General features: G+C 39.8%; 2 protein-coding genes and 1 long non-coding RNA gene across 9 annotated transcripts; all 3 read right to left on the minus strand.

The window, feature by feature from the left end:
- Positions 1 to 24,603: 24,603 nt before the first annotated feature.
- Positions 24,604 to 395,378, minus strand: erbb4b (erb-b2 receptor tyrosine kinase 4b). 3 transcript variants are annotated; one of them, XM_078261658.1, is made up of 28 exons: positions 394,985 to 395,378; positions 212,886 to 213,037; positions 177,724 to 177,910; positions 154,136 to 154,267; positions 149,932 to 149,997; positions 140,344 to 140,462; positions 138,668 to 138,809; positions 136,317 to 136,430; positions 135,761 to 135,887; positions 134,357 to 134,430; positions 128,809 to 128,899; positions 126,151 to 126,350; positions 120,699 to 120,831; positions 113,792 to 113,885; positions 108,110 to 108,264; positions 105,178 to 105,222; positions 102,569 to 102,701; positions 99,800 to 99,922; positions 97,779 to 97,877; positions 91,475 to 91,657; positions 49,054 to 49,209; positions 46,515 to 46,590; positions 44,343 to 44,489; positions 42,594 to 42,691; positions 41,019 to 41,189; positions 35,359 to 35,608; positions 31,928 to 32,056; positions 24,604 to 31,710 (listed from the first exon to the last, which is right to left on the minus strand). In XM_078261658.1, the coding sequence occupies exons 1-28, from the start codon at positions 395,061 to 395,063 to the stop codon at positions 31,040 to 31,042; spliced, it is 4,146 nt and encodes a 1,381-aa protein (XP_078117784.1). In that variant the 5' UTR covers positions 395,064 to 395,378; the 3' UTR covers positions 24,604 to 31,039. The 3 variants fall into 3 exon arrangements, with proteins under 3 accessions (XP_078117784.1, XP_078117783.1, XP_078117785.1); XM_078261657.1 differs by having other exon boundaries at positions 91,475 to 91,660; XM_078261659.1 differs by lacking the exon at positions 394,985 to 395,378 and adding an exon at positions 213,389 to 213,444 and having other exon boundaries at positions 91,475 to 91,660.
- Positions 395,379 to 398,767: 3,389 nt separating this feature from the next.
- Positions 398,768 to 404,647, minus strand: LOC144525131 (uncharacterized). 2 transcript variants are annotated; one of them, XR_013502663.1, is made up of 3 exons: positions 404,423 to 404,647; positions 402,720 to 402,887; positions 398,768 to 401,060 (listed from the first exon to the last, which is right to left on the minus strand). It is a non-coding gene; the product is annotated as an uncharacterized LOC144525131 (long non-coding RNA). The 2 variants fall into 2 exon arrangements; XR_013502664.1 differs by lacking the exon at positions 398,768 to 401,060 and adding an exon at positions 401,081 to 402,480.
- Positions 404,648 to 408,361: 3,714 nt separating this feature from the next.
- ikzf2 (IKAROS family zinc finger 2) lies at positions 408,362 to 433,122 on the minus strand. 4 transcript variants are annotated; one of them, XM_078261661.1, is made up of 9 exons: positions 432,897 to 433,122; positions 431,559 to 431,641; positions 430,181 to 430,227; positions 423,312 to 423,413; positions 419,910 to 420,101; positions 418,789 to 418,956; positions 415,399 to 415,536; positions 414,588 to 414,719; positions 408,362 to 413,658 (listed from the first exon to the last, which is right to left on the minus strand). In XM_078261661.1, exons 3-9 carry the CDS (start codon positions 430,206 to 430,208, stop codon positions 412,850 to 412,852), a joined length of 1,569 nt encoding a protein of 522 aa, XP_078117787.1. In that variant the 5' UTR covers positions 430,209 to 430,227; positions 431,559 to 431,641; positions 432,897 to 433,122; the 3' UTR covers positions 408,362 to 412,849. The 4 variants fall into 4 exon arrangements, with proteins under 4 accessions (XP_078117787.1, XP_078117790.1, XP_078117788.1 ...); XM_078261664.1 differs by lacking the exon at positions 432,897 to 433,122 and adding an exon at positions 432,494 to 432,732; XM_078261662.1 differs by lacking the exon at positions 432,897 to 433,122 and adding an exon at positions 431,817 to 432,066.
- Between the last annotated feature and the right edge of the window lie 143,594 nt (positions 433,123 to 576,716).

The following is a 576,716-nucleotide window of genomic DNA, read 5'->3' on the forward strand; positions in this document are numbered from 1 at the left end:
ATTGATTTAAAACAATATATCAGCTAAAACAACTCAACACATGTTAAAACATATAGCGACAGTTGAAATGATTAGCTAAAAGTAATGGATGACTTTTGAAACATTAACCACACTTCAAGTAAAAGGTCTAGTTCAGTAGAATTTCTGACCAAACCAACCTAAATGTTTACAGTTCAATTGCATGAAATGTAAGAATATTCACTTTAATATGATAAATAGTGTGAACACATTGGGAATTGATAGGGTGGGGTATGTGAGTTTATATGACAGGGCTGTGGGGGAACCTCGGACCAGAAGGGTTGGAAAGCACTGATCTACAGTATTTTATATTATTGACCGACCGGTATATTACAGACATGCCTTAATAGTTGTGTTACTCCACAATATCGTTGTTTGAATTACATATCTCTGTGTGTGACTAACGTCATCCTTCCCAAGCAATCTAACATTAGCCCAGCATGGATAAAGTCCAGCTAAGCATCCAACATATTCATCCGAACACAACTAAAATGTCACAATCCAGCCACCAAGTTTGTAATACTGGTTACATAGCTAGTTATCGTGTTTTATTAACCTTAATTCTGTTTGCCAAGGCTATATTTTATTGGCTTGCAAAGTAGCTATCCGTTGCTAACGCTAATGTTAGCTAACTAATTTATGTCAAAAAGCAGTAGCTAACTAATGTTACTGCCAAGATATGGTTTCATTGTAAGACAGTGTAAACACATGACAACACTTGACGAGTCTTACAACAAACACCTCTCTGGTCTCTAGTGAAATCATATCTTGGCAGTAGTTAGCTAACGTTTCTGCTTTTTGAGATCGCAAGCTAATATAGCAACATAATTCAGGTTAATAAAATACGGTAATGTAACCAAAGTATTGAAAACTACTTACATGTGGCTATAGTGTGACAGGCCTACTGCTGTTCAGTCTCGCATTGCGAGACCTAGCTAACTTAGCTAGCTAGTTACAGTGCTGCGAGGCCTGTTCAGATGACATGTCGGCTGCAGTGTGTGCTTGTGAAGGATGAGTCAAACTAACAAACACACAAGGAGATATGAGTCAAACTAAATAACGGCATTATAGTACACACAAATATTAAGACATTTCTGTGATATAAGTCAATAATACAAAATACTGACCGAAATGTGTTTTAATCCAGTAACATTAGTCGAACAGCTCTGCTGTAGTCAGTATTTACTGTACCAACAGGTGTTGACTGAAAATTGCGGTGCAGCGCGATTTGAAGCCACTGCAGTGGGCGTGGTTTCCTTGGGGATTTGAATATTTTCTAAATATTTAGCTTTACACTTTTTTGACACATTTAAATTTAACATTTAGATTTAGATATAATAATTTAAATATAAAAAAATCTATTAAATTTGAATTGTTTTATAGAGAAAGATTATGATATGAGTAACATGGGGAAATGAATACTGTACAGTAGTTCTTTGCTGAATAAAACAAGTTATCATACCTTCACAACAAAACAGGTTGTTAGTCATTGCCTTCCAAAAATACAAAACTTTTAAAGCTATTCATTTGAGTGCTGAACGACGGTCTTGGCTTGGTTAGATTCAGGTAACTAAAACTATTTGGTTAAGGTAAAGGACAAAACGTGGACGTGGATAAAAGACAAAACATGACTGCTTACCATTCACGTGATTTTAGTTATTCTGGCTGATTAGACCTTTGCTCAAGTTGAAGGTGGGCCAGAGCATAGAGGGGAATTTATTATTAGGTCACAAATCTTTTCTACCAATAAGAACGTTAAAGCTATTATTTGTGCTGCCCTAACAGGTGCAACAAAGCTATAAGGAGACTCAAGAAGATGCCAATCAGTCTTAACACACCCACAGTGTCCTGGGGAGAGGTCCAATCACCCAGTTTAACTGAAAACTCCTGTGTGGGTGTTCAGGGTCCCTAATCCTTCCTCAGATCCTGTCCGATGGGCCAAGAGTGAGGATCCTGGCCTAACGTGTTTAGTTGACCTGGCATTCTCCCACCAGGCTTTAAATTATATATATAAAAATAAATATATATATAAATTTAACATTTAGATTTTTTATATATATATATATATATATATACACATACATACACACACATACATACATACATACACACACACACTGTCTCAAATGTGAGGAAAGTGAGCTAAATGTTGAAAATTATCAGCTAAAAAATTGTAACCAAACTTTTACATTCGGCACCCCATACAGAAGCATGCAGGGATTACGGCAACCCCTCCATTTTTTCATGTTATCAGACACTTATAATAATCTTAGCCTGTCATGGCAAAACAAGCACTTTTAGTAGACATACAATGATGGTCGCTGTTGCCCTGTGCAATTACATTAAAGCCTGGTTCGCAGCTGTTGGCTGTAGCACTTCAAGAATTTCAAGAATTGTTATCCCATTAGTCACTTAGACAATAATATAGGAAAATTCGATCCAGGTTAAAAAATACTAGGAATATTAGGTAGCTATAGCTACTTTCAGGTTCAAGTCACGGCTTTACACTGTACCACCACTTTTTACATTTTGCTACAGCAACCTAAACCACATGGATTTCCTGTTGTGTGGGGTCTTGAGGTGGTTTGCAGCTGGTGTCTGGACTTCTGTGAGAAAAATCTGAATAATCAATGGTTATTCCATTTTGTCTTTAATTTTAGATTATATGCACAGTCCAGATAATTTGTTATGATGACGCCATTCAACCGGGTGACTCTTTTTCTGTGTGCTGATCTGACGGTCATGCCCACATTCTGCTTTATGATGAATCATGCACAAGTTGAAGAAGCATGGGTTAACATTTCACTGGAATTGTACCCTGTACAATTTCATGTGACACAAAATAATTGATTGCAAGATATGTAAAAACAAAATAAAAGTCAAAACAGTCAAATTGTATTTCGTGTGTACACGTGTGTTAATACACGATTGTTGACAATAGAGAAATCTGCATCATTTTATATTGCTAATCAGAAATGTGTAGTGTAAGCAGCATGAGGAAAAAAATAAAATGTCACCTCCACATTACTGTGTACATATTCACACAATGAGTGAGGGAACAGCAACACATGCACACTCACACACACGCCCTGCATCCTCTGTCTACAGCTTTTGGTAGGCTACAGCAGTGCATTAGTAGCAGCTATTGTATTTTGTAGCAATGGGCTCACATTCTCTCATTATGCATAACCATGCCAAGTGGAAGAGAGATTAGAGTGCAGATTAGTAAGACTCCATTATTTTATGTCCCAAATGGTTTTGAAATCAATGGTCCAACCCCAGAGCGTGATTTTCATTTCAATGTCGGCAGAGTCCACTATAATCAAACAAAATTGATTCTGTTTGTTCTTAATGGTATACGATTCAGGTGTGTAATGCACAGCATATATGTAATCCTTTGACACTTATCCTTTATTATTGTTGTATTATTATAAATCCACAAAAAAAAAATGTTGGTCCTACAAACTACACTGGATATATTGTAGCGTTTTGTCCGAAATTAAATAAAACCACATTAAAGAGCCATATTGTTTCATTGGGTGACATGCATATCATTACGATGTACATGGCCAGTGTTGTAACTTCTAAATATGTTTGCTACAGCTATTGACTGTCAACTGTGACACATTTCAGCAAATCTGCGGATGGAATGGCTGAAGACTTTCAGTTCTGCTGAGTGGCCATGCACGCTGTTTGGAAATAAACATGGCGTTTCTTTCTCTCATATGTTTGAGAGATGAGATCATCGCAGACCCTTTCAGGTAAATTCAGATGGAAAACTATTATATGAAGTTAAAAAAGGACAAGCACATCCTATATGTTACTGCACTGTTGAGTTTAAATGAGACAAAAGCGATACAGAGGGGAAGTGCGCAGAAGAATAGGTAGAAAAGAAAGCTGATCATTTTTCAAACTGATGTTTTCCTCAGGACGAGGCTAAGAGGAAGAAGGAAAGAGAGTGGGGGAAAAAAAAATCACAATAACAAATGCTAATATACACAAATAAATTAAATGATGTCGAGTCTGATTTTATCTGACAGGGAGGTAATTTGTCTCTCTTTGGCTGCCTGTGGACTATGGCTTTGGCATGTTGGTTTTGTAATTGCTTTGTGCCAATGGGGCTCTGCATGTGACTATAATGTGAGCATTTTTCTTTATTTTGCATGCATTTTCCTATATAGTGGGATGTGTCAGTTGAATCACACAAGTAAAGGACATGCAGTGTAGTCACAGCTACAGCACCTGGCAGATTTTAAAGAAATGTCTTGTCTTGTTCAATGTTTGTTATTGCTTTCTAGAATGTATTCTTGTCAATATTACCTTTGAAATCTTGAAAGGAGACAGAGATGAGGAAAATGACACAAGTTCCTGGTGAGTTCTGAGAGATCAGGCTCTGTAATGTCACACAAAGTGACACAGAGCCACCTTTCCACTTGTGCATACTGCTAGCTAGTTATACCTACAGTCTGTAATGCCTGTGCTATTCGCATACACAGTAAATCATGTTAATTTCATGCTGTCTCTAATAGGGCTGTTGAAACGAATTCCAAGAGTCGAATATAATCCAAATAGTAAAAAACAAATCAGTATTAATTATATGGTGAAATAACTGTTTTTTATAAATGTGTTATCTGATGTTTGCTCTTCTCGCCTTGGCCAACCTTCACATTAAAACGAAATGCTTTTGTCACGTCTGATAACAATAGTTAGCATAGTTAGATAAGCAACACAAGGCACTGGAGTATAGTGTAGTAATAATAATAATAATAATAATAATAATAATAATAATAAATAAATAAATAGCCTGAATTGGAGCATTAAATATTCAAATATAAAAAAATCTATTAAATTTGAATTGTTTTATAGAGAAAGATTGACAGCTCTAGTCTAATGATATGAGTAACATGGGGAAATGAATACTGTACAGTAGTTCTTTGCTGAATAAAACAAGTTATCATACCTTCACAACAAAACAGGTTGTTAGTCATTGCCTTCCAAAAATACAAAACTTTTAAAGCTATTCATTTGAGTGCTGAACGACGGTCTTGGCTTGGTTAGATTCAGGTAACTAAAACTATTTGGTTAAGGTAAAGGACAAAACGTGGATCTGGATAAAAGACAAAACATGACTGCTCATTCATGTGACTTTAGTTATTCTGGCTGATTAGACCTTTGCTCAAGTTGAAGGTGGGCCAGAACATAGAGGGGAATTTATTAGGTCACAAATCTTTTCTACCAATAAGAACGATAAAGCTATTATTTGTGCTGCCCTAACAGGTGCAACAAAGCTATAAGGAGACTCAAGAAGATGCCAATCAGTCTCAACACACCCACAGTGTCCTGGGGAGAGGTCCAATCACCCAGTTTAACTGAAAACACCTGTGTAGGTTTTCAGGGTCCCTAATCCTTCCTCAGATCCTGTCCGATGGGCCAAAAGTGAGGATCCTGGCCTAATGTGTTTAGTTGACCTGGCATTCTCCCACCAGGCTTTAGGCTGAATCCCATTTCTCTGCCTTACCCGTATCCCTTACCCCTACCCCTTAGTTTACCCCTAGCCCTTGGCCCTCGAAAGTGAGGGGTAAGGGGTAGGGGTGAAAACATACCCCTATGAAATGAGACGCCACTTGGTTACATCATCATACATACTTAGGTCTGTTTGCAATAAATATTTGTATACACACTGCATGGTGTGTTGTAGATCTGTTTCAGTTATCACTGTTTTGAATGTCATTGATGTTCAGAAACACTCTTTGTTAACAAAAAGCTGCCCAATAAAGTAAACATTATTATAACAACTATTAACTATTATAACAATAACTTACATGTCACACACACAAAAAAAGCACTCAAATGTATAAAACAAAAAAAAGACACAAGACCACAAACAAACAAAAAACTACAGCTATTCTGAAATTCCAGACCCCAGTCTGATGCCTCTTGGCCAGTAACCTTTCCCTCCATACCCCATTTCTTTCATTGTCCTGTATCATAACCAACAACAATGTACAGGTGCATGAACGGGAATGAATTACACGTGTTTACAATAATACAGTACCAATACAATAATGAATGGCTACAACATGAACGCAGAAACTTCTGCTTGTTTTCAGCCCAGAAAGTGGATCAGCTGCTGGGTTTCCTCCAGTGTCCATGTGTGATACAGGATGGTAAATGTAAGGCACGTATCGATGTCTCCAAAGCAAGTAGTGTTATACACTGATATCAAACAAAGTTCACTGCTAATGGTGTTTAGTTAACACTGTAGACATGCATGGAGTCCATTCAAGGCAGAAAAATGCGGGACTGTTGTGCAAATAAGCAATGTAGCTAATGTTAACTTTAGCGTTAGTATAGCAAGCTAGCGATTTTTAAAAACGTTTTAATTACAAATATGGTTGCAAATATACATGTACAGGACTGTGTAGAGCACAAAACATTCTTTAAGCTGAAAACACTTACATTTATGGGTCTCTCTGGTCGACCTGGCAGCCATTTTCCTTGTTGCGCAATGTATCTGGATACCCCTTGCTTTTCAAGTTAGCTTGTGTCCTTGCTTGGCGTTAAGGGGTATATAGCCCTTCCCCTTAGCCCTACCCCTCGACCAAAATTAGTATTGGGACAGCACTTACTCTCACGTGAACGCGCAAAACTAAGGGGTAGGGGTAAGAGGAAGGGTTAAGACAGAGAAATAAGACGCAGCCTAAATCCTCTGGCCCTCCTCTACATCTACTGAGCATCTTCAGCCTCTAGTGGCCCTTGCGGTTTGAGCATGCAATGGCCTAAATTAGTTGTGAAGTCTTGTGGAAAGCATGTTGAATGCTTCTGGTCTAACACAAAGCAAAAATGCTGCAAAGACGAGTTCAGGAGGGGGCTCTGCCATCTGCTGTATTTCAGCAGCTGCTTGGATTTGTGAATTATAAAAAGGACTATTTTCATTTCATAGGAATCATTTTGTGCTGACAATCGAATTGCATCATGAAGGAAGATCGTGAAGGGTAATGACACTGCATGTTATAAAGACATAAAGTGTTTCTTCCTCTAGCAGCAAAAAAACCCCACAACTGTTTGTTAGGGAACTGTGTGTGAGCAATCATCAGCTCTTCTTTTGACGTGGTGATGAAACCCGTAGAAAGCCAATATGACCAATCAGTGTAGAATGTCCACTTTCAAGCTGCACTCTATATATGCTCCCAATCATAGCAAACACAATGACGGTACACTCATTGTGGGAGCTCTAGTTTCTGCCAGTGGCCATGCATTGATTGTCATATTGTCATTTAAAAAGGAGATTAAGTTCTGATAAACACACTCACACATGGTGGATACATAATGACTGTAATCAGCCTTGCTTTGATCATGTATTGTGTATTCTTGTTGGACAGCTACATCTTGTTTTCCTGTCCTCGTATTACTGCATGCATTTAAAAGATGAAAATTTCATTTGAGGCCGACAGAGCAAAAAGAGAAAGAAAATACAGTCTGTTCCTCCCACAAATAGACAGTCTGCACTCATTGCTCTGAGGGGTAGAGGTCTTTGGGCTCTTTGTCTCTCAAGCTAAGTGGACGGAATAAGTGAAAAGCAGTAAATAGAGAAGAAATCTTCACCAAGGCCAAATAAACTCCCTACAGTTACCTGTTGCTTCCACAGTCAACATTTTGACAGAACAAGCCAAAGTTCAGTCTGATAGTTTGTCTCATGGTCTCCAAAAATCAATACTCAATCGATGGTTTCTCCCTGTTAGGTGCATGAATGTTAACAGCAAAAACTGTGAGTGAGTTTTAGGATAGATAGATAGATAGATAGATAGATAGATAGATAGATAAAAACTTAGCACAAAAAGTAAGGAAATTTGTGTTTGGTAGATTATTTCTCTGTGGTAACAACGCTTTTTGGCAATAAATATACTGTTGGAAAGCCTGTTTAGTTTCCTTTCAGATGGTGCTTTGTGGGATGAGCAGCAGCGCTGAGTATGTGGGTTGCGCCCATGAAAAATTTGCCAAATCTTCTCTGCCAATGCCAAACAGCTTATTCTGCCATTGACTTGTTTGGTGTTTGGTGGACTGGATGATTCTGCTGTTGGATCGTAGGGTAAAAGTGTGGAGAAGACGCGGAGAACGCTATGCTGATTGCTGCACCGAGAGACTAACACCTTTTGGTGAGGGCAGTGTGATGGTGTGGGGCGGCATTTTTTTTTAAACACAAATTTAGAAAAAAGTTTGATACATTGCTAGTGGAAATGTCACTGGTTAGCTAAAATCCATAGCTTCCTTCAATTTTCAACTCTAGCAGAGTGGCTGCTAAAATAACAAGAGCCGTTTTTCCACTGAAAAATCTAACTTCAAACAATCTTCCAAATGTCCACCATTTGGGTTTTGCAGACTGAGCCCTCTCAGACTTAATAGTCATTCAAGTGCTCAGCATCATCACATCTATAGATAAGATCAAACCTTGTCTGAATGCAAGTAAATGTCCCTGTAAACCATCAATCAAAGCTTTAAGTATTTTTGCAATGTATTCTTAACAGTATTGGTATTAACAATGTGTGCAACACATGTGGCTTTACATAATGCACTAGAGAAAATGGTTCATTTGCACAGTAAAACTTTCCTTTTACATGAGCATAAATAATATATTTACATCAAACCCTCAACTGAGGATTGTTACAACATTGGTCAAATATTTTCTTAGTTTGATGAAAAATAAAATGTACCCGTGTAACTGTGCATAACAATCAAATCCATGTTATTAGGCCAAGGAATATTTTGTATGTATTCAATGTCAAACCACACTACATCAGTACATTTATAGGCCAACATCAAAAACTCTCAAGATAGTCCTAAAGAAAGCTGAAGTGTACTTGGGCTATAGCAGAAGAGCCTTGACTTACCTAGAAATCATAGGAAATTAGTTTGACAAAAGATATTGAAGAACTAGAGAACTTTGTGCAGTCTCTCAAACCAGCCCCTGGAGGTTACGAAGTTTAATTAACAAAAATAATTACCTGGGAACCATCACCTTATCGTGGTGGAGAGGTTTGTGTGTCCCTATGAACCTGAGGGCTGTGTTGTCTGGAGCTTTGTGCTCCTGGTAGGGTCTCCCAAGGCAAAGTGGTCTCAGGTGAGGGGCCAGACAAAGAATGGTTCAAAAATCCTTTGAAAAATCGAGGAAGGGATGAAGTGACCCTGCCCGGAGGAAGCCCGGGGCCCCCGTCTGGAGCCAGGCCCAGATGGAGGGCTCGTCAGCGAGCGTCTGGTGGCCGGGTTTGCCACGGAGCCCGGCCGGGCACAGCCCGAAAAAGCTACGTGGCGGACATCCCTCCATCCCATGGGCCCACCACCTGTGGGAGGAACCGCTGGGGTCGGGTGCGCTGCCACATGGGTGGCAGTGAAGGTCAGGGGCCTCGACGGACCAGACCCGGGCAGCAGAGGCTGGCTCTGGGGACGTGGAATGTCACCTCTCTGTGGGGGAAGGAGCCGGAACTTGTGCGGGAGGTGGAGCGCTACCGGTTAGATCTGGTGGGGCTTACCTCTACGCACAGTCTTGGTTCTGGAACCATACTCCTGGATAGGGGTTGGACTCTTTTCTTCTCCGGAGTTGCCCAGGGTGTGAGGCGCTGGGCGGGTGTGGGGATACTCACAAGCCCCCCGGCTGAGCGCCGCTACGTTGGAATTTAACCCGGTGGACGAGAGGGTCGCTCCCCACGCCTTCGGGTTGTGGGGGGGGAAAACTCTGACTGTTGTTTGTGCATATGCACCAAACAAGAGTTCAGAGTATTCAGCCTTCTTGGAGACCTTGAGTGGAGTCCTGCATGGGGGCTCCAGTCGGGGACTCCATAGTTCTGCTGGGGGGACTTCAAAGCGCACGTGGGTAATGATGGAGACACATGGAGAGGCGTGATTGGGAGGAACGGCCTCCCTGATCTAAACCAGAGTGGTTGTTTGTTGTTGGACTTCTGTGCTAGTCATGGATTGTCTATAACGAACACCATGTTCGAACATAGGGATGCTCATAAGTGTACTTGGTACCAGAGCACCCTAGGCCAAAGGTTAATGATCGATTTTATAATCGTTTCATCTGATCTGAGGCCATATGTTTTGGACACTCGGGTGAAGAGAGGGGCGGAGCTGTCAACCGATCACCATCTGGTGGTGAGTTGGGTCAGGGGGTGGGGGAAGACTCTGGACAGACCTGGTAAGCCCAAACGGGTAGTGCGGGTAAATTGGGAACGTCTGAGGAGGCCCCTGTCCGACAGACTTTCAACTCACACCTCCGGCGGAGCTTTTCGTGCATCCCTGTGGAGGCTGGGGGCATTGAACCCGAGTGGACAATGTTCAAAGTTTTCCATTGCTGAAGCTGCGGTGAGGAGCTGTGGTCTTAGGGTCTTAGGTGCCTCAAGGGGCGGTAACCCACGAACACCGTGGTGGACACCGGTGGTCAGGGAAGCCGTCCGATTGAAGAAGGAGTCTTTCCGGGATATGTTATCCCAGACGACTCCGGAGGCAGTTGCAAGGTACCGAAGGGCCCGAAGGGCTGCAGCCTCTGCCGTGAAAGAGGCAAAGCAGCGTGTGTGGGAGAAGTTCGGAGAAGACATGGAGAAGGACTTTCGGTCGGCACCAAGGTACTTCTGGAAAACCGTTCGCCACCTCAGGAGGGGGGAAGCGGCGAACCATCCAAGCTGTGTACAGTAAGGATGGGACGCTGTTGACCTCAACTGAGGAGGTAATAGGGCGGTGGAAGGAGCACTTTGAGGAACTCCTAACCGACTAATACGCCCTCTATGGTAGAGGCAGAGCTGGAGGATGAGGGGGGGGATTGGCATCAATTTCCCTGGTGGAGGTTGCTGAGGTAGTTAAACAACTCCACAGTGGCAAAGCCCCAGGAATTGATGAGATCCGTCCAGAAATGCTTAAAGCTCTGGGTGTGGAGGGGTTGTCTTGGTTGACACGCCTCTTCAACATTGCGTGGAAGTCTGGGACGGTGCCTAAGGAGTGGCAGACCCGGGGTGGTGGTTCCCCTTTTAAAAAAGGGGGGGACCAGAGGGTGTGCGCCAATTACAGGGGTATCACACTTCTCAGCCTCCCGGTAAGGTCTACTCCAAGGTGCTGGAAAGGAGGGTTCGGTCGATAGTCGAATCTCAGGTTGAAGAGGAACAATGCGGATTCCGTCCCTGGTCGTGGGAACAACGGACCAGATCTTTACTCGCAAGGATCCTGGAGGGAGCCTGGGAGTATGCCCAACCAGTCTACATGTGTTTTGTGGATCTGGAGAAGGCGTATGACCGGGTGCCCCGGGAGATACTGTGGGAGGTGCTGCGGGAGTACGGGGTGAGGGGTCCCTTCTCAGGGCCATCCAATCTCTGTACGACCAAAGCGAGAGCTGTGTCCGGGTTCTCGGCAGTAAGTCGGACTCAGCTTTCAGGTGAGAGTTGGCCTCCGCCAGGGCTGCGCTTTGTCACCAATCCTGTTTGTAGTATTTATGGACAGGATATCGAGGCGTAGTCGGGGTGGAGAGGGGTTGCAGTTCGGTGGGCTGGGGATCTCATCGCTGCTTTTTGCAGATGATGTGGTCCTGATGGCATCATCGGCCTGTGACCTTCAGCACTCACTGGATCGGTTCGCAACCGAGTGTGAAGCGGCTGGGATGAGGATCAGCACCTCTAAATCGGAGGCCATGGTTCTCAGCAGGAAACTGATGGAGTGCCTTCTCCAGGTAGGGAATGAGTCCTTACCCCAAGTGAAGGAGTTCAAGTACCTTGGGGTCTTGTTCGCGAGTGAGGGGACAATGGAGCGGGAGATTGGTCGGAGAATCGGCACAGCAGGTGCGGTATTACATTCAATTTATCGCACCGTTGTGACGAAAAGAGAACTGAGCCAGAAGGCAAAGCTCTCAATCTACCGGTCAGTTTTTGTTCCTTCCCTCACCTATGGTCATGAAGGCTGGGTCATGACCGAAAGAACAAGATCCAGGGTACAAGCGGCCGAAATGGGTTTCCTCAGGAGGGTAGCTGGCGTCTCCCTTAGAGATAGGATGAGAAGCTCAGTTATCCGTGAGGAGCTCGGAGTAGAGCCGCTGCTCCTTTGCGTCGAAAGGAGCCAGTTGAGGTGGTTCGGGCATCTGGTAAGGATGCCCCCTGGGCGCCTCCCTAGGGAGGTGTTCCAGGCACGTCCAGCTGGGAGGAGGCCTCGGGGGAGACCCAGGACTAGGTGGAGGGATTATATCTCTAACCTGGCCTGGGAACGCCTCGGGATCCCCCAGTCGGAGCTGGTTAATGTGGCCCGGGAAAGGGAAGTTTGGGGTCCCCTGCTGGAGCTGCTACCCCCGCGACCCGACCCCGGATAAGCGGATGAAGATGGATAGATGGATGGATGGAATTACCTGAAAAAAACAACTGGCAAGAACATCACATTTTATCTGCAACATAATTGTAAAAAAATTTTTTTTAATGAACCTTCTTCTCTTGAGGGATCTCAAAACCACAAAGTCAGTTCTAAAGTACCATCTCATGATCAACATCCTTAAGAAAGTCGGTCTCTTTTTGACCAGCAACATACAGTGTAAGTCCAATAGCAATCCACTGGCAGAATACAGTAATAAAAATGTGACCTTTACCCTTTTGCTGAATGAGTGTTACTTAATAGTAAACATTGAGAGCCATTTTTATGTATGAAAGGACACAATTATGCTTCCACTGTAAGCCAACAAAGAACTGTCACCAAGCCATTATGTTACACATGAAGAGAGCCGCACAATTGCAATACAGAGTTGACTTTAACAATGACGCCCGCTCGCTTAAGACAGCTGCTTAATTAAAATGCATCGTTGTCCACAATTACTCTCATTTATCACTCTGCTCACATGTTAATAGTATCTTCTATGAGTGGAAGTAATTGTATATACTTACTCAATTGCCATTAACTTTGCAAACAAGGAAATGCTACTGTAGTTTGCCTGCTGTGTCCTTGAATAATCTTTAAAGTGAGTAAGACGATGTTCTTACACACAACTTAATTAGCAACTCTCAACCTCACAATATGGCCACTATCCTACATATCTGGGGAAAGTGTACGCTTGACTGTGTTTTTGACAATAATGTAATAAATCTAATAAATGTGAGGCTTGGAAACTAGCAAAGTCAACCCAAATAAACAAATGTCTCAACAATATGGCATGCAAAAATTTGTAACCCACGGCAAAATATATATCTGTATATTTGAGTAATCATCAGCTACAGGTGACAGCAATTGGAAAGCACAGCAATATAAACCTGAAATGAAAAAAATAAAAAAGCATAATTTAAATAAAATTCTCAAGAATTTGTTTTTTTAGTTGAGGAAATCCAGAGATGATCCATAATTTGGAGACAGCTCAACAAATGATGTAAGTGAGAGGTTCAGTATCAGTACGTTTTCCAAAGAAATTGAACATAAAATTCAGCATTGTGTCATCATTAGCTTAGACAGGATTCATACTGTGGGTGGGCTTGGAGAAATTCAGGTGAGCCTACCTCCAAGACCCTTACTTGCAGTATTTTTAGCAACAACAGGCAACATGATAACATTAAATCACAGCTTTTTAATTAAGTTAAACTACAGGCACCAGCATGAACAAACTGACATGAACATATCTATACATCAGCAGATGGAGAGCATGGCAAGCCTGGCACGTGGCACTCCCATGGATGTATAATGGGCACTTCCTGATAACCGTGTACACACACCACCACACTCAGTGGGCAGACACAACCGCAGCAGCAGCATCGACTTTAAAGCATATGTAGCCTACAGATACTCAGGCAACACAAAACACACACGCAGTAAAACAAATTAAGGAGGAATTATCACAGTGACCAATTAACCACATAGCCTGTCACACAGGCTGCAGCACAGCCACATCTACAGTATCGCAGTAGCCTAATAGAGGGTTTTCACCGACGTCACGTTCTAGGCGGTAACCTGGATGCACGGCCATATTGGAGGCACTCGGAGTAAACAACTGAATGGAGTAATGGAGTATTGTGCGCTTTGGATACTTTAATACTTTATGTCTAAACAACAGAACAGCTCATCAAAACGCGTCCAAGATGCAAAGGCATATAGGGAAGGACTTGGACCACAAGAAAAGGCACAATATTTCAAGAAATTATGGTTTCCTGGCGGTGCAGATCCCTACAAGTTGGCTCCCTCTTCTTGGATCCATGGCGACCCGGTGATTCTTCCTTCAGTTGCATATCCCGATATAGTCAACTACCTGGTTTTCTCGCCGAGCCCATACACAGCGGAAGACCTTAAATCCTACAAAAGTTTGGAGGCTTATAACCAGATGGTGTGTGGATGGGTGAAGGAGACGCAGTACCAAGTCATTAACGACCGTTGTGTTGTGAAGGCCAAAGTAAGTAATGCAATAACATCTTTAATCAACCTAACCTTAACTGTATGATATCATTGCAATACTCAAGGTATAGCCAGGTGACTCTCAATTGTTTTTTCTCATTTCAAAGACCGAACAAGACAGATTATTCCCTCGTAGATCCTGGTTGAGCTTTGCCAACCACAAGCGCCTCCTTTCCTCTGATAACTTCTGGCATTCCTCTCCCTGGTTTTTAATAACTTTTGGAAGTCGATAATATTTGAAATGTTTTTCTCGGTCTGACCTATTGGTACAATCTAAAGCACGGCAATAATTAACCATTTTCCTTGACGGTGTTCGGGATCTACTTTAGTGCCTGTGCTTTGTTGTGATGCGAAGTACCTCCAATACGGCGACTTCTGGTCTGATGACGCATCGTGAAAACCCTCTATGGCCCTGTCATATCGAAAATTCCCCAGCTCCAGCAGTTAATGTTCACAACCCAACCTGCGTCATTTCTTGTATGTAGGCTACCCCCGACTTGAGTAAAATTGGCCAAGCGGATTTCGGTCCGCACCATTGAACTTGCACCCATATGTGAAATATGGACAAAGAATATAAATAGCTTACCTGATGATGACTACATGTCGTCATGGAAATTATTTCAATACAGTCCAATTAAGTCAGTTCTGATTCAGGAAAAAAATTGAGAAGTCTGTATGTCAATGGTGCCAGGTTTTATCAGATTAATATTTGAGAAGAGTGAAGAGTCACTGTAAAGTTTGTCATGTGGGGTGACCAAGGCCTCTAGGACACCATTCATCTTGGAAAACATCTCACTGGGCTTAACGTTATGTTCAGCAGGTTTACTTCATCAAGTCTGCGAGCAGGGTGATATGGAGCTAACTGGCATCCCCATCCGTTTTGAGCTTCTGTCTGATGGGGAAAATAGTGCGGAACAGCTTTGACAATAATGGCTGAATTTGAACTTTTTCTATTTCTGTTGACAAACTTAGAAAAAATGCATTGTTTTGCCCTTTTTTGAACTTGAGGCTAACTAAAAGGGGAAGGACCCAAACGTAGACAAAACAGGCAGATGTTTGCAGGTGCAGCTCATTTATTTATTGCATGAATGAGCTTACTGGCGGAGAGTCCAAAATTGCAGGTTGGTAACAAGGCACAAAAAGAGGTGAACTGTATGTGTTGTGTGGCTGATGAGTGAATGAGATGCAGGTGAGGAGGTGGGTTGAGAAGGCCATGCAGAGCTGATGAGAGAAGTGGGGACAGGTGTGTGAATGGGTGTGGCAGTTAGGTGCTGGGGACAAGGTGGGAAAGTCTGAGGGCATCTGGTGGACCGATGGAAAATTGCAATGGTTTGGTTTGGGGGACTAGAAATGTTTCTGGAGGGTACTAAGGCTGAGTCCTTACCGCAGCGGCACAGGTTTGATTCCAACCCCTGGCCTTGTGCTGCATGTCGTCCCCTCTCTATTCACCCTTTCCTGTCAAATCTTGTGCTACAACTGTGCTATCAAAAAAGGCCCACAAAATAATCTGTCTGGAGAGGAGGGCCAAAGCGACACTTATCAGTTTGTACATCCTCAATTACTTTCCTCGTCTCCTCTCCTCCCACCTAAAATATGAGCTGAGGAAGGAAGGAGGAGTAACAGGTATTTAACAAAATGAGACATCCGTGCTACTGTGCCTTCATTTTAAAGCGACATCAATTATTATAAATATAGTGTGTATGTGGTGTGAATTAACAAATGGTTGAGTTAAAATGGATAAAAGAAAAACATATACATATCGATATACAAATACAAAATGTGCCTCATGTGCAAGAGCAGCACGCCATCTTGAAGCAGGGGCGATTCAATGATCTTTTAAGTGGGGTGGTACAAGGGGGACCAATAATCAGTCAGGGGGGTCTGGGGGGGCGGGGGGACATTTTATCAGCAGAAATCATAGAAAATCTGCTTCGAAATATAGGAAATATTTGATAGTAATGTTTTATTGAGCAGATAGATTCTGCTCAATAAAACATTACATTCATTATTAATTTCACTTGTTTTCATTTTAAACAAATAAATCCGAATACAATACACATATTCTATAGGCTCAGTCTGCCACTTTCCAGTGCTGGTTCCATTATATCAGAATTTTGGATAGTCATCATGGAAACATTAATTGGTCATGTGACAATGGCTGGGAGGATTGGCAGAACAGGCAGCCAAGTAAGTACTCTGATCCAATGGAAATCACAATGTCAGATTGACAGGACTGGATTTGAGGGGGGGCACCAGTGGGTGCCAATCATAATTCAGGGGGGGGAGGGGGTGGTGCCACCTCATGCCCCCCTTCTAGCATCACCCTTGTCTTGAAGGGTGAAAATACATATTGAAAAGAGATGAGACTTACCGGAGAAGCTATGAGAGAGGATCCTTTGCGCATCCTTTGAGGAAGTATTTTTGGCACCTGTGACATACATAATAAAAGAGGCGTGACAGACAGACAACAAACCATGCCAGCTGTGCTACACATCATATTGACGTTGCTTTAAAATGACGGCTCCGAAGCGTGGATATCTAATTTAGTTAAATGCCTGTTGCCTCGACTCCTGGTTCCTGGTGTCTCTTCCTTGCCTCCTCCATTCGCATCTCAGGTAGGAGGGACTGAGACGTGAGGAGGTGAGGAAAGGAAGGATGTACAAACTAATTTTGCAAAATTACATAAAATGTATCTTAAAGTTGTGCTCGGGCTATAATTATTGACCTGGCTGTACTCAAGTTTTGGCTGTTTTGGCTTAAATGTTAAAGTAGTTGTTACAGAACAACAAGCAGCCCATGTCTTAATATTATTGCCTTAATGATAAGTAAGAGTTCACACCTATCCCTCTTCTGTGGGTGTTACGGTTTCTGAGACTCTAAACCTTGTCAGGAAAAACAAGAAGCAGCAGAGGAGAATTCCTGGAACCAAGAGATCACTTCCAGCTAATAACATCCAGGCTAATATATATTATTTTTTTCAAAACACTGATATTAGGGAAGCATGTCAAAGTTGGACTCAGTGGGGTCAGTAACAACTACACCGCTAAAGAAAGGCACCCTGTCCCTGAAGATACAGTATATTCAGTAATCACAATGTATCTTTTATTATTGGAAGTGAAGGGAAATATAAATTAGTTGTAATGCTGACTTTCTCATTTAAAATGCAACAAAATGTAGTTTAAATAGGGGCCGATCAGTGTGAATATTGCATTGCCTAACAAACCAAGTGATAAACACTAAATGCTGAGCAGTTCGAATTCAACAGTATTTAGATGAGCTGTATTTCACAAGCAGTTTGCAAATGACCAATGAGATTGCCTTATTAATCTTAATGTATGTGTTGTCAACCACTACTTATTGAAATGCTGGACAGTTTCAGATCTTGCCAAGCTTGAAATGACAATATTTGAATGTAGCTAAAATGATGTAGTTTGTGCAAATCTTTCTTTACCACAGATTAAATTCTAATGTGCCCGATAAATCATTAAACTTAAATGGATTTGGGGTGATTTGATTTATGTAATGAAACTTCTTAAGCGTTCAGTGTCTTGATTTTAATTGTGCAACACTGCTTGTGTACTTTGCCTCTTGGGGCATTTTAGTGAAGTGAGTATTATATGATCCGGCAATTTAAAACCTACCAGATTCCAGCCTATTTTGTTTAAGAACAGTAGCATACAATATCTTGCACAACTAGTGCCAACTTATCATGAACACGTTTTGAGATGCTAATGGAATGTAATCATAAACATTATTCCAGATACTCAGGTTATCATGACAAACACATTTCTTGACCATGAATTCATCAGTGTGTGTAATCCTTTCTGTTTTCTGTCTAAAAACCACCTATTGATTGTGCTCAATAAGGTTAAGATGTTATCATTGTTATGGATTATAAATATGGTTGTAAAAACATGGCTGAATTGCATGTTATTGGTAGTGATTATAGTTAGGTAGAAGCTAGGTAGCTTAATAGCTACAGTTGTGTTCAAGTGTGTTGTGTTTGGTAGAAGTGATATTTCTACATGGCGAATAATTTACTAGTAGTTACTCATTCTGTGTAATTGAATCTGTAATTGAAAGGGGCATTTCCAAAATAATAGCAGTGTTGTGTTCACTTAGTGAGGTGATTGATTCTGTGAAGAAACAGGTGTAAATTATGGCCCATATTTAAGGAAGGAAGGAAGCAAATGTTGTGCATGCTGGTTATAGTGCATTTCACACTGAAATACTCAGCAAAATGGGTCGTTCCAGACATTGCTCTGAGGAACAGCGGACTTTGATTAAAAAGTTGATTGGAGAGGGGAAAACATATAAAGAAGTTATAAAAGTATAGGCTGCTCAGCCAAAATGATTTCAAATGCCTTGAAATGGCATCCACAGCCTGAACGACGTGGGAAAAAACGATCAACTACCATTCGAATGGATCGAAGAATAGCCAAAATGGCAAAGGCTCAACCAATGATCAGCTCCAGGAAAATCAAAGAAGACTTAAAGTTACCTGTGAGTACTGTTACGATCCGAAGAAGGCTATGTGAAGCAAAGCTATCAGCTAGAAGTCCCATTGCTGAAATTGGTTGAAATTTGACATAGGACACATTGACTGGCCAAAGGAGAATTGGCGCAACGTTCGGTGGACTGATGAGAGCAAAATTGTTCTTTTTGGGTCTAGGGCCCGCAGACAGTTTGTCCGACGACCCCCATGCACTGAATTCAAGCCAGAGTACACTGTGAAGACAGTAAAGCATGGTGGTGCAACACATCATCATCAACATCATGTTATGGGGATGTGTCTCATACTGCGGTGTTGGGCCTATTTATCGCATACCAGGGATCATGGATCAGTTTCAATACATCAAAATACTTGAAGAGGTCATGTTGCCTTATGCTGAAGAGGAAATGCCTTTGAAATGGGTCTTTGAACAAGACAATGACCCAAAACACACCAGTAAGCGAGCAAAGTCTTGGTTCCAGATGAAGATTGATGTTATGGAGTGGCCCGCCCAATCCCCAGACCTCAATCCCATAGAAAACTTGTGGGGTGACATCAAAAATGCAGTTTCTGAGGCAAAACCCAGTAATGCAGAGGAATTGTGGAATGTAGTTCAATCGTCCTGGGCTGGAATACCTGTTCACAGGTGCCAGAAGTTGGTTGACTCCATGCAACACAGATGTGAAGCAGTTCTCAGAAATAATGGTTATGCAACTAAATATTAGTGCAGTGATTCAGAGTAAAGCAATCCCTTGAGACATTTTTCAGTTTATACAGTAAATGTTTGAGTTTGTAAAGAAAAATAAGAAGAACAGCCTAATATTCCTTTTTCTTCACTTTCTGTAAAGGTATAACACAAACTTGATCAATTTTGGTCATGTTTTGATTTGGAATTGAATGTACAGTGTTCCAAATACATTGATATTATGGAATTATAAGCTTTTCTAAGGATTTTTGAGCATTATTCACTTTTTTAAACACACTGCTATTATTCTGAACACAACTGTACATATTGGCTTGCATGAAAGTAAGCTAGCTAGCTCATCAACTGAAAACAAAGCACACAGAAGAACAAACAGGCAGCATTTATTCAATTATTTCGGCTGACTGCAAACACTCCAGGAGTTCTGCAATGTATATTTTTATGTATTGAGAAATAACGTATAAAAGAGCATTAGGAAAAACCCTAGCGGTCGCTACAGTGAAAGGCTAGTTTTAAGTAGTCTTTCTAGCTTGTCTAATTGTGCTGTTAAAATGCCAGCAAATTTAAAATTTGGTAAGAAGTTTTCACAGCAAAGGAAATTAGTGAGCTTTGCAACCTGCCTCTCTCTGTTCTTTTACCTGTCGTCATCGAAAAATTATCGAATGTTAAAACGACAACAATGAGAGAAACTGGGGCTCAATAAAGTGGTAACATTTTCTGAAATTTCTTATATTGGTGGCCTAAGGATTTTTTTTAACCCAAACCAAATAAAAAACAACAACACAGTTTTATGTTGAAACTTAACAATTGTTAAAGCTTGTGTTTCTCTTCCTGGCCCAGTCAATGTTCTCCAAAATTTACCTTTAGGTAACTATTCCACAGAGACCTTAATTTAAGATTGTGGTGATTGCATTAAAATCATGTAGTGCTCTAAATGCTGTTGTGGCCTGCATCTGTACATCTACAGGTGTGTGTGTGTGTGTGTGTGTGTGTGTGTGTGTGTGTGTGTGCGTGTGTGCGTGCGTGCGTGCGTGCATGTGTGAAATATAACTGAGCACCTGCACCCATGCAGCTTGGCTGATCCATCCGGACCACCTACTGAGGTTATGTGAAATACAGGCAGTAACAGTATCAGGATGTATTTATTTAGTTTGCACTGTAAGAAACAAGATTTACTGAGAATCAGGCAGGATTTATTACCGGGCTGTCTACATGTTGTAGCCCTATGATGTTTTGTGTGTAGCTATGCATTCCTGAGGAGATACAGTAGTAGCCTCCAGAGGCAGGCAGCCTGTGACGAGAAACCAATATGTTGTTCCATAATGAAAGCTCGCAACACAGCTTAGTGGGCTTTGTACAGTCCATTCAATCAGAGGCTGCCAACATGCTGGGTTTTAGAGGCAACCACCCTTACCACTGGCTCTATGTGAAAAACAGATATGCCAAAACAGTGGGAGCAAAATAAAGCAACCTTTAGAGCGTTGGTGTCACACTCTTCTGTCACTTTAAATCATAACATTACAGTATGATTGCATCACGTGAAAAGCGCAACGAGTTACCATCTGCTCTGGAGAAACATCAACACCATGTCTCGTCTAGGTTGAAGGTTGTACAGCTTAGTTGCTGTGACATCAGTTCAATAACCTGGGATTAGACAGCAAAAACGTTAGCAGAAGATAACAGTGTGTACATGACACCAAATGGCATTCTGTGGGAAAAAAAGACTTCTTGCTGGAGCAAGCAAAACTGCAGTTCTGGCTCACAGTCAATTCTTAAACCTCTGTCTTTGGAAGTGTTTTTATCAGCACATATTAAAATAGCTGCACATAAAAACATGTAGACAGTTATAAGATTTTGCTGTGCTGTGGAGGTGCTGTGGTAAAGATTGATGTACTGTCAAATACAGCCTTCACTTTTATTTGCCGAGAAGCGTCAGTCAATCGATTCACCTAAAGACATTTAAGCTCATTTACATTCAACTGTGCCGATCATCCCTCATATCAGGTAAAAATCTATACACTTTGTCAAGGGGGGCTGGCGGGTGAGAGTAAGAGGAGAGGCAGTGACAGATTGTTTCGATCACACTCTATTACCATCTTAAGGCAAGTGATTTGACTTTGTATGGGGCAAAAGCTCCAAGATGCCGATCTCATTATTGTATTTCCTATGATAATGCCATAAAATGTCATCAGCTGGAAAAGAGACGCATCTATCATGCACAAGCAAGTGTCAGAAGTAATGACACTTTATTATTAGTGCTCCTGTGATTTTCCTGCAAGTGTACAATTTTGTGTGTGTGAGTAGCTTTTGATGTGAAAAAAATTGGCTGAAGAATAGGGGTTGTGGTGAAGGGGAGCAGGGCTACTGTACTGTCTGGCTCCTTGCTCTTTCTAACCTAAAGACGTAATCTGCGGAATGGTGATAGACGCCTGCAGCCCAGCCTCATCTGGGCGGAATGAAGATGTCATGCTGTGATTACAGGCTACACAACACTCCCATGTGTCTGGCTGAACAACTTGAGAACAGGCTGACATTTGAAGTAAGGAGGCGTAAAGGGCCCTCAAAACTTTAAGGGCTGAATTGGAAGTAGCACTGGATTCCATCTAGAGGGGAATAAAGACAGATGGCCACACTCAAGCCAAACACACTTTGGAAGAAACATTGAATGATTTATGGCCACTCCCAATTTCTTACTTCTGCTATTCCTGCAAAACTACAAACACATTTGTGTCAATTTGGTAAAAATTATGGGTAATGTTTTATAATTGGAATGACACTACAGAACATGTAAGAGGTGATCATCATTACTGACATTAGGATCCCTTGTGAAATGCCGACCCATTGGATTTCAATTGTGGTCCAATTGGGGTATGCCCCCAGTATTCCCCAATAGGATCCTGTGGGATCCAGCGTTAATTACAAGCTAATTCTACTGAGGCTTTTAATTCTGTTGGGGTCCCACTGGGACATTGGGGTCATATTGGTGCATACCCCAATGTAGCTAAATTTTACCACTTCATGATAACACAACACTAGAAAATGAGCACAATCCAACTTTAAATATTGACTGATCTTTATTCATATTGAATTAAAAATATAGTTTTGACAGATTCATGTAACAAAACAGAGGGAGTACATATTTAAATGTTCTAGCTTGGGAAATGTGTCAATTAACCAGTGAAGATAATCGTTTAAAACTGGTAGTTTGTGACAAGGTATGGTCTATAAAACTTAGTTCTCATTCATTCTGATGAGTCGATACAAAGCAATGATAATGTATAATCGCTTTTACGATAGAAAATTCTTTCCTCCAAACTTCAATGCACTTTTGAACAAACACATGGACCTTTAAGAAGATTGCCAAACTGACCACTTTACCAAATATATATGTAAATGCTGGACATTCTAAATCAGTGGTTCCCAACGTTTTTTCTTTGGCGCCCCCCCTACTTATGTCTAAGAAAAGCTGAGCCCCCCCTCCCAAACCGAAGTTGAGGTACCTCTTGAGATAGAGCCTTACTTTCTTTTTTGATACAGAGGAGGAGTTATCAGCACTTTTACGTTTCTCCGCCATGTTTCATTCATAAAATAGTGATGCCGTGGCGGCAGGAAAAACGAGGATGATAGCAGCTAGCAGCTGACCTGATGACAGCAAGGGTCCCAGGTTAAGAGGTCCCGGAGGTTTGGCCTACTAAGTAGCCTGCCTACAATTTTAAGCGAGAACAAAAATACATAGTTTTTATACAGACTTTTGTATACATTATATATTCTAGTGTATTATCATAATTTGTTTAACATGTGCACATTTTTCTTTTTTACCTCAACCTCAAACCAGATAAAGACTTACGCACCCCCTGTGATCTTTGCCGCCCCCCTGAGGGGTCCCCGGACGCCAGGTTGGGAACCACTGTTCTAAATGACCAAATTCCATCAAAATCATCTGTGCAAATGCCCATACACTTTTGAATGGTAAGTGTACAGCAGGCCTATCTTATTCTGTAGGTGATAAGCAATATACAGAAATTATGACAAAATGTAAGTAATCCAAAGTTGATGCTGGTTAAAATCCTACCTTTTGAAAACAAAATTGCACACACAACAACACAAATTGTGTGTGAGTCTTCTACAACTGAAATATAAATTACAACTGACAGTTTATGCAATTGTGCATCCATACAATTATCCTACAATTCTGTTCTCCCTGATAGTTTTAGATTGTAAATGTAACAAACCATTCAGCATCAGTTTCACGAGCCACAAAGTTAATAGTTCATGATAATTTTGGTGCCAGTCGTCACATCAGTTATAAGGTGACAAATGGGCCAAACTTCCAAAAAGCCTGTAAAGATCCTGGGCAATGGAAATATTAACTTTCTGTTAAACTGTGACTTATGTAAAAGAGTGAAGATTTTAAGTCCTGATGAAGCCAAAAAAGTTAACTTACTAAACTCTGTACAAGCACATATCAGTAATTTAAATGATCAGTCTAGCCCATTCAAACTTCCAAAAGTCTTCCATTTTGTCTCTCAAACACTGATAAATCGTTCTGGAGGCTGTAACATTATATTGCTACACAATTCAATCAGTATTGCCCCAAAAAGATAAAGAGCTGAATATCATCTAAAAGTAAACAATGACTGAGCTCAGTGCAAATGGAAATTAAACTATTCAAGGAAATATAGTATAGGTCCTTAAAACACAGGGTGTAAAGTGACACTGGTGGATTAATAACATTGGTTAGGAAAAAACTGAGAGAAAAAAGGATGAAATATTGAATATTCATTAGTATTGCAATAGCAATTTAAGTGTACAAAATCTTTAAAACAAAATCTCAAGAAGTGGATAATACTGAGAGAAGCGTGGGGGATAGTGGAGGTATAATACACCCAGTAAAAAAAGAATTTTTTTTCCCACTCCTACAAAGTGAGCAAGAGCAGCGGTCGAAGCACAAAATCCACCAAGTTGTGCTGAAAACAAAATCACACAATCACAGGGGAAATGATAGGGCGGTGGTGACAAGAGACCCTGCAAGCTTTTTTTAAAATCAGAGTTCACTCTTCAAATTACATTTACAGAATATATATATATATATAAATACTGTATATATATTTATATACATACAGAAAAGATATTCCCAAAAGAAAAGAAGTAGAGTAGACCACTAAAAATGCAATGATGCAGGGAGAAATGAAAAGAAAAACACAACAAATATATTCAGCTGGAAAATAAGCACAATTGTCATATTTACAGATGCACCTGGCCACCTTTTTCCTACCTATAAAAATACTATCCAATTTTTAATAATTTTGTATTTTTCTAACAATGGTAAAACTGTCGAGTGACACATTATCTGGATGTCTTTGTCATTTGGTTAAAAGACAGTTATTCATTCAATTTTACAGTTTTACTATCAATTCAATACATTGTAAACTGTGCTTACTCAACCGCTGTCATCTACCCCAGTTTATCATGGTATGGTAGAATATATGCATATGAATCAATGTAAAATCAGAGTATGACAGCCATACACAGTTTGATTCTATTACAATGGTAGAATATGTGTTTGTCAGCTGCTTCATGGTTTCCCTTTACAAAATGTGATCTGTTTGATGATGCTATGACCACAACTTCTCGGTGAGTAATTCATAACGAAGTTCTCTGAAACAGTAAGACCATTTAGACAACAGGTGGATTGATATTACCAGTGCTGTGAAAAATGTACTTGTGATATGAATAATCAAAGCATACAAAAGTGAAATAGAACACAATCTATAAATACAGTCGCTGTGTCCCAGTTCAGAGTCCTCATTTCTGGGCCTGATGTGTCTTAACGGTCCAACAACGGCTGTCCCATTTCAAAGGTCCCACGAAATGTGACTAATAATGAAGCCTGCCTTTGCTTTGGAGAACACAAGTGGTTTATTGTTTGCAGTGCTCAATGTCCCACAATCAATTGTGCACCAGTCTGTTTTAAGTAGTCAAGCATTCCTCGCAAACTTGTAAAGCTTGCTAAAAATCATATTTATCAGCTATTAATCATATCACACTAACTAAACCAATGAATAATCCATTGCAAGCTGTGAATAATGGAAGCTAGCTAGGAACTCCACTGTTTGTTCTTGTTTGCAGTCTGGACATGTTAATCACAAGGGGTTAGAAGTGGACATTAATTGGATATTTGCACAATTTTGCAACTTGGTCTAACCTGCCACTTGTTTATCATATGTTGAGGTGAAATATCAAACTCATAATGTTAAGTATCGTGAAACCTCTCCAAGTTAACCATTGGTATTTAAATGTTATAGGATGTCTGAGGGCAACAGCCTGCGCCTGGTGACTTGCAAAAGCTTAATGAGTTGTCGAGGAGCACCTGAACACATCATGGTCTGGTTTGGTCTTTGTTGATCTAGTCTCATTTAGCAACGATATTCAGGTTCACCCTGGATTTCAGTTCCTCTCGAAGGCCTCTGAGTTGGGACACAGCTAGTAATTGCTTCAAAGATGAGTAGAAAACATGACGAATGACGATGAAGCCTTCAAACTGCATATAAAAAAACAACTTCCGTTTGCCACAATGACACCCTGAAGAAAAAAAACGAGAGGAACTCAACACCATTTACAATACTCAGAACATTTGTTTCAAATACATTAAACCCAAAACAAAAGTAGATGCACAAAATAAATATAACAAGTTACTATAAGGCCAGTTTACTGGTTGAGCTGTCAGTATTAAGAGGGAGTTATTGTGCTCCTTTAAATAACTACTGTATTTACGAGGCTTACCTTGACACAGAACATAATATATTTATGTATTTAAGTATGACTCATGTTAACATTTGACCACAATCACTTTTCCTTTCCAGATTTTTTTAGTCTTTGTTCGTATTCACTCCACAGCTGCTTTTCTGCCTTCACTGCTTTGGCTGTAGGAAAGTGTTTGCTACATACAATTCTACAGTCACCTCTGAGGAGAAAGAATGAATGGCAATCTACTCTGGTCTCCTCTGCCAGTTACAGTGCACTTGCACCTTCTCCTCTGCTAGCTTTTGTAACATTGATGCATTGGTCGGGTAACATTTCTGGAATACTAATACCTTACTTTTAACCCGCTGCAGGATTACAACCTATTGCCTGTCGTTCACGGTTTCTCAGCTGGTGCACTGGGTGAGATTTTGGGTAACATGATTTCCCCGCAGAGCAACAAGGGAAAGTGGATGAATTAGCATTCAAAAAGCTAAAAGCCCCTTGTGATACTCGCTAGCTGAGAGCACCAGCAGGTTTTCTCCTCCAGGAGATTGGCTTTATTTTTCCATAGAGATCCATTACGAAGCCTTTGGGTGACTCTTCACTGCTGTCACTGCACTTAAACACACAGCCATACAGTAGTCTACAAGCACTACAACTAATACCTTATGGGTAATGGTAAAAACAGACTTATATAACTGACTTTTAACTCTGAAAACATTGAGAGGATGCTTGCACACATTTACACAAAGACAGTATACACAAGTGTAAACTCAAACTCAAGCAGAAATCAGCAGAACAATGAAGATCTCAGAAGGTGTGACAGAACAGACCTAACAGCTAAATCCTGTTAGCAACAGAGCAATGTCAATGATACTTAACACAGTGCAGACTTCGAGCAGACCATTTAAACCCAAACCCAAAATTCACATTTTTGTTGAGATGCACATTTCAGCAATGTGTCTACTGTGGTATCATGGCACTAATCTATCTTCCATTATACTTTTATTACAATAGGTTTGACGTCCCTTTATGATGTTGCAAAGTGTGCTCCAGCTGGAGCTCAACTGGATGATTATTATTCCCCATAAAACCTGAGACGGGGAGAAAACACTGTGCCAGGGCAACATCTGTGTTTTGGACGGTAAATCATCAACACTGCTTGTCTGAATCTTTCCTCGGCCTGGTGTTTTCAATGTAGAGGCACAAGGTTGTGTATTGGTATGTCAGCAGTGAGACATGCACAGGCATTAGTCGGTCTCCAAATTCATGATATTATCACCTCAGAGTGGCCAATATGGATACAATTTTTAATCAGGGTATGTGTAGATTAAAATTACTATTAATAATATCATTATATATCAAAAACAGTAGATGGAAAAGTCTGTTTGGTTAAAGGGGCACTCCACCAATTTTACACAGGAAGTTCAGTTTTCCCATCATGAACTGTACTACTCAGCCTGTAAATGAAAACAGCTTTATAATGTCTTCTGTAGCTCTGAAGGGAGCTTTCCAAAGTCTAAGATAATAACCCAGGTGATGTCACTGATGATGTCATCAGGGTTATCTCTTCTTGGGCTTGAGACTTTTTAACAGAAAGCCTGCATTAGAAATTAGAGGTATGGGGTTCAGGGGGTAGAACGAGTCAAGCTGCATTAAGTTTGAATGAGTTGCTTTATGGGAATTGTAGGACTTTCTGGAGCTTAACCCATACAAAACTAAGGCCTAGTCCACAAGTAGATGGGTATTTTTTTTAAACTTAACTTTGTCTATGAATTTCTTTCATCCACACACAAACTGTGTTTTAGGTCACTGAAATGGATCTTTTTGAAAACTCCTGCAACGGAGAATATTTTCAGAAATGTTTTTAATGTTGGGTTGGTTTTTGGATTGTAACGTCAGAGCGTTGGCAGTTTCATGCAATGGCGGACATGGCCAAAATAGTGCTGGTTCTAACCTTGCTAACAGGACTTTTTGTATGTTTACACATGCATGTACAGTTAATCTTCCACTATATTGAGGAACAGAGGTGTCTGAATGCATTACGGAGCAATCAATGCACCATTGGCACAATTGGAGCCAGGTAGCCTTCCAGTAATAACTTTTTTTAGGGCGTCTGATTGGCCAACATCTTATTCTTTGCGTGATTGTCCAACATGGCTTTAGGGTTATATCGCTGTGTATTGTTTTGGCATGCTCTTGAGTGTTTTTGCGTTTTCATTTAAAAAGTTTTAAAAGCTTTTGTGGCTGGGATTTCTTTTAAGATTGAAGGAGGGAAAATACCTGTGTATCCCTGGACTAGGCCTTAGAGTCTGGATATCTTGGCCTTTGCACCTTTAATTTAGATTTTTCGTTTTTAATTTGTCTCTTTTAAGTCCCCCAACTTTATGGAAGTGCAATATTAAATGCTGAAGTAACCCTATAATCCAGTGAATTAAACACCTAAACTATCAAGGTATTTCATCACATCGATGCAAAAATCCTAAAAATCAAATATTGTCAGCAGTGCCTGCAAAATTGTCCAGTCAAATAAAATATATCAAAGGGATAGATACCTGGTTATGAACGGTACTGAAAATTCTGAAAGTTCTATCCCCTGACATTGTACATCATTGTACTGTATATAACCCAACCCCACCTATTACTATCATTATTATTCTTTAGAAAGTAGTAGTAGTGTTAAATGTGATGTGAATGCCTGATGAAACAGATAACACGAGCCCTCAGCATCTTACTGTAAATTATAGTTGCAACAAAAAAGAAAACAAATAATATTGAATTGCTGCTTAGAGCGGGAATAACAGCAACGTAATTTGGCTGTGTAAGAGCATTACGTGCTATTAAATTATCAACGCCAGTCTAAATTAGGCTTCAAAGTCATTTGACAACAGATGCTAGTAGTCTCCATCAGAGATTACTGTGGCATCTGGCAGTATTGTATGAATACAGAAAGCTAGCCATCAGAGGATTCAGTGATAACATACTGTAATATCTCACCATTAATGTCAAATACCAATAGAAAAGAAAGTGTCCCATTTTTTCTCATAGTGTTCCACCGTATAAATGTGGAGGAGGCAGTCTTTCCTCCTGTTCCACCTTAACATTAAGAGACAGAGCTGCTGTGAACATAGAGAGGTGCAAAAACAACCTTTGTCCTTGTCTTTTGATGCACTTCTAGATACAGCTCAGTCCATAGAGCCTTTGTCCAGGATTGCATCTATCTGGTAATGACATTTAAATGGCTTATTTACAGCTCTGCAGGGTTAGCCTCTTTCGTGGCTGGGTGTCTTTGCTGTTTGCATATGGGTAAGTATAAGACAAGGTGACAAAGTAAACAGATCCCTAATGCTTATGAAGAAAAAAAAAGGATTATGCTCTGATCCAGATTCTAAAATCATGTATTTTTCCCTCATGTTCGGTTTATATGCATCCATAATCATGCTCCTTTCCCTGTTAAATGATCTGTCCATTCCCAAGCACCAGTTCCATTGAAACATTATTCCTTGTACCTTACCATAGGTTATTTCACTTATGGTGCTGCTTACAATGATCATTGTATACAATACATGAATGATGAATATTAAAGTGGATGATTTGCTGATTTGATTATTGTGAATGAAAGTGGAACAAGAGGGATACGGACGTGGGAAGTTAAGGGTCGTCTTCTGAGCGATCAACCTTTTAAAATCCCACCCTAGCCATGCCAATAATCAATTTCCACCAGGTACCGGGTGTTATCACAGCTTTCCATAAAACTGTGGTGACATTTCCTTTCCTGTTGACCCTTTCTCTGCGCTGCAACACTGACTGCCAATATCGGCACACTCTGTCTTCCAGCACAGGGTCAATTGAACTTCTCCTCCAGAATATATTTCAAACGATAGCAAGCTTATCTCAGTGTGAGTGTATTTACTTATTAATTAATGTATGGATATTATTGGTGTGTCAAGGCTGCAGGCATGTTAACATGTTTTAGGTATGATAAGAGCTGTGTGTGATAAATGTTTGAATTCCATTACTGGTGCAGCAACATGTAAAAGTCAAAGAAGCATGTGTGCAGGCATGCAAGCCACATCTGGGCTATTCAGCATGACTGCGGCGAGTTTGCTGGTTAGTTATGACATAACTCCATGTGCATGTGTCATTTGATAGATTGCACACAAGCAATAACAATGTGTGCATACTGCAATGTGTGCATCTATCTGGGTGGAAAACGTGCCAAAAGGACATGGTAAACTGTAAGTGATAGGTATATAAAGAAAAGCATGTAAGGTCATGGCGATAAGCCTCTCTTTGGGCTAACCTCAGTTTATTTCTCCCTTTTCTCTGATTGAACATCTTATTTCTTTCATTGTGTTGTTTTTGTGCCTTTCTGGTACTTAAGATGGCAGGACAGTGTGCTCCAGAATAGAACGAACTTCGAAGCGACTTGCTTTTATGGCCAAGGATGGAGCTAAAAAAGATGGTTTGAATGTCAAGTGAGGCTGTCAGTGACTGTTACTGTAGACTTGTCAAGAAAAGGCAAAACCTTAGAGTAAGACTAAAAGACTTGCAATCAGACATAACAGAGAGACATGTTCAGGGTGCAAGGAGAACCCAGGTTGAGAAGTACTGCATGGAAACTGTTCAATGTCCATGTATCTCCACCCCTATCCTTCTATTCATCCCTGCATTGTGCTACAGCTTGGTCACTACACTACAGTGTTCCTCTGTCTGTATGGAGGGGGTGGCAGCACATTGCCAGCTTTCATAGCAGCCTCGGATAAGTACTCCTGGTTTTCGGCCACAGCAGGGCGAATGCGTCCATTCTGCCGGTAGAAGAAGCGTGTGCTGCAGTCCTGCAGGTACTCAGGGTTGTGCAGTGAGGACTTTGGGGGTAGACTGTGCTGCCAGTATTCAGGATTGTCAAAAGTGGCCTTCTTGACTTTCTTATCAAACATGATGGTGCTGCTGGTGATGCCTGATTGCAGAGCGTGTCCTGAATGCCCCGGATGCAGGGTGTGTGATGGATACGATGGGTGCGGGAGGTGGCCAGGGGGAACCACATATCCAGAGTATGAGACCGTGTGGCTTGATGTTGATGGGTTGACTGTCTGCGATACTGATTGGGCAGCAGAGGACCCAAGGCCAGAGATGGAGACTGCGCCAGCCAATCCGTTCTTGTCCCCAGGGTTAAGGAAGGTATTCAGATACAGTGGCTCGTTGATGTACTCATCGTCCCCGTGGGTGGACTGGCTCTTGGGGCCAGCAGAAGCTCCAGCCATGTGCAGGGTGTGGCAACCCGCTCCATCAATCACTGCGTGGGCGTCACCATTTCTACGGCGTGTGACAAAGGGGTTTTCCTCTACTGGGTTGAGATAGTCTGGAATCAAAACCAAAAAAACATACATGCTTACAAAAGTGCATTTCAGTGGCCTTTGGGTTAGCATCCATACACAGTATCATTGTGCAATTTGTGAATAAACACAAACTATTTATTTCACTTCTATTACCCTCCCGCCAAACTTCTAACTGCTAACCAATCAATGCCAGTCTGCTAACGTTATAGACAAAGTCAATAGTTCTCAAAACTGAGTAACCTGAGTTGTTCTTGTCTCTCATGGCAGTCATGTAGCCGTCCTGGTCCTTGTCTCCTTTTGCTCCTCTCTCTGCTAAAAGACCGGTGGGATCGGCACTGTAACGCTGTCCACTACTGTCCTCCCCTCCACCTTGGAAAGCAAAAAGACAGGAAGCATGAAATACATTTAGGTACTTCACAAAACATGTCTCTATGACCCCCAACCGGCACCGTCAGACAACCGCCCACCAAGAGCCTGGCTTTTTCCGAGGTTTCTCCCTAAAAGGAAGTTTTAATCACCACTCAAGGTTTCTGCCTTGGGAATTACTGGAATTGTTGGGTCTTTGTAAATTATAGAGTGTGGTCTAGACCTACTCTATCTGTAAAGTTCCTCGAGATAACTCTTGTTATGATTTGATACTATACATAAAATTGAATTTTAATTGAATGAATGAAAGGATCCTGGATACAGATTTGGGGTATCTATCTGCGTTATCCTTTTAATGCAAGTTGTTCGTCACCAATAAACAAGCGTCATGCATTTTCAATGCAATCCATTCTTGTGTATAGAGCTGCAAAGATTAATCGATTAGTTGTCAACTATTAATCCCCAACTATTTTGATATTGATCGGTTTGAATCTTTTTTTATGAATAAAAGTAAAACATTCTGATTCCAGCTTGTCAAATGTTAATATGTTCTAGTTTCTTCATTCCTCTGTGACAGTAAACTGAATATGCTTGCATTGTGGACAAAACAAGACATGTGAGGAAGTCATCTTGGGTTTTGGGAAACACTGATTGACATGTTTCACCATTTTCTGACATTTTATAGACCAAACAACTAATCGATTAACAGAGGTGGAAAGTAACTAAATACATTTACTCACGTTACTGTATTGAGTAGTTTTGTTGTGTATTTTGTATTTTTCAAGTCGTTTTTAAAATTGGTAATTTAAAATGTACTTTATTACGTTTTGAGTGAAGTATTGTATTTTGCTACATTACAAATCCCATCCGTTACTGAGTAAAAAAAACAACTTCGACCAAAGGAAACCGAAAGGAAGAAAAAAACTTGCGCCCGGAACCACTACAGTGACGAATGATCAGCATCTAGGCTGCCTACCAGGGGCCAAGTCTTGGAGATTGAGAACGAGATGGAGGTGGATCAAGCGAGTGAAGACGGTTCAGAGACTGTTTCAGTAGAAATGCTAGCTGAGACATTGAATTCTGCTGCCCAAAACGATGAAAATCCTTAGCCACATTTGAAAGACTGTTTTTCATTTAAATTCAAGAGGGCCAATAGGATCATCATGCAATGCCATATGTGCCTGCCAAAGGTGACTGAACTGGCAGCATTCAATAACTCCACATCTAAGGGTTAGGGTTAGTAAGTATTTGTGCATTGGTACGTCAAACTAAATTTTCATGACTAATAGCAAATTGCCAATTAGCATGCATGCAAACATGTTTCGTGGCATTGCTAATTTTTGTCTAGCACTAGCAACCTGTAGGAGAACGTATGTAGAACACTGGCTAAATTAATTCGCATTCATCTAATGTCATGTATGACGTGTTATGTTGTCATTACATGTTTATACATTTGTATAGATTTTTCTTTAATTAAAAACAAAATAGTTTTGGATTTATGACCCCTTGTCACTACATGGGAGAGATCCCCCGCCCCGTTTTTTTTTGTTTTTATGTAACTAAGTAACTTTTACTTAAAGTACATTTTAAATGAACTATGTATTACTTTTACTTGAGTAATTTTTCAGATAGGTAAGTATTGGTACTTTTACTGGAGTACAATATTTTAGTACTTTTTCCACCTCTGTCGATTAATCGAGAAAATAATCAACAGATTAATCGGCAATGAAAATACTTGTTAGTTGCAGCCCTACTCATGTACTATTTATCTATTGTCCTGTGACTAAACTCTCAGGGCTATGGCTAATGTCAAGCACTCAGTATTTGTATGGGGATTTAGGGGTTTTAGTAACTTGAGGTGCATTTTTCATCTGTCGACAATAGAAAGATCACTATCAGTGCTTAAATAGAGCCATCGGCAGTATGGCACACTCATACCCTATCACTATTTTCCGATGAATGCATATTAGTTAGAAACACATTTATTTATGAAGCTTACTTAAGGCTTGATTTCTCATTTTCTCAACCAAACAAATCTGCAAATGAGGGATAAATGGGCTCAAAAATCTTGCACTGGGGGCTCAACAGAACTAGAAGCCGCCAGTGCTGCTGGTCCTCTCCTGTTGGCTGAGAGGTGTAATATGTGGTTCAGTTTTGCCAGACAGCTGCTAGATATGAGCTTAGCCTTTTGTGCTTATCTCCCAAATCCTCTACTGGTGAGTGATCCACCGTGACAGTACAATACCAATGAGGAAACAGCAGATGAGTTCATACAAAAAGGGCAAGAACCTATCTGCTCATTTAAAGGTTTTTATTGATAAGTTATTGATCAAATTAGGGTTTATGTGTTGTGAATAATGGATTTTTTTTTTAAATATGTATGTGAATGTATTAGTGGAAGTGTGGAAAAAGACTATGGTGTATGAAAAAGGCCATACAAAAACTTTTAAATGGATAATACAATTTACTGAAACTATTACTAACTAACTAACTGACTGACTGACTGACTGACTGACTGACTAACTAATAGCAACTGATAAAAGGAAATCAATAATTGAAACATCTAAATAGATTGTTGATAATATTGGTTGATTTTTTTTTTTTTAGAGTTGGTGTAATAAGTTAATAAAACAACTTAAAAAGTTAAAAACAGTACTACTTGGTCCATAAAAAAAATAAAAATGCAATCAATAAAATTCAATGACCATGAAAGAAAAAATGATGATATAAGATATGATTTGCTCATAACAAGTCAGCAATTGATTTCAAGAGTAAATCTGTTCGGTTAGAATTTGATGCTAGTGGCACGGGAAATGCAAAAGAAATGATAAAATATAATAACACTGGGTGAGTATTTTGCTTCTGTAAATATAAATGTTAATCAGACTATTGCTTTACTCCTAGCAATTGCAGTTTCCACAACATTTTACAGATGTAAATACAGTTGATAACACTGCCTGCAGATTAAGGCTGTAAAATGAAATCACAAAATCATACAAAATTTAGTCAATGGTCTAAAACGCACAATGCATTTAAACTGTAAGCTCCATTAAATGTGTGAAGACACATTTTTAAAAACTAATTTAATTGATGTCCTGTTACTCTTGCAATATCTATCTGCAAGATGATAAGATAGATGTCTCACACTGTCTTCTGCCTACCTGCTGGTTTGATTTAGGACACACACATACACACACACACACACACACACACACACACACACACACACACACACACACACACACACACTTAGTGAGGAGATTGCTATTCTCCTCAGTTTTTTCAACTTTTGGAAAAAGCTTTACCTTGTCCTGCAGCAAGAGCCGAGCCAGGCCCAAGGGTACTTGACCTTGGGGAGGCCTGCTTCCTCAGGGTTCCATTGCAGCGAGGGTCGTCCTGGTTACCACGGCCAAATCCACTACCAATCTGCCCCCCTGAGGACAGGTCCTGTGGTGGGAGGCAGCCTCCAGATACGGGTGGAACAGAGACCACTCTGGGGAGGCTGGCCAGCATGTCCTCCATGCTGAAGCTGGGGTCCTGGTAGCCATACTGGTTCTGGGTAGAATGAGAGAAGAGAGAGAGTAAGTAAGAACAGAGGGGCGGTGATGTCAGACACGATTACAAGACTATCAATTTACCAAGACACAGCAAACTCTAAGACAAATACAAGTGGGGAGTTATGGCAAAGTTTTTACTCCTCCTTTATGGATGATTAAAGTTCTGCTTATTAACAAAGTAAGGAAATAAACAGTGTATTTTCCAGTATTTGGCCTTTACAATAGTTATGAAAATAGGTGGTTTGAGTTACTAGAGAAGAACAAAATGTAAAACACACAAAAAAGTACAATATACAACAACAAACTAAGCACTTAGGGACTGTTGGTTATTTATTTAAGGGGCCACCGGAGGGGTTTTGGGACCTTTAGGCTAAAAGGACTTGACCCTCTCCTCACCATAAGTATTTTTTCTATGACCCTCCAAAACAATTTGAAAAGGAGGCATAAAGCTCCCCTTATGTGCTAGTTTGCACTTAGCAAAAATGTACAAATGCCATTTGATTTTTTACAGCCATGAGATACATGAGTTAACCTCTGCATTCTCACCTTACGCATCACACTCCTCTGTTATGGTGAGGGGACCATTTCAGTAGATTTACTCACTAACATTGTTGTGGAAACACAATAAGCATGGAAACTAAATGCACACTTCCTGCATTACTGCATTACTTCAAATACTAAGTTACTCCTCTAGTAAACTAGTATTCACATGAAATAAAACAATAAAACATTGAGACCGTTAAGCAAAGGACACTGGGAAATAACAAATTCAACACTAGTTGCTATGGACTCGTCACTAGGCTTCCTCAGTCATTGTATATTTTAGCACATAGGTAAAGCTGCCGAAGCTGAACATTATATTCCAAAACATATATGTTTATTTTTAAAGCAGATTTTAAATTACATTGTAACAATTTAACAATTCGCCCTTATGAAATCCAATCGCGGCACGGCTGTTTTGGAACGCAATAGACAGACGGTGGCGGAATGCCCCGTCACTTAAATTCAACTAAAATGTAACAGTGAACAATCAGTGTTGGACCTACAGTCTGTTGAGATGCCTATCCAAACGCAGAAACGAAGCGCAGTCACACCATAAAATGTTAAGACAAGAAAAAAAATTCGTATTTTGCTGAAATCCAATGACACGGAAAAAAAAGTAATCTACAACAATCAGTAGATGAAAAAACAAAAAGGGTCACGGTGTATCCAGCAACGCCTACATCACATTCACCAGCCAGCTCCAAACAGGTGAACGAGGCCTCTCCTCTTTGCCGTTTAAACAAAGTAGAATAAACGTATAAAAGTCCAAATCTACACAAAACCCACAATCAATTAGTAAGCTGACATCACATTTATATACATGGCATTTAGGAAACCTTTATTGCAACGTTGGCACGGCAAGATGTCCAGACTAGTGCAACAGTAATTTTCGTTTTTTTGCATCCTGCTGCTCCCATCGTCAGCCAGGTAATATTTTTTTTACTAAAGCATTATATGAAATCTGATGTATTACCTACCACCATTTAGTTGTTTTGTGTTATTTAAGATATTTATAAAATATCTGGTCATGCCAGATGTAATTATTCCACTCATTTTTTAAACAATGCAATTACCCATTTCAGCCACCAGGGGGCAAACTCATGGGTCAGACCCATCTGGTAGCAAAGGAGGGCCGAGACTAAGAGCTACATGAAAAAATATGCACCAAACAAGCCACTTTGAAATTTTGCTGTCTTCATGAATACAAAAGTTGGGTGCCTCCGGTGGTCCATTCCATAAATACCGAACGGTCCCTTAACAAGTATCACACAAAGAGGTGTGAATTATAAAATGTATTTGTTCATGAACTCCAAAAAATAGGCAAGTTCTTAGTACCATTGTTCATCTGTAATATTAAAATGTGACAGGCAGGGGTGACAAACAGCAGTGCCAAACAATGATATGGCAGCATAACTGCCAAGGACAATTTAATTAAAAGGATTTTAATTAAAGGACTCCATACACCAGAGTCTTAAAGTAGCCATATCAGCCCTGCCCTGCTGTGTGCATTTGTGTCTATAGTCATGACAAAAAGTGGCTTCCTTAGAACCTCACTGGCTGCTTTATTCTGATTTATCTTTTTTTTGCAGGAATCCAGCAAGACATTTGTTTTCCGTTTCACATTCTCTCGCTTACATTCCTTTGCATGGCCTCTGAGCAGTCTGTAATGATATTAATAAGATAGAAGATCAGTTTTTCCCTGTTGCACTTATTTTTCTTTAAACACGGAAGTTGAAAGAATTACAAAGGGGGCCAAAGTTCATGAATTTCTGATCTGTGAATGAAGGTGCAGGCTCATATCCCACTTCTGAGCAGCAGTTTTTACTTATTTATTTTTCAGGTTTCTCAATTATTCATGACTTTTGGCATCCTGTCAACCACAACAAAGTGGTGCCTTAGGCATGTACCAAGAGTCAGACCTAAATAACCTTTAATTAGAAATAGAGATGGGGATGGGACTATTTTAGCAGTACAATTCTCAAATTGAATAAGATATTAGGACCAAGTATCAGCAAATAGCAGCTTCAAACCAAAAAACTCTACTCTTCTACTACTTCGTCTTTAACACATTTATAGATATTTTACACCTGTAATTTTGCAGGTTGGTTCTACAGGGTTAAGAGAATGCACAAAAGGCAGCAAACTATCAATAACTTTAAAGAGACTTTTTCATTTAATTTAGTGTGTGTAATAGCATCATTCTTTTCCATTGTCTGTCTATCACAGTTGGATATTCCTCACTTTCTGATGCAGTGGTCTGTACTCTGAGCCTGGAGGGATTAATTGAAGCTCCAAAGCTCACGCTGTGTTTTCCTTCCCCTGTAACTACATCTATTAGACCACCCTCTCTCAGTCCTCATTTACACCACCTCCTCCTCCTCCTTCCTTTTCTCTAGTCCAATAAAAACACCATTGCTAACCTAAACACAATAGTAACATTTCTTTAAATAATTTTTGAAGTCATTAAAGTGAACCGTCACAGTCACATTATTTTTTCACTATTTGGGCCAAAATTGGACTTAATTAAACCATAGTGCAAACAGGGTGAATTGTGGAAAAGTAAAACATCACACCTGAATATTTAGGAGTAAGTAAGGAGTAAGTGTCCCATTCAAATGCATCTCTGTAAAAAGCAGAGTGAAATTGTAGCGATGCACAGGTTTTGGCCACTATTAAACTAGTAATTCTTGCATATTCTGTCATTGTTATACGTAAGGATGCACATAAATAATGACAGTTAAGTGTGGCAATAACATTGTGTGTGTGTGTGTGTGTGTGTGTGTAAGAGTAAATTAAGGAAAAGTTCTTTCAGCCAGGCTGTACAACTAGTAAGTGAAGAATATTTTTATGGGTAAATATAGCATGTTGTTGGCTACAATAATTGAGTTCATTACAATCATCTACATTATTTATGTGGATAAATGAAACTGTATGAAATTAATCCAATTAACTCAGTATGCACCCCAATAAAAAAAAAAAAAAACAGTGGAAGATATTTTTACAAATATTATGCAAATAAATAATCTGTCACCCCCTAATATTCACCAAACAGTGCTGGAAAATGAGTCATGTCTCTCACTGGCATTCAGCAGGCATTTTCATCCTGACACAAACACAGGGGGATATTGGAATACTGAGTGGCCTGGCTGTGTGACTGGTTTTGTGATAGATTTAAGTCCAAAGTTAGACGGTGAACATTCGAACAGTTTAAGAACTGAGGGAATCTGGCTGTAAACCCCAATTTTGAAGAAGGCAATTACCATAGTTTCACAATGGAGAAAGAGCAAGGAAAACGGAGAGAAAGAGGAAGATGAGAGTGAAACTGAGAAAGCTGTGTGAGTTCTGTTTTAAGATCTCAATCTTTCTGCATGAACAGGAGAGTCCTGCGGTACACGCTGAGAAAATTCATTACCACATCACTTTAGAGACCATCTATTCTAAATGATCTGAAAGACTACTTTGACTTTATATCGTCTTCTTTCCCATCACGGAAAATGCCAGTCACCCTGATGCTACACTCAAAAAGAAATGGTATTAGTAAATGTTCATGTGAAATGAAGAGATAAGCAACTACATTCTAAATGATTCTACAAGAAAAACAAACAAACTAAGTACCAAGTTGAATATTAAATAATACAAGGGCTTCATTTTGTGCAAGTAATGTATTCCTACTTCTGATCAGCCTTGCCTGTGCAATATAGAAGAAACATGTCTGTCTCTTTTTGCAAACAACTAAGCAGGACTAGCCAGCCTATTTTATTTTTTATTTTTAATAAGAACTTTTCATTTAAATGGAAGTTGGTACTGACTGTCTCACATCAGATTTGCTGTAGGAAAGACTAGTCAAAACTGATTTAAAAATGAACTGACTGCAGAGTATCCATGACAGCATACTGTATATGAATAAGGCGTAGTTTACTCTTATTGGTCAACATTTCATTAAGCTCATGTGTTAAAAGCAATACCAATACACTATAGAGATAATAGTCATTATCTTTATTGTGACTATGTTTACCACTGTTCATCATACCCCCAAACGGCACTGTCAAACGCCGCCTACCAAGAGCCTGGGTCTGTCCGAGGTTTTTTCCTAAAAAGGGAGTTTTTCCTTGCCACTGTCACATTTACACATTTATGCATGCTCTTGGGGGAATCACTGGAATTGTTGGGTCTTTGTAAATTATAGAGTGTGGTCTAGACCTACTCTATATGTAAAGTGTCCTGAGATAACTCCTGTTATGATTTGATACTATAAATAAAATGTAATTGAAATTGAATTGAATAAAAATAAGGGCCATGTTGGCATACATTAAATTGATTCAAGGTCTTGAAAAACTGGGCTTGCCTAGTTTTTTTAAAAGAGGTTAAAGAGTTACTTACAGTAGTACTTTACCACTTTTTATGTTTGGATCTTCTTCATTCACATTCAATTCAGTGAAGGATTTTATTTAGAAAATATTCTGACAGGATCTTCTAAATTTCAGGAACACAAATCATTAAAACAATTTAACATATCACTCATGTTATAAAAAGTACCAAATAGGTACTTGAATCAAGAAACAGAGAGCAGACTTGTGATTTTTTGACTGCTTTGATAGTAACAGTGATTCTAAAAAATAAAACCAACACCAGACCATGCATATACAGTATAAGTATAAGTACAAGTATAAGAAATAAGTCAAAGATGTGGCTGTTCTTTCTGTTCAACCATTTGCATAAATTGCACAGGACAAGAACTGTGGATTTTTAATTATGATTAGGGCAAGCAAAAACCTATTTCAATGTACATATGGGCACCTGACAATTGTTTTAATATAGACTTGGAAAACAATGATTCTTTAAAGTGTTTGAAGATTCTTAAATACCTTGTTGGCGTCCATGTGTGTACGGGGAGTGTATGCCAGTGGTGGAATGTTGAAGGAGTGGGGCACCAGGTACTCTTCAGCATCCATCAGGTCCTCCAGCTCATCCTCCTCCAGGAGGCTCTGGAAGAACTTGCTGTCGCTGGGGCTGGGCAGCTTCATGCGGTCATCACCCTGAGTAAAGTTGTGTGTGGATGCACATGTGCGTGTCCAGTAATTTGTATTAGTGATTAATGATGAAGAAATTATGTAACTTATCAGTTTTTAAACGTGTCAACTTTTGTAAATATTAATAAACCTTATTTTTATAGCACCTTTCATAACATAAAATTCAGCTCAAACTGCTTTATTTTAAGGCCCTTTACATCCAAAATGAAATAATTTCTTTCAAATATTCCCTATTCCTATTTTATTATTTTTTTTATTTATTTGAAGTTATTTTGGAACTATCACATTAACAAGTAGTTCACACATGGAAAAGTATAGTTTTAGGGATTGCGGGTGGTAATGGTATCTTAGCATCACTGTGTTTGTTGACTAATTTACTAATATCAAATCACTAACCTGCACATGTTTCTTTCAACTGAGAAACATTGCTAAACTTAGAACCTTGGTTTCGCAATGTGAACTTGACATGATCATTCATGGTTTTATATCATCCCGGCTTGATTACTGCAACTCCGTTTTCACCTGTCTCAGCAAGGCGTCCCAAGACCGTCTACAGCTGGTCCAGAACTCTGCTGCAAGGCTGTTGACCAGGTCCAGCAAGATGTCATCACTCCTCTTTTATCCATGTTAAATTGGCTTTCGATAAATTTCAGGATCCAATTTAAAGTTCTTGTTCTTACATATAAAGCATTGCATGGTCAGGCGCCTGTTTATATCTCGGACCTGCTCCATCCACACACTACTAACAAGTCCCTCAGGTCTTCTAACCAGGGACTACTGGTGGTCCCATGCACTCGCTTAAAAACTAAAGGTGACCATTCCTTTGAAGTGGTAGCGCCGACTCTGTGGAATGCCCTTCCTATTACCTTATGTTCTGCAGTCTCGGTTGACACTTTTAGAAAGTAGCTGAAGACACACTTGTTTCAACTCGCTTTTGTCTCTTGTTTGTAATTTTGAGTTTTTAGTCTTTTAATCTTCATTGGTATTGTATTTGTTTTTTGCTTGTTTGTTTTCTGTTTTGGATCCTACTGTATTTTAACAAATGTCTTTTGTGTGAACCACTTTGTGACTCTGTCTGTAAAAGGTGCTACATCAAATAAAATTATTATTATTATATAATTTAAGCCTAGCACAATAATTTTAGGGTATAACACACAAGTGATGTAATAAGTACTAATAAGGAAAGTACAATGTAATTTGTAATGGATATGAAAGGCACCTACTAATTACCTAAATCATATAATGTATAAATTGGCAAATATTAGAAACTTAAACAAAAAAACAAGCTCAATGGAAGACCCAGTCTTTACTTTGAAGGTAGCTTAATTATTTTGGTTTTTAGACAAATAGAAAAAGAAAAGTCATGTAATCCAGATTTTGGTAGGTACTTTGTCACCAAGATTGACCTACCTGGATGACCAGGTATCTTTGGGGATCACGAGCCATCCGTGTGAACTCTGCAGCCAGCTCCTTGAACTTTGGCCGACTGTCTGCATCAATCATCCAGCCTGAAAAACGTGTTGGTGTTAGTGTCCCACCAATATGAAGTTCTAAACTTTGCCCCTATTAATGTGCCCTTTTTCCCACAGTAATAATAGCTATAGATGTGTTTCTATACCACCTAATATCACATTAGTAAAGAATGAGCTGACCTATAGTAACCCACTGATAATATAATTCCCCATTTCTGACGGTCTCAAAAGATTTTTTCCATTTAAACCATTTTCCATTATATAAAATTTCTTATTGGTTTCATAATGAACAATTACAGAATTTGTTATGGTGTTCTTTGGATTGTAATCACTTTTTCCAATCTAAAGATAAATACTGTTTCATCACTAAAATGGCCATATGGAGCAATGTGCGCTTCTGCCAATTTATCTGTGAAAACATGGGTATGATGCCAAAGTGATCATGTGATCTGGCCCTGAGCAGAGCCTATCTAGGTATCCAGGGAAATGAGAGCTAGAGATCGAAAGACAGAGAGATGTGGCTTTACACAAATTCAGATACAAGAGATTTCATATGTAAAAGTGATCATCTTTTATCTTGGTACATACTGTAGTTTCATGCCAATAAAGCCCCTGAATATCAGGAAGTGCATTTCAACCACATGTGTACAGTGCACCGTGTGTCGGTAAACAGTACTTGGGTGTATTAGTTCTGCAAAAAAGGCAGATAACAGGCAGGTGACAGTGACCTCTCCCTGCTGTATGTGTGTGTATGTGTGTGTGCTTGCCAGGTTGGCGCAGGTTCAGGGTGTCAGTAAGAGCCAAGGTGACAGTGAGGTCCAGAGGCTGCAGCTTGGAGCCTACAGGACAAGGCCGGGGTGGCGCTGGCATCAAACCTTTGTCCTGGCAGCAGTGGCCAGAGGTTACAACACCACCTGTGACCCCAGTGTCTGACGGCATGAGAGCAGTGACCGACCAATAAGGCCAACATGTTTGTGGTCAGCCAGAAAAAAAGAGTTCCTACTGTAATACATCTTCAACCATAACTCCTCCTAAATTTTGTTATCTTTGGAGGTTTCCTCACTATTATTGCCATCAAAGAGATGCATCAGTGGCATTCATATGGTAACAATCAATTGAAAAGGTAAACTAAAAAACTGAACTGAACTGAAATTGAATTTTAGAATAGCAATAGTTCAGCTAAAACATATTTGACACCACCTAGACCCGCTTCTTCAAAACAGCTGTTGTGGCATTTTGAAAATCACTCAATAAAACCATAATGATTTTTCTCTGCTGCAACTAAAACACAGTTAGCCCTCCTTTCACCCTTAGAATCCACTGGCTTTTATATGGTTTGAAATACAGTGGATGGAAACAAAAATTGGAAATCATGTACAATATTCTCCTATACAGAAGCTCTGCAGTAAATATCTTTTTGTAGCATGTAAAATAGTTGTTGAGAATGTTAAACGATGTTGACTTAAAGGAGTTGTTGCTGTAGTGCTCATGTTCAATACTGGACCAATTTCAAAAACTGTTATTCCCATTAGTCACTTAGACACAAAAACATGGAAAAATAGGGTCCAGTTTGAAAAATACCATAGTTCCCCTTTAACAATGGTAATGTTTGAGGCTGTGGTTTGTGGTGGTGTTGCATTTGATTAAATTATATTGTTTCTGGTATTATTCCCACCCATCTACCTACATTTGACCATGACCATGTAGACATCGATGGTGCAGATGGGCGGCTGAGGAAGACGCTCTCCTTTCTCTAGCAGGTCTGGGATATCTCTGGTGGAAATCCCATCGTATGGCTTCCCTCCAAAGGTCATCACCTCCCAGATGGTTACCCCTTAAAAAAGGAGAGGACAGAAGGAAGCGAGACAGAAGAAATTGAGGACGTAATTATGAGAGAACAAAAATGTAGAGACCAGTAACGTAGAGCAGAAAAAAAAGATGTTCATGGAGAAAAGGACAAGTGGAGAAAGGAGAAGTAGAATCAAGATGAGAGGTAATGAGAAAGAGTGAGTACAGAAGGATAAAGAGTAGAGAAAAATGAAGAGTTGAGAAGAGGGGGTTATACAGCAAGAGAGTAAGTAAGACCAGAACAAGTAAAAAAAAGCAGAAAAATGTGGAAAAAAAAGACGAATGAAAGATGAAAAACAAAGATGTGAGAGAGCAGAGGAGATCAGAGGGGATAGGGTGAAGAGGCAGGAGAGACGAAATGAGGAAGCAACAAAACAAAGGGTAAACAAAGAGAGGACAAGATAAGAGAACACAAGTCAACAGAGGACAGAAGATCAGTGGAGGAGAGGAACTAATCAGAGTCTTGAAAGTCATCAGTCAATCCTGAAGTTTCAGAACTCTTCAGCCTTAATCATGTTAGTGTTAATGAGCTAATGAGTGGTTAGTAAGTAAAATAGACCCCGGTCATAGAGGACCACTGGGGATATGGACGCAACAAACCATACTAATACTTTTCATCAAACACGCATTATTCTCTTTGATACGATCCATCTTGCGTATTTTCAAATGACTTTAAGAGTCATTGGTAGACTTAACTGATTTTTTTTATTTGAAACATACAGTAGCAATACAAATCCCATAAGACTGAATGATAATGGAGGAGGTTGGTCTCTCCATTTAAATCTTGCTGACATGCTGATGGCTGCAAAGACTGATTTTAATATTTGAGGATTTAAAGAAGTAGATCATCCAGTTTGCATTTTACAGTAATTGCCACATGTTCCTCAGTTAAAGAGGTAGTAAGAAATCAACACTCTTCTCTTGTTCGTCAGCACTCTCTACCCTCTACAGCTGCCTTAGATCTATAAATGATCTATAACTGTCTGTCCAGCAAGCAGGCTAGAGTTTATTGGACACACACTGCACAGCGTATGCCTTCACAAGATTGTATCCATATTCTATAGCATTCCTGATGTCTTCTTTTTAATGTGTATATTCCTTAAGACAATGACTGACAGAGGAGCGTCATACTTGAACGTAGTTACTGGATGTAACTGGCATTCTCCGTCCAGCGCAACGCAACAGGCTCACAAAACTCAGCTCAAATTGTCAAACTAGGCGATGCTGGTCAAATACGAATCAAGTTTATGTTTCTATATTGCATATTTCTTGCCTAAAATGTTTTTGGAACACATTTCAGTGTACTGTTTTTTTTTTTTAAGTTTGTGACCCGGCTGCCCTTTTTTCCTGCTTTAAAACAGACCAAGCACTGCCACAACTTGCCTGTGTGGCTCAGAGATACATAATTTTGTTGCGCTGATTGGTTGTAGGCCTATTCATTTGCGTCCGAAGGCATTCTGGTCTGCACAGCTAATAACGGCACTTGGAAATTGAAAATGAACATAGAGGTTCATTTTACACATTTGCAAATTAGTCTGGCTATGCCAGACTATGTAAGACAATATTCACATACAGTATCTAAAGAGAACATTTTTTTTATTTTCGTTAAAGTCCCACTGTGGAAACAACAGAATTTGACTAATTTTAAAGCAGATATACAATTATGGCAACCAGACTTCTTATACTGTCTATGTATGGACATTTGACAACAGAGGCCCAGGATGAAGCTTTCTGTCTTACTGTAATTAAGCTGGAGAACATTGTCGGCCATCCAGTAATTTACATCCATTTTAACACTTTACATTTGAACATTTGAACATACTGTTACTTATTTATTTAGAAGGAATGAACTTAAAGTTTTTGTCAACATCAAACTCTTGATCCTACAGAGATTGCATACACTTATTTTGATGTAACTTTAAAAGGAAAATCACTTGGTTTATCTGATATATGAAAATATTAGTGGTTTTGTCCACTTCACAAGTTCCCTAAAAGGAAATTTGAAACTTACCGTAACTCCAAACGTCACTCTGATGAGTAAACTTCCTGTAATGGATACACTCCAGTGCCATCCATTTGATGGGCATCTGTCAGATAGAAGCATAGCACGTCAGTATTATATACATGCAACATTCACCATTAAAAAACGTTGAGCTCCTTTCTCTTATATTTCCTTAAAAAAAAAAGTAAAACCTGACAACATAAGTGTTAGTTCAGACTAAACTTGGATCATCTGTTGGTGAGGTGTTGGCACGCATTGTGTAAACTATGATAGAGAGAGTAGTGGTATGACAGAATGAAGAAAAACAAGGTTTGATGAAAGAGAAGACAAACACACACATGAAAACAAGCTCCAGCTATATTGGAATATAGTGGGGCAAATGGCAGGGCAGTCTGGGATGCAGCTTAACACTGTGATTAGATTTGAAGGCCAATTATATTGATTACAGTGATGGAGGTTGAGGGGTGGGGGATGTCGAAGGTTAGAGTGTCTGTCTTTCTCTCAGTGGAGGGGATAATACCAGACCGCTCAGCATTGACACAAACCATGATGGACTAACAAGAAAGGGGGGTGAGAGAGGATGAAAATATAAAGAAATCGTTTACAAACACAAATACAAAAGGGGAAAAGGATGAACAAAAATTAAAAGAGGACAGTAGCCCATGTACAGAGAGCTCCAAGGACATATTTGTTTGCTACATTTATAGAGATCTCCATTCCCCAGAAGTAAATAAAACGGTCCAATAGAGCAGAATAGTATCTCACTGACTCCACTAAAACTGTCCTTTGTGATGGGCTAAGTTCCTCCCTCAGGATATAAAACCCAAATTATTGTTAATGTCTGTTGTTGTCTTTTATAACATGTCAATGGTGTGGTCCAAAAGAGTAATTTAATAATATTGTTTCTCAATGAGCCTCCAAAACCAAACACATCAAACAGCACATAATAAAAACAGATAACAAGGTCACTCATTGCACACTATAACAGCCACTATTCAACCACTAACAGTTCTGGTTTAATAATACTACCAGTAGTGCTACAAATATTACTATAACCACTAGATACACTAATATTCCTACTACTTAATGACGTCTCTCCCTGTGGATCTGTGCCCATATTGACACAAGAGAAACTAATTATTGAATCCCACAGCATGCCACCATATACCGTAATACATTTTTTACTATTTATTGCTTAAAAGTCACACATTATGCTCATTTTCAGGTCCATACTTGTATTTTGGGTTTCTACTAGAAGATGTTTACATGCTTTAAAGCTATAGTACATAGTTTCTGTCTCCCCCATGAGGAATGACGACAACGACAACACCACTGTTGTTGCATCCACATGACACACGCCTTCCGTAATCGTGCACGCGCCCCCCACCCCTCCTTCACACAATTACTTGTAGCCAAGGAGGACATGGAGGATTAAAAAAACATGATGGACTCTTCAGAAGAGGTAATTATCTTCACTTGAGTTTCTGTTTCCAAAGTTGCTGGCTGACACCATGTTCTCAACACAGCCATACCGAGAAATACAGAGAAAGTTGTGTGAAGCTGATAGTCTTAATTAGCTTTGTAGCAACTCATTTGGCAATGGCTAGAATGTAACGGACGTTCATTAATATAAAAAACATTCTGTTGAACGTCTGTCTGAATATACCTGTATTCACCCTCTGTCTGAAATGCTCCGTTTTAGTGCCTGTCTCTTTAAGCTCCCCTCCCCAAAAAGCCCAGTCTGCTTTGATTGGTCAGTATTTCCGGGTCTCCTGCATCGGCATGATGGCTCATTTAAAGGCACAGAATACGGGCTTTTTTTACGCGTATTTCTCCGTAAATTGAGCGTTTTGATACTTTCACAGTATTTATTTAGCACCTCGGCCATTTGTGACTATTCACCCAAAACAGCCAATGTACCAACTAAACACTGTGACATTAGTAAGGTAGCTACCGACAGACGTACCAAGTGTTTTTGTTCAGCTTTGCCTCTGAATCAACTCTTAACTCTTTGTTATTTCCCTCCAATCTGTCTTTTTTTCCTATCTTTTCTGTGTATGTTCATGAAGCTGATTCATAAAGTCACGGGATGTGTGTGTATATAATATATGACTTGTGTTCAATTCCTTTTCTTTTCATTGACTTTGCATGCACCACCTCTAAAATTCCCACCACAGTCTGTTTGAACACACATTAAGAAATCAATGTGCCTGGCCAAGAAATAGTTAGATATAGTTAAGCGGCTGCTAGCTGTAGCTTTATAATTACCATACAGATATGAGTGGTATTGATCCACTCATCTAACTCTCAGCAAGAAAGCAAAAGTGCATTTCCCAAAGTATACTATTCCTTTAAGCTTCTTTCTAAATATATCCACGAATAAATATATAAAACTGTCACTTAAAACATTTATAATTATTTCAGGGGCCCATTCTACCCTTTATAGTCTTGCACAGTACAGTGTGGGGCTAGAATATGTCAAATGTAGACATTTGTTTATTTGTCTGATAGTGTAAATGACGTGTCACAAAGTGATGACAGGATTTACCTTTCCTCCATCAGCATTATATTCCTTCTCATTAACATCCAACAGGCGAGCCAGACCAAAGTCTGTGATCTTGATGTGGTTGGGAGATTTGACCAGAACATTTCGGGCTGCCAGATCCCTGTGGACGAGCCTACGCTCCTCCAGGTACATCATCCCCTGCAAAACACACACAGACACATACATGGACTTCAACTAGCTACCATTTATCATCTTTACAATCATCAGCAGGTTAACCTTGCTCTCTCTCTCTCTCTCTCTCTCTCTCTCTCTCTCTCTCTCTCTCTCTCTCACACACACACACACACACACACACACACACACACACACACACACACACACACACACACACAGCAATTATTTGCTATAAGTTCATTTATATACAATACACCTATTTGCAGGCATGAGTGTGCACATGTGCAAGTATGGCTCCTGTTAAACATCACCATCTGTCTTCATCATCATCAACATCAGCATCATCATCACTACCACTATCAAGACCCCATTAGAGTTTCTTTTATTATTTGCAATTCATCATTACCACCACATTGTTATTTTTATGGTTAAAATTGCCATTAATCAACAACTAGACTATGGAAAAGCCCTCTTTTTTGCAAAAAAACCCCCAGAGGCAGGTTTTCAGTGAAGTGAGGCATGTTGGGAGTAAAACATTTCAATACATTTACTCAACAATAAAGAGATGACCTCTCTGCTCTTTCTTTCTGTCCATACTTTAACCAATAATGATTATCTGCCTCAAACAAAGGCAACAACATTTTTCCCTCACATTATTAGGTGTTCAGATGAAGTTTCCTTGTGATAACACTACAAAGTTCCTTTCTATGGAATCTTTGCCCCCTTATTTTTGGTAAAAAGTATACAGTAGATCTCCCTCAAAACCACTTTGAGTGTCAAACAAGAACTGCAATTGAGACACTGAACACACACACACACACACACACACACACACACACACACACACACACACACACACACACACAAACAAATCATATATATATTAGGGATGTCAATCGATGTAAAAAAAATGTAATCTAATTAATTACATACTCTGTGATTAATTAATCGAAATGAATCGCATACATAATTAATGGTGCCTGAACCGATACTTTTTAAAAAGAAAGTAAAAAGGGTACTAAACAACAGTCGGTGACATTAAAGAACGGCTTGTTTATTGCTAAGGCCATATGGTCAAAATTAAATGATTTAATAATAATGTATAACAATAATTTTATTTTAAAACAATATTTTTTCTCAGATTAATTAATCGAAATGAAATGTTATTTTGACAGCCCTAATATATATATATATATATATATATATATATATATATATATATATATATATATAGATATATATAATATTACTATATTTACTGCAGCATCAACCTAAAAGTCTCTATGTCAGCCTTCAAAAAAGCCACCACAAAAGCAGATAGAAAAGTTCAGTCTGACACAAAATGCCAATAGTGTCCTTAAGCTACAAAAGACTAGCTCTGTATAGTTGTGTAAAATCTTTGCAGTTGCTGCACCTTGTGCTACACATCTAGAGTCCACACTGCCTATTGTGCATCACAGCAAGAGTGGACCTGGAAGGAAAGAAAGATGGGACCTGAAGGGAAAGAAAGATGAGGGGGGGAAAAAAACTATTTCAAATTGGACGAGCAATAACAGAAGCCACTTTGTTTGAAGTGGTGAGAGCACAGAAAAACAAGGCCTTGTTTGAAACCATAACAAATTGGATTTAGCTGGAGTGGGCCAGAAAGAAAGGAGGAGTGGATGGAGGAAGAGAAAGGAGGGGGGGAAGGGGATAGATGGGGTTGAGTGTCGACAGTCTAAGAGGTGAGATTACATTGGTGAGGCTATAATCACACTGCCTCATTTGGCTTGCTCCCAGGAGAGAACATGGGGTTTCAGCATACACCTGGCTATTTACACACAAACTCACACAAGCCTGCAGACATGCATCTCACATGGAGATACACACTTGCATGTGTGTGTGTGTGTGTTTGTGTGTGTGCGTGTGGGTGGGATGGCGGGGGTGGAAAGAAGTTGACAGAAGAACTGAAAAAAGATCATCCATATTGAGCTTGTAGAGAATAAAAAAAAGAAAACTAGGCGACCAAGGACAAGGAAAGTGCAGATTTTAGACATTACACTACCTAAATTAAATAAAGTTATTGTCAAACACACATAAGATGATCATGATCAAGATGAGCAGCAGTAAATAAGCTTGATTAAAGGTGAGGATTTCTTTGTGCTTGTTTGTTTAGATTTTGTTCTTTGGATGTCTGTTCATTAGTTTAACGCTACCCAAACTACACACGTACAGAGCAATGATGTTGGTAAATCATGTCAGAGAGGCAGTGCCAGACCCCACAAAGCTCTAAACTAAAAGTGCCACCTATAAATATTAGGGGTGTGCAAAAAAAATTATTCGTATTTGAATCACGATTCAAGCTCTACTGATTCAAAATCGATTCATAGAATTCCAAAAATCAATTCATATATAAAAAAAATAATAATTCTTTTTTTTTTTTTAATTGTATGTCTACTGCAATCACATGATAGATAGATAGATAGATAGATACTTTATTGATCCCCAAGGCGAAATTCAAGGTCCCAGTAGCTTACACACATCACACACAACATACACATACATCATAACAGGATGTTAGAATAACAATTAACAAACAAATCCACATGAATAATATGGACAATAAAAGATACTAAATAAACTAAATAAAAAATCCACATGAATGTATAAGGGATGTATAAGATATATATATATATATATATATATATATATATATATATATATATATGGGAAAAGTAACTACATTTACATACTGTGAATCGTTTTTTTAATGGAGAATCGTTTTTGAATCGAAAATCGATATTGAATCGAATCGTGAGCCTAAAAATCTGAATTGAATCGTGACATTTCTGAATCTTACACCCCTAATAAATATGAATATGAACCCAATCCATTCCTTCGGCGGGGGAGGGTGTATAGCAGTAGACACGGAACTCCTTCTCTTCTCTGCTTCTCTTCATAGTCGTCAGATTCATCTACTAACCCTTATAGAACTGGCTGAGGTTTGCCTTGCACCAGCTCTTAATTATGCTGTTAGGTTTTAGACTACCGGGGGACTTCCTTCCTTTGACACACGGAGCTCCTCGTTCCTCTCTCTTTCCATCTGTGTGCATCCATGTCCCAGAAATGCGTGTTACTAACCTAGCTCTGGGGAGCTTATTCCCCGGAGTCCTTATGTTTTTTTCACCCAGCAGTTTTCCTTGGATTAGGGTGGCACCTAAATCATGGTTGCAGCTGTCGCCGTGGTCCTGCTCCGTGCCTTGCTATGCCCTGCTACACCCTGCTATGCCCTGCTACGTCCTGCTACACCATGAACTACTACAACTACTATTTCTAGTCATAGTTCCATTATCTTTATTGTGACTATTACTGCCACTGTTCATCACACCCCCAACCGGCACCGTCAGACACCGCCTACCAAGAGCCTGGGTCTGTCCGAGGTTTCTCCCTAAAAGGAAGTTTTTCCTTGCCACTAAATGCTTGCTCTTGGGGGAATTACTGGAATTGTTGGGTCTTTGTGAACAAGTGTCTTGAGATAACTCTTGTTATGATTTGATACTATAAATAAAATGTAATTGAATTGAATTTCACACGATAGAACTCACACAATCGACAATATGATGGCACCTATGATTCATGGGATCAGGAAACGTGGTGAAATGCACAGCCCTCTCTCACTGATAACATACAGTATGACGATCATTAACTGCAGTTTATGTTTGCTTGCAGGAATATCATCACTGGCCCCAGGCTCAATTAGCCTGCCAAATGTTAGCTCAGCTTCTAACCATTGTTGCCAGCTTTGAAATATGTTACACTAATACTAGATTCATGAACTACTGGCAGCTTCATTTAAGTGACTAATAAAACTATATATTTTCCAACTATAACACAACAATGAGTGGGTGATGATTTCCAAAATATTTGGTGATAAATGTACAGTATGATTTATGCAAATCGTTGCTATTGTGTGCCTAATCCAAAATGGTGTAATTTACCATACACAATCTAAATGTAGCAAATATTCAAATTTGAATGAGTTAGTGACCTCGCCTGCTGACATGTAAAGATAATTGAGCAGACCATATCTAACCTCCTTAGAAAATAGCATATACCATCTGTAACACCATTCAATACTTTTAAAAACCTTTTAAAGTCAACTCTGACTGAACAGTGTAATTGCTTTTAACTAGGTGCCCTTTAAGTTGTATGTTTGTATTAGCTTAAGTTAAGTGTAATGTCTTTTTTGTGTTCTAGTATGTATAGTGTATGTACAGAGATTTGTGATGTAGTATGTAACCTTTGTCCTGTCTTTTATGTATTTTTAAACTTTTTGCCGCCAGTCTTGGCCAGGACTCCCTAGGAGAAGAGTTACTGTAACTCAATGGGACTGTTCCTGGTTAAATAAAGGTTGAAAAAAAAAAAAAAAAAAAAAAAACAATGATATTGGGTATGCTGCAGTGTGTTAAAGTTTAGGAGAAAGTGACACTCGTGTAGACAGAGAGATTGTTGATCAGCATCAAAATACACTGCATTGTGTGTGTGTGTGTGTGTGTGTGTGTGTGTGTGTTTTTTACCAAAGACCTCGATGTCGATATTGCAACGATATTGTAAGGTTGACAATTGGTGCTTTCACAAAATATCTTCCACATTTAGATTAGATAAATAACCATCATAATGTGGATATAATGACTAAGTGGTTAAAGGCAAATAATAGAACAGCTAGAACAGTCTGGTAAATTCAGAAAATGACACCACTTTACTGTAATGCAGCCTTTGAAACCAGGAAAAGACAAAACTTACCATGTAACGATATTACAGTTTTTCAAAATCTAAGACGATATCTAGTATCATATCACAATATCGATATATTGAAATATTGCCCAGCCCTATTTTCATACTTCGCTGTGTGAGTTTTTTAGTCATGCTTGCTCAATGTGATATACAGAAAGGGTAGAAGTGAAAAGGATACAGTTTGAGAGCGGAGGTATCCAATGATGGCCACTGCCTTCATCTTCCAAATCATCAAAGTCTTTGTGTGTGTATTTCAAGGTATAGAGTGCCAGGTTTCTGACAAATTCTTATTGGTACATAAATCGCGCCTGGTAATCTCCTCAATTTTCGAGACAATTAAGCAGAGGAGGGAGAATGGACGGCTTGGCAACACGTGAATTTTAATTTGCCAGCGCAATGAGATTGAGAGGGGGAGGTGATGGAAAAGTGCAGTGTGGAAAGTGGCTGCAGACGTGCGTGTGGAACAAACTTTTTTACTTTTTGTACTCGGTTGCTCTCATTCACTGCTCTCCCATGTGGGTGTGATGAGAACAACTCACAGCCAGAGGTTTGTAATTGCAGCAAACCCAGATGCCACAGCCAGGGAGGTGCCAGTTGTGGAAGCAGTATTTCAGGTACGCCTACCACCAGGAAAAATACAAAGACTTCAGACGGACTCTGTTATGATCAGTCCTCCAGACACAGACTGCTTTCCAATCAGTAGGGGTCAGGCCCATGTCCTAAACCCTGCACACGTAGATTTTACATAGGAAAGCAAGCCAAGGAAAAAATCCCAATGCTATAGGAGCCGAAATGTCAAAGGCATTGAATCACATAGAGTTTCAGGCCATGCTTGTATTTTTGAACTGCATTACCTAAATACTATCACATTCCACTAGCTAATGCAGTTTTGCATTTATGAAAAAAAAGGCTTCCGTGTAACAACTATGTCATATTGGCTATCCATCATTCTGATGCAGTGGGTGTAGATATTACTGATTTCTGCCTGATTTACTGACTGTAAGAATACAGAATACTTTTTAAATGTAAATAGTGGTGAAGGAAATCCCATTTATAAAAGAAGAAGGAAAGGTGAAAAGGGCTGAAGCAGTGATTCAAGTCTGTATTCAGGATGTTTAACCTCCTTCTCACCAGCCAGGAGAATATTCTGACCTCCCATTATGGTTATTTATGCTTATTTCAAAGAGTCACACAAACAGGATGGGATTGTCCTCAGATGTGTTTTTTGAAGACAGATTTGGGGGGTAGTGGCAAAGGGCAAGAGATTAAATCAACAGGAGAAGAGCGAGGAGAGGTGGCGCCCATTTTTCACTGACTGGCACTTCCTACTGCTGTTTATTCTAGCAAGAGAGATACACACACACACACACACACACACACACACACACACACACACACACACACACACTGTCACACACAGAGGAAGCTGTCAAGACACATAGGCAGCGCACACACAGGAATCTATAATTGAGTGATTCATCCGTATTCAATGTTATTCATGAGGAAACACTTCTAATGAGATTGAACATCCTACAGAGGCTCTATAAACCTCTTGTGTGTTTTCTTTCTTTAGTGAGTGCGCGTATTAGGTGAGCTGCCTCCTGGGTTGGGGTCGGAATGACGTTTCTCACTGTGGATCTCTGCACATAGTGGCACAGTGGATCTCACAGCATGCCACCATATACTGTAATTAATATATTATTTAAGTCCCATATTATGCTCAGGTTCATATTTCATATTTTCAGGTTCATACTTAAATACTTCATATTTTGGGATTCTACCAGAACATGTTTACATGCTTTAATGTTCAAAAAACACATTATTTTTCTCATGTCTGTTTGAATATACCTGTATTCACCCTTTATCAGAAACACTCCATTTTAGCACCTGCCTCTTTAAGCCCCCCTCCCAAAAAGCCCAGTCTGCTCTGATTGGTCAGCATTTCCGGGTGTACTGCATCTGCACTCTCACAGTCTCTGCACCGTCATTGCAGTCGGGGAGTGAATGTATCGGCAATATAGTGGCCATTTCTACTACCATACTACTATATATATATACTATATATAGTATAGTTCTGAAGGCTGCTCTAATGAATCATTCAAACATGTAGCTATGAAAAGTAATGCACTGTAATTTGTATGTATTCCAAGTAATTATTACTGTGTGCACCACATTGACTTCCGCTGTATTAGAGTGCGAAGATCCGCATAGGGAGGAGGTCAGGGTAAAAGGGAGGGTCCTAAAACACTGGGCTTTCAAGCGGGAGAGTGGAGTTTGTGTCCCGGAAGAGGTTAAGGGGAAAACATAGTGTCACCCAGGAAATGGGTGTTCGTGTCCCAGGAGTACTACTTAATGCGACCGGTGTTTTACCCTAAACCACAATCCTTTTTCTAATCTTAACTAAACGACTAAAAGAGCACAGTGAAATTTTGTTTTATTTACTTTTTAGGTAAATGATGTCAGTACTGTACATCTGCTTTAAAGTGCACAATACCAGAGACTCAGCAGCAAGAGTGCATGACTCATCTGTGCTGATTATCTCTTTTATAGTACAGCCTCTTTGGCTCATTTGAACTGGGATGACAGTATTTCTGGAGGGCACAGGATGTTTGGCGACTGTCTTTTTTGTGTTATCATATTGTGAATAACGGTGCAGTTTTATTGGCGGTTTGTGACACCAGTGCAGCATCTGCTTGACGTTGTGCATGCTTATTGTATGTTTTGGATATAAAAAGATCCCAGTGGGCATGGGAGAAGGTGAATCACTGTTTAAGGAATGAGGTGAAACGAATCGGACCAATGTGGAGGAAAAACTGAGAGAAGGGGTGGTGGGGAGAGAAGGGGAGGGGGGGGTTTGATAACACAATACTGATGAAAGCGGAAGGCTTTCATTTCATTTTGAGCTCCCATGTCAGAATGAATTTAGAAAATGACATTAGGGGGCAGCTTGGATATGAACAATTTGTCTGTGCTCAGACTTTGTTAGCAGTGTGTGAGGGGAACCCTTGTCTATATACATTTATTCTCTCTGACGAATGCTTAATGCAAAATCCACTGCAGTACCTACAGCAGAGAGGAGGATTTGTCCCTCTTATCTGAACATACACACAAACAATCACATGAGTGTAATCGAAGAGGCGCAGTATGGAATCATCACTTTTAATTAATAATCAGATGGCAAAATAGTTATACTGATTAACGAAAAGGATAAACAAATATGGAAACCATATTAAAAAGTGCAACATGCAACATGTTTTTCAGCCACTCTTAAAAATCCAGGGATACTTTTTGTGTGTTGAGATAAATGCATGCCAGTCTATTATGCCTTCATTTTTTACTTGTGTCTCTAGTCAATTGATTTGTGGCCTCTGACACAAAAAAATGAATATTGGGAGAAATTATTTCATTATAATTTATTTACACCTGCTGAAAAGGAAGTATTTCTCTTGTATTCTAAGTTTATCACACAGTGCTGTGTTATGAGCTGTTTGCATACCAAGAAAATGTGTATGCAAATATGATGGGCTGGTAAAAAGAAAGAACTTGGCTTCCATGCCAGCAAGCGTGTAGAATTAGAAAACACACACACACACACACACACACACACACACACACACACACACACACACACACACACACACACACACACACACACACCTTAACATGTCCAGACAACCCTCAATTGTGCGTAAAGCATTAGTTGATGCCTCGGAGCCCGGCCTGAATCTTCTTGTAGAATTAAGTCTATTTTAAGTCTAATTATTTGTGAGAGATTGCAATTTTGTCCAATTCCCACAATATTTAGGAAAAATGTGAGAATGCCAAATGCCACACTTTCATGGGAGTACACATTGTACAATAACAGTATACAACAGCTAAGTAATTATTTTGGATGAAAGGTAGTTTAAATTTGTTTCATATCCCTCCAAATGAGGTCTCTTTTATTGTTTAATTGTATGAGCTTTAAAGTTTGAAAAAACTGTTTTCAGTACATGTTTAATGTATCAAAACCAGCTTAAATGCATTGGCATTATACACAAAAAATATAGATCAAGCACAGTGACCTTAATCTCAACACTTTTCCCACACGTGTTCTCTACTATTTGAATTACTGAGCTCTCTCAGGAATAACCGATTCAACTCATAGTGACTCTGTATCCTTAGTATTGTACAGTAAGTCATGTTTCTTTTCAATCAGGGACACAACAAATAGTGTCTTAAGTGTGGCATTTTAGTCTGTGGAATTGAAAAAAGGCTTGAGACTATATCAAAACATTATTTGATCAAGTTTCATTGGATTACATGGAACTATCAGGTTATAAGCAACTCAATCAGAGCTGTTCTGGCAATATGGGAATTACCCTGCACTTGATAACTGACTTTTGTAAAGACACCAAGACAGTCAAATGCCTTTTTTTAATTTAAAGTTACTTGCCACTTGACACACATTTATTGTGTGACTCTTCTAAAATAAAGCTTCCAATGTGCATTATCACGCACAGAAACCATAATAAGACGAAATGCTTCTCTTATAACCTTGTTCATTGACTTTTATCCCAGCTGGCCAATGTTTTCCCTACTTCCCACAACCACTACTAACATAAGGCCTCCAACATACAGGGTGCATCTGTGATTGACAGCTTACATGACTAATAGATTCAACCCCTTCCCAGTTAGATGCATAGTAACTAACATTTGTGAATAATTACTGCATAAGAGTACAATAACTAGCAGTATTGCTGCTTAGTTCTACTCAGTAGGCTATGATTTGTTTTTGTTTTTTTCCTCCTTCTCCTTGACTTGTAGTTGAAAGAGCGGTGTGAGAAAAGTATGGGGTGTTTGAAAGTCTATTACTCTTTGGTGGAATTTCTTTTTTTTGGACATCTCTGCAGTCAGGTCAGGGATCAGGTTCACAAACAGATCCTGCTCAAGGACAATTGAGCAGGGTTGATGTTTGGCAGCATAGAGGTTTGAAACAAGATTTTCTGGTTATTAAAACAAAAGACTAGCTATGCCCGATAACTATCCCATGCTCCTTCACTTGTATTTTCCTAAATAAATTCAGTTTCAATTGCCAATATTACAGAGGGTAATACATCATTTAGATCGATAGTTTAGAGATAAAAGGCGACAGAGGGAATGGATGCTGCTGCAATCCTAAATTGGTCATGGACAACAGAGAAATGATTTGTGAAAAAAATATCAAATGACATAAGGTGCTTGGAAAGGTTGTTTAACTTCATGACAGTGGTGTTCTCTGTGGGAGAGGACTCAGATGAGGATATGACTCTGTGGGAGAGGCGGACGATAGTTGTGTTTTTTCTGAAGAGCTGTCAAGCAGCCATCACTCTAAATGGGATTCAACCTCTTCCTGTAACTGTCACTGTGGCAGCTGAGCAGGGAATGACCCCACTTGGCCTCGGCTGTTGATTTTATTTTATTTCTTTAAGTTAACAATCCTGCTGTCATAGAATTCATATCTGCTGCTTCCAGTTGAATAATCAAGTCAGTTTTGTATTCTAAGTTCAGCTCATGAATGTGATTAGATAGTCTGGAATCGTCTTTTGGATTGTAAAAAGTTTTTTTTTATCAAAACCTCTTTGCTACTTTGCTAGTAAAATAGATATTATCTCAAGCCTTTTAGGCAGTTTAGGCAAATTTTTTATAGACTGATCCATATTGAGCTTTGGAAAAAGAACATTTGTTCTCTCTTGCACACATTAAGAGTTGGATTTTTGAATAAGTAGAAATAATGTTCACATAAGTTTTAATGAAGAACAAATAACAAAACCAAAACCAGAGGCAATTAATGAGAAGAAAAAAACATCCAGAGCCCTTTTACTTGAAGGAGAGCTAAGAGTTAAGTTAATATTTCTGAAGCCCTTCAACCAGCTGGCTCTTATGAATCGATGTATGAAAGAATATCCTTTGACTCCACCACCCACAGAAGGAGGGACAAAGAGAAATGCTCAGGCAGAGAAAGAAATAACAAAGGGACAGCAATGCAAATAAAGCAGATTTATCTAAAACTACTTTTGGTGAGAATTCTATGAAAAATGTAGCTTTCATGTCTGTCTGAATCACAATTGCCGGCTTCAACACAGAGACATGTCCAACATCTGACCGATTCATAGTAATGGCGGTAATTATAATCCATATGGATCGTCATTCGTGCATAAGAAGTAATGACTGGAAAAATGAAGTTTTTACAGTACAAATACATTAAACCCAGCAAGTTAGCAAACACTTCTCCAGATGTTTCCTTCAAGGGAAAATGTCATTTTTTTATGACAAAGATTCTTGAGCTTCACCTAATACATTAGCGAAAATGTTGTCCAGTGAAAGCTGGACTTATCAAAGATACCTTAAAGTCTGCACATTTCTTACTTTTATTGTCTTTTTCCTTGACCTAGAGATAGTTTTACACTATGGAAGTGTGCAGTTGTGTCTGTACAATATGTATGATGTATAAGGAAGGGAGGAGCCATTGAGTGTGGCAGAGGGATGACAGCATATCATCAATATGTTCTGATGGGGTTGTAGGGGTTTAGGTTAGGTTGGTAAAGGGTAGGACGTGCAGAGTAACACATTTAAGACCAAACAATGAAAGGACACAGCAAAAAAAGGAGCAGGTGTACATATGGTGAGGGCAAAGAAATACAAACTCAGCAGAAACACGTCCATCTTCCTCTCTGTTAATTGAATCATCTTGTACTGACAGGTCAAAAAGAAAGACTAAACAGCAGTGGTTTGGTAAGGGCATGTTTCAGCAACTCACTCTTTTTTACTCTGTCTCTGCGGTGGCATCAGTTCATTAAATTCTGAAAGTGAAGTCCTTGTATAAAAAATCCTCAAGGGTAATTTCCACTTTCATATCAAAAAAGATGCAGGACCTAGAGTAGCTGATTCAAAGTTCATGCAGGGCAACAGACAGGTGAACAGTGTGCCATCCAGCAGCCATTCTTTGGCTAAATAAATTCCTCTCAGTTTGAATAATAAGACGGTGGCTTGTTGTTCCTGGCAATGCAAATTAAATTCAACGCATATAACATAAGTATCAGTTACCCAAACTGAAACTTTACTATTGCTTTTACCATGTGCTATAAATAAAACTTCCACATCGAGTTCCCAGGTTCATAAAATACTATCATTAGGTCTATGTGATAAATTAAGAGATATAGGTTACAAAGCATCTGCTTAGGTAACGCTAGACCTGAATCTTCCACTGATGTGATTTTAATTTCAGATAACACTTGATTTTTGCTCTCTATTATAACGATAAAACACTACACAGCTTGGACTCAGTTGGGCAATAAGGTTCAGAGGGTTAACTCAATAAAAATCCCTTATTTCTCTGCCTCTCTCTTTTGGTGTACCTTTCCTATCTTAATTTGTACTGCAATATTTCCACTGAATTGTTATTTGGACTCCAGACACGCCATCTGTCTGTGTACTCGTCTCTGTCTCATAGATACAAGTTATGGGCCACATTGCACAGTGTTGCACACTTAGTCATCACTGACTCACATAGAAAATGGCTATCAGACGGTAGGGAATGCCAATTCCTGTGGGAACACACACAGAAGGGTCGAATGTGTGTTAACAATACAAACACATGAAATCAGTGTTGCTAAGTTTATATCCTGATAGTACTGTATTGTAGAGAAAAAACCCAGAGAGAGACAGGTAAGGGGAGAGAAAACTAAAGCCAGGAACACAGAAAGGTGTTACTTTGCGTGCATGTGTGACCCAGATTGCGTGATTCAGTCTTGCTTCCTTTCAGTTTAGAACTATAGAGTCACTACTGCCACCCTGCCTGCATGTCCGTGCGCCAGGCCCCCACAGGCACCTTTGGGTTCAGGTGGCAGATTCACAACACACGCCAACAACATGACCTTGTCCTGGAAGGGCCCATTCAAGCCCAGTGATGGGGGCAACAGAGGCCAATGGGGTGAGTAGCGGTGGAGGAAGAATGAGACACCAGATGGATATGTTAATGTACTTGGCATCGTGTAATTTGCTGCTTTGCTTCTCCGTCTTGCTTTTTCTCTTTTTCCGTCTGACTCTGTCTCTCTTGCTCTCTTTGCCAATGAGTACACACAGCAGAACAATGTCATACTTAAAGTGCCATGATGGAATATATGACTGGTCAGCCTCTATCAGCAGCCAAAGAGCTGCAGCCCGCCGGTTTCTGGCACAGACCTGCTTCATTTGTGTCCTCTTCAATTACAGAAGCCTGTAATTTGCACAAACAGTCAATCACAACAGAGGGAGCGAAGCTTGCTAATTAAACCAGGGATTCAACTAAATAGCTGCTGAAGTGGTGATACAATAGTATGCTAAATACTGTAATACTAATTTCAGGTGGATAGTTTTACAGTTCACAGGGCCAGATTGTGATTTTTGAAACATCATAGGAATTGACTGACAACCATTAAAGTCTCTTAAACAATAATCATATTGTGTTGTAGGCATATATGTGCATAGTATGTGTGTTTGCGAGTGTGTATTTAGAGACAATATGTCGGAGATGAAACAAAGCAATTTGCAAATAATTATTTTCCCCTGATGTGCACATGTTATATCACAGGCATGTGAAACTGATTCCATTCTTCCACACACACACACACACACACACACACACACACACACACACACACACACACACACACACACACACACACACACACACACACACACACACACACTTGGTATAGTGTGGCAGTGTATAGTGGCAACCACTCAAAAGCAATAATAACTGCAATGAAAGATATTCAAATTGGTAAGCAAAAAAATGGTATCCGACCTCTCAAAGAGAGAAGCTGTTTTATATGCAATCAGCCGTGGTTTTGACCAACAGCAAATGTGTTTAGAGATTTCCCACTTCTCTCCTTTCTTTTCTCTTCTGCCCTGTGGACTGTGGGCTATGATCATAATCTTTACTTATTTGCTCATAATCACATCTAAAATTTTATTTCAATTATGCCATACATCTTTTAAAAGGTGAAACACTCCCACTGTCCCAACTTCTTTCATATCTTTTGTGATTTACTAAATTAAAGAAATATTTTTAACTGAAGCAGAGCACTAAACTGATGTCTGACTGAGGTCATATACAGTCTGACTCTTAAGTAGATTTATGTGTCTGTGTCTGGCTAAAAGATCACTGTCAGGATTTTACCACAGCAGCACCAGCTGGATGTCTCGTACATCATCAAGCTTTGTTGAGCGGCATACTGCAATCTGAAATGTGTAGGTGAAAACCCAAGCAACCCGTGCTGACCTATTACCGTTTTTGCAGGCTCTGCAAGGTGTTTCTGCAGCTGCTGTGACCGCAACTCTTTGTTAATACACAATGGAGAGAACTAGCGAGCCGTGCTAAACAGATGATCACGACACCAAACCATCTAACAAATATGTGTGCTTTTTAGATTCAACACCACAGATGTAAGACAGTAGGGATAAAGGCTAAGATGTTTGTTGCCTTTTGTACCTGCCGTAAAGTAAAATAATTACAACAAATCTAAAGTGACCTGTTACCTTGTTACTAAGGCAGTAGAGGCACCACAAATGAACACAATGTCAATTATATGTCATAGCACCCTAGCAGCAGCATGTAAATGTAATTTGCAGCCAGGGGGGTCTAGCAACTCTCCGTTGGCTTGTGAGCTGGAAAAGCCAAACTCTAGCCGGGCCAATCACATTGTGTATAGAGTCGGTGGGCGGGCTTAACAGAATGACAGCAGAGTTACAACGGTTCCGCGTGAATTCCCTGCTACTTGAAAACAAAGAAGATAGCTGCTGTTGCTGGTGAACAGCGGTCTTTCGAATCGGCTTTGGCCGCGACTCTGGAAGACTTGGAGTTAAGCTTTTCTTTGAGAAAAGAACAAAAAACGGCACTGAAGTCATTCTTAAAATAGGAAGATGTGTTCGGAGTTTTTCCGACCGGATATGGCAAAAATCTATCAGCTAGCTCCACTACCTTCTTCGTTGCTCTGCTTTGTTGTAGCGCTATCCTATTGCGTGCAGAGGGAATTTGAAAGACAACTGTTTATCCCGCCCCTCAGATTGAGCCCTGCCAATGGTGAGTTCCCAGACCCAACATCTTGATGTGGGTCTGGCTTGTCAGGCTAGAGCAGTTGTTCCCAACCTGGGGTCTGGGGACCCCTCAGGGGAGCGGCAGAGATCACAGGGGGTGCGCAAGTCTTTATCTGGTTTGAGGTTGAGGTAAAAAAAAATATATTTGCACATGTTAAACAAATTATGATAATACACTAGAATATATAATGTATACAAAAGTTGGTATAAAAACTATATATTTTTGTTCTCGCTTAAAATTGTAGGCAGGCTACTTAGTAGGCCAAACCTCCAGGACCTATTGCATTATCTCCTAAATGCATGGTTGTCAATCAAAAATGAAGTGTATTTGTCTTGATTCATGAAGACTTGACATTTCTGGAGAGAAAAGGTGTTCTGCCAGCAGCAGTGTGATGCGACATTCTTTACGTCCTTAATCGCATTGGTACAGCTTGTGCGTCTGGCATACAACAAACAAGGTCATGAGTCACACGCTGACTAATGTTGATGACTGTGAGAGCTATTTAGAGCAGTGGTTCCCAACCTTTTTTCCTTGGCGCCCCCCTACTTATGTCTAAGAAAAGCTGAGCCCCCCCTCCGAAACCAAAGTTAAGGTAACTCTTGAGATAGAGCCTTACTTTTTTGATACAGAGGAGTTAAACAACCATGCATTTAGGAGATAATGCAATAAGCTTTAAAATAGTTTCAAAGGGTCATACATGCTTCTCAGCTCATACAGCAACACATTTAAATTCAGTTCAACTAAATATGTGGTAAACTGTACTGGAATAAATGCTGTACAGTAACACAATACTCATATGTCAACAGTGATCTGATATAAAGTACAGTAAATAATTTAATGTTTGTAAGAGTGATGTAATTTAACAACCGTCTCTGTGACGTCTAATTTTAATCGAGACCACAACAATGAGAACACTTGATTGGTTCAAACTATTCTAAACTATACTAACTTAAGTCTGTGTAACATTGTCTAATCCTCTAGCCCAGTGGTTCCCAACCTTTTTTCCTTGGCGCCCCCCCTACTTATGTCTAAGAAAAGCTGAGCCCCCCCTCCGAAACCGAAGTTGAGGTAACTCTTGAGATAGAGCCTTACTTTCTTTTTTGATAGAGAGGAGTCATCAGCACTTTTACGTTTCTCCGCTATGTTTCATTCATAAAATAGTGATGCCGTGGCGGCAGGAAAAACGAGGATGAAAGCAGCTAGCAGCTGACCTGATGACAGCAAGGGTCCCAGGTTAAGAGGTCCCGGAGGTTTGGCCTACTAAGTAGCCTGCCTACAATTTTAAGCGAGAACAAAAATACATAGTTTTTATACAGACTTTTGTATACATTATATATTCTAGTGTATTATCATAATTTGTTTAACGTGTGCAAATTTTTTTTTTTACCTCAACCTCAAACCAGATAAAGACTTGCGCACCCCCTGTGATCTTTGCCGCCCCCCTGAGGGGTCCCCGGAACCCAGGTTGGGAACCACTGATTTAGAGTATACGTTTATTCTAATTTCTTCACCTTACAGAGATGGGGCAGTCTCCCTATCTAGCGAGCCATCCGTCTGCTTGTGTCTGAGTTTAGGCAGCCCAGTCTGTTTGTGCTTTCTCGTGAGGAAGTGTGTGGAAATTGCCTCAGGTTGTTTACATAGGGGAGGGTGTGTTGAAACACACTGCTGAGACACCTCTTGAGTAAACATCAACTGTGCTCGATTTGATCTGCAATGTTGCCCACAGGATTGGCCTTAACGTGTGTACACTTCTTTATTTAAAAAAAGATACTGCCTGGTAGTTCTGATGTAAATGCTTACTAACAGCAATGGACTGGCAAAAACACACTAAAGCACAGAGTAAAACAGGTTACTGCCTTTTTAAGCTGACAGAAATCTGGCTGAAGAAAATCCTTCTGTGTAAATATGCAGTGTACAGCATTGAGAACGGTATCAAACTGAACCAAGTTTTGAATAGAAAAGGCACAAATTATTGATTTTCTAAAAATAACAGATTTGGTAGCAGATTGTTGTTAAACTGGGGTACGAAAATGTGTGTTGGCACAGATCTTTACACCAATCTGCCTGTATGTTTGTATGAAAAGACAATGTGCTCCTCGGAATAAAGGATAAAAGAGTGCTTTATAAAAGAAGGCTGAGTTCATACGCGAGTTTGCGAGGGGGTCGGGGTGCAGGGGGAGCCCTGCCCCTCCTGGCGGCTGATGCGGGTAATTGCATTGTTTCATGGCATGACCAGATATTTTATAAATATTTTAAATAACACAAAACAACTAAATGGTGGTAGGTAATACATCTGATTTCATATAGGCCTACTGCTTTAGTAAAAAAAAATATTTTTTCAGGGCTCTGGCTCTCACCTGAGACCATTGTAGACGCATATGCAGGATGCAAAAAACGAAAATTACCGTTGCACTAGTCTGGACATCTTACCGTGCCAACGTTGTAATAAAGGTTTCCTAAATGCCATGTATATAAATTTGCTGTCAACTTACTAATTGATTGTGCGTTTTGTGTAGATTTGGACTTTTATACGTTTTATTCCACATTGTTTAAACGGCAAAGTGGATCTCCTGATCGCTGTGGATTACTTTTTGTTTCGTGTCATTGGATTACGGCAAAATACGGATCTTTTTTCTTAACATGTCTTAACGTTTTATAGTGTGACTGCGCTTGGCTTCTGCGTTTGGGGAGGCATCTCAACAGACTGGATTGTTCACGGTTACATTTTAGTTGAATTTAAGTGTCGGGGCAGTTTGCCACCGTCTGTCTGTTGCGTTCCAAGACAGCCATGCCGCGATTGGATTTCATAAGGGCGAATTGTTAAATTGTTACAATGTAATTTAAAATCTTCTTTAAAAATAAACATATGTTTATTTGGCGTGTTTGTTTTGTCCATATGTGCTAGTGCTGTGTTCCCCAAGTGGTAGGCCAGGTCTCAGCTTCTACAATGAGTTTTTTTTTTTTTTTTCCCCCCCCTGGCTCAAATGTCAAACTCCGCTTATGGCTGAGTTAATCTACCTTTGAGTACAAATATTTTTCTTCAGGCTTTTTCGTTAAACTTGTGAGCACAAAAGTGAGCCTTGGCTTTCTTTTATTTTTTTCTCAATATATTGATAGCTGTTTGATCAATTAAAGCCACAAACTGGAGGCCATCATCTATTTTCTTTTTCAATTACCATACTTTGTTACAAAGACAGTACTTCCCTTAGCTTTCCTTCTTTCTATCCATTCTTAATGTTACAGTATATGTACTGTGAGTTTGCCAATTTACAGCCCAATTGGTCAAATCGGGTTATCTAATGAAGTGGCCTGCGAGCCTCGACAGCACTGAGACAGGTTATGTCAGAAGAGAAAACAGCATGCAACAAGGTTGCAACTTCCCACCAATCGATACACAGAATAACTGCCACTTAGACCATTATACCATCCTCTTTCGGGTCTAGAGTAATGAACTGTAATAGAGAAATGATAATAATGATGATAGTGATAATTAGTGGGATAATAACAGGGCAATCACAGGGTGCTGTAACGGGAGACATTAGCTGTAATCTATGATTGATCTGTTGCGAAGCTGGCAGCTTTGCAATCGAACGGGAGTTCCAGGGAACTGCAGACAGTGTGTATCCAAGTGTGTTGGTGGATTTAATTCAAATACAAATAAAGACCAATATTGTTGTTGTTTTTAACAAACCGAAAAACCAAGACAAATAAAACCAAAACTATCTGCATTGCTGAATACGAACATGTACAGCATTTATATAGCGCTATTAATTTGCCTCTCATTCACCTATTCATGCACACACACACACACACACACACACACACACACACACACACACACACACACACACACACACACACACACACACACACACTCGCCCCAGATCTCTAACCCAGCCTTCATGGTGAAAGGAAGGTTAAATAAATAAAAATAGAACTGCTTTGTCTATTCCTGAAGTTTTTGACTGTATTTCCTTTCCGCTACTTCTGTCTCTCCTCCTAGACAGTGTTTACTCATTCTGAGTTTGCTTTGTCTCCTATACTTCCAGTAAATAAGTCATACAGTTTCTCTCATCAATCCAAGAGGTGTGAGAATATGTGCACATGTACGTAATTTATGGTCTGTATTGGAACTACCTGCTGCAAGTGTGGACTCTTGTCTGCGTGCTCACGGATAATTTTCATTGTGTGTGTGTGTGGCTGACTGTAGGTGATTGTTTGGTAAGCCTCGGAGAGCCTGAGAACTGGAAGCTGCTATCAACATTGTATGGCTTCTTCTCTTCCTCTGAGCTCTGGGATGTGTCGCTGAGTATGTGTGTGGGAGCAGGAGTGTGAGTGTGTGAGGTTTTTACAGCCAGCCTCAGAATGCTAAAGGGAGGGTGAGACATGCCTGCATCTCATCGAAGAGTTTTAACAAAGGCCATATTGTAACGGGAGGATCCTGTCTCGGCCATGATAACAGCCTCAACAATGCCAAACTCTGTGCCCTAATCAGGACAAATGAGCGGGACAGGTTTTCTATAGTTTTGTTCCATTTGCTTCATTTCTCAGATGATTCTGATGACACTCCAAAACAACCTTGAGCTGTGACAAATCCACATGGCATCTTAGGAGACTTTGAAAAGAGCCGCAAGCTTTCAAAATATACTGTTTTGGCTTTTCAGATGTGTTGGGATATCTGCCCCAGCAGGGTCCACAGGCACAGGGGTGCAGGACTGGGTAAGGACAGGGAAAGTGAAAATATAAACAATTTGGTTTTATATTATGACACTATTCAAATTTGTCTCAAAGACACATTTGTATGCTTACAGAGTCCCACTGAGATAAGCAGCATGAGAGACAAAGTCAGTGTGTAGGTTATGTTCTTCATCGTGGTGCTAAAGTATTTTTTCTTAGCCATTTTAAAGTAAAATAAAAAACAACTGTACAAACCTTCACAACTAATGGAAATGCCTTGTCATTATGAAATGGCAGGGATGCATTAATGTCCAACACTATATCTCTATTAGGGGTGCACGATATTGAAAAAATTTGATATTGTGATATCGATAATGAATATTGCGATATCGATATTAATTTCGATATTTTTAAACATATGTAAAATTACGAAAGTTATGGGAAAATGCATCAAAATAGATTTATAACAAATAAAATAAGTTTTCTTACAACACAAGATTTATTTCAACTGACAGTCATATTGGACTGGTACAACATGTGTCTAAAGAACAGGACATGTTTTACTGGTTGGACAGTATAAAATAAATAAATAAAGAGCATGTCTATAGAACAGGACATGTTGTACTGGTTGTATATACAGTGGGGCAAAAAAGTATTCAGTCAGCCACCAATTGTGCAAGTTCTCCCACTTAAAAAGATGAGAGAGGCCTGTAATTTTCATCATAGGTACACTTCAACTATGAGAGACAAAATGAGAAAAAAAAATCCAGAAAATCACATTGTAGGATTTTTAATGAATTTATTTGCAAATTCCTCAGGAAAATAAGTATTTGGTCACCTACAAATAAGCAATATTTCTGGCTCTCACAGACCTGTAACTTCTTCTTTATGAGGCTCCTCTGTCCTCCACTCGTTACCTGTATTAATGGCACCTGTTTGAACTTGTTATCAGTATAAAAGACACCTGTCCACAACCTCAAACAGTCACACTCCAAACTCCACTATGGCCAAGACCAAAGAGCTGTCAAAGGACACCAGAAACAAAATTGTAGACCTGCATCAGGCTGGGAAGACTGAATCTGCAATAGGTAAGCAGCTTGGTGTGAAGAAATCAACTGTGGGAGAAATTATAAGAAAATGGAAGACATACAAGACCACTAATAATCTCCCTCGATCAAGGGCTCCACGCAAGATCTCACCCCGTGGGGTCAAAATGATCACAAGAACGGTGAGCAAAAATCCCAGAACCACCGGGGAACCTAGTGAATGACCTGCAGAGAGCTGGGACCAAAGTAACAAAGGCTACCATCAGTAACACACTACGCCGCCAGGGACTCAAATCCTGCAGTGCCAGACGTGTCCCCCTGCTTAAGCCAGTACATGTCCAGGCCCATCTGGAGTTTGCTAGAGGGCATTTGGATGATCCAGAAGAGGATTGGGAGAATGTCATATGGTCAGATGAAACCAAAATAGAACTTTTTGGTAAAAAACTCAACTCGTCGTGTTTGGAGGGGAAAGAATGCTGAGTTGCATCCAAAGAACACCATACCTACTGTGAAGCATGGGGGGTGGAAACATCATGCTTTGGGGGCTGTTTTTCTGCAAAGGGACCAGGACGACAGATCCGTGTAAAGGAAAGAATGAATGGGGCCATGTATCGTGAGATTTTGAATGAAAACCTCCTTCCATCAGCAAGGGCATTGAAGATGAAACGTGGCTGGGTCTTTCAGCATGACAATGATCCCAAACACATTGCCCGAGCAACGAAGGAGTGGCTTCGTAAGAAGCATTTCAAGGTCCTGGAGTGGCCTAGCCAGTCTCCAGATCTCAACCCCATAGAAAATCTTTGGAGGGAGTTGAAAGTCTGTGTTGCCCAGCGACAAGCCCAAAACATCACTGCTCTAGAGGAGCTCAGCATGGAGGAATGGGCCAAAATACCAGCAACAGTGTGTGAAAACCTTGTGAAGACTTACAGAAAACGTTTGACGTCTGTCATTGCCAACAAAGGGTATAAAACAAAGTATTGAGATGAACTTTGTTATTGACCAAATACTTATTTTCCACCATAATTTACAAACAAATTCATTAAAAATCCTACAATGTGATTTTCTGGATTTTTTTTTCTCATTTCGTCTCTCATAGTTGAAGTGTACCTATGATGAAAATTACAGGCCTCTCTCATCTTTTTAAGTGGGAGAACTTGCACAATTGGTGGCTGACTAAATACTTTTTTGCCCCACTGTACACTACAGTATAAAAAACAATGCAATGCACATCTGTTGGCTTAAAGCCAAAGTATTTCCAAGCTACCGAGGAGGAGGCATTACCCTACAGTCACATTAGCTACAAGAGACAGAGACAAAGCGACAGGCTACCATTAATTTTCAATGGGAGTGGCCAGAGCCATTGAGATATAAATGTCATAGAGATTATAAATATATAATGTCTTTCTCTTTCTCTCTGGGAGTGGCCGTTTGGCCACGAGCGACTGCCAATCCGAGTGAAGGCAGCGTGAGGGCAGCGTGACGTATGTCAGTGGCTCGAGCGAGTCGAAGAAAATAATTCAAGATGGCGGAAAATGCTTCAGGACATCGTATTTATGTATATATCTGATATGTTTGGCATTTAATCTCATATATTGTGTTACTTTTATCGAGAAATAAATACTTTTAAATCCAAAAACATCGTTCTTGTGACTTAACAATACCTCTGAAGTAACTTTTAATACGTGGTTTAAGGTAGCACCGGAGAATTTCTGTTTACTGTTGCCAAGCAACCAGGGGTAGGCTAGGCACGCCCAGGAGCACCCACAAGCAAGTGCATGTTGCTCTCTTTTGTAGCTAATGTGACTGTAGGGTTACTTTTGGCCTCAAAAGTTTCCTTTCAATCTCATCTCCCAGAGCAACACTCATTTTCTTACTTTTGTGTTCTTTTTGCTCCACTCTTCGCTCTCTCTTTAGGTCCTTTCTTTTCTTTCACTTCGTTTTATGGTTCTGCGGAGGCTCCATGCAGCTGATGTTTATACGTGCTCTGGTGTGTGCGTTGAGCCAGCATGTGTGTGTGTGTGGTAGAGCGGGGAAGAAGTGAGAGAGTGACGGCAATTTTCTTCGGAGTGAGTAGCGACTCTAGAGTCTTATTGAGAGAAACAAAGTGTCTCCCCTGTTCTTTCTGACCACGGTGGGAAATCTGGAGCAGGAAAAGTTAACCATCTCCTTGATTTCATGTTGTTTATGGAGAAGGAGAACCAGGAAATGAGTCAGGGGAAATACAACGCTACCAAGTGATGTGTATTTTTCGAGAGGTTCATCAAAGAGTATAGACGTAACAAGAGGTGAAACTCAATGGAACTGCAGCTCCGCCATCTTGGACTGAATGTAACACAACGTTCTATTGAGTTTCGCCTCTTGTTGCTTCTGTACTCTTTGGGTACATGTCGGGCGGGATGCAACGCAAACAAAATATTGCGTAATTATCGCGAGACTTTCGGTATAATATCGCACAACGTGATATCGCGATAACGATATTGAGTCGATATATCATGCACCCCTAATCTCTATGCTAGCTAACTACTGCTAACTACATTCAAAGTAAGGATAAGCAAGCATCGGCCACACCCAAGAGTCAAATAATCTTATGCTACCATATTTAAATTTGAAAACAACCACATAAGAATTGAATCAATAAGATACCAGAGCAGTCAGCAATGTTTAGATAATCTGACCTTTCCAAACTCCCAAAAAGGTTCAGTACTAGCACAACTACACATTATAGGTACAAAATGCATAACTCAACAATTACATAGCTTACTGTATTCACATCAAAATATAGATATTACTTGAACAGCCACACGCACAAAATAATCTGTGTATCTTATATCCGACTCACAAACTTGAATTTGTTTGCTCATGCTTCTTGGTGGCATCAATGTAAAAAGAAGCAAAGAGAGAGGGGAAAAATAACGGAGGCACAGTACATTACAATGCCTTTTGTATGAGTCAGACACCACTGAAAATAAAAGATGGTGCAAGTCCAAATGTGTGACTGGTGCTAAAACAGCTTCATTACGAGTCCGCACCCGCACCCAAATTTTATTGCTAATTACAGTGAACCGGAATATGGAGAGGTTGAGATCATTAAAAGGTTTAATGGCATGTTGGTTGTACTTGACTTTCATTGCTTTTTTCCTCACAGTTACCCTCTCTCATCTTGGTACGTGTAATATTACAACACCAAAAGATTTCCCTGCAACTGATTTGATAGTTCAGGAAGTGTGCGTAACACACTTTGGGCTTTATCCAACACTTGCTGATATGTGTTCATTCAAACATAAGTTGTAGCAGATACGCAATATGTCAAGTCATGGTCACAGGTTCAAGAGTATTTCAATTCCAAAAACAAGAGGTACTATAAATGTCTAATATTCTACCACGATGACTGTGACATAGTAAACAAACTAACAAAGCTGGGGCTAATTATTGAAGTAATTACCATATATTTCTTTTTACAATGTTTTTATCTTACCACAATTATCACATAAAATTCCAACTACAAATATGGACTGCATATTTCAAAGCATTAAAGCAGAGTTAAAAAATCCTTAATGCCTTATTATTGTGCACATTTTTGCAGAAACATGGTGAAGAATAATATTTAATTGACTCAACAGGGTGAATCTGGCAGGGAATATGGGTTGTTATAGGTCGACTGACAGCATCATTAAAAAAAAATCACTATTTATTTCAGATGACGTCTAACTTTGCGCCCTAAAAACTATCTTCGACAAAGTAAACCTGTGACGTATGGTAGTACAGTGGGTCTCTCAGTGTGGTTGGGAATACACTAGATATTTTTGGGGCTTTATGTCTATTGTGTGCTTTTTTCTTTGTAAAAAAACTTTCTTTGTCATTCTTTGAACTGTATGTTACAGTATAACCACCTGAATGATAGTGATGGATAGACAGCGAACCTTCGAGTTTTGATACTTTTTGCAAAATACACCGTTATTTTATATATATATATATATATATATATATATATATATATATATATATATATATATATATATATATATATATCTCAACCCAAAGGGTAGAGAGCCTGGCACCTGTCTCTGTCAGATATCGACCGGATATCATCACACATATTCAAACCCACAAACACACACATTCATTCATCAATCTAACCAGGAATGCACAAACAAAATTCCCATAAACATTCACTTCACACAGGGTTTGAGACAGTTCCAGAGAGGCTGGTGAGGAGGCATCTACAGTGGCAGGCGACTAATTGAATGTGAAGTGGGTCCAAGCTGTGGCAGCATTGGCCTTCCGCCTGCATTGCTAAGAGATGTCAAGCGATCCACTAGCAGCCTAAACACACACTAAAACTCTGATGCCCCCTCCCCTGAAAGAATGAGAAAATTGTATAATTATTCTATATATAAAAAAAATTTAAAAAACGGATGTGGGAGATAAAGCTGTTTTCACACATACAGGCAATCCGCTTGTTGTTCCTCGCCTTAAAAGTTCAATTCATTTTAATTAAGGGCTGGCTACATTGCACGTGTAACGTATGCGGAGCGGACGTTCCAACACTACGCTTTCACTATAATCAATGCAACTGTCGACACCAGGCAGAGAGCAGCGCGTAGTGGTGCGTATGCGCCATGGAGATCCGCTCTACAAGCATAAAAATAGGACAGTCTTCTATTTATATTTTTTACGTGCGGTGTGTGCGGCCCTTTTACACAGAAATGGATCATAAAGTGTCATTATTTCTTTTAAATTAAATTACCGATATACAGGAAACGAATTAATGACTGTGAATGAGCGTATTGGCTTTCATTTTGAGAGTTTCTGTTTTTATTTCTTGTTTCCCTCACCTGTATCCTCTGATAACAGTGGACAGTAGAGTTTCATGGCACTATGCCAGCTCCAAAAAAACTGAAGAAACAACAACAATCCAAAAGCAGAAGCTCTCTGTCTCGCCTGTGACTCACACAATCCTACGCTGTGTGTGCGTAGCAGGTATAGCCAGTTATAACATAACATACGCTCTGCTAACAGTCCGCATACATTAAGCGTTCAATGTAGCCAAACCTTGCCCCTGTTGTTTTTTTTTTTTTTTTTTTAAATGATGTGCACTAAACCATAATTGTGCTAGTGGTCTTTGGTGTTTAGACACCTTCATAAATAGATGTGTGATGCGTAAATCAATGTTGTTTTTATTTTTTCATCAGCAACCCCTAGTATAGATTCAAGCAATTAAAGAAAAACTAATGCTTGTTGACACATAGTCAAAGAGTTACACACCAAGATGTGAGATGAACTTTGTGGTGGCACAACAGGCTTATTGTATTGCTGTTTTGACCAAATGCTTTTATGACCTGTTATAGCTGCATATTGCAGAAAAGGAGAAGAAAAAAAAGCACACAGAGAAGCTTGCCAATATTTGCAACGTGTAGCTTGATGCCACACTTAAATGCAGCCTCATCATTGCAATGATACTCAGCCTAATCAATAACAATTACAGCAGCGCAAAGTAGTTTATTGTTTTTATAGTGTACAGACCTTTCTTCTATGCCTTTGCAGCCTCTTGACTGGATCCCATGCTTTTTCAAATGTAATTTCAATTGACTTGTTGAGAGAAGGCCACTACAGCCTCTAGACTACATAAGTGATACCAAAAAAACAGAAAGGCTTAACACACATACACACACACACACACACACACACACACACACACACACACACACACACACACACACACACACACACACACACACACACACACACACACACATCAGAGGGTGAACCTGTTCTGTAATAAGTAGTGACAGGAGGAAATATAGAGTAAAGATACATATCTCCAGCCAATGTAAAGAAGTAGTAAGAACACTGACAGAAAGAGTGAGAGGAAAAAGTAAATAATAAGTAAAAGGAAAACTGACTACATACTTTGTACGTCAAACAGTGTTTGTTTGTTTGTTTGAGGGCATCACAATATGTACTGTATCTATAAAAGATGTGTATGCATCATCCAATCAAATTATGAGATGTTCACTTTGTTAATGCTTGTGTTTGCCAGTTTGGATATCTACAAGCCTTCATTTACCTGCGTGAGTGTGTGTCACCTCTCTCTCCTAACTCTTTGAACCGGAACCGGAAGGTAACGCAGTGTGAGAGTGTGGAGGGAGAGAAGACAGACGGAGGAAAACAGTATTATTTCGAGAAAAATGTTGTACTAGTTGCTTAGTTTTTTGTTTCTTATTAGCCCCCTGGTAGCCTTTTGTCTCTAGAAAGAGCCAGCATCTACGCAAATCTATGTACCTGTGCGTGGAGGACCGCACATTTTCTACAAGTAGTAATCCCACAGGATTTCCTCGTTGCTTGAAAATGCAAACAAAGAAATTTCTGATCTTAGGGAAGAAGTTCGTTGGCTCTCAGAGGACTTAAAAACCAAAGATGCCTTGTTAACAGCCTACCTGGACGTTGCTCAAAATCAATCGCTCAAAATCACAACTCTCTCAGTGGCTTTCCAGGATACTGCGCTTTGGGACCCATCCGCTTGCCCATATCCATCTTCTTGCTCGACATCGACCATTAGGCCATCCTGGACTAAAATGGTTTGCGGCCGAAAGAGAGCCTCGGGTAGGGCTCTATTGCCTCCTGCCCTCAACCTCTCCAGTTGCTTCGATGCCCTGTCGAAGCCGAATGTTCCCCCGGTAACAGCCGATGTGGTTACCCGGGCTCGCCCCGTTTCAAAGCCGACTGGTACAGCGCTACACGCGCTACACAGGTACAGCGCTACACGCTCCTCTGTGCTTCCTTTAGAGCAGCCACCCATTCATAATCCCATAACTATGGTGTCTGTCCCCCGACTGAGATCGGTAAAATCAAACGTAAACCAATGAGGTGCTATACTTAACAACCTAATTGGAATTAAAACAACCACTGCAACGACAGAACAGAATAGGAGAATCAAATGTGGACTATTAAATATTAGATCGCTGTCTTCTAAAGCAATATTGGTAAACGATTTGATATCAGATAATCAAATTGATCTATTCTGTCTTACTGAAACCTGGCAGGGACATGAAGAATATGTTAGTCTAAATGAAGCCACTTCTCCCAGTCATATTAATACTCAAATTCCTAGAGGCTCAGGCCGAGGAGGGGGAGTTGCAGCCATATTTGACTCAAACCTGTTAATCAATCCTAAACCTAAACTTAATTATAACTCGTTTGAAAGTCTTGTTCTTAATCTTCAACATCCGATATGGAAAACATTACAGCCAATTATATTTGTTGTTGTTTACCGAGCGCCAGGCCCGTATTCTGAATTTTTATCTGAATTCTCAGAGTTTTTGTCATGTGTAGTCCTAAAATCAGATAAAATAATTATTGTAGGTGATTTTAATATTCATGTGGACGTTGACAGCAATAGCCTTAGTACTGCCTTCAACTCACTACTAGATTCAATTGGTTTCAGTCAGAGTGTGCATAAGGCCACGCACTGTTTTAACCACACACTCAACCTTGTGCTGTCATATGGCATCAAAATTAGGATTTAGGATTAGACTATTAGGATTTAATAATATTTCCACAGAATTCCTTATTATCAGACCATTTTTTAATAACTTTCAAATTCTTACTACCCGACTATACGAAATTAAATAAAACCTTCTACACTAGATGCCTATCTGACAGTGCTATAGCTAAATTTAAGGAAAATATCCCAACAGCATTTAACTAAATGTCGTGCTTTAATATAACAGGACCTTTATGTTAACTTTAGTCCTTCTCAAATTGATAATTTTGTAGACGGTGCTATGGCCTGCCTACGGACAACTTTAGACTCTGTTGCTCCCCTCAAAAAGAAGATGATGACGCAAAGGAAACTAGCACCTTGGTATAACTCCCAAACTCGCAAATTAAAACAAATCTCACAAAAAATTTAAAGTAAATGGCGTTCCACCAAATTGGAAGAATCTCGTTTAGATTGGCAAGACAGTTTGAAAACATATAAGAAGGCCCTCAGAAATGCCAGATCAGACTATTACTCATCATTGACAGAAGAAAATAAGAATAAACCCAAGGTTTCTTTTCAGCACTGTTGCCAGGCTGACTGACAACCACAGCTCTACTGAGCCATCTATTCCCCTAGCACTGAGGAGTGACGACTTCATGAGTTTCTTTAATGATAAAATTATAACAATTAGGGATGGAATTCATCACCTTTTGCCCTTAACTTTTAGCAGTTCACCTTTGAATGCAGGAGAGCTAGAAAGAACGACAGGACCTGATATATACTTAGACTGCTTTTTTCCTATAGACCTTCAACAGTTAATGCTAAAGGTCTCTTCAGCAAAGCCATCTACCTGTCTATTAGACCCCATCCCAATGAGGCTACTTAAAGAAGCGTTACCTGTGGTTAACACTTCATTACTAGATATGATTAATATGTCTTTATTAACAGGTTATGTGCCGCAGTCATTTAAAGTAACTGTGATAAAACCACTTCTGAAAAAACCCACCCTCGATCCTGAGGTCTTAGCCAACTATAGACCTATATCTAACCTTCCCTTTCTCTCCAAGATCCTTGAGAAAGTTATGTGACTTTTTACATAGGAATAGTCTATTTGAGGACTTTCAGTCAGGATTTAGAAAGCATCATAGCACAAAGACGGCACTGGTGAAAATTACTAATGACCTTCTAATTGCTGCTGACAAAGGACTTGTCTCCATACTTGTCCTATTAGATCTTAGTGCTGCATTCAACACTATTGACCATACCATCCTTTTACAGAGACTGGAACATTTAGTTGGCATTAAAGGAATCGCACTAAGCTGGTTTAAGTCCTATTTCTCTGATCGATCGCAATTTGTCAATATCAACGATAAATCCTCCAAGTACGCTAAAGTTAGCCATGGCATTCCTCAAGGCTCAGTGCTTGGACCAATTTTTTTCTCCTTGTATATGCTTCCTCTAGGGAATATTATTAGGAAACACTCAATTAACTTTCACTGTTATGCGGATGACACCCAATTATACTTCATATCAATCAAGCCAGACGAAACCAGTCAGTTAGCTAAACTTCAAGTATGCATTAGAGATATCAAATCATGGATGACCTACAATTTCCTGATGTTAAACTCAAACAAAACTGAAGTTATTGTGCTGGGCCCTAAACACCTCCGAACATCATTATCCCAAGATATAATTACTCTAGACGGCATTGCCATGGCCGCCAGCATATTTTTGATCAGGCTATATCCTTTAACGCCCACTTAAAACAAACCTCTAGAATAGCCTTTTTTCACCTTCGTAACATTGCCAAAATTAGGAACATCCTGTCTCAAAACGATGCTGAAAAACTAGTCCATGCATTTGTTACTTCCAGGCTGAACTATTGTAATTCCCTATTATCAGGATGCTCAAATAAGTCTTAGGACTCTCCAGCTGATCCAGAATGCTGCAGCGCGTGTTCTGACAAGAACTAAGAAAAGAGATCATATTTCTCCTATATTAGCTTCTCTGCATTGGCTTCCTGTAAAATCCAGGATTGAATTTAAAATCCTTCTCCTGACCTACAAAGCTCTAAATGGTCAAGCACCATCATATCTTGAAGAGCTCATAGTACCTTATTGTCCCACTAGAGCACTGCGCTCCCAGAATGCAGAGTTACTTGTGGTTCCTAGAGTCTCTAAAAGTAGAATTGGAGCCAGAGCATTTAGCTATCAGGCTCCTCTCCTGTGGAACCAGCTCCCAGTCTGGGTTCGGGAAGCAGACACCGTCACCACCTTTAAGAATGAACTTAAAATGCTCCTCTTCGATAAAGCTTATAGTTAGGGAGTGAGGAGTTGCAGCGTTCGCCTAGACCGGCGGGGGAAGGTGTGTAGCCACAGTCATGACGCACCGCCTCTCTATCGCGGCTTCTCTTCATAGAAAGCTTACTATATTTAGGGTATGAGGAGTTGCAGCGTTCGCCTAGACCGGCGGGGGTGGGTGTGTAGCCACAGTCATGGCACACCCCCACCCTATCTCTGCTTCTCCCCATAGAAAGCTTACATATACTTAGGGAGTAATTAGTCGCAGCATTAGCCTAGACCGGCGGGGGAAGGTGTGTAGCCAAAATCACGGAACACAGCCTCCCTATCTTCCCTTCTCTGCACATCTTAGTTATGCGGTTATAGTTCTAGACTACCGGGGTACCTCCTTGGACACACTTCACGCTTCTCTCTCCTCTCTCTTTCCATCTGTGTGTATTCGTGTCACAGAAATGCTTGTTACTAACATAGCTTAGTACAGTCAGACATAGGACTCCGGGGAATAAGCTCCCCGGAGTCCTTATGTTCTTTTTCCGCCCAGCATCATCATCTTGGATCATGATGGCACCTACTGCAATGCCCGGCTTCGACTTGCTATGTCCGGCCAACGCCCTGCCACGCCCTGTTACGCCCTGCTGTCCTCTACGACACCATGAACTATTATAACTATTACAATATCTTTATTGTGACTATTATTGCCATTGTTCATCATACCCCCAACCGGCACCGTCAGACACCGCCTACCAAGAGCCTGGGTCTGTCCGAGGTTTCTTCCTAAAAGGGAGTTTTTCCTTGCCACTGTCGCACTTACGCATTCATGCATGCTCTTGGGGGAATCACTGGAATTGTTGGGTCCTTGTAAATTATAGAGTGTGGTCTAGACCTACTCTATCTGTAAAGTGTCCTGAGATAATCCCTGTTATGATTTGACACTCTAAATAAAATTGAATTGAATTGAATTTAATTGTGTTCGTCTGGCAGTCACTCATTAGTGTAGACCTGTCTCCCTGAGCTGCCAGTCACATCCATTGTGTGTGCTGCCTGCAGTCATCCATTTCCCTCACTGCCCTACCTGGCTACATCCATCTCCGCTCAGCCAGACGCTGTTAAAACTGCGTCACTGCTGTGTGTGTGTGTGTGTGTGTGTGTGTGTGTGTGTGTGTGTGTGAGAGAGAGAGAGAGAGAGAGAGAGAGAGAGAGAGAGGGAAAATGTATTGCATGTTCAAAGCACATGACCATAGCTGAGGGGTTGGACATTAAATGAACTGGTTAATCTCTAGCTTCCCACTTTAGGCTCAGTTTACTTTTCACAACAACAGTCCACCACAGTGTCCACATTACTGCTAATACTGTGCCAGTCCGCCTGTCAGAGTCAAGCGGCATCTTGTGAAAAAGATCCCAAGATACTTGAATTCCTTCGCTTGGAGCAATGACTTTCTCCCAACCAGAAGGGAGCAATCCAGCATTTTCTGGAAGGGTGCCATGACCACCAACAATACAATTTAAAATAAGGGAGAGTAACATGTGCCATGGAGAAACAAAGCTCTGCAGGTTTTGGAGCCAATCAATCTCCTCAGCAGGTGATTTCACTGGTAAGTTTCCCTCGCCTGTTCTGTGTAAAACTTCAAGGCATCAAGCATATCATTAATAGTATTACAGTGGCCAAAATCAATACATTATATCAAATACAAATATTAAAAAACATTAGTAATAATATGCATCATGAATGAAATGCACTGAGAGGGCATTTGATGTGTGTCAGTCAACTACAGCCTGAACATTGTTGTTTCATCCTGTATTGCCAAAGTCAAGTCTTATAGAATACTTTAAGGATACTTTAGGCAAACAAATGTAGTGGTCACTATGTGTAATTAATCAATCTGCATCATATATCAGATGGCAGAGTGGATGAGATTGCCTTTTCATTTAAGACAATATTGGCCCTGTAGTATATCAAACATTCCTCTTTGGGAACCATCACCTTATTATCAGGGTGGAGAGGTTTGTGTGTCCCTATAAACCTGAGGGCTGTGTTGTCTGGAGCTTGGTGCTCCTGGTAGGGTCTCCCTTGGCAAAGTTGTTTCAGGTGAGAGGCCAGACAAAGAATGGTTCTTAAACCCCTATGAGTCATCAAGGAAGAGGTGAAGATGCCCAGATGGAAGGCTCGTCAGCGAGCGCCTGGTGGCCGGGTTTGCCACGGAGCCCGGTCGGGCACAGCCTGAAAAAGCAACGTGGCACCTCCCTCTCCAACTCATGGGCCCACCACCTGTGGGAGGAACCACTGGGGGCGGGTGCGCTGCCACACGGGTGGCAGTGAAGGTCAGGGGCCTCGACGGACCAGACCCGGGCGGCAGAGCCTGGCTCTGGGGACGTGGAACGTCACCTCTCTGTGAGGGAAGGAGCCGGAACTTGTGCGGGAGGTGGAGCACTTCCAATTAGATCTGGTGGGGCTTACCTCTATGCACAGTCTCAGTTCTGGAACCATACTCCTGTCCGACAGACTTTCAACTCACACCTCCAGCGGAGCTTTTCGTGCATCCCTGTGGAGGCTGGGGGAATTGAATCCGAGTGGACAATGTTCAAAGTTTCCATTGCTGAAGCTGCGGTGAGGAGCTGTGGTTTTAGGGTCTTAGGTAACCCACGAACACCGTGGTGGACACCGGTGGTCAGGGAAGCCGTCCGACTGAAGAAGGAGTCTTTCCGGGATATGTTATCCCGGAGGACTCCAGAGGCAGTTGCAGGGTACCGAAGGGCCCGAAGAGCTGCAGCCTCTGCCGTGAAAGAGGGAAAGCAGCGGGTGTGGGAGAAATTCGGAGAAGACATGGAGAAGGACTTTCGGTCGGCACCAAGGTGCTTCTGGAAAACCGTTCGCCACCTCAGGAGGGGGAAGCGGAGAACCATCCAATCTGTGTACAGTAAGGATGGGACGCGGTTGACCTCAACTGAGGAGGTAATAGGGCGGTGGAAGGAGCACTTTGAGGAACTCCTAAATCCAACTAATACGGATAATACTATGTCAGAGGCAGAGCTGGAGGATGATGGGGCATTGTCGTCAATTTCCCTGGTGGAAGTCACTGAGGTAGTCAAACAACTCCACAGTGACAGCCCCAGGGATTGATGAGATCCGTCCAGAAATGCTGAAAGCTCTGGGTGTGGAGGGGCTGTCTTGGTTGACATGTCTCTTCAACATTGCGTGGAAATTTGGGACAGTACCTAAGGAGTGGCAGACAGGGGTGGTGGTTCCCCTGTTCAAAAAGGGGGAACAGAGGGTGTGTGCCACTTACAGGGGTATCACACTTCCCAGCCTCCCTGGTAAAGCCTACTCCAAGGTGCTGGAAAGGAGGGTTCGGCCGATAATCGAACCTCGGGTTGAAGAGGAACAATGCGGATTCAGTCCTGGTCGTGGAACAATGGACCAGCTCTTTACTCTCGCAAGGTTCCTGGAGGGAGCCTGGGAGTATGCCCAACTGGTCTACATGTGTTTTGTGGATCTGGAAAAGGCGTATGACCGGGTCCCCCGAGAGATACTGTGGGAGGTGCTGCGGGAGTATGGGGTGAGGGGGTCCCTTCTCAGGGCCATCCAATCTCTGTATGACCAAAGCAAGAGCTGTGTCCGGGTTCTCGGCAGTAAGTCGGACTCGTTTCAGGTGAGGGTTGGCCTCCGCCAAGGCTGCGCTTTGTCACCAATTCTGTTTGTAATATTTATGGACAGGATATTGAGGCGTAGTTGGGATGGGGAGGGGTTGCAGTTCGGTGGGCTGGGGATCTCATCGCTGCTCTTTGCAGATGATGTGGTCCTGATGGCATCATCAGCCAGCCACCTTCAGCACTCACTGGATCGGTTCGCAGCCGAGTGTGAAGCGGCTGGGATGAGGATCAGCACCTCTAAATCTGAGGCCATGGTTCTCAGCAGGAAACCGATGGAGTGCCTACTCCAGGTAGGGAATGAGTCCTTACCCCAAGTGAAGGGGTTCAAGTACTTTGGGGTCTTGTTCGCGAGTGAGGAGACAATGGAACGGGAAATTGGTCGAAGAATAGGCGCAGCTGGTGCGGTATTACATTAAATTTATCGCACCATTGTGACGAAAAGAGAACTGAGCCAGAAGGCAAAGCTCTCGATCTACCGGTCAATTTTCGTTCCTACCCTCACCTATGGTCATGAAGGCTGGGTTATGACCAAAAGAATAAGATCCAGGGTACAAGCGGCCGAAATGGGTTTCCTCAGGAGGGTGGCTGGTGTCTCCCTTAGAGATAGGGTGAGAAGCTCAGTCATCCGTGAGGAGCTCGGAGTAGAGCTGCTACTCCTTTGCGTCGAAAGGAGCAAGTTGAGGTGGTTTGGGCATCTGGTAAGGATGCCCCATGGGCGCCTCCCTATGGAGGTGTTCCAGGCACGTCCAGCTGGGAGGAGGCCTTGGGGAAGACCCAGGACTAGGTGGAGGGATTATATCTCCAACCTGGCCTGGGAACGCCTCAGGATCCCCCAGTCGGAGCTGGTTAATGTGGCTCAGGAAAGGGAAGTTTGGGGTCCCCTGCTGCAGTTGCTGCCCCGACCCTGGATAAGCGGACGAAGGACGGAATTTCTTTTTTGTTTTTTCATCATGGATTTCCCTACAACTTTAACAACATGCTGTTGGTGATACAGTACATTGTGCTTGAATACCACTAACATAAACAAAATCCATGAATTTTACCTAATCAGCCCTCCACTTTGATGAGGATTGCAATTGATGAAAACACATATACAGCTGCTCTCTCAAATCAAACAGGCTTTTCAGGCTGATATTTACCCAGGGGAAGGGAGGTATTCTAGCCTCTAACATTGAATCATACACTTATGTATGCAGTCATGAAAGACCACCATAAAAAAAGCATCAGAACTAATTAGTTTGGAAATGAAAGACAGGGACACAGCTAGAGCTACGGGAAGGGAGATAGGCGGACACTTGTTGACATTTCTAAGGGTTGGTAGCATCAAAGGCTTGACACCTGTGATCTGCCTCTCGCTCTGTATGTTAACATGCAGCCTTGGAGAAGGAGTGCTATTCGTCAGTGCTGGTTGGAATCAAACATCTGAATGCAATTTAGGGGTTTTATACAAGACACAAGGAAAACAAAGAGGAAGGAAAGTTTTGTAAGTAAAAGTTAGTTGGTAGTCACACCAACATGGGTGTTCTGCATCAAAACAGACAAATATGTTTTGGGGAGTTCAATAGACATGGGATAGTACTCACTTGAACAACTTGATGGTTTCACTTACTTTCCTGTTTAACACATTCATCTTAACACAAAAAGCAGTTTTGTACAGAAAATAACCTAATGCAATTTATGTGACAAGAATTTCAACATTGTTTTATTTTGAAATGAAGACATTCCTTGTTCCTGCACCAGGGGAAATGTGTCCTAAATCACCATTCCTTGATTGGCAAAAAAACTTGCTGTTTTATATATATATACACAAACAATGTCAGCAAAACACAAACAATGTCCCATTTAGATACAAAACATAGTAAGTATATTCCCTGAATATATCCAAACAAGACTCAACAGGTCTGCCTGCCTTACAGCACAATATAAGTCTTTGGCAAACTTTTTTCAGCATAAACAAGTAGCACTGGTAGAGGTTGGTCATACAAAGAGAGTTCTCAAAAGTGAAAAAACAAGGGAATAATTCAATATTCGGCCAGTGGGTGGCTTATCGCAGCAGTCCACATACTTTGAGTCGTGCCTTATTACTGACATGAGTATAGTGATGGCAAAATATTTGTCCTAACAAAAGATAGAGTACTAAAATGAGCATCTCTGGGAACAAAAAGTATATCTTCTTACATTAATGTTCAGCAAGAGACTGAGAGAAACAAAAATAAGAGAATCACATACTGAAAAATATAATACATCAGAGAGACGGGAGAGGGAGAGGAGACAGAGTAGAATGGGAATAGGAGTGAACTGAGTTTTCATCAGAACCCTGGGGATGTATGTAATGAGTTGGAGAGAGGCATGTTTGCCTAGTCTGGTTTGCACAGAGAAATGACCCTGTGATACACACTGTGGGGCCCTCACACACAGGCAGACACACACACACTCACACTCACACACATACACAGACACACACACACACACACACACACACACACACACACACACACACACACACACATCAGACTTGGAGGAAATCCAAAGCAGTAATGTTGGAGAGGGGGGTAGGAGATTTGCTAGTAAATTCGGTTGTGCACAGAGTGATTTGTTGAGGTGTAACTGAGGTTGTTTAACTGGGGGTGTTCTATTGATGTGGTTACGATACGTCATCTTTTAAAGTCTCACAGGTAGTGGAACACCAAGTTCTCCTTCAAAGGCAGAATGCGTGGTGTTCACACTAAAAACTTAACAAGAATATGAATCGCGATGGCAACCATCACTGTTATGTACAACCTGTGGGAATGCAGCCTATGATATAATTTCCCTTCTTCTGTATCTTTTGGCGTCTGTCACTACAGTGCCTTACAGCAACAGTCCAATTTTCATACTAGAATTAAGAATATAACTGCAATAACCATTATAACCAGTGTTTTCACATTAAGCATGTTAAACTTCAGATGAAACTGATTCTGAATATTATTACTCTTTTATGTTGAACTAAACAGTGTCTTATTGCCTTCTTTTTTTTAAAACTGATAATCTGCTTTCAGTTTCACGTCAATCAAGCCACTTTCTTCTTCATAAACAATATGTTAGAGTTGCTGCTTTTTCTAGCTTCAGGCAGCCATCTGCCCCATTTTTTCGTGAAAGTAAAACTTTATCTATTATCTATTTACTATTTATTTGACATCAATAGGATGCAAATATGTGAATTTGTTCATAAAGCCGTCCATAGGATTAAAAGCTTGCCTAAATTTATCTGGAAATAATTATCTTATTATAACCTGCATCAGTCAATTTATGGACTGCATTTATATAGTGCTTTTCAAGTCTTAACGACCACTCAAAGGGCTTCACACTACAGGCATCATTCACCCCATTAACACACACATTCATACACTGGTGGTCGAGGCTTCCATACCATTTGCTCATCAGATAAACATTAAAGCACATTCACACACCGATGGCGCAGCATCGGGAGCAACTTGGGGTTCAGTAGCTTGCCCAAGGACACTTTGACATGTAGACTGCAGGGGCTAGATAGACGACCGCTCTACCTCCTGAGCCACAGTCACCCACAAGCACTAGGACCCATATTGTAGAACAACAGTGCCCATGTCAGTCCCTGTCAGTGTTTAAACAGCTAAAAACACCTTCTTAGATATTCTTAGTTTCTTGTAATATTATCTAGGTTCATATTACTTTTCTTATCTGTGTGACTCTTTGTCACAGGATAATGACTCACTGTTTTGAAACTAATTAGTTGAATTCAAATTTGAAGTTATCAGTTAAGGTTAATTTTAGGGTTGTCAGGGATATTTTTAAGTGTTTAATGCACTTATCAACATGGGAGCGGACATACAGTGGAGAGAACAAGTATTTGATACACTGCAAATTTTGCAGGTTTTCCCACTTACAAAGCATGTAGAAGTCTGTAGTCTGATTTTTATCATAGGTACTCTTCAACTGTGAGTGACGGAATCTAAAACAAAAATCCAGAAAATCACATTGTATGATTTTTAAGTAATTAATTTGCATTTTATTGCATGACATAAGTATTTGATACATTAGAAAAGCAGAACTTAATATTTGGTACAAAAACCTTTGTTTGCAATTACAGAGATCATACGTTTCCTGTAGTTCTTGACCAGGTTTGCACACACTGCAGCAGGGATTTTGGCCCACTCCTCCATACAGACCTTCTCCAGATCCTTCAGGTTTCGGGGCTGTTGCTGGGCAATATAGACTTTCAGCTCCCTCCAACGATTTTCTATTGGGTTCAGGTCTGGAGACTGGCTAGGCCACTCCAGGACCTTGAGATGCTTCTTACGGAGCCACTCCTTAGTTGCCCTGGCTGTGTGTTTTGTGTCGTTGTCATGCTGGAAGACCCAGCCACGACCCATCTTCAATGCTCTTACTGAGGGAAGGAGGTTGTTAACCAAGATCTCGTGATACATGGCCCCATCCATCCTCCCCTCAATACGGTGCAGTCGTCCTGTCACCTTTGCAGAAAAGCATCCCCAAAGAATGATGTTTCCACCTCCATGCTTCACGGTTGGGATAGTGTCCTTGGGGTTGTACTCATCCTTCTTCTTCCTCCAAACACGGTGAGTGGAGTTTAGACCAAAAAGCTCTATTTTTGTCTCATCAGACCACATGACCTTCTCCCATTCCTCCTCTGGATCATCCAGATGGTCATTGGCAAACTTCAGACGGGCCTGGACATGCGCTGGCTTGAGCAGGGGGACCTTGCGTGCGCTGCAGGATTTTAATCCATGATGGCGTAGTGAGTTACTAATGGTTTTCTTTGAGACTGTGGTCCCAGCTCTCTTCAGGTCATTGACCAGGTCCTGCCGTGTAGTTCTGGGCTGATCCCTCACCTTCCTCATGATCATTGATGCTCCATGAGGTGAGATCTTGCATGGAGCACCAGACCGAGGTAGATTTACCATCATCTTGAACTTCTTCAATTTTCTAATAATTGCGCCAACAGTTGTTGCCTTCTCACCAAGCTGCTTGCCTATTGTCCTGTAGCCCATCCCAGCCTTGTGCAGGTCTACAATTTTATCCCTGATGTCCTTACACAGCTCTCTGGTCTTGGCCATTGTGGAGAGGTTGGAGTCTGTTTGATTGAGTGTGTGGACAGGTGTCTTTTATACAGGTAACAAGTTCAAACAGGTGCAGTTAATACGGGTAATGAGTGGAGAACACGATAGCTTCTTAAAGAAAAACTAACAGGTCTGTTAGAGTCGGAATTCTTACTGGTTGGTAGGTGACCAAATACTTATGTCATGCAATAAAATGCAAATTAATTATTTAAAAATCATACATTGTAATTTTCTGGATTTTTAGATTCCATCTCTCACAGTTGAAGTGTACCTATGATAAAAAGTACAGACCTCTATGTGCTTTGTAAGTAGGAAAATCGGCAGTGTATCAAATACTTGTTCTCCCCACTGTATGTGCTTGCTTTATGCAAATATTAATTATAAAGCAACAATACAAAACAATGGCAAATACTGTCTAGAATATTCTCCAGAATAACCTCAAAGGTACTATATGCTCAAAAAATATGCTGAAATCATAATGTGGCAAACTCCCATCAAGCGCATCAAGCAACAACAGATGGGCATATTGATCTAAATGTAACATTACTTGGTAATACTAACACAATGTAGAGTCCCACTTTACACTCGTATAGGGGTGGAGGTGCTTGGCCAGCAATTGGTATTTGAGACTCAACGTACAGTGGTAACTCAATTCACATCGACAGTATATGCAAATAACTTTAGTCTTGTTGAGAGAACCATCTGGAAGGGCTTTGAAACTGAACTTTCAATTCAAAAGATAATTTTCTTTATTAATTTCTGCTCTAAGAGGTTTGTTTTTGCTAGCCATCCACAACGTTCTGCTGCATCGCTTCCTGGTTTCCCAAACTACTGAGCAGCCAGGGCCCCAAATCACAGAGCACTCGTGGGTTAATCGCGCGTCAAAATAATTTATGCTGTTTAAATGAATTTGTGCTAACTTGTTATTATCACTTTTATCATTATTTTTTATGTGCTAATAAATAAATCAAATCAATCAAAACATGCCAGTAGCATATGAATGCTTGTTGACAGCTTAGTAGAGCAATATATTAAAGGGGAAATATGTATTGTTACCAGAGTAGTATGGGCTCATTATATGATATCATCTGCACTCTTTCTGTCTCATGACAGATCGCCCCATTAATAATCTACGGCAGTGATGGCGGCCATGACAGAGAGGGAGGGCCACAGGGATTTTGCCTTAGAGAGGGGAGCCCTGTCACTTGCAAGTGCCTTAAGAGCCCCGTAAGTCCCTCAGCACTGGATGCACACATCAATGATAAAGATAATGAAATAATCATCAGGAAAGATGTTTGACTCAAGTCTGGGATAAGATATTATGAGCACTACATGTGGGAATGTTGATTGTGGTCCCAATTTACCTTGTTGGCAATATTTAGAAAAATGCAATGTGTAGGACACTTTGTGTTTGCATGAACCCATATGTGGGCACCTTATTAAACATGGCCCCTGACAGCTATATGAGGCCCCAGGAGAATGGCCAATTATTGAAAACACTAAACAATACACGCTTGAGACACAGAATAACAGTGGTAAATAATACATCATCATATCTACTCTACTCTTTATAAATTATACATCTCTATGTTGACAACTGTTCACAGCGGGCATGTATTTATTTATGTGTGTACAGCCGATCTACATACCTTTTCCACAAAGTAATTTGTGTGATTAATTTCATACCATGAAAATATTTGTGTTGCACAGTATGGGAAATCTGTCAGTGTGGCAAGAATTAGTGTTTTTTCTAATCGCCAGTGGTATAACAAAAACACTTTTTGTGGTGTGATCTTAACTGTGTACCAAAGTGTAATTGATTGTTTAATATTTTTCCATGGAAGCTCACTGGAGTACTGCATGTCTCTGATTTAGCCAGAAATGGCCACAGAAATATTTGTCTAAGATATTAAATCTGGAACTGCAGCGACTGCTAAGTCCTTTTCATTCTGCTTCTTTTGGCTTTTTAACCAATTACTTTGCTCTGTGTGTGTGTCAAATGCAGCATGTTTAGAATTATAATTATATCACGATTATATACAGTACATAACGTGCAATAGCCCTGCTATGAATACATTTTGATAATTAATAAATTAATTGATAAGAAATGTGTATGCTCATAATACTTGTGTTGTTAGGGTTGTTATACTGCGGCAGGGATGTTGATTTAACTTTGTGGTGAATTGTGTGTCAGGCAGAGCCAGAAAAAGGGAGATCATTAAAAAATGAATCTGTCACCTATTAATATTGACAAATTGATTAAAACAAATTATAATGCACTCCTACAACCATGGTCCTGTAACACTAGCCTCCCTGCACTCAACACTTCCCCTACCAAAGTCAAGCAAGGCTTTGAATTATTTACTTAAGTTCTCCAGAGAAGGTGGCAAGGGGCGCCGCTGTCTGCTGTTGAATTCTCTACACACACCAGCAGACTCTCACGGACACTTTACCAAATATCCACAGAGATCTACTTTTCACTCTGGAAGCAATGAAGTAATTCACTTGGCCTCTAGCTTAGACATGTTATAAAAGGGCATATGGGTGGTTTAGTCGATTTGTGTTTACATGTATTCCAAAGCAAACACAAGTACTTTTACAGTAAGATTTCAATGCATTGCAGCATGCAAAAACCCAACACAAATATAAGAGTGAGAGGAATTGTAAGTATAATCGTACGTGTACCACAGCAGTTAGATGTAGGGAGAAATAACTTTTCTAGAAACCGAGAGAAAATGATGTGTTATATGAACATAGCAATCACAGTAGGTGAATCAATACAAAAGGTCATGGAACAACAGTCAAAAGTGACACCAGCAAAGTGTTATAATATAACCATGAAATGTAAAGCAGTGGATCCACAGTCTGCAGTAGAGATCCACTAAGGGTTCAATTGCTCTCCATCTGTCCAAATCTTCATGTATGATTGATTCAGATATTTGGTGCAACAGCCATAGTAGCAAACAAAGCAGAAATCAATGTAGATGATCCACTGATGAACAAACTGTTCAGGTAACATAACTGTCTATCAATACTAAAACCAACCGTCTACTTTTCTACCAGCTCCGAAGACTGCCAAATATCCAACCAAGCAACCAGCCAATCACCAAACCAATCAATCATAGAGCTAGTAAAACAGCTAATAAAGAAACATTTTCCCTTCTTACCTTGGCAATCTGGACACACCAATTGAGCAACAGCTGGGATCCGATGTTGTCCTTGTGCTCGTGGACATAGTCGAGCAGGCACCCATGAGGCATCAGTTGTGTGACCAGCTGGATGGTGGGACTCAGGCAGACGCCCAGCAGGCGGACTAGGTGGGGGTGCTCCATGCTCGCCATGATCAGGGCCTCCTGAATGAGAAAGATATACACTCAGGCATGTGGGGAAAAGGGTTGGGCGTAGAGGTTGACTGGTCTGAAATAATGTGTCAACCGATTCAGTGTTGTTCACTTTAGGCAGCAGCCAACTGTTTTATCAAAACAGAAAATACATTACTGTGGTCACATGTTATTATTGTGATGTTAGATAGTGCTGTGTATATGTTTTACTTTGAAATTCTATTCCAAACCTAGGCACCACTGTGCTACTCATTATTTGGATAAAGAAGTACATGGACCCTTAAGATCCTGTTACACAACACCCTTAGGCTTCTTTCTTGATGACTTGTCAATAACTAACTAGAATGTGTTTCTGTTTGCATATTTAGAACAAGAAAATGGATCTATGTGCAGAGAAGTACCATATACATAATGTCTTATAATGTGCCCAAACAGATAGTCTTCCGGTTAGTGTCAGAAGACAAATGCCAGAACAAAAGTCCAAAGACTGGCAGAGAATGTATCATGTTTACAAGTGTAGACTGAACTGTCAAAGACCATATGATCCCTTATTCTGTTTAAGGCTGAAGTTTATCATGAAGCAAGCAGCAAGGTTCCACAGAAACAGTAGACCATTCATAACTTCGACATCAAAGTGACTCACTGCATCACAAGACTGTCAGCACGCTTTGTAGTAGACAAGAAATGTGGCTAATACACCTACTGTAGGTGACATTGATGTAAATCATTTGTCAATGTCCTTCAATACAACATGCAGTACAAGTTGTGTCTTTCCAATGGGTTGCTAAGAGAATATGCTACTGTATAGAAAATATGTACATAGAAGAAGCTGCTCCAGTACATTATTTATAGAGCTTTGAACTTGCCTGAAGTTTCATCACCTTTATGTGCGGCATTTTTAGAACAAGAGCAAACATTATATTAGTTTGCAATATTGCATATGATTGTAGCATCATACAAACATGCAGCTTATTCAAATGATACAGAAACACTACCAAAGACAAATGTAAACCTTTATCTATTTTGTTAAAGTATGCGACTACCCAACAAAGCACTGTGACTACAGGTGTTATGAGTTAATGTGACGATTCATCATGAGATGGATAGCTGTGCAGCAAGAATAGACAACGTATGTGGCAATGGTTGTGTGTGCATTGGAGAGAGACAGACATACGGTGTGTAGAGGTCCACTGAACACTGACAGAGAGATACTACCACAATACAGTCTAGGATTTACAGTATATGGCTCATGTATCACAACGCTTGCATAATCAGATCCCTGCTCATGTGCTGGCAGTATATTCAGAACAGTAAGGATGATGGACACGATCCCTTTCAACTAAATCTGGACCACTCTAGGGTTACCCTATTAACGTAGCGTTTCCTGAGATGTTTTAACTCTTGCAGATGATGAAAGGATCACGTTATATAGATTAAAATCTCTGAGCTCAGGTCTATGAATGGGTAACCCCAATAACATCCTATGGTACATTTTCAGAGTTTCACATTAAAATACAATAGCCTGTTAGTTTTGCAGACTCAAATCTACAATAAAGGTAGGTAAAAAAAAAAGCATTCAAATTCTTGACTTGTTGACTACAAAACTGACTGCTTTTTATGTATACTTACAGCTGTGGTAGGCAGTTTCTTTTTGGCGTCATTGGGCAATTACCATATTTCAAAATAATATTTCAGCAATTGTCAAATGTTCTGAGAGAAAACTAGACTTCTCTTTTAGAAAATATAGCCCGTGATCGGAGACTTTGGCCAGTCACAGGTCATTTCAGAAGGAGAGAACATTCCTATTGGCTGTTCTGCAAATGCAGATGCGTGTGCACGTCCCTTATTTTTTTTGTATTCTACCTCCTTCTACCTCCATTTAGTTTGATTTGCCTGAATCTGTATCAGCATACGTATGGCGGAAATAATAATTATGGAAATAATTCCATAGTAAATGTTAATATATTAAACATGTATCAAGTAGGGAGTATGTCTGTGCTGTTTGTGTGTGGGTATATAGGAGTATGGATTCGTACTGTTAAGGCATAAACATCCAGTGAGAAAAAGTAGATATTAAACAAAACACAAAAGGCCTTTGCTTGTTTTTTTGTACACTGCCTTCTGAAAGTTTTCACTCCCCACTGGTCATTTCTCATTTTCCTGTTGAACTAAATTACAACCAAATTTAAACATAATACAACATGATTTTTCATTTTCGTTCAAGTAATACTCTTTATTAAATTTAAAATGAAATAAAATGTTTTACATGTCTTCAGAGTTATATTAAAACTAAAAACCTGAAAATTGCTGTACGGCAAAAAGCACTCAACCTACTTGCTCTAACCAACCTACATTGGAGATATGTATTTCATTTTTTGGGTTAATATCATTACATTTGTTAGATAGGTAGACCCTTGTTCTCTTGAAATCCATCTTTATTCAATACACATAACAAACGTTGAGGTTATTTTCAAATGATTGTGTATGTTGTATTAGTAGAATAAAACAATCTCAAGGATATTAATGTACCTTTTTTATGCAAAGCATTGTGTAACTTTGTTTCAAAAGGTGCTTTACACATACTGTCTATTATCATAGTTTATATATATATGCTGTACGCATTTATTGTACTCAAGTGATGTTTGATAATAGAATAAAAACATTAATGAAAAGAACAGGAGATACTCTTATTCATACACAGGGGAAACAGCATCACTGAATGCAATTTCCAAGGACAGACCATAAGGGTTTATCCTGCTTCAGTAATAAACAAGCCTTTAGGAGGATTTTGGCTTTCAAAAGGAATTGCATACTAGCATGCCCTGTCTGCCTGTAGCCACTACTAGGATTACATACACATACTGTACATGCATGGCAACATTGCTGGGTACTGACACCCTGCACCCTTGTTAGGCACTGACAGCAGGGAGGCAGTATTGGCATTTTGTTGCTGTTTAAAAGGAGAAGCTTCACTCCTGTAATGGCTCCACAGGTAGTGGGTGAAACAAACACACACACACACACACACACACACACACACACACACACACACACACACACACACACACACACACACACACACACACACAGACTAAAGGACAATCAATCCTTGGTGACATTCTTCAAACAGTCAGTGGCAAGTGAAGGTGGCCGGCAGCTAGAAGGTCAGAATTCCCAGTCCGGGTGAGAAAATATGGACGGGTAAAGTAAATGAATGGTACTCTCCTTTCCCTCTGTAACTACCACTAAGCCGTCAATAGAGGAATACTGTGGAACAGGGTGAATATGAAGTGAGGTATCACGAGAAAATACTGGGAGAAAAACTAAATGAATAGACCAAACATCAACAAGTGCTCTGTATGTGTGTTTGAATCTTGACATTTGTATTATTAGATTAAGTTTGGTTTATCTCTCTCCAATAATTGAGGGAAAAAAAATAATTTGTGATTTTTCCTCTTTTCCTCACAACTGTAATCAAGTCCAGCATGCAATGTAAATAAGCATCCTTAGCTATGCATGCACATTTTTACACAACCCATCTGAGTGAGTGTTGAAGTGGGGGGCTGGGGGAGTTTAGCTGGCTTTGTGTCATGGTACGCACACACACACACACACACACACACACACACACACACACACACACACACACACACAAACACACACACACACACACAGACATGAATTCATCAAATTGTTTCTTTCTTTTGCTAGAACATGAATATGCAACATTTAGAGTTTTACATCTCTATCCCTCTATATATAGTAAAGCCCCATATCACCCTCTTTTGTCTCCATATATGTTCTTTCATTGCTGATATCTGCTTCTTTGACTGTCAGACAAGCCCTCAAAGTGCATAAAGCATTAAATTAAACACACAGGATATTCATCAAAGTAGTCCTGATAAAAATAGAATTGCTAACACAAAACTCTCCCTCTTAGACCGTCAAACGAAGTGCAAAACATGAGTGCAATTGGGTCGCTTTAAATGTGTGTGTGCCTGCGTCTGCATGTGTCCGTGTGTTGATGGAGGTTATTTCATCTGCATTGCATCATCATAGGGTGATAATTTAGATTTTTTTCTCTCCACTTTTCCATTTGAAATGAGCCGAGCTGTGAATGTTTTATAAATGGGGCCTTGTGCACTGTGCTGAGAGCCTGTGGCCTGGTGTGTATGTGGGTGTATATTAGGATCCAAGGGGCCACTGATGGTTTCTATTCTGGTGTCTATGGGGTTTAAACTTAGTTCTTAATAGCTTCATATCACCAACAGAGCTGACATAAGTAAATAAGTAAGTAAGTGGTTTTAATCTTCTGGTGACTGTTTTTAAGATGGTCATATCCCAACACTTAACTATGTGTCACTGTAGCAACATACAGTAGGGCAAAAAAGTATTTAGTCAGCCACCAATTGTGCAAGTTCTCCCACTTAAAAAGATGAGAGAGGCCTGTAATTTTCATCATAGGTACACTTCAACTATGAGAGACAAAATGAGAAAAAAAAATATCCAGAAAATCACATTGTAGGATTTTTAATGAATTTATTTGCAAATTCATCGGGAAAATAAGTATTTAGTCACCTACAAACAAGCAAGATTTCTGGCTCTCACAGACCTGTAACTTCTTCTTTAAGAGGCTCCTCTGTCCTCCACTCGTTACCTGTATTAATGGCACCTGTTAGAACTTGTTATCAGTATAAAAGACACCTGTCCACAACCTCAAACAGTCACACTCCAAACTCCACTATGGCCAAGACCAAAGAGCTGTCAAAGGACACCAGAAACAAAATTGTAGACCTGCACCAGGCTGGGAAGACTGAATCTGCAATAGGTAAGCAGCTTGGTGTGAAGAAATCAATTGTGGGACCATTTATAAGAAAATGAATGACATACAAGACCACTAATAATCTCACTCGATCCGGGGCTCCACGCAAGATCTCACCACGTGGGGTCAAAATGATCACAAGAACGGTGAGCAAAAATCCCAGAACCACACGGGGGGACCTAGTGAATGATCTGCAGAGAGCTGGGACCAAAGTAACAAAGGCTACCATCAGTAACACACTACGCCGCCAGGGACTCAAATCCTGCAGTGCCAGACGTGTCCCCCTGTTTAAGCCAGTACATGTCCAGGCCCGTCTGGAGTTTGCTAGAGAGCATTTGGATGATCCAGAAGAGGATTGGGAGAATGTCATATGGTCAGATGAAACCAAAATAGAACTTTTTGGTAAAAACTCAACTCGTCGCGTTTGGAGGGGAAAGAATGCTGAGTTGCATCCAAAGAACACCATACTTACTGTGAAGCATGGGGATGGAAATATCATGCTTTGGGGCTGTTTTTCTGCAAAGGGACCAGGACGACTGATCCGTGTAAAGGAAAGAATGAATGGAGCCATGTATCGTGGGATTTTGAGTGAAAACCTCCTTCCATCAGCAAGGGCATTGAAGATGAAACGTGGCTGGGTTTTTCAGTATGACAGTGATCCCAAACACACCGCCTGGGCAACGAAGGAGTGGCTTCGTAAGAAGCATTTCAAGGTCCTGGAGTGGCATAGCCAGTCTCCAGATCTCAACCCCATTGGAGGAGTTGAATGTCCGTGTTGCCCAGCGACAGCCCCAAAACATCATTGCTCTAGAGGAGATCTGCATGGAGGAATGGGCCAAAATACCAGCAACAGTGTGTGAAAACCTTGTGAAGACTTACAGAAAATGTTTGACCTCTGTCATTGCCAACAAGGGTATATGACAAAGTATTGAGATGAACTTTTGTTATTGACCAAATACTTATTTTCCACCATAATTTGCAAATAAATTCATTAAAAATCCTACAATGTGATGTGGATTTTTTTTTCTCATTTTGTCTCTCATAGTTGAAGTGTACCTATGATGAAAATTACAGGCCTCTCTCATCTTTTTAAGTGGGAGAACTTGCACAATTGGTGGCTGACTAAATACTTTTTTGCCCCACTGTATACCTATCAGGGATAGGAATATGTTGTATCTGCTGGACTGACCTAACCAAACATAGCTTGAAATGCTTCAATAAAACTAAGTATAACTAAAGCTGATAGAGAACTAGAAGAAACTGTTATTTATTGTTTCTGTTTTATTTTCATGTTTTCAAGATACTCACGTCCATGAACTCCACGTTAGCCTTGGGACCCGTGGCCTCATTTAGGATTTTAATGGCTACAGGAATCTTCACCGTTTCACCTTCTGGGACCCAAATACCCTAAAGAAACACACACACAAACAGATGAAGAGTTGTTACACTGAATGCAAAGTTACACAGTACTATTTACCAACATCAAAAGAAAGATGTCAGAAATTTGAACAGGAGGAATTTCAATTAATACATGGAGGAATTTTCACCTTGAATTCTACTTTGTCAGCGTTCTTAATAACCATCTTCCATATTCTCACTGGCAGAGTATGAGAATGTTCTGTATGCTGTATAATTAACAGTGATTTTGTCCTTCAAAATGACTTGGGAAAAACTATTTAATCATTTTAAAGGATCTATTTTCAGGTGGGATTAAAGTGATTCAGCAGCTGTCAAAGTGGTCAAAGCATTTAAAAGAGGAGAGAAAACAAGAGCCTCTCAACTTGAACCAAATGTTCCAACTGTGTCCAAACTTTGTCATGCCCTGATGTGACTACATACAACGAAATACCCATTCCTCAAAACAATTGCAAAGCAGAATTTTGATAAAATTCTGAAACCTGAATCATTTACATCAGCTCGCAGCTTTCTACCCCACATTTGAAGGTGCTTTACTATGTTTCTTGACAAGTTACTGCCTCCAACTCTGAAATAGTGTGAAACCAAGGGACATCATAATGCCCTGCTTTTATGTACCAAACCTGGTCAATCTCTGAGGTAAATGGAAGCTTAGGTTTAGTTAAAAACTCTCCTCTGCATCTTGTTTCACCTGTTCTTTGTCTTCCTGCTGGCGTGCATGCAGCACACCTGCGTGCTTGGGTGCCTGCATGTGTGTCATTGTGCATATGCTAGTAACAGGGTTCCTACACATTTTCCATTTCAAAATTCCATACTTTTCCATACTTGTATTTCCAGACTATGTGGATGTCACCGTGCAAATAAGAACTTAATTATTTAAATAAATGATTTGAAAATCCAACTCATATCCAAAATCCAAGTTATACTGAGGCATTAGGTGAGGTGAGCCGCAAAACAAAACACTCAATCAGCATGCTAACCCTCAGCACGAGCCATGGCCTCTGAGTTGTGCCTGAAAAAATTAGGTCATGCAATCAAGCTGCTGAAGTTAGGTTATCCTGCCGACCGCCTGGGAGGATCTCAGCATCAACTAACTGTTCCTCAACCCTGAGAGGATTCAGAGGAGGGGATTTAGGTGCATCTCTGATGCCTCCTGGCCACCAAGGAAAACTGTCTGGGTCCTAGTGCTCACCTACGAGACCCTGAACGGACAATATATTCTTACATGCCTACGAGTTGCCAAGAGATTCCCCGGGGAAATGCAAGATGTTGCTTTGAAAAAGGACATCTGCGCTCCTTGTCACATACCTCTGACCCATACACGTGCTACAGTATAATGTCAATGGATGGATCTACAAAATGACCAATGATGATTTCAGTGAGTAAGTCTTTTCTTTCTAATTTCAGCTGCGTCTTTCTTTACCTCTCCCCAACCCATCATCACACTGCTGGTGACCTCAGCTACCTCTTATTTCACTGTAAGCCCAGGGGTCTCAGTGTCTGCTATTACTTATTCTTTTCATCCCCTGCCTCCAGCCTTCCATCTCATTTCCTGTCATTAATGATCCTGCAATTCATCTCTCTTGTCATCCTCTTTTTTAAGATCTCACATCATGATCTCAACATTCATTTATTTGCAGTGTTGTGCACGATCACACTTCACAGGAGCTAGTTCGAAGTTCAGTTCACACAGATTAAAATATTTCATCATTTTGAATTTTAAATTCAGTTCACAGTCTCAAAAATGAACCTATTAGAGGTTAAAACACAGTGTGTGTGTTCACATTCATTAGTTGCAAAACGGATACCTTAAGACCTTAAGAAAAACATGAGCATGTTCATGCACAACACTGTTCATTTGTCCAAGCAACAAGTGAAATGCATGCAAACAGTTACTATTGTGTGTATTTTACCTTATAAACAGTACCAAAGGCCCCAGAGCCGAGGATCTTGACCCTTTTGAGTTCTGTCTCTTTCAGGATGCGAAGCTGGGCTTGGTTGGGTGCTGTTCCACTGGGTGTTAAAGGTTCCACCAGCTAAAAACACATCCAGTAACACAGAAGTCATTCAATCATTTGGTACTGTAACCCAAGCATGTATAACACAAGCTCCCTGCAATGAGATGAATTCATTTTTTTTCACAGCCCCCCTCCTGTAAATCCTTTTGACCAACAAGTCATGGTTCATCATGGGAAAATACTACGAAATGGTTGAAATAACTGATATTGCATATTTAATAACCCCTTTTCAGGAGTGCGTGAGTCAACGTGCCTCCAATCAGTAAAAAAGTACTTTTTATTTTTACTATTGCTAATATTCAATACTTACAAGACTGTTCTTTGAATTGATGGCAAAAAGGCTTACCATGGAGTTACTCGAAATTGAAGTTTTTCTAAAAATAATTTCTTAAAATAGTACAATACGCAATATTTACTCTATCTAATCAAAGTTGTAATTGCTTTGAAACCTGTTAATCTTATGCATTCTGCGCCAAAATACCCAAAAATTAATTGCTCAGTACTTCATGTGACAGTAAGGTTACAATGACATTTTTCCAACACTTCCAAACCCTGGAGTGCCATTACCATTTCAATATCACAAGTGAGAGATTTAATATGTTAACTGAAGAGGGATGGAGATAGGTGGACGAAGAGCAGCAGAAAGAGGTGGGGGAGGTGGATAATTGCGGAGCCTGAAAAGGAGTTGACACTTTTGTTGTCTCATTACTCCTCAAGTGGAGGAATGAACAGATTTAACAGCAAGAGAGGAAGAAAGATTACATGAGGGGAGGGAGGATGTGGAGTGGGAGAGAAACTGTGGCAGAAACAACAACAAGACAGCAATGGAGAAGCAAGCGGCTGAATTAGTCAGAGGGAGCAAAAGCATAAGAGAGGGAGCGATATAAGGAGAATTAGAAAAAGAGTGGAAGATTAGAGAGGGAGGGCGGGCAGAGAGAGGAAAACAGAGCGCAAGTGTAAATCAGCCTGGCTGTGGTCGGCAGCTTCTGTCCCTCTGGCTCATGGTTACCATTTGATTAAAAACAAAAGCCATTCTTCATTTAAATGGAATAACAAATCAGCTTTTGCAGGGTGGAACACACAAAAACACATGCACACATAAGACAATACAGATGTCTTAAAAATGACCCATCCACGCACGCACACACACACACACACACACACACACACACACACACACACACACACACACACACACACACACACACACACACACACACACACACACACACACACACACACACACACACACACACCCATACTGCTGCATGCTAGTCCACTGTGCATAGAGCTGTCCAGCATTAGTGTTGCTGTAACTGTTGTTGTGGCTGTGCAGCAGCCACAGTACAACACATTGGAGCTGTCCACCTTCTCCCTCTACAAGGCGGTGCTGAAACCAACTGTGTGTAGTCACATACTACAACTATTTACTTGCTATGTTAATTTTACCACTTTACTGGCAACAGAAGGATAAGAAAACATCAATGCATTAATAGCATAAATTAATCATGATGGATTGTGAAAAGTGATTTAGATGGTTTAGGCATCGTAGAATTCTTTACATACACTACAGCATTATTGTGTGGGTTTACAAGTGCAATACCACTGCAGTATTTCCGCCAAGCTCCACGGATCGCTCTGTAAAAGGGTAGTTTCTTAATGTTTTGTTATTAAATACTTCCTTTTGAATTAAAATGCACCAGTTTTGGCAAATAACATTTAACATTGTTTGCAGCAATTTCGACTTTTGCCTTAAGAAAGACAGCTTAAGAAAGGTTTCTTCCTTGTGCTGTTTTTAACATAGTCTATATTAGCTTTATAATGTGATGTAAAATGTGCCTGCCATAGGTGAGGGAAGTGTAAGTATGATGATAAGCCATATCAGTGCTATTTTGTCATTATAGAAGAAGATAGAAGATCAGCGAAGAAACTTCACTGATAGGCCTACTCGTGTGCTCTGAAGAGAGAGAGAGAGAAAGCGGAAAAACCAGACCTTATTCTCACTATGGACACACAAGTGCATTAGATGATGTGCTCTTTTTGTTCTTCTTTGTGCTTTCTCCTCTTATAACGGTATGGTCCCTTACTTCATCCGAACAGAAGTGTCCTCTCAAAGTATAATATGGCAAAGTCAACACCTGAACCTCTGAATTTCTGACACTTTCTCCACATCCGCAGTATGAAAACCCTGGAGACATGAAGTGTCATTCACTTGTCTCTCTCTTTCTCTTATTTTGTACAGTATGTGCAATGAATGCATTCCCACTCCCACTGCTACACACACACACACACACACACACACACACACACACACACACACACACACACACACACACACACACACACACACATATGTCAAAGATAATTATGCCACCCTTACTGAAAACAATCTACTTTTCTTTTCTAACCTTTTAACTTTTAATAATTTCCTTTAAATTTCTTTTGAGTTCCTATTTCTTCACTTTGTTTTTAACACTTTTGAGTCTGTAAAGACTAAGCTATGGCGAAGTTATTAGGCCAATATGATAAAATATTAAAGACTTAGACTGAAAGGAAAGTGCCATACAACTGTCACCGTCATGCAGTCTTCTGACAACATTATCTCCCAGTGCTACAGGCAGCAGTTTCTCCCTTCTCACTTTTTTCATCTACTGCCTTGCTCACCTCTGTCTCCAGGAAGCGACGAAGGGCTCTCTTCTTCTTAATGTTTTTCCGGCGCACAGACACAGCTACGCTCAGCACCATGATCACCACCAAGAAGAGGCCGCCGATCACCCCTGCTGCGATCAGAGGGGTTCTGAAATTGAGGGGGAGAAGAAGGAGGGAAATGAGTAGATGAATGAAGACAGAAGAGCATTCAGGCAATGAGAAAGCATGAAACATTATCTCCGGGAGGAGAGAGATGATGACTACCACGTGAAACCCGTTCACCTTCAGTTTTTGTCTGCTTTTTCCACTAAGCTTGATAACAAATATCCCTCCATGCCCTCTCATTAAAATCGAGGCAGAGATCAAAAACATGGAAATAACCATCAAAGTGAATTCTCAGCACCACAGTGACGCTGTCATTTCAAATAAAGCCTCTCAATAATTTTCCTGATAAGCTTCCCAAACTGTTGCTGCAGAAATGAGCGGAAGGAGTAGCTTTCCGGTATACCCCCCTCCCCTTTTCTTTTTTTTTTATGGGGATATGCCCCATAAAATGTTATTGTATGTCAGTATTGATAACTAACAGTAAAAAGCTGTAAAAAAAAAAAGAAGCTTTTCATTAGTGTGAGGTCATTTAGATACATACACCATTACATATGTTGTAAAAATATTGATCATCAAAATCAAAATACACTTCTTTGCTTTCTTGCAGAGCTTTAGATGAGAAGATCAATACCACTCTCATATCTGTCCACTACATATGAAGCTAGAGCCAGCATGGGGTAGCCAGTCCAACAGCCCACCTAAAGCTTACAAAGTATCTCCTTTGTTTCATCTGAATATACACAGAAATATAAAATCATCCAGTTCATGGCAACAACAAGAGACTACAGGAAGTCACTACACTTGGTCAAGACATTTTTGTACCAGTTGAACAAACATGATATATAGTGGTAAATAGTCAGGTTTAGAGGTAGTGCTGCTGCTAGGGAAGTGTAAGCGTCTTCTGGTTGTAGCTTCATATTTAACAAATATAACCGAAAAAAATAAATAACTATACAACGTTTCTTGGACTCTTCAATAATAACATATCAGTCAACAACAAAAGTTGTCGCATATTGCAATCCACACGCTTCATATACAGTACATGTCTTTCCAATAGACTGGACTAACTGGTCCCCTGAGTGATCAGGTGAAACCCATGTATAATATAATGTACTCAAGACATACAGTTCTAAAGGTCACCAAGCAAGCCACCCTTTCACATGGTTAGCGATGCATTGGACCACATTAAATACAATGTTTCTCCACCATTACAACCATTCAAATCTAAAACTGCATGCATGCACAAGGAGCCAATCAGGGAACACAGTGATATCAGACAACAGGCTGATGTGATCATTTTTGAATTCTGAAATGGGAACGATACTGCTAAATGGGAACATGTTAGATGAGGTATTACTCGTCCGTTTTATCCGACTAAATATTACATGAGTAAGTGACAGGAAGTGATTAATCCAGCCTAATCAGATATACACACAATCCCTACACAAGATGCCAGGTGGAACAATGGCCTTTGAAGGCTTAGTGTAATCATGTATTTCTGATAAGCCACTTTTAGTCCTGCTCAAAAACCAATACCTCAAACCGGTAAGAGATTTACAAGATTTGGCGGGGTTAGCTGGGCATCTACTGCTGTATCCTAGCCACAGCTATCAGAGACCTGATAAGGGCTGATCTGTTCACCAGGTCAGCTGATAGCTCTTTTCCCCATCTGATGAAGTCCCCCTTCATCCTGTTGGCAGTGTCCCAAATAGGAAAAGGTTAGATTCGGAGCAGATCTCTAGAAGGAGTGAATGTTTTCTTTGAAATTATAGGTATCTTCTTCAGCATCTATTGGCCTCAGTAAAAAGTGCAGGACTGAATATGGATCAGTAAATACTTCCTTAAAGGTAATTAGTTTGTCTGTCTATGTATCTAACTGTATGGCTCTTTCTTCTGATGCTTCCTGCTCTGCTGCTAAATGGTCTACATGTGTTTACATTTTCCCAGTCCTATGGTCTGAGTTTTAAGTCACACATTGTCTTTCACCATTGCATGTCCTGTCCTGCATGAATGTGTTTTTTTTTTACAGCAGTGTTGTGCTAAATACCCACCAGTTGGTTTTGTACTCAATCAGCCGTTTTTTTTGGGTTATTCATCCCCCAAACGCCACCCAACAATTCTCAACGCCACTCGATGCCAAACTGTTTCTCATAGGAAATCTTGAATCCATTTTCTGTTAACTGCGGCATTTTGTCCCCCCCCCTTCCTAATAGCCTCAGAACAAAAGCTAAAGTGCTATCAATTTATCAAGAACCAGGCAAATTGCTTGTGCACATACACACACAAACACAAGCATGCATTCCCAGAGAGGCATTAAGGACACTCACAGGGATTTTGGGCCTTAGAGCTAGCCATTAATCACAGACGTTGCTTACTGTGCTTACTGTGATTTCTGTGTGTGTGTGTGTGTGTGTGTGTGTGTGTGTGTGTGTGTGTGTGTGTGTGTGTGTGTGTGTGTGTATGTGTATACTACTGTGTAGGGGTGTTTCCATGAAAGGCAATACACATATTTTTTGTACCTGTCCATCCAGCCAATACAGTCTTGCAGTCTTGGTCCAATGCACCTATAAATAAACAAATATAGGACAAGTAAACAAACAACATTCATAGTTTGCCATATATCTGAGAATGATGAGACAGTGTAGGGAGTTGAGCAGCTGAACCCACAACATTATATTCAATTTTCACATATGCCCTCAGTGGCCTTTTTCTACTTTGCTTGCTTGATAATGAAACCCATGTAATGGGCAGTAGACTTTAGCATACCTCTGAGAGGTCACTCATGCTGACTTAAATTAAGTTTTTTTTATACAGGCTTACTGCATTATCTCAGCCTTTACACATTAGGGATATAATAATAGATAATACGATTCACATTTTTTATCATTTAATATGTACTAGGAAACACAATTTCCAATTACACTTTAGAGAAAAATACTACACTTTCTTTGTTAGGAGTGATGCACAGGATGTTTTTCTGTGGTAAATGGTTTATAGCTGACTGTACAGTAACTTACAGTGACACTGATAGAAAAAGTGAATCTGACCTGAAAAGTGTATGCATTGCAACAGTAAATCTGAATGCATTCTAACTGAATGAAACTGCAGTACTTTGTTTCTGTCAATATTTTGATTTGTCAAAGTATGGACTAGTGTGCTGGTCATATTCCTGACTACAAGCTAAGCCAGATAAGACAGAATCTATTGATTTCTCTTATCTGTCCACTACACCCCTTTATTGCTGTCTGTTAAAACATACAATGTCTGTGTGTGTGTGTGTGTGTGTGTGTGTGTGTGTGTGTGTGTGTGTGTGTGTGTGTGTGTGTGTGTGTGTGTGTGTGTGTGTAGCATTTATGAGTCCAAACTGTATCCTAGAGGTTCATTTTCAGTGTGTCCACGTGGGTACAGTTATAGTGGCTTCTGATGCAAAGCAAAGATTTCTTCTGGAAATGTTACCAGTCCCCCTGTGTTGATGTTTTAAATCTCCCATGTGTACTGTGCACTAGTGGTGTCTGACAGTCTTACTACTCGCTCCAAAATTTGGAAGCTCTCCTTTTCTATGTTTAGAAGTAAGGGATAGTGGTTTCATCCCTGACTATTTCCTTCTTTGTCTCTCCCTTTTCCTTTTCCTCCCCCGGCTTTTTGAGAGGGAGATCTGCTTATGAAGCTATACCTGTGACAAAGTGTCAGCCTGGTGTTTTTTCATTTACGACTACATTGCTGTGCTCGAGCGAGCTGGAGGCTGTCACTCAGAAGAGGAGAAATAACACAAAAGGAAGTGACATAAACTCCCTGTGGAGTTACAAAATGATGTCTTACCAACCTTCGTTGAATATTACATTGAGCGATCAGTGGCTAGTGAGCAGTGGACAGTGGCAAGGTACTTTACTAACTCTACTCGCTTTCATTATTCCTATCTTCTCTCTCATTTCTTGCTTTGCCTCTCTATTCATCTCTCTTATCTTGCAAGATGTTGGATTATAGTTTTACGTTTGCAGTGGATTTACGTGGATAGTGAAATATATTTCTGACTATGCTCTTACAGTATAAACCACTATGTACATGAAAGCCAAATGCAATTACGAATGAGGAGATTCAGTAAGAATATTCTGTTAGTACTCAGTCACTCCAGAAAGTGGGACAGGGAACTTCAATGGAGTGTCCTTGTGAACAGTTGGTGCTGGAAGCTGGTTGATGTAGTGACAACTTGCAGGGCTAGTTAGTGAGCTACAGTGGCTGGTGAGCTCAGCAGTAACATGGTAGTGCGATACAATGGCCAACCAAGCAATAAGTTAACAGTTTATTCAACAGACACATTTGTACCATCAACTTCTGTCTCATGACTGACTGTAAACCATGCCTCTTTTGTGGAGCAGTTAGGACTCAAGCAGAGCAGGGTTTTATAAAATGGTATGGTGTAATACAGCTACTAATGTGTTTTATACATTTTGGACTCTCCAGCTCTCTGTTTCATTTGTCAGCAGTGTCAATTGCTCAGTGGTGTGAACTTGCATGTCAGAGTTGTCAAAGTTAACCAAAGTAAGCAGAAGCTCCAGGCAGATTTACTTTAACTTAGGACTAATTGTGACAATGCTATTGATTTTGGTGTGAAATTTCGCTGATTTAAAAGCTGGAGCGACCAGGTCTTAGGGTTTGGGTCAGGAAATGTAGGTTTAAAACAGGATTGGGGTTAGGGTAAGGGCTATGTGTTATGTAATGACCATAGTTAATGAAAGGTTTCCTGTATTTATTTTGTTACAACCACGTACATTTTTGGCAAAGTATGATGAAGTATTATGCTAGTGCTGATAGCACACACACACACACACACACACACACACACACACACACACACACACACACACACACACACACACACACACACACACACACACACATATCAACAGTTCAGTAAAGCAACACCGAACTCCGACATGTTACTGTACATTGAGCAATATTTATTTTTTGTCTGTTTGTTAATTGTACTCTTTTACTGTTATTTTCTTATTGATTTATTGTGTTGGGACTTGTTATTTTAACATTAACCTGCAAATGGGACTAAACATGTACTGTAAATTAGACACTGGCTATAATCTTATATAGTTACATAAATGTTCATTAATATGCACTGTCCCTATTTTAAATAAATAAATCTCAAATCTTCGGAATGCCATCAACACTGAATGTAACACTGACGTGTGTTATAAATTATCTGTCTCCCACTCTGCTAATGGATTTTCCTAATGATTAGTCATCATCCTCTAAAACCATCTAGGATGACACACGATGGACATGTTTTATCTGGCTGATTACTGTTTGGTTTCAATCATATTTTATAGATTGAGGGAACCCCCTTTTGATGTATAAAGGAATAACAGAAATGTCTCTTTTGTGGACTAATGACCATTGAACCCAACACTTCTGACCAGTCCTTGTCCTGACTGTACTTACCCCTGGGTGCAGTTGGCATGGCAGGGGTGGCATTCATTGTTGGCTTCGGCGTACTTGAAGATGAAGCTGTTGGCACCCTGCAGGCCATCGGGACACTTTTCAACACAATTAGGGCCGTCCTTAAAATGCAGGCATTTCACACAATGCTCTGGGCCCTAGGGGAAGTGAGAAGAAAAAGCATTGTTTTTCAGATGTGCAATTTTGAAAACATACAGTAGTTCTTAACATAATGTTTATAGTAGGCATACATATAACCATTAGTGGGCTGCTAAGTTGCCATTTAAGTGACAATTTTAACTGACAACTCTTATTTACTATTAATATTATGGAGATGATGACTAGTAGCATACTCTATTTGAGTTTAAGCTTTGCATTTCAGCACAATTCCAGCACTACTAATAAAGGAAGATTTGGATTAAAAGGTTTTTACTAGGTGAATTTGCAGTTAGTGGCGGGTGGCAGTCATGATAATTGGCAGAATTTCCTGCAAACCTTTCATGACAGGTGGGTTTGGAGACAGAAAAGACTAGGTGGAAACAGGTTTACTTATCACTGGTGGGTCCAGCTTTCTATCACAGATGTTTAGGTGACAGTTTTTACTCTCAAGTTTTAATTCCAAACTTCCTGTGTGGAGAGGATATACTCTAACTATACCTGACATCCTGAAGCCGGGCAAAAAGGACAAATCTGTGGTGTCACAATGTGATAAAATATCTGCTGAAGCCTCAGTTTGTAATGTAGACTGATTGGTGGGTATATTTCTATATCAATAACTTGCCAAAGTGCAGGTTTCTTAGCAGCTTTATAGAGTCAGTTGTTGTGGTTGTGTAGCAGTGATAGCTTGAGAGCAAAATAGAGATAACAGAGAGCAAAAGACTAGCCTGGGAAAACCCTGACGAACTTCGGGCAAATTTGAGATTTGCTCTGCAAGTCAGTCTGGCCAAGAGCCCATTCAAGCCCATTTCCAATTTTTCCAAATCGAGGCACCAATCACAACCGTTGAGGCGGGCTTTACACGATGACGATAGCGCAGCGACGGCAAGCAGTTTTCTGTTTACATTCATGACGGCCACCGCACTGAAGCGCAGCAACCCGTTGACGCCGCTGTCGCTGCTACATCACCTGGATCGTTGGTCTGATTGGTTGAAGGACTATCCAATTGCGCCCAGACGCATTTGAGCAGCGTCCGTTGGTGACGCCCATTTGAAAATGAGCTGTGAATGAAGCTTGCCAAGACCCACTCTCAGTTACAACTGAGAAGGGTCTGGTGTCAACCAGGCTAGCAAAAGACAGAAGGTGAAAAGTAAATGTACTGTAGAGTAATAAGGGGAAGTGAGGGAGAGAGAGAGAGAGAGTGGACATGGATGCCCCATAATTGGTTAATGGGGCAGGAAAAAATTAGGTCAAAACAAGTCGATACACAAAATTCTTTTTTCCCCCTCTAATCTTTGTTTGAATTTGAATACGTAACTACAGTAAATGAAATCATGTGTCATTCTCTTTTCTCTCTCTTTCTCTTATTTTGTACAGTATGTGCTATGAATGTACACCCAATCCCACTGCGACACACACACACACACACACACACACACACACACACACACACACACTGTTCTCGTTAAACAAGGGGCGACCAAGGTAAAAAGATGATAGCGAAGGCCAGTGTTGGGAGTAATGGCGTTTAAGTATAACGGCATTACTAACGGCGTTATTTTTTTTCGGTAATGGAGTAATCTAATTAATTACTTTTCCCATCATTGCAACGCCATTATCGTTACTGAGAATGTAAAGTGGCGCGTTACTACAATTTGGTTGAATGAGGTTGTCATTCTTTGGCTACACATCAGCTGCCTGGAGAGAGCAGGGGTGGCGATGATGACTGGCTGGGTGGGCGGATGCCCTGCTCACGCTGTCTCACTGCACGCTCTGACTACCACTAAACACAAGACAGCGACAATGGCGACGAGCCAGGGATATTCAAAGGTAGCGTTCTCGAACTGGAAGTACCGGCACTACTTCTCGCTCATTGAAATTAAAGGCAAGAATGTTCATGTAACATGCACGCTATGCCCAGGAAAAAAGACTTTATCCACGTCTGCCTCAAGCAAATCGAATCTTATGAGGCACATGCTAACACGACCCTGGTTGCTGCTGCTAACCCAACCCCAAGCCCAAATGCAGCTAGCGTGAGCTCCAGCGAAGGAGACGCAGCCACTCTGTTAAAACAAGCAACGCTCGATTTTTCTGTATATAGTGTTTTTATTCTTCAATCACTTAATATAAACATCTTTGACGTTAAAGATGTTATAGAACGTAATAGCGTTATAGAACATAAAAAATAACGTCACAGTTACTTTGCTGAGTAATTACTTTTACAATATGGTAACTGAGTTACTAACTCAATTACTTTTTGGGAGAAGTAATTTGTAACTGTAACTAATTACTTTTTTAAAGTAAGATAACCAAGTAAGATGACCACCACTTTGGCAAGTGGAGGAGTGTGTGTGAGTGCTTGTTCATACATAACCAGAAGTAGTGTCTGTGCATGGGCTTGCATTCATGCATGTGTGTGTGTATGAGTGTGTTATGCTAATGCCTCTGCGTGCGTTCTTTGTAGCTTGTGTGCGTGTGTGTGTGTGTGTGTGTGTATATGTGTGAACATGCATTCAGCCTGGTATAACTATGCAAATTGAAAGTCTTGTTGCTCTCACTGGCTTTAGCGTTGAGCCTGGCTCTTCCCTTTTATGAGTATCCTTTCACTCGTGGCTTGGTGTGTATGTTTGTGTGTGTGTGTGTGTGTGTGTGTGTGTGTGTGTGTGTGCCCCATCACATCAGCAAGCTAAATTATGTGACAGAACACACAAACAGTGTTTGGTCCAGCAGGGCATAGGGGCATCCAAAAAGTGACAGGGATGCACAGCGTTGTGACTAAAGTACCATGCTGTAAATTTAAATAGGTCTGCCTGTGTGCTTAACACCGAAGTTTGTGAGTGACGTTGTTGGGTAGGTGAGTGTAAATATATATTTCAATCTCTTCTATCTCTCTTCCTTCCCTTTCATACACAGACACCAGCATTTCAGGAGGATTGCCAATTAATCTTTATGGTGTCAGAGCTTATAGTCAAGACTTTTAATAGGCAGCCACATAAAAGGCTTTTCAAGGCATGATCAGGTACACCAGGATTTACTATATATTTTACTATGATATTAATGCAGAGGCCGAGTCCTCATGCTCTGCTGTATATCAGCCAGAGTCCTCAAATATACTCCCACACTATACTACAAAATAATTTTAAGCATTAACGATGAGTTGGTGAGATAAAAAGGGTACAAGTGAGAGAAAGAAGAAATGAAACAGTTGGACAAATAGGAGAGAGATGGATGTGGTAGCGCCTATGCATTAGATTTTGGGCAATTCAATTATGTGGTCATAAAAATATATATAGCCACTCCAGCAGATTCAAATGTATTCTATTTAGATACCATATGTTTTGTGTACCTTCTCAAACATGTTAGTGTGAGTTATCTTTCTCACACACATTGATCAGTTACAAAAACAATATAGGATTATTTTACGAGACATAGTGTGTAAAGTAAAGCATGTTAATAAAGGATAAGGATATGAAGACATTCACAAACGGACACAAACATTCCACAGATGGGATTGTTTTTACTAATTTGTGGATTGCCATCAAAACAAACAATGTTTAAATAAGCATATACGTAAGCATGGATGCTAAATAGTAAGGAGTGAGGTTTACTTTGTACTGGACCTTTTACAGAAGATTAAAGACAACAGAATCAATACTGATGAACAGTCTGTTAAAATGACTATCATCATAGTCTGCCCTCTTTGTAACTTAAACTTAGAAATTGTGCCATGATGCATTAAAAATCACAAATAAATCTTGTATTTTGCAGAAAATTAAGGAAAGTCAATAGGATACTTAAGTTGAGCTGAAGTCTTCAGTGCCTTTTGAGAAAAGTAAGCAAGCTCCAATCTTTCAGTAAAGACACAGTAATAGATATGCTTGCTGGAGATACAATTATGATGTATTACTAATCAACAGCAACTTATCTAGATCTACCATTATCACCTATTCTGTCCATAACATAGCCTTAATTCATGGCTTTAGTCATATCTCCAATCTTTCTCCTCAGAGGGCATTAGGCCTATCAAATCACCGTGTGTAAACCTTAATGTAATTGCCATGGGCTCTGTGGCCAGAACATGATTGCTGTAATCTTCTTGCAGTGCAACAGGTTAACCTGGGACATTCACATTATACACAGCTTGACAAGTCACACACACACACACACGCCCGCCCGCCCGCCTGCTCGCCTGCCCGCCCGCACGCACGTTTAAAGTCATATATATAAATAATCTAACCTCTTATATAAGACTTTTAAGTAATGAAGAATCCTCTAGAGCTACAATAGGGATGTCACATTAGCCTCTCTTTATTTTGCATTTGCTCTAATTAACTAGTTGAGACATATCTGCTATTGAAAATCATTACAAAGTGATTGCTGTCTGTTTTTTTTCTCTTGTTTTCCTCAAACTGCTGAAAGTAAGCTAGAGGTATGTGCATTGTTTTATTCTCTTTATAGCACCCACCTTCCCATCAATTGTCTAAGAAGCCAAATCAAACCTACAAACCTCCTCCAACAACAACAACAAACACACTCTACTCAAGCCAAGAACCAACTTTGGCATTGTCTTCCCATGTGTGTACACTCAGACACAAACACTCCAACACTTCTAAACTATAGTGGGCAAACTGACAAGGGTGTGATGGGACACAAAATAACCCCTTCTGGCTTGCATCTGTCGCAAAACATCCCTCTCTATCAAACGGAAAAATAAGATTTCAAGAGAAAGCCTAGGGTCAGGGGCCTCATGTGACTGTGAGTGTAGTGTGCAGGACAGAAATGAAGGTCAAGGATTTTCGTTTCCACTCTGGCATTTTTTCTAATATACAGCTGCTACCAAACAATCTTTCAAAGAGCGCCTACAGTAAGAGTACAAATGCCTTTTGGAAAAGAAAAGAAAACATCAGAAAAAAATGCCTGTCCCTCAATACAGTTTTTATGGTTAACATCTATTGAATACATGCAAATTAGTATGCAAAACAATGCTGATTTTAGCCAAAACAATCCCTTTTACCTTTGACTCGGAACATGAGACATGATCGATAGCACAGCTGAAAGGCACACTTTGACTGCTAATACAATAATTAATCATAGTCTCAGATGACCGCAGGGAATGTCTGCAGCTCCAAGTCATTTAGATTGTGGTGAGTGAAGCAATGCTCTGGCCTTATATACTTTTCATTCGGGGGCTCAACACTGAAAACAACAATTTAAGACTTTCAGCTCATTCTGCTTTTAATTCAATTCAACAGGTTTTACACTTTTTGGTAGGATTTAGTGGCAATATGAAACATAATAGTTACATAGTTTACATCATTTTTACCTTGCTTTTCACTCTCACATTATAACTTACATTAGCTTTAAAACAGATGAGACTGCAGTTCATCTTTCAATGATGGAATAATGCCATCATTTATGTTTAATTTGAATATTTAATTAAATGTAATGAATAGATAAAAGCAAACATAAACAAACTGCTCAAACAGCAGCCCTCAATAATACTATTGTTGTGTATAGGAGGAAGCTTACCGGACCGTTGCAGGTCAAAGAGTCACTGTCAGCTCGCTCACACTGGCCATCACACTCCACACACACAGATCCATTGGCATACTCTCGGATATCCCTGAGAGGGAGGAAAGGGATGGAGAGAGGGATTAGGATTAGTAGGGAATAAAGAGTGATACAGGTAAAAGAGACAAGATAGGGAGCAAAACATTTTTTTGTGAAATAGAATAATAACATGGATTTGTGTCCTTAGCCAATAAAGATATTGCATGTGTCAATCATCAAAGCTTCATGTCTTCTGTTGTGACTTGCAAAATTAGTGGAAGTACATTTTTATTATATATAAATCATCAAACTCAGTGGACTCCCCTTCTGGACAACTGGTGCAAAAAAACAAAAAAACAATGGCAGTGATCTGTTGAATTCCTGATAAATCTTAATCCTAATGTCAATATCACATTTATGTTTTCCAAAAAGATCTCTTCAAATGCTTCCTTTTTGTTTGTAAGTGATCCTTTTCAATCAATAATGTCTGAATCTGAACAAGTTCAGAGGCCATTTCCAGAGCAAAGAAGACAGATGGAGGGATTGAGAGAGAGAAATATTATTAGTAGATAATGATTTGTCTGTTTCTATCTGCTAGTATGAGCATCGTATCTTACAATGATTACTTTGGAAATAAAGGTCAGTAGATGTAGTTGTAACATCAATAAGAACTCTCAAACACACACACACACACACACACACACACACACACACACACACACACACACACACTAGCTAATTAGCTAACTGTAACACTGACAAAATCATGCAGGGGGTCAAGGCAGTTGAAAGGTGCAGTACCTGCAAGGGTTGCAACGCTTTCAAAATCAATTAAATTAAGTGCCTTGTTATTCAATTTCTAAAATCCCATTACAATAGTAGAACACCAGAGTGGCCTCGGAAAGTCATTAAATTTGACCACAGTGCGGCTGAGTTGGCACTTTGACTTTGTCACTACAGGACAAGGAGAATTACTTTGGGTACTTCTCTTTTGGTCAGTGAGGGAAAACCGAATGTTCCATCTCAGCACTGGGAGAAAAAAAAATGTTGTTGGCCCAGTGGGATCTAAATCAAATTAGTATTAATTATGCTTCATCTGGCCTTCATAAAACCTTCCAGGAGGCAGGGGAGGTAAGCCTTTGTCTGGGTGTGTGCTGGTTAAAATAATAAAGGATGCAGTGTAGCTGAAAGATATCACTGACACTTAAGACTTATAGGCTATTGGATGATATTATGCTGTGTTCTGCATTTCTGTATTTTCTGTCTGTTAAAGGGCCCATGACATGCTACTTTTTGGATGATTTTATATAGGCCTTAGTGGTCCCCTAATACTGTATCTGAAGTCTCTTTCCTGAAATTCAGCCTTGGTGCAGAATTACAGCCACTAGAACCAGTCCCACAATGAGCTTTCCTTAGTATGTGCCATTTCTGTGTCTGTAGCTATTTGCTATTTAGGAGGAGAGCGGGGGGCAAGGTGGAGGGTGGGGGTGTGGTCTTGACCAACTGCCACTTTGCTTGTTTGCAAGCCATGATGTCTCTCTCTTTCTCATGGGCGGGCCAAATTCTCTGGCCTGGCAAAGCAAAGAAAGGGGAGGTAACCTTGCTCCTTATGACCTCATAAGGAGCACATTCCAGATTGGCCCATCTGAGCTTTCATTTTTTTCAAAGGCAGAGCAGGATACCCAGGGCTCGTTTAAACCTATCGTCATTTCTAGCCACTGGGGGACCAAAGGCAGGCTGGGGGAACTCATATTAATGTTACAAAACCTCATAAAGTGACATTGTCATGCCATGGGACCTTTAAAGCTCTGTGTAATTTTTTTAATTGATTCTTAGCAAAAACCCCTTTGTTCTTTCACAAATATGTGCTCATTCATGTGTAATAACTTCCACCAACTAATCAAAGTATTCTCATAAGCGTAGAATCTGCCATTCAGAATCATTCAGAATACATAGGAGTGACTTATTCCTATGTATTCTATCATGTTGCGCCTCCATCTTTAAAATACATTAGCCAAAGAGGGACATACTGTACCTCCGCGTTTCGCGCTTTTACACTCAGTGGCAGCGTGACGAATGCCAGGGAAGGGGGATAAGATTACTCAGTAACTGCCGGCAGATTTGAAAGCCGATTGAAGATGGAGCATCACGCCTATTCTTTCGGTCTAGGACATGTAACGGAATCGCCAAGGTGGTTAAAAAGAGAATTAAAACGACAACGCAAGGATTTTAAAAGGGACGCCGAAGTTGCCTGATTTCTGTAATATGTAATCCTGCCTATTTATGTAAATTCAAAGTTTTATAGTTGCTACTTGCAGAACGACGTCTAGGATACTTTTCCTCGCGTCACTGATGAAAAAGGATTGTCTACCTTGTAACATAAATGTAATAATATGCGTTGTGATTTCCCTGGCAAACAACTCACATCGTGCAGTTGTAACACAGACTAGCTACTTGAACTGCTGCGTGTAAACGATGGAGATACTAAGAGCTAATTTCAGTTTCATTGACATTGTTCATACTGCTCAGAGAAATATATTAAAAACACAAACCTCCGTTGCTTCTCTCCTACGCTGTAATCATTCCCTAACACTATTAATCTCGTACAATATACAGAATAACGATAGCACAGATACTTTACTAAAATTAGCTTGCATCTGTTTGGGAACCTGATAGCTGATGTTAGCAATGAAATGGTACCAAAATAACGTAAAACTATTATTACACTGGAAGGAACAATCACGGTCGAAGTCGAACTTCTTGGAATAATATGGCCACCGTAGGAGTTTTAACACGCTCAGAATGGGGGGGGGGGGGTTAGAAAGTAATATTCAGTTGGTTGTCATATACAATTTCACCGCTAGATGGGAGAAATTCTTACACAATGTAGCTTTAAGGGACAAAGATGCAGTAACACATTTTCCGTAAATAATACACCTTTACATGGATTTGATGCAGAAATAACATTCATTTCAAATGGCTTTTGGAAATAATACGTACTGCCAAACCTGTATGTTCACACAAACAAATAAAACTGCATTTTTGGGATTTTGAACAATAACGTCCAAATGGTTTTGACTTTGTAAACATTTTCAACAACCATTTACACATCATTTGATGTATAAGGCAATGCAAGCTCCTTGTCGTTGTGCTGCTGTCTGACAGTGTGTAAATACATTTTAACTGAACCACAGAGGTTAAATACACACAAAGTGAAACTGCTGGTACATTTTAAACATATAAGACACCAAATGACTAAAAGTGCTTCCTTGTGGTTAAGCAAGCAGTGTATATTAACCTTAGTCCTCTAGTTCTTTTGTCCTCTAATATTTTGTCATGCATGATGCATGATATTAAGTAAGTTCTGCAAATTGTCATGCTATCCTTGTTAAGGTAGATTTGATGCCCTTCTACTACATAGGAATAAAGGTGCTGTAACAAAAACTTGAGCTACAGGGCAACTTGAAGATTGGATTAGACAAAGAAATGCTGAGCAAATACCAAATAAATGCACACACAATGATGACATATTTAAAGTATGACTCATGAGGGTTGGGGTTGCATTCAGTAAAGCTTCTTATTGGTAGAGGATGTGCTGGTAACGCAAACAGGGTGGGTGGTGCTGACGTGCAGGTGGACAGGTAGGCAGGGCGTGGCCCCGTGCGCAAGCAGTGACTGTGACACGCAGTGACACGCCTAGCCCCCCTGCCCTAACGGCACCTTCTGGTTCTCCTGATTCCTCTCCAATGTGGCCACCAAAGGCTTTGTTATCAAATACGAACTCTGAACTTAAAAGCATCTTTTCAGCAACTCTGCAAGGCAAAAAAAAGAAATCTAAAATGTTATTAGTAAAACTCACTGGGGAGCCGGAGTTGTCACCTTTTTGTAATGACAGGATAGCATCAAGCTATACTTCCTTTTAAAGTCAAGGGCCCCCTGTTGTTTTGAAACTCTGCAGGCGTGCCTTTTAAACGATAGTTACGTATTGTAACTCCAGATTCTATGAGTATAGGCATAGCCCTCTAAGAGCTGTTGCTATTGGGTTCATCCCTCGCGCATCTGCAGTCGTGAAGATTTCTTTCGCGCCCTTATGCTCTGCACAGGCCTCTCTTACGTCCGCAGTTACTGTATATCACAGCTGCGAGACCAGAGATCTGCTCCCAACATCAGCATTTTTCTTCAGCGAATGTTAGTGAAGCAGGTGGCCTGGATCTTAGAGGCTCTATACTCATAGAATCGTTCTATTTTGTATACACTTCGCCCTCTAAGAGCTGTTGCTATTGCATCAAGGGCGTAACTGATGTAGTCAATGCCACGTGCAACACAAAAGTCCACAAGCAGAACAGACTAGTTCCTCTTTCTACTCACACTGAACATGTTTTAATGTATCAAAAAACATATTATTTTGTTAAAAAACCTGCCACCACCATGACTGGCCTGTTACTGACTATAAGGTCCATGTCATGTGGATTTTGAAGGTGCTTCACAATAATAAAAAAGTAATATCACAATTACACAAGCGCAGGAGGATAGAGACAGCAGCAAACCAGATCTAACAGCGCATCATCTGCCATCAAGTGCGGATAAGACCAAGTAAGTAATGGAGGACTTGGACACATCACGGATGCACGGGCATGGGGATGACCAGGACGCCGCTGCAAAGATGTCGGCCACCGTCACACCTCTGAGGAGGGCCGCGGACGCTGATAGCGCTCTTGTGGAGTGTGCCCGGATGCCCTGAGGGGGTTCCACTCCCTCCGCGCTATAGGCTTCGGTTATAGCTTCACACAGCCAGTGAGACAGCTGCTGTTTCAAAAGAGCTGCACCTTTTGAGCGCACACCGGCTTGACAATTGATGTACGCCGCCGCTGTCATGTTGTCTGTTCTTATCACTACATGTCTGTCCGCCACTACGCGAGCAAAGTGTTTCAACACTTTCAGCACCGTGGACAGCTCTGCCCGTCGCTTCAGTTCCTCTGTCATGCAGGTTATGCAGCAGGTCTTCCAAAAAACTGAAGATTATTTTAAATTCCACCTCTCGTATTCATAGGTGAATAGGATGAGTTGATTCATGTTTATATATTTGTTCTTGATTTGATCAGTGGACCACATTTCACTGCTGCATCACTCCTGCAGGGGTTCTGTTAAGTACTTAATATAGGAATTAGTTTGATCTTTCCTGCACTGGTAACCTGCACATTGTTGTATGAAAGTATGATGACGGGGATTACTTGAAAAGCAAAGTTACTTTAGTGAATTTACAAACCACTTTTTATATACATACTTATATCTGTACATAGTAGTCAAATGTGTATGTTTACCATGTCCAGCTTTGTTGTCTTTGTTTTTAGACATATGTCTATTTCTGTGTATGTAAAAAGCCAGAGTCAAATTCCTTGTATGTTTTCACACTTACTTGGCCAGTAAAGCTGATTCTGATTCAAACTCTGAGGAGTGTCCTGCCTGTTTGTTATCAGAGACCTAAGATCAGTAAGGAGCAAGCATTTTCCATCAGGATTCCTATACTGTAGAGCAACCAGCAAAACCTCGTGCTTATTATTTTGTATATTTTTCATTTCATTTTCTTTTGTTCATATGTTTTTACTGTATATAGTATTTCAAAAAGATCTTACTTTAAAATACCACCAGCAGAGGATCCTGTTTATAACCAACTGTGCTTAATAGTTTCGTCTTTCAGGAGGAAAAACAACAAACTATTAATGTATTGGAACAGAAAATAGGTTAAAAAACAAATTAATCCGATGTACCTTTTCTTTTAGTGGAAACCTGTAAATGATTTCATCTTTTATTATCCATTGCCATAATCTCGTTTTTTTTTAAACTGAATGAACTTACATTTAATTTATCTTTTGTAAAGCACTTTATGCTTTATATGGTGACTTTTCTAGTAATAGTTATTTCATTATATATTTTAAGTGATAAGCATTTGACATAATGTGATTTGTCAATAACATAAACAGGAAAAACATGATTTGTAAAAGTGACGTGCACTGTAATGTAATTTTAGCTAATTCAAACAGCTACTTCTGCAGACAATGAACCAGGAAAAGTGATCAATATGATCAAAAGCTAAAGAAGCTGAAACTAAACTGACAGAGGGTTTCCTGGCCGAAAAGTTGTTGTTTGATTGGGTTTGTGCAGCTAGAGTCCATATGATTTTTTTCTTGGCATTGACATACAGTAGTGCCACACATATTGTCTGTATTGGATTGCTGGGTGAGATGATGCATACACAGTTTGCTCCAACCACAACCATCACTTTACAAGACACTAATTGTCACCATAGAGACTTGACAAACACTTTCTATTGCAGCAACTGTCTCCAAGGTCTGTGATTGACCATCCATTGTGTTGCATAGGGAATGGGAGGGAGGGTGTTGAACCTGTTGATCTTATTTATTATCGACCCGATGGTGTCATGTTGAGTGTTGCAGTGATGTGGCCGGGTTAGCTCAGTTGGTAGAGCAGGCACACATATATAGAGGTTTGCCTCTCAACGCAGCAGCCACGGCTTCGACTCCGACCTGCAGCCCTTTGCTACATGTCGTTCCCCTTCTCTCTCCCCTTTCATGTCTTCATCTGTCCTATGGAAATAAAGGCTTAAAATACCCGAAAAAATAATCTTAAAAAAAATGCATTTTTCGTGCCCAAAGAAGGTATTTGGGGTGACGGCCCTCGTCATTTGTGTTTGTGTGTATGTTTAAAAGATGAGGACAGTGGTTAATTTAAGAGGTGTACAACTTCTTTTTACAATTTGGGCAAAGCTTAAATGTAATTAGGACCTCTAAGGACATTAAGAGGACAACACACAAACAGTGGTAATCTACCACTCAGGAGTGTATATGCATGCAAATGCATAACTCACCCTTCATAAAGGTTGCAGGTATCCACACAGGTTCGTCCACGGCTGAAGTATCTGCAGGAGAGGCATTGGTCTGGGCCAGGACCCCAACACCCTGCGTCTGAACACAGCGGGTCACACACCATCCGCGCCTTGGCTGCTCAATGCAAACATATACAAAAAGAGAGTAAAACAACAAAGGATTACATCTGTGTAGAATGCAGTCGTGTTTTCATGACTCAGCACAGATGCAGAGAGTAAACCCTAATTTGCCCCATATAGCTGGATATAAAATCACTCCATATAGTCACATTATTTATGAAAAGGCACCGGGCTAGATGTACTAAAGCATATACAATTTGCAAGGGTTCATTTTTTCATAAGATTTCTCCGCCTCCAGAGAGCAACAGTTAATTTGAGGTGGTCTATAAAAGGTGTGTTTTTGTGGAGACGACTCTCTGAAACAATGGCAGGAGTAATGGCAGCAAGACAGAGAAATAGGTGCAGGGTTCAAAGACGTGCTGAAGGATTAGGCTATTTCTATTTTGTGAAGAAATCTGTTAAACATGAGCAGTCACACAATAATTACCCTAATGGATGAACTTAAGGAAGACCTAGTTCCTCCCACAAATACTCCCGTTCGATCCCAGCAACAGTTTTTAAAACATTACATTATTTAGCTCATTTCAGTCAATGTTTTGTATTTATATAAATTGTCTATTAATGTGTTGTGTGTGTACAGTACTTTGTGATATGGCTCACTGTGGTGCTAGCAAAGGAGAGAGCTGTCCTGCTTCATTATAAAACTACTGAGCCAGCAGTGACGGAGAACTAGTGGGACCTACAGCAGAAAGCACCTGCAGATGCCATGCAGATTTAAAAAAAAAATAAAAATCCCTGGAACTTTATAGTCTGGATATATTTGAAGGGTTTAAACCCAACCTTTCAGCTCTAATCATAATTCTTGGTGTCAAAAGGCTCAAATATATATAGATATTCAATATTCCTAACTAAATATTTTGGATTGGCTTAAATCCAAAAACATCAGTATCTGCTTTCAACACACAAATCCATAGCTGCACATAGACAGTACAAACAAGTATTTTCCCCCCACTGTTTTAAATAGTAATGTAAAGACATTATAAAAGCCGCCTTTGATTTACATTTAAACATTAAAAGTGCCCATTCACAGTGAACAGTAGTTGCGCTTCTCTCTCTCTATCTGCCTCACTGTTTATAGTATCAACAGTACCAACAGATCTAGGCCATCACATCTACTACATTCCATTATTTTCTTGTGTCTGAATCTCTTATCTCTCTCTCTCTCTCTCTCTTGTCCCCCTTCAGCACTTATTCCTACAAAGGTTGCTACATCTGAGAGTATTAGAGTGACAAAATGAGAGTGTTGAAGTAACATGGTGGCAGCACTGCAGATACACTGGGAACTTTTATCATTCAATCTGCTTCTAACATGATTTCCCCCTTGTCGGTGGATTTTAAAACAGACTCTTCTCTTCTCTTCTCTTGTCCCTAGCTATGAACATGGTTACAAAGAGGCTCCTGCTGTTGTTGAGGTCCTGGCCACATGTAAGCCAGGGGCTATGCCCCAGGGTCAGCCATAGCCATTTTCAAAATGCTTAAATTCATATTTTTTTAATAAGACAAAAGGATGCAGATACAGAAATCAAGTGTTGCCTTTGAGGGAAGAGGATGAAAGCGTTGCCTTTCACAAGACACAAAACCACCTCTGTCGGGCTTCCAGCGCCGTAGGTAAACTGACCAGGCACAGGGAAAAATGAGGAGAGAGAGGAATGATGGGTGCTAAAAAAAGGAAATAAACATGGGAAGAGGTTGGAGGGATTTTTAACTATACAGCACTTGCAAGATCAAAAAGTTACCAACGTCAGATGTTTCTGTAATGGGTGGAAAACAAAAGCCCATGGGGCCGAGCTGTCAGGTGCTTTTTGGAGTCCCGTGGGAGACAGGAGAACATGCTATAATAATGATTATGAGATAGAGAAAGAAAGAAACACAGAAGGAAAGTAACAAAGAAACACCTGTCAACCTGTTAATATTCAAAGGGTTGTTGGGAGAGGTGGAATTGGAACTCAAGCATCCTTTTCTTGTTTCAAAGACAGCATTAAAAGCAAAGCAGGGCAGCTATTGAAAAAGCTAAAGAGGGATGGCAGGCAGCTGAGGAAATTATCCTTGTCCCTGTGCTACATGTGGCAAAACAATGACATTGATAATATTTATTTCATTTTCACCTTCGCTGTAATGTTGACTTATGTGGACTTAGGCGTAAATAGTTTGAATAATACATCATTTAAAACATATAAAATCACTCTTGGATGTTTAAGAAACCTTTGACAAGACCAACAACATGTAACAAGGAGATAGGTTCTTCGTTTTTTTTCTTGGCAATTATTTGCTAGTATGGAGTCATCATTAGAAACTTTGAGTCCAGTGACGCTATCAATTACATATCTGCATTACGAGAGCACCACTGATTCGCCAAAATGTGATCATTTTTGAAAGTGGACTATATTTACTTCCAGTATTTCTTGCAGATTCTTTACTAAAATTCTGCTCCAAGTTGTATCCCCTTGTATTGGGATAATATAAGGCACCTGTTGTTTTCAAAAGGCCTTTTTTACAGCAGACTTTGACTTGTCAAAGTAGGAAAAGCATAGGTGTTACTTATAATGATTAACGATGGCTACGATCTATGCAGGATACTTTATATGGACTAAATAAGAATACTCTCTACTGTTTGCTTAAAGCTCTCTTCTTATGACACTTAGCAATGGTCTTCCTAAGGGTAAGTTCAATTAACTTAAAGGTGTTTTCAGTCATTCTGACATTCATTAGACATCTGCTAAGTGTGAAGATACTAATATGAATGATAAAGGTGTAATTTGTCCTGCCCCAAAATATGCAGCAGAGCTAACAGGAGAGTCAGTAAGATGTCACTTACTTCGGTTTGCACACACCCACCCAAGTCCTGAGAAGAGCTCTAATCAGCCAAAAAAATTAAATAATAATTTAAGCTTACCATATGTGTGCATTTTTGCAGGATTTAAGGTATGGTGAGAAAAGGTATGGTTACGAAACAGCCCTCTCTGGATTGGGTTTATTCTGCAGATAGCACTTATGTCGCGAAAAATAACAGTGCACTTTGCTATCCGAAAATCTGACATTTTGAAGAAGTGTGTGAAGGAAACAAAACACATTTCTCTAATGTCTCTGACATTTTACTGCTAATGCCTCTGAGCCATCACTCAGCAGTAAGTTTAAGGACCCCATCATAAGCTGTAGGATTCCCTTTGGTCAAATATGTGCCCTAATGAAGTTCCAGCAGCTGAACATTTAATACTTGCTTTGAACCAAAGCGAGCGGATCCTTCTTTTCTAAGGGCAACAACATTCAAACATGTCTGACTGTCATGTTTGCACACCGTGGTTAATAAAAAACAGATATTGACTCAATATGACCACTTGTGTGATAGTTGTACTAATGATAACCCCTTAAGTTTGCGCTGTAGCAATTTTTTCAGTCAAAATTTAAATAAATTGGTAATACTGTTCACAACCAGTCTTCAACCCAGCTCTGACTGTCAAATTATAGCTAAGTTAAAAGAAATTGAGCAGCTTAATGCACAGTGAAGAGAGTTTTAAAAGATTATTTGAGAGTAATTTTCATCCAAAGCAAAGACCCTGTCAAGACAACATCAATTGCAATCAGATCCACAGCAAACTGCAAAAACTCTTAACTTGAGTTTATAAATGACCAAACTTTTTTTGGCCTTAATGGGTGAGCAGAAATTCAACTTGTTTGACAACTAATGATGAAACTTCCTAGAAGAGCTTTGAAATGTTTTCAACCCTACATCAAGCCAGTGGTTCATTTGACTTGACCTTGTGCTACCTGGATGAATGAGGCTATGAACAGACCAGGTGAACCATTTTGTAATCTTGTTTAAAGTATGATTTCACAAAAAACATGTGATAGCACAAACATTAGTATATTCTTAGTTGTGTTAGCTAACGCTATAGCACTAAGTAGCTTATAGAAAGTGCTACTGTGAAAACTGGTTGTCATGGTTTCAGGTTTCTCTAATTACCAAATGACGTTTCTACATCACTACAACTACCGTACACACACACACACACACACACACACACACACACACACAAACACACACACACACACACACACACACACACACACACACACACACACACACACACACTGAATAAATGGGCACATGCAGACTCTTTGCTGCCAGACCTGCCCTTTTCCAGTCCCTGCTAGGCTCAGTCAAGTGTGGACACACACACATACACACTCAGATGCACACATGCAGAGCCATGTCAAGGAGAGCAGTGTGTGACTCTTGAGTCTCACCCAAGTCTTCAAAGTCATTGAAGAGAGACAGCGAGAGAGAGAGAGGGTGTGTGTGTGTGTGTGTGTGTGTGTGTGTGTGTGTGTGTGTGTGTGCTCCCAACACTAAGGAACTGCCCAGGGGAAGCGAACACACAGCGAAAAAGGGGCCAACTCAATAATGCAAATACTGGCTCATTAATGAACATTATACATAAATGAATAATGCCTTAAAACTTGTGGCACTGATATAATAAAAGCTCTTTCATTTTTAGACACAATTTTTGTCTCATCATCTCAGATATTTGACTAATTTAATTTCTTCTCTGAATGGTTATGTTGGTTAATTAGCAGTGTTGGGGAAGTTACTTGAAAAAGTAGTTATGTTACTGTAACGGGTTACTTTTTAATGCATACCATCTTCCAGAGAAAACACTGTTCACAAACTGCTCCAACAGCTCTGTTGTAGTCCAGCATTTACTTCTGTGCATCACCTTGTAACACACGTTATAATGCTCACCTAGCTGCTAGTGTGGCACGCCCTCATACTCTGCAACTGATAAGCTAGCAGTACTTACTGCGCATGTGCGACTCCCAACAAAGATAGTACAAGGGTAAGATGTCTCACTCTGTAGCTAAAACAGAGAGCTCAACACACAGGGTGAAAAGAGGAGCTGCAGCAATGTGCAGTACAACAAATATATGGTGTTTTCTGAAAATTAAACCACATAAACCTATTCTGGTACAACCTCTAAATACAATTATGAACCTGAAAATGAGCATAATACGAGCACTTTAAGTAAAGTCTGTTTTGTTGGAGCTCAACAACAGAGGTGTTTTTTCTAAATATATTGGGATTGGGAATTATTACTGTATTTGTTATCTATTTTACAGTTACAGCTTTGGACAAATGTGTCTTGATACACAGTTTGTTTGCATTATTAAATTAGCAACAACATTGCAATTAAATGGTATGTGCCAGGCCCCTAAGCCACAGCGAAGCAAGGCAACCTATTTTGATGGACCTCCACTTCTGTTTTGGTACAGGAACGTTTAGTTTTTGATGTTTGTGATGGTTTTGGTATGAACTTACAGCATTTCTGTGGGCTTTGGTTGTTGCGGATAAGAACCTTCTGATTTGCAGCACGGAACAGTCTTGTCCAGTTGACAGTGTTGTAGTAGCAAAGCTGGCTGTTGTCTGCAATGTGGACATTCCCGGCGCTAATCTCTCTCAGCGACTGGAGCTGCAGTGATGAGATGACCTGCTGCTTTAACACCAGCAGGGAGATCCCACTGAGAGAGAAGAATGGGTAAAGGTGAGAGGAGGAGAGAGCCAGCAAGGAGGGGGAGGAAGATGAGAGGAGCCGGAAGAGAAGGGATGAGGTATAACAGGGAGTGGAAAGGAAAGAGGCAGGGAACATTGATTTATTTCACAGGTTTTGACGGCTGAATCAGTTCCTTTTCTCGGTCGTGTTATCACAGAATCACGTAATCATTGAAGGTTGTATTCTCTTGCAGATGGCCTTATATCCTTAAGGTAAGATTGTGTTCACAATTAAATAATACAGAAAAACTTGACAAGTCTTGATTAGCACTCAATATTTCCACTGAATTGAAAACACTAAAGCAGAAAAGGGGCTTATGTATTTACTGTCATTCATATGGGACATGATTAGTGCAAGACGGTAACATTGCAACAGACATATGGCACATGAAGCTTCTTTGTTTATATTGTTAAATAATTTGCACTTGAAAAGTATAACTTGCATTTGACAGCAGGATGGTGCAATTCAATTCTGTAATATACTTCCTTGAATTGTGAATGATATATAAATAAAAAACTATCAAATTTTTGCACTACATATTAATTAATATCAAAAGCATTTGTTGTAGAAAAAAAAAAAATATATATATATATATATTATTATTATTATTATTATTATTAGTATTATTTTTCTTCACTTTTACCTCAGTGTGCATCTAGTGCTGCCAGCCTCTATGTTGCACTTTACACTGTAAGCCACTGAGTCAGATTTGAATGCAAATGTACTGGATTGTAGTACAAAATCCAAACAGAACATTTAGCAGGGTGCAACTGCTCAGTGGAAAACATACTTTCAGTATGTTAAAGTAAACATTCAAACATAACAAATACTAGTACTAAAGTGGGAAAAACAAGTAGCAATATTCCTAAGTGGTCTTAATTTGAAGACACATGACCATTAAGCCACACCACTAGAGTAGAGTAAGTACAATTATTACACCACAGTATCATCACTTTACAATAATACGGTGTGTAGATCAATAAACTTCAAACTTCAGTTAATACACTGCATCTGCTTAATTCTTATTTCATATTTTTTCTTTGTTGCCGCATTTTGCTATGCTGCTGCAACAACATATCTTCAACAGCTTTCTTTTCATCATTCTACCCTCAAGCATCTCTTTCTTCCTTTTAGTCTTCAATGCCCCCCACCAGTCACCGTACGCCCCACTTTCACAGTTTAAAAATGACAGGAGGCTAGTGGGGTGCAATCAGATAGACAGAGAGTATGCAGGATCAAGCATGGGATCAGGGTGGGCGGCAGGCTGTAATTTGTACTGCAGCCTGCTGTTTCCATCTGCAGGTGCATGACACACAGGTGCATGCACACACATCCTCATGCACACATTCAGACACACACACCAAGACGCACTACATCCTACAGTCCACACTTTGCCATCAGTTGTACACACACTCACTTTGTTTCCATACAAATGACACAGCAAATTTTAGAGCACCTTTGGAAAAATCACTAAAAACTAAATGATAAATAATTATATTCCATCAGCTGGGTAAAAACAACAACAAGTTGGCTTCTTAGATGTCAAAACAAAACTATAACAAAAATGTTTCGGGCACCAACCAATTCTTTGGTACCAACTTATGTTAGTCATATTTCTTACTGACTTAATGACTATAGAATCGTGTCCAACCAAACCACATTTACTTTTAATTTGCATTTAAATGATTTGAATATATAAACCAAACTACTTAAAATCTACTGCTAGATGCAATTATTTTAGCAATTTGGGAAGACGCTACGCTCTTCAATCCTTTATCTTGTTTTGAGTGTTGAAGAGTGCAACAATGGAAGTTTCACAGCATGTCACACACTCTGCACTACCTTATGGTAGCATGTTTTTACTTTACGTGTTAAACACAATTCCACTGATCAACACGGTAATACTCTGGGACACACAACATTGTGTCCATAAAGGGAAAGTAGAAGAAGAGTGGCAGCTAGTAACCAGGTTAAAAGAATCGGCTTTGCAAATGTTTTTCTGAAGAAATAAATGCACCTCAAGGATACACACAATACATTTTGGGGCATAATAGTGAATGTAAACATGTTCAATGTTTATTTACAAGGAAACTCCACAGGGAACCTTAAATCATGTACAGATCTAATTACATTACATTTAGTGAGAAGGTGTACAGTAATGCATTTGACAAATCCAATCACCAATGAATTTACCCTTTTATTATTCCCCAAAGAGTTCTAGTTTTAAAGAAAATTCATGTTTTGCTACATTGCTACTTTTTCGCTACAAACTAAACCCATATATTTATTACCAGCTTGCCTTTTCTTTCTAAGTGCTGAGCTCTAATTGAGGCAGTGTTGACACAGCTATGATATACAGTAAATTACACTCATAGTCTGTAAACATATCTAATCACAGCAAAGCTATTATGTTCTCAGGTGTGTACCTGTACAGTGCTCTTCCCCCGATAGTTGCAAGGTTGGAGAAAACACTCAGGTCTGTCATGTTGTCAGGCCAAGACTGGATGTTCAAAAAGCCTAAATGGGGACACAGACACACACAGGCACACAGGTTATACTGTATTGAGTCACCAGTACTGACAGACTAATATCAGCTGTCTATCATATCCTCTATTTCACACAGTGACAAGAATAAAATGAGTAGGGAGAGTTGGCATCTCTCTAGAATTAGCAACATTCCAGGACCACAGTAAGTACACCACCTGAGTCTCATCTCATAACCAGCCAGGCACTTCTACGCCACAACAACGTCATAGGCACAGCAACTCCACAGGGGAATTTGGTGCCAGCTATAACGAGTGCAAAGTTGATTTATCAATATTTTTTTGCATTTCCTTTATCTGCTTCTCTACTCTTGAATCATTTAAAAGATTAAATGAATAGCTGAGAGGATGGCTGTGGCTAGAGTTTTCAATAATGGATTTAGATATATGAAATATTTAGTAGAGGAACGGTAAGGGGGTACAAACCCTAAGCCAAGACAAGAGGACCAACAAAACAGTTGGATGAGGCTGTGAGACTCAGGGAATATACAGGTAGAGGAGTAAAGGTAGGAGATGAGGAGGAAGAAGTTGGAATTAAGGGACGTCCAGGTAACTATAACAACAAAGACAAATGCTACAAATCTCAGTGAATGCTTATTAAGAGTGTTTTATGAAGAAATAAGGGGAAGAAAAAAAGTCAGGTAATTGTGAAGAATTACCTACCAGGGCTCCTGCAAATGGACATGAGCTGAATTTGATACATAATCTTACACTAGAGCTATACTTCTTCTTCTGCAAGAGCACAAGAGTAATATCCAAACTTCAAATGTGGACACGAAAAGAAAATTAATTCAATATTATTATTATTTTTTAACACAATGCTTCTCTGTATAATATAAGTTTAACTTTTTATTATTTACTCTTTTCCCCCCTTTTCCTAGAGAAAATACAACATTGGTATAATAACGCCTTCCATTATGATAGAACAGTAAAGGGATTCCATCATAAAGTAGTTGATATTTATACAGAATCCTAAAATTGATTGCAGGAAAATGGTTGTTTGTAATAGATAACAGTAGTTTTGATATGTGTCCATGTTTTTATTGCATCCCTGTTCCTGACCTAATGGTGTGTAGTTAGGGCCTCTTAGCCCAGAAGCAGCAGCGCTATGGAATCGTTAGTGTTGTACTTGTCGGCACTAATCGTCTTAATGACAAAACCTGCAGTGCTGAAGCACCTCACAGCTCCATCATAGTGCTCTATCGGGGGATGCGGGTGCCTCCTAATAAAGGTAACAAGCTGCTGCCTGCTGCACACTTGCCTGTGCTAATGTAATACTGGGCTAATAGCTCACATATGCTATGCTTATATAAGGCAGGTACAGATTCTCTGCAGATACCGTGTGCATTTGGAGAACTTATAAATGTACACAGCTAAGAGTTACATTTTCATAAAACCTTTACAACATATTTTTTCTCAACTCGATACGGCTCAGTAAAATGATTTTAAAAAGGAGGCTTTGACCGAAGAAGGCACAGCGTATGCATGACTAATATTCATCAACATGGTGGTCAACACTACAGAATGAGCCTTAATGAGATGCTTCAATTGGTAAAGGTGAATGAAAAGAGGAAATGGTGTTAATTTTCTGCAGTGTTTAGTGATGAACATTGATAGCTCATGTGAAAAAAGTGACATGTGGCGTGCCTGTTCTCTGTGTCTGAAATTCTAATTTCATCTTAATACTTTTGTCTCAATCAATTCAATGTCTACTTTTAGCACAAAAAAACTGAACTGTCTTCCTGTTTTTACTCGGTGAAAACGGCAGCTGGACAATATTGTTCCTACTGTTAGGGCTTTGGACAGGTTAACTGGGATGTTGCTGATGATGAAGCATCCTAGATCCTTGTTTGTGCTCAATGGTAAAGCTATTGTTTTGGAGTAAAAGAGAAAGTCTGATGATATTCTTGATTTTTCTTATTATACAGAAATCGCATTAAAGGACCAAATACCAACAATGACGTGCTTCTATTGACATGTATTGTTTGTGTAGCCTGACACTACATACAACACACAACATCAACTGTTGTCCAAAAACTACTTAAAACACATCATTAAGCAAAGGTGTCGCCCTGGGTGACATGTTCCTTCATTACAATAAACACAGGCACTGTAGTTCTTTTTTAGTCAATATATATATATATATATATATATATATATATATATATATATATATATATATATACACATCGTCCTGATGCATTAAATAGTCAAGGGTTCACCAAATGTATATTAATCCTCATCTAAAAATAATCGTAATGTGCGCTCTTTACTGCTTTTTGAGTAATCTTTGATTAAAGCCAATTAAATAATTAACTAATTAATTAATTACTGAGCCTCTTAAATCCAAACTATGTATTTGTGACCTGTTTTAAAGGATTTATAGTAGATCTTCAGTAAGAATGAATGGGCTCAGGGTTAAGTGAAGCAGACTGGGCTGGAAAGTCAGAAAGTACTGTATGGAAAGATTATCCGCAGCTTTGTTGGTTCTGGGGTCTCATTTATAAACGTGGCGTACGCACAAAACGGGGCTGAAAATGTGCGTACGCCACTTCCCACGCAAAGGTTGTGATTTATAAAAAACACACTTGACGGGAGTATGTGCGGTCCTCCACGCAAACTCTGACCCATGCGTATGCATATTTTGGAGACAATGGGAATTGGCGACGCAGATGGTGAGGTGGTGAACTGAAGTCAGACTGCAGAAAGTACATGTGGGAATAAAGATTACTCTTAATATTTTCAAGTATTGATGCCTCACGCACACTCCATATCGCACACTCCTCACTCCATATCATCCATGTTACCATGAAGATTAAATCCAGCAGTGTTATTTGGGCTTGTACTGAGTGATAATTGTACCATAAACACCTTGTAAAATCCAACTAAAATCTTTTATAAAAATTTGTTATTAATCTTTAATCGGCACTGTCTCACCGTCACATTGTCCGCTACGGAGCGCAGGAGGATGAGACGGCCCGACTGCATGGAATACAGGAGAGCAATACCCTACCATTAGATAACTGCAGAACACAGTGTAAATAACTAAATATCTGTATTTAATACTGTGCATATATCATCAAATGTCAAAGTCTGGAAATACAGCCGTTAAGCTCTCGCGCAATCGTTACCCTTAATGTCCTTGTTATCCGTCCTAACTTTAATACTGTTCGTGATAAAACCTGCATGAAGAAAAGTGTGTTTGCCTATTAGACTTTCGTCTTCAAATTGTATCTCGGGGTTGGAGATACCACTAGTTGATGCTGTGATTTTGACAAGGTGTTAACAATCACAATATGTTGTAAACATATAAAGTCTGCGGTGAACCCATGTGTAATGCTGCATGATGGCACTGCTGACCCAATTTTTTTTGGCGTACGCCATTTTTTGCTTTTGGGCATACGTACACTTTTAGTAAGGATCCTTTACATTCCTTTACATGGGATTTGATGACAACAAGAAAAGACGGAATAACAGGCTATCTCATGTGTAAACAAATAAATAAAACCTAATCTTAATCTTTCAGTGGCCCTCGCCTTCTTCTCACCTATGTCAATGAGCAGAAAAAGCAATGTGAAAAGATCACCTAGCAGCAGTTCATGTTCTGTTGAGAGCCACATCAGTGACATACCAATGCACACAACAAATTACATTGTGAAGCCACATCACAAGCAAATGTTAAGAGTGCTTATTGCTTAGTGCTTAGTGCTTATGCCTATTGTGGTGATTACATTCTGAGCCACAACAGTTAGAAACGCACTTATGCTAAATTGCATGAGTTGATCGCCCCATCTTTTGGGTGAAATCTGAACTGGTGATATGTCTTTAAAGATGCTGCAAAAAAGAAGCAAGAATCACTCAAAGAAAAAAAAAGAATTAAGAAAGAAAGAAAGAAAAGAAGTGAAGTGAGAGAGAGAGAGAGAGAGAGAGAGAGAGAGAGATGGTTGTGCTGGTGTGTAGGATTAGAGCTGTCCTACACAGCTCATTTGAAAGCTAGAGCAATGCCAGTTGCGACCTTTGGGTCACAAAGGCAGGTTGGCTGCCTCTGTCAGAAGTCACTTTCTCTTGACAGCTCAGAGAGATGACAAGCTGAGCTGACACACATCTCCGACTACATGGTGTTTGGCCAAAGGTTTGTCCCCATCACCTGCTCTCAAACTGCCATCACTAAACAAAAGAGGAAACAATTCTTTCTTTTCATTCTTCATATTTTTTGTTAATTTTAGTTAGTTAAACAAAAATGCTTTAAAAATGCACTCAGGGAGGGATTTCTACAGCTACTTGAAAGGCAGAATGAAACATTTTCTGTGCATTTTACACATTTTGAGCTCACAATTTGAAGCAGCAGCTAATTATGCAGTTAATGACTATTGCTTACTAATTGTATTTCTGCCATGCACCTTTTGCAAAGGTAGCCATTCGGATTCTGAGGCAATCTTTTAGACCAAGCACAATCAAGTTGTATCTGATGGTTTCTTACCCCTTACAAGATGATATAGATTTGATTGTTTGTTTTGTGATCAACAAGATTATTCCATTTGAGTAGATTTTTCCTTCCGTTCCAGTCTATTATCTTTCTTTCTGTTTTTCCTTTTTTAAGTCCTTTAACTTGTGCTTGTGCTAAAGGATTGACCCATCGTCGACCATTGGGTCGCAACTAGCTGGAAAACAAATGAATCCAAAAGTAGATTTTTGGATATTACATATATTACATTTAAAGTATAATTATCGTCAAATATATTAATATTTGTTTGCCATCAGTTGTGGTAAAATATAAATGTGTGATGTATTCCAGGGATGCCTTTTACTACCAAAATAGAAATAGAAATGTAATCCTGCAACATCACACATAAGATAAATGCATATTTTTAAGGTGAAATGGGGGTATTGTTTCATAAAGCTTCTGCTTGTGTAAAACCCCTTTATAAGTTAAACATGTCACCAACAGTATTTTAACAGTAATATTTTCTCATTTCATGAGGGAGTGTCACATCGGAGATTCAAGGTTTCTTTCAGATGGCATTGTCAAATATCTGGGCTGGAAACATGACAGCATAAATGCAGCTCAGAAGTGGTGGTGGCAGCATAGAGGAGCTGGAGGATTAACAATGTGCACCACATGTTCTGGATCTTTTCTTTATGGTGCATGAAGGGAGAGCTGGGATTGTGGGACAAGGCTAGGGACTCCCCGAGGGAGAAGCAGCAGAGAGACAGAGGAGATTGAAAGACTCATCTGATATTCATCTTATGCTGCAATGTCTGTCCTTGGTGTGGACAGTCTTAGGGGGAGGGGGTGAGACTTGAGCAAATACGCACACAGATATACATGCATGCACGCACGCACGCAAAGGTAAGAGTAATTCATTTTTTTGTTTGCTTATTAATTCGTATGCATGTGCAGAGATGCATGCTGTGCAAGCTGACCACTCACCTGTAATCTCCCGAACGGTGCGGAATACATTGAGTTTTTCTGGGTCCAAAGCTTCAATATTGTGATAGACATCCCTGTGAATGATAATGGAAGATCAGAACACCACAAAGAGAAAGACCACAGCATCCACATTTTACACTGCAAAAATAAGCCATGTGCTTCTTAATCACAGCAATGCCAAATAAGCAACACTCACCTAGACAAAGAACATGACAATTTAGAATATCTGATCAAATCAGCAAGGCATGTTATCTATGTATAGCATGTATTATTGTTTGTCTTGCTAAAGTTGCTAAAATACTCCGTGAATGATTACTTGCGTGCATGCATACTGTATCCATTCATGCATGACTAAAAGCCCTCCTATTATGAGAAGGAGTACTGTGGAGTGTCCCCATCAGAATAGAACATTCATTCAGACAATTAAAACCATTCCTACATTTTTATCGGGGCTTTAAGGTGACACTCTTATCTCAAAGAATTTAAATTAAAAGTTAAATGTGTGAATGGATTTGGGTTGAAAGAGAAGTAAGGTAGAAGGGTATCTAGGAATGCCTTATGAACAAAAATAAAGCAGTGTCTTTACATTCTATCACAAAGAGAAAACAATCCCACATTCTGATATAGTTCACAGCAATGAGTTCTAAAACCATCCCCAGTAATAAAATGTAGAGTACTGTGGTGTATCTAGTGATTTCAGTGTGGATGGGGCTATGTGCATTTACAAAACATCACAATCTATGACTGACATTATAGTTGATTAAACAATTGTCATTCTGTTTTCAAAAGAGAAGCATGAGTGAATCCTGTCTAGTGCATCCAGTTTAATTCTCACCTTCTTTGTGAGCTCAAGCATGTGTGTTTTAAATGAAAGCTTTTCCTTTAGCCATATGCACAGATATTTGTAATCTGTGACACGTTCAATATGGGACCCATTCAGGGAAAAATGCTACATGCGTCATGATCACACTTCCTTGGCCTTATCAATAGCATAATTTAGGTCTTAGACTCACCAATCTAAGGTTTTTCAAGGATTTCTGCATATAGTCAAATGCACATTGAATATTTGACACAGCATGCTCCACAGATGGCGCATAAGGGTAAAGAATAGCATCATCTGCATAAACAATGTGCTTTGCAGATGTCTACTGAGGCACATATATGATCAATTTACATAGTAAACAATAATGTGCCTAAAATTGAACTTTGTGGCACAGCATTTTTAAATCTTACAATTTTTTTTTATCTTAAAACATATTTCATTTTAACATTATCAATACAGGATTTCATTAATCAAAAGCTATACTCTTTAGACAGGATGTAAAACGTCCAAACATGATCACAGTTCCACTATTTCACCCCCTCTTTTATCATTCTGATAAGCTACATGTTCTTGAGTCTAACCCTTTGATCCCAGTGATGAGGAACACCAGGTTGCCGTTGATTTTGGTGCAGTTGACAAACTTGTCGATGTTGCTGGAGTCTACTGTCTGAGCAGCCTGCAGGCTGGCTGTACCAATGCCATCACATGCTGAAACACACAGTGAGGTATACGAATTAGTTTGAGCTAAATGTCTTTATAACACCAACATGTTAAAAACAACTGAGATTTAAAGGCATGTGCACCATTTTAAAATAGCAGTATATGATGCTTCAATGCACAATATATTTGTTTGTATTAATACTCTAAAACAGATGTATCTATTGATCATGCAGCTTCTAGTTGTTTCTACAGGTTTTCCAATCAGCATGACATTACTGTGATTATATACATGTATCAGAACTAATGTGGTAATGATTTATTTATGTGCAAATTCTACACATAGCATCCTTTTGGCATGCCCAATATTAACAGTGGTAGATTGATTTGCTTTAACAACTTCATGAATGGCAAAATAACTGGGAACATAATACATTACTGATAAGTTGCTATATTATTAAACATCTGTTTGTGGTTTACCTTTCGGGCAGATGTCAGTACAAGGAATGCACATCTTAATGTGGTTCTCTTCCACCTCCATCTTGTTACTCGGGCATGCTCTCACACATGAGCTATGGTCCACCACAAAGTTATCTGAAAGACAATTCACCGTAAATGTCAAGTGCAGATTGCTGCTGTTTGTCACACAGGAACATACAGTGCAATAAGTGGCACTTGCTGTACATACAATCACATAACAAAGTGTTGAAAGTCACTTTCATTCACTTCGGATGCACATGAATTGCATTTAAAGGGTAAACCCTTCATGTTGGGACTTTTTTGCATCCAAACTTAAATATTTAATAAAATGAATGTTTAATTATAAAATCATGTACATTTTTACTAATATGTGAATTATCATTAAAGTAATTTTACATGATTGTGCAACTCACAATTTGTGTGTCTACTGCTTTATTATTTAGAATTTATATTTGACTGTGTTTAATTTTTAAAAGTCTATTCAGTTGGAAGAACAACCCAAACTATAGGAAAGGAGCTCAGTGAAATAGCTGTCAGTAGGCTATAGCAGGTCACTAACCACTGACCCTATCTAAACATTTAAATTGGCACATGTGGGCCACTTATATACAACTACCACAAAGGAAACACACAAACAAAAAATAGACACTACATTTTGTGATACCCTTTAAACAAGCCTGAAATATGCACAGAACAACAAGTTACTGTTTTAAAGCAGCAGAAAAGGATTTGTACTTTTATCACACTAAATTTAAATGGTTACATTATATTGCATGTGTAAAAGTAACACTGCCTCCAAGCACAAGTCCCACTTCCCTCCCTGCTGGTTGGTCTTTTCACTGATGTTGGAAACAGCGTGGGGCGTCCACAATTAGCTGTGGGCATAGTGAGTGGTTGGTAGTTAGCTAGGTAGTGGTCACAGAATAAAGGAGTAGTACTAAGACTAACAATGTTGCAAAGAAGTAAGATTATATACAGTATGATGGTGATGCAGACCAATCCACTGTTCTTGTTATTCTGCAAAGATCAATAGCTCAATGCAAAAAACTATTCAAAGCTATTGAGCAAAGGGACCAAACAGATGTTACCCGCAAACCACAGAAAATACAGGTGGAACAAATTCAGCAGCCAGGTCCTTGTATCTACAATGGTTTGCAGCCTCTTCCATGATCCCTTCGCTGCATGTCATGGACCATATTTACAAATCTGTTAGGTCCCTACCACCTTGTGGTCATTATGACTACAGAGCCGTGACTTTTTTAACTACTCTATTCAATTCCCTTGTGTCCACTTTGGATATATACAGATGGCAACCAAATTACAGGAAACCCACCAGTTACCCCAAATCACCCATGGGAAATTTAGATTAGATTGCACCTCCCAAACGTGTTTCTATCCCTCTGGTAGAGGGAAGGCGAGTCTGAGGTATGGGTTCATTGTCGATCCTGTGTTTTCTCAGTGGCTAATGTGTAGAAAAATAGAAGCAAACACTTGCATATTGAAACTTGCTCAACTGTACGTATTCATCTTCCATTCATCAAAGTACATACTCTCTTTCCTCTCTGCCCATGGACCTCTAGACTTTAGCATTTGGGCCCAATAAAAACACAAACACACACACACACAAACACACACACACACACACTTGTACAGTACTCAGTCCGTAGGGACTTGTCTTGGGAACCGGAGGGTTGCCGGTTCAAGTCCCAGTAAAGAGTGTGGACTGGTAGCTGGAGGTGCCAGTTCAACCGCCTGGGCGCTGCCAAAGTGCCCTTGAGCAAGGCACCAAACCCCCAACTGATCGGGGCGCCTGTCCATGGGCAGTCCCCTCATTCTGACATCTCTCCAATTAGTGCATGTATAGGTCCTGCGCATGTGTATTTCAGGCCTGTGTGTAACAACAAAGTGTAAATGTAATTTCCCCTTGGGGGGATTAATAAAGTATGTTGTCTTCTTCTTCTTCTTCTTCTTCTTCTTCTTCTTCTTCTTCTTCTTCTTCTTCTCTTTCTGTTTACCTTCTATCACAAAAATCCTTTATTGAGCCATCAGTTTGGCAGAGGAGCTTGTTTACTGACAGTTAACAGTGTTCTCTTGAAGAACAAAACAAACTTTTGGGTGCATAAGAAAATAAGCCATGGGTTTTAAAATACCAAATTCAATGTGTACTGGCAAAGCAAATGATACCTTGGAATAAGTCCTTCAGGGTTATGGTTAGGATTGGGATGCATTTTAAGTTAGGGTAGCAATAGAGGGGTTATGACTAGGAATTCATGTAATCAGTGTAAGGTATGAGTAAAAGTATAGTAGTAAAGCAGGTGTGTGTTTGTGTGTGTCCAGGTGAAAAGACTTACGTGGACACTTCTTGACACAGAAGGCTCCATAGGTGTATTTGGCCCTGGGGTTGTGTTCCAGTTGGAAGGTGGTGGGGTTGTAGACAAAGGGCTGGGGGCACTGGGTCACACATGCCCCACTGTCATTAAAGTTGGTGCAGGCCTGCAAGCGCACACGCACAGACACACACACACACACACACACACATGCAGGCAGGCACGCACGCACACACACAGTGATGGGACATTTTGGTTATTTACTTAACTTAAAGGGTTATTTAACCCAAATGGAAAAAAAAAAATCTCATTAAATAGGGTTTATGGAATTTTGATGACAAAACTTGGGTACTCATGCTTAAACACAATGAGAAAATGCAAACACTAATTTTACTATACAAGCTTTGAATTGAGATTTCCCTCCAGAGTGCCCAGAGGTGACATTATTGAATGGTGCAGACAGAATAATCTGCATGCACCCAATGAAATTACCATCGGGACAAAGTGGGATTTGCCTTTTCTGGCAGATCCCTAGGCCTAAAATGTGTCTTTGATCCTACATGTTGGAAAATGTGTACAAAGAGTAGTGGGTCATGAAGTTTTTCCAAATTAATAACACAAATGTTATCTTCTGCTTTTCTTCCCCTTCTGATTTCTCAAAAACAGTGATCCTAAAAGTGAGGTATGTACTGAACCATATATTTTGTTTATATCCCTTTACACCCCCTAACAAATTTGACAAGAGTCAGTAGAGGCGTTTGCTCTCTCAGTTGGAGCGCAGTTTAAAATCACTTCTTGATTTATTCATTCTTGATTCTTACAAAGAAGATGAATGTCAGTCAGAGGAAAAACTAAAGAAGATGACAGCAAGAGGCAAGCAGGGAGAGAATGTTAAAATGAGTAATTAACGTTTACTGTTCGGTTTATATTTAGCCCAGAATTGTAAGATAAACCAACTTCAACCAACAATCAAGTGTGGTTTATAAAAAAACAATATTATCTATGTTTATGCCCTGGAGATAAGTTCTTATGTCTTAAGACAATAAATACATTTAATAAGAGACAATCGAGACTTTGCTCTGTCATTTGGAGAGTAGTTTAAAATGACGTCCTAAATAATCAACTCTTGCATATAATAAAACTTAAAGTGTGAAGAATCAAGAACAGCAAAAAAAAGCAAGAACTTGCCATTCAAAGTCAGACAAGGGAGCTCAATAAGTGATGGGCTCTGAATTACAAGCGCAGAAACAAGTTTAACATGAAGAGGGATACAAATAAAACTGATAAAGCTGACACCGACGAGCCAGAATGTAGGGGAGGCTGGTGAAGTCTGTATTTAACAATGACACGTATGTCAGGAAGAAATGGGAATTAAATGTCATGTATTGATATTTGTCGTACAAGTGGCATTTTAATGTAAAAAAAAAAAAAAAGTCTGGAAGGAAGAATTCCTTCTGCAGAAGTACCTTGAATCAAATGAAGTTAAAAGTTGCGAGTAAAGTGTGTCAGGTTTGTTAAAAACAGGAAATGTAAGATATTTTGGGTAGTTTTTGTATGATATTACCGTGTGAACAACTGGTTTAAACTTGCATTTTGTCTGTAAAGTAAATGTGTAAATGTGTAAGTGTGTGTGTGTGTGTGTGTGTGTGTGTGTGTGTGTGTGTGTGTGTGTGTGTGTGTGTGTGTGTGTGTTCACTTACAAAGCAGTCTGTGTCCTTTGGTCCATAGCAGCCACCTGCACACTCACCATGGCAGCAGTCACTAACATAGGGACCAAAGCAACGGCGGTCACACTGCTCGGCACACACTGTCTTAGTTACTGTGGTGTGACAGATGTAAAAAAGACACAGAGAAAGAGAGAATACATATATCACATAACAAGTAAACCGTTATATATGTTATATAAGTCACGTGGCTAGTAGCAGCTTAAAATTGGTGAACAGTATTAATGTAGCCTTAAGAGCGAGAAAAAAAAGAACCTGCAAATGTATAAGTATTAAACCTTAAGAAAAGTGGGCAAGGATACTGAATGAAGAATGACCAGAAAGATAGCTAATTTGTTCGTATGGATTGTGATGTAGGATTGAAGAATTGTGATTAAATGTGTCACATTCTGCTCTGGCAATATATATGATAATGGTGTCAGTAGGTAAAGCTATTCAACTTAATTGAATTGGAATCAACTTAGACAGAAAAACTCGAAAATGTCCATGCACAACCATATTCTTTCACTAGATACTGGATACATTGCTGGATGGCCAGTCTGATTGTCTAACATTACATTGCAATGGCCTGCTAAAATATATGCATGCATGTTTGTGTGTGTGTGTGTGTGTGTGTGTGTGTGTGTGTGTGTGCATACTGTATGCAACTGTGTCTAGTGAATTCAACTAAAGCCCAATCGTCAATGCCAGCTAGCTATCTTCAATCATGTGTTTGTCTCCCTGCGTGCTCCTCGAGGGTCTCTAGCTGAATTTGACAGAGACATAGTGATTCCTATCTGAGTCAGTGTCGTCCCTTCATGGTGAACGTCTGTCCACCTTTACCTCTCATGCCTGTCATAGTCATCAGGTTGCCGTATGTCTATGTGCCTCGCTTCTTGACAGCCATATGTAAATGTATATAGGACTGACATTTCACAGATAGGCAGCTTGTAAAAGACACAGCTAAATTGTCAGCAGAGGGATGTATGTGATAAAGCAGAAACGTCTTACTTAAACTATTAGGAATAGATAAAACAGTGAGATTAACAAAAGTAAAGTAAAAAGTTGCTGCCGGGCAGTTGCAGACTCAGGCTGTAAGGCTGAAAAAATATAAAGGGCACCAGCTGCATGCGATGGGGCACCGGCGCGTAGAACGTTTTCTAGCATGTGGGGCAGCCAATATGGTACTGGATCACATTTTTCTACTGGAAGGGCACTCTTTAAGGCACTGCATCACGTTTTACCCACTGGAAGGGCACCCTAGAGGGCACTTAATCACGTTTCCTTGCACAATGGGCAACCATAGAGAGCACTTTGTCATGTTTTATCTACCATAGAGGCATCTGTGGAGGTGGGCGTGGTATTTTTTTTTTTTCAAACATGGGGACACCAGTTCCATCCCCCCTCTGAGTCCACCAGTGCAACTAGGAGTGTGAAAAAGTATGCACAGGATATGCATTTCATACAGTCAGGACTACAGTAAATGGAAATCAATGTACTGTACTCATTGTAAAAAGAAAAGCACTGGACTGGACTGGTGCTATATCTTGTGTGTCTACACCAGAGTTGGGCTTGTCACAGGATCAGTAATTTGTTGCACAACTTATTAGTTTATACTTCCATCAAATCGCATCGTTCCTGAAAAATCAGGATCCTTTATTTCAGATTCCCTTTTTCTGAGAAAAACAATGTGCTGCTGATATCTTTCTTTTTTTGCTGCCTTGAGTGTATACAATCAAATCAGAAAAAATAAAATGTAGTTTTTGTATCATTTAGCTTCATTCAAATTTGGTGATGAAGGTAAAAGTAAATTAGTCACAGCTACTATTACTGTGATTGAAATAGTAAGTTGTCATAGTACGAATTTCTGGAAAAAGTAACAATGTTAGTGTACAACATTACAAACCCAATGCTGCAGTGTGAATGCGCATGTATTTGTGTGCACATTCACATAGTTTTTATTATGTGTGCTGTGTTTCCCTTTGGGCATTGTGGTGACGAGATACTATCACAGTGATGGATACAAGCCACAGACAACCCGCCAAACACACATGCACCCACCCACCCACCCACACACACACACACACACACACACACACACACACACACACATACACAAATAATGCTTTACATATGTACCATCAGTGGCATTCCATTAACAGTGCCTGGGCTAAAATGAAATGGCCTACTTTACTCAAAAGACACTTTGTCAAACAAATGACCTTGCCAAGAGAAGGACGCAACACTGTTGATCAATTTGGCTTTAAACTTACACTTTAAGAAAAAGAAAAAAACAGGCTGGCAACAACAAATACAAAAGGAATCCATCTCATAAAATATGCCTGGAAGCTTCCATTTGAACAGGCTGTGGACAGCGGCATCAGTCACAGGAACCACTGCCTTTCAGTTCCCATTTACATGAGCTTAAATGTGCTTTTTCACATCTGGGTTCCAAAAGAACTTCATAAATAAAGATGGGATTTTGTTTTTGAAGTGGAAAAACTATACATTTTCTTAGGATCTACACAAATTTCATCCAGATATAGAGGGCGTATAGTGACCGCTGAACCAAATTTGGTTTGTTTAAGTCACAGACACAGTCTTTATATAAAATATTGTGAAAACCTTCTTTTCATTACTAATTTAGAGACAGGCTTCATAGAAAGTGTTACCCTAATTTACATTAAAACCTGATTTTAATAAAAGATATGTAAGATATATATGTAGATATATAATACAATTAGTATGTTCCAGTGTGCCAAAATATGGCTCAACATGCCCATATTTTATTGTATGTAGGCAAAATATGAATTTGGAATGGGAGATTTTCAGACCAGAGGATCTCATTGGCTGCATCTCACGTCGCTTATTTGATAGCTCCTTGACTCCTTAAACCTCACCGGAAGTTGTTCTGTCCCTCCCCCGTGAAGGACGTCTCAAAGCTCTTATTTCTGCCCCGAGGAGCGAGCATCGAGGAGCTTTAGCTGAGGATACACGAGAGCAGCCTTCCCTGAAGCCATGCAGCTGAAGGAGTCGCTAATTCCGCCCAAACAGCTGATGTATTCATGTGACTCTTCAGAGGAAAGGACATCTCATAACTCTAAAATACATTTGCGTGTTACCTCCTCCCATGAGGAGGAAAGTGGAGGACTTTAAGGGCTATGAGATGCACCAAATGCCTGTCTATTTTTCATTAAATAAAAATGTAACTTGAACAATAACAAGCTAAGTATTTGCTGCTCAAAAGGTAACAGCCGACAGCAATTAAAGTCAATGTTATTGCGTTTACCTCCCTAATCGCTCGTCGGAGAATTCTGACTCTGTGGAAGTCACCCCTACCACCGTCGTTTAAAATGTGACACATTGTCTCTCTTAAAACTTGAGAAGATAAAGTTTACCCTCAGAGGCTTTACTGACAAATTTTACTCTCATTGGAAACCACTGATTGAGTATGTGAACCAGCTTTCCGTTAGGGAAGTGTTACTGTAGTGGCATAGTTAGTATTTGTCTGCATAGGTTCCTACCTCGCTATACCTCACTGTCCGCCCGCCACGCAATCCGTCGCATTGTAGGTGTAATTGAGCCATAGCCCTCATGATCCCTGCTTGTCCATGGATCCTAGCAATCTGGCGCAGCGCCCTGGGTGTCAGCAACTACTAACCTATTTCTACATTTCACTCAGTCCTCCTAATTTACTCATTCATTTTCTTTGTTATTTGCTGATTTGTTTCCTGACTTCGCTCTTTAAGAGCTATATGTATGTATGTGCGTGTGTACATATGCATGTGGGTGTATATGCATATATGTCTAGTAATTGACTCATTTACTTACTTAGTTTCATTTCTTAATATTTATCCCTTTTTGTTTGTTCTTTTTATTTATTTATTTATTTATTTTTTTTGTTTAACTGGCTATGGGGTGGGGCGGGGGGGGTTGGAGGGAGGGTTATTGAATGAAACCACAAAAGAACATTTGTTTTGAAGTACTGTTCATTCTGAAAACACAAAATGGAGACTTATGTTGTACTATGTTGTACTGGTTGAATGCTGTACCTAATAAAATATATGGAAAAAAAAAAAAAGGTAACAGCCGGCAACAGCAGTGACCAGTTGGAGAAAAAGTATCAGCAGAGAGCAGCATCATTTAATAAGTTAATTTGACTGTGTGCTATGCAAACAAGGGCCACTGCATCCTTTTAGAGACTTTAAACTGAGGTCTGAGAAACAAGCAAACACAAATATCACCATTATATTTAAATTCCATTCTTTAGGTTTCCTAATTTGTTGATGCTTGTGGATAGAAATACTAACAATCAGGTTACCTCCAGACAGACCTTTGCCATAGTGGACATTTTGACTTGTAATAGCAGGGAGTGCACAGGTGCAACTCATAACGACGGCTGTGCCGGTGACAAAGTTTGAACAAACAGCTCTGGCAATGAAAAACAAAGCCATAATTCATGTTATTAGGTCCACCTGTGTTAAGGACTGATGTGACAAGGATCTACCACATTCATTTTTACATTGTGGAAAGTTTTCAAACACGTGAAAAAAAGTATTTTCAAGCATTTCGATTTATGTTGTTCATTCTTATAGGAAAAATCTGAAGGCGAAAGAATTGATCCTGATCCATGCAGACCCCTTCAGCTATGCTAGGCTGCGCTTTTATAATCCACAAAAGCCCCCAGACGACACGTTAGATTTAATCTTCTTGGAAAAGTTCTGTGCGTCTATAGGGTCACAGTCCTCTACTTTTAAATATCTATGAGTCATAACGCCAGGAGTTGCGTTGAGTTGTAATTTACTTCTTGAGTGTATTCACTTTCCTCCTGAGATGCTGACACCAACAGCTGCTGTTTGTTGTTGATTTTGAGACAGTTGAATAATTATTCATGAAAATGTCACAACAACACACCTTGGAAGTCATCTTTCATTCGACATTTTTAAACGTTTACATTTCATGTATTTCAGCACAGTGAAATGAAAGGTTGCGAGGTAAAAACAGAAGCAGAATGATGAATCATGACAACCACGTATGAATGAAGATGGCGAGATAAAGGAGGCAGACAGACAGGCCCAGGGCTTATCAGGGGCTGGTTTGACGTGTTGTTACCAGGTCCTGGTCAAACAGTTCATTCCTCATTATCTTAATGAGATCGCGACCACAGAACAAATAGGATGTGAGACATGCCAGGGTTGGAAGGCATAGATGAAGTGGTCTGGCACAGAGTGATGGAAAGAAGGGGAGGAAATTGATGGGTAGCACAGTCAAACTGGAAGAGGGAGGAGAGAAATAAAGAGATATTTAATGAAGAGACAACAAAATGTGTGAGTGTTTTTTTGTCTGCATGAATATGTACATGATGTATTTATAGTTAGAGTTGTAAAGTTTCAGTGTATGGTACAGTACTGTTTGTGTTGTCTACGTTCTGTTCCATTACAGAAAAGCCAAACAAGGCCATATTAAAGATCAAGCTTTCCTGCGTGCATTTGTAGGTATGGTGAAGTTGCGTGTTAGACACAGATGGAGGGATGATAAAGAAAATGGATGGATGGACATCTGTAGAGACAGAGTGTTAGTATCTGTGACAGCAGATTGATAAATTACAGACAGAAGGATGATGACTTCACACTTTTTCATGTCCATTGCTTAAAGAAAAGCCACGCGTTGGCAGGTTGTACGGTTGGTCAGTTAACTTATCAAAGTCTGCAAACACAGAAACTTAAATGATTAGTGTCATGGATCCTCTATTGCTTTTCATTGTGTTAGGAACTAGTACATTTAGTAGTAGTAGCAGTAGTAGCACTACAGTACATTTACTATAGTGTGTTCACGTAGTTTATATTTCTCAAAAATATATGGAATATCAGCAACATCAACTCCTTAGATTTATTATTATATGGAATATCAGCAACATCAACTTTGGGCCATTTACAGTATAAATTGCTTTATGTTTTGGCTTATAATTTCTGGGCTGTGGAGACTATCCTCACAATAAAAACATCAGCATCAGTCTATTGTTAAAATGTCTAAAATGACCTACGTATGTGAATCTGCCTGACAAGGACCTATGGTGGCAGTATCAAGTCTGACCTTTGTCCCTCAAAAGACAGGGAACATGTACTGTGTAATGCTTGCGCTGCAAAACTTCTTAAGGAAAAGGATGGATAGATCAACAAACCTTTGACTTTTGACACTAGAGAACCCAAATCCTACTGACATTCAGCATTAGTTTCTTTAAACCCTGACCACGATCTTTCCCTTACCTAAATCATTCTTATAACCATGGCTATGAAGACTCCTTTAACCAAGTAGAGTTTTTCTCTAAAATGAACCACTCCTTTAACATAGTGGTGTCAAATTAAAAAATAAATCTCAATGTTTGTAATGTAATGCCTGCAGCTGTTATTCCTTATTGATTTGGCTTTGTAAATTAATTTTTCATGATGCAAAGGACAAAGACAAAACTGTTTCAAGCATTCCTCCTTTGGAAACACCAGTCAATATCATCACGTTAAATAAATGTCAGTCTGCAATTAGAGGTTGTTCAAAGGACATTCACAAAATGCTAAGACTTGCATCTTTTCCCTTAGCCTAGGAAACACAAGACCTTCAATAAGCCATTGTCAATTGTGAAGCATATTGCAAACAGCTGATGCCAATCAGCCAATACAAGCACGACTTCAGTGCTCTATCTGCACAAACTATTTGCCTCATTTTGTGTTGAAATGATGCATGATCAGCAAGATATATCTTCATTTCATGCTTTTTAAACTGGAGGCCCGTGGAATAGATGTTGTGCTAGATTATAATAGCATGCAGATAAGAATTACTTTCTCACTTGGATATTGCAGTTACAGTAACAACTTTAGTAGGAATCCCTCAAATTAATGAAAACCAAATATACGGATGACCTCCACATTTAATATCCAGCTGAATAGGTAAGCGTAATGGTAGCATATAGGTTTTTTTTCTTGTGTTTGTACATGATTTCAGTAGATTTTTTCAGTTTATTCAGATTTTAGTATAGTTTGGATAATTAAAAAAAAAAACTAATACAGTGACCGTTCAAAATGTGCCTGTTTGGAACGGACCGATTGCTGTGGTATTGCTGCTAGTAGAATTTTCCAGAACCAAATTGTACCCCAAAATTACTTACAGTGTAGGCTACGTCTACATCAGAGGAAGACAATGTACTGCTACATTTACCTGACAGAGAACGTGGCAGATTCAGAATTTAATCACAAAATATATAAAAATATATAATTAAAACGTGGAGTAATCAGACATTTGCCTCATGGACTCATGGCAGTGTGCTACCCATCTGGCCTGTTATGAGCGCTAATCAGCAAAAAGCTGAGTTAATCAACCACCACAACCGGACCGAATAGCCTACAGAGACAATCTCACATTTAGCTGGACTGTTAGTGTGTGTGTGTGTGTGTGTGTGTGTGTGTGTGTGTGTGTGTGTGTGTGTGTGTGTGTGTGCAGAGAGAGAGAGAGAGAGAGAGAGAGAGAGAGAGAGAGAAAAAGAGGGTGGAAAGAAAAGGTGGAAGGCAATGCAAATAAAGAGTGTTTTTGTTCAACTACACTTTAGTGTTGTCTTTTTTGTCAACGATATTGCATGTTGATATGGCAACGGTTAGTGTTTAATGATGGCGGTCCTGTCTCGTCTCGTATTATCATTAACAAATTTAACACTTCAGCAGAGGTGTTCATTTCCAAGCAGGTTTAAGGCTGATTTATAGTTCTGCAGATGCTCCAGGCAGAGCTTTCGCCGTAGCCTACGTAAGTGGCCTGATGTTTATACTTGTACACTGGTGTGTGCGTCGAGCCGGCATGTGTGTGGGGAGTGTGTGGTAGAGCGAGGGAGAAGTGAGAGAGGGACGGCGATTAGCTTCGGAGCGAGTACCGACTCTAGAGTCATAGTGGGAGAAACAAAGTGTCTCCCCTGTGTTTTCTGACCACGGTGGGAAATCTGTAGCAGGAAAACGTAACCCTCTCCTTGATTTCATGTTGTTTATGGAGAAGGAGAACCAGAAAATGAGTCGGGGGAAATGCAACGCTACCAAGCCACGGCCGAGCGACGTACGTCACTGCGACGTGTAATAAAAATTTTTGAGAGGTGCACGTCAGGCTACGGCGTAGGGTCCGGTGTAGGTTTGTGTCTTCACGTACCTACGTGCGTAGCAACCGTAGCTACATGCGTAGCAACGGCGTAGATTTTACGCAGAAGCATAAATCAGCCTTTAGTGGCGTGACGGTTAATGTTGAAGTATGGATATGATTCGCGGGGGTATTTTGCTGACAGAAATGTTATTAGTGTTATAAGTTAGCAGTACACTTATTAACCGGACCCAGGGTGAGTCTGATGAAAACTGCTGTCTTGGTGGGTGAGCTCCAAGATTGTCTCGCATTGCACAGTACTGTGGAGGAAGCTCCAAGATTAGGTTATGTTCTGCCTCTGTTTAGAAGTGGTGAATGTACAGCTCACAGCAACTTAATAGTATATAGTGTTTGGCTTTTGTTTGATATTTAGTGTTGGCAAATGGCTTTTAATTGAGTTTCCTCTTAGCGAAATGCTCTGAGTGAATTTAAGCTGGGTTTTGAAGGATAGACACGGAAAAGCCAGCATTATGTAGCACCTTTTTTCTCAACCTTTTTCAACACAATAGTTGCGATGTTCCTGTCAGCTATCTGCTCGTGCTCCAGAAGAGTGAAGAAAACCGCAGTCAAAGCCGGTAAACCTCCCCCACCCCCGCTGCTGTACAGAGCGTGTCAACAGCCTGCTGCATACTGCACGGTCGTTTACTTTTATTCACAGTTTTTAATATCCAATATCCAATGCTGTCCAAATTGCTCCAAATGCTCCAAAATCCAAACCCCCAAGTTCATTGGGTACCCAGGAAAGTGTGAAGTAGATTGGAACGGTTCATGAGATATTTTAAAGAAAGACGCACACACGCACACACACACACACACACACAAACACACACACACAGAGGCGTCCCGATTTAATAGATAGATATATCATTTGAAGAGAAATTATTTGATGTTGGCACATTGCAGCTTCAAGTTATATGGGGTTGGGGTTTGTCAGAACAGATCAGAGTAGAGTACAATTAAATACAAAAATCCTATTTAGTACCAGTTGAAATTCAACAGATTACGTTTAGGTGATTTATTTATGAAAGGCATTTTAATTTCCAAAAAAAAAATTGTGTACTTTGGATTCCAAACATGGATGATTTTTTTTAGGCAAGTCAACTAAATAAGATTTGGCAATTTGGACAACTTTAGTGGCTACTAACATGCATGCAAAATGCCATTCTTGTACAACAGTAAGTAACTTAAGTTGCCTGAGTTAAAGCTTTGACACATTTTGACACAATTTAGTTTACACCTATATACATGTGATAGATGTCAACATAAAACAGGGCAGCAGCACATGTCCGAAAGGGTGGAAGTTTTAAACAGATATAACAAAAAAAAAGAAAGCTGTGTACGCCTTTCCTACACTGCACTAGATGTCATTGAAATGAAGCCATGAGGTGTGGTTTCAGCTAATAATAGTATTGTACTTACAGCTTTGACACTGGTCCTCTTTGGGTCCCCAGCAACGACCATTACAGGAACGATTGCACTTTTGACCTGCACACAAGTTCAAGGAAAGAGATGATTGGCATTTGAAATGGTTACTTAATCACAAAATCAGTATCAGCCTTCTAAAACCCATATTAGCTGAACCTTAAAATAGGCTAGAGGCGGTTAGTTGAGTATGTGTGCCATCAAACACTCCACTGAAGCCCAGATTGATCCAGAAAGTGAGCGAGGATGTAGGTGTTCCTTTGGCTCACCTTTAAATACACCTGATGTGTGTGTGTGTGTGTGTCCGTGTGTTTGGTTTTCTATGCAACATGATTACATTTACTTGAAGTGTTGTTCTCAACATATAAGGCTTTATTGTAAGTGCATTTTTAAGCACTCTGTAAGTGCTTGATTATTATTATTATTATTATTATTATTATTATTATTATTATTATTAGTATTAGAATCTGACTAAAAGCTGATATTGATAAACGTCTGTTACATTCAAGCCATTGCCAAATGAGTTGCTACAAAGCTAATTAAGACTATAAGCTCCACACAACTCTCTCTGTATTTCTCAGTATGGCTATGTTCAGAAGATTGTGTTGTCTGGCGACTGGAACTCGAGTGAAGACAATTACCTCTTCTTAAGAGTCCATCATGTTTTTTTAATCCTCTGTGTCCTCCTTGGCTACTAGCTACTGCGTGGAAGAGGGGTGGGGGCGCGTGCATGTTTACGTAGGGCTTGTATCATGTGGACACGGCGACAGTTTTGTTGTCATTACTTAGAATTCCTCATAGTGGCGACAGAAACTAAGCACTATAGCTTTAATTAACAAAATCTTATATGATGATGATGATGATACTATGTTTATTAATTGATTCAATTTAAATAATTATTTCTACCCTTGTAATTACAAACATTGTAATTTTTCAACATTCACTTCAACTGAAATTGAACCATTTGTTTTTGTATTGCTATTATTATGTAGCCTCTCACCTGACTTGCGGTTCCAGTAATAAAAACATAAATAACCTTGGCAAGGTTGCTTGGTGAAAATATGACAATTCTTTATGTCGCTACACTCTAAATCTTCCACCCCAGCATTAAACCAGCACACATCAACCTAAGATAAAAGCAGTAAAGCAGCAGCAGAAAGCAGCATCAAACCCTCAGAGCTTCAGCCAGTGCCTTTCTGTGTTTTTTTGGAGGTTTTAATTGACTGTCTAGTAATTGACTGCGGGGGAAGTGAGCCTGGATAAGTGCAGAAGTGCTGTCCTCTGTCCATCAGCCTCTCCAGATGAGAGCTATTAGCATTGATACTGACTCTATTCCCCAACACGAGCCTCTCCATCTCCTGCTTCCTTAAAACAGCCCTCGAAGGTTAAAATGTCGGGAATGCTGCCATGCTAGGGCTGGTGTGGGGAAAAAAACAGATGGCCAGTTTGTGTTGTGTGGTGGTGAATCAACGGGGAATGGATTTTAAAATTACTGTCCTTTTCTTTGAAAGGACAACTAATAAAGACAACAACCGTGGCACAAATAAGTCACAAGTAATAACAGCGTAAATCTTGTGTCTCCCCAAAGAATAAAATGGAGATTATTTTCTCAATTGTGGATTACAGGTTTGGAGACCCTCGATCTCTTGGCAGAGTAGAAGATTTGCACAGGAGTTAAGGGTCGATCCAGGGCTAACGGGGCTGCAGGGAGGAGGGTGATTGAGCAGAATATCAATGCTCGTAGCTTTTAATCTGCATTTGAAGCCTTCAGCGGGTGCTGTGAGAGGAAATCCAAGGACATAGTCTTATTATTTTCTTTCATCACGATAATGCATGTCATAATGCCATTTTGTATTTGTAGGCGAACAAGATAGGACAGCTTAAAGAAACGAATAAAAAAAACAACAACAGATTCAAATGTCAAACAGCTTTAACACTAAATTAATAACAAAAGCAGTGTGTGTTATGAGGTTAAGTCAGTAAATGAAAAGAAAAGGGTCAGAAGAGGTGACTTAATGCATATTTACTTCACTGACAACCACATCAACCATCATCCCCCCTACCCCCTGACAGATTAAGTATGTTTATTTTGTCCAAATAAATCCCTTCATAATTCAAAGCATTTATTAACATGTCTTCCAGCTGGCTACAGTGGGGCATTAATTTGACATGTGCAAGCAGTCATTGTGGATTGTTATGGTAAGCAGAGTGACAGAATGGGGTCAAGGGGTGGTTTTGTGATGACAGTGTTTTGCTGCTCACACTCTGTCACGTTGCGAATGGAGAAGGTTAAGATGTGGGGTCTCTACTACTTTCCTTGTCCTAACGTTGAGTCTGCTCAGAGTCCTGTAAGTTTGAGATCCAGGAACCTTCAGATAGACTACGCTTTCAGTCAAGATTGTTTAATGCAAATGAGTCATCACATATGTAGTTATATGACTTTAACTTTAAGTGCAACTTTATTGATATTGTCCCATACATGCAAGACAATTAGACACACAGCACAATACAATACAACAAAAAACAAGCTCTACAGGAGGTAGGGCACTGAATAATAAGCACATGAAATGCAACCATAAATTCTCATGATTTAAAATAATTAAAGTTCTTCATTCCCTAATTAAAGTGCCAGTTTTTTTCCATCATAAAGTGCTAGTACAATACTATTAAAATCCAGATGAATAAATACAGACATCTATAAAACCATAATCAATCACTAATAAAAATCTGAGCAGCAAGTACCATAACAAATAAAACTACAACCAATCACTACAAAGCTGTACCAGTGTAATCAATGATAAGACTTAAATGGACCCTAATGCCCTATATACAAACACTAAGAAATAACATAGAAATAAAAATGTGTATATCCAACCAATTCAACCAATAAATAACTTAGCTGAGCTATCCTTATTAACAGGGTACACTGCCACAGCTACCTAAGAAATACATGAAATGCAATGTTAGAGAATTTTATGGAAAACCAGTATTCTTCAACCTGAACCCTATTTTCTCAAGTGATTAATGGGGACAACAATTTTTGAAATTGGTCCAGTATTGAGCAAGATCCTGTGGGCAATTACCCACTGTCAATTTACATTCAGTAAAAGTGCTTATTTATGCCACAGACAGGCTCAGATTGTGTCTGACAACATTATGTACAGCACCCAAAAGAGATAGAACACATTTTTCTTTACCTTTTGCTTGATCATGTTTGTTTGTATTTGTGTCTAACTAAGTCTTGCTCGTGGAGAAGTCTCATTCTGAAAGCTCGCGAGAGGTGACTTGACTCACCCACATTGTCGAAATAAGCTAAATATTCAGACATGACATTGAATAATATAATATATTATATAAAATATTTTAGATAACACTAAGCTACGCTCTCTGTACTCCAACACAACAAACTCTTCCCAATGGACCTTTTTCACAGCAGACATTTTGATTTGCCATAGTAGGACAAGCACAGCTGAAATTGATAACCTCAATTCCATCAAGTGTCCCAGTAAGCTATTTCAGTGAGTCAGCATGCACAACACCAGGGCCTCTCCTAAGTGGAATGCAGCCATCATTAATGGTTTTGAATACACCTGTGCCTTTCCTACTATGACATGTCAAAATGTCTGCTGTGAAAAAGGTCTATACTACTCTCTCCAACTCTCACTCACTGTTACCCACACTTTGTTACGGCAACTAGTCACCTCTCGCAAAATTTTGGAATGAGACTTCTCCTTGAGCAGGACTTGTTTAGGCACAATAACAAACAGACCTGATCAAGCAAAATGGTAAAGCAAAATGTTTTATATCTCTGCCGGGGGTTTTACATAATGTAGTCAGATACCTATAATAACAGTCTCAGCCTGACAGTGGCCAAAGCGGCAGTCTTTAACCACAGTTGCATTGTGGGTAATGGAAGAAGAAGAGTGCGTGGAATAAAAAAAAGGCTGTATCTCTGGTTGTGCTGCATCAACTTTAATACTTTTGTTAACTGATTTTGAGTGTAGAATAGAGAAGTGCAATGCTTCATCAGTGAATCCTTGTTTAAGCCTCAACTGCTTCAGTGCTTTTGTTGCCATGCAGCTTCCAGGTGTAAATGAGTGTGAGCAACATCTATGCTCTCAATTAAACATTTCTTCAAAGAAAGGTTAGAGTAAAATCAAATCATCTTGTCTTCTACATGTGTGTTTCTTGGGTTACTTACATGTGACACTGCTGTTGGTGGGCACCACCACAGGATGCATCCCAGGGTTTTTGACAATGTCCTGCCAATGGATTGTGTCTGCATGACACAGGAACTTGTTCTGGTCAACATAAACACCTCCACTCAGGATCTCTGTGGAGAAGAGAGAGAGCAATCAGTCAAAACATATACACACAGGGCTTCCTGGGTACTTAACTGTTTTTTGCCTGGAGGATGCACCTAATTCAGCAATCCTGCTACCGGGCCCCTGATGTGATTTTTAATTGGCAGCTTTTTTTCCCCTCGTCATTTTATAATTAACAATTGGCATGACCAGACACTCCATGTTCAAATCAAAATCATTAGATTGGATAGGCACTTTATCCTTTTTTTCTCCATCTGAGGGCAAGAGAAGGGTGGGGTTTTGGGAGAAGCAGCTGATCTTGAGACACACACATCCGGCGATGGTTGTTGTCATGAGGCATGAGCAAAGCCATGTCATATTGCTGTTATTACAAAAACAATTTTCTTTCCCATTTTGTTGTTTTTCCCATCCTTTTATTCCCACGCTGCAAGCAGACAAGATCAATTATGCCGCACTACCATCACAACACGAAATCCATCTGGGATTTAAGCCCCAGTCAGGGACAGCAGCCCTAACAAGTTTGTAATTTTATATTTCACCAAGGTGGTGGGAAAAAAAGGCATATAGCTTGCCATCATAATATGAGCCGCCTTGACCAACCAATGATCGTCAGAGGACTGATTCATTTCGTCACACACACGCACGCACGCACGCACACGTACACGTACACGTACACGTACACGCATGCACACAGTCTGTTGAATGATTGGATACGGAGGGTGCTTCCGATTATTGTTGTGCAGGAGTTTAGAGAATGCCTAATCCTGACTTTATGTGAGAAAGACTGGGAAATAGAAAGAGAGACAAATAAAGATGGGAGAAAGCCACAGAGAGACGAATGGCAGGAAAGAAAGACGGAGTGAAGCCCAGTAGCAGATTTGCATTATTTACAGAGCTTGTGTGTTCTCTATCTTCCTACAAACAGATTACTGACACAGGGCTGAAACCAATGAGACACATAATCATACACGAGGCGCCCCACCAGCACCACATTGAAACAGCCAAATACAATATCGTCCCACAAAGGCCAGATTAAATGATACTCCTTGGATAATAGGCAGTGGTGGTATTACCTACACAGCCCCCCCAGCCTTAGCTTTCCCTCTCTATCTTTCTGCATGTGCTGTGGGAGTTCGGGAGAAAAATTAATCCTGCCTCTCACCACAGGAGGGATATCGGTGGGCTAGGAGGAGGCAACGTCTCAAATTCAAATTGTTTACACAATAAGATGCTGCTGGCAAAGTAGGGCAATGGACGAACCAATATATAAACAAAGTAAAGCAGGTATTATGACAAAAACGCCAGCAGGACATCTCAACCCTGGTAAACCAAGATACAAGTATCTGTGCATTCATCTTCATACTGGCTGGTGGGACTGTAATTGGAGCAGACATTTGTCAGATTTAGGTGTAAACATTTCCAAGACATATTTAGCCACAGTTCACATAGGTTCCAATGGTTTTTTATGGTCCTTAAAAATGTATGTCATTTTTCAAAAATGTTGAATAATGAATGAATGTCTCAGCTAAGGAATCATTTATATGTAAATAAAGCACACATTCAAGCATTAAATGAAAGCTAGCTTTCTGCCCCTGATTCAGCTTCAACACTTATAGGAAAAATATTTAAAATAATTTGACCCAGATTAGAATTAAAATTAGGACTGTCAAACGATTAATTTTTTTTAATCTCGATTAATCGCTGAATTTCTATAGTTAACCGCGATTAATCGCATATTTTATCACATGATTAAAATTATATTATTTTGCATTTCAGAACAGTTTTTAAGTACATATTAACAATCGAAAGCAATTCTTACCAGTGTATCTTGATTGGGAATCAAATTAATGTAAAGAAAGTTACTTTATGAACTTGATTTTAAGATCCAAAATACTGCTTTGCCTGAGTGGGGTAGCATCACGTTAACTGTATTACTATGCTTAGCTCCGTAGGTGGTAGCTCAAGCTTGACGTGCTTTGGTGATATTTTAATTCAGCTTTACACAATGTGCATATGGCTTTCGACGAGCCGTCCGGGAGTTTTGGAAAATACAAAGCTCCATTCAGAGTTATTGCTGCGTCTTTCTCCATCATGCCTGCAGCCTGCAGCAGAAGGATGTGTTATGAAGAAGTGGCAGCTTGATGATAAGTAACGGTGCTGCAAAGGGTCAAAATAGTAGCCTGTTAGGCACGACGCAAAGCCGAGTGAAGTGTAAAATAAATTAATAAATGCCAGCATGCGATTAATGTGATTAAAAAAATTAACGCGTTATGCTCGGCCCTTAATCGCATCGGGATTAATGCGTTAATGCTGACAGCCCTAGTTAAAATGCATCCATAATCTCAGTCTATTTGTAACGAAATTTTCATACTCTTTAATGATTTTCCAAGTGTAACTCACTAAACAGTACCTTAAAAACCCTTCTTACATTCAATAATTGTGGATCTTACACGCTCTAAGGCAAGGCTTGCTCTTCTCCAAAACACTTTGTGATAGACATTAGGTCATTAGCAAACAAGTACTGTATAGTGTCTTGAAAATGAAAAAAGGGAGCACATTAGAATGAAGAATATGCAGTGTAGACTTTATTCTACGGTATTCATTCTTTGAATATTTCCAGTGGACAGTGGACCTTTAGATATGCTGTTCATCATTAATCGATCAAGAATAGGTGTCCTCACGTCAGGCAACTTGAGCCATAGTCATCAGCAGGCCACACGGATACAACCACCATATTTCATGGATCTAATCTGGAAATGTAAACAAAAGATTTGAATTTAAGATAGACATGAGCCACATTCACACTCGCAAACACAACACATTGAACACACTAAACAGACCAAAAAAAATAAAACTCTCTGTTCAACACTGTCACAACAAGTGACCTTCAACACCATCCAGAGGGCTCAACAATTCTAATGCTACTCGCATACAAGGTGCATTTGGACAGGTACTGCACACAACACACTGATGTGCACTGCCACATGACCGAGTACAAAATGCTGTATAACAGTTTAATTGGCTCCTTGCTGGCGCTTGGCCCAGGACAGTTACAGTATTTCCCATGGCCTCTGTCACCAATATATGAATAATTAACAAACAGATATTACATAAAACATACAACATGCAAAACTCATGCACACTTTGCCTTTTCATTACAAGTAAATGCTTGGCTTGCACATTTGCTGGGTGTGCAGTTGGTGGCCAGGGGGAGATCAATGGTTAAATGTTGTTGTTGATTGTTTAGTGGGTAGAGAAGATGTCTTAATTAGTTTGTTCACGTAGCTACAGCTCATGTCTCCAAACTACCTCCTCCCCTCCTGCTTCGTCCTGAGAGCAACTCTGACTGTTTCTGAATGAGTGCATGGCTTCAAAAGGCACAGCAATCTTTAATATCAGGCCGCATGACCATTGGAGGAAAACAATATGAAAATCAAGGAGGCAGAAAAAATGTATGCAGGCTATTATTTTGATGGTAAGTGCTTGTTGTGATTTTTGTTTTTTTCTTTATTGCAGTGTAGGGATGGGTTTGATTAAGACTGGGAGGCAAATAGCAAACCAATGATCAGAAAAAGACATATTAATGAGTTTGTGAGAGTGAATTAATAAGTGTTGTGTGGATTGTTTAATGAAGAAATATATAGGACAACAGAAGCACTATAATAAATGGTTGACTTGCTCCAGTGTTAGAGGACTGCATTATCAGATATCACCAATAGTGTTTATTTAAGAAGTTTACTGAAGAAGGTCCATGTGCTGGACTACAGCCATCAATACATACAAACATATCGATATCTTAACTTCATACCCTGGGAGGTATATATGTATATACTGTATAAGAAAAACAAGCCGGCTTGAAAATTAAGAGGAAACACAGTCAGCTGGATAGTAGTTAGAAGATAGACAGGCAGCAAGAGATTCAGAAAGACACTCAAACAGTCAGGTAATTACAGTAGATAGACAGGTATTAAATCGGAGAGACGGAGTTTCTCCCCTCCTCTAGCAGTTGGACTGGGGATTTTACCCTGGGTCTTCACTGTACTGTTTCATGGACTCTGAGAGCTTCAACTTGGATTCAGCTCAGCGCTGCTATCAGCTCAGTGGAACAGAGGGGAGAAACTCTGCGGGAAGATGAGGATGCATTCTGGGTCAAAGAGGCTAAATGCTAGGCCGCAGATCCTGCTGTACACCGCAGGAGCAGTGGAAGGCTGAAGATTTTTCTAGGATGCACTCGACATACTAACAGAAATGCCAAAATAAGAGATGACTGCACGCGCACATCCACACGCAGAACGGAAGCTTGCTAAAATCATATTCACACACACACACACACACACATGCTTGGCTCAGGGTCGGCAGTAATGAGGCCCTCAGTGCTATACGTGCCTCGAGCAACAATTAAATTACTATTTTGCTTTATCAGTGGGATTGTAACCAGAAGGTCCCTCATTTGAATCACTACAAGATTTGGGTGTGGGTGGGGAATGTCAGCACTACTCTGCCAGCCTTCTGCAACTGCTATTATGAATTGCTTAAAAAAGACACTTTATTAGACTGTTTCAATGGCAAACCATAAAAAAACTATGTACTGGGAAGTGCTCAATAGCTATGTTGCTGGTCCATAAAGGCACCCTTCCCAACTACAGAGCCAGCATTAGAAGAGGAAAGTAAGATCACCAGTAAGTAGTTCTACAAGGTAGCTATAAAGGGACAATCTTAATGTACTCTCACATTAATAAATAAAAAAATAAATAAGCAAATGAGTGAGTGAAAGATCGTGCAAAAAAACAACTGTACATGCTGTTTGGATAGATGAATAATAAATGACTTAGAGTGATTGATGATAGGAGAACGAATGACATCTATTTTACCAGCCATCATTCATCAGTGTATCTGTTCATCTGTCATAATAGATGATGGCTACTAAAAAAATAATGAGAAAGAAACATGTAATGTAAAGAGTGTAGAGTGCAAAGATTGAATAGATGATGCATGAATTACTGAATGAAACTATTTGTTGAAGCAGACTCACTCCCGAGGCCACATCCTCTTCATGCATCTTCAGCATTTCTACTAAAGAAATAAAGAAACACACTTAAAACAACATTGAGAGAAGGTAGTTTCTGAGTTTCCATATGCTGCTCATGTTGCCACACAGCGCTGCGTCAATCACTGTGCTCTGAGTTGCTCTTTTGCCGACAGGAGGTGTCAGGACAGCAAATCTCTGCCTTTGCTCTACAAATAGGTGATCTCCCATCCCATCCATCATCTGCTACTGCTGCACAGTTCCATCCTTGCCCTCCAGTCCCCACTGTTGCCAAGCAAATGCTTGCAGATACCAGATGTAAAGTATGTGTGTGTATCTGTGTGTACTTGCATGTAGGTGAACGACAAGAAAAAGGGAAATGTGTTGGCATGAGTGCATAAATTTGCCCTGTACATCCGTCTGTGCATAGACATAACCAAGCCAAAAGAGATTGTAATTTTGGAGCCAAAGTCTGCTCAGTAGTTATCCAGCGGAGGAGCTGTGGTAACGAAGTCCTGCCCATACACCCGCCCTGTACTGCAGCCAACCACCAGGGGGCGATCAAGATGTTTTGGCTTTTAAGGTGAATTTTAGATAGTAGTGCCTGGAAGTCACACAATGTTTTACAGTTCAACCAGGACAAAACTAAAATATTACTTATAGGTTCCAAGTATAAAAGAGAGAAATTGACAATAGCATTACATCCTGTAGGACATACTGTTAGCCATCAGGCAAAAAAGCTTGGTGTCATCTTCGACTCAAAACTAAACTTCAAGGCTCATGGGCCATGTCACTAAATCATTCCATTTCTCTTTCTGAGCAACACAAAGACATTAACGCACACTTTTAAATTGAAGCAGGCTTGATGATTGTACAGTGTCATATTAACCAATGAAATTCCTAATACAAGATAGTGTGAGATGTCTTGCAGCATGCATCACAAACTTCATATCTCCTTTAAGGTCAACGGATGAAGCAGCTTCCACATGGACGGCATGCAATTCTAACAGTTAACGCAGTCCCCAAGCGAAATGGTGGTACCCATTCAAATATAATTGCACTTTTATGTGTTTAACTATTGACCTGAAAAGAACAACTGCATTAATTCGACTACATGAAAGTGCTTTGCAAGAGGTTCACCAGAGAGATGGCAGTGTTGGGATTTGACTGTCTCTGAACACACTGCGGTCAAGAGCCACAGCGTGGGCCGTGTGTGTGTGTGTGTGTGTGTGTGTGTGTGTGTGTGTGTGTGTGTGTGTGTGTGTGTGTGTGTCTCGCATTGATGGGTTGGTAGAAGAAAGAGATGAACTGGATAAGGTTTATGGAAAAGGGAGCATCGTAAGACCAAAACAACTGGATGGCACCAAGTTGGGAGATTGAAATTTGAGTTTGAGTTTCTGTTGGTTTTGTGGTTCTGTTCTTGTTTCCTGTTATTGTTGTGTATTTGTTCGTTTTCTGTTGTACCCCGTGTTTCCTCCCTTGTCTTGTCTAGCTGTAGTTCCTGTCTTGTTTTCCTGTGTGTCTGTATGTTCTGTTTCCTGTTTTATTTTGTCGGTCTTGTTTTCTGTCTTGTCTTGTCTTATTTTACTTCCTGTGTTTTCCGTCCCTTGTGATTGCCCTAATGTGTTTCACCTTTTCCCAGCCTTGTTTCACCTGTCCCTTGTTAGTCCTCATTATCCTGTTTATTTAGTCTCGGTGTTGTGTTTGGCTGTTGTGGGATCATTGTTTTTTTTGGGGGGTTGATTTAGGTCAAGTTGTCTGCTGGTGTCGTTGCTAGTCTTCTGTGTTTTGCTTCCTGGTCTTCATGCCTGTTTGGATTATTATTGTGTTCCTGCCTGCCAACCTCTGGACACTTTTTGTGTAAGTTTTGTTCAATAAATTCCTTCTAATCTGCATTTGGGTCCAAGCCTTGTCAATTCCTTGGCAATCCTTGACATATTTAAGATTTAACAGAGGCACAGCCACAGATGAATGTTTTCTTCATGAGTACATATGTTCTGTATGTACAGTATGTGTCTGCCTGTGTGTCTGCATATGTATGTGGAAACACACACACACACACACACACACATTCAATGCACATTTATATTTAACATGCTGAATGACATTCATGGCTGAGTGGCTGCGGCAGAGTGCAGCATGATGATCACACTGCAATTTTTGAGGTAATGAACAACCACTTCCATCTCAACACAAAAAACATTTGAAACTTTTAGACTCACCAAGGCATATTTTATTGAAACTTTTAAAACTATTTTTGCAGTCAAGTGTTTAGGTGGAAAACTAGTAAAACCTCCTATAAAGGCATTTCAAAATAAGTGACAGTTAAAAAAATAAATAAATACAGCAATAGAAAACACAAATCGTCTTGAGAGGGGTTACGGCTGTGGATAAAACAGGAGCAACAAATGGAAAAGGAGAAATGTGTGAGAAATGGCTGTCTTTGAGGGGACAAAAGAAATAACTGCCTGGATGTACAGCACCAGTTGGGCATGGGTCTACAAATTGTAAGACTTCAGACTTTGTCTCCAAGGGGAACTTTTTTATCACAACACTGTACATTATAGACCGCACACTCACAGAAAAATGAAAGTACAAACATAACAGAATGACATGCAGGAAAATCACACAGACAGATAACCGATAAAGTGGCACTGATGTGTTTGATCTGGGTGTTTTGTTTAGGTCTGCTATGGCTGCAGGCACCAGGCTTTTGCCATAGCGCGCTCTCTTGCACCTCAGGGACCTGTACCTGCGTCCAAAGGGCAGAATGATGGAATGGTTGAGTGGATGGGTGTGTGTGTTATCCTGTGCTACTGTGGTTGTGATGTGTGTGATGGCCTTGGAATTGAGCTGTGGGTGTGGGGAGACTAATTTGGCAGAAATGTTTGACGCGGTTCGTGACAGAAACTGAGTGCTGTCGCAGCAGAGCATGTGCCAATAGTAGTTGTGTAATGAAACTAGACATTGGATGATTAAGGTCTGAAATACAGGTATTGGTCAAAATGAATGTGTTGCAATTTCAGTCCAAATAAAATTGATAGAAAACCATTCAGTGCTATTATTCAATCTTTTACATTGATACAATAACATGTGTCCTTTTTTATCCTTTGTGTCACTCTGAAGAAAAAATGAGAGATTTGCTGAGGTATAGTAGATGGCATGGGGGTGTCGGCCATGGCCCCCATCCCCCAAACATACGCCTCTTCTCCGCCAAGATAATTGCATTCACAGGCAGCTGATTAAATTTGGCCCATCCCTTATGCAATTGTTTCCTATTAGCCTTTATGAAAAAAGGCTGAAATTTGGGGATTATAACAAGGCAAAGCATCGGTTTAAAGATGAGAAGAGGAAAACATAAAATCATGACAGAATAGTTATGGAGATGGGGGCATCCTTGCATATTTTCAACTTAAACTGTGATAAAACCCTGGTAATCTGAGCTTCATGGGTAGGGCAGAGGAGGGGAAGGAGAAAATCGTATTACAATACCTTGAGATAAGACGAGAAAGGAAAAACAAAACCATGAAAACAATGGAGGAAAGACAAATAAGGTAAGACAGGAAAGATTAATAAGGGGACAAACAAGTGAGCGATTAAACAGTAAAAGGACCTTCAATTGCTGCTGCTGAGGGCCACTTAGCTTATCAAGGCTGAAGTGTGATCAGCCTGCCAGCTGAATTAAAATAAGCCACACTCTCTGGAATCGGCAAAACAAAACGAGAGACGCAGAGAGAAGGAAAGATGGAAAGACTGAGGAGAGAGAGCATATCTTATCACAAGCATACCAAGAATGTTGGTTTTACCACAGAGGAAGCTGGCTTCAGTCATTATTTGCTCTACACGTCATTGAGGCCTTGTTTTTCCAGACCTACTGAGAGACATTCAGAAAACACACTACAGGGCACAGCTCTCACTTTGTTCACACAACTCTTGTATGTGGTGTGAATCAGCCATGGTGGGAAAGTCCACCCAGAAGACTGAAAAGTAGGTTTAAGCTGAAACTACAAAGCATAATTGTCTGAATGTTCTATTTTGATAACATAGTAGAACATATTCAGATACGTGTTTTTGTCTTGCGTGAACTAACTTCTCTCTTTGTCTCTCAAGTCAAAGGATAATGTTGACAAACATTTTAAACATTTTGTCCAAATGCTGCTTCACTTTCCTCAAGGTAAGACTGCCCACCCGGTGCGAGATGTCAGCCAGCATTACACTGTCTCAGAACACAACGGTAAAGCAAACGCTTTCAGAACACATCCATGACCAAACCAACCTCTGTGTATGGGCAATAAAAGGGGCCTCCCAGCCTGGTTGTTGCAAAACAAACTATTATAAAAAAAAACTGAATATGACATTATCAAAGAGGCAACAACTGGTAATTGAGTTGGAAACACAGAGCTTGAGAAAAATACCACTAATAGAAGCCAGAGCTTTAGCACCACAACAATTAAATGTATAATGGCGAGGTGGCAGATAAGTCAGGGAACGCTTTTTTTTATATATATATATATATATATATATATATATATATATATATATATATATATATTTTATATTTGGTGAAGTCATGCCTGGTGTTGCATATTGTAACACCCACCATATCTCTGTGGGCACCTGAGATGAACAGAAAAGTCCTTTTCATGTCCCATTACCCACTGCTGCCCAGAGATGGCGACTTAAGTCGCACAAACAGCTGACTTCAGACTTGACTCGGACTCGAGCTTCGAGACTCGTCAACAACCTGTTGTCATGCAATTATTGCTTTTTAAATCTATATTCATTCATGTACAGTGGGGAGAACAAGTATTTGATACACTGCCGATTTTGCAGGTTTTCCTACTTACAAAGCATGTAGAGGTCTGTAATTTTTATCATAGGTACACTTCAACTGTGAGAGACAGAATCTAAAACAAAAATCCAGAAAATCACATTATATGGTTTTTAAATAATTAATTTGCATTTTATTGCATGACATAAGTATTTCATCACCTACCAACCAGTAAGAATTCCGGCTCTCAGAGACCTGTTAGTTTTTCTTTAAGAAGCCCTCCTGTTCTCCACTCATTACCTGTATTAACTGCACCTGTTTGAACTTGTTACCTGTATAAAAGACACCTGTCCACACACTCAAACAGACTCCAACCTCTCCACAATGGCCAAGACCAGAGAGCTGTGTAAGGACATCAGGGATAAAATTGTAGACCTGCACAAGGCTGGGATGGGCTACAGGACAATAGGCAAGCAGCTTGGTGAGAAGGCAACAACTGTTGGCACAATTATTAGAAAATGGAAGAAGTTCAAGATGACGGTCAAACTCCCTCGGTCTTGGGCTCCATGCAAGATCTCACCTCATGGAGCATCAATGATCATGAGGAAGGTGAGGGATCAGCCCAGAACTACACGGCAGGACCTGGTCAATGACCTGAAGAGAGCTGGGACCACAGTCTCAAAGAAAACCATTAGTAACCCACTACGCCATCATGGATTAAAATCCTGCAGCGCACGCAAGGTCCCCCTGCTCAAGCCAGCGCATGTCCAGGCCCGTCTGAAGTTTGTCAATGACCATCTGGATGATCCTGGGTCTTCCAGCATGACAACGACCCGAAACACACAGTCAGGGCAACTAAGGAGTGGCTCCGTAAGAAGCATCTCAAGCTCCTGGAGTGGCCTAGCCAGTCTCCAGACCTGAAGCCAATAGAAAATTTTGGAGGGACAAGACAGCGTCTGCTGCTGCAACAGAGAGCGAATTGGTGTGGGAGAAAATTGCTGCTTGAGTCAATGCGTAAGCATTAACAGTGTATTAATTTCATATTTAATCACAGTTAACTTATAATATTACTGGTGAAAACTGGAATTGTATTACACCTATAATTTCATTTAGGTGCAATCCTCCATCCATCCATCTTCGTCCGCTTATCCGGGGTCGGGTCGCGGGGGTAGCAGCTCCAGTAGGGGACCCCAAACTTCCCTTTCCCGAGCCACATTAACCAGCTCCGACTGGGGGATCCCAAGGCGTTCCCAGGCCAGGTTGGAGATATAATCCCTCCACCTAGTCCTGGGTCTTCCCCGGGGCCTCTTCCCAGCTGGACGTGCCTGGAACACCTCCCTAGGGAGGCGCCCAGGGGGCTTCCTTACCAGATGCCCAAACCACCTCAACTGGCTCCTTTCGACGCGAAGGTGCAATCCTGCGGGCGAAAAAGTAAGCTATACTAATCCCATTCAGTTTCAAGAAAACTGCCATTTGCAAAAAACGTAATGCGACACAAAGAATCTGCTGGGATGTTGAAGCATGTCCATGATGGTGGATGTTAGTGATATGAGGACGGATAAGGTATCTACATATCTGATGGACTGTGAAAAAATGTGGAAATGAAAATACATTTAGTTGGGACTCAATATCATCTCCCGACGTAAACTCTCTGTGAAGTAATACAGCTTTTTCATCAACGGGATCATCGACAAAAGGATGACATGTTTGAGAAAAAAAAACGTTTTATAGGCCTAATCTGCCTAACAATAAGTTTTATTTATTAAGTGTTTATTCACGCAGATAACAAACTGCATTAAAATGCGCCTGATACAGACTGAATGAATGAATGAATGAGGAAATGAGTGAGAAGAAACCTCGAGTTTCTCTCAGTCTCCTCCCTCTGACACTGTATGAGAGGGAGGAGACTGAGAGAAACTCGAGGTTTATTGAAGAAAACCTGCTCCCGACCAGGTTAGGTTCACAGACTCAGTTACCATAGTAACTGACTCTGAGGTTAAGTTACCTGTCTTTCTGAAACGGAAAACCCAGAGTTTCCCTCATCTCAGGGTTAACAAACTCAGAGTTTTCACTAAACCTGCTTTCTGAAACGGACCCCAGTTCTCACATGTTTGCACCATGGTTGGTGTATTAACTTTCAATACATTTGTTTCCCTCAAACTTTGAACACTGAAGAATGTAATGCATGATGAGGTTGGGCTTTACAGCCAGTTAGTAACACAGACAAATATGTATTATTTGCTGCAGATACCAAAATGTTGAAAAATACAGTTATGAAATTGGAACAGTTTTGTAATTTGTATTTCTTCAGATTGCATTGCAGTAGACCCCATAACGTTATCCTACAAATGATTTTGATACTGTACTGTATGGATGGTAGCTACAGGACATGATTTGAATTCATAAGATTTAACAATACAGTGTTAGGGACATATCAGATGGCCAGAGACTTGAGACTTGACTTGGACTCGTGGCAAAAGACTTGAGACTCAACTTGGACTTACAAACAATGACTTGTGAACATCTCTGCTGCTGCCCCCATCAATAGCTGCTCTACTTACACAAGGCTTCGGTCTAAAAGGCAAAATATAAGCATATTAATTATTAATCTGCATGGGAGAAAAGGGGAGGAGTCGTAGCATTGGAGGGTAATCTATGTGTTTATGTGTGTGTCGGCACTGAGGCGAGGTTATCAAATTGGTTCTGAGAGCACTGCTTCTTTTAAACTCGTTGAAAGCAAGCATCAATGATAACAACTGAAATAGGTGGTTATAGCTGGAAATCTCAAGACCTTTATCCTATCAGCATATAAGATATGCTAAAAGATCCACAGATAAACCACTATCCCAGACCCAAAGTCTATAGTTTTTGTAAAGCAACACATTCTACATGCTGTCATAGGGAAAATAGATGGCAAAAATTATTACAAAGGCAAACAAAAAACTACAAGAACATAGCTTACGCTTACTGCCTAAAAAGACACTGATTTCCAAACTTATATTAAGGTTTTACACCTCATGTTTCTAACAATGAAAATCTTGTATCACCTCAAGTCCACAGGTGTCCATTTAGGCCTCACAACTAAGTTGATAGAAAGTGACATTTTCCTTAGTGGCTTTTGAGACCCACCGCCAGTCAGCTCCTATTTTATTTGCTTTCCCACTCATTTTGCTCCTCCTCTGAGATGAGCACTGAGCGCCTCTGACATCAAAGACCTGTCTGCAATGCAGTCTGGCCTTCAGAATCAAAGTAAGTCAAGGACTTGGAATCGTTTGGAATCATTTAGAGGATTTGGTTTCAAATCCAATCATCGCTTCCCAATTTAATACGCGCAAGTTTTGGTTTCCGAAGCGGCAAGGCGCTTGTTGTGTTGCAGCCATGGAGCACAGTAAGCAGCCCTCTAGTGTGGCTTTATTTTACATTGAAAAAGCCCTGTAAAACTGCAAACCACCATTGAATCAAAATAAAACTTTCCTCTTATCTGTGAAAATAGGCATGTGACCCGTTTCAACTCCACCCCTCAAAGAATCGGAATCAAGATTCGATAAGAACCGGAATCGAAAGTAAGAATCGGAATTGGAATCAGAATTGTTAAAATCCAAACGATGCCCAGCCCTACTCTTCAAAAACAGAATAATAAATATAAAGAGGTAGGTACAGCACATACTGGACAACAACAACATTATACATTTTAGAAGGGTAAAGCCCTTCAGGTGTTTGTGAGTGTTTGTCCACTTTGGGTTTTCTGAATGTTGCAGTGTGACAAAGTAATAGTAATTAGTAATACTAGCCTTTAGGCTGTTCTAAACTGCATCAAATTTCTTTATTCAAATGGGTTATCATGTACAGTGTAATACATATGAAGTAACAAAAAACGCTGCCATCATTTCAATTTTTGGTCCAGTGATGTTGATATACTACATAGGCGCGACTGTTTTCGCCAAAAACAATGACAGCACTAGTTATTTGTTCAAGGTGGAATCACATTATCACTGTGATAGCCCTGGAAAAGCTCCTTGTTTCTGATTGGCTGGCAGGTGTCCTTTAATTTTACTTGTGGACAACCAGACAGCTATGATATATGTTTATTTGCAGTTCTACAATTGATGAGTCAGTATGAACTCTAGGTAAGCAACAGTGAGGCTTAGAGCAGTGTTGATTTTGTCATCATAAACTATAGCAGAAAATATTTGTTGAGGACCTATTTTTCATGACAAAAACCAAACTATACAATCATTAAAAAAGAAGTATGATGAAATGCATTACATTTTCCGTTGACAAATGAAAAATAAACAATAATGTGAAAGATGTAAGAATGGACAAATTAAGTAAAAATGGACACAAATAAGTACAAAAAAGCCCCAACCCGATTAGTGAAGCAGTATCCCCCACTCTGTCAGTAATGCTATTTGACATTACCAGCTCTTGAAAGAAACAATGAGAATTAGACAAGAAGCATGCAGCAACAAAACATCTGGGACAAACTACGAAAACATGCAGGCAAGCACGCCATTAAAGGTTAATTAACGTAACTTTATGTACTAAATGTATTATTATTATTAACATTATCAAGTGCTGTGGATGTGGATGTAATGTTAACGTTACATTCAATCAGCTTATCGAAAGGAATGTAAGTTTCAGGGTTAGTGTCAATGGTCAAACATCTAAAACTTACTCTAGATGTTTGCTAAAGAAATATAACTTTATCCAACATTTTAGGTTCTTCACTCAAGCTTAACCCAAATAATGAAAAACAACGAAGTGACAACAAAGTGAGTGAATCCAGCCTGTAAATGATTTGCTACTTTGCAAAGAAAACAGGTAGCTGTGGTAGTGTGAGAGAGAGAGAGAAAGAGCTAGAGAGAGGAAGAGCTAGAGAGAGAGAGAGAGAGAGCGCAGACACGTTACACAGTTCAAGTGACTGAGAAACATATGCTAATTTATATAACCTATAGAGCAAATTAATCCCCAGCACACATACTCAATGAGTCATATTAACACTCATTCTGTTTTTTGTTCCCTGCTGAAACAACAGGCGAGAATTTAGCCGAGATTTCAGTGTCCCATTGGTCTCTGAGCCAGTTTTACATCAACATCATGGAAACTCGTAACCTGATCTAAGATCAGGGGAAATAGAAAATGTCGGCGGAAGAGAGAAGAGGACTTTGTTTTGTTATTAATTGCCATTAAAATTCCTTCCACGCCTACTTTAAGTTTTAATGAGGTCAAAGTCGATTCTCTCTTCTAGCAGGCCACAGAGGTTCAGTTTGGAAGGCAAACTGGTAATAAAGGGTATGTAGTCATGTTTAGGTAAGACTGGATATTTCTCTAGCTGATGAAAGGTGAGGCAGAGGTGGACGCTTGGGCTGGACAATATTTCTCATCAGTGAGGATAGTCAGAGTGGTCATAGTTTGGTCCCTAATGCAATCATGGGCTTAGGCAATGTAAATAATGTATTGGAAACAGGCACCTATGACACATATGAGCACTACTGTACTGATGTATTCACACACTAGCATGCTTGCATGCATAAAACAAAGACATACATGGTCCCTAGAATGGAAAAAAGTACTTAGATGCTTACGTCACATGCATTTGAAATGCCTAATATTTAACTATTTGGAAGATCAGAAAAGCTGTTGTGACATTTTCTAGATTTCTGGATTTAATCTGGGACACATGTTCTTTGTTGTAGTAGCCATCCTCGCATGATATCAACTATGTAGCAAACAAATATGAACGCCGATGGGTCATTAATCAAAGCTCGGTGGTTGATTTAATTCTTCCTTTGATGAAAATAATAAATACAAGGGACCTGAGCTGCACAGAAGTCAATCAAAGGCTGGATTCAGGCTGCTTCAATAGTATTAGCAACAGCCATCTTTTTGATGTGTGTGTATCTGCCTTCCACTTTTCCAAATGCTACTACTTCTTTTAAGGCTTTTTACCTTTTGCGCAGACAGTTCTTACAGTTTCAGGGCTTATCTGACATAGTTTAGGGAAAAATGAAGTCGACATAGGGTGTTATAATGATGGTTGCTTTAATGGTTGTTTAAATTTAGTAATTCATGTACATGTGAAAAGGGAGCTTGATTTGACGAAGATTTTGAGCAAAAAATTAAGTAATTTATTATATGCAACACACAGAGACAAAGACAAAGACACACATACACACACACACACACACACACACACGTTTAATTGGCAAAGATCTTTAAGAAAGAAGTATTATTTCTACTTTCTCATAGCAGGTTGTGTTGTGGTTGGCCATAAATATTTCATAAAACCTAGTAATTTTTTGCTTATAAAATCTTAAACTTAAACAGCACTCAAAGATAATGAATAAGAAAAGCATAAACAAGCAACACTGCACCCTTAAGGCAACACTGTGAGCAACATATACATGTAGGGATGGCCCTGGAGCAAAATTAATGAAGTCACTTGTCCATGTTACATTTTACATCTAAAAAAGGAAGTACTATATGGAAGAAATTAATGAAAGAAAGGACTGTAAGATTTTAGAAGTGGGAAGTTATGGAGGATATTATTCTTGATTTGTGACCTGGAAAAATCGGGGCCATCATGGGCAGAGGTAGCCAAAAGTATAGAAATACCTAGCATTTAACTGAAAGTGTGTACATTGTAATAGTATCCTGCCATGTTAGCTTTGTGCATCACAAAAATACGCAAAAAGTATAGAGTACATAGCTTTTAAAAGAAATTCACCCCCTCCTATTCCCCTGGCATAAAAAAAACATTTTACCATTGTCTAACCAACCATTAGCTCTAACGGTGCTTATCCACTGCTAGTACCAGCTCTACTCGGCTCAGCTCGACCGCAGTGCCCCGTCCTCCATTTTCCATTGCAGATTTACGTGGCTGGTTGTCATAGCGACGCTGCAGTGACCTAACGCGACACACACACACACACAGAACGTCGAAGGTGTGTTGTTTTTGACTCTCGGCATGTGGCTGTTTGCCACAGCCAGAAGACAACTTTAGTTTAAAAAAAAAAAACACTGGCTAAACTATTTAAAAATGGCGGGTTTGTTCAGGACACCCCCGTCTGTCGCTAGCAATGATGACACAGTGATTAGTGACGATTCTCTCCGACCAATCAGTAGTCTGCAGGTTTTCACGTCACCTTTTGGTATCGCCTCAGCTCGTTTGGAACCTCGACGGAGGTGATACTAAAAAAAGTACCTGTTAGCAGGTACCAGGGACTTGTATTCATAATGGAAAACCAAAAAAGGAGAGTAGAGTTCCATGTAATGGAAAAACGCCATAATAGTCTCACTATCGCCTTCACACAGTGGTATTACAGAGCAATCAATTAGCACCAACCACCACTGATGGCCCGTTCCGGACTTCAATTTAACATGTGCCTCCTCACGATCCACATTAGGGGCTCACAAATGTGACAATATGAATGTCGTCCTTCAAAAAGAAAGTCCCTCTTGCCCCCTTCCCGGAGCAGTGAAATATTGAGTGTGACACGGGAGTAATTGCATGGGAAGTAATCAATTAGACACACAATTGAAGGAGACCTGAGGACTGTGGGCTGCCAGGCAAGAGGCCCGACTAAATTCTGGTGACGTGCCTTGAACCAATCTTGCCTGCCTCCTGTGGCAGAATTGCTCTTTCTTCTCCTAGTAGTTAGATGGTGAATGGAAGTCTCAGGGATCAGAAGAAGGCAGCAATTTTATGCCCCCCTCTCAGCAGTCCCTTGTCTGGGGGAAACACACTGACTCAAATCATCCCTTTCACCTTGCCCCATCCCATCTCGTCCTTTCACTGTCTCCCTTGTGCATCAACCAGGAAACGTTCAGCAGATGATAGCGTACATTCACTGAGATTACCCCATTAAATATTTGCGGTAGGCTTTGCAGAACACAGTCAGACTGTGCTCAAACGGGTGTTGCATACAGTATGCAATGGTACAAACATTACGTTGCATGCATTTGCGTAAAAGACATGAATGTAACAAATCAAGCCAGCTATCGAAAATATGAGGAGAGACACAGAGCCAAGGAGAGAGGGATACAGAGATGGAAGAAAGACCGAAAACGGGGTAGATAAAGAGAGAGCAGATGGGCCATGAAGGAGTGGATAACGCCTTGGCGTAAAACACAGGCTTGTGTACATGCATGCGACGAGAGAGGATCATTCAGCAGATGGGGCCTCAGATTGGATGCTGCATTTTGGACAGACGCAGTGCAGGCGTAGGGGTGGTTAGAAAAATGAATCAACAACACAAAACAAATCTGAAAAAAAAAAAACGATACTGGATGAAAATGTGGGAAAGGGAGGGAGGGGGGGGTGGCAGTAAAATACGTTAAATCAGAAAGCTCATCTGTGTTGTGCTCCTTACTGACGCTGTTATTATTTTGCCAGGGAGGCAGGCTGTAATTACCATGTGAAAGCACAGAAGCTGCCCGGGGTTCATGTGAATCCAGACGGAAGGGCTGAAAACATTTGCCTAAGCAGGAAGGAAGACACTGCAGGTCAGCATGCATCAAAATACAGATTAAGAACTTTGAAAATGTCAGGAGGCGGCTATCTTTAACATTTTTCTTGCTTGGCTATGGGAAGTTAAGGGTAGAAAGACGTACATATTTGAAGCTTCTCTTTGCAGCAATCACAAAAAGCAGAAAAAGGGACCAGCTTTTTGTCCTCACAAAGTAATATCAAACAGACAACACAACTAAACTTTCCACACAAGAGCAAAGAGTTGTTAGCATTTCTTATTCACTTCTATACACCCCCTTGCACAAACACCACCCCTCAACTTTTCCCAGCTTGACTGTGCCTTATATTTCATATTGATGAGGATAACTTAGCTAAGCTTGATTGAAAGGTGCATCAGAGGGAGTCCTATCCCTGCTCAGCCAGAGACCTCCTCCACTCCATCCTCCAGTCCCCTTAAATCCAGGGTCCATTCACAGCTCGCAGCGAGTGCACCAGAAAAAATCAATAAGTGCAATGCTACAATATACTAGCGACAAATTGATTTCATCCGTTGGTAATTTCAACCCGAGTAGAAATGCGGGTGGGTTTCAGCACTGAAGGGGTCTTTTACTGTAGCTTCCCTCGATTAGCCCCTTATGTAGTTAATGCGTTTTATCCTCTTATATATGTTTCTTATGGATTATATTGATCATTTTAAACTTCTCCTGGGAGCTGCTGGCAGAGGAACGGTGGACCAATATGACAGCAACATCAAAGGCCTTGTAATGAATGCGAGCCTTGAACTCACTAATGCACTTACAGGAAGGATAGAGTTTTGATGTACTGCTTGATGTACACAAGTGGATCTATCCGGATGGTTTAGGCTCATGTCCTTCCACAGCAGCACACTGTAGAATGATGACAACTGCAACAGAACAAACTGGGACACATGCGACTTGATCTATCCCCCTCCCCCCAGCAAGAGCTTGTTCAACTGTCAGGACCATCTGTGCAAAAAGCAGTGATATGATAGACCCTTCAAGAAAAGTTGTTACGAGTCCAATGTTTTGGACGTGATCCTAAACAGCCCCATCTATCCAAACTTGACATGCATATACATTTTCAAAGAAGATTTACTCTATAGAAAATGGACCTGAGGACAGTCAGAACTGTCCTTTAATAGACTCGAGGATAATTAGACCTAATCCAAAATGCAGTCGACTATAACGGACCCAAAAAGAGAGTGAACACTAACACTGGTAGCAGACACCAATTAATGAGCAGCCACGGCCGAAAAGAACAGCTAGACACAGTTTACACTTTATCTTGTCTCAAGGGTCACATTTTTTCCCTGCAATGAGGCATCACATGACCTATAATGAGATATAAACCCAGAGAAATAGAACAAGAGCCTACCTGGCTACAATTAGATCATTTGGACATTATTTGGGCCCTGGGTCAAGTCTTGGCTACTGGGAACCAATTGGAGCACTGGAGAACTCTGGTTGGTATGCTATTATAACAACAAAACTTCCCATAACATAAGAGAATCTTCCTATTACAAGAAAATAATTGTATTATAAAAATGTCATGAACAAGAAAGTGAGCAGAATCTATTCAATTTGTCAGTAAGAAAAGAAAGTAGGGTGAAACTCAAACAGTCAGAGCTATGAAGTAGAGCAGATTCAGGCCATGGCTGTTGTGCATTGCTTCCCCTTCTACTTCATGGCTTGAGGCCATGGATAGTACATCAAACAGCAGCTTCTCACATAGTCCAGCCCTGGCTCCTTCAACACTGGCTTCAACTTGGCACCACAATGAAGAGGACAGGCTTAGCAAAAAAAAAAAAGCTGGTGCTGGACAAATGAGATTCCCTAAGTACAATGCAACATGCGAGAAAGAATACAAGATGGAACATTACGCACAAGCACATACTCTTTCTGCACATAGAGTTGCGGCTCGCTGTGTCGCTTCCTTCGACTCTGGGGGATCACCAGGAAGGAACAGTTGAAGAGAACAATGAGAGACAACTGAATTATTTAGAAAGTGGGTTTGGAAGCAGCAGAGACGCAAGCTCAGTGCTATGCTTCTTCCTCAAAAATCTAAATAAATTCTAGTCTCAGAATGAATTGTAATCTCTCAATACAGATAGATCTTTTAAATTCTAGTGCAAACGGACAACATTGTCTTTCTGTTGCCTCAGTGTCAGTAACATTTATTCATACATGTGTATGATATTACTTCCACTGCATTTTTGGGTGGAAATAAGCTTCAGTGTACTGTTTGCCAACAGTCCAGTCTGACTGCACTGGGAGCTCATCCCCATGGAGAAAAAAGCAGCAATAAGTATTTTCAAAGCACATTTTACTTACATTCCTCATCATCGAGGACATGAATGGCACTATGTGGTGCTACCTAATAAATCATTCAAATCTCATTTCTCAGGCTTCCCTAAATGTAAAAGATGATAAGCAAAGTATTCATGTTATGATTTCACTGAAGAGCAACATTTTTTGGAAGACAATATAGCAGTGTTTGCACCAAGGGACTAGACACAACTGACCTGGGGTCTCATTTATAGAACTGTGCATAGGATCCTTACTAAAAGTGTACGTACGCCGAAAAGCCAAAAATGGCGTACACCAAAAACAATTCAGATTTATAAAACCGTGCGTACGTACATCTGTAAGCAATGTTTCCTTTATAAATCACAGATTACCTACAAGTGTGCGTACGTGAATCAGCCTCTTATCCCGCCCTGCACACGCCCATTTTTAACCATAAATAGTCAATGCAAAGCACCTCGTGAATACTGATAAGTATGTTAATGACACTGGCAGTCACCGAATCATGACGACTGGCGGAGAAAAAGCAAAAAACCTCTCAGACGCTGGTGAATTGCTGCCAATTGAATTATAATTTCGGCCTGTTGTCACACAGTGTAGGGAAACCTAATCTATAGACTACCTTTATTAATAATATCTTCCAAAACGGCAGGCATTACGGCACTCAGGGACAGCTTCGATATACCAGACCTATATGATAAGATTTAACAGAACTATACTGTATATTATATCCAAACAAGCCTTAGTGATAAAGGTGAAGATTATATATAATATTTATTTTTTTAAAAACACTTAGCTGGTTTTCCCTCTGGAAACAGCCGGTTTCCCCCAGAGTGGCGAGAACCTATATTTGGACCGGGATGGCACGGTTCCGGCGCGTTGCCCTCTCTACTGGACCCAATTCAGTACATAGATCCAAGAGCGCAGCTTTATGGAATTTAAATCGGCATATTAGCCAGTCATCGTCATGGTCCATTGGGGGTTAGTCCTCCTGCAGAGCCAGCAGTGCCATCATGCAGCATTACGCACAGGGGTCACCGCAGTATTAATATGTTTACAACAATTAGAGTGATTGTTAACACCTTGCCAAAATCACAGCATCAACTAGTGGTACCCCACACAGTACTGGTGCACAGTATTAAAGACAGATATTTAGTTATTTACACTGTGTTCTGCCGTTATCTAATGCTAGGGTATTTAAATGCTATCCTGTATTCCATGGAGTCGGGCCGTCTCATCCTCCTGCACTCCGTAGTGGACAATGTGACGGTGAGACAGCAGCGATTAAATATGAACGAGTTTTGATTTAAGATTTGATTTGTATTTTACAAGGTGTTTATGGAACAATTATCACTCAGTACAAGCGCAAATAACACTGCTGGATTTAATCTTCATGGTAACGTGGATGATAAGGAGTGAAGAAATGTGCGTGAGGCATCAATACTTGAAAATATTAAGAGTAATCTTTATTCCCACATGTACTTTCTGCAGTCTGACTTCAGTTCACCACCTCACCATCTGCGTCGCCAATTCCCATTGTCTCCAAAATGTGCGTACGCATGGGTCAGAGTTTGCGTGGAGGACCGCACATTCTCCCGTCAAGTTAGTTTTTTATAAATCACAACCTTTGCGTGGGAAGTGGCACAAAAACAAAAACGGGGCTAAAAATGTGCGTACGCCACTTTTATAAATGAGACCCCAGGACTTACTATAACACTTCTACTTAATTATATTCAGCCATAACACCAATTGATTCTATCTTCATTTTCAGTCACTCAGAATATTTGGGAGGTTGGATTCAACTTCAAAATGAGTTAATAATACCTCATACATCATGAGGTGGCCTTGGCATGCCCCATTTAGACCATTATTGGAAAAAGCTCTAGATCTTGTTTGCAAGTCAAGAGCTTCATTTCTTACTGACCTCAGGGTCAGGGCGCCTAAAGGAAATCTAGCAGCACAAGGATCCACTGTTCAGAAAGAAGCAGAGCCACCCACACAATGTTTTCCTACTTAGTTAAAAAAAAAAAAATCCGAAATCACATTCACTGTCTTCTTCAACTTCTGAGGATACAGGCTTGGCTTGTGGAGTGGGTGGTAAATCAGACGTGAAACACTTTGTGTGTGTGCAGGACCAATGGGTGGAAATGACAGAAGAGGTAACGTCTTTTCACAACATCACGAGTCAGCATAGGGTTAATTGATAACAGCACCAGTCAGGTACTTGGGAGAAGAAGAAGAGGCAGACTGTCTGCATATGTCTATCTTGCGTGAAAGTGTAGAAGCCAGTAAACAACTACCAGCATATTGGCCAATTTATGCATTTGATGTTCGAAGTACCATCCAACCAGTGTTTCACTGTTATTGTTATTGAAAGATTTTTAGAAAGCAACCCCTTGTTATACCCTTTGTGGGATGTTGTCTCCCACAAAATAATAATACCGGGGATATCTTTACCAGCTTATTATTAGATCAATGCAAAACAACACTAATGGACCTTTTTGACAGCAGACATTTTGACTTGTCATAGTAGGAAAAGCACAGCTGAAATTGATAACCTTAACGGTGGCTCAATTCCATCAAGTGTCCCAGTAAGCTATTTCAGTGAGTCAGCATGCACAACACCAGGGTCTCTCCTAAGTGGAAAGCAGCCATCATTAATGGTTTTGAATACACCTGTGCTTTTCCTACTATGACATGTCAACATGTCTGCCTTGAAAAAGGTATATACCTCTTCAAAGTTGGATTGGACTCATATTTGCATTGTCATTGACTAACAGGCCACGTAATTGCTCAAAAGGCACTCACAAATCCCCAAAACAAGACACAACAGAGAAACATGTGAGCAACCAGAAAATAATTAAATCGCTCACCTGTGAGGTTTCTCAGACCCAACTGGCGCAGACCGAAGTTTCCATCGCGTCTGTAGTTGAGGAAGATTGCGAGGGAGTAGCGGTCCTCATACAGCTTTGTTCCTCGGATGATCCTCAGGTTCTCCAAAGGCAGGTAGTCAAACTGGTTCAGGGCCACCAACACATAGCCTGTCACTTCTCGGATTGACTGTGGAAAGAGTTATGGAGGGGGATGTTAGTGTGTTTTAACCGTGCAAAATATTGTTATAAGCTAGTACAAGGCTAAGAGGTAGTTTACAAAAATGTAGTGCCCGCTAGCAGGCCTTGAGGACGCCACATTGATGGTTTTCCAGTGCATGAGTATAAGGAACTCAGGGTTTAGCCAACATTGTTTTCAGCCATCAATGCACCACTGATGATACATATATTTGACATTGTGCAACATGTTGATTATGATGATGCTTGCATGCTTTACAGTCTGCCTACTTTAACAAAGATGTTGGTCCATCTAGGTGGATCTTGTCGTATGATTGTAATCATTTATTTTAAAGCGAATACTCGTCTGAGTCCTCTGATACTGGCTTTTATAAGCTCTTCTAAGAAAATGGGTTTTGCTGATAATAGGCTGTTTCAAATTATGCACTTTCAAAGTTCAGGTCTGGCTTCTGTAAGTGGAAGTGAACAAAAGTATAAAAGCACTTAATATTAGCTCTTCTTGGTAGTTCTGCGTCTATCTACCTTGCATAAATCGACTCTTCTACCCTATGTGGAAAGCTTAAGCCTTAAAACATGACCCATGTGGTAGTGTGATGCTTTAAAGATGTTTCATCTTCTTCCCATTTTGTTTTTCTTCTGCAGGCAGTTCTTCCTCTTAAAAGCTATGAGTCAATCCAGCAGTGCACAATCTCTGGTAAACAGTTTTCTGCCAATATTCTTTTTATTGGTCAACATTCTGTTAGAAGTTGCCATTGACAATCAAGTAATACTATTTTATGACTTACAGTAGATCATGTTTTTACAGAAAAAAATATATCACTTAAGATATGTTTCCCTCTACAGTATATATGTAAGTTCAGCAAGGTTCCTGTTTGTACTGTCTTTATCGTGTCACCTCCTGTAACGGCAAGATCCAATAGCTGGATACATACAATCCACAGTTTCACAATGTCTTTCATATTTTCTCCAAGTTTGAACGAAGAACCAGCAGAGCCATGTCACACATTGCATATATCACCTTCGTTCACCAAAAACTAGGCCAATGTCATTTTGCTGTATTGTGCAGTTTAAATGCATTGGTCTCTGATAGTATCTTGTATTAGTGTACAAGCCATATTTGCAGAACGTTGCCCATGTAGTTTGAACAGACATAAACATGTAGTAACAATATTTCAAAGTTGTCATATCTACCAATCCACCAAGAAAATCACAATGTTTCTTCTCTTACCCTTTAGTGCTTCTGAATGTCTTATTTTACATTGAAGGTAATTCACTTTAAGCTTTGAATGCGGAAGTATGGAATATAAATAAGTTTGCATGCCAAGAGGGGTATAGAGAGAATGCAGCAGAGAAGAAAAAGAAACAAAACAAAGACAAAGGTAAAAAAAAAAAAGAAAAGTCAGGAGTACATCAGATCATTGACATCTATCTTCAAGGTCCCTTTCCACAGATTCAATCATGCCAGCGAGTTGAGTTAGAGCATCTGAGTGAGGAGAACTTGTTTTGGGGCTTTTGACCTCAATGCAAAATTTGGCAACTGGTTCAGCACTCATGTTAGGGGCCCGGCCTGGGGTGACTGAGCCACAAGGACAGCCATTGCTTCACACTTTAAATGTCATTTAGGAGATAATATAACGACTGTCGAGACTTTGGCGCGGAACCACCCAGTTGGAGCTGCTGTTGCATGAATCAAAGTGACAGGCTGTGTCCTCTTTCTCCCATCCACCATCATGGTGGCTGTCATTAGCAGACAGGCGGTCAGAAAAGTCTTTCCACGCCAGCCCCGATGATGCTGATAATCAACAAGTCTGTGTGTGATGTGCTGTTGCAGCTGATGGGCTGAGCTGAAATAAGTCCTAAGGAGGGCCCTGGCAGTGTAGTCATGGCGGCTGACAGCTGTCAGAGAGCATGGCCATCAGCCACCAGTAAGTAAGCCAGTCACAGCTCCGTCATCATTACCCTGCTGATTACCATTAATAGAACCAAACCGGCCAGAGTCTGGTGAGTCCGTGTGTATTGATGTAAATGAGTGATGGGGAATTTATATTCCATTTGTGTGTGCGCATGTGTTTATCGGTTTAGAAACTAGTTGGAAAAGAAGATCAAGTAAGCTACTTTGTGGAGATAAAAATATTTAACAGTTGCAGAATCATTGAGGATGATGGGGGGGCCCCAGGGAGCAAAAGTTGATGCATGTCCCTTTGTCTATGAGTGCATACATAAGTGTACAATATATTGAGCTTCTTTGATGTGTGTCTATGTTGTACTCTTTTGTGCCATCAGTGTGAACACAGCGTTAGACAATCAGGGCCATACCTCACTTTGACTTAATTTCACCAGCCAAGAGCTGAGGTATGTTGGATGACTCACATTCACCCTGCTGGGGTTTGAAGGTCTTTTCAACCCTGCAACACAACCAAATAGCTCCAAGTCTATGTACTGTATTCCAGTGACATTGCCCTGGCACTGTGCCATACCTACAACCCAGGTACTTTTTCTTGCTACCAAAAGGTAGAGGGTGGCACACAACAGTAAGAGCAATAAACTCTGGCTGACTGAATCTGAGCATATACAGTAGCTGATTATTATTTCAGGGCACACACTTCATGTGTGCTTTTTTCACTTTTTTTTTCCTGAGCCTGTTTATTACCCCACTCGCACGGTTGGTGGTTTGTTATTTTCAAGCCACCGAATCAATACTTTCCAAAGTGCAGCCCTGCAGAGGGAAATAAAACAAGGGAGAAAGAAGATGGCAGGAACACACACTTTTCTCCCCACAGATTGTTTGTTCAATAATGAACTGCATGAAAAAAGGGAAACAACTTGTAGTGATTACAGGCCCTTGCTGAGCTAATGGCCAAATCTGCTCTGCGCGGTCAATTTCATTAAACACAGATCAACAAAACAAGCATACCCTGCAACACCATGGGTGCACTGTATACCCACTTCAGGGAAACGGGCATCTTGAGAAAAGTACCTAAATGAATACAGATAAAACATGAGTGTGAACAATGTATTAATACCCAAGAGCCCACATTATGTGATGGAGTGGCGATGCCGAGTTTGGCACAGGTGCCAACGTAATAGCAATAGCATATTTCTTTTTTTTTGTGTGTGCTTGTGTGCTTGCGCTAAATTTATTCCTGAGTCATTTGAATGACCTCCTCTATTTAGAGGAGTGCAATTAGAGCAGTAAATTACCTGCTAAAGATAACAACATGCCACATTGTTGTCCTGGATTTCTCTCTCTTAAAATAGCTCTTCAACTGTATGGGGCACATGTGAAAGAGAACCAGCCTCATCTTGCTAAAATCCAAGACAAATGCTCTCTTGGTCCTTTGGTCTATTCCAGGTCAGTATTTTATGTAAACATGGTCATATCTTGGCAAAATAGGCACTTCTATTTTAGATTCCAACAGGAAAATTGATAATATTTGTCTCTTTAGTGACTATGTAGGTTGTTTTTTTCAAACTGAGATTGCAACGAGTCAGATGTTATACTCCCTCACTTCATGTAGACTGAAGACCCCCCCCCCCCCCACACACACACACACACACACACACACATATGCCTCCGAAGAGATCAATGCGCCAGAGTCCCAGTAACAGTGAACAAAAGAGACTGAGAGAGCCAGATTCACTAGATTAACAGGGATTTCTCCCTCCTCCCTTCCTCCCAAGCCGGAGCATTTGTGAACGGAAGTGTGGCAGCGGAACAAACCCCTCACTTGAGTCACTGAGACGTGCATGGTTTTAAAATCGAGTCCTTCAATCCCCAACTTTTGAAAGAAGAGGAGAGGAAGGGAGGTTTTGAGGTAGAGTTAGCAAAGCAAGAAGGCAGAAAGGATAGAGCAGGAAAGGGAGACAGTGGGACGCACAATGCAGGACGAGGAGCCCAGTCAAGTGGATCGGACTGGGTCTACGTACGTTTCGATGCATAATTAAAACCACCCAGGTCAAAAAATGAGACAGAAAGATGGCAAAGGGTCTGAGGAGGAGGGGTGAAATGTTAGGAAAGGTGATGCAGGGCTGAAAGTCTAATGACACAATTAGCATGTTTAAAGAGACTGAACACACGTTAGCATGATTCCCTCTCATTTCCATACATATTGAGGCGTACCGATGTGCTCCACAGGTCTGCAGTCATTGAAGTCTGATACACAGGAGTGCACTGGGAGGCCTTAAGGTTTGCCTTGCATCACTAAGCCCTCATCCTCTATTTCCATTTTGCTTTTCTAAACCCTCTGCCTGAGCTCACATCCACATCTGTAAAGAGACACAGAATCCGGATGGAGTGTCTACAAGTGTAAGTGAGAAAATCCTGCAGAGTTTTCCCAGGAGCTCATCCTCAATGTAAGTGACAACCTACTAGATATATTGCTGGTAATTGTCTCGTTTTGAAAAGTGAAGGCTTCATTACTGGTCTGACATTAATTTCTGACATTAATCTACATAAATGAGTGTTAACCCTTCATTGTGAATAACTCATGCATATCACTCACAAAGTCAGTTATATTATGACTTTATTATATCATCATATTTGCGCTGCGTGAGTGCAATGTTTCACAGTAGGGATAGCGTCCCTGATGGAATTTGTGAGTGTTTTTTTTTTTTTTTCAGCAGCAGTGCTGCCATGCTTTGCTTCATGTCGCCCACCTCCAGCCCTGCTGGTAACACCTCAATCCCTCTGGAGTGGTTCAAACGCAATATGAGCCACTTCAAACACCTGCAGTTGATGGTGCCTTTGATGTGTGTGTGTGTGTGTGTGTGTGTGTGTGTGTGTGTGTGTGTGTGTGTGTGTGTGCGCGCGTGCATGCGTGCGTGGGTGTGCCTGCATGCATCATCCATATGTCTTTTATTGCTTGGATGCGATTACTATGATGCCTCTTCTTAGAAGATGATGAGAAACTATCCCTTCTGTTTCTTACATCACACATCTTATGCTCTCATGAAACAAATCTGTGTGTGTGCATTTCTGTGGCTGTACAAAGGAAACCTCATGTGAGATTATATTTTTTTTGTTGTTGACTGTGGTAACAACAGAACAAGTGACATGAAAAGATTTGAAATTGCTCTGTTGGCATTCCATGTCCTTCCTTTGCCTCTACTGGGGGTCATGCCAGCTGCTTTCTAGGAATGCTGTATTGCTCAATGATTTCACTGAGGATTTCAATGAGGCAAATACAATTAAAATTCCCTCTATAGTAAGGCAAGAAAGAAGGCAATTAAAATATGCATACAGCAGCAAGTAACATGTATAATAATGTATATATTTACTAAAACAGGAGAAAAGGCAAAAGAACAGGAATTATCTGACATATGTTACGTAAATCAAAGTGAGTTTTTGGCTTTTGTTTGATATTTAGAGTGGCTGTCACTTACTAATGAGATTGGCAAGAATGGGTGACTTTGAGAAGTCCCTGTTCAGCATGTGCATGTCATGTACGCCAAGGCAATGTTTAGTGTTCCGTTGATGCTTGAGTGTCATTGGTTTTGACATTTTACTTGTCAAGCACGATGACAGGAAAGTCCTGTAAGGTGCATGCATCATTGACAGAAAACACCATGATGGCTGAATAGGGAGAGAATCATGTGAGCGAAAAGAGGTGGACTTAAAAACAGAAAAACCTAACGTATGAATATCAAGTATCTAACTGGAAGTTGGGTCATTCATATTCATTCAGCTAGAGGAAGAAAGCTTAGAAAGCTTATCATTTTATTTGTGCAAAGTCCTATTTACAGGAGGTGGAGGAAAATAACGTCAACACGTTATTTTGATTTTGATACGTCAAACAAGGTTACCAAATAGGAGTACAGTTTATCTAAAAGCAATTTCTAAGCGTGTACGTTCACAGTCATCAATCCAGTCCAGAATAAGAGGCTTGTGCTGAGTTCAATTTACAGGCCAGCGATTAAATCGGTTTAAGAAAATGACTAAAGCGGACATTGTACTAAGTCAAACTATTGCTGAGCTCATTCAGTACACAGTTTCTCACTCGCATTTTGTTCAAAAGGTAATTTTTGCATTTGACTCATTCTGACATTTGATTGATGCTTTCTGAGATTATTTAGGCCTATACTATATACCCACCACCCATCCAACATGTGTCAAAAGTGCTTGATTTTATTTCATTGTCCAGCTGGGTTCTTGAATTGTTTCTCAGTTTATATAATGTTTTACTCATAATTAGTAACATTGTCATGTGTTACTGTATTTTACTACGACAAAAAACATCATAAAGCCTGCTGAATCCTTGCTACAGGAACATCTGCTGCACAAACTAATGCAGTTTTTGGACTCCATTTAGATAGGATACTTCCCATTCCTAATCATATGGCTACACTGGAAAGTTGCAGAAAGGACCACTTTCTCCTCAGCTTTGCCACATGTGGGGTCCATAGCACTAAGTATGTGGTCCAATGCAAAATTACACTACAGTTACACTGCACACTCACACACAGACACACAAATGCAACACGTACTGTACGCACATGCACTGAAATGTCTGATATCTATTAATATACGATGGATTACATATATATACATATATATATATATATATATATATATATATATATATATAGATTTAAGAATTCAAGCTATTTAGGGAATGCTTAGTGCTACTAGACATTACATTAAGTACATTATTTTGAGACTGATCAAAACATCTTAGTATGGTTTGAATTAGGGCTGGGCAATATATCGATATTATATCTACATCAATTTATGAGGCTAGATATTGTCTTACTTTTTGGATATCGTAATATTGCAATATAACACATCTTTTCAAGTGTCCTTTACTGGTTTTAAAGGCTGCATTTCAGTAAAGTGATGTAATTTTCTGAACTTACCAGACTGTTCTAGGGGTTAGGGTTATTATTAGGGTTTATTATTGATGATTATTTATCAAAAATCTCATTGTGTAGGTATTTCGTGAAAGCAACAATAGTCAACCCTGAAATATCGTCGCAATTTCGACATTGAGGTATTTGGTCAAAAATATTGTGATATTTGATTTTCTTCATATCGCCCAGCTCTAGTTTGAATCTATAGTAAAAATTGCAATGTGAAATTGTTAAAAAATAATATAATAGGTGTATGTTGTCAGCTAATGTTTCTGATGAGCAGGGATGGCTGCAGTCACAAGAACTGAAAAATTAGTGTGGTGAGATCTTCTGCAAAGCCTCCCCTTTTGTAAATCTAAGGTAAGAAGTGTGATTATACAGATATGGAGATTAGGTGGTGGTGGGCGAGCAGTGGGTGGGTGGATGTTCGGTGGTCAGAGGTTGAATAAGGGTGGTTTTTCACGAGCTTTTCCTGCCTAATGCCTCCCAGCTTGTCTAATTCCTCAGACAATGAAGCATAGCACAACTCCTATTGATTTATTAACACAGTAATTAAGAAAATGCATGTATCTTGTCTCTCTCTCTTCCTTGCTCTGTCTATTGTTTTCACCTCTTTTTTTTTCCATTTTATCTGTTCAACACTGAAAGCCTTTCTTTCCCTCTGTCTTTAGTCAAGTGTACACCAATGCACTGTATTGAACAAGCAAACATCTGTTCTTCAAATAAAAATGGAGTAAGAGTACTTACATCATGGAACTTGCAAATACCAAGTACTGATGTAAGTATTTAAACGTACAATATGTAATTTTCTGCCGCTAGGGGTCTCTCAATCAAAACAATGGATGTTAACACGTACTTTTGATGACGTTGTGAAGTGGCATTATGGGAGTTGTAGTTTTTTCATAGTTTAATACAATTGCTGATTAAAATATATCTGTTCACGGATGGGTTTATCCATTACAGTTTTATCCATGTTACATTTAGTAACGTTTATTCATGTCATTATGATAAAATAGCTGCAGTTTCCCCACATAATTACGTTTTCTTGATTCGATTTGTATTGGTAGTTGACCAGTTAGCGAACAAGCAAGCTAACATTATCCCGCAGCTTAAACCACAATATCACAATATATTTCACTTCAGTGTCACATTTTGGATGTTTTTAGTACCGGGGGGAAAAGGGTTTGTTGTAATGTTACTCAGCACGGCTGAGGCTGGCGGCTGGCCTCCGAGTATCTTCGGGGCAGACTGCGGAGTATCTTCGGGGCCGCGGCTCGGCCCCGGAGATAACGGACAAGGATACGCCTTCACCTTTTGTCCGCAGGACAGTCACCATTTGTCGGTCAAAGTTAACTGTAAAGAAGACCGCTAAACGCTAAAGGGGGGAGAATTTCAGCACAACACTGTGGCCGGCCAGACTCGGACGCCTGAGGCAAGATGTATTACGGTTACTGAGTATTATTCTTTCGGTGACATTATATGATTTACAATAACTCTTGAACGTATAATCTGGGTTCCCGTGTTTTGACGGAAATTAGAGTAACTAGGGGGGTCAAAGGTTTTATGACAACAGTGACAGGCGACTAAATGAAACGTCCCATGTCATTAAAATAAAATCTGGGTTGGAACATTTTTGGAAACATTTGGGATAGTGTAAGTAGACAACTCAACACAATATATAACATAGGTATAGTCGTTTTTAGACCTTTCAATGCAGAAATGTTACATATTGTACCTTTAATCATACTGTAGTTATAAATTATCATAATAGTGAGATTGTGATTTTGTTAGTTTAATCAACTGTTGTATTCAATTTACTTGTAACAATATCAGACTATTACTGAGATCATATCATAAACAGCATAAAGTAAAACCAAAAACATGCCTCTAAAACTAATAACATTTTTGAAATTGCAACTGAAAGTCACTACACCGCTATATTTCTATTGCATGGTGCTGAGAGGTATCTTCATGACATTTGGGCCAAAGTAGCAAACCGCAATATGTTAACCACACAGCAGAAAAATTCAACGTTTTTCAAAAGTAGCCTATGTATCTAACTGTACGGCTGTGCTCAATGATGTCGATGCTTCTTGATGACTAAAAGTGGAAATACTAGTAAGTAAAAAGTTGGTCATCCTTAGTTTTCTTTATATTTCTATCATTCTCTCACTCTTTCTCTCACTCTCACATACACACACAAACAGTAAGTTTGAATCAAGTAGAGTTGTGGGGAAATGTTTTTCTTCTCCATCAGGGCAGAATAACACAACTTAAGAACTTCAGCTAAAGTTGCCATCATTTTTGCTGCCATCTCCAGTTTCTTTGGTCAAGAGTCTCTGCAGCACAGTGACAGCAGGAATCACATCTTACTTAACAAAATCTTACTTTTCAGGTCAACTCCTGAAATATAGCTATAAAAGGACAGTGTGATGTTTAAAAGGCATAATAACTAGCTTGCGCCCAACAGCCCCCACATGAGCACCACTTCTCTGAGCCAAAGACCCTTATTACCAACTACCTGAAGAGTGTGAGTGACACAGGGCAGGCCAAGGAGTCCAGCATTATCCAAGGCCTTTTTCAAATTTTTGGTCTGGGACCATGATGTTGAGAGCACATTACAGATTGCCCCAACTCTGACTCCCTTTTGGTTGTAGTAAAATCATCATCAGTCCACTGCAGTTAAGGTGATGTGAGACATAGGGCAGACATGACACCACTACTCTAAATATCAGTGGTTAAGCTTAAAGCCAAAATGTCATGCAACAGGGTGTCAATGTGCTTTTTCTTTAAAAGTCACACGTCTCTGGGATTTTCACTCCAATAAATGGCAATGACAGAGACTCTCATCAGAATGCTAAAAAGGTTTGGAATCTCTATTATCAACAACAAGACCAATGTACGGGTTAAGATTTCTCTTATTTTTACTGTCTTTGGGTTGTCTTCGAGCATGGCTTGGTTCTTTATTCTTTTTTTTCACTCGTCCTGTTGACAATTTGACAGAGCTGACAGCCAGCTTTGATCTAATGCTTAAGGTAGTGTTGCTGGAAATTGGGATCACGTGCGTAAAATCTACTGTAGAGTTTCAGTTTTCTTGAGGTCAAAAAAAGTGCTTTAAAGCAACTGTGACTTATAAACTGAGAAACAATTCAAGAACCCAGCTGGATAATGAAATAAAATCAAAGCACTTTTGACACAATTTGGATGGGTGGTGGGTATATAGTATAAATCATCTCAGAAAGCATCAATCAAATGTCAAAATGAGTCAAATGCGAAAATTACCTTTTGAATGAAATGTGAGTGGGAAACTGTGTACTGAAGGAGATCAGCAATAGTTTGACTTAGTACAATGTCTGCTTTAGTCATTTTCTTAAACCGATTTAATCGCTGGCCTGTAAATTGAACTCAGCACAAGCCTCTTATTCTGGACTGGATTGATCTTAGTTTCATTGTATAAATCAAAATGTGACTCCCATCTACCTTAAGTGTTCACAGGATTAACTATAATTCAGGCAAAAACCTACATTTTGCTTTTCCTTAGCTGAGACCCATCAGTCATCTGCACTGATGTATGAGGGTTGCTCCATAAAGTGGCACATTAGTCTGGCGCTGCCTTTATTGCTCTTAATCAAATTTCTCCCTTGAAATTCCAGGATTACTTTGCGTTCCTTGAAAAAAAGGTTTTTAAACAGAGTCAAATGATTTGGGTTTAACATGTACAGTCAAAACTATAGTTTATAATGAAACATATAGTACTGTCCTTTATGTGCTGTACTGGGAATAAATCAAGTCTTTCTTTTTTTAAATTGTATTCTGTTTACCCTAAATGCACCTTGCCTTTCAAGGGCTTATAGGCAGCGGAACGTAAACCACACACAGCCTCCTCCATACTTTTCCTCCCTGTCTCTTATAATGGCAGCTGTTTCCCATTTCACCTCTGTCACAGTTTCTGAATTGAGTTAAAATGCCCTCTGTCATTAAGACTGACTTTCACCTTTGGCATGAAAATGAATAGGGTAGTGTTCACCTTATGCTATGAGAGCCATTAATACAGAGAGAAGAGAGAGGGCCATATTCTTCACATTTCCACCTTCGTTCAATACTAGTTTGATCAATATATACTTTATTAATTCCTGTAATTTGTCCACTGCAGTTAATCCATAACTATTCAGGCGCAGTGGACAGCAACAGTGCAGCACCCAATGATCATCTCCAGTTCTGTAGCCAAAGCAACTGGCAAGAATATTCTTAACAACTACAATCGAAGAAAAGAATTGTTTTGGGGTTGGAGGAAACATAAACATGTATATATTGTTTGAAAAATACAAAAACAAAAAGGTCAGTAATAGACAATACCTATATTACAGCTTTTAATGCTACATGTGAAGGTTACCTACAGTATAGGCCTATAGTCTACCAAAGTCTACCTAGCATGGTTGTAGCAGTCTGACAAATCAATGTTACTCGTTAGCTTCCCCTTCTAAAGGTGCCTTAATTAGCTTTATACTCTTCTGTAGTTGGACAATACCAAGAATTCAATGTCGTATAGCTGACAATTTCATTTGCAATGTAATGCCAAGTAGCAGGTAGCATCAATTACATCCTCCATTTGTCTTCCATATCCTACCTTGAGAAAAGAGAGAACGATAAATAAAAAAAGGAGAAAAGTAGAGTGACACCCCTTCCCATGAGGAGAACTCGCGACTCCATCAGAGCCCTGGTAATGAGTCGACTCCTGTGAGGAATTCTCCAAATGGACTAATTTGTAATTGATTCAGTGCATTAATTACTGGCCTGGTAACGCTTGTGTCATGGTTAATATTGTGCCGATCTGACAAGACTGGGAGGCCAGTCTGCATTGGGACTGTTCGGGTGAGGCAGCCATTATTCAATTATGCCGTGCACATCGGCGACGAGGCAAGTCTTAATCCGAGAGTAATCACTTCCCCACGCTCCCCTACTATGAGCTGACGTGTGGGAGGAGGGTGTAGGGGTGGGACGTAGCTCACAGTTAGCTCCATAATCAGGCCTGGGAACCTAATCTCCTTGGTGTTGTAAAGTTTTCTAGCAGTAGAAGAGAATGCTGCACTCTAATGAAAGTTTACAACGATTCTGTGATAAAACGTTACATTGTGTTAATGATATGTTTCTCAATTCCAGTTTAAACGCGTTTTCACAACTGCACTTTTATCAGACTCTGTGTCTGCTTGTCTGTTTCCATACATGTTTACCATACTGTATGCATTATTTTCTGTGTTATGGGTACAAGTATTTGTATAACTTGTAAAAGTATATTAACAAAATACACAAATATAATATAAATTTGAAATATTGAAGGAATAACATTCAACAAACATGTAGAACATAGTGCTGTATACGGCAATGTAAGTCTCCATGATTATGTAATATGCATAGGAACTCGGATGACTTTTACTGCTGGAGAGGTGATGCTGCCACCCTCATGCTCTCTGGCTTTGAGTGCTGTTCTCAGATATGAGAGGTGAAGGCACCAGGCCTCAGTGGTAAATTTCTCTTCATTTCTGAGGCACAAATACCTTAATTGCAGAGACACTTAAGTGTAATGGGTCAGAATGGATTCCTCCTTTGGAGATATAAACAACAATATAACCTGCTCACTGTGTGTGTGTGTGTGTGTGTGTGTGTGTGTGTGTGTGTGTGTGTGTGTGTGTGTGTGTGTGTGTGTGTGTGCGTGCGTGCGTGCATGCGATAGCAACAGTGAGATTTCTACGTCCTCAACTGCATAGGGAATTGATTTCCTAGGCCTTGTGTGACAGGTTGGTGCAAAACGATTCAAAAAGCTACAGACTAAGTAGCAATTGGCTCAGTCTGGCCTCCTCATGTTAACTGCGTACTGCAAAAATAAATCTTGTATTTCAAGGAACTGAGTGCTGTCTATGTGACTCATCAAAACAGGTCATGTGTTCCATTTTTACTTACAAAACAAGTGGAAAGCACACAGTGTACATTCCTTTTTCCCTTTAACAACTTTTAGTTCAACAACAGCCTGTTTTCAGCCCTGAGCAAGTAGTGAAAATAGAATAGAGGGCTCTCTCTCCCTAACAGTTGATTATATTTCTGCTTTGATCTACAGTGGCCATCCCCTAACCATTCTCTAAGAGTTTGGACCTAGCACAACACAACAAAAACAACACCCACAGCCCTGGGAGTAACCAGACTCCATTGTGCCCTTCACTGCGCATTTCATTGCGGTAATCCAAAGAGTGCCTGCAGGGGCCTTAAATCATCTACAGTCTCCTCTCAATTGGGGGCATTTACTTTCCATTTGGACAGAGCATTTTAACACAGAAACATAGAAAAACAGCCATTCTCAAACTGAGGTCCAGGCATCTTCGGGAAACCTTCAGTGCATTCCAGCAGGGGCCTAGGAATGATGTCTAAATGTGAGAGGCAGTGCTAGTTCCAGGATCACATCTTCAGTTCAGTGGGTCAAAATATTTCTTCTTAGAAGTTTACAACATGGAAATAGTACGATATTGCTTCTTGACTTAAACAAAACTTGAATGTTAATAAGCGACTTGTAAAAGGACCCTATACTCATTCTAGCAAATGATGATGCATTACCAGGAGACATTTTTGGCTGTAAATCCAGTGACTTACCAATCACCCTCTGGGAGTGTTAAACTGGTCTTAGCACTATCAAATTAGAAGTCTAGCCAGACACTTGGGTGCAGGAAAGTTGTCACACAGCAGTCCTGTTACTTCAGTCCTCCACTAGTGACCCAGTGAGACTGTTAAATGTTGCTGTGGGGGAGCCTCGGCCACACTTAATGGTCCTAACAGCATTATTAGCTAATAAAGGTTGATGGGCCTCGTGACTCGATAAATTTAGGAGGACAGGAGAAGGAGCAGTGGCCGTGTAAAGGTGAGGTTTCAGTCTGGGAATTTATGTATCTCCCTTGTTTTGCATTACAGGCACAAATGGCTTAGATAGCATGGTAGTAGTTGCTAGTATAAAAATTATTTTTGTTTCTTGTTTATGTGTTAAAAGTATGCGTAAGAATGCAAGTTTTCAGTCTTATAGCAAAACAAGGACATTGTCACAGTAGTTTGTTGGTAGAGAATTATGATAACTGCTGAGGTTCTTTTTTATGTGGGAGTTCAGGGTTTTTGCCACCAGAATGCCATACAATTCAGGATTACTGAAAATTCTTTGCGGAGTGTAAAATACTTTGAAAGACACTTTCAACCTCAGTTTTTCCCCCCTATAGAGTAAGCAGATTTTCTTGCAGAAGATACAAACACAAATCCTGAAGTAATAACATAATGCTTTGAGTGGGAGTGCTGCCATTCTACCTCAATGCAAACACATTGCATACCAAGTAATTTTACTAAATGAAAGGATTCTTTAAGACAAGCACTTCATGGAACTGGGAGGTAACTCACTCACAAACTCAGTCACTGATGTTTAGCAGGGTGCTTATCATACAGTGTTATAGTGTGTATGACACATAAATAAACTGACTGTATATCAATATAGGGACAAAAGCTTAGTCTATAAGGACAGGTTATGGTTTAGTAAATTCAACACATGGAGTACCTGCTACTGAAACTCAGTGGCCAGTAATGTCTACTTTCTATGGCCTCTTTGTGTACAAAAACACCATGGTAAACAACAGTTGCCATCAAGAATATCAAACAACAGAAAAAACAGTTTGGACAAAATCAATGTTAGGCATTAGAAGTAAACGTGCAAATAATGTTAGGTTAGACAATGCTTCTACCAAAGATTGCTTAAAAATGCACTCTATATATATATATATATATATATATATATATATATATATATATATTATATATATATATATATATATATATTGTCTGAGTTAAGCAATGGCCCAATAAAACATGTATAAGAATAAAAGAGAAATAGGTGATGTGGCCTCTAGTTCTGACCACAGAGGACATCTCTGAAATTGTTAAAATGGTCTTGCTCTCTCCACAGGGAACCAAGGAAACAGTTTTCTAACCCACCTGGCCTTTCTCTCTCTCTCTCTCTCTCTCTCTCTCTCTCTCTCTCTCTATCTCTCAGCCCATAGAGTTTTATTTGGCAGCCAGACCCATCAGCATTTCTAAGAATTAGACAACCCTAGATAACAATCATGTTTAATTAAGATGTTGAAGTGTTGTGTTGGAATTAGAGCAGAACACTTTCAAATGATGTGACTCTCTGAGTGTTTCTTGCAGATCAGGTTCAGCAATAAAAAAAGTTACATATTGCATTTGTGCAAATAAAACTCCACAGAGGAATTAAGATAGATGCCGGTGGCAAAGATTTTGCATCTCTCAACAGCAGTCTCACTCACATGTCCTTTGTGAAAATGTACTTATTTAAAATTTAATTAATAACATTTGATTTCATTCATCTTCACATGTGAATGAAACACTGGTCATCAACTCTGATTATCATATACCTTTTATAAACCCTTTACTAGACTTATATTCTTTAAGAGATTATTAGGTATTTGTCTTGTCATAGCAGGGAAAGCACAGGTGAAACTAATATCATTAATGGTGGCTTGACTGACACACCTGAATATAATCCAGCCCTTGTTAATCATCATGTTATCAATTACACCTGTGCTTTTCCTGCTACATGTCAAAATGTCTGCTGTGAAAAAGGCCAGTTATGTACGCACATTCAGAAAGTGACCTTGTAAAACCCCTGAGAAAAAGTCCCATTTAATAGACTTTTTAAAACCAATTCCATCTGCAGTATTTGTACAACATTTCCTTATTTTCTTCCAATGCGGAAGAAAGAAAGAAATGTTTTAAAAAGTCATCCGCTTCAAAGATAGCAAAAAAGCAATTATTTGCTTTTTGTGCATTGTTCTACTGCCTTACAGAGACAGAAGCTGCTGTAACATACTACACAGCCGTGCATGTGTGTCTTTGTGAGAGTATGTGGGTGTTGGGGAGTTTATTTTTGAGTAGATGGGACATGGGGGAGCAAGTTTGGAGCTGTTACCCAAAGAGGAAATGATGAATATTTGAATCATTTTAATGGACATCTCCTGCATGATCACCTAAGGGTACTTCTTGACGAAGAAGTTAACTAGGTCCCAACCAGAAGCGCTGTGACAGGAGTCCTTGGTGCTTTTAAGTGTGCTCATGCAATGTGAGTTCTTCACATTAATCTATGCTAGCTCACTGAGTTCTGTTCAGATATTGTGGTAAGATATCTGAGATGGTCTGTCTAACCTGTCTAACCAGTCTAAGCACTAACATTACCTACTAGCATCTGGGACCAGTATTATACTGGCTCCCATGCAGTGGATGTGTCAGTCCTAACGTCACCTGTAACCCCTACAAAACTATTTTGTCAGCTAACCCTTCGTTTTGGAAGTAATAGCTAGGTAGTAGTAGCTAGGTTACTGCTGTAGGTAGTAAGCTAGTTACCCAAGCAAGTTAACAGTGGCTTACGTTAGAGCACCTATCCACTCTTTACAATTTTGCTCTCATACTGTATTTTACATTTTTGGTCTCAACCCTTCAACTCTTTGAAATGTAAAGTTTGAGAGACCTGATTTGTCTAGTCACGGTTCCTAAGATTTGATATGACAATCACTGTTAAGCCCGAGACACACCAAGCCGATAATCAGCCGTCGGACAGTCTGGTGAGGTCAGTGACTCGGGTCTGTTCAGTGGGTTCCGTCCCGTCGTCCGTCCGAGGGGCCGCTGGCCTTCATATTGGCCGATTTCACATGTATAATCAGTGGGGCGGGCACTGCTGGCAGTCGGACTCAAATGACCCATCTGATTGGTAGAGTGCTAACCCGGAAACGGGGAGCTGAATGAGCGTGACTAGAGTCTCTCAAAATTGGACGAAAATCTTTTAAACTGACCTTTGTCGATCTGAAATGAAGACAGATTCAGCAACTGCATGGCCTATTTTTCGCTTAAAATGTTTTCAGAAACACGTTTCGGTGAACTATTTTAGTACAATATGAGATCGTATTCTGAACAAGACCATGACAGTCTGTCTTTGAATTTCCAGACCTACGTGCCGCGTTCGTCCAATCAGCTGCCGGTTTTCATTTTTGGGCGACAATACAGATTAGCGCCGCCTGCTGTTATGGAGACCTATTACGTCTCGTCGCTTTGGTGTGTTCCGAGGCACTTTTTTGACCAACTCGGGGAGACTGATCAGTCCAACTGCCTTTTCTGCCGAGGGTCGGCCGTCTGGTCAGTGTGCCTGCAACTTTAAAGGAATTGGTTTGGCAAATGGTCAAATACACAGTGAATTTGTAATCAAACTGCTTTCTATCACTATCAGATGACAGACTATATCTGGAAATATCAGCAACCTGACAAATCATCTTAAGCATTCGCCAAACATCTTTTAAAACTACCGTCTCCATTCAACTTCCCCTCTATTTATATCTTTGTCTCTCTCTCTCTCTCTCTCTCTCTCTCTTAAGTAACATGTCTCTTTTGCCTCTGTTTGGAACCAGTCCATATTCTGAAGATGTCAATGAAAAGTCAGAGCAATTTTCATTTCCCAGATAGTTGTGCACAATGCTAGACAAAAGCCTATGTAATTACAGTAGTCGTCACTGGTACATTAGTGATGAAGACATGATGGCTCACATGGGTGGACCTGGCACCGTTAGCTCCCAACAATGCATTCATGTCAAGGTAAAAGCTGCAATTATACTAAAAAAGAATCTCTTTCTAATTCTCTATATTTTGCTCTGTTTCTTTATGTTTCTCTTTTTCCATACACAATCCTTCTCATATCCTTTGCCGGCCCTTTATCTACTCTACGTCACTGTCAGGCAATGGGATATTATCTGCATTAAACAGTACCATTAACTCAATTAGCAATTAAGTTATTCTCTCATCTATTTGGAGAAAGAATCAGAAGCATTGTGAATAGAAAAAAAAAACACTTTCCCTCCCCCACTACCTCACATTTGTGCCTTGTGCTTCAATAGGAGGCTTTTTGGTTTCTTCTGTGATTCCTCTTCAGATGACACGTGGTACTTTTGGATGACAGATAGTTGGAACAATGAAGTTGCCTGTTGCATGGGCCTAAGAGACACTAGGCTTGGCTATGGTAGGCCTTAGCCGTTCTCAATTCCCAGTTTGTGCATCCCCGATTCCATTCCCCGATTCTTCTCCTTGTGTCTTAGATCACCCACAGGCGATCCGAGCTGAAGAGTCAAGGAAGAGTCAAACACGAGAAATCTCTGCCTTACAGCAGTCATTAAAAGCGAAGTCAATTAAATATGACGTGCAGCACAATTGCATCAGCTGTTGAGTGTTCATGACAACTTCTATATATTTACTTTGAATTCATTTCACAACGTGGCAAAATGTGATAAGAATGTATGGGGGTTGTACATTTTTATTTGTTGTATTTAACACACACATACACATATATTGTATATTTATAATAGCCTACATAAACAGTATATGGCTATAGTCTTTATAGGCTAAAAGGTGTAAAACACTACAAGTGTTTGTATGACAATAACTATACAAATACAGTATATAGGCTACAGTACATTATATACACACAAATGCACTATCTATTATTAATGTGTGGATCAGCTCTTCATCCGAATTCGCCTATAAGCTTAAAATCATCCACCCACCTGAATGAATTATTTTATCTGATTTAGAGACCCGCCTGGAAAATTAACTGGCCCTCAACAGTCCCTGCAGGCTCCGTTCGATTTTTAAATGATATATTGAATTAATGTATGAGTGTTTTTCTATGATTTACTTTAATGATTAGAGAGGCTGCTTGTAAATGTTTCCAATGTGCGCAGTAATGTCACTGCAGCTGATATTGTTGGATATTTAAGCTGCAAAACTAACTGTACTTATAAACTTGACAGAGGAAACAGAACTAGACCTTTTACTTCTGAAATAATCCTAATGAAGTTGCTGCTGTTTCTCGAGTGTCTCTCCAGACGCACTTTCAAATGAAGATGTCTGACAGCAGCTCTGCTATGTTCACATTTTAGAGAATGTTAATAATATTTTCCTTATTGATTGTGTATTATTTCACCCACCCACTATTGATCAGAATCACAAGCCGGAAAATCGAGGAGGTACAAATTTGGGGAATGAGAAAGGCCCCATGTCTCTATTTCAATCACAATAATGAAGCCATTATTTGCCCCCTGGCCAGCCTAAATAAGTCATGGCTGCAGTGATTGACGAAAATGCCCACCAAGTGAGCGAGGTTGAAACAAAAGCCATTATGTTGTTAAACAAGCTAAGCAAGGATTACTCACTTCTGCTGTGTAGAACATCCAGAGGTGGAGAGGACTTATCGAGGAGATCTACAAAACTGTGAAGAGTGCAAGAGTGAACAATTTTGACCGACTTAGACAAATTCAATAGAGCATAAAGGACTGAGGATACAAGTGAGAATTCAAGTGAAAAGTGCAGCTCATAACTGAAAGTGCAAAAGGGTTGCCTAGTGGCGTCTAGTATACCTCGAGCTGTTGCTTTAGTGTATAGCCTCAATTTAAAAATAAATATCATGATGTATAGAAGTTATGTAAATTAGCTTTGAAATATAAGTAAATATAAGCTTTGAATTCATATAAGCTTGGAGTAAGTTTATAAATTAGGATAAGCTTTGTCCAGCAAGTAGAACAATGTATTGATTGACTGATTAGTTGATTGCAGTTTTACTTAATGACTCCCATTCCGGCTTTATGTTTGAGATAAGTCAGTGATTGGATTCTGAGACTGTCAGCATAATGATATGTGAATATGGGGTTGTGGGAGAAGCTGGGGAAATAACAGTGCATTGCATGTCTATAGTAATCCAGTACTATAATGCCGTCATCACTCAGGACCACTGTTATCTTCAGAAAAAGAGTTGAACAAATTATATTAGAAGGACAGTGTGCTAAAGGGTAAGGTAAGATTTAAAAAGAGTGAAAACGGAACAACATAAATAAATTAAATAGTTGCTATTGTGCGTTTTATATGGGTTTTATGAGTATCAGTGTTGCAATATAGTTGGATAGTGATCTATGATCGTAGCAACAGAGTTGGTGTAGGAAGATGATAGAGATAGTGATTTGAGACACTAGGGTGAAAATAAGGGTCTCATAAACAGCAATGAGCCAGCACTGTGCTGAGAATAAGCCAACTTTCTCTCATCATCTGATGTCCTTCGGCATGAAGTAGCCTTAAAAATCGAATATGTGAGGAATCAAAGACCAAGTATTGACCATGTTCCTGACTGTCAATGTAGAGCCATACTTGTTAATTGATTTTTTAAAGAGCAGCTAAAAAAAAGAATCATGTATTTAAAAGGTCCCATGGCATGAAAATTTCACTTTATGAGTTTTTTTTTAAAGGGGTGATAAAATGCAAAACCGATTTTACCTTGTGATAGTTGAATAACGACAGTTCGGTGGGTAAATAGGACATACATAGAAGCTCAAAATCCCATTGACACCACTATCCTCTGCAAATCTCACATTTTGAAACTGCCGCTGAAAACGGGTGAATCTCAACAAAAAGCACGTAAGCATCCCAACTCCTAGTCTTTGTCACGCCCCAACATTTGCATAGGCTACACCACTGACCTGAGGTCAGCTTAGTCTTCTGAATCGAGCTAGGTCATGCAGATCTCCAGAGGTCCGCTATTGAATTACTAAATTCACTTCTGAGACTTTTTTATGCGAGAAATCAACGATGTAGAGGTCAAATATGGGCAGTTTTATGGAAATTGATGGCTAAATGCAAATTTTGTCCGACTGTGTGTCGCAGTTCAGCAGGAGCTCAGCAGGCTACGTGACAGCGGCCGGTGCTGCCTCGCCGCCCGGCGTGTCCTCCTTCATAGACTCCGGCTCGCTGTGAGCTAGCTGGATCTCCATCACGAAGGGAAGCCCGCGGCAAAGTCAAAGTCACCGGTTCTGGGTTACTGGACTACAAAATGCCGAGGCCCTGATGGAGCTCCAGGGCCTGCAGCTAGCCGCGATTCATAGGATTGAAGGGACAGTAGCAGCTAACGAAATCCTAGTGTTCACAAAAATGCATTAAATTGAAATCAGACACCATAGTTAGCTTTATAAGACTTGGGGTAGATGTTATATTAGTGGCGTGATGAAATTCAAACTGTAAATATACTTTAATTATGCCGAAAGTGAAGCTAACTAGCCGCGATCTGTAAACATAGGATTGGAGGGACAGTCGCAGCTAACGAAACCCCTAATGTTCACAAAAATTCATTAAATTAAAATCGGACACCATTGTTAGCTTTATAAGACCTTGGGGTACATGTTATGTAAGTGGCGTGACGGAATTCAAACTGTAAATATATTAAAGTTATGCCGAAAGTGTAGCAACAATCTTTTCCCATAGGATTATATGGGACACATAGCCTAGCTAGCAGCTCCGAAGCTCAGCGGAGCCCCGAGCCCCAGTCGTCCAGTAACCGAGAAACGGTGACTTTCACTGGGTATGAAGGTTGCCGCTTTCTCGTCAGACTGTGTGGAGCTCCTAAAGTCCGACAGGTCTTACTAAATTTGCAATTAGCCATCAATTTTCGTAAAACGGCCCATATTTGAGCTTTATATAGTTGATTTCTCGCTTAAAAAAGTCTCAAAAGTGAATTTAATAACGAAATAGCCCGACAAACAATGTATACCTTTGCAGTGTCTGAAATATGAGACCTGCTGTCTCGTCTCCAATGTGTTTCTATGGGGTTCGCTCAAACCAATCAGCCCGCAGCTCATCTAAATATTCATGAGCATACCATATTTGGAAGAAAAGCTCTTGTTCCAAATAGAGCCATATTCACAGGGTAGTTAAGGGCCTAATAAAATAGCATTCGGGCAATTTTCAGCCCAACCAATGTTACATCCCCTATTAGGAGACCTTAAGGAACAGTGTAAAATACGCTATATAATCATTCTATCACCCCTTTAACATTAATATGAGTTCCCCTAGCCTTCCCCTAGAGTTTCCCAATAAACTGCCTGTACACTTAGACTTAAGTTCTCAATGCTTCAGTTAACATTTAGGGATCCTCATTATGCTACCGTTGAAGTTTGGTGATATTTTGAGCCTTTTTAGTGGTACAAAATGGCGATTTGCTTTTACTTTCCCTGTGCCCCGAATACTAGCGTTGTAAGCTACAAAAACAATCAATTAGCATGAAAACATGTCCCAGAGAGCGACAGAGTGGGTACACATCTGTTATTAACCCCTAGGTTAATTTTGCACCGGAACTGTCCTTTAATGGCTCGCTCCTACTGGATGTAGTAAAATAGATTTAAAAAAGATACAAAACAACCTTATTTTGTTAGCTTTACAGAGATTTAAAAAAAAATAATCAGATATTACACATATCCAAAAATGATCCTGTATTTTCCAGATCACTGTGCAGTGAGTGTGTCAGACAGAGCAAGACAAAAAGTTCAATAGCTAGGGACAGAAAGTGATACTTTGCTTGTCTTTGACACTTAATTTCATCCCTTCCCAGTTAATTTGGCTTGCATGGGTCAGCGCCCCTGACCGCAACACCCTCGGAGGCCACCCTCCACCCATCGCCCCACCCGATCTCTTCTGGCTATTTATTCCCAAAAGCCACTGGTGAAATTGGCTGAGGGCTAATCAACATTTAGCGCCTCCGAGTGTGTTATTACACAGCAATTGATGGATGGTACAATTACACCCTGTGTCACTTAGCTAAATTGCTATGTAATCCTAATGAGTTTTTATTTAAACAGTGACTAGTTAGCGCAAGGAGAGTTTGGGTTGGAGGTAGGACTGTACGGAGGATGGAAAATGCAAAAGGAAGCCACAATTGCGTATTTAGAAAAAAAGAAAGAAAAAGAGAAAGAAGGCACGACAAGAGGGATTGTGGTAGATAATCAGGTAACATGAAGAATGTGTGTTGCTTTTGTTGACAGGAAGTACAACCTGGGTGGTTAAGATGCTGAGCACTTTTCAGCCTGGATTTGAATGCAAATGTAGGAGAGTCCACCTCCCATAGACCTGCAATTAAAATTTGTGTTTTTATCGAAACCGAAACTGTGAGATTTTCCTAACCTTAAAAAACTGCTTTAGTTGCCTAACAATAACCATACTTTAATGTATTTGCCACAACTACAAACCCATCCATAGCTTCTGACCCTGCATCCCCATATGGCGACATTATGTTTTGGGTTTGCTGCACCTTATAGTATATTCTGCTTAACTTAGACCTATTATCCTCGTACATAAGCACTTTTTCACTTTTAGTAAAAGCAAAAGCACAAAACAGTTATCAGTGTAAAAACAAGATGGTGGACATCTCAGCCAAGTCACTCTCGATACAATCCCGAGACAGAAGTGGACAAGGTAAAAAAAACAAATTTCATGGTTAAAAATGGCGTATGTATGATTTATAATTTTGTCACGAACGGCTGTACTCACGGACCGAAGCCAGATACCCAGGGAAAACCGAATATCCGCTATGGTATTGTTACGTCTAGGCGGGATTCTGAAGGATCAAAAAGCGGTGTCGCTATGAACGCTTGGTCGCCACAAGCCAGTTATCCCTGTGGTAACTTTTCTGACACCTCCTGCTTAAAACCCCAAAAGTCAGAAGGATCGTGAGGCCCTGCTTTCACGGTCTGTAGTCATACTGAAAATCAAGATCAAGCGCGCTTTTGCCCTTCTGCTCCAAGGGAGGTTTCTGTCCTCCTTGAGCTCACCTTAGGACACCTGCGTTACCGTTTGACAGGTGTACCGCCCCAGTCAAACTCCCCACCTGCCACTGTCCCCGGACGAGTTTGTCGTTTGATATGACACACATTTGACACATTTTAGCAATAGTAACAAGCTACGACGCTGCTATTTAGGAAGTACTCGTATGAGGACATTGGTACATAACGCTGTCCCCGTATGAGGACATGGGGACTTTATTATCACTGTGAGGAAACAGCTTTGGAAAAATTGGGAAGACATTTTACAAGAGTATAAACAGCTTTTGCATGTGGTGCTAATTAGATCATTTTATTTGTATGTGATATATTTACAGGGCATATTTCTCTGCAAAGAGAGAGAGAGACATATTGCTGAATGCACTAGAAGGAGACAACTCTGAGGTGGAGGATTTGTCTGACTGTAATGCTGATGATCATGATGGAACAACAAAGTCAAGATTAAAAACCCATTGTCCCCATCATTTTTATCAAAAACTACTTTCTATTCGAAGACAATGCTTACTTTTTATACCTTATACTACTCAGGTCCTAATAATCCCAAATTAAAAATGCATACCAAACAAAAGTGTGGGTCTCAGGAGCTTAACATACTATAGTTACCATGTGCACATATAAAAAAAATTTTTTTTTAAATCGAGAATAAAAAAAAAAAAATTGTCACTGAACATCATCCAGAGGTTTGCAAAGGAGACAGATTTTGGGGGTGGAAGGGAGACAAAACCATGATGATCATATAGTGATCTTGCTGCAACATGGGTGAACTGGCACAATATACGGATGGTGAATGTAATTGAGTGTGCTACCCCCCACCCAGCAGTGTCAACACATTCTCGTGAACGGGTTCGTAGGATATCGTACGAAAAGTTATTCACACTAAATGTATGATATCATACGAAAACTAGGAGAACGCCGGCTGGTCGCGTGACATCAGCTTGAAACAGTTGCTAGCTGTTTAAGCCGCTACAGAGCTTTGTGTCGCTGCTACAGACCTGTCACAGCTCATGGTATCAGCGGCAGTTAGTAGATGTGTTTAGCCGCTACGGAGCTCTGCGAAACCGGCTACGGTGCTCCGCATGGTGCGCCGCATGGTGCGCCGCATGGTGCGCCGCATGGTGCGCCGCATGATGCTCCGTCAGGTCAGCGGTAGTTGGTGGTTCAGTTACCTGAAAATAGGTGACTGTGAGCCAGGTACAGAGCACCGCGAGCTGCCAGTCATTTTGGCAGAGATTACACTTAAATTTAGGCATGAAAAAGATCGTTATGTTGCGACGAAAGTTAATTTTTAGGCACAGAAACAACTAGTTAAGTTTAGGAAAAAGATTGTGGTTTGTATTAAAACACTCCCAAGGAACACGCATGTCCTGAGTGAAAGTCTTTTGTTTTCCCCAGTAAGCGAACTCCGCTCCCTGGCTTGAAAGTCCTGTGTGTTAACGCTCACCAGCCGCGTTCTTATACAGCAGCAATGTGGTGCGCAGTGCCAGCAGAAGACTATGGTTTGAACAACAGAAAAAAGAAAGAAAACGACAACCAGATACAGAGTTTCCCTACTCAGACAAGGCAAGCCAAACACACAAGGTCCCTTATTATTATGCACAGACTCACCAGCACACAGGTTGAATGCATAAAACGTGTGTTTGGGGTGGGGGACTAAAGTCTGGGAGGATTAGATGTGCTGGTGGCTGTTTTCCATAAGTGCTGTTATCAATCGGCTGTTGGTAATGAGGAGGACTCTGGCCATCTAAGCTTCTGCACCAGCCATTCTTGAAAAAGACTTTCTCATCTAAGTCTCAGTGGGTGGAAATTGATTTTGGACCTCCAAAGAAGTCGGTCTATATCATTCACCTTTTTTTTGGCAAGCTGCAGAACAAAGCAGATATGAAGTTTGAAGGGCAGGGTGGGCTACTGTCAAGCCCCGGTTCTGCTTCTCCTCTCCACTGCCTCTCTATTCAGTCTGGCACTGCTATGTTACGATAAGTACTATCACCTCTGGTTTATGTGTGTGTGCACGCGCCCAGTGTAGTGAGAAAGTCTCATGCATCCACTGCAACGTCTACTCCAAGTCTCTTTTCTTTTTACTTGGCCCAATGCAGTTGCAGCCATCAAACTACAAACATCTGAATGTTGTTTCAGACTCCAAAATGTGCTGCCATTTGCCTAAATCTGCAAAATACGCTTTTCAGAAGGACAATTCTGCTTTTGCCTAGAGACGGCACTATTCTATCCTCTCCAGACAATTCACGAAGAACAATTTATACCTCAAAGACTACAAACAACAAGAGAGACAAGCATCCCGTAACTCCAATAACAAAATACCGGTACGATAGAGATAATACACATGCAGCAGGTTTGATTTGCATTGATATGGATCTTATCTCAGTTAGCTATTAGGCTAACTGAAATAAAACCAGGTATGGTGAAGGGCATGTGATGATGTGGGGCTATTTTAATTCCAAAGGCCAAGGGAACTTTATCAGGATGCATAGTATCCTGGATCCATGAAATAACTGGCCTATAAAAATAAAAATCTTCCTTCCTCTATGGGAATTTAACATAGGGGTATGTATAATTATGCGCCTGTATTTTAAGGAAGAACATTTATTTATTTACAATACATTATTCATTCACAAAAACAATTGGTGTCCTTAAAAGGTCGGATTTTTCCTCATTTTTTTTAATTAAGGCATGAAGATCAATTTCCAAAAGAAGATTTTTTTTTTTATTCCTCTTTTTAGTCAACTTTAGCATGGGTATGAATACTTACAAGCAGCACTGTATATATATATATATATATATATATATATATATATATATATATATATATATATATATATATATATATTAGGGCTGTCAATCGATTAAAAAATGTAATCTAATTAATGACATGCTCTGTGATTAATTACTCGAAATTAATCGCATACATAATTAACGATGCCTGAACCGATACTTTTTAAGAAAGTAAAAAAAGAAAAGAAAAAAAAGGGTACTAAACAACAGTTGGTGACATTAAAGAACGGCTTGTTTATTGCTAAGGCCATATGGTCAAAATTAAATGATTTAATAATAATGTATAACAATAACAATAACTTATTTCACTAGTAAATTGCTGTTGAACGACAAAAACAACAACCAGATAGGAAAAGGACATTTACAATAACTTCAAATGCACCACGAGGATGTAGTTTACCAGTTTCATTGAACGCACCGTCTGTGTTGTTTCTCCGATGGCAGCTGCAGATTGTTACATCCCGGTGTTGAATCCTCTACAGTAAAACACAGTCAAACCTTACACCGTTTAGCGTTAGCTGTCAGCATTTTAACTGTGTTTAATCCAGCTACTAGCTAGCGGTAGGCTAACGTTAGCTGCTGTTGAGTATAGTGTGAACTAGCGTCACGTGCAGCGGGGTTTGTGTTTCCTGTAACGTCTGTTTCAGAGCAGCAGAGAGAAGCGCAGACATATCAGTGGCACCAGATTTTCGTCTGTATGCAAACGTCAATATGGAATGGATTAATCTGCGTTAATTTTTTTAACGCGTTATTTTGACAGCCCTTATATATATATATATATATATATATATATATATATATATATATATATATATATATATATATATATATCATAGATTTGAAGACTTGATAAAATAGATAAGACTTGATGAAAACAGATGTCAGGCAGGTTTTGGTGTGAGGCTATTCAAGTTCAATTGCGTATTTCTTTTGAGAGCAGCCATCTTGCAATGATGCTTAATAGCGGAGACACTAAAAACAGGCAGATTTTTTTTAACATATATTTAGATGATTGTGCTGCCACATGATATTGCAAACACTGGGTATGGAATGCTCAGGCACATTTTGTGAAATTAAATAAAATGTTGAACGGAAAAGGCTTTACAAATGTAATTTCAAGAATGTTGCACCTCAAATGTGTTTGCTAGACACTTTATTATGACATTCATATATCTTAATTATAACTTAACATCACAAACATTACCTTTTCATAATTACTGAAAAAATGTCTTGCAGATCGAGAAAATGTCTCGCACTACAGTAGTGGCAAATGTGTAATAATAAGCTTGAAAGTTTAAACACATTTAGGTTAGTGCAGCAGCAGTTTTCTGCTCTCTGTGATCCAGTACATATTTTACAGTAAGTTTCTTTATTAAACAGGTCAGCACAGCTGTCGGGTATATGTGTCTATTTTGCTGATTTTCCTCTTATTGCCCTCCACAGGGCTACAGGTCAACAGAAATGGTTAAGTGTGTATTTGCTCATTTGAGGGCTGGCAGGCATTTCTGTTATTCTCATGCCATTGCCATATCAGTCCAGATCATTTCCAAAAGACAGGGGAAGAAAATTATATGGGCTGACAAACAGTGGGAAGGGGCGCAAGAAAATGTATCTGTCAGTCAAACAAGGAGGCACACACACACACACACACACACACACACACACACACACACACACACACACACACACTTGCTTCAGTCAATTTGAGCAAGGGTAGGCGAAGAGTTAAGTCACATTTCCTCTCAGTTGCAATAACACAATACACACATACAGTATACGCCTGCACACACAAACATGACACATCATCAACCTCTGCCTATCACCCATTTGCTTCTTTTTCCTGCAAAAGGATGGGGAATCATTAATTTCCAGGTGCTGCTGTCCCCGTATCTCACACACTCTTTTTCTTTCTCACACACGCACTGACAAGCAATCCATTTGGTGACTGTTGCAGGTGGGAGAAGAAACATGGGCACTGAAATACTGATATTTAGGCAAACACTGAAAACATAGACTGAGCTTCATATGTGGCAGTAGAAACCACACACTGAAGATCATAACCTGACTTAAAGGCCTTCTGGTGGATTTGACTAAGACTTCCCTCTGGCTGCCACTGCACATGACAGAAAAAAAGATGGAAGAAATGTAAAAAGTAAGCTGCAGAAAATCGCTAATATCGAAATATCGGTGGGGAAAATATTTCTAGGGACTCTTAAATTTCCTGTCCGCTAAAGTGTGCTCCTCCTCTCTGCTGTCTAGCTTTCAAACTAGTTCCTGGTCAAACTCACCCCATTCTCCCTCTATCTCCTCAGGATTTCTTTCTCTCAACGGTCTCACTTCCCACCCCACATTGTCCTTCTTCATGTCAAATTAAAGTGATGGAAATGAACTTGCGGGGACGCTAATTGCAATTGTCAATCCAATCTAGGTCGGCGCTGAAAGACAGGGGCTCCCTGGCACTTCATCAGTCTTCATTAATATTGAAGGAGTTTGCTGAGGAGCAGGGGGCCAATGTAATCTGCACTCATCTAACAGTGCACCAACAATAAGGAAGCTGGGGAGGGCCCCAATGGTGCCTGAGGGACAAATATGCCAGTCAAGAAAAAGTATGAAGAAAGACGTCAGAAGACAGGGATGGAGTGCAGGAATAGTGCTGCTTTCAAGTGCTCTGGGAAATAGCTTGTGAAGGCAATTTTATATGTATTGTTAGGCTTACAGTAAACTGCATATGAATGACTCATAATGTGGTAATGGAATAAATGGCAGTAGCAATAGTAATTAATTTCCTTTATATCGTTCTTTCATTCATGCACAGCAACAGGACTTTATTAAAAATATTTAAATAATCAATGTATAATGAGGTGTAGAAACATCCAACAATATTACGCAATCAATTTACACTTGCTGGCACAACATCAAAAATATACTTGATATAATACTGTTGACTTCAATGAAGGCACCCAACAGTGTCAACACAAATGAAACTATGAGAAATTATTTAAAAGACACTATATGTTGCTGATTTATTGTGTATACTACTGCATTAGTATTTAAATGGTGTTGCTTTAATGGTCTCCAACACTTTACAATAAGCCTCTGTCATAATCATAACTTGTATTTTTCTTTTATAACATCTAGGACTGTGCAATTAATCAAAATGTTTATCGCGATAACTATTTAATTTCTCATAATGATCACAAAAACAATAATCGAGAAAAACGATTATTTTGCACATTACGTTTTGCAAGTAAACTCTTACTTTGTCTTGTGTTATAAATGAAAAAGAAATTCAAACGGGAAAAGTATATAAGGGAAATTCACAGTTCTAGATGTTTTCTAGAACATCTTTCCAAAAGTCAATAAGTAATCGATTGAAATAATTGTGATTTCAATATTGACCAAAATAATCATGATTATGATTTTTTTCCATAATCGAGCAGCCCTAATAACATCTGCACACATAAAATGTAACTGATATTGTTCTGACAGGCACCCGAGGGCTGCCCGCGTGGCGTAGATACGTGCCTGATCCCGCGACTGGCCATTCATGCCGGATGCGCATTTCTACGCGCCAGTCACATGCCTGGCTTGACACATTCGCTCGCATCTCGCGCAAGAAATAGTGGAGACGCTGAAACGATCGCTGCAGCGTGCGGGCTGCCGAGGGCGTTCTGCGTCCGGTATGAACGGACGGATTGGATAATATGGGCACCATAATAAAAGTAACTGGGCTACGCGACTATACGTGACGCTTACGCGCCTGGTTTGTTTTTACAGTAAGTCCCAATTGATGAAGTACAAATCAGTCTTTCATTGTGAGCTCAGCTTACAGTTAAGTGAAGGAAGATGAACTGATGATTTGACATGACATGTATGACGCTGCCACACACACGCACACACACACACACACACACACAGCCAAAACGTGTCAGCTGGTCATTCCACAGAAGGGTCTTCAGATGGTTGTTGTCCACAGACCCAGATGGTTAGTCCACCTCCTTTGGCAAGACTATACTTCACCAAGTGAGCTATAAACTTATAGTGATTCTGTTAGGCTCATCGACTGTTGCAGTTTATTTCCTGCAGTTTTGGGGCTAAGCAATTATTATTATTTTTTTATCCAGTAGGTTTTTTCCATCAACATGTCCGCCTTTGCATAACCTTCAGCTTGCAAACACTGATGAACTTGCTGTAAACCACAATATGTCTGTGTTGGCACTTACTACCTCTACTCCCTGTGTGTATAGGCCCTTTCACTCAAGCAAAGCAGGGTCAAGACAACTGGGACTGACTAAATGGAAAAGGAGGACACTCCTACTGCCTACATTTCCTCTTTCTAAGAGCCGTACCGTAGAAATATACTGTATAAGACAGATTGAGCAGTTTTATTCGCATGTAGATAATAACCATTGAGCTTGAAAAAACTTGCTAACGCAAGTAACCAGACATCTTTCATTTCTAGTTCACCCTTTAGTCTCTGTTATTCCTGCTCACTGGTGCACTCACATAGTTCTCCATCTGGTATGCATTGCTGCAAGAGCTGACACATTTTTAAACAGGTGTAGGGTCATGTGAACACTTCACAGAAGTGTCATTGAAGGTCACATTAACAGACCAACACCAACATTGCATATAACCCCCCTTTAGTACATACAGTAGGCATTAAGGCATGGGCCATCCTAATAAAACAAAGAAAGTTTAAAGATATTTCCAATGGTACATTTTAAAGTTATTTATTGCATTTCTTTAATGTGTGATTGTGTAATATTGGACTGCAATGTATAGAAAGATATCTACATTAGTTTCTAGAGCATTACTTTGTAAGGAAATACTTTTTGAAAAATAAAAAATTTCAAATAATGCAAGTGAAAATATGTCATGTGTAATATGTTGTAAGGAAGAACAAGACACATGGAAAAGTAAGGAGGTTGCAAAGGAGGTGTTCTTATCTTAAAAGGTCTGTAACACAAGATCTAAATATTAGAGATGCACCGATAGACCGGCCGGTGACCGGAATTGGCCGGTTTTCACGTGCTCGGCCATGACCGACGACCGGCAGGTCAGTCTGACATATACCGATTTCATGCTGGTCAATGCTACAATTAACTGATAACATAAGTTATACGAGTTACAGTTCTCAAGGACACACGCACACACGGACTCGACAGCACAGTCTCTTTTTCCTTTCTCTCAACTTTTCCGCCGTGTGTCGCGCGTACCCGCTCGCGGCGTGAAGCGCGTGTCCGCGCTATTCTCGCACATGTAGGGAACCTCGTGAATTAACCTGCAACATGTCAGCTGTTTGGAAATTCTTCAGCGTGTGTGCAGAACATAACAAGTTTGCAATATGCAACACCTGCAAGGAAAGAGTAGGGCGTGGAGGGACGACACCAAAAACCAAAATCTAATTTTTTTTTGGGATATTGGATGTGAAAAGAAGGAAATGGTTCTAACGGTGCACTTTAGATGTGTGTGAATTTCCCACACCAGGTGTAATTTATATAGTTCTATTCTATAGTGATCCATTATCTGTTCAAAAAATGTTCTATGTTCTGTGCAAAATGTTCTATTAAAGAAAAGATAGGAATTAAATATTTGTGTGTGCTGTAAAGTGGTTAGAAAAAATGAAATCGGAATCGGCTGGCCTAACTCAAAGAAAATCGGAAAACGGAATCGGCCTAGAAAATTGTAATCGGTGCATCTCTACTAAATATACAATGTTTTTTGTCCAGATCCTTAAGCTTCATTTACATTTTCTCTACTCTTTTCTTAGACAAATAACACAAGGCCTGTGGAAAATATGAAATGTTCCCATTTGTAAATGATAATTCCATAATTTATTAGCAGCTACAGGAGGGGAGTCAGTGAATTGGTGCTGGCCTGCTTAGTAATCTGATCACTGCATTAATATTGGGCGGAAAAATAACATGTTTACTAATGGTTGCAATGGCAAGACAAACAATCCAATCTGACTGGGTGACTGTAGGTTCCTACTGGGACAGGGAAGAGGGGAGGAGAGGGACAAATTCATATTTCATGATCACAGATCAGTTCATGAGCACAGGCAAGAAAGTGACATGAGGGAAAAGAGAGAAGTCAAAGTTTGTGTTTGCTTACCTCTGTTTCCCATTCACAAAACGAAAATATCACATTTGGACATTATTTCTTAACTTCTTAATGTGCACGCATTCAGTATGCAAATTTATGTTCTGCTTTTGATATGAGAGAAAGATTTAAAGGAATGAGAATATGGATTTAGGAATGATTTAAACGATGTAAACACTGTGTGTGGTTAAAGCTCAATGTGAGAGTGGGGAGAAAGCCTCAGTGCTGAAATGCAGTTAATCACAGTGCGAGCGTTGATTCATCTGTCGTGGAGGCAGTTTGGAAGATGGACTCTATTTACTGCTAAAGCTGTTTGAGGGGCTTTGGGAGGCAGCCATCAATCTCTTGGCTATCTTGAAAAGAAAGAGCCAATGCACAGGCATCAGTTTCAATCACCTCCCAGAGACAGGTGGTATGGTAAGCTGCTGCACAATCGTTCTTTCTTCACTTCCTCCCTTCTTCTCTACCTCAAGGTGAAGTTTTCCCCTCCCGGGGGAACCGTGTTATTAATATGTTTTATCATAATAATAATATTCCCTAAAAATACACACTGCACCCTGCCCTCTTGCTCCCTTGCTGTTTGGCACCCTGTGTTCCTAATTAGCATCTTCAATTAACCCATGTTAATTGCCAACCATGGAAAGGTGGATTACCTGGCAAGTTGGCGCCACAGGGAGTTGTTTTGTAAATGAGTAGCGGTGTAATGCAGAAGTACACAGGTAAAGAGGGCATTGTAGTCAAAAGCACCATAACTTCAACCTGGCTACTGGTATTTTGTAATACCAGCTTGTACAGATGTGACATTGTAAAAGGAGGGAGTGTGAATGTTGTTTTAAAACACAAATTGGTTATGTGTAGTTTAACTACAATCACAATTGGTCTTGAACTGCATCTCTCCCTCCCCTTACCATCTTTTTTTCATCTGAGTCAGTGGGGCCTATTACCTCTGCAGGGGTCTAATGGTAGCACTTTACCATCCATTGCTGCCTGTTTCTTAATATCATCTTTGTTTTATTTTGCATCGCAGGGGGTGTTGTCAGTATTGCTCTGCACAATGCAGATCACTTAATGATTCTGTTTTGATTTGCTGCTGTGTTCAGTCTTCATTTTTTTGGTCCATTCAAACTGATTACACAAGAGAAGTCGAGCTACCTAATTACTTGTACCTGATGTAAACATACTACTACTTCCCATCATCACTGTAAGGAGAAAAATATGAAAACCCCCAGCTTGCCTTGTTGAAGGACTGGCTTCTCTGCTAAGCATCTGAAGCACAGTTCATTCGCACAGCAATACCAGGCGATGAATGCAGTCAGCACTTAAGCGTAACCCCCCCCCCACCGCCCTGCAGCCTGAATGGTCTAGGGTGATGTTCTTGAGAAGTGGAAGACCAACAGAGGTCAACAGTAGCAGCTGACTTCACCAAAAAAACAGGCAGTTTGTTTTTCTCAGTAATAGTAACTTCCCTTGCTTCCTTCTGACCTCTCATTACCACACTATTACTGCTCTGGCCCCTAAAGGGCTGGGGCCTGTCATTACCCGCCCACCCTGTTTGTGTATGTATGCATGTGTCCATCAAAACTAAATGGAAGCATTCATGTAGGTACCTCAGCTCCCTCACCCAAACAACATGTACTTCCTCAGCATCAGAGAACATTACTGTTGCCTGTAGATACTGCTAAAATACTGTTACCATGTGTCATACCTGTACTTCTCTTTGACAGTGTGTATCAGTTGGCTCGCATGCTTAGCTTGGGAAAAATATAATTAAAAAAATAAAAGCTCTTAAATATCTGAAGATTTTCCGAACGTGTATTCATGTTCATTGCAATAGCACTTTTCCTTCTCTGTCTGTGAATCACGTTTAATCAGAAAGAAGATTAGCCAGATCATGTTATTTGGACTTTGATTATTCTATGCCTCAGATCACAATGGTGTGAGCGTACAATCAGTTTGACACTCTGAAAAGAGAGGAAGTCTGATTACCTGCGATTAGAACAACATTCCTTGCTGCTTATCATTGGCTTTGTAGACACTAATCTGAGTGCTGAGTGGTTGAAAAGGATCTGGGCACAGGGCATTCTCTGGGCAACAAGGTCAAATGAAAAAAGGGTGATTAAAAAGTTCACATTCTGAACTTTTTACTCAGATTTGGACAATTACTTGTACAAATGATGCAAGATGTACATGTTTGGATGGTTTTTCCAATCCAAATATATGTATATTCTGTCTACTTTATGCACACCAAGCCAGGAGGGACAACGTTGCATCTATTTGTGCAAGCTGAGACCGTAAGTGGCTGTAGCCCCATCCATTCACCAGCCTGACCGTGATATCTGGGTCAAGATACATCTTGTTTAACTAACATGTCATTAACGTTTTTTAAATAAATCAAGCACATTGAACCTCCTATGGTTAGTTGCCAGTTAAGAATTGTGGGCATATATGTAAAATTCACAACCAGTTTACTGTATAATTTTGTTGTAAATTTGTAGTCCTTACTCTGAGGAAGGTGAGGTCCCGACTGCGGTCGATGCTTGTGATCTCAAGGTTGCCCATTACGACTTCACAGTTCTCGTAGTATTTCCTCAGGGTGCGGTACTGCTGCTCCAGGTCCGACAGGGTGCTCAGCTTGTTCTCTGTACCAGCACATACTAAGACAGAGGGATGAGAAAGTGTTAATACAGCTACGAGATAAAAAAGAAAGCACCTACAGTATGGGAACAGAGATTTCATATACAAAGAAGTTAGTTTGCGTTTTTGTGTGCCAAACTTGTGGTACAATAATCATTCAGAGACAATGTGGTATAAACATGAGCCCATGGACAGTGAGCTGCAGCACCTGCTCAGCTGGCCGGTCATGTAAGACTAGGAAGTCACTGGACCTCACTGCACCCCAACCACACCTCACATCACCCCTCGGGGCACATGAAAGCTCTTTAGTGGCTAGCTGGGCTGCTCATTTGACAAGTAATTAAACAAACCCATTTTCACCCATCACACACCTTGACACCCCCCTTTCGTGACGACACCAGCCATCTGCCCAATCAGCTGTTGCTGCCCACTGTAGCATGAAAACACATATAAAAAACAGAATATTTAAACACTGACTAAGAAAAAAAGCACATGAATCCCATAGTCTGGGTGGAATCAGACAGCTTTGTGCACAAACCAAAACAACAATCAACCAACAACCTCCTGCAACTTTTGCAACGGTTGCTTATCGAGATTCAAAAAAAGAAAAAGCTGCTGAATTGAGGCCACCTTAAAGATATGGACCCTGATATCTGTTCTTTTGAAGCATTATAAATTACTTTCATTTGCATTGCCATGGCAGTGTGGTTTCTCCCACCTGCACCCACTTGATGACAGAGGAGCCATCAGTGTGACGGAGGGGTGACAGGTCCTTCCCTGAGTCTTGTCACACTGTCACCCATGAGCTGTTACCTCTCTCTCTGAACACCTCCATCCTGAAACATCTTAACTGACGCTTTGCATTTTAATCCAAAATCCCTTACACATCCTACTATACACCATGCTGTGCTTTCCTTCTTTATACCATGCATCCCCCTCAATTCAACCTGAATCATTGTGTTCTACCCTCTTGGCTAGCAATAAACTAATTTACCCTTTTTCGCCACGCCACTTTGGCAAACTCTTTCAAAACGTATTTACTCCCCATCATTACACCACGGATACGTATGGGGGAAAGAGGATTTTGCCTCAAGGCAACGCAGGTTGTAAAGACAAATGGGATTGTGTTTTAAGCACTTCCACATCTAAGCAGATATTAGGTAAGTGCAACTATTCCGATGTGACCTGGACAATACCCTTACGAGCTGGTGGTGATTAGCTAGGTTGCACATAGCATAACGTGCTGCTCAGGAATGATATATGGCAGACCTGGGTGTTTTCAATAACAGTTAGCGTGGGCTTGAGGGGAGCGGGATGGAGGGTATTGGCGGGGGGGAGGGGGGGCAATCATAAAGTGAGGATAGGTATAATAAACTGTTATTGCACCCTTGGGGCAGGACGCTGAGATCAGAGGAAAGGGGCATTGTGGCATGTGATGTCAGGTGAAATATACTTTTTTTATATATTATATATACCCATTTGCTCCCTCAAGCATGCCTTCAGTAAGCCTGCTGACTTTTGAAATCTGTCTGGAGCTATGTGAAGTCTATATGGTTGTTTTTCTCCATTAGTGATTTCTAATGAAACACTATGAAATCCTATAGCTCAGCATGAGCCTAAAATGGCGCTGACTGTCAAGTGAACCGCAACAAAACCATCTGTGCTGAGCAGGGTGGGGAAATAGGAAGCGTGAACTGTTGCAGGTTAACTGCAAAGCTCGTTGATCGCATTTGTGATATGTCTGCATGTGTGTGCAGGAACGTGGGCAGACCCTAAATAATAGCCCTCAGGATGCACCCCCCCCCCCCCCCCCAACTACTCACTGCATGATCGAATCTATTTGTCTCCATGCTCAATATGTTACATCTGAGCCTGTATATCAAAGTAAAGGTTGTATAAAACACAGTCTCTGCTCTTCATATTGGTGTGTCCTGCCTACCCCAGGAGGACATGCTATAAGACACTGAGACTGTTTAAAATACTGCCTATGATGCAGGAATAGACTGCACGAACAGATGAATCTTCATATTGTTTAAAACTTATGGCTGTTCTATAAAAACGAATCCATCTTATCTGTTTGATGGATTTCCCTCCCCAGCACCCTTAAAACAGAGAATGCCAATGGGATTCAATGTCGCTGTTCCATATACAAAGTATACCCTATTTGCCCGTGTGAGCAAATTGATTTAATTTGTTTGCAGGGTATTTCATCTCAGAAGTGATGGATTAAGGCAATGAATCATAATAATAATTCAGGATTTTCCAATATGTGTAATTAATTAGAAGATTATGAGCCGATGGGTGGAAATGCATATCTGGCTCAACTTATATGGTCTAAAAGATAATTTAGTTGGTTTATTTTGTCTGCAATGCCTCGACATAGACAGTGAGCTTGTGAGTAGCCTTGTTTATCCTCTCATTACTTTTTAAATGATGACAAACATATGGAGTACAGAAAAAGCAAAAGCACATAATGAACCACGTTTGTAGGTATCAACTATCAAAAGGGACAAGGTAATTAGATAGATATATGGATAGATAGATAGAAGTGGTGTCCTTGTAAGTTTGAAGCTTTTCAGTATGTTTGAAAAGCCAGACTTCTCACCATTTCCTATGAAAAAGGAATGAGTTTCCCTCTCTATCCATCTATCTTTCTCTCATAAATCAGTCACAAACTGTGAGGGACAGATGTGTTGTAGCTGGTTTTAAATGGCTTCCATGCAGCCCCCATGTGTCTCCAATAGACAACCACCAGACAAGACCAGAATGTATCCATCACTGTCTCTGACACAATCACAGTGTCAGTCAGCTACAGAGCGAATGCAAACAGTGAGGTCTTTACATAAAAACAAAAAAAGACTGAAATGAGACTGAATTGCCCCTGAGCCGCATTTTCATCCATTTTCTTTTCATAAATACCCTAATCAGGATTACGTAGGCACTGCACTGCTGTGGTATCTGCTCCTTGCCCAGCAACTTCATCAATAGTGCCTTGTGCGATTATTGAATGCCTATAAAGCTGGCGAGTCTCTGAGGTTTACAGGCCCCTGCTAGGGAAGCCAGCAAAATGTCATCCCAATAGCCAGTAACTGACTGAATTAAATAAAGTTGCAAATGTCACTTCCATAAGTAAACACTGTCAATAGTTGAGTTTGGCTAATGTGCTTTGAATACACAGGAGGATCTTGTAGAAGTTGCACTTAAACACTGCCTTGCACAGGACAAAAATACTAAATTTTCTATCACTGAAAATATATAGTGCCACATCTGAGGTCAGAGCTGTCCTTTGTCCCTGAATGTCCCCCAGATGAGCTTTTCTGGCTAAGTATGAGTTACAAGCCACTGCTTCTGATGGTAATCATGGCACAGATTATTGTCCATCTGCTGAGCGGCTTAATACGCATCAGAAACAAAAACTAGATGAGTGTTCGTGATGACGGCACGGTCCAGTAATGCTAACCTCTCAATGCCCTCTGAGCTCTGGTCACCTACCAACAATGCTGTCGCTGTCTCCATATGGTCTACCATAATTTAGCATTCATCCCTTTGCTCGTGCACACAGCCCCAACACCTTGTGGGAATTATCCACAGAGCATAGCCTGCAGCTGCCAGAGTGTGCACCCTTTGCTTCCAGTCTGATCAGTGCATTTACCTTACTGTTCAGTCCCTCATTAACTCTTTTTCATGAAGCAGGCTGCCATTTTCAGCAAACAAACTCCGATAAACAGGCGCTACCTGCCTAGACAAGTCACTGGTGGGTAAAGAAAGTCAAACATTTATTGTAGCAAGTTAATACCTAGATACTTTCCTTAGAAGTTGGCAGATGCCAAAAAAGAGCTAAAAAGAGAGTGAGAGTAATAATCCATCTTAAAACTGTCAAGAAGCCAAAAACACAACAGTGCCATGTGTTTATTTGACTGTTACTGTATTGTACTGTATACTACTAACCCATGTACTGTAAATATATGCATAAAAAAGTGAGTAAACTTGTTTTTACTTTCCATTACATCCCTGTATTAAACTACAGTACATTACACACATACACACACACACACACACACACACACACTGTTTTTATGTAGAAGTACTTTTTATCAGTCTATAACAGCTATTTACACTCTCAATCACTCTCTCTGTCATATGTTTGGTGTGGCCGAGTGCTCAATGATACTGTAGCTGTAAATGACAAAGCCTGGTGTTGCAGACAGATAGAGGGAGTGAAGGTTTTCAATGGAAGCATGCAAACAGTAATCAGGCGACTGATAATATGCTATGTCTGTGTGTGTTTGTTTATTGACGTTGTCGTTTATAGTTACTGTTGCTATTGAAGGAGTAATTTAACAGCCGTGTAACACTGTAGCGTATTTAAAATGTTTGGTTTGAAGTTTGAAGAAAATGTCTCAGATTGTTGTGGAAAACCTGAGGATGGAACTTTTTATGAATGTATTTATTTATTTATTTATTTATTTATTTGAGAAAGTACTTCAGTGGTCCAGGGAGTCACCCAACACATTTATTTTTGTGGGGAAACCTGGAGAACCGGTCAGTCCAATGCTTAATAAGTATGAAGGCTGCACCCTATCCATTTATTGTCTCTCACCACCTTGCTCTCTATATATCTGTAGAATTTAAGCTTGTCTCCAGACGAGGAATATCCATCCAAGTCCCAGTGGAGTGATTGGCTGACACTGACACTCACCTCATTACCTAACTCCTCCAGCTGCTTCTCCTTGACTAAATACGCTGCTGACAGTGGGTCTAGGCCCTACACTGACCAGTATAAATGTGTGTGAGAGTGTGTCTTCAAATGTGTACGTATGACCCTCAATTTTGGCGTATTTAGAGTATTGACCAGGCTGAATTACTTTGCAGAAAACAGTTTATAATTCTGCTTGAATTGATATTAGATTAACAAGGATTTGGGGTAAATCCACTGTAGCCTGATTTGAATGCTATATGGCTGTTGTCAGGTATGTGAGATTATATAGATGCAAAAGTATTAAAGTAGTCTATGTTAAAATCAAATGTCTGAGTTATGTGTGCGCCACACAGCTGATTTAAATGTCAGTTACCATCCTGCACACACCATAGTTTTCTTTATAGTTTACACTTAGAAGTTAATTTTCTTCTCATTGAGTGTGACCTTTTGACCTAATGCACATTGCACCTACATCAGCAAACAGATAAATGATGATAACACATAGCTTTTGTTTCATACATCATATCATGTTTTAGTATTGTTGGCAGTACATTAGTTTCTATTTGTAGTGCACACATTCAGTTATCTTCTAAATAGCCACACTTTAGTTTGTCTATAGATAACTTTGCCTTAAGTCGTTCTAATTTGTTTTTATTTGTGTTACCAGTGCTGAGGGTGCTGCTGGTGGTTGCTCTTGCTGGAGAGACATCTAGGCAGGCCAGAGCAAAAGATGCGCCCCCTTAAACAAAGCTTTTAAATACAGGAAGTGACAAGTCAGAATGTACCCACTGTGGTATTATTGCATGTTATATGGGTAGGAATCTTTTAATGGGAGTTGTGTATGGGGGGGACAATTTAGAGAGTGACACACGGGAGAAACGTAAACGTGTTGAATGCTGCTACACAATAAAGAGGTTGCGCTAGATAACAGTGAATCACGCTCGTTATTTATCAAATAACACGACACCCACCACATCATAGGGGTATTGGGATTTCTAGTTTAGGGATATTGGTTATTTATTTAAAGTAAACTAGTGCTTTTGTTTAGGTTATTTGAAAATATATTTATACTAATTGTCTGGTTTTGTTTAATTGGAAGTTTAGATGGTAGTGTTTGTCTTTGTGTAACCCCTTTGTTTAAAAGAAATCGTCTGATCAGCCATTGTATATGTTCCCCTTTGTGTTCAGTTTGTAAGGTCAGTTTAGTCTGTACAGTTTTATTCAGTTTACGTTAAGTTATTATAGCCTGATTCTAGTTGGCCCCTTCTATGGGCCTAGAACTACATTGCGTTTTTTGTCAATAGTTTTTTCATTTCAAAAACAATCTTTTTGAAAATCCACCTGTGACTCCTCATGCCTTCCAGTTCAGTAACTTTTTTTTTCTTCTGTGCAATCACACAGGAATTATAAGGGAGAAACATAGATAATGGTGTGAGAAGCTGGGATTGCACCTATATGTATGTAGCAATCTTTGTCTAAACATTTTAAACCAGTCAACCAGTCTGATGTTTGATGCTTTTTCCCTTCATTTTTTAGGATTGTTTTGTGAGTTGCCATGCAACCAGTGGTTAAAGTGACTATATGTAACTTTTAATGTTTCTGAAGCTCTGTCATTTTTCATACAATGGTCTTAAATGACCTGTAACAACAAACAAGACCACCAGTGAAAAGAACACTATTTTTATATAGTTTTTAGTAAGGCCTCTGCCCGGGTTCGATTTTTCCACACAGTCGCAGAATGAGGTAGACGGCGCTACAGTAACACATTATGATGGGTCACATATTTCTTTGAAACACCGGAAAGCCTGTGTGTGTTAGCGTATGTAGCCTTTTGAGCCAGGTAAATGGAAGCAGGAGATTTCTTTATATAGTCCTAATTGTATTTTAATGTTATATTAGTTATCTGCTGTAGTTAAGGCTGATACTGGGGCCGGGCCATCACAGAAAAGAAGGAAATTAAACGAAGAACAACTAAAAGCTAAAAGGGAAAGTGAAAGTGAAAGATGACTTGCAATAACACAGTCGGGCTGTCAACAGATGGAGACAATTAAGGGATTTTAAATGATTCAAAACCCACCCCGATTTGGCCCTCAGGTATGTAATATGTCTATTTCATTCATAAAATAAATTTAGATTGCGCAATGTGGTTGTACGTCAGTAGCCGTAGCCATTTAGCGCGGACGTTTTATTCATTAGCGGCACACGTCAAATTGAATGTCAAGTATAGTGTTTGTGATGCTGATGCCTCGTTTCCAACTGTTTTCAATTTACTGCCACTAAAATGAGGGTTCATCTGGGAGTAGCTGGAAGACTTCTCTCTGTTCTGTACTGAGGAAACCCTGATGAAATTGTTGTACTAAGGTATTTTCTGGTACATGTTGTATTTCATCAAATGCTCACTGTATTCAAACTGCAGGCTAAATATACAGCAGGGTACATATCGTGAACACAGTGGACTTTGATACCTGTAATAAGAAGTCACGTATATTGATCAGCTATGTAGTAATAGCATGGACAACAGAAGCTACACAAGTTTACAAAATGTGACAAATAGCACAAGCATGTTAATAGTCATTGAAATACAGTATGAAAATAAGAGTCAAAAACACGATATCGTGGAGTGAGTCTGACGAATCCAGTTCACCTTAAGTTTCCCCACACTAGGTTTTTGAAGGCAGAAAACGAGGCACGAGGCAGTGAAGACGGTGGAACAGAAAGCGGGTTTAACTGTTGGGCTGGGTTGATGAGAAGAGGAAGGGTGGAGAATCTCAAATGTCTATGTTATATGTCTATATTGCATGTGGTAGCATGTTTTTGTATCTAAATAATTAAGTTAGGACATATGTCCCAGAGCATAAGCGCATGACCACCAGCTGCTAATACCCCACCAACCCCTCCAATTATACCAACTACGTTACAACCAGTGGAGGGCAAAATGAAGCAGGTGAAGTGATATGCTAAAAAGGACACATGTAATTTATGATGCATTTGAAAACTAAATAGCACCAAAAGCACCTTGATCATTTTCTCCAGAGCAGTCATTGACAGGAAGTGGTTGAAGATTGTCTGTAGGTGGAGTAATCGACTGCTGCTTGAAGCAGGCAATGAAGGACCGGCCAGAGTGGATCCGGCCAGTGCTTTAAAATATGCCTACAAATTCTATGTGGTTCTAGAGCTTGATTTTAGAGTGAGTGAGGTGGATAATTATATAGTCTGTAACCTCCTCTATGATGGGCAGATCATGGCTCTCAAAAAGCAGCCGTATGACAAGTTCAGCTTGTTGAGCGGAGAGGAATTGTTGACCCACTTATCAGGCTCCTGTATTCCCTACTACTGAAATTTTAATGCAAAAGTATGTTGATTAAGTATTAGACTTCCCAAGATAGAGGGCTCTTACAGCTCAGCCAACTACAGCAAGAACCTCACAGCTGACTTTGGTAGTGTTGCTCAGTGTGAACACAGTAAAATAACTGGTAGAACAGGGTTACTTGTAGATTATACTTTGGAGTATCTTTACTAAATATGGTTGGACTTAATTTCCCTGAATAATTAAGTTTCTAGAATGTACTTATTTTTTGTTTCAGAACATTAATCAAGTACGCTCAGTTATGGTTTTGCCAGCATGTTTCTTAATGCCTATATTAATCAATTATACAGTACTACATTAAATCTAAATACAGTAAGCTTTTCAAGGTCTGGCTTTTTCTTTGGTTAATTACGACTTTAGCAGGTCAGTGTGACGTCAAGTCACACAGCATGTGTCAAATGCCACAGATTTGCAGTTTGACTCTTCCACATTAACAAACCTGTTTGTGTATGCAGGTGTGTGTGTGTGTGTGTGTGTGTGTGTGTGTGTGTGTGTGTGTGTGTGTGTGTGTGTACCTATCTGCACATGTGCATTCAAGGCCATGCATGTGATTACTGTATTTTTAATGGAAGAACCATACGGCTTTCCTTGAGCGTCAGACAGAGCCTCTCCAATCACAGACATGTTTTAACGTTTCGCATGCAGGTTTTGCCTTTGCTCTTGCAGTCTCAGAGGCTCCTTGCTGTGGAATTGAATGTATGCTCTTTATATGCTAATAGTAGAAACAGTAAACCCCTGAGGTGGTTCATATCCCAGTAGTCTGCTAAAGAGAGATGTTAGATAGGCTGAGCAATGGGATCAAAGGAACAGGTCACATCCTAAAATTAGTGTATGAGTGTGCACGCGTGTGTGTGTGTGTGTGTGTGTGTGTGTGTGTGTGTGTTTCCCATACATAGGTTCTACATAACATCACAATTAAATTTTTTCCCAATCAACCATGTATTTTTTACAGCGCACAAAGACCAGTGGCCTGCAGCCCCTCCCCCCCATGAAGTTGCGCTCCGCATGCATGACAGCATCAACACTTCACTTCAGGCTCAGAGGCTATAGATAGTAGTAACTTGCTGCTGGTGGTTTGTCGTGGGATTAACTGTAGGGCTGGGACAGTATGGATTTTTTCTTACCGCAGTTGAAAAGCAAAAAATCCCCACGCTAGAGCAGTATACCGTAACCCCTTTAAGAGAGTAGCGTAAGTTAGAGCGAGAATGGCAGTGCCCATATGGTCGCGCAAGGAGAGCGAGCGGTAACGGAGAGTAGTGTATGGGTGCCGCTCTGAGGAAAAAGCAATAGCAAAGTTGATATAAAGTGAGTTAAAAGTGAACAATAAAACAACAAGCTAGAGCTTCTCAAGACACGGTGGCTTTATCTATTGTCAATACTGTCGGTAAAGTGAATGGTGTTACCCCAGAAAAACATCGGCTTAAACCTACACAATCCATGTCAGAATCAATGAATCCATGTCATTAGACACAACGTGCACACATGTGCAGGCCAATGTTTTTTTGCGGTGATGACGGTGACGAGCTCAGACCCGCGGTAGGCATCCCACCCACCACCACAAATAAATTCTCAACCTGTGGGAAACACTGGGTGTGTTAAAGAGAGAGAATACTTGGTGCATGTGCGTCTGTGCGGTGGCTATGAGCTATTCTGTTTCCAGCAACATGCTGACGAACTTGACAGGACCTCAGGGGGCAATCAGTAAAACAACACACAGACAGACACACACACACACACACACACACACACACACACAAATAATGCAGCTATTTAGAGATCAAATTTGGTCTATTATGATTTAAACTCACAAAGGCATCCGCATAAACCATGGGACACCAGAACAAAACAATACCTGTCTGTGCCTTACATCTAACAAAAGAAAAACAAAATACCAAACACATACACAGTCAGACACAAACACACACTAAGTATAAAAATGTAAGCATTAGCTCTGTGTCCAAATGCTTATAAAGATCCATGTTTAATTGTTTCTAGTCTGAATCAACGAAAAATAGATTTCCATGATAATTGCCTCACGTGCCGGATGTCCCTCCGCTTCCGCTCTGTGCTGCCATTGTCAAAATTGCATATATATATATATATATATATATATATATATACATATACACATACAGCAGGGAAAACATTTTTCCCAGTAAATATATTTCCGATGGGGCTATTGGAATGAAATTTTCACCAGATGTCAGTAACAACCCAAGTAATCCACACATACAAAGACATCAAAACATGTATGTCCATGACAAAAGTTATGTGTAATAAAGTGGAATGATAATGGGAATAAATATTGAACACATGAAGAAAAAGGGGTGTAAAAAGGCATGGGAAGCCAATAAACCAGCTGAAATCTGTCCGTATTTAGGAAGCAATCCTGCCACCTATTAGTGCAAATTAATATCAAATGGATTAGTCCTAATTGATAGCCTATAAAAAGATTTTTCATTACCAAGGTGTCACTCAAGAAGCATTTCATGATGGGTAAAAGCAAAGAGCTGTACCAAGACCTTTGCAAGCTTATTGTAGAAAAACATACGGATAGCATTGGTTACAGACGAATATCTAAACTTCTGAAAGTTCCAGTGAGCACTGTTGGGGCCATTATCTGGAAGTGGAAAGAACATAATTTCACCATTAACCGGCCACGACCAGGTGCTCCTCGCAAGATTTCTGACAGAGGAGTCCATAGAATACTTAGAAGAGTTGTCGAAGAACCAAGGACCACTCGCGGAGATCTTCAGAAAGACCTGGAAGAAGCAGGTACAGTTGTTTCAAAGAAAACAATTAGTAATGCACTCAACCGCCATGACCTCTATACACGCACACCACGCAACACACCACTGCTCAAGAAAAGGCATGTGGAAGCTCGCTTACAGTTTGCTGCACAACATCTGGACAAGCCAATGACATACTAGGAGAATATAATCTGGTCAGACGAGACCAAAATTGAACTCTTTGGCTGTCATAGCATACACCATGTTTGGAGGAGAAATGGCACTGCACATCACCCTAAAAACACCATACCAACAGTGAAGTTTGGAGGTGGGAGCATCATGGTGTGGGGCTGTTTTTCAGCATCTGGCACTGGCAGACTTCATATAATTGAAGGAAGGATGAATGGAGAAATGTACCGTGACATTCTTGATAAGAATCTGCTGCCATCCACCAGGATGCTGAAGATGAAACAAGGGTGGACATTTCAGCAAGACAATGATCTCAAACACACAGCCAAGTCAATTGGTTGCAGACAAAGAAAATCAAGCTGTTAGAATGGCCCAGTCAATTACCCGACTTGAATCCAACTGAAAACCTCTGGAAAGAAGAGGTTCATATAAGATACCCCCAGAACCTTCGAGATTTGAAGACAGTTTGTGTGGAAGAATGGGCAAAAATCACAGCTGAGCAATGTTTGCGACTAGTTTCTTCATATAGTAGGCATCTTGAAGCTGTCATTACCAACAAAGGCTTTTCTACTAAGTATTAAATAAGTTTTAGCTGTGTTTTCCCTGTGTCATTTCACTTTATTACACACAACTTAATTTATGGACTTATTTGTTTTGATATCTTACTGACATCTGGTGAAAATCTCATGCCAATAGCCCCATCAGAAATATCTTTACTGAGAAAATACTTATTTTCCCCTCTGTATATACGCACACACACACACACACACACACACACACACACACACACACACACACACACACACACGTTATTACAAATCTCAACACTGTACGCATGTCCACTCTGAACTCCTGTTAAATCATATTACACTAAGGCTTGAGTCCATACAGTTAATGGGTACGGACACAGAGACAGAGAGAACGGGAACAGGCTTGGTTACCACCAGTTAGCACCAGTTAGCTCCGGTTAGCGGTTAAGTCCCGTAAGCGGTTAGCGCCAGGTAACTTCATTAAAAAAGATCAGCTTGTGCGGAGCAGACTACCGCGGAGAGGGGTAACAACCAGACTCTGATAAATGATGTTCGGAGTGCTTTCACAGCGTTGTGGCCGCAGCGTTTTCACAGTTTAATAGTACAGTTAATCCCACAGCAAGTCACAACACCACAAGCAGCATGCTACTGCTAGCCTCTTAGCCAAGCTGCTAGCTGTTTCTGAAGTGAAACGCGTCAAAGTGAATTGTTACAAGGAGGGAGGGGCTGGAGGCCGCTGGTCTGTTAGCTATAAAATTATATAATGGATTGTGAAAAACACTCTCAATCTAACTGGACGGGCTACCCAAGTAGAACCTATGCATAGGAAACACAACAACAAACGCGACAAGGCAGGCCTGCTTGGTTCTTTTGGGGAATGATTCTAAAGATTTACAAAGAATACGTTTATTGCATTTACTATCTAACTGGGACGTTTTAGGACTGATTGGTGAGGACTGCTATGGACGATGTACACATGCCATACAATGGTAAGCGCAAATTACGTTTAACCATGTATCTAGCTAATTTAAATAGCTCACGTTACTTTATTGTGTGAACAGTTCATTTAATTTCATTTGCTGGGTGCAAATGTTCCACAAAACAAGTTCCTTTCTGAGACCATTTTGCAGAGCCTTAGCACCACCCAAAACAATTGTGATTGGTTTAAACAAACGCAAACAACCCAGAGCATTCCCAGAATGCATCTGTGGTGTAGCCTGACACTGTAGAGAAAGGTCAGCTAATGCGAAACTAACATTTTCCTGAAAAGTGACCACTTATGGTCGTGTAAAAAACTGTTATCTCTCAGAAGCATAGTAGCCAAAACCTCTTCTGGAGGAGGCCAGAGGGGATGGTTGATTGTACAGGGTATCTGACTTTAAAGGAATATTTTTTTTGACTTTTAAAAAAGCAACTTCTTCCTATTCCTATTCCTTTATTTAATAAAGCAATATTACTTTGTGCAGAAAAAAATAACCATAAATGTAAAATGCAGTGTTCAACCTAGAAGCCAGTGCTTTCACATTACAGAAATGACACTGACATTTATACTGTACAGACTCAGTGATGTTATATTATTAGATGCACAACCTGAACATCTGACTTTATCTTTGTCTCCTTACATAAAAATACAGTTTTGACCCCAATTTTTCCATCTCCCTTCAAGTTGATCTTTTTCATTTCAGATTTAGTGCTTAACTTTATTTATATTCTTAACAATTAGCACTGTAATATTATTATTATTATTTACCAAGTGTGAACCTGCAAATTGCTGCTAGAAAGGTGCCTTATAAACTAATAAAGTATTAGTTATATTATCGCTCTCCCCTTTGGAGCTATCTGTCTTCATAAAGCATCAAAAAGTGACTTAAAAAGGGGCTGATAGGCATTCACCATGTAAAAAGGTGAAATGTTGTTTAAACACAAATTACTGTATTAGTTACACAGTCACATTCACTGCAGGATATATATATATATATATATATTTTACTGTTGGCCACTGAGCAGCTCCACAGGGGCAGTCATGTGTTAAGCACACTGCTGAAAGGCTCCTCAAAGGTAGTTGTTGAGGAGTGGGGGAGTGTAACTCCCATCCTGTCCTCGCAAGTATTTTTCCAGCAAGTCTGAGAATAGGAACCACTGACCTTCCATGTGCAAACCTGCTTCACTCGTCTCTGGGCTTCCACCATTTCCCCATATCTCACTTTCTCTTTCTCTAGCATCTTAATTCAGGCCCAGGTGTTAGAGTGAAATCCTTTCTGATAGTTTTTCTTTTTTACACTGCATCTGGGACGACACTCTATCAATTAAGCCAGCAGGCCAGTCAAAGTGTTGCCTCATATCCTTCATGCCTCCAGCGCATACCGGTTTCCAGCCCCCATGTGTGGTCCTACCCATGAATCTTAATCTTGTACCCAAACAGTTGCCATCAATTATCCTGGCTGCTACTGCTAACTCTTCCCCTGCCTCCCATTTTTCCCCATTAAAAAAAAAAGCCTTTTTTCCTCCTCGCTGCAACGGAATTGCTTCGCTCGCTTGCCCGGGAAATGATTTCTCAGCAGGCTTGTGGACCTGGTGCTTTCCACAGGTGGAAGGTAGAAATGGATGCATGTGTGTGTTTCTGTGTTTATTGAAAATGTGCGTGCAAGCATACTGTGTGTTTCTGAGTGTGTGAGCTTTTTGCCCAGTGGGTTGCTATTAATTGTTTATCCCAGTCAATTTCTTTGCAAGAAAATGTTAAGCTCACCTGGCAGGAGAGAGCTTGCAGGCTGTGTAGCATCAGGACAGAAAATAAAATTAAATTGAAATTCTACAGATAAAAATGACTGCAAACTTAAATACTATTCAGAACCCAATCAATTGTGACAGGATTAAACCAGAACTAGGATTTGTCAAAACCATCTGTTAACAGTAATAGCTGTATTAGCTGTAATTAGCCATAGTCATAGAGTTGATCCGGGTGGTAATATTTCAAATCAGATCAACAGATGATTATCGAGTAATATGAACGTGCGTTAACACTTTATTTGAAGGGGTGTGCATAAGACTGACATGACACCGTTATAATCATGACATGACACTTGTCACGAATATGAAGGAGTCTTTTTGAATGTTCATAGCTGTTTTCATTAAGTCTCATTTGGTAAATTATGGCACTTTTAATTCAAAGTTAGCATTGTTTGAGATGTTTGTGTGATGACAACTTGACTTTAACGAAGACAACCATCTCTGTGTTATGACAATCAATACAATATAACCTCCAATGTCTTTGTTATGACAACTTGACATTAACCTAGACAACAAAACATGGCAGGCCTAATTATCAAACTTTATTTTGCTTGATGTGTTAATTTAATAAAAACCTATCTATCTATCTATCTATCTATCTATCTATCTATCTATCTATCTATCTATCTATCTATCTATCTCTTACATTTAACTGTCATTAAGTGGTTGGTTTTTACATTGGCTGTCATGAGACCATTACAATTGTGTCATGAATAGGTTTCCTTAACCTCAAGTAAAGTGAAAAAATTTGGATTTAAGATGTCATAAAAGTTATAAGACCAGTTTGGCAACAGTAAATGCAGCACCGAGGTGATTAAGAGTTTTGGACAGATACAGTTAGCTCTAGGCTAATATTGCTTGTTGCTAAAATCTCAAACAGTGCTAACTTTGCATTAAAAGTAAAAAATTAAAAGTGATAATTCAGTCATTTCAAAAAGATTTCTTCATTTTCATGACAGGTGTCATGTCATAATTATGAAGGTGTCATGTCAGTCTTATGCACACCCCTTCAAATAAAGTGTTACCGAAAGTGTTTAACAGTTCTGCCTAGGCAAAGAAACCCTGGAATTTAACTTAAGTTTAAGTAACTTAAGTTTATGAAATAGAACATGTTTGAAGCCAGTAGGAAGCCATTTCACAGTCTGCACCAACACATTTGTGAGATGTCACATCCTCTTGCATAAGAAGGCAAATGCTTAATTTTCTCCACCAAGAAAATAGTTAGATGAAGGCCTTAATCAAGTTTAACCTTGAAATGATCTGTACTTTCTATTATGTTTTTAATTTGAATGTTGTCCACCACATTTGTCATACTTGAATGTCAAAAAAATATTAGACGGAGCCCTGCTGCAATTAGAGGATGAACAAAGCGTTTCCCTCATGCAGAAGAAAAGCAAAAGAAAATCTTGCTACCTGGTGCAACACAAGTTCATACTACTCGTTTTGCATCTAGATTACATGTCTTATCCAACAATCAAGCATCTCTAGGTTTCTCTCTTTTCTCAGCCTGTCACATAGCGACATGATGTTTCATTCAGGAGACTGCAAGTTACATACAATAGACATGTCTGAAGCCGTCAGCACGGTAAGATAATTTATTCCATCAAACCACTGGAACACATTGATGAGCAGACAGGCTGAATGTTTATGTTTGAGGCATCAGGATGACAAGAAGACACTGCTGGAGGCATTTCATTGTCTGTGTGCATTACTGTTCCTCATTGGTCCTACTCGAGAATACCTCTGTTGTCAGAGCAGTCTATAATGAGATTTACAAAGGGGTTTAAGATGGGATTCTAATTGATTTTTAGAAGGGTTTTGACCTGTGTAGCATGCCAAACTACCTCACATTTCTCAGTTAAGATTCTGCACTACAGGTTTGAACTTCTCTGTGAGATGCATTTCAGTAAATCCAGCTGCCTGGAGGCATCGCTTGAGGGCAAAACCTATGAGAACACAGAAATACAACTTGTTAAAGACCCAATAACCCTAAGCACAGACTTTTAAAGAGAATGCCTTGGAATTATATTTGAATGTGCATGTTTTTGTTTATATTTTTGTTAATCAAATTTATCTATGTAATATAAATATATGTCAGGGCTGTCAATCGATTAAAATATGTAATTGTGATTAATTACATGATTGTCCATAGTTAACTTGTGATCTTGTGTTAATTTGTTATCTGTTCTAAATGTAGTTTAAAAGGGATATAAGTTTTTTATGCATTTAAGTGTTATTTCAGACTCAACATACTACGGTGGTTATTCAATTCACATCCACAGTACATGCAATAACTAGTCTTGTCGAAAGAACCATCTGAAAAGGGCTTTGAAACTGAATTTGCCATTTAAAAGACCCTTTTCTTTATCCATTTCTGCTGAAGGAGGCTTGTTTCTTTTCTTTTTTGTGGGATCTTGAGCTGCTTTTTAATGATCATTGATTTAGTTAAAAAATTAAGTTATAAAGACTGTTACTTAGATTCTAAGTACAACACATAGTATATATATATACTATGTGTGAACACCATGGTTGGGTACCGTTCACATAATTATCAGTACCGGTACCGATACGGATACCTCAAATTCGGTTCAGTACTTTCCCTCTGTAATAACAAAAAATAATTACAAACCTATTCATACAAATAACATTTTGTAATTTATTTAGAACATTTTACACTCAAAACAAAAAACAAAAATACAAATGAAACCCCCTCACACTCTCCTCCCAAACCCATCCCTACAACCTATTAAATCAAATAAATATTGATTTCTTAAACTGCACTGTAACTTTTATTCTTGTATTTGTATATTATTCTATAATATTATTCTATTATTCTATTCTATATTATTCTTAGCCTGTTTTATTTTCATGACCGTTTTTAATTGCTCTTATGTTATGTAAAGCACTTTGAATTGCCTTGTTGCTGAAATGTGCTATAGAAATAAAGTTGCCTTGCCTTACAACCTCTCTGTCAGTCAGTCACCAGGGCATATAAACCACTGCTGTGCCTTCTTGTCTCAGAGGACGTGTAACTGTGACCGCTTTTGCCTCGCCATATTATCATATCGCAGCAAACGCTGTCTGCGTACATTTTTGAAAAGTGTAACCACACTTGCAACTGCTTTACTGCCATTGGATTGGACCAGGTGGCTGTGTCCACGTCCACGGCCTTATGGCTGCATCGGTTTGATGTTTGGCGAGGGATAGCGCCGTAGGGGTGGAGGGAGGTACGGTGGAGTTTGAGCCGGGGCTTGGGGAGGCGCAGCTGCAGCCTGCGGGGCGGCATCCCCTCGAGCTGACATCTTGGTGCCGCTGTTGTGGCCGAGGAGCCACTCTCCAGGAGGTGTGTGTCTGCATCCCCTCCACTACCTTTAGTTCGTGGATGTCCAATGTGAGGTCCAAACAACCCACCAGGGGCAATGGGACCGTCCAAGAGCACACGTCTTAGCGGTCATGGCGGAGACAGCAGAGCGATGTTGATCTGCGACACGGTCACCTAGGCGGCACACAGGTGCACACAGTCAGTGAAGCGACCTGGTCCCGGGGAAAAAAGTGGCCTTTGGAAGCAAGATGGAGGCCATGCTCTGCCGCAGTAGCGGGACCGCTGGGAACTCTGTTTCCGTGTCACCTTGGACCTTGGTGAACGGTGCATAGCGAGACATTGGTGCCGTCCGTCTCCCGGGTTCGTAGAATGCTTACTCAGCATTCACACAGGTCGAGAACAAAAACCTTAGCGTTAGGCAGGGGGCCTGCCTGATGCGGAGGAGAAAGCCGCTGATGCGACGCTCCCCTTCTGGGACGGAGACAGCCGCAGTGGCAGGGCTCTGTAATCCTCTTCTGTTTCGAGCTCCAGTTCTCCCAACGGGGAGGAGGGAGAGCCGGTGCCAGCTAGAGAACCATCTCTGGGGGGAATCCAAGCCAGCAGACTCTTGCCCGCCAAAGAGATCCCCTTCCGGGATGTCTGGGTGTCGCCACTGGTGGTATCCTTACCTTACCCGACTGCCCCGCTGCCATCGTCTACCGTTTCAGTTCCTCCTCCGGTAAGCGGGCGCAGAACTGCTGGCGGCCGGCGGGGTGCCAGCCCGGCGAACGGGGCCAAGGCACGCCTCGCAGCTCGGGTGGAGATCTGGCGGCAGGATGTATCCGGTCTGTACAATTGGTACACAGGCGGACACCGCTGTTCTTCGAAGTCTTCAAACTGCCTGTCGCTGAAGAAAACTAGGGAGCAGATCTCTGGTCTCGCAGCAGTAATATACAGCAAATGTGGACGTAAGAGATGGCGCGAAAGAAATCGTGACGACATGAGCGAGGGATAAACCCAATAGCAACAGGTCTTAGAGGGCGAAGCCTATATGAAATAGAACAGACCTTTTAATGCTTTCAAGTAAAGGTTAGCTGTACATTGGTCTTGACCTCAAAAACTAAATAGAGAATGAAAAGTGTTTGTGTATTTTAGCATCACAGCACAGCAGAGTGTAGCGTCCTCCGCAAATGATCTTCCAAAGTACAACCAGTCTAATTAAAATTATAGTTAGTGAGGATAGTAGGTCAAATAATGCTGAGGGAGAGGACCAAATTAAAGTATTGATCAGTGGTTGATTGCCTTCATGCAGACCAAGAAAACCCATGGCAATTACACACATTCACTAAATTATCTTCATTACTGAAATTTATGTATTTTCAACAAATCATAATTATGGTTGCAGTTATGCTACCATAACAAATAGTTGTTATAATAATGCAAACGTCCAAATTACTTGTTTCAGATAAGAGCCTACACCTCAAGGACACGAGAAGTCTCAAGCTTTAGATGAAGATTGACTGAGTGCTTTTATTTATTTATTAGTTGTAAATGTAACTTAGTTAGATTAACTGGGAAACACTTGCACTATGCAAATCTAATAACTTGTTGCCGCCCTCAGGGGTTGTATTTAAGAGTGAATGTAGTTTTCTGAAATTTTGTAAAGACTTTTTTTCCCCGCCACTGACAGCTCACAGAATGCAGAACACCTAGAGAGAGGGCGAGGCATGACAATCTCTGTCCAGATTTAAACTTAAAGCGCCATTGTGTAATGTTTTGAGTTGATTCTTAGCAAAAACCTCTTTGTTCTTTCACAAATATGAGCTCATTCATGTGTAATTACCTCCACCAACTAATGAAAGTATTCTCGTATGCGTAGAATCTGCCATTCAGAATCATTCAGAATACATACAAGTGAGTCGCTCGAATGGCGGCAGCCGTGTAGCACCTGCATCTTTAAAATACATTAGCCAAAGAGGGACATACCTCCGCCTTTTGCGCTTTTACACTCAGTGGCACCGTGACGAATGCCAGCGGCGAGATTACTCGCGACTGCCGGCAGATTTGAAAGCCTGTTGAAGATGGAGGATCACACCTATTCTCGAGGACATGTAACGGAGTCAACCCGTCATCTTTGGAGAGTGTCTCTTTAGTTTTTCTTTGCCTAGGCTGTTTCACCGATCCACTGCTACCGGCTCTGTCTTTTGGTTTTTCTTTACCTTATTTCCCTCTTCCTTTAGCTTTCCCTCGCACCTCCGTCGCATCAACTGATCTCTGACTCTATAAAATAAATATGTAGCCTGAGCTGTAAACATTGCCTTACACTATTAATCTCGTACAATATACATAACGGACAAAGTTGTACTGGAAGCCATGTTAATCTTGGCGTTAAAACGCGCTCGGAGGGTGGGAGGGTCTAGAAAGTAATATTCAGTTGGTTGTCATATACAATTTCACCGCTAGATGGGAGAAATTCTTACACAACGTAGCTTTAAAAGTGTGTGCTATGTGTTGAGAAACTCACTTACATAGTGTGTGTGCGTGTGCGTGCGTGTGTGTGTGTGTGTGTGTGTGTGTGTGTGTGTGTGTGTGTGTGTGTGTTATTGTGCTCTTTTTATTGCACCACACACTCTGAGAGGAGCTGATTGTGATTCTGCTGTCCTTGTCACCTTGCCTTCTTTTTTAATTTGCAGCGGGACCACCCTTTTCATCACGCCCCAGATCAATTATAATTTGTTTTAAGGCTTAGTGGATGAATGTAAATAGCCAGGCACTGACGCTTAAAAAGATATAAGCTAACACACCGGCAAGCCAAACAATCAGCTGGGATGCAGATAGTAAATTCAGTGTTGCTTGTAATCTATGTTCTTATTACAGGAGAGAGCAAATACATCTTGTAATACAATATCAGCCTCAGCAATAAATTACCAAGTGGCCGAGAGCTGCAGTGATCAGGAAAAATAAAGTGTGTGCAATTGTTGGCTGTGTGTTTACATGTATGTTGTAGTACACACTATTACAACTAGGAGATAATAGAGAGAATGCAGACAGAAAGAAAGTATGGCTTACATAGCAAGAGAAAGTTAGAAAGTCATGTTTTCTCTGCCAAGGTTATAATCGTTAACGAAAACGAACAAAATAACAAAAACTATGTGGGAAAAAACATTGTCGTTAACTGAAATAAAAATAAAAACAAGGCATTACAAAAAAACGATAACTAACTAAAACTGTAATGTCTGTTTGCAAAACTAACAAAGTACAAACAAAATATCCTTAGTTTTCGTCTTTGTCAACGTCTTTCATAGAGCAAATAACGTTATATCTTTCAGAGTTGACATTTCCGACCATAGACCTGTTTTATACAGTCTATGCCATAGACATAGGCCTATATAGTTTCCGACTGGAAACCCAGAAATTCCGACATTCCATGTCAAATTAAACTCAACATAGTCCATGCCCCTCGCCTGGCATCATGGCGGTACCGAAAGTCGGAAGAAAGCGGCAGAGATTATTTGATTATGACTGTTAACTGACTGAGTTAAAAGCAAGTGCCTTGCAGTGGAAAGTGGTAAAATATGTGGACAATTTATTAAAGTGAAAAATCCCATGAGTTTAAAAATATATTTAAGAAGCGCGCACAAGGAGGCTAACCTAGCTTACCTTAACAAGGTCAAAGACAACGCAAAGCCCCCTTTTCCCGAAACAGAAGCTAACCCCAGTACAGGGCATGGATGTATGGATACAGAGCCAGGTATCATGACAGAGACAACAGCAGGACAGAGAACACTGCAGTCATGCTTTCACCAGCGACCCAATAGCTGCTGGTTAGTAAATACGCAGGAACTTCATAAGCGGGAGAAAGCGTGGGTTAATATGTGTATTGATATTGGGATGTCTACACAACTGTGTGAGTCGATTGACTTCAAAACGTTTGCCACTTTACTCGAACTAAACACCTGTTCATGTATGTCTTCTTTAGCCTATTGGCTATTTAGGTTTTTTTCTGGCACACGTCACTTACACATTTTGCTCTTACTGTTTACAAATTTGTGCTCATCATATTACATACATTTTATGTACTGGTGTTATTGTTGAATACATTGTGAAAACATATTTCTAAAATTGTATGATGTTTTTGTTGAGTTATTATTACTCATTTTATTTTATTTATTACTTATTAATACTTTTTCTGACCATTTTGAATCTGCCCCTGACAAATAATCCATATTACAAAAAAAGACTAAAACTAATAAAAACTCAACTAAAACTAAGCATTTTCAAAAAAAAAAAATAAACTAAACTAGCAAACCCACTTTAAAAACTAATTCAAACTAAACTGAATTTGAAAGCAAAAAAGTCAAAATGAAATAAAAATAAAAACTAATGAAAAATGCAAAACTATAATAACCTTGGTCTCTACTAATTTACATGCTAACCACATTTTAGTTTTTTTCCGTACTACAATCCCCAATGGAATATAGATGACATTAGAGTAGTCTTTGCCATTATTACCTCCACCAAGCAGGTTATGTTTTCGGCTCAGTTTGTCCGGTTGTTGGTTTGTTAGTTTGTCTGTCAGCAGGAATACGGAAAAGCTATTGGCCCGATTTTCCTGAAACTCGGGGGACGGATGTAGCATGGACCAATGAAGAACCCATGACATTTTGGAGTGCATCTGAATAACCGGGCAGATACACAAATTATTTTTCACTTTTGTTAACGATTGCGAGATAGAGCATTTGTGCTACAATCAGTTGTATCTGGATAATTGGAAAAATTAGTTTCCGATCACATTTCATGGCTCACCTAATCCTTTGTTTTCACACAAATACTGGAAAAAACATATCAATGTGTTGTTTAACTGCTCTGAGCAATAAAATACAACACATCTTCTTGTAGCGTCCATGTTGTTTCAACATTACACCTTTTCATTTTATATTTCAACATGAACACACTGAAGTCGGAAGAACGACTTACCAAATCGGTAGATGGGACCATCACCAAGGAGCATGTAAATGCACCATTGGCCTTCACGGAGGTCTGTGCTCTCCGAGTGCCATCCTAGTTTTTAATGCACTGTAGTGATTAGGTTACTGTACCCAGTTCTCTAAACAAAATACCTCTGAAGACGCTGTCTTTTTTTAAATATTTCCCTGATTTATTTCCTGCTTTGACGAGAGTATCTGACTGCTTGCCTTAGTGTGTACTTGTTCAATTTCCTACTACAGTATTATTACCTCTTCCGTTATAATATCCTGTTGATATCACTACACATACTGTTTTCTTAGAGGCACTTCAAAATAAACCTTTTTCAAAAAATGTGACTGGTCAGCCTTCAAAGCTGATTAGATCACAAATGCTTTATTCAAGCCCACCTTATTCTTATCTCCCTTAAAGAAAAAGAAGTGTTGACTTCGGTGCCCGGCTGTAAATAAACTACCCTGATCAAAATTTTACAGATTAAAATACAATTTTGATGTCTGTAACTTTAAACTGAAATGCATGTCCAAAATCCAATGAATACATTTTGTATACAATTATCAATTTCATAATTAAAATAATCACTCTAAAAGAGCATATAAGCATTTAGCTAGTATGATGGGTTTTATGCCTGGTCTATTTCGTGGCACATTATAATTAGCTATCATATAGGAACAGGCCCCCATGTAAACAGAGAATACAGCAGAGTGGAGGGGTGAGAATGATGAATGGGGTCCCTGTGCATAAACTCCATCGTCCACTGAACTCAAACAAACAGCCCACTTCTGCTCCTTCCGTACAATTCTTTATTGTTTGTACAGCTAGCAGGTAGATGCATCTTTGTTATAGTGTGTACATCTGGGAAGCTCCTCAGTTATTCATTAATTGTGCTCTGGTGGGCTGTTGTGTAATTGTTTCTACCACCACACAAGAAGTGGCTGGCCAAAGGAGCTTAGTATTAATTTTCCCCGGCCACAGCCAAGGGATTAGATGTGCTTTCCCCTGGCAAGGCTGTTTGGCAGCCACACTTATCTGCAGCGACTTACAAGGCTTATTGAACATTAGCATGCAATTATCTTTGATGGTCTAACTTTCCTGCTGGCTGACAAGACCCAATGATTCCCTGTTAGGGCTTTTCTGAGGACATTACATGAATATCAAGGTGCAAAGAAAGCAGAGAAAATAAAAATGGAATCTTGTTAAAAAGGACTCTCAATAAAGCTGGTTGCACACAAGAACACTTTTAAAATCCTGATTGATTTTTGAAATGCTTTGCGTCATTCATCACACACAGCTATGGATTTCACATTCCATATTTTTGTTTTGGCCCTTAGTTCTTGATATTCTCCAACATTATGACTGTGTGCATGGAGGTGCCAGTAGTGCCAGTGGCTGGAACAGTCTGTGCCACACAGACCTTCATCTACATATGGCAAAAGTTTAGAAATGACACCAAGTTCACTTTTAGTTTAAATAGTTAAACCATCCCCCTTCCCCGGGCTCATAATGACACAAGAAGAGAAAGTATATGCAGTCTGCACTGTAGACCTCCTTTTTTTATATTATCTAAAACAATACAGTGGTAGTAGGTTGCCAAAGTATGCAAAAATGATTCTTAGCATGAATTCCACTTCTCACTCAAAGGACCTTTAGTGTAACGCAAGTTGTAGAACATGGGCTTGTAGATATGGAATTATATACAGTATTTCATTCGAAAAACACATGGCCTTCACATAGAAAATCACATAAAAATCCATACTTACTGATTAGTGCTCAATATACAATCTAGAGTTTTCCAATAGCTCCATGAAGGTAGCATAACCTTAATTATTTAGGGTGGAGTCTAAAAACAGCCTGAATGTTCATTTTAGCTTTGTTTTATTTACTGTACATTAGGGATGTCGTTTTATTCCACTGAAGTTAAGTAAGTAAGTAAAGTCTGTTTTGAAATAATCACTTTAGATGATATCAATCATTTTAGACTTTTGATGATGAACAATGCGATATCACTGCACAATGATGCTTTATAATACAAGTCAAATGAATAGCCACCGTTGAGTGTAGTGGTCATAAATAAGGAAAGCTGCTCCGGTCTTGTTGGAGAACATTGCAGATGTAAAAATGTGCCGTTCTTTCCGTTGACAGTTCTAAAAGCATTGCTGTGGAAAAGTGAACATAGTATACCATGAGAAGCAAAGTGGTAATGGACATTACAGAATCAGTTCACTATCCAGGTTCTGCATCCCCTGTGATCATCTCAGACTAGTTTCGGACACTGCTAATAGTTTTATCAGAAATGCAGTCAGTTTCCGCTCTCCTTGATTACCTCAGAATCCCCACATGCCTTTAATTAGAGACCACTTTATTCCCTTTGGATCACTTAATTCCCTTGCGCGCTCCCTCTCCCTCTCTTTGTTTCCCACCCATTTCCTTTGATTGCCTTTTGCTCACTGCCCATGTTAAATCACCTCTCAGTGAGAGTAAGTGAGAGAGGAGATCAATTTTCTCTCTCATCAGCAGTCAATATGTGGTCGATGGCAAAAAAAAAGAGAGGAGGCAACTCTATTGATGATGGAGGAGATGTTGTCATACCTGATTTTCGTTTTATATCTTGCTCACCTGGGGCCCTGTGATAACATTGCTATTGATTCTAACTAGCCAGTGCTGGCTAATTCAATAATGGCAACGACGTAGCTGGAATCAAAGGCTATTACATTTATACACTGATTTTTACCCTTGCTGCAGAAGTAACAGTTGATGTTAAAATACCTAAGTGATTGATTAGAAAAACTGTGCAAGTGTGTGTTGTGTAAGTGTGTACAACTGCAGCAGCAGATGTTTTGGCCAAGGCAAAGACTTGTCTCTTGACTGTATGCCAGCTCATTGCCTCCTCTCCTCAAATGCACACGCACACACACGGTTACATGCAAGACTTTATGACCAATGACCCCCTCGCTGTAAATGGATTGGATAATTAACTGCAGTCTGGCTGTCAGCACAGAAAGCGAAGGAAAAGACAGAAAATAAATCCTTCATTAACCCTTGTATTTTAACACACACACACACACACACACACACACACACGTTAATTGTTATTTTTCCTATTAGGTTGTCAGGCCATTGTACAGCATCATTGGTTCTACTATTCTTAAAGACACAATCCCTCTATACCGTATTTTTGGTAGTCTGTAATTGTGTTATATGGGAATTGATACGTCTATTCTAAGTCAGTCTGTGTCAAAATGCTACAAGTGTGACTGTACAATGAAGAGAAGGAATATTGGCACACAAACACAAGGAAAAACAGGAAGCCAGAAAGAAAGAGAGGGACACAAACAGGTACAGGGCCACAGGTAATCAGGATTTTAGTCCTAGGTGAGTGTAATAAACATATCAAGGGGAGACTAAATGGAACTCCTAAAACCATTGATTCCTGCAGCAGTATTACTCATCCCATCCCTTCATCGTCCAGTGGATGCCAGTCAAAACTACATCTTCTCCCATCTTGGCTGATAAGAGGACCTTTAGGTGTAATCCTCAGTATCGTCATTATTCTGAATTTGGTGACATATTGGTGCTAACAGGACAATGCTGTGGTATTTTTACACTTGACACAGATCTCAATCTAATTTATTGCTGTCCTTCAAGTCAAATTAATAGTTAAATGGAAGGAAGTCAAAGGTTTCCACTAGTTTTAATTTGCTCTGTGAGAAGACATAATTCACATTAATTGGGTACAGGATTCAATCTAGATAATCTAGAGAGAGTGATAAGGAACCTAACTAATCGTGTTATTTAATTCATAACAGCAATATTACCACGGCAACCAAAGATTAATATCTTATGTATATTTATTGAATCCAAATTAGAGTAAAAATACTAGACCACTTTAGATCGCCATGAATTCATAATAAATTAAGCAAAGGGTCTGCTGATTTCAATTTAAGCACAATCATACAAACCTAAATACCTGTTAAAACTCGTGAAAACTTTGTCACAAATGTAGCCTTCAGGTGCACAGAATGAGCAGAATGAGCAAAATTGGCCTGGCAGACTGTGTAAGACAAACACAGACACGCACTGATGCAAGACAAAGAGCTTGTTGAGCTATAACTGCACTACAGCACGTACAAGTTATGCTTCCTGACACATAATTTGATTTTGATGAACAACAAGTCACAAAGAATGAAGCTCAAAAAGCCTGTTTCATTCGGCGTCCATCTGCAGAGCAAGGCTAATGAAGTGCCTGGCACATAGCACCTGGGCAGGGAGAGGAGGGTGTGTGCATCTGATACAAGCACAAATCTTCTTTCCAAACCCCATGAATACATACAGTGAATGCATGCATGTGCATAAGAACTAGAGATGGTCCGATACCATTTTTTGCTTCCCGATACCGATTCTGATACCTGAACTTGCGTATCGGCCGATACCAAGTACCGATCCGATACCAGTGTGTCATATATTTTATTATGTTTTAACAACTGTATACTACTATCCCTGTATGGATGTGATATGATTTCTATCTTTGTTGTCAGTCTGGCTCAGGTTAAACTCTTTGTGAAACATGAATGCCACAGAACGTTCTTTTATTATGCAGTTTGACAGTCAGTTATAACGGAAAAAGAACATAAATAAACTACTTTAACGTATTTTTTCTTTAGGGCTTTATTACGTGGTATCGGATCGGTGCATAAACTCCAGTACTATCGGAACATCTCTAATAAGAACGGCATGTCATCTGCTCTGTGTGTAACATGAAAATGCTGCATGCAGTTTTGGAAGACAATGGCAAATGGCATAAAGCACTTGTTTAAATTATCCATCCACTGATAATTATGTCTCTGAATTTGTCGTTGTGCTATTAGTGTAGGCAAGAGATTGTAGAAAATGTATTTGGTATTGGTATTTATATTATTCAACAAGAAGCTAAATGGTGGAAAGTACAGTATATGGACTGTTTTTCTTTTTTTTTAGCTACGCTTGCAGCAGGGCTTAACAACTATTTGATGGATTGCCATGAAATTTGGCACAGACATTAAGGGCCCGTAGAGAATGAATCCTAATTACTTTACTACCCCCTGACTATTCATCTAATGCCATCATCAGGTCAAAATTTGAAATTGTTCAATACCATAGACTGTATATGAAGATGGGCAACTTGACAGTTCCCCAAAGGTGAAGCCAATACATCTTGATATCCCCAGTGGATGGGACATGGGACAAACAAAACAAAATCTAAGTACACGTGAAATGCATTTCCCCAAATATGTTTTCTGTCATTTTAGGTAGTTCTTATCACGCTGATGTTTTTTCAAGTGTTCCTTTTTCTGATAAGTTTAGTTTTGATTAGTTATTTGATGCTACAAAAACGGGGTGTAACATCATGAATGACAGCTGTGAATGGTCGGACAGGACTTTAAAAACAGCGGCTCCACCGCCCAATCACTACTGCGCAGACTCTGGTTCCATAATTACAAGATGGCAGCACCCATATCCAGAATATTTTGGCTTCACTTTCGTACAGTGGGAGAAAGTGGAGACGCGTCATCTATCTTTGTATACATGTTCAATACTTACAAAGTAATGGCATTCCCATAGGCCTCAGCTGTACTTTGTGTATTTGCTAAAAAGCAAATAGTAGCACACACTAAGCACACACTAAACTAAGATGAAGGAAATGGTAAACATTAGGATGCACTAGGGCTGGCCGATAAATCGTTTTTATCGATTAACTCGAATGTGTAGTTAATATAGTTAAGTGCTCATATTGTGCTTTTTGGCTTTTTCCCTTTCCTTTATTGTGTTATATATCTTTTTTGTGCATGTTATAGGTTTACAAAGTGAAAAAGACCAAAGTCCACCCCAAAGGGACTTACCATCTCCAACAGAAAACACTGTTCACCAACTGCTGCTCCAAACAGCTCTATTGTAGTCCAGCCTTTACTTCCGTGACGACATGCGTCACCTTGTAACACGCGTTATAATGCTGTTATAAAACCTAGCTGCTAGCATGGCACCAAGGTTATAATTGTTAACGAAAATGAACGAAATAACGAAAACTAGGTGGTAAAAAACATTGTTACATCGTTAACTGAAATAAAAATAAAAACGAGGCATTGCAAAAAAACGATAACTAAAACTGTAATGTCTGTTTGCAAAACTAACTAAAATAAAATAAAATTATCGAGTAAATGTCCTTAGTTTTCGTCTTTGTCGATCTTTCATAGAGAAAATAACGTTATATCTCTCCGACCATGACATTTCCCGTAGACATGTATAGTTTCCGACTGGGAATCCAGAAATTCCGACATTCCACGTCAAATTGAACACAACATGTCCGTGGCTCCGTCCCTCTCGCCTGGAATCCTAGCGGTACCGAAAGTCAGTAAGAAAGCGGTAGTCCTATTTGATTATGACTGTGTCAGATAAAAGCGCCTCGCAGTGGAAGGTGGTAAAATGTGTGCTCAATTTATTACAGGGAAAAATCCCACGAATTTGAAACTACATTTGAGAAGCGCACACAAGCTAGGAGGCTAACCTAGTTTACCTTAACAAGGTAAAGGAGAACGCAAAGCCCCCTTTCCCCAAAACAGAAGCTAACCACGGTAACGTTACGGGTATGGATGTATGGATACAGGGCCAGGCAGCATGACAGAGACAACAGCAGGACAAAGAACACTACAGGAGGGCTTTCACCGGCGACCTGACAGCTGCTGGTTAGTAAATACGCAGGAACACCAAAAGCGGGAGGAAGTGTGGATTAATATGTGTATTGATATTGGGATGTCTACACAACTCTGTGACTCGATTGACTTCAAAAAGTTCGCCACTTTACTCGAACCAAAGTCCAAAGTTGAAAACACCTGTTCATGTCTTCTTTAGTCTGTTGGTTATTTAGTTTTTTTTTCCTGGAACACGTCACTTACACATTTTGCACATACTGCGTCATGTGTAGACTGTTTACATATTCATGACCATATGTAGGCTACATTTTATGTACTGGTGTTATTGTTGAATACATTGTGAATACATATTTCTAAAATTGTATGATGTTTTTGTTGAGTTATTATTACACAATACCTTTTCTGATCTTTTTGAATCCCCCGACAAATAACCCATATTACAAAAAAAGACTAAAACTAATAAAAACTAAACTAAAACTAAGCATTTTCAAAAAATAAAAACTAAACTAAACTAGCAAACCCACTTTAAAAACTAATTAAAACTAAACTGTATTTGAAAACAAAAACTCAAAACAAATTAAAAATAAAAACTAATGAAAAATGCAAAACTATAATAACCTTGCATGGCACGCCCTCATATTCTGCTTCTGACTGGCTTGTAGTGCTGACCTAGGTACTGCGCATGTGCGACTCCCAACAAAGATTGAACAGAAGTGAGATGCCTCACTCTGTAGCTAAAACAGAGAGCTCAACACACAGGGTGAAAAGAGGAGCTGCAGCAATGTGCAGTACAACAAAAAGATGGTGTTTTTTAAAAATTAAACCATGTAAACCTATTCTGGTTCAACCTCTAAATACAATTATGAACCTGAAAATGAGCATAATATGAGCATGTTAAATGAAAAAAAAAAAAACATCCGCCGACGCTCCCCTCTGGGCTCCAGAGATGTATAGTAACGAAGTAGAACTACTTCACTACTGTACTTAAGTACTAAAAGGCTGTATCTGTACTCTACTGGAGTATTATTTTTTCTCCTACTTCCACTTTTACTTGAGTACATATTTTCGATGAGTTTAATACTTTTACTCCGATACAGTTTTTTATGTGCTGCATCGTTACTCGTTACTGTTGTGAATTCCTCACGCTACGGAGACTGTAGGTTACAGTGTGTGTAGTTATGGCTACAATAGTTACGTACACGCTAATTGCGTACGTTACGTAAGAAATCCCCAAGATCGCTTCGTGTTTCTTTTCATTACGGTCGCCTGTTCAGAAGTCAGAGACGATGTAAGTTTGTACTCTTTTTAGCTATTGTTAAGCTATTTCTGAGTTGTTTCAGTCTGCAATGAGTACTGAATGTTAACCGTTTTACCCTGTAATGTCAAGCTGTATTTTGCTAGCTTGCTAACTTTCCTGTTCATCATACATGTTACTAGCTAGTGTGTGATACGTATTTTGGGGCTTTAATCGTTACTGTGTTGGAGAGGATGTTCATTTTACTTGCACAGTGTGATCATTGTACATTTTATTTCAGTATTTGTTAATATTTGTTATTCTTAATATAATATATATTTAACATTTGTTAATTCTTTTGGCTACAGCCTTGGCTAAACATTTGACATAATATAAACAATATGATATTCAAACTTTTGACTGCTTTCTTTAATAACTATATAACACAATACTTTAAATAAACTACTTTCAATACTTAAGTACAAACAATGTTGAATACTTTAGTACTTCTACTTAAGTGTGGTGCTTAAAGAGCATTTCAACTTCTACTCAAGTCACTTTTTTGATAGAGCACTACTTCTTTTACTCAAGTATGGGTCTGTAGTACTTCCGAATGGGCTCAGCCCTCCCCCTGCGCGTTTGCCATAGAGATAGACAAACAACATGGCAGCAACGTTAGTTCTTTTCTTAAATAGTCATTTCATTACTTACTTTAGGGACCAGTATTTATGGAATGGACCACCGGAGGAAAATAGGGGAGGGTCATGTCTTTTTATATTTTGTTGAGGGGAGGGTCATCCAACTGTTACTGTTGCACTATGTCTGGACATCTTGCTGTGCCAACGTTGCAATAAAGGTTTCCTAAATGCCATGTATATAAATGTGATGTCAGCTTACTAATTGATTGTGGGTTTTGTGTAGATTTGGACTTTTATACATTTATTCCACTTTGTTTAAACGGCGAAGTGGAGAGGCCTCGTTCACCTGTTTGGAGCTGGCTGGTGAATGGGACGCTTCTATAGGCCTTGCTGGATACACCGTGACTCTGTTTGTGGATCTACTGATCGCTGTGGATTCCTTTTTTTCCGTGTCATTGGATTACGGCAAAATACGGATCTTTTTTCTTAACGTGTCTTAACGTTTTATGGTGAGTTTGGAGAGGCATCTCAACAGACTGTAGGTCGAACACTGATTGTTCACCATTACATTTTAGTTGAATTTAAGCGTCTGTCTATTGTGTTCCAAAACAGCCGTGCTGCGATTGGATTTCATAAGGGCGAATTGTTAAATTGTTACAATGTAATTTAAAATCTGCTTTAAAAATAAACATATGTGTTTTGGAATATAATGTTCAGCTTCGGCACCTTTACCTATGTGCTAAAATATACAATGACGAAGCCTAGTGACAAGTCCATATTTCCCATTGTCCTTTGCTGAACGGTCTCAATGTTTTATTGTTTTATTTCATGTGAATACTAGTTTACTAGAGGAGTAACTTAGTATTTGAAGTAATGCAGTAATGCATGAAGTGTGCATTTAGTTTCCATGCTTATTGTGTTTCCACAACAATGCAAACAGTGAGTAAATCTACTGAAATGGCCACCACACCATAACAGAGGAGTGTGATGTGTAAGATGAGAATGCAGAGGTTAACTCTTGTACGTCATGGCTGTAAAAATCAAATGGCAAGTGTAAACTTGCACGCAAGGGGAGGGTCATGCCTGCTTTTCAAATCATTTTGGAGGGTCATAGGAAAATTATTGCTGACAAGGGGAGGGTCAAGTCTTTTTAGGTTAGAGGCCACAAAACTCCTCCGGTGGCCCGTTAATTAAATAACGAACAGTCCCTTACCGCAATCTCCGCTGAAATGAACGGCAGCTCACAGTGCTCTGTACCCGGCTCACAGTCACCTATTCTTGGATAACTGAACCACCAACTACCGCTGACCTGACGGAGCATCATGCGGAGCACCGGAGCTGGTGTTGAGGAGCTCTGTTGCGGCTTAACACATCTACTAAATGCCGCTGATACGACAGAGCTGTGACGGAGGTTTGTAGCGGCTTAAACCACTAGCAACCGCTGCTTTGTAGCACGGAGCTCCTCTTAGAAGTTTTTTACCGCTAGCTAGTTACTACGAAGGAGCTTGCTACAGGTATGCTAAATTCACGAGACCATGGGATGATGTACGTTACTCAGCAACAGGTGAAAATAGGGGCAAAGTTGAGCGACTAAAGTTAAAATGAATTGAATTTTTAGGCGATGAACGAGAAATGAATTACCCGTATGTGTGAAAACAGCTTTATCTCACGCATCTGTTTTGTTGTTGAATATATAGCATAATTATATATATATATATATATATATATATATATATATATATATATATATATTTAAATAATTTCTTTGTCATCTGCAGATTGATTTTAAGTGTGTGTGGGGGGGGGGGAATAGATTTAAATCGTAAATTGGATTTTTTTGTGAAAATATCACCCAGCCCTAGGATGCACTTGCAAAATTGAGTGACAGGAAGTGGCACGTAACCACAAAGTAATACTTTGAGTCTTGTAATTCCTCCATAATACTTAATATAAAGCCAAACTGATAAACCAGAGCTCATTTCAATTATTGTTCCACTTGGTTTTCACTTCATAGAAAAAGGGACCAGGTGGGCAGAATCCTCCTCAGGTTGAAATGACTGATTAAATGAGATTGATGAAGAAAAAGGGGAAGACAAGAAACAAGAGGGAGAAGGGAAGCCAAACTGCTCAGGCGAATCAGCCAAGTTAGCCCAGCCAAGCTGTCAGAGGCTGGGTAGTGCTTTGCATGTAGTGTATCAAATCCCACTTTAATATTCTTGCATGGCATTCTGTTTGTGTGTGTGTGTGTGTGTGTGTGTGTGTGTGTGTGTGTGTGTGTGTGTGTGTGTGTGGGGCGTGGGATTTTCAGCTCTGACTGTCAGCTAAGACTGTCAGCCCTTACTTTTCACATATCTGTGTCAATGTATACATATTCACACATGCACAAGCAAACACACACATGTATTCCTGTCTCATAACTAACACACCATTCACCTGTCACACAGTCTCTGACTCTCTCTATCTTGCTCTCTCTCTCACACACACACACATGCACATTTCTCTGTCTTATGTCTGCCTCACCCACTCGCGCTTAATGCCCACACACATATTATGTACACAAAACCTAACAAGATGCTCAAGTACTGTAAGAGTTCATCCAAAGTGACAGTTTTTCTGAACACAGAGTGAGTAAAATCTTTGCGTTCTTGACAGTAGCTTGCAGATTTATAATAGATCCAGGCCCCGGTTCTACAAGGGCCAACGATGTAGGTTTTGTTTCAACATTTGTGGGGGGTTATTTACACTTAATTTATTGCATGCTGGTGAATTTTGATGCATCAAATTCTGCATCAATTAATAAGGGTCTCACTGAAATTAAGTCACAATCTTGAATTTCGAATAAAAAAACACGTGTTTAAGTGCTGCGAGTCAGTCAACCTCCTCTAACTTAGCTACAGCCAGTCAAAAGATAGCATGGCAACTGCAGATGCAGGAGACCCATCGACAGAATTTGAGCCCCCTCCTCTTTCACTGAAGTCGCCGGTGTGGAAGTATTTTGGATTTGCAGTGAGTTATGTTGACAACGGTCGCGTTGTCGACAAAAATAACACAGTTTGCAAGCTCTGCTATGTACCACATGTACCGTATTCTGTGTGTTTACCATTGCACATTAGCCTAGAAGCTAGCAGAGATTCCTTCTGCTTATAGCTATTGCTTTATTTTTTCGCGTTGTCGACAAAAGAAAAACACAAGCTCTGCTCTGCTGTGTGTTTAACATTACACATTAGCCTAGCAGCTAGCAGAGATTCTTTCTGCTTATAGCTTAATCCCAACAAAACTCCACGGTTGAATTTCAGCCTGCATGGACGTTTTGTAGCCTAAACAGAGCAGCCTACAGTATATTGGTTATATTAGAGAGATCAAGAAGTTAGGGGACTGCCGAGTCTTCCTCTCTGCTCTCCGACTACTCAGCCGCTGTGAGGCAAAGCGTCAGCCCTCGGCATTGTCAGCAAACTTTTTTTTTTTTTTTACTTTATTGATAAATTGTCAAGTTTTCAATTGACTGAAGATATGTTATTGTTACATTATGTTGTTAATGTTTTAAATTTGACAATATAGTGTGGTACATTGCAAACAAAGGTCAGATATTATATTGCAAAAAAAGTCTAGTCTAGCATGGTGCTCCCTGTTTCAGCTTAGCATGCTGCGTGGCTGGTCAAGGGAGCATTATCAAGAGCGGAGCCATCAGCGCCAAGCATAACTGTATTTCAGTTTGTTGCAATAAATGGTTAAATCTATGATGAGAGTGTTCCTGACTGAACTACCATTTCAAACTTTTTCCAGCTGTGTTCCACTATAATCTGTTCATCTGGGACCATGCTGGGGACGAGTAACACCTACCCTTTTCATCCTGGCTGTCGCTGGCCCGCACTGTAGCTACTAGTGCACCCCCCACTAATTCCAGATGCACCCTAAGTTATTTTGTTCTGGAACTGTGCCTGGATAGATTACATCTCTTACACAGATGATGGAGCAAGATGCAGCTAAGAAATAGTTTTAAGTGCCAAACTGTGCCTCTGTGACCATTTAGCCCACTTTACTAAACATTTGAATTGGATATAACTGCACATTCTAATTATCTACAAAGAAATGGATGTGCTCAATTAAAACATAGCCAAAGACATAGCATTTAATTAAAAACAGAGAAAATTCAACCAGGATGCCTCAATGCAACAAGGGCACATCTTTGACATAAAAGGTACACACAAATGTGCAAATGCATTCAAGTAGTGAACCAAAACCCTGAGATGAATACTGGTGAATAAGAGGGCAGTGTGTTCATTCATACTTTATTCATAAAATAAGAAAAGTTTCTCTGACACCTGTGGTCGTGGGGTAACACTTTATAATAACCATCATTAATAGATGGTAAATTGATAGTTAATTAATCTTTAGTTAATTGTCATTTAACTGTTAGCAAACAGCCATTTTACTGTTGCAGACACTGTTTATAGACGGTTTACAAACCAACTAGTAACCCTTAACAAAGTGTTAGGAATATCTGGTCCATCTATCTATGTAATGTTTATAGGTGTTTTAAAAAATGGTTTCTTAAAGGTTTACAAACATTTTTTAATCATTACCAGATACCTAATATAGTATATAAAGGATACTTTACACGTTACTGTGTGTAACAATAATCTGTTAATTAACAGCACTACTAATAATTAGTAAACATTATTAATTACAATGTCATTGTTAACATTAAAAATTAACATTAAAACTGTTTGCTGACAGTTAAATGACAATTAACTAAAGATTAATTAACTATCAATTTACCATCTATTAATGATGGTTATTATAAAGTGTTACCGGTCGTGGACTTAAATGGAAAAAGACTAGAAAATCTCACATCAACCTCAGCTTCCCATATAAAGATGTGCTCAGACATGTACCTGAGAGAGATGCCCACAGCACTCCAACACCAGGCAGAACAGGAGTGAGAAAAAAGCCCAGCAGACTGTGACGTTGTGCTTGAATAAAGCTGCTGTGGACACAGCCTCAGAGCAGTCAGCTGAGTACAAGACTCAGGCATGTGTACCAGATTATGTGAAATGCTAGGCTGTAAATGACACTGGGACATGCTTTATCCAAACCTCAAAATTCCTAGTATGCTTTTTTTTAACTCACAGAAAAAAAGTCAGGGAAATAAACACTTGGAGAAGAGTGCAAAAAAAAAAAAAAAGTTAATATTAAAACAAAACAAAAATAATCTTGCCTAGGACAAAAGGACATCCTACCACAGATGCAGGATGGCACTGTATATTTTACATTCATGAAGCGGAGAGCGAAAAGCCTCCTGAACAGAAGCGGTGTGTAACTGTGGGTGGGGTGTTTGATTATGTGGCCATTCAGAGCAAAGCTGTCATGTTGCTTTCCCATTTAGATCGCATCTCCTCAGGGGGAAACACTTGTTCGTGCGTCTGCCGCGTACAGTCACGGCATGGCAACCTCGATCTCATCAAAGAGATGGGCAAAGAGAAAAGATAGAGAGAAATGGGTGTTTGTAGCAAGTGTATGACTGCGTTTATGTGTTCATGCTCTTTTTTGCCCCTGTCCTTGTGTGTGCTCATGCATATATTTTTGTGTGTTCTCTTACAATATGCCTGTGAGTGTGTGAACAATGAAAATTTAATGAAATCAACTGGTAGTGTATGATTGCAATAAATCATGTTTCCATCCTTTCGGCATTGCTTTGATGACGGCAGCTTCTTCATTTCTCAGTCAGTGTTGTAAAGTTTAGGTACACGCCACAAAAAGTATTGACCTTTCTGCCCGAATGCCGTCAGAATTGATAATCAAGGAATTAAGTGAATTAGAGGATGGCAAGGGCATTTAGAGAGGTTGAGGGATGGATATGTGAGAGGGACTGTAATGAAGTCAATGGCGCGAAAGTAATGCCCCATCACCCGGCACCGACAGCACCCCCGCCACACACACCTCCTCACTCCTCCCACCCTGCTGCAATACCTCTGGGCATCGGGGCAGAAGATATTAAAAAACTGTGGCACATCCTTTTCAAGGACGATTAGACATTTCTCCCCTTTGGTCTCCTTATTTACAGATTGCCAGAGACTCCGCTGAGGCTCAGGAGCAATATTTTGCAAGCTAACATTCATATCAAAACCTTGTTTACTAGGTAGTGGCTGGCATTTTTCTTCTGTTTTCACCACAAACAAAAAGGCTTCCATGCATTCACAAGCTAGCTTTAACCAACATTAAAGCCTGTAAGATGGCAGCTGCCTCTGACAATCATAGTCTAATTGATGATGATACTCAATGAAAACCCCCAGAAACCTAATAAAGCTCACTGCATGAAAAGTGGGATTTTCATCAGTAAGCGGCACTGTAGATTGTTGTGGAAGTTCAGGTTTACGACTGCACACGGCAATTTGCAGGCAACACCGAAAACTGCCGTGAATTGTCAGAAATTGACGTGGGCCTTGCTTGGCAGTTGTCCCCCCATGACCCCCCCCCCCCCCCCCCTAATTCTAGGGGAGGCTTTAACATGTAAATGATAATGCTGTGAGCTATACAAATGCAAATCAGGGTAGCAGCAGGGGGAGTTTTACCCCAGGTGACATTTTTCTAAAAGGTATTAACTTCATTTTAAGAATATCTCTTAAAATAGATCAGGCTCAGTATAGCCTAATTATAGACTCTTACATTTTAGCTTGAATTGATTTATTTAATGAAAGTATGATAGATTAATTACTGTGTATGTAATTAGCAATGGCCAATGTTTGTTAATACACAAAACAATTTATTTCAACAATTTGTCAGGCTCATCCAAGATTGTCTGGTGGAATGGAGACAGAGGCACCACTGTACAGTTTTCTGCTGACACCAAAACACTGTGCTTCACATAAAGCAATCAGCTGTGTCATTGCATGACAAAGTCCCAACCATTTGTCTTCCTAAAATACTGGCAAATTCAGCACCATATTCACATGTCCATGGCATATGGAGCTGTTGGCTCTGCTGAAATTGCCTCATAATCTGGACTTCAATTGTCCTATTCTTGTTATTAAACATTCCCAGTATTCCATTAAAACGCTCAAATGAAAAACACCAAAAAGAATAAACTGGTCCGTCATCCAACATGCACTCTTTCAAATGAAGATGTAGATGCATGTTGGGGGGTGCAGTGCAATGGGCAACAGTTCGACAGATTTTGAGAGAAATGTCTGCAGGTATCCATCTGCTACTTAGAGTCTATTGATGGATATGACTCTGGTGCAGAAAATTAAGTTAAAAATGCACTTTATTAATTCTAATTTCCAATTTATGTTTAATTTAATTTTAATCATATTTTAATCATCATTTCATGATTTGTAGGGTATTTGTGAATTTTATCTTATTGAGTTTAATTTATTTATCATATTGCTATTGTTTCCTGCGGAGATGTTGTTGCTGCACTGTGCCTCTATTGTACCTCCTAAGTTGCTGTAGCTCTGTGCCACGCTGCAGTCGAGATTAGAGGCGATTAGAGGCGAAGTACAGCAGTACAGTACAGACGAAGTACAGCAGTACTGCAAAATGGACCGAATTCAGACAGAATGTCGCAAGTTACCAACAGTTCCGAGGCGGCAGACAGACACTTCACAGTGCTGTAGGATTTTGGGCTGCTCGTGAGCTTCCCATTTGTTGTGTGGGCAGATCTCCTACGCTTTGTACATAGTTGTGTGTTTGCGTTTGTACTAATAAAGCTCTTTCTTTGAATAAACTGCATGACCTGGCAAATAATTTTCCTTAGGATAACAATGACATGAATATACAATATAGCATATCATATGAATATGAATATGAATATATATATATATATTTTATAATGACCCAGGGGGACCAATAGTGACGGACCTGCCAACCAATCACGAGTGATTTTTCTTGTTTAAAAGTAGTGGTTTCATTCCAATACTGAGTGAGGAAATTCAAGCCAATTGAAGACATTCTCTAGCCAGGCACGGTGTCGCTGCTATTCATATGCTAATTAGAGCCATTAGCACCTCCGCGGGAGCTCTCCATATACGTTCACAGGCTGTAAATTGTCGTTAACTGCTGAAAATTAGGGCGATTTCCGGGCGTTTACGGGGACGAAAATCCCACTTTTCATGCAGTGGCTGCTCTGCAACATGCTGAACTAGCAGTACACCTTACCACCAATGCCCACTTACTGTGAAGCCTAGCTACCTGCAAAACACAATCATTGCTATTACTGTAAAACCTGCCATTTTACTTAGAGAGACTCCTTCTTACAGCCACCGCCAAAATTCTGAGAGCTCTCAGAAGTATCGGTGAAGTACATACATATGGTCGATTTTATCACAAAGAGATGAAATAAGCAGGCGTAAGGATGATACCGGATGGATGATAATGCATCTCAACTTTCCTCTCATCATCTCCAATGTTTGCTTCTCAAACAACCCGTAACTTGTCACTACTTCTCAAAACTGTGCCTAACTGTATACAAAATTGCAATAGGAAAATAATATGAACGACCTTGTCCGTTGAATAAAAACTAAACATGTAAAAGAAGAGAGAGAGTTTACTCTCAAACCTAGAGGAATATAGAATGGAGAGGAGAGTGTCACTTCCACACTGTTTCCATCAATTGTTTCCTTTTGGATAACAACTTTTAAACTCGATGAACACAACACTGACGTGGGTCAGGAACTGATATTTCTGGCTCACATTTGTTTGGATATTGTTTAAGGCTCCACACTGCAGAGGACTTGCTCTGCAAGCTGAAACTCAGGACAGGGATACTGCAACAACCAGAATGCCCTGCAGCCACCAGAGATTTACCGTTGTCTTCTCAACAGAAGTAGTCATATGCTAAAACCAAGGATGGGCAGAGAGTGTGAGCTACAAAACAGAGACCTGAGTCACACCCCAATGCATTGCCAGTCTGTGTGGTCCAGTACATGATGCATTTTTTGTTGTTGCAAGTTTTAAAACCGTTGAGATTTTGTGCTAAATCATGGCACATAGTCTCAGAAGGTATTGTTAGAGCTGTCCGTGTAATTGAGGATTAGAAAGAAACACAGTTAACTTCTTCCTACCCTTTCTGTCTGTGAGCAAATGTACCTCACCATGACATGTTCCTGCCTATACCGGATTGGAGAAAGTGACTGGCTACCTCAGGCTAACTTTGAACCACTGTACATCTAACTCATGCCATAGTATCCAGAGGGCACTTGTGGGCACAAGTGAGGCCAACAAAACTGAACAGAGTTCCAGAGAGCAGGGAGTGACTGCCTCATTGAATTACTTGTATCTACTCCATAGGTTGGCATGTTGACTGCCCCTGCCTGCTGAGTCTGTTCAGAGGAAAAGTTGCATTTGCAGCCTTGAAGGAATACTCCACCCAAATATGTTTTGATAATCAGACACTACACCCCATGTAGGCTTGAAATGTGGCACTGAAAAGAATGCCGCTCAGTCAGTGAACGTCACCAGCCACTGTTCAAGCCTACAGGAGTTGATGGATACTCAAAACACAGGTTTCGGGAGAGTACTGCCTTTAGAAGTTGATCTCTGAAAGCACACTTAACCTTGATGGATTGTTGCAGGGACTAAAGTAGGGCTGAAGCGATTCCTCGAATAACTCGAATAATTCGATTACAAAAAATCCTCGAAGCAAAATTCTTTGCCTCGACGCTTCGTTAAATCAACGTAATTAAGGTTGTACGTCTCACTGTGTTTCCGCACGGAGGATTATTACTAGCGTACAACACGTTGACGCTTCTGTGGACACAAGACTGACGGCCCAGATTACAAATGAAGGAAGACGAAAATAGCGAGGGTCTAAGAGAAGAGACAGGCGACAGAAAACGACAGAAAGTTTGGGATCATTTTAAGCTGCAAACATGCTGCTACATCATCTCTGTAGAAAACATCCAGTCTACTCATCCATTCCACGGAGCGAACCCGACACAAGGTAGCTGACTAACGTCGGCTGCTCTCGTCCACCGCGCTGTTTTACACAACTAGCCTACAGCATGCTACTCTGCAAATAGCCATGTTTTACCAACAAGCTAAAACGAAAGCTGTCGGTTTGTAGTCTAACTGTTTATTAGTTTGCTACTAATCTTTGGAAACTTAGCTGCTGCCGGAGACAAACTGGCTCCTCCCCCCAGCATGGCCACTTAATATGCACGTGAATGACGTCATCATGCCGGGGATGTCTGCATTCTTTATTCTTTCTCCTCGCTGTGTATTAGGCTTCTGAAAATGTGTCCCCCAGAACAGTGTAGTTGAATAGCCCTGCTGTAAGCTTTGTACAGTCACATTTACCCTCTGGTTAGTGAACAGCTCTTTTGCATATCCAGTGCAAAGAGCCAGAGGCAAGAAGAGGAAGGGGGTGAAAAATATTAACATTTGGGCCACCAAAAATTTTTAAGGGTCTTGGAATTTGGCAATAAAAAATGTTGCTTTTTCTAAAAAAGGATATACAAAAGTATATATACAAAAGACAGGTTTCCTTTTTTTTTTTAGTAAACAGCAATAATAAATATTTACTATAGCTGTATGTAGTATTTCTTACTAAGTATTTCTTATCCGATTACTCGATTAATCGATGGACTAATCGGTAGAATACTCGATTACTAAAATAATCGATAGCTGCAGCCCTAGACTAAAGCTGATTTTGTCACATGTTTTTTTCTCTAACAAGTCGCAGTGAACTGAAAGTTATGTGGTTAAACTGACCTGGGTAGGAGTGTTCCAGCAGCACACCAGACGGCATCACCATGTTCAGTTTAATAAAATAAAAAAGGTAGATGAAAGGGCTTTTGTCCTTGTACTTTAGTCTAAAATCAAAGCTTTGCTGTCATCTTTGGAGGAGATTTATCTCATAATCACTTGAAAGCCTGCTTTGGTTCTTTTAACTACCAAAAGTAACCGTCTGGAGCCAGAAGAAGCAACACTGCATGTATAAAGAAGCTTGGGTGGAGGGTGGGGGTGCCACCTGTTAAGCCACCTTCTGCCTCAAAAAAAACTTTTTCTAATTTATTTTTGACTTTATTCACTCAACAACCTTGGAACATGTTTACAGAAGTAAAAAAAATTTAAAAAAAATGCCCCAAAGAGATAAAAGATGAAATGGAAAATGTAGTGATGAATGAGTCAGCTCCTCCTCCTGCGTTGTCTCTCATGTTTCTTTCTCTCTGACTCTCTCTCTCTCGTTCTCTCTTCTATCACTGCCCCTCTCTCCATCTAATTAGATTTGTCTGTAACCTCACTGTTCCTGCGTTTCAGTTTTCTTTGTCTGACATCAACGCTTGATCCCATGTACCACAGCTCACTTCGCAAATGGGATTTCAACCCACCACAGGGATGTTTTTTTTTGTGTTTTTTTTACGTCTTTCTAAAACAAGCCTACTTTGATAAAATGGAAACTAAAACGGGGTGGGAAGCTGGCCCTTTGAGGAGTGCAGAGAAGTCTGCATAGCGTTGGTGTTAAAAAATATATAAATAAAAATTCATGCTATGCTTCCATTATGACTGGGCTCTTTATAGGACTTGTGTAAAGGCTGGGAGTAAAGGTCAAATCTGTCAATGAATCCCCATTTGGTTCTTCTTTTCTTGTGCCTCTGAAGGCCTTCTCCTTCATCTCTCTGACTGATGTATTTTTAAGCACACTCTAAAGCCAACATGAAAATGAGCGCTGGTCTACTCGCAGTGTTCAAACAGTGAGGTAGTGTTTCTTGAGATGAGTGTGTATAAGGCCCCTGAGCACTTGCAGACAGACCAGATCCTCTTCCCACCTACATATCTCAGTCCTCACACTATTTCCCTTATCACTTCTCAACCATCTAAAAAGGGGAATTACAATAATTACAGTGATGATAAAGGCATGACAACTGACTGTAGTGGCGCAACTTTACCCCCCTTCACATGTGTTTTACTCAGTTGTTCAGTATGTGTTCCTTTCTGACTGCCATAATTTAAAACTCTGAGTGACGGAGGAAATGCTCATGTGGTGAGTGTCTCGTCTTTGTAGAATAATCTTGCAAGCTTTAGGGATCCTGCTTTGACATGTCGCTTTTCAGATAAAACAACACCAGATAACTATATTTAATGTTACAAAATGAACAGAAAAGGTAAGATATCTAATGTTGGTAGCTTGGCAGCTTCTGTTAAGGATGCTGTCTCATTGCTGGTAAAGAGACAGAGTTGTCTATTGATCTTTAATTTCTTCATTCATCTTCATTTGGACAAATAGGCTGAAACTCACAATTTGTGAGGATGGGAAACCTTCCTGTTTTTAAAAAGTAATGATGCACAGGACCAAAGTTGCCAATTCCCCTGCCTACAATGTATCAACATGATCAACCTATTGACTTTATTGATGACAGTGTTAATGCAAAGTATGAAGCCATTATAAATCTAGTTAGGCAGTTTATTAATTTAAGGGATAAAATATGCACACACTTTGGATATTTAAATAAATAGTAGAATTCATACTACTGAGAGAGCTTGTCCTCTGCCATGTGGCTTTCTGTTTATTTTTTAGAGCTGCTTTTTGCCACTGATTCATACACTGCCTGGAGTAACACACCAGCAGTTCACTAGCCCACCAGGAGCCTTAAATGAGTGCAGCTCCCCATCGACCATTGCTCTTCTTCTCAGTCTATCCCTTATCCACTTACTGTAAGCAGCAATGATGGGATTGTGGGTGAGAGGGCCTGCCAGTGGCCACTGATCCCATTATTAAACCTGTTTTCCCAATGCTAAGGTCAACTGTCTGTAGCAAGTGATGCAGGAAGAGCACAGGGAGGCCCTGTATGTGTTTTGGGCATTCATGTGTGTATTTGAGGACACACACAGGCTGATGTCAGTGTGTGTACAGTAAATGGTTGTGTGTGTTATCAAGATTAATGGGCTGTTGAGGCCCATCTTTGGTCGAGGCTAACATTAGAGAGCATACCACATATTACTATTGAAGCACTCCTGGCCAAAATAACAACCTGTGTGTGTCGAGATACTGCTTTCTCATTCTGGTGATGGACTCTGTTGGCCCTCCTTTGATAGGGTTTAGAGAGGGATGGTGTGAGAGACTGAAACACAGCAATGGAAATATAGAGATACAAAGAGAGAAATATTGACCAGCAGGCACAAAGACAAAGAGCAATAACGTGCAAGAAACTGAGACTGAGTGAGAAACAAAGAGCGATAGAAGAAGAGAAAAACTGAATAACGGAAAGAAATGTCGACAAAGTGCAGCACAAACCTGTAATTTGTCTACAGACTGTTGCTACGGAATTATAAATCTATCACGGCAAGGCAATGCTGAAACCAGCAGGATGCCACCAACACATAATGAACTGCCTATGGTAATGGAAACAGAGGCACAAACAATGCTCCATATAAGAGTCACATTCATCCTTCCCCCGCCTAGTTTTGGTACCACAACGAAACATTTCCCTCGTCAATTCCTGGGCCTCGAGGTGACAAAACTGTCCCCATTGTTCTGGCATTCAATGGTCTTTACTCAACTCGCTTTGGGAAATGTCGTGGTTTAATGTGCCTTTATATTGCTGGATGTCAACAGGGAGAACACAGACAAGGAGATTTAAGGTGGAATTTGAGGTAGCTGTTAAAGAGGTATTCGCACACATTGCAGAATGGTGGTGATTTTATTTTAGAGTAGTACATTTAAGTTACTTGAAATACACATCAATCCTTGCTTGGTCGATTTCTCTCTGACGGACAGTACACGCACCCTGTACACGCATTCACACACATATTCACACTCCAATCTACTGTTATTTTTAGCCAGAAGGGGAGGATATGTTGCCAATGTATAATTATCCTCCCTCTGCCCTCCTCTCCTCCATATCTATGTGGAATGCTTTTGAAGATGATAAACTGCTATTTTTCTATTTCCTTCTGTAAGACTTATCCATCTCACAGCTTTTACTGGTCCAGTCAGACCAGCCATCACACCCATGCATGTAGAGATGTGCAGGCTGTACTGAGCCAAGGCTCTGGCTTCAGGCGCTGTGGCTTTCTCTCCAACTAGCGAGCATGCTGTCAGCCTTGACCCTGCCGAAGCCCCAGTCACTGCATCTTTACTTCATCCCATATCACTGTGAGAAAATAGAAATGACTAAGTATGGTGGTCAGGGAAAAAGTCTAGGCTAGTTGATGTAATTCCACCAGAGATTTTACATGCACTAGTTTGCTGTGATGTCCTTTTTTTGGGCTCATCTCTGTCATGTTTCCTCCTGCAACTTTACCAGCAAATCAAATATAAACTTGTGGGATAAAAAGTAAGTTTCCTCATGTTGCTGAGCTCAATAAAAATACAAGGCAACAGCAAACATGTCATTGTCTTCCCTCATTTGGGCCAAATAAGCTTGAAAATACTGCACAGAAATAATGATTGCATTCACCTGGTAACAAGTCTAAATCCATACAAGGGCGTAAAGATCCATGTTGTAAAGTTTATATTGGTAGAAGTAGAAGTTATTGGATGGTAACACATTGTGTCCACAAATGAACTGGCAAATGGGTAATTATTAAAAAGAAATGCAAAAGCTTTTGCAGCATTATCTACTGATTTTTATTTTTACTGCAAAACTATTTTACACATTGTATTGTGTATTGATTCCCAACTCCAGTATTAGCAGTTTTAGCCCCAGGCAAGCACAATTGAGATGAGATTTTGCCTTAAGAAAGAGTCCACTCCCACAGAGAGGACAAGCAAATGAATAACAACTTATCCCATGTTATTGCTGTTTAAATACGAGTCAGTCAGTGTGTTTACATGCAGTTTAAAAAAACCGATTATATTCGGGTTAAGGCAATACCCCGATTTCTCAAACGCCATGTAAACATCTTACCCCGGTTAAAATTGGAGTTCTCATAACCCGGTTAACAGAGGTAGAGAACTCCTTCAGTAATTAGGGTGTCCCTGCATGTATACACCTTAACCGGGCTATGATCAGTTTAAGCGTCTGTGCGTGCTTCAACTGCCCATCCCCACTCCGCTTGAGTGGTTTTTGAACCGGAAATAATTGCGCTGCGAATAGTTATCGTTGCTATGACACCATACAACAAAATAGCGATGCCCGAATTAGCGGGCCATCGGCAGAAGTGGAGGGACTGCGGGATTCCTCCCCGCTCATGTATATGGGGAGAACTAGCATAACCCGGTTATTCACTAACCGGGCTGGTTACTGCTGTGCATGTAAACGCACTGAAGTTTTTTAGTAAGTGAGCAGGTATGCGTGTGAGCAAATGTACAATTTGTGTGATCTTTAGTGTAAGACAGCCAGAGATACATTTTCTGTGGGATGTCTCCATGCTTGTGCAGGTTATATGTAATAGAAAATAGAAAATGTGTAGAAGAGAAAGTGAGTGAGTCTGTCTGTCTGCAGGCTGACTTCATGGGCTGCACGACAGGGGCATATGTGTGTGCTTGTACATACTGTGTGCAATGATGGGAAATTCAATACATATACACTACATTCAACTGTTGTGAATGCCATTTCAAAGTAGACTAGTGGCAGTTCAACTAAACTTGCATTAGTGATTATTTTTCTGCGAGGCACAGGTGACTCCTGTAGCTACAGTGTACTGTTTTGGTGAAAAGGAAATTCCTGATTAAGTGATGTAAAAAGATTTTTATATTTTTAAGTAGTGTTAAAGTTTGACAATGTTCACAGTACTATTGCCTGTGGCATCCAAGAATATTCTGCATATAAAGCCCGTGTTGAACAAACAAACTATGATCAGGTTATTCTGAGTTAAAAAAAAATAAGTTAGATGTGCAGATGATATGCAAAAGCACTCAGATTTTGATGATTGATTTGACAGGTCCTAATCGGTTAAAGTTGACCAGCATAAACATCTAAATGCATAGTTACATATGTACACGAGGGAGTTCTGAGCCAGAGTGAGTTGTCAAAATATTGGCGAAAGACAACATCATCATCGCCAGGCTTCTGACAATGATGAAGAGGTAAAAATAAATGCCAGAAATCTGTGTGATTGACATCTTAGAAAACACCCTGATCCAACTTCTACTCACCACGGTTACAAATGATCTGGCAGAGAAATTGCTTGTTGGTGTCCCTATGGTCCATCTCTATTTGAGTGCATTATTGTAAAAAAAAAAAATAAAATAATACAGTAAAAGGTGCAGCAGAACGTAGCACAAACTTGATGCCTGAAAACAAAGTTACTGGATTGCTTCTGACGCTGGCCAACAAAGCAGCGGATTAACTAGAAACAGCACTGTCTACACCTACTTCACACCCATTAAGATTTCTAAGTGCAGCTTTGCCAAGTTGTCCATGGATATTCACTTTAAATGTGCAGAGATACAGAGTGCTCTAGACAGATGAATTGGTCATCTGCAAGATCTTATTCTGATGGGTCTTTAGGACTTAGGTCTTATAAAATAATATAAAATATGCCAACATTTAGTAACTTCAGTCAATTCACATCTAAACAAGTTCAGTGTCTTCCTGACTTTCATTACATGCAAGACTGTCTGCCTCTGAAAAACACTCAGATAGGTCATTTGTTCAAGCAGCAATTACGACTCATATTTATATTATGAGTATTACAGGGTAGGAAATGATGACCTAAAATTACCTATTTCATCGTATGGTTTAGAGGACTTGTTGGTACGTGCAGTCTCTACTCTCCTCATATCTTCCCTATAGTTTCCTCTGCTGTCCACTACTTTCCCCCCATCATAATCACGTTTAAAAAGTTTAGAGTTTAAGATGCGGCAGAGTTAAAGGGACAAATGCACTTCCTGTAGGCCGACAGACAATAAGATTGGCAATCCCTCCTATCACCATCTGAGGAAAAGTGGGTTGCCAGGTTGAGATGAGGTCACACATGGTCTATAGCCCGGTGACGATCCCTGGCTCTGCCTCATGGCTCCAACAGTGGGACACATACATACACACACATACATACTTGCAGGAACTGGCAGCTTAGAGGAATGCTCTCATTCAGCACCGGGGCAGCGGACGTCTGTCAGAATGAAGCTGCACTACTGAGCTGTGCGTTGATGTAACTACCACAGAGCTGGCAGTATTCGGGATTGCCAGTTTAGCCTCAGAGACGCACACACACAGTCAAAAAAAACAAACAATTGTGAGACTGTGAGCACTGCTATTCAGATTGTGCTGTCTGACAAAATGACAATTTCTAGCCTTTCAGCTAACACTGATATAATTCAATGCACATAGAAATGAGATATCATACAGGTTTGCATTTATTCATACATTCTCCTGTGTCGAGTCCCCATTCACTTCTCTCCTCTACCCACAAATGTTCATTGGAATAAGCACTGGAAGCCAAATGGAGATGCACTGATTGACAAAGCCACATCTTGGGCCTTAAATGAGAGTTTATGTGTGCATGGCAGGCATATTTACCACTGTTAACAAACAGCCTTAGGGGAGAAAGGGAGCACCAGAGAGATAGCATCAGAAGAGTGGGAGATAGTGGAGAAATAAACTTTATGGAAATGGTGGACCAATGGAGACCCCAAACTACAAGCTGCATAATGTAACAAAAGAAGGGGATGATGTTTGTGTCAGAGTACTTTTTTAATATTCATATGTTACATTTTCCAACTTAATTGGAACCTGTCAGGGTGCATTGGCTGTGAGTGGCATCACAGCGGCAGCTGGGCTGTTTCCCCACAGCTAATGAGATGCAATAAAAAGAGTGAGGGAAGTGTATTGCAAAGCGCCGAATGAAATGTATTTCGGAGTCAATGGGAGTCAAAAACACATTACTGCAAGCGTGGCTTGAGTAAACCTGTAAAGGGTAGACTGTTTAAGACAAATACTTCCGCCTATTCAAACCCAACAATTCCCTCTGGGGTCTGTCTCTCTCCCATTATCAAATCGGTCTGTCCATTTACCTGGATGACTCAATAACACACACACACACACACACACACACACACACACACACACACACACACACACACACACACACACACACACACTCACTCACGGTAGGCCACAGTGATGCACTTCATCATCAATGTCAGTGAATGCATCTGTTGTTGTGAGCTCACGCCATGAAGCGAGTTTGTCTTACACCCTTCTGAGAGGCTGTCTGCTCACTCTACATTAACACTGTACTCTAATGGCAGACCATTTACTGACAGAAAGCTTTAGGTGCAGGAGCCTAAGCTCCAGCTGTGCAACACAACTGAACCATAAATGGTACTGTACCTCCGCTGAAGAGCATTATATTCTCACCTCCGCTCTGGGGTTTTGGGGGAATGGAAATGAGTGGTCTAGCCTGAAAAATAACTACTGTGCCTAAATTCATTGTGACATTATAAGTGACATTACAAAGTAAGTGCACGAAACTTATCGAGCACTTTTAAACTGGGAACAAAATGCTCACATATTCACACACAAGCAAACAAATACACACACACGATTACACTTCAGTCAGCCAACCCACATAGCATGGATGATTATGTGAATGTAGAAAATGTACAGCGTTGTTGTTTGGCATCTAGGCTCTGACCTCCTTGCTCTCTACGTGAATCATCGAGCTCAGCGCAGCAGGTGGAGCAACGATAATGACTTCCTCTCCGGGGAAACGTATACAGTCAGAGCCTACTGGTGGATGCTGAGGTGGGAGTGGGGCTTTTGAAATGCAAAAGAACAGCAGCAGCAATAGCATCAAGTTTTGCATTGCAGAAATGAATGCATTGCTGTGTGTGGCAGCAGGCAATCAGAAAGAGTGAGCTGAACACTGATGACTTATGTAGACTGCCATGATAAATATGATATGTTGGATATATGTTGCAGTGAGAAAAGCATGCCATGTGACTGTAGCGAAGGATTGAGTTGACTGCCTGAACTAGCTTACTGGCTTGCCTCATTTCTACACTTGGACATTAATGGACGGCCAGCTCTACCATCGCTTCAATAAGTTTAGGATTTATGATCGTTATCATCACAGTTTTTTCTGTAAATGCTATGCCAAAGAGACCGTTACCATAAAAGTACAACAGTGAGACGGTGAGACCGTAAACGCACCCATTTCGATATGAGTTCGTATTTGTGTACAAAAACACTGTGTATGATTGTATATGTGACAATACATCTTGTCTAGATTTGTTTTTAAAGCAACATAGAATACTGTGTCTCTATAAATTAATGATAGATTTTATTGTTTAAGGAGCTTCCTCTTCTTTAAAAATTCCTCAACCCATGATTGGTCGCTTGTACGCAGCAGTGTGCAATCACAAAACCTAACAACTTTAACAACACTTTTAAAGTGAGAATACACAACACTCGATGCACAACAGCTTGTGCTATAGGTCACAAAACAGAGCTGCAAAAACAAAATGATTGACAGAAACAATATTTTTTCCATGATGTGTAAGAAGTAGACTGAGTAGTGACTAGGAACCAGCTGTACCCATTATCTCTCGCTAAGCTTGAAACCTTAGCAATAGGGCTGAGTACCGAATTCGATACTTTTTAGGGACAGAATTGCCTCCTTAGTTTTGAGTATCGAAAAATCTATTCATTTAATACCAAATTTCAAAACCTATGGAGGAAATCTCTCAGTGAGCCAATAAGCATGCAGCATGCTTCTACCAAGACCTAATAATGCTGGCGATATACTGTCTAATGTTACTTGTCAAAGAGACATGCAGGAAAAACTCTACATTACGCACAGAGACAGGGCTCACGTAGTAGGAGCTGAAAATAAATTATTAATTTATGTGTAATGTTGTAATTTCTTTTTGTTAAACTGGATTTTATAAAATTGGTATCGAAAAAAGTATTGTTCAGGAACTGGTACTGAAGTCACGGTATTGGTATCGGAACCAACATACCCAGCCCTACTTAGCAGACCAGTTTTCATACAAACATGCTTTGGTTTCATTGATTTATTTTTCCATGCAAGAGGTTGACAGGGGGAGAAATACTCAATTAAAGAATTAGAGTAATATGGTATGCATTGTACTTTAATGAGACTGATATGTTTGTCAATTTGTATATCTGTATTACCATATAACATTTTTTATTTTCATTTATTTGGCTGTTTAGCTCATCACGTCACTGTCCTATTTTCAATACTTCACAGTAGAGTATGTGTTTAATGTTTTTGTGCAACAGCCCGAATGTTATAGTTCATAAATGCACTTCATTCAGTTGCTGATGCAACGATGCAGTGATTGGAGGTTTAGGTAGCAGGTCACAGATTGGCTCTGTATGAGGTTGCTTTGTGAACCAGAGAAAAACAAGCTTCAATGCTCTTACCTGTGGAGGTCCAATGGAGAGTTGCCGAAAAAGAAAGAGGGAGAAATGAATTAGTGCATTATTGAATGAGAAGCCCAGTTCTCCACAGAAAAAAATGGTAATTAAGTCTTTTGCAGGATATTAGTCCACAATTGCTAGACAACTTATCACGTCAATGAATTTGACCTATAATAGGCCCATTTGGTGTTCAACCAGCAGTGATTTAGGTAATTTAGCCTAAATCAGTTTGGTAATTGTTAGAAGAACAGTGCCGGGTACGAACACATTTTGAAGCTGTTGTTTTTACTGTCACAAAACGGAGAGGAACATAGATTCACTGTAGAATGTGCACAATTACCACTAACAAATCATATGCCGCAAAAAGTCCAGTAATGGCTTGAACCTTTATTTAGTTCCACAATAGAGAGGACCATGTTTTTACTGGAGAGTGGCTGCTATTTCATTTGGAAGGACAACAGTAACTTGTCTGCCTTGAAAGGAAAAGCTTAACTGGTATTCTTGGGAAAACTACTAATCAAAAGTCCTTTTTAAGCTTATGATCTATCTCATAAGTTCAAATGGGATCGCTAAGTCAGAAGAAGAAGAGAAGATAAGCTAACACATATCATTGTGTGATGTTCAATACCCCAAAGAGTTGGTTTGTTTTATTTAACTTTTTCCTGTGCCATCTTTCCTTATTTCCCTATCCATTTCTGTTTGACTTTTTATGGTTCCACAACACCCTTTCATTATCCTCAAAGAACAGCAATGAACTTGTGACATCCAGCTGTGAGTTATACATGTAAATGGAGAATGCAATGGTGAATAGTGATAGCAAAAAGATTTTGATCTTGGTTGAAAAACAGAGAGCTTTGGCTACAATATATGTTTGTTTATTGAAGCTACTACTGGTGTATTTCAGTCTCTTCTATGATGAATTTCTCCTTGCCTTGCTCCTGCAAATATTTTCTTGCAGGGGCTGATGTCCCATTTGTCATTAATGTTTTGAAACATGTTGTGCTATCTAACGTTGTTGTGTGATTTGACATATCTTTATTGTGTTTTAGCACACAGACCCTATTTTTGCAAGGTAAAAATGAGACATCAGCTAGATGAAAACACACTCGCACATACAACATTCCCCTAAATGCATGCATATGGTCACACATCCACACATCCTTAGCCAACATCCAGTTACACACATACACACACAAACACACCAGGCATATAGCTGGGAACATCTGGAGCTGAAGTCGATTGGAAGTCAAACCACAATGCTGGCTGTGAACCAAAGCAGAAGGCGACGTATCTAGGCAATCACAGCTACGTATCTCTATCATTGGCCTGTCTCTGCCTCCCCAAAAACTCCACCTCCCAAATTCACCACCGTGACTTTGAGAAAGAATCACAGGCTCTTTCCACCAGCGCTGCAGGGTGCAGGAAGTTCAGGACCAAAGTCAAACCAATGGCATTGATAAGTGAAACTAATTCACAGTTTTAACTATGGTGGCACACAGAGCAGTGCAAACTGAATCAGGACATGATGCTTGCATTCATTTTGTAACTACAACTTATAATACCAGTTTTATAACCCACACTGGTAAGATTGATATACTATGTAGGACTGGTAATGTTCCATCATTCCTTACAGTTGCATCAACAGCGGTTTGACACAGCTAGAGAGAGTTTTTTTTATGAGCACAATCTACATTAGCAACACTGGACCATGAGTGTATTACATGTCATGAAGTTGAAGGCAAAAAAGGGCTTCTTCTTCTGTCAATCACAAAGGTATAACATGCAATACAGACACATCAGTAAGCTTCAGTTTAAAACCTTATAATTTAAAATCTCTTCAAAGGTGAGGCTCTTACAGGTGTGATTGCATCGTCAGCACTTTATGGACATTTATTAGAGGTTTCACTCCCACAAGAAGTCACACATAAGGGAAAATAGGGAGAGTAAACACACACACACACACACACACACACACACACACACACACATGCACAACCATTGTTTCCGCTATATACATTTAGCGGTGGTGCGCCGCCATTACAAAATTGTTGCCGCCGCTCTTTCAGCTTTTTATGAAATGTCAAAAAGTCGTGATTGCACGACTCTGCAGAGCCGTCTGCTCCACTGAACTCAAGCGAACAGCCATCCGCTCTCGCTCCCCTTTGAGGGTGAGCAACTGGACCAATGACAGGATGTAACTATATAACTATTGTATATGGAATATAGAGTATACACAAAGAAAATAACTGCATGGTTTACCATTAATCAGTCAATATGATTTTAAATTATTTGAGTTTCCTTTATGTTCACTTGGCACTTGTTTTAACCACCTATTTGGGGGTTGTTTTTACGGTGGCCGGGAAGTGCAAAGCAACATTACAAAGAATGAAACACTTCTACAAAGCTCGAGACAAATTTACATTTTGGAAAACATTTTTACCTAACATAAAACACAATTACATGGGCAAAACACTTTTACCAAGGACAAAACAAATTAACATTTTAGAAAACAAATTAACAAGACGCAAAACACTTTTACCAGTACCGAAACAAATTTCCAAATGACAGATTCTTCACGGAAAGGGAATGTACCACATACCGGAAGTGACACGGAAGTGATGAGGTGTTGTTGGTGAGCGCGGTCAATTCGTGTTGTCGTTGTGGAGTATATGGCGTGAATGAAGTTTATGGTGACCAAGGGATGTTTTGCCCGTTTTGTGGCAAACACATGAACAGCTTAACGCGGTTTTGCTTTACGTGTGGTTGGTGTTTGGAGTTTTTAAAGGACGCAGACCTGACGGAAACATTGGAAAAACAGGACACGTCTCGACAGCCACGGCCGGATAGAAGCTACAGCGGGGCAGCTGAGTCCATCTGCTGCTGCAGCCTGGAGCTCACTGCCCGTTCCTGGGAGCCAAAACCGACACCACGCAGCTGGAGGCTCAGGCCGTATTGCTGAGCCCGCTGGAGGGAAGGGAAGCCCGGGAGAACCAGCACCAGGACTGAGCGGAGCGGACTGTCACAGCCTCCTGAAGTTTAAATCACAGGTTTCCTAAAGGGAGTCTGGCGGGACTCGGACTGTGGACGACGAAACATGACTTTAAGTCTCGTTAAATAAATAAATACACACAGAAATAAATGAATCAATAGTGGAGGAGTGAGCCTGGACATTTCAGTCTGTTTAAACTTCACTATGAAGCAGAAACTCTTAGTTCAGAAGGGTGAAGTTTCCGTTTGTACTCATATCTGTGAACTGATTATAATAAATATTCTTTGTATTAACACATTAATTAGTCTCTTTGTCTTTTTCTTTAAAAAAAACTAGAACATCGCATGAGATTTTGACAATTTATAGTGATTTTATTTCCGTTAGACCTTTGCCTACATTGACGCTGATGCATTAAAGAGGAGTGCCTCCCCTGTTCCAAGATGGCCGCTCTATTAACGCATTCGTTCCAATGAACTGCCGTAGTCAAGGCGACATCTGTAAATAGAACGCGGCAATATGCTCCACAACGACAACACCTCATCACTTTCGTGTCACTTCTGGTATGTGGTACATTCCCTTTCCGTGAAGAATCTGTCATTTGTAAATTTGTTTCGGTACTGGTAAAAGTGTTTTGCGTCTTGTTAATTTGTTTTCTAAAATGTTAATTTGTTTTGTCCTTGGTAAAAGTGTTTTGCCCATGTAATTGTGTTTTATGGTAGGTAAAAATGTTTTCCAAAATGTAATGTAAATGTTTGTCTCGAGCTTTGTAAAAGTGTTGCATTCTTTGTAATGTTGCTTTGCACTTCCCGGCCACCGTATGTTTTAGAGCAGTTGTTATTAGTATTCCGAACAAACATTTGTCATTTTCTGAGTTTAAGTCCATTGGGAATTTTGCCTGGATGTTCTGCCTGATGTTTTAGCTTGTTTCTAGAAAATACTTTCCAATAGCTCCAAAATCCCCAGCCAAAACAGTCTATATACCTCAGCATTTACACATCTATTTAACCACAGTTCTACCAATGTTCTGAATTTAGATGAATAGCTGCCTTTGCAACAGCTGGGACATTAGACAGAAGGGGCACAGCATGCATTTCTTGCCATGGCAAAAGACTGTGCAAATGCATTCATTCACAAGGGTAGATCATTGTGGGTTATAGGGAGGACCACAGAGAGCTGTGTATTATCTGCATTCAGAAAGATATTCTGCTCATTTCTTGACCGCTATGCTGATGAAAGACATGGTCAACTGGTTAGAAGGCTATAAACCGGCCTTAAGGTCTTTTATATGCTGTTGCTGCCATGTCATTATCATGGAAAACATGGGTACAGGGGACTCAGGGCTCCCCTGTTGAGAGTACTGTAAGTGGGCAATCAGACAGAAAACATCCCTTCATTAAAAAAAAGGCAAAGGGCTTTGTTGGTGGGGGCATTGCCTCAGATAGCGGTAAAACAATATCTTTACAAACTAAACTGGGAAAACAATTTCTTTATACATGGACTAGGTATTGCACACAATGGAATTGTCGTGTAAATACAAGAATTAGCCTACCCCAATGTTGCTAGGTTGGAAGCATTCTAAAGGACAGATCAAATACTGTACTTTTGGCCATATAATGAAGTATTACAATGTTTTACAACGTAGACCCATTTTGAAATTGGGTTTCATCACACACACAAGAGACATTTTACTGAGTATCTGCTCGAACACACCACACTTATTTTATCTAGGGCTCACTCAACAGATGCACCTCTTTCTCCCGCTCTCTCTCTCCCACTGTTACACAGACACACACTCAGGTGCTCTCTCTTTCTCTCTATCTCTCTCCCGCTCACTCTCACACTCTTGCCGACAGCTCTGCCTTCTCTTCATTATCTGTGTGATATCTGTGTTACCATTTTTCCACTTGCCTTTCTACTAAAGCTGTTGTCCAGGGTGGGTCCAGATTCTTACAAATATCAATAAAAGGTTTTAAAATCCATGTAGCTTCATTCACTTGTTTGTCTACTTTTATAATCATTAATTTGTTTTTAAAGGAGACCTATTATACTGATTTCAGTTTTACACTTGTATTTTGTTTTTCTACTAGAACATGTTAACATTCTTTAAAAACACTTTTCTCATTCTGCCCATGGCTGCTGCTCCTGTATTCACCCTCTGTCTGAGACGTTCCGTTGTTGTGGTCTCTTTAAGCCCCCCTCCAGAAAAAGCCCAGTCTACTCTGATTGGTCAGTGTTTCCGGGTCTCCCAGCCGCTGCTCCACTCTTGCCATATCTGTAGTGTACTACTGCCGTTGCAGCCTGAGAATGACTGCAAAGCAGTATTGGGAGGACTTTAGTCTCACGTTGCCAGACCTTCCTCAACAGCGCTGCGAAGGAGGGTCTGGCTAGTCGACATAGCACTCCGGGATAAGAGAAAAACGTGCTCTGGTTTATTGCCATTTTTTTAAACCAATCACAATCGTCTTGGGCGGTGTTAAGCGCCAGACAGAGCCACGGTACCGCTGCAAAATAGCATCGGGAAGGAACTTGTTTTGGTGGAACATATGTATGTTCAAAGGTTGTTTTAGTCGTGCAACAGAAAACTCAGATTCGACAGATTGTCTAGCTAGCTGTCTCGAATTACCCTGCAGAGATCTGAGGAGCAGTTAACCATAGTCCTCATATATCGACCGACCGGAGTTTAAAATTACAACACAAAGAAAGCGGAAGGTAACAACAAGCGGCCGAAAAGAGTGACATCCGGCGGAATTTCCGGCAGCACCGACGCAATACCAGAAGTGGAACGTCATGGATATAGACTAGGGGGACTTCAAAACCATAAAAAAAATCCCCAATAAAGGCTTCTAAACCAAAAACTACACAACCGGACATGTTTGGGCAGGAATTAATTTTAGGTAGTTCTTAGCACGTTGTATGTTCAAGGGTTCATTTTTCTGATACATTTGGTTTCCATTCGCTATTTGATGCTATAAAAAGGGTAAAATGTCATGATTGACAGCTGTGATTGACTCACGATTGGTCGAGCAGGTGTATAGATATGTATTATCCCATGGGGGAAATTTGTTTTCACAGTCTTACATGCACATGGGCAATATACACAGACAAATACATCAACAGATACATAAAGGCAAGTACATTCACAACATGGGCAGGACACTGATACGGTGGCCTCAATGCCCAATAACTACGCCGCAGACTCAGGCTCCAAAATTACAAGATAGCAGCGCCTGTACCTGGGATATTGTGGCTTCACTTTTGTACAGTGGGAGGAAGTGAAAATGCATCGTCCATCTTTATATAGTCTATGGTATATATTAGGGCTGTTAATCGATTAAAAAATGTAATCAAATTAATTACATACTCTGTGATTAATTAATCTAAATTAATCGCATACATAATTAACGGTGCCTGAACCGATACTTTTTAATAAAGTTTAAAAAAAAGAAAAAAAAGAAAGGTACTAAACAACAGTTTTAAAAGAACAAAGAACATTAAAGAACTTGTTTATTGCTAAGGCCATATGGTCAAAATTAAATGATTTAATAATAATGTAATAACTATAACAATAACTTATTTCACTAGTAAATTGCTGTTGAACGACAAAAACGACCACCAGATGGGAAAAGGACATTTAACAATAACTTGGAATGCACCACGAAGCTGTAAATTACCAGTTTCATTGAACGCACCGTCTGTGTTTTGCCGATGTCGGCAGCTGCAGATTGTTACACCCCGGTGTTGAATCCTCTACAGTGAAATACAGACAAACTTTACACTGTTTAGTCTTAGCTGTCAGCATTTTAACCGTTAATCCAGCTACTAGCTAGCGGTAAGCTAACGTTAGCTGCTGTTGAGTATAGTGTTAACTAGCTAGCGGTAGGCTAATGTTAGCTGCTGTTGAGTATAGTGTTAACTAGTGTCATGTGCAGTGGTGTTTGTGTTGCCTGTATCGTCTGTTTCAGAGCATCAGAGAGAAGTCCAGACATATCAGTGGCACCAGATTTCGGTACCTAACCCTATTCAGGAAGAACATTTGTATAAGTAAATGTTCCAATCAATGATCCAGGCAGCACATTCTTGTCTCCCTCCTTCATTTTACAGTCCAATGGTGGCTAGAACGGCTCCGGGTCAAACATCAATTAATCTGCGTTATTTTTTTTAGCGTTAATTTCAATTAATTAATCTGAGAAAAAATAACGCGTTATTTTGACAGCCCTAGTATATATCTTTTTTATATTTCTTTTAAATATGTTTACCTTATTATTTGAAGCCTTGTCCACATTTAATATGAACATTCGACATTGTAACATTATAGATATGACAGAAAATACTGAAAAGCATGAAAGGTCTCCTTCGTCAATCTTACCAGAATAAGTAAGAAAGAAGTTTTAACCTGACTAGCAACGGCCATATGTCCGGCCAATAAACAGAAAGGGCAAATCTGAGTTAAATGTTGGATAGCAGGTAGGCACTGGAGACACTAATGACCTCACTTCATAAGACAAGATAGATCATCACAAATATTTAGACAGTAAAGATAATGCCAACGCTAGATCAAGCTTAGAATAACATTACATTATAAATAGCAAAACAATCTTGTCTTTAGAAGAAAAATGGAAACGGAAAAACAGTGGTGCCCCCAAAGGTACAGTTTGCCTACACAAGATGATAGATCCAACTTTGGGCTGGCTGACAAAAATATGTTTGTATCTCCCACGACAGTTCACTCACCCAGCTATTTTTCTCCTGTGTCAGGGGCCAAGCCTCTCAAGGTGTGTTATCATTTAGTGCGGTGAAGTTTTCTGCTGTTGAATTGATTCTGTGGGTTGAAGGCTACCCGTCTCCTCAGCATCCTCCAGCTAACCCAGCCAGACCGAACATGATGCATTTGTGCCCACATATTCTCTCTGTTCTCGTCCAAAAACCGAAAGGGGTGAGCATGGAAAGCCTCCTTTGAGGGAGGAGTGTGAAACTCTCCTTGAAGGAAAAAGAGGGCCTTCCATCTCTCTCTTTTTCCCGATCCCCAGCTTGTGTGTTGCTCACAAAGGCAGCAGACAGGCGGGTAGAAATCAATTCCATGGAGCCACCAGATGAAAGTAAAGAATAAAAAGAGCAGTGAAAGATAGAGAAGCCGTATGACGATTTTACCAGGTGAAAATATATAAAAAATAACCAATACTTATTGGCTGGTCTTCCACCTGTGTCTACACACACTCACATTATAGTATGATATGTGGCAAACCTAGTAGGTGGTAGATGTATTAACTTAATGCAAGGTTCTGCAATACAGAATGTTTCTCTCTCCTAACTCAACAATAAAAATACATCTCCATCTCAGGCCAATCACTGTAATTTTGAAAATGCCAGATACAGTAGAAAGATCTGTCAATTAACTAAGTTTTTGTCAGTGGCACAATTATCTCACAGCTCCACTCTCAATTCAACTAACTATCTGTCAGCTACACTTTCTTCAATCAATAATTCACAATATGTAAGTAAATAATGAAATATTTCTTGCAGTTACCTTGAGGTATAAAGAGTAAAGTGTTGTCTAATTGCTCAGATATGGACATAGATCGTCTCACAGAGGCATATGAGATTATAGACCACCTTCAATCAATTCCAGTTTTTTGGCGAAGAAGGTAATCTGAGATGACATAAATTCTAAAGTTCTATGACTCCAGATATGTTTGACATTCCTATGGCAATAACCCTCTTGGGGTATTTCTATCTTCAGTGTTTTTGCCTTAGCATTTCCATTTTTAACTGTGTGAAATCACAGTTAATTTAGAAGCAGTTTAAAATGCACGGAAAATGTTTAACATGACTTCAGGGTTCAACGTTAAGGACCGGAAGGCAAGTGAAAAAAAAAATCTACTTTTTTTGTATTAATGGTTATCAAATAACAATAAAGACTCAAGTAAATTGTTTTATTGAATGCAATGTTATTTACAATGTACGTATAAACACATGGACAGTGTCACAGATGAGTTTAAATTTATTTGCCTTGAACTTAAAACGCTGAGAGCCCTAAAGGATTTTTGACAACCTCTGGTCCGTCCTCTGTTGTCCATAGTCAATCTATGAACATCGTTTCTTTTCAGGAAAAACTGGGCTATTAGAATATTTTTGCTGCAGTGAGGTCATGTTAAAAAGGTTGTAGGACCATAAAAACAAATAAATAAATAAAACGGAACATGAATCTCACAGATATGTATTGATATTGACTTATACAGTGGACAAAATATCAAATTTTTTTCAAAAGAATTCCAGACGCTTTTGTCCTCATGACATTCACTTATGCCAATACTCAAAATAATAATTTCATATTTAATGATATCACACACACAGCAATGCCACACAAGCATTTGTGCTGTCTGAAACAGTTCTATATATTTGGAGTCATCCAGTGCAAAAATAAACATAATGAACATTATAACTCATATATAAAGGACAAACTATTTACATTTCTTACATACATGTATCAATCTTGGATGTAACAGTATGGATTAATGGATTAAAAGACCCCGAAAAACTCTGGACTTCTAGGCTGGATACAAAACCTTCTGTAAGGGCTAGGAAGACACCAAAGACATCAGCAGAACGGGGTGACTGTTAGCTTTTAGGTCCAAAAGACGGTATGTTTCTACTAGTTATTATTATAAAGTTATTAGTTATGAATCAGAAATGCCGTTTGGTGTCGTATATGATAGGGGTGCACCGATCCAATATTAAGATCTGATATAAGCCCCGATATTGACAAAATAGCTAGATCGGGGATCGGAAAAATTAACAGATCCACGTGCCGGGCATCCACGGTCACTGGCAGTTTTCTTTTTTTTTTTCCTCCGTCGCAGCACTGGGACCCCTGTTAACTGCGTACCCTTCTCACTCATGGTAGTAACTTTATAACACAACAATTAATAACCCACAACTAACTTTCTTTAAAAGGATAAAACACCATAGCACATAACAATTTGTGACAAACAGTTTCTAACACTAATCATTTTACATTTACAAATGTAGCTACACCGCCAAATGGCATGTTGGGTAACATTATAGCTGCTAGCTAGCCAGGTAGCACAACAGTCTGTTAAGCTGGGAGAGGCTCCGGTCACTACTGCACATTCAAGAACAGAGAAGAAAGTTAGAGGATGAAGAAAGACCGGAGATACACCAGAACAACGTATGCTCAAGAGAGGAGCCGTCTGTTGTTGCAAGGTTTTTACTCGGCCGTGCTAACGTTACCGTGCTAACGTTACCGTGCTAACGTTAAAGACATGTCACTTCAAGCATTGCAGCGGAGCAACATTATGAACGCAATCCAACTACGTTGAGAAAGACGGGTTCAGAGCAATGATTAAAACACTGGATTTAAGATGCCTTGCCTCGCTGAAATACGTCCGCCAACCTACTAACATTATTCGAACAGCAAAGGAGGCTGACAGCGGCGCTACATTCAGTCGCCCACTACAACCGCACTACAACCTAACTTACCTGTGGCCAAGGTAGTGTTTATACAACTAGCTTACAACTATTTTGTTTTGAAAGGGAAACAATGTTAAAGTTGTTTGTATGTGTATTCATTCGATTTGAGTTTATTTTACTACTTTGCAGAAAAAAAAATAGTTTAGATTCTGTAACTGTTTCATGGATTCTCCTTCATATAACGTTATTGTATAATGTTGATGAGCCAAGCAAACCCTTTAGTAATTAAAGCTTTTAGTAAACATGATGACATTAAAATGTTTTTGTGATATTCTATGTACTCCTGACAGTAGAATAAGCCATTATAAACGTATATAAAGGCCCATTATTGTTATTTATTTAAATTAATTTTAAGAAGTTTGATTACATTATATTATATTTGAATGCACAATTGTTTTTTAAATAACAAATAAATAAGAATTCAATACATTACATCTGTTATTTTGTCTTAGAAAGTAATGTTTAATTAGGAAAGTCTGGTGCCTTTAGTCTCTCCCACATGGTGGAAGGAAGGTATAAGGTGCAAAAGGTATACAGTTTATTATTAATTCTACAACAGTATCGGATCGGTATCGGGTATCGACAGATACACAAAGCCCTGGCATCGGTATCGGTATCGGGACTGAAAAAGTCGGATCGGTGCATCCCTAGTATACGACGCGCTCAACCTCAGAAGGTTTTAAGGCAAACTTCACAAAACATTATAGTTATTTCATTGACACCCTCTACTGCCACCCAAGAAAACACTCTTTCACTTTAGCTTCTACGCAGCCATCATCATCTTCTAACAAGACAGCCGCCAGTCACCCGTCACTAGCGCCTACTCAGTGCTTGATTGGCCAACATCACATTCAAATCAAATCATTCAACAAGTATTCTCCAAAGTGTGCAATGGGAGGGCGGCAAGAGAACGATAATGACATTTACGATAGGATGATGATTGGGAAAAGTATTAAAACATTTGTTTGCCGAAATGAGCAAGTGGGTTGTCATATTTACTTGCCCAACGTGGCGTTTTACTTGCCCCGGGCCATCGGGCAACCCTTTTTTTGTTAATGTTTTTTTACATTATGAGTTGGATTTTTTTTGAAAATGGGTTTCCACTTACGCAAGTTTCCATTTCTGTCTTATACTGGTGTTGATGGTTTCACCGACCCTTATTTGTTTACATTTTAAACATTAACATTTACAGAATGTTTTTCAAATTCCAGACGTTTGGTTTTCCGATGTATCTGGGACTTCCAAAAATGGTACAGAGCAGCAATTGTGGTTATTTCGGCCATGGTTGATGGCGGAAAGAAACGTTGGTGCCTACAGCTCTACACTGGCGCGTCACATGCAAGAAACGTGAATAAACACAAATGATCCCGTTATGATCATGCAATCAAACTTGCGTGAGTAACGTGACGCAATTTCCGTGTCCTATGTGAACAAGCTATAAGTGTTCATGACTGGTAAGCATGAAAGTAACAATCTAACGATGGGTCAAATACAGAGGACAGAATTCCCAAGGAAGATACACAGCATATTTAAAATGTTAGTTTTCATTGAATTAATCAAGGCTATTGTTAAGGTTAGGCTTTTTCAAAAATACAAAATGGTTAAGGCTACCCTAGTAGAGAACTGTAACACGCTGTGCCATCAATTGCAACACTTCTGTCTAAGGAAAATAAGACTCATAGAAAACTAGCCTTGATCAATTAAGCATCAAGTTATCACTCAAACAGACTCAGTCTGAGGCAAAGTTCTTGAACGAGAAATGACAAACTGAGTGTTGCTCATCTATTCATTCTTGTCTACGAACTTTTAATCAGTAATGCTATTTAGAAGTACATGAAGGACAAGGTACCCCATGGCAGGGCAGGAGGTGAATTCATTATACACAGGCCTTGGATACACTAGACAGAAATAAAAAAAATAGGCTTTGTGTGTGTGTGTGTGTGTGTGTGTGTGTGTGTGTGTGTGTGTGTGTGTGTGTGTGTGTGTGTGTGTGAAAAAAAGACAAAGGGAGAGAGAGATACAAAAATAATGTCATGACAGGTAGAAACCTAAATCGAAAACCCGACAAGAGGATAAGACTACCACACACCGAACACAAGCAGCTTCAAGCTGACTAGGAACCCAAACGGCCTACTTACAGGCAGGCTTTTGGTGCTATCTACAATCAGCATCACTGCTCTTTTGTGTGTGTGTGTGTGTGTGTGTGTGTGTGTGTGTGTGTGTGTGTGTGTGTGTGTGTGTGTGTGTGTGTGCACTCAAACCAGAGAGTGCCGACAGCTTTCAACCAGTTTTAGGATTAACCTACTGATCGAACCTGGCAAGTCAAATATGAGAGAGAGAGAGAGTGTGTGTGTGTGTGTGTGTGTGTGTGTGTGAGAGAGAGAGAGAGAGAGAGAGAGAGAGGAAATAAGGAAAAAATTAAGAAAGAACATTATTAAAAAATAGGAACATATAAGGAAGGTAGGAAGAAGGGAATGAAGGAGAGGAGATAGAGTATTGAAAGAAGGAGAGAGGGAGTGTGTGTGGGTGTAAATGAGTGGGAAGATTAGTAAGAGAGTGGAGGAAATTGAGACACACACACACACACACACTTACTACCCACTCACAAACCTATGACAGATGGAGAATAGCACCTTCCAGACCGTGCGTGTGTGTGTGTGTGTGTGTGTGTGTGTGTGTGTGTGTGTGTGTGTGTCCATTTCAGACCCACCTGTTTCTTTCCTACCTGTTCTCTGTTTATTCACAGTACAAACTTGTATGAATACACACTTGAGGGACATACAAAGAGAAAATCGACTGAGTAGGATAGATCTAAGTATGTATGTATGTATGTGACTGTGTATGTTTGTTGCTGTGTGTTTTGTGTTTGTGAGTGCAAAACCACACTGGATTGATTTGCATGACTGCTGAAGCAAATTAAAGTCACGTGTGTGCTTTGTTTCCTACCTGTGGTTAACTGCCTAACTATTTCTGTGTTTTATGTAAGAGTTTGTGGCTGAGTGTATTTATGTGTACATGCCACTGTGCCCCTTGATTGTTCCTTTATCCAGATGTATTACCCCCTCTTATCAGCCCTGTGAATCGCAGTTGTTCGGCTGGTATTCTGGCAAACAAAAAAACTGCACTTCACATCCCGAGTAGCAGATTTGAGCTGACAAGATATCATTGGATTACAAAGCACATATTACCGTAAATTTAACGCTTGACACACTAGCGCCTGGGTTGGTCAGGCATGCAGAGGGAGATGGAGCTGCGGCTCTCTCCTACTCATCATTGTCTGTGGCATTTGCAAAGGGCACTTGCAGGAAGCCTTAGACATGACAAGCTCTGGCTCCATCTGCATCCCATGATTGCTCTGTGGACTGAATATAACAGACGCTTTCCGAACCACTGGAGCGACGGGACACTTTAGCAGCGAGGCGGCGAAAGTTACACACACAGGTAAAATCCATTTGTGCAATACCGACAGCGTTACTACTGTTTCTCTGTTGCCCAGATCCTCTCCTACTAAGTGAGGAGGTCACTTGCTGGCTAGAGTGCTGGCCTATTATTAAAAAAAATACACATTCAGTCAAGCGAGATAAAACAAAGACATGCTTGAGGGTAATTGGACGAGCAGGCAGGGCATTGGGAGGCTGAAGATGGGGGGAAAATGCATAGACCTACAAGGAACGCATCAAAGCTTGATTAGCTGTGCATTAGAAAGCAGGCCTACTTTTTTCCTGCAAGTACTTAGCCCTCAGTGAGACCCCAGAGCTTTTCACCCTACAAGCCTCCACCGTTGCGAAGAGAGAAAACTTGTGTTCTCTTTCATGGTACACGTGTACTTCTTATGTGTAGCGGGGATTGTAATGTCCCGATGGTAGGCCCCGGTGATTTGTCAAGAATGATGGTGCATTTGCGGGAAACAGTATTAATGATGCAGTGGCCGTGGTTACAAGCTCCCTCTATGCTGAACAAACACACGCACAACCTCATATGTTACGCACGCATTACACATACAGACACCACAGTTGTACCCATGTTCCCATTTTGTATACGATTGAAAATCCCTTCACTCCGTCCTAGTCAAGTCATCAAATGAGAACGATATGACACTGAGACTAAATGCTGGCAGATGAGAGGGCTGCACAATTTGGATTCTACAGAAACACAAAAACAGACAGATACCAGATACTTTACAAAGATATGAAACAATTAGTCAATGTGATAAGTGAAAATGTATCAGAAATTTTGATAATCAAGCAAAATACCAAACATTTGTTGGTTCCAGCCTCTCCAGCTGATTTTCTCTGTTTTATATCATTACAAATTCAATATCCATCCATGTTTTCCACTGTTGGTTGGACAATAAAACACATATGAAGATGTCCCCTTGGGCTCCAGTAAATTGTGTTGGCCATTTTTTACTATTTTATCACATTTTATGGACCATCAACCAATCTACTAGTCGATAAAATTATCAACAAATGAATCAATGATGAATATAATTTTCAGATGCAGTCCTTTTAGCATGTAAATAGTGGTTAACCAAAGCAGGGTGGTGACTCAGTGAGGTGCACAGACCATACTGTTCACAATGGAAATAATACACTTAAAGGGATATTTCACCGCTGGAAAGCTGAATATATCTTTAAAATTTAAAACTTATGTAGTATAAATGTGAAAAAAAAATTGAAATTGGTGCCTTCTAGGCCGAGAAAAGCCAGGAAATGTGTTTTTGGCTCATGTGGATGAAAGACACCAAATCCCAGAATGCACTCCCAAGCCACACCTACCGTTTACAGACAGACAGACAGTGAGACGGTCAACTCAATTCAACTGTGTTTTATTGTCATTTCAACCATATACACGAAACGTTTCACCGTGGCTCAAGTGGTTATACAATTCAAATATATAAAAACGTCATTATATAAAAACAACATATGAAACACATATATGTATATGTATATATATATATATATATATATACATATGCTCCGTAAAGTTCAGCTAAAACATACTTGCACTAGCGCTTGGTAGGCTGTAAACAGAGTATCAACACAGCTGTAAATTTGCGTGGAATGTAGAATGGTCTTATCTAACAGTCACAAACTCCACCAGCAATTAGCAGTTAGTTGGATACAATCACCCCATTTTTGCAACAGTCCGTGTTAAAAAAGCCCACCTCCACTAGCTAGTCTTACCCGGTGACAGAGCAGCACTGTTGTTCAGCCATGTTTCCACAACAACAAAAACACAGCAGTCTCTGAACTCGCGTTGGGAGTTTCGTTGAAGTTGGATGTAGTCCAGTTTGTTGTCCAAAGAGACACTTGCAAGCAGGATTGATGGGACAGGTGGCCGGCTAGCGTTAGCTTTCCAACTAGCTCATCCTCCTGCGTATGAGCTAGGAGTATGAGCTAGGGACATCCTCCGCGTTTCACTGCTGAGGATACCCCCTTACCGGTTAGTGTCATCGAGCAACACCGGAGGCTGATGTGCTGGTCTCCGTAGCAGGCAAAGCCTGGCACAGATAGCTGGCTAGCGTTATCTTCCCACCTAGCTCCAACTCCTACCCTCGTCCCGCTTTCCGCACACCGCTGAGGATGTCCCCTTACCGGCTAGCAATGTGTTACATGTGGTACATGTGTGCGGTAGTTTGAATGCACATAATTGTTGTTCTAAAATTTCCTTCGGAATGAATAAATCTGTTTCTGCTGAGAAGCTAAGCGATGATTCAAGATGGCTGACACTCGTTTTTACCTCGCCAATCTCCGGAAAAAGCCAACAGTCCAACCCCCTATGGGCTATGCGGAAGTACTGGCTGTAGTCCTTTGCCTCTGGAAAAATTTATACCGATGACGTAAAACAACGATTTTTGCGTCATCGGTATACATTTTTCCAGACCCACAATACAGAGATCTCTCCTCTCAGGGGGACATGAGGGAGGGAAGCATGGTCATTCAAAAATACTACCGTGTTTCTGCTGATAGAGCTTAATGCTAAATCTGTGAAGTATCCCTTTAAACTTAGTTGAAATATTGGGCAGACAAACCCAGACTTTGACTGTGAGCAGAAAAGTAACATTTTCTCTCCCATTATTAAGTGTATTCTAAAAAAAGGTTTTCTTTTGATAATTAAATTTACTTTCAAGATTGTATTAAAGGTCCAATATGTAAACCTGACAGCTAGTGTTTAAAATGGTTACTGCAGTCCAATTTCAAAATACTAAAAGGAGTCATCTGCCCCGACCCCTCCTCCCCATTTTGTGACCCAACGTCACACAATGTCAATGTTAGCTTGATGCTAGTCTCGCATTGCCAGACATAACTCCATAGCGTAGCGGAGTTGCTAGATGCTGCTATGCTGACAGTTATAAAAGCCTGTGCTCTCGTGGAGCTCTGTACCCAGCCGACAGTCACCTTTTTTGAACTAACCGTAAAAACAATGACTGCTAAAAAGCCTGTGACCTTGCGGAGCTTTGTGCCCGACTGACAGCCACCTTTTCTCGGCTTAAAGTCACTGCAACAGCCTCTAAAAAGACCACAACCTCACAGTCGTCTGTACCCAGGGCACAGTCACTGTCTGTCGGCCTCGTCCGCTGAACAGAAGCGGGGGAACAATTTCTGCAGGGGAGAGATTGTCGGAACTACTACTTCCAGACCAGTTATACAGCTTGTCTATACACTGTACAGTCAGTACATTACACATTATGGTTGCATGCCAGTTTGTAAGAAAGTGGGAATCATCTTACTGTCCAACATAAACAAAACATAACATAATATAACGTTACATACATTTCAAAGCGACGTGTAGAGAACACCGTGTCCCAATCCAACAATTCAGGATACGGGGTGTTTTGCCAAAGTTAAATTGCATGTTTCTATTATAAGGAAGTCAAACTTCCTTATAGTTATATAAGAAGTCGATGAAAGTCTATTATAGAAGTCAAACGGTTTATTATAGAAGTCAAACAGTTTCTGGCATATGTCATGGATCCTATCTACAGTATCTATCTCCGTTGATCCCGTTCGTTTGTTTGCTGCTTCCATGGCTGTACTACAGCTGTAGGGCGCTGGGTTTTTGTTTTTACTGGTACATCTGGCAACCCTGTCAAAATAGGCAGTTAATACCAAGGCACAGGCCAAAACACAAACAGACATTCCGTCACGGAACGGAAATTTCAAAAGGAGAAAATACTGGCTTTAGCATTGTTGTCAGAAAAGATAGTATTTCAACTTAGCATGTTTCGTTAATATCTGAGGACACTTTGTGGTCATTTTTTGATTAAATACAGTAAATATATTACATATTGCACCTTTAATGTAATAAATTGTATGAGTGGCTTAAAATAAAACAAAGACGGTCAAACCTTGAGACAATACGACTCATGCATGCTGAATAGAAGCCAATAAAGATAGACAGGACAGAAAGAGTAGGTAGAGAAAACAGGGAAGAGGGCAACACAGCCTAGGACACAGAGAGGTTGAGGTTAGGGGGGGAGGGGGTTGTATTGCACTTGTGCAGTGGGTAAGAGGTAGGAGGGGGGTCAGGGGCATCTGTCTACTGTTCAATTTGCCATCTGTGAGGCGTACTACTGCCAGGGTCCCTAATCAGGCAATCCATCACACCCCCATAGAAACACTGTCAATTATAGGCGGTCCCAAGGCTGACAGTGGCCAGCATGCCATTCAAAAAAGTTGTTGCCTTCTCATGCGTCTCTGTAGTGTTTGGGTTTTTGCATATTCTTCTGTAGCAGATTGAGAATCACTTTGGTTTCGACTAGTTGCTCCTTACTGCTTTTACTTGCCCAGTTGCATTTTTAACTACTGTTGTTAACACACCACTCCAGCTCCCGCTGTAACACAATGTTATGAGCGGGACATTAATATTAATTGCTTTTACTTGTGCATGAGGGTATCAAGATTTTATGGGGTTATTTATCCACATCTACTCTGCCAGTTACAACTGGGACTAACAGCTTCATAATAACTTGGTAATTATTAAGGATTCAATCACTTTAAAAATGATTTCTTCCAAATGTTCCTGGTTCACTATCACGTCACACAGTAACCCAACAAGATCAGCCTCTTTCAAAAGGGGGTAAGCCAACTTCCACACAGCGTACCTCCTATGGCGCCATTTTGATGCTAACAAGCACTCACCCGCCCTTAGCATTTCATTGACTGCCATTCATTTTGGCACCACTTTGACAGCAAATATCTTTACATCCGAAGCGTTTAAAGACTCTATTTGTCCGTTGTTTATTTCTAAAGAAACACGACAATGTATAAAAGGCTCCATTACCTTGTATCTCACGTTATGGCTCCGTAGCAGACATTTTTGTAAAAATAGCGATAACAATTGTGTTATAACCACGCAACTTTCTGTCGCACTGTAGACAAATTACCATACAATACAGGAGAAGCTTGCAGGCAGTTTCGATTTACATTAGCTGTGTAAATGTAATTACTAATGTTAACTAGCATTTTAGATAGCAATAATTAGCCTGTGCCTATGTTACCTCCTTACATTTACCTACGCTCTTCGTCTCTGCAAGATTCAGAATGGCACAGCTAACAGAAGACTTACAACTTTCAGACAGGTTGCTCACGTCACATCTACGTCGGCAAGCTCAGTTTGCAGCTGCGCAGTAACGCTCAGCCCTCACCGGAAAAGTGCTTCTAATATACTTCACTGGTCTCCGTCCAGAGCAACAGGATCTGTTGGACCATTTTTTAAACTGTCTTTACCTAAAAAGGTTTTCCTTGACCCCAAGTTTATGCTCAGACAGCCAAACATGCACCACGACCAGTACATGATGCACTCAAGACAGTTGTGGATAAAAAAAAACAGGCTGACCATACTCTTGAGCTACTTGGAATTCAATACGTATATGTCTATACCTAGAACCTTTCCATTTTCAATGTGTCTTTTGTATCCTTTTGTCATTTTTCAGATGTTGATGTTTTTCTTTATGTTGTTACTGTCTAAACAAACTCACAAGCTTACATCAGTCACAAGCTCAACAGCACACATTAGGTCATCCAGAGGCCTGAGGCAAGGGGATTGAGTTTTATTCTTACCACGGTTTGTACAAAGTTAGACAAAATGAGACAAAAATTAACCTCACATTCACACTTATGGGTACTTACCTCAACAATTTGCCTAACCTGCATGTCTTTTGTCCCTTTTTTGATAGCTCCTCGACTCCTCGGTCCTCGGCTAAACCGGATGTTGTTCTGTCCCTCCTCTGTCAAGGCCGTCTTAAACCTCTTATTTCCGAGGACCAAGCATCGAGGAGCTATAGCCGAGGATACACGAGAGCAGCCACGCTGGAAGCCATGCAGCTGAAGGAGTTGCTAACAGCTGACGTATTCATGTGAAGCTTCAGAGGAAAGGACTCTCATCCCTCTAAAAACACATTTGCTCGTTACTTCTCACCTCCGATGATTTCTTAACTAAGACGCGAGGAAAGGAAGCAAGTGGAGGAGTCGGGGATGCAATTTGCTTTGGGACGTACCCCTGGTGTAAACCCACATAGGCACTGGGGACATACACCATACAAACTCCATACAAAAAGGCCCCAGAACCTTCTAGCTGTGGGTCGAGGGCACTGACACTAACCACTGCACCACCGTGCCAACCTAATTGATCCCCAGTCCTCTAGATTTGTAGCCTGGGTAAACCCTGACGAACTTCCGGGCAAATTTGAGATTTGCTCTGCAAGTCAGTCTGGCGAAGAGCCCATTCAAACCCATTTCCAATGTCCCCAAAATCGAGGCACCAATCACAACCGCTGAGGCAGGCTTTACACCAATCACAACCGTTGAGGCAGGCTTTACGCGACGACGATAGCGCAGCGACGGCGAGCAGCTTTTTGTTTACATTCAACATGACGGCTACCGAAGCGCAGCGTCACCCAGATTGTTGGTCTGATTGGTTGGACTATCCAATGCGCCCAGATGAAACCCTCCCTCACACTCAATACCTGTACTGTAGCTTCAATGAAATGAATGCCATTTTCCAACAAAACAGATGTCTAGTGCAAAATCACATATGGTAGTATAAGAAGGCTATGAAATATATGAGCAAGGTTTCACTCATATGCTGTATGCGTTGATAAAAGATTTAATCGGGTAAATTCAAATCAGCTTCAGAAAGCACATCAAAGGAGACACACCAAGTTGGTCCACAGTGTGAGTAAATTCACCATACATCTGTTGCTGACTTTCTCAACAAATCATGACAAAATGCTGTATTCTCCATAAGTGAACCTCAAACCTGAATTACATTAACTAGCACCTGCGAGTCACACACTGTGTTGTGTCTACAGACAGCCCTCGATCACTTAACGTCCCAATTAGCGATGCAGTGATCAAAGAGCCAGCCAACTGTTGTACCCCTTATTAAACCAGCAATTAACATTAACACGGGTTAACAGAGTGAGCGGTCTTACCTTATACCAAGTGTTTGTCCTTTCTGTTTTATCAGGTGCAGAAGCATTTACCCATGTACTTTCCTCACAGTATGTTCACCTTTTAAAAGCTAAAGTTAGCTAACCATGTGAACTCCTCCAACACACACAAGGTTGGTGTTGCATGATGCTGCATGCTGTTATTTAATGAATCTTCACAACTGTGAAACTGAAATGAGAGCACACATAGCAAACAAAAATTAGAATCAAACTAGAGCACATTACACTGACAGACAGCCATGAAAAGCATGAAAACTTCAAGTGACAGAAAATGTCACATGCTAGCAATGCTAACTAAAGCTACCTTACAGCTATGCTAGCTAAAAGTTGACAGACACAATTTGCAACAAATTGAAAATACAATTACTTTTTGTGCAAGGCATCAGACATTTTTAAAAACAAAATACTTACTGGCGAACTGTGTTTAAGCCAAACAGTGCAAGACAAAGTGCTGTGAGGGACGCAGTTTCCTATGGTGCCACTGCTGCAGGGTGCAGACTGACCAGGAGAGGGCAGTGTAGTACACAAAGTCTACAGATAAACATGAACTAAGACAAAACAGGGCAGAACAAGCACCATAACTTATAACCTCTTTTTTACAATTATAAGCTAACATGTCTTAACTTGGAAAACAAGTACTCACAAGAATGTGCTAATTAATTAGATTATATTATTATTATTTCTTAAAATTGTTGTGGAAAATGTGTTAAACAGTTGCCTATTTACACATGTAGCAGACACTAGGCAAAATTCATTTGGAGTTGTGTTTCTGGCCAACTAACGAATATTCTGTAAGTCCAGTATTCACAGGAATAGCTGTCTCTTTAGCTGCTAAATGCACCAGTTTGTCAACAAGTTTTGGCTAACTTTGTCTGTCTGTAGTTTGGTGCTTGGTGGGTCGCTCAGCATATCAGAGCTTTATCACTGAAAACAGCCTACGCCTGCTGGAAATGGCGCTGATGAGAGGGGACTGAACAAAAGCAATGGGCTACAGTTAGGGTTGGGTACCTTTCGCATCTGAACCAATACCACTACCGATACCGGTACCTGGAATTCGGTTCCGGTACCCAACGGTACTTTTTCCGGTACTTTCCCTCTGTAATTACAAAAACATTTTTTCAGTTGCAAAAATAATTCCAAACCTATTTACTTAGAACATTATGTTATTTATTTACAATATTTTACACTGACAGAAATTAAACAAAAACAAAAATAAAACCCGTCCCTCTCTCCTCCCAAACCCGTCCCTACAACCTATTAAATTGAATAATTATTCAACTTTTATTCTTGTATCAGTATATTATTCTATTTTAGCCTGTTTTATTTTCATCATGACTGTTTTTAATAAAAGTGTAAAACACTTTGAATTGCCTTTTTGCTGAAACGTGTTGTAGAAATAAAGTTGCCTTGCCTTGCAACCTCAGCCTGTCAGTCAGCCAGGGCACAGAAACCACCGTTGTGTCTGCTCAGAGGAAGTGTAATGTCAACAGCACTGCGACCGCTTTCGGCTCGCCATTAATATCATATCACAATGCCGAGTGAAAGGTGGCTGCGTGAAGTTTTGAAAAACTGTAACCACACTTGAAACCGCTTTATCGGCATAGCCGTGACATCAACAAAACTGCAGAGCCGACGTAGTTTGCTCCGTCCGCACCTCTGCGCGCGCGTGTATGTGTCAGACCTCTGCTCTCTGTCAACATGCAGAGAGGACAGATAAGCTTGTGCTTACTTTCAGGTATTGAAATTAGGCACCGTTTGATTCTACGTGAACCAATACTCGGTAGTACCGACGTGGTTTCAATTCGGTCGGTACCGGTAAAAGTACCGTGTTCGGTACCCAACCCTAGCTACAGTTGCAGGCTGTAAAATAAAAACAATGAGCTGAAAGATGCGAAAACGCTCCATGGAGATGAAGGGACCTTCAGAGTGGCGTGACATGATAATCACTCGGAACGACCCCTTTCACAATACATATAAACTGTGTTCCCTATTACGGAAATAGTGCACTATATAGTGTGTTCGCCATTTTGTAGTGGTGTTCGAATTCTCCGCGGTTAATTTCAATCACTATATAGTCCACTATAAAGTACCCACAATGCACAGCTAATTTGAGTGTACATACAATGTACCCTACATTTTACTCCCATATACAATGCACAATGCAACGCCGTCGTGTTTTCCCGGAGTAGAAGAAGAAGCAGAAGTCACCGCGAAAAGGAAAAATGGAGCGGACTTTCTTTCTAAACAGTGGAAATATAACATGTAACATATATACAACCTTTTACTTTCCTCGTAGGTGCTCAGTTTGTTTCAGGGACGTATTAGGAGTATTTTTGTTTACATGACGCTGGGCGTGCCCGCCTCCGTCACACGAACGACAGGCGCATCTCCTGACGCAAGTGAGTGTCTGAAATCTCATTTGGTCGTTGCCTATATAGTTCACTATTTAATAAACACTATATAGGGAATAGTGAGTGAATGAGGGACCGGTTCATTTTATTTATTTATTTTTTTTTGGGGGGGGGGGCATTTCCACCTTTAATGGATAGGACAGCTGAGATACAAAAGGGGAGAGAGAGGGGGGATGATATGCAGGAAACCGTCACAGGTCGGACTCAAACCCTGGACCTTTTTGCGTCGAGGAATAAACCTCTACATATGTGCGCCCGCTCTACCAACTGAGCTAACCACCCAATACACATAGTCATTTGATCCATTGTTAATATAACATGGTAGCTGGTTGCACTGGTAAGTTGACTCTGGAAGGGGGCACTGTCACAAAAGCAGGGCTAGCAGGACACTATCATATACCATCTAACTACTTCCCTCCCTTCTCTATCTCTTTTTTTTTATAGATGCAAACTAGTTCTAATTTGGAGGCCATCAGCTTGCTAAATGCACTCTAACTCTCTCTGGCACTGAGGTCACATAGCCCGCCGAGCACACTCATAAACAAATTAATCGCTTGCCAACACTATTTATGTGCTCTACACACACACACACACAACATGAAGTACACACTTCCTCTATCCCCGCTGGTGTAACCCAGGTACCTTTTGTTCTGGAGGAAAGTGAATAGGTGTTATACACTCTGCAAATTAATAACATTCCACTCTGAATGAACACTTATTTGAAATTTTTAAAAATGTTGGAGCTTGTTAAGTATTTTCAAGGTAAACATCATCTTGTTTGAAATAATATTTTTTCCTCAAATGTAAGTAAAATATCAAGGCACGTTGAAGATAAATGCAGATAAATTTCTGTATTTAGTAATGTTTATTAAAATTTAAGCTATTTAATTTATTTGTGAAGGATGTAAAAGCTGCATCCCGTAATGTTTTAATATTTAAACTTGCAAGAATAAATAATGAATCCAGGGTTTTTACCAGTGTTATCTGTGGGCAGCAGTGAGATGTCTATGCATAGTAAGTAATAACGGAAAAATCCAGCGTAAAACTGAGAATAAGAGAGAGAGAAAGCTGACATCAACAATAATAGCTAAAGCTTTTCAACTCTTCCACCCCCTCCTAAGGTCTATGCAGTATGCGGATCAACATCACATTATATGACTTGAAGTGTCACTATCCAATCTATTACCTTGTGCAGCTATTTGGGGCTATTAACATGGGAAATAACCTCTTTCAGAGAAAGCAAAGAACTAAAATTATATATTGATCTTGATGGCATGCTTGTTATAGAGAGTATAGCCCTGAGTTTGTTCAGCATGATTTAGCAGGGCTTTACTCATATGGTTTTACATCTGTCTTAAAGATATGTATTCAATCAATAGCGGAAACTGTGTGTTTGCAGCAGGTGCACATGTTCAAATATCGGGCACTTGAGAGAAAGATAATCTTTTAGAAAAGCAAAACTAATTTGCATCATTCTGTATCAACGTGAATAGCAATGTTTAAGTGCATGAAGTATTTTTGAAGCAAACCAGTAGATTTAAATATTTCTATATAAAAGTATTACTTAGGCCTATATAGAAAAAGTTATGAAGCTACAGTACACCATCAAAATACCATCAAAGCCTTTCTATTTTGCTTAATAGCTTGCAGGCTCCTTTTTTCTCTTTAAGAATATATGGCTAACTTAGCCTTCAGAAGTCAAAGCATCTACTAAGTAGTGGTACAGGTCAGGGATCAGAGCACAGTGCTAAATTCAAAGAGGTCATCCTTACTCTGAAGAAATGATATACCAGTAGAAATTTGTGCTGAGTTTTAGATTTACCCATGACATTGTTGCAGAATGAGACTAGGTGAATAATCTTAAGATATAAAAACAATGTTCTTCAAGACATACAGTGAAGTCAAGCAAAAGCGTTCCTTTACAAGTCACACCTGTGTCTATATAAAATCTAAATAAATGGTAATGATGATCCATGTCAATTTCTATTAATTAAGGTATTATATAGTTTTGTTTAGGTGTCCTTGTTGAGGACCTCGTTTACATGAAACTGTAGTTCACAGTGATTTCTTGCCACAGGAAACACAAAAAATGTTGGATGGCGGATGCATGAGGACATCTGTTTAAGCCAATCTGCTCCTTATAACAAATGTGGACAATCTACAGTGTAAATTGGTAAAACTAAAATCTGAATATGTACAAAGCACACTTTCTCTCTCTTTTGATTCACTCGCTAACTGAAACGCACACACTAATGCAAGGACTTCCACACAAATGCACAGTAATCAACTCTCACACACACACACACACACACACACACACACACACACACACACACACACACACACACACACACACACACGCACACTAAATAAACTTAGTTCAACAAGGTCGCAGAAAGATGGCCTAGGAACAGACTGAAATAGTGGGCCAGGCTCCAAGAATCATTTACAACACACACACACACACACACACACACACACACACACACACACACACACACACACACACCACCCTGTCAGCTTGGGGCAAAACCGTTTACATAAAACCACAAAATCTCAGTTGGCACACAAATCCTTGATAAGTGCATGCCTGGTCTTGCTGAAGTAGAAAAACAGCTTGATCAGGAAGGGAGCACGAACACTTAAACACACACACACACACACACACACACACACACACACAAAAACTAACAGTATGGTGTACAGTATTGTCTCATCTATATGCTACTAAACAGACAGGAGGTGTTTGGTGTGTATTTTCTTTTAGTTGAAGTGATGTAGTATGAAAACCAATACATTATAACCGGGGGCTCTGGGGTCCTCATCCAGAAACGTTTGAGCGCAAACACTTCATTTCCTGCATTCTGTTGAATTTTTCTGTCTTTCTGTTGCAAATGTCTTTATGTAAAGGACATTATTATTATTTAATTATTCTCCTGTAATGTTCAAAACTTTCTGCATTTTTAAAACATCACACATGTTTCGGGATGTTTTTTTTTAGAAACCATGTACATCTCAACAACAATACTGTTAGAGAATGAGACCTTGTTAAAGCCAGAAGCTCCAAAGTTTAAATCTACATAAAAGACATGACATTCAAAATCAAATCTTTATTTTCAACGGTTCTGATGTGTTCTTTAACCCCCAATTTAGCACAAGTAGACACAATTATTGTTTCTCGTCAGATCGTTTATAGATCTCGACATTTCCGACCGCACTTGAAGGCAGTTTCATTTCTTTTCACGGAGAAAAAGAAAGAAAAATATTGTAAATATTGGGGGGGACATAGCACCTGCAACCCCCCTGAAATGTACGCCTAAGAACCCCATTGATGTCCAACACAGTTTATTAAGGCTTTTGATATATCAGTCACACCGAGACAGTGTGACACTGAGTGTCTCAGTAACCTAATAACAAAACAAAGTGCCCTGAGGTATTCCACTGATTTGTGATTTACTCTGCATGAATGTAATGTAACTGACACTGCCCTTTAATTACTGACATGTGGAATTTAACCGATACAACTGACTTTCTGCAGATATGTAAAGAAAGAATGAGCAATTGACTAAACGTGTGAATCACAGTCTTCAGGCAGCAAGGAAAGGAAATAAAACTCCAGCACTTAAAAGACGCTGAATGAGGGTTAGTGGAGCGACCAAATCAGAGTGTATTAAATTGCCACAAGGGCAACAGCAGGGGGAAATCAAAGATTTCATTGGTGAGTCGAGTGGTCGTTATAAAAACAATATAAGTTATTACGTGCTTGATGAGTAGTAAGTGTGTGGCCTCTCTGTCTGTCTGTCAATGTATCTGAATGCTTAATCTTTCCCTCTCCTTGGCATAAAAAGAAAATTGAAGGGATTCTTTTTGGACTAAGTGAAAATTCATTCACACACAAACAAGCACACCTAAACTTGACTACCAGAGACCATAAAACCAAGTCTTCACTAGGGCTGGGTACCAAATTCAATAACTTTAGGCACCGATCAAATTGCCTCTAAAGTATAAAGTATTGAAAAATGGAGCCAAGGGTCCCGATGCTAAGGGTCCCGACCAAGCGCGTCTAAATATGACGCTAAAGGAGACTTTTTGTGTCAATAACAAACACCAAAGGCACTTGACCATGTGTCGCTTTTTGATGCAATGGGCGTGAAAATGTGTTATCAATACCTAAGGAGTAAATCTCAACCAAAAAGTGAGCCAAAAAGCATGCCTCTACCAAGATCTAATAATGTGTGTGATTGGCTGTCTAACGTTACACGTCGTAGAGGCAGGCAAGAAAAACTCTTTACGCACATTACGCACAGAGACAGGGCTCACATAGTAGGAGCTGAAAAATAAATAAAAAGATTTGTGTGTAATGTTGTGATTTCTTTTTGTTTTATAAAATTGGTATCAGAAAAAGAATTGTTTAGGAACCGTTATCAAAGTCACGGTATTGTTATCAGTACCTGTATCGACATTTTTTTAACGATACCCAGCCTAGTCTTAACACCCACAGAGATGTTTCAAGAACTGAGTACTGGCCATAATGTTTCACTTTCCAAAAATATCCTCACTCTCAAGGTCTTAAACTCAAACTGGGTCTCACAAAGATAGAAGTAAAAGAGCACACACAAAAGCACATAGTGAGCCTCTGAAGCCTCTTACCCACTCTGTAATTGCAAAAAAACAGACACACACACACACACACACACACACACACACACACACACACACACACACACACACACTCTCTCTTTCTCTCTCTCGCTCTCACACCCACACACAGAGATTAGACCATCTGGCATCGTCTCAATTGGACCTAAGCCGAGCATCGCTTATCCTACAACCACTGCCTGCACCGGGCAACCTGGGAAATACATGAACACTACACTTAAAATATAGTGAATTAATATAACAAGGGAACCAAGCATGCATCCACATACATGAATACACACACAATCCCGTAAGCAAGCTTACATCGAGTATGCATACATGCATTCATTAACCTTAAAGATGCATTTGTGTCCAACTCATATATGTACATAAGTAGGCCATGAGAACTGACCGTGCCGCTCAATATGATCTATCCTCATAGGGAAGGAGACGAGAGAGCTTTCATCAATCGGTAATAAATCAATCAGAAGATGAAAAAGAAGGGCACAGAACACGGGGCACAATCAATCAAACCTTAAGTCAAATCCTCAAAGTATTGCTGTCTTCACAGCACTCACTTTACCTAAATGATGAAATGCTAGTGCTGTATTCAACAAACCGGTGCGCAAACTGGATTTAGCGGTCAGGCCGGTGAGGATTTTGCACAGCATCAGGTTACCGAGTGAAAGAGAAAAGCTGGTTTGGCCATGAATTATGAATTGATCTGAAGTTTGCTAGGCTTTGTCTGCTTTCGTTGTGATCAGAAAAAAGATAAGGATGACAGAGAGATTATACGCTATTTTTAATGAATTTTACAAGTGGTTTCACAAGAATACCAATGTGTTTAACTTAATTCCTCTGTTCATAGATTAAGCACGGCAGCCCGGTCTCAGTCTGGCCTTTCGTGGCCTTTTAACCTTCAGCCACGCTGATGCATATAACAATCACCATCACCATCTCTGCTGTGACACAGTGCAAAGTCTTAGCATGTATCAGGATTAATAGACATCAACAACTATGTATTTATTTTAAAATTCAATTTCAAAAAAGCTACATCAAAACCATCTCTGCTCACTGCCATTCATTTGGTAAAAACATCACACCTATATGTCAGCCTCTATGGATAGTGTATAGGCTTGTAGCTCTAACAATAAAAGGGAAAGATACTGCTGTGATAATCTCTCTCTCAAACACACATCCAGGCATGCACATACAACAAGTCTGAATGATATTGGAAGCCACCTACATTTAAATTCAAGTATGATAATGTGGGAGCAAAATTGTTTTAATTGAGGCGCTGGGTTCATCAGAATGATAGAAAAAAGTGAGGAGAAAGAGAGGAGCTTTTAGCTTCCCATATTCTTTCAGACAACCCTCAGGAGCGTCCAGACGAGAAAGTATTCAAGTGCTAAATCCCTTTAATCTCACACATCAAAAAGCAACTCACTTCCAACTCTTAGCTGTCTGTAGCTACTGAAATAACCCAGGACCTGCAGCTTCATCTTTTTAACAAAACACCAGAGTTTCTAGGCTATAAATCAGAAAGAACATCCCTGGTAATATATCTTTTGTTGTGATTTTTTTGGTCTCTCTTTTAGACAACACGCACCATTTTTTCTCAATAGAATATTCTCTACCTTGTTTACATCCCTTTAGCGCAATACACTACTTCATAATATGCTCCACATTGTGTACCTCTCTGATGCAGCTTTTTGTCAATGCCCGCCTTATCAATGTTTTCACTATCTAAAATCATTCTCGGAAAACTCCATCTCCTGCTGAAAAAGCAGTGAATTGTATTTTGCAACCGCACCCCCAAGCTTTTGTAACACAGGAATTCAGTCAAATGGATAAATTAGTGTCACTGCTCTTGTCTACCTCTCTATTGGGGGTTATCTCCCCTCCGCATCACACCAACATGCATCATGTTTGATGGCTGCAGGTGACTTTTTATGTCAACGCAAACCCGTCGCTTTACAACCTCCGGCCTCTGCACTATCAATCATGCCGTCCTTGCAAACACTCACACATGCAGTAGTCCACACTGTACATGCATGTGCTCATTCACTTATATCAGTTCATGTACACACACCAGTGGGTTTTTTTACATGCAAAAACATGCACAAAAAACACTGGCTCACAACAATGCACACAAAACAGAGGCCTGCAATTTATTAAAATGTTGAGGGTTGCTGCTAAAGTTAGTCAGTCAGTTGCATCTTGTGTGTGTATGTGTGTGTGTATATGTGTGAGTGTGTGTGTGTGTGTGTGTGTGTGTGTGTGTGTGTGTGTGTGTGTGTGTGTGTGTGTGTGTGCTGTCACATCTCAACAGCCAATGAAGAGTATCAGTCAGTCTGCCTTCAAATTAAAAGGGTGGAGGGAAGCCAGATGAGACGAGGCTTCCTTCAGATGAAGGAATGAACAAAGACAAACATGTCAGCCAAAACTGGCGGCTCGGCAGCACACGCCTCTGTGATCGCCCAGCTTGGAAACGATGATGGAAACGTTTTGTAGGATTGGATGTGAGGCACTTCACATGTAATTACGGCAACAAAAAAACAGGTTTGTGTTAGCACTGAGTTAACGTGTTTGGGTGAGACTGAAGGCTTTGGACATGCAACAGTGAAGAAATGATAGGATTAGCACAGGCCCAATTTGATATTCAAACAAAAGCTAACCCACTTCACAAACTGCAAAACAGAAGAGAAAACTTTTTTCCCGATTTGCTTTCTGCTTAAGAGTTGTGTGCTGACGACGTGAGTATGACTTGAAAAATCAGGCTGAATGCTTAAACTGTAATCACGATTACAGTTTGGTTTAAGCATTTGGAAATTCATGCAGGCTTCAATATTTGTCCCACATTTCTGTAATATTCTGCCCATAACCCAAAACACCAGAAATAATAAATGCAGTAATAAAACCACAGCACTGAAACACACATCACACCTCTTTTTACCCTCAGGCAATAAGAATCATGAACAGTGGTTGTGCAATCTAACACACCACTCCGTTATTCTGCCATTTGTTGTGTTTTTATTGTCCTTTGAATGTCCTTTAATGTCTTTTCAGTCATTCAGTGCAGTTGCCACAAGCACCATATTTCTCAAATACATTTGACTACATACAATGAGAATATCATAATGATACGCTGTTTGCCCACTCCACTTGTGAGCCGCTATAGACATGTAAACCCATGTGCCTCATTAGGTTGACAGTGTTAGTCTGACAAAGTGACACCTCACATGCTTATTTCTTAAGACATTTAGTGGACACTTTTGTCTACACAAATTAAATGAAAAAAAATAATATGTATAATAATTTATGATGGGGACTTTTTTGTTAATCTTTGGAGAAACAAAACAGTCAAAGAACATCTGACTGACTCACCTGGATAAGCTGCTAGCAGTTTACTTCCTCAATGTGTTTACTTAGAATTATTATTGCTTTCTTAGACGTATTTTTTAACTGTCTTCCGGTATGATTGTGCAGAATGTGTTGAATATTGTCCCGTTAGTCTTTTTGTAGCAAGCTTGCCAAAGCAATTTTCTGACAACTTTTGTTGTAATAAAATGTATTTAAAGTCAAAAAGATGGTGGGGAATAAAAACCTGATCTTGAGTCGCTTTTCAGTGCACTATTTACCCATTTATGCTGCTGGTCATACCAGACCAAGTAAGGCTGTATCAGAAAAAAGTCCCGAAGACCTGAGCCTGTTTTAAAGCTAATTAATTGAATGTTTGATTTGTAAGAGAAATAATGTGTAAAATGTATAAAATTATATTAGTGTTTTCTCCCTTGTGATTAAATAGTGCAGTTAATAATATGCGTGCACGTTATCAACTGGGAATTCATGTGGCGCCTCTGGGAATCAACCTTGGGTAGATCACAAACGCTTAACTGAATAACTAATGACCGTAATGATGCCATCTTATCACAGATGATACAGAAGGTTTTTACATCATTAACCGTCAGCAAATAAAATTTTCAGCTGGAAATCTATAAATCATAATCAATAGATCATTTAGCATGTCACAGGAATACAAAGGCGTGATAGTCAGTTGTCAATCATCGTCTTGCACTGTATGAACTTCTTTTCCCTGTGGAGCTTCTTTGTGTCCATGTCCCCAGGCTACTTGTCACTCTGAGTGATATATATATATATATACAGTATATATATACAGTATATATATATATATATATATATATATATACACAGTATATATATACAGTATATATATATATATATATATATATATATATACTGTATATATATACTGTATATATATATATATATATATATATATATACTGTATATATATACTGTATATATATATATATATATATATATATATATATATATATATACAGTATATATATACAGTATATATATATATATATATATATAGCTCAATGCAAGTCGTCATGTCTGTCAACCAAAAGGTTTTATTGAAGTATGCTGCTTTCATGAAGAATTGTAAATTATTATGATGTTACCGAAACAGTATGCCTTACCTCACCTTTGAGTATATGCACACCTGTGCAAATATCCAAGGGTGGATCTGCTCCATACAAATTAGCAGTGATAGTCCCCTTTTATGTCACGTCGTTCTCTTTCTATATTGCCCCAGTTGATTTCACTCTTCTTGATGAATTGGCCGCTAGGAAAAGATTCACTCTAAACACCCACTGAAAGCCTGAAAAGCCATTGGTAAAATGATTACATTTAAAATGTACCTGTATCGAGATAAGACATGAATACAGATTACCTGAGCTTCTATACAAAGAGAGAAGAGACACACAAGCCCAGACCAAGGACAAAGTTGTACCATTGGTGTGATGGTACTACAAAATGGCGTGATCGCTGAAAAAAACCCAAAGAAAACAGCAATGCACAAGTGTCACCCTATAAAGAACATTTGATGCTGGGCACAATGGGACATTACTAAAGGGCTGAAAGGAAGAAAAGACCTTCTAAGCTGCGGGGGAAATAGACCAGACAAGAAGACAAGGAGATGACAACTGTTTGATAGGGCTAAAAGAAATTTGAGGCATGTCGTCAAAAGTGGGTGGCATTGGTGGATGACAGGCAGCAAGCTGATGTGGAAATGTCAAAAAGAATGTTTGCAGGGGTATAATAAACACAAATTAAGCTATTTGTTCTTACTGGAGACTGCTTTTCAACTCCTCCTAAAGCTATGTTCCCACTATAAGACTTTCAAAGTCACCAGTTTGCTGTACTATTCACCCTACACAGCTTGCTGTCTTGCATTCTCAAGACAGATTCTTTTGACTGTCAGACAGAGCGCTTTTAGGGGGTTTCCACACATCTTTACTATTTATAGCCTGTTTTCTCTACGTGCAACTTTGGTCTGTGGTACATACAGTAAAGTACAGGCGACCCCTCCCCCTGGTTTCCCCTCAGCCCGTGTCTTGTGCTCTTATTGGCTGCAGCTCCCCATCAGATTCCCAGATAGTTCCAGATATTTAGCCTGCTAGATATCTGGAATGTGTCTGTGAGGCACAAGCGAGCCTCGCCAATTTGCCTCCGATATGGAGCTTTTGTCTGGGAGTTCCAAAACTGTTGGTGAGCAAAAAAATCCTTTAGTAGGCACTGGCCTGTCTGCCATCTAGTGTAATGTATCTAAATGTGTCTGTCCTTGTAAAGGTAAGTAGAGCTGAAACAAAAGAGGCTGCCTCTGTTTGGGCCAGTGAATTTTATTGATTGTGCAATGTAAGCTGAAATGTGTGTGTGTGTGTGTGTGTGTGTGTGTGTGTGTGTGTGTGTGTGTGTGTGTGTGTGTGTGTGTGTGTGTGTATGTGTATTGCAGGAATGTATTGCTCTTGCACGTTTAAGTGTTTGTGCAAATGAAGGCTCCTCCATAATGATCTATAAAAGCTAGATAGAATTTCAGTCATCATCATCAGTTTCAGTTCTTATATTTACTGTAAATCTAACCATGTTTTAAAATTTCTAGGTGCACATGTGCAGAAATGTGCACATTAAAAAGCATTACAAACAGCCTTTGCTATGCATTTCAATGTGGAGGATTTGTGTCTACACACATCTGTATCCACAGTAGTTCATTACTACACAACAAGGTGAAAAATTAAAAGCAGAACCTGAGGAGATGAGCCCCGAAGGAGGATTAGAATATGCACAAGTTACGTGTTCTGTTTACTCATATGCTAATTCATTCTTATGCTAAAGCCCACACGGAAAAAGGATTTTCTGCACTTGGCTATTAAATAATGAGCTCTCGCTATCCAGCCAGTTTTTGCTATATTCCCAGTCGCTCTCATGTGCACAAGTTTATCTCTAGTTTATGCACTATTTACTGGATTCTCCTTTTAGCTTTTTGTGCTACTGAAACAAGTGATTGCTGTTGGTACAGACCTTTACATTTAGTATCTCATTGATGGCGCTAGACAGGATGTTCACTCACATTTTATTACTTTAGTATTTTTGTCATATCTTGAAAGCTCACTTTGTTTTGTTTTTTATCTGAAAGAAGTTCAACAACCTTGAGGCTTATTGAAAACCCATGGCGTAGTGTAAAAAGATGCATGGTCCTCAACCAGATTGTTGTTATTGATTTTTAAGAGGCCTTTTTTGGGGCTCTGTAGATTAAAGGTTTCATCAGACGGCTTTGAAGGTATCCACATGTAACTGACAAGGAAATACTATTTCAAAAGTTGTTTGCCTGCGTTTCAACCTCTTATTAAGCTTCATTAGGTAACAAAAAAGCAGGAATGCTTAAGAGTGAGGAACGTTTTCAGTATTTTTCTTCTTCTTCTGACACTGTTGCTGAATAATGACATGATTATTATCTACATGAATAAGCCGTCAGAAAAATACTGCATCAGATTCAAATAGCAGACTCTGATATGTATATGTCTGAGCCTCAGCACTGTCAGAAATGTAACCCCCATGAATCAGTTAATATGACAATTGAAAAAATAAGTAGCTTATCTTAGCAGATGGTAAAAATAAAGGTGGGCTAGGTGGTGAAAAGGTTTTAGTAGAACAATACTTCCTTTTCTTGACAGAGGACTCACTCACTGAGAGTGGCATCACATAGTTACTGTATGTGGACATTGAGTCTATGTTGGAGGTAGACCATAATTGATCGTCATTTTATGACATTCATATAAGTAAAAAATCAGCTATACCAAACTAACAATAGCTATAATTAATCTGTACACAAACAAATATGTAAAACTGAAAGTGTATAGTTTTAGGGCGATTTACAACATGGATGATTTATATGCATCCATCCGGCCAGCGCTTACAGGATGTGCAGCCTCTGTCGTCACAGTGGTAGCCTCAATCTGATGACAGGAGTCCAGGAAATCACTGCAACCAGCTGATCACCAAGTGAAAGTGATTTTCCTATATATCTCTCGGAGAAAAAGCAAATAAGCCAAGTTCCTAAAATGTTCCTTTAACTCTTCAAAGGAAGTTTAAAGCCTTTCAGCACTCTGTCTGCACTGGATAACAGCATCCACAGACAAACGGCCCTTGGCGAAATATGTCTGCAGCACAGTGCCTTTGTTTCTGGAGGCAGCAGTCACTGCCTTCACCCAGTGGCTCTGTCTTTATCATCCGAGTTAGTCATCACTACTGCCGTTGCCTGCCAAGCAAGACACGAGCAGGGCAGCAGCTTCAACAGTAGCAGTCTGCTCTGCCTGGCTTTGCTGTATTATGAGCTAGAGTTATGGACTAAAAATCAGCTTAGACACTGACTACATGTTACATAACGTGAAACAATCTATAATGCTCTGTACATACAGTGCATGATATATATAGAGAAATGTTTTTTGGGTGTTCAAAATGCGGTTTTCAACTTCAATAGCTGAGTTTCAGTGATGCACCCAGGCATAGTCAACAAATCCAAGCTGTCCCTATTGCTCTGCCCATTGGTATCAGAATAGATTAGATGACAATTAAAGTAAACTGGGCAGCTACAGATAACTACAGCAATAAAGATAATATTGTCAAACATTGTGGATTCTTGTGGATGCATTATCTATGGATAGTTGAAGTGTCTTGTTGCCTTAATATACCTGTTTCCAGACCTCTAAATACATCAAACCTTCCAGGTTTTCAGTTTTTTTTTGTATTCGGAGTGGCAGGATGTGCGGCTATGAAGTTGAAGTAAAGCAATTTAAGGTATATTATCCTTTCAAAATATTAGATGGAAAAACATTTTTCAGTCAATCATCACTTGCACTGCTTAAGTGAGCTAAACTTTGCCACGCAGTACTCAAGTGAGTTTGTAACACGGTTATGGTTTATGGTTGTAGTGCTTCCATTTTGATTGCTGGCAGTTAGATCGGTAGGAAAAAAAGCAGAGTACTGAGTACTGAGAAACTTGCCTCTCAACTCATACTTCCGATTCTGGACAAAATGCATTTAAAGTTTACCTGTAGAATAGTTTACCTGTAGAAAGATCCATTTCAATACTTGGTATGTTTAAGCATGCCATGTTTTCTCACTTTAAGATGGACTGCTGTTGTTATCAATGATGCTGTCACTGTTCATACCTACTGTTTTTATCTGACTGTAGTTGGCAATCCACTCACACTCTACTGTTTATCTATAATTAGTGGTTGTAATGTTTTGATGAATTTAATGTATGTGATTTGTTTTGTTTATTTGCTTGTTGTATGTATTTTGTAGTATGATAATTGTATTTCTAATTTTATTTATTTCACTGTTTTTTCTCTTTTCTCTGTTTTGTCACTCCTCTATTGTTATGTAATGAGCGTACTATATGTTGGGAATCCTTGAAAACGAGATGATACTAGTTTCTAGGGGTTTAATGAACTAATGAACAAATCTGAATATAGACTAGACGGGAGAGGGCAGGAGCTGTCAGACTAAGAGTGCGAGCATATGGCTATTTCATAGAGATACCAGGTAAGACCCGGTACGCATCAAGCTTGAAAAATAATCAGTACAAAAGATTTGTTCTTACATTTCTTGCCAGCACTACTGGCTAATTTAAAAAAAGAAAAGAAATTTGAAGTATTTCTTTATAATTAAATATTTTACCTTTTTATGTATGGAATGATTTGTTGGCATGGATTGTAATACGTTTAAGCAAGAGTTTTGGCAAATTTGCACATTGGAAGCCCCAGACAGCAGCATGAGGCATTTAAAAAAAACTGAACTTCAAAACCCAGAAATCCGGAAGGCTGATGTTATGTTTTCCCATCTGGCTGGTATGCGATGTTTAATACTGAAAGTCATGAAAGGCATGAGAGAGGCAAAACACCTGGGATTATCTAATTTGGTAAACTCAGCTGTTTCAGGATACAGCCCACTGCTATTTAGGAGACAGTTTACAATTCACTCTAGTGATTCATCAGCTCCTGTGGATAGAAAAGAGCCCATATGCAGCACCAGGGCCGTACTATTCGCAAAACATACTGTATTCATTAAAAGTAAATAGGCTAGTGCCCGGCCAAGTTAGGAGAAACCCTAAAGACTAATGGGTGTGTCAGTCTGAACAAGGTTTTGTTGTAAGACTAATTCACAAAGTGTTTTAAAACTAAAACCAGCTCCTAAATATTTGAGAAGTACTCTGGAGGACTTCAAGTCACTAAGAGCTACTCACAATCAGTTGGCTGCAGCTAGTAATGTGCTTCGTTGTGTCAGTGTTTTAAAAAAAAACAAAAAAAACATACTGACATACTATTTTGAAGGTAGTAATGCAGTTCCCCATTTTTGACCAGCTGAGTCATTATAGGTTGTTGTTATTTTTTTAGTATGCATTTAGTATCATATGCCTATTTTCACACTGGGGGGGGGGGGGGTCAGGGCCTGTGGCAAGCTGCCATCTTAATTGCACTCCAATGTAGAATTGACACCACAGGACAAAACACACTCATACACTTAATCACAACTAAACAAACATTCATGCACAAAAACATGCCTGTCAAAGCACAAGCACTTGTGGACAAGTATGAACATGCACCCACACACACTCTCCCAGAACGCTGGCATGTATCACAGACAGAGTGTTTGGGTTTAACTTAGGCTTTATGGTATCACAAAGCTGGCACTGTTTAAACTTGGGGAGATCACCATGAAAACTTAAGATGGCTGACCTGCTCTGGATCAGGTTCAGATGTTCAAATCAAAATGTGTCAACTGTCCGCCAGCTTATCAATCAACTTCCTGGAAAACTGAGTCATCATCATTCCTACATGGTCCTGCATAGAGATTCTCACTACTGTGTATACCCTAAAGTGACAAGTCAGCTGAGAGTGACGTAGATCAGGAGAACTACAGCACAGTTGTCTCTGTTATTCAACAGCAGGAAGGTAACTGATACCTTAGTTCTCAATAATGAATAAAAATTGACATAAAAATTATACTTCAACCAAGAGTAACATTTCCACTCTCAGTCCATCATTGCAACTCAGGGGAACTAAAGATAGCTGGGTGTAAAAAAAATAATTTTATGGACTCACTGAGATGATGAAGGTTGTAAATAAAGTCTGCCCACTTTAGCCTTTTTATTACAGAAATCTGCACATTGCAATTAGCTACCAGTAAAGTATAAATTGCAAAGTGGAATTTAAGATGTGTTAATCACGCTTTCTTTTATTTAATTAAGCTGTTTTAGCAGAAGTATCATTTTAACTTTGACATTCTGTATTGCTCATATACTTTCTATTTAACTGACAGTATGTTCAGACATAAGAACACACATTAGCCAATAATTTGTTTCTGACTTTAATTCTACCATTAACTACAATCCCCCCATTAATGTATAGCCAATTACTTATTGTTGTATTTTTGTACTATCCCGATTGCATCTTATTCTATTTCAGTTGTGTTGTTGATTATATTCTTGCTGAATATCACTATCAGCAAATGCATTGACCTAATTTTCCCACAGGGATAGACACTTTTATCTCATCACGTATTAAACATACTGATCTTGATCTGTTGCTGCATGCGATTGTAATTACAAACTCTGCATGTGAACACAATCATAGCTGGATGGGTTAACTCAGGGTTAACAGACAGCTGGAAAACATCTTTAAGAGACCAGTTATCCAGGATCACTGATGCTTATTAAAGGACAATTCCGGCGCAAAACGAACCTAGGGGTTAATAACAGATGTGTACCCACTCGATCGCTCTCTGGGACATGTTTTCATGCTAATCAAATGTGTTTGTAGCTTGAAAGAAGCTAGCGCGGACTGCTGATTAGCGAGAGAGAGCTACCGGTAGTCAATGCCACAACACAGCCTCATACTTTGGGAAACTGTGGTGTACCTGCGGACATTGTGAAGCTATGGCCACCAAACAGGAGTGTCTGTATTGCACAGAGTGAGACCTGTTGCGTCGCAACACCCAAGAGACGCAGTGTTTTGTACAGTCTGAAGGATCCCCCTCTCTGATAAATAGGGCTGTACTTACCTAGCTACTACTACTGCTACCGGTAACTCTCTCTCTCTCGTAGCCCTTTCACGGAGCTCCCGCAGCTCTTTGTTCAATAAACTGCCTGTACACTTAGAAAGTTCTCAATGCTTCGGTTAACATGTAGGAACCCTCATTATGCTACCGTTGACGTTTGGTGATATTTTGAGCCTTTTTAGTGGTACAAAATAGCAATTTATTTTTACTTTTCCTGTTCCCTGAATACTAGCGTTGTAAGCTAATCAGCGGTCCACGCTAGCTTCTTTCAAGCTACAAACACAATCAATTAGTATGAAAACATGTCCCAGAGAGCGACAGAGTGGGTACACATCTGTTATTAACCCCTAGGTTCGTTTCACGCCGGAATTGTTCTTTAAATCCAGTTAGCCAGACAGCCTGACTCGGAAATCACGGAAGGCTTGTATCAGTTTTGTTGTCATTACTTAGAATTCCTCATAGGAGTGGCATAAACTATGCACCATAGCTTTAACATCGAAACTGCAATCAAACTGTCAATCCCTGATAGACACTAGACTGAGTAGCCTACAAAACAGACCAGGTCCAACCAAACAGCAGCAGACTGGATCCCACAAAATGAGACTTTACTACATTAAAAAATCTCAGCTACACTAATCCACACCAAACTGAATCAAATTAAACCAAAGTACAAAATAATAGGCCAGAATTCAGCCTAAAGTCACTGTGGTAAACCAAACTGAAGGTGTTCAGACCACCTGAAATTACTTAGTTACTTTAGTTTTAACCAGACTAAAACTGAAACAAACTTCAAACCAACCTTTGTTCAGGAAAGGTTGTAGTTTACCATCAAAACATTGCTTTCACCTCCAACTTTTTCTTACAGTTTCCAGCAACAATTTCACAGGTGGAGTCATGGAAGTGTGACAGGAAGTGCAATCACCCACGAGCGGTGCAGACAAGCTAAAAACAAGAAGAAAAAAAATCATTGCTTACATGTTGGTTTGTCCAGTCCACAAGTGCATTTTGTAAGAGAAGCACTTGCTTGTATTTTCTGTCTGGTAATGTGCTAATGATACAACCATGCTATAACTTGTTGTTGTGTGTGTGTCTCTAAATGTGTTGATATACATGTTTGTGCACATTGCTTGATAAAGTAAAGTGCACATACTCTGTATGTGCATCCATGAGTGTATTTTCAATTCTAAGGACCAATTTAAAGCTATGTGGCTGTTGGCTCTGTCACCTGCTCCTGTCCCCTTCTGTGGTTATTCAATCCAGGCAGACATACAACTGGCTGCCACTCAGGTCATCACCTTTCACTTTACAGTACCTTCTCCCTACCAGCCAATCACACGGGTCAGCACTAATGAGTGATAGGTCGGTCGGGTAGGAAGCGAGGTCAACCCAAGGTCCAAGTGTCCTCCCTCTGACACACACACACACACACACACACACACACACACACACACACACACACCTTCGCTAACCCTGCTTTTCTCGCCAATGGAAAACCGTTAATGTTTTGGCAGATTACAAAAAGGAAAGAACATTTAAAAGAAAATTGCCCAAAAAAGGCTCAATATGAATAAATGTGTGTGTGAGTTTGTGTGTGTGGGCGAGCGGGTGGATGTACAGTGCCTTGCAAAAGTATTCACCCCCGTTGGCTTTTTACCTATTTTGTTACATTACAGCCTTTAGTTCAATGTTTTTTTAATCAGAATGTTATGTGATGGATCAGAACACAATAGTCTAAGTTGGTGAAGTGAAATGAGAAAAAATATATACATAAAACTATTTTTAAGAAATAAAAAACTGAAAATTGACATGTGCGTATGTATTCACCCCCTTTGTTACAAAGCCCATAAAAAGCTCTGGTGCAACCAATTACCTTCAGAAGTCACATACTTAGTGAAATGATGTCCACCTGTGTGCAATCTAAGTGTCACATGATCTGTCATTACATATACACACCTTTTTTGAAAGGCCCCAGAGGCTGCAACACCTAAGCAAGAGGCACCACTAACCAAACACTGCCATGAAGACCAAGGAACTCTCCAAACAAGTAAGGGACAATGTTGGCTTGTCAGGTGAAGCCACAACAGGAACAGGAGAGAGAGAGAGAGAGAGAGAGAGAGAGAGAGAGAGAGAGAGAGAGAGAGAGAGAGAGAGAGAGAGAGAGACAGGAAGACATTTTTAACACATTTGACAAATCTGTCTCCCCACCATGTGTGTTTGAATAATTGTTCCTGATTCTGCACTCTGTCGCTAAGTTTGATGTGTGTATGACATATTTGATAAATGGTGTATGTGTGTGATGTGTCATGAAATACACCAATGCAAGCAACAGGGGGTGGAAATGTTGAGGGTTTGAATGTGAGCTTTTCTACGCACATAAACACACTAATCAGATTTTGCTATCAGAGCCCAAACTGGTTTATCTACAGTATGTTCTTCCCAGTTTTTACTCTCTCTCTCTCTCTCTTTTTATGCCAACATTTAGCTCATCATACCATTTCTCCTGAGCTCAGCATAATGAGGAACAGATTTATTCAGCACACATACCCATATGTACAAACGGTTCCCAGTGAGGTATATAGCAGTCATAACAATACACTGATTTTTAACATCACCTCAAACTACAGTGAGTTTTAAATTGCAGATCAGACTGAATATCAAATCAAGGTAAATTGACTCGCTATGATTGAGTTTGATTTATGCACTCTCTCTGTCTCTCCCTCTCTCTCCCTCATTCGTTCTTTATACATACAGTACTTTTTCTCATTGGATGTAAATCACTGTTCCGACCTCTTTCTGCCTAACTGTTTTTGCTGCAGTTGTGGGCTTTGCACACTTACAGTTTACTTTTCAGCAGACACACACACATGCAACGTCTACTGGCTAAGTGCCAGGTAACCATGCCAACCGTCAACAAGGTGGGTGTGTGATGACATCTTTATGAGGTACATACAGTGACTGGAATTACCACTTTGAGACACACACACACACACACACACACACACACACACACACACACACACACACTTTGCTTTTGATATACACACTGCAGACATCAGAGCAATGTTTGGTGTTATGAGTCTGACAAAAACCTCATACTACAGTTGTTTAGATGAGGACTACATTTGTTCATGAAATATCTTGATGTTTCTGTTGCACAAGTTTGTTAACATGAAATTGATTTTCCTTCTGTATAAAAATATAAAAAAAGAAATCAATAAAAAATAATAAAACCTTTAATAGCTCACTCATTAAAATGAAACAACAAAATCCATTCTTAGTTTTTCTTATCCAGTAAAAATGTACGGCAAGTAAATTAATTAAACACAGTACTCAATATTTAAAGTCGGCGAGTGTAATGAGACATAGCAATAAGTCTAGAAAGGTTTTCACCCATCAGATTGGTAATGAGGATGTGTGGGCAGAATCAAGCAACAATATTGTAACAAATACATACAATATTGTGAAAAGAGACACAACCGTTTTCCACTCTTACAGCTTCTCTGCTGAGTGGTGCAGGATTAGAATATGTATTGTTTTAAGACAATAAAAATGCAATTCACCCCCCTGTCAATTTAATATTCCAAGCAGAAGGCAAATCCTTGACCTCAAATCATGAGCAAATTGCCTAAGTAATGCCGACAAACACTTCCACCAACATTTAAAGACCGTACTGGTATTATATGCAAATGTAAATAGTGTATACTAACTGTTTTACAGAATTTTCTATTTGTAACTCATTTCTTTTTTTTCCAATGCTATAGTATCTGTGCAGTGTGGGAAGCTGTTAACCCACCAGCTTGTAGTTAACAACTTTACCATGAGGTTGCCAGGCAACAAGCAGATATTCCATACAGCTACGGCGAGTAAAAGTGGCGACGACAGTTAAGTTTAGGCACCAAAATGACTACTTAAGTTTAGGAAAAAGGTTTGGAATAAAACACTCTCGAGGGACGAGCATGCATTTCCTGGGTGAAAGTATTAAAATTATATTATTATATTAAATTAAATTTTGCATAACATCCGGCCGTAGCTGTATCTCTTCTAGCCGCAACCCTGCCATGTCTGCCAAGAATACGTTTCTATACTTAAGTCCCAGTGAAACCACAACGTGTCGTTTTTACATTTATGTTTGAGTATTAATTAAACAAACAAGATACAACGTGTTAATGAGTTTAGAGGTTTCGGTAAGCATATTTTTCTACTTTTCTACAGAGCCAGGCTAAGCTATGCTAATTCCCTGCCGGTTCTAGCTCCAAACTTTGGAGACACAGAAGTTGGCGATCACTCCTACGATGTTTTAGCTGCAGAAAGTTTTAATTGGCTAGTGGAATTCTGTATCATCTAACAACTGAACCTGGCTAACTAAAATGTTCTTTCAGGTTGCATGGGCAAACTTTGAATTTTAAATATTTTCAACAGTTTTTTTCCCTTTTCCTTTGTCCTGTCTTTGATTTAATCAGTTCTTTATTTGCCACAGTGGCAACCTCTGGCGCTGCTCATCCTCAGATCAGCTCAACCTAATCACCCTGCCTGTCTGCATCTACCTACAGTCAGTCTCTGTACATACGCCTACTTGTATTCTCAGCAGCACCTACACACCATTGTATAGATGGAAACTGGATAACAAATCTCTCCTCTGCTCCTATTGACTGACCTATTTTTCTTTCACATTAGCACGGATTTAGTATTGCAACTCAGGAAAGGCAGGCCTGCCCTATCTGTATCAGAGCCCACGTGGGCAGGTGAACATTTTGTTGCAGCTTATGCAAGTCAAGTCAACCAAACTGTACGTTCAACCTGTTACACCGCTTTACAGTGCAGAGAAAAGAAATTGCACAACTGTGGCAGTTAACTCTCAAAATGTGAGTGTGGCACTCCCATGACAAGTTATGTTTTGATATATGTGGGTCAACGTGTTAATTACTATAGTAGTGCAAGTACTGCAAGGTGAAAAACAGATTATTTGTATTTGATTAAATTTTTTACGTAAATGAAGGCAGTTGGCCAACCCAAACAGTGCCCCAACCATCCACGTGAAGAGACCGGCTTTACACACAGATTGCTCATGTTTGCTTTCACCAGATCAGGCAAACAAAACTATCCGTGCCAGTGGAAATAAAGATGTCTGTGCATGCTGTTGAGTTGTTGTTTGAGTTCATATACTGTGTGTGTGTATATATATATATATATATATATATATATATATATATATATATATATATATATATATATATATATATATATATATGTGTGGGTTGTGCATGTGTTGTTAATGCACAGAGTGTGGGATTCACTGTTCTTGCTCTGTGTGCATATTAAACTGTGGCCCATGAAGTAAAGCTGCGTTACTCATCACATCTGCGGTCATCATAGAGGCTGCACCCATTGGGATAAAGCAAATTACCTGCAAGACAGAGAAAAGACAATGTTAGATGACAGGATTGCATTCTGCAATTACTGTACTTGCATGCAATCTTACTGAGCTGCCAGTAGAGATACATAGATCAAGTGTGGACATTCTTTGTAAATGATTTGCCTAAAATTCACTTGGATGAAAAAAAAAATTAATGACGAGGCATTGCTTTTATTTTGTCTTTGGAGTAAAATGTGTGAAAACAGAACAGATAATGAACATCTGCAAAGCTTGGCAGATTTAATATCTGTTTCAGTAAATTGATGCAAATGTGTCACAGGGAAAACAGGCAAAGCAATCTGGACTGTTTATTAGCCAGGATATATTTTCTTTCTGCCAGGGAAAGAGTTACTGTAGTAGGAGGACAGAGGGTTGTGACTGGTAGGTAACAGCCAAATGTCTATTTACCCCCTTTTTTCCTTTCTTTTTGCCTCTCTTTTTCATTCTTTCGTTCTTCTTTTACCAGACAGACTGGTTGCCTATTTATTTGGCAGCAGCAGCTAAATGCAATCTCTCTATAAGAGAAGTCCTGGTGATGTTTAACCCATTCAGGGGCAGTAACACGGGGGAAATTGATCACCAGGTAAGAAAAAAAAGCCTGTTCTACCAGCTGCCTTCTTAACACCTATTCCTGTGGCTGGCTGACATGGAAAGGAAACCCATGGGAGTGAAAAAGAGGTCAAACCCATTTAGGAAACCATGGGTAAATGTCACACAAAAACAATGTTTATAAATGGTTGACCCTTTGAAATGCTTGTTCTTATTACCATTACCCAGACATACAGAAAATATTCCAATTAAAAAATCATTTTAAAACATTGTTGTAGGTTCAAAAAGATGAAACATCAAGCTCTTTTTATATTAAATATTTTCATTCATCCCTACAGTACATAATGTTGCATGTCCTATTATGTTGAACCCAATGTAGGAATCAACCACTTAACGGCATGTCAACTGTGTATGTTTTGTCAAGGCATTAAAAAAAAACCTTTTCAATATGTCTTAAATTACTTTAATATCACAATACACACAATTAGACCGAGTGGCAAATATCTTCCTCCAATCACGAGGTGGAAGCTTTTTCCTGTCAATAACTACATGAAAATAGCCTGTAAAACCTGAGATAGAAATGTACTTGTCCTGCTTATTTATTAATTCACACTTAATGGTTTACTTATAAACAAATTATTTACTTAACATGAGGTGAGTTGCTATGCCATTTCTTCCAGACAGTGCAGTGGCCACCCTGCAGCTCTCATATAATAAAGGACCCTGCTCGCTATTAAAAGATCACCACTGCAATCAGGAGTGAATTATCGGTTGGAAAATGTAACATTTCAAAATCATTTCCTAAATAATAAAAGGGAATTTTATGCTGTTTTAGATCAGAAAAAAGGTGGCTATGTAACATTAGCTTTAGAAGTTTGGGGAATACACTGACACCACACAGGCTAACAAGTGGTTAGTGATGGAATTTTGATTGACACGGGCCAAAGATGACAAAAATGTTTATTTGGGTGAACCTTTCCTTTAATACACTGCTGACCTATCTTGAAGCATTTCCATTGGCTTGGATTGTATATATATTTTGAGTGTCCTGTAATCCAAATACTGTTTTAGAGGCTTTTCCACCATGAGAAGAATAAGGTTTTCCTGCCACTGTGCACCTCCTGCATAAGTGATGATCATGTGCAAAATTTATGTCAGCCTGTACATGTGCAAGCATCTACAAATAAGTGTTTTCATGCTACAGTATCTGGGTGAGCTTTGAATGGATTTACTGATTGCTGCAGTAGGCTTCAGAGCCATAGGCAAATTAATCTGATTAATTCAATGAAGAGGGAAAGATGTGGAAAACAGCCATACCATCAAGTGACTCCTCCCTTTCCTTACATTAATTTAAACATGTTTAGATGCAGCTGAATATTTCCACTGTAAGGATATATATATATGAAGATGCTTTCAAATGTCAGTTGGGTTGAAATGCTAAAACCTCTCTTGTGTCTTGCATGCGCCTCATGTCGCTGTCAGAGGATGCTACCTTTTGGCACGTCCTTCAATATTTCTGGCCTTGAAAATGATTTGAGGTGAAGACAAAACAAACTTTGAAGCATGCTGTCACTTTAGAAACCTGCCTCCGAGGACATATTTATATGAGATTTATGATTGCTAAAAACTCAACAAAAGAGAAGGGACTGCAAAACGACTGGGGATGTGAGGAAACATCACAGCCATGACCCTCAGCCCCACCATCAATCATATGCATCTCGGAGCAATTTCAGAATTCTGTTTATAGGTCTAGTTCTATCATTTTCTTTTTTCTTTTTCATCTTTTCTTTTTCTCTAGATGCAGAGCAGTGTTGATGCCCCTCACAGTGCTAATTAATTGTGACTCTGGGCCAAGAAACAAGTCCCTTCATTTGAACATTGAGTAACCCGCTGTCCAGCACTCGTTGTACTTGGTTTTAATGAGTCTCTCTAAAGTCCCTCCACCTCTACAGATTTCTTATCTGTTCTACTTTTTATCCTCCTGCTTCTTCTCAGTTAATCTCTCTCTGCTAAAGGAGTCCTTTGTCATTGCCTTCCAAAATGACTGATATGAGTGTTTTCAGATCTGATGCCCTTATCAGCACAACAACAAGGTGCACAACTGTGTGGTCAGTCATTGCGTTTTGGCTTATGACTAAAAAGAGGTAAATACTACTCACAGTCCATGGCAAAAGTATCATAACATGCCCCACAATTCAAGGTTGCCCTCCTCTGAATGATAAGGAGATTACAGAGAAATAATGCCTTGTGTTTTATTTGTACTTGTACTGAGCAGAAATATTTATAGCAAAGTCGTCACAGTTCAATAATGTTGGAAACTGAAGTTAGAACCCTAATGCAGGCACACAAGCAGAGTACTTTTTTTTTTTTTGCAGTTTACTGAATCAGGGGAGGCAAAGACGAACAGTCAGACAGAAATGGAAGTAATGTAATGGCTGTGCAATTTTATAATTTTATTATGAAGTAGGAAACTACTGACAAAAATAGAACAGCTGTTTGAGAATATGGCTACTGTTCAGGTAATTGACAAAGAAGGGAACCTGAACAATGGCAACTAGTGGAGTCCAGTGAAGGACATGAAGTGTAATCATTATTTCTCATCTGATAAGGGATGATGTATCCACTATAACTGATGATAACTGACATCACTTATTTTTTCATTAGTTACTCAAATTGGAATAGCATTTTATTACATTGCCCCTCACTGACAGAAGCAATAATATCAGGCTGATGTTAAAGGTCCAGCATCAGCGATAAAAGCTACAATATACTACTACTCTCACAGCCAGTTAGATCTCCCCAGGTGCCACTTAAAAGAACAAAGGTTACACATATTAATCCTAGTTGGATGAGTGGAGGCGGAGTTCTCTAATGAGCTTAGTAGGCTTGTCCACTCTGCCCTGCAGAGCAGCCGACAAAAGGGCCACACTTCACCTTTCCATGCAGATACGGAGATACACCAGCATTTCAGCAAAACAAGTCTGTTAAAACCCTCAGAGCCCTAAATGATTTTTGACAACCTCTGGTCAAAAGCTTGTAAAACATCAACCCTGTTGTCCACAGTCCATCTATGTACACCATTTTTTTCAGGAAAAACTGGGCTATTAGAATAGTCTGTGACTGCAGTGAGGTCACTTGAATGTTCAAAAAAGGTTGTAGGACCTTAAAGACAAATAAATAAATAAAACGGAACATTAATCTCAACAGATATGTATTGATATCACACACAGCAATACAAGCTAAGCCAATCTCCTGTCTAAAACACTTCTCATATGTATTAGGAGTCAAACTAGTGAAGAAATAAACATTATAACTTATACAGTTGACAAAATATCTATATTTTTAAAAAAAAGTCCCGACGCTTTTGCCCTCATGACATTCACTTATGCCAATACTTAAGATAATAGCATTTGTGTTGTCTAAAACAGTTCTCCTATACTGTATACTTTGAGTCATCCAGTGCAAAAATAAACCTAATGAACATTATAACTCATATAAAGGACTGTTTTTTTAAAACTATTTACATTTCTAGGCCCAAATGTATGCCAAAACTCCAAACAGTGATGCTATTCTTCTCTGTAAAATGGTTTCAAATGGTATTCCGTGATCTAAGATCGTCTATATAGACGATCTTTGGTCAGATTTTACTGTTCTGACTTGTATGAGTGATCTCTTCCCACGATAAACAATCATTGTTCTCCGGCCCTGCCTTCCATTGGTTGAAAAACATCAACACAATCTCGCAAAGCATCATGGGAGATTTATGCTAGATGGTAGCACGGAGCTAGCGGCAGAAATGACCGAAAAAGTTATGAATTATGGACATCAAGTGGATAAATCTTAGGATGTAAGAGTTTGGATTTATTGCTCAACAACTCAGAAAAAAGGCACAACTTCCAGGCTGGATAGAAAAACTCCTGTAAAGGCTTGAAAGACACCAATGACACCCCCGTGATGGCTAACTCCTTGGTTTTTAGCTGCAAAAATCCGTAAGTCTGTAAGTTTAATGGTTATTAAATGAATAAAATATGAATCAGAGGTACCGTTTTAGATCGTATACGATCGTTTAGGTTCCTCAGGGTTAAGGCAGTCACACTGTACTCTAAGTGGAGTGCACAGTCATGGCACCTGGAGGATCCAAGTCAGCTACCTTCAGGGCATGTGAAATGACATCAAAAGTCATTAAGTCTGTCCCTTAAAATATATACCTTAAGTGCCTTCTCTAGGAAAAAAAAACAAGTCTGCCAAGGTGATCAAGGTGGTTGCATCTACAAGCAGTGTAGAGTACTTCTATGTATCACTGTGCTGTTCATGGCACATGTAAGATTGTATCTACTCTCATGCTTAGACACATTGTCCGGCTGTGGTCCTGCCTCTGGGCATGTCAGAACCACTACATTGAACCCTGGGGATGTGGCGCCCCTTTAAAAAGCATAGTAGTGCCCAAGGGGCTCACTAGACACCACCCTCCTGCTTGTTTAACATAGGCAGCATAGCATCCAATTTGTCTGTCCTTCCCAAAACATCACTACCAAGTATTGAAAGACACACATCACTCTATCACCAGCAGAATAATTGTGGCTAGACTCTTTAAGGGCCCACATGCCAAGAGCCTTCCAAGCCACGATGATGTATCAATGTACTGTACTGTATAGTACTACCTGGATTTAAAATGCCAAGTAAAGGTATTCTACAAGGAGCGTGTCGGGTGTTGCTGCCCTTTGTTTGCATGTAATATACATTTCATATAGTATGTTCCTGTAAACGCGACAACCATTAGCCTCCATACATGACATCTAAGACTTGCTATCTACACATTTCACTACAAAAACAAAAAAATATGTTTCAAATATATGCTGAATAGGTAACAATAAAAAGAAGCAGTGCACATGAATTTCCTATCAAATGAAAGCTTTATTACTAGCCACAAAATGGCTGTGCAGCTGCTTTAATTATGTTGATTGTGGGTGTGGGGGCTCGGGGGGAGAACTTTAAGAAGAGAAACTAAGGCCACCATGATAAAGTGGGGTAATAATTCCCCCCACTGCCATGGCCACAGAGGGCTAGCCTTGGCCTCCATCCCTCCTCTCCTTCTCTTTCCTTTTACACAAGGAAGACAGCCAATATGTGCCAGAGCAACATATCCTTCCCCCAGATAATGGAATTGCCTGGCTGTAATAATAATTTGAATTTCACGCCCCGGTGCCTTGGTGCGGAGGGATCGTCGGAGCAGTGGCATAAATTAGCCTCCATGCACTGAGCTGATCAATGACTGCCCCGTCCACCACCTATTGATCTGAGACAACTCCTCGGGATGCAAGTATACCCTGCATCTGTGCACACACATGCACACCATATTTTCCTTTTACCAAAACTTAGCAGGAGACCATGAATTTTGTATTTAAGTTGTTGCTGCATAGTGCTGGCCCTGCAAAGGTACAACAAATATGCATAATGTGTCAGGAACGTGTTCAGGGTATAAGACAAGTAAGTGTTTTGCAAGAGCAATACATCCATTTTGCAAGAGCAATACATCCATTTTAAATACATTGAGTGACAGAACAGAGATAAAAGATAAATACTTTCCCCAGCCTTCAAACATGACACCACAGTAAATGTCCCCAACATGTCTTTAAACATACTTTGCTTCAGGCCAGAATGTTGTTCAGCCTGCTTTGAGGGAGTTACTCTATTTGGAGACCCCAAGTGAAATTCAGCTGTGTACTATTTTTACAGTTAGCGTTTGCAACATTTCTATGTGAACTACCATCTGTTTTCCTGTCACCTATCTATAAGCTTCCAGCAGTTAGAAGAAAAAGTAGAAAAGTAAGTTGAGTAGTTTATATGAGCAGCAGTGAGCACCAAGGCTGAAACTATTTAGAAAGTGCCACCTACAGAAAATCCATCATAGAAATTAAATCAGCAATGAATAAAAGAATAGAAATGACCACTTTATAGTTTATCATCCTGTGTTGTACTATAGCTTATGGAAGGGCTTATTGGAAAAAACAAAAAACAGCTTAGCATCAGTGAAGCAATTTATAAATAAATATAAAAGAAGAAAGAACATACATAATGTGCATTTGCACTTAATGATACATTTTAAAGCACAGAGACACGGAGACTAAGAAGGATGACTGTTGAAAAATGAATTTTTGTCCTTTGATGCTTCATGGTACAGGAAAACATTCAGTTTAGTCAGCGGCAGAAAGCATCATGGTTGAGAGCTCCACAATTATGCAGGCACGCACACACACACACACACACACACACACACACACACACACACACACACACACACACACACACACACACACACACACACACACACACACACACACACACACATTATCCACAATCATGCATTTACACATTCAGAGATACGTGTGTAGACTCAAAGGAGTAAAACAGAGTCTCACTAAAATACAGAAGCACTAATTAACCAAGTTTCTCAAATGAACCACTACGCTGGAATAAGCACATCTGGGAGAGTGTTCAAAGCATCAACTGCACAGTGTGTACCCTAGCCAAACAAGGATGCAAATGGAACCCGATGGGTGCTCCTGCCAAAAAAGAATTAAAAAGAATCACATACTGAGCAAAAAGTAGGCTGGAATACTGAAAAATTCATCAAAATCACAAATCAATAGTGTACAAGCAGTAAAATCCTTCTGACAAAGAGACCATAGAGGTAATTTCTCTGACCTTTCCGCAAGTCTGACTGTGGGTGCAGCAGTGGGATTTGGACCAATAATGATGAAAATCAATTCTTAGTTCAGGTCTTTTGCCCCCAGTCTGAGGGTGAGGGGTGTTGAGGTATCAATGAGTGTCATAAAAAACTGCCTGCATGCCCAATGCTCACAAGTGTCCACACATTGTCCTGACGCATGTCCTAAGGCAAGGCTGCACAGACATTACAAAATGACACCTCAGATACAGCCTTCCATTTACTAGAAACCTGGTCATTTTTTTTTTACCACTTATGTCATTGCTGCAGATGTAGATGTAGATGTAGTATGAGCTGTGGCAAACAGTAGGTTATACAGACATTATTTATAGCTACTGTGGAGTACCATGGGGATCATTAAAAGTGTATTGTATTCAAATGTAAATTAATTGTGCAGCAAAGTGAGGTATTTTGTAAGGTTTGAAAAATACAACATTTGTAAGAAAGGCCTCCGTGCTTTATCATTGAAAGCTGTTAAAGCCAGATTCACCGATTTACTCCAGCAAGCTGTATAATTCAATACAAAACAATACTGTAACTTTTATTTATATGCTCATCATGACACTTGTACTGATATAAATACATCACACTGTGATTATTCAATTGAAAATTCAAATAAGCAGACAGAGAATTGAACTGCAACGCTATTGTTGAATGTGGTTGACAACCTTGACAGATAACAAACTAGACATAGCCCGTGAGCTGCCTTCCCACATTTTACACAAACTTTATCTTCCAAAATATCACTACATTCCGCTGTGAGTGAGACACAGAGAGAGAGTCAGTTAGAGACTACAATTGGCTTCCCACTCTCTGCCCACCTGAGTCGGTTGGAATGTCTGGCACATGAGGAGTCCAACGGGCAGTCATGCTTTTTCGCTCTGTTGGCATCGACCAACAGAGACATGACAAATTCTGCAAAACCCTCTTCAGTAAGTTACACTCCTTTATCTTTTTCTGTTGAAGAAGTACACAGATATTTACTGTAATATATATTTCCTCCTTCAAGGGATACTAAAAGCTTAAATGCGTAACTTTTTGATATTAATGAACGTCAGTTACGGGGGGGGGAGAGCAGCGTGCCGACAGATTTGTTGTCATTACTTAGAATTCCTCACGGGGGCGACAGAAACTACGCACTATAGCTTTAAGGATAGTGTATAGTGTATATGTATCAATTTTATTATTATTGTGCTGCAGAATTCAATGTGAGTTTAGGAAATGCCCCACTATCTAAGATGAATTCCGGTTGCCATTTTTTAACAACCTTTAGACACACTGGTACAAATCCAGATACAGTTAGGTCTCATTGAATTACATGCACTATTCTACCTGAATATTTTATAGTTTCTTCCATACCACAAATGCTCATATGAATAGGGGCTCAAAAAGAAAATAGAAGATCATTTTCTGAAGCTGTGCAGAAAAGAGCAATTGGGCTGCCAGGTCTCTCCGCAGCCATTTGATAAGCTTTTGATCTCCGCAACTGTGAATGTTACTTTCGCAGTTACAAAACGAAAAACAAAGACTTCACCAGAAGCCATCGTGTCTCGGTGATGCAGCCTCCTGCAACTCCGGTCAGCTAAAATGGATGATACGTCCTCTGTGATCAAGCTAAAAGAGATTGGCTTTTTTTTCTTCTTCTTTTCCCACATTTTTTATTCCATAGTCTTATTATCCATAAGAAGAAGGCTGAGTTGTTGCACAGTTGACAGCCACTCGGTCGAACCATGAAAAGAAGAGATATGCAGACATAATGCCAACCATATTATCATTTTTCTTCCATCTCTGTCCGACAGGCAAAAACAGCTGAAGGGCATGAATTGTGTTAAGAATTCCCTTTCAACCTCAACCTCAACCATACTGGGCCGCAGAAGCAGAATCTCGGAATCTTACTCACAATTCCATACGACATAGTCAGAAACCCAGAAAAACATACATTATAGTAACATTTCCCCAGTAAAGCATTGTACGATAGCAAACAAATATGTGTTTTTTATATTGAGAAATATCAGGTTAGAGAAAGTTGCCAATTTGTGTTAATTGTTGCCGCTAGGCTTTACACTTCCACTCCACACACACTCATTCCTCGCCCTCCACATGACCACGTTTGTGATTATTTTAGAAACCTGCAATCAATGGGTAATGTTGCAGCTGGGACACTGTCGTTAACCTCCCATCTGGCTGTCTAATCAGATCAAGGATGGTATTATTTCAGTTAATATCACAAGGTTCAATTATGAATTGAAATTGCAATTCATATATGAAAGACGGCGGCGCCCTCATTCTAAATAACTGGATGAATGGAATATAAAACCAAAGCCTAACTAAATTGAGCAGTGATCCTGATTGCGAGTGTGAGTCCTGATTTAAATGGCCCAGGACTTCTGAACCATGATGATATATTTAAAAATCTAAGACGAGGACTTGATCAAGGATGTGGAACATCGTGGTATTTCATTCGGCTAAGAGGCCTCCCTCTTCAGACACCTAGCTCTCTCCAGCCAACCATCTTCAATTAAACTGACCAGCGAAGCAGAAAAGCCAAAACTTATTTCAAGAAAAAAAAAAAACTAAACATCATTTGTGGAGAAACCTCACCAATGTGGTCCCAAAGTTAACTAAATATGCACAGGGTTGCAGGCTTCAGCCCACTGGCTTACAGGCATGTGTGTGGCAATACTGTATGGTGTTCCCTAATGAGGAGATTCTGGGTGCTGGTATCAGTATTCCACTCTCACTTCCTCTCCCCACAGGAAGACCCCCCCCCCCATGCTCATAAGGAATTCACTGCACATTGTTGGCCCACTTTGTAAAAGAAAGTCTCCTTGAATCATTGAGGCTCTGAGTTTCTGTTTCAGTCAATCCTCTGTGCACTGTGAGAAGCTTATTAGCCAAGCTGAGGCATTACAAAAGGATTTAAGTAAGAGAGAAGCGATTGTCCAAAGCCCTCTACTTGGTTTTGATTTTTTCTTAACCCTTATCATAAGCCAGGTGCATATCCAGGTTAGAAGAGATTGTAAATCTTCCAACTTTTCATGTTATATTATTTTAAACACAATGTATAGGCTAGTGCATTTATACAATGATGCTTTTGAGGTTTAAAAAGATTAATTGCCACATCTTATTTATTTGAGGCCACATTAAGCCACATTTTATGCAGGTCTAATAAGCTCCTATCTTGAAATGAAAAAAAAAAAATTTCAATTCTGTATTCAAAATTGAATTTCAAATGCCTGTTTTACATATGCAATACGTATGCTGAGGTACTTCTATTATGGATGGGGTCACTCTTTGTACGATGGGAACTGAAAGGTTAAACACGCACACACACATATATATATATATATACAGTTTATCAGTTTTACTGTATCACTTGATCAAATTAAAGGGTATATTGTGTCAGTATAACGAGAAAACTGCATCAGTGTGCGGTTAATTAGAATGATTTGATTACCTAGCAGACCCAAAGGAACAATTCAATTTAAGAAAAGTAAATGAATGTCAGAAATGTTTAAAACCCTAGTTTAAATTTAAGTTAAAACAACGATACAAATCTCTCTAAGAATATTGGATAGGTTTTTTTTTGTCAGTGGTCAGTCAGTTTTGATACCTCAAAAGAGATGTTATTACTACTAAGCATGAGCTGAATAATTGACAGCTGTCATCTCATGTTTATGTGAGATGGCTCTGCTAAAATCAGACCAAAATACAGTAGTTCCTCCAGTCTCCTGGCTGTTCTTATAACAAGGTGCACCTGAAACAGTTTGCGTCACCTTTCGAAAAGGGCAGGTGAGAAACATTTCTAGCACCCCCACACCCCCACACCCCTCCCATTCCTCTCATAAATAACCCAGATGAATAAATTACCCTGTTCATTTGACGTTTAACCAGATAATTATGTGGTGCGTTGCCGAGAGCTCGGAGGCAGGGCGGCTCTCTTCTTAGCTTGCCAATGGGCTGCTAACCCAGCCATGACATTGGGCGCTCCTCATCCGTCTTAATGAGGCCGGCATCAACACCGGACTTAACAATGACACACACACACACACACGCACGCACGCACGCACACACACACACGCACACACACACACACAGACCTGAGTTTAGACCATGAATGGCACACTCATGAGTGATGGACATCCAGAAACACACTCAAAACACACAAAGTATTTGTTTGGGTTTTACCTCTGAAGTTATTACATACACTGAGGAACACGTGTGGTCAACACAAAATAATCATCGAAGAAATAAGTCTGTAAAGTCTGTGTCTGTAAGTCTGTAAAGTAACCGTGTGACAGTGACAGTTCGTTGCTGCAAATGAGAAGTTGTTCTCAAAAACGACTTACCTCGATAAATAAAGGTTTAAAAAAGAAAAGAAAATCATAAATCATAAAAAAAATCACGTGTGTCAATGTGTTAACTTCCCAGACCTGTCAACAAATGCAGGCATGTTTTCAGTTCCACACTCAGTGCAGCCCCATTTATTTGAGGCTTTTACATTATATCCGTGCCACCACTCTGTTTCAATCAACATGAGCGGATATTCACAAAAGTGTGCTCCGTTCTGTGGAATTGGTTCTGGCTGACAATAAACTGTCTGTGACATTAAACCTCTAACATAATTGAAAAGAGTCAAATTGTAATTGGGCAGCCATTGATATACTTTGGCAAACCGCCCTTATAGCTTATGTGTTATCAAACTCAAGACATTAACTCAACTGCAAAAGATTAAATAAATGGCTCAATTACTGTCCTCTAAGTTCTAACTGTAAATACATAACTACACGGTAATTATACCGTGTATGCAGTCTGACTGCTGGATTGAATCCCAGTCACATGTTTCCTTCTCACTATCAACTCTACTAACCTCTACTACTGTAATTAAACACTATTGCTTGTAAATTAATATATTGGAAACCTGAAGTCAAAATGGCTGATGTAGCAGGATTTGTTGTTTATACCTGGAGCTATTTCAGGTGAGCACTGAGCAGTTATGTTTGTGTTACTACTGAACATTGACTTTTGCTGTAAAAGTCTTCCATTGCCCACTACTTTAACTTCATGAGGCAAAGTTCCTATTTAATCCAAATGCTGTAATTGTTATATGATCTTATTTGGAATCAAATCAGATTTGAAAGGTTATGGTTGACAACAAAAAATCATGTATTGCATTGTTGCAGATGCACAAATCAAGAGAGATTTTCTCAAATTGTTGTCCTTTTAATATAAAGTTCCCTCTTTTTGTTCATATCCTTCCACCCCAGCTATCAAGGAAACACTGTCAGGGGAATTGTATACTATATTTATACTGAGAAGACTGTAAATTAGGAAGAAATCCATTTGACTAGATTGACACAAACAACTGAAGCCGCACAATAAACTTTGAAATACACTTATCCACAGAAAGAGGACTGTACACTTTGTCCCCATCACTTACATTAGAAGCACATTAGGAAGAGACCTTTCCATGGCAAGCATGAACAGTAGAATTACATTCTTTATTGCACTAAGATAGATGTGAAAAATAGTGAACCTATTCTTTAGGATTTGTTGCAACAACATAACAGTACTATACTTATTCTCCACCTGCCCAATCTTATATATTTTAATCTGCATTACTCATCCAGGTCTCTTTTCTATGAGTTTAGGGCTAAAGGCCTGGGTAATATGATCAACAGCCATTTTCTTCCCCAAACACACACAGTGTATTTTTGTATTATTAACCCTTGTCACTTGTCGACTCCCACAAACTAATTAAATTAATGAGGAAGAAGCAAGAAAAACACTGAAAATGTGTAAGTGTCTATAAGTAAAAACAATCCAAAATCCAAAATGAATAGGTAATTGTGGTGATTGTCAGAATTAACACTTGGCATAGCATTGATACATGTTTACACACATGCACACACATATACACAGCTTGTAGTCGTGTATGTTACATGTCCTTGGAGCAAATCACTTTCAACTGCAGCGGGTTGACATTGTTCAGCACCAAATGTGAACAAATTAAATGAGGCAATTAAAGAGTGAATAAGCCAGCGTTGATAATTGCGACCTGATATGCCAGCAGCAATCATAATGAAGCTGCCATTCTGCTCGGCTGGCTTTGTAATGCTCTACGAGCAACCACAACCACGCAGCCGCATGTGTGTGTGCGTGTGTATAACACGCACCACTTAGCTCGAACTCTGACTTCATTTTCTACAAACACTTATCCTAACCTTCAGGGGGGGATTTCAATATGCACCTGCCAGGATTGGTGTCATGTTTGTGTGTGTTTGTATGTGTGTTGAGAAATAGAGGAAGCATGTAAGAGAGAGAAAGAGAGAGAGAGAGAGAGAGAGAGAGAGAGAGAGAGAGAGAGAGAAAGAGAAAGAGAGACTGACAACATGGACTGAACAGAAAATCTAAATTACAGAAAACGATGAGATAATCTGAATAAGACACACACACAAACACAACACACACACACACACACACACACACACATACACACACACACACACACAAAGGCAGAAAAAATAAGAGAAGGCGAGAGAGGCAGTCTGGCAGAAAATTGAGACGGTCGGCCATTTTCGACTATCCCTCATCCCTCTGGGTTTATGGCCCGTGAAGCCTCTTGTCATTGGGACTCGCCAGAGAGCCAAGTTAACAGAGCCTGTCCTCGCCCCACCAGCAGAGAGATATTCCTCTTCATCATTAACCCATCTTAGAGACATGAGAGTGCACACATATTCCAGAACAAACCTGGGTTAAAACAAGAAAAACAAAACAAATGAACCAATCTTCACTAACCCGCCCAGCCTGTTTGTTATATCTGCTTATGTGAATAAAATAAATATATAAACACGTTGTGCAGATGATGCTGGGAGCGATGTTTGTCCAGGTTTAACGTGCGTTAACCCACAGCAAACAAAGGAGTGTTATTGTTAATACGACACCTGCATAACGTACAACCCAGTCTCACAGCAGTTCATGAAATGGTCACGTTATTTAATCTATTTATTCGTGTACATGGGCACGTTTTTCTCATTTTTTTCGTGGTGGCCAGCACGAAAATGTAAACTAATGTATTTCAATGGGAAGCATATGTCGTGATCACAGCACTACTACAGTAGCAAGTAGTATGAAATGCTGAAAATCTGCGTAAGGAGGTTGGTTGGAGTGGTGGATGGGTCAAACAAGACAGGAATTTCACCTTGGAGACCGGGGATCATGGCCCGCGTGTAGCGTTTTGTTTCCCCGTTGTTGTTTTCCTAATCACAACCGTCCCGTTATTGTCGTGCGTCCCCTGCGGCCGTCTCCCAGCGTGTGACGCATCCTTTTCCCGTTCTTCTTTTCCTAAACCCAACCTCCGCCGTCCCGTTGCTGTTGTTGCGTGTCTCCCAGAGACCGCGGATCGTGTCCCGGGGTGTGACGTTTGCTTTCCCTGTTCATCTTTTCCTAAACCTAACCTCCGTATAGATGGTTCCCATTTTGTGCTGGCCACCATGAAAAAAACGAGATAAACGTGTTCTTGTACACAATCATAGATATGTTGAACAAAATGTTTTAACAGTGTTTCCATTGTGACATAAATGACCATTGTTGTGATGTGTGGACTCTCCAGGATGACTTTTTGATTTAGTGTCTCACTTCAGCTTTTTCAGGACAGTAAACCACAGCCTCACTGATTACCACTTCCCAGTTTCAAGTACAGTAATATTCTTTCTTTTAATGTTTTGCAGGATAAAAGAAGTGCTAGATTTCAGAAATGTTTAAGACAACCAGGAATTTCAAAGAAACTCTAAAAACCTCGCATTCAGATGATTCTCGCTGCTACCTCCATCATCCTTGCCGCACCACCGCAGTAAACAAGTTGGCCTTGCAACTCCCTGTTTTGAAGCTTACCACTTTCACACACTCTCAATCTCCTTTCCTGTCACAAGGGATTCAGGCAGTCACTGCTGGCCAACCGCCATGCAGTCCCACTCTGTTTATCTGTTTGTAATCGCTGCCTTTCCTCTGCGGGGACAAATGGAATCCAATCAGTCTAGCTAAAGGAATGACAGGGTCACAGGCCTGACTCACTGGCCGGCAATCTATTTGTCAATGGTGTCAAATGGAGGGGCGGTCGGACATGTTGATGGGCCAACAGATCAGTCTGGTATACACTGATGGTAGACAGAGAGAGTGAGTGGGAGGGAGAGACAGAAAGACAGATAAAAGTGAGAGAGAAAGGAAATATACAATAGATATTGAGCATGGGGTTATCGAGATAAGCTAAACTTGTTTGCAAAGGTGTGTGCACAAACACATCAACGTGTTTGAAGGGCCACACACTTACACATAGACACACACAGTCACTTAACATTTTGACATTTTTGTGTGTGTGTGTGTGTGTGTGTGTGTGTGTGTGTATGTGTGTGTGTGTGTGTGTGTGTGTGAGCTTCTCATCATCAAGGGGAACTGTGGGTAACAGGAGTTGGTAAAAGCCCCACTGGAGGACCATCTCAATGTGACCTCTATTAACAACACCCAGGGTATCTGAGTGTGAAATGAGCAGTGTGTGTGTGCGTGTGCATGTGTGTGTGTGTGTGTGTGTGTGTGTGTGTGTGTGTGTGTGTGTGTGTGTGTGTGTGTACAGGGAAGTTGAACATGGACTTGGAGATATAGCTCTGTGTATGTCCTTCTCTCTCTCCATTCAAAACTATCTTAAATACAAAACGCGATCAAGATGATCAGTTTCCAAAAATGAAGGAGGTCCTATATAATAATTTGCAGCTCAATTTGAGCCTGTAAGAGACAGTCCACCTCTTTCCAATAGAGAATATGGAAGTGCAGAAAACCACTCTGTGGAAAATACTATGTGTAAGTCTCAGAGATGCTGCGATTGTTTGCTGTTGGTCCTGTTTGTTTAGGAAAGGAAATTAAATAAGGTAGAGCTGGGCGATATGGAGAAAATCAAATATCACAATATTTTTGACCAAATACATCAATGTCGATATTGCAGCGATATTGTAGGGTTGTCTATTGGTGCTTTCACAAAATACTTACACAATGAGAGTTTTGATGAATATGAATCATCAGTAATGTGGAAACAATGATTAAGTGGGTAAAGGCAAATAATAAAACAGCTAGTAAGTCTGGTAAGTTCAGAAAATTACATCACTTTACTGTAATGCAGCCTTTAAAACCAGGAATGGACAACACTGTATGTCATATTACAATTTTACAATATCCGAAATTTAAGATATCTAGCCTCATTTATGGATGTCGATATAATATTGATATATTGCCCAGCCCTAAAATAAGGCAATAAACCATCCATGTAGGCTATATGTAGCACAAATTCTGTATGGTCAATTGTCATTATTAGTTGAAGAGTTATCTATTCAATCATAGTCAATCATCATTTAGTCATAAATGAGCCAGCTTTTTAAAAGATTCTTTTTTGGGCATTTTTGGACAGCTGAAGACATGAAAGGGGAGAGAGAAGGGGAATGACATGCAGCAAAGGGCCGCAGGTCGGAGTCTAACCTGGGCCCGCTGCGTTGAGGAGAAAATATGGGCGCCCGTTCTACCAACTGAGCTATCTGGGCGGCCCTGGAGCAAGAATTTTATTTAATAATTCAAAAGCCAATGGAAACTCGTAACAGCTCCTGTTTTCATTGAAATATATTTTGAGATGTGAAAAAGGATCCATGATAGGAGTATTTTTGAGGATCCAACCAGTTAAACCTTTTGACCTTTCACTCTCTGGCTCAGAGGGAGTACTTGAACACTATTAACTGATACTTTAAGACTTTCATACTGGTTTTAACATAAGCTTCTTTCATTGCATTGCAACTAAAGCAGCAATGACACCTACTGAACGGCATCAGAAGCATTTTTTGCAACTAAAAACGTGGGTATGACTATGTGGACAACTGTGTAATTATGATTGAGATATTCACAAATTAAAACCATACTAATGTCTCAATTTGTCTCATCTTCCTGCGGGTCTGCCCATACTGTGTGTGCATATGTACTCTATGTGGCTACAGGAGCCTTCAGTGATGATGAGGTAGCCGAGGTTGAGAGGTTTATCTGCATAGCGCCAGTAATCCTTTAAGCATTGGCAGCATTACAGGCAGTTAGCATCAATAATTAGCTCACTATAGGTAGTCAATACGCTCCCCTGAGATTTAGAAGGCCAACACCAAATGCCTTGTAAATGCCCGCCCTGCTCACAGACCTCATACAGGCAAATAAATCATCCAAAGTGCTGGATGTGAATATGCTATGACCATGCACACACTAGCTCACACATACACACACACACACACACACACACACACACACACACACACACACACACACACGAGTCAGAGTCGCATACATGTAGGTGAACAGTGACATACACAATCATAATGAATAAAACATACAGTATGTTCAAAGAGAGAATAGTAACAAGACGTTGTTGTTCAGCTGCAGGGCCTGATTCCCAGTATGAGTATTCTGGTAGTATTCATAGAAAAGACCTTTAATGTTGGCCCAAGATGGCAAGATGAAAACATCTAAGGTACTTTGACATGACTGATTAACTGGTGTTCCAATAGGAACAATGACTAAAGTGACATTGATAATTTAGATCTAAATAAAAGGTACAGGCCTGAAAGCTTGACCGTTACAGTGCGGGGGGTCCGGTAGCTCCATAATACTGTTGGGGGCATTTTCCTGACATGGTCAGCTCCAATCCCTAAAAGGTCACTGGAAATCAATACAGTTATTCAGAGTGATCACCTTTAACCCAACATACTACATATATATCCTGATCGGAGGGGCCTCTTCCATGATGACAACACTTGCACAGCATGAGAGGTCACTGAATGGTTTGCTGAAAATTATGTGACTCAAATGCTGTGGCCTTTACAGTTACCAGATCTCAACCCAGCTGAACACCAATAAGGAAATATCTTTTGAAATAATGATCTTGGGGAAATAAAAAAAAGACCCATGCTAAGGTCAGCAAAAGTGGTTCTGGGGGATTGTGGTGGCTCAATGCCTTTCTAAGATATACTTTATTATGCTAACAGGACTGTCTGATCATAACTTGATTATAGTGTCCAGAAAGCTAAACAACAAACGATTTAAACCCTTAATTGCAACAGAATCTTATAGAATTCCAAGGAATGAGCAAAATAATTTCCAAACGTCAATCCAACCGGTACATTGGAATGAGCTAATATAAGGGAATAATCTGGAACAAGATTGTCTAACATTTTCAAGCAAAATACAGGAAATGATCTCAAAATGTACCCGTAAGATTAAACATAGGGCCAAAAATAACAGCCTCCCTTGGTTAAATGATAACATTTTCAAACTGATGAAAGAGCGTGATCTTGCTCTAAAAAACAAAACAAGGTAGTGAAGGAAATTAGAAAAGCCAAGGCAAACCTTTTTATTGCCGCTTTAAATGAAGCCAGAGGAAATGTTAAAATGATCTGGAGCCAATTAAAGAAACTGACAGGGGAACATCACAGCAATAGAACAATGCTTGAAATTAACCACAATGGAATTTTCCTAAGACACCCAACAGAAACAGCAAAGGCCCTCAATCACTACTTTGTTGACTCTGTAGCTGAAATCTCACATAATTTCCTAGTAGATCAGGACAGAGTGTATCTAGCAACCACAGTAGAACCTGCCTTTACCATAAAAAGCATTGCTGAGTCAGGAATCATGAGAATCATTAGGTCACTCAAACCTTCTAAGGCAAAAGATGTGTTTGGGATGGATACAACTATACTCAAAAACCTCGGATCGGTTTTAGTTAATCCTATTACATCGATTATTAACCTCTCAATATCAACTGGACAGTTTCCAAATGCCTGGAAATCAACTATTGTCACTCCAATTCTCAAATCTGGTGATTCAACTTCCTTAAGTAATTATAGGCCGATCAGTATTCTCCCGACAGCATCCAAAATTGCTAAGAAATGGGTAGCTGAGCAGATTGTCTTCCATCTAGAAAACAGTTCCACCTCTCTCCACCCAATGCAGTTTGGCTTTAGAGCCAAACACTCAAAAGACATGGCTAATTGCCTTTTTTTTTAAGAGAAAATCAAATCATCTCTGGATTTGGGTGGTGTGGTAGGTGCAGTATTTCTGGATCTTAGGAAAGCTTTTGATACTGTCAATCATAAAATTCTCCTTGCCAAGTTATCCAAATTTAATTTCTGTGATGGTGCAATGACATGGGTAGTACCTTATGTAACAAACAGGTCTCAGTCAGTTTCCATTGATAATCATAGATCAAAGTCGGTGCAGTTACCTACTGGTGTCCCGCAAGGATCCATTCTTGGTCCGCTCTTGTTCAGCATATATATTAACGACCTTCCATTTGTTTGTCTTGAGGTTGAAACCATAATCTACGCAGACAATACTGTTTTATTTGTACATGGCAGATCCAAAGCAGATGTTAGAGCTAAGCTCACCAGATCCATGGCTCAGGTTACAACATGGTTACAAGAGTGCTGCCTGCAACTAAATGTCTCTAAAACAGTTAGCATGTTCTTTTGCAAAACCAGTAGATCCACAAGTGATCATCACATAATGGTTGAGGATGCAAAATTACAAGTTGTGAGAGAATTTAAATATCTTGGGGCGCTAATTGATAAAAAAAAAAAAAAAAGTTAAATATTGCTAATTTTCGTTCCATCAGAAATCACATGTCTACAGAGGCTGCCAAAATGTTTTTACATTCTATGATTTTCACCCATCTGAATTATTGTTTGACAAGCTGGTCCCAGGCCAACCACAGCACACTGAAACCACTTGAATCACTATACAAACAAGCCATAAAAACTTTAGCTAAAAGAACTAAGCGTTTCCATCACTGCTTAATTTTACAGAAGTACCAGCTTTTAAGCTGGGAAGACCTAATGAAATATGTAAACGTATGCTTGGTATATAAAGTCACTCACAACCTAGCTCCACCGCCACTTGTTGTCACAAGGGGATCCTCAAGAGGAGACGTGTTATTCAGTGTTATTCCGCTGCGGAAACAACGTGCACCAACAACACCAAAACAAATTCCTTGTATGTGTTAAAAAACGTACTTGGCAATAAAACCCTTTCTGATTCTGAAAAGTTCTTTTAGTCAGTCAACCTGGTCCATCAGAGGGTCAAGAGAGTGGAATTCAATCCCGAACCACATCAGACAGTTAAACATATATACGTCTTTTACTATGCAGCTAAAACACTGGATGGTCAATACATATAGATGTCAGCACTAACACTATTTATAATATATTTATTCTGTTAGTTTGTAAAGTCAACATCTATGAATTTTACTTATTGTTTCCTCTTAGTTTAATACTGCTTTTATTGTTCTTAATGGCTGTGTCTGTTCTTATTTTTATTTTTTCACTTTACACCCTGTTGCTTTGCTTTGTTGTATATCTTTCTACTGTTGTGTTGTGTCTTGTCTTGGTTTTGTTTTGCTTGTGTTGTAATTTTGGTTCTTTGTATTTTAAAAAGCCGTTTTTAACATCGAGGGCAGGGGACTACAGATGACAAATAGCCTTTTGGCTAATTCTGGCTTTTTTAACCCATGGGGAACCTCATGTGTTTTATTAATTTGCACTGTCCCCTTTCATAAAATAAACTGAACTGAAGTGATTTAATACCTACCTCATCTACGCTTCCAAGATGTAATGCAAGCAATATTTCAAGAAATAAAAAAGGAGTTTGCTCTTTAATGGTTTCTCAGGGTTGAGTATTTGCACTTCTAGTCGGTTGTACAAAATCAAAAGTAGAATTCTTCAAAAACTACTGGATGTAGCAGGCAGAGCTATATCAGGCCAAGCAACTTACTTATCAAGATAATTTGATTAATCTCTCAATCTCTGTCAGGGTGTCTAATCCAACAGCCAAAATTATGCATTAATAAGTAAAAAACCCATAACACTGTTGGTTGTGAGAAATATCAATGATGCAAGCTGTGCTTCAATAAACAGCTTTGGCTGTCTGAAAGCAAATTTCACGAGCACTGGATCGTAAACAATTATTCCAGTCTTATGGGATGCACGGCGTAGAAAAGCAGCCATTTGAGTTGATGTGAAGGTTGTTGTGTAGGAATAAGAGGTGGTGTCATATTACAGCGATAAGAGGGGAAGAACAGGATAATGCTGACTGACTGAGCAGCGTTGAGCAACATTGGGTGTTATCACCTTTTTTCAGAGAGGATGGGAGGGTGAGGCAGGCGGGAAGAAAGAGCGAGAAAGAGAGAGGGGAGGGGAGGTTGAAGAGTTTAAAACAATGAAGAATTTATTAAAGGTAACAAATGAAATAATTCAAATGAACGGGAAGGAGGGAAAAGGAGGAAAGTGATAAAGGAATGGAACAGGGTGAGAAAGTACTAAACATTGAGATAGAAAACCAAGAAAGAAAGATTAAATAAAGAACGGAGTAATAGAAACAAATCGTGCATAGAGAACAAGTAGAGTTAAAAGAGGGTGGAAAGAAAAGAGTGAGGGGATAGTGATAAAGGAGGTGTGCAAGAAACTGAAAGAAGTCTGTAGTATGACTGAGACAGAAAGTAGCCTAAAAGCACATGATACAAAGGTAGACAAGAGAGGATGGTGTTCATGGCAGAAGATGATCCTGAGTAACTGGGGAAACGCTTATTAATGTATCAATGTACAATTACACAGACGTAGCATTAAGCAGTTGCAGCTCTGTAATATCAAGCCTGCGGTTGTTTGCTAAAGACGCTTTCCATGTTATACATTTTACAGTCAGATAGTGGTGGAAAACTTTTATGCCATTTTCAATTCATATTTCAAAGCAATTGTGCTTATTTAAAGCTATAGTGCGTAGTTTCTGTCGCCCCCATGAGGAATTCCAAGTAATGACAACAAAACTGTTGACGTGTCCATATGATACAAGCCTTAGGCCGGCTACACACTGCCTGCGTGGCGTGAGCATGGCATTTCTGTTGCGTGTCAGCTGCGTGGCGGCTGCGTGGATTTTTCTATGTCTTTACACACCAGAAACGTGTCTGACGCGGCGCTGCTGCTGCTAGCCTTGTCTGTACACATGTATGTTTTCCATTGATAAAATGAAATACCATATTAAACATAAATATATACTGATTTGATTACAGCAATACCAACGTCGGCAGTATTGACGGCAAAATAGGCTACAGAATATTTCGTTCTGTATTGAGGTACAATATTAGAAAATCGATTTTTTCGAGACTTTCAAACATCAAAATGTCATTTATTAATATGTATTAGTATCAAAATGACATATAAACTCTTTTCCTATTCTATTTTGCCTGGAAACGCTTCCAACAGGCTTGCGTGTCGCGTTGGTTCTATTTCTAGCATGCACGCATGTCACGCAGGCAGTGTGTAAGCACTAACCTGTTAAAATGGGAGCCAAAATATAAACGGACACGCCACGCAGCTGACACGCTCACGCAACGCAGCCAGTGTGTAGCCGGCCTTACGTGACCACGCGCCCCCACCCCTCCTCCACGCAGTTGCTAGTAGCCAATGAAGACACGGAGGATTAAAAAAACATGATGGACTCTTCACAAGAGGTAATTATCTTCACTCGAGCTCCTGCACGGGAAAGTCACCGGACGACATAATCTTCTGAACATAGTCATACTGAGAAATACAGAGAGAGTTGTGTGGAGCTGATCGTCTTAATTAGCTTCATAGCAACTCATTTGATAAAGGCTTGAATGTAACGGACCTTTATTAATATCAAAACCTTGTGCACTGAAACTTGTTAACTTGATTTTTTTTGTAAGATTATTTTTTGGCCTTTATTCGACAGGACAGCTGAAGACATGAAAGGGGAAAGAGAGGGGGAATGACATGCAGCAAAGGGCTGCAGATCGGAGTCGAACCCGGGCCCCCTGCGTTGAGGAGTAGACCTCTATATATGGGCGTCCTCTCTACCAACTGAGATATCCGGGTGCCCATTGTTAACTTGATTTTAAAAAACTCAGTGTGTGTGTTTTCCATTGAAGGAATGATTTTAAGTTGGTTAACAATTCTCTTTTTTCAGTGTAAAGTAACTTTTTTGAGCTGTGTGTTACCGCTGCATTGCTCTTATGTTTCTGCTTGCAATCATATTCATGAAAAACACAGCACTGGTTGAGCTGTGTCTCAACACACTTTGGACTTCTGCTTTTTGCCCTCTTGAGACTTTAGTTTTTATCCATTTTGAACATAAAGAATCCAATAAGAAGCTACTGAAGGGAAGACATGAGCCTTGAAATTTACTTCATCATTCTGGGAAGAGTCCCACCAGAGGTCACATCTCCCATTAGAGCTTTGAATATCTTGCAATCCCACTATATTGCTGCTTTGATCAAATTAGTGTGATGCTTTGTGTCTAAAAATAAATACATCTCAGTGGAAAACATATAGGCACACAAGCGCTTTGATCAAGATGTACAAGTACAAATGAATATCGATATACCAATAAGTCAAGTCAAAGAGGAGATGAAGTGCTTTTAACTTCAAAGCCAACACAGACTAGAAAACCTTATAATTTACCAGTCAGTAATGACAGTTGACTTTGGGTCAAATATCTACACTGCATTCCAAAGTATTTTTCAAGTATTTTTTTTTTTACAGAATCCAAATCAGGTCACTCATGCTAATTCATTCATTATTCAAGGGCATCCTTAGCTTTGAATTAGCAGTGAGGTTTGCATCTTCATTAGCGATCCAGGAGGCTTCAATTGGCCCACAAATTTGCTACAGTCGAGTATTCCTGAAAACAAACAGGCAAGAAACATCAAGAGGAAAGGAAAGCCTCTTCTGAATTCACTGGCATCAGAAACAGCGTCTTTCCAAACAGCTGATATGGCAAAATATGACAGCCCCTTAAGAAATGACATGAATAACAATAAGGTCTTCACAAGGCAGAAACAAACACCTTACAAAAGGTATTTTGGAAATCTCTCAGTAGTTGTTCTCTCAGTGTGCCAAAGATGCCTTTGAGGAGTGAGACTTGTAAAAAAAAATATATATATATATATAAAACTTTATTTACATACTCAAGGTCCAGATAGAAAAGTAGGCATAACATATTAAAAGAGGGATACACACAAACACACAAACATAGATACATAGACATACTGACTACCACATATTACATAAAGGGAACATACAAAACATACATACATACATACTGTACATACATACATACAGATAGCTATGCACAATAATTAAAACAGGTACAGATACGTGTTCCAGTGTTTCCAGAGTTGGGAAGTAGATTTGGTATCACTAAGTGCAGGGTTGGTTAAGGCAGTTAAAATTGTATTCTTTGACTCTGTTAATAATAATAATAATAATAATAATAATAATAATAACAACAGATATGTTGATGTTGTTTTTTATGCCCCAAGGTACTTGATCTCAAGATACGGTATTGATACAATCCCAGTTTTGTCAGCCTATCAACACTAAGTGCTTCTTCAACAACGTGTGGGTCCATGTCCATACATCATCATCATCATCATCATCATCATCTACAACATAAAAGGGGAAGTGACTAATGGAGATAACATTTTTTGAAATTGGTCCAGTGTTGAGCGAGAGCCCTGCAGCCAGCAGTCGTGAAATGGCCCTAAAGGGCAATTATGCACCGTCAATGTACGTCCCACTAAAAGAGCTGGTTTTTGCCATTGACAGGCTCAGGTTGTTGTTATAAGTGTCTGACTACATTATGGAGAGATAGAGAAGTTGCCGATAACCTGCCATGCTTTCATGTGCAACTTACTGATACAAGGTCAACATAGTAACTTTAGCTAATAGCATTAGCTTCCTCCGCTCTAGTCTGCAGATCAGCAGATGCAGCAGAACAGCATTTTTCTTTATGCTCAAATTAGTCACTGCAGACCCAATGCTCTGCAGGTGCAGTGTACAGTATGGATCGGCGTGTTACGGTTAATTTGTAGCTGTAACACAACTAGCCTGTCCATATCCAAAGTTAACGTCTATGAAAGCTGTGTGAAGTGTAGCCCGACATTTTGTTGACACAATTCATAAATGCGCAAATACAAATATTTTAGACAACACAAAGCTACGCTGTTTTTTACCATAGGATTACATGGCCCATAGGATTACATTGCACCCCGGTTTGCGGCTGCTGGTTAGCATTCTCGCTCAATACTGAACCAATTTCAAAGATTTTTGTTCACATTAGTCACTAAGACACTAGTCTCACATTTGGACCTATCTCCAAAGTGTTGTGGAATAAGGTCTGGCTACACCACACATACACTCCTGGATAGGAGAAAAAAAACATCTTGGGCAGCGCTAAGCTCCGATTGCAAAGACGGTTGATCTGTAAAATGGTCTCGGGAAGGAACTTGTTTTGTTGGAACATTTGCACCCTGCTAATTATAATGAGAAATAATTTAATAATTTGCTCTTACAAGTGTATCACTGTGTGTATTTTGTTCATAGCAAATCCACGCCAATAGGGTCCAAAACGTCACAGTTAGATAGTGAATGCATGAGTGAGTCATTCACCGAAAGAACCAAGCAGGCCTGCTTTGTTGCACAATCCAAATTTTCTTCAAAACTTGCCATTTTCAGCGTTTAGCTTGCTAGCTGAGAGGGTCTGGTTGTTGTTTACCGTAGCAATCTAAGTTTAGAACGGCAACACAAAGAAAGCGAAAGGTGAGGGACATCCAGCGGCACCGGAAATATCCGGTAAATGAACCGCCGTCGATCCAGACTACTTAGACACAAATGCATGGGAAATAGGATCCAGGTTGAAATATACCAAAATTCCCCTTTAACATCACCTAAGGCCAAACTATGAAAAACTGAGACAAACCTGTTAGTATAATGCAGTATAATATACACAATATTTCAACAACCATTCAATAAAGTTTTCAACTCATGTGGATTCATTTCAAATGCAGTATGTTTCTCTAAATTAGACCACCAAATGGAGACATTATTTTCTCTATTGCATTACTATTTGCTGCATGCTAATTTAAATTATAAAGGCTATTTTGCATGGTTGTCATATTGACAAATCAAGGCAGCAGCTGCCATGTCTTCAGGAGAAATTGACTAGCCTGGTTACTTCAATATGACCACACCATGGAAAACTGATGATATTAACTTTCCTCAAAACATATTTGATTCCTTGAGCAAAGACATTGATTCCTTTGGCATCCATGCCTCGGGCAGCCTTCATATGTCTGGTGAGTTGGAGATGCTTTAGATTTGTCCAAATTAAAGAAACACTGAGTCACATCATCAAATTGTGGGTAACTGTGGGATTATACAATATCTGTACACAGTAAAGACATTGAAACAAAAACAAAACAAAAAGTTGAGTTAAAAGTTCAGAAGCATCTATTTTAATTTAAATTCACATGTATTACCAATTAATGAATTCCAACTCACTCATAAATGGGAAGCATGCTCACAGGACCTTAATCAAAATTACAATGGAGGACACCTATGTTAATAATCTTCCAAGCCAAAAGGCATTAAATTAAGTGGAAAAAAGGAACAAGAAGTTGTGCAGAAATTGAGGTGCCAAAAAATAGCATACTGTTCTGCAGCAAAAGCAATCCAGCCTTACACAGGAACCAAGTTAAAAGTGGTGTGAAATTGTTCCCTAAATGGTGCAAGGAAGCCAACAAAAGAAAAAGCAGGGCCATAAGGTGATTTGAAGATAATGTGTCTCATTGTCCAAAATGGTGACAGTTCCATCATGTCCATTGCTCAATCCATACGGTAGGCTCAAACAAACCGATATTCTCTGATGGTGGATCTCTGTAGGTTGATCGGTGACAAAACATCCCAGTGTCCAAATCATGCAGGTAACATTTTAGCAAGAAACAACTGTTGGGAATATTTGTTTTTCACTACAAGCTAAAAGTAAGAATAAGGCAACTCGTCAACTCTTTCAACAAGACGTTAAGAGTACACCTGCTGCTTTATTGTACTGGTCTTCATATGTTGAAGAGATTTGTTGGGAAAAGGTTTGGCTATTGCCACACAAGTCTTTCTTAACCAACAAAGTTAAAGAGATCTCTTTCAAAATGCTCCACAGATTTTACCCAACTAACCATTACCTGCAGAAAATGAAAAAAGACATTGATATCAGCTGTACTTTTTGTGGAGAACTAAACAAAACACTGGTACATTTATTTTGGTCTTGCCAATATACCAAGAAACTCTGAAGCAGATTGTCACAATTTATTGCTGTTCATATTTACCCTCAATTCACATTACTTTAGGAAAATGTATTGTTTGGATTCACTCAATATGATATGAAATATTTATTCGGAGTATTATACATTTAGTGTGATACATTTAGTAATTATTTTAACCAAATTTTATTTACATAAGTCAAAGTTTTTGAAAAAGAAGCTAAGCTTTTTGGAGCTGGCTGCCAATATTAAACAATACATTGTTTCCATATCTAACTGTACAAACAAAAAAGCTGATAGATCATATGACCTCTGTAAGCTTTACAAAATATTTATGTGAAGTTTTTTGCTTGGTTTTGATTTTTTTCCTTTAGTAACCCCCTGGCTCATTTATGAACATAGACTCTTAAGATGTACAGAAGATGTCGTTTCCTGCTGTATATCCACGTCTTTCAATAAAGCTTGAATAAAAATAAATAAATAAAAGAACATGTCAGGCATTCACTGTTTAAGCACCTACAATTAATGTATTGTTTTTCTTATTTAAATAATGAAGTCATATCGGAAGTATCTGAAGTTATCTGAGTGCACTATATTAATTCAGTTGTTGCTGTGGCCTGTTGATCACACATTGTTATTTTTACACATATTCTGCACAAATATGATTTACTCACATTTCTATTTGAGTTTTTGGGTTGATATTCTTTAGAACCATGCTGCCTAGTTACACCCATAGTATCCATTTGATTGTTTTTGAGTCTCACTGTGCTTCAAACCACTGTGCTCCACCTTCACAAGGTGTGATCAGTTTACACGTTTCAATCTGTATTTTCTCACTTTTGCCAAGCCAATCTCTCCAACATGTGTTGACATATTGTCTGTGTACACATCTAACCTCCAAAGATTATACAAAGGCTAGCTGCACTACACATTTATGCAGTAATACATTCACACCTATTAGCTGTTCAACAACTTCTACTACTACTTGTAACCTGAGGAATCTGTCCAATACAACCATGTTTGCACTGGTGGCTTCTTTGTAGCTCCACTAGAGCAGTCAGGGGTTGGTTGCCTTACTCAAGGATATCACAGCAGAAGTTGCTCCTTTTTTCTTAAGAGAGATAAGATATTCTCCGCTGTCAAACCAAATAAACATAAGTTTTATGTTCACCCTGGTCATGGCGAGCTCTGCTCTGTTGAGTGTTTGTTTTTGGGTCTGGATGTTTACAGTATGTAAGAGCTCAGCCTGCCGCACACAGAGCAGAACAGGTGACGAGCAGCCGTACTCTTGGCGGAACAGGTCAGCTGCAGGGCTGGGGGTGAGGTGGAGAAGGGTTCGTCACTAGTCCACAAACTGTGGCCCCTCAGTACCCACATGACTCTATCAGTACAAAGGATTACACTAAACTCTCTCTCTGAGGTTTGCTCAACAACCCCAAGATTTGGATGCAGATGCAATGACCCTGTTTTCAGACTGTTGTATTGTTGTGACACAGACTCAGACATATGCACAAATACAAGGAGTTGATAGGTTTGGTATATTTTAGCATGCATGTGTTCAAAGGTACTTCATCTATTCTAGGGATCTTCTATATAAGGATTAGTGTTTCAGGTGACATTATCTCACAGAAAGAAATAGACTGGAATGTGTAAATCTATTAGAAGCATCGGCCATAAAAGGAGTAGTTTGAAAGCAACTGTTCCACTGAAATAGATAGCTTGGACTGTGTGAGGACAAAAAAAGAGTATAAAACAGATCCATTTTGATGTTCATGTTAGTCACCCTTGAGCAGACACTTTTGTATGCTCAACGGTTGTCTCATTGTCATGAGAGTTTGTTCACTGTTTGAATAAAGCTGCATTTGATTTGAACTCATCAGACTGGTCGTCATCTTTGAAGTCTCCAAATATCATTTCTGAGTTATCAACCGATAACAGGAGTCATGATATCTCATGATCACACACATACTGTATGCACACATGCAACAAGAAGATGCATGTACATATACTGTAGTATCACAATTTACTATGTGAAAATTAATTTTAAAGGTGCCTCGCATGTCTCGGCTAGGGACTACAACAGGCTACAAAACATCTCCTCACTATCCGCGAGCTGCCTGTTCCCTTAACACACACAAAACGCGGTCTCTGTAGACAGCCCAGGCTCCACAAACAGCAACAAAAACAAACTGCGTCAACCTGCACCACAAAACATAACAGACAGTATTTCAGCCAATAACTAACAAGAAGGATTTGGGGGTGGGGGTTGGGGGGTTAGAACCAGGTTAGAACACGGAAGGGAGGAGGGAGGGGCGAGCTAGCCTCCGTTTTGTTTGACAATACTTCGAACATCAACAAGAAGTGACGTCACCCAACATCGCTTAGAGCACCTTTAACATCTAGGCTAGTGTGTGTGACAAAACCTGTGTTTCACATTTGTTACACAAAGACTTTCCCAAACAGCAGAAGTATAAAAAAAAATCAAATGCAGGACTTGAAAGTACTTTTTTATTGTGGTATTAGCAGAACAGGATTTGAGACACTTTCTCCATCTCTATCAAACAAGCTCACTCACAACCAAATTAGAGTAGCAGGGGAAAGTGGCAGAGATATTAATCAAGGTGTACATTTTTTATTGAATTTGTCCTTTATCACCGAGCTGCCACTAACTCAAGAACAGAGAGTCGTCAGCCATGAAGGGTATAGCTACTGTAGAGTTTTGCTGGGGGTGTAGGTCTTGCTACACACCGCCCATAACTGCCACTGTTCCTCCTCTCCAGTGTGAAGAAAACGGACACAGTTACTCATTAGCAGGTCTCCCTAATGGGTGTCAATAAACCACAATCATTATAAAGAGTAACTCCAGCAGAAAAAGGTTAGCTATCCATTGTATCTGGGGAAATGTGTGGCATTTAGAAGTGAAACCCTAAAGCTGCATCAATCACAAAGCAGCAGCAGTTAAGTTGCGACTCCAGGGAGAACAGCAAAGGTTAAAATTCCTAGTGAACAACAAAAAAGACACACATTTGGGGTTTCAGCTTATGTATGGCTGTCAGTGCGTGCTCAGTGACAACCGTAACTACGGTGTACTTTGTAAATTAGCATTTTTTTCTTCCAACAGTTTGTGAACGCCTGCTTAAATCCCCACGAGACAGATAGAAAATCCAATCAGTTTCCATTTGTCTAACTCTCTTATTATTGTTATTGCAGATCATGTCAGCAAGCATCTGCTCTGCAATAAAATGCGCAAATAAAAATGAGCAGTCAACGCTCTCTTGAGCTTCCGTAGCCGACTAGATCTTCTTTATGGTTCAACAGTCGTCATAAACCATTATGTCGTATGTAAGGGACTCTCGAGAGTTTGCTGCATATACAAGGAAACTGGCACAAAGACAATTCTGACAAAGACAAAGTCTGATATGGGCATTGCATTGGAAGAAAAGTTAAAATAAGTAAATCTATAAAAGCAAATAGGGAATTTAAACTTTTCACTCCTATTAAATACTGTAGGATGCAATTTATATATTACATTTTGAACTGCATTCAAAACCTGCATTCTCTCATAGCGTTTCCTTTAATTAGCTTCATATTGTGCCAAAATCTGTTTTTTAATAGAAGGTGAGGAATATAAGGTGGCAGGAAAAACGTTAATCACTGACAATGGCGGCTAAAATTAATTTAAACTCAGAGCAGTTAGAATGGATACCAATGATACACAGCCTTCATTCCCCATGACATAAATAAATACTATAACTTTTTACATCAACTAACAACTTTTTACAAGTCTTCAGCTGGTGAGTATTCATATTTAGAAAGCAGATTTTGGTTGGTTCAGGAAATAACATTACCAAAATTACAATCCACCCATTGCCAAAACACTTATTATTGTTATTGAATGAAACCCTAGAAATAATTGGCTTTATGGATGTAGGTGAAGTGTTGAGAAGATTTAAAGGTGTAGTTGAGCAGAGGAATTGTTGAACAAACACAATAGCACCAATATAGCCGGGGATTGATTTATCTACTGTATGACAACATTCCCATAGAGGTGTAAACGGCAGAAACAAAGTGCTGTGTTAATTCACTTAACCTCTATTGTTCTGTGCTGTCACGCAGAGACGGTTATTGATTCCTCTGCAGCTGGGTGTCAAACTCTCCTATGTGCATGAATACAATCACACATCACTGAGCCCCAGCAGAGTGTAGATGTGAGCGATGAATAAAGAGAAAGAGGCATTAGATCAGATCAGATAAGCTTGGAGTCATCAGAGTTTCACAGAGCCAGTCAATAACCAGAAAGAGTTAGACAGAAACACATGCTGTGGGGGATCAAGTCTCCATGGGATATACACTCTTACTCACTATAGTAAGCATAATTAAAGCATACAGTTAGCCTTGCCTGCTCATAGTTTTGGGCTAAGCTTTAAGATATTGTGGAGGACACCAAGCGTTCCTAATTGAAAACGTTGAAACATTTTATTGCAATTTTTAGGGAAATCTAAAACATTTATTTTAAATAAGACCTAATTTCAAAAAGACTGGGTAGTGGTAGTAGTGTTTTTGTACTTTTGTTGGTAAAACTGAATTTTTAGGTATGTAGTAGATGACAGAATAAGCAAGGTCTTTTGGTCATTTTTCAGTGAATATGCAGTAGGTTTTGTTTGAAAAATCAGTAATACTTTACAGCATGTGTGCATAAAAGAAAAGGCCTTCATTTATAATGTAATATTAGATGCAATTTTATACAAAACAAGAAATGATATCTCATAAATGTCTGAATGTAACAATGCAAGAACTAATTTATCTCCATCATCATGATTAGTGAGGTATCAAAGACGCTCATGTCTTTCAAATATAGTCATGGAAAGACTGAACACTGACCTATCACAGCACAGAGCTTCTGTATGCTATTATTCTGTTGTCAACACCGCTGTAATCGTCATTAAAAAAGCATTAGCTTTTCATGACTTTTACATGTTTGTGGCCTTTCAACTAAAGTGATGATAAGCTCCTTCTTTAAGCCAAATGTGTGATGTGTTATTAATGACGGCATAATGGAGACATTACATTAATTAACCATTAGAGGTGTAGTTACCAAAAAGGTACATCCGGCAGAAGTTAATTAGGGAAATTAAAATGATGCCACACACAATGCACTGTAGTTGAAAATGGTATTAGATCTTTTCTTTATTCACAGAAACAAAACTGTAAATTGTATGTGTGTTTCTTTAGTTAAGTTTTACTTGCATATTATCTTTATACTGCTGAGAAAAGAGAAATGTACTGTACAAATATAAGGCCCTCGTTGATTTCTGTTAAGTATACAGTGCTTATTCTTTACAGTGTGCAGTCAGCATAGCTCTCCAAGTTTCCTCCAGGGTGTACAGTATCTGCCGCTTTCATAAACTGAAAGAGTGCCTGCTAAAATAAAGGCAGGCCCAGCAGTACAAACACTCCCATGGCAGAACGCACTGTCTAGACAGCACATCCACAGAGGAAAAGACTTCCAGTGTCCACACAAATCGTGACAAATCACTTTGACCTAGACAATGTAGCAGAAGCAATATAGGCTTTGATAACTGTGAAGGTTGAGGAGGAAACACAGGTGAAACATAAAAACAAAAAGTCACGGAGGGGGACTGCGGTGTGTGTGTGTGTGTGTGTGTGTGTGTGTGTGTGTGTGTGTGTGAGGGAGAGTGGGTAGCTTGTGTGCAGACGAGGAGGGTGTGTGTGTGTGTGTGTGTGTGTGTGTGTGTGTGTGTGTGTGAGTGAGAGAGAGAGAGTGCATATACTGTATGTGAGTCAAATGGCTTATCACAGTGTATTGTGCTATTAATATCATTGCCTCACAGACACAGGCACACACGTGCACATACTCATGCTGATATGATATCCTATGAAATTAGGCGACCACCGGCTGGTTGTGTGACGATTAAGTCACATGACATTTAAGTTTAAGTTTAAAAGTTAATGGGAGCCGTGTGAGCACCGTGATGTCCTGGTCGTTTCAGAGGCCGGTGCAGTTGAGTTTAGCTGACAAAAAGTGACCATCATGGGCACCAAAGCGACTAGTTAAGATTAGAAACAAGATTGTGGATTGGATTAAAACATTGGTCCCCTTAAGTAGTACTCCCGGGATACGACACGTGTGTCCTGGGTGAAAGTCTTGTGTTTCCCCGGTATGCGAACTCTACTTCCCCGCCTGAAAGCCCTACGTTTTATGACCAATGCATCCACCCCCAACCACCTCCCTAAGCAGACCAGAGCCATCTTATACAGCAGCATTTACTGTGGTACATACAGCAATAAATATGTGGAATACATACGACTTACAGTGCTTTACTTTTTTTAGCTTTATGTACGAATGGTTCATGCGAACAGCCTGCATGCACGCAAAGCTCCCTAGCCAATAGAAACTCACAAGATAGAGCCTACGATTGCATTCATCTCCCCATGCTTGTTTCTGGGTATTTGGGTCACAGGCGGTGTTGGTGTTGCAGTCAGAGCCTGGTTGGCCTTGGAGGAAACCAGTCTGCTACCAGTGTCCCAAACCCACCCCAAAACCCCACCAACCATGATACCCCTTACTCATTCATCTGCAACATCACCTGCTCCAGTTTTCCAACACAAAGTCCAACACACTGAATGACTTCTAGACTCTTCTAGGATATTTTTTTGGCAATATTCCCACAATGTATGCATATTGCAAGAACACAGTCGATGGAAAAAGCAACCCTAACCCTAAAGTAAGGTTTTATTGTAATACATTCAGAGTTTTATAGCACCAGATAATTGTGTTTACCACAGTGTCTTCCTTGAGTTACTGAAGCAGGACATAACAGAAGCTCTCTGATTGTTGTGCAATAGATTGAAAGCACTTTGATAAGGGTATGGACATTTCAAAAAGGGTAGGACCAGAAAAGCATTTTGCTTCTTCCTACTCCTTTTCGGACAAGAGTATTCATTTATTTTGCCTATTTTTGCTTTTTCTTAAAGTGAAATACGTTGTCTTGTATTTTAAGTATTTTCTTGTTTTTTTGTATGTTGTTGTAAATAAAACTATTGATTGATTCATTCAAAGAGCGTATGAAAGGACCAAGTGAATGTGCTGAACTACAAGTACTTGCGTCACAAACGTGTACATTTTTCTATAGTAACATGACGGTATTTGGATATGAATATGAATGAGCAAACTGTATTCAAAAGCACAGCCTCCATCAGTTCTCAACCACAGTGTTTAAAAGACCAAAGAGGTAGATGTAAAGCCTTTTACTTTTACTGTCCATTTGAATTAATGCTATCTGATGTTTAGAATGCACTTGTTGATATTGTTATAGCTACCATTTCATCAAAGACATTTTGGAACTCAAATGTAATGTGTTGTTTATTCAACAAATCTAATGTCCAAGAGTGACAAATAATTTATTTATTCAATATTCAATATTTCGTATTAGGCCAATATATGCAATTAGAGAATCTTGAACTTTCTAAACTGCCAAAATGTGATTGCTTTGATTGAGTTTATGAGACTGATTACTAAACAAGGCACTCATGATGTGAATGCATGAGATGGGCTGAGAAAATTCTTTGATTCCTTGCGTTGTGAAGCCCTTTCAAAATTTAATGTGAACTTTTTTTTAGCTAAGGAAAAGGTTCTTTTATTGTTTTGAGAAAGGTTGGCATTTGGGAGATACAAAGTTCCCATTTGCCAATAATGCAATATAAAACAAGGGCTTAAGTGAGCAATTCCTACTATGGTTTAGCAAAATCAATATAACATTGAGGGTAATTTATCTCCTGAGTTGAGAATTACAGTATGATCTCCCATTTTTGAGCTCCCATGATGCTCTTGATGATGTTTAACTAAAGTCTTTCTATAAAAGCCATCAATAGGAGGGAATCAGAGGGAGACTGCTAGCCAAGGGTAGATGAGAGTAAATAAGTATATGAAAAACAAATCATCCATCTGAATATTGACTTGTCTGAAGATTCTTCAATTAAGGACAGATCATTTCACTCTATACAAATTGACTAGTTTTAAGAATTTCCTTCATTCTGGCATATTCTTGAGGGGAATGGTAAGCTTTGTTGATCATTATTTCAAGTTTTTGGCATTTGGATCAATCAGTAATCAGAAGAAGAACAAATTGAAATGCCTTACCAAAACTGACAGAGATGAACATGTATTTCATGAAACCTAAAGACAGCCATTGTTTGTGCTGTGTTATTATGTTTACAGCAGCATCTTAAACAGAAATCAAGTATGAAATGGTATGAGAAAGTGTGAAAACCTTTAGTAATTTCACAGACACAGACTAATAAAGGCACTCTCACTCACGCACATACACTCTAACTCACCCTACAACTCTCCTTCTGTTCTTTCCTCTGCTTAGCTCACTAGCATGAGACACCAGAGAATCTCATTCATCAGGTTTACTCGCTAGCTAAACAGATGGGGTTTGAGCAAACTCCTGCGGTTTCCCCCGAGACAGATTACAAACCACATCCATTGAGTGCTCACAGAGAGAGAGAGAGAGAGAGAGAGAGAGAGAGAGAGAGAGAGAGAGAGAGAGAGAGAGAGAGAGAGAGAGAGAGAGAGAGAGGGGAGCTTTGAATTTGATTGAGAAAGATTGTATTTGAATTAATATCAGCATCAAAACGTGATTCCGGTTAGTATTTCTTCCCATAGGATTCCCAAACACACACAATAAAACACAATAGCACACACATTTCATTTTATATTCATTTTCTGGTGAGGACCTTCAAAGACAATTGATTCCCTCAGACTTATTGTAGTGTAACGTAAAGCCTTACCTTAACTTAGACCTACAAGGCTTACTACATAGTTCTTGCACTGGACTTGTGCGTGTACCCACAAGCCTCCACACTTACGTTCTTGTGTTTGGCACATGGACCTGGCACAAGCCTCTCAAAATCTGAAACACTGCGGCCTTCATGCTGCTCTTCTGTGGTACTTTACGGGCCAATCACTTCCTCCACCAATTCTTTTGGTAGAGGAAGTGATTGGGCGGTTTTTTACGGGAAACCAGGAAGCCAATGTAATTTTAAGGAAAAGCAGAACAAGGAGGAAAGTTTAAGGAAATACTTAAAGAGTGGCCTTCCACTGAGCTTGCTTTAGATTTGTCAACAATGCCCACTAAAGTGTCAGAAAGTAATAGCAACTCTTGCATGGATGAGAATTGGACGATGTGCCCCTGTATGTACACAGTAATTGTTGCAGACAGTGCGCACACAGCCGCAGTGGAGATGGTGTGCCGTTTGGCACGGGGACCATACCGAACTCTTTATTCTAATTCTATTATTATCCTGATCAAACTATAAACCCTTTTGAGTAGAGAGAGGCCCTGCCAAAATGTCCTGCTGGACTCCAAAATCCTGACAATGAAGGATGTGCCACATATTTCTCTCCATATAAAGATAAATCTCTCTCAACTATATAAATACAGGAGTTCAAACACACATACACACAGACACCTGTGAGTGTTGACAGAGTATGTGTGTATTATGTGACTGAGCTAATCTGGGAATAAACAACATGGAAACCACTGAGGCTCAAAGGTGCTGTCTAAATTTAGAAATTGACTAAGACTCACTGACAGGCTTCATAAAGTGGTGAAGAGTGAGGAAAGTCCAGCCACTCTTGATTCTTTACTTGAAAGCATCATCCTACATGTATTGTAACTGATGCACAAAGCACATTTTGCCCTGTGCAGTATACCAAGCAAACAATAGAGTGAGCATGAAGTACTATTGATTCCCTCTTGCTGTTGGTAAAGCAAAACTCCCTGGAACAGCATCAAGTAATGACAGTGTGACTCCCAGATGGATGTGGTGATAGAGCATTTATATGAGTGGATGTGCCTGAGAGATGCCATCAGCTCTCAGTTGGCATCACAGCAGAGCAGCTTGCAATTGTAACAGACACCGAGATCCGTGTCAGCTTTAGCCTCTTCGGAGTTGGAGTATTTGGACAGAAAATGCACTCCTGAGGGAGCTGGACACAAAGGCAGACAGAGGGACCCGTGCCAGACTTCGTCCAGAATTAAACACCTCCTCTATTTTCTGCTCAGCTGGGATCTGTTAAAATCATTATAACATCTGTTGTGCTTTTACAGGGAGCAATGATCTCACTGGGCTGCCTCCATGCCCTCTGGGGCAAAGATGGGGCACGGGTCCATATTGGTAGGAGTTATTGTTTGACAGGGGGTGGTGTGGTTGGATCGCAACTTTTTATTTATTTTTTTTGGAGCTGATGTAGTTATACTAATATACCTACTTTTATACATCTCCCATATGGGGACAAAATACACAGAGATCCCTGTGTGCTGTTGATGGTGTAGATAACATATAATGATGACTTTTATAATGAATTGCTCTCAGAACACAAGGTACTGTAAGCACAACTCTGTGTTAGGGTTAGTGATCTCTAAGATATTGTTGCCAGGGTAATGGTTATGTGTTATCAAAACAATCATAGTGCCTCTGAAGCAGGTTTTTGTTCATGCCTACATAATGTCTGACAAACAATGAAAGGATTAGATATATCTAAGTGAGCAATGAGTGTACTGTGTGTGTTTCTCATTCTCCAGAAGTAGCATTATATTATGTCTTTATTGCAACATTTAATATGTGTGGTCACTCACAGCAGTCTGCAACACCTCATGGATCTGAGGCCAGATTGTGATAATGAATGGTGTAAATCTAATGGACATGCTGACTGTGCAAGCCAAGTAAGACATCAATTAGGCTCTTCTTAGCCTTGGCAACATGTTTTTCAGTTCCATAATTTTACCAGCTGTGTTGCTTCTTAATTCATGTATCCAAATCCAAGGAGAACCACAAACAGTCAGTCAGTCAGTCTGTAGCTTAGCCTGCTCTCGTGGGTTGCCCTAAACACATTGTAAGAAACACTACTGAACCATCACGATTTTAATGAATCAAAACAGCAAACTAGAGCCTATAGAGTGTATTTTTATCCTCTGTTGACTGGGACATTACTTTCCCACCCACAACACATTACTTGGTTTTATGTGACGCATGCATGTGTTGTACATGTACCCTGAGGACATGCTGTAGAAACCCCTATCAGCTGACAGCTCAGGATGAGAAATAAAGGCAGTGTATTTAATTAATAAAAAACATTGGCACAAGCTATGTACTAGAAAGGTAAATAAGACACGAACAAAAGCAAATATATCTGAGACCACATTGATGTTGGGTATAAAACCACCTAGCGCTCTGACAGATCTAAGGAGAAAGCTATTCTAACTCTGCCAAATGAGGTTCCATCCGCTAGATAAGAGGATAAAACAGACTGTGCTATAGAAGGAAAGCGGGAGAGCATATTTGTTACTCCTCCTAGATTCTGGTGTTCGTGCAAAGTGAAAGCTGTAGAAAAATGGATGAGGTTATTTTGCTCTGCATCCTGGGATGTAAAATGCTGCAGGGTTTCAGTCCTTTTGATTTACATCAGAGAAAATCTTATGGGAAATCACTTTGCCACTGTATTGTATTGTTTCAGTCCACACTAATTAATATTTACATTGAATGAAAGCAATCTTCAGAGAAACAAAATGAATTAACATGGAACATTTACCACCAGAGGAAAATAAGATAAAGATCCTTTTTTCTCTATTGGAACTAATTAACCTGCAGGTGATGACCACTGGTTTAGAAGATGAAGCAAGAGTCATAAATGATGAGACCAAAAAGAAGGATGGAAATTGTTTTTATGATGTTTTTATGGAATTGAGATGACTCTTCACATGCTTTCAACAGAAGGAGGGCTATGACATATATGATGATTACAGAGTATGATCATTGCCAGTAGAGACTGAAAATGTGAAATGAAAGTTTATTGACTGCACATAAACCAGCCTGCTGAAACGATTTAAGCCCCATCCCGAAAAAGCCCAGTCTGCTCTGATTGGTCAGTGATCCTGGAGTCTCTGCATCTGGTCTCAGCTGTTGCTGTCTGTGTTTCTGTACTGTCTGTTGCAGCAGGAGACTGACTGCAGAGCAGTATATAGGAAGACTTTATACCATTAAAAATCTCCAATAAAGGCTTCTAAACAATGAACAAGAAAACCAGACATGTTTCAGGAGGAATGTGATCCAAAATTGGGGAGAAAATAAACATCTGCAACCAATATTACAGGTTTCCTTGAGATTAGCATGTAGCTACATTTCGCAGTGTATGTGATGTATACACTGCAGTAGCATGCCCGGAGCAGAAAACCGGCTCAGTATGACGCCTTACCAAGCCAAGAATAGAAAAAAACTGTTGAAACCAGAGCATTCAGAACAGTGGAAAATCTGAGGTTTTGGCTGACAGGGATTACGTTTAAATACGTTTAGCTCATTATTTGAAGCTTTAACCACGTTTAATATGAACATTGGGGTAGTGGTGGTCTAAAGGTTCAGAAGCAAGCTTAGGACCGGGAGGTCGGCGGTTCAATCCCCAGACCGGCAGGATCAAATCTGGGTGGGGAAAGTGAAAGAGTAGTGCTTGTCCCTCTCTCATTACCACCACTGAGGTGCCCTTGAGCAAGGCCCTTAACCCCAACCGCTCCAGTGGAGCTGCTAAGTGGCCAGCAGATCAGACTGTGGTTGTACTGGGCAGCTTCCAGGTATGAATGTGTAACTGTGTGAATGTGACAGGTTGTCGTTGCAAATGAGAACTTGTTCTCAATTGACTTACCTGGATAAATAAAGATTAAAAAAAATAATAATTCGGCATTGTAAAATATAGGTATGACAGAAAGCATATTAAGTCTCCTTTAATAAAACCCAACAATAATACATTTAAAAAATAATTGGTGGAGTAAGAAAAACAACCTTCACATCCAATATGCCTTAGAAATACCAGTCTTGTCTGCAGTAGTATTCATTTAAGGCATTAAGTCAGTGTAAGAAAAGCCCTGCTGTCTATCTATCTAGCTAAGCCATGTCTCTCTCTGCATTTATTGGCTCTCTCGTTCCCCTCCTAAATCTCTATGCATAGCACACCTCAATTCACAAATAAAACCCTCATTGTGTTTAATTACAAATTTCCAGTATTGACTTGAATTTCAATAGTGCTGGTTCGCAGTTCATTAAAAGTCAGCCAAGTCTGAAAACTGGTCAATATTATTAAACAACCGTCCTCTGTACAAAGGGGTAACTTGCAATCTCAGCGACTTCTGATACTCTTTTTTTTCCAGAGTTGATGCATTTTTGTATGTGGGTTAATTTCAAGGAGCAACTCCATTACCACATCTCCTATCCTTTTCCTATTAATATCCAGTATCAGCTCTTTTGAAAGGTATCAAAATTAACAAGTTGCAGAGGGGAATGGAGGGCTTGTGCATGAGAAGTGTGAGAATTGTGATAAATGGATAAATCAGGCTTTGGTGTCTTATTGGACCCAATGAGACAGGCAGTGTGGCAAACATATGTGCATCCTGAGAGCCACTCCTCACGCTGAATCACAACTCACAAATAACACAAACAGTCCCTAGACGGAGCAGCATTATTACTAAAATTGTAGCTGTTGGAAAATCTCTTGCTGCTTATGGCCTCCGTTAGATTTCCAAGGTATTTTAACACCTAATTCAATATCTTATCCACTTTTTTTACATCTGCCAGCACTCTTGACTGTGGCAGTGTGCAGCATGGGTCAATTTTACTGCTATATTAAATTTAAAATATGTCCCTATAATGACTTTCCCTGGACTCACTTTAAGATTAGACCAATTGCATTACATAAAAATTAAGAAGTTGTAACTGTACAGAATTCACTCCATTCAGTTGACAATTTATTGGCCCTCTCTCAAGCCTAAAACTGATTGTTTTTTAAGCACTAAACCCACTGTCAAGACTGACCTGTTTTAAGAAATCCACCCACAGTAGTTGAATAGTAAACAGAGTATCTAGTATCTACTGGAGTGCAATTGCCAAGCATGGTGGGTAGGAAATGAAAAAAGGTTATAACACCATCACTGACATCTGATGAGAAATCCCCAGATGGAAAGGATGTACACACCAATGTCATCCACCCATGTACAAGAAAAGAATGCAGCACAAAGGAATACAGTACACTGCAGCTGACTGTACATGCTAACACAAAACAATTCCTGTCTTACATATACAGTACATTGAGGGATGCACACACACACACACACACACACACACACACACACACACACACACACACACACACACACACACAGCTGACTTAAAAGACCCTTTGTTGAAAAACGCACAGTAATCCCTCTCACTAATGCACAGCCAGAAGCTTGTGATTAAAGGCCCAGTGGTGAACAAACAAACAGATGAAAAACTCCTACTACTGATTGTGTGACACCGTGTTGAAGAGGCTTCCATTAAGAAGAAAAAAATAACAACCTCAGGTATAACAGCAAAAATCTACGTAAAGGTGCTCTAGTCAATGTTTACAGCCTGTTAATGAAGGTTTAAACTAAAGTAAAAAGTAGCTCATTCATTTGAGACCACAGTTGTATAAGCTGTTCATTTGGCACCTGTTTTCTGTTTTCAAATTACAGATTTTATACTTGGAAAAAGTATAATGAAACAATTTTGTTAGAGTAAGCAAAGTGAATGTAATTTGTTGTATTCCACGGCCGTATGACACTAGTTTAACTCAGCAAGAAAGATGTCAGTGTTCACATCTAACAGCTGTGTAAAAGCAAACAGCTATTTAAAAGCTGCAAAACAAGATTGTGTTGTTAGCAACTTCTGTGAAGTTAGTAAAACATATTGTTTTCAGATAGCTTTACAGGTTTCCAGCAATGCTGTTTTGATATTTATAATCTGGGAGGAGGCAGACAACAGACATGTAGTTGTGAGGGAAACAAATCTGTTTGTAGAAAATGTTTAATATACCAAGAGGGAAACACCTCTTCCACTATAGAGCACATCTTTTACAGGCATCCAGCCATTTACGGTATGTGCACAAAGGCTCTCCTGCAGTTTTAACACTGTTTCTGTCTGTATGGAAGTATGGAAATTGAACCAGGCTGATATGGGCTGGTGCCCATGGTCCTCTAGCTATGGTTTTACACCGTATATTGATTGCAATCTGCCTTAATGTGTTTGTGATAGAGGCTGAATGTTGTCATTGGCTTTCTTATGACTGTGTGTGTGTGTGTGTGTGTGTGTGTGTGTGTGTGTGTGTGTGTGTGTGCTGCCTATGGTGTATTCTTCTCAATTGTTCTGGTTTTTAATTTTATTTTTGCCTTATTGGTAACCATAATAAAAAGATGTGTGCAGTGTTTGTCTCCAAGTATAGCCACTGGGTGATTTAAGGATGCTTCTGTAAAGCCTCGATAGAGGCTTCGGCATTATGCGGGCCAACTGTCCAAGCAGACAGAGGGGCCATTGAGGATCTAGGTGAGTAATAACACTTGTAACTTGCATGCAAGCCATGTATGAACACAGTCCTGTGGGAAAGCTGAGACCAAAAAGAATAGGATTGCAATATTCATCCTTTTGGCTGGTAGTGGAGCCTGAGAAAATAGTTTAGTTTGGAGCCAGCTTACTGTTACTCATTATGCGGAATGCAGCAATTTGCAAAAACAGTGTAGACCATTAATGTGGATTTTATGGAATATCAATAGGCTTTATTCATTATTACAATGCTATATGGTGTTTTGCAGGACAAATGAGTATCCATAAAACAACAACAGAACAATGTATCTTTTTTAATAAAGCATCAATATCAATATGTAATCAACATGTCATTACTTTGACTGTGTCACATTTAATTTAGGAATAGTCTGTAGAGGTGGGGAGGGGGGGAGGGTGCTCATATGGTCTCAGTAGGCCAGCAGATAATCCTTTCACTCATATCCGTAGGACCCACATGCCAGCACACACATATGCCAGGTGACACAGCTAGCAGTGCCAAAAGAAGACACATTACATCACGTCTGATATCATATGGTAATGATATAAGGCTATAGAAATAGTCAGCCAATCACAGGTAAAAACTTAATTTGACAGCTGAATAGGATTCCCTCACTGCTGATGTAGGCATGATATCATGTAGCAGACATTCATGTTTGGTATAAAGTGCATATATTAACCTAAATATGTGTGTGTGTGTGTGTGTGTGTGTGTGTGTGTGTGTGTGTGTGTGTGTGTGTGTGCGAGTTCATGCATGTGCTTATGTGTTGGGACTGGTGGGGAAAGAGGTGACTGAGCTTATTGTTATGCTACGAGCATCATCCTCCACACTTCACCCAACCAAGTCTCTACCCAGACAGTCTCTAACCCTACTACCACCACCACACACACACACACACACACACACGCACATACATATTGCAGCCAGGGCACCGGTTACTGTGGTAACAGTGCATCTCTCCCATCAGTCTAAGTCCTGACTGAACCCCCACACCAGAGTAAAAGCAAAGTGTATCTTCCCTGATCTGGCAGTGTTGTAGAGGATGACACAGACGATAAGAGAGTCTGTCTCTGTCCGGCTGATTTACTTGTGGTTAGTAGACATATTGCAGATAGTTTTTTTAAGTGTTGCAGACACACATACCTCTTTCACAGATGATGGACAGGGATTAGTTGAAGCATTAATCAAAGAAAATCCATGCAACATTCTTCCTTTGCCGAATTTGCAGCAGTAATCCATGTTTTAACTACACTGGTCTCCACCAACCATTTGGTCATTGACACTTTTTTTTAAAGGAGTCAGAAAAACAAGAAACAATAAAGATCACCTCTACGTAGTTTTGTGGAAAATCTACTGTAAAAAGTAAGTCCATCTGCATTTCATTATCAGTTTTTATTGACATTTGGTCCAAAAGAAACTTTCCTTATTGTGGGAATTGCTTGAATTCCCTCAGTATTGTATGAAGTCCAAATTAATCAAAATGTTCAGTGTTTGTTGGAATGCACATGAACATTCTTTTCATATATTCAAAGTCACTGTAGGGCATTTCATCACATTACAGAATTCCAGTCTTGTCACTGTCCTGAATGAATCCTCTGTTCTTAATACGATCTGTTAAGATCTATAAGCCACGTTTTCTACTCCCCTTTCCATCTTTTGCCACATTGTCCTGACATTTATACAACTCAAGTGTCCAACTGCCCTCTGTCTGACCCTCCACTGCCGCTTTGTATGGCTCATAAACCTCTATGCTTCTCAAGCCCCTGCAAGTACCACCATCCACTCTGCACCATCATGGGTACAACACCGGCCTTAGCCTCTCCAACACAACTGAGTGACCAAACTCAATTACATGTCCCATTTATCTCTGTTGGGGCCGCCTGGCCCCGTGGCTCCAGTGTAAATCTCTGGTCCCAGTCAATAATCTATTCTCCAACTCGTCCAAAGGCCCTCTATTGTCATTAGACATCCGTTTGGCAGAGGAACGAGGAATGGGGGTGGGGGGGTGAGGGTGGGAATATAGAATAGAAAGAAGAGAAAGTGAAGTGGTGTGAGGTGATGGGGGGCCGAGAAACCAGAAGCCATCTATCTACCCTACATCTTGTAGTCACAGTTCATTATGGGTCGTAATGCAATCCAGCATCACACATGACCAGTGTTAGGCTTGAGCAATGCTCTGGCGAAGGTCAGGTTGGGGCCCTGTGCTTAGCCTCATGTGTTGGTTGGTCTTCAGCACAGCTAGATGTAAAGCTTGGTCAGATTTCTTGGGAGAAAAATCAAGAATAACTGCAATCAAATCTTTCCACTTTTTTCTGTTTCCTTGAACTGAGATGTCCAAGTTAGCTAATTTATACTATATGAGAGTTACCTGTTGGATGACTAGATGTACAGGGCCCTTCACAATGCTTTCTGACTTTGGTTAAGGCCTCATTTCCATCCACTCAGTATCTAGCCAATAAAAAGACTGAGACAGGGGCAAGAAGGACAATGACTATGCCAAAACTATCTAGCTCTCTAACTTCCACGGACTTGCAATGTTACTGTCAGAAGGTATGAGTGTTTATTCTCCAAATAGGGAGTTGATGATAACCAACAGAGGTATCAGATGTCAAACTAAAGATGTCATATGAGATAGATAATTACAGCTGATATAGCGACGTGGGCTGCTGTTGTGCTCTCCCACAAACTCAAAGGCAGAGCTATCTAATTAAACGATGAGAGGGCATATTCTTCCTGTTGTCTGAGAGTCCACTGGTGATGGATGGGATAATGAGTTTCCTGAAGAGCTGCAGACTGGGATAATGAGTTTTATCCAGGAGGGGCTCACAAGGTGCTCAAGGAGGGCTGCCGCATCCCAAGCTAGGCGACAAACAACTCAAGACACTCAGTCAAGTGTGCCTGCAATTGGAAACATGGCATCATAACTGTTGGCCAACGCAGCCTATTATTTTGTGTGACTGGCTGTTAGGTGAAAAACTGCCAGATGTGTTGGCATAGCAATCTGTAAAGGCGATCATTCTGCATGATGGGGAGGTTAGCCTCTGGTATCATTCACAGACAGATTAAATGATGGTCCATTCACTGTGTACTTATGAGTTACTTGCACAAGCCTGCTGTCCCTGTAACAGCTTGTCCCATGTAGAATGCGGCCGGGCTTTTATTTATGATGAATGGCTTTACGTTTTTTTGTCAACTGTCCAGGTGGCTATATTTCTTAAAAAGCATATCTTCACTACTTTGTTTTTGTGCTTTACGGTCTGGGTATTTTCCACCTTTATTCTGTTCTTTTGTCTCTTGTTTTTGAGCACTGCAGCTGGCAGAAAACTTTTGGATGCCAACTGTTTGGATTTTGTCAGTCACAGGCACAGCCAACTTGTTCTACACTGCCGCAGGCGGTTGAGTGAGATAGGATGAGGCAAAGCTGAGCATATCTTTACAGTGGTCATAAAGGCACAATGAAGAGACTTACTGCGGCTTTATGTCAGCTGGCAGCTGCTGCCGGTTCCAGCAAGTGCAAGTTACGGACAGGCACAATAAACAAGGGTATGAGAAACAGAGAATGTATTTGTACTTGTATATTTTTCTGTATGTACATCAGCGTGTGCTAACTTGTGTACACACATGTACTATATATGCTTGTGGTAATATCTGCATTATGGAATACAAATAACATTGGGAAAGTTAATTTAACTTCTCACAGTTGTCTGAGCAGAATTCTGTCAAAATAAAGGTGGAATATCCACATCCAGAATCATTTCCAAGCAAATTAATTGTAAGGTACTGTATGTCACTCAAACTGTTTCCAAATTAGCACATTTGTAAAACATTCCCACAGTTTATCAGCTTCGGTTAGGCACATGGAATAGCTGCCTTCTGCAGAAGTCAATGATCAGGAAAATCTGTTTTTGCATTCATTGTGTTTATGTTCTGCTGCTTGCAGGTAATGAAGTGGATTCCAATTTTCAATGGTGCAGGTGACTTGATACTATGCCAATGCAACACACACACGCAAACGCAAACGCACAGACACATACTCCACACACTCCATTCCATGTTGCCATGAGTAATTATTAATGCATCACAATAGTATTTTTGCATAGTTTCAATTATTGCCAAATTATGTATGTGTTTTCAGCCTGTTACAATATGTTCAAAAAAGCTATGAAAAGATAAGCACTGTAATTTGTATGATTTCCATTTTTTTTGCTGTGTGCACCACATTGACTGCTGCTGTATAAGAACTAGGGGTGGGGGAAAAAATCGATACAGCATAGTATCGTGATATTTTTTGTGGCAATACTGTATCGATACACAGACGCCAAGTATCGATCTATTATTATATATGTGTTGGTCAGTTTGTCTGCTTGACTATCCCATTTTGCAGTAATAAAATTGAAGTGCGATGAACAAACTGAGAAATGTATATTTTTAGATAAAACAGATGCTGACAAAGTTTCCTTTTGGGGACATAATGGGTGAGCTGATGTCATGTGACCAGCTGGCGGTCTCCTAGTTTTCGAATGATATATGTGCATACGATATCACACAAACCCATTCATGAGAATGCGTTGGTGTTTTATCCTGAATGTGTTACAACCCACTAAGCCATTCAAGCTGACTACCTCCAATAATTAATGTCAAATTTGAGATAAAAAAAAAAAAAAAATATATATATATATACACTGAAAACATATATATATTATACTATATACCAGAAACATAGAAACGTAGCCTAAGTAAAATTGTCTTTCTTTCACCATTCGGACAACTTTGATTTTATCCAACAATGGGACAACAAGAAAATTGTAACCCAATGTTTCTGCATTAATTAACATATGACAAATCTGATTTAGCAGCCTGTTGAAGGCAAGAAACAATACAGACTTTAATTATGTAGGCAAAAAAAACTTTTGAGCAATTCATAGAAATTATCACAGAAACCACAGTAACCTTTTTTAAAGCTGCAGACAGAGAGCATGCCAACCATCCTCCCTCAAATTTTATGACCTGCGTGATATAGATATAGAACTGCGGCAATCAGTGTCTTGAGTAAACATTAAAGTGCCCATATTATGAAAAAGACATTTTTTCTGGGATTTTATTTTGTGTCTCTGGTGCTTCCACACACGTACAAACTTGGAAAAAAATCTCTGTTTTTGTTTTGAGTGAGATACGGGTTTCTGAATGTGTCCTGCCTTCAGTCTCCGGGTGAAATGTTTAAAATCGGCAGGGCTTTTTACGCCACTAGCCGAAACGAGGTGGCTAACCGTAGCATGCACGCTCGTTCTGAATGGCAAAACACTGCTACAACACACACTAGTTCACCATAATCTACAAAAGAACTACTTACAAAGCAAAGACCTTCTTCAGAATGATCTGGCATCTGAACACACACTTCTCAGGGATAGATAAACTGCAAATCAGCTGCACATACGAGACATGGGTATATACCAAGGGGGTAAGCCTCTCCCCAGAATGCGTAACTCCAATGCCGCCATTTTGATGCTATCAAGCCATCATCTCCTGTTAGCATTCCATTGACTGCCATTCATTTTGGCGCCACTTTGACAGCAAATAACTTTACATCTGAAGCAAAAGACTCTATTTGTCCATTGTTTATTTCTAAAGAAACACGACAATGTATAAAAGGCTCCATTACCTTGTATCTCACGTTATGGCTCCGTAGTAGATGTTTTTGTAAAAATAGGTTAACGATTGTGTCATAACCACGCGACTTTCTGTCGCATAGTAGAGGAATTACCGTATAGTACAGGAGAAGCTCGCAGGCAGTTTCGACTTACATTCGCTGTTTAAGTTTAATTACTAATGTTAACTAGCATTTTAGTTAGCTATAATTAGCCTGTGCCTATGTTACCTCCTTACATTTACCTACGCTCTCCGTCTCTGCAAGATTCGAAATGACTGAGATTTCTCTTTGCACAGCTACCAGAAGACTTACAACTTTCAGATAGGTTGCTCACGTCACATTTACGTCGTCTCTCTCAGTTGGAGGCTGCGCAGTCCTCAGCCCTCACTGGAAAAGTGCTTCTAATATCCTTCACTGGTCTCCGTCCAGAGCAACGGGATCTGTTGGTCCATTTTATATATGTCTATGGTATATACAGGGTAAACAAGTACGCATAGGCCAATATGTATATGCACACACATATTGCACGTGGGATAGGTCTACAGTATACCTGCATTTGTTTCTTTTCTCACGCCGAAAGCAAATTCGACCGGCTCTACTCTTGTGGATATTAAAATTAAATATAGAAATACACTGGTAAACACTATGAATGGATCTCTATGTTGCATCTCATCTTCATTAGATAATTGCTTAGCACAGTTTAGTCACAGAGAATGACATCTTTCAATTGTGTTAACACACCGTTTGAAAAAGATGGTTCATAATTTCTTATTTACAGTAAAAGCATCTTGTAATAGTTTTCACAAGACAGACATGTGGACTTAGATGATAATGATGATTGATGCTGCTGTATGAAGTGAAACATAAAAATATATCTTGCATTCTCCCTGCGCCTCCTCATAATGCCTCACAAAGTTGTTTAGCGGCTGGAAAAGCTTCAGGAACATTAATGTTTCAAGCTCTTCAAGATCGTAGGCTACTGTCATACTGTCCCATTTAAAGAGCTGCACCCTGTTACCTATCTGCTGTGATAACTCATAACTCATCATTCACTGCTCCGTAACGTCACATGGCCATGTTGCCGTCTCATAGCTGACACAAAGGTCAAATTCCTTTCATTTAAAAGATTTCAAGACCAAAAAACATAAGGGTTTTGAGGTGTTCGCTGGCAACAACAAAAAAACACAGCACCTGCTGTGGAGCTCTGCATTCACGAGACATCAAACCGACAAAATGCTGGAGAAGCGTCTATCTGACAGAATGCCCTCAGGCGTCTGCGGTGTCTGAAAGCGCAGAGAGAAAGATTTAGAGGAGAGTGGATAGATGCACTCTGAAGCTGAAAAAGTCATTTGGAGAAGACAGATAGTGGTATAAAACAAAATATCTTGCCCTTTAAAGAAAGATGTATAAGAAGCCTATAGTGTTTGTAACATGGCTGGTAGATAACCATTTTAACAGTGCATGTGTATGAGTGCAGTGAATTCAGGCATCTGCAATTCAAACCAGAACCAGACTGAACCACAGAACTACAGTTAGCTGACCATTCTCTATTGGCTCATCAAGCTCTTTTACATTAAAAGGTAGCCATGTGACCCATTGTTAATATAAAAGTATTGCCACTTTAAAGAAGTGAGTTAAGAAAAGAAATGTCTGTATCTATGTATAAACTGTCACTGGCTATAACCTATCTTTAGAATGAGATGCTGACCTACTGATGCTGATCCCTGGAGAGGTGAACATGTAGGGTTGCAGAGCTGACAGGGATACAAAATTAAATAGTGAATCCCAGAAACAGATTTCTGGCCAGTGTGCTGGTGTCCCACAGGTGCAGGTACATGCATGTTTCACTAGAGGAAATAAAATAGCTTGCAGCACATCCAGTAATACTGAAAATGTGTTACTTTAAGTGTCACCATGCGTCAGTGAAGGGTTAGCAGGCGACACAGATGGGCCAGATTTATTGGAGCAAATTGAGAGGGTAAGGAACCTACAGATGACTTTTAGCAGTTCTCACCTCTTTCTAGGCTAGGCTAGATCTGCTTAATTAGAGTATTGTTGAAAAGAAGGGCTGTGTGAATGTGTGTGTGAGAGGCAGTGATACTGTATGTGTTATTATGTGTGACTCTGGACAGGTCAGTGTATGGAGTAAGGGATATGGAATGTGCGGGGGAGAGAAATCAGGAGAAATAGTATAATAACATAGTATTAGTAACATAGAGGACAGTAGTATTTACTGTATATTTACTTTACTGTATAGTAATAAACATATGCTGCAAAATAACAACAGCAAGCTCCAGAAAGAAACAGGTGGAGTGTGTCAGCAAACACAAACCCCGCTGCATGTGACGCTAGTTAACACTATACTCGACAGCAGCTAACGTTAGCCTACCGCTAGCTAGTAGCTGGATTAAACACGGTTAAAATGCTGACAGCTAACGCTAAAGTTTGACTGTGTTTTACTGTAGAGGATTCAACACCGGTATGTAACTGCAGCTGCCGTCGGAGAAATAACACAGACGGTGCGTTCATGAAACTGGTAAACTACAGCGTTGTGGTGCATTTGAAGTTATTGTAAATGTCCTTTTCCTATCTGGTTGTTGTTTTTGTCGTTCAACAGCAATTTACTAGTGAAATAAGTTATTGTTATTGTTATACATTATTATTAAATCATTTAATTTTGACCATATGGCCTTAGCAATAAACAAGCCGTTCTTTAATGTCACCAACTGTTGTTTAGTACCCTTTTTTTTTCTTTTCTTTTTTTACTTTCTTAAAAAGTATCGGTTCAGGCACCGTTAATTATGTATGCGATTAATTTCGATTAATTAATCACAGAGTATGTAATTAATTAGATTACAGTTTTTAATCGATTGACAGCCCTAATATATATATATATATATATATATATATATACATACACACACACATACATACACACACACACCACTATAAAAGTTGTGGTGATGGAAAATAGAGGTTGTGAAGGAAATGTTGTAAAGGTTTTACAGTGAATTGTTTTCCCCCAGCTTTCTTGTGCTTTACTACTCAATGTCTGTTTCCCCCATGCACACCATGTGTTCTCTTTTTCCCTTACTTCTTTCTCTCCCTTCAAATTATGGGAAAATAAATAAAATGTATTTATGATGGGGGAAGTTTGACACAGATTGTGGGACCATATATATTTCTGTGTGTGTGTGTGTGTGTGTGTGTATGTGTGTGTGTGTGTGTGTGTGTGTGTGTGTGTGTGTGAGTGAGTGAGTCAAAATGTGTGTATTGATAGGGATTACTTTATTTGTTTGGAGGTGTAAATGTACGTGGCATTAGTGTGTGTGTGGTGAATTTTGAGTTTTATTAGTAGTTGTTTTCTTCGCTTACCTTACAGACAGCCTGGATAAAATGTCAATCCCCAAATATTTGCAACATCAGAAAGGGGAAGGTCAGTAGATATATCCCAATGTATTGTGTAATTGGATATTTGTTTGAATATTTTATTGAAATTAAACATTTCTCAGAGTGAGATAAGAGGATCCTGTAGGTACAGTAAGATGTTTTCTGCATACAGCCTAATTCCATGTTGTGAGTTTGTGGTCTGAATTCTTTAATTCTATTGTTTCCTCTCACTGCTGCAGCGAGTGGTTTAATGTAAATAGCAATTAGACAGGGAGATAATGGGCATTCTTGCCTGGTTCTGTAGTGAAATGTGAAACTCTGTGAGGTGATACCATTTGTGGTGGTGAAGTGTACACCTCACTGTTTCATCACTCTAGTAACATCAAACAATAGCATGGATATGGCACTTTTAAATAGGGCAACTCATTTGTAATGAAACTGCACACTATATGGTTCCTTGCTTGAAAAGTATTCCCCAGTAATGGCATACTCAGCAGTCCTAACTTCATTAGATATCTGGATACAAGACACTTTTAACATGATCTATTCTCTTGGCTAAGTATATGAAATGTCTAATTAACTTGAAAACAATATTTTCTTAACCATATCCCATAATGTGGCTTTGAGCCAAAGCTTTTTCTTTTTCTAATCCTCATTCCATTAAGTTTTAATTAACACAACTAGGATTCAGTGTCCTTTAATGACATCCCTTGGAGGAGACATTCCTACTCATTAGCAATCAATAACTCTTAGAGAAAATGAAAAGTGTGCAGAATGGTCTCCAGCATTGGCATATAGTGACAAGGTGTGCAATAATGTTATTTCTCTCATCATTTCCTTTTCAAAATGTTATTGGGGAACAGAGGAAGAAAGACATCAGACAGAGTATGAGACTGAAGTATAGTGGGACAGAAAAAGGGTTAAAACTGGAACCATAGGGAGACTCCTCCCTCTTTAACACCAATTTTATTTTATTTTTTAATTCGGGTTTTGACAAAGAGAAAGCACCAAATAACAACAATTCCAACAAATATGGAAATGTGTTGTTACTGCAGATTTGACATTAAATTAGGTTGAAACTTTTGCTTAAAAATTTACCACTTTGCCATTGCTCACACCTGAACTCAAACAACTCCTTTCAAGCATGATGTAACTCATGAAACACAAACCAGTTTGCTAACATTGAAGCCATTAGTATTTTCTTGTTAAAAGGAATGACAGTAAAAATTAAAGCATTCAGATGTGATCCTAATTCAACCTTAACGACTTGGGCAATCCTGACGATCTAAATGAAATGTTATTAGCGCAGTAAAGTTACAGCTGGTCAAGACATACTGTGTTGGTCTCCTCTGACATCTGGAAATGTCTATGTGTTCACTGGAACTACAACCAACATTTTCACATTCATGCTGCTTTTCACATGGCAGTCATTGTAGCAGGTAGGTTTAAACTGATTTTCACATGGATTTTGTGTCCCTAGACATCCAAACAATGGTGTGTTTTCTGTTGCAACAATCGCATGTGGTCCGCTTGCAACAAATAAGGCTCAGAAAATCTTCTAGTTACAGAACAAGAAAGAGGAAAAAATAGGGAGGAAAAAACAAGTTACTTGCTAATTATGGGTGAGTAATTAAAATAAATGTTTGAAGTGCAGTATACTTGATTTGCCCCATACGTTTTTATTTAAACAAGTCTAAATTTCCTGATTCTTTTGAAAAAAAAAGTAGAAGATAATAACCCATATAGGGGATTGCCTGTATCCCCTGCATATTTCACAACAATTCAATATGCATCTTGTCATTAAATATTCACACCTTCAATAGGCTGACCTGAATTTGTAAACTCATGACTGTGGCCCAGTTTAAGGGCTAAGAGTGACAATCATGAGGCCATGCATTCTAATAGCTTCCATGTGCTGACAGAATCAGGCTGCCCACTCCCCTCACCACAGCATGGACCCTTGATCCTGATAAGCATTAATCATAATGTAAAATGGCAAATATAGAGGTATAGTATGAAATAAAAATGGTCATCCCCACAGGACCTTCCCCACAAAAAATAAATAAATCTTGATTTCACTTTAGAATGCCTTTTCAGCTGACAACATTGTTAGGCTTTGTGCTGTTATGCAGGTATTAGATTAGAAAAACATCTTAGTGTAGCTTTTACCAGGGCTGTGTTGATAAAAAGACTAATGCATTTTGACCGATAGACAACTATCGACAAGAAGCTATACCATAAATAATTCCAAGTTTACAAAATGTAAAAAGCCTGGCTTTATTTCATATTTTGGGTTCATACCTCTCTGTGTCAGAAGATAAAGTTGGTAACTGCTAGTCTTCAAAAATGAATGTAGAGGTTGTCTGGTAAAATATGTTTTTAACGCGTTTTGTCAAATACAATATTTATTGTTTCATTTTGTGTAATTCACAAATATTTTGGATATTTTTTATACAGTTGTGATATTTATGTCATACTTTATACTGTACTATCTGATGTGTTGTTGTATCTGTGCTCCCATTCTTTGCAATTGATGTCCGTTTTCATTTCATTGTATACTTTTTAAATTGTTAATCATTTTGAGACATTTATCACCTTTGGGTGAACTGGACAGCCATGTCATCATAGAGCATATCAACCTATTTGCATATAAATAGTATGGTTGGGGTGATGAGTTTTAGACATTTTGACCTGACAAAGACCCCAATTTGGTTCAGAGTCCGGAGAGAGGCGTAACTTTTTTCACCTATGCTGTTTTCCAATTGCCTTGCATTTACATGTGACACTGATGAGCGTATAAATATGCACCATGAGTGTATAAATACACACCTTTTAAGTAAAACGGCTATAGTCAATACTTACTTTAGTCAGTCCTACTCCAAAAAGCAACACTACAACATAATGTATATTTCCTGTCCATTAAATACATACAGATTTTCTTAAAGATCAACAGAGGTGTAAATCTTATATTTGCAGGAGTTCGGCACTTCATTCTTTAATATTCTACTCTTGGATCCGATAGGTGCATGATTATTTTGTTACCATGAACAGAAATCAAACACTAGTAAAATTACTCATAGATCTTTCTAAGAGTCGAATAAACATCGAAAGAAAAGTTCCAGAGACCCAGCACAGTCATGGGTAGTATTGTGCTATACAGTAATCTAATTTCTGTGCAGTCGAGGCCCTTTTTGTCTACACTACGCCATCCAAGCTTCCCTCTCATCTAGGTGTCCTGAATGTTGCATATTCTTGAATATATCTTCTTCCTTTACTGTACGTCTGTCCATCTGCCTATGTGTTGCCCTGCCTCTCTCTTAGGAGATGGTAATGGGATCTTAGCAGAAGTCTGATTAAAAGGACACTTCCTCCTTGGAGACCACCCGACAGTTTCCCTTTTTTCTTCCCTTTTCTTCCTCAGAGCATCAGAAACCTTGGGTATGGGAACAGAAGGGCCTGATAGCAGGCTCACGCAGTGCAAGCTAATTAAATTAAGCCTCGTTTAATAAAAGAGGAAGTGAACTTAACGCTTTTATCCCAGCTCCGCCATCAAAGGAAGAGGGGAAAATAAGACAGCAAAGGGGAAAACACACAACCTGAAGATATGAATTTCTTCCTGTTACGTTACATACATGCTACCCCTGAGCTACATTTTACCTCGTGCGGGGGAAAAAATAAGTAAATTGTTTTTAAAGAGTAAAAGAGTTCATGAGGACCAGAACTCTTGAGAAACCGTCAACTTTTCTCATCTTGCGGCTCAGGGTTGTCATTGTAGTTACAATTATTTCTGTGTCTGGTTAAAACTCTAGTGTGTGTGTATATATGCATGTTTGTGCTCTGGAATGACACTTATTAGGATGAATGTCTTATGTCACCAGAGCACACTAAATCCTGTTTGTGTTAATTGCAGCTCTCTGTATACTTTTCACGTAGCAGCAGTTACTGCTGGGAAAACCAGGATTTCAGGTTGATGAGTCTGGTGATGAGTGATGCACTGAGTTTGGAGTTTTAGCATTTCATAACAAAGAATTGCAGACTAAATATGTAATGAAGTTAGAGACCTAGTAAAATCCTTTAATCTTAGCCAAGTAGAAAATACAATTTGGGGCAGTGATGGCCTGAAGGGTAGATAAAGGAATGTGTGGTTGGAATAATTCAGTGTATTCAGTGTATCACAGGGGAAAGTGCCCATTTAACCTGTAGTTATGGAGAACTAGAAGTATGCCCTTCAACACTTAGCAGTTTGCTTTCGTATTCAGACTCTTTTCAAGCAAAAGGCTTCTGGACTTAAATCCGAGTCCATCACTTTCCATATCTGGGAAAGAGGAAATGAAAGGTATTGGAGTGGGGCAAAGGCCATAACGGAAAAAGTCAAAGGGATTATCATAAATTTACATGATCAAACTATCTGCCTTATATGCAGAGAGTTTGGAAATCTGAGAGTAGAAAACAAGTCCAATGTCTAATTCATATGGCAAAGTGTGAAAGGATAATCAGTCTTCAGGGTTTGATGTCCATTTTATAAACCAAAAGTTCAAAACTCATTTCCGGTCATTTTCACAAGTCAATCCCACTGAATACATGTCTTGGTATACCAGGTCAATGGGAGCTGTTTGACATTGGTCATAAAGAATAGAAGGACATGTTGCTCTGCTTTGGTTCAACAGGCCAAAGACAGAGAACGAGATAGAAGCAGAGAGAAAGAGAAAAAGATGAGAAAAAGAGCCTCTCCTCTCATCCTCATTATGTAAACGAGGTGCATGACTGTTCAGTGGGTCCCTCGAGAGTTAATTACCAGTGGCTTCTCAGCCTAATTGGCTGAAACTAAAGAATTTGCCATTTCTTATTCCCATGCTCACTCTTCCCTACCCCCTCTCTCTCTTATTCTGTCTTTCTCCTTGTTTCCGTCTCTCTCACAAGCACATTTCCCTTCTCCTGCTTTGTCAACCTGTTTTCTTGTTTTCTCCTCTTTCCCTCTTCGTCTTCGGCCTTCCAGCTTAGCTTCATGCCAGTCGAAAATCTGGCACTGATGCTTAATTTGAGCATCTGCTCCAGCTGGCAGTGGATAAGCAAAATTTTACATTGCTAATTCCAGCTATTTGGCTAGACTAATCACTACTGGATAAAGAAGAGAAATGGGGGCTAAGAGTTGCCCATCACTTAGAAACAAAAAACAGATAGTGAGAGCTGGCATCTCCTCTATTTCTAAATGGATGCAAATTAAATTCAAAAAGACAGGGATAACAAGTTTGAAGTAAGAATGAAAGTGGGCAACACTGTGAGTAAATATTAATAAAACAGAGCATGCAAGGAGAGGAACCGAGGGATCCAGAAGGCTTTGATTTTTTTTTATAGGACAGTGCTAAGTAACCAAAAGCTATTTTGGACATGTCGTGCACCAATAAATACACATACTCTCTCTTTCTCTTACTGTTTCTTATCAAAGGTAATACATTCATCCAGATATTGCCACTGCAACTATCATAGTCAAGGCTGACAGGCCTTGTGGATTACTGATGTGACAGTCAACCTCAGTCTGGTCTACTGAAATTTGAATGAAGTCAGAAGCACACGTTTGACTGTTTTAGATAACAAAGCTGAAAGATTTTGACCAGGTAATGAAATCCCTTCATAGTATATTTAAGATATGGGCTATAAAACATACAGTAAAGCCATGAATATTAAGAACATTAACTTGGTATTTGCATGGTCAAAATTAAAGCTGCAGAGGCCAAGATATCCTGACTTTTGTGATTATGTAGAATCCTACACTTTCCCATTATATTTAGTTTAGCAAAGTATTAACTTAAACATTTGAGATACTCTTTATTTCGTTGCAGAAACTAAGATAACAGCACTGTTAAGCTTGACGACCAAACTGTCCAATGCAAACAAATATTTGAGGATTTTTAAATGACGGCTCCTAGGATTTATCTGCTTCTCCGTTTTAAATGTTGGTAGACAAATGCTATACATTGTAAGAGAAAAACAAAACTCTTCTAATCTCAAAAGCCATTTAGGCAGAGTAAAGTAAACATGGACAGAGAGGGTAAGAGGGAAATTACTTTCAACTACAGTAACAAGCTGAAATCAAACCAGTTACATGCTGGCCCTGACCAAAAACATGTTAAAGTGGAATTAGGAGGTTTTCACGTGACAGCAGGAGCTATACAGCCTGCTACACAGGTGTGACTGGTTGGTCGAGGCGTTTTGAGTAGGACTGATCGTTGGAAAGGCTTGTGTTCAGACAAACAACTCAATCGGCTGACAGCTACTGGCAACTAGCAGCATCTGGGATTTCCTCTGTTGCATGTAATTCCCCCTCATGTTTTCCTGCACTTTTGATTTGTTCTCCTCCAGTTGCTGTCATCATAATACAGCATGTATTAGTCAATTCTATAGTCGACGATTCATGTGCAATTCTATGGGCGCAGTGACAATGGAGGAAGCATTGTAGTGTGCCGTTTATGTAGCGAGGGAAAACAAAGGTATGGCAGAAACAGGTTATGTTTTCATTAGGTAAGACATGTACTGGACCTGGGCACGGATCAGAGGCAACACAACACAACAAACACACAAAAAGGTGATTCATAATGTAGTTTGTAATAGAAAAAAAAATTCTAAAATGACAGTAAATCAGAGCCTGACTGATAATGGTTAATAAACACAGAATTAAATTGGAAGTCAGCTACTTTGATGTCCCTCCATTTGCTGGAGAAAATGGAGACATCCAAACAGTCAGAAAAACACTAAGGGACTTAACAGCAATACTTGGTATTGTATAAACACCGATCAGGACCTGGCAGTGGAGCGGACAAAATATGATAAGCTGTGCTTGTAGTTCAAAGGCCCAGCACAAATTCTAGTTGCTGTGTGCATATCTGCACTTTCACAGCTGTGTTTTAAAAGATAACCACCATATTCAACGCGTGCTGCACAGTAACACTATTTATTCAGTGTAATGAGCAGATATTAAAGAGAAAATGAGAAAACACAAAACAGAGGGACACAGAAGAAAAGAATGACAAAAAAATAATAATGATAAAAGGTAGAATAAAGAGAAGAAATAAATACATTAAGCCCATGAAAGGGACAGGTTTTTATTTTTTATTTAAAAGAAATTGTCATTAGCAACATTCTTTCTATCCTGAAAGTGTCAGACACTCATCAGCAGGATGTTGGACATCACCCCTATTTTATACTCATTACATTGGCATCCGATCAAGTTCAGGATCCAATTTAAAGTTCTTGTTCTGACTTATAAAGCTTTGCATGGTCAGGCGCCTGTTTATATCTCGGACCTGCTCCATCCACACACTACTAACTACTAACTGGTGGTCCCACGCACTCGCTTAAAAACTAAAGGTGAGCATTCCTTTGAAGCGGTGGCTCCAAGCCTGTGGAACGCCCTTCCTATTGTCTTATGTTCTGCAGTCTCTTTCAATATTTTTTCCTTGCTTATTTTCTGTTGGATCCTTACAAATGTTTATCTTCTGAAGCACTTTGTGACTTTGTCTGTAAAAGGTGCTATATCAAATAAATGTATTATTATTATCAGTGCGGCATCTTAACTATGGAAAAATTCTATTCATTATTCTTTTCACAGCATACTTACTATAAACTACTGTTTTAAGCAGGCTGAAAATATTTACTAAGGGCCTTGAGAAAGACAGCAAGATGACCTGCATGCACCTGAAATGGATTCTGTCCAAAGAAGTGAAGGGCAACATTTTACAAATGTAACTGTCGATTGCCTCAGAAAAGTTTTCAAACCTTCATCGTCTTTTAAAAACATTTCTAGGGAATTTGTTGGAAATGTCTTATAATAAGAGTCAGAGCGAGTACCGACTCTAGAGTCATAGTGGCAGAAACAAAGTGTCTCCCCTGTGTTTTCTGACCACGGTGGGAAATCTGTAGCAGGAAAACGCAACCCTCTCCTTGATTTCATGTTGTTTATGTAGAAGGAGAACCAGACCAAATGAGTCAGGGGAAATGCAACGCTACCAAGCAACGGCCGAGCGATGTGCGTCGCTGCAAGGTGTAGTTACATTTTTCGAGAGGTGCGCGTCAGGCTACGGTGTAGGGTCCGGCGTAGACACAGAGGGGTCTGCGGGGGTACGCCATCGATTCTACGCACAACCATAAAACGGCCTTAAGACTTGGTTGGGACCACCTGACCAACTGGTCACCTGACCAGTGAAGGCCAGATCAGTCTGATCATATACAAATTGACCCGATTCATCTCTAGATGGGTCCCGGACGGTATAAAACTCACAGGTCCAACACTGAACCTTCAGCAATTAACTTATAAATCAACAATCTGTTTACAGTGAAGTGAGGCAGAATGAGCAGTTGCCATATATGTGATTCCTAATGTTTTCATAAAGGCATCTTTTGTTCCCCGATGTAGAGTAAATTGTGTTTACTGTTTACAAGGGCTGTCAAAATTAACATGAATGGGTTAACGCAAATTCCTTTTAACGCCACTAATTTTAGCATTATTAATTGATTAATAGTGATTGAATATTTTAATCGATTGACAGCCCTAATGTTTAGTAAACACTTGTGTTCTTGTCTTTTGAATGTGGATTTTATTTTTATTTTACTTCCCAAAATAAAATTGGCTTGTTAATGTGAAGCTATGGCAAGTCCTACACCTTGATAGACAATACCTATCTCAAGCCATATAAGCTCAACCTCGCTAAGAAAGCAATAAAAAAAAAAAGGACAAAAACATACAAAATGTACAAAACGGGAGAGGTTTTAAGGCTCCTCGGTCAGGTGAATGAATGAATGAATGTGGAGCATTTAAATAGATGTCCTAACTTTGTCACCAGACTGGAGTTTAGTTACTGTGTGCTCCTCCAGAGCAGATATTTGACAGTCAAACTAGAGGAAGATGAATGAGATTTGTCTTGCCAGCGCTCAGTAAGCAATTCCCCCGTTATCCTTCCTCTCTCCTTCCCTCAGTCCTTCCTGTCCCTCGCTTACTGGAAACAGTATCTACCTGAGTGGAGGATGCTGGTGGTGGCATTTAGGAAACAGCTCCATACCTCCTACTCTCCTCACCCTGCACCTATTACAGTGATTATCAGTACTGTCAGTCAGAGTTCCACACACACACACACACACACACACACACCTCAATCCCGCCCTTCTGTGGCCCGGAGGGCTGTGCTGATAGAAAGATCCAGCGTTCCCCTGAGATGCTGGGAAACGGGGGGAGATGGCAGCAGGAAGAGGAAGCTTCTCAACACCTCAACAGGAAAGAAACGCAGCGAGGGAGATGGAGAGAGACACTGTTACTGACGCTCTCTGCTGGTGTTCTTCTGGGGAATACATGTGATGTGGATGAGGTCCACCGAGCACTGAAAGGAAAAGGTTGTGGTCCATGTTGTCAGGGAGTGTCTGCTGAGTTAAAGAGCCAAAATAGATTGTATAGTGAGTGCAACTAGTTAGACACTGTGAGAAAATATTTTACAGGTCATGCTTATTTGACATTTTGGTTACACTTTACTAGAAGGTATCTACATAAGAGTGACATGACACTGTCATGGACATGTCATAAACATTAGAAACGTGTCATAAAAGTCATAAACGTTTATGACATAACGCTTCTTTTAGTAAGTGTCATTCGATTTTTGTCATGACAAGTTAGGGTTAGAGTTAGAGTTAGGGTTAGGGTTAGGCTTCATGTGTCATGACAGTGTCATGTGTTCATGACAGTGTCATGTCACTCTTATGTAGATACCTTTAAGTAAAGTGTTACCCACATTTTTAACAAATTGTCCATGTGTGGTCATTTCAGAATGTTTACTATGTCCATATTTTAAATCAAACCACTTATTGTTTTACTTCTACACATGACATTCTACAATCTTGTATCAATCACTATCACTCTTTCTGGGCCTGTCGCTTAACTGACCTTTAACATGCATATCACACATTTCCTAAAAAAAAAACTATATACAATTTACAATATATATATATATATATTTATATTTGAATTACATAAATGTTGACATGTATTAAAACTGTATCTTTGTGTTTCTAATTGAATATGACATTAGGCCCAATGGTACTGTCAACATTACCTTTTAGGTTTAAAACATACTCAAACATCACAAAGAGGAAAAAAAATCTATGGTTGCCTCTTTTACAGCATGCCCTCCAGTGCATCATTAACCCATGTCACTGGACCAAGGACTAAGAACCAGTGATTAAAATAAAAGGCCAACCCAAAACCTTTGATCTTTTCTTTTGCTTATGCCATTAAGTGTGGAGAGCCACACACAGTGGCTCGCTGCCAGGAGTTTGTTAGATCTAGCTAACGAGGAAGGCTCAGGTAGTCCTAATAGAATCTTTCCTGCTCTTATCTGTATTGACTTCAAACAGTGTGGAATGAATGGAAAACAATCTGGGTCTGACTTTGAGGGTGAGGCTGAAGAATACTTATGTGCTTGGGCTTTTTTACAGGCTAGGCTACCAAGCCCCTACTACACTGCGGCAGATCAAAGTTAATTCCCCTCTTAATTAAGCCGAAATTGGATAAGAGCAGGCAGGGACTAGCTTTTGTTTTCCTTTGTGCCAACAAACATTGCGAGATGTATATGTGTGATGTGTGTGTGTGTGTGTGTGTGTGTGTGTGTGTGTGTGTGTGTGCATGAGGGAATGATTTCTTGTATCTGTACCCAACCATAGGTGTTGGTGTATCCATGCCTCCTTATATGTGTGCGTGAATATCCTTGTCAGCGTGTGTGTGTGTTAGAGCTGCTTGTTCTCTCTCTCTCCTGACGGCCACTCTGCCTGCATGTGGCCCGGCATTAGCTCAGTGGTGCTCCGTAATGAGACTCCTTCTGCCGCTCTCTTTTTCATGGCCATGTCCATGTGTTGTGATGCTAATGAGCCCTCACTACCCTAATTGTCCTCTTTGATCTACCACTAATTCTGCTAATTAGGAGCCCAACTTACAAAGTTAAACGATTTGCTTCCACCTTCAAGTGTGCCCCTGCATATGTGAGCGTGTATGTCCGTGTGCACAAGGGGAAACAAAATAAAATGGCATAAAGAGGAAGAAAATTGTCATCTTTTTCATCCCCCCCCCACCCCATACGTCCCTCTGTGAACTCAGCCCGGGTTATGTTGGGTTAGTTTGGTTGCAGTGCATGCAAAGAGAAAAAATTCACCTGGCATGCCAGATTTATACATTAGCTACATCACCAGCAAACACATACACAGCACAAGACACCCACAAACAAATACTGTATCATGCTTGGAACAGATAAAAAGCATAAAGCCTTCTTAAGCACAGATTACCACAGATGCCTCAGTTTGCATCGGTCTGCACAAACACATCTGTACATGCACAAACAGATGAATGTACTGTATGAGGAAGTTCAGCTCAGAGACGCGAGCACAACATTCACTGACATAATCAGAAGGACACATCCGGCAAAGAGTCTTCTTTGCCCACCAATTTGTTGGCTCTGCCGCCTCACACATTGCACAATTACGCAATAAGCTTTGCAAACCATCCAAAATGAGCACAATTACAGCATGAGAAATCAGATAAAGGCATTTAGTTTAGAAAGTTCTAAGGATACTCAATCAGTATAATCCTTTGAGAATCCAAGGAAAATTCACTGTTTTAAATGTCCCCTTAAATATTTTTAGCACTCTGCTAATAGGCGTGGATGTTTGTATCGTTAAAGATTCAGATAGCATCCCTAACGGATTTCACACACATTTTAAAATTATTTTAATTAAAGAAGCCTGGGAGGTGTGCTGTGCAGGAATTGTTGGCACAACCACAAATAGCTCCAGTGTTTGTCTGGTCAAGTTGCTTTCAAGGTTCCTTTGAAAGCACTTGGGCTGCTCTCAAACAGCAACAGGGATCCATCTACCCTTAGGATATTTCTTCTGACCGCAAACACACATATCCGTTAAAATACAACACAAAAGCACACATATGCATAAGCACTTGGACACACACACATACAATAGATCAAATGTGAAGCTGCCCTCTGTGGCCTGTGCCAGTTCTGGCCAGCAGCATCGTCCCTGCTCCATATGTATGAGGGAAAGAGACAGAATTGAGCACAATCAGTGGGCATGTCACTGCAGCAGCCTGCTCCAAAAGCAACTGACACATCTCTATCTCACTGATGAGAGTAAATACACTCAAAAGGAGGGCAGCTGGATATCGTCCGAAGCCATCTTCAACATTTTTGTGAGCTTATTATTTGAAATGTGAGCAAGGCTCAAAGTGTGTGTGTGTATTAGTATAGAAACACAATATACTGCTGCATTTGTGTTACAAAATATAATTAGATGAACACTTAATTAAGGGATACAACATTTAAACTACATTTAGTAGCGGGCCAAATGAATTGGTTTACACTTAATTAAAAGAGAATCCTAAAGAACACAAGTGGCCCAAACCTGCATCCAGAGTCACAAAGAGGAACTCAGCTTTATTGGTTTCTGCAAGTAATCAATATTAATCACGGGCAAAAAAGAGAGAGAAAAGAAACCTCGACTATAAACAGCCCATGGTCACTTTTCATTCTTATCAAATTGAATTGTGATTAGCTAAAGGCACCAGATAAAGAAAGATGAGCAATTAATACTGGTGTTAGCCCGCTGAGAGAATTCCAGCTGCACTTAATCAGCAAATCGATTGTTAGTTACAATACAGAGGATGTTTTCTTTGAAACAACAAGCATGAAACGGTTAAAAAAAATAACAGATTGTGTATACTGTGCAGCGGTTGCATTTTGTGATGTCCAAACTACAAAGGTGAAGGAAATTAACTTATTTCATATATTTGCAATGCCTCTCAACAACACATGGACAACTCCTCTGAGAGGTTGAATCAACACTCAGGCTCCAACAAAAGAGGACGATAGAAAAAAAAAAAACGTGGTTGGGAATGTTGGAGGGAGTCGATATCTTTCCAGATTTGAGAATGCTAATAATTTGGAGAGCAGAGGAGAGGAGTGAAGACACAGCACAGCCAGGGGATCCCATGCCAATCGGAGCATGGCCTTTTAGCCGAGTGCTCTGTCAGAGATGCCAGTTTGACGGACGATGCCGGCCCAAGTGACATTTCTCCAGGGTAGGAAAGAGCGGACAAAAGCGCGAGACATCACAGGTTGTTAAAGAGAAAGAGGGTAAAAAGCACAGAAAAGCGTCCATAAGCATTAATGGGGTGAGGGTAAGATGGTTACTTTTAAGTCCATTTGGTGTTATTTCTCGAGGTGTGAAGTGTACCAAAATGTCCTACTTGTGTGAAAATAGTATCATTTTCTTAAGCAGTAGTATTTGTGTAAAACTCAGCGTGTTTGAGTGCTTTTAAAGTGCACTCAAATACATGCACATTATTTGTTTTTACATTCAAAATCCTGTTAAATGTCAATTACCTTTTTACATCAATAAAAAGCTGTTTGACCTGTATGTAATGGATGGATTTAAAATATAGTGAAGGATAATGCTTAACATCAGTCAAAACAAATAACTGACAAAAAGAAAGAAAGGTTGAAACTAAATTTAACAAGCTCCATCCATTGCTATTCAAGCCTGTTGTTAGTTTCTGTCAACGCGGCTGAATTCACCTCATTTTACCTGTGAGGGTGTTAAACAAACAAGAGAGGAGATCAGAGGTGAGGGGAGGGGAAGGGAGAGCTTGTTTATTGGCTCGGAGCTCATTAGCATCGCACCCATTAGCGTTCTGCCAGCTTCGCTGCCCCTCTCCGTCACTCAATCCTCTGAGACAGACTGGCTGTCAGTGCGGAGAGGCGGCCAACATGCCCCACAGAACAAACACACCCACTGCCAATTTTTGCTCAGTCTTTATTTATCCATTTGCTGCCTGCCTGTCTGTGTCTCAAGTATAAAGGACAGGTAAACAGATGGACAAGAGAAGTATTGTAGCAAGACGTACTATGCCAAGGCTTGCAAACATCCTTTTATTTTTATTTATTTTAAATCAACTACTCCTGGATTGGCAGGTAGGAAGGACTGACTGACCTAATCATTTTAGTAAAATACAATTCAAATTCAGTCGTCTGAATTTATATTAACTCTCCTCTCATTTATTCTCTGTGCATCCTGATTTTGTCAAGTTGCCAGAAGCTTCATATCCTCATTTTTAATAACCACTTCCAAACTTGAGGAGTTTAAAGAACATTTTACAGTTTATGATGCTTCAGTTGATGATGCTACTTGTTACTACTTAACCTTTCAGCATAATGGATTTGGTTGGACTTGGTTTGCCAAGAAGGAACTAAATGTTGTTCCAAAAATAAATCTCTTGCCTTCCATCCACTGTTTGCCAAAACTGACTACAACTGAAAAGAAAACATTACACAGTACTACAAAATACAATATAACTGTGATTATATCTTAGGTTTTGGTTGTTATGTGATTATGAGAATATTGACTCTTTAACACACTCAGTTCTTCACAGCCACGCTGTAACCAGCCTATGCAGAGCAGCAGACATGTGTGGACTATTGTTACTGTTTTGGCATAGTGAACTTTTAAAACACCATTTGAAAATGCTTGAAGTGTAGATTAAGACATGAATGACTAAAGGAAATGCTATTTCCTGGAGCTCTCAGTGTTCACTCATCCCCTTGTATTCAATAGATCCCTTGAATAAACCCACATGCATGCCAATCTATGTTTTGTCACTTACCATATCAAACATTTCACTATGCTTCTTCTCTATGTCTTTCCTCCTCAAATCATGTATTCCTCTCTCTTTGACTCATTTCCTATCTGCTGCATTCATTATCATGATGTGGTTTTAGCAAACTGTTTCGAATGATCTCTTCCAATATTCATTTTTCTTCCTGTACTGCATATGTTTGTCTGTTATGCACAGCTCTTTAGGCTAATAGGTTACCTCAGGATGAACCACACCTCTGAACTTTGTATCAATGTCTCCCTCTCTCTCCTACTGATGGCATGTTCAGATGGACCTAATGATAATGCTTGTTTCAATTACAGTAAGTCCGTTAGGGAAATGCTGGGGCAGGTGGTGGGTGGGAAGAAGAGGAGAAATGACAATACATCCTATGGACCTTGCCCTCCTGGCCGCTGATCCGATGTCTGGGGCCAAATCACACGTAACCTGTATGTAATGTGTGTGACGTACATGTGTAGTCAGTGGTTTGTATGCGTGTGCATAGAAACATATACACTATGTCTATGTTGTGTGTTTTTGTGAACCATGGTTTTCAAAGCTCATGTACATATGACTCCAAAGAATGGAAAACACTGTGGTCAGTATAGCATTAAAGTATAAAAGGCAACCTACACACAATTCCCCTGCTCAATACTTCACTTTTTCCAGTGTTAACAGCAGAGTTCTGATTTCCACAGCAGAAGGAGATGGCAGGGGAATAGAGGTAAGAAACAGGCACTGGCATGGAAGAGTGAGATCTGTGCTCTGGTTGGCTATAGCCTCCTGTTTTCATCCAAGAAGATTTTTTCAGAGGGTGGACAGCCTACCTTTACACCAGATGGCTACAAAGAACCAGCAGACCAATAACAAATTTGCTGAATAAGGAGTTCTATTTCGTATAGGCTTCGCCCTCTAATAGCTATTGCTATTGGGCTAATCCCTTCGTGCATGCGCAGTTGTGAAGATTTCTTTTGCGCCCTATGCCCCGTACGGGCCTCTCTTACGTCCGCAGATATGTATATTACAGTGGCGCGACCAGAGATCTGCTCCCATTTTTTCTTCAGCGACAAGCAGTTTGAAGACTTCGAAGAACAGCAGTGTCCGCCGTGTACCGACCACCGACCGGCTACATCCTCCCGCCGGCAGACAGTGGCAGCCGACGGACAGTCGAGTAAGGTAAGGATACCACCTGCGGCGACATCCACACAGCCGGGAAGGGGACTTCTTTGGCGGGCACGAGTCCGCTGACTCAATCCCCCAAAGACGGTTCCCTTGCCGGCTCTCCCTCCTCCCCATTGGGAGGACTGGAGCTTGTAACAGCGGAGGACTACGAAGTCCCGCTACGGCGACTGTCTCTGTCCCAGGAGAGGAGCACCACACCAGCGGCTTTCTCCTCTTTCTCTCCTCCGCAGCGGGCGGGCTCCCTGCCCACCGCTAAGGTTCTTGTTCTTGACCTGCTCTCTCGGTCACGCTCTAGTGCGGGAAGGCTCAGCACTCTCTGTTGCTATGGCAACAAACAACACATGGTTATACGCCTCAACTCGCCAGCCTTTCCCCGGCTCTAATGCTCGAGTTCAGATAACGGCTCCGACGCCTTGCACACATGTGGTGCCGTGGGCGGAGCCCAGTCACTCCCACACTGTGTAAACAGCGGGAGCAAGCGCCTGCTCAGTATGTGCGTGCTACACAGTCACTCCTCCCCCAGCCATCTAGTGGGACCTCTCGGGGTCAACGCCTTTTCTCACCGACCATGGCCCAGAGCCCTTCTATACGCTTTTCCCCCGATCCCTCTGATTCCTCGCCTCCTGGCACGCATCCAGGCAGAGAGCCTATCGGTCATTATGGTGGCACCAGAACGCACAAGCGCATCCTGGTTCCTGACCCTGGTTCAACTACTGGCGGCAACTGCCGTGGCATAGGGACGCACTGTTGCAGCTGAACGGTTCGATATTCCACCCCCGGTGATAAGCCAGCTGAGTGAGAGCGTTTGGAGAGGCTAGGCTTGCCCCCTGCCGTTGTGCGCCCTATCCAGGGCGCGAGAGCCCCCTCCACTATGCCGTGTTACGCAGGGCGGTGGGTTTTCCAGCGCTGGTGTGTGGAGAAAGGTGCAGAGCCCACATCGTATCCTCTGCCCCTAGTGTTAACTACCTCCAAACATTGGTGGATAATAATTTGGCTCCGTCTACAGTTAAAGCCTACGTAGCGGCCATTTCGTCCTGCTACAAGGACTAAGGAGAGAGGTCAGTTTTTACGCACCCCCTGTTTTGAAGGGGGTCAGACGACGGAAACCTGCTGTGCGTTCTCTCACACCTCAATGGGATTTAGCCCTGGTGCTCTGAGTTCTAGGGAACCCTCCTTTCGAGCCCCTGGCACAAGCCCCTCTCAGGACGCTGTCACTGAAAACAGTGCTCCTCCCTGCCTTGACGTCGGCTAAGAGGGGGAGTGATTTATGCACGCTGGCGGTTTCATCGTCCCACAACTCCATTAGGGGATGGGAGCGCGGCCACTTTACAGCCAAATCCTTCATTACACTGAAAGTTTTGACAATCCCTTTCGGGCAAGGGAGTTTTTCCCTCTGCCTCATTGTTATGAGGAGGCGTCTCACCGACTTGCCCGGTGTGCACGTTATTCCAGCACGTTTTACGCACGGCAGACATAAGCTGAACACAGCGGCTGTTCGTTCACTACAGAGAACGCTCACAGGGTGTGGCTCTTTCGGGGAAGCGTCTGTCTCATTGACTGTGTGAAGCTATCACCCAGGTCTATAGCACGGAGGGGTGGAACCCCCCTCAGGACATTCGGGCACACTCCACGAGAGAACTGCCAACGTCCGCGGCCTCCTCAGAAGCATGGCGGTGGCCAACGTTTGCGCAGCGGCTTCCTGGGCATCCCCTTGCCCTTACATCCGTTTTTATCTGCGCGGTGCGTCTGAGTCCCCCATATCTCACGCAGTTTTACCCACACTTGATGGCAGATGATGCGCTGTTAGGTTTGGTTTTGCTGCTGTCTCCATCCTCCTGCACGTGAGAAATGTGGGGGTTTTGCAGTTATTAATTATGATATTAATTTTTTGTCACTATAAAACATTTTCACAATCCACATGACATGGGCCTCACGATCAGTAGTAGGTGACATGATGGTGACAGGATTTTCTCATCAAAATAATGTGTGTTTTTGATTCATTAAACCATGTTCAGTGGGAATAGGAAGTCTATGTTCTGCTTGTGGACCTTGTGTCGCAGGTGGCATTGACTACATCAGCTTCGCCCTTAACCTAATAGCAATAGCTCTTAGAGGGCGAAGCCTATACGAAATAGAACAATAGTTACGTATTGTAACTCCACATTCTATGAATATAGGCACAGCCAGGGCATGGAATTAACACCCGACCACCCGCCAAATGCGGGTGAATTTTTGGCGGGTAACACTGTCAATCGCCAGTGAGAATTGAGTGATTCAGACGCGTAACTATCGGTAAGCAGGGTACGCGGTTCCTTACGGGCCTGGTCCAATCAGGGGCCCGCATCACTGGAAGACATTGATTGACAGCATTTTCATTACTCACACAATCCCAGCAGTCCCACGTGCAGCCACTGACCAAGCGGGAGAGAACGGGTAAAATTAATTTCCTTGTTTCTGCTGTCTGCAGCGGGCGGGGCTGTTGCTCCGTTTCCCCCGTGACACACACAATCACACACGGTGGATGCAGGAAAAAAACACAGATGAGATGTACAGTTTGACCTAAATTGAGGACAGCTGCACTCGTTATTGTAAGTGCAATGATAAGTTAAAGTCAAATAAGTACTTTATTAAACTGTATGAATGTGTGTCCCAGGCCAGGCTAGGAAATTAACTAACAATGTAAAGATCAACAAGCCACTGACAATGACCGATATGTTCATATTTGATTCATTCAATAAATTATTATTTTGTGTCTTAAATCCACCAGCCATTTTCATATTATACCAACATTTGCAGCATCCTGAGCCTTTTTGGTAAGGTTCCTAGAAAATCTCAGCCCAGAGTAATTAACAATAATAATTATTATTCTACCCAAAACAAGTTTCCTTTTTATTTTTATTTTTTTATTTTTAAGAACTATACAAAAAACATTGCAACTTTTTTGCAACAACTCATGTGGTACGCATTCACCAGTGTTTTTTTGTTGTTGTGGTGCGCGTAGGCTACTCCTGATTTTGTCAGTCATCTCATCTCTTATATGCAGTGGCGTAACGAGCCAACACTAGGCCCCTATGCAGGATTATCAAGGCGGGCCCCCCTACTACAGCACGTGATGACGGTGCAATGTCCACGAGTAGGCTACCATCAATAGGACAGGATAGGATCATAGAGACACAGTAATTCCTGTGTTTCACCTTTTATGAGGCAAAAAAAAACTGGCTGGTAAAAAGTCACTGTGGCAGGTGGATTTTTAAATCCACCTGCCACAGTGGCTGGTGGTCAAAAAAGTTAACTTCATGCCCTGGGCACAGCCCTCTAAGATTCAGGCCACCTGCTTCACCAAAATTGGCTGAAGAAAAATGCTGATGTTGGGAGCAGATCTCTGGTCGCGCCACTGTAAGATACAGTATCTGCAGACATAAGAGAGGCCCATGCGGGGCACAGGGCGCGAAAGAAATCTTCACGACTGCGCATGCATAAAGGGATTAACTCAATAGAAATAGCTCTTAGAGGGCTGTGCCTATACTCATAGAATCTGGAATTACAATACGTAACTATCAAGATATGTGCCGCATTAAGCCAAGTTTGACGACAACCATAGACCGTTCAGGAGTTTTGATAATGTAAAATCAATATTTACGTGTGCAAGCTACATAGAGTTTACTGGCTGTTGAAACAGGTTGGACTGGAAGTTGGACTGTTTGTTGAGTATGAGTAATAACAACAAACAGAGAAACTAGGAGCATTATACCTAAAAAACCTAAAAAACTTCTCTGCTACACACACATTTATGCACAATCTGCCTCACCCTAACTTCATCATGTCTTGATTATTAGTGGGGTGTGTGTGTGTGTGTGTGTGTGTGTGTGTGTGTGTGTGTGTGTGTGTGTGTGTGTGTGTCTTGGTTGGCATAAGGCAGAAAGTCAGGCAGGCCCCCGAGGGCCCTAAGTGTTTGAGTCTCCATTAGGCTGAGGAGGTTTGGCAGTTGAAGTTGCTGGAGTTGGTGTTGAGCTTCAAACCTCCTCATGGCTAGGCCTAATTAAACCTAGACCTCAGCCCTAATTTAAAGATAATTAGCTATAGTAATATATAGGGTTAGCTACTACCACTGAAGGCAGAGATGAGTGTTGTGTATTATGTGGACTAATGCTTGTTAGATGATGTTAGTGACAGACCAGTTCAATGAAATGCACATAAGCAATTTAGAGGATGTTTTTACCCAAAAGCGGTTTGCAGTGTCATAGGTGCACACAAGTTTTTACAGCCCCAGTGGAAATGGAATCTCTAACTAAGCGAGAAAAAAAAATATTTTTGTTTACTGATCTTAGAGACTAATTAGTGTGTCTCTCTGAAACATGATAGATCATTACAGGTAAAATGATACAACAAATATATCTACTAAATTAAAAAACACTTTTTATCTTGGTCATTCATAAAATGCATAAATACAACAGTTGCTTTTGGAGTTTTTGTATTTGTGATATTCCATTTGGTACTCTGCAATAAACTGTCCGACCCTTGGGACCGGCCCTATGTTTTCCCATTAAACTATACTGACACTTTGACATTTCCCAGGGTAGAGGGCTCTGATTCAGGAATGTTTTATTCATCCTATTGACTTCACATTGCTTCCAAGCCAGACAGAGAGCAAAAAGCCCAAAGTAGGGTAGGCGGCGATGAGAGGGAGAGCAGAATATACCTGTTGTTGTTGTTGTGTTTGCTGCTCAGATAGCCAGACACAGCTATGAGACAGCTGGGTGATACGCACACAATACACTCATCGCCATGCAAACAGAGAGATTGGGAGATATTGCCACTGCTGAGAGGATGAAGCTGCCTATCTATTGGGAAGACTTGAGGCAGGCAGGTAGGGTGCAGAGGTGGGATTACATCCCTCAAGGAGTTTTGTACTTTGTTGCATAATGCCCTAAAGGGTAACTACCGTTTTTTTCAACCTGGACCCTATTTTCCTATGTTTTTGTGTCTAAGTGACTGATGGGAACAACAATCTTTGACATCCAGTTTTAAGCAAGATCGCTGCAGTCGGCATCAGCTAAACAAGCTAGCCTTTCGATAGACCGTCCAATCATCACGCAGAAGCCCAGCGTCCAGGCCAGCCCACTGCTCCATTGACCCCCAGAGACGCTGAGCGTCCGTGGGCGGGACATAATCGCAGCATTTATCCAATGACCGTCTAGTTTTGAAGCACTGAAAAAAACTGCTCAAAGCAGCCCCATTGAAGCCAATGGACGCCAGGCTTCAACAGGGAAATGCACTTAACACTATGGGAATGTATGAGAAGGAAATCGAGTCAGCTGATTCTGAACGAACTCGTCGTCGAGATGAATGTATTCTAATGCATTTTTAGTCAATAAAATGTTAACACAATAGTACATATTTGACCATTACATTTTAGACATTTTAGGGGAAGCCGAGCTTCCCTTGCAGTCTTAAAGAAATCGCCACTGATCCACAGTGAGCCAGCTAAATTTGAAAAGGCATCTTCTTCTTCTCTACATTTTGGCCCTCTGTCCACATAAAGCTGGAGTTTTTCCCACTCGAAAACTGAGGTGTTCTTAATGGTCTCCAGAGTGTGTAAAATTGAAAATGCCAGCTTTGTATTTTAGACGCTGTCAGGAACTGTGGGAGTAAAGTTAGAATGCAAAATTTGTGTTGCCTCAAACTTTTTCTGTGATAGGATATTTCTTAGATGTCATCACATCCTATTACACAGCACTTTCTTTTTTATGTCTCAGTACAGGAGTGTAAAATATGCAGTTCTCCTGATTAATAGGTAGCATTTATGAGATATGATCTGATCACAGTTTGTTGTTCATTTAAAACTCTGCTTTAATGCTATACACTTGTGAATGTCTGTTTTAGAGAGTTTGATAAATTGTTTGATGCAGCCCCCCAAATTCTGACATTGAAAACGTGGACTGAGGCAATTTCATACACAGATGTACCATCCAACAAGCACTGTGGTTGACGCCTTGCTGGATATTGATTGTGATATGCAGTATATCTGTTATGTGGAAGAAGACATTTAACTACGGTATTTTCCTACTGGATATTTTTACAAAAGAAACTGTGCAGGTATGTTGTTTTCATGCATATACAATTACCAGCATGGGAATAATTAAAACAGCACCTGAACAAATATATGAGTTGTCAAATCAGATTGAGGCAGCTTAATGATTGCCTTATGCAGGAACAATGGCTACAAAAACAAACAAAAAACTGTGCTAGCCCTAGCGGGCTCACTGAAAACAATACACCTGCACTAAGATCATTGTTGAACATTACAAATAAAAATAGCTCCGCAGTATTGTTCATGCTTCCATCATTTTGTCCACCAAACTGCTCTTTTAGATTTGTATTAATTAATTTGGTTATGATGTGATTGTGGTAGTTTTTCTAAAAAAGTGGGTACCACTGTGCTCTGTGGGTACCCTCTGTGCTCAGCTTTTTCTCTATAAATTGTAATAAAAAACAATGCTGCATGGATTTGTCACTTCAGAAAAAAACAAAAAACATCTGAGATGTGTTTATTGTATTCAGATCTATTTTGCCCAGGTCTGACTTGTTGAATCCTGGAGACAGACAATGTTCATGAGACAAGTGCTTGCCTCATCTCCAGGCGTGTCACGTGGGGTTAGGAGCCGGGAGCCACGGCGGGAGCCTCCTTCAGGACAAAGCACTTGGAGCAGGGAGACAGTGTGGGCCTTGTTCCCCTTTGCTTGGCTCTATGTCAAGTGGGTGTTTGCTTACTGGGGAGGACCAGGACCACCCTGAACGGGAACACAACACACAGCCTCCGCTCAATTATACTCGGAGACATACATACACTGGACTTACTGCACTGTAGGTACATTAATGATCCGACATTGCCTATGTCTGATCAATAAACACAACAATAGCTACAGCTCATATGTCACTGTTTAAAAGAGAGGCAGAGGTTGAAGATGAAGAACAACTTGCATTATACTGTCATTCATCTCCAACCAATGCAACACAATATGAGCAATATACTCTATTTATCTGTTTCATGTTTTGAATTAAGCCCTGCTTTTTTGTGTGATTTGTATTAAGAGTGTAAATGTAACAGTATGATTGGAATCTATAAATTCAGATTTCAAATTCCTTAATCCCCTTTAAGACGTATACTGTATGTGCTGAGGAAATTCTACAATCTTTTAAAACCATTTAAATTCCCTATCATGAATGCAAAATGCATTGGTGTTTAGCATTAAACATTGAGCAGTATCAATGTGCTCTAAATTCCATCAGAAAAACTGTCTCTACATTTTTCACTTGGCGATAAGGTTCATGATTGAAACTCATTACCTTTACTGCATATTCAGTTACTATCATATTATTTTATTATAGCGTGATGTAATGGAAAACGGAGAACACGTGCACCGTTTGAGGAAAAGCTTCCTCACTCTGGCAACTAGAGATGTTCCGTTACCGATACCAGTATCGGTATTGGCTCCGATACCGCCTAAAATGCTGGTATCGGTATCGGGAAGTACTGGAGTTTATGCACCGATCCGATACCACGTAATAAAGCCCTAAAGAAAATCTACGTTAAAAGTAGTTTATTTATGTTCTTTTTCCTTTATAACTGAATGTCAAACTGCAGAATAAAAGAAAGTTCTGTGGCATTCATGTTTCACAAAGAGTTTAACCTGAGCCAGACTGACAACAAAGATAGAAATAATATCACATCCATACAGGGATAGTAGTATACAGTTGTTAAAACAATAAAATATATGACACACTGGTATCGGATCGGTACTCCCTATCGGCCGATACGCAAGTTCAGGGTATCAGAATCGGTATTGGGAAGCAAAAAATGGTATCGGACCATCTCTACTGGCAACCCTGGCAAGGCATGATGGTTAACAGTGTCAAGTACACCCTCTTTCCTTTTTGTCTTTTACTTTTCCTGTCTGCCTCCCGTCCAGCATCTGGCTAAATCTCACCATTGTCCTTGCTAGCGCCCTCGGGTGAACCAGGCCATGTCAAACCTGAATCCATCAATCACTCAGTGCCAGCCATGGGGAAGAGAGAGGGGGTGGAAAGGCAGAAATGGAGAAATGAGCGCAGGGAAGGATGAAGGGGCGGTTAGGGTGAAGTATAGCCACCAGTCCACCCTCTCTCACCTTATTTATCCTTTCTCCCAACCTCCCTGTCTCCCACCATAGCCGCAAGAAACTCAAACTCTTACAGAGTTTGGAGGCAGCTGTCAGGTCACAACAGGGATTCTCAACTCATTCTAACCAAGAGGTTCACAGACCTAAACACGTCTGAACAGAGGTGATGAGGACAAGGAGAGGTAAGAAAAGGAGAAGAGACCAAAAGAAAGAGACGAGAAGAAAGTCAAGGGGAGCCGAGAAGACGGGGGACATAAGAAAAGGAAAGAAAAAGAGAAGCATAAGAAGGGAGATGACAGAGGAAAGGACAAGGAGGACATAAAATAAGCCATAAGAACAGAAACAAAAAAGAAAGAGGTGAGAAGAAGCTACGGTGAGCCTGTCAATGTGCATGCGTGTGTGTGTATGTGTGTGTGTGTGTGTGTGTGTGTGTGTGTGTGTGTGTGTGTGTGTGTGTGTGTGTGTGTGTGTGTGTGTATGCTATGCAGAATGAAGTGTCTCTGTCAGAGCCCCAGCTCCCCCTCTGGGCCGCTGCTGATTAATTGTCCGTCCAGTTCCTGTGATAGCGACCACTTTAACCAAGACTCCCGAGACACTCACCCTTGTCCCATCCCCGCCAAAAGCCACCTCTCCTCCCATGTACCCTGCTGTCTGCCTGCCCTTCTCTGGCTAAAATTAGGAAAATGTTTCGCCTCCCATCTTTTTTCTTTTTTCTGTCTTACCCTGGCTGCTACAAATAATCTTACATCAGCACCCCATTCACCTTGCCATCGGGGGATAATGTCTCTCTGTGGGGGAGAGGTTTTGGAACAAAGGCAGGGAGGGAGGGGGTAAAAACAGCATGATATACAGTGTTTCCCCCTGTGTGGTTACATGTGCAGTTGTGACTGGCTGAGATAAAGCACCCCTGTCTCAGGTAAACAGTCTAGCACAGCAGGGCAAAATGACAGGATTGACTTTGGACCTGGGTTGCACTTAGTCAGCTCCTCTCACATTTGATATACACTCCCATCCTGCCTATCCATCCCTTCACACACACACACACACACACACACACACACACACACACACACACACACATGGTGTATACCAGGCCATTACAGTTCTCTAATACTGTATGTCTGATGAAAGATTGACACATATATTGAAGACAGTCTCATTAACTTCAGTAGAGATGTTACCAAAGAGAAGATGTTTCGGGATAGTCAGTTTTGCACAATGGTTCACATTTTACAATTACACACTAATTCAAGAGAAATCTGCATTCTTTTCTACACTGTGAACAATAACTGTCATACTCAGCATTGTCCCTTTGCTTCCTCTCCCTCTCTCTGCCAAGCTGCAGAACCGTAGCATCTATCCGGACGACTATATAGCCAGCCCTCAAAAGCAGCCAAGGTCAATTGCCTTTCCTGCTCCTCTCATCCTGTGCTTTATGTACCTTCACATCCAGGGAAAGAGAACAGCACTATTTCTGCTCTGCTGCAAGGTGACTGCTGCTTCACACCAGCAACAGCCACTCTAGGCTAGGAGGAGTACCGAACATTTCCTTTAACGTTGAAGGAAAATCTGTGAAAAATCTATTCACATAAAAGCGAAATGTAGTTCATGCTACTTTTAAATCTAAAAGCATAAAGATTCCCATATCTGTTATTACTTTGATCCTAGTAGATACTGATCTGGTTAAAAACCTGAATAAACAAGCATACAAAAGGATTCATTCTGTAGCTATGGATGAGAGTATCTTCGACTAATGTTGTACGGGCATTAATGACCATAATATGGGCTTAGAAAAAGTTGCTGATCAATACTAACAACTCAATGATTATTCTACCACAGACTCAGATCCCTGTATAGGAACAAAATCAATATTCCAATAATAACTTCCAAAGAAGTTTTGTGAAATCAACTGCATTTTAGTATTTACACAGTAACATCAGTGGTCATGTTGTAGAGGGTGGTATGTCAGTAAAAAGGTTTTAAAGCACAAATTAGATCACTGCCTTAAAAAATACTCAAAAAGCACACACAAAAGATGATTGCAATTATTAGAATAAATGTAATGTCCAACGTGTATTGGGAATTGAGTGACTAAAGGCTAAAAAGACCCTGGTGACAAATAGGAAATCAAGACTGAACACTATTTTCACTTTTTATGCGCTTTCTACTTTTCATTTCCTTTGTCTCTGTATGTTTTTTCTTTTCTTCACTGCAGCGTCTGATTATCCTCATCCCTGATGAAAAATAACAATTTGCCTAATATTCAGACAGAGACTTATTATGTGCGACACTGCACTTGTACTTAATTTTTCTGCTCTGGTATTCAATGGTGATACATTATCATTTAATATTAATCCTGATGGTATTACAGTAAGATTATCTACCGTATAACCTTTCTGTTTCTGCATTCTCTGTCACATTTTTATAGTACACTGCTAACATTTCACAATAGGATTATTATTTGTTTAGCATGTTTGGTGCAGCCATTTTTCATCCTTGCATAGATAAACTGTTTTTCTGCAAAGTCTGATCTCTCTCTCTCTCTCTCTCTCTCTCTCTCTCTCTCTCTCTCCCACATGTCTCCTTACAGCTGCCATGACTGACTGCAAACTCATTTATTACAGGTCACAAACGCCAAGTGCTTCATTTAAAAGGACGCCACCCCCCTCTCCTCTAACACAAGTGAAAAATCGACCTGCAAGAATAGCATACAGGGCACACCGCAACATTAGCACTAAACAGAGGCCAGCAGCGCCAAAAAGATGGGAACAGGGGTTTGAGCAATGGGGGCAAAACCGAAAGACCGAAGGGATAACGCATTACATTTTGCTGGAGCTATCATAACAGCAACAACATAGACAGTGACCAATTTAAAGTACCTCCTTTCAGATGCAAGGCCCCTATAAATAAATACTAAAATGTAACATTACATTGTGGGTTCTAGCGATGAAAAAATGGCAACTCTTGCTACAATTGCACTGACTTTAAAAAAAGTTTGGTTTATTTGAACTTATTAAACAATTACACATGACACACCCCAAGCCTGTTTCGTATTTATTCAGGCACACAAATCACCAAATCAAGATTTTGCGTGAAGCGTGTGTTCCGCCGGCCATATCCGATATCACTCAAAAGCCTGTCTGTAATTACATTGTAAATGCAGATTAGCTATGAATATTTTATAAGGGGATTACTAAAAGAGGAAAGAGACAGAGAGGGAGAGAGTCGAGAGAAACCAGCCCTTTAAATGCACACCCACATGCAGAACTGTATGAAAAGCTCATTTGAAGGTGGAGCTAGTCTTTCATGCCCAAGTTGTCAGCCTATTATCATCCTTTCATATGTTCGCCACCATTATTAACTTTGAGCGGGAATAGAAAAACTACACAAAAAAAGTGAGAATAAAACACATCACTCCAATATGTCAGGCTGTCGCTTCAGAGCGAGAGAAAAAACATGGCAGAGCAACTCTTATCATTGAACTCTCATTCTGAAACGTGGCGGTAATGAGTGTGTCTTAACAAAGATTAGCCATAATTTCCATTGTCATTTTAATGCTCCCACATTATGTGGAGGCTTACAAAGCCACAGATGAAGGCAGAGGGTGGGTGGAGGAAGAGGAACAAGCAGACACTGGAGCAGAGAGAGAGAGAGAGAGAGAGAGAGAGAGAGAGAGTCTTTGGAGCTTGGTTAGTCTGTCAGTCACCCGCTATCCCTCCAACCATGCAGCCGTAGAAACAAACACTGACAGACACAGTAGACACACACACCAACACACATGCAGTATGTGCGCGTGTTTCCCAGACCCTTTGTCACCACATTTTTAACCCTCAAGATATGGTTGTCAAAGAGGTCGGTGCGTGACAGCCTTCTGCAGCCCTCCAGGAGGATGCGGAGGATAGACGGGCTCATTGTGAGAAGAGGAGCAGCAACAACAAAGGGGATCAAAAGTCTCACAAACTGACAGACATACATGATGCGTTCAGACTCCCGACATCTACATTGTCTAGTGAACATAGGAGTGAGGACTTTCAAGGGCCTGGATATCACACATTTGCCTAATGCTTCAGAGTGATGGCCCAGGGTAAAGGTAGTTTGAGTATTTGTGTAAGTGTGTGGGAGTCTCTCAAAGACTCTTATTATATTATGCAAATTTCACATAAAATCTTTGTCAGTTTAGAATATCAAATGATGCAACAATTGTTTGTTTGACATCTTGCAAAAAAAAAAAAAAATGCTCGTATTGTCAGCGTTTAATTTAACTGTGTAATACTGTAACATCATGTTTAGCTAAGCTTTGTTTCCATTTCTTTGGGAGTAAAGTATGTGGAACTGAGATTACGATTTTGGTCAATGTTTCACTTGCTTGCTGGCTGAGTAAACATAGCCTGCTATTTTTTTTTTTTACCATTTCCATAAATAAAAGACTTTCCCTTTGGTGCAAATAACTTATTATTATTATTATTATATACCCCAAGAGCAGACTCAAACCTTGCAGCAACGTTGATACAGAGAGAATAAGTCTAAGCAGGGATTTTTGACTGACAGTTGTCTGCACTGTGCATGACGCCGCATCATTTAGCATCTTTTCTTAGTCTGTTGTTTGTGTCGATCCCATTTCAACACACTCAAAAAGTCTTAATGGTAGCAGAAGCCCTGAGAAATTGTATTGTTTTTCTTGCTGCAAGCACCTCTTGGTGGCCCTAAACGCACATTTGCCAAACCTAATTAAAACGCAGCGGATTGATTTCCGCGCTACTGAAACTTAAGTCCCCAATCTGTCTAAACTCGCCGTGGTACTCTATATGGTCAAAGATATCAAGCAGGACCTCGCTTGTGTTTGTGTATATGAGTGTTTATTGCACTACCATGTTAATGAAGGACTTTTGTTGCTGTGTTGCACAAAGGCTATCAGTGTTATTATCTGTGTGTCTCACTTGTTCCCTTCCCTTTCATTCTCTCGCACACAATTTCAAAGCTTGCTCAATTTACAGAAAGCAAATACAGAAACCATAAAAAGCAGAGAAACCGGGGGAGTGAAAAACATTATAAAGCATTCCGTTTTTCAACTAAACCTGTCAAATCTAACGTAATCTAATTGCTTGTAAACCATGCTTCAAACATAGAATTAGCATTTTGAATACACACGTGATAAACAACTGGCAAAACCAAGCATGTACACACATGTGCAATGCTCCAATTCAATTATGACATCCTTCACAAAAAGGACATTTATTAGCTGAGCTGACAGTGATGCATGGCAAAACACATGCACATGCATGGTGCATTTATAACTGCAGGTTATAAATGAGGGTGCAGCGCTGGTAAAGGTCACACAGGACATGATCCAATCATTTCTGCTGGCTGCAGACAGTCTGACTGGTTATAAGCCCATCAACAAGTCAGAACTGGAAAACAATGTCTGCAGTTGTGTCTTCAGAAAGAAAGAATAATAATACAATTCCCTCCATCATCCTAAACAAACTAATCCGTGGTAATCTAACACGGTTTATAAGAATATGATCCAAATAAAAGACATAAGTCCCTGTGGTGGCAATTAAAGAATATTAGAGAAATATCACAGCAGATTTAAAAAAAAAACAAAAAAAAACACCATTACAGACAATAAGGTCATAGACTCACTATCGAGTAGGCCACTGCACACAACACTTTCAGTCCCTGTTGGAATATTAAAGGATTTTTCATTAGGGATTCTTGGGCTGCATTGTGGGTGCTACACATGTATTATTGATGCCAGCAGTTCAAAAGCAGTTTGTTTGTTGAGAAGTGGAGAGATTTATAGGAAACTTAATGGTTTCCACTCCTCTCACAATGAAACTACTGTCTAGATTACACAAACAGAAGTTTTTTTACTCGTTATCTGGCTGCAGGGTGAAATGCCCAGGAGAGGGAAACACAATAAAAATAGTTAGAATTTCTTTTCTGCAGCAAATGTCTTTTGGCTATTTTTTCTTTTCTTTTGGCTGTCAGTAACACATGGCAAGGTATGGACCATAGGACATTGAATGGACAGATCAACAAAAACTCACAAGAAAGCTGGAAACAATAATGTGATCATCTGCATCTAAAAACACATCCTGACAGCAAGACAGTTCATAGTAGTTAAACTGATTTTTGTTCATATAGTAGATCAATGGCCTTAAATTCCTCCTCATCTCTCTCAGACACAGAGGAGATGAAAGCACAGAGGTTCACATTCCTTTTTCCAACAAATGGAAGTGGATCACCACCTTATCAAAGACTGCCATTCTTCTAATAGAAAGCCTGGTGGCGGTGGAGGGTCAAAGCTCCTTTATCAGGCAACAGCAGGCAAAGATATGACTGTAAGAGGGCTTTTGTGACCAAGCGGAGCCATGTGGGCCGCTAAATGTGACACCATTTTTTCTCTATACATAAAGAATGATGTACAGGTCTGCAGCATGGTGAGAGTGCAAAAACACAAGAAATAGAGAAGGAAATCCTCACGTCCTTTTTCGAGATGAGTCTCTCTCTCTGTGCCACACTCGACCCCTCGAACATTTTGATATACTCACATATCAGCCACACAATGGAACTGCAATTTTAGTCCAGTAAATACTGGGTGCCACTATAAAAATCAAGGAGGCAGTAGTACCAATTAGGTTTTTAGAAGGCCCTTTGCGGAGAATCCTTAACAATCAAACTGCTGCTGAGAGTTGTAAAACAGGGTCATTTAAGGATGTAGTTTATCTACATGGTAATTGAAAACCCACTCCACACACACACACACAGTTGCATTCGGAACAGATGACTTGCTTGCACTCCTGCTCATAAAAAACATGAATATTCATCAACACAAATAGAGTTTTGGAATGTGGCCATGTGTTTCAGAATCAGCATTCAGTATGCATTCCCCACCTCTGTCCTCCTGGTCCTCCAGCTCCAGTGTATAGCTGCAGTCAAATGAAGAGCAGGGCACAGCGCAGAGACCCTGTCACAAACTGGCATCTTACAGACATGTGTGCTGCTGTCATGTGAAAACCTATTTACTCCAGTTTAGGTGGTTTTGTGTTCGATTTAAGGAGTACATGGTACTCTGACGTGGGTTGACAAAGACAAAAATTCGTGTGGTCTAGAAAAGGCTCTGATTTTCGTAGTTGCTGAAAAGGTGCCATTTTGGAAATAAGAGATTTTAAACAAACAGGAATGGAGCATGACGTTTTGAAATGACTCATTTAGGGAGATTTAAGCAATTATCAAAGAACCTCATGAGAAAGCTCTGGTGCAAGTGCAATCTTTAGCATGCTTCATACAAAAGCGATTCCAACACACGCAGACAACTCGTTCGCGAGCGCAGATGCACACGCGTACACACACGCACTAGCGCACACACATTTCATCACTTTGCCCTTCTCTGCCTTTCCTCTCACAGACAGAATTTAATCTGCGTGTACGCCGATTTTGTATAATCCGCTCTTCCTACATTTGTCTCGGACTCTACTTTGTGTTCCTCTAACTTCCATATACATTTTACAAGATTTTGGAGCTCCACCAGGGGATGGGATCAGCCAGACTGTGTGAAAGGCAACAGCCACCGTTATCTTCGTGGTGGATTCTCCCGTTTCCGAGAAAAAAAAAACATTGCATATTGACACACAGGTTGTATTAAACGCAATAGGAGTTACATTTTTATTTTTGTTCTGAAAGAAAACACATCTGTTTTACATCGTTCCACATTATACAGCTCGTTCGATACGCACTGTAAAACATTCTTGACAATAAGATAGTTAGTGAAACTTTCTCAAATAGGCTATGTGAAAAATTACAGTAATATGTTTTCTGAACCGACCAAAATTACCGACAAATCCAAAACCACCATTTCCTCTGCACAAAGTGGAGTCACCTCGAGACAGGGATCAGCGTTTCTCCAACGTTCCTTTAAGTGAAACAAACAATACATTCTGTTTTTTGGAACAATATGATTCAGGAATAATTCATCTGACCATGTTTTCATCATTGTAACACGTGGCAATGTTCTGTGCGTAAAATGACAAGAGCACACGCATCTCTCTCTCTCTCTCTCTCTCTCTCTCTCTGAACCGCATCCAACCTTTTAATTAAATCACTAATTTTTTTCCCTTTAAGGCTCTACTGGACCCGGATCTTATGGCACAGTGGTGGGCCTGCGTTAAGCTCTGCGCTTTCATTGGTTATACAATTAAATTTGCAGGCCTACATTGAAATGTTCTTCTTCTAGAAAGCTGTGCTAATAGGACTGACATTGTTGGAAAACAGTTTCACTTATTGTAAGATGTTTAAACAACAAGACAATTCGCAATGGGATAGAACGTTCCACTCATAAAAATAAAAGAGACAAAAAAAAAATATATATATCAATCCAATTTGCAGACTGGCTTAAGTGGCTCAACACTTCAACAATAACATCCAACGATTTTAAAGCTTTTAAGTTTTTAAGACATTCCACTATGAATGGATATGATTTTCATTCACGTGTATCCGTTATTTACGGTTTAATCAAATTCTCCAGTCATCAGTCACAACAAACAGCCACTCCACATAGGTGGTCAAAATAGTTACACACACACACACACACACACACACACACACACACACACACACACACACACACAAGACCATCACTAAAAGCAGAGAAAGGAAATATATAAAGGATGCGGACGTGTGTGAATTATGGATAGCTTTTACTCTGGTCCAGTCTCATTTCAATTTTGTTTGAAGGTGACTATGCATGATGACGAGGATGGTGGCTTCTATCTATCTATCACACACACACACACACACACACACACACACACACACACGCCTGTGCGTAAAGAGCGCCGCTGCGCTGTACAAACGGTACGTGGTCCACAGGATCCCTGAGGGGACTCACTATAAGATGAGAAATAATGTAATTTCACGGTAATCCGCTTTGCTTCATCCTGATTACAGAATGCATATGGATGAATGTTCACCACTGTTATCACCCTTTGCACAGGTGAGAGTTACACATATCGTTACCAAACACAACGGTAGACTATTTCCAAACCAGTCCCTGGCTGCAGGACTTACAACTTAAAGTAGTTGATCAAATGCCTTTGGAATGGCAACGCTTGTATAATTTCAATTAAAAATAAATAAATAAATGATGCCGGGGTTACAGCTACCTACTATCACTGTTATTTAGGGATAAACTAGTCGGAAGAGGAAGAAAGAACAGAGACAATAAGGAACTTTTGAAACACAGTCGTAAAGTCTAGCCACAGGAAGGAAGACAAGAGTACAGTAGCCTGTTGTAAAGCGAGGCTGTCACTCCTCTGTGTTTGTTCACACTGTGTCTAAAGGACACGTGCGATGGACAATAAATGCTCTCCTTTCCCTCTAAATTCAACAGTGCCGCTCTGTGCACGAAGAAGACAGAGCAAGTCACTGGTATGGATTCATTCATCTTATCGCATCGATATGTCCTGTTACAACCTGCCATCTGCTCAAACCAGCACCTGTGTTTCAGCATCACAGTGCTCTGTGCGTCAGCCCCTTTTCAGGTGAATAATAAGGATGCCGTTTCTTCAACATTAAGATGCTGAATGATACTGAAAATGACAGCAGGAGGTGCGGATGTTTTTCTGTCAAGCCCAAATACAATTGTTACATGCATGAAAAGAACAACAGTGATGGAAAAGTATGCTCCATGGATAGTTATGCCACTGCGCTCAGTGCGCACCGAGCAGCTCCACAGAAAACTGCGCACCGGAGAGCAAACGGATGGCGTCCACTCACCTGATTGTGAAGAGCTCGACCCGAACAAGAGACAAGTCAGGAGAAAGCCGAAGCAACACAGGGCAGTCGTTGGTTTCATTGTTGTGCTTGGCAAGTATCTCCTTTAAATTCACATGTCCAGCAGCGTATCCTTCCTTGAAACAGCCAGAAAGGATGAATCGTTTGCGTTTGAAGCCTCTTCAGCCTGTGAGTTTGGGGACTTTGGTCGCTTTTGACTAAGTTTACAGTTTGTCCGAGAGTGTTCCGCCTCGCCTCTCTGTGCCTGCAGGCCTAATTAGTGACTGAGGTGAAAGCAGAAAGAGTCGAATGTTAGTTACCAACGCGCGCACTGTAAAGCTTGTCTAAACAGTACAAAGCAGTACTCATGCCATTTCTCCCCGACTTGGATACAGTATGCAGCTGTAGACTCGTATTCTTCAGACACACCTCCGAGTCCCTGAACTCCTCCTACTGATTCTGTGATTGGCACAGGTGCACGACAATCACCCTAAACCCCACCACCCACAACTCCATACGCGCTGCCATTGGTTGAGACAAGTTGCCAAAACCCCATGAATTAGTGCGTCGGCACCGTTGCACCTGTCACACGGAGCACAGCAGAGATGAATGCTGCCTGCGAGGAGGATTTATAGGTGTAATGGGTGAAATAGAGCTGAATATCACTTGTAGGTAGCTTTCCCATGCGCTTTTGAAGATTTGATCCAGATTTGATAATGTCTCATATTGGAGATTTTGTGAATTTAATACGTCACTGCACTGAACTTTCAGAACTGTACTTTGAGTTTAGTGAGAATGATGGCCAGTTCTACAATATATTCCATTATATTAATATCACATTTATAGTGAATTAATCATTAATCGGTTTGCTGTTAATCCTGTGACTCTAAATGTTTATTCCTCCTATCTAAAGTTGCTTCATTTTATAAATCAACATGATCAGGCAATAACGAGAGCGATTTCGACAGACTTTTTTTTCATTGTGCATCTAAAGCAAAGCTTTCCATTTTTCCTTAGTTATCAGAGTACATTACTGTTGAAGGCAATATCTCTCCATACCCAGGGTAATCATTTCCCCAAGGGGTGGCTCAGTTTAAATGACACAAATCAATGTCAAATAGAACGTTTAGATAGTGATATTATTTTGCTCACTGAGCTATTTGTAATAGTTTGAAAGCAGTGACTTTGCAATGACAGAAAATTAACTAATATAATGGGAGCATAGGAAACAATGTAATAAAAGGTCATAACTTTCTGATCCAGCTGCTGCCTACTTTCGCACTTTTGGAAAAAGGTGCACGCCTCCTGGAGTTAACAATATGTCCAAACATCTGGAACGGAAATCATGCACTCTTACTGTCCCCCCACCCACACCCACACACACACACACACACACACACACACACACACACACACACACACACACACACACACACACACACACACACATACACAGAGTGCACTATTCTTGTTTCTTCATCAGATTCATATTAATATTTAGAGTTCAACTCTATGTAGCCTACTTGGGTAAAAGTGTAAAATAAGTTAATTTTATCTTTATATTTGCATAATTAAGCCACCTATTTAAGCTAAAACACAGTATACTCTTATATTAGATTTGATATGTAAGCACCATAACAGGTACAATCAACTACAAGCAAGTATAATAATGGGGTCTTTTACGGGACAAAAGTATGATATTTTTGCTCTTCTGAAAGTGGTTGTTATGACTGGAGGAGGCAGTTTACCTTCCTTTTGATTTTCCATTACATCAAAGTATATTCCTGAGCAATAATCTACTCAAGTCCATAAACACCCTTCTTTTAGCTATAGGCAGGTCACTTCTCCCCAGAAATCATTCAATGCTTGTGTTTGCTTCTAATAGGGAGGCATACCACTCGCTCACCCCTCACACACACCCACTGCCTGGCTTGGTGCTTTTTCTGATCCTGGAACAGTGAGCTGAACTTCCCTGAGTCAAGTGTACCCAACACTTTAAGAAAATGGGATGCAGACAGTTTTCACTTTGAAGAAAGTCAAAAGGCTGTGTTGTTTTCAGCTTGGTTGCAGAATGAATAGTGCACTGAACTGTGATGGGCACTTCTTGAACCTCCGCTGCAGTATTGACCCTTCACCAGTGGGGGGCAGTCCATTTCTCACCTTATAGGTCATAAAACCAGTGGAGTGACACAGTGGGGGGTGGGCGATCCAAGCTGCCACCAACTAGTTTCCTGACTCTCTGTGTGACATTGGCTTCCTATCACACAGAAGCTTTATTAAATATTCCTCAGCAGAAATGGGCTTTTAATATCACTGACACCACAAATTTATTAAGAATTATGGAAAAATGAGATCTGGCAGCATGCTACGAGGGGAGGCTCACTCTAAATATGCCCCAAACGGCTGCCGTTTATCATTTTTAATACCAAAAATGCAATTTAGCAACGTTGTGTATTTTCATTATACATTACGCTTTAAGAGGCACCTTCTGACAGTATCACCCTAATGCTGTCAATTAGGTCATTTATTCAAGGGATTATGAGAGGGAATGAGACGAGGTTTCATGTGTTCTTCTCGGCGTTCCCTGGTGCCTGCTGTACAGCTAATCTAATACATAACCCCCTGATTTGTTTAATGGATGAGACGTTGCTGCTGCAAGAGGCACGCCAATAAAAGCCCGGGCCCTCCAGAGGCTATTGTGCCTCATAATGATGCCAGACACACATTGTGAGAGTTATGAAGCAATTTTTTATCATGCGGCACATTGTTTTGCTCTGTTGGTGCCGAGCAAGTAAAGGCAATCTCTCCCTGCAGCACAGCACTTCTCCCCCACACTTAGATAAACCTTCAGTATGATAAACTGTCCCAGCCACATGTTGCAGAGATGAAGGAAGTTTAGGATTGAAATGCATGTCCTGTGCTGATGATTTGCTAGTTAGTCTTTAGACTTTTTGTTCACGGTTTCTTCATTTTTCAGAGATTTTAGTCGACTGTTATGTTAAATGAGACTCAAACACAAGAAGACATTTCATACAGTCGCAGTAAAGGAAAACATTGTGTTTTATGGCTCTGGTGAAAATGAAAAGCATGTACTCATTTGTGGTTAAATGCAACCATTGCACTGACCTCTGTCTGCTTCTGCACATGGTACAATGTTCTTCAAATAGGAGGTTAGGAGTGGGATTTTAGATCAAATTAAGTCTAAACAGCAAACACATAATAGCCAGCACTAAACTGCCTCTTTTTGAGCAAATCAACACTTCAGTCAAATGCATCTATACAAAAGACTATGCAGATAGCACCACAGGTGTTCTTTCATGCCTCAGAGTGCTCCTATCTTTCCAAAACAATAAGGGAGAAAGAAGATTAATACTTCTTTCATATATACTTCCATTTCTTCGATGCCAGGGCTGCAAAAACTTTGAGACATTTGTTATTGTCAAAACAAAACTGTTTACTGAATAGATACTGCTGAAGTAGTCTTAGAAAGGTAACTAAAGAGCTAAAAGACTAAAAACTGAAAACACTTCATAGTATATCAGCCTTTTTACACAGCGAGGGAATGCTAAATCAATATCAAAATGGCTGCAGCATGCACTAAATATAATATAATATATGTGTAATGTTCTTTTTCTTGATACACTGTCTTTTCTTAACCTGGCTAGTCTTATATTTGTCCTAGTATTGAATATATATATATATATATATATATATATATATATATATATATATATATATATATATATATATATATATATATATATATATATATAGTGGCTAGTCTTATATACTTAATGAGCAACATCCAATCCAACATCCAATTATCAAAATTGCAAAAGGTTGGGTAATGGGTGGTTCAGTAAAAGCAGAAGAATGGTCCAGATTCTGAATAACTGAATAACCAACAAATACTTTAGACCACCACTTTGGAACTTGCCGTTGGCTTGAATCATAAAGAAAATTGACAATGTTGCTTACTATTTGCATCAGCTTCAAATGTATAATTAACATGATATGTGCGAGATCCAGTCTGAATTCTACTGGAGGGGGGAGGGGTTATAAGGAAGCTGGAAACTTTATGATTCACAGAAGATTAGTTCACCATAGACAAATTCAAAATGCAGATCAGTGGATATGGTGGCATGAAGATGGAAAGTGTTTTTACACGCAGTCAATTTAATTATCTAAAATTGTTGCTGCTAATGATAGATAACTTTGTTATCAGCAGCCACAATGACATGATTAATTGCCCTCAGGATTACATGGCATTAGACTTGTCGCGTAGGTTCAGACATTAAATCTTCATGCAGTGAAATACATGTCAATATCAGTTTCGGGTGACTTTTGAGATAACCATTGACAGGCATTTTGCTTGGCTTATCACTCCACTCTCACTATAATCTTATGCACAATTTCTCTATAGGGAGTTGCTTTTTGCAGCTTGTGTTAAAAAAATCTATTCAGTATCCTGTAGATTTATATGCGGAAAAAAAATTCTAAATTGTAAGATTAGACTTTTCCCTGACAGCAATGATATACTACTAAAATACAAACACCCAAACACCCACTCAAAATCTTCATTCATTCAAACTATTAAAGACTACTGAAGTGTTGACTCAAACTTAAGAGCAATAGCTTCTATTAGTGTAAGTTCTAGTTTTAAGACGGCTGAAGCAGTCATTTTGTGACAGAATCTATCACCAAAGCTAAAAACAATAACCCAAAAACCTACTTGAAAGAGTAATTTCGGTGCTTGAGAGTTTACATCAGTGCAGTAGTCCCCGTTGGATATAAATCACTAAAAGTAGCTTTTTCCCAGTGTAATCTATTCACAAAGTCAGTCTCCTGAGAAAGAGGAAGAAACAGGAATGATTTGGCTTTGTGGGAGACTTGTTTGTGTGGACACATTTAAAGTGACTGCAATAGAGGGATTTCAATGGCTGTGCGTGTTGTACACTTACTGCTATTTCCTTTCACATTTGTCCTCTCATCAAACTCATATGGTGGCTAAAGTGTCAACTGAAACTCTGACTGGCTGTGCACGAGCCTGACTCAGTGAGCAATAAGCAGCGTTAGCGCATTACACACACATGATTACGTGGCCATTTCCTCAGTGAATGAGTCTCATCAGAAGTCACTGAAGAAGCCACTGAGTGTGTAATTGTTTCCCATTAGGGGAAACGTTGACTGCCATCGAGTTGCATCTCACTGCAGAGTCTGCTGACGAATGCTCGCTGTCCACTGAGTGGAGCGGGCTAATTTTGCTGTGGGTTGTGATGGAATTGCTCAAAATCCCAAAAGCACCAGATCAGTTTCAGGGTGAGGGTGATGCATCATGTGTCTTTTTTTCTGTGAAAGAAACTGCAGGTCAAGAGTTCATATGTTTGTTGATTCACTGGAGTGACACCAGGCATTAAACATTATTATCAGTCATACCAATGCCAACAGCACTAATGTCTCTGTAGCTCAGATGCAGTCAGTGCTCTTTACGCAGCGGTGTGACTGTATGGACCATGTTTTTAATTTTTTTGGGGGGGGTTTGTGCTGCTTTTGCTTTTAGAAGGTTTCAAGTTGGATTATCGCAAGAATATAAGTTTAGTGTGCTTCTGTGCAACGGTTATGTGGACATATGTATTCTTGTTTTGACAATTATGTTCCTTTATAAACTAGTAGCTTTTCTACAGTGTTAACATATCTTCAGCATCATGCCCACACTCTACACACTCACACACACTCTCTCTTTTTGAAGCCTGCACTGCAGTGATGAATAATCGTTAGCATGCGCTGTTGTGAAGGTGTTGTAAATTGGATAGCTTACATTGCAAATTACTGGCCGGTCAGAAGTTCAAATGAGGCCGACCGTGTCAAGTGAGACATGAGGATGAGGCAGAGAGAGGACTTTTCTCAAGTTATTTAATGGCTGCCTGGAATGGGCTTTACTACTGCACCATTAAGTTGATGGGGATGGGAGGTGATCAGCGGAGAGAGGTGGGGTTCTTTTGTACACTGCTGCCATCTACAGGATTGAGAGGGAAGTGTCATCATCACTGCTGGGGAGGTGGGAGGGGTGTCTCTATAGCTGTTGTGGAAGACAGACAGACAGACAGACAGACAGACAGACAGACAGACAGACAGACAGACAATATATAATAGAAAAGAATGGAATAGTATTGACTCAGAAAAGTTAGTGGGGGCAATTCTGTCAGAATATCTATAAAAGATTCCCAATGATAAGAACTAAAACAAAGACTGGTAAACATAATATGTCACAAACAACAATGCTAAATATGATCTTGTTTATATCCAAGAACCAGAGCGATGGCATGCTGCTTCTAATGTTTGATTGCAACAAGTCACCACTGGATGGCAGTATGAGAAAGGGCCTGAAGTGGAATGCAAAAAGGACCTCCAATAGCACAGCTAGTGCAAAAAGGGGAAAAAACATTGCTATAACGTTTTGAATGTGTTTGTGCATGTCTCTTAAAGTGTGTTTCTTGTATCAGTGGGTGTATTAAAGGAGAACAAGATACAAATAGAGTCACAATTGAGACACAGCCAGATAAGAAATCCTGAAAGATCTGGAAAAAAATCATTCATAAAGACAATATATGTAAAGTCAAAGTTTTCTTTCTCACTTTAGTAACACAAATCTTAAAAGTGAGATTTAGTTTTTGCAAAAAAAGACAAATGCAAGGGTAATTTAAATTACAAATATACAGCAGCCTTAATAAAAACTCACGGCTTGAACTAATAGGGCTTCCTTTTCCTGTTTTTACAGAAACCAAAGCTTTTAGGAGGAGCTTAAACTCACTGTACAGTGGATGGATACATGGCTGCTCAAGTGCAATAGTTCCATAAATAAACAGGCCTTGTATTATCTTATGTTCTTGTAAAATCACTCAGCATGAAATGGAACAGTCCAAGCTCTCCTTTCAAAGAACCAAACAGCAGAAAAGATTGATCAAAGTGCCTGGATGTGAACTCCATTCACATTTAGGCTATTTTGTCTTGTTTTGGATTGTGACTTTCCCAGTGGAACCTATTTCAAAGTCCCAACATAACTTTGAAAACAACTCAGCGCTTCATGCAAGTCACAATTTTGTGCTGAGTTTAAATTTACATTAACAGGAACACAACATCTTGTAATAAAAACAAATGAAAAATAAGCATTGGCCTGATTTTTAAACCAGTTTGCCCAGCAAGATAGCAATATATGACAATCATAAATTGGTTTTAGTTGGATTTTCCAGCACATTTTCATAGCCACACTGGGGAAATACTACACATGAATCTCATGAAGCCGGTGTAGAGCTAAAACATAGTTCATGTTGGTGACTTGACATAATGCCTGTTAAATGTTCTGTCACAATGATTACCATAGTTAAAGAGACATTCTAACTTGAGAATAGAGATCTACATATACATATAATATAAATTGCTGTTCCTTTTGTTCTGTTATGGTTCAGTTTCTCTCAGCCCTTGCACTGTCGTCGTGTCACCTGCGAGAGAATGTTTATTCTGGTCTCAGAAAATGGGTGATAATGACAGCAATGCATGCATTGAAGGTGCACTGACTTTGGTTCACCTCACTGAAGGATGACAATTGATACATTGATTAATACAATAACGGTGAAAGGAATGTAGAAGGTACATATATTTGTATAAAGAATGAAGAATATTGCAGTTAATAATGCTACAGAGACATTACAGAGTTTTGGTAAGCAGGAACATACAGTACCTCTGCACAATAACCTTTTATAGTGGGTCCTCTGGTGGTTTTCTAATCACTCAGACATCATGGACAATGTTTGTGAAAGAGGCAGAACCAGGTAAGGCCTCAGCACTGGTTAGAAGTATGTCAGTCTTTCCATCTGAGTCTTCTCCACTGCTCTCTTGACCTAAGTGCCTGCAACCACAAGAAACGTGCTGACATTTGAAAAAAAGAAGGTGAGATGTGTACCAAAACTACTTGCACTAACTGCTATATTCTTGACTTTCTTCCTCTGTTTTCCCTGAGTTACAAGCTGAATAAGCTGAATGTGTGAATAACAGATTGGCAGAGTCTAGAAAGTAGTTTCTCCACTAAATAAATAACAATTAATCAACAGCAAGAACTTCTTTAATTACTGTTGTTATTTGATTACTGATATTTTGTAAACTACTACAACTATTCTCTAAGTAGCCAGTTTTTCCATGACATGGTATTTATATATACTTTTGATAAATTAACAGCTTTACAAACATCATATAATTTGTATCTTTTAGCACAGAACTTAAGTTTTTTTTTTGATAGTCCTGCTTTTCATTTGAGAAATCATTTACATCGTGATTGCAGGGTTACCAGCAGTTACAACACTTCAGTTTGAGTAACAGTACTGGCCTCTTCTGAGAAGGACAGTAATGCCAAACCTTTCAGACTGTCAGACGACACCTTGTCAGCATCATTGTACAGAAACAACTGTGAGTGTGACCCACTGTGTTGATAACGTACAAATGGTACAACTACAGGAGTACAAATAGAATTTAAAAAAAAGCCATGAATCAAAAATGCATTTCAGTTTGAGTGTTACGGTTCTGTCATAAGTGTCACAAAAGGTAATGTACTATAAAGACAGCTGAAGGTGTTATGGTGGTAGAGTGAATGTAGTTTGATGTGATGTTGACTGATAAAGTGCAGAAAATGACAAGTAGGGTCCAACACGCAGTGTCTCCCCAGCCCACATTCAGCACTGAATGTGATGCAAATGGGATAACACAAAGGGCTGACATTTACTTTTGCACTTTGGTTTACAGTATGTGTGGCTGCCCTTTAAATCACTTGTGATCATTTTAAACATGACTCCTTCAGTCAAACCTTTTTAGGTCCCCCCCCCGAAAAACTGATAACATACTCTGCAGACGAATAGCAGTTTCGTCACAGTCACACTGAAAATGATGAAAAAATATTTACAGTCCAAGCTAATCTATTTTTGGAAATGACACTGATCATACATGCTTCTCAGTCAACCTCTGACATTCAGATTAGGCTTATTGTGAGAAATGTATGAAACTTCCTTCTCTTTATTTGTCTATGTGAAAAAAAAAAACAGGTTTTGTCTTCACATTTATTTCCTGTTTTCAGTTCAGCACACTGCAGCTGTGTATCCACTTATGTCAAACCGCCAGTGCCTGTATCCCCACATCCCACTGTCAGGTTCCTACAATAAGCCTGTGGCTGTTTGCTTCATGACAGCCCTCAAACTGTATCTTGCTTCCCAGTATATTTTCACAGTTCAAGCTGATCAGCAGGTGTGCACTGCCCTACAAAACCCCACTTTCTCTCTTTCTGTCACATTCTCTATCTTCCTGTGTCAGATGCATTCATCCCTCTATCTCTGTCTCTCTCAGTTTCTCAGTTATTGTTGCTCTCTGTCTCTTTCCCACTCTCTCAGCCTGACTTACCATGAAGCATCTGATGTGTGTGCTGATGTCCTTTCTTGGTTACTTTCCCCACTTGCCCTTGCTGCCTTTGCTCTCTCTTTAACTGTTTTGCTCTTCTCCTGACTTCCTTTTTCTAGGGTCAGATGCAGAAGCAAGCTATTGTTTTAGTCTTAAATGCCTCTCCCCGCTTTGTCTATCTCTTTGTGCGTGTTGTTCACCCCACAGTTCCTCCCCACTAGACATGGCTGTATAACGCGGATAAGCAAAGGAAGGAAAGTGGAAGTTCCCCCACAGTCCTACTTCCTCCCCATTGCGACCTCGCTCTTTTAAGCGCCCTGACCGCAAACCAGCCCGACATTACACTTTGGAGGCCTTTGCACAGGGTGTCATAAGCTTGGCCTCAAACATAGCTTGATTTCCAGCTAACCTGCAAACCTGCAAACATAGATGTAATTTGCTTAGCCACTTTGTGGGATATCACCTGTTAATTTGCATGAATTGAAAATATTTTGAGGATATTCCATTGCTAACAATATACCAGCCCTTCCACTGAACATCTTACTGTAAATCATTAAAGTGGGTAGATCGTAGTAAGAAAACCACCCATGCCAGTTTTCAGTATTCCCCACAGATTCTCAAGCTCAGTAGCACCACTCTCTCCCCTGTTTCACCTCCAATGTTTCAACACTGACATTACACCAATCTGTAACGGAAATGCATTAATAATTTCCCAGTTTCTCACATTACATGATCAAACACAAGCAGCGAAACTTAAAGCTACAGCATGTGATACCACATTGCTGCACTGCTTCAACTAGCCAAACTAACTTCTGTGTGTAAAAGAAACAAACTGGGTGTGTGTGTCTGCGTGTTTGTGTGTGTGTGTGTGTGTGTGTGTGTGTGTGTGTGTGTGTGTGTGTGTGTGTGTGTGTGTGTGTGTGTGTGTGTGTGTGTGTGTGTGTGTGTGTGTGTGTGTGTGTGTGTGTGTGTGTGTGTGTGTATATATGCATGTCTTTGCTGGTGTGTGTGAAGTTTTAAGGGCCAGTCCAAACATCCACCACTACCTGGCAGGAAAAACAGGAATAGGATTTGTCACCGTGGCAATTGCACAACCTTGCTGTGGATTCTCACTGGGTTGAAAAAGATCTGGAACTGCTCCCTGCGCTGTAACCTGAAACCCAGAGGACAGGCTGCGCCACTTGTAGCTTAGACAAAAGCCACATGATTCTTACATGCTCAAAAAAAGTGACAATCCATGGGGTGATTGTTAACTTAACGACCATACACTATTCCTATGTGTTGGTATATTACTCACTATAAGTAAGGAAATGAATGACTTTCTCGCTAATATAGAAATTACATTGTATATACTTCTATATAGTCATATTTTTCACATTATATTTTCATCGACATGGTGTACTGGCTGAATGCTTGTCAGACTCCAGCGCCTCTATGAGGTGTGTTTTGGTGTTAATCTGAGTGGGTAAAGTGTGTCTGTAGATAGGTGTGGATGCAGTAGTTTCCAATGCTTGTGACACCTCCAGACAGCTAACAGGATCTGCAGAAGAAGTGTCACAGGCAGTGGAACCTGACTCGTTACTAGAGCCACAAAGCAGTCTCAGCGATCTGTCCTGAGGAAAATATAACAAGTGAGTTTGTGCTATAACAATTAGTGCATCCAGCATTCAATAAATCCTACACTGCTGGAATGCAGGAGAATGTCAAGATTTCTTCTAACTACTTACTAATTTAAACCTTTCATGTCGTTTGCATCCCGTTATGGCCACTGTTGGTAGGTGGTTCCAGCAGGTTCATGTGCCATTAGTTTCGCTGAAGGGTCAAAACCATGACATTAGGTCAACAGTTAATTTTCCAGATGTCAGACCCCAGACCCAAAGCACACAATAAAGTATTATTGTAGGAAACAATAGATCACCTTTTACTTCGCACTTACACAGTGAATTACTAATAACTTGGTTGACAGCCATCTGCTTACTTATTTCAAAGTGCTTTATTATTTCATACAACAATCATTTCTTTAGCACAGACTGTCCTCCGCCATTCTTTAACATGGTGGGTATTTCATTACAGCACAACACATCCTCACCTGAACCACAAGGTGCAGTTGACATTTGGGATTTTTTAATGAAGTGGTGGTTTGGCCATAAGCAAGAGAAAGAACATGCATTACTCTAATGGTTGACTTTCCCCCAAAGAGCAATGTCTGGCCACCATATGAAGAAAAACATTGATTATTAACAATTCTTCTCCTAACAGAATTCCTTTACATTCTCCCAAGAAACAAACTTTCATTTTCCTTAAAGTGTAACTCTTGCCAAAATGGTCAAAAGGGTCTTTTTGTGACTGTACCTGAGTCAAACTTTCGTTTAAAAGCATATTTAGGATGGAAACGCCACTTTTAAGATTGACTGTATTCTCGTTTTCGGTCAAATGGCCTGGGGGAGCGCTAGGGGCACTACTAAACCGCTATTTTTAAAATGTATAAAACGTTTTAGTCTTGAGTTAAAGCTCAGATTAAAGAACATTAATAATGGTTCAAAATGAATGCAGTTTCTTTTTTTTCTTTATTTAGCAAATTATTGTTTTCCTTAATACGTGCAATGTCTGAGAAAAAGTCTTTCTGTCGGAAGAGAAAGTGAGGGCAGGTGTATCACCCCTGTGTTGAAAGTATGAGTCAAACAGAGATATGATCTAGATGGGAACAAACAATCAACTGACAGGCAGGTAAATAGGAATCTGAAGATGAAAAGATACAGTTTGGGGTCTGTTCAGGCTTTACACTTCTCAGTTTTGCTACCGCCTTCAGGCAGCTTTGATTTTGTGTGTGTTTGCTGTTTGAATGTGTGTGTGCAATACACAGATTAAAGAAGTAAGGGGGTGAAGAAGACTGCTCTGACATTTAGAGGCTTCAACAGGCTCTAGCGCCCACCTGCTCATAGACAAAGACTGGAGAGGAACAAACACCACAGTCATTACATTGCAAACTAAAAGGCACTATTGTCTAGAAATTATTCTTTACGTAATGATAGATTTTATGGACAGAACAATGTATTTTGCAATCAGCTTTCTCCGATTTGCTTGTCACTGTACTAGAAATTAAGCTTTTATTTAGGTATTTTCATTTTAAGGCAATGAATGACACAGCATCCAATGCCTTAAATACAATAAACATAAGCTGGCTCTACCAACTGTTACATTGTCGGTGTAACCCCAATGCTTTACAATCAGGGTTTAATTGTCTCAATCTGATTATCTTTTTTCATGTATCTCTAATTTCATAATTAATGGCCAGGAAATTGGCCTATTAAGGTTTAAATGGAAATTCGCCCTCAAATAGACTTTATATACTGTATGTTAGTTTTAGGATATTGTACAAAGCAGTTGGTGATTATGAGTAAGTCTGTCATCAAGCTAAACAGAAGAAAGACAGACTGTGGTGCTGCGTGGGCAGTAAATTATCCAAGTTACTATGACCTGGGTTGGGCTAATGAGGAAACATTTCCTGATAAAAGCCTGTCATATAAATAAAACACAGTGGGATGGAATCTCAAACAAATATTCTTTGAGTCCATAGTTGTTGATCCTTGTCTGTGGACTTTGACTTTACAGCACAAAACCACTGGGATAACATCATTTAAATTCTACTGGTGCTACTTTTCTCCCTGGTGATTATGGTCAAAGTCACAGTCACAACAAGAAGAGTTCAAATCCAAACAATGGCAGAATAGTTATACCAAACATAAGTGGTCAAATCAGTTCTCCAGACATCTTTTCAGTTTTACAAATTTGCATGTTTTTCACAAGATTCAAGAACTGTATTTTTTAGTCGCTATAAAATCTTTTAATTGCATGAAAGGATGCAGTTTGCACGTTTTGAAGAAAATTATATAACAATCTGTCTGACTTCCTGTTTCAAAACACACAAAACAGGCAAGGCAGTAAAATCATGTCTTTAATAGAAGGAACCCCATGCCTTACAAATATACACTGTATTCTTCACAGCAGTGTGTCTTCATGTTATGTCATTGATGTTGAAAACAGGGCTGATCAATCATCTAACTTCCTTCACCACACTCAGTGTTGGACTGATTTAAGTCATGAGAAATTACCAAACAATTTCAATTACTGTGCATCTTTTTGATAAATAAATCACATATTTTAGGACATAAAAATACACAACCTATGCAAATACCTGAGAGCCCTCACATCAGAAAGTTGTTATCAATATCAGAGATGATCAATCAGCACGTTTCTGGATAATTTCAATATTCAGTGCCAAAATATACACCTTTCATATATTATTTCTTATAAAATACAATTCACCTGAACCATATCTTTTACATCTTTGTAAACATTTTAAAAATTAAAAAACACACAAAAGTTCACAAAACTATTTGCATTAACATTTCAGCAGAAAAATAGACATTTAGCATACGCGTTTTCAAAATTTACAAAAACATCCCCGCAATCGGAAACAATAGCAATGATTTTGATATTCAAGTAAACTCCTCACTCACAAGGAGGGCTGACAGAAGACCTTTCTCTCTGTTGTTTTTGTTCATATGGCTGCTTCATTTAAAGAATGTGTAAGGCTGTCCTTATTACAACGTTACTATGAGAAAAAGAAAAAATACTTCTGCGGCCCAAAGTCTTACCAAATATAACTTGGAGGAAATAACATTTCATTTGAACATCATATATTATGCCCAGTTCAAGTTAATAAAGTTCTGGTCTGTCTATGTGTATTCCTTTGAAAGAGGATTAAGGAAGAAAAATCAGGGTAGCATTAATTTACATTTGATCATAGAGTTCTTTAAAGAATATGTTCTTTTAGGAGGACCCCTGTCTTAACAGATAAGGCTTCAGATAACAAATATATACAGGAATGTTATAATAGAGTCAATATCACAGCTGCGAGGTGTAAACAATTCCCAGTGCCAATACTTTCCAGACAGTAGGTTTTTATGCTAGCTGGGCACTAGCTGCGCATAAGAGAAGCAACATGTAAACAGAGAAAAAGCTGCCTTTTGATCACAAGTAGACATTGAACATAGCAGAGTAAATCACTGAGTTTAACCTTAGAGAACAATCAACTGTTTATAATATTGAGCAAAACACAAACTGTAAAACTAGCAATGCCAAACTTCTGGTGAGTGCTGTTACAACAAACATAAAATTGTCCATTGGACAGCATACTTACTTTGCAATGTGCATCTCCAAGATTGTTCTTTCAGAGAAACGACTAACCTGTGTTCTGCCAATGATTGTTTCCCACTCTACCTACACTTCAATGTAAAACAAAACAAAACTAAAAAGCTGTCTATAGTCAGAGTATGGACATAAAGTGCAGGGCCAGTTGTACAAAGCACAGTCTTATCTGTTCAAAGACATTAATTAAAAAGCTGCAGCTAGCCTTATTGATCGAAATCTGTTACCCTTCAACACACTGTGGATGATGGAAAGAGATTTGGAGGTGGAAAGTGGTTAATCTCTTAGTCGCCATTTACATTTTGCATACATGCGCTAGGAATGAGGAATGCTACAGTTTTGGGTGCCTTGGAAGTGCCTTCTTCAGAGTAAAACTAAGTGGTAATCACACTTACTTTCCTCTTGCTTATGCTAACTTGTTCTTGATGCACTCTGTATAAGGTCATACATGAATGTAGCGACATCATGGCAAGAATTAAACATGACAAATGCCCACCATACACATCAAGAACTCCCTCAATTCCCATGATGCAGTAAAATGTAGGCTTTCAGCCACAAATAAAGCAGTGCTACGCAAAGTCTGCTAAGGACAAAGCAGAGTTTTGTGGTGAGTTTGTGATGTTTCCCTATATTTGTCATGACATACAAAATATAATTAAAAGATGGCATTGAACTAGACATATAAGCATGTATTTATCATGCTAGAAAACAGCTCTAATAATGCAGACCCTACCTGACCCTGTACCCAAGCACTGAAAAAAAGCACAGCACTTACACTTACATACTGTACACAGCCATCCAGCCTAAAACATAAAGTGGATTAGATCAAAAAGTTGGGGAAAAGCATAAAGTACAGAGGTACATCAAGAAGAGCAACCAATGCGGTATCTTTAGCCTCCTTTATGCATTTGGTATCCATTGCCATAGTCTGCCAATTTCAAACAAACCATGATACTACTTTAGGAATCTAACTGTACGCTCAAACTGCAAGCAACACCTAACCCATGAGTCACCAGGGGATAATCATTTTCTATAGGAGCAACCAGCGAAACAAATAAATGGCTATTTGGTTAAATGGTTATTTGTGTGAAGAATACATTACCTTGGCAGATGAGAAAAACATGGCTATTGAACTTTTCTGGGGCACAGGGCTGACAAATATCATTAGGCTACATGTTGTGCACTTCCTGTACTTGTGTTTTTCTTTCATTGTGGTTTTTCTTCATGATCAATTAATAGTTCTACCTTGTAAGTGCAAACTAAACAGAGGCTGATAACCATAGTGTCAATAGAAGCAACAAATGCAGTTTCATGAGACAGAGATATAAAGATTTACAAATGTAGGCCACATGACACTTTTAAGTGTATAATTCTTTATATTTACTATATAAATAAAGTTGAGTATATTTTATCATTTTATTAAATGAATGAACTCCAAATGGTTGGAAATGCTTCTTGTGCAGATGAATGTAAAGATATTTGTGATCCGTTTGTGATAATTGTAAAAAAAATATTGGGTGGTGATAGTAAATATAACGTCAGTTAGCTAGCTAGCACCGCTAGTATTGTCTGCTAGCATAGCTGGCCCATTACTCAAGTGTAGCAAAGACAATGAAAAAAACAGCCCTTTTATGCAATATGTCAGCCAAAGTGTATTAATTAACGCTATCACATCAGCTGAATTTTAGTGCTTGTTAAGAGGTAGTTTTCTGCTACCAGCTAGATAAGTAGCCTTTTGAGAGTGAATGTTAGCATTAGTTTTACGGCATAACTTTGGCTTAAATTTAGGCTTTAACTTCACAAACTTCGGTATTAATATGGACATGAATAATTTAAAATGCATTGTATGTATGTTACATGTATTTACATTTGTGCATTTATGATTACCACAATGTATGTACAAATTGTGACATACATTTGCAAGTCTAGTTTATTTGTGTTTATTGACACATTGATTTTTTTTATTAACACTTCTCTTCACAGACTGAATTTAAAGCCTCCTAGTTATCTTAACTTATATAGGACTACAAGAATAAAAAGTCTCAAAAAATTGTAGGCTATTTATTGTATTATCTATTATTAGGGGTAGAGTCTGAAGTAATTTCTAATTGTTTGTTTTTAATTACAACAATCTTGGATGTATTCTAATTCATTTAAAGGTTCAGTAGGTAAGCCTTATAAAACTAACTTTCTGTCAAAAATCCACCGCTCCCTGTTCAGATGCACCAATCAGGGCCAGGTGGGGTGTCTAACTGCGTGTCAATCACTGCTCCTGCACACGCATTCATTCTCCCTTGTCGGGGGAGGGGCTTAGGAGACCGTTTTGGGCTTAAGCGGAAAGGGGGAGGGACTGAGAAGTTGTCGATGTTCAAATTTTTTGGCTAAGTCCTGGATCTTCGCAATCCTACCTACGGCACCTTTAAATTATGCAGTTATACACGGCAATACTAAAGCAGAACTAAATACTGAAGATGATGGCATGACTGGTCAAATTTCTACAGCTGCAGATAGATACAACCACAGACAACCACACCACCGGCAATGAAGTCCAAATAGACACCGAGTTGCTTGCAGCTAGAACACACAGCACCAGTTGACCATAACATTATGTGTATCCCACCATTGTTCATAGGAAAAAAAAACATTACAGTACGGCCCATGGCAACATCATAAAAAAAAGAAAAGAAGAAGAGAAGAAAAGAAAACTGTGTGATATGCCACAGTAAGTAGGCCAGTTCAATGCCATACTGCTATTATGCCCATGAAAGAATTAATGAATGGTAGTATTATTTAATTGAATTAGAGACTACCTGAAGTCTTTACTTCTGTCATCATTCTATCTGGTTGAACTGCATTTCTATGCATTCATTACTTCTTGAGAGTGAAAATATGCAAAAGCATGACAAGACAAGCACAACAAGAGACATTTCCAAATAAGACTAAAATGGAAAACTAGTCAATGTCGTCAAATCATATACATTTTGTATATGAATCTTATATGATCTTGATAATCTTAAATATGTAGAAAATGTGTTTTTGTCCCATACCTTCATTTGATTGTTCAACTGTTCAGATTCACAATAAGTAGCTTAAAAAGAAGTCTATGCTATGCTTGTGCTACACTTGTCCACAGTGCCGTTCAACAGTGCAGTCTAAGAACGAATATGAGGCTATTGCTCCTTTCCCTTCTTTGTCTTTCCTTAATTCCTACCCATCCTCTTACTGGAAGGTGTGTTCACCACGGACTATGTGAGAGGAAAACTCATAGCGGTCTTTGCTGCGGTGACCACAGATGTTGCACTCCAATGGTTCTCTGTATCCGTGGCAACCCATGTGGATGGTGTACATGACATGGTCCAGGAAGAGCACCCGACAATGCTCGCACTGGAAGGCTCGCAACTCTTGGCCCTCTCGTCCAAACACCCGCACCCCTTCCTGGTTCACAGGCCTCTCTGTAGCCACTCGCATTATTCCAGTCCTCATTCCTGCCCCACTTCTGGATGATGCTTCTGTCACCCGCTCACCTGAATAAACCACTGGACTGGCTCGAGACCTGAGGCCGGGAGTGGGGTTGTTCCTGTGGTAGCCCTGCCTCTCGTGAGGGCTGCTGCGAGCTGAGTCAGCAGAATCAACTCCACTGTTGCTGGGAGATTCTTCTTGCCCTGGCTGGCGCAGTTTTCCCTGCCTGGTTAAAGCAGTGGGGCCATTTGTGGTGGGATGGCTGGGGAAGTCATGGGGCTGAGTTGGCTGTGGTGGCAGCGTGTCACAGTTTCCTGGACGCTCTGTTTGTTGGCCCAATGGCAGGACATGGTGGAAGAGGGGGGTGACCATGGGCACACCTTCAGCCATAGAGATAGGAGGGCCTGGATGGTGCAGCATGGGCTGAAGAGTGTCCGATCCTAGGTATGTTATGGCATTGCTGATGGCCTGATCCATCATGTGGGCCGACATCAGTTCATGTTGCTTCTCATACTTTAGGCCCATCTCATAGCCTAGTTCAGGGTACCTGTAGCGTACCATCTTTTCACCTGCATGAAATAGAGCGGCACTATGACTGTCTTGAATTCATTAATTTAACAAGATTATGCCAATTTCAAAACATAAGACACAAAACATAACTATAAATGCAATAGCTTAAGTGGAGGGAAACATTCTTGCTTTTAGCTACAAACTATGGAGAAAAATAATGTGCACAAATATGAGCATTGTTTGATTTCACAAAATGTCCTTTCTATTCAGTCAAACTTATCTTGCTGATGTTTCAGGGTTTCTTTTCATATTTTTTACCTGATATTCTGTGTGTACAAGTATAATGAGGTGGAAAGCCCCATCAACATCTACTACTGCACTATTTAACCCCTCAATAACAGGGATGCGGTGAGCTGTTTTCTCTCGATAAGAACAATGGCAAAGTTACAGGTGTATCAAACCACAGAGTGAAAAACATTTCCTTGCCTCTAAGTCAACCGCTTGCTCTAGCTTGCTCAATCACTTTTTCTTAAAGTGCAGCAAATAAAACCAAATTCAGAAAAAAATCTGTGCTTATAAGTAAGACAGGGCTATTGTGTGATATTATATAATATCGTATGATGCAAGACTGAAAAGGAAAGGAAATCAGTAGCAAATGGTTGCTACATGCTACATGCAACATGATGCTAATTCAACTAATGCATTCTCAGACACATGCACATCAATTTGTAAGAAGAAATTACTTATATGCTTAGACATATAATAAATTTTTTTCACATGATTTCCATGGTAATTCATCAGTGCAGAACACAACACAACAAATCGTTTTCAACCACGACCTCCATGTTAGACTCATAGAAAGCAAATGGAGGAGTTGAAATGTAATAACATTATATAATACTGTGCATCAGGCTGGTCCTCATGGATATTCCACACTAACTTAAGAAAAGCAAGCCGTTGACTGCCTGGTTATGTTTAAAATACCCACCCACAAATTTCTGAGGCGTGGTGCTCTTCCTCTTGCCCACGTTGCTGTGCAGCCTTTCAATAACAGGTGGCCGATCAAAGGTAGCCATGGTGTTGGGCTCTGCCATGGGCCTCGGCTCTTTAGCGACTTCACCTTGATAGGTTGAGAAAGGAAGGGGGTTAGAAAGGGCAAGAATATATTTATGTGAGTAATGAGACGGATTCCTAACCACGGAAAAGTAACATTGCTAAATTGAACAGATCACTTTTTTTTGGGATGTGGAAACAAAAAGAAAATCTGAATTTTGCTTTCACATTTTTTTTAATCATAGCCTGAACTTGAACCATAACCTCAGTTTACCTTCACCCCATAAACCTTCCTAATGCCATAGGACATGCTGTTTGTGTGCTCAGTTTTCTTAAAATAATAAATGATTAAATTAATTAACTAAAAAAAAGCAGTTATGTAATTACACATAAATTACAAAAGTTGTACAAATTTGTGAATAAATTAATACAAATCGGAAGAAAATAAATTGAGTAAATAATAAATAAATAGCCAGAAAAAAATCTGTAAAGTAAAGTAGTAATGTGTGCTTCATATTAGCCTTTTTTAATTTCACTTCTCTTCTGAAGAGATTATTTCCATACTGGACCAATTGGAATAACTCCAACAAATGAATAATTCATAAGTAAACTTCACAATGTTATTGCTGATTTTCCCCTGTGAGATCCACCTTTTCTTTTCTTTTTTCTTTGTATTGTAGTACTTTTTCCATTACCCATTAGGCTACCTTAATTTCCATGGTTTCAGTTTTAGTAAAACAATTTACCTGTGTAAGGGCCAGTGCTGGTGTTAGGATCCAAGCCGATACCCTGCAGGTAACTATGGCAGCGCTCTTTATGTTCCTCCAGGGAAGTGCGCTGTTTGTAGCTTCGCCCACAGTAGTTACACTTGTGTGGTTTGCCAACTAAAAGTGAAGATATTCAAGGGAGAGCATATTAATTTCATTCACTGCTTCAGAGAGAGAGAGTGGGTAGCATCCAATGAGATAATGCAACCTGCTGCAGTGCTCAGGCGGTGCGTAGTAATAAATACTGTGTCAGAGTACAAACAAACCAAAAGCAAGCCTCTGAGATCATGGATGTTCCACTACTAGTGTGAGGATTCCACACAACTGTCGCCAGACAGAAAGACCGGTTGTGGGCGACAAAGAGAGAGTTGAACCATTTTAAAACACTTTGGTCTCTGAAATATACAGCTAACTCCCACAGCAGAGTTGATCATGCATCCCATGGTGGTGGTAGGAAACTAACTCCAATGTTAAACTGCTATGGAGGTGGAGTGTGAATCATTGTGCCATTTCTATTTTATTCAATTCCTTCCTACCTAGACGAGTGGAAAGATGAAGACATATCCTATCTACCTTGGTCAAGCCATCAGCCCATCTACCCTTTCATCCATCCAACTTGCTGTATCACTTAATCAACGGATCAATGGATTAGTGAAATATTTAATGCATAACAATAATAATAAAGGCATTAAATTATGAGTTTACAGGGCAGCCTAAATATAGGACAATATTTGTTATGGTCACCAGTGTTACCACCTTTGTGCGATGGAACTACATGAGCTTTTTCCATATTGAGGTAAAATTGAATTGAATTGAAAATAGTGTATTAAAGTGAAGATCCTATGCAGGCAGACATTGCTGAGGCTATATGTATGTGTCCTGTGGTTGAGTATTCTTAAAACTAATGTAATGACTCATAAAGGGACTGAGTAAACTGCAGGCCACATAAGCATACCGATGACCGTGACCCAGACACCATCATTAGCTACAGTATGTGATGTAGTAAGACTCACTGAGATAATGGTGACAGCTATTACTAGAAGAAGATGATGATCCAGTGCTCTTGTCACTGTGAGAACAGAGAAACCAAACATGTTTCAGTCTGAGGCACGGAGGCTGTAACACACACACACACACACACACACACACACACACACACACACACACACACACACACACACACACACACACACGGTGAGCGCACCTATACTTCCCTGTGCGTAAAGAGCGCCGCTGCGCTGTACAAACGGTACAATATGTTAAATAAGTTACTCAGAAATAAATATTCCTTTAGCTTTACATGTTACATGTTCTTCCCTGGACTACTTCTTGATGATTTGTGTGAGGGAAATAAAATCCACTTGTTACTGAACCAGACGGGGCCAATCTTGCATCAGCAGGGGCACTTTTCTTTTTACTGAATCATTTGGAAGGATAATAGGTTTTCTGCTTTATCTGTCATTCAGTACTCTTGTGGTCTATGAATGACATTGTATCTGAACTCAAAACTACATGTAGGGTTCATTGTGACGAATGTGTAATGGATTGTAATGAGTATGAACAGATTCAAAAAATGATGGCTAATGACAAAAGGTTTCAAAATTATTAAAATGTGGGGGGGTGTACTATAGGGGGACTGCAGTAATATTCATTCTGAGTAGTGAAAGAGTAACTTCTAAGTGAAACGTCATCATGAAAATCATTTCTTATGCTGATTTCCAGTCGTAAAATTAAAAAAGTGAAGTAGGCAGTATTCACTCCCATGTTCTTAGTGGCTCACATCTACACACTCTCTCTCACACACACACACACACACACACACACACACACACACACAACATACTGTAGAATTTATTACTTCTTCATATTTATATAACCACCCACACACGACCTTGCGCAGATGTTGGATGGACCTGAAGAATCCACCTTTCAGACACTATTCTTATTCATGCAAATGGTCCACACTGTGCACTCAGACTTACTTGACTGATTTCATTTGGCTAATAAACGGGAACTTGTTAGAATTTTAATCTTCTGCCTTAGAAAATGTGAAATCCTTTGCCTCTCAAGCGTTAACTGCATTATCCTTTCACCAATCAACTGTGCCTCAATAGATAATGCCATTTTTTAACATTTAACATGATTAAACATGGCCTTAGGGATAGCAGCCAAATCCAACACCCTTTTGTTCTATCACTCTTTCTCTCTTTTCACTATTGTTTAACATTTTTTCTCTCTTTCAATGTTGTAATTCCCTCTTTTGGCTACACCTGTTCTTCCTGGCAGGGCACCAGGCCAGAGCTGCCAGAGTAGTAAGTCCCTGTACAGTATGTAAGAGAACATCATGACAGCACAACTTAGAAACATCAAATTCCTCACATTCCCCATTGGACGGCCAGAGGAAGGCAGGTTTAATACTCATGCATTTACAGGAAAAAAAGAGATTGGGGGATGTGACAAACAAATTCAGCTGAAAATTAAAGGAAGTGAGAGTAGGAAAAAGACAGATGTGGAGAGATAGATTAAAGAAATGCCTAAAAGAAACATCTGAGTAACAACTGGGACAGAGATTACAGATCTCACACATGCACACACACAAAACTTGTATGCAAACACACGGATGCACACCCAAAAACACATTGCATCTATCTTATAAGAGAACTGTGTATGAGTAACCCTCTGTGGGGGCATCACTGGCAGAAATGACGGCATTGTCTGACCTTGATTTGGTGCAAAAGAGGGGAGAGCACATCCTGTCTGATAGGAAAGTGGGTTACAGTTAAGAGAGACAGCCAGCACTCCCCATATGTTTCTCAACACACAGATAGCTTCCTCCTTAGCGAGTCAAGCAACTAAGGACAGCATGTCCTTGGTACCTAACCACAAAGCACTCACAGCACTGTCAATAACATGCACATTAAAAAGACACCAATGCGTCTATCCAGCAACAATACGAGACAGAGTCACTAACCAGCATGTATGGCTACTGTGGCTACCGTAGTTCTGCTCGTTCTTATATTTGACACTCAGTCACACAACGCTTTAGAAGAAAAAAATATCTCTAGAAAATATTTAAGAGGTACTTACAAAGCCTTTAGTTTTTTGCATTATGGAAGAACTGCACTTAAGCCAAATACTGGCATTATGTTGAAACACACAGGGATCTCTTACATTCTTCCTGTATGTGTAGGCCTTTAAAAATGTGTTGTGTTTTAAAATAAAGAAAGTCTATCCCAGCTTTAAAAGCATTATGGGTTGATTTTTTTCCCCAGATCTCTGAAGCACTTCTGATAAAATAAATGAAGTTTCTTCTGGGCAACAAAAGTGGATGAGTAAAAAGGGAAGAGAAGAGAGTGAGGGGATTCTTACCAGCATGAGTGCGCAAATGCCCACTGAGGGCATCGCGCCGCCGGCAGGCGTAGCTGCAGAACGGGCATTTGAAGGGTTTTTCGCCTGTGTGCAGCTTGATGTGTCGCAGCAGGTTTCCCTTCTGGGTGAATGAGACGCCACACTGGTTACACTGGAACGGCCTGTCACCTGATAGAGGCAGGCACAGGAAGTCAATACCACACTCATTGTGGAAGATGTTTTTAGAAAGTATAAGCAACCCTGCAAGTTATTTTTTGTATCTAACTAAACTAAATTAATTAACTGCCCTGTGCTGAACTGAATAAAGACATCAAAATGCACTTCTGTTAGACTGCTTTAAATTAGATTAAACTGATGTTACTAATTATTAAACCGAATTGAACCTAACTGAAGTGACTCAAACTAAAACTAGATTTAACTGAACTTGCATCTTCTCCTCATCCTTTATTCAAAATACATGCACATCAGGTGAAGTGGGTATGCTGTGTATATCCATCTAAAGACATGTGGAGCTTAAGAACTATGTATATACAATTCTCACAGGAAAAAGGTACCACTACTGTATTTACTTTAATTTTCCACAGTAAATGCAACGTTTTCCAGAGTAATGAATGGAAGTGTGCGCGTGTCAATCTCTCTCTTGCAGTGTATGGTGAACTTTACAGTATATCATGTGGAATGATACAGTTCAGTACATACTTCTGATTTTACATAGACTTACAACCGCTGCCTGCTGTTCTAATGGAAAATCTTTTGATCTACAGCCAGTTGGAAAAGAGAAATATGATCCTAATGCTGTGACAACCAGAGCAGTTATGGCGTCAGTTAGAACAGGTTGTGGGAGATTCCAAGGATATTTGTTCCCTCATAATAATTCCAAGTCTAAGCTATTGTCCTTAAACAAAAAAACTAAATAAACAGAAAGCATTCCACGCCCAATGTCAAGAAAACAAATGGTTTCTGACTCACTCTAAAGATGGGGAAACGTACATATCGCCCTGATTTTAGTGATTAGAAAAGGAAAAATCCTTTCTTGATTGTCAAAGCCCAAAGATGTACAAGGCAGCTTTTTTAAAGCATTATACGCTTTTAATGGCATTTGGAAATGTACTGATCAGTACCGTTTGGTTGTCGACTTCCTGCATCAGCTGTCATGTTTGGCTCAGATAATCCATCCTGTAAATTGCTTGGGCTGCCAGTCATGGATTCCTCCAATGCTACTCCTTCCTCCCCAGTTTGGCCTATTTCACCAAGTCCTGGGCTTCTGTTGTCAGCCTCCTCCGCTGTTTCTTCCTCTTGCTTAATTGTCAGTTCTGTAAAACAAAAACTATGGTAATCCTGAGATGTGCAGCTTACAATGTCAAATTTAGATGAAGCCGTTTTTATGAAGGTGCCATACCATCACAAAAACGCTCTACAGCAACCATGAACCATATGGCAACCATACGGCAACTATGTGGCCTAGGTTGGCCCTGGGTTGCATGACTTGGTTAAGAATGAACAGATTACACTGAAATGGTCTGTGTTTATTTGCAATGGAGGGATTGAACTAGGTTAGGTTAGAAGGGAAGGGGTCTACATCCCAAGGGTGAAGCTTGTGGTTAGAGTTGAGGTTAGAGTAAGTAGCCTCTATAGACTTGAGTAAAACTGTAAAGTATTGAGATGACTGTGCTAGTCTCAGGATGGACTGGATTGGCTGGAAGTATAATGGGTTGATCTGCAATGGACATAGGGTGACTTAGGAGTGATAACTGTGCAAAATGATATATCATTAAATGGACATGTGGAGGGGGCATCCTAGCAACTTAGCAACTCAACTCGTAGACAGCATTAGGATGGACTGACACATTGACAAGAGAGGAAAAGAGAAACAGGCTGGTCTGGTTCCTGGCTGTCCCTGGGAAGAAAAGGGAGTGTCTGTCAGAGGCCCTGTAGCTTAGAACAACTGACTAGCAATGGGAGACCGGCTGGATGACAAGGGCAGAATATTGTATAATTATGTGTGTGGGTGTGTGAGTAGCTGTGACGGAAAACTATTAATCACCTGCAGTTTCTACTTATAAGTCACCAGCAACTAATAATACTACAAAAAATACATATCCAGAAGCCAGAAATACGAAACAGTCACAGCTACACCTAGTTTCATTCACCTAAAGTCGTGTCCCAATAACCACTTGGATTGTACATACTGTATACACCTCATTCAACCGGAAAATCTATTTAAAGCCGAAACATTGCTGGGTAAAGTAATTGAAGTCTTTTTTTTCTGCACAAACCACATGAGATGACAGTTTAAGATACACAAGACAATGTTTGACCAAGAATTGCCTCTTTTGCCTAACACAGCACTCTAAACGTGCCACAAAGCAGCTTAATTTTGTCTTCTGAGGGAAAGGAAACTGTTCCTTTGTCTTGGAATGAGCCCCATTTTCAGATATTTACACTCTAAATGCTATATATATACAATCAAATTGACTATTTTACTAAATACATACTGTGATCAAGCAAAATGCAGTATGTCATATTTACAGTTTATTGTTCTTGGCTTATTTAGTCTTTAAACATCTGTCATACGCAACAATATCAGAATCATTTTTGTTGTTTGAAGTATGCTTTTTTATAAAGCACTCTGAGACAAACCTGTGATTCTGAAGCATATAGTAAAACTTGACTTACATTGATCCCTTATGGTAGACTTGACTTTGTTCCCACTACAGCTGTGACAAAAGATTTCCAAGAATCATACTTGGTAATGAGCCTTACACCAAAAATCAATTCTTTGTCATGTTAATGGGTTAAAATGTTTGTGAAAGGGCCTTTAGTCATAGTGCTGAAAAGAAAAAGAAAAACGTTTGGACATAATCCAAGTAGAATTTACTGATCCTGATGATCCTGTTTTGGTATTTACTGTGGCAATAATCAGTGTGAGAATGTGTTGTTTTACTAAAGCCTCCCATCTGACTGCATCCATGAACTGTCCTCTCAAGCTTTAAATCCTAGTAAAAGAAATTTAGATATTCAGGCAACATTTCCTTTTTATAGGCTATAGAGAAAAATATCTGCAAAGCAATTGCATTCTTTAAACTGATACCAATGCCACAGTTTGTACAGAAGAAACACTTATCCCAATGTCCACATCGCGATCGAGCCTTGCCTTCGACAGCTGTATCCTGGCAACACGAAGCAGACCTGAATATCCTTGCTATTCAGCTCCTTGCATCTTAACATCTGTCTCTTCAGTGTGGCAGAGTGGAATGCACAGAGTGGTCAGATGACAATACACTTGAAACAGTTGCTACGAGAAAAGCAGCGATGAAAATCATCGAGATGCAATTATGGCATATTTCAACCCCTATACCGGATACAGTAGTCTGCAAATTATCTGAGTTTCCCATAATCCATAGAAAATCAGGGGAAAAGATCACAATTGATTGAGGGGTTTACTAAAAGGAACACAGCCTCATGAAGAAGCTATCTGTCCCAAAGGGTGTAATTCTACTCTTCTACCTTATATTACCAGACAGTGCAAAATGCCAAGATAATTGCTACACAACATGTGTTTAAGCTTGCAAGTTTAAGAGTCTGGCACTGGCATTTGACAGCACGTCATGCTTATTTTCAACAGATGATATGATGCAGCCCTTCTTTTGTAACAACACCTCAAATAGCAAATCATGTTAGGCAACTTCCAGAATGACAACAGCTCTTATCGGTGAAGAGTATCTCCCTGTGAAAACAATGGCCCAGCTCGTCTCCCAGTATCTCTAAACTTGTGGGAAATAAGCGTCCCTTTTTCTCCTTGGACTGCCTCGTCTCATTTGGTTTCCCCTTTCTTACTTTGCTGCTTCATAGTGACATCGCTAGAGCTAATCTGAGGCATCAGGTAGACTTAAAGGAACCAAGCAACACTCATGGGTAAAGGCAATATACTGTGGTACAAGTGTGATATGACATTTTTGTACAAAAGCTCTCACTGTGGAAACTAGTATACTTCTCTACTCACTGTAACAAGCGTCCCATCCTTTTTCTTCTTCTTTTTTTTTTTACTTGTTTGAGACAGGACTTTATTTCTGTTTCTCTTTGTTTTTGAGTATGTTATTTGAGTGCATTTTATAGTGATTTTATGCTTTGCAGTTTGCCCCTCATTAACACATTCACACACCAATTGTGGCACCCTACCATGCAAGGTATTGGCCTATCCATCAGGAGCACCTGTTTTCAGATCAGCTCACATTTGCCACGTTCAATTTCTGGTTCAACAAATCCAAACTAACCACATCCTCTGTTTCAAAAATAAAGGCCTTCCATTATTTCATGGATGGAAATGCAGTAACCCTTCCTACCCAGGAAGGCTTTTATTGTAAAAGTGTTGAGTTTCATTAAAACAAACTAAAATACAATGATCCAAATAAACTGATCAAGTAAGAACAGTATGTTTGTTTAAAGGAAAAACAGTGTGTGTGCATACTGTGGTTGTTCTTGGCAGACCGCAGAACATGAGTATCTATTGATTGAGCACTCACCACTGGGGGAATTAGGACCCTGAGGAACTGTCTGTCCATTAGGTGATGATGTATCCGCCAACATTCTCGAGTTCTCCTTACCGGGAGAGCATTGGCCGTTACCTGGGAGACAAGCAGAAATGCAGTAATCTATATTGTGCTGTACAACAAATACAATACAATGTGTATTATGTATATGTTATGTGAAAAAAACAAAACAGCTTTGAGATTTTTGATATTATATATACAACTATATAATGATTAGGGTTGTAAAAGCAAAGATGTGGTAGGAGAGAAGAATAAAAGGTGGTCAAGTGAAAAAACAGAGTTTCTAAAAATAATTTTGAAGATAATTTTTAAGAGGATGAGATTCTTACAGATTGTGATGATACACTGAACACCTAATCTGAAAAAAAAAACGTGTCTCTTCACTTTTATACAGATAAAAAGTAGATAAAATGTCTTGCTAAACAAACAATTCACATGCTATACAGTAGCCCTAATTCCTTCTCAGATTAAAAATGATTAAGTTCATCCTACTATCAGATGTCCTTTAAAGCCTAACCTGAATGGCCACTATGGAGGTTACCATACAGAATGCATAAGGCAACTAACTTAAATGGCTTTATCCACCTATGGGATTCTAATGTCCAGCAAATGTGGATCAGATTGCATCCTCTCAGCAGTCTGTACAGAACCCAGGCTATGGATAGCCCTGTGTCTTGTGTCCTGTATGGTTTGAGGGAGAGCACACCAATCCCTTATCCCCTTACACAACGGCCCCGTCAGGGTCACTAGAACAATACAGTGGCAACAGGCAAACACCCCTGCTGACCCAGGTGTCAGATCCCTTAGGAACCAAAGTGAGCCATCACTCACCTCCAGCACAATTAAAGTTTTTCCTCAAGCAAACTGACTGCGAAAAACTGGAAAGTATCCATTATAATGACACCAGATTGCCTCATGCTTTTAAAATTGATGTAGCAATAGCCGCAGCCGGGGAAAGTTTCAATTAAAATTAAAGGAACATCCTATGTGCTACATCTGAAACTGCTACAAGAAAGGCCTTGTTACAATTTGTCAGTGCTGAACATGTCTGCAATGATCCATCATACATGAAAAAGAAATCTGTCTGATCTCCTCTTGCTGTGACAGCTCCTCTTAGTGTGACAACCTCCTCTATGGTATTGTCCCAATGTAGTGGCAGCCAAACTGAGTGTGGCATACTGGGAGACGTTGTCCATGACTCAATCCCTGAGCCTGGGCTCGGATTGCACAGGTTGGGGTTGGAAGAAATCTCAGGTGACCGACGCTTGCTCTCCTTTGGCAATGCTGTCCTGGAGACAGTAGTGGCCCAGATTTGTCATGAAGGATTTTCCATTACTGTAGCAGATGTTGACAGCTTCCTAGCAGCACTGTGACTAGGCTGCCTCAAGCCTAAACTAATAGCATTGAGCTGCCTGGGTTCACATGCTAAAATAAGAACTAAGAACTAACATAAGAATAAGACGATTTTAACAGTGTTATTGTAAAAGGGTCAATGTAAATTGCTGTCCAAGCAATTTATTCAAAAGCTCAATGTATGAAGATTGATAATGCTTCCATTATGATGTATTTTTTAATTAATAAAGATTGACGTGAAATAAATACTTTTGTCATCAAAGGTCAAGTCTTTAGGAAATCACTTGCAATCAAAGGAAGCAGTGAACCTTATGTCTGTCTGTGCTTATGATGACCAAATACACAGCTAGTGAAGAAGATGCATTTCCATGCCTATTTAAAAGGGGACCACAAACCTTTAATGTTTGGAAAATATGGCTTATTTGTTATGAACATGAATAAGGTTAACAATGTTTTAAACGTGCGTTGGTGCCCCGCATTTGCTGAGTCAATCCTGTATGAACAGTAAGATCAGAATATCAAACAGTCGAGACTTGCCAGATGGAAAGTTATTTTGAGTAACACACCAAATTGGGATAAATTAATACGCTGGCAAATAGAAAGGAACAAATGTGTACACATGAAACTTGTAGGTGTAGCAATTGCTGACTTCATCATTAATGCCAAATGAATGCATAGCTTCTAAAGTACAGTCATCCTTTCAGAAATCTAACAAGGGTCAATGCAATTTCAGGTCCTACAAGTTATTCAAAAGAGAGCACAAAGATTTATGAATGGTATCTAGGTTCAGGAACAGAATGCAATGACAACAAACCTAAATTAAACCAAGTTAAGCTCCATCTACCTACTTGTGATGGCAGAAATGAATAAAAAAAAAGGAAAATGGCTCAATAGCAAGCTAGCTGTGTTGAGTGACTTGAATAAGATTTTTTTTCCGGAGTGACGAGGCTTTCCATTCTGGCTTGCTGGATACACACTGTATGGGACCTGGTTTTTCCTGTCAAACCCTGAACCTTCCTTAAGACAAATATTCACAATGTGCCACACACACACACACACACACACACACACACACACACACACACACACACACACACACACACACAATATACAGATAGACAAATGAGAGCATTCATTCACATGAAACCTGTAAGATATTGTATTGGAAGTAGATAATGATTCATTTAACTCATGAATAAAGTTATGTATACACCTTATTCAGAAGTATTACAGAAGCACTTGCTGTTAATTGCGAAGCCATAGAGTGCACTGGTGCATTCCATTTGTGGTGGGGGTGACCTAGACAGGAGAGGAACCTGATACATCTGCAGATAACTGATCTTAAATTATCTGCACTACTTTGTGATCTCCATTAATATTACAGCATCCATGGAGGGGTGATGGATGTTGCAATGAATGCAGAGCAAAGTTAGCAGTGCAACAAAAACTTTAGATTATGTTTTACTGACAACAATTGTAATAATCCGAGTTGGCAGATTTGCATCTAGGTCAAAAATCATACTCTGGAACAAACTTCCCATTCATATTAGGTCCTATCTACTACCGAGATCTTTAAGTCTTATGATTTAGTTTAGGGACATTTGTATAGAAGTGTGTTGTTTGTATGATGTTCATTGTGTCTATATTTTTATTGTCTTCCTTTGTTTTTATAACATAATACAACTTTGTACAGCACTTTGTTCAGCCTAGGTTGGTTTTAAATGTGCTTTATAAATAAATTGACTTGACTTACTCTCACACACACATTGCATTATCATAATCACACACCACACAACCTATTACACCCCCTTGTATTCACAATCATACTCTCTCACTCACATTACCTTATAAATAATACTTGATAAATATATATATATATATATATATATATATACTTAATATTACTGCTGCATTAATGTGTATGTTGCATTTTACTGCTGTAGAACTACTACTGCTCATAAATCAGAAATATTAAAATTCAAAATTTGGAGATACATGGTTTTAGCTGGACAGGAAGGGTATGCAACATTATAATCTAAAAAGTAACTAGTAACTAAAGCTGTCAACAAATGTAGTGGAGTAAAAAGTACAATATTTCCCTTTGAGGTGTAGTCGAAGTATAACGCTGGATAAAGTGGAAAGTAGAAATAAAGTACAAATACCTCAAATTAGTAGTTAAGTACAATACTTGAGTAAATGTATTTTGTTACATTCCTCCTCTGAAGAACACTATTTATCTTTGGCCAAAGACAGTTTGAAAGATTGAAAGAAACACCTTTCTTCACATACTTTATGCGGAAGTGGAATTTGGTAAATTAGACGAATGGGTACTGTACAAGGGCTGAGATTTTAGATTTGAAGGCATAGGAGAAGTGTTTTGTTGATGATTATGGACCCTGTAGTTCCCCTCAAATTATTCAAGTAAATGTAATTTGTTTCGGTGATAAACTGAAACTCTCCTGGACTGAAATTATGTAAATGTTATGCAATGTTAAAATGTGAGTTTGTCTGGTATGAGGAAAACTCATACTGATATTTTTTATAGTTATTAATTTTCTGTTGGCTGCCACTGGCTTTGTACATCACACATTAAATGTTTGCACCTGTCCATAATGCCATTTAATGCCATTTAACTAAAGCAAGAAACTAGACCTCTAACTAGAGTAGGTTGTGTCTTTTCTCTGTTTAACAAGACCAACAAAGCGCATGAATGGCCAACAACCGGAACTTGAAAAATAGAAGCTGGAATATCCAATTAGCCCTTCAAATATTGTTTGAGGTTATCAACTTAAAAGCTCTTACATTGGGACCTTCAGAAGTCCAGGGAGTGAAGTATGCCTTGTTTTGTAGTTATGTCAAACTAGCATAATCGTAAACGACTAAATTGTAAAGACTATTATTAATGGTTGTCAGATATTAAAGGACAATTCCGGCGCAAAACGAACCTAGGGGTTAATAACAGATGTGTACCCACTCTATGGCTCTCTGGGACATGTTTTCATGCTATTCAAATGTGTTTGTAGCTTGAAACAAGCTAGCGCGGACCGCTGATTAGCTTACAATGCTAGTATTCGGGGCACAGGGAAAGTAAAAACAAATTGCTATTTATACCACTAAAAAGGCTCAAAATATCACCACACTTCAACGGTAGCATAATGAGGGTCCCTAAATGTTAACCGAAGCATTGAGAACTTTGTAAGTGTACAGACAGTTTATTAAAAAGATAGATTATAAAGATAGATTATACGCATTCTCGTATACAGGCGGCCGCCGTCTTGGGAGCTACTGTCTTTCTACAGTGACAGCGCAAGTGGTTACGAAAAAAAGTGTGAGAAGAGTGTTTTTATATAAAAATGAACGCCTGAAATGTTACCTTTGTCTCTCTGCCTTTTGAGTATGTTCAATGTGAGCCAATCAGGAATTGAAACCACAAATATTGTCAATCACATACAATTATATACACTGTCTGGCTTTATGTCTCATACTACTATTCTGAGTCACAGATACTGTTATCCTTTCTTACATATTATAGACATAATCAATATATGAATAAGAATAGTAGTAATCTCTCTTCCTCTCTCTCTCGCTATACATATACAGTGGGGAGAACAAGTATTTGATACACTGCCGATTTTGCAGGTTTTCCTACTTAGAAAGCAGGTCTGTAATTTTTATCATAGGTACACTTCAACTGTGAGAGACGGAATCTTTAAACAAAAATCCAGAAAATTACATTGTATGATTTTTAAATATTTTATTTGCATTTTATTAAATATATATATATATATATATATATATATATATATATATATATATATATATATATAACATGCACACATAGTTCGATAGGTAGACACAAATATGGGCCTTAAAAACAATCTACCCAACATGATGGACATTACTGGGTTTGGCCTTTGGTGCTGGGAAAGTATTTTGCCCCTCAGATATGTTTGATGGCTGAATATGAGCGAGAGATAAAAGATAAAGCCTCCTTCTGTTTTATTAGTACATGGCAAACACAAAAGCTTAGTTACAGTTATGAAAAAGTATCTCTACCGAGTCTTTTGGATAATATTACATTAAAGATAAAAAATGTGTCATTTAATGAACAGATTTTTGTCACAGAGCTTTGTAACCTATTGACCATATGAATAAGAAAGAAGTTTCAACCTTGCTGTAATAAACTAAAATGACATTGGTCATCAGTTTTCAGTTACTGCATGATGAGCCTATCGAACTCAGTGCCCTGTCAGTCTCAACCATAAAATAAATCACCCAATCAACCGTAACATTTTTCAGCTCGTGCAGATGCATCTTTGGCTCAATTTGTGCCTCCAATGGCGGATTGCATTGCCTTTATATGCACTCGTGTCACCTCTAAAATGTTCTTTCATGTTCAGTTTGAACACACTTTTACATCTTAAATCTTTGACATATACTATTCTTTTTAACACATACCACATGTACTATTTTTCTTTTTAACATATACTGTGCTGGCTAAATACATTACAATACACTTTGATAAGAGAGTACATTCATGTGTTCTATGATGGTGAGTAGAATAACATGTTTGCATGTAAAAGGAGAAGATAGTGTAGTAGGGTATACTAGTGTGTGTGGGAGAGTATAGTGGTCTATGTACAAGAATACGATGACGTGTGTCACAACAGGTACGATGTTTGGCTGAAATAGTCAGCAACGTCTTCCTAATGTATTGAGCACATAGTAAAATACATGGGGGTAATAAGGATACAACTTGCATTCCACAAAGATGCATGTCTTCTGCAGTTTCATGCTAACGGAACAGACTATTATTTGTTCCAAATGTACCATTTCAGAAGCGACCCACAGGCGGACAGGGAGAGGAAGAGCCTCCATGTCTTCTTCCGCCACCACCCATACCCCGCCTGCCAAGTGTTCCTATAAGCACAAACCCCCAATGGAGACCTAAAATCCCCACTGATGTCATAAACAGCATGCTACCTGATTTTAGACCTGCAAACCAAAGCAAAATACAAGGGGGGGGAGGAGGGGCAGGGAAGAGATAGAGATGTATTTAAGAGACCTGCCCAAAGGAAACCAGCAAAGGGCAATGGAGCACCACAAAGTGCATATCCAATATCTGCTGCATTCAACAGGATGTTACATGCAATCGTTTTCTCTACCTTAAAGGGGTGAACAGGAAAAAGCCTGCACTAAGGGAAAATCCCTTGAAATGTTTATGGTGTTGTGATTGCAAAAATGTTGTTGTTTTGTATCAGCATTGCATCTAAAAGTTGGAAGAGATGTGAAAGTCAAAATAAGCTAATAACATCAAAGCCACAGTAACGTAATAACACACAGCCGCAACTGCCATCTTCATTACCACCATTATCGGTACAACAAAACACAGACACACATTCCGATATACTGCATAAACTCTGACCTCAGATGTAAAGTATGGGTAAGCAAGTGTCAGTGTGTAGTGTCAAAGTGATATGAGGACTTACTAGCACAGTAACCATCGGGAGCCTCCATTTCAAGTTCTTTGGGAGTGCTGCAGAGAATACAAATAAATATTACTGCAACTTTTGTATTATTGTAACAGAGATTTTTGCATTACGCATATATTGCTTGTCTTATTCTTAATTTGTAAACCAAATATGTGCATTTGAAAAGCTGTGCAATATAATAGCAAGCAACAATGATGTATCTTCAACTTTAATTTTGATCACAAACCTGTAAACTATTAAAAAGTTTAAAATCATATTAATACCCCAATTTCAAGGCTGTTAAGCATCTTCAGGTGCATGGATTACAGTGCGCAGAGGTGTATTACAACAGAGACTGGTCTGTGCAGTTTTCTTATTATTTACGTAGTCACGTATATTTAGCAAGCTACCCAATGCAGTATTTTAAATGTGTGAACAGCCACGTTTTAGTTTCATGTTCTCTATTAAACTGTTTTTGAACAAGTTAAATTAAAGCTGGCGTGGTCTCTCCAATCGCAGAAATTAAATAAATAAATTCAGGTTACATTTGACCTTTTTGTGCAAAACTGGTTTAAGAACTATGAAGCGATTAATAGAGTGAATAGCATTAACTTAAAATTAAACACGATGCATTCAACTGTTAAGAGATACACTTTAACACACACCTTGTTTTCTAAACATTTATGGGCATGTCGATTACACATGGTGTCAACAGGCATCTGAGGAAGTCGCAAATATGTTATAAGTTACTAGTAAATTGATTCTAATTTTTATGAATAGCAAAATCAAGTTTGGGTCCATCTTTATCCATCCGCCCATTGTTGTTGTTGTTGTTGTTGTTGTTGTTGTTGTTGTTGTGTAGAAGCAACATATATAAAGTAAGTGTGTTATGATTATTATAATTTGGAATAGCATTGCATCTGAGAGAATTTAAATAGAGTTTATTAATATCTATTCAAGTCAGATCACACAGCAAATTTGTATTATGTCACAGCACAACTGCTGGCTTCCTTGAAGACCATCCACAAAAAGCTTAACCCTTTCATTAAAAGAAGAAAAAAAAACTCAAAGGTGTCATTCCATTTTTCTTTTAGCCTAGGCCCAATGCAGATTGCTCCCAAATCCACAGTCAGCTTCATTGTACGGAACTATTTTCTTTTTTACTGTATAACAAAAATGATGGTAATCTGACTCAGAGCTGTTAATTTAGTCTCCCCCTGTTAGCTGCATGGAGGAAACTTTGACCATTCTGTCACAGAAAGTTGGAAATATGTGTTTTACATGCTGGTGATTTCTTCATGATACCCATCAATTAAAAGTGAAACGTGAAAGCAAAACAATAAAGTAGCATGCATAGCCTACATAGAGAAAAAAAAAAGTGGATTCATATAATTACCTTCAAGTGTCTCCCCTGTGCGAAATTAGTTGGTAATGTCAGTCAAGGACGGTGGGAGGGGGTGGTAAATTGTCTCCACCTCCCTTTAATGAAACAAAAAAGTTAAAATTACCTTTTTCGTCCAGTGATCTCTCACAAAAACAACCTTTTTAGATTAGTATGTTTCAATGATAGTCCAGTGAAAGGAACGTGTGATAATTAATCTGAGCAGGTTCAGAAAAGCAGAGATAAGTTGAGGAGCAGAGCATATTGTCCTACAGGTGACAAAGCCTCTTCTGCGCGCGTCCCGTCGAGTTTTCCACTTTAAAAGCGACGCCGACACAGTCCCAAAGAGCTCTACACTCAACTTGATTCAAACTTGCGACATTTCTCCAGAAGTCGCACAAATACAAACTGAGCCGTACACAGCGCACTTTTTTTTTTTTTACAGTAGGAACACCGTGGGGGGAAGACTCAACAAGTTGGTGAAGGGAAAGAAAGAAAGAAAGAGAGGAATAGATCAAACTGGATCCACCGGTTCCTAAGGAATTAGCCATAGCGACAGGGAGCAGCCAAGCTATATTCAACAGTCAAGAGACTGGAAATCCGTGGGTAGGCAGTGTTGAAAAGCTATACTGTGAAGATGTGACTCAAGGTCGGACCTGCAGAGCCTCACATGCGTTTTAACTGCCACTGCAGAGAATGGGAATAATGAGATGTATAGGCAAATAACACGTCCACACTACTGTACCTTCAAGGGACATGTCAACCAACAAAATGACAGAAATTAAAATTAGTATTCCCCTTTCTCAATTTGTACATGCCTCTACTGTCTAGACGTGGCTTTAGGTAGCCGAATTAACATTTATTTTAGCAGCAAAACGGTGGGAGAGCTGCATTTTTGCAGATGTAGCCTACAGACAGTTTTTAAAGCAGTGAGGACAAGGTGCATTTACCTGGCAGGAAAACATTAGCCTACATCTCTGGAAATAACCATCCGCTGCAGAAACCGCGAAGCCAGTTTTATTGTGACAACGCGCTGTGTTTCTCGTGTTAAGTGATTGTTTTGCTGGCTGAGTCGCCCGCATGGCTTTGGAGCTGATTGACAGCTGCAATTCAACAGGTTATCCGACCACCGCAGTCTACAGCACAGCCCGTCTGGCTTTCCATTCATCAGGCAGACGCTCCTTGTCTGCCTTTGCCGCAGACATGCGCCTCCAGCAGCTCTGAAGCGTCTATGTAGCCTACTGATAGTCGAATTATACTCAATGGATTAAAGCAGCAACACAAATGATTAGTTAATAGGCTACAGGAAACCGATTCATGCGCGTGTTGCTCTCGCTCTCTTTTTTTATTTACCTTAAACACGAAGGAGTTTATATAATCCCATGAACTTGCACATTGATCCAGACTGAATGTGTCGGTTTGGAATAGACTTCATTCTAGCCCGACATGCGCCATGCAGCGCGGACTGAAAGGTAGTTTGGTTCCGCAGCAGCAGCAGCAAAAGCAACAGTTGTTAAATCCACCACTGACTTCCTCCTCCATCTCAAGAGCGAGCGGCAGACAACCCGCCCGAGTTGCTATTCTGGGAAGTTGGTCTGACAACCGATCACAGAGTGTGGACCCAGTCTGCCTCTCTGTTCGGCAATCGATTAGGTTACAAAGGGGCCTCTTATTTCTGAGGCAGCAGTGCTGTGGCGACGAAAGCATAACTGTTACACTTTTAAAGTAGGCCTATTTGTAGGGATTAAAGTGTAGGCCTACTCAAGGACATATAATGCGACCACATGCCTTATTTTTCTTTTCTTTTTTTACATATCCTGAAGCCAATTTAAAACGTGGCAGACTACTTATCATATTGTTATAATAAGAGCCAGACTGATACTGGATTTTTGAAGCCAATATCAGTATCAATAATTGAGAGTTACAAAAAAAAATGATATTAGGATAATACGATAATATCATCCTTTAATTTATTTATTTTTTATTAATGCATTTTAACCAAGATATATCCTATATTGAGCAGTACAATGAAAAATAAACTTCTGGTGAACAATCTATGTAATGGCGGAAAAAGTTAAAATTGGAAGATAATACCCGCTGTGCTGTGTATCGGTTGGACTCTGAGTCTGTAACTGTTGGATGATGACAATAATGATGCTCATCAGCAGTATGGTATGTAATAAATAATACATGTGAACTGAAGGCCTAATTGTAATATTAGGAGAAGGATAACAGTGTAACAGCAGTCTCTTCAGTCAGACACAATCTGTACTTTTGTATGCACCTCAATTTTGAGGCAGGTCTGACATACTTTGATTCGTCAACATCTGACAAGACCCTAACAAGAGTCATGCAAAGTCATGCCCATTTAAATGTAGTTTCATCATGTAGGGGATTCATTCCCAACATTACATGTTTTAGGGGTTGTCATGCTGGCTATAGTAAATTAATGCTGCAGTGAATTTCAGAACAGTGTGTTATGTGCACTATGTGCACTGATGCCAGGCAAAAATGTAAAAGGCCCATGACAAGCACATGCCAGCAAATATGAATTACTTAGGCTACTATAATGCAAGAAGCAAATGACGTTGTGAGTTCTGGTAGTCAGGGACATCAGAGGTTTAAATATGGATGTGTGTGAATAATGTAGTGTAGGCAAGGGAGAGTGTTTCACGCTGACTGATGGGGCTTACTGTATGTCTGATGGAGCAGTGGGCCCGGGTGCTCCAGATTTGGTTGGCTGACCCACTGCAATCACAAACCTCAAAGACAGCACAGGTGACACATACACACCAAAGCAGTACACCCACCCACATAAATGTGTAAATATAAAGTTGTACTACTGTTCTGACATGTGGGGAGTTCCTTCTATCAGTGGGGCCAGTGCAGAGAAGGGCTTTGACTGAGAAGTTCAGCTGAATTGAACTTTTTGAAAGATTAACAAAATGGGATTTGTTTGCAGCCAATGCAAATGCATCACACCCCATTTTTGTTCAACTGAATCAGAGGTAATTCCTGTAATGTTATAGGATCAGTTTGAGTTTGGGTGAGACAGTCACAGTTTTTAGATGTAGGCTGATAGTTGGAGTAGTACTAGCTGAAGTCAATGCTGATTACTAATGTACTAGTAGTCTGGATCAACAGAAGTAAATTTCCAGGATAAAGCCCTACATCCGAAGTATGGCTCATGCGCAGAATGTCCGCTCTATGTGTTGCCGTTCTCAAAATCCCTTCGCTACAGGAAACAATAACCTTCAAGATAGCAAGCTACATGCTGAAAATAGCAAGTTTTGAAGAAAATGTGGATTATGCAATAAGGCAGGCCTGCTTAGCTCTTTCAGGGAATGATTGTAAAGATGTACAAAGAATATGCTTACAGTATTCACTCTCTAACTGGGATGTTTTGGAACCGATTGGCAGGATTGCTCTGGACGAAGGACACATGGTGATACACTGGTAACAGCAAATTACATTTAACCATACTTCCAGCTAATTTAAACAGCTCATGTTACTGTACTGTGTGAACAGTTAACCTTGTTTGATATTGTATGTAGAATTTTATTTCGTGGGGTGCAAATGTTCTACCAAAACAAGTAGGCTACCTTCCCAAAACTCTTTTGCAGAGCCACCGTCACTGCATCCGGAGCACCTTGGCTCCGTCCGGCGCCTAGCGCCGCCCAAGACGATTGTGAGTGGTTTAAAGTAGGGCTGTCAATCGATTAAACAATTTAATCTAATTAATTACATACTCTGTGATTAATTAATCAAAATGAATTGCATACATAATTAACGGTGCCTAAAAAGAAAAAAAAGGGTACTAAACAACAGTTGGCGACATTAAAGAATGGCTTGTTTATTGCTAAGGCCATATGGTCAAAATTAAATGTTTAATAATAATGTATAACAATAACAATAACTTATTACACTAGTAAATTGCTGTTGAATGACAAAAACAACCACCAGATGGTAAAGGACATTTACAATAACTTCAAATGTACCACGGGGCTGTAGTTTACCATTTTCATTGAACGCACCGTCTGTGTTGTTTTTCCGACGGCAGCTGCAGATTGTTACCAAAGCCCGTCTACGGAAAGCCGTTCCACTCCCTATTCAGCCCCATTGTACCGAATTTGGTTGCAGTTCCACCAGAGTTCCACTGGGGGTAAATGCTAAATGAATGGGACTCTATGGAGCTAGACGGCTAAATTTGTCTCTTTCGCCTGATTGTCGTTGAGAAATCTCAGATTTGATTGTAGTTTTTGCAAGTTCAACATGGATTATAGGTCAAAAGTTGAATGAACGAGTACTTGTGTCCTTTCGATTTCTTACAGGTTGAGTCGTTGTTGCCCATAACACGCTAGCATTCTGCTAATGAATGCTGATTGGTCAGTGAAGGACTGATTACGATTGGAGATCCCGCTTGATGGCATCCAAAGCAGAACCAGAATGTCAGAGTGAATATTTCGGCGTGGTCGTTAAAACGTTAGCAAACCTCTTTCTAGCATGTGTATGTAACAGGGAGTGCCTAACCTGTCAACTGTGTTGTCGATGCTTCGAGAGAACAAAGGAAGCGACTCAGAGCTTGCCGTAAAGCAGTATCTCTGGCCGTATATGTGTATGACGTCATTGACATTTTAAAAGGCTTTTTAGAACAAAAAAGCCACTTTAAAAAAAATCTAACACCCAGCAGTGTGTATTTTCTTAGCCTCCCCTTTCAAATGCAACATTGAAATTACTAGACAAAAAATTAAATCCTGAGAAAAGTGGATTTTGAGGGGTATAGCTCCATAGAGTCCCATTCATTCTGCAATGGCCTGTGAGCGCCCCCTATATGAAACTCTGATGGAACTGCAACCAGTTCAGAGGCCGGAAGTAACGAGAGAGTGGAACTTCTTCCCTTATTAGAAATTATTTGTTGTTACATACCGGTGTTGAATCCTCTACAGTAAAACACAGTCAAACTTTACACCGTTTAGCGTTAGCTGTCAGCATTGTAACCATGTTTATCCAGCTACTAGCTAGCGGTAGGCTAACGTTAGCTGCTGTCGAGTATTGTGTTAACTAGCGTCATGTGCAGCGGTGTTTGTGTTGCCTGTATCGTCTGTTTCAGAGCATCAGAGAGAAGCGCAGACATATCAGTGGCACCAAATTTCGGTAGCCAGGGTTGGCAGGAAGAAGATTTTTACAAGTAAATGTTCCAATTAATGATCCAGGCAGCACATTCTCATCTCCCTCCTTCATTTTACAGTCCAATGGTGGCTAGAACGGCTCCGAGTCAAACGTCAATATGGAATGGATTAATCTGCGTTATTTTTTTTAACGCGTCATTTTTTCTCATATTAATTAATCAAAATTAACGTGTTATTTTGATGGCCCTAGTTTAAAGAAATGCAAACAACCCAGAGCGTTTTTTCTCCTATCCCAGAATGTGTCTGTGGTGGTCTAGTCTTGCATTGCCAGACCTTCCTCCACAGCGCTGCATAGGAGGGTATGGCTAGTCCACACAGCATTCCGAAATGGGAGAAAAAAGTGCTCCGGTTTGGTCTTTAAACCAATCACAGTCGTCAATCAGAGCCAAGGTGCGGCTGCAAAATAACCTTGGGAAGCAACTTGTTTCGGTGGAACATGTGTACGTTCGAAGGTTGTTTTAGTCGTGCAACAGAAAACTCAGATTGGACAGATAGTCTAGCTAGCGAGGAGCAGTTACCCAGAGTCCTCATAAATCGAGCGGAGTTTAGAATTACAACACAAAGAAAGCAGAACGTAACGGACATCAGGCCAAAAAGAAGGAAATCCGGCGGAATTTCCGGGGGCACTGGAGCAATCCCGGAAGTGGAGCGTCGTGGATATGGACTAGTGGTAGTCAGAGCTTACTCTACAGCGCTGTGGAGATCTGACAATGTGAGACTACTAATGCAGTAACAGCAGTATGACAGCAGTTAGTTATACAGTCAGTATTCACACAAATCAGGGTTTGCGGTATATTTCTTTTCATAGTTTGACTGAAAACAAATTATGGTAATAGAATATTCAGATTTCTTTCCACCTTAGGCATAAAATGTGTGTAAACACTGTTTATACAGTAGTAGTAGTAGTTCGTCCAAGGATTTATGTTGTTAACAGAGTAAAGGAACAACAGTAAAAAGTACCAATACAACAAAAGTAAACACTTTGCAAGTAATAGTTCTTCATTCAAAATCCTACTGTACAGTATTACTAGCTATATACATGATTGTTTACTTTATATCAATGCATCAATGCTTAAGGAGTATTTTACTGTTGTACTGTAGCTGTATGCAAATGAGCTAGTTTTAAAATACTTCATGGGTAGTTTAGTCTAGTGGTACTCAACCTTGGGGTCTGGCCCCCTCCGAAAGCCCCATTTACACGGTGCGTTTATGTGAAGGGTCTCAAGCCAAATAGGTTGGGAGCCCATTGCAGGAATGCAGTATGGTCCCAAAACAAATATCCATAATATTTCTCTGTAAGAAGCACATAAAGAAGCTACAGAGAAAAGGAACAGAACAAGTTTTTCACATCACCAAGATCACAGTGCACATAGTCTCAAAAGTTAAGAAAGCATACTGTATGGAAAATGAGCATCATGTGATCTTTCACTTTCTGGTGGGCTATAAATACAAAATACACTTTTTTTTACATCATAAGTCCCTGCATCTTTATTGCCCAATAACAGACAAAGTTCCAGTAATAACTATAATAATATTAATAATATTTTTATTATCATTTGGAGGAAAAACGTTCTATTATTCTATTCCAAATACTCATCATATGCACTTTACTCCTGACTTAAGGTTGTGAGCTGCATTAAGAGCAACAGTGTATGGGTGTATGATCCACTCTACATGAAGCCTCCCAGAACCCTGTTTGCAAAATGTGCTAACATCAAAAAATTTCACATTCATCACATCACAAATTAAATAATAGAAATAGAAAATGATAAATAGAAGATTTCATTTACCCCACATATATAACATCAAGATCCATCTTTTTTATCCATATTGTTTGAAGAGAGCTGGACACAAATTGTCAGCTTTTTTTAATCCATGAGGTTGTTCCCCTTATACTGGTTCCTTAATTATGTTGCGGTTAGTGCAAACATGAATGCCATGGTTAGTTATGTTGCGGTTTTGTTGTTGCTGCAGTGAACTTGGAAACTACCCATCTATACAGCATCACGGTGGTCAAAAATGTTCAAAGTCATTCAAACTCAGTCCTTTTGGGATAATCTCTACACTAAAATATTCATAAATTCATTTAGTGGATTTTGTGGCTGTCACCTGTCCTTCTACACTAGCAGAGCGGTATTGTAGTAGTGATAGAAGTCATAGTTGGTGGAAGTATTGTTGGCATTTGTAGCAGTAAAAATGTAAAAAGAGGGTAGTATTAGTACTAGTAAAAGCAGAAGCAGAACTACTAGAAGCAGTGTAGAAATGCTGTGTCATTTGAAGTAGCAGAAGGAGTCATTGTTAACATTAGGCCTTATGGTTGACAGAGGGAAGACTATTAATTCAGTTAGCATTGCATTTCTACAGGGTCTTTTTCACCTAAACAGTAAAAATCCTCCCATTATTGTTTCCATCCCTGCATCTTCAATTATCTTCGTGTTTTCTTGTTCATTTTTCCAATGTTGTGTGATGTCAACTAGGGCTGCACTTCTTTAACTGCTGCAGATCACCTTTCTTTTACTGCAGCTCCCTCCTGTGGTAAAAAAGGGACACAATCAGTTGACTATTGTTAAAGCATTTTGCAAAGTAAAAGAAAAATGCTAACTTCTAATATTTTGTTTCATATGATTTAGACTTGCTGTTGAAACCATTTTTTTTTTACTTAAAGGCAAAGTAAGTGCTTAAAGCTCTCTTTATGCTCCCTGTATCACTTTCTCAAACCCAAACACACACCACTTATACTCACTGAAAACAGCTTTTACATATTGCTAATTTTCTCTGACTGTAGCATGAGTTCAACATGAGTTCATAATATTAAGTTAAAAACCATGCAAAACATTATTTTGTGATCAACCCTTTTCATTTTTAAAGAACTTTTACTAGCCCAACTTGAAAGTCTAAATTCTACAAAATAACTGCCACTGTGTAGTAAAACGTGCACTTTTTTAGTTGGTTTAATTGGCTTAGTTATTTTACCTACATTATTATGATACAAATTTGGTTGAATATCATTAAAGTAACCTATCCCTTTAAGAATAGTGGAAATTTGACTTTAATAGAAGGTAAAGCACAGGTGTTACTAACAGCATTAATGATGGCCCTAATCCATTTAGGTGTGAGTGTAAACCAGTGTAAACCAGAGCCCTGGCACTCATGAAATGCAATAAAATCCACTGCTTTTCATTCCTACAACACAACCTGAGATCAATATTAAACTTGTTGGCTCCATGTCTACTTTTGTTTAAGTCAGAAGTTAGCCCCCAAACTCTGGAATACGTTGCCTCTACATATTAGGCTGCCTACACTGCTTGTTTTCAAATCCCATCTTAAAACATATTTCTATTCTCTTAAAATAAAAATTCTCTTTAAAACACTACAATAGTTGCCTTTCTTTATTATTGTCATTTTGCTGTTAAACTGTTTTCTTTTTGTTGTTTTTGTGTTCACTGTGCTCTTTCTATATTTTTGTTTTTTTTCTGATTGTACAGCACTGGTCAACTGTTATAGTTTTTAAATGTGCTTTAGAAATACATTTGGATTAGAGAAGTTCAGAGATGACACATTTACTATTATTAACTTGTCTTGCTCTAAAATGAGGGTCACATAGACAGAACCCAGACTGGAAAATGTCTGTGTGGTGGTCTAAAGTAGATGAAGATATCATCACCATGTCTGAAGGAAGGTGCTGGGTTCCTTTCCCACAATCAAATTTCAGTTTCACACACAAGAACAAACACTTAATAGCTGCCTCAGGACCATGTTACCTCAAAATGAGCCCATTGCCTTTATACCCACGGGTTTGGTTATCGCATGACTCTGTGGTGACTAGTCATATCCTCATATATACAATTGAAATCTGTTGGAAGAAATATAGATTTTATTTTCAATTGGCAATTTTTTTAATTTATTTTTTATTTTCACAGGCATGCATTATAGCATTACATTTAGAGAAAGGGTTGATCTTTCCAAATTCTACAAAACGGCATCATTAACATACATATATTTAGGGATTCAGTAAAGTGTGGTTTCAGCAATGCCAACCTAAGCTTAACAGAAGAACGATACTGAGAAACATGGTGTCTCTTGTTCATAGAAAATGTAGTTTCACATACAGCTTATAACACTATGTACAAATTGAGATAGGGTTGTGTAATGCTTTACTTGTATTTCACATTCAAATATCAAACATTAACTGTCAAAGTATAGGTACAGTAACTGGTTGATCATTTTACTAAATATATATATATGATTTAAGATAAGACTTATTACAATAAAACAACTTCACTGCCAGATCATCAAAACAAAACACACAGATAAGTTTCACTTATATCATGGATCACAGCAACGCTGCAGTAAATTTAAAATCAAATGCAACTCCCATAAAGAGTAAAATAACATCTCTGCTTAAACACAAAGGAGCCAAATGAACCTCCAGAAGAAAAACATGAAATATGTGATATCCTGGTTAAGGCTGACAGAGGGCACTAGTGGTCTATCAAATATTGAACACAAAAGGCCATTCAACTGTGCAGGACTTATAAAGATCTTATCCTGACTGCTGTAATAACAACTCACAAGTACACTAAAGAACATGTGATATAAAGCATTCAAACAAAAGTGCAAGCACATTAACTCCCCTCGGTTGATTGTGGAATATAGAATGTTGAAAGCGGTTTAAGATAAGATAATATTTTTAAAGGGTTAAAAATCTTATCTTAGTGCTTAGCAGTACCAGAGGAGCATTATTTTAACACCACAGTTAACCTTCACATTGTGCATCCTGTCAAAATCAGAAGCTGGTTTGAGAGTATTATAGTGGCCTTAGTTTAAAGCCTTATATCGCAAACGATTATCTTTTTGGATGGGAAAGCACCCAGCATGTTTACAGTGTGCATGTGCTACAAATCTGATCATTAAAAAGGAATCAAAAAGGGAGGGGGAGGGCTTTGTTTGTGTGTGTGTGTGTGTGTGTGTGTGTGTGTGTGTGTGTGTGTGTGTGTGTGTGTGTAGGTGGAGGGTGGGTGGTTATTTAAGATGTATATAATATGTTATGCTGGTATTTCTTTGCCACCAGTGATATTGTTGTTGATTAAGGCTAGCTAGTCCTTTTTGTAAGTCTTCTCTTTACTCAATGACTTCTGATAATCTATAAACAGGCAAAGCCAATCCAGTTCTGTTTTTTTTGTTGTTGTGATTGCTTTAATCACCCAGGCCTCCTGAACTACCCACTGTGCTCTGTGAATGCATGAATATTGGTGCAGTACTTCAAAGGAAAGAGCTTTAGACGCATTAAAATGTAAATAATACTAATATTTTGACAGGTAAGCAAAGTTGTAGCTAACATTATGCACATATAATGCAAACATGAATGCCACAGCATTGCAGTAGGTGGTTATTTTAGACAGGTACCAATAATTGCTCCTTATCCAACTTTTTGTCAGTTCATACATAAATGAAACTTGGACCGTGAGGCATGCTAGCCTTTAATACTAACTCCTATGCTAGGCCACCACCTAACCTGAGGCAGTTTGTACCTAGCTTGTGCAGGTATACTTTGTCAATTTAAAACTTAAAACCCTGGGAAGATTTAATAAACATTGGAGATTGTAGTCACAAGAAATACATCAGCATTGGTTATTCATTTGTTCCAACAGCTTCTAACAACCATTGTTTATGTTCAGTATTGTTACACTTATACAAGTCACTTTGCAAGAAACTGAAAAATTACCTAATTTTCTCTGAGTATGAGGATTTTTTAAACAATGTTATGAAATGCAGACTCCGGTCTTATCTCTGTATGAGTTACCATGGGTTGTGACAGGTTTGCCAGTGTTGCAGTTTCCTTATGCCAGATCTCAGTGATACTGTGTATATATATATATATATATATATATATATATATATATATATATATATATATATATATATATATATGTACATAGCTTCTATAAATCATCTATCTATAAACTTTAATGTTGCCTCTGAGTGCTCCCTCCATTTTCCAAATACACACCTGCATTACAGTTTTTGCAGTTTTTTTCACAGCGGGATCCTAACAACAGGGTGTTTTTATCCCCACCATCGACCCTTTTCATACCTATCTCTGTGTAGTGTCAGAATCCAAATTCTAAAACACTATGCACTGTTTACTGTGTGCATTTACATGGTACAAGAAACAATGACAAACTATGCAGCATATATGCAACAGCAGCTGGTGCAATTCTCATAACATGACAATAAATACTGGCGATGACAATATATGTATGTTATATACACTCCATAATGATAAAAGCTTGGACAGAAGGATCAGGACATATGCAGGGCAAGAATACATTGCTTTTACTCACAGACAATCACTTGGTCCTCCATGAGGGGCTTAGTCCCAATAGCAACACCTGCATGAATGACTAACTGTTCTCAGTCACCAGCAGCCACTCAACCCCATATAACACCAACACCTCCCAAAGCCCCACCAGGGTTTTTACTGAATCTATTAACTGAAAACAAGAGGTCGATATAAAGTAGAGTGCTCAACAGACCGCTGCAGTACAATAACAACTCAGCTACATCTGTTATTTTAGCAACACACGGCACACTGTAGAATGTAAACAGAGGCTGATTGTGATTTATGTTCATATTGCATCTGATTCAACTGGAATTCAATACCTGGATCAGGTTTTTCAACCTCTCTATGAACACATTCATTTCCCCCTGCATGTGCAATGTGGCAGTGGTGGCCTAAAGGTTAAAGAAGCAAGCTTGTGATCAGGAGGTCACTGGTTCAATCAAGTGGGGAAAGTGAAAAGAACAGCGCTTTGAGCCCTTAACCCCAACTGCTCCATGCCAATGGAAGCAACCCCAATAGTCACTTTGATGAATATATTATATAAAAGCTTGTTTAGTTATCTAAATACATCTTAATATGTCTGTCCACAGACAAGCAGGTTAGTTATTTATGATAATGTCCATTTGTGTATGTAACACATAAACCATCCTGATGATATGTTCAAATTCAGTTGACAAATTGAAATTTTGTGGGAGGTGGTGGGGATGTCCAAAGTTAAAATGAATAGGAAATGACTTGCTACACTGTTTTGCTCTGTATTTAAAGGATCCATATTTTGCTCATTTACAAGTTCATACTTGTATTTGTGTTTCTACTAGACCATGTTTACCTGTTTTAAAAAACACATTATTTTCTATATATATATATATATATATATATACCTGTATTTACCCTCTGCCTGAAACAATCCATTTTAGCGCCTGTCTCTTTAAGCCCCCCTCCCGAAAAAACACAGTCTGCTCTGATTGGTGAACGTTTCTGGGTCTTCTGCATCTGTGCTCTTAGTTTCTTTCCACGGTCATTGCAGCCAGGGAATAACTGTAACAGCACTGTAGTGGCACTATACCTATATATATAGTATAGTTATGACATCACAACAATACGGAAGCCGGACAGCTCGTTTAAAGGCACAGTTTCTAAATATGGGCTGTGTGCATTTTTTCTGTGGATTGAGCATTTTGATACTTTTACAGTATTTATAGCACCTCAACCTGCTTTATAATAAAAAAAGACATGGACATCTCACATTTTACAACATGGGACCTAAAGTCAGAGAGGAAAGTAACATTAAGGCTCAGACAGTTCTTCACATGATTATTTTTACATTTCTTTTTTAATTTGTACTGCACATGTCCATCTCCTGCTACGTCTGCAATGCAAATCTGGTGCTTCTTCGACATTTATTTGGTGCACTCTGATTCATTTTTCATCGAGGGCCATTCATTTTAAAGTTGGATGCAGACAAAGTAAGGTCAATAGACTGTTTAATTTATTCTCACTGTGTCTGTACACCCTGAGCTCTGAAATTACAGAACAGCAACCGAGGAAATACAGAGACTTTGAAAACATTCAGAGAGCACATCTGCCTGCAGAGCGTACTCCGCACCACTCTTCGCCCTACATTTATACTGTTTGTTGTTGTGTGTGTGTATACGTACCAAAATCTGTGAACTTGTGTTTTGTGTGTGGGCGTCTGTTTTGTGCAAGAGGTCCTCCCTGCACGCGCGCACACACACACACACACACACACACACACACACACACACACAGACACAGAGTCAGTTATCCTTGACCTTGTGGAACAATGCATTACAGATTAGAGAAAAGGGTTTTGAGGGTATGACATCTCACCTGACTCTGTACTACATCAGACTCCAATCACACATGGCCTCGTAGTACCACCTCCATAATTCTTTGGATTTGTTATGGCGTTTTGATGCTCACTGTTTACCCGGGATTTATAATGATGACTTCAGTGCCCCACAAGGGCTCAGCAGATCCAGTGAGAGGCTTAGATGGCAAACAAACCAAATTACCATGAAGAGGCAGCCAGCAGACACACATATACACACACACACACACACACGTACACACACACGTACACACACACACACACACACACACACACACACACACACACTCTTTGTCATGACAACTTCCAAAGTAGTCTTTTTGTTTGTTGGCGGGACCTTGGAGTCCGGCCATGGCAGAGTATCCTATCACCTCTCTGTCAGACAGCTCTAGCAGTGTACATTACTATACTTTGTTCTGCAGTGATCTGCGCTCTCAGATGACAATGACAATTTAATTTCTGTTGATCACTGCTTTTACACATCAGATAGCATGGGCTGTAATGGTCCTTTAGCAGTATGGCACTCTACTATTACAGTACCTTCCACTGTGTCAGAGTTCTGTATTAGTTTAAGACAGAGTGCTGCACTCTCTGTCACCATGGTAGGAGAAGACTTTGGCTTGTAAATATATACATCCATGGTGTTATGTTATAAAAAAAATGCATTCAAAGATTGTTTGATTTGAATTGCACAACAGACCTTTATTCCATTATAGACCATAGGTCAACAGACCAAAATCTAACATGTCAATAAAAAATACACTTTTTGTTGTGTTTGACATAATTTTGACATAATTCTGATTCAACAATTTTAACAGTTCTGGGTCCCAGTGAAGGGAAATGTATTTCAAAAGGTTTGAGATTTAGCACGCACAAGTCAGCAACAGTCGCTCAAGGGCATGAGATAAGCGATGTCATTACACTAGCATTGTAAATCTGATTTGTCACACCTCATATGTGGCAAAACGACCCTTAAAGTGCTCCACGGGCTTGTGGGGCTAAATGAGATCAATGGATTATTTAAATTTACCAAGGGAATAACATTCTATTGTTATATAAAAGTATTACGGCATATTATTAACAGTGCATGTGCGATATACTGTAGATACTGGGGTTGTTTACATCAGTAAAATTTGAAAAACAAAACAAAAACAAGAGCATAACCAATTATTATAATTTAGTGAAATAAAATTGCATATATTTCTATATTTGTAACTATAGCCATAATTTGAGGGGTAAAAACGATCACAGATTGTGCCTTTAGACAGTAAAAGATATGTTGTGCTTAGTTTTAATCAGCTTTTAATATACACCATGAGACAAGACATTTTCCTAACAGTGCCGGATGACAAACCAGCATTTGGTTCACCTCCAAATTACTGATAACCTGGGTTTTAAATTGACACCTGCCAACCCACCAAATGCGAATAAAAAATTAACTTTGGCGGTAACATTATAAAGTTACTAGCCAATTTGGCTGGTGATTAATGAAGCAAACAACTGTGCGTCTGGTTGAATCGGCAGGCTGCAGAAACGATGAGACAAGTCAGTGTCGCCAGATTGGTCTGGTAACCGGCAAGAAATTTAGGCAGTTTTGTGTGTGTGTTTGGCTTGGAAACATAGTCTTTATCTGACAACACTGCTTGTAGAACTAATCCTACATTTCCCATACACACTTATGTTGTGAAGTGTCGTACAACCATTGGCTACGCGCATAGCATGTGCAGTATCGATTACGAGCTATGCTGAAACGGAGAAGACGAACAGAACGGTGCAAAACAAACCAGAGGAGCTGAAATTAAGTAGTAAAGTTAGTTAAAATCTGTTAAAATCAGTAAACATTAGGCTAGTGGAAAATCTGATTGGCTGGTAACTTTAAAAATCTACTAGCAATGTTGGCTGGTGATCAAAAAAGTTAATTTAAAGCCATGCTAAGCTATGAGCTCAACTAATATATAAGCCATGATTAACAAAAAAAGTACCTGCATAGTTTTTAAACAAATGATTGAATTGATTCATAACTTATCAGTGTCCTCGCAAAGGTAAAGTATAAGGGTCTACAGCCAGGCTAACGGATCTGTGAGGCTGTACTTGTACTTGACTGTAAAATGTTAACATGGCTGATGTTTAGTAGGCATAATGTTTAGTATGCCAACCATTTTAGTTTAGCACATCAGCAAGCTAACATTTGTTCATTTTCTAAACACAAAGTGCTGGAATGATGGAATATTTGGTCATAAAAATCATAAAGTATTGGTTTCAAATTTTGACCTACTGTAATGATGCTATATGAAGTCAGGGATCATCAAAGTCAGACCGAATGCTGAAAAATGTTACATCAGTATATTCAAGTTCAGCAACATATCTGAATGCATTTATTCAGGCAATTAACTATCATGCAATCATAACTGTTGACTCACTTTAAAAGACATCTGGTCTGACAACTGAAGCCAATGAGGACATAGACAGATAATGCTAATTTGCATCTCTATAGTTACAACTTTATGTGTTTAACATGTGAAAGACATTGTGGCAATTTGAAAGGAGAATACATGAATCTAATATCATCTAAGGATTAATTTAAAACTTTTAAAACTACTCGACAACATTTTTTGAAGAAAAAAAACCATTTGTGAGTTCATCTGTTTTTGTATGCTTTAAATTGACAGTATTCTCAAAGCAGTTGGATCTAACAAATGTTAAAGTTTTACTTCTATCCTACCCATTCTTTTGTCAAACTAATGGGCAATAACTTGAAATAGGCTAAATGTATATTCTCTGAGGTGTCATGTGTAATGCAGATGCTAATTTCAACACAGTCACAACTTTGCACTGTGTAGGCGTCAGGGGTTAGGCTCAGGTTTAGAAAAGCTGATAACATGTCTACACGTCTGTGTTTAGAGAAATCACACTTACACTTACGCATTCAAAAACCACAGAAACCATGCTGGAAATTTTATCAAGTGGAGGTGTTTACAATCTGTGGACCACCATTTCCCATACAGTAAATTACTTTTTTTCCTAGTACACAACTGGGAGATACTGTAATGACAAGTGAAACCTTCTCACGTTCTTTTGACTCCCCCTGCACTACCCACAGTGGGTTTGCAGCATGGCAATTTTATCTTAAAATCAAAAAACAGCACTTGACACAAAACCTTTGTGGTCTGCAGGCACTGTAGCGTTTGTGTGTTTGTACTTCCGGTAGAAGTTAATGCTGTCGTGTTTTCATATTTGCTGTCGTGTTTTCCTATTTGCAGTTGTGTTTTCCTATTTGCTGTCGTGTTTTCCTATTTGCCGTTGTGTTTTCCTATTTGCTGTCGTGTTTTCCTATTTGCTGTCGTGTTTCCTATTTGCTGTCGTGTTTTCATATTTGCTGTCGTGTTTTCCTATTTGCTGTCGTGTTTTCATATTTGCTGTCGTGTTTTCCTATTTGCTGTCGTGTTTTCATATTTGCTGTCATGTTTTCCTATTTGCTGTCATGTTTTCATATTTGCCGTTGTGTTTTCCTATTTGCCGTTGTGTTTTATGATTTGCTATTGCGTTTTTCTATTTGCTGTTTTGATTTGCACTTCAGGGCCACCATAAGAAACAGAAGTGAATCAATATAGTTATTTTTTAAATGTATAATATCCTCAGCTGTAGAGAGAAGTGGAAGTGGTAACTGCGTGCAAAGAAAATAGCACTACGTCATTTAAACTTAATATTTAAAAAACAAGCTAGTCACTAAAAGGTTCTAAACAACCCTTGGTCTTTATTAAAAGGGATTATTCCACTAGTTTCAATAAAATTCTTGAAACAGTCATTTTACAATTAAAATGTTTTTGACAAAATATCATTTTAAGGCCCCCTCGCTTTTGCTTTTTTAAGAACTATCTGTTTAAAAACAGTCATACTGTGTGATGCCACACTTACCTTAGCCTGTTTAGATATCAAAATGATGATGAGACATTTTGCTGTGTGCAGCTTTAAGATTGATACTTTTCTGTGGTGTGCTGCACCTGGCTGCTGTGCTCTAACGGATTAGCAAAGAAATACAGATTTGTACGCAGATAATCTCATTAATGGTTTCAAGAAATCTAGGTGCAGGTAATCTTTTTATTACATTCCTCTAATCTTAATCCTGGGGAGATAATTCCTGGACTGCATAATACTTATCTGATCCCATCGCTGCCAAAGAATAAAAATAGCTCTACTTACAATCATGACACATACAGTATAAGTGCTGTATAAAGTTAAATGTAGGTTAGGCATGAAACCCCCACTATGGTTAGGGTATTGAGAGGGTGTTAGCACTTAGTCATTGTGTGTGAAGACCTCACTGTTGTTTCCTACCCACCTCTTCTAACCATACATTGTTTCACACTAGCAAAACCCACAGACTTGTGATTACCAAGGTAAACATTTCCTATAGCACTGCAGCTTAGCTAGAAAGTAGATTAACTTCATTTAACCAGTAGCATTTTAGAAGAATTGTCAAATAATATCAGATTGTATTAAAGTTGCAGTAGGTAAGACTTATAAAACTAACTTTCTGTCATATTTGCTGAAACTGACCCTATGTTTGAGTAGAACTACAAGAAGCAGGTCATTTAAAAAATAAAATCTGGCTCCTCTGGCACCACCTACAGGCTGTAGTGCAATTTGCAAAAATCCACAGTTCCCTGTTCAGATGCTCCAATCAGGGCCAGGGGGGGTGTCTAACTGTGAGTCAATCACTGCTCATGCACACGCATTCATTCTCCCTTGTGGGGGGAGGGGCTTAGGAGACCGTTTTGGGCTTTAGCAGAAAGGGGGGAGTGACTGAGAAGTTGTTGATGTTCAAATTTTTTGGCTATGTCCTGGATCTTCACAATCCTATCTACAGCACCTTTAAACTAAGCCAGCCAGGCCACACTATAACTAAAACTGCTGCATCTCACTATGAAAACTAAATTAGTAGTCACCCCTCTATGGACCGTGATTGTTTGTTACAGTATGCAAATAAAGGAACCTATTTAGGAATATATTTCTCATTAAAACAAACATAGTCGCTGACTGCATAATGCCAATACTCACAGTTCATCAGACCTCAGGTAATGGTAGAAAAATATGTGTGTCATCTCATGTTCTCAAACAGTCAATTAAAACACCATCCAGACAAATGCACTGCTATTTGTGAGCAATAGCAGCCATAAAGGGCCAAGTCACTTTGCAACATTAGATCATTTGCAACATGTACAGTTCAAAATGTATATTAATGTGAAGAACTAACATGCCAGATATGACTGTTAAAGCCACCATTAAAACATGTCAGTGGCTCTAAGCGTTGGATACCGACGCAAAAATCACCCATTAGCATCTGTACAGGACGCACCGGGCAGAGCAGCATTGCAGCAGCGCTGTTAGATGACATAGTATTAAGAGTGATAACAGTAATGAGTAGTATGAAAGAACTAAAATCTGCGTAATGAGGTTGGTTGGGCTGCTTGATGGGTCAAACAACATAGGACTTTCACCCAAGAGACCAGGGTTCGTGTCCAGTTCTTGTCCTGCGTCTCACTGAAACGCACAATTTGTAACCCCCACCCATGATCTTTTCCTAAGCCGAAGTGTCCCCTTCTCGTGTCGCATGTCAGTTAAATGTACGTCCTGACCCAGAGTAACAAAAAGTGACGCCAATAGTCATGACCCACAGCGTCAAAAAGTGACGCCAAGAGTCACGACCAACTGCGTCAAAATATGACGCCAAGAGTCACAACCAACTGCGTCAAAATATGACGCTAAAGAGACTTTTTGCGTCAATAACAAACCCCAAAGGCATCTGACCAAGCGTCTCTTTTTGACGCGATGAGAGTGAGAATTTGTTGACTCTACAGGCTAAATAGGTTTCACTGCACATCATTATGCAGCCGGTAACTGCGATCATGTCAGTGATCTGTAAAAACAGACAGCTGTTCCATTCACCTAGTTGTCCTCAGCAAATGGAGGGACTGTCTTGAGAAGAATATGAAGGCTCAACTGACAGAATGGTCAGCGGTTGCTAATAGACAGTTATCTACCTGACAATTATTGATGATTAAAGTTGTAATTTGTACTGTATGCATGTGCACAATGCTGCATAGCAAGTGCTGCTGAAGTGCATTATAGTTGCACTACAGTTACGTAAGAAGCAATTTTAAAAAGAAACCTGTATTCTTCGTATAACAGATGACCACCAGTCATTTAAGAATTACGACAATGTGTGTTTTGTCTCTCAGTGCTTTGTAACGTAAACAGCATACCATATAAAAGAGAATAGGACACAATGGCCTGTCTGGCACAAAAACAAATCCCATACAAAATAAATGCATGATTATAGTGCACAGTTTAAGTGTTTTTTGTTGTTAGTGACAAAACAATAGAGCTATGGTCCCATGGACCATTTTTATAGTTTTGATCCAGATAAATAGTTGGATGTCCACTGAACATTTACTGAAGTTGATAAAGGCTTTTTTTAAATTGTCTTCACAGTAAAATTAATGTATGATGCACATACTGTACATACATGTGTAGTCAAGCAGCATGCCTCAATATAAGAATAACAAAAAGTGAAAAGGGAAAACGAGATCAGGATACCTTGATGAATGCTTGCGGATAGACTGCAATACAGTCCCAAAAAGGAAGCAAATTCAAGAGAAACAAGAAGATGTCAGAGTGACCAGCGAAAACCAAGCTTTAAATTCACAACCCTGTCTGAGCACATGGAGAATGATGACCTTGTGAATCAAATTCTGTCAGATGTGATGGGAGCAAAATGAACCAGCGGCTCCTTGGATCGTCTTTGATTAAAATATTGCCAATGTTAAATCAGTGACACAGTAATCCATTTTTAAAGCCAAGTGAGCACCAGCACTGAGACATGGCTGAGACATGTCTCAATGAAATATTCACCTGTTGGCTCCTGTGAAACACCAAAAAACTGTCATGTGATAAGGGAAAAAAAAAGACTAAGCAAGAATGAGCAAATTTACATCAGTACTGTATGTTAGTCAATGGTATGACTAACATACAATACAACTAATTGGATTCACTGACAGAACTTTTTCTGTGCCTTGTGCCTAACCCCTTAGCATAAGTAAGAAATGTGCCACAGCTGTCACTGGTACCGTGAGGTGAGAAATGCATGTTGGTCTCACATTAGCACACACCCCCTGTTTCCTTTATCCTGCTCAGACAGATCACTACAGTGTGTCTGCTGTACCTTTCTCTCCACGGCTCTGTCAGCGCTGGTAATTGACTCTTGCAGTCTCTGCTGAGCCGTCCACTATGGCCTCTCAGGCTCCACACACCCAATTACAGGCTGCAGCTCCCTGACGGGCTGAGGTGGATGACCAGGGGGGAGGCGAGGCTGGGGTGGTGGAGTGCAGTATTATTAGTCTTTGATGTGGAACTGAGAGTTAGGTGGATATACACAGGCACACCTGCATGTATCAGTGGCATACCCCTGTAAAACTATTAACGTAATAAATTAGTGATGCCACAGCATTGACACGGGCCTCAGGATTGGACACATCAATATCTTAGAACCAGGATACATTGTTGACTAGTCAGTTTAATCAATTAGCTGACTCACAAGTTGAACGTGAAGGCAGCAGCAGTATCTGTCCTGCTCCATTTATCGGATATGTGTAAGGCAACAGATTAGGTTGAAGTCCCGTTCAGCCTATATGCCACACAGAAAGAGGTGTTTCTTCATGGCCACCAGGCACGACTCAAACAGCTAATGATAGGGAACCATTGGTCAGTGGCAGCCTGTCAAAGATAATAACCATCACTGGGTTGGCTGTGTTTGCCAGAGGAAATGCCTGAGCAGTAGTCTCTATATTTTGTATGCAAGTGTCTCACTTAACTCATTTTTCAGCTTAACATTTACTTAAAGGAACATTCTGGGATTATTACAACTTTCTTTTGTATTTTTGTCTATTGTTTCTGTCAATTTTCATAACACTGTACTCGCCAAAGTAATTGCTGATGATGAGATTGAGGTTGAATGAAAAAAGTAATTTCCATTTAGGTTGCGTAAGATAGGCCTGCAGAGCCTGCACATGTAGCCGCTGTAGCTACATGTCTGTGTGTATGTATGTATGTATGCAGGTCACCACGTGATTTGTTAGTATGCCTGTGTTTACTCCGTCAAGTTTCTAATGTAAATGGAAATTGTTAAAGACAACATTTAATAAATTGAAGAAAGCCTTAGGAATCTGATTCTTTTTAATTAAACACATCTAGCAAAGCCATTTCCACAGCAGACCTTCTGCTAGCTGCAATCACAGCAGTCTAATACAGTGAATCAAAAAAGACAAACGCTGCACAGCAACAGTTTAATATTCGGTATGGCTACCTGGATGTAACTCCAGTTAAGTATGAGCAAAGCCCCCATCACTCCATATCACAAAGTGAAAAATGTAAACATTCACTGTGGACAATATAATTAAAGCATGGTAAAGATATATCCCTGTTGTCGTGGTGCTACAATGGGTAAAATCTTGTGCCACATTTTCACAGCATGGTACGGCATGGTTACCTGATGCGCCAGATGGTTTGTCAACAGAACTATCTGAGAAGCTGTCATGGGAATCTGTTTGGAAAAGAGCAGGCACCTTCAAAAAATACCTGGCAGGGGATTGTATGAACCATCATTATGGGGAATGTACGGTCTCTGGGAAATAAGACGGACAAACTTGCGGCGCTCACTAAAACCCAGAGGGAGTTCCGCGAGTGCAGCATACTGTGTTTTACCGAGACATGGCTGCACTCACACATCCCGGACCATGGCGTGGCGGTACCTGGCTTTTTGACGGTTTGGGCGGACAGGGACGTTACAGAAAGCGGTAAGAAGACTACAGACTGGGGAGTGCTCTGTGAGCCACATGGGGAGGACATCAATAATACGACAGACTGCATCGCAGAATACATAACATTCTGTGAGAACATCACCATGCTGTATGCTGCTTTCGCAATCACAAGCCGTGGATCACCAGTGACCTTAAAGTTCTTCTTAATGAGAAGAGGAAAGCTTTCAGGTTATGGGACAGACAGGAGCTAAGGAAAGTACAGCACAAACTGCGGGATAAACTGAGGTAGTGTAAAGACTCCTACAGGAGGAAGCTGGAGGCTAGACTACAAGAGAACAATGTGAGGGAGGTATGGACAGGGATGAAAGAGATCACCGGGTGTGGGGGTAGAAGAAGACAAACACCAGGCAGCCGTGAGAGAGCAAACAAGCTGAACTGTTACTTTAACAGGTTTAGCTCACAGCCATCCCCTGCCCCCTCTACCACTCCACCAACCCCCTACACCCCCTCACTGCCTCCTCCCCTCCCTCTCTTGCTCCCACACCTCCCCCCCCCCCCCCCTGTGGTCTGCCCTCTCCCCCCACAGACACTTCAAGCACCCCCCCCCCTGCTTTTCATTCACACCTGGCCAGGTGAGGAGACAGCTGGAGAGGCTTCACCAGCGCAAGGCAGCCGGCCCGGACGGCATCAGCCCCAGGGTCCTGAAGATCTGCCCCAGTCAGCTGTCTGTTGTTCTCCAGTATCTCTTCAACCTGAGCCTGCAGAGGGTGCCGCTGCTGTGGAAGATGTCCTGCCTTGTCCCAGTCCCCAAGAAGTCAACTACATCTGGCCTCAAGCACTACCGCCCAGTTGCTCTCACATCCCATGTGATGAAGGTGCAGGAGAGGCTGGTCTTGGCCTACCTGAGGCCGCAGGTGAGATCTTCTCTGGACCCTCTACAGTTTGCCTACCAGCCTTGTCTGGGAGTGGACGACACTGTCATCTATCTTCTGCAGCGAGCTCATTTGCACGTGGATGGCGGTGGCGGCACTGTGAGAATCACAATTATTTATTTCTTCAGTGCATTCAACACCATCCAGCCACTGCTACTAGGTGAGAAGCTGCAGAGGATGGGTGTCGGTGCGTCCACAGTCTCCTGGATCACTGACTAGCTGACAGACAGACCACAGTTTGTCCGTCTGGACCGTGTTCTGTCTGATGTGGTGGTGAGTGGTACGGGGGATCCACAGGGGACTGTGCTGTCTCCTTTTCTGTTCACCTTATACACTACAGACTTCCAGTACAACTCAGAGTAATGTCACCTACAGAAGTTTTCTGATGACACTGCAGTTGTTGGGTATATAAGGGATGGACAGGAGGGAGAGTACAGAGCGCTGGTGGACAACTTTGTGGAGTGGACTGGTAAGAATCACCTGCTGCTGAACGTGGATAAGACCAGAGAGATGGTGATTGACTTCAGGACAAAGGGAACGGCTCCGCAGCCCCTGTGCATTCTGGGTGGAGATGTGGACATGGTTGGGGAGTACAGATACCTGGGTGTCAACATCGACAACAGGCTGAACTGGAAAATCAACAGCACTGCTGTTTACAAGAAGGGGATGAGCAGACTCTATTTCCTGAGGAAGCTGAGATCCTTCAACGTGTGCAGCAGAATGTTGTAGATGTTCTACCAGTCTGTTGTGGCCAGCGCTCTGTTCTCCTCTGCCATCTGCTGGGGCAGCAGCATCGGAGCCAGCGACACAAACAGACTGAAAAAACTGATCAGGAAGGCTGGCTCCGTTATTGGCTGCAAACAGGAGACATTTGAAGCCATGGTGGAGAGGAGGTCACTGAACAAAGTGTTATCTATCATGGATAACCCCGACCACCCTCTCCACCCCACACTGGTCCAACAGAGGAGCACCTTCTCTAAGAGGCTCCGACAGCTACGTTGTTGCACGGACCGCTACAAGAAATCATTCCTACCACAGGCAATAAAACTTTTTAACACCTCATCACTGGGTGCTAGATAAGACTCTTAGACATCACATCTGCACTAAGTGCAACTTGCACAATAGGTTTAGCTACATCTTTATCATTACTAGTTAAGCAGTTGTACATTTTGTATTCCCAACTTGTATATATTTTAACTATTTGTTCTTGTATTCTATCCTATTATTATTTCATGTATGTTTTATGTATGTATACTGCATCCTATTATTTCATGTACATATTGTATCCTAGTATTTCATGTATATTCTGTGCTGTGTGACTGATATGTTACTACTGTAACACTGTCATTTCCCATTTTTGGGATCAATAAATATCTATCTATCTATCTATCTATCTATCTATCTATCTATCATATATATATATATATATATATATATATATATATATATCTAATTCGCCATTGTTGTTTTGAATGAACAGCCGCGGCCATCACACACACCTAAACCACGCCCATAGCTGCCAGTAGCTCCTCACAGGATTGGTGCGGTAAGCATGTAGTTCAGACAAAAACACATTACTTAAAGCCGCTCTTGTGTAATCTTGTGATATCGCGAGAATTGAGCTGCTGTGCAAGGTAAACGGCACGGCTCGACTCGCTTGGAACCGCTCTTTTTTGGTTTTCAATTGGCAAAGGTTGTGGAAAGTATCTTTTTTTTGGTATCGCCTCAGTCAAGATTACAACGAGCTGAGCTGATACTACAAGGTGGAGTTAAAACACTGTAGACCACTGATTGGTCAGAGAGATCGTCACTTGTATGACACAGGACTTCCTGCACAAATCCACTATTTTTTATTGGCCAACCAACTATCAATAGCGAATGCAAATTTTTAATTCACTCAACCAAGATTAAAAAACATGGCAGCCTGCAAGTACAGATATTCCTCTGTTTGGTTGCCGATGAAAGGATCCAGCGAGAGAACACACTGTGTTTGTGTCGCATTGAAGATGATGCCACGGCAGTTTCATGCAGCATCACTATGACGGTTAGCTAAGAATCCCGCCTATACTGAAGGTGTACTAGATGCAGTGGAAAACCAAATTGAGGAAAGTACCAGGTATCAAAAGCATAAAGCCAAACTCACCTCTTGCATCAAGTATAAATCCATCGTTACTTTAATTCACAGCCACTCACACCCAACTCCCAATCCACAACACTATATCCTCTGTTAGACCAGGAAATGAAAAAGGATCAAAAGACCAAACAGCCACATGCGACAAATGTGAGCCACAGATTGCACTGGCCGATATTACTTCTTGCAGGACCATTATCACTGCCTCTTTCAGCCACCCTCAAACGAGGGAGAGAGCGAGAGAGCAATGTTTTTAGTTTAGCAGCTGTGAGGCCTAATGGTTCATTTAAAAGGTGCACAAACCAATTAACCTAGCTGACCTTAGACATGGTGTGTCAGCCTGTCAATCTCGAAGAGAGCGGGGTGAGAGGTGACTTTTATCTCTACCTGACAGCTAAAGGGGGCAGATGAGGAGGATGGAGGGAGCGATGGGGAGATGTTATTGATGGCAGAGCCAGGCAGAGTGGAAGGGTCAATTAGGAAAAGCCCTCGATGCACCAACCCCTGAAGGCAAAAGAAGATCCAATAAGACTATTGTATCAGCATGTAGGAAAGAAAACCACTATTATCTACCACAGTACCACTATTATCATTCACTGAAAGGAATTTCTTTAAAATTCCTATTATTACCACCACCTCAGCACTGTTGGCAAATTTGACATCACAGTCAGATATTTTTTGCCTGAACACTGGGTTATGAAGGGCTTAAGATGATAAGTACTTTTTCAAATTCTGGCTTTTAACAACGTTTTATCTTTCAGACCTCATTTCAGCAGATTATTTTAAGCATGATTGACATAGCAATAGGGGTTAAAGTAAATAACCCTTCACAATTGCCTTTGTTCAATAAATATGTGAAATTGGAAAGTGGATGTGTATTTGCAGCTTCCTTGCTTATCTCCTCCGGGTTGTCTTCTTTATCAGGGTTTGTGGCATAGATGTGAAGAAACATGACTGCCGCTGTCAGATGATAGCTGGAGGGATATATGTTAGCATGCTTCCCTTTATTTAAAAACCAAAAGTGTATAGTCACTCACATTTTTTTGTTTCAGCATGGTAGAGTGAAACCCTTGTTATTACCACATTGCCCTCGAGCAGAACGTTACAGGGAAGCCCACTTCCACAATGTGCCACTGAGACACCCAAATCAACTGATATTGTTATCCTTATATTTCTGCATCAAAATATAAAGTATCCACTACAGAGGCTAATATCACTAAAAAGAAAATAGTGACTTCTGCCTAGCTTGCTTCTCTTTACATGCTGTTAAAACAAATTTAACAGCTCAGTATTATTTGCTGATATGGCTTTTACTGCTAGGCATAGATCACTTTCTGGGCATTACACATAGCATCGTTTTGCCTAGTTTGCTCATATGCAAACTTATCTTTAAATATGTACAATCATTTATGAGCTATATCAATGTAAAAATCTGGGCAACATGTTTTTTTTGGAAGGCTTTTGATAGAAAGTAAATTATGGATGTATTATTTATACCAATTGCATGTCAAGGTAGTTTACCTCTAAACTGCATTTAAAGTAATTATTAATAAGTAATATTCCTGCATTATACTAAGTGTTTTCTTCAGGATTTTATTCTTGCAGGCCAATAAAAGCCTCTGAGAAACTTGTACTATAATAGTATTTATATATATTTGGTGGGTGACACTACATAAGTCTAACCCAAACCATTCTTTTTACAGCTCAGTGAAGGATATGTTGCTTCAGTCACCCCAGATGCAGCCTGTCCCTGAGGGCCCCATATATACCCTTAACTCCTCAAACCTGACTCTTGACAAAGCTGGTAGAAAAGATAGATCATTGTTAAGACCAGGTTGTGGCAGAGTCATCTTCTCTGTCCTGGTTGTTAGCACATGATGTATCACTGTTGTCTTGCTCTTCATGGATCTGGTGCTACATGCGAATCATCATGGCTGAACTCATGAACACCAAACCAGCAGACCCAGGACACTGTCATTAATATGCTGTCACAGTTAAACACTGGACACACTGGAGTAGAAACATTGGCAGTTTATGTGTAATACTTATGAACTACTAAAGGCCAAAACACTATAGATAAACTGCTGTACAATATCCTGATGTACTTTACTTTAAAAGTGAAAATTCATACATTATGTTTTTGACTGACGAGGCCCAGTGTAAGTTATTGGCCTCGGTTCTCCACATGACCAGCTGTACTGATAAATCTCCAGGGTGCATTCTGCCCTTATTTGTACCTCCAGCTCAAAGTCATTCAGATCGGTACCACACCAAATGACACTTGAGGACACTTAATTTATTGACTGTGATTATAAGCATGTTAGCTATAAACCAAGTAAAAAATAAATCATACCCCCTTGGCTGAATTTGAAATCAAGAAGCGTTATTGATTTTGAATTTCAAGGCAGGGTTGCAGCTCATAAAATGCAAAGTGAGTGCAGGACCAAAGCATCTTTTAAATGTGTCAGTAGGGGGCAAAATTGGTCCAGCATCTCAGAGTCAATGACTTCACACCAGCTGTGAGAAATACCCAGATGTGTGGGGAGGGTTTACAGAGAACATCACAGGGAAAAGGATAACATTATTTCTCATTGTAAGCAAGCACAGAGAGGTTTCGAGTTTTACAGAGATGTAAGATTTCCTTCTGTAATAAACAATGCCACCACATCCTGGGTGAGGCACTTCCTCTGTAATTTCCTTTTGCATGTCCAAAATATATCTTAATAATATCACCTCCTAATTAGTGTCAGTAACCAGTCACTCAGAATCTATTACATTGAGTTTATGGAAATAAAAAGAATAAAAAAGGTGGTTAGCTCTTACAACTGCAAGCTTGTATCAATCAGATATCAATAGATCAAATAGAAGAGTCACTGTTGAGGACGAGGTGGGGAGGAAATGACAAACAATGAAAGATAATAGAACAGAATAACTTTGGTCTTTGTGTTTTAAGCTCGAAACAACACTAACCTTAAAAAACACACAAAATCGCACAGCAATGCCATAAGTTCTGAAATTAAACAAAACACAATTGTAAGCAGCTTAGGGGGCAAGCAAAAGCATCAAGCAGAGCACATTGCACAGAGTTACAATGATGATGTCTCTGTCCACTGAGTAATTTTGACCATGGCTGGAAAAAGAGATACGGCCTCTTTCATTTTGTGTCTGTGTTGCCACGTTTGTCACAAGTCAGAGGGGCAATAAGTAGCGTGAGGTTTCTTTACTGGAATACTAAAACTGTTTGCCCACGACTATGTGATATTGATATGACTGTACAACTGTCTTCGACCTCAACTCAGAGTACTGAAAACTTACTCGCCTATGGCTTTGAAGCTGATCTTTGGGAAACAAGTATTACAGAATGAAGAACGGTTGACGCATACATGTGTACTGTGTGTAGAACAAGTACATTGAAATCAAGCAAGCACAGACATTGCACTGTAAAGATTTAATTTGTATTTGTTGTTTGTATGGCTTGCGAACCTGTACTTTTTCTACATTCAGTGCACTCGCATTTTGACATTGTTTATGTGGGTTATGACTCAACTTTAATGAAAGGACCAATCCCTTATGCATCACAGAGGAGATAAGGCTATGTCTGGGAAGTATGAATGTGTGTGCCAGATTCTGTGCTAATGCATCAAGCACTTTTGGCTATATTTCAATGGACAGCAAGAAATGGTTAAAACCAAGGCATTACAATTCATCCTCTAGGACCTACATTTTTTGTACCAAATGTCATGGCAATCGATCCAATAGTTCGCGATATATTTCACTCAATACCAAAACTGTCAACGACATAGTAGCCCTAGGGAAAGGTCAGGGGATCACCAAAGTCATTAAGATTCATCTTCTGGGGACCGTTAAAGTTAGTATAAAATTTAATGGCAATCGATTTAATAGTAACTAAGATATTTCAAGTATGGTATCAACCATTCTTCTTTCCTAACATAGCTGGACATTATCCTAATGTGTGCTTGAGAGACACTGTCAGAAACCCGAAGCCCAGCCCTCTGATTTACTTTATGCTTCTTAAAGAATCCATAACTCATCTTAATGCACGATATTACGTTAACAATGTGTGGTGCTGTGTTGTTACTGGTGATACCAGGTTGGACTGATACGGAAACGCAGATGAGAAAGTGCTGACACCCTCATCTCTCTTTACCATTCCGAATTTGTGAAACACTGGAGAGCGAGCAGCCATTTCCCAGGAGATAGCATTGTGGAGTACCAGTTCCTGTGACACCTGAAAAACGTTTTGCACATCTTCCCATGCACTGCTGTATACTGTAGCTCACATTGGCAGGTTTGAAGTGTTCAGAGCAGCTAGAGGTATTCACGCCTGCGAGACCCAATAATGCAAGGCAAAAACAACGGCAGCCACTGAAAAAGCCAGTAGTCTGCGGTAATCCAGCATTTTTTTTTTTATAACATCAATAAATAAAGGAAAAACACAAGTATCCTCAAAGCATGAGTTGTCTAATGTTATCACTGAAGCAAATATAAAATCAAAAGCTTTAACTGAGTGTGTGTGTGTGTGTGTGTGTGTGTGTGTGTGTGTGTGGGGGGGGGATTCTGCCCCCAGGCTGTTTCTTGCTTTTGCATGAGATATGGGCCCCCTCAACTAAGACCAATTCACATAATTTTAAAGGCAAAGATACACTGCACACGAAATATGGTGGTATTACAACCTCATAATCAGCTCAAATTTAAGGATTCACTGCAAATGGGTAACATCTGATTTTATTACTTATAACTTATATAGTCCATGATGTATGCATTGTAGGTCCTGTAGGTCCTTAAAATGACAAAGAAATAATGACAATCTAGCCATCTGGAGAGCTAAAAGAGAATTGTAGGCTGGAATTTGGCCCAGGGGAAAAACATTTGATGGCCTTGTCATAGAAGATAAGATCACCAAAGATGAACGTGTCAGTTTCCTTATTGTAGTCTTAAGATTTATTTTGCTGCATATATGTATAGCAGAAAGTATTAGGCCAATTTTCAATCTCACACAAAAATGCATCTGTACTATCCACATGGAATCCAATTTTTCTTTACTATATGAAAACAAAAAATGCCATTCAAGTCCCATGCAAGAAAATATATGTTTTACCTGTGACTACTCTCAAACAATTTACAATAAGAAGGGCGTAAAACAATTCCAGTATTATGATTAAGGTACAACACACAGCATCACACCATACCAACAGCATATATGTTTGAACTGTGTTTTTGCATGCCACCTTCCATCCACTTCCATGAATTAAAGCACAAAAGACGTTATGGGCGTACTGTAGGAGACAACGAGAGAAAAGAGCTGAAGCAAAAGGAGGAAGAGGAGAGTGTCTGAGTAAGGTGTTGGGCCACCAAAAGCTTGCAGAATACTCAATTCTCTTCGGCATTGATTCTCCAAATGATCGTGGTGAAGACTGCGGTCTAAAATGTAGGTGTTTGATTGGGTTGGGAACTGATGAAGGCCATAGTTTATAATTATTATACCTTTTGTATTAATCAAACCATTCAGCCCTCAACGGCAGAACCTGTATTGTTTTTGTTTTTTTTATCTCAGTCATTCAGGTTTTACCCCCAATTTGCCCAGTATATCTTTATCCTGTGGTGCAAAACGCTCCAGTTCAATGCCACCCAATCTAGTAAGTAAAATAAACCACTCCATGATTTCATAAGTCATCAGCTAAATGTAGCCTACAACAAAATAGTTTGGATTAATAATGGAGTAATTGCTTTACTTCCACAAACTGTTAGTGTGCCCTGCCCTCTTGTGGCCTAGATGGTGCATAATGCCCAAAACTTGATTCATTTAGATGTCGGGACCCAGTACATACCAAAGCTACCAAAGATTATACCTTCCGGGCAATCTCAAGAACTGAAAGTTTAAGATTGTGATGAACCGGATCAGCGGGGATAGATCATTGAGGACCAGCTGAGGTTATTCCCAGGAGACTGTAGTTCAACTGAAACTGGTGCTGCCTTTGCCACCAAAGAGTGAAAAGGATAGCTGAGCATGGCCTGGTCCAGACACATGGCTATCACTGAAGGGTGCTGATTGGTTTTGAACTGATAATATTCTCTATTACATGCAGTAATAGAGTAGAGTAGATAATAATATCATGTGCAATGGCTGGTGTGTGAATACGTCTGTCTTCCAGCACAATATAAGCATTAGCCAGCAGTGTTGGGTCACTTGAAAAATGCAATCCATTATTCATTATTGTTCATTTGAAAAGGACTTACTAATAAACATTCTAGCAACTCCACCATATGCATAAATACGGTACCTATCAACAAATTGCAACAAGCAGCAAGCCTATGGTTTAGGTGTAGAAGTTCCATCCTCATGGTGAAACAATTGGGATTACACTCCCTGCCAAGTCAAACCAGGCAATTCCAAAATGCTGGCTTACCAGTGGTCTCATTAAGGCTGGAGACAAGACTGGGATGGGACTCGAGAAAGGTCAAAGCATGTGTTGGAATATTCTGTGGACCGTATTGTGTGTGTTCAGTGTGATCACATGCAAGTCACCACTTGTATATTGTTAACCTTTATCAAAACTTGCCTAAAGCTTAAAGGAAATTTCATGCTCTTACATACATTTTGGTATTTTCTTTTTCACGGTTCATGTTTGTATGTTTTTCGCCTTTGTCCTTGTGTGTCCTGAAAATCTATTTAGTGTGCCATTATTTAGCAGGTTCCAATTGTCATTTGTTTCTGCTAAGTAGCGAGGAAGCTTCACAGAGGAGCTTGAAGCGAAGATGCACAAAATTATCCTACAGGGAAGCCTTTTACCGGACCCTGAGCGCACTACAACGCACTTGAAAAAGAATCAACACAACCCCATGTAATCAATAATTAACAGCAACGACTCGGCTCACTCCAGTTGTTTAGAGTTTTTATTTTCTAATGCATCATCTTTAAATTAATGAAACACTATAGTTGTGATATGGACTACAACATCCTTTTTTTCCCTTGACTAATATATAATTGGTTGGTAGTATGACTATGTAAGCTAGTCTTGGCTAGCTATGGCTTGGATTGATTGTACTTCCTTGTCCATCACTGTGCACAAAGGTACCTGCGAAAATGTAATATAAAATATAAGTAAATTTGGCTTCTGATGGTAGCAAGGATATAATACCAGCCCAGCTCCCAACATGCTAGCTTCTTAAAGGTCCCATGACATGGTGCTCTTTGGATGCTTTTATATAGGCCTTAGTGGTCCCCTAATACTGTACCTGAAGTCTCTTTCCCGAAATTCAGCCTTGGTGCAGAATTACAGCCACTAGAGCCAGTCCCACTATGAGCTTTCCTTAGTATGTGCCATTTCTGGGGGACCATAGGCAGGCTGGGGGAACTCATATTAATGTTAAAAAACCTCATAAAGTGAAATTTTCATGCCATGGGACCTTTAAAACTTTTAGCCATGCTAATGTTGCACATGTAACAAATATTACTTTAGAATCAGCTGCATATGTCATTGGATGGATTGAATACCAAGTTCTTTCAGTGCCTGCAGAAAAAAATGCTTAAAGTGCCCATATTATGAAAAAAACACTTTTTCTGGGATTTGGGATGTTCTTTTGTGTCTCTGGTGCTTCCACACGCATACAAACTTTGAAAAAAATCCCATCCATGCTGTTTTGAGTGAGATACGGTTTCTGAATGTGTCCTGCCTTCAGTCTCCGGGTGAGCTGTTCAAAATCGGCACGGCTTGTGATGTCACAAGCCGTGCCGAAACGAGCTGGCTAACCGCAACCGTTAGCTCTTAGCGTTAGCATGCTACCTCGTTCTCAATAGCAAAGCACTGCTACAACACACACAAGTTCACCATAATCTACAAAAGAACTACTTACATGTGCACCCTCATTTAGAAGTCTCCCAGCTAATCCTGCCTTGTAACTGACCGAAGTTGGAGAAACAGCCTTTCTTTTACTGTCTATGGAGCTAGCTAGCTGACATGATCTACATCTGAGCTACTGCGCATGTGCGAGTGCAATCAAAGATAGTACAGAAGAAGAAGAAAAGAGGTCTCACTCTGTAGCTAAAACAGAGACCAGCTGAAAAGAGGATCTGCAGCAGTGAGAGAGAGCTGTGTAGTGAAACAAAAATATGGTGTTCTTTGAAAATTAAACCATGTAAACCTATTCTGGTACAACCTAAAAATACAATTATGAACCTGAAGATGAGCATAATATAAATAAAAAATAATACCATCAAAAGTAGTTTTTTATGAGACAGCTGCAAAGAAATTAATGTACAACTCAAATTACCTAATGCACTTCTTCTTTCAATATATGCCAGCAAGGAAAGAGGACTTTACTGCTCTCACCAATTCCACAGTCTGCCAATTTCCACTTGAAGGCCATAGATACAATTGAGAATCCCTGTGAGGAAGACATGGAAACTTGGCTTTTCCTCCTGGGGTGTGTGGATGGAGTGTGAGTACGCAGTGCAGAGAAAGCTACTTTAACCCTGTTAAGCTTGAATGACATAATTGCGGTACGATCTCATAACACTATAGTAAGCTTGTCATCTTGTCACAGTTATCTCTGAAATCCTGCGTCAGGGGGTCATATACAATGTCATACAATTCAATGCAGAAGTTCTGCAACAAATACTGCTGTTGTTAAGCTTATAATATTCCGTTTTTGGTAAGACTGCCAGGAGGTTGTGGGATGGGTGACAGTGTGAAAACACCATTCAGACTGTGGATTTGGTACATTTGTTATGTTTAGCTGGTGTTGAGTATTATGCATGTCAACACATAAGGCTATGATGCATTATGCTGTGAACACAATTTTTCTCATTGCACCATAGAAATTCATCCAGACATGTTTTCTGGGTCTATTAGATTTAATTTAAATAGCAAATGCTGCACATTAGCAAAGAACAGTCTTTAAAGAAAGAACAATTTGTCATTCCCCCCCCGATGCTGAATCTGTCCAATATTACATTTTGTGTCAAGATGACATGCTGATATAAAGAAGGGCCAAAAGACAAACTGCACCATCAGAACTTTTAAAAAGGTGTCCTGGAGTGTTTTCAATCCCTTAATTATCTCAAGCTACAGATCCAATTCCATCTCTTCAAATCTTTCAATCCACCCCCTCTAATCCTCGAGTGGATTTTTATCATTAATTTAAGTTGATTTACCATATTTCTGTTCCATGCTTAGTGAAGCATAATACCCGCAGGCACTCATTCCAATCACAAAGATCTTCTACGTTTTTGTTGTGAACATGTAAACTACATCTACAACAATTGATCAAGGACACCTGGTTTCCCCACACACTTTCCAGTGTCCCTATGGTGAAACAGAGCTACGGTGGGCAGGGAAACTAAATCAAAGGTTTGTTAGCAGAGTATGTTCACATTTACATGTTTTTTTCTTCTGTTTGCTGCTTTGCTGACATGTCAATCAAATCAAGTATCATATAATTAATTATATAATGGCAAAGTTGTGTGATAAAATAAACAACCAGGTTAATGATAACAGCGGCAGTGTGTGGTCAGCTACATTGATATTTAAAATTACATTTAAAATTAATGCTCACAGAGAGAGTTAAATGGCCCTATTTTAACGATCTAAGCACACAGCGTGAAGCGCATGGCGCAGGTGCGTTTAGGGCATGTCCAGATCTACTTTTGCATGGTTCAAAAGGATTGTACTTAGTGTCTTCATTAATTCATAGGTGTGTTTTGGGTGTAACATGCAATAAACAAATCAGAGTGTCATCTCCCATTCCCTTTAAAAGCCAGGCGTGTTTGTACCTTGGCGCATTGCTATTATGATGGCGGATTTGCACCGTAATATTTTTATTTGTAATCTTTTGCAAGTTTGTGTGCTGCTGCCCTTCCCTGTGTGGGTGTGTAACAAGCCTAGGCACATTTGACTAATTCACTGTTAAAATAACAATGAAATGCTGCGCTATTGACTTTAGACCAGGTTTTTGTTGGTCAATGGCGCGATCACTTCCCGCTGCCTCAAGATAGCAATACGCCAAGAATTCACCTGAACACACCTCCCGGTAAGAACAGCACGCCCATGGGCGCAATGATGGGCGCAGGTGTATTTGCTATTTAAACGACGTGGGCGCTGGGCAGGAAATTGACAACTGCGTCGGTCTTAAACTAGCAAAGACACTTGTGTTGGGCTTTGCGCTGCGCTGGGTGCAAGATAGGGCCCAATGTCTTCGTAACTTTACTGCCACACGTCTCTAAATGTGTTTGAGCAGTGTTCAACATTTTCCCAGTTCACACTAAGCGCAAAGCTTGTGATTTTAGATTTATGATTTATTTTAAATCAAATGTCGGTGGGAACTACTTTGTAAATTTAGAGGGAAAAATAACTATATGAATTATCTAGCCTATATCAATGTAGATAGTGATCAGTGTCCTTGATAGAAAACACCTAGTATGTTATATTTAAGCACAAGCTGTGGCATTTTGCACCAACATAAAGAGGCTATGCACAAAGCATGAAAGATCATTGAGTTAGTACCCTAAATGGCATTGTATTGCTGTGGCAATCAAATTAATGTCAGTGCTATAGAAGGAAGTCGCTGGTGTTTTCTCTCAAATGCTGAGTACACTCTTGAAATAACGGCAGATCTCTGACACTTACCCAAATGGGGATGCTCCTCACTGAAACTATCCATGGGCCTATGGGCTTAAAGCAGAATTAGTTGAGACATTAAAGGACATTACATTACAAGAACTTTAGAGATTTTTCAGCATGTACATAACATATATTGCTTCTCTACCCTTTTTGTTTAAGTAATTTAGAAGAAAAAATATGATAAAAGCAAACTAACTTCCAGTTCAGTAATTAAAACTAAAGGCTTGGAAGTAAAAAATGGTTGAAAAAAATTGGTCATTTTCAAATGGTTGCTGTAAAGTTTTGAATACTCTTACTCAAATGTGCCTGTGCTAATACTTTATGTGGACATTCATTGTGATAATACTTCATAAAAAATAAAAAGGTCATGTGGTCATTTTCTAATTCAACCTGTTTTTCCAACATTAATTATGATATTTGTATCGTACCTCAAGCATTGGGCAGCACAAAGCAGTAGGCCTTGGTCATACCATTCAATCATTTGATCTCTCTAGGATATGCGTTTATCTTTCTTGTGCATTACAAAAAAAAACTTGGTCTAATTTAGCTCTGATTAGCTCCCATCTTAGTATTTCAGGAAGTTATTGGGGATCTGTGCATGATTCAGCAGCAGCAAAGCTGGCTTGGTAGTAAAATGTAACACCTGTTTCTGTTAACTCTGCCGACAGGGAAATCCCTGTCTAATAATTGAATATACAAAATATCTCAAAGGGGAGTGAGTGCTTCAAAGAGTACAAGAAGAAAAGCTGACTGGCAAGAGAGTAATTACATTATTTTAAAAAAACTACATTAATTACCCTTTGATGTGATATCACACCAAAAGCCTTTTACTTGTTTCTGTATTGTTACTTTGGACTCCAACCATGGTCCGATGCTTTTTCTATGTACAACTGCAGAGTATTAATTAGCCAGCAAAGCAATTATTAAAACAAACAGCAATCTCATCACGGGTGAAGTCACCCAATTCACCAGCCAGCCAAACAGACTCTAGAATAGCTAGTCACTCCTTCAGCCAGTCATCCAGACATTTATTCAGCCATAATTTACACATAATCCATCATCATGGATAGGCAGTCAACTAAACGTCCAGCCCCACCATCCTGGTAGCTAGCCAAAAAGCCATGTTGGCTTGGACCATTGCAGCCAGCAAACCACTCAAACAAGCATGTAGCCAGCAAGCACAATAACCTCCTAAACAGGATGTCTATCCGGCAATCCAAACAGTTGGTTACTCACCATAGAAATCAGTTATCCAAGTTATTATCAAGCCAGCCAGCCAACCAACCAACCAACCAACAGGTGATCCAGCTGTCTATACAGCCAGTCAACAAGCTACGCAACAGCCAATAAGCTAGCGTTTACTAGTAACTAAAACAAATTCACACATCTGTGGCTACACGCAGGACCATAATCTTCATTTATTGGACAGTTGAGACTGGGTTTATCTTCATTATTCCAAATAATGTGTCATCCTCTAGTCTTTAAGTCTTCTTTGTTTGCAGCTGCTGAGCTCACCAGTGAATTATTTCTTCCTAACAATGAAAAACACACACCTGATGTTTTGTCTGTGTCTCTGATTAATTCAGATTTTTCAGCCTCATGTTGGCCTGCTTTGACATTGATATTTGGTTGTCTTCTCCATATCATCTTACACATGAAATAAAGAAATATACCACCCCAACAAACATTTGATCAACCAACCACAAGTTAAATATAGAGGGAATATTGTTATGACTATGATGTAACAACATAAATGTAGGCTCCTACAAAGTCTAATGACTTTAATCAGAAATTAGTGAAAGTAGAATTACTTATTTTAAAATGTACTTTAAATAAAGTCTCTGTAATTAGCAACTATCCACCCTTGTTAGCCCACCAGCCAGCCAGATGCTCCTCATTAGCCCCATCCTAACTCGGCAGATGTAGCCAAACTTTGTTTAGTCTCCCCAGCTGCTTTCTTATTCTGAAGTCCCCCTCCTACCATATCTCTCACTAATTACTCATGCAGTTAATAAATGGACAGCTACATTTATAATGGATCCTATAGGGGGAAAACAGACAATTGGGCTTTTTTTTAATCTTACACAGTAGTAACATATGTGGATACAATCAAGTTGTGTTTAGCCAAAGTTAAAATGGCCCAATTGTGTGGGACCAGTGGTATTTTGAATGACTCAAGTCCTTGCTGTTGCACCTTTTGGTGAAGCTGTTTAAACCTTGCAATTTGGAGTCATGTGCCATCGTTGACAATACCACCTTTCATTTTGCATAGGCTGTACCATACAACCAGGCACATTACTATTCAGTGGCTACGTCTCTACCTTAACCAAACCAAGAAGTGATCAAATCTCTCCTAAACTGAGGGCAAAGAAGGGTATAGGGGGCTGACAACTAGTATGAGGAGGCCTTGTTGAAATCTCCCTGTGAAGAGAGATAAAAGGGGAAAGTAAAGTGTTGGATGCTCTTTGGGTTAATTGAATATTTGAATATGTATTTATTTTACGAGGAATACCTCTTGAGATGTGTCATCTCATTTTCGAGAGGGTCCTCGGTAGGACTGGACAGTACCAAGGACAAGACATTACAATACAACATACACATTCACTCACATACTAATAATAAATTTAAATGAACACCTGCCACTTTCTTTGAAAATGTGAGGCACATTAAAGGATAAGAAGTCATTGTGTCTTAAACTATAAATTGTTTGGTAAGGTGTTAGATATTGTTTCAAATAGGGTGGATAGTTAAGATATATGCATTTGAAAATAATCTGAAACCAGTGAAACTGTCTCCTAGCGTTAGGTGACAAGATATTCAATAAGGAATACAGGACATAATGATGTGTTCTGTAGGGGCATCTCAACACAAATCTACAGATACTATTAAAAACAACAGTCAGAGGCTTGAGATTGGTCTCAGTAGTGTTCTGATATACTGCATCAGCGTAGTCTATAATTGGAAATAATAGTTGTGTCACAATTCTTAACCTTATCAGCTGTGTAAAGCAATTGTTAGAGCGATACAACATCCTTAGATTGCGATTTAACTTTCTTACAATAGTGTTTATATGTACTTTGAAGGAGAGTTGAGAGTCAAGCCAAAGGCCAAGGTATTATTAGTATATCTACTCTCCCAAGAGGGGTGCCATCTAAGAAGTTAATTAACAGGTTAGTCTGATTCAAGGCAGCAGATCTTGTTGGGAAAAGCATGCAGTATGATTTTTTCTTATTCAACAGAAGATCATTACCTTGGAGCCATTTTTGAATAGTAGCGAAATCATATTGAAGATTGTTCTGTATCTTAGATACCATAGTATCAGAAGTATATATCACTGTGTCATCAGCGTATACATGTATAGAACAATGGGAACAAACTTGGGGAAGATCATTGACAAAGATTGAGAATAAGAGAGGCCCCAACGATGATCCTTGAGGGACACCTTTTTCCATAATAGAAAAGTGAGATAAACTACCGTGGATAAGGACACACTGATGTCAAAAATGTAAATAGGAGTTGAACCAGAGAAGAGCTTGTTTAGAGAGACCAATGGCATAAAGTTTATCCAAAATAATATAGTGATTAACAAGGTCAAATGCTTTAGTTAAGTCTATAAAAATTGCTCCGGTGGACATATTGTTATCCAAGGACGATGACACATCATTGGTAAGCTTTAGTAGGGCAGTTGTGGTAGAAAATTTTGGTCTGAAACCAGATTGATGTTGAGACAAAATGGAGGACTGATTAATATAGTTATATAACTGATTAAATATTAGCTTTTCAAAAAATTTTGCCACATTGCTAATAATAGAAATGGGTCTGCAATTGTTAAGATCGGATGGATCACCTCCTTTATGGATTGGAGTTACTCTGGCACATTTCCATCTTAGTGGGACCTCCCCAGAGGTTAATGATAAGTTAAATAGATCTGATAATGGTTATGCCAGTATGTTAGAAGCAATCTTTAAAAACTTAGTTTCCAAACCATCTAGGTCTCTACCGCTACCAGACTTCAGTTCTGAAATAACTTTCTGAACATCAATGGGACAAATAGTTAAAAAAGAGAAAGAAGAGGCACAGAAGAGTTAAGCATTATTTGTGGTGTTCAGGTAGTTAGGAGACTGGGAATTACATATAGCAGAGAAATGCTGATTAAAGGCATTAGCCATTGCAGGAGGATCAGAAATAGGATAATTTTGGAGTCTAGTTTTGGTTGGAGCGCTTGTATTAGATTTGTTAAGGTGTCAAGATTTTTCCAGAATTTCTAGGGATTGTTATAGTCATTACACAAGGAACTTTTAAAGTAATATGATTTGGCATTCCGTGTTTTTGTTGTACATAAATTTCTTAAATGTTTATATATTTCCCAATCAAGAAGGTCCTTTGATAAATAACTCTACGTACTTCAGTATGAAAAAAATCCCAAACTTCATCAACAGAGGGGATTAAATTAAGTCTGTCCCACTTTATATTCAATAGATCTTCAATAAAATATTCGTCATTAAAATTTTTCATCTGTCTTACTTTAATTATTTTAGGTGGTAGGCGTGGTAATATGATCTTCCATATGCAAGACACTATGGAATGATCACTAAAGCAATCAGCGAGTACTCCTGAGTCCATAATCCTATCGGGGTGAGTGACCAGGATCCAATCTAATAAAGATTATCAACTCGAGTAGGTTATTTAATTAGCTGTGTTAAATTGAGGCTCTCCAAAAAATGTCTTTCGTTGAGGGAGGAACGGTCTAACCAATTACGATTAAAGTCCCCTAAGATGATCATTTCTTTTGGACAATTTAAAGAACTGATAGTATTGACAATACACTTTATTGATTCTGAGGGGGAGCCTGGTGGTCTGTAAATGTTACCTATAATCAGATGTTTGTTTGCATGGAAACAGATTTTTACAAAAACAAAAACACATTCTTAATACACAGGATTTTCACATGGAGTGATAAGCTTCGAGGATAAAAATGAAGAAACATAGGTGGCTACACCACCACCACGTGCACCCCTGTCAGCTCTATACAATGTATATCTGTCAAGTTTAATTTCTTCATCTGAAATATTAGTATTCAGCCAAGTCTCAGACAGAGTGATAACATCTGGTTTGTTGTAAGCAAGCCATGCTCTTATGAGATCTATTTTGTTTGGCAGACTCCTAATATTAAGATGTATAACATGTAAACTTTTACCAATAATAGACTAGCTGTTTTAGTAGTGTAGGGAGAGGGATAGGGGTGAAGCAGGGACGAGAAAGGGAGCCACACACACACACACACACACACACACACACACACACACACACACACACACACAGTTGTCCAAGAACATAAACTAGTTGGCCATTCAGACGCTGGCTGCCCAATTTCAATAAAGGAAAACATAATGTCCAATATAATTGTATTTACCTTTACAAATAACTATCATTAGGCCTAGATACTTAACAGTCACTGTTTAATTTAATTTAGTTTAGTTTGGTGGGGAAAAAAAGCAAAAAGTTAGGAAGAAGGGAGAGAAAAAAAAAAGATAGCCATTTGACATCCATCATTGCTTGTGTGCTTTGCCTCTGAAGTTGCGCTCCGTAACACAAGACAAAGTGTGGGATTGGGTGCGGATGAACAGAAGGAATCTTGAAGCTGTGAGTTAAAGAAAGGGTATTCTAAGGATACATAGGTTTCGCTTTGATCATGATGAATGTTCAGCTGACACTGCTTCCCTTTTTGGTCTCCAAGGAGACTGTGGAGGACAGGGGTTTAATATTTGAAGTCTCATAATAGAGCTGGGTGGGAAAGAAACAGTCTCATCAGGAGTTTGTAATGTATGTAGGTTGAATTACTTTTTGCTGTCAACATAAACGTTACCGGTGACCTGAATCCTATTGAGATGTTGTGGTATGACCTTAAAAAGGCCGTTCATGCTGAAAACCCTCTAATGTAACTGAATTAGGACAATTCTGCAAAGATGAGTGGGCCAAAATTCCTCCAGGGCGCTGTAAAAAGCCTCATTGCGTTATCGTAGCAGCTTGGTTGCAGTTGTTGCTGCTAAGGGTGGCCCAACCAGTTATTAGGTTTAGGGGGGCAATCACTTTTTCACACAGGGCCATGATGGTTTGGATTTTTTTCACCTTTAATAATTAACACCTTCATTTACAAATTGCATTTTGTGTTTACTTGTGTTGTCCTTGACTATTGTTTAAATTGGTTTGATGTTCGAAACACTTAAGTGTGACAAACATGCAAAGGAACAGGAAATGAGGAAGGGGGCAAACACTTTTTTCACACCACTGTATATAACTGATTAAATATTAGCTTTCAAAAATGTTTTGCCCACATTGCTAATAATAGAAATGGGTCTGTAATTGTTAAGATCGGATGGATCACCTCCTTTATGGATTGGAGTACTCTGGCACATTTCCATCTTAGTGGGACCTCGCCAGAGTTAATGATAAGTTAAATAGATCTGATAATGGATATGCCAGTATGTTAGAAGCAATCTTTAAAAACTTAGTTTCCAAACCATCTAGGTCTCTACCGCTACCAGACTTCAGTTCTGAAATAACTCTCTGAACATCAATGGGACAAATAGTTAAAAAAGAGAGAAGAGGCACAGAAGAGTTGAACATTATTTGTGGTGTTAAGGTAGTTAGGAGACTGAGAATTACATATAGCAGAAATGCTGATTTAAAGGCATTAGCCATTGCAGGAGGATCAGAAATAGGATAATTTGGAGTCTAGTTTTGGTTGGAGCGCTTGTATTAGATTTGTTAAGGTGTCAAGATTTTTCCAAATTTCTAGGATTGTTATAGTCATTACACAAGGAACTTTTAAAGTAATATGATTTGGCATTCCGTGTTTTTGTTGTACATAAATTTCTTAAATGTTTATATATTTCCCAATCAAGAAGGTCCTTTGATAAATAACTCTATCGTACTTCAGTATGAAAAAATCCCAAACTTCATCAGCAGAGGGGATTAAATTAAGTCTGTCACTTTATATTCAATAGATCTTCAATAAAATATTCGTCATTAAAAATTTTCATCTGTCTTACTTTTAATTATTTTAGGTGGTAAGTGGTAATATGATCTTCCATATGCAAGACACTATGGAATGATCACTAAAGCACCAGCGAGCACTCTGAGTCCATAATCCCTATCGTGAGTGACCAGGATCCAATCTAATAAAGATTATCAACTCGAGTAGGTTATTTAATTAGCATGCTGTGTTAAATTGGAGGTCTCTCCAAAAAATGTCTTTCGTTGAGAAGGAATCTTGAAGCTGTGAGTTAAAGAAAGGGTATTCTAAGGATACATAGGTTTCGCTTTGATCATGATGAATGTTCAGCTGACACTGCTTCCCTTTTTGGTCTCCAAGGAGACTGTGGAGGACAGGGGTTTAATATTTGAAGTCTCATAATAGAGCTGGGTGGGAAAGAAACAGTCTCATCAGGAGTTTGTAATGTATGTAGGTTGAATTACTTTTTGCTGTCAACATAAACGTTACCGGTCATGTTGTACAACAATTGACAATATGTAGATTTCATGTTTTTTTGTTGAATCAGTACATTAAAGGTTTATACTACTTAAATTCTTGCTATGCCTGCATTAAAGGTGATAATTGTGTGCAAGAAGATAAGACTTTTTTCAAGCACATTCACCTCACTTGAGAAGTTTCAGCAAACTACCCTTAATGGAATATAATTTCTTTAAAGTTGTGATAGAATGATTATATAGAGTATTTCACACTGTTCCTTAAGGTCTCCGAATAAGGTATGTAACATTGGTTGGGCTGAAAATGGCCCGGGTTCTGTTCTATGCGCCCTAATGCAACCCTGTGAAATAGCCCTAAAATGAAACAAGAGGTTTTCTACCTTTTATGGTATGCTCATGAATATTTAGATGAGCTGCGCGCTGATTGGTTGGTTTACAACGAGCAAAGCTGAGAAGCAAAGACGCAATGACCAACAGCACTCACTGGGACCGGCAGTGTATTATTTACATTCTAATATAAATTAAAACATAACTTAATTTAGGTAGCCTATCCTTGAAGTAAAAGAAGAAATTCTACAAAGGGAGGGAAAAAGATCGATAAAGAATTCTCAAAGAAGTCTGGCTTGCCCAGGGCCAGGCTAGGCCAGCTCAGCGGTGTCTTTCTCCCGTCGCGTCCAGCTGTCTCTCGTACCTACACCGGCCCCGCACCCTGTCCCCCCTCCCCTTCTACACGAGGAGAGAGCAGAGAGGGGAGGGGCTGCTCCTCAGTCACAGAACAGAAGAGAGAGGTGACTGTTTTGGCGGCCACAGAGAGAGATACTTTGCGTCCTCGCTGGACAATACTGGCGTCTTTTCTACAGAAAGTCTCTGTCTTTTCTACAGAAATATATATCTAGCGACAAAGTCGCTAAGTTGGCAACACTGCTACGCGACCTACATTCCGAAAACCAGCTGGTCTCAGACCAGTGGTCTGTATGTAAATGTTGGGACGTGACAAAGGTACAGACCAGAGCCAAATAAGGTACAGCCACCGAGTTGACGTCAACTACTGGCTTTGTTGGGATTCGCCCGTTTTCAGCGGCAGTTTCAAATTGTTAGATTTGCATAGGAAAGAGGTGTCAATGGGACTTTGAGGTTCTCTGTATGCCCATTTTACCCACCGTCGTTATTGAACTATGACAAGGTAAACTAGGGTTTGCATTCTATCACCCCTTTAAGTGCATTTGCATGACATGCAAGCTACATATATCATGTATCTAATTAAATGCCCCCCATGCCAAAGCTAACGGGTTATGTGTTTCAAACAGAACATTTTGTAGCAGCAACAGCCAATGTAAAATGTTTAGTTAAAGCGATATATACAGCACATCACAGAGAAAGAAATGTCCCTTAACATTCTCTACCATTCTCCCACTTTAAATCAATACAAAAACCTTGCTTTTCCCTCCAACCCTGAGATACCGTTTAATGGTTCTGTATAAATCCCCCCCTTGGCCAAGAATAGTAAAAGGCCACCTCTCCTGGTCATTTATGTGGATCCATTTGTATTAAAATGATATTGGCAGCCATGCCTGGACAGCTGGACAGTGCCGTTACCCACAAATCCCTGCTATACCCTATTTGGGAGCAGTAATACTCTCAGTTTCCTAAGAACAATATTTTGACAAAATTAGTCTGACTCCCTGTAAATGAGCAAGCAATGTTCATCCTGGCGATAGGAGGCAGAAATGTGAATGTTTGTTGTTGTTTTTATAGAGAGATAGAGATGTACATGTGGCCTGAGTCATTCAGCAGTCCATTGAGGTCAGTCAATGAGTCAGCCAGACTTAATTTCAACTTCTGTCTTTCACGTACATTTATTTGCCCAGTCTATCTCCTATACTTATTCACTCAATCACCCACTCACTCACTCATTTAATGTCTCCCTTGCACTCTGAGTTACTCAATCCCACCCTAAATCCATCAATTGTTCTTTCTTATTCATTCAGAGCGACACATTCACTGATTCATAACCTCCCTAATACTCTGACATCGATCTACTCATTTACTCCATCCCTCCTGCTTTCACACTGCTATTCACTCACTCACTATCTTACACAGTGATATAAAAAGTAGCTACAGGCTAGTGGTTAGTAGTAGCTAGTGGCTGTACAATATCTCACATCCCATTGTCTTACATTGATTGCCCAGAAACTATTCACTCCGAATGCATAAAGGATTGGACATAAAATAGCACGCTCCCGAATGGCATCTTTGAACCAACCATATTCTGTTTTTTTCCTCAGAAACTGTGAGGTGTGAGGCTGTGAAACCATCAACACCTCCATTTTTTCCCACCAAATGGTTAAGCAGATTTAGTAGCTATGTATGAAGGATACATGTTGATATGACGGCATGCAACAACAATGAAAATAAAATAAAATGTAGCGACAAAATAAAAATGTAGATGACGAAAATTAACGTTGTGTGTTGTCCAAAGATGCTGCTTGAATTGCCCTTAAGGAATAACAAGACTAACAGTCTGCAGCAATGCTAGTGGCTTTGTGAGGTTGTATCGGGACAGTGGTGCTTTCAGTTAAATGCTAACGCTAGCATGCTACTATAACATACAATTACAATGCTAACATGCAGGTATAATGTTTACCATGGTCACCATCATAGTTTAAAATGTAAGCATGCTTACATTCACTACATTAGCATAAGCAAAACGTACAGCTGAGGTTGATGGAAATATTAGTTTTGCAGCCATTTGGTCATAAAACAAACTATTGGACAAATTTTTACCTAATGATGATGAAAAGTCAGGGGATCCTCAAAGTCATTGGAATTTAACCCTTACGGACCTTGAATGTATATAGCAATCTATTCAATAGTTGTCAAATATTTCATTCATAACCAACTGTCAATCCCACTATAGGAAATGTCAGTGGCCCACCAAAGCCTGTAGGATTCATCATATGGAGGTACTTGAATGTCTGCACAACATTTCAGTCACAATGTCTGTCTTTAACATCCCATAACCTACCATAACCACAGTCTCTTACAACAGTTTACAACTAAACTTAATGGCTTTTCTGTTTTTCTATTCACAGCAACAACAACTGGAGTAAAAAAAACAACCTTTGGAGTAATATAATGTATCATATAACACCTCCTTTCTCTGCATAATGGTAGGCATGACATGGCATTGCAGTTTAAGATGTGTTACAATGCCCCTGGAAATCTTTGTAAAATGTGCATTTTGCTTTGTGCAGAGCTTTCACGGTGGAACATTCTTTGAGTCATTTAGTATCCGTGATGTTTTCTACTTTTCTCCATGGATAAGACAACAATGATAATTACACTATGTTACCCTTAGATAGAAACTGAATTTTAATTTAAGGACCAGCTGCTACTTCCTGTTTTAAAGGCTTACTGTACAGTATTTTGAATAACAACGATGACTGAAGTTACTTTAATACCGTACAAATCCAATAGTGGGAGTATCTGTGATTGACAGTTACAAGGTGATTTTTTTTTTTTATCTTTTAAAATGACTCAAACATGACTCATGACAATGCCTTAGGGTATTTTGCCCACCTGTGGTGCAGATTTATGAATAAACTAAAACACTGAAATAGTAATTTGATGGTCTGAAGGCAGACTCAGAGGTATATTGGCCTTTGAAAATCAGGTAGACTAAATATTGCAAATATGATGCAGTTGGTGGACTTTTCATATCGGCCCAGTGATGTTTAAATCAATTGCTCTTCCTAATGAGGGCATGATTAATATGCTTGGTCATTATTGTCACATTCACAACTTTTTGTTTCTACTTAGTGGACCTGAATCAACTGCAAAGTATTCACAGGCATTTGTAGTGCCGGTCTGGTCACAAAGCAAAGCCATTTCTCCAGAACTCCCCACAGACACCAGGAAAAATCAAGTGACTGTGTTTGAATCTTTTATAGGAAAGGTGGCTTCTTTTGTGCTAGAGAAAGAGATTCTGGTGGGTCAGTGTGTGGATAAATAACTGCACTCTTAAAGCGTAACTCTCGCCAAAATGCAACCTAGGGTCTTTTCGTGAATGTACCCAAGTCAAACTTTTGTTTAAAAGCATATTTAGGACGGAAGTGCCACTTTAAAGAACCGTATTTTCGTTTTTTGGTCAAATGGCCTTTTGAATGGGAGTAATAGGGGCACTTTTATGCTAGCCTCAAAATAGCTATTTTTAAAACACTAAGAAGGCTCGACACAACATGAAACTTTGCTCGAAGTATCACCAGGGGCTCTACACCTTAACTACACCGGTGCACAAGGGATATACTAAATATGTGGCTACTTGTTTTGATATCAATTCGTTTTCACTGCCGAGGTGTTAGTGGCCGGAAACAACAAGAGCTACGGTGAATTGTTCAAAACCTCTCTTTTTAGTAAACTCTGGCTACACAAACAAAGTTCTCAATGCTCGAGTTCATGTGTAGAGACCCTGGTGATACTTGGAGCAAAATGTCATGTTGTGTCGAACCTTCTTAGTGTTTTAAAAATAGCTATTTTGAAGCTAGCATAAAAGTGCCCCTATTAATACCATTCAAAAGGCCATTTGACCGAAAAACGAAAATACGCTACATCTTAAAAGTGCCGCTTCCGTCCTAAATATGCTTTTAAACAAAAGTTTGACTCGGGTACATTCACAAAAAGACCCTAGGTTGCATTTTGGCGAGAGTTATGCTTTAGGAAATGTAGTCTTTCAATTGTTGTTGACTGTTGTCATGAACAGTGTTACTTTGGTACAAAAAAGGGTACAGAACTAAAAATGCACACCAATTCAGAGGGGTTATTAGAGTAAAATGGGGGGGGGGGGGTTAAAGGTAATTTACAGAGCACCCTCAAACACAGATCTTTCTCAGTTAAATATAGCTGCATATCAATAACGGGCTCTAATTACTTTGAGTTAAGTGCATTTTGACTGAATTACAGTGCAGTCCTAAAGTATCAGGACATTCTATGTTTAGGTTAAAGCTGCGTTCATTGCTGTCTCACTTGACTACACTAGAACAGGATCGGAGTGGCCAAGCCCCAACCATGAGGCAAGTGAGTGACCCTGCAGGGGATGAGTGGAGTGACTGCAGGGAACAGGTCAAGCTCACCAAGGTTCAAGTAAGCCCTGCTTTCTTTCTTGTGGTCAGCAACTGTTGAAAGTTAGTATGGCTTATTGGTTACTGGTTAATAGAAGGATGCATTTCCCCTGTTGTTTTTTGTGGTGCTGAATAAAAAGCAACTGATAATTTAGCATGAAATTCTTGTACAGGTTGCAAAATTGCAGTTATTTGTAACCACATTAAAATTCTAGACTGACAAAAGTTGTGTAGGAATCTTTCCATTTCACATTTTAACTCATTTAATTAAAGCTTACTCATTGGTTTTATACAAACGGTTGAAAAGGCCTTCACCTTAATTATTGTATTCATACCACCTGGCATTGACTTGCTGAAGCTGGCCACAAGGCTGGAACATATGTGTGCTAATATAGCAACCAAATAAACTGGTAAAATTGGGTATTTGTCTCAGTCTTCACGTCTGTTGTTTGTGCAAGCTGCACCGTAGGGTGTTGGACAGGGAAATATTTTCCAGTTGCCCAGGCAGATGCTGAGTATGACCTGGACAGATGCTAACCTCTCACACATAAACCTAGCTGAATATGCATAACTAAAGTTCTGCAATCACAATGTAGCTTTTACACTACACTGAAATGAATCATGTCCAGTTCTCAGTTACTGATATGATCCAGTTAAGATAATTATTTGATATTGTTCAACGCTGTTTAATCTCATTTATTATCTTTTGCTTAAAGTGAAATTACATTACAGTAAGGTTATGAATCACCTAGAAAACACCTTGTCACATAGCTCTGACAAATGGGACTCATGTTATCAGTTTGTGTGGCAGCCAGGTTAAAAAAAAAATTGCCAGTGAAATTAGAACCGTGAAATTTGTGTAAAAAGGCAAAGACGTCAGATTTCAAACTCATGCTTTCACATTCACGTATTTGATTTATCCTATTAAATCCCAGCGGAAGAAGGAAGCACAGCAAGGCAGAGGACAGGAAGATCTACAGCACATCCAGGATTCAAGGGTAATCATATTTTCTTTAGTTTTACAGTGCCAAGGAATGTTTTATCACACTATAATTTTTAACTGGTCTTTTAAGAGTGCCATCATATGTCACTTTTAAAAACTATGTTGTGCCTACACTGCTTGCCACAAAAGAGGCATTTGTGTTTCTACAATAAGCCAAATATCTGTGTTGCTCCTGCAGTAGGCTGGAATTAGTTTTCTCTTTATTTTGAAATTTCAAATCCACAATTAAGGGTGGATGAATATTTTATTAATTCTGGCCAAGCAGGCAATCTGTCCGTCTATTAAATCACCCCTGTTTTATAGGCATTCCAATCAATCAACCACAAATGCCAAGTTGCAGGGAGATTTCATAAGGCAATACGTCATCCAAGGAAAGGTCTCATCACCACGCCCCTTTCTGGGGGAAAACAATCACGCATTCCCCATAGACGACAACAGCGTAAACGACAGAGGAAATGAAAATCGCTCCAAACTTTTACTTTAGAGAAACCGTTTTAAATTAATATGCCAAAATTTGGCTGAGTAGTTTGTTGCATCAACAATACATCCAATGCCATGTCGTAAAATAGATCCTGATAGATGGGCTTTGGCTCCAGGCTATAGACCAGACAGGCATCACCGAGGCTCCCTATGAGCCGAAAAGCTGTTGTGTAGCGGGTTAATCGAGACTTTCACACTGATTTATGAGGCTCATAAGATACGTGAATATTCCCAGTCAGTGTGGTAAATGATGCTGGTGACAGTTACTATTGTTGGATAGCTAACGTTAGCTTAAGTGGGAGGCTGCTAACAGTTAAGCAGCATCAGACTGTTGTCTCCAACTAAATCTCAGCTTAAAGATCGAACAGTTGGTCATTAATAGCAGGTTGATTAATTACAGACAACACTCAGCCTAACAATAGTGATTTAATCAGATATGTATTTCCACATAAGCAGTATGCGGCCACCGTGTTGGGTCACTGATCCACTGATAGGGGCGAAGACTGAGGGGACATGACGGGGATCATGCTTAGTTTATTAAGGTATCGTGAACACTTAGGTTCAGGCAAGGTCACAAAATAAATATTAGACATGTGTATAAAACAAACATTTGTTTAACAAGAAATAAAACCACACACATTTGTCAAAATTATGATCCAGACACATGTCAAATTGCATTGACTGATGAGATAGTCTGTTTTCTATTCCCCAAAAGGGGGTTTTAGCGAAGTACCCGTATGTGCCGGCCTAACGTATTGAAGCTGATCTTAAGGATCATGACACCAAGAAACTTTATGCTGTTTGGTTCTCCTGTAATTTGCTACCCATCTGTATAATACAGGGGTGAAACCTAGCCATCGGCGGTGTGGGGATTGTGCATAGAAAATAATAGGGTCGGCTGTTTTGACACACCTTTCAGCAGCGGTGTGTTTTGGCCTTTACTTTCTACACTGGACGTAAATCATCTGTTGCGGAATCGTCCAATATGAGCAGAATTTATGGGTATCCTGGGCTGCGATTTACACTGTAGTCTTTAAAAATGTCTGGTGTAAAGAGACAACTTCTGTCCCCAATATTTGTAAAATATATAATATATATTGACACTCATCCCTGGTCGTGTTCAATTCACTCCAAGGGTTCCATTCTGCTTTGAAACTACCAGCAATACAAGTCAGTCATCTTCATAATGTGACATAAAGGAGGTCATAGGTTAAAACACTAAATATATAAATAACAGTACTTCACTAGAGTGATGGTTGTAGTATTTATTTCATGCAATATAGGCTACATATATAACATATAATATTATGACGAAAGAGGGGGTGGAGGGTGTTAGTAGGAGGAGTAGAAGTGTGAATAAGGGGAAGAGAGAAAGGGTGAGGGAGGGGAAGAGTTGAAGGATGAGAGAGGGGAAGGGCAGGGGGAAAAGGGTGTATCTAAGGCAGAGTAAGGAGAGGAAAAGGGACATGAAAGAAACCTCGGTGCTTCTCAGTGCACTCCCTAATGAGGCTGTCTTCCATGGCTTCACATTTCTTCTTCCCCTCTTCCTCGCTCTCCTTTCTCTGTTTCAGTTTGTCCACAGTCTGTTGGTGCTGCTGTGTCACTTTGGTGATCTGTCTCTCCTTTTGCTTGATCACTTTCTTCAGCTTCCTAACCTCCTCGTCGAAGTCCTCTTCAGTCTCTTGAAGCTTGGACTTCAGCCTGGCCTCTTTGTGGACAAGTTGCAGCAGTTCTCCAGCCGGCCTCTGACAAGTGTCTTTCAGGGAGCTAAAGGCAGCATTCACATACTGCTCAGTCCTGTGCTAACTTGTTCTTTGAGCTTCAGAGTGTGGTCTTTCCTCCATTAAGTTACCCCAGAGAGTTGTCGTCTTTTCTCCTTTCTCCCTCAAGTCAGAGAGGACACTGTTGGTAGCCCCCACCTGATTTCGGAGACTTGTCCAGAGGAAGTGTATTTCTTCCCTCTGCTGATTAAGCTGACGTCTCAGGTCTGCGTTTTTTGCAGCCAGGTCAGCATTTTCATGCTCCTTCCTAATTAGAGCCCATCTCTGCTCCTGCTCATCTGAGAGGAAAGCCACTTCTTCTGGCCGATATCTTTGTTTGCTTTTCTGACTCTGCTGCCCATGTTGAATGAGCACAGATATTTTCAGTAGAAGAAAAGTGATTAACTGTAGCTCATAACTGACAGTGTATAACACTAAGACAAATGGTACTCAGTCCAAGACATAGAATGATTGACTCTGTGGAATACAGTCTGTAGGTTATATACTGAGAAGAATTCCATTCTACAATAATGACATCATCAGAGGGGTGGAGCTTAGAACTAGTGAATTCTATTTTTTTAATGTATTATTATTTCAAACTTTTTTTTAACTCAAACAATTGAAAATGCATAGTCTTGTACTGCCATGCATAGCAGATAATCACATCCCAAGTCTTAAACTGTAGTGTTTAAGCCCTTTACAAGGGAATATCATTTATTCTGCAGCAAAGTATGGTTTCATATTCCTAGGTACTTAGCCACATCCATAAAAATGGCCCCAGGTTGTTGTAAGTCAACAAACTCTTAAACTGGCATATTTAATTGATTGTTGTGAATAATGTAAAGTTACCTGCTCAGATATGAAACAGGTGTTTCACTCATTACTGAATGGTTGGGGCAACAAACACACTGCTCCCTTTTCCTTATCAGAAATTGGCAAGCATGAACCCAATGTCTGAATAAAGTAAATGGTTATTCAGTTTGATAACTTAGCTAGTATAGTGAATTGCTAGTATAGAATTGCTTGGTCTATACTAAAGCAAAACCTTTTTGGACTTTGTTATTAACCACTTGATTCATATGAAGTCTTAAACAATGCAAGCAACACACAAAAACCTAAAAAGTCCACCAAACAAATAGCAGAAGGCTGAGAGACGCCAATACTGACTGACATTAGATCATAACCCAGAAAAAAAATCCAATAGGCTGCTTTTGTCCGCTATGATCAAGACAAAAGTAACAAGTAAGGAGCCCATTTAAATTTCAGTAACTGTAATTGTGTCAATTACTTAAGTAGTTAGTTACATTTGTAGTTACCACCAAATGCAGTAGAATTGCAGTAATAAGTTACTTACTAAGTTACTGTGACATACTGACAGATTAGGGCTGGGCGATATGGAGAAAATCAAATATCACAATATTTTTAACCAAATACCTCAATATCGATACCACAACGATATTGTAGTGTTGACTATTGGTGCTTTCACAAAATATTTACACAATGAGATTTTTGATAAATAATCATAAATGTGGATATAATGACTAAGTGGGTAAATGCAAATAGTAGAACAGTTACAACCAATGTTCCCTCTAATTTTTCATGTGTCTGGGCATACACACAAGCTCCCTGAGGACACTGAGGATCACTGTGAGCAACATCAGTTGTGCACGCTGTGGCCACACACCAGTATCACACCTGTTCAACACCTGGGATCATAGCAAGTTACATGGCTTATTAAAAGAATCAAATTACAGCAGCAATTTCCATTAGTTTACTTTTAATATTTTCGAGGGTTTACCACTCAACCGCTGAGCTACCGGCTCTGGCCCACTTAAAATGAAAAAGACAAAAATCTTGTTGTTCATGAGATGTGTAGTATGTTATATGTGAGAGTCCTGCTTTGGCCATGGGAAGAGTCCTGCTTTGGCCATGGGAAGAGTCCTGTTTTGGCCATGGGAAGAGTCCTGCTTTGGCCATGGGAAGAGTCCTGCTTTGGCCATGGGAAGAGTCCTGTTTTGGCCTTTGGCTGAGGGTCCAGTTGTGGCCTGGGTGAGGGTCCAGTTGTGGCCTAGGTGAGGGTCCTGCTCTGGAAGAAATGATACATATACACCTTTCAGACATAACATTTTGTTCACATTAAAACATTCACATTTTGCACAATGACATGTGTGCTGTAGCTTGTAATACAGTGTAAATTCCTGTAACTTTTTGTCTGTAAAATATCTAATTACACTGTTTTTATTAACATTTCTACTACCCATAAATTATCTAGTAGTAACAGCATTTAATGATTAATATCCATAAATAAAAAATCTTAATAAATGTCACTAGAATATGCACTTAAATTTTACCTTATTTTTCACGTCTGTCTTTCTCACTTCTCCAGTGGTTGTACACTTTGTCCAGGTTGATGGCTCCGTCTGCTTCTTGCTTTGACTTTATGCGCATCAGCTGGTCCAAATGTTTCCACTTCAAGACGATTTCTGGATGCTGTTTTGATATGATTCATTAAACTAAATCTTCTTTCACAATCTGCAGTGGAAGCTTGAAATGTAGCACAAATATCCACAAGCTGTGAGATCTCCTTTAGCTCCTCACATCTAAGTGCTGCAGCCACCATATCTGAGAATGTGCTGATTGACCCCTGTTTAAGTTTTTGCTTCATTATGTACTTGAATTCAGCATATTGACTGTTAATGGCCTCCTTAGACTGTGGGTGGTGGAGAATGGCCTCATACTTTTTTGCCAGTGTGGCAATGTCTGCTGATCCATAGTCAAAACTGATGTCTGAGCTCAATGCTTCAATGTCAAATGCAGACCACTCCTTTAATCCATCCTCTGGAAAACGAGCATCCATGTGATCACAGAGCTTACTAATAAAAAGAGTAATCTCACCAGTATTTCTGCCATCAGCTGATGAAGTCCCCATTGCATCTTTGACACGGTCACTCCAATGTACATCCTTCTCCATCAAAGGCACATCTTTCCAGGCATCATCAATGCCCAAGTCCTCTCTATGGGCCACACAATGTTGTTCAGTTAGGTGTGGTATTTGGCGCTTTAACAAACATTGTGTCTTCCTAGCATTACTGCGGCACCATCGGAGGTCAGCATCACCATTCTCTGCATGTCCAGTCCATGTTTGGAGTAAAACTGAGTTATTGCCTGCACAATATCCTTAGCAGTGCATGCTGTCAGCTGGATGATGCCACCAAACACAGTTTTATAGTTGACATCATTTTCCTCCCTGTATTTAATATATATGACTAGCATTTTGTGTACTGTCTGTGCTCTCATCTACAATCAGGGTATGCCAAGGTGCATTTTTAACACTGCACATAGTCTCATTCTGCACTCAATTGAGTTCACAAATTCAAAGGCATAGTTTTTACTTCGCCAGCTTTCTGGTATACTCACATACTTTGCCATGTGATCGTGGATTTGTTGAACTGACAGCATTGATGCATTCATTTTGATGGCCAGTAAAATATTGTCAATGAGAACTTTAACTTGCTCTGGGTCAGATTTTGTTTTGTGCAACAGCTCGTTCCTTTTCTCCCGGTCTTTTGCGCTCTCCCGCAATAATGTACCAATCCCCTGTCCCATCTTGAGTCTTCGTACAATTCCAACAGCTTTCAAATGAGTTTTCTGCTGAATGTGACGCTTGAGGTAGTCCAACTTCCATTCAGTCCACATTTTTCCATCCGAAAACTCGCTTGTTACATTGGCTTCGTTGCATGTTTTGCAGAGCAGACCTGTCTCGAAAAAGAAAAAATCTCACCCAGTTTCACCACTTGTTCTCCTGTTTCCACATACTCTGATGGCCATTCCATCTTAAAAGAACTGCATTTCTTTTTTACTTTAGCTTGGTGGGTGGATGTGTCACTGCCCGTTCGTTTCGCCATGATAAGGGGTTTGCATTTGCCTCGCTGTCTCTTATCTCCGCCGCACTGTTGTTAGCTAGCTAACCTGCACGGTGCCATGGCCCGTATGGGCAGGGCACATACACAAGCACTGTCAATGCTATGATTGGCTGCATAGCGTAAGTGAACCGTGTTGTATCATTGGCTGTACATCTGTCACTCACTGAGTCTATGCGCTGCATAGATTTTCTTGTGCGCTGAGAATGTGCGAGTGGTGCACGATTGCGCAAGCGCGCAGCTTAGAGGGAATGTTGGTTACAACAGTCTGGTAAGGGACCGTTCGGTATTTATGGAATGGACCACCGGAGGAAAATAAGGGAGGGTCGTGTCTTTTTCAAACATTTCAAAGTGGCTTGTTTGGTGCATATTTTTCTGTGTAGCTCTCAGTCTCGACCCTCCTTTGCTACCAGATGGGTCTGACCCATAAGTTTGCTGGGCAGGGGGAGCTCTGCCCCCCCCGGTAGCTGAAACGGGTAATTGCATTGTTTAAAAAATGAGTGGAATAATTACGTCTGGCATGACCAGATATTTTATAAATATCTTAAATAACACAAAACAACTAAATGGTGGTAGGTAATACATCAGATTTCATATACTGCTTTAGTAAAAAAGAATATGTCCTGGCTGACGATGACGCAAAAAACAAAAATTACTGTTGCACGAGTCTGTGTCATCTTGCCGAGCCAACGTTGCAATAAAGGTTTCCTAAATGCCATGCATATACATTTGATGTCAGCTTACTAATTGATTGTGGGTTTTGTGTAGATATGGACTTTTATACGTTTATTCCACTTTGTTTAAAACGGCAAAGTGGAGAGGCCTCGTTCACCTGTTTGGAGCTGGCTGGTGAATGTGCTGGATACACCATGACCCTTTTTGTGGATCTACTGATCGCTGTGGATTACTTCTTTTTTCGTGTCATTGGATTACGGCAAAATACAGATCTTTTTTCTTAACGTGTCTTAACGTTTTATGGTGTGATTGCACTTCGTTTCTGCGTTTGGATAGGCATCTCAACAGACTGTAGGTCGAACACTGATTGTTCACTGTTACATTTTAGTTGAATTTAAGTGACGGGGCATTCCGCCACCGTCTGTCTATTGCGTTCCAAGACAGCCGTGCTGCGATTGGATTTCATAAGGGCGAATTGTTAAATTGTTACAATGTAATCTAAATTTAACATTTATTTAAAAATAAAGATATATGTTTTGGAATATAATGTTCAGCTTCGGCAGCTTTACCTATGTGCTAAAATATACAATGACTTATTAATGTTTTATTTCATGTGAATACTAGTTTACTAGAGGAGTAACTTAGTATTTGAAGTAATGCAGGAAGTGTGCATTTAGTTTCCATGCTTATTGTGTTTCCACAACAATGTTAGTGAGTAAATCTACTGAAATGGCCACCACACCATAACATAGTGTGATGTGTAAGATGAGAAAGCAGAGGTTAACTCAAGTATGTCACCGCTGTAAAAAATCAAAGGGCATATATACATCTTAGCCAAGCCCAAACCAGTACATAAGGCATCAATAAATTGTTGGGGAGGGTCATGCCTCTTTTCCAAATCATTTTGGAGGGTCATAGAACAATTATTACTGGGGAGGGTACGGCCTATTTTGAGTAAAGATCCCAAAACTCCACCAGTGGCCCCTTAAATAAATAACGAACAGTCCCTAAGTTCAGAAAATGACTTAACTTTACTGTAATGCAGCCATCCAGGAAAAGACAACACTTATGCCATATCACGTACGATATCCAAAATCTAAGATGATATCTAGTCTCCTATCACGATATCGATATAATATCGATATATTGCCCAGCTCTATGACAGATGCACAAACCAGCATACTCATACCAGCTACATCAACCCACACATGTAATCCAGCAATAATCCACAGGATCTCAGCAATTCAAAAATTCTCTACTTTCCATAATGACATTGAGATGTAAACTTACAGTCAAAGAAGTTATCCAAAGTTCATCATCTGCTATACAGGCCTTAACAGGGACAGCCTGAGCTCTGGTTGAATCATCCCTGTATGAATAAGAGATCACCAGGTCACTATGAGCCAAAATCCTTTCCAATTCAAATTCAACAAGGTCAGGTGTCTGGGTGAGCCATAACTATTTTCTGCATTATGTTTCATTTATAAACCTATAACTACAATGTCAAATTCATGAATTAAGTATTTCTCCAAGTTCACTTTGCATACACTTTGTACACAATCTGTATACACTGACTACATTTAATTAAAGATTTTTTTTAAATCAGAGCTTACTTTTTTTGTAGTGTTGGCCCCAAAAATAACTTAAGACCATCTTTTTTTCTGTCAGGTATAACCTCGAGTTAAATTCCCAGAGCTTTGGTAATTCCATTACAACAGATGTTGGTTCAGGAGAGGTAGAAAGGTTCTGCTGCACAAAGAGATGAAGGCAACACATTGAACGCACCAGTAAGCGCTGGAACTGGCACAATTTTCTATGCACAAAAACTTACACTGTCAACATAATTTGAAAGATGATCCTCTCTATAGTGTCATTAAATACATTTGTTTTTAAATTAATTTCCACCACTATGCATGTCAAGTAATGAAACAATTTGCATTCAGCTAGACAACTGGGATTGGTCACATTTGCATGTCCACAGCAGTGTCACTGGTACCTGCTCTCAGTAGTTGAATCAATTAGCATGATGGTACTTTTTGTTATTCAGAGGGTATGTTAGAGATGTTTTTTTTCTTTTTTTTTTTCTAAAAAATAGATTGTATCACTTACTCTTTCTTCCGTAGAAAAAGATCTTCAGAATGGACGTGGTTGACTTTTAGCATGTCACTGTCTACCTACCCTTATTTGGGTTACAATGTTGCATAATTTACAGAGTTAAATCCAATCCATGTGTTTTGCACATAACGACAGAGATTTGGACACCCGAGGCCTGTACTACGAATCAAGATCAACATGCCCTGGATTTATTTCAGTTACCTGGCTTCACCTAACCTGACAACCGCGGTCCTGCATAAGCTGTGTCACGACGGTGGTTAACAACTAGTTCAATCAACCCAGGGTTTCCCAATCCAGTGGCGCGCCCGTTTACATAAAAGAGGCGGTGTTTTGCACAGCATGACCAATCGCAAACATCTACCAGAGACGCATATTTTAAATAAGAAGAGCAAGCTATAATTCTACATAAATATGAAGAACACAGACATGGTTTTGCAAGCAAAATGCAATACAGTCGCTGCTTCCTAAAACAGGAAGGAAAGCTGGCAAAAAAATAGCCGATGCTGTAAATGCGTAAATCACAACGCTTATTAATGTCACTTCCCCATCAGTCAGGACCAAGATCTGACCATAATTACACTTGTGTTATCCATAAACTGTCGTTGCTTTAGCCTATTATTTCAGTTGCAACCCTGGCAGTGGTAAGCGATCGTGAGAGCAAATAAAACATATAAAAACATAATTCAAACCGATGTACACATTGGCAACACATGGCTCAAGAAGCCGATAAATAGCCTATACGTAATTCCCTCCGCTGAAAATCTATATCTTTCATAAAAATACCCATCGGGGAATGTTAACGGGGTTGTTGGTCTCTAAATTTTTAAACTTTTATGAGCCGCCTCTCTCTCTCTCTCCGTGCACCAAGCTCCACCGGATCGTCTAAGAACGGTGACGCCGTTATCAATCGAATATTGATTGGTCAGTAGGCGGTGCTTTAACACCGGCTATCTAATCTCCAACATAACCTGCTCCTGTGCAGGTTAGGTGTTCAGCATAAGTTACCACGGTGATTTAACGCAGTAACAAGTGATCCACCATCGTGATACACAAAACCCTGGGTTGAACCTGAACTTACCTGGTTAACAGCAAATCTTGCTGCGTAGTCAGACGCGTAACTATCGGTAAGCAGGGTAAGCAGTGCTTACGGGCCCGGACCAATCAGGGGCCCGCGTGACTGGAAGATATTGATTGACAGCCGGGGCCCCCTATCGCATTTGGCCACTGACCAAGCGGGAGTGAGAACGGGTCAAATTCATTTCCTTGTTTCAGAGACCGTTCTCTTCACGTGTGTGACTCGAACATCTCACATTTACCAACAAAACGTACAACGAAAGACCATGCAAAACATTTCAGACCGTCCTGCCAACCTGTAAACATTTTAACATTAATGTACGCGGTAACGTTTTTTCACTCTGAAGTCACTGAAAGCTGCTGCTGTTTACATCCTGTCTGATCTCTGCAGCGGGCGGGGCTGCTGAGTTCCCCCCGCGACTGACACACACACACACACACACACACACACACACACACACAAAAAAAAAAATCACACACGGTGGAAGCAGGAAAAACCGGAGATGAGATGTACAGGATGACCTAAATTGAGGACAGCTACACTCGTTATTGTAAGTGCAATGCTAAGTTAAAGTCCAATAAGTACTTTATCAAACCGTATGAATGTGTGTCCCATGCCAGGCTAGGAAATTAACTAACAATGTAAAGATCAACAAGCCACTGACAGTGACACATATGTACAAATTTGATTCATTCAATAAATTATTACTTTTTGTCTTAAATCCACCAGCCATTTTCATATTATACCAACATTTGCAGCATCCTGAGCCTTTTTGGTAAGGTTCCTAGGAAATTTCAGCCCAGAGTAATTAATTAATAGTAATAATTATTATTCTCCCCAAAACAAGTTTCCTTTTTTTTTTTTTTAAAGAACTATACAAAAAACTTTTTTTGCAACTTTCACTGTCTTCTGCAACTTCATTGCAACAAACATACAAAAGACATTGCAACTTTTATCGCAAAATCAGGCATTTTGGGCGGCAACAATCTAAAAAAAAGGCCACGAAATCCTGGAGGGTCTGCCCTTGTGTGTTTTTTCATGTGTTATGGTGCGCATTCACCAGTGTTTTTTTGTTGTTGTTGTGGTGCGCGTAGGCTACTCCTGATTTTGTCCGTCATCTCATCTCTTATATGCTGTGTCTCTATGATCCTATCCTGTCCTATTGATGGTAGCCTACTCGTGGACATTGCGCCGTCATCACGTGCTGTAGTAGAGGGGCCCGCCTTGATAATCCTGCTTAGGGGCCCGGTGTTGGCTCGTTACGCCACTGTGCGTAGTACAGGCCTCTGGTTGGTACGAAGGAAAACACTTTCACACAGCACTGCATCCCTGCAGAGGTGCCGCTGGCTTGGCAGAGCATTTTAAGAAAATGCAGTGTTTGCAGGTGAGAAAGTGATCCTGCAGCAATTCAGAATGTCATGTCATATTAGTTTGAATCAAGTCTGATGATGTCCAATACGGGCTGTCTTGCTAGTCTTCTAGTTGTTGTTGTTATTATTAATCAATTATCATTTCATTGAAATTGTAGAAAACACAGAACCAGGGCCCATAGTGCAAAGGTTTCAAAGTAGGTCAAAAGGAAATGCTCTCACAAGTGGTTCTTCCAGTGAATGGCCTTAATGTGTCTGCACTATAGTGAGCATTCTTTTCTAGTGCATAGTATGCTAACATCCAGTGTGTTTCAGGCCTTAAAGAGTCTACACAAAATGCCCCTGTTCTCAAAGGCAGCCTGAGTGACTGATAAAAGGCTTTTCTAGCTGTGAAGTGTGCCGGCCTTCGCATCAAAACCCCAGCCCTCCCAGAAGACTCGCTGCTGTTTTGAAGTGAGGCACAGCTCGCCCATGGTGTCACATCGCATTTTCCTTCAGTCACCGAGCCCAGGTCATCATTTTCAGCTGAGCTTTTAGAACAACTTTCTACAAATAAACAAATCATTAAACCAGCTTTCATTTCTTCCTCTTTAATATTGTTTAAACTTGTTTAAATAGGGCTACATATTTAAATTAAGAGGAATACTTGCAATAATGTTTACACCTGATGTAGCATACATTACTCATTAAGGTTTCTTAGTTAAGAATACGCACTTTTGTCCAACCTTTATTGAAAGGCTGATTATAATGTAAACTTTGGCTTTTGGCCATCAGCATCTATTTTGAGGATTTGAACAATATCCCGAAGCTGCACAAGGCTTTTCTCAGTGCAACAGTGGCTAATGGATTGGCCTGACAAATAAATAGCATTATTGATCTTTGCATGGCTGAGAAAGCATGTCCAAGACCTTCCTACTTGATAAAACGCTCTCATTGGCCTCCAAACACTGAATGAGGAGAGAGTTGAGCAAATTCTCAGTGCTACCACTCCTTCCATTGAGAAAAAAAGATTAAATACTTAATTAAAAATACTATCTCTACATAGCTAAAACAAGATCACTAATAGATCAGCCAGATCACTAAGTCCCGATTCCTGTCCATTCAGAAAACAACACCTGATGGGGCTTCCCTTTTCTGAAATCGAAGACTTTGGAATTGCATGCCGTGAGATTTGGATTACAAAAGCAATGTCTGTAATGATGTCCCACATGTCAGGTTGAAAAAGGTCTAAATTATATGTACTTAGTCATTAGGCATGCTTACAATCACCAGCTGGTAGGCAGTGAGGATAGGCAAACAAGTCCAAGGAGGAAAGGCAGACAGGCAAAAGTCCAGCAGGAAAGTGGTAATCAAACAAAGGCGAGCAGGCAGGATCAGAGGCTGGACCATCAAGGCTGTGGGGCACATTAGACAATCAGGCAGAGGACTGTGGCTACTTGGCTGATACAGTTTATACCTAATGACTAATGGGCTAACGGAGACAGGTGACTGGCAAAGGCAGGAACACACTAAGGACAACTGGTGGACAGGAGAGGAATGGTAGGTCAGAAACAACAGAGAAACGATAGCTTAGTAGACAATAAACTAAAACACAATGGCTCGCTTAAACGGTAACAACCATTTTTTTCAACCTGGACCCTATTTTCCTATGTCTTTGTGTCTAAGTGACTGATGGGAACAACAATATTTGACATTGGTCCAGTATTAAGCAAGATCGCTGCAGTCGGCGGTCAGCAACGAAACAAGCTACAATGTAAGTTAATAGGGCAATTGTCCAGTTTGTATTTACCTTCACAAAAGTGCTTGTTTTGCCACTGACAGGCTCAGATTAATATTCTAAGTGTCTGACAACACAGTGTTTATATTACTACTTGTTCTAGTTGTGTGTTTAACGCATGTTAAATCTTGCTATGTACTTTCTGCCACCACAATGACTTCATTCCCCCCATAAGGATTCAAATTCAAATGACTGTATACCTCATATTAAAAATATTGCGTTGGATCTACTGATGTTGCATGCATTTGGCCAGTGAACCCTTCCTCTTTTATGTAAGCAGACTCCCAGCTGAATTAGTTAACCTAAGTTTGTCTGAGCCAGTTGATAACCACCTTCATGATGTTGGTTATCAGGATCATCAAAGTTTAGTTGACTGATGCCAGGTAACCCAAAGACTAACCAGTGCAGCTTGCTTTGTGATACAGAGTACCATTCACATTTTCCTACAATTTCAAGGTTTAAATGTGACCTAAGAGAGATTTATAATGTAATTACGTTGCTCACAAATTGTCCTTTTATCACTTAGGACACCTGTCAACAAAACAGCTTCCAGGCATTGCCTCCTCTTAGCACACACTAGTAGATAGAGACAAAACCCTGAGTGCAGTGAGACAGCATCATTCAGCAATAAACCATTATCCCTCCTTACCATTCTTTCCCTTGACTCCACTAGACTTTAATCATTTATTAATTTCCCTTGTGGTCTGAGGGAAAGCATCATGGTCTGAATTTAAAACTGCCAAGATCAGAGGATTGGAGTGTCACTTTCTCATATGAGAAAGAATATGGAAAGTGCAGCTTTCATCCCAGCAATCAGCCAAATCCACCATGGACAAGCATAGCAATATAGTGGTGAGTGATTGCTTATAGGCATATAAAGGCATATAAAGAAAAATTGAGTCACCCTCCATTTGTTGACAGTTTTGCTATACGATCTTCCTGAGCAGAAAACAGGTTTGTATAAAAAAGTATGTGTACGACCGGCATACTGTATAGTGGTCATTCAACCATTGACTCATGCATTTAATTGTAGGCTATAGGATGCAGCCTGATGTAGATTTGGCAGTGGCTCAGCTGCCTAGGGCTCTGGAGATCAGGCCAAACCTTTGATAGGTCACAACAGTGCAGGTGGTGCAGAGGAAAGGGATTGAACAGCAACAAAGTCCTTTGACAGCAAAAACATGTGTGTTAAGGTGTTAAATACACAAGAAAGTAATGTAATGTGATAGGCAGAAGAGTATAGCCAAATCTGATTAAGGGTCATATTCATGGGACAGAGAGAAGTGTACCAACTCAGTACACACATTCAGTGGGAAGAGTATCCTGCTTTAATTAATTTGTCACTCCAGTCTGTGTTCAGTCTGATAGAACTGGGAAGGGAAATCATTTAGTTGTCTTTCACATTACTGATTAACATATAATTTCTTGTATTTTCTGAAAGCTAAAGAAATGAAAGAAACATTCTCGTATTCAAGTCAACACATGCAAAATGTTCTAATTTTGCACTCTTCTAGTAGCGCAATCTGTATGCTGCTGGGAGGTTGTCGGCAAATTAGTGACCGACCAGCTCACTATCTACCGCATGCTGGGAATAGAGCTAAAGTCTTTTCCTGGTTTTAAAGGCTGCATTACAGTAAAGTGAAGTCATTTTCTGAACTTAGGGATTGTTCGTTATTTATTTAAGGGCCACCGGAGGAGTTTTGGGATCTTTAGTCAAAATAGACTTGACCCTCCCCTCGCCAGTAATAATTTTTCTATGACCCTCCAAAATGATTTGGAAAAGAGGCATGACCCTCCCCAACAATTTATTGATGCCTTATGTACTGGTTTGTGCTTGGCTAAGATGTATATATGCCCTTTGATTTTTTTTTTACAGCCGTGACATACATGCCTTAACCTCTGCTTTCTCATCTTACACATCACACTCCTCTGTTATGGTGTGGTGGCCATTTCAGTAGATTTACTCACTAACGTTGTGGAAACACAATAAGCATGGAAACTAAATGCACACTTCCTGCATTACTGCATTACTTCAAATACTAAGTTACTCTAGTAAACTAGTATTCACATGAAATAAAACAATAAAACATTGAGACCATTCAGCAAAGCACACTGGGTAACAAATTCAACACACAAACTGGTTGCTATGGACTCGTCACTAGGCTTCCTCAGTCATTGTATATTTTAGCACATAGGTAAAGCTGCTGAATCTGAACATTATATTCCAAAACATATATCTTTATTTTTAAAGCAGATTTTCAATTACATTGTAACAATTTAACAATTTGCCCTTATGAAATCCAATCGCGGCACGGCTGTCTTGGAACGCAATAGACAGACGGTGGCGGAATGACACGAAAAAAGAGGTAATCCACAGCAATCAGTAGATCCACAAAAAGGGTCATGGTGTATCCAGCAAGGCCTATACGATACCGCAATCAATTAGTAAGCTGAAAAATGATGTTGCATTTGTGCATTTTATGACACTTATAGAAAACTCAATGCATCCAAGCCTGCAGATTTTAAACTATTCTCTTAGTGCTGATGTTAAAAACACCACACAAATGACATGATGCTGCCTTTTACTCAGTTTTGCCCTACAGATAGCAGACAACCATTTCAAAAGATTATCTTAGATTAATGTAACCCGCACTCAACAATTAGTGCCAGTTAGATAGTTTAACTTAAAGCAAAACATTGTTGCCTGATTATTGTGTAAAATAAAAATAAATGTCTCTCTTTCTCTTTTATGCACACATGCAAATTTTTCAGCAACAGAGCAACAGTGAATGGATGATTTTAAAGGATGTCATACATCACCATGATCCCAAAGGGAAAATAGTGTCTGTTCTCAAGCCCTGAATGAATTAACTTTTCATGAGGCCAATGGTTATTAACTCCTGAATGTCCCAAAGTCTTTTTAAGTCCTTCCAAATGGAAACATGATAGAGCCAAGCAGTTTCCACTACAAGCACACACACGCACGCACACAAGGTTTCAACATACAGTTGCACACACATAAACTCACAAGCCGTTCTTCGAAAAGACTGCAAATATTAGTGAATCCAAACAGAATGAGTGAATCCAAAACAATGTTTGATGAATCACATATTTATATCTATTTGCATAAACTTTCTTTCAATTCACCTGCCTTCCTTTATTTAAATGTCACCCGTCAGCTGCTCTGGCCCTTCAGAAGCATCTTGACTACTATCAACACTCTCTGATGAAAACAATGACTGACGACAGCGTGCTCTGTGTTTACTAGATCTAGAGAGATGTTCCGTAATTTCCGGTTTTCATTTTTTGGGCGACAATACAGATTAGCGCCGCCTGCTGTTATGGAGACGTATTACGTCTCGCGCAAGTGCAGAACGTATGCTCAAGTCGGCCTCCGAGTGTTCCGAGGCACTTTTTTGACCTCGGGGAGCTGACTGCCTTTTCTGCCAACGGTCGGCCGTCGGGTTGGTGTGTCAGAGCCTTAAGAGATACAGATGCAGACCAGGCTAATAAATAATGCCCACCAGCAGGGAAGAGACAGATGCATTAGTTTAATTCACTTACGTAATAGCAAGCATTCTGGCGTTGGATAGCATCAAAACAAATGAGCGCTGTCTTTCCTAACGATGGAAATTCATCCTTGAAAAATATTAAATTGTGTCTAAGATGTGTCTGCTTGGCTTTTCATACAAGATTGTTTGGCACTCAAATGCAAAGGAGCATCATGGATGCAAAGATTGGATGGATTCTCTCACTAACGTACAATAACAAATGAAATTCCGACACAATGGTCTTGTTTTCATATTCCTCAGTATATACACCAAAGAACACACACAGCAGTATAAAGTAATAAACATTTCTACTGTGTCAGTCAATTTAAATTTGTCAAATGGCAGATGTCAGAGAAAACAGGATGTCCTTGGTGGTGCAATGTGATTGATGACAATGACTGTGAAAGTGAATGTGTGTCTTAGAGTCTGAGTGCTTTGGCCTCCATAAATCTGGGGATGAGGCTTGGGTACATGCAAGGAGGTGGTTCTTGCATGTACTCAAGCCTCATCCCCAGATTTATGGTTAGGATGAGCCACATTTACCTATCTAGCAGTCAGTAGTCAGTCCTCTTGGACTGTTTGTTGAGTGCAAGTCATTGCATATCTATATTTTACATGATGTAGGGGCTATAATGAGGCTATCTCCTCTTCCCAATACTTGCCTCTTAAATTACCATTTCATTAGTGTAATATAGTCTCCACCTTCAAATGTTGCAGTACTGATCATTCTCATGCAACTATAATGTCTATAACATGTTTAATTTTCAGATCCATCCAGGCTGTCAATCCATCTGTGTTTCCTTCCATATATCCCTCTGCCCCCGAATTGGAAATTAATTGGATAGGTCCGAGTGGCAGCTGACAAGGCTTGCTTGGCAGATGTGACCAGGAAACATGAGCACAATGGCTCCAATTGAACAGACTGGGAGCCCATTCACAGCCACAGATGGAGCCCAATAGAGAAAAGGGAAATTAACGTAACGGATGAGGAATAAGATTTCCATTTCAGAAATTGCTTCTTGCTTGGATGCAGTTCAAGAGTGAATAAGTTGAGTCTTCTTCATTTGTCAAAGATGTTTTTGCAATCTATATGTTGAGAAAGTTTACAGTATGTGACAATAGTCTGTATTTACATAACATAACCACATAATTACTGTATGTAACGACAGCATATATACAAAACTAAAGAAGCATCAACAAATTGCCTTATGTCTTGAGCTGAGATTTTAAATACTCGATATTGGTTACTAGCCTGACCCCCAGAAACAGTTCCATAACCTGGTAGCCACATTAGCAGAAACTATAGGTCACTTAATGTGTCTTGTCTTGTCTAAATGTTGAGCAGGGCACAACCAGTTTAGAATATGGAAAAATCTTAATTAATTCATAATTTCTTTTTTTTTTATTGATTACAATTCGTAATTTAATAGGAAGCCAGTGTTACGAAGCTAGCACCATTGTAAAATCTAAATCAGTAATGTTGCAGTGAAATTTGAAAGTAAATATAATCAAGCTTTTCCTCATTTAGGGTCATGACCTTAGGTGTAAAATGTACTTGGGAGTAGTTACCAAACTTGGAGCATGTGATGATTTTTGTGGGTCAATTTGACTTATATGCTTTCATATACGTGTTATCACTAATGTTATTCTGTTGACTGATTCTGATTGGTCTGTTAGATCAAAAAGACTCAAGGAGACATTAGCTGTTCTTTTATACTTGCAAGCTGTGTAACGTACAACTTGTATAGGCTACCATTTATGATTTTAAGCCATGCTGGCGAAATTGCCATGAGATCTGTTTCCATGACATTCATGGTCCCCATAGGGTGAACTGACTTTGATAATCTCCTGACTTTTCCTCTGTATGCACCGGCCCCTCTGTGAGCCTTTGCAACCTATGGCAACACTAGGCTTTACAAACTATAATATAGGACTATTTAAAGTGAGTGAAAATACCTTAATTATGTTCAATATCATCTGGGAGTTAGAGCTGACCTCTAGGTTTTTGGAAACTAACTTTTAGCTGGTAGCCATAGAACATAAGTGCTAATGTTTCTATGTACACTTTGATGTTTCCCACAAAGCATTATTGGCAAAACAAATTGTAATATATTAACATAATTTCTAGGAGACAGGGTTGAAATTGAGCTTCCCTACTTCTAGGCTTCAGGGCCCAGGTTTTTTTTTCCTGTTCTTTCTCTGCACAGTTCTCGTGTTAATTTATGCTAAAGTTAGCGCCTTTCGGGTTCATTATAGAAGTGACAATTACTTGTCTGGGTGCACCCTCCTCCCCATAAGTTCTATGGGTGCATTCAGCTTCATTATTTGTGCCAATTAGCTCCAAGAAGCCTTTCAGCCTGTTGTGAAATTCTCTAATTCAATCAACCTCTTTCCCTCAAAATGTGACCTCTTCTTGACTTGTTCACAGTGTGGGCAGCATCAAGGCATCATGTTGAATTGATTAAGGAATGAAAAGACCAATTGCTGCAAGTCAATACGTAACAAAACACATTTACTAGGATGCACTGCTCATGAATTAATTCCTGTTCTCTCCCTGCTTGGTGAAGCAGAACAAGTGTACATCTACATTTAAAGTTTGTTTAGCGCAACTTTACCAATAACCTCACATGGTCAACAATGGGCATGGGAACCTTTTACCCCCTGTGAGTGAGTATTCCTTTGGGATTTCGCTTGAAACAGATGCATTTAATTCCATGTCTCTGTTGATAAGCCAGTAGTGAATTATGGCTGAGCTCAGAGAGAAAGTGCATTATGAATGGCATTTAAAGTGTTGCGTGAAAAGCCTTCCTGAGACAGCACAGATATAAACTCCTTTAGATTTCATTTAAATCACATTTGAGTCTTTTTTCAAATCTGTTTACTCCATCATTTATGAATGTCTGTCCTACTTTATATTTGACTTAAGAGAAGCAAGTCAGATCTCTTCATATCCTCCCTTTACCTTTACGATAAAAGCTGATTAAAAGCCTCCCTCAATCAGTCCATTTCCTAAAAAAAAAGCAATCTAATTTAGGCTATGTGTATATGTTTTTCTCTTTAAGACCATGTTCAGACTGAAAATGTATGGAAAATTATCATCCCAGTATTAATTTACAAAACAGTAAACTGTATAAGTAGCACAATGCTATGTTATTCAGACAAGGTATTTTAGATGGGGTGTACACTTGTGCACATTTAAAGGTCCAACGAAACATGGATGGATTCACTGCGTTGGGGCAAAACTTGACCCAGAATCAACGTTTTGCCAACAACTTTAGGAACTGATAGTGTAGTGATTAAACTGTAGTGAAACTGACCGAAGCACTCATGTTTACTGATCTGGCCTCTTACTGATGCTTAACCAAAGGAATGAGAGAAGGAAGAGATTAACATAGGTAATTTCAGTTTACACAGGGGTGATGAGATAATAGGCCCTATTTTAACGATCTGAAACACAAGTATCAAACGCCAAACGCAAGTAGCTTTGTGGGCAGATCTTGGGCGCTGTTGCTATTACACTGACAGGATAAATTACTCTTGTGCCCGACGCAAATCTAAAATGGGTTGGTCTGAAGTAGCTACATTACTAATAGGTGTGGTTTGGCCGTAACGTGCAATAAACCAATCAGAGTGTTATCTAACATTCCCTTTAAAAGCAGGCGCGCTTGTTCCATGGCGGATTGCTATTATAATGGCATTGGCATGGATTTGCTAGGCGCACAATCTTAAATACATCCATGGACGCACGCCAGGTTTACAGCCGAGGAGACCGACGTTTGCTATTGATTTTTCTTTTTGACAAAACGTAAATAAAGAAATGTCACAAAAACATACTTTCCGATGTTTTGGGCTCACTCTCACTGAATCACGAGGTTATGAATGCAAGGTGATATTTCTGCAATGTAGTCTAACATTAGACCGAGATTACCTCACTACAGACGATGCAGCTCTTCTGTCTCTCTTCTTCCGTGCTGCTGCTGGGGCATTTGGGTTAAGTGGCATCGGCATGCAGCTTAACATCACATCTCCTTAAAGGAGAACTTTTTACGTTAATCCTGATCGCTATACGTATGTGAGTACTGTCGATAGCAAAAAAAACTAGCCGAATCGGTGCTAGCAACACGGAGCTGCTGCAGCTAATGCCAAGAGCTCCCACTTAGCTAAAACGGCAGTTTGGGGGGCATAAGATAAAGAGTGCCTTTGTGCCTCTTAACAGACACAAAATGCAATTAAAATCTCTCTGCAACATGAACAGGGCCCTTGCATGACAACAAGATGCGTTTTCAACTCAGACATTGTTTAAATTCACCTACCCTGTAGCTGCTAGCTGCCGTCTGGGATGAGTAAAGTGTGTTCAGCCAGGCTTCGGTAATAATCATCAAGCAGCAGTTCTGTGTGTATTTGTAGCATATATATCCATTTTGTGTACGATCCATCTGGCGTTGGTAAATAGGAGTCTCGGCAGTGGCGAACTGTGTGTTAGTTGCCTTAGCCGGGTCAGCGGGCCCGACCGGCATCCTTCTACTTCGTCCCCGCCTTCCTCGCCTGCTGCGGCCGACAACAATCCACGGTATGGACAATAATGGTACAATAAAAATTGTTCGGAGTCCTCTAACACTTCCTCATTTATGTCATCAACACATCCATGATTCATGGAAATGTTGCGTAAAAAAGGTCATATTTTTCCTTGTATCTATGTATGGTTTGCAGAAATGTGAACTGCTAGGTCAGTGAGATGAGAGTGTATGTGCGGTGTGCACACTCTACATTACAGCTAAGCATGCGCCCTTAAAATAGCATCTGAATAACGCGCCACTGACTTTAGACTAGGTTTTTCCTGGTCTGTGGCGGAATTGTTTTTTGAAACTGCAAAATAGCACTAGGGAACGTTTGCGCCGGAACACGCCTCCTCTTTTTGCTGAACTACCCCGGGGAGCGCAAATTCATTCCCTAATTTACCGACGTGAGTCTGTGGAGGGAAAAGTCCGCTGTGCGTCGGGTGCAAAATAGGAATGATACATGCGTCGGTGTACAAAGTCAATTGCGCTGGGTGCAAGATAGGGCCCAATGAGTATGTGCTGACTACATAGGGCAGTGATGCATATCAACAGCTGGTGGCAGTAATGGTCTCTTAAAGGTAGCAATGCACCAATAAAACAGGAAAATAAGATCAAAACTTGATGTAAACATGCAGGTTTCAAAACATTTAAAAGGGCTGCAAATGCCACACGTTAATTGTCAGTACATATGGTGTGTAAACAAAACTATCGTAGTTTAAAAGGAAAACTCAGCAGGGTACCTATTTGGGGAAATAAGGTGAATCGACAGCGCATTAGTTAGTTTTCCCTATTGTAGCCCGGCTTTTCTATTAAGCTGTTAAACAATGTATTTCTATAAAAAAATGTTGCTAAGTCCATATTTAACAAAAAAATAATCCTCTCTCTGCACACTCAACAGTGGAAATGGACACATTCATCCCCTCTGTGAGTGAGAGATAATGCTCATAAATTGAAAAAGCTTATTGTGAAGCTATTTAACACTTAACACTAATAGCTCAAAAACATCTCTCCCATCTCTCTGAATGATCAACAAGGAGCAACATGGTCACACCTGTTGTTTTCCTTACTTGGAGATTGTGCTTATAAACTTCAATACCAGCCTGCAATAAGATTTGCTCGTAATTTAACTCAGCATCCATTCTTGTAAAAGTCACAGTGTGACACGAACAATAAGTGACAGATGAAATGCCACACAGGCTGCTATTACTCTTATCCTCCACCGTTCATAAAACCAAGCTTTGTGTGATATGCATGTTGTGATCCTGCATGTAAAGCAGACAATCTCTACAGGAATGAAGATATTAATTAAGTGGATTAATGCAGATGGCGTTTGGGGGAGTCAGATCAAAATGACACTAAACCAAACAAAATGCACTGCGTGGATTGTGTGTTGTGAGCGTGTCACAATTTTATACAGTCTGACATGTGTGTTATGTTGAGCACTGTGGGATAATTCTTCAGCTGTGGAGTATTCATTGTGTTATGAGGAAATTTCCCACACTTTCAAGACATAGCTACAGAGATGCAACATATTATATATAGGGCTGTCAAACGATTGTCAAACTGAATTTCTATAGTTAATCGTGATAAATCGCATGCTTTATCACATGATTAAAATTCTATTATTTTGCATTTCAGAACTGTTTTTAATTACATATAAACAATGGAAAGCAATTCTTACCAGTGTATCTTGACTGGGAATCAAATTAATGCAAAGAAAGTGACTTTATGAACTTGATTTTAAGATTTGTATTTGTTTATTATTTATTTATTTACTGTAAACAAAAGAAAATGTGTGAATCTAGTCACACATTTGAATCTAGAGTCAATATAGTGTGCAGTAACTCCTAAATCATTTTGATTACTCATTGATGTCCAGTGATCACCTTGCATCACTTTGCAGCAGTTCCAGTTGGGCTTCTTTCTCCGTGTCGTACAGGCTGTGTATGCGTGAAAACTACTGTCCCCCTCGACGGCAATGTATAAGACGGATCAGAACATGCCAACCGTAGTCTTTAAGACCAGAGTCTTCTACGATGCTGACAGGTCTGCAGTTCGTTGCCACCCATTTTGCAAGAGCGGTAGTAATTTTTTTGGATTTGGTTTCATCAACAGGTCAGCAAGTAGCACTCTCCAAAATACTGCTTTGCCTGAGCCTGCTAGCATCAACCTGAGTCACGTTGACTGTACTACTATGCTTAGCTCGTAGCTGGTAGCTCAAGCTTGACGTGCTTCAGTGATATTTTAATTTGGCTTTACACAATATGCATATGGCTTTCGACCCATCCGGAAGTTTTGGAAAATAAAAAGCGCCATTCAGATTGTGTTGCTGCTGTCTTTCTCCATCATGCCTGCAGCCTGCAGCAGCAGGATGTGTTACGAGGAAGTATGGGCAAAATAGTAGCCTGTTAGGCACGACGCGAAGCCGAGTGAAGTGAAAATAAATTAATAAATGGCGGCATGCGATTAAAAAAAATTAACGCGTTTTGCTCGCTGTCAGCACTAACTACTATAAGACATGATAAGTTATAGTTACTGTGCAATAAAACTGAACAGCATAGACTATTTCATTCTTTTTTATTTGATTGATCGTTTGCTTCAAAGCTGTTTCATCCCTTTCAGCAGTGTTTTCTAAAATATCCAATGTCTTCTTTGAATAGTCCTTTAAAGGTCTCACACTTTGGGGGAAAACCCACTGTTTTGTTTTTGTTTTACAGGTCTAGGTAGAATTCAGATGTAGGCTAGTTTAAATTCACATTAGGCTAATTATTCACATTATTGTTTAGCCTAATTACTGTATTTCGAAATCCCCATTTCTAAATAATGTGTGCAAGGAGCAAGGAAAGTATTAGCGTGTGAAAAGCCATAATAGTTGTAGACTGAAGCATCACTTAGGCTAAAAAATAAATTAAACAATGATTGAAAAGAGTAATGTTGTTGTAGAGCAGATATTTTCAAACTGTGAGGAAAGATGTGACAAATGCATGCTGGTGTTCTAAAAACAACTGGATGTTAGTTACTGTGGTTTGGCTGATTTGGCTAGCTCACAAACAAGGTCAGCAGTTTAAACTGCAACTGTGTCACAGATCATTGAGAAAATAAAGGTTACTTTAAAACCCTTAGCGCCCGTTTTTTTGGCAATTTGCATCAAAAATCACATTCCTTCTCATAACGTTTCCTCAATCAAATCCAAACACACATCCATGATACACATATTAGATTTGTTGTAATTTACCCTTTCTGTGGATAACAGATTATCTCCGATGTCCATCGCGAAAAATTGTCCATTAAAAAAAGACAAAAAAAAACATGCCTGCAGATTTACCAATTTAAATCTTATTCTGGAATTAATTAATTAATTCATGTTTAAACAATTACTTATAGGCAATGTATAAATTAACTTTAGTGTTAGTATTTGTTTTATTTAGTTGAATGATTAAGTGTAAGACAAATGGTCAGAGGAATTATCAAGCAAACCAATAATGAGAGCATATTCTCATTCTCATTACTGTAAGCACATTTTACCATCCATAGCAATATGTCACCCTTAACCCGACCAAAGCATTACATTCTGTTTATGTAGGAAGTGTCAGGACTATGTGAGCTGGTCACCCTTCGGACACTTACTATTCAATACTATATTTATGTGCACATGCTACTATCTGCTTTAACCCTGTTATCTAATAGCCATTACAATAAACAAAATATACAAATTCCTCTGCAGCAAGGAGTGGGAACTTGCCAAAAACACCCCTTTTTTTCACTAAGAGCTGTAGAACACTGTGTACTGTCCATAGAATTTTATACCAGTCTGAGTGCTTTTGGCAAAGTGCCTCCTCATTTCTTCTAGTCAGAACCCTGGGCTGTAGCTGTTTGGCACTCTTAAGGCTCTGCAATGCAAGGAGAAGTTTTCTGAGTAGCTGGGGTTGCCCTTTATTTGATAATCATAGTAGTAGTCTCACACTTCCAAAACCGTCGATCTATCTATCTATCTATCTATGTATCTATCTATCTATCAAGATTTTCTTAAGGGTTAGTATTTGTTTTGGTTGAAAATGTAAGCTTTTATTAGCATTCTAAAATAAGTTTGTATGAATCTTTAATTATTTTTTTGGTATAAATAGATGCCTGGACTGAAAGTAGAACAATCTGACCTCTGGGGCTACAGAATGTCTATTATTTATGGTAGTTACTTTGTTGAGGCCAAAATAGGTTTTATTTTTGACCCAGTTGTTTCTGAATTGTACTATAAAGGTGATAAATTCTTCAAATTATCTAGCATTGGCCTGATTTGACAATTTTTTGAAAAAGGATTTTTTGGAATTAAAAACATTTAAAGTTTGCATAAATATTGCCAGGATTGGTTAGATTGGGTACAGTAAGTTTTGGCTTGTATTGGCCAAAATGAACAGGTCTGTCTGTGGGGAGTGAGCGACTTTCTTTCAGGCACATAATTCTACAGAGATTTTTGTGCTTTAAACTGAAATCTATTTTCACTCTTCAAAAGCAACAATTTACCTACAAAGATGGCAGAGCGTCCTAAAGTTGCACTTGTCTATCGTTATCATTAGCAAACTGATGTTACAGTACATGATGTGGTCACAATACTAGTAATACTTGCTTTAGTCTTCCATATAACGTGCAAAATATGTCACTTAGCCTATTTGTTGGCAGATTAAGCAAATGCATTATTAACTAACACAAACGTTAACAAAAAACACACACATGGCTTTATGGTAATGTAAGGGTCATTTATATGCTAATTGTGTAGTTGGCACATTGTTCAAAAGAGCGTTGCAACCTTTGCAAACTACAGTTTCTGAACCTCTCTCTTACTTTCCATTTCTTTGCCTCAGACAGATGCTGCTTCTTTTTATGTGCAGACGACTGTGTCGAAGCCTGGGGTTTAACAGTGATTTGTAAAGAAGGAGAGCCTTGGGGCTTGAAGGTTTAGTGCCTGGGAGTGGGGTTAGAATAAGGCTTTGATTATATTGATTGTATTGATCTCATTGCATAAAACTTAAGTATATAGGAAATGGCAAAAAATACAAAGATGTTTTTAGTGAAAAGAATGGAAACACCAGCTGTCAACATTCAGGCTATGGCAATTTTGAAATCATGACAACCACATCCAAGGCTTAGTCTCTTTCTCATCCTAACAGTAGGGCAATAGTTATAGTTTTGTACTACTTGTTACATGTGAATGTAACTCTGCAGTTTGCTGTATAATGTTACTGTTCACTGCAGGCAGTAGCACAGTGCAAGATGCATTAGGGAGGTTTTTATCACAAAGCTCAAGAACACTTTACTATTTAGGGCTCCTAAACTCCTAAACTGTGAGGCAATAAAGACTAAATTCCTTTTTTCTTTGTGGTTTCTTGTAGGTATGGCATATTTACAGTAATTAACATAAACTGAGATGATTTTTTTTTAAGGCACTGTGGAAATGCAGATGGCAGTCATTGTTTAATTGCCTTATCTGAACTTTGAAAGAGAACTAGTTCCATAAGCACATTATAGTAATATCTCTGAAAATGTAGTGGTTTGGGTAGCTGCAAGGCACAATACAATTTGAAGTGTTAGCATTGTTTAAAGTGTACATAATTTTCAGTGCTTGTGCCCATATATTTGGTTATCTGGAGTGCCTACCAACCCACAAACTGTGAAATGAGACAACCCAGTCAGTTTTTATGGTGGGCTGATTATATCAGAAAATATAGGATTCAACAAGCCATTCAGATTTGTCTCCCCTTCCTATGTCACATGCAGGCTCATTGGAATATACCGTCTCCCATCTGAGTACCTCCACCACGGCTTAAGAGCTACCTTTGCAAATGTGCACCATCATTGTCTTGCAAGACAATCAGAGTAGTAGACTGGGCTTTTCGGGAGGGGGGCTTAAAGAGACAGGCGGGTAAATACTGTTTAAATGTTTTTTTTAACATTAATAATTTTAATCCAGCTCCTGGAGGCTGTAGTTCAGTTGATTAATCATTCATTGTAGTGTTGACACTGAACCCCAAATGTCTCCCAATGTGTGTATATGGGTAAACATGGAAGTATATTTTGACAAGAGCCAAATGAATGTGGTATCAGAAAAACACATTTACTGTTGGCTGTGCAGCCTTGGAAGGGGTATGCACCCTTTATAATTTTACCACATTCTTCAGTTAAAAAGACCTGTGCTATGGCCTTCAGTCTTTAATGTAATGACAACAAACAGTATGCACCTCCAAACATACCCAACAGTTTACCCAACATAACAAATGGATATTAACAAAACAACGTTGGCTTTTTGAATTTGGCTCAACATGGGTCTTTACACATGTATACCAATTAAGATTACAGCATGATGACAGCAGATACATTTGTTCTATTCAGTCTGTGAATCAGTAGGAGACATTTGACCCAAATTTCAAACAGTTATTTCTTTCTCTTAGTCTTTATTGTGCTTCTCATACTGTAGCTTAGTGAAGTTGTTTGATGAATAGTTGCTCAAAACAGCCAAGAGCATCATTGACATCCTCTCTCTCTTTATTTCTGTTGCAGGCCATGGCTTTAACTTTTCACATTTCAGCATTTTGAATTATTGATATTTCCTTTCCAGCCATTCCATCACTTTCCTTTCTGCCTGCAACAGATTAAGTCTACCTTTCAGCCAACTTTGAAAAAGTGGAAAAGTCTGACATCTGAGCCTTTAAAACTAAGTTAAAATATATGTTCAAAAATACTCCTGCATTTATGATGACTTATGTTATAGTATCTAATAATTATTGTAAAACCAACTGAGGAATTACACAGTTATGTAATGATGTATATTAGTACAGTCACCACAAATGATCCAGAATTGTATTCCATGGTTGACAAAGCTGTTATTTGATTTTTCATATACATCTTCAATAAATGCTGATTATTCAAGATGTCGGAGCGCTTTCTGACACTGTTGTCTTCACTCTGAATCCAAATGAAAGACAAATCAATACCAAAATTGGAGTCAGGGAAAGATTGTGCGGCAACAGCAGGCTAAAGGCTCACATCAACTAGAGAGGGTTGCAAAATCCAATTACTTTGGTTAACAAGCTGACCTTCGCACATATAATGCCACTGTGTCCCCTGGCTTATTTTCTTGGCAGAACGTATACACTCCAGGGTCTCAACAAAACTCTAAATATTGCAGTGATTGCACTCAAAACTAATGTCCGCTGAGAAGTTTTGAGCAAGCATAGAGGAACTGGCAGATAAAAAAGGAGGGTTTCTTACTCAATATAAAAGCCAGGAAAAGTACTGAAATGTGTTTGTGTGCATTTCTTTTCTGTTTTGCGTGTGTTGGTGCCGTCTACAAAAGCACTTTCACCGACTTGAATATTCATAAATGAATGTCATTATCGGGCTACATTTTATTCCTCCCTCAAGCAAGGATCCTAGGAGCCAACAAATGAAATGTGCTGACATACAAAATATCGTAGCATCCCAGTGAGCATGTGTGTGGGGATGCCTCCTAGCTTGCACCAGGACAATAGACTTACGGATATAAATGTAATTGTGTGTTTCTGCCAAGGATACCACTAAATTTAGTTTGCATCCAATACTAATTAGACCTAATACCAAGTGTAGAATCACCAATTTTAATACGGATACTTTGTATTATTAAAAGTGGTTAATGTACTATAATGCAGGGGAAAGCCATGTGTGATCACCTCACTGAGTACTTCCTGTCTGTAAATCCAAAGTAAATATAACATCCTGACACTCAATACATTGCTATCCTCACTAAAAACAATTATACACACAATGTGTTAATCTCTCAAATCTTCAAATGAAATCAATTAATACAGGGTTAAATTATGGTTCTTCTTCTACACAATATATGGTAAAGCTTTTAGATGAATTTATATGAATGTAGTTTGTTATGTGCATCTAGGCAGAGTGTGAGTGAACAAAAGTGGGCTTTCAATTTTGAGGGATAATGTATGTGGCAGCCTCAGAAATAGAGGCTCTCTCCCTCCTCTCATGTTGAACCAACAATGTATGCTTCCAAAGGTACACCTATTAGCATAATTGTGTTATATACATCACTAGGAGAAAAGAAAATAAAAGAGCGAAACATATCAGCCTACAGAATAATGCTCCAGCTCTTGCATTAGCTTTACAACCCTGTGAGAGGTTTGCCAAAAGTCTTCTTTGGATAAACAACATGGATTATTGGCCTTCTCAGGGTGATGAGTTGCTGAGAGCACCACAAATCCCGCTTTAAAACACTGCCCAAGTTTCACAGGACCTAATAGAAATAAGATATATATAAGCTGAGCCTGTTCAGAGCAAGGTTAGTTTTTAGAGAGGCCTTGCTGACTGGCAATTTGCTACATTTCAAGTTAAGTAAAACGGAATGAATATCTTTTCCGTGGTGGGCTAAAAATGGTTCACGATAATCTGTTCACAAAACATTTAGTCTTCACTCTCACAATGTGGAATAGTTGTTGGGCTGTAATACCAGTAAACAAACACATTTTACCTAGTTACACCACTTTGCAGTTTGCAATTTATTAATTGACATATATGGTTTAAAGGTACAATAAGTAATATATTAATGTCTCTTTGCAAAAGTAAAGACAACAACTAAGGAATTGGGACTCACAAGTATAGAAAAAACTTTGAATCTAGCTAGCTACCTTTATCTTTAACTGCTAGCTTACGTAGTGGGCCAGCACTCACTCACATTTGTACACAGTGATGTTTGTAAAACTTTGAATCATTGGCTAGATAATCTAAACTACACATAGATAGGTCATATGTCCTAAAACTTAAATGACAAAACAAGTTATTTGCCAGAGCTTTTCAAAATTATACATATTAAGGTGACCAGAATTCTGAGACAAAATCTGGGGACATTTTCAGCTCAGAAGCGTAAATACCTCCAAAACAGGTAATGTTTTTATCTTTGTAAAACTTAAAACGGGGACACTGCCCCAAGAGAGTCACTAGACCTATAGCTGCACTGGGGCACAAGCCTCCCTAGGGGGGTCCATGGGCATGCTCCCCTGTAAGAAAATGTTGTCTATTTTAACGTTTTGCATCAGTCTGGTGCACTTTGAAAAGAATTTCAGAGGTTAGACTTGATTATTCTTATCTATGGATGGACATATTTGTGCAGTAGCATGAACTATTTTGCACTTCAGAATTTTAACCATGCACACACAGGTGGACTAGTTTTTTCTTCATATTTTTGCATTAATGTCACTAGGAAGCATACCATTAGAAATATATATTCATATTTGTAAGTGGGATTGTCTGGAATCTGGCAATATAATAACCTATATGGTGGGATACACTGGCTAAGCAATTTACAAAAATGTCTGTGCTGACATAAATAGTTTACATGAGAATACATTATAATTTGTACCCAAAGCTGGAGACCATGTAGAAATTTTGTTGCAATTTCAAAACCGGATTCCCCGGGAACCGCTTGTTGTACCGATGCATGTGTTGAGTGAATAGTTTGTGAGATATTTCACAGAGAGTAACGGTGTGCAGAGACTTATGCAGAATGCAAATATGATAACATTTCATCTAAGTTCAATGTTAATTTTCTCACAAACCATTTTTCACAGCAAGGGGGTTAACACTTTTGCATGCACTGTATCCGTGTCACATTCTCATAGGGGCTGAGCCCCCCTAAAGGTTTGATCCTAGAAAAGTACTTCATACTTGTACTCCACTACACCTCAGAGGGAATGTTGTAATGTTTACTGCACTACATCTGACAGCTTTTGCTTTATTGCTTCAGGCTGGGCTTGTTTCTGCAACAGCTCATTGAGTATCGGATTAAATTAAATTATTGAGGAACTATTTTCCTTTGACATTGGTCCAGTAAACGAGATCGCTGCAGTTGGCAACGGCGAAACAAGCTACAATGTACAGTAAGTTAATAGCACAATTGTCCAGCTTGTATTCACGTTCATAAAAGTGCTCGTTTTGCCACTGACAGGCTCAGATTAATATTCCAAGTGTCTGACAACATTATGGAAAGGATTGCTAAGTAGGTCGGCCTTTCTGTTAAAGAGTAAGATACTTTTTTTAAACATAAAAAGTCAGCGAAATTGCGTTCGCTAAACCCACCAGACTATGTACTACTATGTAAATAAACAGTAATTTTAGCATCATAAAATATGGGCATTCTACATCTCTGAGCTCTGAGCAGCGCTTGCTCTGGCTGTCTTGAGCCTGCGTGTGTGGGGTGCACGACTATACGTTTGGTCAGTGCTTTCTTTCTTTCATTCCAATTTCGGGTCTGTCAGTCACAGTGAAAACCGGGGACATTTCCGGGGACAGCTCCAGCCGGGGACAGGTCACCGAAACCAGGGACAGTCCCCGGAAAGCGGGGAGGTCTGGTCACTCTGACCCATATGGCCTTCCCCAATATGACTTACCTCTATACTGTAGTTAAAGGAATTGTTTTCAAAGCTGTCTTAAAACAATGTTCACATGCCATATGAATGCTTGAAGAGCAATCTGTTTTTTATTGGTTTATTTTCACCATATTGACCATGAAGAGAAGCCTTCCTAGTGCAACTACAGTTTATGAAATGAGGGACAAAATCCACATTCCTTGCTGTGAGCTAAAATGGTATTCTGAGGTTGAGCTGAAGCTGGAAAGGTTAGAAAAGATCATTCTGCAGTCATAGTTTATATCGGAAACGGATTCCCTCCTTCCCCTGAAAGAAACCGACACTACTTCCACCTGAGAGAGGACAGTCATTATTCACACAGCCACATCAGGTGGATTGTCAGCTAAACTTAAACATAGGTTGATTAAAGAGCAATATTTTTCTTCCCTGGACTAAAAGAGCCATATCTTACTGATGGCACTATATTGCTCATAGTAATCTGTAAATTAAAAGGTCCCTTATTTTCCAATAATAACAAAAGCATAAGGAACATGTTGAATTTGTCCATGTTTGCTTAAGTAATTGTGTTGGTTCAATTTCTTTTTAACTAAGTTGGATTGATATTGAATTTGCATGTCATGCAAATAGGCTGAACAACGCTGTCTATCAAATGCCTACTGGTTTGTTTTCAGTATCAATGCCATTTATCTTACCAGCTAAGAATTTTAGAGTCTCTGTTTTGAGTGAACATGTCAGTCTGGAGGAGTGAGAATGATAGCTCAACTGCTCAAGCTGTGGTACTATAAAGACCGACTGCTAGGACAGTTGAGAAACAAATGGCTCAGTTGTGTCCCACAGCTGCATGTTCATTCAATCCTTAAAACAACCACCTACGGATAGAATGCACAAGCAACATGCCTTTCCTCAGCATTTAAATGATCTAAAGGGGGCTTAGGCAAGCCAGTCTTTTAACAGCAAAAGCATACTTCTTTCAATACACTCCACAACACAACAAATGCTGATGACAAGTAAGACAAGTTGTTACAGCTTTGACAGGCTGTACTCGACTTGTAGATGCTCACTCACACCTCCTGAATGCTCCAATGATTCCATGCGTCTGCAGGACATGGCATACTGGCGGTTTTACTGTCTTATTTACATCATTGTCATGTTCATCAATACAGCATATACTATATAACACAACTGTATTTGGAAAAGTATGGCAATGTAGAGTATCAAATCAAATGAGATTTAGTAATGCACCATGAAAAGCTATTAATGTCCAATCTGGAAATGAGTCAGCCACTTTTGACATCACATGCTACATGAATTAAAAGGTCCATCATAGATATATGAAATATGATACTAATGGACTTATACAGTATATTACAGGTATATTCACATAACCAACTAAATATATACAGGAGCATTAATGGACCCTGGGAATTCATTGGACACAGTATTTTACACCGTTTCATTTGAAATCTTGTTCTGCACCACTGACATCCCCAAAGACCACTAATTCACATTTTTTCAAATAGCGGGGCCACTTCATCATCGTCACAAATCATCACGTTCTTTCGCTTTCAACTGAATCATTGCAATAAATACTCTAAATATATTATATCACACTGAAACAATTGTGTGTAGTGCACCTTTGAAACATCAAAAAATCACCTTGATCTGGTCTGTGAAGTTGTCACATTACAACAGCCAACGAAGCCTTGCACACCTCCACTGTCATACACCTGTATGTCCATCACTTCAGCTCCCTTTGATGCTAGCCTGGTGCATGCTCCATCCGCTCCATGTTCCCTGATAGACAGATGTGCAGTGTACATCCTTGGCACCTCCAGGTACCTCTGGGTGAGCAGCATGCTGAAAGGTGTCAGGGAGCAGACAGCTGTCAGACTCCAGCAATGCATCCTAAATAACCTCCCTGTCAATGAGTAGGACAACAAGGGAGGCTGGGTTGACCCACCAATATTGCTGTCAGATGCACCGCAACTTTGGAGAGTCCCACCTCGTATTTTTATGCATCATGCAGCCTGGATAAATATCGTTATGACAAAATGTCTTTCTTTAGGTACTTTTAACTATTTCCTTTTTGCATTATAGAAGAAAACTACATACATATAAAAGCTTATTTCTAGACAAATGTATGTCTGAGGCTGTGAAACTGAAAACTGAAAATACAAGTCTTGACATACCTCGGGAATATAAAGACTTAAACTAGATCACATGAAGTATTTAACATGACACAATAAAAAATATGAAAGAAGATGAAAGGCTGGGTATATATGCTGTATATTATGATGAATAATGAGCAAATTTCCAGGTCAAAGAATGCATAGCTAATCTATGGCTGCTTATGGCTTTGATTTTCCAATAAATGCCATCTCACGCATGCTGTAATATACTACAAATCAATGCAATTCAATGGTGCAACATACATCAGTAGTCAGCAGTCAAGCCTAGCAGAGGAACCTACAGGCGGGCTTTATGGCAGCTGGAAAAGCTGGAGGCAACACTCTGCTGATGGGAGAGAGATGAAAAAAAGGCTTTCTCTCATCATGCCTTCATCACCATAGCACTGAAAGATACAGAGAGAGGCAAAGTATTATGACAGCTAGAGCGAAAGTTAATCTTTCAGACCTGTTCTCTAATGCTGCCAGGCTTGACCATTTTTCAATCACCCCAGGAGAGAAGTTTGTGCAGATCTGTGTGCATGTTGGTTGGAGCGGAATTAGTGTGGCCATGTACTGTGCAAGCTGAGAGAAGCGTTGAATGAGGGATGAGATGCCTTGCTCAGATGAAGAGGGATAAACCACTATTATATATCAGCAGCTGTTACATGACAGACACCACACTTTCCGATCATCTGAAGCTTACAAACGTCATCATTATTCATTGGATCGAAATGTGGCTGGAGCCGTTCTATTGTCGTTGAGGTTGTGTGTAAAGCACTAAGGTGATTTTTCTCCACTTTTCAAGATTAAGTGATATGCAAGAGTTGTCACATGTCCTGGCATGATATACAACATACGTGGTAGTTTTATTTCAGTGTCAGTAGCATTGTCAAGGGTGACACTGCTTCACTGTAGTTGAAGTGGGGTTTCTGGATTGAAAGGGAAGAAATTGTTTGGTCAAATGCAGAGGAGAATATGGTGAATGGTTAGTCCTGGTGCATGTCATGTACCTTTCATTAACTTCAGCAAAAAGATGTAATGAGTGGTTTTTGTTATTGATACCTTGGCAATCACAGCAAAGCGTTTGAAGTGTAGTCTATATGTGGGTGTCTATACTAGAGTGAGCTATACTATAGTGTGTCTATACAGTAACAGAGTGAAGCAAGGTAACACTTAAAAATGTTGTTAAACTCAAATAACAGCAATGTTGAAATGTACGTACAGTATAGCACCCAAAACAAAGCTGGCTGTTGACAGCTGCAGATGCTACATGAAAATCCAAACCTAAATATTGAAGCAATTTAAAAACACTTTGTAAAGCTGCGTAAAATGATTATTTATTTGTGTTGCTGTTGATTTTGACTTTCTCTCTCACACTACCAGCTGTCAGACAGTGACTGGGAAAGACTGAAAATTCTAGGTGATCTACAGCATGAGCAGATGTGTTACTATTTATGAGAATAGGCTTTCTATGTTTCCATGGCATTAGGAACTTCAAATTCAACTGTCTAGCTTATTGTTATTGTTATCTTAACTTATCTGTTTACTATTTTAACAAATAATATCATCAGTTCCCAAAAAAGGAAAGAGTGGAATTATAGGCTATAGAACAAACTCTTAATCTCCGCCATAGAATGTGTTTATAATGAAGGCTCATATGAATTACATAAATATTATGAATATTTTCTGTTAAGTAAAACAGTGTGCTTGTGTTATGGATGTATTTATTTGTCAACTGCTGATGGCACAGCAGGCAATTCATCAAACGGATGACCCTAGTTCAAATGTGAGCAAGCAGAGTGTGTTAGCCTCGAGATTAGCCACAGAAGCTTGTCCAAAGGTGACATTGGGTTGGCTGAGAAAATGTGGACAGAGGGAGTGCTCGAGTAATGCTTACCACTACCAGTGCTGTTCACTCAACCGTGAGCACGGCTCCCAGCTGCTGTAACATCATCCTAACACTGCTCAGTGGTCACCAGTGGAGGAGTGTGTTTGTACTAGAAGATCTAAGGGATGAAAAGTCAAATTAAATGTAGTTGTGGTGCGATTACGTAAAAAGTCAGTAAGGCTGGGACGATATGCTTTTGTCCCGATTCGATTTTTTCACGATACATGGGTGGCGATTCGATTTGTATTGCGATAATCACTTATTGCAATTCTAGAAGTAATGTGATTCCATAGTATTGAGTATTGTGATTTTCTTTTCCTTCTTTAACAACAACAAAAGTTGAATAATACACTTTAATAGACAATATAGCATGAAATATTTCTAAAAACATTTTTTTTCTAAGACGAAAGCACATCACATGTCAGTCAGTCAGTAAGTCTGACATTTATTTTATTTGTAGAAAAGTATGTAACATGTATTTTCTGCATTTTCTGTTTTGCTGGAAACTCACGTCATGTAGTCACCATCAGAGGAGCCATATAAACAGAAAATATTTAGGTGAATCATTTGTAAAAAATATTGATTCTTAAGTGTTGAATTGGATTTGTTTTTATGGCTTTTCATGAGCATGCTACCAGTCTAGAGGACCATGTGAGGTCTGCCATCTATATTTAGTTTTATTAATTGACTGCCATCATGTTTAAGTTTGTATTGTACAGGTGGCAAAACCAAAAGTGAAAATTAAGTAATACAATGTTTCTATACACTGACCAGCATAGTGTGGGAGAAGGGCAAGCAGTACAGCAATAAACTACCTGGTTTAGTCTTACAATATTTGAATGCATTCATCAACACAGCTTTTACCACTGCCAGTACTAAAGGTGCTGCAGATTTTCAAATTCAAGTCCAGGCACATCCGCATGATACAGACTGCTCAGTTTGAGCTCTTCTCTTTGCCCTGCATCCCTTGGTGTTTGCTGCAAAGGGGTCGAAAACCATAGAGAGGGGTTATGAGGTGGCTTTATCCAAAGAGATGCAGATATGATACTACACTCAAAACAACCACAATGGAAAACAAATTCCAATCTACATGTAATTCTTAAACATTTTAATTGGCTTGACAAATGAGGCACTTTAAGAGAGTTTAAGATATTCAGAGAGGTTGAACCATCCTTCAGGGTCACAGGGAGCTAGAGCCTATAACATTACGCCTTGGGCAGGACGAGGGGTCCACAGGTAACCTATCTATCACAAACTTAAGTGTTTAGGACTTATTAAAAAAGGCACTGTGGAAAGAAACCAGAGCCCCCAAAGAGAATTCATTCAGATATAGTGGGAACGTGCAAACTCTATGCTGTGACACAGCTAACCAGTTGGGCACAGCATGCCACCATAGAGAGATACCAGTCAACATGGATTGTTTCTAGCTATAAAAATGTGTGTCAAACATAGGGCACCATGCAGCTGCGTTGACAGTAATTACAGTCAGATGGTTGGTTTGGTTGTTCTGGATCGACATAGATGGCCTTTTCCACTTCCTCTTTCAAACTACTTCTCTTTGAGATGTGAATGACCCACAGAGGCTATACTGTCTGAGACCCCCCTCCGGTTAGAGAAAATGAAACATTTTGGATGAGTGGATGGATAAGCATCTACACATCAATAATCATCTAGACACCCTATGCCTTTTCAGTTTAACAGTAAATCTACTTGCAAATGTATGTGAAAGCTTTATACATAGTACAATTACTAAAGTATATATTTATACTGTTACCTGAAAACAAATCTTGAAAAATAAAGCATATACTCTGTTTCTGAGGATTTTCAGCACTGCAAACTATCAAATTAAGGCTGTTCAAAAACAAAAATAATAATAATAAAATAATTTCAAATCTTTTCTTGTCTGCTGAATGTTCTGCCATCTCCCTCTCTATCTCTCTCTCTCTCCCATTCGATCATATGCTTCTTTTCTGAGTCAGGACTGGAGACCATTCATCACCCTTTCTAATTAAACATGCCCTCATAGTAGGGCAGTGGCAGCTGCAGGGAAAAGAGACAAGAGAAGAAGATCAATTGCTGTGGTAGAGATGGAAAAAGACAGTGGTGGACGAGAGAGGGGTGGAGAGTGAGAAAGAGGGAGTAGTCACTGTGATAGAAAGCACAGAGAGGACGTGGAAAAGCTGTGTTGGCTAAAAGTCAGGTCTCCTGCCAGATGGGCCAAGCCCCCCTACCTGGGTAATAAGAAGAGTGACTCCCTCCTCAGGACGCCTGACAGCCCCGTCTTAGTCCATTTCTTTAACCACATGTGGCCCTTTTTCCATTCCACCGGAGACTGATGGAAGTTGAGCATCACAGCAACTGCAGCTTCGTGGCTGCACAACAGGCTGGAGATTGATTCCAATAGGACTTCTTGATTTCTGACCCTTTTTCTTCACTGACAGATTGGTTAGATGATCCTGACATTGCCGGTGCTAGATCTTTCTAGTGTTTTGGGGATGGGAGCCAATAGCTGCAGCACCATCATTGATACTTTTGTAGTGGTATGTCAAGGGGGAGACAATATGTCAAAGAGACATTGGACAAGTAAATAATTCAGCTCCAAAGGTGAACATTTGTACACTGTACAGTATAGCATCAATATGAGACTGTTTGTGATTGTGTGCTATCTGCATAATTTTGCTAAATCCTTAGTGAGATAACATTAATATATTAGTTAAAAGTGCTTTTAAGGCTGTTTTAAAAAGCATGGCATAATAATGGAAAAAGTATGTGCTTGATTAGTTTTATGTTAAAGCTATAGTACGTAGTTTCTGTCGCCTCCATGAGGAATTCCAAGTAATGACAATAAAACTGTCGGCGCGTATACATTATACAAGCCTTAGGTGATCGCACACGCGCCCCCACCCCTCCTCCACGCAGTAGCTAGTAGCCAAGGAGGACACGGAGGATTAAAAAAGCATGATGGACTCTTAAGAAGAGGTAATTAACTTTACTCGAGTTTCTGCGGAAGCCACAATCTTCTGAACATAGCCATACTGAGAAATACAGAGAGAGTTGTGTGTGTAGTCTTAATTAGCATTGTAGCAACTCATTTGGCAATGGCTTGAATGTAGCAGACGTTTATTAATATCAAAAAGTTATACGCAATAAAGCTTTAAAAGTCACAAATGTACCTCGCACATTTACTGCAGTGGCTCGATCAGTCATGCTACAGTGAAGAACAGCTGTTGTCAAGCTTGAAAACGAAAAGTGACTGATCCTGTCCTTTTCTCCATTAATGCCTGTTTCTTGTCACTGTTGGTTACATCCTTGCATTCAACAGAGAAACACACCAGCCTGACCTTTTCCCCAGATGTAGGCATCATTTTTCATTCTGTGGCTCTGCAAAGTTGAATTGGATTCAATTCACTGTTCATGATAAGGATTATTAAATATCTCAATCTGACTCATTCGCCTTCATGAAGTAACACAAATGTCAAAACTATCACTCTTTCCTGCAATGTCCTACATGAAATGGCTGGCGTAGGAAGCACGGTAAACGGTTACACTTGAATGTTAAGCCAAAAGTGTGAAAATTTAAGTAATCATCCGAATACAAATACCCCATTGTTTTTTTTGTTTCATGATAGAAAACTAATGCAATCAACTAATAATTCCCCAGTGTCACATGTGGATGTACATGAGAACATTACAGTAAACTCACAGTTGTGCTAAAAAAGATAAGAAGGTACTGTATGAATAAAATACTGAGCAGCAGAGAAATGCCTTGCATTGACAGGCTTCAGTAACATCTTACATGTCAAGACCACTGTAAAATCACAAAAAAACTGAAGCACTAAGCTAGACAGTAAAACTCTCTATTTTTCCGATGGAGAAACCTCTTCTTTGTATCCTGAATGGATAATGCAATCCAGATAAAGTCAAATGTTGTCTATGGGTTACCGACTCCATTATAAAACTACATTTTCCATGCAGTGCTGCTGACTAATATATTACTTCTCCTTTTTCTATTGTGCCACAGAACCATATTACACCGAATTTATAAGTTACATCTGGCCTCTTTTGCACCAAATGCTTACTCTTGGGGGGGAATTGTTGGGTCTCTGTAAATTATAGAGTGTAAAAGTGTCCTGAGATAACTTCTGTTATGATTTGACATTATAAATAAAATTAACAATATGAATAATATATATATATATATATATATATATATATATATATATATATATATATATATATATATATATATATATTATTATTATTCTTTTTAAGGAATAAAGAATATAAGCAAGGCATTTTGAAGGTGTATGCTTTTATTTATGGAAAGACACTGAACAGGGTTTGCCCTAACATGACTGTACAGGATCTCTAAATGATTTTGTTTTGTCTTGACAATGACGGCTCTTGATCTTAAGCTTAAACTTTACTAATCTGAGGTAATGCTTTGTTAAACCATGAAAAGTTTCATGATATCAGTATATGGCTGGTACACGGACAACTCACACAGCCAATTATTTTAATGACTTCAACCTTTTTGGTCACTACCTCTGGATTACCCGTACTATTGCTGTCATTTTCGCTAACGGTCGTTGAAGGTCCAATGTATGGGAATTTCTCCCATCTAGCGTTTGGGTTCATATATCGCATCAATGCAGTTCAAAGTTGTTATGACTGTGGTCATATTGTTTCTTTGGTCTGCTGTGTGTGCCCTGTGTTTTTTTCTGTTGTGTTCAATTTCACATGCAAATAGGTGTGTGCCATAGCCGTAAGAGGATTGGTGGAGAGGTTTCAGGCCTGAACCTGTGATTGGCTGCAGCTGGGGAAACCACCAGATATAAGGAGCCAAGATGGCGGCTGTTAGTGGGCAGCAGGTGTTCCTTGCTCTCCTTGCTCTCCTTGCTCTCCTTGCTCTCCTTGCTCTCCTTGCTCTCCTTGCTCTCCTTGCTCTCCTTGCTCTCCTTGCTCTCCTTGCTCTCCTTGCTCTCCTTGCTCTCCTTGCTCTCCTTGCTCTCCTTGCTCTCCTTGCTCTCCTTGCTCTCCTTGCTCTCCAACTGGCCACACTTTTGCCTTGTGCAACTTTGGTGTAGATTAGATATTGTTTCTGTTTTGTTTGGTAAGGGTGGACTGCCAGGTGTGTTAATCTTGTTTTTTCCTGTTTTGTTAGTTAGGGAGGTAAGTCTTTTGTCACTTGTTTTGCCCTTTTGTTTGTTAGGTTAGTTTCTTATCTCCCAGTTAGAATTGTTTTGTTTGTTTGTTATTTAGGTGGTAGTCACCCTGAAGCTTTAATATATCTATATTTTATGTATATATTATCTTTCTTTGTAAAATAAACAAGTTCGTTGTTTTTCAAACAAATAATTGTTTGTGGCTATTTGGGAGATGGGGAACAAAAGTACATATTACAGCTACGGTAGCCTTTACCCTTTTTTCTGATGACGCCGCTCTCTTGCTCTTTTCAATATCCTTTTTCTTTTTCTGGGCAAAGAAGAAGACTCCTGTTCATGAAATTTATATTTTGAATACGTGTTGTCCTCCATGTTTCCTTCTTCAAACTTGCCGGGGCCGGGAAGCCACGATACCCATTAGCAGCATTAGCAACACCTGTGAGTTTATCATGTGACAGCGTAAACGCGAAAGGCGGAGCAGTCTGTCCTGTATGTCCCTTACCAGCTAACGTATTTCACAATGGCGCATGAATATGGAGCGTCTACCCCTGTTCATGTGAATGCAAATGTCAAATTTCAAGCCAATAGGAATACTTGGAATTGATGGTGGTGGTAAGTATTCATAAAAAGGACAAGTTTGTGAACGGGCAACACAGATTTTGAATGAATGAACAACTAAAAACGTTACACACTTGACCTTTTAAGATGAATGACTGACATCAAACTAATGTAGTAGAGTCAGAGTGATGAAGAGATGGTCAGGGGATTACCAGCTGATGTGGATTACCAGCTGATGTCCCCGAGCACCATCTAGCAAAGTGTATAACTATCTCAACACCCAGTTTCATTTGGCTGGCTATTGCTGGGACATCAACCAGCCTTCTACCTAATTTAAGATGATGCATGAACTATTACTTAACAGTATCAGTTAATCTTCATCTCCATATTGCCAGTGTCTTATACCTAGAGTGGACACATTAAAAGCAACACCTCTACAATATAAATCAATTAAATCCAAAACATCTGTCTCATTTGGGCTTGCAGAGAGAGGAGAAGATATACAGACATTTCAACTAGTCACTTGATTTTAATTGCTCGAGGCACGGCTACGTGGATGGCAATGTCAGTCGTTTGGTCAATTGATCCAGCAGCACCTCTTCACTGCAATATTTTTCTTTTCTCTGTCAAGCTACCTCCTGGCACCAGTCTGTTTGATAGTAATCTATCCTATCCGGCAGAGCTCCACATCTCATCTCCATTAACTCAAACAGTTAACCTCCTTAAACTCCACCTGTTTCAAACATGGCAACTCCCGAGTTTCATCAGCACTCTGGACATCTCAGCTGAGTACATTGGCTCGGTGGAACTACTCATCCAGACTCCTACTGTTACCTAACACGGCCCGCAACTTCTGGCTTGATGGAGCGGCAGGCCAGGGATCTGGGTCAAGATGCTGTGACAAATATTCACCTGCCCTACACAGCACCAACATGAGGAGGCTTAACAAAATAAATTAAACAAAGGTCCTCATTAAATACAGTATAGGCTAATTATTGTAATAGAACATAAAAACAGCATGGTGGCTCATGTCCGACAACATTATGTTTGACCATGCAATGCATTTTAAGCATTTAAGTTTTTTTTAAAGACTATTTTTGGAGCATTTTAGGCCTTCATTTGATAGGACAGCTGCATACATGAAACGGGAGAGAGAGGGGGAATGACATGCAGCAAAGGGCCGCAGGTCAGAATCAAAGGGTCTGTGTTTTTTGTCAGTGAAGCTTCAATGAATTGTTGAGTCCAAACAGTGTAATCCCCCTCTCACCTTGAGGACCAGAGACAGAAAGCAGCGGCGCTTTGGCAGCTAAAATGTGACATACATCTCAGACCCACAAAAATGTACAAAGTAGCACTACTTTGGACTGTCTTTGACTTTGAATAAACAAACGACAATTCACGAATTTAAGGACGTTTCAGAATCCCACACATGCAAAGCAAAACCAGACAACAAATGCAGACAGACCGTGATGCCACTTATAGGCAGGCTATCTATATTATAAAACGAAACGTATCTGTATATATTAGAGACGCACCGGCTGGTGACCGGAATTGGCCAATTTTCACGTCATCGGCCATTGTGTTGTAACTAAGACATCTGATGAAAAAATTATTTTATTCATTAGCATGATTGCCGTACTGTTTAGTTCAAAAACATCCAAAACATCGTACAAAAACATAACGGACCAGACGCAAGCTTTTATTTTGAAAAGTCAAAGCTGGCGGACTGCACCAAGCCGGGAGGGCATGAGACGGGAGGTCTCCAGGCTGCAGCCATACCCGACTCAAATATCCTTTCGGTCCCGGTGATATTATATATATATATATATATATATATATATGTATAAACGACAGCCTTTTCAAGGCATTTGAGAAGGAAGGAGTGGTAGCATGCAAGCTCCCAAATTGACGCTCGTCTGAGAGTTTTGGATAATGTTCAGCTTTTGCAGCTTTACCTATGTGCTAAAATATAAAATGACTGAGGAAGCCTAGTGACGAGTCCATAGCAACCAGCGTTGAATTTGTTATTACCCAGTGTGCTTTGCTGGATGGTCTCAATGTTTTATTTCATGTGAATACTAGTTTACTAGATGAGTAACTTAGTATTTGAAGTAATGCAGGAAGTGTGCATTTAGTTTCCATGCTTATTGTGTTTCCACAACAATGTTAGTGAGTAAATCTACTGAAATGGTCCCCACACCATAACAGAGGAGTGTGATGCGTAAGATGAGAATGCAGAGGTTTAGGCACATATGTCATGGCTGTAAAATAAAACAATGACTATCTGTGTGTCTTTGCCAAGTGTAAACCAGTATAGAAAGTATCAATAAATTGTTGGAGAGGGTCATCCCTTTTTTCCATATCATTTTGGAGGGTCATCCAAAAAGTATTGCTGGGGAAGTGAGGGTTAGGTCTATTTTGACTAAAGATCCCAAAACTCCTCTGGTAGCCCCTGAAATAAATAACGAACAGTCCCTTAAAGAAAAGATAGAAAATAAATGTGTCTGTGTTGTAAAGTGGTTAGAAAAAATGCAATCGGAAGCGGCTAAAGTCAGTATTGGCTGGTCAAACTCAATGAAAAATTGGAAATCGGAATCTTGTAATGGGTGCATCTCTAGTATATATGTGTGTCCGTGTTTGGGGGGAAGGTTACCTGCACATCAGCAGACGCCACATGCAGAATGCTTTAGAACAGTGGGGGGACTCTTTACCTGCTATTGTAGTAAATTGCTGCAAACTGGCAGAACATAATGTAATCTCAGAGATTATTCCTTCAGAGCGCAATGCGAGAAAATCTCAGAGTTGAACCGGGCAGACAAATCAGTTTTCATCAGACTCACCCTGGGTCGGGTTAATTAAGTTGCCAAAATAACCCCGCAAATCCCCTAATTCACCGTTAACCGTCAAGCCACTAAACCTGTATGGAAATGAACACCTCTGCTGAAATGTTAAATTTGTTAACGATCCGACACGAGACAACACCGCCTCTCTCTCTCTCTCTCTCTCTCTCTCTCTCTCTCTCTCTCTCTCTCTCTCTCTCTCCTCTCTCTCTGCGCACACACACACACGGTCCTTTTCTGGTGGTTGATGAACGCAGATAGGTGTTGATTAGCTCTCATAACGGGCGGGTGGGTAGTGCACTGCCATGAGTCCATGACGCTAATGTCTGATTACTCCACATTTTCATTGTGATATTTTGTGATTACATTCTGAATCTGCAGCGTTCTCTGTCAGGTAAATACAATAGTACAATGTCTTCCTCTGATGTAGACCTAGCTTTCACTGTAAGTCAGTAGTAGGCTATATAGTGGAGTTGCATATTAAGTGGTTTGGGATCCTTCTGTAAGTAATTTTGGGGTATAATTTGGTTTTGATGAATTCTACAAGCAGCAATACCACAGGCCAAGTAATCGCCCATTCCAAACAGGCACATTTTCAACGGGCACTGCACTAGTGCTTTAAATATTGGGTAATTTTTATTAAGTAGTATTATTTAAAAGTCAGTAACTAAACTCTTTGTCTGACTCTTTGACATTTCACAGTCCAACATATGCACTCACTATGAAGCGGTAGTTTTCATGATTTTTATTCATGTACGGGTAGCCATTTTTCCTGGAGTTGAGCTGAGCTATGAGTCATCTAATTGAAGACCAAAATCTGCTGTGAAGCAATAAAAAGGCAGTTCAAAATGCTGCATCATAAATAAACTAGGTTTTAATGTCTTAATCCTGTCAAAGTTACACATTTCACTAAATAATTTGTACATACTGTGTGTAATCAGTATACATGAATTACATATAATTAAAACAGATGATTCATGTCAATGCATAAGCATTATTCATTTTATTCATACTGAATTTTCTCTGACAGAAGAATCCATCTAGGGTGTTTACTCCATCGCTTTTACAAATCCTACAATCATTTCTCAGTGACAACATGGAATGTAGCCACTGTCAGAGTGACTACATCCCATGTATAGTGACGTGACTGTCACAGTCTTGAAGTCCCATCTTCATCTGTGTTTTACAGTCAGTTGAGGAATATATACTTCCTTTCATGAGCAAACCACGTTTTCATGTCACAGCCAAACTGGGGGCTTTTGTCGCTTGGGTACAGTTAGGGACAAAAAAGCTGCCATGTGACAACACAGGCTGCAGAGGTGAGCAGCTCTGTCCAGCCACAGCAGTCAATGAGTCTCTCAAGCTCTCTCCTTTTGTCTCCCAACTCTGTAGTTAAACAAAATGTTTTGTAATGTATCAAACAGCTAACATGGTCCAGATAAAACAAATGGATCAATCATTTGGGGATGTATTTGATGCTCAGAAAAATGTAATCACCATTTTTTGCTTTTCTAATGATTGTGTATGGGATGGAGTCTTTTTGGGCCAGTGTGCATTACATGATCTGCAATATCAGGTGTGGCCACTATACCAACATTGGCTCACATTGTCATACATTTTAAAAAATACAGAACCAAAAGAGTCGTTCATAGGCCGATTTGATAGTTGTGGGTGAACAAAATGTCCGTCCACTGTTAAAAATTAACAAATTGTCTACTGATTATACCTAAGTGAAGTGAAAATGGCTTAAAAAAAAACTTGTACTGCATTTCGTCATCCTGTATTGGCAAGAAAGCTACTATACACGAAAAATAACATTTAGCATGTGACCACTTGTCAGTATTTGGGTGTTGTAATGCATTATGCAGTTTAGGGACATAACTAACATAACACAGTAATAATAATAGTAATAATCAATTCGTAGTGCACCTGGGAAATGCAAGGCTGTACTGTACACCTTTTTTACTCTAGATATTGTTTGTTAATCATTAGAATGATGTGACATACAGTATGTTTGGAGGTGTAGCTGGTTGGTCATAGTGAAGCAGTGCAATGGACACTGTAAACTCAGATGTCAGGGTAATGTTAAAGAAAGTCCTGGAGAAAGAAATAGAAGAGATGAGGACAGAAATACAGTGTGATTTATATTCTTACACCCTTTTTCCCCTTTTTACTGACCCAAGGTCCCACAACAACATGTAACAAAATCCTGCTGTGAGGGTAATGGGTTGTCACAGCACAGGGAATCAACTACACTAAAGGAGAAAAACCAAAGATAAAATAGAGCATAGCCCCCCCGCACTGTATTGATAATTAAAATAGAGTCCACGGTGCTTGAAAAAAAACATCACGGTACTGGATGACTGATGACTGCAATCACAATCTCAGAAAATAAACAAGCTCAACGCTTGCAGCATGGTTTGAAGTTGAAGGGATGCAAAGCAAAGTGGACATGCTTGTTGTTCCCTGTGAACAACAAATGACACATCAGGCTTTAATGTGCATGTGTGTTGTGTTGCGTCAAACATTACGTCTTCCTAGAGCAAAACTCGGATACATTTTGGGGTTGAGGTTGAATCATCACATTTCTCCTGAAAACAGAGTTATGCATTTAACAGATTGACTGAGGGAGTGACCTTTTGTGTTGACAGAACTTGACACACATTCATATATTACCAGTCCAAGGTGTAATTGTACTCTGTTCTGACTCAGAGACGCCTCCTTAATATTACAAATATATAATCTGCTCCTATGGGGGAGTTGTGAGGCAGAGTGTGAAATTAATACTTCTCTCTTCTCTGGGGTGCAATAAACAAAGTCCTTAGTTTATCAAAGGAGAGAGCCCTCCTGCTTGCTTATCATTGCACTCACCCACACAATTAAAAAGGCCATGTGTATGTGGGTCTCAATTTTCACACTCAACTTGAAAAGTGAAAATCAATTTCACCATAGTCCTTTAAATGAAAAACACTTTCTTTGTTTTGTATTCAAGATTGATTCATTGCTCACTTTCTCATGTCAGAGCAGATGAACACACATGGTACAGAGGCAAAGAGTTGGCGAGTGTTAAGATCTCTATCACATCTCTGAGAATAACTGTGTTGCTTGAATAGTTTAAGAGATGTTAATGTAAAAAATAATAATGACTAATTTTGGAATCAACATCAGAAACACCAGACAAATGTACACTATAAGGACTTGAATCCAGGATAACATGTTGTCTCACTGGTAGTCTATATCCTTGACGTTTCACTTCTGGGATTGCTCCGGTGCCGCAGGAAATTCCGCCGGATGTGTGTCGCCGATGTCCATCTCCTTCCGCTTTCTTTGTGTTGGAATTTTAAACTTCAGTGGATTTATGAGGACTATGGTTAACTGCTTCTCAGATATCTGCAGGGTAAATTGAAACAGCTAGCTAGACTATCTGTCCAATCTGAGTTTTCTCTTCCACAACTATTTTACAGCGGCTCCGTGTGGAGCTTAGCGCCACCCATGATGATTCTGATTGGTTTAAAGAAATGCCAATGAACCATAGCATGTTTTTCTCCCATCCCGGAATGCTGTGTGGACTAGCCAGACCCTCCTCCGCTCCGCAGCGTGCGGATGGTCTGGCAAAGCGAGACTATCTCACTGGTGACCTTGTTACAGTTTTTTACAAGCACTTTGCTACTAATTTCAGAACCTTGACGTCATTTTTCAAGACTCTAGACACAAAACTCAAAACGGGTTCACGGGTTATTTGGAAGCATCGTTTATTGAGCGTCTGGATGTCTTTACTGTACACTCACTGTTGATGTGATGGACAGTGAATCTGAATTCTGCCCAGCAACATATTCGCGCCACAGTCGATAAAGGAAGGAAAAAAAGTTGCCAGTCTAGAAGGGTTAGGATGAAGACTGCTTCGTTGCTGCTGTCAAACCCCATGGTAAGCACTATTTCATCGTAACGTAACGTTAATACAAATTCTACGTTTTCTCTTGTGGAAGTTGGTGTTCATCTGACAAATAACAATATGTGTTAGTATGTTACGCCATGTCATGGTTTAAAGTAACTTAGAGCCGTTAGATCAGGCTAACATCGCACTAGCCACCCTTTTTTACGTTCATTTAAAATTAAAATATCCGTGCTCTAGCTAGTTATGTACTAATCTGACTGAATCTGAATGTAAAGTTAACGTTAGCTAGCTATGTCAGTTGCAGTACAGGCCAGTAACGTTAGCTAACGTTAGGCTGCTAGATAGCTAATTGAACGTTACCCGATATCGGCTATCCCTTAACGTTAATTTTAGCTAGCTAGCTAGCTAGCTAACAGTAACTGAGTGCCGCACCTCAGTCATACTTTGCTCATATCAGTTAATTAGATTTTTTTTGGCTTAAATGGAACTGAACCTCAACTGGGAACATTTAAAGCTGAAGACTTGTTATATAATCAAAATGTAAAGGTAAATTCTGCAGGTAGCGTTAGCTAGCTAGCTAGCTAATCTGCCAACTAACGTTAAATCATATTTAAAAAAGGTGAAGAAGTTCAGGGGTCGTCTAATGGCAGGCTAACGTTCGTACTTATTACATTGTGATTATAATGTTTTATTTTTACCCTGCTTATTACCAAAATGACACTAGCTACGTAAAATAAGTTTTAGGACAGTTTAGCTAGCATCAGTTATTAGATGGTACCCATTTTCGTTGGCTAACGTTAGCCTTCAAAACACCCCAATGAGCGTCGTCACCTGTTACCATCATTTTCTTACTGATCTATCACTAACACAGTGTTGCCAAGTCTTTTCCAATGAAAGTCGCTAGCACTAGCTCCAAAAGTCGCTAAAAGTCGCTAGATGACGTCATACGCTCATTTGCATATTTTTGACGTTATTATGCAATCATTTATATAAAGCTTAGTGGTTGTGTCGGCAAGGTAGATAGAAAGAAATAGAACTCTTTAGCCAAATATTCACAAATTCAATACAGGAATTTATTTTACCTTATAATTATTACTTAGGTAGCCTATCTTTGAAGTAAAAAAAAGAAATTCTACAAAGGGAGGGAAAAAGATCGATAAAGAATTCTCAAAGAAGGCTGGCTTGCCCAGGTCCAGGCCAGCTCAGCGGCGTCTTTCTCCCGTCGCGTCCTGCTGTCTCTCCTACCTACACCGGCCCCCGCACACCCTGTCCCCCTTCTACCTGCCTGCGCACTGTGCGCAGTGCTGCTGCACATGAGGAGAGAGGGGAGAGGCTGCTCCGCTGCTCCTCAGTCACAGAACAGAAGATTGTTTTGGCGGCTACAGGAGAGAAATACCTTGCGTGCTCGCTGGACAATACTGGCGACTTTTCTACAGAAAGTCGCCAGATTTGTCGCTAGAAAAAAAGTCGCTAAGGGGGTCTGAAAAGTCGCTAAATCTAGCGACAAAGTCGGTAAATTGGCAACACTGCACTAACATTGATTACGTAAATAAAAACAATTTACCTGGCAAGCTAGCGTTAGTTTAATGTAGTTACTGTCCAGTCACTTAACTTTATGTTTTACTTTTTGTTGAAGCTAAATTGACCATAAGCCTAGCTAACGTTAGCTAGCTACATAAAACTGACACTAGCGGTTTATAATCGGCTTTAACAGGGACTAAACACGTTCGATGGACATATTGAATCACATTTGACTTTGAGATCAATACAATTATCAATATCATAATAATTTGATTGGTACCGTTTCATGTTTATAGCAAGGGTAACTTTGGTAACCTGTTAGTTGTTTGTTTGCTTGTTTGTTTCACTAGTTATCCCTCATTAAAAAGGTGGTTCTTGCTAAGAATATCACCATCTTCTACAAAATGTCAGGAATACACCGTGTTCATTGCAAAACAGTAGTTTGCAATACTAAAAATACTGCATCCTCACAAAAGAGCAGTATTTTTTGATAGCTTTCACATAGTGTGTCTGTTTTTATGTTGGTATGATGTATAGTGAAAGATCAGAAAACGTGGGCAGGAGTTGGGAGAGAAGGCAATGCAAAGATGAAGGACATCATACCACAATAATAGTTGTGTGTATAAGCCTGATCAACAAGTGAAAAGAGACAGGTATGTTATTGTCATATTAGTTTGTTGCATGATGCAAATTACACACCTGTAATCCGAATCTATCTAGTATTTGGGGCAGGCGCAGTGCCACTCATGATTCTTATGTGTTGCTCTATTTTTCAACCCCCTGTGTGTTCAAGGGTTCCTAGACTTTCTCTATCTATTACATTGTAGTTGAATTATAATTACCTCTGTATATTAATCTCTTACAGATAAGAGGAAAGAGTTTGACGACCACTGCTGAATTGGCCTGCTCAGAGGAAGAGGCACTAATGATTCCAGAAAACAGGAAGCCAAAGAAGAAGACCTACACAGACTTTGAAATGGGTAGGTAATAAACTATTATTAAATCATATCCATCTATCAACAGTAAATATTTTAACCCTTTGGAAGTTATACTTAGGTTACATTTTGTATTCAAATGTAACCCTAACGTGCAGTGGAGAGATACCACACGTCATTACTATGAAACCTTGATGTTAGCTCTTTTAGAGAGAAAGTTATGGTATATTTTATAGGACGATGTATAACATGCTATTTAAAGCTTTCATTTACAAAGTGATCTAAAGACATATTGTCAGAATGGCACTTTAACAGCGGTTGAGGCTAGATGGGATACAGTTAAGGTGACAACAGTTAAGTGTAGGCACCAAAACGACTAGTTAAGTTCAGGAAACAGATCGTGGTTTGAATTAAAACTCTAGAGGAACGAAACACATGTTTTCCTGGGTGAAAGTATAACAAATATATTATTATATTAGTCTAGATTTTGCGGTTTGTTTGCGTAACTTTGGGCCGTAGCTGTATCCCTTCTACCGTAAACAGCCCACCTGTTGTGGATCTTGAACTTCATCCAAAATGAAACTACATAGACTGCAGCCCCCCTATTGACCAAATGACCTTACTCTTCAATTATATTGAAATGCTGAATTGGAGCTTCTCAGGAAAATTTTGCAGAGAATTTAACTACGTTAACGACATTTGGCTTGCCATATTCTACCTAATGAAACCGGTCTTCTATTCACATCTGCAAAAAAAACATATAACTCAACCACTTCTTAAAAACAAAGGGAGAAGAAACAAAAAATAAAATAAAAAAAATCTTCCATGCATTAAAAGATACTTCTTCGAATAACACACAAAACCCAAATCTTTTGTTCTTGTCACAGCAGCAGCAGCACAGAGGAATCCTACTTTCCTGAGAACAAAGCCGGCCATCAAGGACTTCCCCGAGTGGCAACAGACTGGAGCAGAGGCTGTAGCAGGGACAGCCTTTTTTTTTTTTGCTACTGAAATAATTGACATTATGATAGACAGTGGACAATATGGTGTGACAATTAGTTTTTGTTCTCCAACATGTACACACTGCTGTTGTGAAGCAGGAATATACAGCTCACGAGTGTGTAGTCAAAAGAGAGAAATACTTTATATTTCAGCGACTCCTACAGATTAAGAAAATAATGAATTTTCTTAATAAATAAATGTTATTCTTGGCTGAATTGTTCAGTGTCTTTGGGTTCAAATAACATTACCATGATCCCATAGGCATAAAAAAATTGAGAAAGTGGCGTTTTTTAAAACTGAAACAGGGTGCGTTGGACATCCTGTTGTGTGCACAAGCACCTTTTTATTACCACGGGTTTACAGTCTCTACTGATTGGGTATTACCTGGAACACAGCCAATAATCGTGAGACACACCCACCAAACGAGAGAAAACACAACTCAAGCCGTCCCAGGAAACGTGCGTGCCCCAGTTCTTTGCCTGAGGGAAGCCCACAGTCTCATGTGACCTACTGACCAGTTTTGTTTAATGGGTTAATGCAGGATCAATTGATCAGCACATCTTCCTGACATCTGTACTACGTATAACAGATGTCAGGAAGATGTGCCTGCATCTGTAAGATGTATAGCAGATGTTGGGACGATGTACATGAGCCCGCATCTGTACGATGTATGACATACGTTAGAACGATGTATATGAGCCCGCATCTGTACGATGTATGACATACGTTAGAACAATGTATATGAGCCCGCATCTGTACAATGTATGACATACGTTAGAACGATCTATATGGTCTGAACGATGTGTGAAATATGTTGGAACAATGATGTATATACATTGCGGAGAGAGCGCCTATATGTCGCTGAAACGTAGAGCAGTGACGTCCCGGGGATGTCGTGCCAGTGAGCAAACGAGCAATATGCTACATATTCCCTCCGCATTCTGATTACATCGCCAATACATCGCGGCAACGTATGTGTGCTTACTGGGACTGCCACCTACTGGCGCAATATGGATTAGAATGCCCTTATTTTTCTCCTTACTTTTAAATGATCAAACTATAAATTAAGGTACCCAAAAATATGAAAATCCATCTTCAAAGCAAAACAATAAACAAATTTTAAAATTTAAACAAATATACCTTTGTATCACAAAACCGTTTTTCTGAGTATCACACAAGCAAAGGTCTATGTACGATGGCCGACCAGGCCAAGCGCGCTACAACAGCTCAAAGCACTTCTGTTAGGAGAAGCGTGCTGCAAATATAGAAAGACGCAAGTAGAAAACTTCAGCAGGGTCTCTCCTGCGGATTTGTCTTCTACAGTGTATTAATGGGGGTTGATACACTGTAAACGTACAATATGTAACTTTCTGCCACTAGGGGTCTCTCAACCAAAACAATGGCTTGTAAACACAGACGTTTGATGACGTAGGGATGTTGCGTGGAAATATGGGAGTTTTTATTGCTAAACCCTATCGTTGATTAGAATCTTCTATATACAGTCTATGATTAGAATGCATCTGTTCACGGATGAGTTTACCTATTCAAGTTTATTCACGTTACGTTTGGTAACGTTTATTCATGTCATGCTAATAAAATAGCTGCAGTTTACCCAACATAATTACGTTTTTCTTGATTCAATCTGTATTGGTAGCTGGCTGACCAATTAGCTAGTGAGCCGGCAAGCTAACTAAGTTAGCAGGTTTTACCACACTATCACAGTATATTTCACATGCCAATGTCACCTTTTGGATTTTACCAGCTGGACGGGGTTTGTGAGATGGTTGTGGGTGGGGATTTCCGCTGGGATCTCTGCGATGGCGATGATGTTCGATGTCTGTTGTGCAGCAGCAGAACATCTCCCAGCTGCCCGATCTCCCCCTTCACTTTTCTGTAATCTCAACTATTCGTTTTGGTGCTTAACACACCTGTTGTCGGGTTACTGTAGCTAGCTAACTGTAAAGACAGCTAAATATGAAGGGGGGAGAAATTCGGCAGGGAGGAGATTTTCGGTACAAACACCGTTAGCGTTTACGGAGACGTAGCTAGCTAGCTAACATTATGGATGGCCGATGTTGTGACTGGGATGCCTGGGTCTGATATTCTCTGTTTCCCGACGCTTCATTAAACTGCCGTTAGCGTTGTAAGCACCGGCTGGGGCTAACGGTAACTAGCTATTGCTACATGTCCTGGCTGTGTTGTCAGCTATCATCCTGAATGATGTCTCTTTGTGCCGGGGGAGTGAGGCAGGCAGACCGGAGTGTGCTAGCTGGCTAAATTAGCATTAGATTAATCGTCTCTCTATACAGCTAACGTTAACGTTACTAGTGAACTTATTCGTGGGTTAGCGCAGTGCTGCTTTTATCAATGGTCAAAACAATCATACTATTAATAACTTGTACTTGTACTAATAGCATGTTGAACGATGCTGTAACCCTATGTTATCCACCAAGCATTAGCTAGCATTAATGTTAGCTAGCTACTTGTCAACCAGCACATACATTGTAGTAACATTAAGCTGGATTAATATTGATGTATCAATAAATAATGTTTCTGCTGTATTACTGTGTTACAAAGTGGCATGTAATTAATCACAAAATGATGCATTTTGGCACAGAAAAAGCAGTGTTACCAATATTCTTTTCTGTGACATTGTATGATTTACAATTACTCTCGAACGTAGCATCTGGGTGCCCATGTTTTGACGGAAGCAAAGAATTTCTAATAAGGGAAGAAGTTCCACTCTCTCATTACTTCCGGCTTCTGAACTGGTTGCAGTTCCACCAGAGTTCCATATAGGGGGCGATCACAGGCCAGTGCAAAATGAATGGGACTCTATGGAGCAATACCCCTCAAAATCCACTTTTATCAGGATATCATTTTTTGTCTAGTAATTTGAATGTTGCATTCGAAAGGGGAGGCTAAGAAAATACACACTGCTGGGTGTTAGATTTTTTAAAAGTGGCTTTTTTGTTCTAAAAAGCCTTTTAAAATGTCAGTGACGTCATACACATATACGGCCAGAGACTGCTTCACGGCAAGCTCTGAGTTGCTTCCTTTGTTCTCTCGAAGCATCGACAACACAGCTGACAGGTTAGGCACTCCCTGTTAATACACGTGCTAGACAGAGGTTTGCTAACGTTTTAACGACCACGCCAAAATATTCACTCTGACATTCTGGTTCTGCTTTGGATGCCGTCAAGCGGGATCTCCGATCGTAATCAGTCCTTCACTGACCAATCAGCATTCATTAGCAGAATGCTAGCGTGTTATGGGCAACAACGACTCAACCTGTAAGAAATCGAAAGGACACAAGTACTCGTTCATTCAACTTTTGACCTATAATCCATGTTGAACTTGCAAAAACTACAATCAAATCTGAGATTTCTCAACGACAATCAGGCGAAAGAGACAAATTTAGCCGTCTAGCTCCATAGAGTCCCATTCATTTAGCACTGGACCGCGATCACCCCAAGTGGAACTCTGGTGGAACTGCAACCAAATTTGGTACAATGGGCTGAATAGGGAGTGGAACGGCTTTCCGTAGACGGGCTTTGACAGAAGTTACAAGTAACTAGATGGTGAAAGGTTATGACGCCACTGACGGGTGACTAAATGAAACGTGACGTGTCGGAAAATAAAATAACAGATTTCTCTGGGTTTGCCATTTGATGGAAACATTTGGGATAGTGTAACTACACAACTCAAAAAATATATAACCTAGGTATGTCCGTTTTTAGACATTTTAATGCAGAAAAATTACATATTGTACCTTTAATAGCGGTTATACCTAAATGTAATGCTCTGTAGTCGATCCACTTTTTGCAGTAATATCTTTGCTGCTGCTGCATGTAGTATACAACCGTACTCTGTTGGTGACCTCATTTCGCCCTATTAGTGTCAATAAATGCCTGTTTGTCTGCTCCCATAAGTGCATGTGGCCACAGTTTGACTTATGACTTTTTTGCTACATTTTCTAGCATTTCTCATTTGGAGGATCCTCAGCATAAGGACAACCTTGTTGACTTATGTTATGACGTGTTTAGCTTGCACAAACAGACTTTGAAGGATGAAAAAAGGTGGGACATATTTACCTCTGTTTGTGCATGGTCAACTAACTGTTTTAGGTACCTGTAAGTAACATAATGTTAATTTGTTAGATCAGCTTAGTGTCTTTTCGCTTTACTTTTTTTTCAGCTATGAAAGGTTGCATTTCTTAAAATAACATGTGGAGTGAGAACTGAGACTCAAGATATGGTAAACTTGTGATTTTCCGCCTCACACCTGTGTGTCAGCAGTCCAATCCAATCTACCAAACACCATGGGACCTTTTTATTAAGTTTTTATGTCACAGAACATGTTGTAAATGACATTCAGGTCGACTGGCTCACCAAAATAATTATTGGTACTCCAGATGGTCAGCACTCTATTTGTAGCTGTCAACTACACTCAATAAGTGGGTGGGTTTTTCAATGCATATACTGTATAGGTTTTAACCTACAATATACTTTATCTCTGTACTCAGTACTAAAGTTATCAGTTCATTAGGTACACCTACACAATCCAATGCAATCCAAGACAATGGGCCCGCAAGCCTGTATTTTTTGTATTTGTTTATACTGCATTATTGATGTGTTAATTTGTCATTTTTGAGGTTGTATAGCAGTTCTAAGTAGTTTTCCTTACCTTCTTCTTCTGTAAATGAAGGGGGGAAGACATAACCTTGTAACTGTTCTCTATAGTAAAAGACTGGGCCACTGACTTCTGGCCACTGTAAAACCAAAAATTCCCTTTCAGTGCCTTTCAACCTCTCTCTCTTTTTTATTTTACAGAATGAGAGAGATTGGATGTTCAAGGGAGTGGAAAAGAAACACATACCCCGATAAAAATCCTGCAGTAACAGGATAAACCCTGCATGGTTCATAACAAATCAGTGTGAGGGATTGCTGTTTGAATTTGTATTTCCGTCTGACCCGAAAAAGCATTGCTCCCTGATATTGCAGTATCATGTTTTGACACATTCTGTTATTCCAAGCAGAACCAAAAATCGAGGAGATAAGTTGACCTCAGAGCACAATTTGTTGCATCAATGTTACACTCTGTAAAGCCAAAAAGCTATCAATACAATGCCTGCGTCTCTACTGAATTGATATGATTACTGTACATACATTTACATCACTTTGTAAAATGTCCTTGACAGATTAATGTCTTATTTGAGGACAGCCTTCTGTATGTGTGCTTGCTGGAATCTCTGACCAAGGTTTATGCTATCTGTTACATATGTGTATATAACTGTATGGTCATAAAAACTTGGGCATAGTATCTCTTAGAATATTGCAAAGCAAGACCTGTGAGCTTATCTAGTTTAATATGCACTCTGTCACTGTTCAGCTCTTTCCATCCAAGGAAGCTTTTTATCCTCACTGCCTCAACAGTAGTTAATCCTCAAGAGAAAATGCATGTGAAAAATTATCCTGGAGTGGCTTCCAATCTGCTGTTCCCGGGTTACATCTACAGCCTCTTCTAACAGTCGGTTGTATAACGTCCCTTACAGCATGTGGGTTCCCAGGAGGGCAGTTTATTCCACATGGACCCCTGCCCTCCAAGCTGACTCAAAGCCAACTGGCATCAGTCGATTCACCTGAGTCTCCTGGTCATAAAAAAGCTGCTTCATTGTCCATGAAACAATTTCAGCCTCTGAAATGCAGACTGCCTGTTCCCCCCGCTTGCTTCCCACTGCAGCAGTGGATAAACCATGTAGTATATGTTGTCAAAACAAGGCACCACACTATACATTATAAAATAGATTTTCCACCATGCTGAGATTGAAACAGATGAAATATCACAATTGCAGTTAAGACATGAAAGTCAAATCACACATTTACTACCTTTCTCTGTGGAGTTGACCATTATTTGTAATGGAAAACATCTGTGATTGAATGCTTTGACAGTTTTGATTTGGTTTTCATTTCACATTCATAACAGCACAAAGAATGAGGTCTTTGTGACAGTTAGCAGCTTCTCTATGACAGTGTTCATCAACCCTTATTTTAGTAGCCTAAAATATGTGTGGCTCGTAATAAAAAGTTTATATATTTCCCCTATCTTTAACACTAACTCATTTCCTGTCATGATCACACTGTTATTCAAAATGGCATTAGTCTTTTAGACTCCAATCTAATTAAGGCTTAAGAAAATGTAATGAAATCCAATTTGACAACCTAGCACTAGTTTCCCACACCATGTCTAATGATCCATTGCCTTTCCAATATAGAAAGGGAGCTGGAAGGAGCGAGAGCGAGAGAGCAGACCTCATCACATCAGCAGCTCCTCAATCCTCCGTCGGCGACGTTGTTCCCTGGGTTATTAGATTAATCTCTTTTAATCAGACAAAACTATCCTGCACAGATTCAGCAGTGACACAAACCCAACTCTTTCCCTGTCAACTGCTGATGCATTTGAAGCAGTGCCTTCAGCGCCATGGGAAAATCAACTCCCTTAACACATTATATTGGAATTAGCCACCATACCATGCCATATTCCATATTATGCAGGCATTACCTCTATGCAATATGTGTTATCTCTAATAATAGGCCCTCCTGGCATATTCACTGTACATATGTTCACTGGTAAATGAGATAATGCTTGTTTTGTCCAGGAAGCCCTCAAGGCTTAAACAGTATTTTTGGGATAGTGTTTTTAAAGGGTGCCAATTTGCTGATCCACACTAGACTCACCCATTCAGTGTTGCAACCAATATCTTGCAAACACCCTTTTATATAGCAGGACAATCATTTTATATTTGGTTAGTTTACTGTAATATAAATGTATGTATGTATCCGGATTAAATGTATTTGGTAAGTTAATGATGATTCTATAACTGATCACTGTTTGAATTTGCAAATGTGATAATGAACACATGGATTTTTGAATTGAAGTTTGAATTGTCTTCCCATTAATAAGGCAGCCAGTCCTTTCTGTACCTACAGTACAGACAGGTCAGGTCCATTGGCTTCATTGCATGGTAATGCAATGTGTAAATTTAGCTTGTGTCAACATGTATGGAATCACGCATCTTACAAAGAGTATTCAAAGTCCCACCTTGCATTGTGTGGTTGTTGCTCTCTCGAGTTGAAAAAGAACCACACCAAGATTCTAATAAAACCAAAAGAGGCAATAGAGCTTAAATAAACTTTAAACAGATGAATCTCCCCCCAGGTTTCGTTTTCAGAGCAGTCCAACTAAAGCCTGAGTCTGCCAGCTGATTTCTCTCTCTTTCTCTGACTCTCTCTCATCTCTTCCTTTCTTCCCGGGAAATGCTCCAGCTAATCACCAGGGGCCTGAGGGCCATTTGCTTCCTCCAGCCACTCTGGCCTGTCATGACGCCCCAGATGGATCCCATTTTGGGTGTTCATTGAAATCATCCCAGCTGCCCTGTCTCTCTGCCCACAGCAAAGACCTCCTTGCTCCTCATGCCTCCTGCTCTCACACCCTTGGAAGTAAACTTATTGAAGGGACATTTTTCATTTTACGGTTAGAGAAAAAACTCAAGTCCTGGCTTCTTTACTTCAGTTGATAATATGCCGCACAGACAGGACAACGTGTAAAAAGCTCTATTGCGTGAGGATAAGTCATGTATTTAATATATTATATTATTATTATATTAATAGATATAATATTGTCCAAATGTTATCCCATAACGTACTGATTGAATCTTATGTGATTTGTTCCACGACTCCACAATGGAATAGTGCTACAAATCTTAATTTCTTGATTTTATTGGTAAAATTACACTGTTTCCTATTTTACACCTTATTTCTTTAGGTTACCTGTGTGACTTGAACCACTTCACTTCAGCACAACTGCTACTCTTAACATGATTGCTAATGGATGTACGTGATATCTTATTTGATGTGGAGTGATGCTAGGCCTGTCGCGATAGTCAATAAATCAATTAATCGCATTGTTTTCCTTGTCTCTCTCTCTCTCTCTCTCTCTCTCTCTCTCTCTCTCTCTCTCTCTCTACCAAAGAGACTGGATGACCACTCTTGGTTCCTTAGCGTAACGAGGAGTGAACCCTCTTGTCAGTCGTATGGTCTTTGTGTGGGGAGGCAGGACTCCTGGCGGAGAGAGAGAGAGACAGAGAAAAAGTTTGAGAGTTGGAGCAGGGTTTCCCGCAGCACTTTGCAGTTAAGGTATATGATAAGTATATGAGTGATATCCGCCGTGTTACTCGGCATCCTGTTTTCTCCCTTTCATTCCAAAGCACACAGTTGACAACCTGCAGGTGGAGGCGGTGGAGACAGGCTCGGACATACACGCTGCTGTGGACTTGTCAGTCTCACAAGCAGTTTCAGGAAAGTGGCTGCATGTGTCCGACAATGCACAGAACATTAACCGGTACAAGCCTACAGCTGTCCGCGGACACGGAGTGTGGAAAGTGTGTCAGAGTTGCGCCAGTGTTTGTGTGTGTGTGTGTGTGTGTGTGTGTGTGTGTGTGTGTGTGTGTCTGTGTTGGCCCGCCCCCGCGAAGTTCCGACCTGCAGACAGCAGAGGAGCAGAAGAAAGTAGCTGCACCTTCGCCAAAATGAAGACTGTTTTGGTACAAACATTTACTTGCCATGTGGCAGATAGCCACACAGATATAGATAGATATAATGTATTAATTATATATTATTTAAATTTATTATTTAGTGTTTAATAAATAATTGTTAAATGTAGTACAGAGTCTGTAGTCTATCGCACAAACACTCGAGGAATGCTGCAAACATTTGACAGCCAGTACGAATTGCCTGGGAGAACATATACGTGTCACAAACAGCAATTCCACAACTGTACAACAGCGTAAAAGACGACATACTAAAGGAGATCAAAGACATATTGTGGATATTTAAAATGTCTTCCAGTTCCAGTGTTAAATATTCTTTAGAAATTAAAGTGTATTGATCTTTGAAAAGGTGTACCTGCATTATTATGCCATTAACATTATATTAGATGAAAATGGTGTCGGAACAACAATATTATTGTTTATCGCAATAATTTATGGGACAATTTATCATCCAGTAAAATCAGCAAAACCTCTAAGTCAAGCTGACACACCCACTACTTTGCCTGATCCAGTGATAACAGTGTGTGTGTGTGTGTGTGTGTGTGTGTGTGTGTGTGTGTGTGTGTGTGTGTGTGTGTGTGTGTGTGTGTGTGTGTGCGTGCGTGCGTGTGCCCTGTCAGTTGAGGACTTAGATTAACTCCTCCGGGTTTACTCATTATACTGTACTTGCAACTGAGATGTTATCTGTCAATAGAATATAAAAGAGTTTTATTTTCCAAATGCTGCTCATGCGGCAGATTTATGAGGGTATCCAAACACTTAACTGTGTGACCACTAGCACAATTGTTTAGTGCACATAATTTTTGAAAATAAATGTATCAGCAGCAGAGTATGCTGTGGAGTACTGTATTTGTTTTTTATACTAAGGAAATATATATTAAATACATACAGTATGTTAAGTCATGTATCTATGATATCTGAATTGTTTCTTTTTTAATGTGAACATAAATAAGTTATCCCATAATAAATGTTTTCCCATAACGTACTGATTGAATCTTATGTGATTTGTTCCACAACTCCACAATGGAATAGTGCTACAAATCTTAATTTCTTGATTTTATTGGTAAAATTACACTGTTTCCTATTTTACACCTCATTTCTTTAGGATACCTGTGTGACTTGAACCACTTCACTTCAGCACAACTGCTACTCTTAATAGGATTGCTAATGGATGTATGTGATATCTTATTTGATGTGGAGTGTTGCTTACATTTCTTTTAGAGACACAGATGAGCTGCCGTAGAACTGCTTTAAAATCGGGACTCCACTATGTAGCCTGTTTTGGCTCCAAACCAACAGCCCTTTGAATGCCATCCTCTTAAAATATCATACTGGGCTGATAGAAGTGGGCCCCGAGTAATTGTTTTCCAAAGGTGCTTTAGAACTCAAATTGCCTAAGAACGAAGAAACAGAATGGAGGTGTTAAAGCCCTGCTAAAAACCTCTTTCTGAGAACCTCTAAGTCAAGCTGACACACCCACTACTTTGCCTGATCCACTGATAACAGTGTGTGTGTGTGTGTGTGTGTGTGTGTGTGTGTGTGTGTGTGTGTGTGTGTGTGTGTGTGTGTGTGTGTGTGTGTGTGTGCGTGTGTGCGTGCGTGTGCCCTTTAAGTTGAGGACTTAGATTAACTCCTCCGGGTTTACTGAACTTACTTTCAACTCATTTTTTGAAAATAAATAAAAACAACATTGATTTACACATCACACAAATATTTAGCAACCGTTAGTAACAGTTGAAAATAGGGGCAAGGGTTGTGCGACTTTGCCTACATTGAACGCGTAACATATGCAGATTGTTAAGGCCTTTTTATGCTTCCGCGTAGAATCGATGGCATACCCCCGCAGACCTCTGCTACGCCGTAGCCTGACGTGCACCTCTCAAAAAATTTAACTACACTTCGCAGCGACGCACGTCACAGCGACGCATGCCGCTTGCTCGTGGCTTGGTAGCGTTGCTATCCTCTGACTCATTTCCTGGTTCTCCTTCTCCATAAACAACATGAAATCAAGGAGAGGGTTCACTTTTCCTGCTAAAGATTTCCCACCTTGATCAGAAAACACAGGGGAGACACTTTGTTTCTCTCACTACGACTCTAGAGTCGGTACTCGCTCGCCGAAGTTAATCGCTGTCACTCTCTTACTTCTCCCTCGTTCTACCACACACTCCCCACACACACACACACACACACACACATGCACACCAGCACACAAGTATAAACATCAGGCCACTTACGTAGGCTACGGCGAAAGCTCTGCGTGGAGCCTGCGCAGAACCATAAAACGGCCTTTAGCTAAGCGTATGTGCCGCATGTTTTAACTGGCTATACCAGCTGCGCCCACACAGCGTAGGATTGTGTGCGTCACACGTCTCCATGCACTTGGAAAATGTGCGGGGGGCCAGTGAGTACCCGAACGGTAGCCGGTTGTACTGGAAATGGGCTCCCAGCCCGGGAAACTGAAGGCTCCCGTCTTTCGCTATGGCCCGTTTACCCGGGTTCAATGCGACACAGAAGCGGGCTTCCCTTCGGTCCCCCCCCTGGAGCAGAGCCTGGCATCCATCCTGCTTCCGAAGGCCACTTCACTTCCTTCACGGAGCTTCGGCCGTTGTTGAAGCTCCATGAAGCGTGGCCAGAGTGGAGCCCGTGAGGAGGGCGGTTCCTGAGCGTAAACATCCCCGCTCAAGGGGATGTTTATGGAACATGGAAGGCATGGAAGCTCAGCCGGGAGCGCTATGCCTCTCTGGTCTGCCGCCTTTTTGATGATCTCCGGCAGATCCAAAAAGACGGAGGCGTTATCCGAGGGAATCGAGCCATCGGTCTCGTGCTCGTCGACAAAGCCTTCCTCCGGTGGATCCAGGGTGTTGACGGATTGACGTCTGTCTGCCCAGCTGCCATCCCCTTCCCCACTAGCCTGACACTCCAGAAAAGCTTCCGCCCGCCGGTTACGCTCTTTAGATGGCAGGCGGATGCAGAACTGGCAGGAGGCGTAAGCGGCGCCAAGGCAGGTCTCACAGCGGGGATGGAGGTCCGGCGGTAGGATGCAGTCGGTCCGGCAGGTGGGGCAGAGGCGAACACCGCTGGAAGTCGAGCTTGTCTTCATACTGCTAGCTTGAAGAAAAAGTGGGAGCAGAGCAACGGGTCCACTCTGTTTATATACAGTATTTGCCGATGTAGTTGAAGCCCGAGCGGTACGCAAGGGCGGGAAAGAAAATCTTCACGACTGTGCATGCACGAAGGGATAAACCCAATAGCGTGGCTTAGAGGGCAAAGCCTATACGAAATAGAACAGGACAGTGAGGAATATGAGGAAGAGGAAGAACAAAACGAGCAAGAGGTGGATGAAGAGATAGACAGGGATAATGAATCTATGGAACTAACCAACACAGAACAACAAGCCTGCTGTGGGTCTGAATGTGGATTACCAGAAGCAACAGAGATGGAGACGAAACCTGCAGGAGTGTAGGTACAGTAAGTTTGGCTACTTCAGAATATTATATTATTATGGAGTGGCTGGCTCTGATGATTTATTCTTTTTTTTTTGTGTGCATGTTTTGGTGCAGTTGTTTATAGCATGGGAGTTTACGTTCACCATCACTGGGGCTATCAAAAGTGTGTGTTCTTTCTGTGCATCAAAAGATGATCGTTTTGGGGGGGCGAGCCGGTGATAGGGGAAACGCTGGTGTTGTCACCGGGATTACTGGGTCTTTAGAACCACCCTCACACAGATCACCATTAAGATCTTGGAGAGGCTCAAGGTCTGCTTTAACATTGTACAGCACAGTCCACATTTAAGCTTTTAGCTTCATAGTTAGCATACACACATGAAAGTGGCAAAAAAGGATATTTCCCAAAATGTCAAACTCTTCCTTTAAATGCCTTGTATAGTCTTGAAAGACACATGATTAATGTAAATCAACTCCCAATCTCTCTTTCTTATTCTCAAAATCATGAGAGAATATGACCTTCATGCTAAACAACAAAAAATTCTGAATTGAAAGGGCGATCTCTTCCTTCGTCAAAAAATGATTGGAAGCAAGGACGGCTGTTGCTCGGAGCATGGATGCCAAACGTGACAATTTTCTCTCCATACCTGAGAGAAACAAAACTGCCATAGACAGCACTGATCTCTCTCTCAAACTGTAAGCACAGCACATAGGTTGCTGGGGTGGCCCACTGGGAATGACACCATGTCAAGCCTCCTTTCGATTGGAGTTGTCAGTGAGAATGAGCGATGTAAAATGCCAATGTCAAAAAGCCCTGTGTTTAGCTTGTCCGTGCTGACAGGTTAGGAAATGAAGCATGCTACCTGACCAGCATAAAAAAATGGCTGCCCTGCGGTGCCACAGCAGTCATATCTGCAGGCCGACAATAAACAAGTTTTCATGCCGTCAATCAGCTACAGTACTGCCTATTTTCTCTCCGTTTCGCTTCCTCTCTCTTTTTCTCTTTCTGACTCTTTAGCTCTCCCCTGCCTGTCACATTGACAAATCAGTACTGTCAAATTCTAAACTGCCGTGATTGAACTCTCCAGTTACTTATTTCAAATGAAAGCTCCGTAATATGCTTGCTGGTCAACTGCATAGAATTTGGATCACTCAGAGGCACTTTACTGTGTGCTTGCAAATGTGATATTTGTATGTGATTACTGTATGTGTTGCATCGTTTTAATTATTGTGATAGCAGTAGTTTGTAAAAAGGAAAATTAAACAATCTCAGTGAAAAGTGGTGCAGTCTATTTGTTTTCTCTGATTCTCTGATTTATGATAGGATTACACTCCCACCACCAGGAGTCACCATAATAGGACATTTCCATCTTTGATCAAGTTTCAGGATGGTAAAATACCTGGATTCGCTAAGCTACAAGACTAACAACTCAATATCTTATTTCTGCTTGCCCTTTCTTGCAAAGAGCAATGTACATAACATTCAAGTAGCAGGCTTTTCATTTTCAACAACCTTCGTCCGTTGAAATGACAGACATTGCTGGCAGAAGATTATATTAGCTGTAGCTAATATAATAAGTAAATAGCTTGCTCAAAGGCCAAATAAAATTTAGCTGTTTTTTGATTGATATGCTAAGGGAACGATAATTTAATAGAATAAGAAACATCACTCTAACACAACTCTACGATGGCAAGTTAACTGTGTGTTTAGGTGAGTCTTCGTGGGTGAAAGAATCTAACTACAGTAGCTACAGTATCTTGTAGTGTCAGTTTTGGTAGTTGAAATCTACAAACTCATGGGATTCAATAGGACTAGATAGGGCTCGGGAAAAATCTGAATGATTTGGGTAAAAACTAAAAAACTTCTTCGTAAGGTGAGGAAAATAAGATAATGGTCTTTGTTATAATAAGCCAACATCAAATCTATGAACGGTGTGTGTAAAGTGGTCTAAATGTCTAAGTCACACACTTTATATAATGGCTTTTCCAAATTTGTGGGATTTGGCTTTAAAAAGTGCAGTTTGGATATAAGTATTTTTTTCTTTCAGTTTTCGAGGTACACTTGTAATAAATATGTGTGAGCCACTGGATGCAATTTCTGATTCATCCATGTGTCAAAGTGCCAGGGTGACACGTTATAGCCTATAGCCCCTGTATAAAGAACTGCACGTGTGACTGTATGTATATGCATACACAGACAGACAGACAGACAGACAGACACACGCTCGCACACTGTTCCTGTAGTCATGTAAAAATGCATCATTAGCATGGCAATGATATGTAAAATCTATCAGTTACATGTAGTAATCCCAGTGAGCTGCATCATACTTTTATTTGAGAGGATTTAGGAGCTTTCAAGTCTGACTCACTGTGAAACATTTGAATTTCATTGTAGCAGAACAAGCAGGCCGATTTTTCATAAGCCTCAGAGAGGAGATATGAAAGAGGAATCATTTGAGACTATTGCAGCCCTGATAGTCAAATTCAAATTCATTCCAGCATACTGGAATCCTGATGAGATCAAGTCAAAAAGGGGCAAGCTAGAATGCAGCCATAATGATAGGATGGTCTGGGGAGGACCCATCAAAAGATTTTTTCTTTCTTATTTCATGGCCATTCTCTGCAACACTTCCATGTGGGTTCTATGGTGCTGAAAATGACTGCCCAAGCCTTTTTTTATTTTATTTTTTATAAATCACTGTCCACAGCAGCTATTGTTTAAACCTGTGTCAGTGGGAATGAAGACCTCAAGGATATCTGTAGACAACTATACAACTACTGGGTGGCTCATCCCTTTTAGCACATAAAGTACAGCAAGAGAATGAGATCCCGCACACTTGCCTTTAAAATCCAATGCTGTTGTCTAAAAAGAGAAGGTTAACACCATCCGATTGTGCCAAGCTCTGAAATACAACTTCTGTTTTGAATTATCAACCTTTTGGTGACCTTGTTCCGCAACTTATGAAGAATGCATATGGATTGCAATTACGCCCCATAATTTCCATGGCTGAATGCCTTGACATGTGCATGAACTCATAAATACATTCATTGGATATTAACAACGTGTCATCAAGCAGACAGAGACAAATGATTGTTATTAGCGGCACAAAGTCTTTCATATGTTCTGCTGCAAGTTTAGAAGTCACATATTCTTAAAACTCTGATAACAGAGAGACAGCTGTTAACAATAACCAAGTGTGGATGAAATCAGGGCAGTGACGATAACCGCATACCGGTATTTTTTTATTTTTTTATTTTATTTTTTGCCGGTGAAAGTTACAGGAGTGAGATATGAAATATAATGAGCACAATAATCATTGTTTAGTTATCATCATTGGCTGTCTTCTATCCTATTCAAGAGATTATGGAGAGAAAAAAACGTAAGCTTCTTGTCACTTCAACTTTGCACAAGAGGATGGACAGTCCATTAAATATATGGGGGATTTATTTTGTGTGTTTGATTATTTTGAGTTATTTATAAGCTTGAGTACTTGTAATATCTACAGGTAATGGTTAATATAGCCTAATACACGTTAGGGAAGGAAAGGAAATTTCTTAGCTGAGGTGGACACATTACCGCTGCAGTGTTTTACCATTGCACTTTACACTACATATAGTCCATACATATAGAAATCAAGAGGCCCATTATAGCCCGTCTGTACTGCAGACAAAACACGCAATGATATTCAAACGACTCCATTTCAAGATGCTAGCTGCTAGGCTAATTAGCAGCTAGCAGAGTTTCTGTCTGCTTATAGCTTAATCTCGAAAAAACAGCATAGTTGAATTTTAGCCTGCATGCATGTTTTTGTAGCCTACAACAGAGCAGCTTGTATTGGTAAAGAGAGCAAAGTGGACTGCCAAGTCGACCCGTCTGCTCTCTGTCTGCTCAGCTGCTTTTTCGGAGGTAACACCCTTCACTTAACTGGCAGTATTGACAACATCTGAAGCCAGTGTGTCTTGAGAAGCTTGTTGTTGTGTTCACTTTCAACTTACTTTACATTATCTTTGCTATGTCTTTGCCCTCCTGCTTTTCCTCAGAGCCGCACTCATACGCTACACTCACTGCTCGCTCTCCATGCGGGACCACACAAGCACTGACGTCACTCACTCAACGCACCATTCATTCTCGCTCTCGTTACTCTTGTAACAGGGGGTTGCGGTTAACTGCCATATCGCGGTGAAACGTTGCTTTTTCACCACGCTAACAAATAATCCATACCATCACAGCCCCAGATGAAATCACATCACCCTGACTGTGGTGTTAACACTAGGCTTTTGTATTGCTCAAAGCTAGTCATGCTGTGAATGGCAGAAAGGTAGATGGCCAGGACAAAATACATGTTCATGACATGGGTTCCAGAGAAGATAGAAAATGTTGCAAGTAAAGTGTGCAGTGATTCTATATAGTCATTAGCTCTACTAAGATTAACCAAGATATTACACTTGCACATAAGATACTTTTTTGAGACATACTGTACATGCCATCGACCAATTGCTCTATCTACATTGTCCTATATTTTCACATCACTACATTTTATTTTAATTTTAAACTGGAATTTACCTCTGGTGCATACTGTCATTAAAATAATTTTGTAGTCTTGCCCTCAAAATGATAAAGCCACAATGTGAAAGTCCTCCACATTGAAATAACAATACATCAATGGAATATTCTTCATGAGTAGGCCTGTCTGCCACCTTCAGTGTACTGAGCAGTAGTACTTAAGCAACCATTTGACTAAAACTAGATTTTCAATGTGTCTGGCACATCAATGAAGAAAGGCAACGTAAAAAGAAAGAACTCATTCAAAAACATTTCCTTGAAGATTTCTTTAACACCTGAAGTGGCTTTTGTCCTAGAGGCTAAACACAATTTTAGAATAAATGGCAAGTGTTGAGCTGTGAACTTCAATGTCTGAAAGGAGAAAAAATTGTGACTAATAATTTTGTTCCTTCAAGGTGAAGAAAAAACTTGAATCTTTCATTTCTGGAATATGATCCTCACTATTGACATTTGAAGATTCAAATGTATAAACCACACCAAATTTGTAAATAAAGTTGGGTAAACTTTTAAGAAAGAAAGAATTACAGCTCAAATATCAGTGAATCTGACACATTTTTAGTTTGAGCAATATCCTGACAAAAAAATATATCTTTTTACTCCACAACAATTTTCTTCCAACTGGCTGGCCCTTCCACCTTTGCCATCCTTGCTGCACATCCACAAAAGAGTATTGGTATTCTAGTAAAATATGATCGTGAGACTATATCCATTTATATCTCTTGACAGTACCTACTGTAATATCTCCCAAATCAAATAAATGTCATCATTCATCACACAAGCCAGTCTCTTCTGATTTTAGAGGTAGAGGAAAATTCAATTCACTTGGCTTGACATCCATCTATCAGCATTGTTCTCTTTAATTTAACTTTAAGGTTAATGTTTTTGGTCTATACTCTGCACTGTTATATATTATTCTTCGCTATAATTTAAAAACCTTTCATGTCTTTGCAGGCCATGGTCAATATGATAAACATATAAGCAACTGAAGAGAAATTACAGATACTTTAATCATTGATTCACCAATTCATAGTAGGCTATAGGTGCACTGTTAGACCATTGTAAGGGATTGTATGAAAATTAGGAGGGAAGATAAATCTTTGGTTCAACATTTTTCAACAGTTAAACCATACCCAGAATTATCGTATTTATTGTGCACATTGTGTCCTTGCATTTGTAAAAGTAACAGTAACACTCTCTCCCACGATATCTCAAAATAATATAACCACAGCAGCGAGTAATGGAAGGGAAATGCTATATACAGTTATTGCTACTGATATGACAGCACAAGTCTATCTCACACCAGGGTTTCCCACAGCACTTTGCAGCTTAGGCGGCTGCCTAAGCAATGCACGCCTGTCGCCTAAACTATCGGCACGTCGGTACTACCGAGGTCGGATTCACTTTAAATCAAACGCTAATCAAAATCGGTACCCGAGAGCGCATAGGCGCGAGCATATACGGAGCTTCCACTGCCGACACACACACACACACACACACACACACACACACACACACACACACACACACACACACACACACACACAGAGCGGTGGTGCTGACGGAGTGAAACAACGTTGACATTCCCCGAAAAAACGTCGACGTCCCCCCCGGTCTGACGGCAAACTCCACCCTACCACCTTAGCTAACAACTTTTCTGCGGGAAACCCTGCACACTATAGGGAGCACAGCAAAGGCGATGCTCTGTGATGGTATTCTAAAGGCTCGGTGATAGGCCGATATGGCAGTAACATAAAACATCATCTTCACAAAACTGTTTCTGCTTGTACACTAACAAAATTCCTGGGAGAATATTGCCTGGTATTTCTTTTTTTTATTTTTTTTTATCCCTGATGAAGGTGATGGTATATTGGTATAAATTGAGTTTCTGGCATTGAAATGAGATTATATCTCCAAAGAGGGATTTCACAAGCAACGCAAATAAAATGTATGTCCTAACTATGAAGCAACTACTGATTAATGTTGAATAATTATCCATTAAGTAGAGATATTTATATCAACAGTAAAATTTAAAATGTAATGTGATTATTTAGGAATGTCATCAAAACAGTATTTAGCAAGATTATTGGATACTAACCTTTCACAACTGCTTTCAAACTGTAGGAAATCCTTTCCAGATTAGTTTAAATCCCTACAGTCATTTAAAGACATAAGAACAGATTAGTTTCACTGCTATATTTTACATTACAGATCTCTATGATCTACTGTCTGTGTTAGTGACTGAGAGGTTGAGGCTAAACAGATCATCAATATTCATGACCTTCAAAAGAAAAAAATGTATTACTTTCAGTCATATGGAGAACATTATTGGTAGGACCCAGCCATTAATCCAACGTTACATATAGCCTAGACTCTGCCTTAGTTGCATTGTAAATTGTATTTTAATGGGCATCTCTCTGGACTTTTTGATTGACATGTTGGTGCTAAAGTGTGTACAGAAGCTTGACATTCAGACATGTTGTTATTCTGCTGTGTTTCAGTTTATGTAATGCAATGTCTGTCAGTGATCTGGATCACAGATTCTTTCAAAATTTTAAGATTTATCCACAACAGTTTTCAATCAGAAACAGGGCGAGGTTTAAAACAACATACATGGTGCAGTCAGGGCTAGCAATCTTTCAATACAGAAAGACCAGCAATAACAACTTACACAAATTAGGCTTCAATGTGATGCCACAGCAAAACTGAATAGTCTAACATTTTGGAAATGTGCATGTTTTTCCATGTTATCATAACATATAGGACAGTTGTTTTATTATATAAACTAAATGTAGGTTACATTCAGAGCTCTAAGTCACTACTGTATACGAATGTAAAAAAGTACTTTTTTCAAGTCATTCATAATGCTTGTTTTTTGAAAATCATTTCATGTCTGAGGTAATTAGGTTACCTATGAACACTACAAGTTACATAACACAGGATTTAGGGCAAGCACTAAGAGGATAGGTTCTCTCTGGGATTCACTCAGGCCATGTGACATCTGTGATTATATCAGATATTAAACTTATGCTCAGCTCTGTTATTCTACTTGGAAACGAGTGTTTGCAAGAGAGGAAATAAGATAGGACTTATTTCTACCACTTGTATTCAAAATATTTACATATTAAGCAAGTAGTGTTGTCTTTATTTTGAAGATTTGTAAAAGTGTGAGACTTTACAACAGCTAATCAACCACCTGATCAGACTATTGGGGTTCATGCTGAGGTTGGTTGTTGTATTACAGAATACATGATTTAATTTTTGTTTTACACAAACATGTTTTTTTCTTCTCTGTACTAACCTGCCAACACCTTTGACTACTGATACAAGTATACTAGTGCTGAAAGCCGCACATCAAAGCAAAATATGTCTGGGCCTATGGACCGTGAAGCTTGGGAGGGCTGGCTGCACAAAAGGACAGACTGTTTACACTGTGTATGGATATTGTGCCACTAAGCCTTAGTGGCTTAAAACTTTCCCTTTAGCCAAATACACTCATACCATTGGATATTCAAGCTCTAGAAGAAAGTAAGAATCACAACCTGGAAAACAATGCCAGATGCTCTACTGAAAAAAGCCTCTGCTGTATCCTATTTATTTTCATTCTATCTTGTTATTCTATTTAACATAATTTGTTCAATCATTATTTCATTATATTAAAGTAAATATATTATTTTCTAGTATGATATCACTGATGTGGTATTTAACATTTAGACATAATTTGCTCATATCTGACTACTCTCATGTCTGCCTCACCAATCTCCAGTGATTCTAATGTGATTACTGCCACCTCGTTGGTCATTTGAGTTGCCAGGGGAATTGCTAGCATAGTAAAGTACTGACCTATCCAGTCAGTACACTGATGCATTTCTAATTGAATACACTTTTAGAGTAGATACTCACTGGATGATATGGCTGGTGCCGGTTTACTGCAGATGTTACCTGGGCATTGTGAAACTCCTGTATAGTGTATGCATGAGTAAATACAGATGGCAATGTGAAATCTTGGAGGCTGTATGCCTTTATGCTGTGGGTATTTGTGTTGCCCAACACTGTTAAAGTTGTACACACTTCTACATATATTTATGATTTATTTCCTCTGCTATCAGGCATGCCTTAGGATAGACAGAAGGCAAAGAGAGGAGATCAGGAACATTGCATGGCATTGGGTCATTGACATTAAGATAGTAAACAAATGTGTACTCTAAGACAGGTAAAAATAGGCATAGGCCTTGTGCCAAAAAGTTTTAGCCCTAGTTATGGCACTCCATGGTTCAGTGGGTTCAAACAAATTCTACAGAATGTATCCTTGTGGATAGTTCATTTTGGACTCTTCATCTACTGTGTACAAACCAATGAAGCAAAAACAGCAGCATAAATAGCACTTCTAAGAAATAAAGTGAGTCAATAGATTAAGGTGCAGCAAGTCATGTCGAAAGCCCCCAAGATAAAAACACAAAGTGATGTTTTGTTTCGCTTCATGGTAGGATGAGATAAAGTGTGCTCTCTCTCTCTCATGTTAAAATGAGATAAATTCCCTTTTGTCTGATATTAAATGAGATGAACATCTATTATTTCTTATACTTTCGCTGCTCTTAGTTTCAGAGCATTGATTGTGAGTTTGGAATTGTTGCTGTAGCTGCCCAGCCAGCCTCCCGATTTGAGATTCTATGCTGTGCATTTTCCTGATCATCATAAAGCCTAAGATACATTTACTGTGATAGGGTTGATGCTGCAATCAATGAACTGCTGTTTCTTCTTTTGTCACAGGCTCAGGCAGACGAGCCGATGGTTCTGGGCTGATGAACAAGCACACAGGCCTTCTAATTACAGGCATGCTCTCGCTCTATTCAAGCCTTTGTGACACTCTCCGAGACACAATTAGTCTTGACGAGCAGAGCAAGAGCCCTCTTGTGCCAGCCTTTTACCTGCTCCCATTCCTGTCTTCTAATTCAATTTACAAGCAGCAAATATGATTGCCATGTGGATTCTAGACAAAACTGCTCCAACTGCTCCTTTGTTGTCCTCTTGTAATTGAGTTACAGATGAGTGACTGTCCTCCCCATATGTAATTAAGATACACATGAGATACTTTCGTACTGTATTACCGGTATCACAACACAACATCATAGCTGTGAAGGTGGAAGCATGTTGAGTTCATATTTCATCAGCTCTTTTGGATGCTTATAATAGGTGGCAGGATGAGAAGTTGGTACCAAAAGCAATCACCAATACTGCTCTATTTGCACAGATAGACATACTACATGTGTGTGCTACACACTAACACACACATACACAGCGGCCCTCATTTATCAACCTAACGTAGAAACCAGCGCAGATATGAGCGCAGAAATCATCTTACGACAGGTTTCACGTGTGATTCATGAAACGTTCGTATCACACCAATCAGAGCGTAAGAATGGTCGTACATTGATAAATGCAGTGGCTGGAAACAATCGTAATTTAAATATCACGCCCCAATATATTTTCGGTTTTGAGGCCTCGCCCTTACAATTTACAACATGGCGAGACGTAATCCAGCTAAGAAGCGGCACTTTTCAACCGTAAGCTGTGAGGGAGAGCGCGTTAAAGCTTAGATCGGGCCCAAAAAAATCAAGCCCGACCCTACCCGAGCCTGTGCACGTTGTGTCCGAGCCTGACACGGCCTGACACATTAACTGTAATTATGAGCCCGAACCCAATTTAAACCCAACAATTTTTTAATATGTAGGCCGTTATTATAACTGACGTTCTCAACTACAATTACTTTTACCTGTGGGTAACCGATCAAGGCAGCAACATAATCAAAGCCCTGGAACCATATAGGAGGATATAGGATCATATCTGCTGCTAAAGGACTCGTGAGAAACAATCTGGCCTGATTGCGCAATCATTTACGAAATATGTCGGTCAATGGCAGAAAGAAATCGTTCACTTATGGCCATTAACGACACTTTAAAAGACAAACCTGAAGAATAAATAAAAATGTTGTGCATCGTCATGTTTCCTGTATTGAATATCATTGCCAAACATAACACTATACCTTTTAAAAGCGAGGAATAATATCCTGTCTCCTTCATATAGCCCCCAGTTGGGGCTGTGCTGGACATTGGTCTCTGGGCATCGGGTCATTTGGCTCCATCTCTACATTTATGGCACCCTGTTTTCCTGCGCGATGTTGTGCAGAACCCCACAGGCTAAAACAATGTTGCAGACCTTTTCTGGCGTGTATAGTAAGGTCCCCCCCGCTGATGCAAGACAGAGCCATCTGCCCTTAATCAATCCGATAGAGCGCTCCACCGTGGCCCGTGTGCGTACGTGTGCACTGTTGTACCGGCGCATAGAGGTCCTCTAAAAGAGCCAGATCTGCCATTGCTGATAAGTGATCAACTGATGACTTCTCCTTCTCCTGTTAAACTAATTATTTGCTGCACCGCAAGTCCACACTGACTCGAAAACTTACGTACACAAGTTTAAACTTGACGTGAGATTTGATCATAGCCTCCGCTCACGTCCATATTGATAAATGCCGAGCTTTGCGTAGAAATGACCGTACGCCGGTTTTACGCTTGTTTTCTGTCGTTTGTTTCATAAATGAGGGCCACTGCCTGCATATATCAGAACCCTAAATGTACATCTGAACAAATCCTCAAACAGTTCAATGAAAACCTGATGTTAATAAAATGATCATCACAGTGATCAAGTGTTGATACTTTTTTGCAAAATATGGTATCGGCTGTGTAAGCTCAATAGTCAATACGCTGTAACAGAAATGTCATTGACCAACAATCTGTCGTTTGTTTTTAAGGAGCAACCAGCAGATGTCCCAGTTTGAGCAGTTTATTTGATGTCATTTTGGTTGTTGTTGTTTTGAGTGACTAGGCTACACCACCGTAGCAGGCAGCGTTAGCAGTACCATACGATAACAGCGAGTGCATGTGCATTAAGTGTGGGAAAAGTTTGCAGTTTTGTCTCTTTTATATTGTATTAACTGCATGGACTGATTTAATGCCTTTGCCACTATCTGTGCTTGTCTGTTTGTGTGCCACTTTTTTGTATGTTTTAAACCTTTTTGTTTAGGCTTGCTGTTATTATAGATGTAACGTAACTGATTTTAATATGTTAATCATTGTATTTTAGGATGCCTATTGTCAGCTGGCCGGGGACTACAGCTGGAAATTAGCCGTTGAGGCTAAAGCTGCTCCTTTTACTGTATAGTTCATTAAAGGGGACGGTCCACGACATTATAAACTAATAAACTAAACTAAAACTAAACAAATAAAGTTTGTTGCATACGCTGCGGTGTCTTTAGCTCTTTTTATCTATTGTTGGTCATTTTTGATCAATATGTCCTCTGTTATGGTTGATTACACCGAGGAAGGCATATGTGCAGTGTAATTGATAATCAGTTGTGTGCACTGGCTGCATAGAGATAGAATATACAGTATTTCTGGCTTGGACATCAGAGCTCTGTGGCGTGATGTATATATGCTGACATGTAAATGCACTTTATTTTGTAGCCTTAATGTGTTCTTTAATTTAATCGGTCTATCATATAATATATCATATATTTATTTTTCTTTGAAACTTACTGCAACAGCCCTTGTTTTAAATAGCAGAGTTTCTGTTTGACAGGCTTATCTTGAGATTACATCAGAGAGTGGGATCCCTCCTCACTTGCTTACCTGAGGTTTTTACATTTTCTCCCTGTTAAAGATTGTACAGATTGTAAAACCCCTTGAGGCAAATTTGTGATATGTGATATTGGGCAATATAAATAAAATTGACCTGACTTCACATTACCTATAGACCTGCTATGTCTGGCCAACGCCCTGCCACGCCCTGTTACGCCCTGCTGTGCTCTACGACACCATGAACTATTACAACTATTACTTCTAGTCATTATCTTTATTGTGACTATTATTGTCCCAGACCCCCAACCGGCACTGTCAGACACCGCCTACCAAGAGCCTGGGTCTGTCCGAGGTTTCTTCCTAAAAGGGAGTTTTTCCTTGCCACTGTCGCAATTACATATTCATGCATGCTCTTGGGGGAATCACTGGAATTGTTGGGTCCTTGTAAATTATAGAGTGTGGTCTAGACCTACTCTATCTGTAAAGTGTCCTGAGATAATTCCTGTTATGATTTGATACTATAAATAAAATTGAATTGAATTGAATTATTGTTCAATCGGACTGAACTTTGCCATTCAAAATTGTAAGGCTTCAATGTCCAGCCAACTTAAAAAAGGCTGTGGCACTGACCTTCCATGCAGGAAATATAGATTGTCCATATCCTTGTTTATAACTGCACAGTGAAAAAACAGGTATGGGTTAGAGGAATAAGTAGAATTGAAGATGAATGACTACATTGATTGCATGAATTGGATAATTTGCAGTTAGTGTCGGCTATTTGACATTAAAAGTCAACATTATGGCAAAATTCTGTGGTTTCCTACAAAAAAGATCAGAGAACCTTTTCTAATTATGATCAATTATGTAGAGTTATTCAAACCATTATGCAGAGCCTCCAGGAAATGGGAGGATTTCAGTGTTATCAGTGTTTTAGGGTAATAAGTCTGCTTTGGAGGACTCAAATTTCAGCCAATCCCACTCATTCCATTTATGTTCCTGTCCAAAAGTTTGAACGATTCTAAGGGCACGTCCCTCGACCTGAAATGTCCTTCTTGATCCAAATTAGTTTGGTTTTGTTCCAGCACCGCACTGCCTAGTTTTGCGTGTAGCGTTTCCAAAAATGCCAGTGAAATACATATTGAATCTTGAATCAAACACCATATTCCCTCTGCATTCAGAGCAAGCCCGCTCCAAAGCTTAGACACCAAGCCAAGGTCACCACTGTAACACAACAGGCATCCATGGATTAGTTGGTATATCAAGCAAAATTTAGAAGATTGCAAGAGGCAATTACTGCAGGGTTGTGAAGCTCTGTTCGTACAATAAGCCGACACAACCTGATCAGGATTATGATGCCCTAATTTCCATAAATGTGCCATTACCACTGCAGGAGGCACGAATGACTGATTGTAATCGCAAAGAATTTGCGACGATTAACAAACCTGCCAGGTCAAAGTGCCAATCAAAATGCAGTAACACTGTGGCTTCTCATTACTCTAACTCCCAGTTTTTTTTCACCTTGTGATCTCTCTCCAAGGACTGTTGTAGTTCCAAAGAAGAACACAGCAGCCCTTCCCCACGTGTCTTTATTCTTTCAATGGGGCTTGATAAGAACCTGATCAATCATAATGAGAAGGCCTGTCTTTGTGACACTGACAGGTAGTATTAACCTTGCATTGCAGAGGTGATGCTTGTTACAGCGGTATATATGCAGCAGAATCTTTGCTACATCTGCCCTTCAGCAGTACATGACAGAATATGTTATGAAAGAATGAAGAGTGAATCCTAGATTGACACTTGGTACTCACAGAGATAGACGCAACACACTGCCGCACATTGTTTCTGGCTAAGTACACCTTTTAAGACATATTTACACTCACACAAACAAACTTTTGCAAATACTAGTTGCACACACAGCAATCCATTACACCATGAAGACAGTCCTCCCGCTTTTGTCCTGAAAAGGTTAGTGTAAAAGATGGATGCGGTTTTGTTGGAATGCATTGGACAAACTGACCCGATTGCGTTAATGTTTGCCATCCATTTCATTGCCAAAACAAGTGGTCATATCCATCTATTTGTCAACAGTAGACCAATGCGTGGATAGTTTGGGGGGGGGCATAACATATTACAAGTATCAGTAGGAGACAGCTAAGCCACTGGAATAATTAATAATTAATAATCAAATTTTTTTTAAATGCTATGAGCTCAACCAATATTAGTGAAAACATGTAATTTATGGTGGTTTGTGCTGGGTTTAGTCTGGAAATGTAAGTTGCTTGGTGGTGAAACTTTCTGGGTCTACTAGATGGCAATGTTGGTTTTCAACCGTGGCGTCTGTTTTTGTGCACCTGTCTAAAGAGATATTCTCCATGAGGCGAGTCTCTGTGATCCTTACCCAGCAGAGATAATGGGATTGTAGACTGCAGTGCATCAAACGAAAATGCTTGGTCTGTTTTGTCTTGTCGTTTGTTGTAATATTTGCCTCTTTCTCTACCTCTACCTTATTTTAATAGACACATGCTGATATGGAAGTCTTCAGTGGAACAATTATAATGAATGAATGAATGAAGCAAATGGTTCTATTACAGTGGTTGTGATGTGCAATGCACTCTGGAATTAGAGTTATAGGACCTTTTTTCTGCCATGGTCTGTTCAGTAGTAAATCATGAATGATGACATAAGAAAAGAAACAAGGTCAACATATATATACTGACAGGGCAGCGCTTTGCCCACACACTTGAAAATAATGTGTCTCACATATCTGTTCGTCAGACAAGTAGTGGGCTGTTATTGCACGGCACTTGCATTTTTCACTCTGCCAGCAGCATAAAAGATGGAGTTGTGACACAGAATAAGAGTTAAGGATGAAGATCAGACTAATAAATAGTGTCCAGCAGCAGAAAAGAGACGGGTGCATTAGTTTAATTCACTTACAGTACATAATGCTGGAGAGGCTGTCAGTGCCAAAAGCTGTGTCAGTCTGCAGCTTCTGAGACAGTGGTTCCACAATAGACATTTACTGTAGGGCCAAAGGAATTGGATTGTAAATATCTTGTTACTCATTTGTGTTTCAGAAGAATGACTATGGCAGATGAAGAGGCTAGACTCTTTCATATTTTATTTTCTATTAAGATGTATTAATTCACTCACAAAGTCAAGCCACATTACATCATAATTGTACAGGTAATACTTCAATAGTACATTGAGTATGTTAGTGTTAGAGATGGAAAATCTCTAACCTCAACCTCATACTCATTGCCATCATATAACCATTCAGACCTCCATCAGCACGTCCGTCCACTAAAACCTATACATCACCAACTGAGCACCTATCGAGAGAAAAGAAGACAAACCTGAAAAAAATAGTCAACATCTTTCCTTTTAATGCTCCAACTGGCATGTCTCTGCATCAGCATGTCAAAACACTGTGGATCATTTGTCTTTACAAAGAAAAACAAATGTATTTGTGTCAGACACAAAAGGATTGGGCCACATGTGAAAATCAGCACTTCTCTGTAAGTAACATAAATAAACTTTGAATGGAAAGATGTCCTTGGCCCTGCATTGTGATTGATGAGGACTCCTCAGAGGAAATAGAAGTGTGCCTGACACTGCATGTGTAGCAACCTGATTTGATAAGACAATAAACTATAGACATACATGGAATAAATTAAGAGGGTTGTGGTCTGGTGAGTACGAAGAAAAATGTCACATATAGTCACTGGTGCATTATGAAAGCATGGTCATAGGACAGACGCCCACGGCAAGGCATCTAAGACAACACATTCAAGCAAACAAAACATGCACACACTTATTTTCCACTGCCCTTCAGGGCTCAATTTACCACATCACTGTGTTATAAAAGGCATGTTGTTGCCCTGGGCCTGTTTCAAACTGACAAACTGGTAAGAGAGCAGTAGAATCATCACTAACATCCACTTCCTCTTAAAACACAATGTTGTGTTTCTTAAATCTAAGGTACTTCATAGGGTGAACAGATTATCCCTGTTAAGTTGATTTATGTTGATCATTATTAAATTATGAATCCAGCTTTGATCATACTTCAGATGCAGACATATGCAGACTGGAATGCGGCCACGCATGCTTTCATACATACTACCATCTGCAGACGTGTTCCACACATACACAATAGAGGACAAGATAGCGCCCTCCTGAAAGCAAGAAAAAGAGCTCCTTTGTTGCATTTCCGAGAACAAATAAAAAAAGAAAAGAAATTGTGGTGTGTGCAGTAACTCAACAAGAGTATGACCAACGGTGTGAATTACAAACAGTACTTCAAATTAACGTCCACTTTTGTAATGCATGTGCATTTGGCACGCTTGTAGTGCGTACAGAACAGTGCGATATAGGAGCGCAGACCTTCGCTGTCATGGGCCAATGACAAACTGACAAACTTTGCATGATGCCGAGCCACTTGTACTCTCATTATTATTATAGAACAAATGACTAAATGAAGCACACAAATTATTTAAAAAATGTTGCCCATTACCTCTTTGGCTCAATGCAGTACAATTTAACTACAAGAGTACTATAATTCTATATGGATATTAAGTAGGCATGCCACTCTATCTTGTATTATTAGTAAGTCAGATGAAATTGGGGAAACTGCTCCAGACTGCCCCACCATTCTTGATCCCGACACGGTATTTTAATATTTTAAAGTGCTCATATAATGCTCATTTTCAGGTTTATAATTGTATTTAGAGGTTGTACCAGAATAGGTTTATGTGGTTTAATTTTCAGAAAACACCATATATTTGTTGTACTGCACATTGCTGCAGCTCCTCTTTTCACCCTGTGTGTTGAGCTCTCTGTTTTAGTTACCGAGTGAGACATCTTACTTCTGTTCAATCTTTGTTTTGAGTCGCACATGTGCAGTAAGTACTGCTAGCTTGTCAGTTGCAGACTCTGAGGGAGTGCCACGCTAGCAGCTAGGCGAGCATTATAACGTGTGTTACAAAGTGACGCACATTCGTCATGGAAGTAAAGGCTGGACTACAATAGAGCTGTTTGGAGCAGTTTGTGAACAGTGTTTTCTGTTGGAGATGGTAAGTCCCTTTGGGATGGACTTTGTTTTTTTTTCACTTTGTAAACCTTTAATGTGCACAAAAAGATATATAACACAATAAAGGAAAGGGGAAAAGCCAAAAAGAACAATAGGAGCACTTTAAATGACAGCATAAAAAGAACAGTATTTATTCCAAAAGACAGAGGCATGAAACATGCAGCATGAAACACTTGTGGGGACGAAGGTTAACAGGTGAACCAACTAAACCAATTGAGAAATGACTATTGACACCACTGTCTGAGTGAAGTGGTAAATAGGCTTTTACAACCTTAGTAGTTAATAATAGCAGAAAGAGCTCATACAATTCCAATAATCGTGACAGTGGTATGATTTATTTGTCCATAAAAGAGATGCCCGGATGAGTAAGATTACAGCCCAGAAATGACAATGTGTGTGAAAGATGATAGAAACATCTGACAATCACTGTCATTTTTGGCCAAATGGGTTCGTTTTCATGTGGTAAACAAAGCATGCAATTGCATTATGTTGATCCATTAGCGTGTTTCAACTTTCAAGATGCAACAAATGCTTGTGCCAAATGTGTCATGTATGAAAGGGTCATAAAATTAATCACTTTTGGAGTGTGTGTGTGATTATCTAGACTGTTTAGTTGGGTGCTCTTATTGTTGAAAACAGCAAACAATATGTTCAGGGTTCAGTGGTGTTTGTAATAGTGTATGCTTACAGCTGCACGTGTTGCCTGTTAAATCCAGCATCACTGTCATACTTTAATATTCTTGCAAGAGTATTTATAAAGAATGTAGTTTAAAGACTTATACTCTGATATCTCATTTAAAGCAATGGCAATGATGACAAAAGAATGTTTTAATTTAACAGCACTGCCAATAGTTCTATCCCCACTCATTTCAACTTCAAAATATGAATACTATTCAAATCCAAATAGTGCTGCTGAAACAGATGTAACTAACAGCAGAATATCAGTAAGTTTCTAGTCTGTTATTTCTAACGTGACTAGTCAGCACAAAACCTGACTTTATTTTCACCTGCATGTAGTGTCTCCTTAAGGTTGTTATTCCTACTGATGTTAGGTTGACTTTCCCAGCTATTAGCCCTTCCACAAAGGTTCTACTGCCTTGTCAGCAGGCTTCCTCTCTCAATTACTGCCACTGCAGAGGCCCCAGCTGTGAACTCTAATTCAGCAATTAATGCTCTGCACCAGCGCTTTGGACAGTGACCCACTATGCAGTGGGGAGGCTACCCTGCAGCCTCCCTACTGTCTGCTTAGGCTTCAGGATCAGTCTGGAGGGGACTCTGGATGCACTTGGAACAAGACCAGAACAATAGCAAATGTTTTTAGGGCCAGAAATAGCCAAAAAATAGAGCACAGTACTGTATATACGTGTACATCTGCTCTAGGCGTGTAGATATAAATATTTCATTCAAGAGCTTTATGTTGTAGCCTGCAGACAGAACGCATGTAATACTTAAAAATGCATTCAAGAGCATTATCGTCCTTTACCTCAGGAAGGTTTGGAGGTTTTTCTTTTTTGTTTTGTTTCATTTCTTTCTTGTCCCCCTGTTACCTTTTTTTAATGTGACTTTGGTGTATTGCTCCATGGCATGCTGTGAACAAAGTCAGGTTTCATTTTGGGACAGCACTAGTGCTGGTGTACAATAAGGTGACCAGATTTTTGAAACAAAATCAAGGGAAATTTCAGCTCAGAAGCTTAAATACCTCCAAAACAGGTAATGTTTTTATCTTTGTAAAACTTAAAACGGGGACACTGCCCCAAGAGAGTCACTAGACCTAGAGCTGCACTGGGGCACAAGCCCCCCCTAGGGGGGTCCATGGGCTTGCTCCCCTGTAAGAAACGTTTGTCTATTTTAACATTTAAATGCATCAATCTGGTGCACTTTGAAAAGAATTTCAGAGGTTAGACTTGATTATTCTTATCTATGGATGGAAATATTTGTGCTGTAGCCTGAACTATTTTGCACTTCAGAATGTTAACCATGCACACACAGGTTGAATAGTTTTTTCTTCATATTTTTGCATTAATATCACTAGGAAGCATACCAGTATAAATATATATTCATATGTGTAAGTGGGATATATATAAGTAAGTTGGATTGTCTGGAATCTGGCAATATAATAACAATTGTATTTATGTTCATAAAAGTGCTCGTTTTTCCACTGATAGGCTCAGATTATTATTCTAAGTGTCTGACAACATTATGGAAAGGATTTCTAAGGAGGTCGATCTTTCTGTTAGAGTAAGATCCTTTTTTTAAACATAAAAAGTCCGCGAAATTGTGTTCACTAAACCCACCAGACTTCATGTAAATAAACAGTAATTTTAGCATCGTGAAATATGGACATTCTAGAACATATCTGAGCTCTGAGCAGCGCTTGCTCTGGCTTGATTTTGCACGTGTAGGATGCACGAGTCAGCGCGACTCTACGTTTGGTCAATGTTTTCTTTCTTTCATTCCAATTTCGGGTCTGTCAGTCACAGTGAAAACCGGGGACATTTCCGGGGACAGCTCCAGTCGGGGACAGTTCACTGAAACCGGGGATGTCTGGTCACCCTAGTGTACAACTTAATGACACTCATTGGGATATGAAAGAGTAGAAAGGATATTACAGTATAACCCTACAAAAATGCCGATTGTGAACAACTCAGTATGTACCATTCAATCATTTATAAAGATTTCCTGCAAAAGCTGTCTCAGTATATCACTTCTCCTCTCAAATCAGGACGGTTTACCCCTCAGGTAGGAACTTGGAAATGTTTCCTTTAACTACATTGCACTGGCCGATTTTAAACTTTTAACTTTTAATCTTTTTAATATATGTGATTGTCTCTGATGCTGTCTGCGCTTTTGCTATTCCATGTCTTGATCCCAATGAGGTTACTTAAAAAAGCCAATGTACAGTGTTTTTTCTGTTACTTTTTATATATCTTTAATGATTAGTCACTCACATTTCTATATGACGCTGGCAAAACCCTGGAATTAAAAGATTTTCAAGTTATAAACTGAAAATATTTGAGTATCATCTGATTTAAAAATAAAAAATGATGCTCCTGTCCCAGGTAATGGCTTCTTTTAGTAGCTTGGAAGAGCTTTATTGTTTAGCATTAACATAAAATCGTACATGTTAAATTACAAAACTGATCATATGACATCTAAGGCACCTAACCAATGCAACACATATCTCTGTGTCCCCAGATTATATGTAGAGACATGCTAATGAACATCTGCCTGCCTCTGATAAACACCTCATCAAAAGATGATTGTATTGCTGGTAATAAATCCGCAAGTCCTTTGAAACATGCGTCATTACCTCCACCAGTGAAGGTGAGAGACAGTTGTGTTTTCTCTCTTGCTAGTCTGTCTGTGCCTTTGCCAATATGATCTATATTATTTGATATGGTGAGAGATTTAGAGGATAAATCACACTTTATCTAACCATCTGTTGATTATTGTTTAGCTGAGATCCAATTCTAATATTGTTGTTAGCAATTGTAGCATGCTGTGAACTTTGTTCTTATTATTCCATGAAAATTATGCATTAGCATCCCTTATATATTATGTTCATACAAAACCCTGTGTTGCTTTGTTTGAGGTGCCTGACTTTTCCATTTTAATTGTATTCAAGAAATCTCTTAGAAATTCACTTTTCTCTGCTCGTGCATACACATTTCAAGTTCCAGCAACTGAAAAGATGTATCTGTTAGAGTGGGTCTAATGTTTGCTGTTCTCATAACAAGCAATATAAATATGAAAATTGTTTGTTGCATTCTGGAGCTCTCGGAAAGCTTTTTATTTAAGACACCTTGTGGCTAGGAAAAAAGATGTGTCCCTTCTGCATACATTGAATACAGATTATGCATACAACATGAAAATGGCAAATGTTTCATGTAAAAAACACATAAGTTGTTTGTAATATTTTACTTAAGGCCAGAATGTATGTTTTAAACTGGCTCCACCAGACATAAGCACTTTGTTTTTACAGCCATTTCTGCTACCTTGTCACTGCAGTTAAGGCTCCTGGTGACTCTGAATGGGAGGCAACATCATTACGTTTGGTTTATAACTAAACACAGAATAGACTCTGGCATCAATAATTTAGTCCTGCTCCTATTCCTGGCACACACATCACATGAGATAGTGTGGAATAATATTCTGTATGTACTGAGTGGATGGTGACAAGCAGGATGAGTGTGCTTCAAATCGAGTTTGGTCTCATAGGGCTGGAGCCTGGGGCCATGGCATCCATCAGACCATAGATGGATTACTCTGGCATATACACTTTTAAGCATGTACCTTGTAAACCAACCAATACTTCATCCAATCTACAGTAGCTCTATGTGTGGGAAAACAGATGGGAAATTGGAGTAGTTGATCGCCCAATAAGTGGAAAGAATATGGGTATGGAATCCAATGTTTATTTGTCTAAAATGTGTTTTCATTCCTCATGGGTCTGTGTGGTTGGTTTCATAGTGTAGTATACATGCATGCCTCAATATACTCACTGATGGAAAAGGCTAGTTGAAGATGCTGTGTTTGGGTTAGTCTGAACATTGATTTGGTTGTAGTAATGTGTCAATCTCTGCTAAACCTGTGTGGTCAAATTAATTTGTCACTTTCCTGCTTGCTTTGCAAGAACAGTTCTTGCTAACTGGGAAGGACAGTATGAAGTGTTTCCCCCCAGTCCCACATAAAGAAATGTAGGTTCTGGACCATCAGGTTGCATTGATGCATATAGGAGCCCCCTCTGACAGTTAGTCCCTTTGGCTCATGGCGCTCAGTTCCTGTGTGTGTGTGTGTGTGTGTGTGTGTGTGTGTGTGTGTGTGTGTGTGTGTGTGTGTGTGTGTGTGTGTGTGTGGGTAGGGAAAGGTGTGTGTGGGTTTTGCTTTTATGGGATATTATTGAAAATGCAAGCCTTAACTGGAGTACAAAAAACATACCCTCCACAATTCAGTGAGATAATTGTGTTGAATTCTTTATCAAGATAAAATTATAGCTAATGACCTTTAAAGGGACAGAGAGCACAAAATGGAGGAAACTATGATAGCTTGTTGGCTGTGTTGCACCTTTCACTTTTGTTAAACCTCTTCTATCAGAGTAAAAACTGCTTGGTACTCCTTCTTCATTTTAGTTTCCATACAGAGTTATAATTGGGGAGAGAACAGCATTTATGTCTTTAGGGGTGTAGAGGACTCTCGCTGGAAAGTCCTTTATGTCTGCTATTGTTTTGTTGTTTTTGTTTGTGTGTGGTTGGTGACATTGGTTGGTGGTTGATCATTTGCTGTAAATGGTAGTTTATTATCCTCCCTTTTCTTGTGGGATGAGTAAGATATAATTTAACCTCTGAGTACTGTGTTCCCTCTTTCCCAGAGCAGCTCAGGTAAGCTTCCTGAGGAATCATTCAGTTCCATAAAGGATGCCAACTCTTGATGAAAGTATTGAACTCTGAATGTTCAAGCAGAAGAGGGATCACTGATTGTAACAGTATGGATACTTGTATCTGCCTTTGGTGGTATGGTCAAATTACTGGTAAGAAATAAAGCTGTCTGGATGTTTTATGCACATACGGTCAGCGAGGCCAAAGCCATTTATATAATGTTTTATCACATTTGTGGACCGTGGAAGCTGAGGGTTGCAAGTTATTTGATTTGTTCTGGTTGGGTTAATAACTGCCTTTATTTACTTATTATTATTGTGGAATTGTCAAAAATGTATGAATAAAGATGGGGTAGATGGTGTTCAGCATACTGTATGCAGAAGATATCTGCAATAGTTGGTTGGTAGATTGGTTGGTATTATTGACTGGGACATTAAGAATGATAGATGCTCTTCTGGGTGTGTGAAAGAGGTGTAAAGGATTAAAGAGATCGTGTTGTTAACACATAGCTGCCTTGAGTTATAAAACAGGATTGTGATGGGGGACTTGCAGGTTGAACCAGGAAAAGTTGCTGTTTGAAGCGGGACATCTGGCAGAGTTTTTTTACCAGCGGGTAAACTTGGAGCTATGGGTACTGGCGGCATTCATCTGCATGTACGGCAGTACACAGAAAGTCTGCAAACTTTACCTTAACTTACCAGCTAGCGTTAGCTAGCTTGGTTGGCAAGGTGCTACCGAACGCAGAACATTTTTAGGTGACCAAAATGTTATACTTTGATGAAGTGAAATCACACTGTGACAGGGTCAAAGTTTAAGACAAAAACAAGTTTATAGCTATTTTAATGTACACAGTGCCATGTTAGCATTACTAAGCTACTGCTCTATTGTGTATTTTTAAAATAAATGGGACCATACTTTACAAAATGAACAGAATGATGCATTGAAGAAGACTTAAATCCAGCAAATGTTTACTGAGGTAATACATCAAGTGAGAAGTAGGGTCATTTTCTCGTAGACTTCTATACAAGTGGACTTCTTTTTGCAACCAGTGGAGTCGCCCCCTGCTGGAAAATGCAGGTTTAACCGATTGGCTTCACTTTTCAGCTCCGTCCATAAAATTTTACTGCCACCGCCAAGATGAGGTAATGATGATTTTATTTGGGGAGTGGGCTGGGAGAAGGAAACACCCATTACATTGATGGAAGATGCATTGCTTTTACATGAAATGAAAAGAGCTCATTTGAATGTTCATGATTCATGGCAGACCCTTCCACTACTGCTAATTTATTCCTCCTAATCCAAGCTCTCGACAACGGCGCTGGAGATGCGTTTCAACTGACTCAACACTCACAAAAAATCACAAAAAAGTGTCGGTCACACCCATATAATCTAACACTGTAACTGTCTCAATTATACCATTCAGCAGCGACACATTAATATCTGTCAATCCCTTAATATGGTTTGCACTATAATGAAATGTAGGCCCAATCTGGTAACTCTGCTATGGGTCCCGACAGGTTAAAATATTGTGTTGGATCAGTTTGATTTACAAAGCACACAATGTTGGCTCTCGTTGGTGATGTTTTACCCAGCTGATTTATCGATCTGGGTTGCTTTAATAAGAAACACTTTTAATTAATTATTTAATGTTTGTGCTGCACTGTATATCACATGATGGTCCACCTGTGCGTACCTCACATATGTGTGTTCATTCTCTAATTTTCTAAGTCAAAGATGGGAACTTTCTGACGTTAATTTAGTGGCTTATTAGTGTTTCAATAACATATTCAAACCAATATCTAACTCCTCTTCCGTGGCGGTTGACAAACATTCCAATGCCACCTCTCTCTTTTTCTCTAGGGATACTGCTTGTATATTGAAATCAATGTGTTATTCCCTCTATTTTGTTTGGAAAAACGGCACTATTTATGTTCAGCCACTCATAACATGCAGTATCACTGAACCGTTGCCTATACTGTGATCAGTGTCATCAACAAACAAGGTCTTTCTCTTTGAAATTAGCATATAGGCTGCTCAGCTTAGTTACTTTTAGATAAAGGGAGATATAAATGACATTCAGAAATTAATGTTTATGGCCTTGAATCATTAAAGGCTTATCTTAATGTTCTAAACTCACAGAGCATTAACAAGGGAAGAAAATAGCAAATGTATTTGCCTTTAACTCAGCTATTACTGTAAGTATAAATAGACAGCCATTTACTGTATTGCTGAGATAAACCATGTACTGTATGATGTATATCATCCATGTCATTTTAAGAAAAGAGAAAAGTAAGCATTAGAACAATGTATAGTGTCATGCAGAGCAGTCCCCCTAACAACTACTATTGCTATGCTTCTGCATTAAGCTTTCTGCTCCTTTGCCTTGTTTATTATAATATTTTCACCTTGCTTTAGCATTGGCTCTTTAAATCCATTCATGTGTACATTGTGGACAGTTTTGCAGTTTACCACAAAGTGTAGTATAAGTTACGTTTAACTAATTTAGGACAATGCATTCTTCTGTTTTCTGATCCTTTAAGTCAGACACTAAGGGTAATGTTTACATTGATTCACACACAGCTAAACAATATTGTAGACTAACAGACTAATGTAAACTCTGCCTTTGTTAGACAGTCCGTTCAGGAATTCACAATGTCGCGATCGCAACAATTCACCAGAGTTCAACCAATCACCGTGAATTCGGTGCAACTCGCCGCAACTTTACCGCAAATTTGACCAATAACCGGAGGTTCCCGCGACTTCAACCATCATTACCAATCACAGCAGTCCCACGTGCCAAACTTTGCGACAGTATGTGACTCTGACTCCTCATTTCCACCGGTTGCGGAACGGCTCCGCTGCGGAACGGCTCCGTGCTCTACCATCCGTCAATACCCACCAGGTCCGGATTTGTTGCGGTACGGCTGCGGCCATGACTGACAGCTGAAGTCACGAGGACCCACGAGATCTCGCAAATTCAGGTTGAATAGAACCACAAAACCAACAACAGTTTGTTTCCATCCAGAAGAGTAGAGGGGAAACAACTCTGTGCTGTGTTTTCAAGGTGTAGTGCAAGGAAATATGATCCGCCGTGCGCATGGTGTATTTTATTTTGAAAATTAACCGGATGTTTTATTTTGTTTCTGTGCTCCACTTCCTGTCCCACACAATCTGAATTGTGCTAAATTGCTGCGGAGCTCTCCGGCATCCGGCAAAAATAGAAGCTCTGCGTATCTCCTCCGGAGCTGGAGCTGTGCCGGAGTCGGAACACAGCCGTTCCGTAGTCAGTGGAAATACACACATTGACTTTAAGGGAAACCTACTGACTCCACCGCCGTTCCGGAGCCGTTCTGCAGCAGTTCCGCTGTTTCTGATATGAAGAGGAGACGTGTGTGACTCGAACATCTTACATTTACCAACAAAACGTACAGTGTAAAACATTTCAGACCGTCCTGCCAACCTGTATACATTTTAACATCAAAGATGGTTTTTCATTCTAAAGTCGCTGAAAGCTGCTGCTGTTTCCTGTCAGCTTTCTGCAGCGGGCGGAGCTGCTGCTCAGTTCCCCCCGCGACTGACTCGCGCACACACACAAACACACATGGCGGATGTGGAGATGAAACATACACGATTACCTAAAGTGAGGACAGCTACGCTCATTATTGTAAGTGCAATGATAAGTTAAAGTCAGTACTTTATCAAACCGTATGGATGTGTGTTCCAGCCCAGGCCAGGATAGGAAATCAACTAACAATGAAAAGATCAACAAGCCATTGACAGAAATGTTCAAATTTGATTAATTCAAACAATTATTATTTTTTCTTAAATCCACCAGCCTTTTTCATATTATACCAACATTTGCTGCATCCTGAGCCTTTTTGGTAAGGTTACGAGGAAAACTCAGCCCAGAGTAGTTTTATTCTGCCCGAAAAAAGTTTTTCTTGCAACTTCATTGCAACAAAAATACAAAAGATATCGCAACTTTTATCGCAACTTTTATCGCAATTTTTTACAAAAGCTCCTGCAAAATCAGGCATTTTTGGCCACAACAATCTCAAAAAAGGCCGCAAAATCCTGGAGGGACTGGTTAGAACTGTCAAAGTGTCAAATGACTGTGTGAATGTGAGTTTCAAAAAGGGCTAATTCAAAAGTGAAAACATCTTGCACTGAGAAAGGAAACCCTTAGGAACCGTTCGGTATTTATGGAATGAACCACCGGAGGAAAATAGGGGAGGGTCATGTCTTTTTATTCTTTGTTGAGGGGAGGGGCACCCAACATTTTTTAGTCTAGGAGGGGGGGTCACCCAACTTTTGTATTCATGAAAAAAGCAACATTTCAAAGTGGCTTGTTTGGTGCATATTTTTTCATGTAGCTCTTAGTTTCTGCCCTCCTTCGCTACCAGATGGGTCTGACCCATGAGTTTGCTGGTGGCTGAAATGGGTAATTGCATTGTTTAAAAAATGAGTGGAATAATTAATTATATCTGGCATGACCAGATATTTTATAAATATCTTAAATAACACAAAACAACTAAATGGTGGTAGGTAATACATCAGATTTCATATTCTGCTTTAGTAAAAAAAATATTACCTGGCTGACGATGGGAGCAGCAGGACGCAAAAAACGAAAGTTACTGTTGCACTAGTCTGGACATCTTGCCGTGCCAACGTTGCAATAAAGGTTTCCTACTTGCCATGTATATAAATGTGATGTCAGCTTACTAATTGATTGCGGGTTTTGTGTAGATTTGGACTTTTATACGTTTATTCCACTTTGTTTAAACGGCGAAGTGGAGAGGCCTCGTTCACCTGTTTGGAGCTGGCTGGTGAATGGGACGCTCGTATAGGCCTTGCTGGATACACCGTGTCATTTACCTTTTTGTGGATCTACTGATTGCTGTTGATTACTTTTTTTTGTGTCATTGGATTACAGCAAAATACAGATCTTTTTTCTCAACGTGTCTTAACGTTTTATGGTGTGATTGCACTTCGTTTCTGCGTTTGGATAGGCATCTCAACAGAACAGGTCCAACACTGATTGTTCACTGTTACATTTTAGATGAATTTAAGTGGCATTGCGCCACCGTCTGTCTATTGCGTTCCAAAACAGCCGTGCCGCGATTGGATTTCATAAGGGCGAATTGTTAAATTGTTACAATGTAATTTAAAATCTGCTTTAAAAATAAACATTACAACGTTTCGGAATATAATGTTCAGCTTCGGCAGCTTTACCTATATGCTAAAATATACAATGACTGAGGAAGCCTAGTGACAAGTCCATAGCAACCAGTGTTGAATTGGTTATTTCCCATTGTCCTTTGCTGAATGGTCTCAATGTTTTATTGTTTTATTTCATGTGAATACTAGTTTACTAGAGGAGTAACTTAGTATTTGAAGTAATGCAGTAATGCAGGAAGTGTGCATTTAGTTTCCATGCTTATTTGTGTTTCCATAACAATGTTAGTGAGTAAATCTACTGAAATGGCCACCACACCATAACAGAGGAGTGTGATGTGTAAGATGAGAATGCAGAGGTTAAGGCATGTATGTCATGGCTGTAAAAAAATCAAATGGTACCTGTACATCTTTGCTAAGTGCAAGCTATCACAGAAGGAGAGGGTCATGCCACTTTTTCAAATCATTTTGGAGGGTCATAGAAAAATGATTACTAGTGAGGGTAGGGTCAAGTCTTTTAAACCTAAAGGTCCCAAAACTCCTCTGGTGGCCCCATAAATAAGTAACGAACAGTCTCTTATAAACAATTGTTTCGGTGCCAGTACATAGCATTACGTCATTCAATATTGAAACTTAAATTTCAACGTCAAATACCTTCATAGGGTAGCACAAGGCTTATTCAGTGGAACAAACACGAGCGGCATGGCATTGTTCCTGCCGTCCTTGTGCTAGGCTTTCATACAACCTTTAACAGCTGAGAGCGTAACAATAGCTGTAAGCCGCTTTCCATGGTGTCTGACTCAGACTGTGTGGGACAGACGAACACTTAAAAGGACATCAGTTTCTAAGGCTTAAGCTTCACACAGAGATTTCCTTTAGCCTCTTTTATCTCACCTCTCTTTGTCCCCTTGGAGACTTAGCAGGGCTAAGCTATTTTCCGTCATGGTTGTCTGTGCTCTGACATCTAAATCTTATAGCATTGTGTCACACATTTTGAACTGTGCACTTAGAGCTACCATCTGTAAATTGTCCCATGTAGGAAGCACTGGCATGGTCCTTTAAACAGGTGTGACCCTAAAAACCACACCTGATTGCTAAACATGTCAGAAACCCCTCCAAAATACCACATTAAGACACCAAGACCTTGAGGAACACCGTAGAAAAATCCACGATTTGGTATCAAAAACATTTGACATTTGAAGATTTCTGCAAGAATTACATTTTTATGCGATTGGATTGTGAACATTTCTGTTCTGGAAACTGTTCCGAAACCCTCTTATTGTCAATATACCAAGGAAACAAAGACATCCACTGAATTCCCTAGGTCTCTAGTTTGTGGTTGTAAAGTTTCATGAAGCTGCAAGGTCACAACAGGTCATTTACACAAGTTTCAAAAAATGGTCTCATTACAATAAAATGGTTACTATGGGGACTAACATCGTCAAGCATGAATATAACTCATTGAATCCACAAGAGTCTCAGCTTTCCATAACCAATTTATGCAACTCCAAGACCCTGATATGCAGAAATATTCAAATACACAATATTAGAATAGAGGAAAATAACACATTTATACTGAATGAGAAAAACAGTTTTTTTCCCCAAACTGACTAGCATGAAGTGGGCATTTCTGTAAAGGGGATATATTGAAAATGTTTTTTTTCCCTCGCCAAAATTTAGCCTAACTTTAGAGCATTATTTAACCACCTTCCTGACAAGCTAGCATGACATGGATTCCTCAGATTGTCTAGTTTCATATGAGACCAATATCTTCACTCTATCTCTAAATCTGAGCCTACTACAGCCTCTGAAAGACAAAAAGTCGGTGGGCCATTGGAGTGGCAAGGGGAACTGATACACTTGCCACATAAAGCAACACTTTTCAGTTATAATTATTGGATATCTTTTCTTTTTATTTGCCTGCAGTTAACAAAAACTACCACAAGAAATCTTCAAAAAGCCTCCCACGGGAGATTTTCTTTTCTTTCTAATTATTTCCCTCACTGAACAAGTAAATAACTATGCCTTGCTCACATCCCGCAGAGCAGCAGTATACACAGCACACGGTTTACAAACTATCTGCTATCCTTAAATCAGTGATAGGCCAGAATAAACACTATGTCAGTATCATTGTCATGAGTTTGTTCCTTGTGTTGCCTCTGTATTCTGCTTCACATACCTTCTTCTCTCCTCTGTCATCATGCCTGATTAAAACTCTCACTGTGGCTGCCGGAGCCGTCATTCATGTCATTGCCAAGGACAATCCTGTGATTTCCCAACGGTGTCTGCAGCCGGGGACAATTTCTCGGATGGATCAATTTATCTGTGCGGAAACTTGAAATGGTTGCACAAAGCTCAGAAACTGATTTGGTGCTTGAGAGAAGTGACACACCTGTCAGATAAGATATCATAACTGCATGAAATTATAATTTAACCATTTCCAGACTAAAATGTCATCCCTGTCTGTAGTATGTATCATCAAAACAAACAAACTGACATTATACAGATGTCAATGACTGCAGACTCATTGATATCCAAAATAATTTTGAGATGGCTGCAATATTTGAAATTGTATATGAATAGTTACTCTAAAATTGCATACATTTTTTACCATGTAATAAAAATGTGTTAAGGACATTCTGATGGTGGTTTTCTGAACCTGACCACAAATCCTACTTACAGGATATGAAACCAGTACTTGCTGGGTTGAGTTGTAATCAGAGTACCTTCTCAATGAAAGCATTACTTGATTCACTACAAACATCCTTTGCAGCTCTAAATCAAATTTAAAATTAAATAGATTTTTTTCCAGACCTATTTGTTCTGTTAAATAATTATTTAAAATGTAGGTTTATTTTATTATGACAAGACATTTAACTGGCTACTTTTTATTCATTTGTTTATTTATATTTCACAGAAATGGCCTTAAGTGTGATTAATATTGTCACCACATTATAAAGAAATGTGTATTGAGGCAACCTTTTTAGCCATATAGTGCAGCACTAAATGGCTTTACATAGCACATAATCACTTGAATACACACAATCACTTCTGACATTTTTCCACATAATGTGTTCACTCGAACTCCTCAGTGCTCGCAAATCATGGTGCACAAGTACATTTTAAGTGGATACATCAGGCAGTATTCCTTCATAAGACACTACACTGCCACAGAAAATGGATTATGTAACACAATAAGGTAATAAACGGTAGCTCTCTTGTGTTTAAGACTTTCTTAAAGACGCATCAAACCCGCACCTCACGGCCCGGTCTCTTTGCCAGCTGTAATCAGCACACCACATAATGGAGGACGCATGCCTACGAATCAAATGCAATCTGACAGCTCCTCACCTTTCAGAGCAGGCTGTGATTATGATGTGTGCTTTCTTTTCATCCTGTTACAAATCTATGACTTCCCTATGTGACAAAAGCATTTGTCTTCTTTAGTTTTCTAACCCTCACACAAAAAATAAAGACCTGTGCTGAACTGATGGAAAATTGTATTTATAGAACAGCACTCGCCTCAAGTCAGAAGTGTGCAGGAAGTTTAATATCAATCCAAGATGCCAAAATGTTGTTACTCATTTAAACATAATTGGAAGTTGTTTGGAACTAATAGAAATTTATTTAAGACCTGATTGCACACAACAATGTAGGTAACAGCTGTGGCCTAAATTAAATTAAATTTTTCATTTCAGTTTAACTATAATATACTATATTTTGGCTCTGGAGTTTATGGTAATGTTGGGCTCCAGCACTGCTCTGGGGCTTATGTAGGAGGTAGGGGATATTTTAGTTGTAGCCAACATGTGTCCAACTCTTAACAGTTGTTCATTTTTGTCCATCCAACCCAAGACCCAAATCACATTTACAAAAAACTGACTTTACTAAGCACATACAGTACACACACACACACACACACACACACGCACAATTTTAGATGCAAACCTTCCACTTTCTCTGTTGTTTTTATTAATCATTAACAATTGCAGATTTTGCCTGAGCAAATGTTATTCCAACCCCAAACTTTCTTTGGCTTTTTGATTGCTTTCTAAGGATTATTTATTGTTCCATGCACCTTTTCAATGCATATAGTACAGGAAAAGAAGACTGC

Source organism: Sander vitreus, chromosome 11, assembly GCF_031162955.1.
Source record: "Sander vitreus isolate 19-12246 chromosome 11, sanVit1, whole genome shotgun sequence".
Taxonomy (NCBI): domain Eukaryota; kingdom Metazoa; phylum Chordata; class Actinopteri; order Perciformes; family Percidae; genus Sander; species Sander vitreus.

Coding starts and splice junctions, on each gene's coding strand:
- erbb4b (XM_078261657.1), bottom strand. CDS start 395,063: ATGAAACCAACGACTGCCCTGTGTTGCTTCGGCTTTCTCCTGACTTGT. Junction 108,265..113,791: donor CTTTGACCTGCAACGGTCCG/GTAAGCTTCCTC, acceptor CACTTCCCCTAG/GGCCCAGAGCATTGTGTGAA. Junction 31,711..31,927: donor GAGAGACAAGAACAACTCAG/GTTACTCAGTTT, acceptor TTTTGATTCCAG/ACTATCTCAACCCAGTAGAG.
- ikzf2 (XM_078261661.1), bottom strand. CDS start 430,208: ATGGAGGCTCCCGATGGTTACTGTGCTA. Junction 414,720..415,398: donor CAGCACTGGCCCTTACACAG/GTAAATTGTTTT, acceptor CAACCTATCAAG/GTGAAGTCGCTAAAGAGCCG. Junction 413,659..414,587: donor CACGCCTCAGAAATTTGTGG/GTGGGTATTTTA, acceptor TATTTCATGCAG/GTGAAAAGATGGTACGCTAC.